The 474956-nt window shown below is 41.3% G+C and overlaps 10 protein-coding genes and 1 long non-coding RNA gene across 22 annotated transcripts; 4 read left to right on the top strand and 7 right to left on the bottom strand.

Moving 5' to 3' along the window:
* The first annotated feature begins 23809 nt into the window (after window positions 1–23809).
* Window positions 23810–26192, top strand: NDUFB4 (NADH:ubiquinone oxidoreductase subunit B4). The gene is made up of 3 exons (XM_032098454.1): window positions 23810–24055; window positions 24309–24455; window positions 26030–26192. The coding sequence occupies exons 1-3, from the start codon at window positions 23855–23857 to the stop codon at window positions 26090–26092; spliced, it is 411 nt and encodes a 136-aa protein (XP_031954345.1). The 5' UTR covers window positions 23810–23854; the 3' UTR covers window positions 26093–26192.
* Window positions 26193–29375: 3183 nt separating this feature from the next.
* HGD (homogentisate 1,2-dioxygenase) lies at window positions 29376–53176 on the bottom strand. Its single transcript, XM_032098453.1, has 14 exons — window positions 53014–53176; window positions 47861–47932; window positions 44931–45019; window positions 43135–43240; window positions 40914–40973; window positions 40347–40438; window positions 39684–39718; window positions 38460–38539; window positions 38231–38330; window positions 35787–35911; window positions 35103–35207; window positions 33812–33938; window positions 30325–30506; window positions 29376–29745 (listed from the first exon to the last, which is right to left on the bottom strand). The coding sequence occupies exons 1-14, from the start codon at window positions 53026–53028 to the stop codon at window positions 29614–29616; spliced, it is 1320 nt and encodes a 439-aa protein (XP_031954344.1). The 5' UTR covers window positions 53029–53176; the 3' UTR covers window positions 29376–29613.
* A 7491-nt stretch (window positions 53177–60667) lies between these two features.
* Window positions 60668–72100, bottom strand: RABL3 (RAB, member of RAS oncogene family like 3). Its single transcript, XM_032098451.1, has 8 exons — window positions 72007–72100; window positions 71731–71822; window positions 69999–70128; window positions 67009–67123; window positions 65690–65840; window positions 64970–65041; window positions 64105–64143; window positions 60668–61491 (listed from the first exon to the last, which is right to left on the bottom strand). The coding sequence occupies exons 1-8, from the start codon at window positions 72050–72052 to the stop codon at window positions 61426–61428; spliced, it is 711 nt and encodes a 236-aa protein (XP_031954342.1). The 5' UTR covers window positions 72053–72100; the 3' UTR covers window positions 60668–61425.
* A 208-nt stretch (window positions 72101–72308) lies between these two features.
* GTF2E1 (general transcription factor IIE subunit 1) lies at window positions 72309–121407 on the top strand. 3 transcript variants are annotated; one of them, XM_032098450.1, is made up of 6 exons: window positions 72385–72407; window positions 75165–75340; window positions 80281–80758; window positions 111733–111934; window positions 116686–116933; window positions 119899–121407. In XM_032098450.1, exons 3-6 carry the CDS (start codon window positions 80311–80313, stop codon window positions 120327–120329), a joined length of 1329 nt encoding a protein of 442 aa, XP_031954341.1. In that variant the 5' UTR covers window positions 72385–72407; window positions 75165–75340; window positions 80281–80310; the 3' UTR covers window positions 120330–121407. The 3 variants fall into 3 exon arrangements, with proteins under 3 accessions (XP_031954339.1, XP_031954341.1, XP_031954340.1); XM_032098448.1 differs by lacking the exon at window positions 75165–75340 and having other exon boundaries at window positions 72309–72407; XM_032098449.1 differs by lacking the exons at window positions 72385–72407; window positions 75165–75340 and adding an exon at window positions 72434–72945.
* A 44050-nt stretch (window positions 121408–165457) lies between these two features.
* STXBP5L (syntaxin binding protein 5 like) lies at window positions 165458–354743 on the top strand. Of its 9 annotated transcripts, XM_032098438.1 has the most exons (28): window positions 165458–166673; window positions 182789–182886; window positions 233360–233441; window positions 235455–235555; window positions 255477–255611; window positions 266317–266380; window positions 273280–273363; window positions 278112–278235; window positions 279786–279864; window positions 280045–280199; window positions 281831–281903; window positions 283174–283321; window positions 284894–284961; window positions 286137–286177; window positions 289440–289657; window positions 292856–293028; window positions 299164–299289; window positions 303184–303335; window positions 305011–305082; window positions 311265–311330; window positions 318898–318948; window positions 331037–331207; window positions 344667–344906; window positions 345798–346158; window positions 347121–347286; window positions 349081–349192; window positions 349569–349789; window positions 350791–354743. In XM_032098438.1, exons 1-28 carry the CDS (start codon window positions 166482–166484, stop codon window positions 350830–350832), a joined length of 3615 nt encoding a protein of 1204 aa, XP_031954329.1. In that variant the 5' UTR covers window positions 165458–166481; the 3' UTR covers window positions 350833–354743. The 9 variants fall into 9 exon arrangements, with proteins under 9 accessions (XP_031954329.1, XP_031954331.1, XP_031954332.1 ...); XM_032098440.1 differs by lacking the exon at window positions 311265–311330 and having other exon boundaries at window positions 165459–166673; XM_032098441.1 differs by lacking the exon at window positions 305011–305082 and having other exon boundaries at window positions 165460–166673.
* Window positions 354744–354878: 135 nt separating this feature from the next.
* POLQ (DNA polymerase theta) lies at window positions 354879–411130 on the bottom strand. The gene is made up of 30 exons (XM_032098437.1): window positions 410935–411130; window positions 407188–407370; window positions 406320–406450; window positions 404790–404946; window positions 400385–400493; window positions 397536–397755; window positions 395494–395638; window positions 395250–395396; window positions 393983–394195; window positions 390621–390763; window positions 389155–389359; window positions 388469–388611; window positions 385927–386120; window positions 385478–385602; window positions 383758–384001; window positions 379895–382938; window positions 378787–378930; window positions 377999–378195; window positions 376312–376552; window positions 375044–375237; window positions 373197–373334; window positions 371725–371899; window positions 371108–371243; window positions 368521–368639; window positions 367744–367928; window positions 367278–367389; window positions 365584–365708; window positions 363946–364099; window positions 362092–362207; window positions 354879–359248 (listed from the first exon to the last, which is right to left on the bottom strand). Exons 1-30 carry the CDS (start codon window positions 411128–411130, stop codon window positions 359135–359137), a joined length of 7749 nt encoding a protein of 2582 aa, XP_031954328.1. The 3' UTR covers window positions 354879–359134.
* Window positions 411131–411749: 619 nt separating this feature from the next.
* Window positions 411750–421920, bottom strand: METTL16 (methyltransferase like 16). The gene is made up of 9 exons (XM_032098436.1): window positions 421686–421920; window positions 421401–421600; window positions 418958–419098; window positions 417827–417942; window positions 416944–417086; window positions 415642–415711; window positions 414688–414777; window positions 413609–413782; window positions 411750–413515 (listed from the first exon to the last, which is right to left on the bottom strand). The coding sequence occupies exons 1-9, from the start codon at window positions 421811–421813 to the stop codon at window positions 412898–412900; spliced, it is 1680 nt and encodes a 559-aa protein (XP_031954327.1). The 5' UTR covers window positions 421814–421920; the 3' UTR covers window positions 411750–412897.
* Window positions 421921–424197: 2277 nt separating this feature from the next.
* Window positions 424198–444642, bottom strand: TNFRSF1A (TNF receptor superfamily member 1A). Its single transcript, XM_032098435.1, has 10 exons — window positions 444451–444642; window positions 431923–432124; window positions 431468–431596; window positions 430355–430501; window positions 428370–428451; window positions 427985–428052; window positions 427649–427771; window positions 427272–427309; window positions 426347–426500; window positions 424198–425769 (listed from the first exon to the last, which is right to left on the bottom strand). Exons 1-10 carry the CDS (start codon window positions 444487–444489, stop codon window positions 425468–425470), a joined length of 1284 nt encoding a protein of 427 aa, XP_031954326.1. The 5' UTR covers window positions 444490–444642; the 3' UTR covers window positions 424198–425467.
* A 997-nt stretch (window positions 444643–445639) lies between these two features.
* Window positions 445640–446405, bottom strand: LOC116439208. Its single transcript, XR_004238097.1, has 2 exons — window positions 446369–446405; window positions 445640–445739 (listed from the first exon to the last, which is right to left on the bottom strand). It is a non-coding gene; the product is annotated as an uncharacterized LOC116439208 (long non-coding RNA).
* Window positions 446406–447321: 916 nt separating this feature from the next.
* On the top strand, window positions 447322–463759 carry CTC1 (CST telomere replication complex component 1). 2 transcript variants are annotated; one of them, XM_032098431.1, is made up of 24 exons: window positions 447322–447384; window positions 447465–447604; window positions 449936–450182; window positions 451080–451276; window positions 452876–453020; window positions 453414–453716; window positions 453890–454018; window positions 454352–454578; window positions 456076–456247; window positions 456333–456533; window positions 456763–456889; window positions 457087–457201; window positions 457534–457996; window positions 458331–458420; window positions 458703–458846; window positions 459126–459196; window positions 459955–460064; window positions 460393–460558; window positions 460802–460888; window positions 460973–461132; window positions 461607–461671; window positions 461905–462067; window positions 462209–462335; window positions 463276–463759. In XM_032098431.1, exons 1-24 carry the CDS (start codon window positions 447364–447366, stop codon window positions 463434–463436), a joined length of 3831 nt encoding a protein of 1276 aa, XP_031954322.1. In that variant the 5' UTR covers window positions 447322–447363; the 3' UTR covers window positions 463437–463759. The 2 variants fall into 2 exon arrangements, with proteins under 2 accessions (XP_031954322.1, XP_031954323.1); XM_032098432.1 differs by lacking the exons at window positions 447322–447384; window positions 447465–447604 and adding an exon at window positions 447611–447822.
* A 2080-nt stretch (window positions 463760–465839) lies between these two features.
* On the bottom strand, window positions 465840–470059 carry VTCN1 (V-set domain containing T cell activation inhibitor 1). Its single transcript, XM_032098433.1, has 4 exons — window positions 469751–470059; window positions 468634–468981; window positions 466778–467056; window positions 465840–466092 (listed from the first exon to the last, which is right to left on the bottom strand). Exons 1-4 carry the CDS (start codon window positions 469872–469874, stop codon window positions 465971–465973), a joined length of 873 nt encoding a protein of 290 aa, XP_031954324.1. The 5' UTR covers window positions 469875–470059; the 3' UTR covers window positions 465840–465970.
* Window positions 470060–474956: the final 4897 nt, after the last annotated feature.

Genomic DNA, 474956 nt, shown 5'->3' with positions numbered 1-474956 from the left:
TCAGAAGAGGAGCTCCGGGAACTGGCTTCTGCAATATGGGCTGAGTGGCAGCCTTGACACACCATCCTGCTCTGCTGGGAAGCATCTGTTCATCCCCAGAGAGATGTTCTCTTTCATCTGCCTGCCCCTCCACAAAAGAAATGGGAGTGTGTGAGGAATTTGGTGCATTTACTCTGTGTTGAGACGAATAACAGAGGAGCATTTGTCTCTCCTCTGAAATTACCATCTGTAACGGATGTCACCCTCGAAGACGCTGTAAGACTTTAGGAGGTATTTTGGAAGAAGTCTGGGCATTAAGCAGAATGAAGTATTTTCATTGTAAGGAAGATTTCAACAAAAAGGAAGGTAACCAACCTCCAACTATAAAATCAAAACAAGGTAAAACATGACTAAGAAAAGAGACAAATCTTATCTCTAAGGGTATCCAGAAGGAGAGGAATTCAGATTGTGCATTGAAATCCCTGAAGGCTCATACCAGGAGCAGATTAGTATAGGTACTCTTGTAGAATGAAAATAAAATAGCTCTTCAAGTGCTTGCTGAAATAACATGTAGATAATAGCTCTCTTGGGGCACCCAGGTTTCAAGATAATGCTTATCTTGATTGAGGAAGAATCTGAAGGTATGAATGGGCAGAGTGCCATGCTTCTATGGAGGATTCCACATCTGATCCTGACAGTCTGGAACAGCTGGAGGCAAGGGAGATAACATTGTGGTTGTAGCTACAACCTTGAAACTCAAAAAACTGGGTGGCACAGGTGAAGATCAGACCAGTGGATTATGCCATGGCAGGATGAGAGAGAAGAAGCCAGTAAGAAACCAACTCCGAGTCTTTCAAACATCTCATTTCATAGAAGACAGAGATAAAGAAAGCTCTGTTTATGTGTCACCAGTATCTCAGAAATGCAGTTGAGAACCAAGATCCTGTTGGGCTGGATGCTGCCCAGAGGACAGAACCCTTGCTATGGGTTTCTGCAGGGAGCTGAGAGCTGACTGCATCCACTCTGTGTCAAGGAAGCCTATGGCAAATGTGTCCATACATTGTGGATGTGTAGCAATTCCATCTCATTTACTGGCAGCTTTGTACCACTCTTTGAGGTGTGACTCTCCCTTCAGCAGCTATCCCAGAGACTTTTGAGGGTCAATTTTGTGAAGCAGTATCAGGCTGCCATAGTTGGATTCACTACTAAAAGCTCTGCAAAGAGCAGATGGGGCCAGAGCAAACATTAGCTCTGCTCAAACAACAGCAAGTCCAAAAAAGAGAGGGGCAGGAGAAAGAGAAGGCCTTCTTACAGCAGCAGCTCTCCCCTGGCTCTCCTCCTGCCTGCCTTCCTACCACAGCCAGAGACATCCAACTTTGGCTCTAGGGCTGGTAGATCACTGACTATAGCACCTGGCTCCTCCTTGTCACCAGCCTCTTCTCCAGCCTGCGCTACTTGTTAGGGTTGTAAGAGAGCTGGGACCAGTCAACAGCAAGAACATTTGCTATGCTTGAATGCTCTGCCATCCTTGCAGGTTTGCCTGGCTTGATTTTTCTAGCTGGGTGAAGGAGAGCTGGTTTACATAATCTGATCTTCTCCATTTTCCCTTTTTTCCCATTTTTCTCATCGAAAAGCTCATCAGCCCCTGTTGCCTTCAGGGAGAATGCTGATCCTATGATCTGCTGCAGATCCTGTTTGTGTTGAAATGTCACCTGTGTAAACTTATCCTGCTCAGCCCATGCAGAGTTTGGTTCATGGAGACTTGCATCTGTACTGAGGAGGCCAAATGGGTATTGAAAAAGAAGTATCTTTCAAAAACCACCACAAAAGATCCCAGCTAGTGGCACTACAGAGTGAAATGAGACTTGGTGAAAGCTGCTGCATGGCAGGCAGATGAGTCTCCTCTTGCCTGTTGGTACATCCATAGACCTAGAGATGCTGTCAAGTACTAGGAAAGGTGCTGCCTATATTCATGCAATAAGTTCTTCAGAGCTTTAAAAGTGAATCATGGGCTTGATCCCAGACCTGTCCAGGGGGCTCTGATGTGAACAGAAACTGACACCAGACTCAGGGTTAATAAGTTCATAAGGAAATAAATGGGAACTGCTCCTCTACAAGTTCTCATTTAAATTGTATCCAGGCTTTTTCTAGGCTGGAGCTCACTGGCACAGGCCAAAAAGGTGGCCAGGGAGCACAACCATTAAGTCATACAGAAGTTGAGCTTTGCCAGTATAGACAAAGCCTCTGCTAACACAGTTGGCCAAACCTGGGGCACTTCTACAGGGGTTCTGAGTGACCGGTAGCCCAGTTCAATCAGCCACAGGCAAACCATGCCTCTGGAAGCAAGCCATAGCAATGAACAGAAAACATCTTTAAGAGAAAACTAACTCAATTTAAAACTTATAATGGAGGGCTATGTATGTGTCAACCAGGCTCACTCAGCACAGGAAAGGCATAACAAATATCCCTAGCTGAGGTGCCATGAGATCTCCTGGAAGCCCAAAGCTCATTTCATTCCTTCCTCTGCGCGCAGCAGCAAAGCCATATGCCAAGTGCTAGCTGCAAATTGAAGCATCTAAGCTCCCTGCTGGGCAAGGGAAATGTCCTAGCTTTGAGAACAAAGGCATTGTTTAAGACTGGAAGCAGGGCGGAACATTTGAAATAAGGAACAACTCCAAAAATACGTCTTTTTCCTTCAAATTTTATCTTTCCCCTCACAGTCAGTGCAGGCTGTTGAAACAAAAGAAGTTCTTCTGCCATACTGAGGAGCACCACTCTTCTGAGGGAGGTGAAGAGCTGCCCACGCAGAGCCATAGGAGAGGTGGACCTTTTGCAGACTCCTTCACCAACCTCTGCTGATTTCATCCCACAGCTCTGCTAAGCCCACTCCTCCAATACAGAGCCAGATGCAAGGTGGGAGCACACTGGTCTTGCTGAGACTCACACCAGTGAAGCAGTTACATCTTTTCTCTTTTCTCCAGCCAAGCAGTCTGGGAGATGGAGGCACTTCCAGGTGGGGCCCTCTAGGCACTGCACACCTCTCCTCACCATCCCAGGGTTACATTACAGAATAGAGTCCTTGAAGAAGAGCTACTTCACCCTAAGCATTACGGTATCATGGAATGTTTAAGGTTGGAAGGGACCTTAAAGACCATCCAATTCCAATCCCTCTGCTATGGGAGGGGCACTTTCCACTAGACCAGGGTTCCTAAATCCAACATGGCCTCGAACACTTCCAGGGATGGGGCATCCACAACTTCTCTGGGCAACCTGTTCCAGTGCCTCACCACCCTCATAGTAAAGAATTTCTTCCTAATATATGATGTAAACCTACCATCACTCAGTTTAAAGCCATTAGACACAAGTCTGCCTGCTTGCATGGACATGACAGTCAAGCCAAATGGCTGCCAGCTCCCCTGAAGCCCCTGTGCCAGAGCCAGCACAAGGAGGAGAAGGGAAATATTCCGGATGCAAGTGCCAGAGGAACCGAGACACTTCACCTCCCTGGTGTGCGTGCATGTAATAATAAACTCATGTTCAAGCCTGGTGGGGAATTTATTCTGCAAGACCCTTTGCAGAAGCCTGGGGGTATCCCCAATGCAGCATGGGTTGCATTGAGAATCAACACCTGGGTGTGTAGGGTGGCCTGACTTTGCTTTTAAAAATAAACCTTCTTTAGCACGTTTCTTTTTTACCTTTGTCTCCTCTGACCTCCTTCAGTTGTTCCTCTTTTTAGCTTTTTGCTAAAAACCTACAGATCAAAGTAATTCCCCACCATAACCTCTCCCCTGTCCCATCCTGCTCTGCATGTACGAGGCAGCCAGAGCTTGTCCAGACCCTGGCTACATTGTCCCCCATCCAGGACATGATGTGCTTCAAGTGCAGCTGGCTGCAGTGCACACACACCTGCCAGGAGAGCGGAGTGAGATGAGGCCAGGGGAGAGGTGAAAGTCTGCAGCAGAGGCTCTGCAGGGCTTTACAGACCACCAAGGACTGCTCTGGATGTCTAGCACTGTGCCCATGAAAATATGCACCCAAATTTCAGACCTCATTGCTATAATAAGTGAGCCACGTAGTTTTGCTCCCAACACACCAGGAGATTGGTTAGTAATGTGCTGTACTGCAGATCAGCAACCAGGTCACAGCAAGAGCAAACAATTTCCCAAGGACCATGAAGGGAATTTACAGCAGTGCAAAGGACTGAAGCTGATGTTTCCAGTGTAATCTTTGCCTTTTTGCAGCTAAAGCGGGTGAAAATGGCTAGACTGTTGTGTGAAGTTTCTTTCATAAGTTGAGGGTGTTTTTTGAGAATGAGAACATGACATAACATTGCAACATTCACTAAATAACATGGATTTAAAGCTGCTTGAGATGAGCAGTTTTGCATTTTGTTCTTGTCTAATGAGGACATAAGATACTATAGGAGTTTATAGGACCCTGTGAGTCTATCAGACACTATAGGAAATAAAGGAATCGTACCTGAAGTGCGGATATTGTTTACTAAGCCACTTCCGATATACAACAGACTGCCCATGAGTGACTAGTCTGGCACTGAAAGGGGAGTTTTAGTGTGGCTGAAGTGGATGCTACTGATGCCATGAAGATTTTTGCCTTTTCTTTTTTACCCCTGTTATACCCGTTATACCTTTCTACAGCTTCTGTATTCCTAGTGCTTTTTGCCTACATTCTTGGACTTGTTTGTTAAGCTAAGAGACTAAACATTTTAGAAGCTTCGTAGCTAGGGATCAGTGTGCCTCAGACCCCAAGGTCCTCTCCAGAACACATTCTGTAAACTAAGATTGAACCATCCAGGGGAAGGCCCCTTGGGGACGGGGGCTCACTTGAACCTCTCATTGGGGAATCTTTGATAGATATGCTAATTAGTAAAGCCTATAATGTTATACCCAATGTTGGGGGGGACACACACGAGAAGAAAGACAGAGACACAGGGAAAGACTCGGTGGGGTACATCTTGATGCATATGACCCGGACATGTACACCTAAGGATCCTTAAAAATAAATACCAAGGTAAAATCCCTTTTCCCCTTCTAACCGTGTATGCCTCTTGATTTTAAGACCAGGAAAAGGCATCACTACAAGTAAATGAATTATAAGATATTAAAATCCTCAGCCATGTCACCTCTCAGACAGAAAAACCTCCCAGCATCAGGCTGCTGCTTGTGGTCCTCCACTGCATAGAAAAGAAGCATCTTCTACAGTATCATGTTTGCCCATCAGCTCCAGGGAGACACAGACTTTCCGTATCTTTTGCTACTGCATTGTTGCTATGATCATACAGGGACCAATGAACTGAGACAGTATTTTAATATGTAGTTATAAAAAATCCCTTTGCAAGTTGAATTTGCATAGGCCAGATGTGTTTTTGGGTGGAAAAGGCTGGCTTTAAATATATTATGAAATAGATAAATAATTGAAGGGATTAACATATGGAGTGCATGTCACAAAAGTACAGTCTCCAAACAAGAAACATCTATGCAAAGCTGAAGGATAGACTAGAAACTGAGAGAACTCTTTCCTAGTAATTCAGAAACCCCAAAAATTGCTTCCAAATGGCAGGAATATCTTTTGCTTCTTGTGCAAAAAGAAAAGCTGAAAGTACTCCTCCAAACAGCATTTTTTTGTCCTGCTAGTGCTTACATGGTTCTGAATTTCCTAGTTTTTGATTTCTTGAAATTTCTGTGACCAACAGAAAAATTAGCAGTATTATCATAAAGGTAATATACCAGTGAGCACAAATTTCAATTGCAAAGTAATTTCTGTTGCTATCAATTTGTTTAAATTATTTTTGTTTATTTTCTGTTTAAAAAGTTCTGTTTAAGTGGCAAACAAACAATTAGGAGAATATAAGTTTTCTAGTCTTTCAGTTTGGATCTGATGACATTCCCATTTCACTGCTGGAACTTGGGCAAATCCTTTACAAAGCTGATGAAACTTCAGGCTTTGCATTCCCACTTGAAAGCAAAAATAAAGCAGAAAGAACCCCATTAAGACAACAAGCCAACAGTTTCAGGCTCTTAACATATTTGTGAAGAAATAAAATGCCCATGATTGTGCACTCTGCTACTATTTCTGGCACACCTATAAAATAAATCTCAATCTATTCTTTTATCATTTGAAATCAATATTCCCAGGTCCACTGGGTTTAGTGAACTGAGCATCCTGCTCTGCACAGAGCTAAAGAAATGATTTCTTAGCCAACAGACTGTTGCACCAGCCTTCCCTGGTAATTCATTTTAGGTGTGACTAACCATAGCGTCTCCTCACACAAGATGTTTTAATTGTTTCAAAGATTGCTATACACATATCAAAGCTCTCCTGAGCTCTTCACAACACAAAATCCTAATTAGAACCTATATATAATATCTAAACACAGACAGGTCCATTTGGTGAGATACCTTTGCGACCACAGTCACATGAAAGCTTTTTCAGCTATCTATGGACATGTTCCATGTTCCTCCAGCATCAGTAACAAGAGTTATGCCAAGTATTGAGCTCTGGGCTTGCTTTGGTAGAAAATGGAAGCCAAGGCAGAGAGATTCCTTGTGATGAAAGCATTCTGGCTCTAATGCTCCATTCTGCTGAAAGGCTAAAGGTGAGGCAGAAAGGGGGAGACTGTGTGAAGTTTTTACTTGGAAAGTCCTTTTAAAGTTGGCAGGTCTAAGGTATTGAGCTACAGCTCATGGTAACTTGCCACTGTACTGATAAGGAAACAGGTCTGGGGACCTGATGCTCAGGAATGACTTTCCTCTCTCTGTCTCTTCCTAACTCCACACACTGATTCCTGGCATGATCCTGTGTGGCCGGCACTCAACCGCGTGCACATAAAGATGGAGGGCAGAGTTCAGCAGCAGAGGTTTTGCATCAGAAGGAGTGTTGCTGACCTCCTCTAGTGGCAAAGTTCATTAGGAATGAGAAGTTAGCAGGATTTTTGTGGAGGCTGTGTGTGCCTAGGAGCAGCAACATAATTTTATTTGGGATTGCAGAAGTCTGCAAACTAAGGATCCCCTAACTTTGGTTGCAAGATCACTTCAGCGGGTGTGGATGCCCCTGGGCTGTGCTGCATCTGTAGCATGATGGAAAGGGATGGTCAGTTGCTCAAGCATTGTACAGGTGCTGTGCTGAGGTAGCTCATATAAAGTGCTTTTGCCACACTCCTCTAGGTTAAAAGCAACTGTAAGAAACTCATTCTTCAAGGACAAAAGCTTCACAGTTTGACAAACAGCTCACTCACGCTAATCACAGGTGTTTTTGCCAAAATGTATTTGGACTGTGCTCTCCCTGTAAGCAGGAAGACTCTTCTGCTTGCTTTTCTTCCACATTTGAATCTGAATCAACCTAATCTTTCATCATGAACTATTAGAAGGTTCCTAACTCTGCCATATGATGGACTCGTTATAAAGCTCTGAGAGACAGAGCGGGTATTGAAGCACTCAAGTACTGGCAGTCCTGGCTGCATAGTTGGAGCTGCAATAACTGTGCTGGGGAGGGAACATACTTGCATTGAGTAGCTGGAGGACTCCTCCAAAATCTGCCATCCCACCTGGACAATGGCATTCCCAGCGCAGGCGAGCCTCTGACTGCAGCATGGAAATCCTGACTGCAGCGAGGGACCCCACCTCAAACGGGAGCTGCTTGAACTTCAAGGGCAGTACAACCCTAATCAGAGGTCAAATATTTTGGCAGGAGTCAGAGTGCACAGACTCTGCTTCGGCGTCCTTCGACTGGATATTTGGAAAGGTTTTAAACTTCTTCCTCCCCTGTTCTGCCACCAGAGGGCACGGCTCCCCGCTCTGCCAGGAGACGCATCAGCCTGCAAGGACGAGGGGATTGCCTGCTGGAGAAGTTTGATGTTCTTTTTTCCCCACCTTCCCTATACCTGCATTTCAGACTCTTGGCTGGACCTGAAGCCCCGTCTAAGAAGAAAATACCCAGAGAACTTTAGCCGAGGCGCAAGGGAAGGCACCCGGCTGTCACTTTGCATGGCTTGAGTAAGCATCTGACATGTCTCGATCCTACGTTAAGCTCATTTAGAAGCAGCTCTGCCAACACGCCCTGTATCCTATTTCAGCTCTGTCTCGTTTGCACTGTGCTACATGTTTGTGCAGCAGCCACAGCCCGGCCCCAGAGCCGCTGAGGCATCAGGCAGAGCCTGAGCACAGGAGGGTGAGGCTTCCTGCAGCTCTTGACTTCTGGGAAGCAAGCTGGGTACCGAACCAGATGCTCACTCCTCCTTCACAGCCATTTCAGAACTACAAGATGCAGGGCAGAGAGTAATAGGACAGTGACCTTTTCTGCAATGACCATTCAGTAAACAGCACATTCTGTTTTATTTCTTCTGCAATAGTCACTGCCAGCACGGTGTGACAGCCAGCATATCCTCTCCTTTGATGTGACAATAGAAATCTAACCAGAGCAGGCACAGATCTGAACCCTTTTTGTCTTACTCATTTTTTTTACCATAAATAAAATATGGCTAAAATACAGAATGTTAGTGATGCCTTTGGGAAGTGAGACTAAGGCAAGTTCAGGAACACTGACAGTAAAAAAAAGAAGAAACAATGAATGCAAGGTAATATGCACTAGGCTGGGGTAAACTGAGTACTACTCAGTTTACAGTGAGGCTTTCCAACAGCCATTGGGAAGCAAAAAATGTTAGCTTGCAGCAAAGCTGTTAACCTTTTCTGTAAGAAAAGCACTTCCAAACCAGCACGGCCTTTTTGATGCCGTATGAGGACTCAGGACTAATTTCACAGAGGTATTTCTCACTGATGAGTGTTCATTCAGGAATTTATGCAAATGTATTTTAGGTTGTGAGGTGCTGGCAAATTGCTTGCGCTTCCTCATAAGACACATATGCCTGGTCTCCAACAGTGGTATCTTAAGTTTTCTGGCTTGGTGATTAGAAAAACCAAATTTTTGTTTTAGACATTAAAAGTCAGAAGAAACAAAAAATGAACCAGTGAAACTTTTTGGTTTAGTTTAATGAACTAAGATTTTATTTCTCCTCAGTTAATACTAGAACAAGATGCATACAGTTGTTCAGATGCAAATATGTACGGAGTTATAAATAACTGTAATTTTCCATCCATATGAACCAAAGCCCATGCAAAATAGGCAAACCTGCTTACCAAAGCAGCCACATATTATTAAGGAAGAAATGTAGTAAAGACTATTTTTATTTTTTGAAGATACAATGGATATGAATTGGAGCTTAGCAATTCAGTGGTAAAAGCAAAAACAAAAGGCAGCCTAAGATATTGCTGTGTCTAAATGTCAGGTATCAGAGCCTGTTGTGCTGGAAAAGGTTAGGAGTTTGAAAGCCGTGATATAGGACATACAATTTTCCCAAGCAACCAAGATTGTATTCTTATGCAAATGATTAGGCTACTAAAAATACCAGGCAACTGAAAGGACCAGCTTTATATAAGCAGAAATACATACAAATCAGCATTCCATCAGGCTCACCAGCAGGCACCAGCAGGTCTTTTATGGGTGTTTCAAACATCTGCTTTCACCCTCTCTCCCTGACAAGTTGTCTCTCTACATGCACCAGATGCCTCCAAGGCTGTGGAGCTGCCAGGGAGTCAGCCCAGGAGATTCAGAAAGGGAAAGTCAGTTATCATCAGTGAAGCAGAACACAATATGGATGAGGTGTGCCTTCTCAGGAGACTGGTGGAGTTCCTCCCAAAGGACACACAAAATTTGGGCACTAAAACTGTGGCCTGCAAAAGCCCAGTGCAAGGTCTCCAAGGAAATGGTGGGCAGGTGCCCATGGTGCAGTACAGCCACTACTCCTCCTCCCAGCTTGATCTCCAGCCAGGCAGCAGCAGTCCCACCACAAGAAGCAGGAGAATGAGAACACATCATCATCGCGGTAAAACCCCTGTGATGTGATCTATGATTTATTTTGATATCTCCTGCTCAGCATAAAGCAACTAAAAAAGTTTGCTCTGTCCCCTCTTAAACCTATGTCCTTCAGTTGTCAAATGGCTCTTAGTCTTCTCTGCCAGTGGCACAATATTGTGGTACTGAGGAACTCTGATCTGGCAGCACTGCGGCACCACTGCATTGATCTTGGGTGAAAATGTGCTATAAATAGTTCGATATGTATTTCCAAATAACAGGTAACATGAGCAATCTGTAGCATCCCTAGGCAAAACTTCTGAATTAGGTACTCAGAAAAAGCTGGACTGACTCCTGGCCTTGTGCACTAAGGACCTAGATAAGTCAGATGTCAAATTATCTTTTTACCCACAATTTTAGCCTGTGAGAATCTGCTCTAGCAGTCCTTTTGGAGTGACCAGAGGGGAAACTTAACTAAGCTTCCCATGATAAATTTTTGCTTCAGCCCAGAGCTCTTACTCACCCTTTTGCAGCATGATGTGTTGTGCATGAACCTCTTGAAGCAACCAAAAGAATGAGTTTTGATCCCATCATCAGATGGCCAAGTGTTTTGACTTTTAATAATCCACCAGGACTTGGGCGTGGCAGTGTATTTTCTTCTCTTTCCCTCCCACACATTGTATCTTTTTAACAGGCGTTGGCTACCAGACCAAGCAGGGGAAGATTGCTTTTGTCCTTCCTTTGTGCCTTTGTGCCTTTGTGCAGGGCCAACACACCAGCTTGTCCTTTCTGGGGAAGAGTCCTTCATTTCACTCCCAATGAGACATCTGACAGCCCTCTGACAGGGATCCCTCTGGACAGATCCTTGAAGCTCTCTCTCATCTGTGCTTGAGATCCTAGGTATTCAGTGTTGCTACACTGGGCTCTGTGTAAATAAGGCTCGTGTGTTTTCAGTTTCCCCCTATGTTGTTTTCTCTGCAAAAGTTAACAGCATCTGGAAGGGTTCTACTGCAACCCCAATATTATTTTCTGAACCAAATTCTTATTTTAACACTGTACACAGAAACAATAGGAAGTTCCTCTAGAAGTAATGGCACTGCAGGTTCTTTAAAGTAATTAGTAATTTTTGGCAGCAGCTATTTTTACCCACAGAATGCAGCTCAGGGTTAAGAATGAAGGTGTAGAAGAAGCATTACTGATCACAGCTCCAGTTTGGTCAGTGTTTCTGTTCTTTCATAAACTTAATTTTTCCCTTTAGAAATTTTTCTTTGGGCTGAACCCCACATAATGGTCAGAACTACTTCTGATCCTTACTACTTTACTGCTGCAGCCAAGATATATCTTGAAAACATATATCAAGTTTTGCATTAGATTAGAGATCCTTTTCTTTTTGAACCCTTCATTATTTTACTAGTTTGGAACTGCATTGCTCAAACCTCCTTCCCCATTCTGCTGTGCATAATTGTTGGCTACCTAGTAGAAAAGTATTCTAGAACTCAATAAAGAGCATCAGTTTTGCCAAAATATGTTTGATACTGCCTAAAAGTGTACAGAGCTTGTTTTGACTCTTGGTCTCTGCAGAGCAGTGTGAGCCCTTGTAGAAAAGATTTTTCTAGGAAAAAAACCCCAAACTAGGAAACAGTTTTGCTGCATCACTGCTATTCACCTCCTGCTTTCTGCAGAGCTTCACTGATTTCAGCTCAAGAACGGCAGCTGAAGTTTCTCATCAATAATAATAATAATAATAATAATAATAATAATAATAATCCTCTCTGAGCAGGACTCCAGCACACCTGCAGCACACCTCCCACACCAGCATGTGCAGAGTCTCAGGAGGCTTTGATCACTGGTGCAGAAAGGAGCAACCTAAAGTTACTTTCTAAAGTGAAGCAGCAGATATAGATAATTATTAAGAAAACACGTCAGAGTTGCTGTTTACCATTGCATTTCTGCAGTTCTAAAACCAAACCAGCCATGTTGTCAGGAGTAAACATTTTCTGGATACCTCATGCTAGCCTTTGCTACACTCAGGGGGACACAGTGCAGCAGGAATTCATTTGATAAAGCACAGAGAACCGGCAGCTTTTGCTGAAAGGAGTTTTCTTGTATTTTTTCATGATGACATATCTGGGTTTGGTTGAAAAAATTTATTCAAAATACCAAAACCTGAACTGTTTTCTTTTCCTTTATCCCTCTCACTTTTCTCCTCTTGTTTACTCCTTTGTTTCTCTTAGCAACTGGTATAAAGGGAGAAAAGGAGGTGAAAAATAAACAAACAAAAATGGTTTTTTAATGGAAGGATGAGAAAATGCTTCTGCTTCTGTCAAAAAAACCCAAAATGTTGCATCAAACAGAAAATATGTGAAAATGGTTGTTGAGGGAAATCTTGTCAGACTATTTTTACTGGTATTTTTATCACTATCATCATTAACCCACTATGCTTTCAGCACTACCTCTTACTGCTAGGAAAGACTGATGACTTCTCCAGAAATCCTGAGACAGGGTCAAGCCCAAAGAACAGGACGGTGCCAAGCAATGTCACAAATGCAGTTCCAGCTGTGGGGTTGTTGATTTACTTTGCTAAACTAAAGACCACCTTTTTCCTCATCACATACTGGCCTTTCACTGCCACAGAGCACAAACAACAAGCGACTCTTAAGCAAGAAAGTAATCCTTTACCAGAAGAAATCACCTCAAAATATCTATGCTCTGATCAACTAATGTTCTGTCCAAGGGACACCCAATCCTGACTTTTCCTTTCTTCCAAGAATAAGGTATTAGGCAAGGACAAGCCAATGCTAACATCATCACCAGCGCTAAACTGCTAGGGGCATCCCTCTGCATGCTGTGCTCCAAGGTCTCCCTAGGGCCATGAGCAGGGCAGTACACCCCATGTAGGAAACTGTTTAAACTCAGTCCTGATCAAACCTGTGACTGTCTAGACTCTGGCACCAAGAAATACTTTTTCACCTTTGCTTCTGAACAAGGTCCAGATAATGCAGTGAGTGTCAGCTTCTCCCTCCAAGATGTCCCAGGGAAGAGACCTCTCACCACGGTGTCACATCTTGTTGTTGTGTTCCTGTGCACCATGCACAGCATATCTAAAAAGTCTGCATGAGCAGTATGCTACATGATAGGCAAGTCAGAAGAATTTGTCCCAAATAGAGTCAAAAATCAAGATAAATCTGGTGCCAGATGCAATATAGGTCCAGTCAGACAAGAAAGAGATGCTGGTATTTGGGAGAGGTTGTGCTGCAGGAAAATAGAATAAAAGTCCATAAGCTGTCAACTGAAGTTGTCAACTGCCTGACAACTGTCAGAGGTGGGAGGGTACAGCTAGAGGTGACTCTGCTCTGAGATTGCTCTGCAGGTCAGAAGGACCTTTTCTATCACTGCCTGAAAAAAAGGCAGCATTGCTGTCAGGAGCAGATCTCTCCCCTGTGATCCCTCTGCAAAAACTATGTTAAGAACCAGGAAAACAAAGCTTCATAATTTCACCGATCTTAAAAAATATGCAGGAGATTTTTAAGATTAGGGGCTCAGTTTTCCTGCTTTGTTCAAGCTTTTTCTACAATGAAGTAAAACACGAAAGGGTCAAGGAAAAAAGGATCAAGGAAAGCCCCACAAGGCAAAGCAAAGTGATGGGAAATGGGGTCTTACTCTGTGCTAGGGGGAAATTATATAACTGTAAAGAAAAAGCACTTTAACTTTGGTGACTGTTGTGCAGCGAGTGTTTTACTGTATTTCAAATTTTCATTTGGATTTGAGTCAGATTTTAGCATATTAGCTTCTCCCATGAGTATATCCCAGACATTCTCAATTCTTCATGAGAAGGACTATCCTGGAAAGAATTAAACAGGTCAAGGGGTGGGTCACCACCCTTTTTCTTTCAGTTGATGAGATGTGTTCAGTCCTTGGGGAAATTATGGAGAAATGCAACCTCCCTATATTGGGTCCAGCAGAAGAGGCATCTCAGCCAGCTGCAAAAGACTGATACAGACATAACAGCACCAGGCTTTGCAGTTTTGCTTGGAGTCATTCCCTTTGTGACTGTGTGCTATGGGCAGCTCTGGTCACTGCAGGGGCTGGTGGACTATGTCATGAACAACAGAGAGCTGCCTCCCTGGAGCTTGCAGCAAGACCAACACAGCAGCAGAAGGTGGGGATACCATGCCTGTGCCTGAGTCACGACAAACTCTCTCCTGACACTATGTTGCACACAAAGAAAGGAAGGATTCACCATGAAAAGCATTAGGACAGAGATGGATGGGCCCTTCTCCAAAGCCTTCACCATGATACTGGTCTGTAAAACTAAAAGGCTGGTTGTAGAAACTAAGTTTGATCAGCTCCCATGTGCTGAGGAGAATGGCAAGCAATATGATGGCTTTGCACTTCCCTTAGATTCAGGCCACAGGAAGATTCTGAAATAATTCAAAGAAAAGGAGGAAGAACTTTGAATGCTCCTGCTCCCAATGTTCTGTGTACACATTATTTGAATCAAAGAAGATAAGAAGAATCAGGGAGCAGAGTACCACAAATTCGTCAGTTGCCATCTATCAAGCATTTTGCAAGTGGCTGCCACCACAACTGGATCTACTTTTACAGATGCTGGGATGAAATTGAGTGAGATATATCCAATAGAGAGCAGGGAGAAGACTGAGCAGCAAGTGAAGGAGGCAGAGGAAGTTGAAGTAGGTTGAGGGAATAAAAAAACCCTCAGCAGGGCTGAGACTGTGGGAGAAGAGGATTGGGTTGGGTTAAAACACTTGTGTGTGAGTAGGAAGGAAGCAGATGCATGTAAGGGGATGGAGTGGGGGGCAGTAGGTGAGCAGGAAAAGCACTGTGTCTAAAGAGTCCTGCAAGGATCACACCACAGGTAGAAATCTTCCCTTTAAGGATTGAAATCACAATTACACTGGTTGAATTAGGGGGATATGGCACTGTAAATAGAAGTGGTTTACACAAGGAGCCAGCCCCTCTGATAAGAGGTTATCTAGAGAAGTATGGAAACATTAATTTAGGAGGCAATTTTTAACCTTGGCAGCTGCCTTACCCAGTCTCCCCAAAAAGGCAGATAAAACCTGATATATGCAGGGTTCTGCAATGCTAAGGTGTATTTCCTGTTTAGTGAATGTTCCTAATTTATACAATAACAAGAGTCCAGGGACACCACTGCTCTGCCTTTCTATCTATGGGTCAGAAGTTTAAAGTTTTAATATTTAGTATTATATCCATAATTTTTTTTTAAACACTGAAATACCCAGTCTGGACATGGTGTATCTTTCCCACTAGCTGGCATTCTGCAGCAACAACCTCATTTGTATTCTGTCTTTCACTTGAGCAAAGAAAAAAAGCCACTCTGCATTGCCACAACTAAGTCCTTCCCCACTGCAATACAGAGATTGCCAAACAGTCACACTAAATTCAACATGCTCCTACTAACATATTTTATTCATACTGATGGTCTGCTTCACAGTGTGCTCCCAAAGACTTGATTTAAAATTTAAGCTCCAGACTTCTAACAAAATACATAAAGCAAAACAAAGTGAGTATCTTTTTCTATGTAGCAGTACAACAGAGCTGCTTCTCCTTCAAGGCTCATCTATCACAGATTTCAGGCTGAAAGGTTTTTTTCCCCATACAAAGTGGGAGAATCTTCCTGTACAAAGGAAAAATTTGTGACTTCTAAGAATCATTGTCTATAAAGTCCTACTTCTTTTTCAAGTTAAAAATTAATGTCAGGCTGTGGATGAGTTTTGGACTTGATGATCCCACTTCCTCCAAGTCCTTCTTAAGTGGACTCTACCTTGACAGGCAAAGTTCCTAACACCAAACCAACTGTTGGGGCACTGTATTTCTGTCTTGATAAGCAGGAGTGGCCATGTCTGTTGGGGATTAAAGTTTCCCTGGCCCCTCCTGGTTGGATCTTCACACAGCAGGCTTCCCCCCCATCCTCTGATTCTGTTTGTGAAAGAAAATCCACCTAAACCCATCAGGTAACTTCAAGTAAGACATTGCAGGGAAAGCTTTGTGGGCCAGAGCCATTTTTCATAGGGCTCTACTTTGCTGTCAGCAAGTCCAGCATTTCACCCATGGGTCTGGGAAGAACTTAGAAGAGCATCCTCCAGGGGCCATAAAGGCTGTGTAACATTTTGTTCCAACCTGCACAAGCCATGGCACTCTTTCACACAGTGGATACTTAGGGAGCTGGAAAGTATCTGGGCTACACTAAACTCTTTCCACAACCCATGAAGAAAAAATGAATCTCCAAGAGATGGTTCACAGCCTCTCAGACATGTTTTGAGATAGGAGGACTCACCATCTGAAACTCCTCCCATCATGTCAGAGAGAAGCAGACAGAGTTCACAGCAGGCACTGCTACTTTTCTGATACCCAAACTGAATGAGGCAGACCTATTCCTTTCTTTTGTGGGCAGAGCAAAACACCTGCAGAGAAATGGGGAAAAAAGAAACATCTGCTGCTGGTTATGATCTGCGTCAGGAGCAGCAGGCCAGAAAAGATGCCTCCCCTTATGCTGTGTGAGCCATTTCCAGCAACACTTGAGTTTCTTCTCACTGACTCCTGTTAGCAACTGCTTTGAGAATTTTTACTGGCAGCAGTGTGAGTTCACCCTTGGCACCACATTCAATCCCCACAGCCATGAGGTTGAGCACCTCCATGAGTGACAGTGCAGTCCAGGAACAGCAAGACTGGGCTGAGCTGGGAGCCAGACAAGGTGATGAGGGCAGGTCCAGTGGCAATAACCATAACCAGCTGCAGTCCAGTGTTGTCCAGGCAAGGCCAAAGTAATAAGGAAGGCCTGAGGTCAAGCTAGGAATTCGAGCCAAGCCTAAATACAACACACATTCCACACAGTTCAGGCCAGCTCTAAGGCAAGGATCTCAGCTTCAATGCTGCACCTGGGCCAGGTGGAGGGTGGCTGGAGCAATGACAGCTTGCTGGAGCTACTCCAGCTCCTGACAGCCATTGTGAGGGAAAGTCTAGGAGCAGTGTTAGCCCTTGACTGGCTGAGCACTTCTAACACTTAACAGGACTTACCCTCAGACATGCAGGGTATGTTTCAAATTCCCACCCTACTCTAAGACCTCTTTGTCTCCCACTCTTCATTGTTATGTAACTATTAATAGTTTCCCCTCCGAGGAGTTGGAAGCAGAGGGAGAGCTAAGAATATAACACTACAAAATGCTACAATCGATGACCTGCAAAGGAGTGGAGGAGAGATGCTGGCTGCCAGCTTATCCTTCTCCCACCAGGGCAGCCAAGGCGGCACCAGCTCCCTGGCTGAGGCAGCTCAGCCACAACCATAATTCAGTGTGAGTCAAAAGTTTTATTTTGACAGGAAAAGCTGAAACAGCAGAGGGCTTCTTGCCATCATCTCTGGACAAGCCAAGGAGAGGCAGAAATGGTTTGTTTAATGCCATGTCTCATTATACCTGGCTCTTCATGACTCATTAAGTGTCCTAGTTTTGTAACTAACTCCTGCTGAGCTCAACATTTGATACACATTTATGGGTGGCCTATTGGCTGTACTAACAATTCATAATCCCCTAACCATCTTAACTCCTTCCTTTGCATGCCAGACTTCCTTTAAACAACTATAAGATAAAGATACTGTGGACTTCAGGTCTTAACACAGAATGAATTACATGTATCTGTACAATTTATTAATATAGCTATATGCTGCAGTTAGATACACTCATTCTGAGCTCAAATAAACTATGCCAGATCCTACTGCTTCTTACACTGCTCCCTTCTGTATCCATTTGGCTTTTACCATGGATATATCCATGCAGATGGATGCTTGATATTGATGCCCCTTCAGAAGAAGGTCAGCAGCACACTCAGCAGTATTTATTCACTTGTGTAGAATGGGAGCAGGAGCCTTCTTGGCCATTACATGTGGGAATTAAAAGTAAGAGGCCTCTGTTCAGGAACCTTCTTGTGATATGAGTGATTTTGTCAGCATCCCCCCCTGTTTTCCAGCTTGCTTTCTTTGCAAAAGCTCAGTGAGAATTCACAACAGAGCCCAGCAATGTGTTGACCCAGCCTGACAACAACCCAGCCTGATTCAAACAGGGCAACTGCAAGCATTCAGCACAAGTTTGACAGGCACCAGTATTTTTCAAGTTGACAGCATATTTAACATGTCTCTTCTGAAAACATCAGGCATGGTCACCTTGGAGGTAGGTAGACAGGTCTGTGATTTAGGTTAATTTTTCTCTCATTCACTTGAAGCACAGAGTCACTCAGTCTGGTCACACTGAAAAGATGTGACTTTGTGTATACAGTCAAAAAAATCCAGTCCGTGTATTTCAGGGCATGACTGAAAAGCCATCAGCAAAATCACACAGTTCTAAACCGAACGTATCTTGGGTTACTTTAAACTCCAGGTGGAAGTTATTTGCAGCTTCAATCAAAGAGTTCATAGAAGTGTGTCTGATTTCAGGCTAACTTGTATGAGAATGTTCTCTGAAATTCAGTGGTTTGTCAGACAGCATTCAAACTGGCTTTGTACTGGGTTTGGTTGGGGTGGACTTAATTTCCTTCACAGCAACCTATAGGGTTTGTGCCTTTCACCTGTGGTTAAAATAGCACTGGTAGCACACGGGTTTGGGTACTGCTGAGCAGTGCTAGCACAGTGTCAGGGCTTTCTCTCCAACAACCCACCAACAACTTTGAAGGTCTGTAGGCTGGAGATGGGCAAGAGATTGAGAGGGAATAACTGGACCAGCTGACCCAAATAACCAAAGGGATGACCCATGCCATGTGATGTCTGCCTTAGAAATAAAAGATGAAGGAAAGGAGGATGCAGGGAGAATATTTGTGGGGATGCCATCTGTCTTCCCAAGCAACTGCTGTGCCTATTCAGGCCTTGCTTCCCAAAAACTAGCTGGACATCTGCCTGCTGATGAGTTGTAGTGAATGAATTCCTCTTTTTACTTTGTTTCCATGTGCAGCTTTTGCTTTTCTTAACAACTGGACTTTTATCAAACCATGAGATTTTCTATGTCATTTTCTCCCCCAGCCCTTTCAAGGAGAGGAGTGAGAAAGCAGCTGGGTGGATGTCTGGTAGTCAGTCAAGGTCAACCCTCCACAGGGTTCTGGACAAAAATTAGTTTTCTTGACTGTCCTTCCCATTTTGGTTACTGCTGATGGCAAAGAAAACAGATGATGTAAACTTCAAAGGCATTTTCATAGGAGAATTGTCCATTTCATTTAATATTGCCAACCTTGAACATTCAATAAACATCAGTCCTGATTAAAAATAAGAAAAAACCACTTGGGGTCTTACCTGTTAAGCCTTGGTGGGTGAGCCCACATGGATGTGGTTTTATGGCCAGCATGTTCTAGTTCAAGCCTGTGCTGCCCTACTGAGACTGGCTCCACCTTCACTAGAGCCTGCTTTATATTCCTGCTGCTTGCCTTAGGTCAACACTAGCAGTCAGGAGGAGAGTCAAACGAGCTTCAAGGTCTGGCTGACAAAAACAGGGGCAAGAAGGGTCTTGCTCATTCTTGCAAAATCTTCTGTTTCAAAGGTGGTTTGCGGTAGCAGCAAGACTGTTCGATCTGCCATAGGATGATCCAGGAGGAGCACAGGAGTACAGTTTGTCACCGCAGCATTTCTCACTGTGTGCAGCAGCTCCTGTCAGCAGAATAAACAACGACTGGTTTCAGTCAAGTGCTTTGACTGCAGCGTTTCTGTCTTTATCCTGCATTGCTTTATGCAAGGTTTAGACTCTTACTATTGGTCACCTGGGCTTTTGCTGAAGGATATGTTTTAAAGTTAGAGACATGGCTGTTACAAAACAAAGAAAGTGCACAATTTCACCCCTGGAGGAGTGAAAACAACAGGCTTCAGTGTCAGAGAGTATGTTTATCTGTAAGGGATTTAGTTATTTTCTTACCCCATGAAACAAGTGCCATCTCTCAGAAAAGACTCCCTGTGAGGATTTTGATCCTTTGGGAAGAAGGATGAGTTAGCAATTAGAGATGGAATGCAAAGGTGTGCATAGCATAGCAGCTGGCTGCTCAGTTTTCTAATACAGTACATTACATTGTTAATGGAAATGTTACTTTGTACCTTCTGTTTTTCTCCCAGCAGAATTAATTTCAGCACTGTTTGCATGCCAAGCATGCACACTCAAAGCTATGAGCTCTGGGGAGAGGGAGAAGGCACAGCTTGGACTTGCATTGATAAGATCACGAAGATTCTGCATCAGGGCTGGGAGCTGAACCTGCTGCCTTTGCCAAGCGACTTCACCACAAGACCATCTTTGCTCCTGCCCACAGGAACTGTCGCACAACACTACAGACAGACCTTGGGAGTCAGCAGATTGGGGGAAAGGCATCTGGCAGCTTTAAAGTCCTGTGGGAGGTCTGCAGGAACAGGAGTCTTCTGTTCCACTCTGTGATGCAGCAAAGAGGGAAAAAAACCCAACCAATTCCCACAGAGCAGCTAACCCTTCCCAGTTTGCTAATCCAATCTGCACTCCTGCTCCTGCCAGGAATCAATCTGTTTCAAGGCTGCACGTGTCATTTATTAAGAAATAAGAGAGAGCAGGGAGGAGCAGTTCTTAAGGCAGCGAGTCATGCAGGGGCTGGGAAACACAGGCTGCCAAGTCTTTGGGAACACTCAGAGATGAAAGTACCACAGGAGTGCCACATGGCTGGTGTGGGTACTGTGCTGCTAAAGTAGCTCTCTACATGGTGGTTATGAAGAGACACAGATTGTGGAGCTTGAGACACAGAGCTCACTAAATCCAATGGTCACAATATGGGACATAAAGGGAGTATATTTTTCCATGCAATGGGAGCCACTGACCCAAGCTAAAGGCCCTGGAAGAAAAAGCGACAGGGCATATAAGTACTTCTCTGGGAGCTGACTGTGAATGAAGCAGCTTGGTTTTCACTTGGATTTGCAGACACATGTTTGTGAAGAAAATGAGGGTGGAGAAGCTGGACAGATTTCTGAGAGGACTATAGGCTTATTAAGAGAGGGAAAAGTACCTAATGCTATGTGTTGTGGTGGGGCTGCTCAAGGTACACAAACTCAGATCCAACTTGTATTTCATCCTGCTGAAAGCAAGTCACAACTCCTAATTAGCTGTTCAGACTAAAAGGAGGTCATTTATTTTCCAAGTGCTTAGGAAAAAGAGTGAAATTGTAGGATGTGAGGAAGAGCTTTTGCTCTGTTATTGCAGAGCCAAAGCACAGTATCTTAAATAAAGCCAGCAATATTATTTTGTGTATGCTTAGGAGGAAACTGTAATCCCTCATCCAACATTACCTGAGTCTGCAGTTACCACAGTGTAAATCAGTGTATATATGCACAGCCATTAACCTATTGGGTCCCAATCAGCATAACTACTATAACTGTTTTGTATATTGGAAGAAGAAAACGCAACAGTAAACTTGTTTACTGGCTACTTTGTTTCCAGAAAGACAGCTTGCATATATTTCTTTACATCACTGGAGAACAAAGTTCTTAATACTGACAAGATAAAAACTTCCTAAAGCCAAAGTCTTAGAATCATTAAGGTTGCAAAATAACTCTAAGATCATCAGGTCCAATAATTAACCCAGCACTGCCAAGTCCATCACTAAACAGTGTCCCTATATGCCATGTCTTTTGAGTATCTCCAGAGAAAGTGACTGCACCACTTCCTCAAGCAGCCTGTTCCAGTGCTGGACAATCCTTTCGGTGAAAAAAATGTTCTTAATACCTAATCTAAATGTCCCCTGGCACAACCTGAGGCCATTTTCTCTTGTCCAACCACTTGTTATACGGGAGCAGAGACCAACTCCACATCTTCACATAGCTGTTGAGAGCGATAAGGTCTGCCCTGAGTGTCCTTTTCTCCAGGCTAAACAATCCCAGCTGCTCCTCATAGGACCTGTGCTGCAGACCCTTCACCAGCCCCATTGCCCTTCTCTGGACTCACTTCAGCACCTCAGTGTCTTTGTTGTAGAGAGGGGTGCAGGACTGTTCACAGTTACCAAGGTGTGGCCTCACCAGTGCCGAGTACAGGGGGGCAATCCCTGCCCTGGTCCTGCTGGCCACGCTATTGCTGATCCAGGCCAGGATGCCATTGGCCTTCTTGGCCACCTGGGCACACGCTGGCCAAAAGCAGTGCAAGGTCAAACCCCTGCTTTTTCTGCCCAGTGTTCACCAAGCAGAGGGTGATTCCTGAACCTGTCAATAATGTCGGGGTGAGTCACCTCATGAGAATCCTGGAGGTTACCTGGCAGCTTGTGCAGTCAGCTCAGCCTTGGTTAAAGAATCAAATTTGAAGCTGAAAGTCAATAACTGTGGGATTTTGCAAATACCAGTCTGCCTGCAACATATCTCTTGTGTAACATGAAATACTGTACAGACTTAGGGATTTTTTATTCAGTTCAAAAAGGAATTAATGCTCAAGCATAGCTATAATAAAGCTCTCTGTAGCACTGACAGTGTAAATTAATTGCAGTCTAAAACTTCCTTGTGAGGGGACGTGGAGGGACAGGTACTTATCTCTTCTCTCTGGTGAACAGTGACAGGACCCGAGGGAATGGCCTAAAGTTGAGTCAGGGGAGGTTTAGGTTGGATGTTAGGAAAAGGTTCTTCATCCAGAGGGTGGTTGGGCACTGGAACAGGCTCCCCAGGGGAGTGGTCACAGCACCAAGCCTGACAGAGTTCAAAAAGCATTTGGACAATGCTCTCAGGCACAGGGTGTGACTCTTGGGGATGCTCCTGTGCACAGCTAAGTTGGACTTGATCCTTGTGGGTCACTTCCAACACAGAATATTCTGTGATTCCATGATCCTGTAATTGTAAGAGACTTTTATTTTCAGCAATTTGACATACATTTAGTACACTTTCTAAAACACAGAAATGCTATTCAAAAGGCCAGTAAACACCCCCACAGCAATGGCACCCCCTTGTCCAGCAGACTCAAACAGGTCAATAGTCCTGACCTGTGGCTCATCCTGAAGGCCATTTTAATTGCAGGGGACAGGAAAAATTCACTGGCTGGGACTGTTGATATTGTGACACCAAAACCTTCCCCTGACATGCCCTGAGCCAGCCTAAGCCACAGCAGGTGAGGCCGGGCAAGGCCAAAACAGACTGGAAAAGTGGGCACATGGGAATCTCATGAGGTTTAACAAGACCAAGTGCAAGGTGCTGCACCTGGGTCGGGGCAGCTGTGGTGCCAACAAAGACTGGGGGATGAACAGGTCAAGAGCAGCTCTGATGAGAAGGACTTGGGGATGCTGGTGGCTGAGAGGCTGGACATGATGTGGCCACGTGCACTCACAGCCCAGAAAGTCAAAGGTGTCCTGAGCTGCATCCAAAGCAGGTCAAGGGAGGAGATTCTGTCCCTCTGCTCTGTGAGACCCCACGTGCGGTGCTGCCTCCAGCTCTGAGGTCTCCAGCACAGGAAGGACATCGATCTGTTGGAGCGAGTCCAGAGGAGGCCAACAACATGATCAGACGGATGGAGCACCTCTCCTACGAGGAAAGGCTGATTGTTCAGCCTGGGAAAGAGAAGGCTTTGAGGCAACTTTAATTGTGGTCTTCCAGTACCTGAAGGGAACTCACAGGAAAGATGGGGAAAAGTTATGTACAAGAGCATGTAGTGACAGGAGGAGGGGGAATGGGTTCAAATCGAACGAGTATCTTTAGGTTAGATATTAGGAAAAAAATCCTTTACCCTAAGAATGGTGAGGCACCGGCACATGTTGCCCAGAGAAGTTGTGGATGCCCCATCCCTCGGAGATATTCAAGGCCAGGCTGGATGGGGCTCTAATAAACCTGGTCTAGTGGAAGGTGTCCCCGCCCGTGCCAGCGGGGTTGGAACAGGATGAAGTTTAACACCCTTCAATATCCCTTCAGCCCAAACCACGCCGTGGCTCCGGCTCTGTGAGGGGAGGTCGCTGCTCCCGCAGAGGGCGCGGGGGGGGCGGGGCCGGCACCGCCTCCCGCCGGCGGCAGGGCCGGCTCTCCAAAATGGCGTCGGCGCCGCCTCCGTCGGCGGCCAAGCTGTACTCGGCGAACAGCTTCGTCTCGCTGCCCGCCGAGCTCAAGTCCGACACCTACGACACATCGCGGGAGAAGCGCCGCGCCGAGGCCGAGCGCCTGGCGATCCGCTGCCAGCTCAAGCGGCAGTACCAGCTGCAGCTTAACGACCCCAGCCCGCCCGCCATCATCGTGAGTGGGGAGGGAGGGGGCTGAGGGGGCGGCGGGGGAAGCGCGGGGCTTGCCCGCCTCACCCGGCGGCGTCCCGGAGCGGGGCCCGCGCCTGCGGCCGGGGCCGTGCTTGGGCCAGGGCCGTGCCGGCGGGACGCTGCCCGCCCTCCCCGTGACCTTGGTGCCCTTCCCGATGTGCCCCGGCCTCAGTCCCCGGGTGGAGGGGCCAGTGCAGAGCCCCGCGGGCCTCACCGCCGTTCTCTTTGCACCCCAGGACAATCCCGCTTTGGTCCGCTGGGCCTATGCGAAGTCGCAGAACGTCTACCCTACTTTCCGCGCGACACCCAGGACGTCCTTTCTAGGAGCTGCTTATGGGTTAGGTCCCCTCCTCTTCTGGATTTTTGTCTTAAAAGCTGACAGGGTAAGTCGGCCGACAACGCTGAGCATCAGCGAACACCAAAAACATCAGCTTGTGAAATGTAGATCTGCTTGGAGTCTCAATTTGTGGGATCCTCATGCGCCCAAGAATGATTAATACCATTAAAGGAATGAGGGAAGGAAGGCTGATAGCGAGCCTGCTGTCTCAAAGCCTGTTCCTGTTTGCAGAGTCCTGTTTTCCTGAGAGCCCTTTATTGTACCCTTGGTATGGCCAGTCACAGTTTGCCTGATCAGGCTGGTTTGCAATCACGAAGCTCTTTGTAGCACTGACAGTGAAAATTAATCATAAGTTACTCTTATTTTCAGCAATTGACATGCATTAACTACGCTTTTTGAACTTAAAATACACAGGAAGCTTATGGATGACAGACCTAGCAATGTTTCTGTGCAATTGCTTGACCATTTCTCTCATTTCGTGAAGCAAATGGGGAGGAGCAGTTATGCTAATTGCAGTGTCTGATCTCAGCTGGATGTTTCAATATTTTGGAAGGTTTCTCTTGTTTCTGTTCTAACTCCTAAACCATGAATCTGAGCAATGGTAGATCATTATGAAAAACTCAACTATATACATAGATAAAAAATGCTAACAGGCAGACAGTGGCTGGTTTTAGTAGAGAATTTGTGGCTGTTGTAAAACACTTTTATTTCCCTCTTTTGCACAGAAGTAGCATTTTAGATCAAGTCGTAGACCACAAAGCACTAACATAAATTAATAGAATATCTGTAGGGAATGTTGTTTGCTAGGGTGAATCAAAAATTCAGGTTTTAGGAAACATGCTGAGCATGTTGATATAAATGTTCTTGAGACTTCAGTACCTCTGCAGTATTTTGTCATGCTGAAGTCTTTAATTAGTGTCCAGGGTAATTTGCTTTCCTTTATTCCAGTTCCTTTCGTGATGTTTGGGGATTTTTCTTGTTTTCCTGGTAGTACATAAAGCACAATAGTCATGGTCTTTTCTCTGAGGAGTGTTTGCTGTGTGTCTGGGAGAGCAAGAGATAAGTTGCCAGGTCTTAAGCAAATCTTCTGGTTTTATCCAGCAGAAGGAATCTGGGCATTATCCACAGTGCCTGTGTACTGTAATGGTACCTGTCAGAAAGATACATGACTGCAGAGTGAGGTACAAGTGGGTAGAAAGTGAGCACAGGCACTTTTAGGCAAATTATTAAGAAGTTTCTCCATAATTAGATGTCTAAGCTGGATTATTCAGCCAGAAGGAGGTGGTAGAAACTAAGGTATAAATTATCTGAGACACAACTAGTTTGGTGAAAAATGCCTCACAGGAATTGGTCTCTGCTGGCCTGTGAGAGTACCTAGATGTGAGGTCAAACTGAGCAGGTTTTTAGAAGCTGAAGCTAAGTGCCTTGTTATCTTTTACTTTTAAACAGTCGGTGCTCATGGACTCATTTAGGGTGGAAAAGACCCTTAAAAGAAGCACCTGTATGGTGCTATCTTCATGTAGTCCATGCTGAAATACTAGAAGTGCTGTTCTCTTACCCCAGGCTGATTGAAAGTCCTTCTCTAGTAGGATAATGATACATGTTCTCTTTCTTCCACAGGATCGTAAAGAGAAGCGTATCCAGGAAGGTAAATACAAGCGACCATTCAGTGTATTCTTCTAAGGTCCTGGAATTGCAGTGATGTTCATGGGATATAAATAAAATAAGATGTATTATGTGATGACATTTCTCTGTCATAAGAATAAATCTTAATTGCTTGTTGGTTGTCTTGCATCTTTAAAAATCATGGAAAAGTGCAAAAACGTAGAATCTTTGTATCTAAACCAGATGGATACAGAAAGGGTGTCTGGAACTCAGCCGTTGTACTCTTTTGGTGTACTTACAGAGGATGTTTTTAAACCATGGAAGTTGCTGCTGTCCAAGAAGGCTGAAGTTTAAAATTACTAGCAGGCTAAAATGCTAAGCAAGACCAGTTTCCTAAAGGAAGCTGCAAAAGCAGTTTCCTAAAGGAACTGCTGCTTGCCTTCTAGACATTTCTCCTTGATGTCTCTTTGGCTGTGGGTGTCAGTTTGGCTGTGTGGTTTCCCCTAACAGGATAATAGGCAAGGTCTATGATTTTTTGGAACTTAGGAGTCTGCCTGACTGCTCTCAATAAGTTGAGTAATTTTTCTTTTCCCTGATGAACTACAAGCCTAAACTATGTGTTTGTTTATTGCAGTAACCTTCTGGATAAAATTAGCAGATTTGGAAATAGTGAGCTGAGTGTTGTCACGCTATATGTAACTAGAATTTCCGGTTACTCTGTGGTTCCTGTGAGTGAGAGACAAGAAGTGTAAGATAAGGATTTTTACTTTGACACTGATTCTCTTGTAGTATAGGAGAATTCCACTTCATCCCTGTAAGGGGGCTGTGTTCCAAAGAAAAAAAATCTACCACAAAGCGTAACTGAATCTTATGCCTGCAAATATGCCTTTTCTGTTTATTCTTATAAGAACATAAGCCTTTTCTGCCCAGGTCAGCTGGTATAGGGGACTCTGGAATTGTTACTGCCAGTATACTGAGATGTGAGTGCAAGGAAAAGATTTTTTGATGCATACCTGAATTTTTACTGGCCTGTAGGTGCCCTCATTCTTCAGAGACTATGGGGGCAGTTTCTTCCCAAGCTTTGAGGTTCATACCAGAAGCTCAGTCTGATACAAAAGTTGAAAACTTCCCTCTGCCTGCTGGGAAGGCAGCCAATGTGAAGTCAGCAAAAGCAGCTATACTGCGTCCCTTTCCTGCATGATGAAGATGTAAATATGGGCCATTTGCAGTCCCTCTCCAGCAGAGTTGATGAGCTTTTCCACATAATCACAAAATGGCTGAGGTTGGAAGGGACCTCTACAGGTCATCTGGGTCCAACCCTCTGCTCAAGTAGGGCCATCTAAAGTGGACCGTGTATGTACAGGTGGCTTTTGAGTATCTCAGGAGGTGAAGACTCCACAACCTCCCTGGGCAATCTGTGCATGTGCTCAGTCACCCCCACAATAAAATCACCCTCACTGATTTTTTTTTTTTTTTAATTTTTTTTAAGTGTTTCCTATTGTAGCTCTTTCCTGTGTGGGCCATGAAACATTCAGGTTGTATGGAGTTTGGCAATAATGCTGTGTACAGAAGCTGGGCTAGTCAGTGCCCTGATTTTGCAATCCCATATGTGCTCCCAGCAACCCTTTTGCACCACTTTCTGCAGCTTGTTCTGCTAGTTTAACTAAAGCAAACCTGGATTATTCTCTGCAGAATAGCTCCTAAAAGACTGTCACAAATGATATTACAAGATAGGGCTGTGGATCAGTGCAGAGAGGCATCAATGCATGGAGAGAGTGGTATATAGGGAAAGAAATAATTGCTTGTCAGAGCATGCTAAATTAACTATTCTTGCTGCCACAAACTAATTTGATCTCCCAGGACCCATTTCCTCAGCTAATTGGAACTTGAGTTGCCACACATGTAAATTCTCCCTTGCAGCTGTATTTGTTTCAGGCCAGCTGAGCAAATGCTTCGGGATGGGTTGTGGATGAGCACAGCGCCTCTGGTCTTTTAGGCCAACCTTGGATTGATGCTTGCGGCGCCTGCCACAGCCCTTTCTTTTCCAGCCCAGAGTCTGATGCTACATCCCTGCAGGTTTGAGCATGGTGCTTGGGGAAAAGGCTGCCCTACTTTTCTCTCGTTATTTCCAGAACTCTCCAAGCTGTTTTCTTGTTAGGAATGAGCGTGCCATGCTGCTGGAGGTGGGGTTGGTGTTTGAGGCAGTGGTTCTGGGTGCAGTGAGGAAGGAAAGAGAAGTTTCCAATCAGGTACTTAGAGTGAAGGTTGGAGGGTGAATGTGCCTTACGGAATTTTACCCTTGACTAATAGTGTGTTACCACACATATATGCTTTGGTGATGTGTCTGTACAAGAGAAATTCAAGCCTTCAGGTCACTGGATGATAATTTAGGTCCCAAACAGAAAACAAGCTTTTCTCCTCTGCCTGAGAAACATTTAGACCTCATTTATCCCTGGATCACTGATTAAATCAGCTTCTCTGGCAAATTGATTCTCCCAAACGTCCTTCTCTGAATTGGCTGTTTTAGAGTAAACATCTCCGTGTAGATTTTATAATACTTTGCTCAAAGCTGATGCTTTTTTTTCCCCCAAGGACCTGGTGCAATCAAAACTGATGATGGATGTAACTGACTGATACTGTGTCTGGTGGCACTGAGTCTAGAAACTTCCACGTGGGTATGTGCTAAAGTCTGTACTTGAGTGCTTTAGCCTGAAGTGTGGGGTGCCTGGCTGTGCTCCTGGTTCCCACTATACTTGGGGCTTTGTTTGCTGCCTCTACCCTGTGGAATTCACCAGCTGGGGGTGAGGTTTGCATACTCCAGTCAATGTTGAGGTCCTCCATGTTGTCTGCAGCTGAGCTTTTTTCCAGGTACCTTCCCAGGAACAAATGCTCGGACTGGCTATAGAAGCCCTCCACATTTGCTGTGCTGCAGATCAGCACAGAGCTAAGGAGAGAATTTGTCAAGTGCTGACAAACAAGTCAGTATTGCAGGATGGCCATAGCATGGAAGAGAAGCTTTCTCTTACTGAGCAGTGAAGTGCTTTGGATTCTCCAACCTTTTTTCATTTGTGGTCTACTTTTCTGACAACCAGGTCTTTCTTTGGCAACCCTCCATGGATGAGCAGGTTGAAGTGGCTTGCTCTGATAGTGAGCTTAGGCCTGGTAGAGCCTTCAGCTCTGTTTATAAAGCTCTTCCCATACAGACAGCATACAGTGCTTTGTCAATCCTTTGCTTCTCCCTTCGAAATACACATTAGGTTGTATTTTCAGGAGGCCCTGTGAACGGGGAGCTGGCTGTCACCTCGTGCCCACACAAGGTGCAGCTTTCACACCAGGCTACATGTGAGAGCCACACAAGTACTTCAGCTTCAACATGTCACCAGGAAAGCTTTAATTGGATACTTGAAAGTTAAGAATAATGATGGGTTTTGTTGCGTTCCCATGTTCCTTAGGGATGATCATTTTTGTGGCTCAGTGGCTGGTGGAAGTGCCATTCTGTGCTAGAGCATTCTGCACTGCTCGAGTCAACTGCCATCACACATAGGTATGCTGGACTTCCCTGCCTTCTCTCACGTGTTACAAGCAGCAAGCACTTCTCTTTACTTGCATCTAGGGTTAAAGTGGCTTTTCAGAGGTTCCCAGCACTTGTAGTAGTTTTTATCTAGGCGATTGGAGGTCTGGAGGCCCCATTTGGTGACGGCAAGGCTGAGGGATGATTCAAACATGAAGGCCTGTTGGGAAGAGAAAAGGTAGGTTAGGGTAAAAGAGGGAAAATTTAAATCCAGGCAAGGTGTCTGCTCTACCACAAACAGCATTTGTATACATAGTCCAGTACTTCCAGGTTCTGTCTTCAGCCTGACCAACTCAGGGAGAATGCTATTCAGATCTGGCAGTGCAATGCTGGTATTAGTCCAGTCTCAGGACTGGACTCCCTGCATGCCCAGGAAAGCCAGGTTGTTCCAAAAGCTCTAGTTAAAGGTCTGTTGATGATCGTCATTAGATTTTAGGGGGTAGAGACAGGAGGACAGTCAAGGCATTTGCTTCTTTGCCCACAGGCTAAGACAAAATGAAATTCTCAGCTTCCTGAGAGGCAGCAGTTTGTGATGGGAGATGATCAAAGCTGCCTGGCATCAAATGTCTCCAGGGGAGCTCCTGGGAGCTGAACAGTGCTCATTGGTGAGGGAGGTGGATGCTGCAGCCAGTGGGTCCAAGTACTTTTCCAACTTGCCAGCAAGAAGCTACAGTACTAGGCTGTAGTTTAAAAGTGGGCACTATGCCATGCTGTACTCCAGCCTCCCTTGGCTCCTTACCATGGTCCCGTCTGCAACCCGCTCCGGCTCCAGCTTGGCTTTGCTCGCCTTCTCAAAGCAGTCAGCATCCGGCCCATGAGGGGTCATCATGCTGTGCAAGCTGCCGCCTCCTGGCTGGAAACCTTCCTCCTTTGCTTCATAGTGGCCTTTGATGAGCCCCATGAACTCGCTCATGCAGTTCCCTGCAGGAGGCAAAGAGAAGGTGATTGGGAGGGATCACAGACAGGCTGTGAGCTCCTTGAAACCCATGTGCTAAGCCGGGCCAAGAGGGTGGAGTGGAAGTTTCTGAACAGGGTGTCATGCAAGGAGACATCAGGGATCCTACAGGCAATGCTTGTAAAGTTGTACAGGATTTTATTATCTGGATTCAGAAACAGAGCTTCCTAATGAAGGACATTCATTAGAAATCACCCTAATGAAGGTGGTTCCATCAATCCCTAAATGACCTGTGCTTTTCCTACCATCTCAAGCTGTGTAAGTAATACACCTAAATATGGACTGCATGGTGTAACCTGATTTTACAGACTTGGATTAGGGATTGTGAAGTGCTAGAAAGGAAGTTCTGTATAATCATCCCTGTGTTACAGACACAAAATGCCTGATCAACAGCCTTATGAGAGAGCTTGCCTCAGGTTATAAGCATGAAATTATTTTGATACTCTTCTACCACCACCAGTGTAGTTAGGTACTTCATTACCTTATGCTTTTAATTCATGCATTATCTGCCTATTTCTCTACAGCCACTGTATGCCCAAAGACAAGGAGCCAAATTCTGTCCTTCCCTGAGAAAGAATACTTTCCGTAGACCCTCTGAAACCACTAGAGCAGCATGCCACTAACTTAGACAAGGATGGTTATATCTAATCATTCAGTACTTACTCAGTTATGCTCCCTGTAAGGAAGGTATTTTAACAGCTGCCATCCAAGCTTTCAGCTTTACTACTCCTGATGTGACTAAACAATATGGCAACTTTCTGCCAGCAGTTAGTTTTTGCAAAACTGGGACATTGCTTCCGTAGCTATTTTATATATAGCCCTTTTTAACCACTAGTTCAGCCTTTGTTTAGTACAATCCAGAGTCTGAAATGTTTAGCAACAAAACTAATTTAGGTCAAAGCAGGGTTGGCCTATATATGTATGCAAACATTCATTAATTTTCATCCCAAGTTGTCAGAGTCTCATGTAAGACCGGCTTGTTACAAGCTTTTCATTGAACCTGCTCATGTACTGCACTTGGTGCATTTAAACTGCAGTACAGGCCCTGAGAGCTGGACAGCCAGTTTGTCTGCAACAGGAATTTTAATATCTCTTAGGAAGACTGGGCAGGAAAGTAGGAAACCAGCTTGAAATTTAAGAGATGAGCAGAGTCCAGTTTCTTTTTGCTTGCAAATTTCATATGTGAACCCAAACAATTTAGGTGTGCCTCCCTTCCCTGTTAGTTAAATAGTGTTGTCTCTACAAACAGGATGTTGTGAAGTTAAAATTTCTTAGTGGCCAGTAGAGAATCACATAAGCACCATCATGAGAATCACATAAGCGTTCTTTCAGACAGAATAAATATATGCCCATGGTATAAAAACTGCATTAGACATTTTCAGTCTGAGTTCAGAAGTACTTAGGAGTAATTCACAACCTCTGAGGATGTAAATGTGGCCAGGAGAAGTCATTATTTACAAGCTGCACAGCCCCCTTTGAATGTGAAATTTTTATGGTGTCTAAGAGGAATATTTTTGAAACACCCTTGCTATACTTGGGTCAAAGTTTACACAATATGAAAACCGTAACTCTTGAGTGCATCAAAATTCTCTGAACACAGGCTTTCCACAGCACCTGAGGAGGCAACTAAGGATTCTGGCAAGCAAAATAGGCCTCTTGTGAAATACTTGGAGAGAAGGGAGTTCAGCAGAACTGAACTTGTTGAAATCAATATGGTACTTCTACCCCAGAGTTGCTCAGTCCTGCTATACCTCTCTTAATGCAACAAGATTCTCATCACAGCACTCATTTCAGAGGGAACTAACATGTGCAGTGTCCTAGTAGCTGACTACCACAATATCTGCCTTACCCATTCAAGCTCTTCCCCTCCATGGCTGGGGTAGAGCAGACAACCAAACTGCTTATCATGAATTTAGTGCTCAAGCTTATGGCTGAGGTGCTGTGGCAAAGTGAGTAGCTGTGGCAGCCACAGCCATCTTCATGGGTACTTAGATCATCGCAACACGGATAAGAGAAGGACAGTCCTTTCTGTCTTTTAGTGCACACGAAGCAAGGTTGAACAACTTCGTATTTGCTATGGCTCACAATGCATTGATGTAAAATTAGCACAGCTCTACTGATGAGCAACAATTTCATTGTGGTTAAGCAGGAGTGTGTCTCACCTCTTATGGTCTAGAAAAAGTCTTGGCACTATTCCAGGCAGTCAGGAGATGTGTTTTCATGTCACCCTCATTATTGCAAATGAAAGCTGAATGACAGGGCAGAACTTTGCCTGTGGGATTTACTCAGATGGCTGCACAGCTGTCTACTATGCTTGCAAGTGCCACTGATTCTGCTGGCCTCCAAGATGCTTGGAAATAATCTGAGTAGCAGAAGGAACTGGCTGTTAAATTGTGGTTAGTAAGTGTGCAGAAAGCCTCTGAGCACTTCAAAGTGACCACAACATTGTCACTTGGTAGCTTCTGAGATGAGGCCTCTTAGTTGTTGACATAAGGGGTGCAGGACAGCCAAGCTTTCCCCCTCAGTCTCATGGAGCAGGGGGTCTCATCGTCTCCCTGAAAGGGCAGTCCCACGTGGGGAACTGGATTTCTAGCATCCATTCAATGCAACACAATGCTATGCTCTGCCAAGATGAAGCCAAAAAACTGCCAAAAAGAAACCAGCTCTGGGGATGGCACCCAAATCCAAAACACATTAATCAACTCCCTGCCTGAGAAGGAGCCCAGTTCCTCATGACTGGCTTCTTAAATGCCAGCAGTACCTCCATCACTGTGCAGGTGGTGAAGAAGGGCTCAGGAAAGCCAATTTCCTCCTTTGCTGTAACTCTGATCTCACCATACAAGTGCCAGCTCTACACCCCCTTGTGCTTCTCACTACTTGTAATATGATATTTCTTTTTCTCCTTTATCTATGTACTCTAATGAGATATTAAGTGATTCATGGCTGGACAGGACAGTATCTGACTCATTTGTACAGTGCCAGGTTCAATATGCACCCAGTCTCTGTGGGAGGCCCTTGAGTACAGACACATCCATCTATGAGGACTCAGTGAGCCCCATAACCTCCGAGTTTTCATGAGATGCTTTAAATAGAAACATCTTTGGATTTGTTCATTTTCCAGGGAGGACTGACTGACTCCAAGAAGCTGACTAACTGAGCCAAGGACAATGAACCAGACTGCTGCTTCCCTGCACACGCTCTCAAATAAACGGAGACTTGTTTCTTTTCTGCAGTCCTGGGCTCAAGCACAACCAAGAAAGACCAGACGTACGGTGGTAGTAAGGTGGACGGAAGGTGTTGTTGGCTACCCCCCATCGCGGGGGGAATATGACAAAGTCAGCAAGTGCCACTCCAGCACGGGTTGTCTTGGCTGTCAGGACAGTGAAGATGGAAGGATCCTGGAAAAAAGCAAAGCGAAAGAAGCATGAAACAGAGCAGGGCTTAGAGCTGTCTGCTCAGGTCACGCAGCTGGTAAACCTGACTGATACAGCCTCTCCCTTGCCTAAACACTTTTGTCACCTGCATCTGATAGCGTGGATGAGATTTGGGACCCTGTGGGACAGCACTCAGCATCACAATTCCATGCTGTACATGGGGGGACAAGAAACAGGACTGGATGGTTCTTCCTTTGAGCAGCTTTGATGATCCTTCCCCATCCTGGCCTTATAGCTGGCAGCACAGATGCAGAGGGTGGACAGCACTGCAAGATGAGGTACTGCAATTCCAGGAGCAGTCTCCAACACTCCTGCCACAAAACCACACCTTTTCCTTAGCCAGTTACAGAGGACAGGAACATCCTGCTAGAGGCATTTAGCCTCATGGCCCTGTTAGTTTACAAACGGAGAAGAAATTGCAGAGAAATTGTGACTTATTGAAGTCTTAAGTCCAGTAAAGTGATTTTCTGGGCTTTGATCCCAAACCCATCCTTCTCCTGGCAGATTTGTCTGGAGTTTTAAACAAAACTTTCTGTTGGTTTTCTCACTAGAAATGCTCCAGTCTCCTTGCACACTCACTTGCATTGCTGTGGGCACCTCTCCCACTGGACTGGTTTCCTTTATAGATGAGCTGCTCACATTAGTTTTGGCTTTAGTTATTTTCCATAAGATTAGAAATTATTACAATGAAAGCTGCCAGCTCTTCGAAATTAATTTCAGTGCTGGACTCAGAGGAACCAGACACATCCACAACTTAGAGAAAGGAATCTGTCCAATAGCAAGAAATAAATCAAGGCAAGAATTTGAAGCAACAGTCTTTTTGCTGAGTTGCAGAGTGTATGTTGGCATCAGTATTCATCCCTCCTCCAAGGTACAGAAGTTCTATGCGAAGCTGCACAGAGCTGTTTAAGAAGCTGATCAACCTCCAGTTATGTCTTTGTACCACAAAGAAGGATGTCTTCCTCTATGAAATCTTGGTTTGGGCCCAGGGAAAGAAGCACAAGAGATTTCACACTGTTTCTTAGAGCATAACATATTTTTTAAGAGGCGCAAAGCCCCTGGAGCTCAGGGTGGGTTTGGATGGTACGGTAGCCACAAAGCTCTGCCTTGCCCAGTTCCAGAACTTACCGCATGGTCAAAAGCAACAGCATTAATGACCATGAATTTTTCCAGATGGTATTTGTACGGTGTGTAGTTCCCATGCCAAGCTACAACATTGAAGGGGGAGTAATCCTAGCAAAGCAAAGAGACAGAGGATTACCACATACAGCCTTCCAACATGCTGCACATGTGCAGGATGCTGCTCTTTCCCAAATGAAAAGTGGGTTAAGTACTGGTTAGAGGTACACTGGCAGCCCTTTAAGCACAGCCCAACGTTGTGAGGATGAGGTTTTCCTCAGTGTTTCTGCTTGGTGAGCCTCAGCCTTCCCTCTGGGGTTTGGTCTCTAAGAGCTTTTAAATGCTCAGGCAGTTCTTGCCCAAGACCAGCTGTAACACGAGCTCTCTGGTAAGGAAACTCTGGATTTTCAGAGTAGCCCCAGCTCCTATTTCTACTTTGTTGCTATAAACATATGGAGGCAAAGACCACTGTTGAGTTTTTGGACAACCAAGTTTTCACAAACACTTTTTTCCCAGACTGAGGATCCTCAGCTGGGAAAATGAATGACCCAAGAAGACAAGGGCTCAGTTCTGCTCCACCTAACTCAGCAGGACTTCCTAAGACTACATCCACGCTACTGAGCTGCATATCCCAGGCCATGCACTGGCAGTCACTGCACTTCAGTGTTACCTGTTCTCCCAGGGCATCCTCACCTGCTGGGCTGCAAACAGCTTGCCCTGGTACTTGCTGATCACTGTGTAGCCTCCTGGCACTTGGCGGTCCTCGTACCATGCCACAGGCACCAAGAAGTCACGTGGGTTGGCCAGGCCATTGGCTCCTGGGAAAGAAGGAGAGGTGACAAAGCTCTTTGGGCAATCTGCTAGTGAAGTGAGAGGCTGGTGCAATTTCTTGCCTTTGTGGGTGTCCTTCTGTGTTGTGAATGACCCAACTCTTCTTGGCCCAACAGGAAACCTGAAATAGTCATGTACTTCTCATGCTTCTGTGAGTAGGTAATTGTAACTCATCCTAGTGTTCAAGTCCATGCTCCCTTTGTGACTAAGACAGGTCTCCACTAGGTGCCTTCTGAATGAGATTAGTAGGTCATCCTCAATTAAAGGTATGTAACAACCAGGAATTAAGTGAAAAATGGAGGATGAATTGCTCTCTGTTCCTGGACATCCTGCTGATTGGATGCTTGGCCACGCAGAAGTTATGAGGCATGTCATGAGGGGCCAAATACATTCCTGAATGCTAACAAAGAGAGTAATAAAATAGTGATACCTACAGACTCCGGGCATACTGAGGGGTTGCTTAATGTGAGGAGTGAATTTTCAAAGTGCAAAGCACCATATGGGTGCTAGAGCATTCTTCTCCTCATTAGTAGTATTGTTACAAAGTGGTTTTGAGTTTCTTGGATAAAAATGCAGACATTACTACCTGCTGCTAAGGTTTAACAGTCACTGCTTTTCTCCAGCTGTCACTTTTTCTCCAAGTGAAAAGTGAAGTTAAAATAAAGTAAGACTGAAATACAAAGGATCTTGGTCTCTGAGGGGAATGCAGGTAGGTGGTAAGAAGAGGAGCTCTTATAATTACCATCTCCTGAAAAGGTTTACAGGCAAGTGCACTCTTTTTCTTTTCTCCAGAAAGTAAGCCTTAGAATAGATTCCTACCTTCTGGAGACAAAAAAAACCCCAAACCAAAATCCCAAAGAAAGTCTAACTGTTTCTGAAAAACTAGCTAATGGGAAAACTTATTGCAAACAGGCTGGGCAACCATATCAATAATGAAGTGGAGCAGGCACAGGGTATGGTGGATGAAGGCAGAAAGCTGCAGCTGGCTAAAAGGCAAGCTGCTGAAAAATCACTGTAGGCTCCATGTGGGAAAAGATGTACCCAGCGTGTCATACAGGAGAGATGTTCAAGTGGGGTCCCACATACAGCTGCAACTTGGGTTGGTTCTCCACTTGGAAGAATGACCAGCTTCAGTTTCACCACAGCTATGAGATGCAAATGCCCCTGAATGCAGATTAGCCAAGCCAAGCTTGTTATTGATTGATAATACCAGTTAATTTACTTGAAGCATGGCCAGTCTTTTAGATCATGCTGAGAGCTAAAAATATCTAGTGGGGGAAAAAGCCCCAATCCAACCTGAAACAAAAAACAACCAACCTCAAAGCACCAGTCTCAATGTGGAGAACTATTGGCACTGGTTTTGTATTTATTTTAGCTGTTGTAAGAGGAGTTTCACTTCCCTTCCCTGACACAATCTTAGTAGCAGTAACCAGGAGGTGTTTTTCTCAGCAAGATAAATTTGGAGGCAGGTACTGAAGGGATAAGGAAGGTGACATAACCTGAGCTGAGCACTGCCAGAAAGCTGACTGGGAAATCACAATGTGGACAGCAGGCCTTCAGATGCTGTGTCCCCTCACAATATCTTTGTCGTGGCAGCAAGAGGCTGTGCCTCCACGATCTGTGACTCTGCACAGAGCAGGAGGCATCCCGCACAGAGGATCTGTGATTTATGAGAGCTAGACCTGCACTCAGTGAAAGCAGATCCGCCCTGGCAGCAGCACACAGAGATGTGAATGTGTTGCTGATCCAAGTCCTGTGCTGCTCATTTTATTGGTTTCTAATTTTCCACAGGAAGCAGTTTCTGACAGTAAAGCACTCTAGAGCTCCGAGGTGTCTCTGTTAACAGAGGTAGGGGGGGAAAAAACCGACTTGATTAAATCTAAAGTGAGCCTTCAGGAATATGTGTTGCCTCTGAAATCTGCCCTTTTACCAGGAAAATTCTCTCTTATCACTCCAGTTTATGCCGTATCTGTAAGTATGAGGCATCAGTGGTGATGGCCTTTTGGGTTTCTTTTGGTAAGAACAGGTTCAGAGCCAGCAGATAGGGACTCCAAGACCAGAACAGAAAAGAACATAGTAGAAAAGAGGGTGGGAGATAAATGGTCCCTTCAGTGCCAGGGGAATCTCTGGACAACTGGTCTGTCACATTTTTTTGGACAAATGCTTGCCCTTCTGGGGAATAACAGTGCTGGAATGGAAGGTATCTTTGTGAAAGAGCACATGCATGGGAGGATGTGATGGATTTGGGCTTGCAATTCATGCCTGTCCCTATGAAATTCACTGCAGATCTAACAGGAGATCATTACCAATGGGTCCCAGGTCAGGCAGCTCGAAGTGTGCCCCATACACCTCCAGGATGTAGCCTCTGGTCTCTCCGAACACCTCCACGCTGAAACGCATTCCTTGCTGGAAAATAAAGAAAGATACTAGGATCCTCCCAGGACTTTGCTGACAAACCATGAGCAGCTGAGTGCAGGAGTAGGCCTGCTCCAACATCTGGCTCTGAGCCACGGGCAAGGTGCATTCAGTCCTTACCTGGATGACACAGATTTCGTTGGGCTCCACTAGCATCTTCCCAAACTCAGTTGTGATGAGCAGTTTTCCTTGCTGGGGCACTGTGGAAACAAAATGGAGGCAGAAGAGCTGAAGTAATGTGATGGTTGCCACCCTCTCTGTCCTTGTCAGAGCACCCAGGCTCCAAGGAAGAGCAGTAGGCCCGTTCTGATATAGCTACACAGGGAGTCTGGGCTCCCATGCAGAGTCTTGAAGCAGAGACACCTGCATTGGAGTGAAGCTTCCTGATCAGCCCCATCATCCCCACGTCACAGAAGGTACTTGTATGAGCCAAAACTTCATGGCCCCTTGAGGTAAGATTTGCACCACAGTCCAAATAAATGGGATTTGATGTATTTGGGTCCATATCTGTCTGTCTCACAACCTTCACATGAAATAGAGCATGTACCCATCTTTGTCATGACCATGGCAGTGTGAGATATCTGGGAATAACTGCTTCCTGAGGGTAGAAGCAATACTCTGCTAACATCTGCATTGTTTTCCATGATTGTGCTCGCACAGGAGAGCTCACATTTTGACTTGAAAAACTAGCAGATTTACAAAACTTGCCCTGGCACTTTTACTTCACAGTAGTGAGGGAGGTGAGTGAGAACAATTTAATAGCTATTTGATGGGACAAATGTTCCTGTTGGTGTCCCGAAGGCATTGCTGTTCTTTACTCAAGAAAGATACAAGAAAATATCTGACTTCTGATACCACTCAGAATATTTTTCAGCATGGGTGGACTTTATCTGTCAACCTCCACTCTCACTGTGGCAGTCTGGTTGCCTGAGGGTGGCACAGCAGGGAAGCTAAGCTGCCGTGCCAAATAATCTTGGGTTAAAGCAACAAAGGCATCTAACTGTAAGCTGTTCAGAAATCCTGAGGTTTATGATTTCCAGAAAACCTCTGCCTGTGGCATGTCTAATACCAGTCTGGGGAGCATTGGGAAAGGATCCCTGAGCACCATGTCCAGGAACCTGGGTCACTGCTCAAAGAGTTGAGGTCTGGCACAAGAGCAGTGCAACTTGCCCAACAGCCCAGCTGGTGCCAGACCACCATATCTGCATGGCATGGGGGTGAAGCCAACCCTTTCCTCCAAATCTTGGCTGTAGGGCCCAAGGCTCTGGAAGAACAAAGAGGCAGGCAGGTGGTACCCCAGGCAGAACCACCTGGAGGAAAAAAGAAGCCAAAGCATCAACTCACCAATCAGGAAGTCACCATCCGAATTATAAAGGCATCTAAAGAAAAAGGGAAACAATAACGTTAAGGTGCTACAAGCCCCGTGCATTTTGTACACCACAGCCACAGCTGGGAGTTTTGAGCTGGGAGACTGACATGGCAGAGTTTTACAGAATATTCTGAGTTGGAAGGGACCCACAAGGATCATCAAGTCCAACTCTTAAGTAAATGGCTCAGCCTGGAAGCAGGATGTTCTCTGACCTCTGCCAGGTTCCTGCCTTTGTATTCTCACGCACATCAGTTGTTGTAAACTGGGGAGTGGGGCTGATTTCCCCCCGAGGCACTGCAGGGAGCAGCAATGCCTGCTGCATGTGTGTTGAATTCTGAGGAGCAGCTCCAGTCCCTAAGACAAGAGCACCTAAATCCAACACATCTCTTGGTGCACCCCCATGTCCAGCTCCCTACTTCTCTTGGTGGTTCCCCACCCACTCCTCCGGTGTTTGACCACAGAGTACAACCTGCTGCACAAACACCTGCTGTGGACACGGGGAACACGTTTGCCTGTGCACACAGGAACACAGCACGCACAGTGATGCTGGGAGCTGGACTCAAGCTGGTGGCACCAGACAGGAACATACAGCCAGCCAGCCTGGAGCAGCCTGAGCCACCAGCACAACAGACACTGACCTGTCGACCATGGAGGTGTTGCAGACAAAAATATGGACTGCGATGCCATTGCGTCCTCTGGGCTCACCAGCGCCACACAAGGTGTGCAGTCCCTGCAGGCAAACCGAAAGCACCAGGAGTGAGCGGCAGGCAGGGGAGCAGGGGCGGCCCTGTTTCTCCCCCTCACCTCACCGCCTTGCTGGGACTCACTCCCTCTCCCACTTTCCACACTGCTACCAGTCTTTCTCTGTGTGGCCTTTTGTCAAATGTGTTGGTTTCTCTTTAACATACTTGGGGTTTCTTAAAATCCATGTAAGCTGGTGTTTTCCAGCCAAGGCTCTAGGGAAAACTGAGGGCTGGGGCTTTTTTTTTTTTCCTTTAAGAGTTCCTGAAAAGTCAATGAAGAAAATCAAGCCCACTGTCAGTTGCTTGAAATCTGCAATCCTCTCCCCTCCCACAGATGCTCTGCAAGCCCAGTGGTTTCAAAAACTGCCAGTATTAGCCCAATTCTGAGCATCTTGTGTGCCCTGCCCCCCTGAGGGGGAACAGAGATGGAGGATGCCCAGATGCCCTGGTTCCCCAACTTACGCTCACAAAGTCCATCTTATTCTGAGGGGCTTTTGGAATCTCAAAAGGTTTCCATCGCAGCTAGATTGCAGCAAACAAAAAACAAGAAAGAGATGCCAGTGGTCAGAACACAAATGGTGGTAATTCAAAAGAAAGTAAACCCCTGTCCTCCCCCTGCTTCCCTGCCCTCTGCTAGCTGAGGTAGCTCTCTCTTTCCTTGTTCTCTTGATAATCTGGTTAGGGTTTGTGTTTTGCTTTTTGTTTTTTTTTTTTTTATTTGGGGGGCTTTTAAAATTTTTAATCATAGTTTTGTAAAGTAATTGGCAAGCCTTTGTAGTGCCAAGGTTAAAAAAAATCCTATTTAAAATGTGTCTCTATTACTAACAACACTTTTGAGAGCAAAGAAATTCAGATGAGCCAGCTTTCCACAGTCAAATTGTCATGGTCCTGTGCTCCACTCCATGCTGAATGATTCAGTCCCTCTGTGACCCAAACAGGACACTCCTGTTTGCTCCACTTGAATTTCCCCACATTCAACGCTGAAATAGCTCTGCCTGCATGAGTAGGAGCCATGAGCAGCACTAATTACTTCTTGCAAAGTCTATCAAGGTCCTCAGGCAGAAGGTGCCAGAGGAGTCCAATGTATTGGATTTGAATCCACCTGCATCCTCTGACAAGAAGTTCCAGAGTTTATGTTTGTCTGGGGATTTTTTGATCGGTTCTTTTGGGGTTAGTTGGTTTTTTTTTTTTTACTGTGACATTTGTTATTGGTTATTTATTTTCTTCCTGCCTCTCAATCATAGCTTCCCATGGTCATCTCTGTTCCAGTCTGGAGAGCTTTCTTCTGTTTCAGCATTTCTTGCTCAAATGCCACTCCATATTTTTTCATCACATTTGACTCCTTTTCAGTTTTGTCATCTGTGTCTTTTATAATTCTGCCAGTGTCCTTGGGTAATTTTAAAGTGTAATTTTTCCCTTTGACTTCAATGGGCTTTGCATAAGGTGCCTCCATATGGCCATCTTTTTAGATGAATGAGGATTGGGGAAGCTCCTTTAAGTACCTAGGTGAAACACAAAGCATCACAAGGAAGAGTAGGTCTTGTCCAACAAACTGAACCTTGTCTATGGCTCTGCTTCAGAGAGGATAAGAAGGAAAGCAGGAAGGTGGCTCCCACTTACTGCAGGAAATAATGTCTCTGGGTTTGGTGGTTGCCATTGAAAGTGGAAAGAGAGGGACTGGGCAAGAGCTTTCCTGCTGTTTCCTTAGGCAAAAAAGGTACTACACATAAATGGCTTCAGATGCTTGAGAGCTGGGCATCTTGGAATTACCGTAATCATAAATAATCATAAAGGCAGGTGTGGGGTGCAAAAGGGCATCCAGGATGGATGAGGTGATAACAGAAGTCATTGGAGCTTCATCTGGGAAGGAGCACCAAAGGCATGTAAATATAAGCCTGTCACTTCTCCTTGGTTAATGGCTGGAAAACATATTCCAGCAGAACTGGGGGATTATTTAGACAAATGGTGAGGCTGCTGGAAGGCTGGAAATTAGCTAATCATGATGCATCAAAGGGCAAAACCTGAGAGAAGTGAAAACCAATGACCATGAGATGATGTTGAAAGGAGAACGGCAGCAGATTAGCAAAACCAAATGTTCTGGGGCTGGCAGGGAAGAAATCATGATTAAAGACAACAGCAAGGCTGTAACAGAGGAAGACAAATGCCATCTCTCTGTGTGACTCTCCAGAATGAAGCGAGATTTCCCATGAGGGCTGCAGAGAAATGGGCTGGCAGGCAGTAACCTCTCCAAAAGTGCAGGGAAGGAGAGGATGGATGGCAGAGACATACTTCTGCTCTGCCTGCTGGGCTGGGGCATGATGAGATTTTGATGGGGGACATGGAAGGAGAAGAGAAAGCAGATTAAAAGGTGACCAACAGGAGCCCCCAGGGGAGATGCCTGGTAGCACAGGTCTAACCCTGTGGCACTGTAGCTGTGCTGGGAAGCAGCACAAGGATCTGACAAGATGGGAAGCAACAAGCATCAAAGGCTGTCCTTCCCTGGGTAACCATGGTGAGGAACAATGAGCAGGTGGCAGACAAGAGCCTGCTCCTGACTTGGCCAGACCCCCAGGAACTCATGACTCCCATCAGACCTCTTGCAACTCAGTGCCTTTGCACTTCTGACTACTTTGATATTTGACTGTCCTCTTGGCAGGACTAGGGCTCCTTCCAGCATGGTTACCTGATTGGGATCAGGCTCAATTTCATCCCAGTCGTGTGTCAAGTGGCCTTCCTTGAGAGGCTTGAAGGGTTTGTGGCAAACTGAAGGTAGGATTCGATACAGCCAGCTACAAAGAAGGAAAACACCTGGATTAGCCTGGGGAAAAGGTTAAACCCTCTGGGTAGCTGCTGGCTGATTGAGCTCCTAGAATAACATTTACATGGGTGGCAACTGGAAAAAAAGGTTTATTAAATATCAAATTAATAATATTAATATTAAAATGAAATATCAAACAACAGCTCACAGCCAGAGGTTTCCAGAGACATGGCTTTTATTATAGGCTCTAAATACAAACATGTTGTGCTTTGTGTAGGTAAATGTCTGTATGTGTATTTATGTATAATTACATATGTCTACATTCACACATATATGCATATAAAATATAAAGGCACAGCTTTTTCTGTGGCTGAAATACAGCAACCTTGCAGTTGGAAAAAGAAGCTTGTTTAAACACAGTTGTAAAGCAGCTCAGACACGACAGGGACGAGCAGTGTCCAACAGAAAGAACAGAGAAGCTCTCTGGAGACAGAAGGTCACAGCCTGTATCTGAATCTGGATGGATTACAAAAAGTAGCATCCTATGCCTGGCTGGCCATGCCCATGCAGCAAAGCCCAGAGTTTTATGTGATGCTTCCCACTGCTGTAGGAGGTCCCCCGTGCCTCCGTCACTGCCTGGGACCGTCGCTCTCCTCCCTTGCTGCCTGCTGTGGCTGTGCACCTTGCCACCGCTGCCATTCCAGCATCCACACGCCCTGCATGGTGCAGCCAAGCCTGAAGCTGGGCTTTCAATCAGGTGAGAGAGCAGAGGTGATCAGGAAAGCCTGAGCTAGGCAGGGCTGCCAATTCCTTTGATGTGTTAACTGTGGTGGATGCAGTTTGGGCAAGTGGGAGAGGGGAGGAGGGAGCTCTCCCTTGAGAGCTGGAAAAATTCCATCAAGGACAACTGCGTGCAGCAAACAATGATTCATCCCTTTCCCACGCACACTGAGAGCTGGGAGCAGCCTGGAGAGCAGAGGCATCTCAGATGATGCATTTGCCTTTTATTTGAATAAGCAGCAAAAGGGACAGAAGAGCCACAGCGGGAGAAGCAAAAAGAGAAACCCGTCTTCTGCAATCTGGTTGTGGCTGGAGCATGACAATCAGGACAGAGCTCTGGGAAGTTTGTTGCTGGCTGGAACAAGCTGTTCCCAGCACTGCTGAGGTGTTAAAGAGCATGCTGGGTGCCTGGCACTTTTCTGAGGCCCTAGGCAGCCCCAAAATGGGAACAGACTGAGCTAGCAGCACTCTGGCCCCAAACAGTGTGCAGGAACATCCATGAGGAGGAAAGAGTCTTTCTCAGAGGCTTCATTTTGACCCTATTCATCAGGTGCTTACCAGTGCCAGTGGCAGGGGTGATGTTTCCATGGAAGCATCATGGCTGAAACCCCAGGGCTGTTTCACACAGCACACACAACCCGCTTGGGACCATGTGGTCCCTGTGAACATCCCCCCCTTCCACGCCTTGCTCAGAAAACCACTTTCTTTCCCATCCCAATCACTCATTTCTCAGCATTTTCGTAACCCACTTGCCCCACTAAATCCTTTTCTCTCCCTCTCCCATGGTCTTCTGTCCCTTTCCCTCTCGTAGTGCACAGTAGAGGTTTTTTACCCTTCTAGGCTTGCAGAAAACACAGGTGGCACCGAGGCAGCCTCTCCACCACTCCCCAATGCTCACCCCAAGTGCTACATCCCCCAGCCAGTGCCAGGGGCCACGGTACCTTCGCTTGTTGGTGGGCCGGGGACAGGTGAAGGCAGAGCCCGAGAGCTGTTCCGCGTACAGGCCGTACGGGCAGACTTGAGGGTTATTCTGGATGGAGGAGAAGGAAAAACAAGGAATGAGAGGCAGTGGCATGGAACTTGGCTCTGAAGCCTCCAGCAGAGCACTGACCTGGGCACCTGACACCCTGATGCCATGGGGTGCTGTGCTGTCCTGAGGCTGTGCTTCAGCTCCAGTACTTGCATGTTCTTGCTCCTCTGAGGCACCAGCCAGACCCCAGACCCCATTCCCACATGCCACAAGAGTGCCCCAAGGAGTCAGCACAGCCCACTGGGGCAGCAATAGAGTAAGCTGCAAGGGGCAGTGCTCCACAGGGTCAGGAGCAGGAGTATCAGGGAAAAGGAAATAATTCCCGGTGAACACAGACTGTGAAGCAGACTGCTATTGAGCACAAACTTTTCTCAGACCAAGTGTTCAGAGGGGTTACCCCAGAGCATCATGTCTGGCTGGCTTTCCAGAAGGCTGATAAAGACTTACAGCAGCTGAACGCACTGAATCCCCCCTTCTCCCCCTGCCCTCTGCCTATGGAACCGCTGCCCAGAGCAGGCATTGTGGTGTTGTGCTGCTTCCTCCTGACAGTGCTGCTTGCTGCCCAAAAGCATGAGTGACCTGTGTAGGTGCCTCTGCTTTCCTGCAGGGCTTCTGCACAGTGAGAATCCTCCTTTGGAGTACAAAGGGGGCACTTTCCCCTTTGCAGAGCCATGGGTACAACTAGCACAGGTTTTAGCAACCCTTGTGAGTTCATAACTGGAGGACAGACTCCTCCTTTTTAGAGAACAGAAACGAAGCATTTTGATCTAAGTAGGCCACCATCTATTTGTCTGAGATCAGCAAGAAGCAAAGGCACCCAAGAACTGCAGGAAACACCCCTGTGGGACAGTCATACACCATTTGCTATCCTATCTCCCTCCTGCAAGGTCTACTATAACATCCTGTCATCCTGCTGCTGAGCAGACCAGCCATCCATAAGGTATCAAACCCTGCCCTGAGAGGTGGGCAGAGGGGAGAGCTGAAGCTCTCTGAGTGTGTGTAGCTTCCAGCCCTCAAGCTCCATCTTGTCAGTGTGGGTATGCAGTGAAGCAGGGGGATCAATAACCCTTGGAATTTTTATCTTAGCCAGCACTACTGCAGATGCCAGTCTTATAAATACTGCATCGGAGAAAGGATCCACTCCCGGGACTGAAGATTTTTTTGTCTAACTTGTTTTCAGATTTTTCTGTTAACTCTTTTGATACAGAGCCCACACTCTGTCCAGATGAGAGCACCTCAGCCAGAAGCTGGAGGAGTCTGCTCTGGAACGCAGTGTGCTGTGGAAATCCTCAAAGAGTGCCTCCACCACAGCCCAGTGCCTTTTTAGACCAGCAGCCACCACTATTGTTCTTCCAGTTTTAAGGTGCCTCTATCTTACATTTTTTCTAGCCAGCCTCAGAAACAAGAAACTGCACCAGCCAAGCTACCAGCCTGAATCAGCACAGCAGTTTGTCTTTCTTGTGAGCACACCGTGGGCTGCCATGCAGACCTAGGGGACATAGATATGCATTTAACATGTCCCTGTGTTGTGTGTCCTCACTGGCACACGACATGTAAAACATCAGGACTGGGGAAATCCAGAAAACTCAGGAAAAGCAAAAGTTGAGAAGGTCTCCATTTGACCGTAATTCTTTGCACAGAAGGTGAAGAGGAGCACCAAGGGATGTAATTGGCTAAGCACCAAGTCATAGAGTCCTAGAATGGTTTGGAGTGGAAGGACCCTAAAGATCATCTTGTTCCAACCCCCCTGCCATGAACAGGGACACTTCCCACTAGACCAGGTTTCTCAAAGCCCCGTCCAACCCGACCTAGAACACTTCCAGGGATGGGGTATCCACAGCTTCTCTGGACAACCTGTGCCAGTGTTGCACCACTCTCATGGTAAAGAATTTCTTCTTAATATCTAATCTAAACCTGCCTTCTTTTGGTTTAAACCCATTCTCCCTTGTCCTGTCCACTACATGTCCTTGTGAAAATTCCCCCTCCAACTCCCTTGTAGCCCCTTTTGGGTACTGGAAGGTGCTATAAATTCTTCCAGGAGCCTTCTCTTCTCCAGGCTGAAGAGCCCCAACTCTCTAAGCCTGTCTTCATAGGAGAGGTGCTGCCATCCAAGTCCAAATGGTTACAGGAGATCCAAGGGAAGCCACAGGCAGCCTCAAAATGTGTGCTGGTGTAAAGGAGACCAGCACAAAAGAGGTGAGAGCACTTTAATTCTTCAGGGTTTCATTTTCGCCTCTGGGCACCAAGAGGGTAGCACCACATGGGTTGCGATTCTTTTCCTTAAAACAGAACGACCCCACATAATTTATTTTCATCAAACATGTTCAGAATTTACTTTTAAGAATTAATCTCTCAGCTTATTACTACAGGCATTCATGTCCCCTCCCTGCTCCCTGCCAAAGATTCATATGGCAGCTTCATTGAACCCCATTCCTACAGAAGTTGTGAAAGCTGCCTCTCCTGCCACAAGCATATCTCTGCTGATCTTCAAACTTCTGCTCTGGTTTAATCCAGAGCTGGTGGTTTCCTTCTCTGTGGCTGAGCCACTTGCATTTCAGACTCTGGAAAAAAACCCCTGTTGCTGAGCAGAGGTAATTTAGGCAAGTATTAATCCCCAGGGTGAAACTTGGAAGCTCACAAATAACTTAAAAATAGAAAGTGTGAATGGAAATCTTCTGTTCTGACTTCCGCCAGCATCTTATCACTCCAGTCTTGCATAAAGAAGATTCCTGGAGATTTTCATAGTGGCAGAGAGAAAGGAAACACGTTAAGATGAAAAGAAGGGATTAGATATTCACTCAAGAGTGCATTTTGATAAAACGCTTAAAACACCCTCAGTACCTGTCCCTCTGGTAAAGCTCCTGGACAGCGTGGATCCTCAGAAACATGTTCATTTCCAAATCCCGACATGTACTGTAAAATAAACCACACAGCTCATCACTGTTTTGAAAACACAATCAAAACCTCTCCACACAACCCACCCATTGCATTCCCATGCATTTTCCCAGGCTCTTTGTATGCATTAAGACTTTCTCAAGTGATCTATTTGCATGTTGCCATAGACCATTTTCACAGCTCCTGGATTTGCTTCATTAGCTAACCATGTGGTGGGCTGGGAAGCACAGACAGGAATTGCTCTCCTAAGTCCACATGTCTATTTTGACTACATTCTGCTCCATCAAGGCATTTGAGAAATAACCCAAATATCACATAGACTGTCAGACTCAAGAACAACACGGTGATGGATAGGAAGAACTGTGCACCAACATTATGGATGTATGCTAGCACCATTCACATTCAATCTGACTTTGTTTCAATCATGGATGTTCCAAAATCTGCAGACTGCCTTGCAAATTTGTTCACTTGGTCCTCAGATTCTTAGGGAATGGAACTGGGAGTCATTTGGTTGACATGTCTTGTGATAAATCCCCATGCTCAAAGAAAAGGTCAGGATGTAGATGGGATGAGGGAGGAAGGGAAGCACAGCCAAGTTAAACTGTGTCACTGATTTGCCCTAAATAAGCACTGTCTAGTTGGGCATGAACTGTCCACCATGGCAGTAAGCGAGAATTAATGCATTACTGGGTGATTGTCTGGCTCTCTAGGGCAGTGAATTCCCAAGAGACCCGTGGATGGAACAGACCTACATGTCCTCCCACACCTGCCCTGCCTACAGCTGCCGTGCTCTGAGCATGGCTAAAAGCCACAGGATACAGTGGATGCAGATCCCATCTTTGCAGCACTGGGAAAAGCCCTGCAGCAAGCCTGAGACACATAAGGGAAGCAGGAATAACAGAGACCTTAGCTTTGCACTGTCAGAAATGTAAATACAGTCCTTTCTGATGCCACAGGAAGGCACGAAGCAGCTCTGTTGAACTCTGAGTGAACGCAGAGGTGTTTTTTGGCAGTGACCAGCGGTTCAGCCCCGTGGCCTGGGGAGGGAGTTAAATATTAATGCTCCCCTCTAACAACTGCAAGGGTAGCAGGGCTGCTCATCAGCCTTCACACAGCAGTGCCAGGATGGCAAAGCCCAGGAGCCCTAAGGCTTGGCTGTCACACACCCTGGCTATGGCCAGCCATGAGCAGCTCTGGCAGGGGCAGGCACCTTCAGAGAGGCACAGGTCTGAGATAAAAGTGAACTGACAAAGCCCCTCTACCTGGTTTATTTTATATATAGTATTACAGTGCCTGGGTCATTCCCCCCAGGGGTGCTCAACCTTGGGCAATTTGCGGCCCCCTTATAATTTTCCCAGTGTAGCAGACACTCAGAGAGCAAGCCTGAAACCTCCTGAGAAATCATGTGTTTTCCTCAGGCTCCTTTCAGCGACGTGTAAGAGAAGACTATTCCCAGGGGGCCCCGGCTGGCTGGAAGCCCTGCTCAGCCTGAACCTGAAAACATCCTGGTTTCCATCGGTTCAGGGAGGATATTTCTCTCGTCTTGCAAATGAATATACATCGCTAGGAGCTGCTCTCCGCTGGGTTCTGCAAGAAGCATATTGATATGCAAAGCAGTAGGTCACCTAAGCAGCCCTGGCAAATGTATTGTACTGGAGCATTTTTCCCCTCCTCTTTTTTCTCCCTCCCTTCTTTTAAACGGAAATGCAGCAATATCTGATGGGACTGCAGCAGTTCCAGAATTAACTGAGGCTTCCATACTGCATCCCCCTTTACCAGTAACATAAAGGTGGTCCGAGCATTTGCCTTCGGGGCAGCCCTGGTGAAAAGGGGAGGACAGGGGGAAGAGGAGGAAGAGGGAACAAGCTGATTTTCTGGAGGCATAGCCAGCAAGATTCGACAGGCTCTGCTGAATGCTGATGGAGAGCTGGGAGGGGACAGTCAGTGGTTCTTTGGAGAGTTTGTGTACCTGGCAAGCATTGCGTGCTCCCCGGCAGCCCCGTGCCACACTACTGGGGTGAGAGGGAAAGAAGGCACAGAGACTTTTCTGTGACAAATCCATCCCCTATCCTTCAGGCTAAAAAGCTGGCGACCTGCACATCTGGCCTGCCCATCCACACCCCCAGAGGTCCCTTTGTCTCTGCTTGCTGGGACAGAGGAAAGAAAGAAAACCAACCCAGCAGCAAGCATCTGGCGGCAGCAGCTGCCGTGTGGCCACGCTGGTGCTGCACCGCACCTTGCCCGAGCAATGCAGGGGGCAGTTTCCCACTGGGCTGGATGCAGAGCTGCTGCCTTCCTCAGCTGCACCGGGGGCTGCAGAGGGTGGCACTGCCCCGCTGCCTCCAGAGTGGCGGCAGAAGCTGCTGCATCATTGTTTGGTCAAATAAATTCTTTCTTGCCAAGAAAAAAAAAATAGAATGCTCGGATAACTGCATCGAGTGCTGAAAAAAAGACATTGGCAGGACTGCAGCCGCTGGAGGGGAGATGTCTTCTTGGTGATTTATCACCCTGAGTGTGACTCCAAGACTTCTGCCTAGATGTTGGATGTGGCTTTTCTTATTCACTGTTTCTTTTTTGTCTTTCTCTGTGGTAGACCTCAGAGAGGTTCTCTCCTCTACACACCCATAGGGGTTGGTGTCAAACATTATTTGGGCTCCCAAAAGGCTGTGCCATATCAGCTCCCTGCATGCCTCGGAATTGTCATGCTCCAGGGCTCTGGGGCAGCATGCAGGGACCCTGCTGATACAGGTTGGTTGGGGGCAGCAGTGGAAGGGCCAGGCACATCACGGCCTTTCTCCCTTCCAACTCTCTCAGCCCACCTCCCACTTCTCAGTCTGTGTTGCACAAGGTGCCCCCAAGCCAAGGGAAATGACCCCTTTCTGCTTGCCCAGCACCAGAGCATCCTTCCTGGGCCGAAAAATCTGCAAAAATGGAACACAGCCCATCTCCAGGAAGTGGCACCATGATCTGACCAAAGGCATCTCCCCCTAGGTCTCTGCCTGGCCTCTACAGTTCCTAGATAAGTTATAGATATCTCCAGGTTGGGCAGGTTGATGGGCACTATCGTAATTGGGCAGGTGGTTTCTGTTACACAAAATATTCTCTGTGGCTCTTTGTTTTCAGTTCTGCTTTTAACTACTGTTGTTATTTTGTTCAAGATCCTGTAGATTTTTCTGCCAACAGGACCTTAGGAATTCATCTGACTCTGCTTTGGTTTTTATTTTGTAGTTTTTCGATGAAATGAGAGAGATAAAAGCCCAGCACAGCATAAAAAATTCAGCAAATCTCATTGATTGGAATAACTGGGATGTAAAGCAGAGTGCTCACAATGGGTGTCATGCTCTGACCTATAAACCATAACCTTTTGTTCTCCAAATTAGACGGCAGGCATGGGAAAAATGTGTTTGAAGTCTGAACACATAGGCTGCAAAATAATTAAGACCCTTCTTCAAACACTGCATAATATATTTCTCTATCAGCTCCTGCTGCAGGACACAGGAAAACAACATTCCTCTCTCGGCAAGAAGCATGGCACTTTTTATCAGCTCAGTCCAGTCAGCACTGGAGTGTTTAACAAAAATGCAGAAACATTGACATGAGCATTTGGGGCAACGAGCAGAGCAGGTCTCTCACCCTCTGTGTGGGGCTCCACAGCCTCCTTGCAGGCTGTAGCCAAAGCACACAAACCAGAGCTCTGCCCTGGTGCTGCAGGGCCAATATCCCCAGCAGAAGCTGCCACCTCCCCGGACATTTCCACATCCCTCTGCTCCAAAAGGGCTGGAGATGGTCCAAGGCCAGACCTTTCCTGAAAGGACCTGCTCAGCTTTAGGGTGGGACATGGCACTCTGTGGGCAGTAGAAGAGAGGGATGGATGCCAGGGGAATGGAGAGCAAGGGTAAAGCAACAGTTTTGGAGGAGAGATGCCAAGAGAAGGTGGAGCAGGTGAGGTGATGACGGGATAGGGACACATGTGACGTCTCAGAGAGGAGCTGCTGGCAGAGCAGCCTGTTCCCATGAGCAGAGCCACGCCCAGCCTGCAGCCACAGTCCAGCCACCAAGGTGTATGGGGCTGCTAGGAGTGAGTTAAAGCCAGACATGGAAGATGCAGTCACAGCCATGACACGAACCAGTCAGACCCTCATCTGGAATGGTACAGGGACAAGGCTGTCCTGCTGCTGAAAGAGGGCAGTGAGAGCTGGGAAGTGTCATGGACAGGCAAGGAAGAGGCGCAGTGAAATCTGACTGTGTGAGGAGACAGGACTCCTCAGAGGTGAATAAGAAGACCTGTAAAAGTGCTGTGTAAAATAATGAGCATTGCAGAAGGTGGTCAAGGAGCACACACATGCATCTCCAGGGCTAGGAAAAGGGTTGGGAACAATGACATCCCAAAAGTCTGGGGAGAAATGTGGTGATCCTGCACAAGCTCTTGAGACCCACCACGTCCTGGGGTGAGGCTGTGCTGCCTGCTGCAGCAGCTCATGCACCCCAATGACCCTGGGGCAGCTGGCCCCCCACAACAGCAGTGAGGTGCTGATGAGGTTCAGGGTTGCAAGTCTCATGTTCCTATGCTTGAGCCACAAGCCCACCCTATCACACCCTTCTCCCAAAGCTCCCCCGTGCTCTGCCAAATGGTGCCTTGCTGGGGCTTGGAGAGGAGGGCATGGCCACAGCCTTGCTGTTCCAGGGTGTCCTGCAAGGGGCACTGAGAAACAGCCCTCAATGGAGCATCTCCCCAGGGCTGTCAGGGAAGATGGCAGCCAGGGTTGCAACATCTGGGCAGATGTTGCCATCCAGATTTCATAGGCTGAGAGGGAAACACCCCCTGGCAGCCAGGGTGGGAGGAGGGGTGTGTGCCAAGGGTGCGGAAAGGATAACTCCCACCATGACGAGGTGCTGACCAAGAATGATGACCTCCAAAGGAGGTGAAGGGGCAGAGAAATGCCTATTTATCGATGAAACACAGCAAAATACTTCATCTCAAGAAAGCTTTAGAAACACACCTTGACACTCAAAAGAGGGGCACAATAAAAGGAAACAGAGCCCAAAAAATGAGTGTGAGCAGAGAAGCTCTGGTGGGTTACAGGCACCCGACCTCTTACCTGCAGGTCCGTCATCCTCCTCCTGGTTATCCTCCTCTTGGAGCAGACACAAACCTCAAGCAGATATCTGGCCAAAGAAGCCTGCCAAACAAAGCCTGCTCACTGATCAACTGAGCTGGGCTGGAGGCAGGCTGACAGTGCTGGGAGTGAGAAAGTCCAAGGGAATTTTCAACCTGTTTGCTCAGCCCAGTCTGTGTTTAACCAAATGCCAGCCCTTCTCTGCAGAACCAACCCAAGGATCGATCTGAATAAACAGTGGGTGAGAGGGACTGGGTTTCCTCATCGCCCCTCTTTCCCTTTAGATGTTAAAAAAGGGGTCCCCCACACGTGGGGAAGAGCAAACAACAAGGTGTTTAGAACCAAGAAAAGCCATTTTGCAGCTGTTTTATAAGCTTCTTTCATAAATGATACCTCTAGCAATTTTTATACATAGTCCTCTAAATGTGTAACAAATATTTGTCCACTAATTCTTCTGAGCTGTGTTATACTGGGGATAGAAGAGATCACGTCCCCATCGTGGTGAAGGTAGTGATATTTGTGAAACACTGTGTGCCAACATTACACAGCATTTTGGGGCCAAAAGCAGGGGAGGATTTTGTATTCCTGTGATTAGAGCTAGTAGGGGGAACTTACAAATTCTGAAGTATTAATATTTTTCAAGAAAGCTGTTGCTGGGGAAGAAGTGACAGCAAGCATTTAGCTACAGAATACTAATGTAAGTAGCTCTGCACTCCAGAAGTTGCTGGGAAAAAACACAATTGATTTTATTTGATTTTTTTTTCCACTTTGAATTCTGAACTTAACCCCCCTCCAAAAAAAAAAAAAAAAAAGGGAAAAGCAAAAGCAGTATTTTTTCTATTTCCATCACCTACTCTGCTATATGCCCTGCCAGGAGGAAATTTCTAGGAGGCACACACTGAAATTTGAATGTGACCCTGAATTAATGTCTCCTCCTCTCCTAGAGCATCCGGGAAGCCTTCCCTCCCCAAAGCAGTTACCAGTCCCTGTGGTCCCCACAGCAGTCACTGAGAGCTTGGGCTGCAAGAGGGGCAGGTCTTAAATCATCTTGGCTTCTCTGAAAACTGGTAGCTCCTCACACCATTCTGAGTAATACATTAGAGTCACTGAGAGCTGCCACTTTTAAGGTCTGGCAAAATTGGCTGGCTGCCCTGAGGGAGAAGATGGGCTGTATGAAGAGACAGTGGTTCTGGATGGGGGAGAGGGAGAGAGAGTTTTCCTTGGCTCTAGAAGAATATAGAGTGAGTGATCTCCAAGTTAAAAATCTTCTTCAGGTCTCTGCTTCTGCACACCAGGAAGGCTCTCTCCATACCCTGGCCTCTTCCAGCTTTGCTAGAAAAAATCACTCCAGCAGAGAGGAATTCTCCAGGACAAGGCAGTTTGTGAATATGTTAGCTCACCCTGAGCAGCAATTCATCATTGCCAAAGAAATAAAGTACCTGGCACTTGTCACCTACCCTTGAGACTCCTTTCCTACCAGACAATATTTAAGAGTAAAAACTTCACCTCACTTATTTTCTGACAGTGAAGAATTACACATTTGACTACAGTTTAGCAAACTGCAGTTGCAAAGTTTCAGGGGTTTCCAAGATCCCCTTTTACTGAGACACACAGCAGGAGAGAGAACATCACATTTTAGCTTACATTTCCCTTGGAGAACCTACATTTCACCTTGCTCACATCTCTTTACAGGCTCCATTCTCTTGTTTTCTTCTCATGGGACAGGTAAAAATAAAGGTGTTGTTTTCTAATTATGTGTAGGCCTATTTCCTGGTTGTTCTTGTTTCCTAAAAATGGACAAGGTACTTTCACTTTACTCACTTGATGGCCACGTAATGTTTTAAAACTTATTAGGCTGCCTAACCTTGCTTTTCCATTCCATTCCATTCCATTCCATTCCATATATTATGTAGTAAGATTCTGTTGAAATGCCACTTAATTTATAGACCCTCAAGTTATATGAAATACAAAAAAACCCCCATCTTAACACCTGTTGTGTTTCTGTCCCAGCCCATACCATTTAAGAGGGAAATCATAAATCCATGCTGATCACTCCAAATCATCCTCATGTTCTTCACGCGTGTGAAAATGCTTTCCAGGATTAGTTGCCTTGAAGCATTCCTTCTTGGGGATGGAGGTGAGGCTGCCTGGCCTGTAGTTCTGTGGACTTCCCTTTTTGCCCATAAATGTGAATATTAAGTGATGATCAAACACTGGAATAGATTGCACAGGGAGGTTGTGCATTCTCTACCAAACAAGATGTTCAAAACCCATCTGGGACATGGTCCTGGGCAACCTGCTCCAGATGACCCTGCTGGAGTAGGTGGTTAGACTAGATCTCCAAAGGTCACTTTCAACCTCAGTGATTCTGTGATCTAGCCTAAACAACCCCTTTAGTTAGCTGCAGTATAAATCTTGACTGTCAATCTTATGTAACATGAAGTATAGATGGACTTGATTAATATTTTAGCAACTGTGTTCGTTATCATGTAAATATGAAACACGGAAACACAATGAATTGTTATTGAATAAATATGGGTCATAAACACAACAAATTAAGCCTGGAAGAATGAGCATTAAAAGCATTCAGTGTTTTCTCAGCTACCTTTCAGGGTTTATGACATTATCCAGTGCATGTCTTTACCTGGCCTTTACTCCAAGGAGATTCCAGCTGAAAGACACAAGACCCAAAAGAAATATGTAAAAAAGCAAAAGACATCAGTACCATTGTATTTGCTACATGATGTATGAACAACTGGATGGTACCTGCATACCAGCAGCTTATTACTTGTCAGCTGTTCTCAGAGGCAGCTGAGGAGGTGCTCAAAAAGCTCATCTACTTCAGGGAGGCAGGATGAAAGTACCAAGGGACTTGCTTGAAAATTTAGCAGCTAGTGTTCAACATCCTGGTGGTGAATGAAGGATGAGGAGGAGGACGGAAAAGATTTCCTTTTAAAGAGAAGCTGAAACAGCTTGTATTTGATCCAGTAGACACAGGGGACTCAAAAAATTTGAATTCACAGCATATGCATTAAAAGGCATTTTGTTTCCTGCTGATTCAGGTAGTGGGGCCGTGGTGTGAACTATTATTGGATCACAGCTCACCACTGCTTCTTGCAGCAAGGCATTGTCCAGTCCCAAAAGTCAAGCTTTTCTTTCCCGTGAACAACAGACATCACAGGTGACTGAGGCAGATCCTTTCTGATGCATTTGTGCCCCTCCTGCTGCAACAACCTGTTGCTTTTCACAGTGATGCACCGTTTCTAAAAGGACCAACTTCTCCTCCTGCCTATCTTCATCAGGTAACATGCATCTGTGATGTACATATTAATAAATATCCTCATTCACTTCTTCTCTGTCATCCCAGCTTCCCCAACTTGCATCTGTTCTTTGCTTGTTAACCCTTTACACACTGCCAAATGGGACAGGAGCTTTGTAGAGCAGCTGTCTTTGTTTCTCTGATCGTGTACTACTTAGTACCAGGAGATTTAATCTCTTTTTTGAACCTTTCATCACAACATAGCAAAATAAAGCAATAATACTTGTACCTTTTTTTATCACTGCCAACAGCATTGTGTTAAAAAAGGCTCTTTTTAATAACATGTACTTTCCTGTAGAGTGGCTCTTATGAAATATGTCCTTGTCGTTTTTCTGGGACTGTTCAGCAGGAGATGCCAGACAGGTTAATTATTATCATTTATTTGTTCAGGAAAGATCATAAAAGTTGTCTGCAGCAGAGAGCACACACTCCTTGTTGCTGCATGAATAGAAGCTGGAGAAGCCACCTGCTCACCTTGCTGTGTTGCTTCTACCTTCAAGCTAGAACCACTGCTCTTAGAAGTCAGCAGAAAATTTGGTCACCTTGCCTGGTTCTGTCCTTCCCCACTCTGGTACATTGGCTGAAGAGGGTGCTAATTTTGGACAGCCACTGAATTTGTGATCTGACCTTTTATTCAGCAAGGGTAGGACAGTCCATCAAACCCACGTAAGCCACAGCAGAACGAGCCTCAGGAAGAGCAGATGGTATCAGACAGCAAGATGAAAGCTCTGACCATAGTCGTAGCCTTCACAGATACTGGGCATCCTTGTCCTTTAATAAATCTTTAACCCAAAGCCAGCAGTGCATTTCCACTGTGTAAACATTAACTTTCAGGTCAAAGGGAATGTAGATGTGCATGGGTTAATCACCCACTATTTCACTTTATGCTCCTCCTAGTCAAAATTATGACTGAATTTTAAGTTGGCTTGCTCACACAGTCCAGACTACTGTGTTCTTTGATCTTCATTTGATCTAGTAAAGAAAGAGCATGTGTTTTTATTTATGAGCTTGTCTCGTGTTCCACATCTTTTTGAGAGAAGTCTGTGGTGGTATGCTGAGAATAAACTTCCCTGTGCAATTTCAGTAGGTATGGAACCAGAATTTCTGTGCATTGATAAACCCAAGGGGCACAGCAAGCTGTACCTTGGTGATACGGAAAAAGAAAACACATTTCTGTGCTTAATGGTATTTGCAGCAGGGGTTGGCTAGGCAGCTGAACTGCCAGAGCTAGATTTCACAGTCTCTTTGCTGCCACAGAGAGCTCTGAACATCTAAATCACCTTCCTTACAAGTATGCTGGGGGACTTTTCCTCAAAGCTGTGCTAAAGCACGCCTTTCCCAAAGCTACTAATGCAACCCTGAAGAACCCCAAACACTGACAAATTTGCTTTTTTTCCATTAACTGTTTCAGGCATCATCACTCTCATTGTTAGGGAGCTACATCTCATTTCAAGATCTGTTTAGAGGCAGGTCCTGAGAACTGCTGTTCACTGCAGCTTTGCCTGCGCAACTGGAAATCCCTTATGCTGCTCACATGGCCACTGTTAGTGACAGAGACTCTTCTTAACTTCTTGTGTCCTAATGAACCATAAAGAAACGTATTTTCCACATTTACACATCAGAATAAACCCACGGTAGCACAAGTGGATAAATACTAAGAATAATACTGTTGGCTACACGTCACAGGCCCTCACTAGGTGGGAGAGCTTTGCCATTGATATTGGGAATTAAAGATTGGGACTGATTTTATTTTCCATCCCCTCTTCCACCTGATACCTTATGTGATGTTTTTTTCCTAAAATCCCTCTGTGTCTGAGGACCTAACACACAGTGCTGCAGCAAAGCACACCCTAAGGAAAGCCTTACCTCTGCACACTTCCCGGTAACTTGCCAGTGACAGGTTCATCAATAAGGATAATGGCTTTTTGTCAAAGCAAACGAGTGCACTAAGCCACACACTTGCTCAACCCTACAAAGGAATCAAAGTAACCAGCATTCTTGTAAGGAGACAGAAACATGACTTCTAACAAGAGGAGCTGACTAATAAAAGAAATAGGAGGATTAAGATCCCTTTGCTGAAAATAAGAAGCAGGTTTTCAATCAGTGAAAACTGTCACCTTGTTATCCACTGAGAAATGAGAACCCAAACCCTGACTTCACCATAGCTGACTGACTGCAGGCTATGACACAGTTCATCTCTCATTTGTGACAAATGGAGCATATTGCAGCTGCCTCTGCAAATATAATCAATAATGAAAATTTGTATTAAGGTTGCACCCAAAATCCCATTACTGGATAGGTTTCACATGCTTAAAAAGCCAGTGACATCTTTGCTAAATTTTCCACATTAAGGACATTTTCATATTCATTCTGACTATCCCCCCCAGTCATCAAAGTGGTAATAGATAAACTAGAAAGCTCTGCCAAGCCCCTTGGGAACAGGGAAGGCTCATGTTTATTTGCTCTACATTTCACATGTGTGTGCATGGGAGGTCCAACACATCTCATGTGCACCTGCACAAGCCACCTTCACTGATACCGCTGGTACACAGCACCTGGGCAGGTATTTCTGCCTGGGAAATAAAACAGAGACATGGAGTAGCTTGAATTTAAAGGGACTGGGTAACAATGTTTTGATGTGAAATGTGTATGCCTGTAATAGAAACCAGAGACAGACAGAACCAGAGATGAAGAAAAACAAGGAAACAGAAGCAAGAGAGACAATGCATGGCAGAAAGAAACAGAGAGGAAAATGGGAAAAAAGGGGAAACCAGAGAGCAGAGCAGGAAGCACGAAGAGGAGTCTTTGTGACTTCTTGTGATATGGAGGGGTCAGACAGATGGGGTAAATGGGGAGAGAAAGAGGGATAGTAATTGTGAGAAAGGGAGCAGGAGGAAGAGAGAATGGAGGTATAGACAGACACAGGCAAGACAGACAGAAGAGTCAAAGGCCATGGAAGGGGGGTGTGTGCAGAGAAAAGAAAGGTAAAACACATAAAACAAGTGTGACACACCGAAGTTGTCTGGTGTCACATCCCTAAGCTTGCAAGTGAACCATTTTTGGGCAGCTGAAACAGGTGAGGCTCAAAAAGCAATGGAACTAACTCCAGCTGCTCACATACTTCTGGTTCCGACAAGCTGGAACTTCTTGCAAAAATAAATGTAATGCCATCAACACACACAACTCCATTACCTATCACCTTGTCCTAGGAGGGAAAAAATACACCTAATTATGGTTACCTGCTGAGATCTAAACAAACAAGATACTTACTCTGGGCTAGAGGCCTATTTTAAAACACAGACAGGTGAGCTGCAACCAGGGGTTTGGCCACTCCAAAGATGGCACAGGGTGAAGGAGGAAATGGCACTAAAGTTTGCTTGTTCTGCTCTGCAGTTTCTTAGGAACCTGAGGGAGCCCAGATCTGGTCACCCTAAGATTGCACCTGACCTTGAGAAAACAATTCCAGCTTTCATTATCAAAGGATCAGAGATAGACACTGGTGCTGTCATGAGCTGCACAGCTCAGATATGGGTTCTTTATTATGAGTATTTTGGTACCTTGTTTTTTCTGGTTGTAAAGTGTAAACTAACAACCTATTTCACAGAGGCATCTAAAAACTTACTGCACTCATGTTTACAACTGCTCCCAGACCTTTCTGGAAATGGCCTAAGGAAAAGCAAAGCATCCATATTTTTAGTAAGTTTGACTGGTGCCCCCAGCTGTCACTTTTGTGCCTGATTAGTGGCAATAGGCAGTTTTGCATTTATTTCTAAGCAGCTGCCAGAAGAGCTGCAGGCAGAGGTAATCCAGAGACTGCAGAACTCTGCTCCCTGTCAATTTCACAGCAGTGTTTTACTTTCTTCTATCCCCACTTATTATTAATCTCTATTTATATCTAACTCCAGCTCCTAGTTAGCCTTTGCCAGAGGCTTAACCATTAGAGGTGACTGTGAGGAAGGAGTGGAAATAAAAAACTGCCATAAATCAGGCTTTTACCACTCCATGTAATTCTGGCAAGGTGAGAAACCGTGCAAAGCTTGGGCTATTTAGGAAGACAAGACCCTGTACAGCAGATCAGACCAGGTCAAGTCTCCTTTATCTTTAGTGCTAACTATGTAAAGCAAACATCTGTATCACAGAACTTTCCTTCTCATCATGCTCAGTTCCTACTTTGTACACAGCTTTATATCCCTTCTAAATTTCTATCCATCCTAATTCAGAGGATGTTCTTACATTTCATGTTTTCTGAATCCACTAAGTCCTCAGGCTCAGTAGGACCATGTCACATTTGTTACAAATAAGCACTGTACAAAAACATACTTTTCCCATCAGTTTTCAAAGCATTGCCTTTTAATTTAATATAAAAAACAAGACCACAATCAATTATGAAAAGATAAACAGGAGAACCTGATTTACTTTGCCCTCTCCAAAGTAAACAATTTTAATTTAAGTAGCAGAATTAACACCAGTTGTTTTCTACTAATAATTTTCTTTTTAAGGCTTCAATTTTCATATCCTGCCTATTGCTTTTATCCCTTTTGAATAGGGATGAACAGTGTGCTCTAGGTGAGACAACACTCCATTCATTTAATGAAGGCATTCTATGATTTTCCAGACCTCTTCTTACCCATCCTTATATTTTGCTCACTTGTTTTGGTCACTTTACAGTACATGAGAGGCCCACTCAGTGTCATCTTTCCTCTAGAGGTAAAATGAATGCAAATCATTGCAAAGACTGTCCGTAAGTTTTCCAAAATGGAGACAAGGATGTCACATATACGTGCTGTGTATGATGAAGTTTCCCCCAGCAGTGTGAGAGGCATTCAACTTATTGCACACTTTCCCCAGATGTTCCCATATATCCAGGCCTGCAACCCTAGGAAACACTCTAGGTTTCAGATCAGGTTTTTGGAAAACCTTTCCCGAGTCTTTTCCAACAACAGAAGCTTCAGCAGGCTAGCCAGCTGCAATATCATTTTACTCTGCTTGACAGAAGCATTATTGTCTTCGAGCATCCAGTCGGAATGGGAATGTCATTAGGAACTCAGAGAAGTCACCTTCCACTTCTTCAGTGCTCAATCATAATGAAGGCTCTTCAGTGTTCCTCCTCCAAACCTCTTCCTTTCAGAGAAGCCAGGAATCTAGAGGCAGGGAAGACAAGTTGTCATGTCAGAATCAGCATGAGCTCCCTCTAGCCCACACTGTTACCAAGCCAACTGCAACATCTTCCACGCCGTCTCCAGAACCAGGGCCACAATGCTTCAGCTGACTGTGGGAGGAGCACCACTAATTAAACACTGCACAACATCACTATGGCTCATTTGTTCTGCGGGGCTCCTCAAGGCTTTTTGGCAAGGGAAATTGAAAACCTCAATCCTAACCCAGTTAATGAGAGATTTCAAAGCCTGTATTTCCCCCCAGATTCAAGTGCATACAAGAATTTCTCCCCCATTCATTTATGAAACTATAAAACAGTACAACTGAGTCCTACCAAAGAGCTGTGGAGGCTTTATGCCTTCAAACCTGGGCAGCAGCACTTCACTGGCAGTTGAAAGTACAGTTTTATCAATGGCTGAAAGCTTTAAGGAAACCATAGGGGTAGAAATGGCTGCAACCATACAAAGGATTAGCACTCCTGCTTTTGCAGCCCTTCTGTAGACACTGATACACTGTGACAATGGATGTTTACAAACAAAAATGACTTGAAACCATCAGAAGCTTCTCTGGCTTTAACAGTATTTCAGACAGGTTTTCAATTCAACGCATCTGTGAAGTGCCAAAAGAAAGTGATGTGCTGCTTTCTAATACTGCATATCTGTCCTATTGGCAGCATGAAACTATTTGATTACAGGCCAGAGTAATTTCTACCTTACTCACTACACATAAGCAGGAACAGCAGACCCAGCAGACACACCCTCCCAAAACAATTCCATACTTTCATAGGAAATACAGTCTTTTAAAATGGCAGGAGTCAACCAAGCACTACAAATCATTCCAGGAGAACACGGGCATGTATGGATGGTATGGGACAAAAACATGATCTACAATTCACAGCAGATTGCTCAGGTTACACACTTCATTGGTAAATAGAGAGCTAAAGAGCTTTCCCAAAATACAAGTCCACTAAAATCTTCACAGATTAAATCTATTTAGGGTTTTCAGGCCCAAAAACTCAAACAGATATGCAAGGTATTCACTAAGGTACTGTTTTATTCATCTCTGAAAAGCAATCATCTCTAAGGATAAAATCAGGCAGATTTTGTACAAAGGTTCTCCTTGTGAGAACTGCTTTGGGAATTTAAAAAGGAAAAATGCAATCACTTTAACTAAAAAGTACCTGGACACCATAGGTAAAAAGTTATCTGCTTTAGCATCTTTTATATCAAAGTCACTAATTAAGAGTAACAATTATTTATTTATCAGAGATCTGATTGAAGTCATAGCTATGAACAATTTGAAACTTATCATTCTTTTCATCCTGAAGAAGTTTATAACAGAAATACCTCAAAACACGAATGACCGCAGTGACCTATTGTAGAAAACCCACAAACACATTGATCAGAGTTACATTAAGTAGATAACGTCAAATGATAACATTAAGAGGTTGTATTGAAATCTCCAGTTCCAATTTGGATTTTTCCTCTTTAAACCTGACTGCTTGCTACTTAAGATTTGTTTTAAGCTTTTGAGCTCTTGTCAGGGAAGTAGATAGTCATCAGCAGGCTGCACTCTTTGGCACACAGCCATAAGGAACACATAGTTAATTCCTCGCTAGCTGCTAAATATGATCAAATAATAAAAATAAAAATCTTACATCATGCATCAAAGACAACCAGCACACAAGCAGGTTTCTGCATTAAGATATTATTCCCATGAAAGGGAAACTTCCTTTCACTAGAATGTGGGGAGGGGAAGGCAAGAGGGGAAGAAAAAATGGCATCATGCAGAACTGAAAGAGGCAAAAGCGAATTTATTTTTAAAAGGCACTAAAAAACAGCTCAAAGAAAGGAAGCATTTTGTAATTTGTGACTATTTTTTCCCCATTCTCCCCAAGGGGCTTTCAGCACAGCTACCTCTAAGGATAGGAGTGACTGTACTTCAGAGATGCTTTTCATGGTAATTTGCAACACCTTTACATGTGGTAAATGCAACTTCACTACTCCCTGCATGGCAGACTGCACATGGGGAGGTGGGGGGCACAAAAGCTGAAGTGGCCTGCCCAAACAAGAAGTCATTTTGCAAGCACTTCCCCAGCTGTGCTGAAAACAGTTAATTCAGTCCTTCAGGAATGAATTACAACCTGGTATCATACTGCCATTTTTCTTGTGGCTCCACTGAACCTCTGGAAACTACCTGTATTAAACATAAAATCTAGTTCCAGCTGTGCAAAAGAAAGCCTTTTCATTGACCTTCAGGATAACATCTATGGCCTAAATCTGCAACCAAGCAGCCTGAAGCTGACAGAGCTGAAAGAAATCATATTTGCCCATTTTATTTCATTCTTCCAACTTCTACTACGTTATCATACTTAAGTATTTCACTGCCAATCACATTACAGACAAATACTTCAGCTGAAAAAAGTCAGCCATTTTTCTGTCTAGCCATAACAGCTGTGCTCCCACAGATATAAGAACTCAATTACCAGCACAGATTGTCATTTAAGTTGCATGAAGCCTGTGTTTTAAAGAGGACTGTGTCAGCAGTTCACATTACACAGGGAGAAATGAAACAAAAGAGGAGGAAAAGTGACAAACCTGATTGCCATCTCTTAAGAAGTATCTCTTCTCTATGACCTGGGAATAATAGAGAATGATCTTAGCTTGCACAACACATGCATAACCTCAGATTCCAACCAACACTTCACACATGAGCACTCAAACTCATGGCTAACTGGGACAAGGTCTGACCCCACATCTCTGCTCCAGGCCTATTGATTTAGTGCACTGCTCCAGCACGCCTAGGAGTTGCCACCTCCAGCCATTCTTAGAAAAGCTTTATTATCCTCAACTTCAACACACCTAATTTAGTTAGCCCTCCTGGGTAATGGAGGTGATGGTTTGTGAGTCTTCTGCTTCAGAGTCAGTTACTCCCATTCCCTCTCTGCAGGGGTAGTGGTTCCTACCACTGCACAGTAGCCCCACTATGCTATCTTTGCCCAGGGGATGCTTAAACCAGAGCATTCCTTCTGTCATTTTCACAGTGGACCTTGATGGTCTCTGTTTCAGGAAGGGAGAGTAATATTCTTAATTAATTTCTTGATACCTAAAGGTTGCTTTAACCAGGATCAACAGAGCTAACCAGTTTTCTATCTCCCCACATTACTACCTCAGAATGCTGCAATCCCTCTGGCCTGCCAGATGACTTCAAAAGCATAAGCAGAATGTCTTTGCACATTCGTGAGTTCTTTTTCATTGCTCTGTGTAGATCAGGAACTAAATCTTCAAGCAGATCAGCTATCTCCTGTAGAGTTCCAAAAGCAGACCAAGCTTTGGGCTCCCCACACCTGCCTTGAACCAACTCAAAGAGCGGAACGTGAAAGGAGCAGCTTCAACTGTTCACGCTCAAATCCCAGACAGCACTCGATGCACAGGACAATAAAACATCATTTCATGGACTTACCTTATCAAAAAACCTGCTTAGTTTGACAGCATTGGATGAACCTGCGGCCAGGTAACGAGGATTGGTGCAATCCTAGAACACACAAAAGACAACAACAAACCAAGCACAAGGAAATCAGTGCAAGGAAGCCAAACACAAGGAAATCAACATACCCCTTTCCCTGACACACACCATCAGTGGGGGAAAACAATGGATCTGCTGATTTCTGCTCCACAGTCACTTCTGAGAAAAGACCAACTTCTGTTCTGTGAATCAACTGCAGAATTCCAAGCAACCCCCTGTATGCTCCACATCTTCCTTCCACCACCAGCTATACAGTCAGGCAGTGATTTGTACAGGCTACACCTGAAATTGTGAGTGTGTACACAACCATTCATACAGCACATGTATATTTTTATACCCATATATCTCGATAAAAGCATCTTCATGTTTTATTCAAAGATAGTCTATGTCAGAGCTATGAACAGGAAAAAGAAAATTTCATTTGCAGCCATCAATTCTAAGCTTCAGTGACCCTATGTAACACCCCTTACATCTCCCTATAGTGAAACAAAGATATCTGTTTCATCAAGCAAGGGGCACAGCCAACCCAAATGTGAATGAGTGGCACTACTGAAAAAATCTCCAGAAGACAAATTTTTGTTACAACATCTTTACTTACTAAAAATTGGACTAACTCCCATAGAAAAGAAAAACAATAGTGATGACAAGGATACTAACCAAATTTATCTCTTCAGCATTGAAATCCTCAGCCAAGAAAGCTGTTCTGGTCAAAACTTCATTCCTCTTAGTTTCTGGGATCTGATCCAGCTTAGTTCCTATTACCAGCAGTGGGATCTGGTTATCAGCAAACTGTTCACGGTCATAGTCACTGATGAGCGAAACAAATACAATTCTGAATGAGCTGATGGCCACGTAAGTGGGCACAGGGACAACATCACCTCCCCTGTGCCTTTCAAAAAAAAGTTATTTATTTATTAATGGTCTATTTATCTAAGTGAGAATGTGCAGTATCCATAAATTAAGGAAGGGCTTCTGCATCTAAGTCACTACACAGGAATCCAAGCTTCGACCATTCTCCTTAGCTAGGAAAATCACTTGTCTGTCATTTTTACCTAAACCAAACTTTCTAATTTTACAACCAACAGCAACAACTTGAGCAAGCAATTGCTAGTGGCTGAACATCTGTCCTTGACAGAAATTAAAGTTTTGAAAATGAAAACAATTGTGAAGAACCTGTCTTTGGAAACACCGGAGAATTTTGCAGTTTATACAATGCAAATCCTCTTTCCCATCTCCTACATTTCTACGGAAACATCTGTGTATCAGAACAGACAGATAAACAATTGATATTCTTCCCACAAAAAGCTACTCCTCATTATTGCCTTCCTGCTCATGTGTGAGGTTTAGCAATGATTTTCATTGACTTCCTTGACTTCCTTGACTAGGTGGATGACAGGAGCACAGAGGTTCAGGAGGAACTCCTTGACAAGGTGTCGCAGAGTTAATTATAAACATGCTGTTTAAGCAGAGTTTTCTAAGCTCTTTTAGCCACACTCCTAAAATAATTCCCCTATCACCCAAACCAAAAATCTATGCAGTGAACTTCCTCAGTCTTGGTACATGGAGGGAAAGCCTCTTGAACCAGACACATCATCCCCCATGGCATTTCCTGTACAATGGCATCTCTCAGTATAGACTAAGAAATCTTCAGGTATCAGGGACTGGACCCAGTCTCACAGAGGCCTCAGACAAATAAAGGATCCAGTAAACATCTTTTCCCTTAAAGCAAGGTCTCTGCCATCCAGTTACAGAATCTGCTGTCAGAATGGCCTGATTGGAAGTATAAAACAAAAAGAATCATCAACAATCAACTTTCTTTGATATTCCCCATTTCTTTCTTTCTTTCTTCAAAGTCTAACCACATCTACTTTCCTGTGGAGACCAAGTAGCCTTAGAGATGAACAAAGACTTCTATAACAGCTTGGAAACACTGTGCCTGAACTGTATGCCTGTCTTTGTGTATGTTTTTCACTCACCCGTTTGTCACGAGAACTCCTGTTGGAGCGACATCTCTGTTGAGGGCTTCCAAAGACCAGCGATACAAATTCTGGGATGATTTCTTGTTGGTTAAGTCATGCACTAAAATTATCCCTAGAATGAAAGACAAGACAGAAAGATGGTATTTAATGATACACATTCTCTTCCTTATCTTACCAAAATGACACCTGCAGGTTCCCAGATATCTGAGAATGAAGTAAGGGATGTATGATCAGTTGAGTTACAGTGATTAAGTAAGGCTGCAAATATCAGGATGCAACAGGTTTTTCAAAGCTGCTTATCAAGAACTGGATAAGAGATAAGAGAAAAATCACATGAAAGCAGGAAACAAACAGCCACCTCCGGGTTTAATCTGCAAAAGGCTCACAGGCATTCACTGATTCTGTCTACTTCTCATGATACTGAAATTCTATACTACTGCAGCAGAAAATTTAGCATTTCTCTAACTGGTAAACATAATTATTTTTTGTCACACCATCTATAAAGTCTAAAGGCTTTTTCTTTGTTTCAAAAGAGTTCAGAGAGAACTACTGCTTTCCTGCATTTTCAAGAATTAATGCTATGTACTTGGGGAGGAATCCAAAGGGGAAACAGACACTGATAAAATTTCATAGTCCACTGAATGGCTGGTAGAAGCATGAATTAATAAGATTTCTTGTACTTAAGATTAGGTTTCTAGCATTTTTCATTACCATGAACCTTCAAAATGTAAATTCTGAGACAAACTTCCTAGCTGTGCTATTAACAGACACCCACTTCTGATAACCACAGTTCCCAACTCAATTACCAACTCCTGCTAGCAAATTTCTTCTATTTATTCACACCTTCTGCAATATGTGGAATGTTCCCACTTCCTCCAGACGTCCAATTATCATCAATTTAAGGAAAAAATGGAATGATACCCCTTATCTGCATCAGGATTCATTCTCAGAACACTTCACAGCCTACAGGTGGAACAAACCTACTAATTTAGTCTTTCACCTTAACTCCCAGAGGTGCCACCCACTGTACACACTATGAAGAAACCACATTTCCACAAACATTTTCCACCACCCCACATGACTGTGCACAGGCTCTCCCACAAGAGTTCCCAGCATATCACAGCTATAGCCCTATTTCAAAGCATTTATCTCAGTAACAGTATGAAAAGGCAACTCTGCTGCATGTCCACCCCCACTGTAGGGAGAAAATGCCTGATACAACACAACTTGGCCTACAGCAGCAGATCCAGAGGCACTGCTGCACAACCTGTGAGAAACACTCTCCACCTCCAGACACTCTCCCTCAGTTATGTTTTTGATTGGTCAGTTCCCTTATCTGCTTCACCTAAAACCTGCACAGTTAGTTGCACGAGCAGAAGACGACTCTGTCAACATCCAAAAAGCGCAGGCAGGACCAATGACTACTCAAGGAAATGTTCCTCCCACATTAAGGTCTGCAAGCCAAAGCCTTACTGCCCAGTCACTGTCCTCAGCTATCACAGTCCCCACAGCAGGTGGAGGGTCAGCAAAGCAGAAGATCTGTGGATAATCCAAAACCAAATTGTACCCAGCCTTGTCAACAATCTGGCAGCCTGCACAGGTGCTGCCACAACCAAACATTAACTTGTTTTCAGACCACTGCAAGCCCAGAAAGCACAAGCAGTCAGGCAGGAGGAATGCATTCATCTTCTCTTCTTAAATCAGGTCAAACAGGCAATTTGTGAGACAAGCTCTAATGGAGAAATTAATCTAATGAAAGAAACAAGACCCAAGTTTCTACCAAAGTCAACAGTTTTCATATGTGAGCTAATAATATCTTTTGGGCAGTGGAGATAACTAACTCTATTTTAATGTCATCAATTATAATTCAAATGCATGAGTCCTAGATTTCATTTCCTAATGGGCTGTTCTAAGGTATTTCCAAGTCTGACCCACACTCGCTGGCACACTGTGGATTTGGTATCAAAAAGAAATCAATTTTTTTTTCATATACCAAAGAGCCTTGCTTTGAGGGCACAACTCAACACAAGCCTTATTTACAGAGATCTGGTTAACAATATAAGCAAGAGTACCTCATGTTAGTTCACATGACACTTGTACCTAACAGTTTTCCCCCTGAGAAAGGAGGAAGAAGTAACTAGTTAATCACAGACCAAAAATGTGTATTGTGTGGTTTAACATGTTATTGAAAGACCTTCAAATGAGTGGGAACAAGCAAGGAGAATCAAACAGAACATTTGAGCCAGATTTTCAGAAGCAGTTGTTAGTCTGATACACACCTATTTTTAGTGAACTATCCTGGGATGACAAAAAGTAACAGTTGAAATACTGCACTGTTATGTTTATAATCTCTTATTTGCTCTTACTACAGGCACAGATGAACTACTGGGCCTTTAAGACAGTATCTCAACAGAAGGCACAAAATACTATTTTCTATATATGCAGCAAGTTGCAAGATACAACTCTTAAAAATAAGTTGGTAAGCTAAATGAGCAGAGGCCAGATGGTTATCAGCATATGGCAATTTTATGGGAGACTGTTCAAATTTGCCAGGATAGGATGTAACTATCAAAGTTCATAAAAACTGAACTAATCATTTCTCTGCTGTAGGTTTTACAACTGAGCAGGCAAGAAAATATAAATCATATTTCTGCAGTATATGAGGCCTGGAAAGGTGAAGGCAGCCTTTATGTCTGCAAGGGTAGCTGCAAGGGATACCACTGCACCTTCAAAGACTCCCTGCTGTGCCAGCTGCACAAGACTGAAGGGAAAGGCTGATGAAACTCATCTGCACAGGTTTCCCTGAAATATCTGCCACTCACAACTGAATCCATAGAGTTCTGCCTACAAACGGTATCAGGAAAAAAAAACCAAACCAAACCAAAACAATGTAGCCCTCAGCCAGGCTGCATGGAACTCTGCCCCAGAAACAAGACACCTCCTAGCAGAAACAGTAGTAAAACCATATTTATGGCAAGCCAACTTACCATTCAGCAAATTATAAAACACTGCTCGTGTGCTTTTCACACTGGTGGCACTGCCCACAGAACCTCCAACATCCCACAGCTCAATGTAATAGGTCTTTTCTTCTGGAGTCCCTTCTTTGTAGTCATGGATCTGATGAAAAATTCACATCATACATAACCACAGCACCAACTCACAGGAGTTAATCCACGTGACACTTACACTTTCAGCTGGAAGGATTACTGCACTTCAATAGAAATTTGGAAATTCTCAGGCTGACACCATTTCAAACCTCTGAAGTGGAAGAGAGATGGAATGAGTCAAACAGCAATGACTGGATACCAGAGCTCTTATATGAAATGGAGCCTGGTGAGTAAGCAGGGAGCATCCTTTCCATCTCAGTATTAACAAACCTAACATCTCATGATGCGCTTGGAAATAGCATTTTGCTAAAGCAAATGGAAAAATCAAGGTCTTGACTTCCTACAGTTGTTAAAACCCACATGGCAGCACTGCAAGAATATTAACACAAGTGACAGACCTGGATTCCAACTGACCACATCTTCCTCTCCAAATTCTGACATCTCAGCTGAATTAAGCAACAGCTTCTGGCCCCAGATCTGCTGGGTAGTTTTGCTCCACAATGAAACAGGACTGCCATGTTCCTCTCCTCAAATTTTGGAACTACATTCCTAACCTAGGGCAATGCATTTCAAGGAGAATGCAGCCAAGAGTGACGAAGGAAAAAAGCATTTATCAATGCTCCATGAGGGCTGTAGGCTGGGTGAAAGAATTGCTGGATGAACATCCTCATTCCTCCCACAGCAGGTCCTGCAGCAAGCAGTCAGGAGGAGAAGCAACCCCCTGGTCACAGCTGTCACCAAAAACTGGGAAATAAACTCCCTATATAAACCCAGTCAGGTTAGAAAATCAACACTGCTTTATGCAGCACTGAGGTACGTGAGAAGCACTTCACCAAACGTGTACATCAGTCATCAAAACTTATAACTATTTACACATTTTAGCAAACAAAGGAACTAGTGCTCACTGGCTTACAAGTTATGCAGTTCTTTTCGTTAACTAGTATTCTATCTTCTACTGGTTATTGATTTCTCACTTCTCCTGCTAACTAGCCCACATTTTCAGCCTTTTTATTATCTTTTTCCCAGAGAGGGAGAGTCTCAGTATCTGTCTTTGTTAGTTTCTTCTTCAGCTCTGCTTTCTGCAAGGTGTCTTTGTGGTTTATAAATTCTGCATTCCTGGTGTCCAGGTCTCAACAATAAGTTTCTCCTGTTAATTTCCTCACTCGGGTCTAAGAGCACTGAAGCATGTCAGGCCCTAAATTCCAATTTGCTTTTCTAACACATGAATATCACCCAGAGCTTTCCTGTGTACCCACAACCTAAACAAACCAACTGGTTTTCCCCACTGTTTGGCTGAGAATTTAGCTCTGCCTTGCCTGTTCTCAAAGAATCGGCCACGCTGTGCCTTGTAACACACCAGTGGCCACTGCAGCAGGGAGAGGAGATACGAGTGACAAATGTCTGACTGTGACAACCTTGAAAAGTCAAAACTTGCTTACACAAGTGCTTGGCTCACATTTGACACTACTTGCATCAGAAGATTAAGTCCTCAGCAAAACACATGATCAAAGTACACTTCTTTCTGGGGCGGTAAGTAATTAAAATAAAAAGTCAAGACCCTTCCCTCACACGCCAGGCTCAGGGCCACCAAGAGGTCGTGCATGTCACCTACTCGCACATCCACGGAGCAGCCCACTGTCCAGGACGGGTTCCCCAGCACCTGGTTGTGGCACAACAGGTGAACGAGCGACGACTTTCCGACACCTGCAAGTGCACAGAAAGAGAACAACTCCTAGGAGGCGGTGCCAGGGTTACAGGTGGCGAGGCCTGGAGCAGCACTGAGTGAACGCGGGAGGTCCCGGCCTCTTACGGGGTAACGAGGAGGGAGGCAAGGAGCAGATCCCCAAGGAGCGGCCCCAGGACACACGGCCTAGGGACACGGACTCACCGGAGTCGCCCAGCACCAGCACCTTGACCCTGTCCAGAGCCGCCATCTTTACCCTGCCTAGCAACAACGCCCGGCCACCAGGGCGCCCGCCAATCGCGACGCGTGTTCTAGCGCTTCTCTCAGCCTATTGGCTGCCTGCTCGAGCGGCCTGGGAGGCTCTCACTTCTGATTGGTTTAGCTCTCGCGAAGGCGGGAAGGCGAGGAGCCGTACGGGCAGGCGATTGGCTCGCTTCCCTGTCACTCACCCCGCTGAGCGGCGCGCGGGGCGCGGGAAGGGAGGGGGCGGTGCTGCGCAGGCGCCGCCGGCGCCATTGACGCCAGAGGCGCGCGCGGCGGTGACGCGGGTGGCGGAGCCGCTGGAAGCGCCGCCCGGAGCCGGGAAGAGCTGGAAGCGGCGCCAGGTCAGTGCCGGCCCCGGGGAGCGGGGTGGTGCCTGCGGCCCGCGGAGGCCCCCGGCCCGGCGCTTGGGTGCCGCAGAGCGGCCCGCGAGGCCCGTGCTCCCCGTGCTCCCCGCGCTCCCCGCACGTTGTGCCCGTCTGGGCCCCTTCCATGCCTTGGCTCCTTCCCACCGTCTGCCGTTCCTCCTGCGGTGTTTGTTGAGGCTTTTTCTTTGTTTTGTTTTGTCTTTTTTTTTTTTTAAGAGGTGCTGCTGACCTCCTCCTGTCCTACAGAAACCAACACAGTTCGATGTTTAAACCTCACACATAGAATGCGTAGGGAATGGGAAGCTGTGCAGACGGCAGAAGGATTCTCCACTCTGGCGTTAAAGCTTAGTCTGCTGCTGTAGTCCAGGAGGTCTGTGTAGTTTGTCATTTGAAGGGAGATGCAGGGCTATGGGCGTCTGAGGAGTAGCTGACTGGCAGAGCGAGCCCATTCCTGTTTGCCAGGTTTGAGCCAACCAGCCAGCGGTGTAGCCATTCAGTTTGCCAGGTCAGCAAGGTGAGGCTTGTGGGGTTTTTTTCTTCTTTTTGGTTATTTTGTGGGCGGGTTTTTTTTTGTTTGGTGGGGTTTTTTTGTGTTTTAATTTTCTTCTGGCGTCAGGAACGTGCTGGTTCCCTGAGAAGCAGGAGAACATCACATCTCATAGTGGCTCCGAGCTGTTGTTAAATGGGTCCAGCTGTCAGGCTTCTGCCATTCCAAGCAGCTGAGAACGAACAGGGAAGATCAGCATTCTGAGAAGGGTGTTCAGCCGTGCACATCTAGGGTGCATTTTCATGAAGTGTAGGTGGTTTGATATTTTTCATCCACGAAAGGTGGAGATTTTTCTTTCATCCTTTCCAATGTAGTGGTATCCTCTCTTACCTGCTGGTTTTGTTGCTTGTCAGAATTCTCCACCAGCTCATTAAACTGCTGAAAAATGTCGCAAAAAGGAAAAAAAAAAAAAAAAAAAAAAAAAAAGATGTGTTTTTCTACTGTTAAGTGATCGGTTTGGTGCAGGAGAGCTGGCATGAGTGGGGGCAGAGCCATGTGCCTGGGAGAGGAGCACATGTCTTTATGGCAGGAATGAGGCTTGATGGGAATTGCATTCCTGCCTTCCACTTCCTGTGACATACAGCTCACTTTCTCACCGGATGCCTTAGGAGATTCTTCTAAACAAGAAACTCTCTTAATTAAAGCTAATCTGATGTCTTGTTACTTAGTTTCTTTGTTTCTTTATTGCTTCTATCCACAGTAGATACACACTTGCACTCTGATGCACTAAAACTGTACTGAATCCAATACTTCCATAGTGTTTCGTTGTCTTTCTGGAATTTCCAAAAGACAGTATTACATCACCTATCATGATGAAAAGTGTAGTGTTCCAGGGTTTATTGAATCCATAATGTGAAAAGCAATTACTGCTTTTTTCCTCTCAGAAACCTAGAAAGGAATGCTGGTGTTAAGCCCACTGTGCTTTGGTGTAATTATGACTTCCTAGGCTTGATATGTGAGAGAAGTGATCTTACTTTCTTCCCTTTAAACAAACTCCCAAAACCTTACAACTGCATTGTGCGAGGGCCAATGCTTACACATCTCCAAAATAACACATATTCTGGTGTGTTCAGGTCAGAGTGTAAACTGTAAGGGGTTCTGGTGTCCATAGTTAAAATCTTCTAGTGGCTTCACGTTACAGTTGAGTCAATTTTGCCACCATGTGGGGAAAGCTCGCTCATCTACGTCCTTAGCCATGCATTCTTTTCTCTGCTTTGTGTTGGCTCTAGTCTGGTAACATAAATGATACAATTCTTGAACTTTTCCCCTTTGCCCTCTCTGAAATATCCCACTTTTTTATTTTGGCATGTTAGTTTCTCACTTTTTATCAACTTGATTCACATTGCTACATGAACAGTGAACTGTCAGAATTAGGACAGCAGGGTGGGGCTTGTGGCTAAAGGCAAGGAAGGAAATGATTTCCTCATGGGAGGGAAGGGGCCATTTGACTTAAGCTGTAACAGGAAGTTTCATCCATTTGTATACATGCACACAGGTGGTCCTTGACTTTCCTGACACCTTGCTATTGTTTATGCCGGGTTAAGATCATAAAAGTGATTGAGAATTACATCTTGAGCCTGCATTGTTGAATTTCTGCCTCGTGTGGTCAGACCTTGTGGCCTTATTACACCTGGCTCCATGTATTTTTATTTGTGAAATTAGGAGAAAATGCCCTCCTTTCAGGCAGGCCCCTCAGCCTTTCTGTGTGCAGCTGCAGCACAACTTTTCATCCTGAATGAAGAAAACCCTTTGATATCTGTGGCCTCCTGGCTTCAGTTTATGGAAAGCCAACAATAAGATGGGATTTAAGTGAAAGCAGATGGTTCTTTTCTGCCCTAATATTTCAAGGCAGGTCTTGCAGTGAAAATACACTATTTCTCATCAAGATATAGTGCAGGAGGAAGGCTGAGCAGCAGTGTTCTTGAACTTTCCAGGGAATGAAACTCAGTGAGCTCCTGATAAAATGCCAGAAGACTTTGGCTTTGCAACTGATGTGGGATAAAGGCAGTTCCGGGCTCAATACAGAGAGAAGCAAGTAAAAACAAGACTTGAAAGTGGAAGATTCTGTGCCCTTCTCTGGAAAGGATGAGTAGTGTCTGAGGTTACATTGTACAGACATTGAAAGTCTTGATGGCATGTTTTCCCACTGTAGTTCTGAAATGTATGCCTTCTCTCCCTGTTCTCAGGAAGATTCAGAATTGCTTCTCGTAGCTTAACCTCATCATCTTCTGAAAGACAGAATTTTAAATCTGGTTAGAGTGAGAGGCTACAAAACTGGGATCTGGTGTTTGCAAGTGACACCTGGAGCAGGATATGGCATGCACTGGCTCCAGGAAGCCTGTTGTACCTGCCACATTTACAGGTGAGGGGATTCTCCTATTATAACCTGATTTTGATTTTACCTCAAGAAACTGTGTCAGTGGTGTAAGGAAGTAACTTTTTTTTTTTTTTTTCCCTTTCTTAAAAATCTTGTGTCGGAATCTTGGAGAAACATTTTCCAAGCAAATCAGCAAAGGCTGGTTTCAAAGACTTAGTGAAAAACAGCACTAACTATATAAATGTGGGGAAAAATAGGAAGCACCTGTGCAAGTGTTAACAGTATGTCTGATAGATTAGGTTCACAGCCAAACCTGCAACTCCAAATTTTCCTCCAAAAGAGATCTGTGGTGTTATAAAGGGTTTGTGTATCCGTGTGAGTCTGAAGAGCAGTCTGCTTCCTTTCTTAAGATTCTGCTTTTAAAGATCCTTTGTCAAATATATGAATAGTGAGACCATTACATTTTCTGGGTAAAATTAATGTAAGTCTCAAAAAGTTACAAGTTGAAACAGAATGATCAACATTTGTAGTATTGGATAAAAATTCATATTAGTTCACTGGCTGATGACTTCATATTTTCAAGTACCAGTTTCATCTACATTGTAGCTTCTAGGTTATAACCCTTCTAGCACTTTTTGTCTCACTTTTAGTCAAGAAAAGCAGGAAGAAAAACAGATCTAACTTCATTAGCGCAATTCCTGTTAGAGTTCATTGAAATTGAAAACTCTTGAAATTGTTGTATGTGGAGAAGAATAGTTCAGTTGCTTTGATGTTGCATCAGAAAAATCCTGAAAGTGGAGGTGTTTGCTCAGTTAAATTTCTGGCTTCTGTGTGGTCTTTGTTCCCATCATACTGAATGGGGTTTTTTTGCAGTCACTTGTTTTTGTCTTGATTTCCTTTCTGGCATCTCTGATTATGCTGAAGGCCTCGTACATTTACTCAACCTGAGGTACAATCTTGCAGAAGGTACCCTGATTTTCTTCACCCAACAGATCTGATTGTGGTGTGTAACTGTCTCTTTTTTCAGTGTTGCCTTTTATAGACACATCAATATTAATTCTTTCAATTACAGCAATTTTAAAAACCCAGCAGATGTGTATTTAGGTTTGCTGTCCTACTGTGTTAACACAGACAGGTCTGCTTTCCTCCTGTACCCATAATACTGAATCGTATTAATGTAATTACCCAGAGCAATTCCCCAACAACTGTCTCTTTTAATAAAGTCCATGTTTAAATTTGGAATTTTTTCTTTTGGCTGTTTCTGAATATGATTCTGTCCAGTGTGCCTTATTATTGATGCTGTAGGTGCTTACTGGCATAGCTGAGTATCTTGGCCATTGATTTTTTTTTTTTTTTCCTGAAAATGTTCCTTGATGTTCATAAATTATTAAGGTCAGTTCAGACATTATTATGAAACATATGCACGTCCATTAAAACCTTGTTAAAAGGTGTTACCATATTTCTTTGCACATGTAATTAATTCAGGCTTGACTTACTGCTTCAGGGGAAGGTGAAATCATTGCTCAGGGATGCAACAGTACAGTCCCCTGGTTTTGAATTTTGTGAGCTGTATTGGCGTGTTTTTTGCCTGGTGGAAGATGGTGAGAATTTGCAGTTTAGGGATTAAAAGCCTTGGATTCTTCATGGGCTAGACATCAGCTTGGCCTGGTGAGATCTGGCAGCTGTATGCACTTGGCTTTGGTTTATTTTTCCCCTCAAAGATGGCACTAGTCAGTTGTTTGTTTCACCCGAAGGCTGTCCTCTGCAGGATTTAGAACTTAACCTGTGTTAATCCACTTTTTGAAGTAGAGGATAACAGGAAAGAATGGTTTCTGGTATTTTCAGGATGCTTGTATTTCCATATATTCCCAGCTGGAAGGAAACCAGTATCACAGTCAAGAAGCCCTCTGTGACCTGACATAGAAGGTACATATGGACATAGAAGATTTGGACATCACTCAAAATCTCCAGCAGAGGAGAAGAAATGTGTTAAAACTCCTAGTCCCACTAGATGAAAAAGAATATTTTCTAGTGATTGACACTAAGAAATATTATTAAATCTCTGACTGTTGCTGAAAACTCTCAGAGTTGGTTTTATTTATTGACCCCTTGTAGGTCTCTGTTTAAGCTGTTTGAGTGCATAATTCAGGAAATTGTTCTTTAAACCTGTTTTGGAAGTGTCTGTGGAAATCTGCAGCTGTCTTATCAATGCAGAGGAAGTGCTTTCCATCAGCTCTCAGATGAGGTATCCAGAGTGAGATGTGCTTATTTAAAAACACTTTTCTCCTTTTTTTTATTTCAGCTGATATTCTGAAGGTCACTGTGCCCCATGCAAGTTGCATCACCAAGTTTTTCTGCAAGGAAGTTTTAGGGAAAGTGAATTGTTGAGAAGAGAAGGTTGTCTGCTCTTCAAATCAGCACTTAAAAAGCTTTTGACTTTAAAAATTTTAGTTTTTAAATCTCCTGGGGTGCCGGGTTTTATTTAAAATTGATCTTTACGTTCATTCTTTACTGTGCTTTAACTCTGAATAAGATTTAATCAATTTGAATATATCAAGGCTTCTTTCCAGCTTCTGCATTGACGTTGTTTTATAGTGTCAGTATGTTGCTGACAGATACAGTCAAAACCAAGATTTATCTTTAAGTGACTGAAAGACGGAAAAAATACCAACAGAATGAAGTTGATCTTAAAGGACAGTATCCTGTGACAGTATTTCGATTCGGTCTGGCTTAGAGATTCCAAAATACTGCATGGCTAACTCTTGATGGGGCATCCTTTATTGCTAACACTTTACCTTCAATGAAAAGCTCTATAAAGCTCTCCTTTGTGTGAGATAAATCACTGTGTATCTGGCATACAAGAGAAAGCTGACCGACTCTAGAAGTACTTGTTTCATGGTTGATTTGTGGTGTGATAGACGTATTTTAATTGAATTTCCTTAAAGGGAAGCTGTAGCTGGACATCCAGGCATTGTTTTTTGTAAGCTATTTTCAGCCTGCACACCAGCAGTCAACAAACTCAGTTAATTTCAGTTTGAGCACTGTGAATACCGTTTGGCCCTAAGTTAGAGGAAAAGAAAAGCTTAAGCGGGGAAGTGTTTTAGAAGAAAAACACGAAGGTGGTTTTTTTCTTATCCAACAGGCAGAAAAGACAGGATCATCTTAATTTACTTACTGTGAAGCTTCACATTCCACAGCCTAATTGCTTTGCTGTTGCACTGGCCATAACCATTGGGAGGAACATCCCTCCTCAGTGGCAGAAGAGGGTAGGGGTAGAAGAGGAGTAAAGCTTCAGTGGGTAATGTTACACTTTTCTGAAAGGACACTGTTTCTCATTAGAAAAAAAAATCCAAGCAGGCCACTGGGATAAATGATCACAGATTTTGGAGAAGTCTTAGCTGATGAAAGTGAGTCAGCAGCTGCTGGGTTACATGCAGAGCTGGTGATCTCTGGGGAATGTCTTAGTGTGGGGAGTGTAGAAAAGTTGTGTAATGGTGTTTGCCAAAGGGCCTATCACAGGTTTTATGATAGCGATGGAAAAAACAGGATACTCATCCAGGTCCTTTCTTCTGCTGTCGCTTTCTGCTTTCCTTTGTTTGATAGGCTTGAATACTGGGGAGATATGCATACAGTGTGTGCAACATCTAATGGAAGTGAAAATTGAGATTGGCAGAGTTTTGCAATTCATCATATTAGTTCACAGATGAAAATTGAGTAGCAATAATAAAGAAATGGAAATTAGGGTGTGGGGGGGTTTTTCTTTAGTGGAAGAACCTTTTGCTTAAGAAATGGTTACTCATGTCCTAAACTAACATAGGAAACTCATACTGAACAAGATAATTCAGAGTCTTATTTGATGTTAACTGGAAGTGCAGCTTTCTGAGTGGGTATTTCAAAAGCACCTCTAATACTTTGTTCTTACCTTGAATCCCTGCTGTTGTCTGTGAGCTAAATCTGACAGGGGGTGACAATGTGAGAGATTCCTTGCATGTGATCCTATATATGTTGCCATGTATGTCACAGAAACTTGTAATAGTCGTGATCATTTGTGCCATTTGATGTTAAGGTGAAGGAAAGTGAAGTGAAAATACAGTACTTAGAAGTGATTGTCTTATCACAGACAGCCTGGTTAAGTGATGGTAAGTAGCTCAAAGGATACTTCATGGAATACTTTCTTCTTTTTTAAACACATTGTCACTTCATGTTGGGTATGTCTTGATTTTTGCTTCATTTATTATGCTACATTCTTCATGGGCTTTTAAAGTCTGAGTGTGGGACTTTAAATGAAGGCTCAGTCCTTTTTAAGGGCCTATTTGCTCATACAAGAAGAAGGCTGAAGCAGTTTGTAGTGCAGGAGTTGGTAGTGCTAATGGTTTTCATGCTGCAGGTAGTTGTCTGAGGTCTGTTTATCAGAAAGTATCTGTTCTCATGGTGCAGCTGGGAGCTTTTGCTTGAGTGCATACCAGCCTGTACAGCGAGCTGTCCTCGTACTGCATCTCTGCCCAGGGATGGCTGAGGTGTTAAACCAGACAGGGCTGCTTACAGTGGGATCAAGTGATGTCAGCTGAGGCCATAAGACTCCTCTCCTGGGCTGTCTTAGGACCTTTCTTGCTGTAGCCATTTTCTTCTTTTCCCAATTTACAAGTCTCAGCTATCCCAAAACTGTCTTTTGGAGCTCAGCTTGAAGACAGCTTTCTTAGTCTAGCTGTGTTGGCTGTGACTGAATAGAAATGAAATGTGCTGTATGTTTTGGTACCAATTTCTCGTGTGCTTTTTAAAAAGTTTTACATGATTTTGTTTTGAATGAGAGGTACCATTTCCTATTTCTATTTCTGTAGCATTATTGACACCTAAGGAGACAGTAAGGGCTTGGGAAAGGGAAATGGAAAACACCCCATCCTTTTCTTACCTGTAAGTAAGATAAATAGAAAGTCTGGAAGACCAGAAGACTAGTTAAGAATTCATCTGCCTTTTTTTCCTTGCAGTATACATGAAGTCCAAGATCTGAACCTGCTATGACTGACCCAGACGTCCTCACTGAGGTCCCTGCAGCTCTCAAACGCCTTGCCAAATATGTGGTGCGTGGCTTTTATGGCATTGAGCATGCTTTGGCTCTGGACATCCTCATCAGGAACCCCTGCGTGAAGGAGGAGGACATGCTAGAGCTCCTGAAGTTTGACAGGAAGCAGCTAAGGGCTGTCCTCAACACCCTCAAGGGTGACAAGTTCATCAAATGCAGGATGAGGGTTGAGACAGCTCCCGATGGCAAAACCACACGCCATAACTATTACTTCATCAACTACCGCCTGCTGGTGAACGTGGTCAAGTATAAGCTGGACCACATGCGCCGCAGGATCGAGACCGATGAGAGAGACTCCACCAATCGTGCCTCTTTTAAGTGCCCCATTTGCTTCAGCACTTTCACAGATTTGGAGGCCAACCAGCTGTTTGACCCCAGGACAGGTAAGGGTACAGGTAACAGAGTGCTCTTGATGTCTCCTGTGGTTCTAAGTGCTGGACTTTAAGGAGACAGAGCCTTAGGAAAATTCTCTTTGAGTTTGGCCAGAGCTAGAGGGCACTCTGTTTCTGCAGGTGGTAAATGCTTGAGCAAAATACAAAAGCAGTGTATACAGACTTAACACAGACTGTACAGACAAACAGCACTCTTGGTGAAGTGCTTTTGAGTGACAAGCAGTAGAGAAATGGAAGCCTTAAAGTCACATGCAAGGGTGAATAAGGCAATCTGTCCTTGTTGGAAGCTGACGGCTTTTTGGTATAACCTGGTCTTGCCCATGAACTGTAAGACTTCCAGGTAGTTTGCAGAGAGGGCATATGTAGAGTTGACTTTAGTTGGTCATGCAAGGAGTGAGTTGTTACTGTTTAATATTCTCCTAGCCTAGTGCATTATACTGCACAACCCTGTTTCCTGGTGTAAGGCAGTCTCACGAAAGTTAAAAGAAATTACTTACAGACTTGTTTGTGGTTGGGAGTAAACAAGATTCTTATTCATGTATAAGTCTCAGTGGAAGTGTGTATCTGTCTCATGCATATGAAATGAGAGTCTTTCCTGGGTGTCATTGTCTACTTTGTGCTACTGTGCCAGGGAATAAAAGGAGGAACACCTGCACCTGATGAGATTGTTTTGCTAGTCTAATCTGGGATTATTTTGGGGGGAAGGCAGAGAGGCTAGGTGTTAATTTACTTTTTAAGTTTTTCCTTTTGAATTTTCTGTCCTGATCTTAGTTTTTCAGAAAAGTAAGAGGACAAAAGTCAGGATAGCTCTTGGACACATTTAGGTGTGATGTTTTGTGTCAGTTAACATAATGAGAAACTGTAAATTTGACTCTTCAGGAACATTGAAGCTTTTAATCTAGGGTTACTGATGTCTAACCTGCAAAGTGCAAATGCCCAGTAGATGTTCAGCCTATCATTTTCCCTTTTTCCTGCCTCCAAAGTTAAAAAGCTGTGAAACTCCTTTTACTTGAGCAACCATGAAGATGTTACTTAGTACTGGAGAAGCAAAATCCACTAAGTCAAGTAACAGTTGTTGATAAAATTCAGTGCAACTCGCTGAGTAGAAGTTGCTTCCTTGTGGAGGACCAAACCAGCAGTGCCAGCACAAAAGTTCTGTGCTCACCACTGAGTGTAGAAGCTCTATGTGCTGTCCACAGTTAATGACTGTGGTGGCTATGGTTGAGTGTGTTGGGCTGAAGGGAAATAGTGCTTTTGTAGCTTGCATTGGTAAGGGGAGAGTAGAGAACCTGTGCAGAGAGCACACACAGTGGCAAGTGTGAGACACTGATTCCGGGGGGACCTGTAGCATTTTGCAAAGGCCTGTGGCCATTGCCTCCCAGCCTGTGTGGGCAGTGAGTTCTGACAGCAAAGAACTGCCTGTCAAGGAGGTGCTGAAAATAATAACACTGGAATTTGGCTTTGATACCAAGGCCAGGAACTGATAAGGTTAACTAAGGGTCTGTCTGCAGTACAGGCACTGGCTGTGTCCACAATGTGAAATCATTCACTGGCACATGGGGTGTTTTATTTTCTGATGGAGGAAAAGGCTGAGTGCTGTTTTCTCAGCAATTCCCAGGAGCTGAGTTCTGTCAGTATTTGTGCAATAACAAGATTGTCAGTTTACCTCCACTTACTTTCAGTAGGAGCATATCTGCCTAGAATTTATGTATATTCTGTTTCTATTTATATTATTTTTTAACTTCATCTAAATAGTGTACAATGATACTGTTGTATGGCTGCTTTATATTGTAGTGGATTGTGTTGTCTGCACGTTTCCTGCTGCTCTGGAATTCTGTATTAGAAAAGAACTGAGAGACCTTTAGGTCTTTCACAGAGGAAGCTCATGAGGTCAAGGCATGCAGAGAAACAAGGTTTGTTAGATAGTGAATAGCCATCCTTTTCCAAGAATGTCTTTAGCTCCTGTCAGTGCTAAAGATAAGCCTCTCCCACTCCTGGAAACTTGTGGCTGTACAACTGCTGAAGGGTAGCTGAAAGCCACATAGCTTCAGTCACAGTTGACCTGAGCTGTTCTTAGACTGCAGCTTTTTTGATAAGACTTCGTGAATTAAAAGGCCTGCAGGGCCAAAATCTGTTAATCCATGGAGCAGGTAGGACATGGAAGGCATCTTCTGCACCAGTCTGGACCAAGCTGCACTTAAATTGAGAGTTTTTTCTTAAAAGATATCCTTTTTCTCTGTCTGCCTTTTGTCCTTGTCATTCAGAGACGTGTACGATTTAGATGTCCTGCGTTTTCTTCTGCTTTGCTTTCCTCTTTCATATCTACAACTCAAATGCAAATTCTGAGCAATTGTAGAATGGGAGAGTTGCTCTTACCCTTCCTTATTAGCAAGGGTGAAGAGGTTTCCAGACCCCTTCCATGACTGTGGTCATTATACTGGAATTTGTGAACTAAGAGTGCTTGTGAAGAACCTGTCCATCATTTGGGTCTGTAGAGCTCTTTAATTTTTATCACAGCATCTGTGTCTACCTCTTGGATTTAGCAGAGCTTTGTTTCTTACAGGTCAAGTGGCTCTCTTTTGGCTCTGTTCTTTACTCTATCTCTGAATAATGTTGAAATAAATGGAAGTGGGTTTTTTTTCATCAGAAAATGTGATTATTGATGGTTTTGGAGGGTAGATGTATGTCTGCTGAGAGAAAATAATTGATAATAAGAAGGGTATGTTTTCAGGGCATGTAGGTACAGATGTGCTTTTGACTGCTTTTCACTTAACTTGGGAAAAATACTTTGAACAGAGTAGCGTGTTTGCCACTAAAGTAATTTTAAATGTAGATTTTAAATAGTAGAAGTGTTACTTTGAGAGTGTGTTCTCTCTCTTTTTAAAAGCGTTATAAGATTTTTTTCTCCATCCCTTTTTGTGCCATCAAATATCTCAACCCAAAAAAAGCTCCAAAGACTTCCTATGCTGTCATAGGTTGAACAACTCTTATCTGGTACTTCAAGGAAGTTCAAGGACAGGATGTGAGACAATGAAAGGCAAGATGACACAAAAAACTGGAGTTTTCCTGCTTCAGCTCACAAGGGGATCTTTTAAAAAGTGAAAAGAAATGCATGCTGTGTTGGAGGAGTTGCTTGGTTGTATGACCAGTGAGTGTCTCCTAACTCTGAGGATGGCATGCCCAGGTCAGGAGTTGTAGCCCCATCTGTTCTGCCTGAGGAGCTTGAAAAGGAGATCTCCAGCTGTCACACTTTCTCCTCAGTGGTGTTTTTTACTGTTGCCTCCAAAGAAGTGGTATCAGTAACCTCTGGGTTTAGAGGCAAATAGCTTGAACACAGCATGATTTTATTGTGCGAAAGTTTGCAATGGAAGCTTGTAGCAAACCTTAGAAGAACTTTCTGATTGAAGAGTTTGTCAATTTGCAGTTTGCCTATTGATGGGAATTAGTGCAGACTGGGTTGTTACAGGCTGAGCAGGCACTTTTGCAAGCGTTTTGTAATCTACAGGAGGGAAAATACTAATGCTGTATGAATGAAGTGTTACTTCGAGCTTTGTGTTCCAGATGGGATGACTGAGAAAGGAAAAAGATTGTTGTTTTCCTGAAAGATCCTAGTATAAGCACTTGATCCTTGCCTTTTACCTGTATCATCATCTGCTGTCTGACCGTACTGTGGTATTTCATCACTCCTGATTCCACATGTGGAAGCTCAAAGCTTGCTGCTGCTGTTGTGATGAAACGTTATGCAGGTGGAAAACTGAAGCTATTCCCCTGAACAAGATAAGGGGCTTTCTCTTGAGGCAGGGGGTGTACCAGGAAAGAGTTTAACTGAGGAGCAGTAAGAAAAGCCAGCTGTGAGATGCATGATGTGAATAACACTGCTGGACTCGGTCTACTGCCGGGCCTGGGCTGACAGTGGACACATAAGGGAGCACTGGGTCTTCCCGTTTCACCTAGAGTTCGGATGCTACATTAGTCTCTTAAACCTATGGGAAGAATTTTCGTCTCTGTGCTTTTAAATGTAGAAGCTGCAGAAATTTGGGTTCTTTAGGCCAATCCCTTGAATCGCAGATCAATCTAAACAACTCGATACCATCTTGTGGATTGGCTTTTTGGAGAATTAAATCCGCCCACGTGCCTTCAGTGGAGTGCGGGGGAAGGAGGGCAAGAGCTGCATTTCTCACCCGGTAGAGGGCTCTGTCTTTTCTCTCTACAGATGGGCTTGAGTTGCTTAATCAATGGAATGTCACAACACTGGAAATTATGTTAATGGGTGTGTGTTTCTGTAGTGTGATTAATTGAATCTGAATGGAGAAGGTCTCTGATGTATCCTATTGTCATACCCTAATCATATTTGTAAATCTAGTGAAGTGTTGGAGTTAACTGTCAAATTCAAGGTCAGTTTGAAAGAAAGTATGTGAGTAGAAACTGCAAAAGGGAGAGTGAGGTGTAAGTGAAGGAGTGGCAGAAATGAGATTCTGCAGTGCATCACACTGGTATTCAGTCCTGGATTTCCTTAGGTAGTCTAAATACCAAATTGTATCAGTATACTCACCAGTGTAGCAAGTGTATTTGATGTTAGAAAGTATAAGGCTAGATGAAGTAGTTTTTCCACTGTTCTCTTCTACCTTTGCAATACAATTTCTACCCAGTCTTGTGTTTCTTTCACTTCTGTTACTGTGAAGAAAAATATTGACGTTACCAGTACATCGTAATTACAGTTGATCTCTCATGTACATCTATACATTGTGTCCTCACCATAATATTCAGTTAGATAAGGTGCGAACAGTAGTGGAAAGAAAAGGATGGAAGACAAGTGGGTAATGTGAATTGGAAAGATGATGCTTGTTGGGATGTTTTTAATTGCAGTTGTAATCACTGAAGTATTTTGTTGCTTTTGGAAATCACAGCAGTTAATTACTTGTCTACTCTTTGTACTCCCACAGTTTGCTCTTGGTTTGGTGAATGATTTTGTGGGGATGTCTTGCTGTTCCTGAAAATGCAGTGTAATGGTAACATACTGTGTATCTGGATGCCTTTCTTATTCTGTGTACTGATAAGAAATTTAATTTAGGAAGAACAAATTGAAGGTGACAATATCAGTTTTATAGAAGGAAAGACAACACCTTGAATATCATTTTAACCCACTTGTTTTACTGTCAGCCTCTCAGATGTCCTTTGTGTACTTCCTAACAGAATTGCACGTAACACATTCAGAGACTGGTTTTCTGTACCTGTCACAAGGCACCTAATATCACATTCAGGCAGCCTGTGTGCAGCTGAGCGCTTGTATGATTTGGGCCCTGTTTCTGAGATGAGAAATTTGACTAGTCTTTCATTTTTTTGCTTTGCTACTTTTGCTTTGCTACTTTTACTTTTGCTTTGCTACTTTTGCTACTGCCTTTTCTCCTGAGTGCTCAGCTCCTCACTTCACCCCCAGTGAGCTGCTCAGAACACATCTGTCTTCTCGTCTTCTTTTGAATTGCCACTTCCTCAGGCAAGTTCTATGTTAGCTTCAAAACTTCCTCATCTGATTCAAATTACTTTTGAGCCTGTCCTATCTATTTTGTTAATTTTTTATTATGCTTCCCCTTTTCCCTGCTTTTTGCCTTACCCTTTCTTGGGGAGCTCTTGTGTCCATTTCTAGTACATCTCTTTTTGTATTCTGTCCTTTCCAGCCATTAGAAAAAAAATAAATCACATGGAGCTATTTATTCTATATATTTACACAATGTAGTCAGTGCTATTTGATCTTTATGCTGTTGATTCTTGTCCTTTAAGTTCAATAATTTTCAGACATTCTGGATAGCTTTGTCTGCCATGTACTGCCATGTGTGTGCTATATGATGCTACTACTATAACAATTTACAGCTTTTAACCAGCCAAAATGAGGACTTGGCAAGTCTTAATGTAAATAGGCATACCAAAACTTCCCTTGAAAAAGAAAGAATTCAGAACAGTTCTGCTTTGAACAACTTCGTGTTCTGTGAAGTTGTGGGTTTTTGTTATCATTGTTAGCTTTCCAAGTGCATAAAAACCCAACAGTGTGATTTTCCTTGACTCTACAAGCACATTTTGTTTGTCTGTGCTACCACTGAGAGCTTTTGGCAAACACCAGCAGAAGGAAACTGTCCGTGCTCTGCTTAGTTTTTCTATTTCTATTCAGATTCCTGGCAAAATCTCCAAGAGTATTCCTGTCAGCTTCACTCTGCTTCAGCTTGATAAGGCTTGGAGCCACAGGGAAAGGAAAACTGAGAAAAACGTATCAGGATTAACGCATATCTTCCTCAAAGTAAGAATACTCTGTAGAGTGACTTAAAGGGTACATCTTTAACTCGAACTCATTCCCTGTGGGTTGGGCACCCTGTCTGGAAGGTAACCAGCTGGTCCAACCATGGATCTCTCAGCTTGATGGAGAAACAGGTGAAGGTAGGTTTAGAACCTGTGCTATGCAGAAAATCAGGCCAGAGGACAAGCTGCTGCCTGCAGAATGCTGGCTGGTCACTTCCCTGTATTCTACACTGACCTCTGGCTGGAGTGCTGTGTCTCTTAGATTAAGAAAACCTATCTGATAAATGCATGGCCTGACTTACAGTATTGATGCCTTTTTTTTTTTTAATCTGCAAAGGGCATTTTGTTATTTGAGTGCACAAAGTAATTGCCCTTCAAGTAAAGGTTATCACTTTAACTTCTCTTAGCTTTGCAAATTGAAATAGATAGCAGCAAGAGGATCTCTGTAAAATCTGTGAATATTGCTAAGCCATTTTCAGTGATGAAAGCTGAACTGCAGCATTCCTATCTTTTATTGTAGTAACTTGTTCTTTTGAAACTGCATTCTTGGTAATGCTGTCTGCAAAGAGTGTTACTGTTTTAGACATGGGCATCTCTAAGTCAGATCAAGAGCTCATGGAGAATCCTGTAACTTGTATTGCAGTCTCTCTGCTGCTGGATGCAATTCAAGGGTATAGTATGTTGGCTCAGTTGGTATTTTGGTGTAGCCTTCTTGATTGAAAGAAAAAATACCGATCTACGGTTCCCACTGGGCTTCCTTTGGATAGTCCCTCTGCCCAGTTGTGCTTTTCTGTGCTTAGTGTCTGGCTTAATTTATCCAGAGTAGGACCAACAGAAGAACTCTGTCAGCTCAGAGCTGCTGAGGTTGTGCATATGTGCATGGAGAAGAAATAGTTTACTAAGAAGAGGAAAGGATTCCTCTCTTCCAGTTTATAGTGAATACATATTGAATACATATTAAATCATCTGACGCTTCTGAATGATCAATAATTTGATGTGTGTCTCATCCATTTTTTGAATGTTTAATTTACCTTTTTGAGATAAATTTCTTTGCTTAAAAATGGTGTTACAGTAATTTTAATTTAGTTGAGCTAAAAACGATCTGCACACTGAGATGAATGAGCAACGTGATATTCCTCTAGATAATAGAAAGTTGTTCTTAAGGTGCTGCCTTTTTTTTTTTTTTAAACATGAAAGGTTACATTTCTCCCCTTCTCTAACTGCAAATCTATCTCAATCAGGAGTGGGAAACTGTGGCATGCAATGTAGGTTAATGTTGTTGTGAAATGCCAAAGGAAATTTGGTTGATATTTTAAATTTTCTTGAATTTACTGCCTAAACTATGGCCAAGGAATAAATACATACAGGCAATTCCAGATACACATTGCAGTCTGTGATCAAGTTGCTATTTCACAGCTGAGTTACAGCCCTGCTTTGCCCTTGGAGCACCTTGCATGCCTCATTCTCCACTGATAACCTGCTGTGGCCCCCTGGCAGAGCTTATTGACTTATATCCTGTACAGTGCTCTAGAGAAATGTATTTTAAACTGCTTACTGGGCCCCTGGACTGTCTTTGTATAGCTGTACTTGGTTCTTGGCCAGAAAAAACCTGGTGTCTATTTGGCTTTCAATTTAAGATCAGAGTAATACAGCTGGGTGTGTTTTCTCCCAAAGTGCTGTCAGGGTACAAGCTGGAGGCTCAAGTGTGTCCATCCTGTACAGATATGTGTCTTTGAGAGCACACTGCAAGTCAGGTATGGAGCTTGAAGAAGGAAAATCTGTCAACCCACGTGCGAGTAAGTGATTCTGCTGCTTGAGGAACAAGCCTTTTTGCAATCTAGAGTTACCAAGGTTTTTTTGCTTGAAAATATGAGATTTGGGGATGCAGAAAGAAGAGAGTGGAAGTGCAGAGATCATGGGATCTCAAGTGCAAGACAAGATGCATTTTAGAAGATAAGTAAACAGTCCAGTGTCCAGTGTTCCACCTAACCTTGAGCTCTTGGGAGAGAGGCAACAGTAGCAGGAGGCATGAAACCTGCTTGGTGAAGATTTGCACTTCAAAAGGATTGGCAAGGCTTTTAATTCTCTCTAGTAGGGATGGCCAGGAAGGGCATTTCATCAGAACACAGCATCTTGTCTTCAATGATTAAAAGAAATCTGGGTGTCAGAAGGAAACAGGCAGCTGCTTTGGCAGAACAGGAGGAAGCTTAATAATACAAAACTGTTCTGAAAATGCCAGTCTAAAATTGCATCATGGAAGCATTTTCTCTCTTTGCAGTCAAAATTTGTCTTCCACCTGGGCTGTTTAATAGTTTTATTCTTACTTTCTTGTTTCTTCTTGGAGACTTAACATAAGTTAACACAAGTGGCTAATAATAACCAGGTTCTTTGGTTGTGCTTACAGGTGGAGCTAAGGCAGGCTGTCTTTTCTGGATTCCCTTTGCTGTTAGTCTGAAACAGTATGACCCAGTTTACTGACTTCAGGCTGGGGAAAAGAAACAATCCTACTTCTGAAAACAATCCTGTTGAGAAGTAGATAAATGTGTTTAGTAGTTTTATTGCATGACTGGAGTATATAAGCTCCTAATGACCATGATTATGGGAATACTTGAATACTGTAGTTTTAAGTTGCAAAGAGAAGATTAGCAACTTCTGAATGTAATTCAGTGGAGTTGAAAGAAGAGATACCTTTTTAATTTCCATAATAATTGCACTGAGCTGCTGAAACTGATTAAAAAGGGGTTTGCTTATCTACCCTGAAGCCTAAAAAGCAGTGAGGGACAAGGATGTAACTGGACCATAAAAGACAAAGGATTAGGTCTTTTATGAATCTTCACTCAAGCTGAAATGGAGAGATGGCAGTCTCAGTGGTTCTTCCTGCTTTGTGAACAAGATCACATAAATATATGATTGTTGTTGGGAACAGACCACATCAATTTTAAAAACAAACAAAATCCAACATTCTTTTCCTATGAGAAGACAGTAAGAGCTGTAATTAAATTGGCTGATGTTTATGTCTGTGTAAGAATACTGGTGTTAAAATCTTAAAAATGTCAGAAGCTGATGAAGGAAGAGGCACTAGTTCTCACCTGCTCTATGTGGTGCTCTATCAGCTAAAACTTTGGGTTGATTCTGTGCTTGATTTGATCTCTTTTGCATTTTAAAAAGTATTTAACTCAAGGAAATCCATGTGTTCTCAAGACACAGTTGAGCTGCTTACTATCACCCAAATATTTTTATGTGATAAATGAACGTCAGGTGGCTAGACTGGAATGTTTTTGCTGAGGATTGAGTTCCTCAGTCCTGCCTGTGGTCCTCCCTCTCGGTCAAGGGTCTTGCCACTGGTAAATGCTTTGGTGATTCATCTTAATCTGCCTGGAGCTGGAAGTTAATGACCCACAAAAGCAGTAACTTGTAAAGCTGACAGGAACTTGCTGCTTTCAGGCAGTGAAGGCTGCTGTGCTTCTCAGCAGTTTAGTATTTGCTTCCAAAATGTGATCCTGGTCGTCATCTGAATCAGTAGTACACATTCAGGAATTGGAGTGTTGAGGAGCTGCCGCCTGGTTTATTCTCAAGACTGCAATGGTCACAGTCCAGTGCAGGCACAAATAGCTATAGTTGTGGAAGCTACAGAGAAGATGTGACTTGAGTCTGAGCCCATCAGCATGCAGCTTTTAGCTCCTCCTAAATGTTCCTTGGGTGACTGTGTTGTTTAGATACCACAGCTTAAACAGGGCATGAGCTCCAGAGATCCCCCTTCCATGGCTTTATGACTAATTACTTAGGTTCTCTGTCTTCAAAGTGGGAAATGTATAATGCTTTTTCCTCATGCTTGCTTGATTTGCCTGGTTAGACTGACAATTTTTGAAGCAGAATTTTTTCTATCAAATACTTTTTGCAGGACTCCAATTCTGTGCAACTCTGAGCCTCCGTATCTCACGTGTCTAGGACCGATGCCTCAGAAATACCAATGAGTGTCTGCTGGTCTTCAGCACTGTTCTGAAATTGTATCTTTATACTTAACTAGATGACAAAATTATATAAAAGTGTTTACAAATTTCTGAGGTTCTTCTGTCTTCCACTGCTCTCTTGGATCGAAAGAGACTTTGTTACCTTTGGCAAAAATGAATCCTTTATACCCCGCTTTTCCCTCTTCAGAGCACAGAGTTCTGTCTCCGATTCAAGATCATTGGAGCACTGCTGCTCTTCCACCTACAAAAGAAAGGAATAAGAGCTTGCTCCTCCTAACCCCTTTTTATTTGAATTTTAATATATTAGCTCACTTCTATCAACTGGTGCATTTCTGCAAGATGGCAATTTGCCTTGGAGTTGTGCCAATTCCGCTTGCTCCGATGGAAGCATTTGCAGCACCAAGCATGAGTGCGTGCTTAAGGAGAGGGAAAGCAAATGCAAGTAAACAGCACAGCGGGCCTGCTCTTGAAACTCTCCGTGAGGGCTCAAAGATTTGCAATTAATGTCCATATGTTTGTTTACAATCAGTTTTGAAAGAGCATTAAGACCCTGTAAGCTACTGAATGCTGAAAGACAGGAAATTGGGTTTGGAAATCTGAGGATTAATTTATGTAGTTGTTGTTTGTTTTCTTCTTGGATCTGCCTGCATCGGAATTTGTGCAATAAAAAAATTTTAATATATATTTACTGATTTTTTTTTTAATTAAGTCTATTAACTATGTGATATAGTTGCAGGCATAGGCACTCACTTGGATTGTCTGCATCAGTCTTTGGAGGTGCCCCAACATTGCAGAGTCTGAATTGTGGTAGGGGATACTGGTTTTATACCTATTTTGCCAATCCAGAGGTGCCTTTATAAGGCTCACAGCCATCATCTGTAGACAGTGTGGAAAGTAAAGTGCAGGTATAGGTGAATAATGGAAAAAACAATGGAAAAATAGATAGATGGACTTTAGTAACCATCATCTTGTTGACTAATGACAATTTATGTAGTTCATAAAGACAGTTTTTCATTCCAGTTGTGTCTTCTACCAAGGATTTGCCACCTTTTCCAATTTTGTCTCGTTAGTACACTGTGTATGCACATAAGATTCTACATTCAAAATCTTTAGTTGAACGTAAGAAATTAAAGTGAACCAGGACAGACTCTTGAAATGCCCTCTAAGGCTAGCAGTAAGCCATGATCTTTTTTTCTAGAAGTGGTGTTCTCCACCAGGTGTGCAGTCATTTTGTGATTAATTTATCTGGACTGTTTCTTTAGTTTGCTGATAAGCATCCAGAACAGTTTTGAAGATCCTCTCTTCTCCCAACCAAAATGGATTGCTTCCCATTTTTCTCATTATCCTTTAGGTTCTCTAAAACTTAAAATTTGACTCATTTTTTTTTCTCTAATAACTCATGCTCCTTCTCAATTCCCCCCTTATGAGTAAATTCTCTTCCATGCTTTAGCCTCCACAAATGTCCAGTTTTCTGGGATGTGTTATGAAGTATAATCCCTAAAAAAATGGGCTGAGTCTCAGCTGTCCTCCACCCTTCCTCAGTCCTGAATTCTAGTCACTGGACTCACTGCCATCATAGTTGTTCTTTTTCTCTGCATTAACTCAAGGTAAATGCTGTTCCTCACTGAGCTGCAAGAGATTAGATAATGTCCTTGGAAGTAGGAAGGAGGAGAAAAGGCCATCTGCAGCTGTCTCCTAAGTGGGATTCATGCAAAACAACTGATCGAGGTGAGAGGAATAGTAAGAAAATATTTTTTGTAACATCAATGAAAATCGTCTAAACTGGTTTATCTCATTCTTATTTCTATTTTTCTGTGTGTTTTGTAATGTGTATAGCATATTATTATGGTACTGCATATATAATTCATAAGTAAATATTCTTATAGTTTGCTCAAAAAATTTTTTACTGATGGGGTATGCAATCAAAAAAGTGATCTGGAACTACAAATTTCCTCTTTTCCCTTCCAAAGACAACTTCCAGTTCCTTGCCCAGTGTCAGGGTCTTTTTTCTGAAAGTTTTTTTAATCCAGAGCATTCTGATTTTGTTATTTGAGGGTTAAATCAGACTCTGGGTTTGTTTATCAATTTGAAAGGCAGTGTTTTGTGCTCTTTAGAAGACTTGCATGGATTTTAATAAAGTACCTTGATCTCTTGCTGACTGCTTTTGTCAAAAATCTGAATGTTTCTTCCTGCTTCCACTGGAATCGTTTGTCTGGCTTTCCTTGACCCTGAAGTAAACTCTTTTTAAGTACTGAGTATATGGTTGTGAAATCAAGATTTCTCTGGCATCTTTAACCTCTGTCACGTGTTTCTGTGCATCCCTTTGGACTTGTATCAGATAAAAAGGATTGCTGTGACTTTTACATGATGAACTAGCTGAAGGGTAGTCCTTGGAGCACACAGAAGAGGATGCCACCGACTTTGTAGTGCTGTTCTTCATCTTCTGCCCACGGAGAATTGAGAGTATTCCAGTTCAGGATTGCAGTGGTAACAAGTGAATGCTTTTGTGCCTGCTTCCTGTTTAAAAGCTCTTCTCTTCTTAGCTCTGCAGGTTCCAGCAGAGCAAGGTTATGTGGTTTGAGGTTTAGCCTTTGTTTTTATTCTCTGTTCACCTTACTTTGTCATAGCTCTAAGGCAGAACATCCCTGTGTGTTCAAATGGAACCAGAACAAATTGCTTCATTCCTCAGGTTGTCGTGAGTGAGGCAAAATTATTTTGGAAATATTTAGGAAAGTGGGAGCTTTTTGTTAAAAGCCAGCAAAAGTGATAGGATCTTGGATTGCATAAATAAGGAAAGATCTGTGTGGGAAGATAATTTTTTGATGGAAACTTGTTCTGCAAAAAAGTATGTTTAATATAGGAACAGAGAAGTACTCAGAATACTGTTTGTTAGATTTTTCAAAAATGTCTACATTCAAAAATTTATTCAGGATGCAAGGCAGAGTAAGAAGTTTATTGACATCAGACTCTAGAAGTTACTGCAGTGATGAACATGAAATATCTTAACAGGGCTTTCTGGCTTTGGTTGAAGAAGAGTGAAAAACTGATACTAAAATAATCAGAAAATTAGCATTGTTAAGGTAGATTTGCAACTTTATTTCTTCTGTATATAAGCACCTGACACAATCTGCATATGCCCTTTCTTCTCAGAAGAAATGCAATGTATTGTTTTTCTGCAAATGAGTTTTCTGCCTTGTATGCTGTGTCAGATAGTGTATGCTTGCACTAAGCTGCATTTTCATATATAATGCTAAAATATGTTGCCATATTGGCAGCTAAATTAATTTATTAAAAAGAACTAGTAATTGTGTCAGTAATGTTCTTCTCTGATGGCAATAACTGACAGTGTTAACAGTGAGGTCTTGTGAAAGTATATATAAATGTAAATAAGTTGCATGTGTAGGTGTTTGATGTGTTCCTAATTGGAAATAACTTGGTGACAAACCCAGAAAGAGACTCTGAGTTCAGACTTCTAAATTATCATCCTCAGAGAAAACCTTATGGCTGGGATATTGTTATTTTCTTTCTGATGCCACTGTCTGAAACTGTAGAACCTTTCATCTACCTGTGCTGCAAAATATGATATGTAGAGTGGCACTATTCATTAGTTAATTCTGCTAAAATAAAAGTAAAATGCAGCTCAGGAAACTGATGCAGATAACTCTTGTATTTTTTTGAAGACTTTGGAAGGAAGCCAAAATTAGCATCAACAGTGGTTTTGTTTAAAAAAAAAGTATTTGCAGAACATTAGAAAATGTTCCAGTAATACAACTCAATAAATGGGAGAGAGGGAAAGAGAGAGTCTTCCCCAAGCATGGGCGCTGACACCAGGCAAGGTATTAATCTTTCCTAGTTTTAGGTATTTACAGACCAGACGTGGACACTTGAGGCAGAAGAAAACTGCCAGTGAAGCATCTTTCTCTGCTGCCAGTGAAGGGAGCCTTGCAGACTGGTAGGCCCTATGTTCTTGTCTGGTTTTAAGTGTCTTAAGTTCAGTGGAAGTTCTTTCTACCTGTCATGTGCACCATAGTGATGCCTTAGGTTTTAACTTTTCTATTTTTCAAATCTTGTACTGCCTAGTGAGTAACTCCGAAGTTTTGTGTGGCCTGTTAACTGCTGTTCTCTCATGCTGGTTAGATGTAACAAAGCCTCTATAGGTTTGCTTTCTAAGGACACCTCAGTTGTCCCAGGCCCAAAATGTGTAAACTAAAAGCCTCTGAAGAGGAGGGGCAAACTTGGGGTAATTACATCATTAACTGAAGTTATGATTGGAGAATTAACCCTGATATTCAAACGGACCAAACTTATAAAAGTGTGAAGAACCCGTGACCCAGGGTCCATCTTGGGTGTAGCCTTTTGACTGCCCAGGGTGTACCTTTGAAGGCCCTTCAAATAAATACCTCCTTTTATTCTCTTATTCTTGTCTAGCCTCTTTTTTTAGGTAGCCACCTCACGGCAGCAATAGGAATGCCAGTTTCATTCTGTCACTCTGGAAGACCTATTAAACTGGCACGAACTAAAGCTAACCTCACATATGGTCTGATGTTTACTAAACTTCTGTGTAGAACAGTCCAATCCAGGAGAGACATTGAGCTGTCTTACAAAAATAACAGGGTTTAGTTTTCATCAAGAAAATATTCATTAATAAAACTTTTTGTTTGTGAAAGCAAACTCTATCACTTAGGATAGTTTTTGCGCTAGTCATTATTATTTGGCTGTGCTTTATATTTTGATTTGCTAAAACCATGAATAGCAAACAGATCACAATTATCTTGGCTCAGATTCTGTACAGTGTTTCAAGTATGAAGGTAAAATGTGTACTTTTTTGTCTTGACCCCTGAAACTGCTTTAAAGTGCAAAGGATCAAGCATGTCACTGGTTTGGGTTTTTCAGTCGTGATTGCTTAAATGAATTCAAGTTGGATTAAGCTCCCTTCCAGCCCACTTTGAAATCAGCAAGTTCACTCTATTCAGTCTCCCAAAGGGTGGGTGTGTGCCTCACAGCATACCTGGTAAGGGAGTGTGCTAGGAGCAGGAGAAAAAAAGTGTGAGGATCAAGAATTTGCCATAGGAATCAACCTGCAATTTTTTGCTCTTCTTTCAGCCTGCATGTGTTGGAGACTGGGAAAACAGGACAAGAACATCAAGAGATGTTCAGTGCCAAGTCAGACATAAAATAACGTGTTAAAGTAAAACACACAGCTGGGACTTTCACTTGAGCAGGTTAGCAGATGGTCTGTTAGTCCATGCGTAAGGCACTGGTGCAAGTGTTTGCTACAGTCCCAGGAAGAAAGGCATTCAGGCTCTGTGGGGCCTTGATTAAAATATCAGTTATTGGAGCTAACAAGAGGGCAAGGGAGAATGGATAATCATACGGACCTCCAGAGGGCTGTGCTTTCTGTTGCCTTTCAATTACTGTGACCCTGGCTCACTGTCTTCCAGAATAAACAGTGGAAAAATATAGTCTAAAACTGGCAATCTGTTGATTAAAATGTACAGAAGAAAGCCTGAAACAAGAGATACGGCATTTGTGAACCAGAATGATGGTGCAGAATCAAATTTTCCAAGGAAAGATGTTGTTAACAATTCTATTTATTAAACAGTCCTCGATGGTGGGAGGGAAGGGAAGTGCTTTTTGAATTTTTTGTACTTGGTTGTCAATTTTATGTTTGTGGCTTTAAAAACATTGTGTGTTTCTGCTTTGAAAAGTAGATACAAAATAGGGAATGAGTATACAGTAAAAGTATCTGCATTTCAGAATATGCTGAAGGTTATTTTCAGATACGGTGTAAGGCTAGAAGAGATAGCCTTATCATCATCCTATTCTGAGGCAGGGTAAATTTAACCTCCATGGCTAGCATATTCTAGGCTTCTTATCCTCAGTTTTTCATAATACCCTAACCTATAAAGGGGTTTTTTACCCCGAATCAAAGCTGTGAGTAATCTCTTTATGTATGTGTGAAATTAAAGAACAGTTTGTCACTGTTTTCATTACTGTAATACCCAAAATTTGCTGTTCCCTACCACCACCTTCTTAAAACTAAACAAGTCTGTCTTTCCAATTTTTCCCTAATGAAACATATGTTAAGCTGTGTCATTTTGTTCATTTGGAATTTTTACAGTTGGTCCCTTGCTTCGAGTATGGAATCTGAAGCTGCACCTGGTTTATCAGGAGGAGATATTCATAGGGAAGAATAAAGCAGGGTAACATACTGTGGAGAGTAACAGTCATAGTCATGCACAGCATGGTTATTAATATACATAGCAGCCAGATTTTCTCTTACTTTCCTTATAGCACAACAAGTTTGGTTTTGGCTTTGTCCTCTGTTATAAACCTGAGGTTCTTTGCAGTGTGCTGCCAAAACAATTACCCCCCATTCTGGTCATCCCCCTTCCCTTTTTTTATTTTTTGTCTTTTTTCTCTCTCTCTTTTTTTTTTCCCCCTAACTCAAGTGCTATATTTTCTACTCATCGTTACTGAATTTCATTATATTTATTCCAACCGTTTCTCCATTTGGAATGGCAATCCTGTCTCCTAAAGCATTTCTAAGCCCTACCATTTAAATTGTGAGCTAAATTCACAAAATTTAGTTATCTGACACTCACTAGAAAATACTAACTGTGGTCAGGGCCTCACTTCATTGCCACCTGATGAGAAATTACTGATGCCTACTCACTGAGAATATTGAGAATATTTTTCAGTTGTGCATCCTCCATTATCAGTCCACCTGTAGACTTTCTCCCTGGTGAGGATGTTTTTCAGAACAGTCCAGCATCAGATTGCATCACATCTAATGCCTGTTCTTCAGTGTCTGTAACTATGAGATCTCCAGGAAGACTAAGTCAGGATATTCACAGTGGTGCCAGGTGCGAGGACAAGAAGTGATGGGTACAAAGCAAAACAAGAGGGTCCAAACCAATACATGACCTTTTCACTTGGAGCAAGACTTCCCACAGATGTTGTGGAGCCTCCACCCTAGGGAGGTTTCAAGACATGACTAGATAGAGTCATGAGCAGTCAGGTCTGATTGCCCTCATTTGTGCAAGAGGCTGCACTGGAGATATGCTAAGGTCCATCTATGTTTCTGTTCTTTCTGAGATCTGATCTTTTTACTCTTTGTGTTTGTCCTTCTGAGATTCTGACAGTTCTTCACATCCCAGAGCCTGCTTTCAACAGTTTCCTGTTTTCTTCTATGGGGGAATCATCATCAGATCTTGCTGCTGGTATATCAGAGATGTGAAACTTTTTTACCAGCTGTACACAGCTTTAGGTTCCACCTGATTTCCTTCTTTTCTCTGTTACAACATGATACCAGTTCCCACATATGATGTTGTCGACGGGCAGTTTGTTGGTGACAGCAGCACTTGTGAGCAGTGACACAGCCATGGTGACCTTGTAATTGCCACCTCCTGGTCCGTGCTGCTGAGGTGGCATGAAGGCAGTGAGCAGGGCCATGCAGTTACAAAATGAACCTCCTCACTGCCCTGTGCCTTCATCAAGCCTGTGCTCATGTCTTTCTCCCACCCCCCAGCTACCTTCTGGAGATTTAATGTCTTGGTGCTCCTTCTCAAAGGGAGTTAATGAATGGAGTCTGCTACTCCAGAGATGCCATGCATTGAGACTAACTGGCACAGCAGCACAGCTCACTTGGAACAGTGTCTGTCCGTCAATGCTGCGTAGTTTTGACTTTCAGAAGTGAACTGATCAAAAAAGCTCTTATATTGAAATTTTGGGTGGACCTCAGAAAAAGCAGGCATGCATATTCCCATCAGTAACTAGTCCACATCCACCACTTTCCCCTAGTTCTCCTACCACCTTGGTCCAGTTCATTTAACCTTATCAAACTTGCCCATGGAACTGAAAAACCAGCACGCATTCCCTGTCTGCTGGAGGAGAACAGGAGTTGCCAGCCCCTCTGGTGCAGAAGCCCTTTTTCCTTCCTGGGATGCTGCATTTGTCCATCTGTTTACCATCCACTGTGATGCTCAGGGGTGTGTGACTGGACGTTCCCCCCTTGGCCCCTGACACCACCTCCCAGCACAGGACTTCCAGGGGAAGGCTGCCCTTCCTGCCGTGCTCTCTGCTCTGGAGGGAGCAGGGACTGGTTAAAAATAAATTTGGGAGCAGATGGTGAGGCAGATTATTGTTCATCCTAGGGTGATGATGATGATGTGCCAGCTAACTGCTGGTTGTCTATCAGAATTAATCAGGAGCTGTTGTGGCACATGATCAGTGGAGCCACTGCTCCCCCTGGGAAAAGGGAAGGAATAGCAGAGAAACAGCTCTGTAAAATAAATTGTTGGAAAAGCACTTGTTTTGAAGATCCAAAAAGTTTCTGATTGAGACAAGACGAATAAGAAAAAGAGGAATGTTTTTAGGAATTGGGGTTTTTTTATGTACTAACACTTTTATCTATCTGCAGGCGTGCTTTGCTTCTGAAAAGTAACTGGGAAAACTTGGTCACCTTCTTCTTGCATTTGTTTCACTAGAATTGCAGATGATCTGAATAAAAAGATTTCAGGGATTTGTAGGATCTTTACAAGCACTATCTATATTGGTAGTAGGAAACATTATCCGGGAATGCACCTGTTATGGGTTTGTGATCAGTGTCAGAGGAAAGGATTTGACACTTGCTGTGCTCAAAACACTGCACAAATGTTAAATCTCTACACTCGCAAAACAGACAAGGCAAAAGCTGACTCAACCCACTGAGCTGAAAGGCAGTATCAGTTCTGATGCTTTAGCAATCTGAAGGGTAGTTTATCCATGTTACCTTTGTTATTTCCTTCTTTTTCACTAAAGAGGTTAATGGAATGATTTAAAAATTAGCAATGATGGATCAAATTAAGAAATAAAACAGGCAGTATATTTTTGGTTATTGTTTTTTAATGAAAAATAAGGGTAATTTTTTATCACTTAGTCAACTTGGGTAATGTGTCAGTCTGTTTTGTTAAGCCACTAACATGCGTTAAATGAAATTTTTTATTTTGTGTATTCAGCTTCTGTTGTCCAGGCTATCTATCATGGCATCTCCTTCAGAGTCCACCCAAGCTGATGTCCAAAGATACGTTTTGCTGGGGTGTAATTTGTGGAAAACTTGTGCTTTGTTTTGCAAGGTGATAGATTAAATACTTTTTATCTAAGACTGTCGGGTCTGTACAGTCTATCTTAAACAACACATTCTCCACAAATATACGAATGAAATTTGCTATTTCTTCGCATTTTTAATCTGTTCTTCTTTTATATTTTCTATTAAGAACATAGTGCTGTTTTAGGTTGTAACAATCTGAGGGCTCTGTCTGTAACAGGAAGTGGAAGTCAAGGCAAGGCTGAATTAAACTGCTTAAGCTTTTATTTTTCAGGTGGTCTAATTTGATGTGTTAGAAATAAGATAGAATGGCATAAAGAGAGGTGGTGCCTCTGTACTCAAAATTTGCAGGTGGCAGGGAGGCTTTCTGTTGCTTTGGCTGGCATTACCATGAGCTGCATCAGTCTCTGACAGCTCCACGGGTATCGAGATGGCAGATTGCTGGGGGCTTATCTGCAACAGCAGTAACCCGTCGATCAGGAACCCCATTAAAGTATTCCTGTTACTAGCAAGTCCTTTTCTCTTGCTTGGTGTAGAAAATGATGAGAATTAAAATTTTTTACTGGATTATTTCTTGTGTGTAGGTCAGACTGAACTGGAAAACTAGTCTCACTGGCTTTGTTTCTGATCAATTCTCCTGTGTGCTGCTGCAGGAAGGTCAGGCTCTTACTATTTGGCATCTCTAACATCTCATCTTCTCTAACAAAGAACATTTCATGACCTAAAATGTTCTTCATTACTTATTTCTTTTACAAAGTGAAATAATCTCTGGAAACAGTTTATTTCATTGCCCTTGCCCTTCCAAACTGCTGCTTTTGGTATGCATGTTGCTGGAGTGAGAGGGTGATTTAAAGGAAGTTGTGTGCACATGGGATGGCTTGCTCTTTAAATCTTTTTAAGTGCTTGGATGCTGGTAAGGTGAGGTTTTGTGCAAACCCTGCAGTGCGGAGGCGCCTGGCTCCATGGGTGAGCATTACTCAGTTTTACCATGAAACCCGTGATGAGAGACTGCAGTACAGAAGGCAAAAATTGCCCTTAGCTGTAGAGATATTTCTCCTCCAAGAAGAGCAGTAATTGAAAACAGCACCTCCTCTCCAAGCAGGTAGTAGAGGTGAGAGTGCTGGGAATTTGGTCTTTGAAGGGTTGTTAGCAGAAATCCTGTTTATTAACACAAACCTTGGCACTTGTGACTGTTTCACCAGTCCATGCTGTTGTTTTAGTCCCTTTCACCTGTGTAGGTCCATGTGGTTCCCATTGCACAGGTCAAAAGAGAAGGGATAGATAAGGTCATTCTCAGGGAATGTAAAAAATACACCTCCTCTATTCCTTCTTTCCCTGAGGCAGTGTGGGAGAGAGGTACCCAGACCTCAGTGTGGGCTTCACAAGAGATCCTGCCCAGTATCATGGGCCAGCATTTGAGCAGCCTCAACTATTTCTCCTGCATGTTTCACCTCGTGCTCTGTTATTCCCTCCTAGTTTATTTTTTCAACATTTTTGTAGTCCTACTCTGTGTTAGTTTCCCTTTATGTTTCAGGTTCCCTCCTGGCATCTGTGCAACTCTTTCACTTAGAAACTGCCAACTTATTTCTGTCCATGGCAATTCTGGCACCGTCCTGCGGTTTGGAGCTCAGCTCAGTCCTGAGGAGCCTCTCTTTCCATTTATTCTCCCTTCTATTTAATGAGAAAATGGGGTCCTCCCTGCCAGCCTCTGGGAAGCACTGCCCAAGCTTTCAGGGCTGCTCCCATTACTCTAATGGCTTTGCGTGGACAGAGGGAGGAAGGGCAGTTAAGCACTAAGTGCTGTCTTTGGAAGAAGCTTTTCCATCACACTTCTTTGGATTTCTCTTCACTCTCTTCTGCCAGCTCTGGCCTGAGTCTCGGGTTATGTGCAGAGGGTCCTGCAGGTGGGAGCTGGCTGGGCTGTAATCCTTCCCCAGCCAAGAGAGGTGGAGCAGTACTGGAACTGGTTTCATGTGGCTTGTAGTTTTCACAAGGAACAAGGGAAAGGTATTTCCTTTGAGAGTAAAGAAGAAAGAACTTCTGCACAAAGGAGTTTCTAAAAGGCATAACATTAAGGAGAAAAGAGAACAGTGGATGGCATGACTATTCAGAAGACAGTCTGAAGGAACAAAAAAGAATTCATGGATATTTCTGTTTCCTTGATGGCAGGTAAGAAGTGAGGCTTCATGTGCTAAAATGTGAGAAATACTGAAACGATCAATAGATTGATAAAAATACTGTGTAAGGCAGCATTTAAAAGGTGGCACTTCCAGGCAAAGGGTATGTGCAGAAGTTTCTTAAGGGGATCTGTTACCTTATGTATGGCTGAGAATCCAAGTTAGTTGAGTAGACAATGCTACCTTGCATCATCCTTCAAATTCCCAGCAGAAAGTCAGCTGAAAAGCAGCACTCATCACATACTGTTGTATATTTTTGCAGTGCTGGGGCACCTTCAAAAGCTGACAGCTAGGAGCATAATACCTTACACCAGTAAATAGTTGGTGAATATTGCCCATAAATTCTTTCAGACCTTCAGGAAGGAGGGTAGTGTGATACCTGTTCTGATAATAGCCTGTCTTTATTCTTACGTAGCAAACATCACAGAAACTTACTTTGTTTGTTGTGAAGGGCCTCCAAAACCTCTTGGAAAACAAAAAGTGAAAAGTGGACGTAAGAGCAGCTTGTCCTCTTGGTGTTGGCCCATTCCATTATGTGATGCTGTTGAAAATAAGGCTGGAAACAACATGCTGGCTTGGAGCTCCTGCCTTAATTCCTCTCTCTTGCTATTTCCAGCTGCTGCCATCCCAAGCACTGGTATGGAAATGCACGCTTCTGATACTGGCCCCGTTAGCCTTTCAAATACTGTCTTGGGACCATGGTTTAAGGATTTTGTTCTTGCTCTTTGTTCTTAAATAGATTTCTGGTGTGTACATGAGCAGATTTGCATGAAATGCAGAGTCTCAGCATCTATTGTGTGTTCCCTTGGGTACCCTTCTTTTTAACTGGAGTTTATTATCATGAGGAGAAAATGACATTTTACATTTTTTTTATTAATCTGTATTGTTCTCTGTTGGTGGCCCTGGTGGTTTTTGCAGGAGATTTTTCTTGCTACACATTAACTCTGATTCTGAATTCTCTGAGGAGAATTTGAAAGTAAAGGATTTAAGTTGTTGCCATTTCTGAGCAATGGAATTTGAAGCCCTTTTGGACTGTAAGTAGTATAGTAGTGCCAGAGTTCTGAATCTCACTCCTCAGGGAATGTGTTGTATGATACTAAAGGGTTTTGGTAGTGGGAGTGAACATGGAAGAAAAGATCTCTCTCAGAAAATCAGAGGTGCTGGTGTAGTTTAACAAGTGGATCTCAGGCATGGGGAAAGTATTTAACGTTTGCCATTGCCTGAAGCAGGGTGATCTGGAAGAAGCCTCTGAAACCTTCTGTTTCCTTGTCCCCAAACACGTGAGATTTTCAGGGAAGAAAAATGCTGGCCTTACGTATTTGAAGGTGTTGCCAAGGGTGTCTTATCTTGGCAAGTCCTCCTTCTATTGTTAACAGCAGGGTTCATTTTGTGCCGAGAGGGTCCGGAATGAGTGCTGGACACTATTCTTAGCCATCTGTAATAACATTCTAGCACCACTATTTTTCCAAATTATGCCTAGGATAATGTAACTGCTGGAGCAAAATCCGCTCTGCAGCTTAACAGAGGGATCTTCTGTTTCCAGGACTGCCAGTCCCTCAGTTTTTATATGTTTACACACTGCTCTCAGGAAGAATAAATAATACATGAACATATGCATTGGCTAAGTGAAATTTCCTTCTGATTATGGTGAGACACTGTTTAATGGCAATTATAAAATATGTTTCTTTCATCTTTTGCTATTCCTGCTGTGTGTTGAAGAGTATGCCTTTATCTCTTTTGTTGTTGCTTTAAGTTACCATCTTGTTTTTATTTTTTAAACAAATTGATCATTTTTCATATGTTAGCAAGTTGCAGTTTTGAAACCTTCTGAACATGTTTCTGGCAGAATTACCTCATCTGAATCAGAAATAGTGCTACTGCATGAGAGCCCTTAAATGCTGTGGCTGATACATCTATGTTACAAGAATAGAAGCTTTGAAAGGAAACTGATTGACATTTATCCCAAATGAAATGTTTACTCTCTGTTTAATACCTGGTGGGCAATTCAATACTCTGAATCTATATTAAACATGTTTAATATTAAAATGTTTAAGAAGCATTATTAAGGCTCAAAATAGATACTCGAAAGTCAGAGCTGTATCTTGGTATGTATATATTATGAATTGGTGTTGAATTGTATAGTGAAGTACTGTTTCTTCTGCTTCCTAAGATCATAGAATAAGTGCTCTTCAATCACCCATTTTCAAAGGCTGATTTGGAGGGCAGGAGAATATATGACTCCTTCCCAAACCTGTACCTGTAGGCTAGGGAGTTGAATGTTGTTCCAGGAACCTGGATTTTACTCTCCCGTGTCCACCCTACAGTCCCATTTCATATTGAACAGCAGGTCAGTGAAGACAAGCTGTTGGAAGGTGAACAGTCATTGTTCATTCTCTTAATTCACAGAAACCTATTTTAAAACCTTGTGGTCTGATACTGAGAAGGATCAGTCTCATAGCTGTTGACTCAGTAGGATTTATACTAGAATACGTACAGACCTGAGAAAAACTGGATCGAGATTTGGGGCACATAAAGTTAAAAGGAGGGGGTTTTTTTACTTCATTGTGGGGTCTTGATCCCATTTGTAAACAGTAGATTACACAACTTTCTTAAGAATTCAGATATTGTGGAAAAATTAATAAAGAGATTAAAAATCTTTCTTCAGATAGCAGTATTAGTTACATTATTTGTTCCTAACCCCATTTTTAGCTGAACTGCCATGCTTGACATTTACTAATGTGCACTCCACATGCTTTCTCACTCATCTGAGGCAGAATTGTGATAGAAAATATGTTCTAGCAAATTTCAGTCTAGGATTTGACAATAGGATACGTCCAGCGGTGTATAGTATTGGTTCTTGCTGTCCCTCCTGCCCATAATGGTAATTGTATGTGCCTGGTATTAGGTCTTCAGAAAAGGAATAGAGGGATAGAGAAGATGCTGTAGTTCACTAGCCTGTTACTAGGAGAGCTGTCAGTTTTGGGGGCAGGACCTGTATTTAGCAGTGTGCATCTGCTCAGGCATCATGCAGCGAGTGTGGCAATTTGGGTGCAGTGCTGTTCCAGGGGTGTTGTGTGCTCGGCTCCAAACTGCAGCCACTGCACTGACCTTCTGTGGGCAGCACTGGCCCATGAACCTTTCAGTTCTCTGCTTTCAGCTATCACCCACGTGTTCTGGATTTGCTCTGTCACCATTTCTGACCGAGGCTACTCATTTCAATTGCAATATCCCTTATCTTCTCTATAGTTAGAAATTATAAAGCAAATCGGGTGAAGCCTGATGCATTTTGGATTTCAATGGCAAAACTGGATGTTTTATTACAGAAGCAGGTCAGCAAATCTTTCCAAAATGCTGACATTTTCTACACATGGTCCAGTGTTTGTTTTCGTGTTCTGACAACAGGGTCTGTTCTGGGCTATCCCAAACAGGACTAATACAAAAACTTTAACTTTCTGTGTCACGTTTCGAGAGAGAGTACTGCACTCAGCCCTGGGCTTTGGAGTGGCTCCAGGAGCTTAAGATCCAGTGGACCATGAAACCTGTCTCAGAAAGATGTGGCATTACATTTTATGTAACACACTGTGCTCTGTAACTGGCTCTTTCATTGCATGTGTTGAATCACTGAATTACTTGCAAGAGAGAATGGTGTATTGCTGTGGTGTTCAGGAGACAGATTTTATTGGTGGATTTCTCTTGTTTTTTCCTAAAGCAGCTGCATTTTTGGAACATACAAATGTGCTAGGGACTATGGATTTCCAGTACCCATAGTGAGAAAAGAGGGATGGGGCCAGGGAAGGCTAACTGATGAACTTAACAGCAGACTCATCTTTCTGTGTGGCAGGAGTGCGTTTCCCACTTAGACACACTGGACTGCGTTCTCGTTGAGAAGGTGAGAACAGTTTGATGAGGGCTGAGAAGTCTGTTTAAGTTTGGGAGTCAGGACAACAGCTGCTACAGTCTAATCTGCATTATGATGAATCCAGTTAACAATCAACTGTTTTAACAATTAGCTCTGTTACCAGATCAGTCTGTTAAGGTCATTAAAACTCTCTTTGCTTCAATTTAACCCCTCAGGTTGCCACTTCTAGTAGGTTGAGTATCCTTATATCCTAATGTAGAGCATGTTATGGTAACTAATGATCCAGGTCTGTTGTAGCCACTTGACCTACTATTTGTCTCTTTAATGATTCAGCAGAGATATGCCTTTAGGTGCTGCTGTAAACAGTCCCCTAAATCTTAAAAAATCAATGATAAAGGAGCTTAATTATAATTTGTACTGACAGCACTGTCTCTTACTTAGGTTGCTAAGTATTTTCATTACATGAGGTTGGCTTGTTTGTGGACGGCAGGCATAGGAATTGTTCTGTGATTTTTGTTCTGTTCAAAACTTTGTCAAACACTTACTATATGTTGAGTTTTTCCCATTCTATGCACCTGACTACGTTTAAATTGCTTAGGAAAATTTAATTTAAAACAGTTTGGCTGTATTGAAGAATGGGCTGATGAGAAAATGGAAGGGGAGACCGGAGAAATGTATATTCTTTTGCCTGTGTAATGTTGTTCTGGATGACAGGTTGTGCTGTGAAAAGATCTTCCATCTCTGGCTTGAAACAGGAAATTAGTTTGATGACCAGGGCTCAAATCAAGAGGCAGAATTAATTGATCTAAGAGCATGGGGCAGGGAGGCACAGGATTGAGGAGAGGCTGAAATTGGAAAAAGAAGTCCAGGAAAAGAGGAATGGACAGAGAAGTCTGAGAAATGAGTGAAGCCCAGGCTGGAAAAGCAGGACACATAAACCAAGACTTGCTAGCAAGGAGAATAGGACCATCAGAGAAGGAAAAGCCCAGACCTGGGATGGGAGTAGATGGGAAGAGCTGGATAAGAAAATTCAGGTGTGGAGCTAGCAGGTAGAATAGTGGATTCCCACAAAGCACCTCTCTTCCAAGAAGCTAGAGTAGCACCCAAGGTGTTTGCTTCTCATCCTCCCTTCGTTACAGGAAGCAGGCTGGCACGGCATCCTGCTCCCCTGCAGCACTAGCAGGTTGTCCTCTTGCCTTTGTCGAGTCAAGTGGCAGAGGCCTGTGCGGAACTGAGGGCTCCAGGCCTGGTGAACCATATGGCTGCTGGCACAGCATCCCATGGTGGGAGGCATTTGTCTGCCTTCCTGTTGGGAGGAACCTAGGAAGCTCCCATCCTTTCCTCGCGGCCTTTATACTCTCATTTTAACATCAGGGGAAGCACTCAGGGTTAAGGAGTGCTGAAATAAAGCTGCTTGTGCATCCTGTAACTTTTTCTCTGTGACATAATCCCCCCCTCTGCCAAAATGTGCTTTGCTCAATCAGAGAGAGGAGTTATGCTTATAGGATGCATTTTTTTTGTCTGGCTTGCTGCAGAAAAAGGAAAAATGCAGTGTGAGAGTCAGGGAATTACTTGAAGAAAATGGCTGTAGCAGCCACAGGAACATGATCTGATCCTTCCGGCCAGCTGATTTGCGTGATGTTGAACCAGTCATTTTAAGCTGAACTTCTCAGAGGCTGTCGTTAGGTGTTGTACCTAACTCACTGGAGATGCCCAATCCTAGAGCCTGGAAGAAGACTGGTAAGAATACTGCACATTCTGTTTTGAAGCAGAAGTTTCAGAAAAGCATCTCAAATCAAGTACTGCTCAAATCAGCAGATACTTCTGAAACTGTGCCATCTGTGTCTTAGCTCACTCACCATGTAATGGTAATAATGCTATTTCTAAAAGAAGGTTGTGGGAGATTTTGAAAATAAATTAGCTTAATGTTTTGTGATGCAATCAAGAATAAAGAATTGGATGAGGGTGAAGGCTGGAGGAATATAAAGGAGCTGAAAGATTATAGTATAAAGTACAGTGTCATGCACCTACAATCTAATGCAAATGTCTGCTATAAACATGGAGTTCATCAACTGGAAACTACAAAGGAGAAGGAAAGATACAAAGGAAAAGAAAGACCTGGGAGCATTGCTAGGTCTTGTGATAATTGAGGTAGCACTTTCATGGTCTGTTACAATGTGATCTTAAAAGGTCTCAATGGCTATCAGAGGAGCACTAATGCATTTGAGCTTTTGGGAGAACTCACCTGGACACTTGTCTGTGCTTCCATCTTCACAGCACAAGATGAGAGCAAACTGGAGAAAGGGCCAGTGAAGCTGTTAGCAAGGTCAGAGGAATGGATGGCCAGTTTTAAAAGGTAAAGAAGAAGGTACGGCCTTGCAAAATGAAGGTGGGGGGATGAGTAGGACAGCAGTTTGTAAATACATCTGCAGGATTCACAACAAGATGGAAACTGGATGAGATGAGGTACAGTTCTTGGCAAAATAATCATTAGGCTTGAAATGAATGGGAGTAAGTTGAAGTTGAAAATTAAATAGTTTTTTAAGAGAGTAGCGAGAGTCTTGGGCAGCTTCCCAGAGTGGAAGGAAGACACCTTGTTGGGCAAGGATGTAAGTAGGGCCTGGGCTCAGACTCAGGAGTCTATAGCCTGCTAAATGTGTTAACTGTAGCAGATACAGCATGTGCACTTGGACATCCTGCCTTCAATGTGTGTGGGTGGTTGACCTTTTCCTTCTCTCAAGTGAAATCAAGTCATTAAGAATTACCTCTAAATATTCTGGCCCCATACTTCAGAGCTTGAGCTGCTTTAATCTTAGGAAGCCTTGGGGAGCCAGATTACCAGCGTATCTGCCCCGCAGAGTCTGGGAGCATATGAGGAGATATCTTTCAGATGGCTGGTTTTTAAAGTGCAGCCAGAGAGGTCTGTTGAGTGCCTGAGCATGTGTTCAAAGATGGGGATGTATGTGCTCTCTGTTAGCATTTCCAAGATGCAGAAAAGCCTCATGTCTGTTTGCTCCAGGATATCTGTTTGTCCTGGTTTATGCAGCATGTCTGAATTGAAAAACTCTGTTGTGTAAGGGCTGAAGGAAAAAATACATTATTGGAGTGGAAACATTGCCATTATCAGCCTTTGGATGGCCTCCACTTCATGTTTGTCACATGCAATTCATATCTGAAAGGAACATGTGTCACTGCCGATGTGATGTGCCATGTCATAAAAGCTTTGGTGACATTTTCTGACCTCTTAAAAGTCTAACGCAAGAGGTTTGCAACTTGTAAATGCCATCTGCCATGGCAAAGCAGCTTCCCAGTTCTCTAATCACATATGCCTCTTGTGAAATGCTGCATCACCTTGAAAAAAATCAGCATATTAATGGAGGAAGCTTGTCGTTTTACTCATTCCCAGATTCTTTACATAATTCATCTCTTAACTTTTTTTTGCTTATTAAGAACCCTGAGGGGTGGAAGTTGCAGCAAATCCGTGATAGCTTTAGGAGTTCTGTTTCATTAGAGCTGTATTTACTTTCTGGTTTTTTGGTACTCTGAATTGGAACCATTCTCCCTATGATCTTAATCTTTTGCAGATACTCATGGGGTTCACAGATGGAAGTGTGAAAAGTCTGAGTTGTCTCAGGAGCGTGTAACAGGACTTTCAGGGGGCATGTAAAAAGAGGGGAATGTTCTTCATTAACCTGTGTTTGTTCCCTTAGTCGATTATGGGAACTGAGATGTGCTAATTCTTTGAAATTGATTCAGCTTCTGTCACACCAATAGCCTCAGATGTGGGATAAGGAGACCAAATGTTGAGTTTGGCTTTTGCCGGGCTGACAGCTTATATAATGGACAGTTTTGAATCAGTAGGGACAGTTTTGACAGCCTGGAAAAAAATAAGCAGAGTGTTTCATGCTTGGATAGGAGGGAAGAGCACTTTATCCACTAATCTTTTACTTTGCGTAGTGCTGTTGTTGGCTGCTCTGGCTTTTGCATGTCAATAAGAGAAACTTTCTAAAGAGAGGATTTATTGCAGGAAATGTGTCCATATTCCAGGCCACATACACAACATGCATTCCTTTCTGAGGAGCAGTGAGCAAAAGCTACTTCAGATGGTGCCAGGGTACAAAACTGCATCTCTACAGACTGTGGTGAGAGGCAACAGATCTCCCTCCTGTCATAAACAGTGCTTTTTGTGTTTGCTGAGAAGAGTGTGAGCATTGTCTAGCCCTCACAACCAGCGCTGAAGAAGTTGGGTCTGTTTTTATCACTATTACAGGCAGGGAAGGAGGTGTGCTAAAAAATGAAGTGACAACACTAGCAAATCTATGTAAGCAGCAGACCAAGATACCAGAAGCCTTGGCTTGCCAGCCTGTCTCATTACATCATGCCCAAGTGCCCTGGGCAAACCCTGTTCTTTTGACTGTGTTTGGACATAGCACTGGTGACATAGCAAGCTTCCATACTGATTCTAATTCTGGTTTTTATACATAAGATTATAATTTCCCTGACAGGACCTATCCTCAGGCTCCCTCTTGGTAAAAAGATCTTTTCATTTCTTCATTGGGGTATGGAGAGGTGGGGCTAGATGTGGATGGGTGTCACAGAATGAATAAATAAAAAATATCAACCAGGGACAAGAGAAATCAAGAAGCCTGTGAGCATCACTCTGGATGTCATGTTCTGAGGTAGCAGGGATATGTTCTCAGTCCAGCACTTGCAAGACTAAGTCATTACAGTGTGCTGCTCCCCTCCTAGCAGACCATATGGAAAGGTCCCACTGTGCATGTACCGCCCCAAGGGTCGAGCTCACAGATGGAGCGACGAAACCCAAAAGCTGCTGTGCAGGAGTTCAGTGGGTTTTTTGTAGCTGCTTTGCCATGCAGCCATTTCAGTCTGGCCTGTTTTTATGGATCCTGACAAGGTCTGCAAAACAAACTTATTTTTAACTGCTATTCACATGATTCTTATCTTACCATTCTTAATTTTAAGAAGGTAATATGGGAGTTGGGTGGGATAGGTTTTTGCATTGGCTGCTCTGGTTTTTTGCCTGGTTTGGCCCTGAAACAGAAGGAGAAGCCATCTCTTTTTTGCAGTAGCTGCAAAGTGACAGTGGTTATATTAGCAGTTACTGCAGGCTGGTTGGTGCAGTGTAAAACTACACTGTTTTATTGTGAAATTAGCCTGTTGGTATGGCCTGGGAGATACCAGTGCAAGCACCTGAAACAGATGATATTTGAACTCCTTAGAGGATACTGTGTAGCTTTTTATCACAGCCCAGTCATAGCTGACATTTAAAATGTGCAGCAAGAAGGAGGGAGGGAGATTAGGGACATGTCTCAGTAGAGGTATTGCAGCCCATCTGGGCTTTTCAGAGCGAGAAACTGTACCCAGCTGGGTATCACTGGATGCTATCAAAATGCTTGCTTTGTTGTCTGCTTGAATAATAACCGGTACACCATGTGTGGGAAGGGATTTTTGGGGCAGAAAAACTCCTTAGCATCCAGCTAAGGCACTGCTGTTGGGAAGGCTGCATGAGGAGCTGGGCCTGCTGCTTTCCTTCCAACGCTTAGCAACTTCTCTCGTTTTAGGAACTTTCCGCTGTACCTTCTGTGAGACTGAAGTGGAGGAAGATGAGTCGGCAATGCCCAAAAAGGATGCAAGGACACTCGTTGCAAGATTTAATGAGCAGATTGAGCCCATTTATGCCCTGCTTCGTGAGACAGAAGATGTTAACCTAGCCTATGAAATCCTGGAGCCAGAACCCACAGAGATTCCTGCCCTGAAGCAGAGGTGGGAGTGCGCCTGGTCTTTTCTCACTGCACTGCTTCCTTGTAGTGTGTTCCTTTGTTCTGTGGGGCTTTCCCAAACCTTGCAGCCTCTGGCTGCGTTGAGGACTTACTTGTACAGCACCAGCTATGCAAACAACTGACAGAGTCCCCCAGGGATGTGCGGTTTACAAGGAGACAGAGGGCTGTAACCATTTTTTACTAAACAAGGCAAATGACTGTTCTTCTGGTCAGCCTCCTGCATGTATTTTTCTGTGAGGTGGGATGCTTCAATTGCCTGCTGCTTGCCATGCTGCAGCTGGTATGCACACCAAGCCCTCACCCTAGTATTTAAAAAATGCAAACTGCAGCTGCTTGACAAAGCTCTGCAGGTGCCATCTAGGCTGTCTATGCTGTCTTCTGTCTCTCAAATACTTATCTTTCATCTGTTCCTTTTACTTCTACCTAGCTCTTGAAACAAAGCTGTCTGTAGTCTGCACCTTGTATTTCAAATCCTCATATTACAACATTCTAGTTTGAAGACATTACTTGTGATAACCAGATTTTTTTCTTCTGATTTTCTCCAACTTGTTACACACCTCTTTTTTCAGGAGAAGACCATGTTGGAATCAAAAACTCCTTAAAATGTTCTTACCCATGGGAAATGACACTTTCTTTCGGAACATTCCTAGCTTTACAAAAACAGATGACGTTTAAATAATGCAAAAAGATGTGGGGAGCTGTCAGTTTTGTCAGCTGTGAAATGTGATGCACTTCTCTGTATTTAAAAAAAATTAATTAAACACACAGGGGAAAAGAACTGTACCATGAGGAGAACCATTCCCACAGTGCCTTGGGGTGCTTGGCTTTAGTTAATAGGAGAGCAAGCAGGATGCTCTTTTTTTTTCTCTCAGGCTAACCTTGAGAGAGAATGTTCCTCATATATTCATGCTAGACAGCTTCTAATTAATATAATAAAAATTCTTTGTCTCTTCATAGTCTTTTTCTAGCCAAGAAGGTAGCTATTTTTCCTCATCATTCTGATAGAAAAACAGAAACAGTACAAAGAACAGAAAAGATTTTTCCAAGGTCGCACAACGTGTCTTTGGTGATATGGAGAATTCTTTGAAGCCTTTATACCCAAGCTGAATCATTAGACTTTGCTTTAAAACCCCTTTTCTGTAGTTTAAATAGTAGAACTGGGATAACCCTACCAAAAAGAGAGTAATTTTTCAGTCTTCCCCTTTTGTGTACAGGAAATTATCGCAGCAGAGGCCTGATGCAGTCCCATGATTAAATAGCAGCACCCACTTGCTTGACTCTTAAATACTTAAAAAATATTGTAAATGATTAATTACTCTGTGCAAGGAATGACAAAATAAATAGGCAGCTTTTTAAATGCTTACTTGAACACAACTTGTTTCATCACATACAATGATTTAATTATTTATTAACTCTTATTAATTCAAAGCAGTTAATTCCATGAAAGCACTGCTGTGAGATTTTTTTAAAGTTCCAAACCCTGGGTTATTTATTCCCTCTGTTTTTATGGAGTCTTGAATGTCTGAAATCATTGGCAAAACTGACATTTGGTGATTCTGAAACAAACCGAAAAGGTCACAAAATGCCTGCATCTTCTCTTTGCAGTAACTCAGGCAACTCCATGTTACAGCTCTAAGTGGCCCCACTGACATTGCATGACTCTCATTCACCTGCCCTGGGAAACTGGGTAGATCTTCATTTATATTTTCCTAAGAGGCTGTTAATTCTTAATCGTGGGAGAGCATGAATTAGCCCCACAGGTTTCAAAATAAACCTGCTTTACTTAAGCCCTTCTGTGTGGTTTTTGAAAAATTATGGATTTTAATAACCCCTCCATTTCCTTGTGTCAAAATAGCATGATTTCAATTAACAAAAAATCTTCACAGAATTAATTTTCTGTGGTCATGCTGTCAAGAACCATGGGTTGTCTGTTCTGAAGTTGAAGCTCTTAAGAGCAAGTGAAAATGTGTTTTATTCTCAAATGTGGCAAAAAAATAAAAGAGTTATCCCCATTATCCAAGACCTTTCTTAATAGTCTGGGCAGGACTGAGATGAAAATTTCAAGTTGTTTGTCCACTGCACAGTGTGGTTTCTGTGGGTCATACCTCAGCTATGTCAAGGACTATTTATATTGCCTTTAAAGGCAGCTAAACCACTCATTAAGGGATTTCCATCTGGGTGAATAAAACAACCAATGGGTAACAGACTAAATGTAGCCGCATCTGGGCCACTGAGCTGCCATGGTTCCTGCCTGCAACGGTGGCCATGCGAAGTCTAGAGCAAGGTGGGGAAAAAGTAGTTCATGGATCTCAAAGACAAAGAGAGATTAAAGAGATTCCCTCATCTGCTCTGTGCTGCCTGTAAGGCAACTGACACACCTGGCCTTTTGCTGGTGCCTGGTCCATGGTGTCTAATTCTGTACTTTGGAACAGGTTGGTGAAAAGGAAGTTCTCTTCTTGCAGAAAGAAGTGTTCTCCTGCTCAGGTAGTCTTCAGGTGGTGCTCACACCTACCAACAGCGTCACTGAAGATAAAAAGATACAAATTGAGGCACATTTGCAAAGCTTATTGGGGTCCAAAATTAGACAGAAAGTGTCTAGATGGTTCCAGCTCAGTGTGGGACATTGCAGTAGATCACGTGAAGTAATTAGAACTGTAGGTGTCTCTTAGAAATGTTACTTTCATTTTTGAAACGTTCCTGACGTCATGGAATAAGTGTTTTGCTGCTAAGTGGTTCTGTGTAGGAAAAAAGTCAATTTCAGGCACACTTAGAGGGGCCTCTGTGCAAAAGTATTATTAGGTAGTTCCTGGCACTACTGAGTGTTTAGTGTCACGCTGTAGTCATGGGGAGGGAGAGCTTGGGGGAGAGCTGCATTGTGCATCCTGTGAGGAAAGTGGATTACATAAAATCGTCAGGGAAACGCTAGTTAGAGATTTCTATTGTGTGGGAAGCAGAGTGGTGCTTTTGACAGAACACACGCCTGTCTTGGAGAGCTGAAAGGTACCAACACTTGAAATAACACGCTGGGAAGAAGGTCTCTGTGTGGTTCCTTAGGTTACATAAGCAATACATGCGCATGAGCCTTCTGCCCCAAAATTCAAGGCTGCTGTGAAGCTCTCCTAGCAGAGCTGGCTGGAGGATTGCTAAGGACACAAGACATGCTAACACAGATGCTGTGAATTACTTTGCTAACAGATCCCAGAAAATTCACTATTGAGAGGCTGTGAGTAGCCTTGATCAACACTGTGGCTCTACACACCAATATTTTTTATCTGGGAAAGAGCAGTGTTCACCTACCTGTGTAATTTCCCATCACTGTTTACCCCTAGAAATCCAGCAGAATTAGCTCATCAAGGTAATGTCCTTGCTGAACTAAAAAAAATTGCATATTAGTCAGGTCTTCTCCAAGTGCAACTTTATTTTAAGCTTCTTGGTTGGAGAAGAGGTCATTGGGTAGACAGCAGCAACTGAACCATGCTCACTGATGACAACTGTCAGCTCAGCTGGCATCATGGAGTATCCCTGATGGATTTACTCTGGCCAAGAGGAGGAGGAAAAGCAGGGCTGTTCCTCCTGAAAAGCTGTAGTTACCCCTGACAATTAGATGACTGAAATTATATGGCTGAGGGTGGGTGCAGTCTGCAGTGGATTTGTTTCTTTGAAAACATAAAATATTCTGAAGTAGAGGAACAGTCATGTTTGGCTTTCCCCACCCAGAGAGCAGTGAGTTTCCATTCAACCACTTTCCCCGATCTATGCATATGTAGCAGCACAGGCCAGGGCGTATTTTAGGCTCATTGCCATCATCAGTGGGCAGAAAATATTTCACCTGATATCCTCTTTCAATCAGATCCAAGCAGGAATGTTTTTCTCCATGAGTCTCCTGAGCTAGAAGGGGCCCTGGAGGAAAATGTGCAGGGAGCAAAGGAGGGCTAGGCTTTGACTGCCATACCCTTCACATAGGTCAGCACCTTTATTTCTCCAGCTTTTCCATAGTAAAAACTGTTCTTCTGTCTCCTCCTGTGCTCCATCAGCACACAAAGCCTTTTTCCCAGCCCTGGTTCTCTGGTTTGAAGGTGCTCTCTCTTCTTTCTTCTCTGCCTGGAAACCCCAGTCCTCTCTAGGCTGTGTCTGTGGAAAGTACAGATCTCCTGTTGTAACACAGGAGAAGCGACTTTTCATGTGCATTGTCACTCATAATTCAAGCAAGGGTTTGAACTGTGTTTTTCATGGTGAGTTAACTCCTTCAGGAGTCCTCTGATTAGTAACAGTTCACAGCTCTGAACGTGCTGGGTCCCTGGGCCTACTGTCTACCTTGGTTAAACTTGAGTTCTTTTTTATGCACTATATGGTTGCTGTGTGAAGGCCAAAAAGGCCTTTCCAAATACCAGACTACTGTTTGACTGTGTTTTGCTGCTGTGGCTTTTGTTTCAGGGAATTCTGGGATTTTATGCTTGTTTTTACGTAAGTGCATCTGCATCTCTAGTGCTGCCTCTTCTTTTCAGTGTCTGTGATGGATGTTGCTGTAGCCTTTTGTAGGGTTTCCCACTAGAGAACCACAGGTTTCCCAAACCAGCAAAGGCGGCAGGAAAATTCCTGGCAGCACATGTTAGAACTGAGAATGAAAGTTCTCAGTGCAGGTCATGGGAGATAACTAATCATAATTTAAGTGTTTCTGTCCAAGGAGGGGCTTGTTCTGAGAGCTCTGTTTTTCTCTCTTTGACTTTCATGTAGCAAGGAGCGTGCAGCGGGTGCTGGTTCAGGGGCAGCAGCTGGCCTTGCAGGTGGACACCATCGGGAAGCATGGACTACAAAAGGACCATCATATGAGGACTTGTATACCCAGAATGTTGTCATCAGCATGGAGGACCAGGAGGATCTTAACCGGTCTGCAAGTGAAGGAAAGCCAGCCAGAGAGAGACCCATTTGGCTGCGTGAGAGCACGGTGCAGGGGGCTTATGACCCTGATGAAATCAAAGATGGTAAGAAATTCACAGAGCAGAAGTCCTGCAAGGCCTTTACAGTGCTGTCAAAAACATGTTCTCCTGTGTGTGTACAGCTGCTGCTTCCAATACTGGAGCTTGTCTGCTCCACTCTGCTGCGCAAAGCACCTGTGTGTAGGCAGATGTAAAAATTCCTTAGATCCAGGATTGAAATCTAGGTCAGTAAAGCTGAGCTGTCCGTGAAATTTTGTGGGGGCTTCTAAAAAGTTAATTAACTGTTATGTCTTCCACCTTGAGAGCTTATTGCTCCTGGATGAAGGTTTTTCAGTTTCATCTAGAAAGCTGTCTCCCTAATAGGTCACTGCTGAAAAATAACATTTTCTAATGTTCAGTGACTCTGAAGTCTACTAAATCTACCAGCAGTGTTTACCTGCTCCCAGCCTTCTTGCCAATTGTTTCTCAAAACTTGTTATATATGAAGAATACTCAGAAATAGAGCTGGAAGTACAGTAGGAAGGTCTGTCACCATGGCAGGTGAGTTTTTATTCCCTTCTGTTTGTTTCTCATTATCTCTGCTTTTATTTTCATTCATCTTGGGGTCAGGTTGTCCACAGACCGTGGTCAAGATGTTATAACCATTAGTAGAAATATTCTGCTTTGGTATGTGTGCTGTTTAAGCTTCCATGCCAAAATTGGAAATGGAGACCTTTTATGGTTTTTGCAAGAGTGAGTCAATAGATAGAATCTTTAGAGTCATTTGAAGATTATGGACTGAAATTGTTGATGCCCTAGGAAGAAAACATGGCAAAAGGGAGCCATGTGTGTGAGCATATGACCCTGGAACTTGTGCTGTGCTCAGAAGAGGAGTGGAGTATTTAGGTATAGCAGAAGTGAAGAAAATGGATGTGATGTAATGGTCAGAAGATACCTAAAGAATTGTTCACATGTAATGCCTTTCAAGTGTATTATGGATCCTAAAACATTTTTCAAATAGATTAAGCAAAGTGAGATGATTGAACAATCTGCTCCTGCAGTCTGTAGCAGATGTTGTTACTCACCAGCCATGGTGAGTTCTCACCCCATTTTTCTGCTAGACATTCAATTCCCCTCTAGTTTTAAATCAACTCCTTGAGACAACTTTTGGTGTACACAGCATAATGTTTCTCAAGGTGTCACTGAGGGGCATGGAGGGTGGAGTATGTCTCCTTACAGGATGATGGCATCACTGCTTAACCTCCTCAGCTACTGGAGATCATAGAGGGAGCTTGTGGAAATAGCCTGAAATTGCTGCTGCAACACATAAACAGGAAGGACAGGAACTTGGGGCCGTTGACAGAAAAGATTCACTGCTTGGATCTGGCAGCAACAGTTCTTGCAAGCAAGAGACAGCCCCACTCCTGAGCCACAAAGTCAGCATTTGTGGAGCTACTTCTGGCTGTTGTGGTTTCACAGCTCTCAGTGTGATGAGCTATGATATTATTTCACAGAGGTGCTCTCCCACAGCCTCTTATGCTCCACAGTCACAAGCAGTGAGCTGAGCACACGACTGCCAACATGATGCCTTTATTCTTTCTTTCTTTCAAGAATTTGGCAGTGTTCTAATATTAGTAGTTGTAGCCATCGCCCATCACTATGACTTCATTTACAATGAAAACAGAAGTCCGGTGAAATTAGGTGTGGTTCTTTTGGCCTTTATTTTACCACAGGAAAGGAGTGACCACAAACTGCCCTGGGTTTCAGTGCTAAATGCAGAATTTACTTCCTTCACAGTCGTTTTACATCTCAAGTTTTAAAACGTAACCAGCACATTTCTGACTGGGGGGGGAAAGACTTGGGAGCCGCCTGCCTGAATGTGGTGACAAAACCATGAGATTCCATGTCTTGGAGGAATGGGCAAGTGGCTGCCTGTGTGAAGGCAGAATGCCAACACCTCAGCTCCAGCAATTGTTCATAGGCTGCATCTTTTGGTGTAAGACAGAAAGTTTGCCACTGTTCTGCTTCTTAGGCCTTGTTTTTTGTAAGGTTCTCCGTATTTCATGTCTTGTTCTGGGTTTTTTTTGTTTGTTTTTTTTTCCATATTGTCTGTAGTTCTTTTGGTGCTAGGTGGACTCGCAGCCCTCTCATCAAATGTAGGATTAGGAGAGGTTTCCTGTGGAATTCTACTTTTTGAGCAGAATTTTACTTTTTGAAGCCATGAACTCAAGACATCCTGCCTACCAGAGCCATATGGAACCCTGCCAGTTATTGTACAGCCAAGTTTACTGAAAGAGGAGCACAGGCCAGGTGTGTCAGCTGGGACACTGCAGTCCCCTTCAAATAAGAGGTGCAGGTAGGGAGCCACAGGGACTGTCTGGGCTGTGTTTCAGCTTGGAGAGCAGGCAGTAGTTTAGTGCTGTGCTGCACAGCTTGGTTGCAGGCTGTCAGCTGCATCTGCTCCATGCCACCACCATCTTCCTGTAAGGAGCTTTTCCCCTTCCCACCTGGTAGGTGCACCTCTGAGCTGAGCAGGCATGGCTGCTCTAAATGTTGTTTTATAACACATGGTTTCCACATATTCCTTGTCTGCCTGGGTCCATTTCTTCTCCATGTTAATCCTTACAGGCAGGGAGCTCAGCAGGATAGGGCCTAGGCTTGGGTCTGTATTTTAAAGACTGCTTTGCTTTCTTCTCCACTGTAATGCCTGAGTTGGACACCTCCTTGGGGAAGTCTTTTCCAGGTGCCTGCCCATCGTGCATTTGTTGTCTTCACTTGCAGTGTGCTCCTGGTCAAGGCTTCCAGCTGGGAGCCACAGTGACTCTAGGCGTCCCTTGCTCCTAGGAAATGTCAGTACTTGCTCTGCCATTATAAGAAATAACTGTTTTAAGGGTGAGGAGGAGTTGGAGAAAGGGTGTGACTTGGCCAACTGAGCTCAATGGCAGTAATTAATAAAGGTTAAGAAAACTCTTTCAGGGCCATCACACACATCTCTTTGAGGAAATGCTCATTCCCTCATGTCCCTTTGCAGGGAGCCGGGATCTGGATGTGTTCCAGGAGCGTGAGGAGGGCCGGGCAGCCCTGGATGACAATGAGGAGGTGATGCGTGCCCTGCTCATCCACGAGAAGAAGACACCTTCCGCTTCCACTGTCACGGTCGGCGGTGCCGCTCCTCTCTCTGGCGGCAATGCGAGTGACTCCGAGAGTGAGACGAGCGAGTCGGAGGAGGAGTCCCCTCCCCGCCCCGCCGCCACGGCCACCACAGCGTATGGGCTGGAGGAGGAGGAGGAGGATGAAGAGTTTGAGGTGGTGGCAGAAGACCCCACTGTCACAGTGGCTGGGCGTCCACATTCTTACAGCCAAGTGAGCCAGCGCCCTGAGCTGGTGGCCCAGATGACACCGGAGGAAAAAGAGGTTTACATAGCCATGGGGCAACGCATGTTTGAGGACATGTTTGATTAACTGGTCCCTGCCATTGCATTTTTTAAAAGGTGACTTTTCAAGGCAGTAACTCCCTAGCAGAACAGAAGACTGAAGCGCATCTTCCCTCCCCTGTGCACAGGCAGGGTCACTGCGGCTCAGCACTGCTGAACTCAAGCATCCTGCTCACCAGAACAGGGGTGCAGCAGAGCTGCATGAGCCAGAACACATAGGGGAGGACAAGTCTCAGAACTGAGGATGCTTGCAAGGTGAAAATCTGCTTCAGGGTGCCCTACATGGGCACTGCTTTAACCTTCTCCAAGGCCCTAGCAGCTCCTTCCCCTGATGGCTTTAAGTTGATTTTTGTTGCAGATCCCAGTGAAGTTCTCATACCTGCCCTCAGAGGACATAAGGGCTCCATACTCTGAGCAGAGTGCTCTGCAGAGGAGGGCGTACGTAACATACAGCTGCCTGTGCTCAGCGAGGGGAGAGGAGAGGGAAGCACTTGTCTGCTGATGGCAAGCTTGGACAGGGCTTGTACCTGACTTCTGCCAGCAGCCACTGGCCACCAGAGTGGCTCTTTCTAAGCAGGCCTGTAGGCAGCAATCTTCTCTTGCTCCCGTTCACTCACTGCTGGGACTCAGCACCTCAAGGTCAGGTGTAACTTGAAACAGGCGGAGTGGAAGCCTTGGACAGCACACAGAGTCAATCACTTTTAGTCAGTGTAACAAATGCCCTCCATGGATCTGAGTTGCCAGAGCTCTGACTTGCCAGGAGATACCTTCATTTTCCGATATTGCTGCCTGTTGCTTCTGCCTAGCCCTGTCCAAACTCCAGTGTTGCAGACAGTTCATAGTGGGCAGAGCTGCTGTCAGGCAGTGCCAGAGAAGTAGCATAACTAAGTTTTATTTGCAATCTCACCAGGGCTGTATGATTTTAAGAGGAATTACACAATTTTGAATTCTGCTTGGCACACTCTTTTACCACAGAAAGACATTTTTCAGTGCCTATAGAGCAATATAATGTTTTTAATGTTTTTCTCTTTCAATTGAAAATGTTGCTTTTTTAAAATTGTTGTGTTTTCCTACATAGTACTACAATAAAACCAAATTATCAAAGAGTTCTGTGTTCCAGAGAGTAGGGGCAGCATTATGTGCTGTTCCACTTACATGGGCGGTACAAATTTGCCGTTCACTGAGACTGTAAATCTGTTTTATACTAACTATGCTTTCTACATTCTGCTAACCTTGTAATGCCTCCTTTGTGGTTTGATTTTCAGCTTCTTGATATTTTGAATCCCCTTCTTTTTTAAATAGTTTTAAATTTTCTTTTAAGTCATTTTAAAGAGGAATAAATAAACAGAAACTTCTCCTCTTTGTCATCTTTCAGTTTGTCTTGTGCCTAGTTGGGAATGTTGTTTGCTTATCATTTTGATTTATTGGATTCAAGAAAAAAAACCAATTTGAGCTCTCCTTTTGAGAGGACCATTTGAAATCCCACTGCACATTGTTTCTCCTTACCAGAGCTTCATTGAATGCCTCTTGGAATCTCCTACATTTCCAGCGTGGATGTTTCATTACACCAGTGCTATGGGAGGCTGGTTTTGATCAGCACTTCCATTCCTTTTCTCCTTCCTCAAGGGAGGCATAGGCTGATGGTAGAAGACTCGCAGACATTGTACTGCTGGTTAAAATGGTGTTCTTGTGTAGACAGGCTTCCAAGATCTGGTATCAAGCTTCCGGATATCAAGTCACAAAGCTGATAAGTCAAATTCAGTGATCAGCTAACAGAAAAAAATGTGCTGTACCCATTCTGTCTAGATTTAATCTGGCTGAATTCAGTATTAACACTGGAGAAAAGCAGGTAGATTTACAAGGAGCCAAAAGCAGAAACTGAGGACTAATCCTGAATACAGAAAGCTGCTCGTGCTTGTAACTCACCAGGACCTTGTACTGGGTTTTCAGTGTGGAAAATCAAGGTTTAGTAAAGCTAAAGTGAAGAAATACCCAGCATAACAATCTATAAAGTAGTGGGTTTCTTAATGGACATATTTAATGGTGGTTTGTGCAGCAGTTGCAGTTTCTGTCATTTTGCAAGGCACATCCTGCACATGGGGAAGTCAGAGCGGTGGTTGTGGGGTTTGCATTCCATCTCATGCACCACACGCAGCCCTGGGGAGGACTGGAAAGATCAAGGTGCATGAGCAGATGCCATCATTGTTTCCTGCTCTCTCCAACAGTTCCTGGCATTAGAAAGGATGGCTGCTCTACTCCGTTCCAGCCAGTTCGGGCTGCTGACGGACAACCATACACTGCTGCTTCCCTGTCATGACAAGCACGGCTTGAATGAACAGAACACACAGTTGATAGTGCCCTCTTCCTCTTCCTGCAGCTAAACAGAGCTCTGCTCACATGTCAGGAGGGAAAAATAGCCTCTGCAAGCAAAGCCAGGCACTGCCAGCAGGTTGGTGCTAATGCAAGGGATAAAGCCATCAATTCTGAGGAAGGCCCAGCCACTTCCCCTGCCTGCTGGACCACATGTGCTGCATTAACACTAACCCAATAACGCTGTCAGGCCTTCCTGGGTGGATGTTCTGTCTAACACCATTCAAACCAGTTTCTGCATCTGCTTCCGGCCTAAAGCGCGTTTTATCTGATGAGTGATATCTGAGAGTTCAAGAAGCATTTGGACAATGCTCTCAAGCGCATGGTGTGATTCTTGGGGGTGTCCTGTGCAGGGCACTGGAGCTCAGGAAAGAGAACTGCATCTCTCAGGCTTCCCATGCTCCTCTTCCCAATGGTCCAAGGGGCCTCTCCCAGCTGGATGAGAGCTGCCTCTGTTCCTGCTCCCATTGTGGGTCAAGAAAACTTCAGTGGAGTTATGTGCTCCCTGCCCAGTACAGAGCAGGCCAGAGCAGATCAGCTAAGCTGTTGATGGAGGAAATGTGCACTGTCAGCTCTAGGAAACAGGAATGTTAGAATCTTTTCTACTAAGCTTCCAAAAATTGGCTTCCTCCATCCAACTCTTCCTGTGCTGCTGCCTCCTTCAGACTTGGATTAAACAGACTTGCTCTTTGAGAGTCAAGGGATTTGAAGGTCCCCTGGAGGAATCCTGGGGGGCAGAAAAATAGCATCACCTCCTCCCTAAGACATCTGAGGAGCTGTGCCTCAGTGATGCCTGCAGCGCCAGGACATGCTGTGAAGTTTAAGAGGGCCTGGCAGGGGAAGCAGCCTGCTGTGCTTGGGTCTCTGTCTCCCGCTGTGCCACTGCAGGAGGAGAGGGAAAATTGTCTCAGGAATCAAATGCAAGACAAAGCCATCATGGAAACAGAAAGGTTATGAGCAGGTGGAAGGACATGTCAGCAGCAGGGCAAGCCAGCAGGCTGTCCAGGGGTGGGCTGTGGGGGAGAAGCACCAGCAGCCCCATTCCTCTGGTGTGTGTCAGCATAAACGAGGGAGGCTGTGGGCTCTGTCCTTTGGAGCAGGGACATGTCACACAGTGCTCCAGGTAATTGCTCTGGGCTGTCCAGGACTGGTACTGCCTTATCCCACTGCAAGCCCTGGGCTAGGTAACCATGCCTCAGGCTTGTTCACAGGAGGCTTGGGAATACTGATCTAAGCATGGACAGCCAACGTTCCCTAAGCATCACAATACACTCCAGTTTGAAGTGTATGGACTGTGAGACAACACAGTCTCCTCCAGCAGCAGAGGAGCTGAGGCTGAAGAGCAGCTTCTCTGTGCTGAGCTGCTTCCAGAATAATGATCAATATTTACAAAGTCCAAGGAGATCATCACTTGTACAGTCTTGATAGGAGGCATAGCCAGATGCTTGAATCTGTTTAAGATGTGAATCCACAGAGAGTCATGGAGAGGCCACTGCTAAAAGGAGTGGCAGCCCAAAGCGTGGGGAGCGATGTCTGAGTGCTGGTGCTCTTGGAAGGCTGCCTGCCTGCCTGCCTGCCTGCCTGCTCCCTCCTAGCAAGCAGAGAGCAGAGCACCGGCAGCACCAGACTGTTCGGGACTACAGTCCTGCCACTGTGGCAGAGCTGTTCTATCTCTCTTTCAAAGTTATCCAGGGAAGTCTGGGCTTTTGCCTGTTTGGGATACCAAAATGAGCTGTCAGAAAGTAGTTTCTTATTTACCAGCATTTAAATTGAGAGAGAATGAACCTAATTTATATTCAAACAAAAATCAGACTTTGGAAGCACCTGGTATCTCATTAAAAAACATTAAGGACAGTGAGTATTAGTGCAACCATCCTGAAGCAGCAGACAGAGTCTCTGAACAAGTTGCTTTAAATATAATAGGTATTTTTGCTTAAAATATGTTTGTGACCTAAATATAATTTGATTTCCATGCCTTTGAACAGTGTGATGCTAATGAAGCAGGCGGGGATGGCAGAGAGGAGGCTGAGGCAGCCGCATCGGAAGCGGCTCCACTGCAGTGCGTTAGAGCCCCTGCGTGTGCTTCGCCCCGGCTGTCACAGCCACCAATGCGCCAGCCCTACCCAGGGCTGGCCAGGCAGCAGGAGGAAACCTTGGGCTGCTCAGCTACAAAAGTGGGCAGGGAGCCAGCCAGAAAATGAAGGCTGATCAAATGCTGTTCCACGAGCATTAATGTCTGGGTACAAAAAAAGGTACATCTGGCAAGGAGGAAAAAATTACATTTCATATAGATGTGATTAAACCCCTGACATACTGCTTGTGCTTATTTTTCACCTGGAATCCATATCACCAGCCTCTGCCATCCCATTACTTGCTGGAAGAAGGAGGGTGAGCAGTGGTAATTTTGCAGTGAGCTAAAATTGTGCATAGAGCTGAGAAGCCTGGCTCAGTTCCCCCTGGTAAAGAGATCCTCCTAGTCTTAAGCATTTATTTTCTGCACTTCTGACAATGGAAATCTGCCTGAGCCAATGCCAGATTTACCAGGCTCCGTTACCACAGTCCATGCTTTGGCTGTTTTCTCGTGACATGCAGTATGGGGGGACAAGTGTGTCAGACACCACAAATGTTCGTGACTGACTGACCTGGGTGTGCTTTAGGGTGCAGTGTCTGAACCAGCCCTGGCCCATGTGAGGCAATGATTGCTTGGGTAATTTTGGTTGGGTTATCAATACCTGCTCTTTGCAAAGGTGCTGGTTGTTGCTCTCCCAGTCACTGCTGATGGGCTCTCATAAATTCAATCTGTCTGCAATCACACACAGGTGTCAAAATTAAGCTTCAAGTGCTTTACCATCACCACCACCCCCAAGCAGCTCCAGCTTGTGCCATGTCCACTCCTGGGACACATGGCCCTCTCACGCCAGGTGCACCATGTAGGTCTCAGCCATGACTGCCTCAGCCTGTGCCACATCCCAGCAGAGAGGTTTAATGAATGGTAGGTCTCTGTTTTTCCAGAAGTGAGCTCTGGCTAGGCTCAGGCCCCCTCAATTCCTTCCATGGGGAGAAAACAGGTATCAGCCCTAGGCTGGTCACACATTCTTTGCTGCTTGAACTAGATGTGGTTTGGTAGGACTGGGTTTGATTTTTATTTTTTTAACCCTTGTTCTTTTTGTTCCTTGGGAATATTTTGAGTTGCTGAATTTCTCATGTTTCCCTGCTGCTTCTAACAAGAAAAAACTTTTTTTTTTTTAATGTAAATGAGGCTGTAAGATCTTGGTAGAGAGACATATCTGCTCTCCCTGCCCTGCCACCACAACTATTCTTCCATTGCCACACAGTCCTTTTTCCAAGAAGGTGTATGCTTTCGACACCTCAGCCCTTCTGGCAATGTCAGGAGATGAAAACTATTCCAGTACAACACGGAAGAGTAGAGGGAAATGCAGTTAGAGGGAAATTGGGGCTTAAGAAAATGGTGCATCATGAGAGAAATTTCACTCTTGCATACTCTGCCAGGCCACATGGGTGCTGTATCCACACAAAGAAAAATACAATGTGATGAAGAAGGACTTGGCTTATGGTGCATTTATCCTGGTGTATTCCCTTGCCTCCGAGCCCATTAGGAAGAGTAATATTCTCCAAGTGTGCCAACCTCTTGTAGTTACATAAAGGCGTCAGGAAAGTCCCAAGTTAGCAACCAACTTCAGCAGGAGCCTGCAGGTCCATTTGAATGATCTGATTCCTGCTTTTGTCATGTTGAGAGGTTTGGTGTAAAAATACCTCACAGCAATTAGTTGCGAAACTGAGTTCAGTTGTGACATTAAAAAGTATCTTTTTCTTCTAATATTTCACCAGAATTTGTGCTGTTACGTCTGTGTATGAGAAACAAACAAAGTCATGTAGGGGGCTGCCCAGCCCTCCTCAAACATGCCTCCCTTTGGGAATGTTAACAGATAAGGACTTTGTATGGTTTAGGTAGAAGCTACTGTCAGGAGCAGCAAATGACAGCTGGAGTTTTTGTTCACTAGACAGTCACATCATTGCAGCTGTTTGAAGTGTGGACTAAAAGTGCTGATGTCCACAGACAGCAGACACGGGCTCTTACAGCTGAACATGTGTCAAAATGCCACATTTTCAGCTCTTCCAGTGTTGGGTTTGCTTTTCTTTAATTCTTTACATTTTTTGCTTCTCATGCAGCAGGCTCAAGCATCTTTTGGTGCACCCAGGTGCTACCACAAACTAAAGACCTCCCTGAGGCATTGCTAATTCACATGCTAATGGGATCTGCCCCAGGAAAGGCGTGAGTCAAACCATTAGAAACCTGAAAAACAATCAAGATGAATATTGTGGGCCGCAGTGCGTTTGTTGAGGTGGTCAAAGCCAGTGAACAGGAGATGAACAGCTCCCTGTTTGCAGAAAGTGTGTAGGGCACTCCAAGTCTGCAGTGAACATAAAAACTGCTTCATGCCTAAGTCAGTAATGGAAAGAGCATCAAAACTGGAAGCCCGTATTGGGAGGGAAATAAACTGTGCATTACTAAGGGATTATTTATGTTTGTTGAGTAGAAAGGGGCAGTGAACCAGAACCTTTCTCTGTCCCATATGCAAGACCCTTTGGCACCTGGGGATGTAACAGCGAAGCACAAATGGGAACCGTTCTGACCTCACAGCTGCCAATGGATTGATCCGCACAGGAAATCCAGCACTTTTGAGCACTAGAAGAAGCCAAGTGTTCAGTGAGACCAATGCAGCCTGTGCTGTGGCAGTGACAGCTGCAGAAGCACAAGGAGAGCTGTTGTGATTCAGTACTCATGCTTGTCCTCTCTGGTTTTTACAGGAGCTGTGGCCATGCTGCACGATTCATGGAGCATATTAACAGAAAGAATGTGGTCTACTGGAGATGGTGAACTTTCCTTCCTTCCTGGCCTGGCCACTTCCCCCAGCCCTCTCCTTGTGTTTTGAAAATGAAAAATATGAAAAATAATGAATTTTCCCTTTAAACTGGGATAACAAATATGATACCCAAGCCTACAGTTTAATGGCAAGGAATCAAGGAGAAAAAGTGGTTGCAGGTGACAGTCCATTTTGCTGATAGCTTTTCCTCACACCAAGGGCTGTAACTATAAAGTCACAGAATCTCAGAGAGCCTCACAGGAGAGCAGGACCTGTATTGCTGAGTGTGGGTGGACTCTCCAACCCATCCCAAGGGGACAGAGCAGGGAGTTCCCATGCACATTTCCAAGGCACTGCATGACTGTAGGATGAAAATGCTGTGAAAGTGTAGAGGAAAGTGAAGTATCAGGAGAGCAATAAACAGGGCACTTATCTCCTCCTTAATCACAGCCCAGCCTTCAGGAGGTCTGCAGGGAGAACTAATGGATTAAATACAGGTATTAAATGAAATCTTGGAACCATTTCCCTCACCTGGCAGGACTGAGAAGCCAATGGTAATGAGGGAGTGCTCCCAGTGCATTTGAGCTGTGAGAGGCGACCGAAGGAGCCAGGGCCATGGTTGCTCCTTTATAGCCAGGGGATTGAATAACCTGGGCTTTCCCTGTTGCCAGGGGCAATCCTGAAATTTCCTGAATATGTCCTTCAGCAATTCCCACATGGACTCAGTCTTTTCAAATTGCTTTCAGCCTGAGGAGGCAGTCAGTCTGTGTTTTATTTCACTTGCTGCAGTGCTTGACCATCTCCAGATTATGGGGCACACGAGCAAAGAGCTGCAGCTCTTCTGCAGCCAAAGACTACAGCAGCATCCCAAGAGATGCCTTGATCAGATATTGATACGACCTGCACAAAACCTTGCTTGGGTGTCCTCAAAATGCTTTTTGGGTCTCCAGGTGCCCTTCTGTCAGAGGGATGTCTCCAGAATGTGTGGCTGAAGATGAGGGGTGATTTCTGTCCCGGTGCCATGGGTGGCTGAGTGTAGATGGGAGCTCACCAGGAAGGTTTCAGTGAGTACAAGCACTGTTCACAACTGGGAAGTGGAGATGGAACAACGTATAGTTAATTACATACCTTAGTGCCATGGGGTTTGATGCTGGCTGCATTCCCAGGCCATAAGATCTCACCTTGCTTTCAGCAAGGATTCAGTAATCTTTCCTCCTCCTTCCTCTCCTAGGAAGTCATTTGCCTTAAAAATATTAGGAAAAGCAGTGCTTTTCATAACTTCTGGGGTTTATCCAGAATGTGTGAACTAGGACAATGTGAACTGGCCCTCAGGTGACTAGCTCAGCAGGGTATGGGGCGTTACCTGCTTTCTCCTTTACTAACTGGATGCGATGGTTGGAATCCTTTCATGATCAGGTGGTTTGTGAGCAAGTGCTCACAGAGAGGGCAGCTCTGCCCGCAGCTGGAACCAGCACTGTGAACTCCACTCCAAAAACCAAGCTTCTAGTGCTGGGCAAAGTTAACACATCTGTTGGGAGAAAGCAAATCACATTAATAAATGGTATCATAATTCAAAATATTTTTTGAATATAAGGCTAGTTAAGTAATACACTGCTTAGGGACAAATCAACACCCATCAGGCTAATCAAACTGTTATCTAAAATAATCCAACACAAGTAGAAAATCCTATTTAGCTCTGTGATGATGCCAATCATTTTATTCAGTCACTTTCAGAGTATAAAGAGAATCCTTCATCTTTGAAGTCAGTGGCATTAGTTTCTCCAGCTCCTCGTCCCTTTCCTAGCACACTTCCCCTTGCTTTCAGAGGGTCACTGGCTGGGATGCCTGTCTCCCACAGTCCTCATGCCACCACTACCTGAATAAAACCTCAGCAGAAGTGATGCTTCACCAACACACACCATTCAGGTGCTGAATTGTCAATAGGGGTTGCTTGAGCATTACTGGGAGTAGAGATTCCCCCTTACATTTTAGACAAAACTCGCTGCTGCCACTGTATTGGCAGTGGGAAAAGGCCAGGTTGATGAGGTGTAGCCAAGATCAGGGTCAAGGCCAGGTCTGCAAGGAGCTGTGCTGGGTGGCTGTTGTGGGACCATGGGTGATAGTGACAGTGACAACACAGCAGTGGCCTTGCCACTCAGAGCTAATGTCATAATTCAAGCAACAGTAATTAAAACAAGGCAGCAGGGTATTCTTTGCATAATAAACCCCCCCTTTAAATGAACATCTGTCCTCAGAACCCTGAGCTAACTCTGCGCATTGGTCCCACTGACAGGGCTGTATCAGAACAGTGCCTCCCTGAGAGGCAGCCCCAGGTGAAAACAGGATGGGAGGAGATGGGCATGGAAATTAAGAATTAACAGCTGATTCATTCATCAGGTACAGACAGGCTTTGCCATCTCCTCACTAGTTTGTAATGCACACAGTCCCAGCACTGAAGTCACTATGCGATTTTAGATCCTTGGCTTCTTTTGAATGCAAGGAACTTCTAGCTCACTACTTATTTCCCTCCTTTCATAACTTTATTTCTGAAGTTAAGAATTGACGTTTCTTCTGTTTGTGCTCCTGAGAGGCAGTTACACCTTCCTACAGCTATGATCTACCTGCTATGACTTCTAGAACCATTTTCTTCCTGCCCAGGAATCTCCAAACTCCAGAAGTGGTTTTGATCCATTTCTTTTGCTCCATCACTTCCATTCCCCTGATGTCAAGGAGGAGTCCATACACAGGAAGCTTCTTCAGAAGCTCTTCAATGACCTGAGTTGCTTTTCTCCAGCTCTGGAGAGAAATAACATTGAAGTCACTCATGTGTTACATGATCTGGAGAGACTATCCCTCACACAGAAGGGAGTTATCATGAGCTGAGGAATTCCAGCACATCTCAAAAGTTTTATCATAAGTTAACTTTCGAAGAGGATTAGATGCAAAAAATATCACTCTGCCTTTCCAGTACCAGAGGCACTGGAGATGTAAATTTAAGGATGCAGTCAGTGTAACTACCTGAGCTATGGCCTCCCAGGGGCACCATGTCTCCTCTCTCTTTCCTCAGTCTGGACACTGGAAGTTCATCCAAGGGCTCAGCTACTCAGGTAAGCAGAAGAATCTCAATAACATGGAACATAACAGAGAACAAAGAACAAAGGTTCTGCAGGGGCACTGCAGAGTGGGAACATGGACCTGGGAACATTCTTCCCTCTTCCTCTTGTTCCCAGCAGCTTCTGTACACCCCAGTACCCAGTTAGCAGAGGCCTGTCCCAGTGCCACCACACAGCACTGCTCACAGGCATGAGGCAGCACAGCACAGAGGTACATGGGTTGCTCTGGAGTAGCAGGAGTGCCATCAAACCAGATGCCTTTGGAGTTCATGTGGCTTTACACAGAGAATTGTTTCAAAAGCACCCTCGTGCACCCTGCACAGAGCTCACTGGCCCTGTGGTTTAATTGCTGTGGCTCCATGCTGTCCCAAAGCTGCCAAAGTACTTCTGGAGCCCAGCTGGCCACAGCAGTGATGGCTGAGCTTGCAGCATAGGGCATCCAAGCCATAACCAGCCTGGATGTGAAGTGGCACTACAAGAGCCAGCTCCCATGTCTCCATCTGCAGAGCAGCACACTCACAGCCTGGACAAACAACCTGTGAGAAGCTGGGATATTAGTTTGTATTCAAGTAAGTGTCTCCATGACACCTGCTGTCCTACTTGGGTGACAGGCTTGGTCACCATCAGGGTGGCACTGTCAGGAACAGACAGGGCTGCTTCAGGCTGCTCCATGGGGACATCGATCCTGTGAGCTCAGGGGAGGAGCAGATCTTCAGGGAAAAATGGGAAATCACCACTTAAAGGTTTAGCGTGACCTCTGGAGCCACGCGATCAAGTGAGACAAATGCCCTTCTTTATGGCAGATTTCCCTCTTCATGCTGCCACCAAGAAGTCTCAGCTGTGATTTTTTTCCAGCTGTGCTGGTGGCAGATGCCTGTGGGTGGATTTTGAACTGGAGGGTTTAGCTGCACTGGTGCAAAATCCCTGCTGTAAACAGGGCTGACGTCTGTATCTGTCTTTCATTCCTGCAGCAGCCCTTTCCACTCTCCCCCTTCTCCTCTCTAATAAAGACATCCTGGCAAGCTTCCTGTTTTTCAAGAAGGCTCATAGCTGCCAGTTGCCCTGGCTTTGGCTTCATGCAGGCCTCTTCCTCTGCCCCTATTAATTCCCCTGTAAATCGGATCATGATGAAAGGGAAACGGCAGTGTAATTTAATTGTCCTCCAAGCACAGCGTGCTGCAGAGGGATGCTGGTGAGGATAAGTCCTACTCATGAGATGCCTTTTTTATCCCTATATTTTACTTTGCAGGGAGATGGGGGGGCTCAGCATTAGCTTCCTCTTGCTGGGTGCCTTCTCGTAATGCCCAGGAGTGGAAGTTCGCTGTGCTGCAGCTTCCCCTCATCGAGAGAACAAGAAAATTGAGATGTCCCCACTCCGTACTGGATGTAGGGCTGGGGGATGGGAATTAACTAGGCAATTGTTGGACAGAGCCCTAAAATATAATGTCCTTCCCCATTGTGGCTGTCAGGCAGCCCCATAACTTGGCAGAGCACTGCTGGATCCTATTCTGTCTCCAGTGAGTGGGAGCTGGGGGTGGAAAAGGGATGGGGAGCAGAGAGATCGGTGTCAGAAGTGTTTCAGCAGAGAGACAGGTCCCTTAACACAGAGAGCAGGGGCAGCAGCAGGAGTCCCACAGCTGATGTGGGTTGTGAAATGGCTCTGGAGCTCAATTTAAAAGCAGCAGAGGCTCAGGCACACAAACAAACCACGCTGGGCAGGAAGGCACAGCACAAGAACCGAGCCCCAATGCCTCTGTGTCACTGAGCTCGTCCCCCCAGGCAAGCTCACGGTAACACGGATTATGGTACAGTTTTTCCATCAGAGCTTGCTGGGATACCTGCTTTCCTCGGCAGGGTGGTAGCAGGGAGATGCCTCAGCCAGAGCAGACAGCTCCTCTGCTCTGGCTGAGGCACAGTGACATGTTTGCCATCTCATCTTTTCTTGAGCTTTTCCTTGGGGACAGTGTTGGCTCTTTTCTTCCTCTTAACTTCTTAGCATTCCACTAAAACTTTCACCAGTTTCTAATCCTTTAGGGAACCGTCTCTAGCAATTAGGAAACTGCATTAAAGTGATGTTTTACTGGGGATCTGCTAGCTAACATAGTGAGAAAGCTCAAGAAAGGTGTTGAGCTGGAGTCAAGGGGCACTGGGACTTTGATCTGAGGTGAATTTATTCCCACAGACTCTGATACTCTGACATGTGAGCTCACGTATGATGGAGAGATCAGCAGCAGGTGCCTCCTGCATGGAGGTGGAGGACCCTGCACAGCTTTCCTTGCCCAAATGGCAGGAACAAGACGGGGGAGGAGAGTGGGGCAACCTTGAGCCTCTTCACAGGAGCTGAGACTCTAATTGCTGCCATCACCAGACTTGTCACCAAAAGGAGTCTGCTGTTAATAAGAGGTAACCTGAAACAGTCACTTGTACAATGTGCAGCACCACTGGAACCTCTCAGCCCTTCAACTGCTGCTGGACACTGGAGACCACCAGCTGCAGCAGGTGGTACCTGCAATGACAAGCACGTACATTTTCATGGTTTGGGTTCTTCTGCACTCTCTGCCCTGAAATTCCCAAGCTGATCTTCTTCCCCATCAAGACCAAAAGATTTTGCTGGTAAAATATTCCTTTTTCCACACTTTAAAATGTCTGGTGTAGAAAATGTACATGCTTCTGACTTTCCCTCCAGGTGTCTTGTGATTTAATTAATCCCAAGTCACATTTGAATATCTTCTGAGACAGAGGCACAACACTAATCCTCTTGCATAGGAAAAGGCTTGCAGATAATTGCTTCTGTGTCTTAGTATGGGGAGAATGTCTGTCAGATGGAGAGTCACGTCCTTACATATTTCTGATGAATTACTGTTTTCATTTAAATCCTATAAAACAATTATGTAAGTTGGTATGCTCTTGAGAGTGTTGGCCCCAGAATTATTGCTGGATCAGATACTTATTGCTGAACAGTGTTCAGCCTTCTGCAGGCTGCCTGTCTCTGCAGCAGAAAGAGGCCAGGTTTAGATTAGATATTAGGAAGAGATTCTTCACTGTGAGGCACTGGCACAGGTTGCCCAGAAAAGCTCTTGATGCCCCATCCCTGGAAGCGTTCAAGACCAGGCTGGATGGGGCTTGGAGCAGCCTGGTCTAGTGGAAGGTGTCCCAAACCATTTTGTTAACATCAGGGTGAGGTGGACTGGTAAAGATCTCCCATGTGAAGACTGGTCCTCACCTGACTGGATTTGGCTGTTCTTCTGACCAAAAGTGAGAGGAAATGCTTTGCTGGACACAGCCCTTCTGACATCCAGAAGCAGTTAAGGAGCAAGGATATACCAGGTTCACCAAGTGACTTCATCTGCAGTGGGACTGAGCCCCAGTTCCCTGTGACTCCTCAATAGCTGTGTGCTCATGGCCTCCACATCCCTGTTTCCTCGCCAGACATTCTGGAGTACCTTTTTCTCATTTGGAGTTAAATGTCCACCTGCCAGGCAGCTCTAACTGGTTAAATGCAAACCTGGGTCTAAATCAGATTCCAAATTCAAGCACAGTCATCACCAAAGACACAGCTGCCAAACAGGAAGAATAAGAAAGAGAGGCAAACCAGAATGGTAGGCAAACACACTCAGACTTTGACATTGAGATGTTTATGACCCAGACTATTTACAGTGAGATGTCATACATAATTTGAAGATTAACAAGTAGTCTTGCAATGAAACAAGCAGGAGAAAAAACAGCAGCAAAACCAGGTGTGAGATGCCTCTGAGCCCAGTCACCTGAAGGATGGTTTAGAAAGGATGACATAACTCTGACAAACCCCTTCAGTTTACATGTCATAAGGAACTGCAACATCAGACAAACTGAAAATACAACCCGATTTCTGGTGCACGTAAGACTAAATCCATTGTTCTGTCCCCACTTGGCCTGCAGGATGTCCCAGTCTGCCATGGTTTCTGTTTTTCTTGTAAGTAAATCTTGTAAAGAACTTGCCGCACGGAAGTCCCTGCTGGGAAATGCTAGATATTGACAACAACCACCACAATCTTGAAAGCTTAATGAGTAATTCTTTCTGTATATCCTACACAAAGAGGATATCTTTGAGTAGACCAAATTGAAAATACCATATCTCATTTTGTTTGAGCTCACAGCACTATCCTCTAGTGCTGTGATCATCAACTCTAATCTTTGACACACCTTCTTTAAGTTGTTGAATACTCTTATGAATGGATTCTGAATGATCAGATAAATTCATACAACACATTCATTCAAAATCTTCATACCCATCTCTGTGTGCTAATAAATTCCTGGAAAAACACAAGGTGAGAATGTAATGCGTGTGCCTGTGTTTGCATGTATACACGTATATATAGAGAGACTGGCAAAGTATCTGTACCAGAAAGAAATGTGTGACTTGTCTCTAAAATGTTCTCCTCTGCACAAGAGGTGAGCTGTGGAATACAGTGCCCTTAGGTGAGGTTGTCTTATCTCACATATTTATGTACAATTAAGTGAACTCAAGGCTTACCTGATTTTAAACCTTGTACAAAGCTGTTGGGCCCAACGCTCCAGCTTTGTGTCTGTGCCTTGATGGCGCTGGAATCTGTGCGTCATCTTGAGTCTAAGTGATTTTACTGCAATTTGGTGATGAAGTGCATGGAGTTTCTAGTACTTGCTGGCCAAAGGGGTTCACCTACTCTGCACAGAAATATACACATTTTAATTTCTTGTCCCCATTTCTTGATGAATAGGCAACCTTGGAAGGCGGTCAGAGCACTTCTGTTTGGTGCCACTGCAAAGTCAGGAGTTGGAGCGGGGAGCAGAAGTGAGCCTGCGATCGTGCTCTTGGCAGTACAGCACAGACTCACAGCCTGGGTACCAGAGCAGCAGCAGGAAACAAGTGTGTCCAATTTCTGTACAGGATGTGATTTCCATGCTCATCAGATCGTGGAAACTGGAATAAATAGAATTAATGATCTCTTGGGACCATTGCAGACAGTGTGAGTGGAAGTTCTTCAGCAGAGAACTGCACTTTCCCCCTCTAAGTGCCCTGAAATGCCCTCACCAAGTACAGAAAGAAGGAAAATCCTGCTATTATCCTACACTTTCTCCAACCATCAAATGCTCACAAATGAATGAAGGATGAGATTGGAAGCAAAGGTGGGAAGAAAAGTTCAGCACTCCCACTGGAGAGAGGATGCTCTGGAAAAATCACTGCTGAACCTGGTGCTGCTCCTGAAGACTGATCAATATTCAGAGTAGTAAAGGGGCCCAGAAACCTGGCAATTACCTAGAGAAGAGCAAGGTGCACAGCAGGACCCTGTAATAGCTTGATATGCCAAAATCTTGGCATATGTGCTGCTGTGCTCCAAGTTACAGCATCCTCGAAGGGATATATTAGCACTGTAGGGTGACAAACTCCACAAGAGTTCAGCATCTTGTTTCCCTGATTCTCCATTTTTAGCCTCCAAACTCAGGGCAGTTTGGAGGAGTGGTATGTGCCGAGGTCAGCCCTCTTCCTTGCTGAGGAGCAATGATGGAGTTGGGAGGACACAGACCTGGGAGCCCAGCAGCAATGTCAGGTCCTAGAATTAGGCAGGGGGAAGATAGGGAACAGTCCCTCTAGCAGGAAAGACTAAAAGATTAAGGCTCTGTCCTTTCCAGTCTTGCCTTCTTGGGAGCTGGTCAAGTCCTTGGAGAGGTAGCTTTGAGTGCTGGACTGCTCCTGGGACTGTGGATCATGACTTACAACAAGGTGTGGTTTTCTCTGCTGATCACAGAGCATTTGTAATTCTGACACCACCATGCCCCTCTCCTCAAGATCCCACGTGCGTATCTCATCTCACAAATTCCAGCCCTGATTCTGAAAGGACCCACTACTGAGATGGCAGCTACTTATTAAAGATCCAGTCTTCATAGTAGAAAAGGAACTGGAAAAGAAATGAAAATTTTAATTAACGTTACTGATGGTTTATAGAAGAAAAGCAGTAAGAAACACCTTTGGTGTGAGACTGATATTAAACTATTTTTAAAATTACTCTTCCTCCTTTGAAAGCAAAAAATAATTAACTCTGAAGTGCTGGCGATGTAATACCAGCTCTGAGTGGTGGTGCATATATCTAGCACTTTAGTTGTCCAGTTCTGAGAGATCCCAGGGGACAGAGTTTATAACAAGTATATTATCTCCTCATTGAAGAGGTATTTTTTTCATTTTAGAGGAAAAGCATAGCTCAATAAATGATGTTCACCAAATCCCAAACTAATTGAAGTCGGGAAGGTGCTCTAGAGGCCATCCAGCCCAAGGCCCCACTAGAGCAGGCCCAATTAAAGCAGGTTATTTATGGCTTTGTCCAGTCATGAGTAGCTCCAAGAAGAGAGATTTCCTAGTTTTCCTGGACTCTATTTCAATCTTTGATGACGCTTATAAGGATAAAGGAGCTTTTCCCATACCACATCCGAATTGCTGGCATGCCACCTCACCCCTGTTGTCTCTGCTACAGTGCATCTCCAAGAAAAATCTGGCTCCATCTTCTCTGTGCCTTCCCATTGCAGACAACATCAGGATCTCCCCATACCTTCTCTTACATCTGAACAAACCCAGTTCACCCAGCTTCTCCCCACATGCTGCCCTTCCCTAACCATCTTGGAGACCTGATGCTGAACACCATGTTAATGTGTTTCCTCACTGGGGAACCCCAAAATGGAGAATATCTTCCAGGTACATTGTTAGGTTGGGTGAAACAAACTGATTCTGCAATTGGAAGTCCCAGGTTTAGTGTTAGCAATAAGCTCCTGGCCTCAGGGTAAGAAGTTTGCATCTCTCTTGCTGGCAATACATGCCCATAACCAGACCAGGGATTTTGCAGTGTGGCAGGAGTGCTTTAAGAAAAAACCCAGAGTTTCAGCAGATAATTAAAAATAAAAATAGGTGTAGGTGTCAGACCAGCCATGAGTCCGAACTGTCGCAAGTCCAAGCTCTGAATGTCGTTTGAAACGCACACCACAGCAAAGGAGGCAGCTGGACACACAGCTTGGATGCATCCTGCTGCGAGCCCTCCTGCCAGTGTGGGAGCACAGGCCACTCCCATTCTGCGGGATGACAAAGGCAGCAGCAGATCATGGGGCGAGAGGAGAAGTGGGTGTGGGACCTTGCAGCTGCCCTCAGTGCAGGAGGGGGTGTCGAGGGAAAGCTGCTGTGGAAATCACGTCACATAAGAGCTGCAGGACTACAGGTGCACAACCCCTGATGTTCCACACCTCTTGCAGGTAGAAGAGAAGGACATGGGGATGGATGCATCCAGGCAGCCCGGAGCCACTGGGGATCCTTTGTCTCCAGGCTGGTCTTTTTCTCAGCAATGATGAGTTCAGCAGATCCCTTCTCTGGCACTGAGTCAGTGGGTGACAGGAGGCAGTGATGGAGCAAATGCAGGGGGTTTTAAGGAGCATCAGCTGAGCATGCCGACTTGGAGGCAGAAAGAAGTGCCAAAGGAAAAGTGAGGGGCAGTGGAGTGCTCCCTCCCTGCCACCATGCTGCCATGCTGCTGCTGCTGGCAGGCAGTGGGGTTAAGTCTTTGTGTGGCTTGAAGCAGCTTGTAAAATATTGTTAAATGCCCTGAAATTCTCAAGGTGATTTGGATCAAAGTACAGACTTTCAGTACTTTTATTATTTTTGTGAGTTGATGGGGTTTTTTCCCCTCTATTAATCAGGCTGTGACTTCCTGTGTATTTCTGTGATAAATCACTCACCTTAATGATAGTGTCACTTAGAAATAAGCAAGGGCCTGGCAGCAAGAGAAGATTTTGCTATATTATGCACATAGATGTACATATTCCATTTTACTCTAATGGACTGTTCCAGGTATGTGAAAGGCCCAGGACACCGAGAGGCAGATGCCAACGTAGAGAATGTCTTTTTACAGCAAAACCTGCTGTTACAGCCAAGTTCCATGTCCAGAAGGTTGAATTATCAGGAGTAATTTCCATCCCATTGCTCACGACATGTGCATGGAGGATGCTTCTCTTCATAACCATCTCTCATCCTCCAGTATTCACTCAGTCAGAGTTATAGCTCTGCCATTTTACAACGTCAGAAATCCTCCTGAGAAGCTATTTGCAATGCATATGAGTGTTTTTTAATTTAACATTTGTTTTCAGGAGCAAACAGGCAATTGCCTCGAAAGAGGAGAATGAATGAACCCCCCCAAAACTCACATTGGCCTCCCATAACTCATCAGTGTTAGAGGACTCCCCGCACGGTGCTGCCAATATTGTTAAAATGTCACCTGTTATTTATGCCACTGTAGCCAAACGTGACATTTATGGCTGTAAATGAGCAGCAGGCTTGACGAACAAGTGGAGAGGCTGAGTCCCTGTGCCTGTCGCTGCCCTTGGGCTGCACTGCCTGCTGCAGCTCAGCCCAGGGACACCCAGCACCTCCCGCACTGCTGCCCAAGTCTCATGTCTCATAAAGTTGGTGGCTAATTGAAAAGTGCTTACTCCTCTTTAACTCCAGCACTTAGTGCTGCCTCTGTGGTTTTCTGGAGAGAGGAGCAGCAACGACCCTGCTGCTAATGAAGAGTTGAAGTTCGAACATAAAGTAGCAATTCGCCGTAGGTCGTGTATGGAAAATGCCTCTGCCTGCCCAGAGCTGTTGTGTTTCTTCAGTGCACAGAGTTTTGTTCTGGCTAAGCTAAGCTGCCAGCAGGGTATAAACTGAAAAGGATTCAATTACAGCCTGTCTACTCTTCATCAGGGGTGCCCAGGGTTCCTCACCCTGCAAGCCATGTATCAACCCCCCAAAACAGTCCTGTACTGCTTTGGACAGAACTGATATCCCTGGGTGCTGTTCCCTGGTGAAAAATGTCCCATCTGTGTACCCTGCCTCACCTCCCAGCCCTCCTGTGGTACTTCCAGGCTTGGAAGTGGCTGTTGGGTCCCCAGTTCCTCAGGGTTCCAGACCTGGCAGCCCACCCTGGTAGCTGGGGCTTGGCTGAACAACAAAGTCCCAACAAAGGAGCTGGACGCTGCAGGTTTGGAGCCAGCACTATGGAAACAATCTTATACTCGCAGGAAATGACGGATATATTTTCTCTTAGGATGGGTAAAAACGAGTCCCTCAGAGAGCTGGTTCCCTCCGCAGAAGGGCTAACAAACTCTACCGCGTGCAGAGAGACCACTTCAGAGCCTGCAGGAATCTCTTTGGTTCTTTCCAAGGACAATTTTTAGAGGTCAGCTACAGTCAAATAATTGTTGCAAGGAAAAATTCTAGCATAGAAACAAGAACATTGTGTTTGAAAAAAACCAATTAGATTCCTCCCAAACCCACAACCTGTTGTTCTATGAGAGGCTTTCTGATCTCAAGTCCATCTTAGTAAAGACAAGAAGTGCAAGTGACAAGCAACAATTATTATTGCAAGCCTTATTATATGTAACAAATGAGAGTAACAGAAAGTCTGGTGACTGTGCAAACAAGTCACCAGCTAGGAAAGAGACAGCTGATGGAAGAAGATAAAACATTAATGAAAAAATCCTGGGTTTAAAAATTAAGGGCAAGAAGGCATTATTTAAGTATACTAACACCTAGGGAAATCTTTGCAATCATACAGGAGAACAGGAATCATAGGGACCTCTTGGACCATCAAATCCTCATGCTATCTGTATTGCCATACCAAACAATCCTCTCCGTGGAAATAGTGGTATTAAAGTAGTTCTTTTTGTCCCCAGATCCCAAGGGATGGAGGACTGTGTGGAAAGCATTTTAGAATCTGGTATTTTAGTTGGTTATAACCTCCTTGTGATTTCATACTTAAACTTTTTTGTTGGCAGTTCACACCCATTCTCTCTCTGACAAAAATGCCACTCATCAAGTTCAGTAACGTCTCTTTCCTTTGTTAGTCCCTGTAGCTCCCTGTGTTAAAGATGGCGGAATTGCCAATTGTGATTACACAAAAAGAAGAAATATTAATTGAATATTTATGCTGTGTATTTGGAAAGAAATGGGATGTGCTTATTTCACAGGACGGAAGAAATACTTTCTATCTCATCACTAGCAATGGAGGATGCGAGCAGCCATCACAGCAATGCACAGAAGTAGTACCAGAAAATTGGTGACGAAGAATATTGAAAGAAGTGTCTGAGGAGCTTCCTGAAACACTGACAGTATTTGTAGAACATATTGAAAGAAAGGGGAAGCTTCAAAGGGCCAGAGAAGTGACTGTTGGCTGAACAGCACGACCCAGGGTTGTCCCCAGAAATGGGGGCATTATGTACTGGGCACTGCTCGCCTGCATGTGCAGAAGATTTGGTTGCAAGTCTGTCTGTTCCCCCCCGCAGGCAGACTGAGCACCTGTGCAGCTGGTACTGCATGCCTGGTGTCATGCTGATCATGTGCCAGCCAGCAGCATGCCAGCCCCTTCCAACTGTGAGTCCTCACCTGGATTTCCCAAATGCAATCAGTCTGTCACTAGTCCCAGGCGAAATTATTGTTAGCACATATGGGAGGTGAATAAAGCATTAATGAATGGGAGCATACTCAATGCCAGAAAATGCTGAAACCTATTTTCTTAAAAGCAATCAATGAAACCTCTTATAAAAATGAGGTTTTTTATTTATCTGATTAAAGTTATCTTTATAGATTGCTGGAAATAAGAGACGTCTATTTGACAGCTGCATGTGTCCTTCTCATTAAAACAAAGACAATTAAAAAATCAGTGTAGCCAGTACTGCACTGGTGAAATTAAAGACTGGCTCATAGATGTCCAAGAAATTGTCAAAAAAAAGAGCTCAGTCAGTAGTTTTGATGACAACTTCCAGCTTGGTCCAGAGAAGATCAAGAACTGACTTTGGCTGTGATCTATAAATACTCACAAGGGCAGCACTTTCTGGCAGTAGATAGATCTGTCATCTAGCTAAGCTAGATTTGTAAAATAGTGCAGCTAAGAACAATGATACACAAGTTCCAGGTATGAAGAAGACTTTGAATAGGGAACAGCTGATTATTAGCCCAGCTCCTTAGGCAAGTAGTGGATGACACCTGTTTGAAACGTTGGGCTGCTATTTGCCCAGCTGAAGTCTGTGCAGGCAGCCCCAGTGAGTGCTGGTGGCCACCAAGTCTGACTTGGGGCAGCTCCCTGTCCCTTGCCGTTTCGGATGGCAGTGTGTCAGAGTGCCTGTCACTGCAGCAGGCTTTGTCTCTCTCTTTTCTTGGGGGTGCCACCGAACCCAGAGCAGAGATAACAACACCCATCCATGACACCTCTTGCAAGAGCAATCATCTGATTGTTCCTGCGTGCACTGTTTCCAAACAGCCGCCTGGGCTGTTTCCAGGCAGCTGCTTGCAAACGCCGCAGACAGACACTTGAATTTCATTATCCCCTGTTGCACAGGAATCACTCAGCTAGATATCTGAGGTCATATCACATTACTTCTGGCACTGCAATGTCTGTGGAGTTACCTTGGGAAGGGAGGATGCTGAATAACCACCTCCCTAAGCATCAGATCTCAGTAAAAGACCACTGCTGGGGCAACCTGAAAAGCACAAAATGATGGGTCAAGAATTAATTAACTAAGACAGACTTGGCTGACCAGCAATGCCCACAGGACTCCCAAATGAGAACAAATGCTTTCCTGGTAGGACGATCATCTTTGCCTTGGCAGAGACGTCAATGCCATGTGGGACCTCACTGCGCCTCATGGTTGCTGCTCAGTGGATAAACAGATCTCTCCTTTTAAAACAAAAACATGAACAAAGGGCTAACTTGGAGTAGTTGTGGTAATGGCATGTTTTCATTAGCAAGAGGTGAAGGAGCATCAGAGCAGACCTGTGCAGTGAAACAGTTTGGGCTGGGGAGGCTGGTTCAGACCAGCTCTGGTTTGGACCCATGGACTGAATCACCACTAGCAGCTGGAGTGTTAGGAGTGTTTCTGGGGTGTGTCTTTGGCTTCCATTTCACATGGAAGGCATCTGCTTGGATGCTTCAAGGCTGCTCCACTCTACAAGCCAAAGCAGGAGATGGGGCACAACCAGGAAAGTCTCATCAAAGGCACTCACGTAATCCAAACTAAAATGCTGAGTCTGAGACACCTCAGGTGCTCACAGTGCAGTGTGCAAGGGAATAATGGAGATGGATATTGGCACATCTTTTACTTACGAAGAAGTTGCTTAACAGGGAAAGGTTTTTTTCCCTTCAAGCCATCACAGGCAGTCATCCAACTTTGTGAGGGTGCCAGACTTTCACGTCTGCTGTTAAAGTAATGGCACTTCTGCTCCTAATCACACCATGGCTGATAATGACATGGGAAGGACAATTTTGCTTATTCTCTTTTTTCCCCTCCCTTAAACAGGTACCTTGAACAAAATGCATATATGTACTACACAGCATCTTCACGTCATTGGAAGAAAATATAAATGCCATGAGTACCTTCTTTCTTGTACAGCTGACCCTCTCTGAAAATGCTGAATCTCAGCATAAAGAAGTGATAGCTAAATGCAAAATCAGTGTTGAGCATATTTTGCAGAACCTGATCCAAAGCCTGAAGAAATCTATGGAATCTTTTTTTATCTGTGACAGGGCTCTGAACAGACTCACAGAGCAGCTTCCCACAATGTGAAGCAGACTGGCTTAGATGTACCATGATTGCAGTTTTCTCTACAGTGTCCACGAAACTTAGGCATCCGTAGTGAGAGACAGACAGCATGTAGGAGAGATCGACCTACCTGTCCCAAAGATTTCATCAATACAGATCAAAACACACAATACTAAGTCTACAAAGCTCTAAACACTCCTTGAGGTGATGCACTTGCCTCTTGCTGACCTCTCTGGAGAACCAAGAACAGTGTCAAATCCCAAGGTTTAGGGTGGCAGGAAGTATTTTTTTCTACTTTTTTCCTCTGGACATCACTGGCTTTGTTGTGCTTTCCTCTGTTCTGGTTTTCTGAGCAGTGTGTTGCAGATAGGGAGGGCAAATGACTGAAGAATGCATGCCCAGACATTTCAGTTAGTTTATAACATGGCATGAATATGCTGTAATGGCAGGAGTTTGTATTCATCATCAGAGTTTCATTTCAATTCTTGTTCTTTATCTGCCCATCTTCTCTAATACTCACAAGATACAAGGAAATGACATTGCCACAGCCAATTATATTTTAGGTAGGGGATGGTTACTGATGATCAAAGGCTGACACACTTCTCTTCACATGTATGGAAAAACATTTTAGTTATTCAGAAGCAGCACTGAAAAATCTACATCCCAATTTAGGTGTAAACTGTGTTTGCAAGGTGCAGAGAAATGGTTACAAGTTCCCTCTGCAGAGATTGCTTCAGAAATGGCAGGAATGGGCATTGTCACAGCAAAAGAGGGAGAAAATATCACAAATAGAAATGGAATGGGAGTAAGTGATACATCTCCACCCATCTGTGAATTTGTGGCTGTAGGGGTGGCAGTGGTAAAATCCCCCTAGATTTCTGCTGCCTGTGAGCAGGGATTGCTGCTAACTACCTGTAGGCACCCCAGGAAGCATGACTATGTCCCTTTGTTGCAGCTAGGTCCCCACATGCTGTGGGGTACAAAGCAATGATCCCTCTTTCCACTAGAAGGTTTTTTCTCTTGCCTAGCATCAGCCAGCACCTTCACAGGCCTTCTTGTCCGATGGTCAGTCACAAGTGCTCATCTGCCTCTTCATCTTTTTCTAATATCAGCTGAAAACATCACTGGTGTTCCTTTCCTGCAGTCTCTCAACATCCTTCATTTGTTACTGTTTGTTACACTACTATTTATTATTTAAAGCAGTGCCTGTATTATTTAACTCACAGAGCATTTTTGGGATACGATTTCCATGAAAATGTATTTATTTTTTGCCTGTGACTTGTCAGTCTCTCTCTGACTTCTCCCCACACCACTCCTCTTCCTGTCATTCAGCCACAGGTTTGCAGAGCCCTGGGCTACGCCTGCTGCGCGGATCTGTTTTAGGTCCCTGTCAATTATTCCTCCCTGTTTACGGTAACAGCTCATATCACATTTTATTACTGTGGCTCATGGGCCTTTCACATCATTGCTTTTGAAACACTGAATTTATTCTGAAATGTGTCTGGTTTTTAGTCTAGCTCCTCACTGTTTCCTAATTCCAGGAGGATTTTGTTGGTTTTGCATCTTTTTTGCTAGCTGCAGCTGTGTCTGTTTTCCAGGATTATTGCTCAGGTTTCTGTGAGAAACATGGAAATGTTTTTCCTTCTCTTCTCTGACCTTCCAAGCCCTTTAGCTACTTCTGCCCCTACCTGCTCTCCCTTCTGAGCCTTAAGTGCTGTGCTCCCTTCCTGGCCATTGTTCGGACACAAAGATGAAATGACCGGGGCGTGTGAAAGTGCTTGACAACGCTTCAATATTATCTTCTCCTGCAGGATATCACAGTTAACCCTGGGTCTCCACTTCTCTTCACAACTGCCTTATTTTCATTTTGAGGGAACTCGGTGCTTGCAGCAGCATGGAATTAATGTCTCAGCTGCTGCTATGCTCAGGCAGAGAGCCAGCTTCCTCTCCCAGCGCGTTGCCCAAGTGTCTCGCACTTGACCGCCTGTATCCCTGCATGAGGAAGGGCAGCTTGGAGCTGTTTATCCCTCTTGCTGTTCCTCCACGTCAGTGTCCCCTTCTGTCAGGGCCTGATTCCACCTGTGAAGCTGAATTTTTTAGAGGGCAAATAGGATCATTTGAAAGAAGATCTTGCTACCCCTGAAGGAGGGAAGCTCATGTTTCTGATAGGCACTTTTTAAAAAACCCACTATAGCTGATCTGGAGTGGGGAATGGGAGCAATGTACTCTGTTTATAATGTAAGCAGGATTTAAAACTTCCCCAGACGCTTACACTTTTGCCAGCTCCAAATGATAAAAAGGCATGCGTCAGGTCTCAAACCACAAGTTTGCCTTTAAAATTCCTTACATTTAAGAATATAAATTTTGAATGTTTATTCACTCTTCCCACTCTGGGCCTGGAATTGTATTTGATAGAACCTTCCTTCTTTGAGAAAGGAAGCTTTTACCTCAGACACTGGAGCATGGAAAATGGGAAATGCACAGAGAGGTTATAGCTCAGGAACAGCTCAATGCTTCAGTGACTTTAGCAAACCTGAATTTTACTATTCCAGGGTTAAGGATTTGGGGAAAATCAGGGAGAAAAGAAGATAGGCCTCGATGGAAGAAGTAGGAGAAACTCCTGGAGAGATGGATGGTGAGAAGAGAGGTTAGCTACTTCTTCCTCCAAGACTTGCTGTCCCCCACCAATCCCAAAAACTCATGCTCTTCTTTCATCAGCACCATGTAACTTGTCTTGCCACAGCTTAGGCAAAGTAGGCTGAAAAATATGACTTTTCTACCCCTAAGAACCTGTTGTCCTCGGTGACAAGGTCTTCCCTAACTCTGGAGCCCCCTCCTTCTTATATCTTGGCAGAAGTCTCTCTGGAAAAGGATTTTACAGGGATCAGGATACAATCTGCATCCATAAGGTGGGGGAGGCTGCCAGACCCACATTTTTTTCCTGTGGGTGGCAAAAACAACTAGAAGAAATTTGGGGAGCATTTCACCCAAGTGTGTATCTGGCTATTGCAAGAAGAGAGAGCATTCAGGAAAGTGAGGGCTCCACTGAGTTATCAGTGTCTTACGGAGCTGAGGAAGCTGGTTCTGAGCAGCTTTAGTACTGCAGATATGCCAGTGTAGCCATTTAAGGCAGGCGTCAGAGATTTCAGTCACAGCTTGTGGCTTTCAATGAACTTGGAGCAATTCACACCCTTTCTGTACCCCAGTTTGCCTTTTCTAAGAGACAGCAGGAGTGATATTCTTCTATTACAGAGGAGCCATTGAGAACATATTAGTTCATGTTAATAAAGCAGTTGGATACCCTTCAGTTACTATAGGAAAGACATGCAGAGTATTTTGGTTGTACGAAGATTGAAATTCTTTCCTATTTTCTACCAAAAAGCATAATGCCTTTAGAAAGCCTTTAAAAGCAGGAAGGAAGCAACGAGCCAAATCACAAAACATATCTATGAAGGTACCAGTTCAACATGAAGACACAGAAAACTTAAATATAGGCTACTACTCAATGTAGCACCACTAAGTGCAAGCTGAGTAACCAGCTGAATAATCACAACTGCTGATCATTACTTATGAGCACTCCTGAAAGCAAAGTGTGACCCTAAATGTTATCTGCTGGGAAAGAATATAGGCCAACTGTTCCTTCCAAGAAATGAGATCGCTTCCAATCTATACAGGTAATGGGGGACAGGGAACTAGGACACAAAGAACACTACATCAATAGCCAAAAAATAGGTAAGGAATTAATAAAGTAGTTGTGTGAGCAGCTACAGCAAAATAAGGTGATAAATAGCAGACAACTGGGGCTTATAATGCATCTGAGAAGCCAATTTAATTATATTCTTTGACAGGATAACAAGCCTAGTGGACAAAAAGTACTCCACAGTAGCTATGTCTATAGTTCCCTGAGATGACCTTGTATGTGGATTACAGAAATCTGAATGGTACTTCTCCAAACCCAGCTCTCCCAGTGTGCACCAAAGGCAGGGAAGTGTGTCCTGTCATGCAGTGTTCTGCAGCCAACACACTCACTTTAAACTCCACAGCTGTTCTAAGCATGTTTTCTCAGCTTCCGACTCTATGAAAGCCACTGAATGGACAGTGGATTATATCACATCCTTTTCATAAGAAGGATCTGAATCCTAAACTTCAAACTACCAGAGGGGCTCAGGACCACAGCTATGCAGGTGTTTTGCTGTTAGAGCAGGCAGTAGAGGCAATGCACACAATTTTGGTTTATTTTGCCATCAGATGGTAGTCAGCAGTTTGCTGGAGGTGGAAAAATTGTTGGAGCTGTGAACAAACACCCTCGTCCAAATTCAACAGGAAGGCTATTGCTCAAAGGTGAGTTCTCCCCTCCTCCTTGCCACCCACTTGCCTGCCTGATCTCCCATGCTGGGAGGTGGCATTGTTCAAGCACCCTGACTTGTTTCATAGGAGGAGATGTTTCCCTGGCTCTCTATCAGGCAACGAGAAACGGCTCCAGGAGAGGTGTAGAAGGGTGTAAATCTAAGACAGATGCTCTCTGAAGAGGACCTCCATTTGGAACACCAGCCATGGTCAGTATATTGGCATTACTACAGAGAAAGGTTCCCTGTGTCCTGGGTTTGGACCTACAAACACCATGGGTTCCAGTGGTTAAAAATAGCACAGCTAGCTCAAAGATTTTGTTAGTAGCGCTGCTAGGAGCTTAAAACATGAGCCAAGTGTGGCATGAATGACATGGATCAGATCTGCTAACACACAGGCATTAGAAAATTCATGAACCTCACTGTGGTCTTGCTACTGGAAGAGGACAAAAGTCCATCTTTTCAGGAGAGGTCACACAAGAACACAGTTTGGTCCATTCCTCCTGAGAAGATTTGAAGCAAATATTTGACCTCTCTATCCCCAACTGGTTTTTGCTGTCAGTGGCATTCTACATGACTTTGTGCTCTGCCAGCCAGGTGGGTGGCATCTGTGCTATGGTGGGGGAGCTGGAACTAGATGACCTCTAAGATCCCTTCCAACCTAAACAACTCTATGACTTTATGAGTCTTCTCTTATCTTTATGTTGAATGACAAGGAAACCAGAGAAGCTATTTCTTTGCGAAATTGCAAACAAGTCTCTGCTACAGGAATGTCAACTGATGATACCTCTGCCTTGTACAAAGCCTGATGAAAAACAGCCAAACACCCAGGATAAGTGTTAGTGGTGGAGAATTAATCAAGGAGGTCTCCTGTCATGCCCAAGCTACCCCTCTCAGCTTGAGAGCCTACCCATACCTGCAGAATAGAAAGAGGGAAGCATGTACATAACTCTGGGAGGTGAGAATACACAAAGTGCAAGCTAGAAGAATGAGCTGAAATCAATTAATTGAAGTTCAACCCCAACAAATAAAGGAAAGGATGAATAAACATGAGTACAGAGAAATGAAGAGATCACAAAAAAGAGTCCTAGGGTTAATGAGAACACAGTCAAGGGGGAATTGCTAGATGAGGATGGCACAAATGCACGAATTGTATTATCAGCTGGATATTAGGATTAATAGGTGTCGTGACTTTAAACAAGTAATGTAGCTGGAGAGTAGTGAAGCATGTTTTGATCAGCACAGTTCAAAACATACATAAGCCAAATGGATAGAAACAAGATGAAAGAATGCAAGAATCAGCAAATCTTAGCCTATTTTTTCTGTTAAAAAAACCCCAACACTCAGTGTAAAGTTTTCTTAATGCTGATATGACTAAGTCTCCTAACTACAGAGCTTAGGAGAATAGGACCTTGGTTCCCTTCATGAGGGAAAATGGAATTGGCAGTTTCTAATTAGCCACACTTTCAGGAATTACAGCTTTGTTTACTCGTGGTTTCACAGGCTGTTTTTCTGCTTTGTTCCCAAGCAGAACAACTCCTAACTAATAAGATGTTATTGCTGTGACTGTGCCCATTGGAAGGCACAGGGAACATACACAGAGGCTTTAGAGAGGGTGAACCACAGCTATGCAGTTACTTCTGGACTGGGGACAGGGATGCAAAAGTACTAAGAAAGAGAAGAGTGCTCTGCCTGCCAATCTCTAAATCATTGGCAGGCAGCCCACATCCTCCAGACTCAGACCTGGATGATCCTTGTCCCTCCCAAGGCTGGCCTGGTGATTGTAGGGTGATTTCATAGCAAAGACCAAGTCAGACCATTTGCAAAGGTGCATGGGTGATGTATGATACCTGACTGAACCAGCACCAATGATGTAAGATTTTAGACAGGTGTTGCCAAACTCAGGAGGAGGACAAAGCCAGAAGTGATGAGCCACACCAGAAGGCACAGATTTAGCTGATTTGGAGAAGGAGAAAAAAGTCTCTGTGTCCCTGATACCTGTAACTTTGAGTAAGTGGCAACAACTGTCTGTTCTTCCACGTATATAGCAGCAGCTGCTATTCAATGTCATGATATCCACAACAGTTTCAGTTTAGGATGGAGGTGAGCATGGACTACCACCTTGCAAAGGAACAGAGTGGGATGGAAGAGGAAAGAAAAAAAATCCCAAGGGACAAATAACTTAAATAAATTTACACAATAAAACACAACCAGGATATCTTATGGGTAAGGATAGACACATAATGGAAAATTTTTCATCTTTATTTTGAAATTAGCTTGTTACATTGGTCACTGCAGAAAAACTTGCTGCACACAAGCTGAACACAAACCACTGGCTTTTCATTGTGAAAGAGATGTAACAGCAACAGCCCAAAGCAAAGCTGACCGTGGAAACAAATTACAACTGGACTTTGGTTGACCTCAGCTCTTGGGAACTTGTTAACTCTTTCATTGGTGGTGGTCAGTGGGGAAACTCCCAGTTACCACAGCTACACCTACACTGCTAAAGGCCATCCACCTTAAGAGATGCTTACTCTGATTTCCAAGCCAAGTTTTGCAGTTGAGCAGTCCCCCTGCCTGGTGCTAGTTCCCTCTAGAGAATGGCTGCATGCTTGCCTTGGGCATCCTCTCAACTCCCCAAGGTGCTCCCAGGGCCTAGGGACAAAACCCTTTCCTTCTTTCTTCCTCTCCTTCTTTCTCAGTTCAATGTGTGTTAAAACAAAAGCCCTGTGCTGCAGCTCCAGCTGTTTTTAAGTGGGTACATGCCGTAAAGGTTGGTGGAGGCATTTAATTCTCCAGCTCTGTTTGCCTAGATAGTGACTCACCTCACATGTTTCAGATCAGCCTCTTTTGAGGAGAGGAGGTGTGATACAGGTCCCACAGCCGTGCAGAAGATGAGACTCTGTTATGCTTGCAAGACAGGTCTTAATTACAAAGTGAAAATTGTTATTTCATGTTAAAGTGGTGGGAGAAGATAAATGAAAGCAGAGGAAACATTCAGTAACTGCTGAAAAGGACACACAACACCCAGACACAAGGAGATGTCTCATTGATTACTTGCTTTAGTCCCCTTTGGGCTCAGAACACAGCAGCAATACAATTACTTTTATTAGCAGCTGTGGGTTCTGTTTTGACTAAGATACGTGTTTTCTATTTATACATTAATGGTTTTTGACATGTTTCTTTTTGGTGTGGGAATTAATTACCTACAATTTACCTAGAGACTGTACTTAATCCACATGTCAATTATTCATGGTTCGTAGTGTTTCACAGACAGCAGCAGAAGTAAGGACTACTGAGAATGGAGCAATCCTGCCAGCATATGTGGAGTCATTAAGGGCTACAGCTGTAAGTTACCAGCCCAAGTAGGTATGTCATACTCAACAGCTGACTTTCACACCAAAAACAAAGTACAGTGAAGCAGTAGCTGTCACTGGACTGAATTCCAGAGAAAATCTCTCCTCCCTAGAGACCAACTTTGTCATTCTATTTCACTTGTCTAGTATTTTATATTGCAAGTCTTGAACAAAGTTAGAGACAAATTAAAAGAGTTAGTGAGGGACTAAGTTACTAAGATGCTCTAAAGTAAACTGGTGTCTTTCCCACAGATAAAGCATAGCTACTTCAGATTGGCAAGAGGCCCTAAATTGATATCACCTCCTAACCCAGTCAAAATGTATGACCAGAGCTGTCAAGTGCTGCTTTACGAGAGCAGGAAAGCACTGAAGTTTGAACTGAGGTCTGAGTTTCCTGAAATTTCAAAGATACTGTTGTCCAAGGGACTTGTTTCAGAACTGCTCCTTGTTAAATGGAGTTTGTTACTCCCCTGAAAACAGCTTAGCCCAAAGAATCATCTACATCCATAATGACTTACCAGGGAGGGAGGATCAGGAGCATCAGTAATTGCAGCTGCTCTGGAGCTGGGGCCCAGAGTTATCCTCTTGCTCCTTCCCACCTCATTCCCAAAAATAATGGAACACGAGACAGAGTAATTTGGTCACCTCTCCATCATGCTTTGTCGCTGCTACCCATGATCTTGGCAGTTTATATTTATCCAGGGAGAGAGGAGGCGAAACAAAAAAGCAGAAGGAAAGATGGAGGAGTGGATGAGAAACTAACAATTTCTAAGACTGTAAAACCTGGTAGGCTTTAGTTTTATGGCATCATGGTGGAGGGTTGCACAATGAAGAGCAGGCTTCTGTTGACAGCAATACTATCAGCAATTTCCCGTCCAGCTGGGAAAGGTTTTCTTGTTAATACACATCATGATTTTATGAGCATGTGTGTAGGTGTTGAAGAATTGGATTTTTTTTAAACTTTATAATCAAGGTGAGAGGAGGCAAGCACAGTATGAAAGAGAAACATGCAGTGTCAAAATACTCTTATCTATTATCCCCCAGGTCACACCAGCAGATCTGTCCCACCTCCCACCTACTGACTGGTCTTAAGGTTCAGAAATGTACCCTGCTCTGAGCACTCAGCTTTTTTGATTTATTTATTGTAAAAAATGAGCTAAAGGTGGTGACAAAATACCACTGAGTATATCTGTTAATCTCAGAGGTTAAAAATGATTGCTCACACTTTGTATCCAAAAAAAATGTCTACATACAGACCTTTTCCTATGGAAAGGAATATGAACAGTGTTTGTTTAGTACACGATGAAGAGGAATGTGCAAAAAACCAAACCCTGGCAAGACAAGGCAATTAGTAGTTTTACTGTTAATACATGTAAATGCAATAGAAAACTTGAGCTTTACACTCTGGTGACTCGGGTTTAAAGCACAGCCTGCTTCATCTTCACAAGGACATTCGCTCTTCCCTAATGACAGGGACACCAGCTCCAGTGATGCTTTTTGTTGTGCCTTGCCCAGTGGCTGCTTAAAGGGGGTACCTTGCCTGCCCCAGCCACATGCTCCAGCTACTCCCCTGCATTAGCTTTAAGCTCTAGAGGTTCTGCAACAGCAGGGTGAACAAGCTGATCTGGCAGAAAACTGACACAGCCAAAAAGCAAATAGTTTCAGCAAGCTGATCTGACTTACACGTGTGACCTCACAAGTTCTGACACAAAGGATGGAGAACAAGGCAAGGGAGAAATGGCTGGTGCAAGGGCAGAGGAAATCAGGCCGAGACTGACCTGTCATCAGCAACACAGAGCCCAACTGAGTGGTCACCCATGACAACTTTGAGACACTCAGTGCAGCAGTCTTGTTGTTTGGGGTTCTTTGCCTCTTTATAAAGAAAAGGGAAGATTGATTGAAAAACTGTGTGGTTGACCTGGTGCCACTCCCATAAACAGTATAAAACCAGGCCTCTACTAAGCTTGCTGGCCCACAGAGATGGGCACAGAGGTGCTAAGGAATCCTCTGCACTCACCATTGGGAAGCACAGAGAGCCACTCATCCTGCTGACAATCCACTGTACATCTCCAAATACAGTTCAGCTTGTGCTGTCTCCAAGGATGGCACAGCATCCTGGTTTCTGGGCTTCTGATCAGCCACATTTGGTTAGGATGACATAAACTCTCCAACCCCTTCAAAGTGGCTTTTATGTCTGAAATCTTTTGTGGTGGTTCCATATCCTTGGCCCTAAAACTCTTTTCCCTCTGTCACATTGCCTGAGGGTGATTTCATCCACACAGATTCAACAAGCATCATGATTCTGACAAACACAGTACAGACTGGTGTCACTCTCCTGTCCAAACTAACATCTCAGCTTTCATCTGACATAATTTTAGGGCTAAATAGCTGTCAGCTTCAATTCAGTATGACCAAAACAGAAAGCCGATTTTGATTTGTCCCATTCTCCCCCACCTTATGTTTTTTCCCGTCCTTCTCTATTAATCCCTCTTCTCTTCCCAAAAACACTGAAAACCTATGGCCTTCTCCTAACATCAGTATCTAGTCTGAATCAGCTTTTCTCCAAGTTTCTCACCCCATTTTTTTTAAGCCTTGCTGCCTCCCACTGCATATTCTAAAATCCACCCTGTCCTGTTCATTGACTCAATGACATCTGTCAAATGCAATCAGTTTGTCAGCTCCTGTTTCTACTATCCCAGTGAGAACAAAGATTTTAATACATTTTTGCCACTCTAGTAGTATCTTTCTACTTACAAGCCAGAGCAGGTTGTGTGTCAAAAGAAGAAGGCGTGGCCCAAACAACGCATTTCCAAAAACATTTGTGATGCAGCCAGGAAAAAAAAGCACAATAACTTCTTGCTTCATGAATTCTGTATTTATGGGTTTATGCCAGGTATGTTTTTATACTTGAAATTGTCAAAGCTTACTTAAAATTAATGCAATATCTTAATCTCAGCATGATAGCAAGGGGTTGAAAATATGGTGTTTTGTATTCAGAGGTGATTTTAATGTAGTACCAGAAAGATTGTTTTACAGGGCCTTACCTACGTCCAGGTATTTAATGTGTAATTGTTCCTAGAAGTTGGAAAAACTTCAAAATCAAGTTGAGGTTAGCTTAATTTGGCTATCTTTCTCAACGTAAAAGAGCATCTAAATAAAATATAATGACCCCTTTCTTCCGGGAATTATTTTGTGAGGTAGGATTCTCCCAGAGCTCAATGAAGAGCCTTTGGGGATTTCCTTGCTGGATGAGTCTAGTGTGGAAGCTGTGTGAGCAAATGCCTTAGAGGAAGTGAGAACAGAATAGCTGCTTAAGAAGATTAATGACTGGATTCCTTAAAGCTACTTACGGGAAAGGTGATCTCTTATGTGTGAGCCAAAGACAATTAATTAAAATGGGTCAATTAGCCTGTCAAATACAACATGTATCCAGAGTTCAAGCTTTTATGTATTCACACCAAAACCAAAATCAAGGGAGAGGGAAGACCTTCTCAAATCATACAGGGCAGAAGATGAGTATGAGTTGGTGAAGAGGTAGAATACTTCCCCCAGCTTCCAGAAGCTCCACACTTGTGAGCAGGTAAATGCTGATGTGTTAAGTCCTGTCACTGGTGTACAGGACAGTATTTGCCTGCATCTTCAGCATCCTTCAGTGTAACAGAGCCAGAACAAACTACAGAGACAGAAATATGTGCAATTTAACACTTGTGGTGTTTTGACCCTGGCTGGATGTCAGTGCCCACAAAAGCTGCTCTATCACTCCCCTCAACGGGAGAGAGCAGGGGAGTGCAAATATACTGAAAGCTCATGAGTTGAGATGAGGATGGGGATTACTGATGACTGATTACTGTCATGGGCAAAACAGACTCGATTTGGAGAAATTAATTTAATTTATTACCAACTGAGTAAGAGCAGGATAATGAGAAGTAAAACAAATCTTAAAAACATCTTCTCTCCACCCCTTCCTCCTTTGCAGGCATAACTTTATTCCCAAATCTCTACCTCCTCCCCGCCAGCAGCACAGGGAAAAGGGAATGGGGGTTACGATCATGTGTTGTTTTTGCTGCTGCTTTCTCCTCAGGGAGAAGAGTCCTTCCCCTTCTCCAGCACAGGCTCCCTCCCATGGGAGATAATTCTCCATGAATTTCTCCAGCATGGCTCCTTCCCATGGGCTACAGTTCTTCACTGCTCCAGTGTGAGTCCTCTGCAGAGTCTCAAGTCCTACCAGCCAACCTGCTCCAGTGTGGGCTCCTCTCTCCACAGGGCCACAGGTCCTGCCAGGAGCCTGCTTCAATGCAGGCTTCCCATGGGGTCACAGCCTCATTCCAGCATCCACCTGCTTCAGCGTGAGGTCCTCCAGGGGCTGCAGGTGGATCTCTGCTCCCCCATGGACTTCCATGGGCTGCAGGGGGGCAGCCCATGTCACCAGGACCTTCACCATAGGGCTGCAGGGGAATCTCTGCTCTGGCACCTGGAGCACCTCCTGCCCTTCCTTCTGCACTGACCTTGGTGTCTGCAAAGTTGCTCCTCTCACATATTCTCACTCCTCTCTTCTCTGGCTGCAATTACTTCTGCCCAATAATTTTTTCTCTTCTTAAATAAGTTATCACAGATGCCTGGTGGGCTCAGCCTTGGTCAATGGCAGGTCCATCTTGAAACCAGCTGGCTTTGGCTCTGTCAGACATGGGAGAAGTTTCTGGCAGCTTCTCAAAGAAGCCTCTCCTGTAGTCCCCACCCTGTTACCAAAATAATGCCACACAAACCTCAATGCAACACTGAAACAAAGCCATTTCTTATGTGGAGAACTCAAATCCCTCATGTGAGCAAAGAGGATGTGAAGAACTAAAGCCTTTTTTTTCTTCTAAATAAACACAGTGGCATCAGTAGCATCAAAACAGAAAAACCTTAAAACATTGAGGATGCAGAACAGATTAGATTTTAGCACCAATCTCTGGAAAGATAAACTCACCTTGACAGAATGAGTTTTGGTGAGACTAAACTAAATGCAGTGATCAAAATACTAAGTCAGTCAGGTATGTGATATATTTTAAAGAATAGTCTGACGAGAACTAGAAACATCCTTTGTTCCATCAGTCACTCGAAATACATTTCCTTCCAAATGTATCTAGAATCTGTCCAAGCATCAGTGTATGTAAATTCAGAGATGAAAGCAATAATTCATACTGGTAGGAAAGCATAAGGCATTTCTAGTATGAATGCCAATCATCCTCCATAGGTTATGTTGCTGAGGGATGAATAGGATGTGAACGTGCACCTGATCAAAACGGAGCATTTCAGAAGGCACACAATCCATAAAATGTCTGGGGATCTTAATATTCAAAATGAGTGAGAACTTTGGTTTTACAACTTGTCTATGAGCACATGGTAGATGCAAAGCAAGGGCTGGGATGTTGTGTTCATGTTAACCAAGAATGGAGAGCTTAGACACGCCTCCTCCTGGTTTTTCAAAACATGCTGGGCTTGTAATGAAACAGAGTCTGTGCTGTCTGGGGGACAAGAGCCTTTGATGAATCACCCAAACTCTTACAGCCCAGGCACCACTAAGCAAACTAAAATACCAAATAAATTACTGTTTGTATCTGTTATACCTATTCACCTTCAAACCTGCCAACAGGTGAAACAAATGACTAAAATATGTGACAAATGAGTTAAAGGTACAATACTTTGTTTTGGCTGCATGTTATTTAATAACTGCCAGATTTCTGGTGTTATCCTTTAGACCAGGATTTATAGCCTTATTTATTTTACAGAGATGAGAAAATAATTCTCAAAAATACAGAAAACTGAATTCTATTAGGAAGAAACTATCAAAATGTTCTATATGATTTATCACTTTGAACGCTTTCCTAACACTGGAGCCAAAGATTAAAAGTGATTTTCCTTGTGGATAGAGATGAGCATGATGTGATGTACATGAGTGGGCTATGCAATTATTTGCTAGTCACTTAGTAGAACAATAGAGAGAATGATTTTTTAATTCTTTTCCTGGATTTGGGTAATAAAGCATGGTTTGATGACACAGGTGGGATAAGCAAGCACATCAGTCTGGTGTATTCCACCTAGGAGGTGGTGAGTCTGCCCGAGAGAGACTTGAATTTGCGATGGGGGACCATGGTCTCTACCACATATTTCAGAAAACTCCTCCTGCAGCTTCTCGGGAAACTGCTTCAATTCAATGGTCATCACACAAAACTTGAGATGTAAGACAGTTGTGCCTCATTCTCCACTGAGAAATGCATCAAACCTCTCTAAAGGACAGAAGTGGAAGTCAGTGACAGCTATTTTGGACTAGTTTGAGTTAATGGGAAGACTGAACGAGTATGTCAGGTTTAGAGGATGATTCTAGTAGAAATAAAATGCAAGCAACATTTGGAAAAAAAAATTCTGATATTTTCAAAGCAGACATTTCTTATTTGAATTTCTATTTGGATATTTATTTCAATATATTAAATATATTAACATTATTTTGAGCTTCTGAACTGGAAAACAAATTATTTCTGTCACTCTAAATGCTGATTATACACTGAAGAATTAAGCTCAGATCTGTCCTGAGGTGGATTCTCATTTCCTCCAGGCTTGAAGAAATGGCCATTAATAGGATTGCACACACAGAAATTGCTGAGGGACAGACTTTGTGTTCAGCATTGTGTTGCAGATCAGCACTGCTCTAACTTCTTAGCTGGAAAAGCACTCTGCAAATATCCACTACCTGAAGGATGCAGATGGGACAGCAGGGATGCCAAGCCCCTGAGACAATTCAATCCAATCCAATATAGACACTACATACCAAATTCCTATTTGATATATCACATTGGCATAAAGAAAATCACTGACTGAGAGACAGAACAAGGGCTGAGGAATAAATAATATAGCTGTCATTTCTGGCATGAAGAAGCATTTTTTAAACTTTTAGGACTGACTGGATTTTCATTGCTAACATTTCTGCCAGATTTCCTTTCAACAAAGTATCAAGACTAGGATGGAATATTTCATGGAATACTTGCAGAGGAGACAGAATGGTTGGATCTGCCTTCATTTTGCTCTTAAATTGAGATTAAAGGGGGGAAAAGGAAGGCATTAGAGACATTTCAGTGATCAAATTCACCCATGGAATAGCTCAACATGGCATTAATTCTTAGACAGCTGATTAGGTGGTTTGCAGTCCCGTGCTGAAGGTCAGGATGTGGTTCAGGTTTGGGGGATGGTTTGGGAGGCGGGGGTGATTGTATAGAGTAGCACCAAGGTTTTTTTCATAAACTTTGTAAGAGGGTTGGAAGTCAGACTGCAGGTAGCATTCATTCCCTGGAGTCTTCTGGTTAGCCTGTTTATCATGAGGAATTGTTGGGAAGAGACAAGGGTATTGGTCTTGCAGGTCAACAGCAATTTGCAGAATATATCAGTGTTAAAAATGAAAGATGCAGACCTAAAACTGAGTGCTATTAATGACAAAAGGATTGAAATACTGGAATGTGGGCTCCATTTTACCTTTGCTCTTCTTCTCTCTCTCTGCTTTGATCTTTCCAACTATTTTTTAATGCAAATATCTACACTATTAAGGGCCATCCATAAGAAATACAGTCACCTGCTCTTGGACCAAGACTTTTGTATGAAGATTTTTCACACATAGGCCAGAAATGTGATATCTGATGTTTTGTGAACTGACACATTATATTTTTGGTTCCTATGATTCATCAAACTAGTTTGAGTGAATGGACATTTTTACCCTATAATTTAACCTGAATGATATTAAAGGGCAGCTGAAATTTTCCCCAACTAATAAGAAGTCTCTTTTCTGTATTGGAAGAAACCTGCCCAAAAATGCAAACTGTGCTGATGGCTTTTCTATAGAGCAAGTGCAGACTCATTAAATGTACTTTTTTTCTTTCCAACTCCTTATGTTTTATATGAATTCAAAGGTTGTATTTCAAACTTGCAAGATTGTGTGGGTTTGAAAGCAACCAAGACAAGTAGCCCAGTCCTAACTGAGACCTTTGTTAGGGCAGAATCTAGTAAAGTGAGCTAACAATTTGCAATACATTGGCTGTCACTTCAAATGTCAGTGATAATTTGCAAAACACTCAGAGCAATAATGGAAAAAGGCATAAGACGTCAAATTTGTAGCAAAGCTGACAACAAAAAGAATATTCAGTGCGAATTACAGTCTTCCTGACTTGCTAAAGCTCTTACTGATTCTGCTTTAATAATGGATATTCTCCTCTCAAGGGATTTAAATACAGTAGATTATCTAACATGCTTAACTGATGCTTGAAGTTCTCTATGTGAAAGCTTATCCTTGATGGCTTGGAAATCTGTGATCTCTTGCTAACATGTTTGGGAGGGCTACTGGTCAGTTTGGTGATCTGACTATTACCTGGATAGGTACACATTTGGTCAAGGACCCAAACATTCTCTTGTATTGAAAAGCTAGTGGCTATCCCATTTTCATAGATGTCTTTTTTTGGAAAGCTATTCTGAGAACTATTAACAACTGACTTTGAAAAGGCATCAGATCCTGCTGTTTTGCAGCTACTAGAGAAGATGAAAATGTTCAGAATGGAAAACATCCACAAAAAAATTCAGAAATGTATATATTGATCAAAAGTCAGACATCTGCTTGGTGGAAATTAAAATTCAGAGTAAGAAAATAACAATTCTGCTTTCTGAAAACCTGTGCCAGTTACTAAAAATATTTTAATGAACCATTACACCCTCAGATACATCGGATGTGCACGAGCTGGACTGCAATCCCGGGTCACTAGAAGTTCAAAAAGCCTGGCACACAGCAGGACCTGGGAAAGCCAGAGAGTTTTGTCTCACCCTTATGGAAGATGTAAGAGGGGAAAGAGGTAGCTAAACTGTGTGACAAACAGGGATCTATAAAATGAAGTGTTAGGAAAAGGAATTAAGAGCAAGAACTAGAAAACTGTGCATGGAATACAATGCAAGTTGGATGCAGAGAGAATACCGCCAAGTCAGTCTGAGAACTACAATAAAGGCGGGTAAGAGATCTCTGGCAGTGTGGTACATGGCATATATTAACTACCCTAGTATTGACCAAGCCTCTTACACCAGTTGGCTCTCCCAGGCAAGGCCCCACATTGTCTTGACTAGAACCCAAGTTATCTCAATTTGACATCCCAGAGATTTGCAGACTTGCTGTAGTAAAAAAGCAAGTTACTGCTGTGCAGATAGTAATCACTGAGGCTTTAGCTTCTCTGTGGCTTCTGTAACACCTTGGACCCCACAACCTGTTAGAAAATGACCCCTGCTTCAGAGCAAACAAACATAGGTTGAATCCCAGAGCCCTGGGAGAGCCCTCTGCAAAACCCACATTGCTCTGTTGCAACAGGGCTGGCTCTTTGTCCCTGACTGCTGGCTTGTGACAGCTCTTCACTGAGATATGCAGCCCTTCCTGAGCAAGGCATGTATTTGGAACACAACTCAATAGGCCACCATCGCGATGAATTTACAGTGTACACCTGAACCAAACCAGATTTAACAAAAGTGGGGCTACCCTCATCTTTCTCTCCAGGCCTATGGCTCTGCCTTTCTTTGCACTGGCTCTAGGACTTGTCTGACCCTGTGCAGAGCTAATCCAGCTCATCAACCCAAAATAAAACTATTGACTTTCCTAGCAAATTAATGCATTGCTGAAGGGACAAAAAACCCCCAAGGGCTCAAATGGATGCAGGACCTTCCTTTTCAACAGCAACAAGAACAGATCACCTCAAGCTGAGGTGATTTACCCATGGGGGACTCTACCCATGGGCTAATTTACACCTGTACTTTGCCAACTGCACAAAATGGAGTTCTTATTACAAAATTACGTTCTCAGTTTTGTACAGACACATTCCACAGCTTCTTCATTAAGAAACTCGGTCTCAGAGCATGCATAAAAGATCTCATTTTTATGGTAAATATTTCCATCCTGTACTTGTGAAGAGAAAGAAAAATGATAATGTATTAATATTACATGAGGATGATGAATTATCTTTCTATCCATTGACACCTCTGTAGGATGAGAATGGCACTGCTGTTTTTCAATCAGCAGTCTCTATGGCACCTGAGTATCCAAAGATCCTTAAAGAGTAGGAGACTTCCAGCCTTCTTATGTTAATTTTTAACAGCTCTCTTTACAGCTAATAATCAACGAGCCAAAGGAAAGCTCATGTTATTCCAAGAATCAAGCAGAATGACCAAGGTAATAACAGACTTGGCATCCTTGTTAATCCTAGACAAAACAGTGATGTTATGTGAATTAAAGCAGTCCTGCTATGTGTGATTCAATCAATAAGGAGTTAAAGGTAGGAATGTAATGAAAGCAAGTCCACATGGCTTTATGGAAACAAGACTTGACAAGCAGGCCTGACTTCAATTTTTGATGAGATTACAGGTTTGTTTGATCAAGGTAACCACATGGATGTGATAGACTTGGACCTTCCTAATGAATCTGATTTAGTACTGCTTGACATTTTGATTAAAACATTAGCATTATATAGCCTTAATAAAACACATTAAATAGATTAAGATCTGGCTAATTGATAGAGTTCAGCAAGCTGTTCCAACCAGATATTCAGCACCGACTGGGGATATTTTTAGTGGAGCTCTGCAGGCAGGAACACTATGCTTGCTGCCATTCGATGTTCTGGAATTACACAGAAACATGGGTAATATTGGCAAATGTCCCACCGTGTGATGAGGAATGGGTAGCTGTGGAAAGTCACAGTTTTGCCTGCATTGGCATAAATGTGTTTCTGGTATTTGATTACATCCTTTTCCTTCCTTTCTCTATAGGCACCGAAGTTCTTTGCCAGGGTGTAGTTGCAAGGCTGTGGTCTAGTCAGCTGCTGGTGGGCATACAGTGAGTTCTCTCAAGGGTCATTGCTTTTAACTACTAACACAGGGATTATCAAAAGGACTCATATGAATCACTTCAAAAGTGTCAACTGTGAAACCATCACTTATTGCACACTTCTGCACGCATGTTTTTTAAACTACCAAAAATATAACCTGAGATTAAAATATGTTTGCAGCTTTGAAAAGTCAGGAAATTCTAGTCCATGTGCTGAAACAGGATTGGCTATTTAAAAAAAAAGAAAGTCAGAGAACTGACCAGAACATTAATGATCAGTCATACACAAAACATATACCATTTCTAATACTATCACTTTCTGGTCAGCTGATCTAAGCACATCTTTCCTGATTCTTCATTTTCTTGGTCAGGTCTTGAATCAGACTGAGAGAATACTGAATTAATATTACTCTCCTTTGCCAGGTTTGACTCTGACCAATCTTTTTATATTACTGCACATAATCACAAGCTTACTTAAGCAAAAACCAAAATGAGAGTTCATAAGAATTTTGATGGTGTGGAATGTTAAAGATCCTCTTTCTCAGCAAAATCTTTCTAGCAAACTGTTATCCTTTTAATGTTTGGCTTCTGTTTGACCTTGCAGAACAAGATGACTACTAAATGTAAAAGATACTATACAGAAAAACCACTGATGCATATACCCTCTCATTACTATCTAATATACATTTAGATACATATTTCCCACAATGCATTGTCATGTCTTATTTAATTTGGTTTATGTGTTAATTTAACATCTAAAATCTTTCCACATTTTCCTAATTTTACCAACTTTTTATTAAAACTGTTGGTGGCAATCTCAGAAGTATCCAATGAAATATCAATACCATCTAAAACAGTACAAGCCAGCAAGAGAATGCCTCATGTATACTGCTTGTTTCTCCACTGAAAAAAAAAGCAATGTTTTTTTTTTACTCTGTCAAAACCAAATTGTTCCCTTTTTTTGTTGTTATACAACAAACTTCTCAGCAGTCTGGTCATTGAATGGGGCTCCTTTCTTTGCCTGCTGTAACTATTCCTGAGTTTGCCTATGGCCTACAGTGAGTGCCCTGTCACCCTCTGCACCATCCCACAACTCTCATTTCCATCATTGTCTCTCGGCTTCTGGATTTGTGTCCAGCTTAAGAGAAAAACTTTTAAAAGGGACGTACATGCCTTATGTGCACCAGTAGTGAGCCAAAGTTTTTTCCTCAGTTGGTGTCTTTAAACAGGGCTGATAATGTTTTATTGGTCAGCTTGGTTTGGTTTGGTTTGTTTTCCCACAAGTCAGTTTTCCTAACAGCACACTGGCAGTGTGAGGATCCTTTGCTTGCCCTTTTGGATACCCTGAGGTAGTATCTAATCATCAATACCCAGCTCTCCATAGTGATTCTCTGGAAGAGAAGTGTTGTTGGTATTCAAAAAATGTCTGCACCTTATTCCACCTCCAAAGTTATCATTCATTCTTCTAATTTTCATCCTTCTTGTTCTTGACTTTAAATAAGCTGTCTTATCTCTGTCCTCCCTAGAACTGTAAAACTACTGTTATCAGATTTTCTTCCTCTAGTACCCCCTGACTCCCAGGCAGACTTTTTGCAAGTCTGTCTGTGACATTTTCGTCATCCTAATTATTTCATTTTTAACCTTATCTTTCCCTTTCCTATTTACAATTCATGTTGTTATCTTTCTTTTGGGTTTTGTTAGCCTTTTTTTTTTTAACTTGCATTGCCTCTGTTGAACGTAATATCAGTAGGACATGACATTCTTCAAATAGCTTCAACTGGGTTTTGACTTTCCCTTATTCTCCAAAACTCTCTACTTATATCTTTACAGATTTGCTTACTCAGTTCCATGCCCTTTTTCATTTCTGTCTCCTTGCCATAGTCCTCATATATTTTGTTTCCCATACAAAGTTATGTTCCCTTTTTTCCTGGCTAGGGAAACCTATCAACCTTTCCAGTTTCATCAGCAATGTATCCTTTATTTTTCATGAGGGCATTAAGTGAAGCTAGTTATTCTTTGAACTTTACTGCAATCTTCTTATCATTCAGATGGGGAGTACCTGTGAACAAAGGGATGAGCTAAAGTGAAGAAAAATAAAGTATGGATCTCCGCGTAAGAAGCTGAAATAAAGAGTATTATCTTGCTTCACAGAAATGTAAGTTTCATGAAAAACAAATTAGGTATTACAGTGGGTATCAGAACTACACTAAGCATCCCTGAAACATCTGAAAAATGAGGTGACCAGTGTGCACTCATTGTTCACCTCAAGTGTGAGGAATGTGCAACACTTTGGTGAGGTGTTACGTATTAATTCCTACACAGGAGAGGAGAGGTGTTAGGTGTTTATTCCCGTACAGAAGAAATTCCTCACACCATTTTATTTTCTCGGCTTCCAACCACGTTGACAGCGCTGTGCCGTGAGTCACTTTTAATCGCTGCCTCATTTGTTCCCGACCCGAATAACCCTTTTATAGAGGCCTGTGTGCAGTGTAACACCTCGTGTGCCGGATCGCGCTTCGGAGGCCAGAGAGCTATCCCACGCAACTTGCACGGCTTCGGAGCGAGCCTCGGGAAGGGCAGCCCTGGGTCCTTCGTATTCCTCCCGGGAAGGGAAAAGGGATTTGTCCCCGGGGAGGCGATGTCAGTGCGCGGGCTGAGCACCGACCCGCACAGACCCCTCCGTGCCATGGCCAAAACCGGGAGCTCCTCACTCAGCACCTCTCTCTGCCACCGCCGAGACCGTCATCTCCCGCGACATCTTTACAGAATCACAGAATATCCTGGGTTGGAAGCGACCCACAAGGCTCATCCAGTCCATCTCCTGCCCTGCACTGGAGCATCCCCAAGAGTCACACCACGTGCCCGAGAGCATTGTCCAAACGCTCTCGAACTCTGTCAGGCTTGGTGCTGTGACTGCTTCCCTGGGGAGCCTGTTACAGTGCCTAAACACCCGCAGGGTGAAAGAACCTTTTGCTAATAACCAACCCAGACGACCCTTGACACAACTTCATACCGAATTTAGGGGCGGTTTGACCCCCCGCACGCCGCTGAGGCTGCGAAACCAACTTTCAGTCCTCCCGACGGCCACAAACCCAGCTCCCCGCCAGCCCCGCTCCCCCCGGGGGCTGCTCCCCCTCAGCAGCGCCGGGGCCGCTGCCGCTCTCGCCGCAGTGGGGCGGGGGCTGCCCTGGCCCCGCCCACCCCGCCGGGCTGGGGGCGGGGCGTCGCGGAGTTGAGCTCCCATTGGTGGCAGCGCGTGCCCATCCTCGCAGCGCCCCAATCAGGAGCCGCGGATGGCGGCGGCTGTCAGACACCGCTCGTTCCCTACCTGAAGCCGAGCGCCCGCCGGGACGCTGCGCGCAGTCCCCGCCCCCTCTCCCCTCTCCGCCAGTCACGTCCACCGGACTTGACCACAGTAACCAATAGGAACCCGCGGGTGCCTGTCAATCACTAACGTTTCCCCGCCTTTCCCGCTCCCCGCCCACCGCGGAGCCGGGAGCGAGGGGCGGGGTGGAGGGTGCAGGCACCGGCTGTGCGCTGGTGCGGCAGGCGGGGCCTGGCGGACGGGGGAGGGAGGCAGGGAGAGAGAGGAGGAGGAGGAGGAAGGGGGAGGAGGAGGAGCTGCGGCTGACGCCGGCGGAGGTTTCAGTACCTCGGAGAACGGCTGCGAGCGCGCTGGGCGGGCAGGAGCCGCCGCCACCGCCGCTCCCCGCTCACCTGCCCCGCTCCGCTCCTCACCCGCCCCGCCTCTCCCCGCCCCGGGTCCCCCCGGCGCCGAAGGGAGCCCGGTCCCGCCGGAGCGGCCCCGGGGGGAGAGCACGGCAGCGGCTCAGGCTCGGTGATCGGGACGGGCGGTGGGTCCGTCAGCGCAGGGACGGGACGGGTGGTCAGCCCGGGACGGCCGGACTGACTTAGGGGGTCGCTCGTTGCCGTCGCTCTTCACGGAGCGGCGGCCGGAGCGGCGAGGAAAGCGAGGGGGCTCTCAGCCCGCATCTCGCACCCCGCCGTGGAGCCCGAGGGGAGAGAGAGAGGAGCACCGAGTGCGGCAGCGGCTGCCGGCGTTTGCTGGGGTGGGCAGGGAACCAGGAACAGGAGTCGCGCCAGCGGCTGGGAACGGGGAATCCGCTCCTCGGAAACGTCGGGGGCAGTGATACCCCTGGCTCAAAGGGGTTTGGAGGGGAAGGGGAAATTGAATGTAGACGAATTCTGGTAGTTTTGCTGAAATAATCAAGTGTCGAAAGCAGATCTTAGGCAGATAAGGTAGAGGGATGGATCCCACTGTTTCGGATGCCGGCTTGAATTTTTTATTTACTTTTCTGTTTTGACCACTGCTAAATGTGGATTTTGTGAGCGAACCCGATGGCGGTTGTTCCATTGTTCCTTGTTTGAACGTAAATCTTAGTCCTGCTGCTTGTGGATTATTTATTTATTTATTTATTTATTTTTGGAAAGGACCTTTCCAGGTAGCTTTTGCGTCTGACAAAATGAAGCCTTTGTATTTTTCAATCAATTATACCTAATATTGACGTTCTGTTTGGTACAAGAGACTTAAAGTGCTGCCTCACTCAAGAGGACCATTAAAGACTTTCTCGGTCGCTACATGTAGCTGAATGTGTTACGACACATCCTTTCTCCCCCCCCAAATCTTCCGAAAGATTTTTCCAAAATGAAGAAATTTAATTTTCGCAAAGTTTTGGATGGTTTAACTGCCTCATCCCCTGTTGGAAGCAGTGGCGGTGGCAGTGGAAGTGGGGCTGGTGGTGGCTCCGTGCACCCAGGAGGGACTGCGGGAGCTGCAGGGACACCCAGAGAGGAGATCCAGGAGACGCTCACTTCAGATTATTTTCAGATCTGTAAGGTAAAGGCTGTATTTTTATTTTCTATGGAAATAATAAAAGCTACTTTGGATTTGGGGGTGTGTGGGGGGGTAGTAATATGATATCAATAAGCGTTTTAGGTGACAGCTGCAGTGGTTGTATAAGGACTTTGGAATGAAAAGACAGAGATCCACTGGATGCTTTTTTCTTCCTGCTGCAGAGTTGGGGTGGTCAGTAAATTTGTATAAATCTTGATTTCAGCACTCAGGGCCGAATTCCAAGTTCACACTTGGACCCCAAAGTGCTGACAGGATTGTGGACAGGAAAGCAAATCAATTGGTGCTAGTCCCGATAACATTTACAAGTCATTAGAAATTGAAAATTGTACACATCTACTTCCCCTCCTCACTCTTCTTATCCTCCCTGCCTTTCCTTCTCTATTTTAAGAAAAAGGTACAAGCTAGAAGTAAAAGACAGTGCAGCGGTTACTGGACCTAGGATTTAAATTATTTGTGAGGAGCTGGATGTAGATTCAGGGTGGCTGTTTACCATAAGTACTGAAGTTTATGATTGCATGATAGCAAACTTAGTGGGACAGCATAAATACCAAAAGTTGCCAAATCTGTTTGGCATTGGTTTTGATGTGTTGGTCAGTTCCTTAAGTGGGAATTTTCTATGAGTAGAAAGCATAAGCTATCCTTGTATGTATTTTGGTTTGTATCTGTTTTCTGCAACAAAGCTTTTAGTGGTGGTCTTAAATATTTGCACCTGTAAAATAGTACAAACTGTTTGGTACTTCTGACCAACTTTGGAATATGAAAATCATACTTTTGTAATGAAGACAAAACACGAAAGGAGATTATGATCCTCTGCTATTACCTGTCACTTTTATGTGAATTCTGGTGGGTTTACTAGAAGTTTTGTTTGCTTAATTGTTTTGATTAGAAGCTTCAAAACCAGAATTTTTAATTAGTGCAATTTGCATTACTAGTAGTAAATGGATCCCACCTATTAAGTATACTTTGCTTTTATTAATGAGATACAAATTGATCTGAAATTTAGATTACAGCCAACTCCTGCACATCATCATTTCTTTTCATGTTTTGGGAAGAAGAAAGAAATATAAACAACCAAGACAAGCCTATAAGGCATTTTGTGTGCAGATCTGCTCCTTGTGAAACAGCTTTCCTGATCTCAGATATCATGTTTCTAATTCTGTTTGGCTTTCAGCTACAGCTAGTGTCAAAACTCTTCCAGAGTTCAAGGGGAGAAGGGTGAGCCCCTATGGCTTAAAGACTCAGAGACCTTTAGATAGGTTCTACAAAATTCTAATTTTTTTTTTTTTTATAGTTTTTGCCATCCTGAACCACAACAGGTTCCAGCCTTTTGACTCAAATTATTCTGTAGTTTAATAGTGTCAGTGATGAGTGCATAAGAATCATACCTGCTTCCCAGGCGTGGATTTGACTACTTTTGCTTATGTACACGGTAATTTAGCATTTTGTGAAACTCCAGGTGTTCAGTACAGTGATTTCGTATTTTTGTCACTTCAGGAAAAAGATAATACAAACAATCAAGGTACATTAAAATATCATTAAAAGGTCTGACATTCAAAGATTTCTAAGTAAGGCTAAAACTCAACATGGTTCTTCATGTTTAAATCATGTGATAGGGATGAAGATCTGTATTTAGTGAGACATAGTCTTATTTTGTATGGCCTATTTTTGAAAATGAGCAACGTAAGATGAAATGAAATTATTTTTTTCCTAATCTCCATTATTTCCCTTGTTTGCTTTGATGCTACTTGAAGACAGTGTTATGTTCTGATAGATCTGCTTGAAATATGTGTAAAGGAATATGTCATTTGAAGAAGATTTCAGTAGCCAATACTTGTCTGTCTTAGCTCTCAGGTTAAAATGTTCTCAACAAAGTAAATATTTGTATAGGAAACCTTTTGGTTGCTTGCAGCAGCACTTGCTTATGAATGCATGTTACTGCAGAAGTCTGTTGTACACAAAACACCGGCTTCCTTTTTTCAAGATGCAAAGGTATGCCGAAAGCAAACTTCCAAAACACTCGGTGATCATGTGCTCCTGACACTCTGCAGTGTTTATCCACGGGCTCCACTTCATCGGCTCTCGAGCACTTGAGGAGCACCACGAGCATGTTTGAAGGAAGCCCCAGAAGCTGTGAGGGCCCAGTCCTGCATCCTGCACTATTGCAAGGGAGCCGAAGGCAGTGGGGCCTGATGCAGGCACAGCTTCACCCTGCCTGCTCCAGGGGGCCAGAGCCCAGCCAGAATTTGTACCTCAGTCAGCCTGAACTGAACTAAAAATGCACCGACATGCACATAACCCGAATTCTGTCCTCCACAAGCTTTTGTTGAGCAAGGACTTCTGGTATTTGAACTGGGTATTTTCATGTTCAGTTACGTAAGTTCTATGGGCTGCATATTTAAGGATCCATGATCTGTGATCCTGCTGCACACAGAACTGAGTAAAGCTAATGGCAGTTTTGGTTTGTTACCTGCAGCATCAAGGCATCTGGGCTAACAGCCTAAGTGGCACCTCAGACTGGTTTTCTTTTCTTTGCTGATTATAAAAGTCCTCATTTAGAAGTGAAACATAAAAGCTGACTCATACTTAAGAATTAAAGGGCCTTCCCCTGCAATTTTTATGTAAATAAATTGCCTTTCTGAAGTTTGTGGGAGACCTGCTTGACGGAAAACACAGATCCAATCCTCTAGCAGGACGCTGGTTTTGAATGGTAACACACCTGCTTTCATTTGTAACACACCTGAAAGCCAGCTCTCCATTTTGTGGCATTTTTAGGATGCTTATTACCACAATGTCCTTTTGAGATACTGATTAGAGTTTAACAGAAGTAAACTGAATATTTTACACTGAGATGTTCTCAATGAGTTACTTTTGACATTTATATTTAAAACATTAATGTGATCTTCTGTACTGAAAGAATGAAATATTCTTGAAACTGTTACTTATGGAGTAGCTACGTCCTGTTTTAAGCATGACAAATTTATATGTTGGTAGCTGTAATAATGAATCAGTGGCACCATTTTCAAAGTACTCAAGCAATGTGAAATTTTTGTCATAGCTATTTTGTGACAACAGGAAGCTGAGGTACAGTTTAGGCTGTATCTAGGGGCTGCTCTTGGGATTTGGGTCTCCAAGTGGAAATCATGAAAATATTGATTATAGTTCACATTAGTTGAACTGAATGTGTGAGATAGCAGCATCATCCTAAAACTAGGCATGATCCAGTAGAATAAGCTAATGAAGTCTATGTTAATTTTAATTGGGATAGACCTAATTTCCTTGGGTTTGCTTCTTTGTATTTTCCCTCTGTATACATGTTGTTTTTTTCCCTCTGGTAAGGATTTTTAGACTCACCTGTGTTTGTCCAGAGCATCTAGAAACTAAAACACAGCACTGGGGAGAGATCTGCTATTAATAGAGGAAGTGAGAAGATGACAGTTAGGATGTTTTAAATCATTTGAGTAGAACTTTGAGCAGAGGGAAATTAAAAGGAGAAAACAGTGATTTTATTACTTTTTCAGAAGGTTGCTTGTTAGGGGATGAGTAAGAATGAAGATGTAAATTTTTTTTGTATGTGAAGTACTTGTTCCTCGTGAAAATAAGTCTCCCGAGTAGAACTACTCAAGGTTTTCTTGAAGAACAGTCATAGGGTGAATTCGTAGAGCATGAGGCTAATAACTTTGAAATCAAGACCTCAGTTAAGAGCACAGTAACAGTGGCACTTTACCAAGTATACAATTAATCTACTCAAACATGTTTTCTTTTGCTGTAGGCAGCATCTGGATACCCACAAAAAGGTCCAAGAACTGACAATTTAGTCTTCTTCTCAAAGAATTACTCCCCAAATGGTTAAGGACTGCCTTTAAACCCCAAAGCATGAGATTTCTGTTCTTCTCCAAACTGGTCTTCAGTGTTGTTACTGGGTAGTCTTACAGCCCAATAACCATCCTTTAAATCTTGCTGTTTTGTTTATATTGATAGTATAGTCATAGTTTTAGTATGTACATTACCCAGTCTTTGTGCAAAACCCACGGAGGCCAGAATAGTTTTAGGCTTTTGTTAAAACCGGTATGGAATCCCATAGCCAACTGCAGTTGTGCCTTCCTAATCCTGCTTACATTTTGCAAAAACAGGCCTTCAAGATACAGTCAATCAGTAGCCAGTTTAAATACCTTAATTACCTGGATTTCCTATCAGGTGGTCTTAAATTTTAATTCCCAGAGTTTATAGATGGTAATACCTTATTTTGTCAACCTATGAAGATAAACATTTAATGCTTCTGACAGCAGTCAAATAGGTACTTTAACTGCAAATGCAACATGACACTACAGTTCAGTGATAATAGAGAGAATATGAATTTTGGAATGGCAATTTAAGCACAATGCTGCAGGAGCACATTTTTGGTTATGAAGAATTAAAAACAAAAGAAAATCTTTGTTACAAGCTATCCACAGTGTTTTAGTCAGTTTGAGCTGCTGGGTTAATCTGTCTTATTTCCTTACTACGGTCATACAGGGAACAAAAAAGTAAAATGCATGCAAAGTGCTGCATTTCAGTGAAAACCCATTTTAAAATTGGTATGAACGTTTATTTGTAAGTTCTCGGAGTTCATTCGGTACTTAAATGGTAAATAAGGTAATGTTGGGAAGGATTCTTTCCTTTATACCAGAGTTTGGATCTAAAGTTAGATGCAAAACCCTATTCTGTTTAAAACTACAGAGTCACAAATGACACTTCTAAATTAGATTATAGTAATTTCATGGAAGTTGTGATGAGCATAATGTATTTTTCTTTCCTAAGTGTTTGTATTAATTAGAAATAGGACTCACCCCTAGGAAAGAGCATAGCACATTAAAAGCTTCTTTTGAAAGATCTTTGAAGATTTTAAGGTACCTGTAGTCATATAACTGGATTAACTTGTTTGGGGTTTTTTGTGCAAGTATCTATCTTTTTGCATTATTAATCTCAAATGAAGTAATGCACACCCTTCATGGCCAACACGTGCAATTGCATCTTCAAAATTGTTTCAAGACTTTTAAGGTTGCTGAACTCAAAAGCACTCAAAATTTCCACATTTCTTAAATAACTTTGTTTGCACAGACAACTTTTAATTACATGATCCCATATTTCGTCTATAGGTTTAATTTAGCAGAACAAATAGTGTTTGCTCATAGGAAAGTACTTCAATATTTCTTTGCATACTTAAAACTCGGAGCATCCCTGAATATTAAGTTCCCCATGGACTTTTCTAACAGAAGTGCTTACCACTGTAGTTCTGAAAGCTTTATAAACATTAATGAATTGACCTTCATAATATTTCTATGAGGTGGAAATTATTATTATTCCTGCAGTATAGAGGCCACAGTAAATCCAAAATGCCAGAATGTTCAGTGTCCACTGTTTTGAGTTTCCCGCTTGACCTGCTTTGCATCTGTTTTTCTTCTAGCATATTTAACTTATCCCACATCTTCCCATTGTGTCTTCCATTGTTTTCACATTCTGTTGCACATATTCTGCACAGTTGCAGAGTGATCTTTAGGTTGGTTGTTCATACTGTCAGTTTATATGTCCAACTTCCTTAGATAGCCAGAATGACTCTGAATTTCCTCTGTCTCAAATGACTACAGATGGATTTCTGGCTTTGCTGTACTATGGCAGAAAAAGATAATTTAATTAATCCCTACAAGAGGAGAACAAATTCATACTGCATAGATTATTTAATGTATTTTTTAATTGTTTCGCTTTCTATGGTTGACCTTGTATTTTTAACGATATAAGGATAATAGAATGACCTGAGTTGGAAGGGACCCTTGAGGATCACTGAGTTCAACTCTTGACTTCAGAAAGGGAAACCTAAAGGCTAAACTATTTTCTCTAATTTTGTGTGCCATTTCAAATGGGGGATTTTTTTGGTTTTTGTTGGTTTTTTTTTAATCCATGGGATCACAGATGTTGGAAGATCATCTAGTCCCAACCCCACTAGCATGGGCACAGGCACTTTCCACTAGACCAGGCTGCTGAAAGCACCATCCAATCTGTCCTTGAACACTTTCAAGAATGGGGCATCGACAGCTTCTCTGGGCAGCCTTTTCGAGTGCCTCACCACCCTCTCAGTAAAGAATTTTTTCCAATATCTAATCTAAATCTATTCTCATTTGCTTTGAAGCCGTTCCTCCTTGTCCTATCACTACAGGCCCTGGTAAGAAGTCCCTCTCTAGCTTTATTTTAGCCCCCTTTAGGTACTGGAAGGTGCTATAAGGTGTCCCTGGAGCCTCCTCTTCTCCAGGCTGAACAACTCCAACTGCTAGTGAGAACTGGACACACTGGCTATATTATACCTCACCTGTGGGTCACCAGATATTTAATGAGAAAGTTTCTCACTATTGCACTGGGAAAAGCAATTTTTAATCTCTTCTAGGAGGATGGAGGAAATTCAGCCTGGTTGGCTCTGAGTGTTCTAATTGAGGAGCTGTCACATAAAAAGTTGGTTGCATGAGCAAATATACCCCCAATTTATTTTTGAAAGAAAAATACTTACACTTAATTTCTTAAAGAAATTACCAAGAAATTACTTAGAGGTTCATGGATAAAAATATGAAGATTTTTTTCCAAATAGAAATGCATATTCTGTGTAAAACATGCAGCTGTCCTCGGTGGAGCTGGACTAAATCCAAGACAGACCCCATTCTCACTTAGTTGAGATGAATATCCATTCATATCTGATTTCTGGTTTGAGACATCTGATACTCTCTGGTGTGTGATTTATGCCCAAATCACTTTTGGAAGTCTGTGTGAAAGTACTGTGAAAAGTTAGTATATTCACTTTATAAACAGAGAAAAAGAAGCAGTAGAGCATGAACTAATATACCTTCCTAAACTATATGAATATAGTAGTCTGTTGGCTGTTCTAAGAAAAAATGCTTATAAAAGTAGCTTATGGGGTATGTTAATTTGTCACAATGTGTGTTAGAATCATTATAGGGGAAAACTAGAGGACTGTAGGATTAGAAGTATAAGTAATGTGTGTCTGGGGAGAGAAAGCAATATTAGGTACAGATGGCTGGTAAGTATGCTCAAATGTAATAAGATGTTATCTTTGTGAAGTGCTGTGTCCATTCCTAACAGATCACCAGCAAAGACTATGAATAATAAAAAGTACTAGAGACAATCTGTCACCTGTAGCTAGGGTCAAAGTCTGAAGAGGTGCACTCTTTATGGTTCCTTTGAAGTTAAGTTGTATATAGTGCTGAAAAAAACCCAACCTCAATATTCAAGGCTTTGAGTTGATTAATGCATGTACTCAGATGGAGCCTTACTGAATTCTGTGGTATATATGTAGATGCATGTGTATATGGTTGCATGTGTTTTTGCAGATTTTGAATCCAATAAATTAAAAATAATTGCTTCCGTTTTATCTAAAATCTGTTATGTAAGAATGCCGTGAGGTCAGACACTCAGGGATCAGGTCCCTTATTCAGCTAGTGTCCAGTTATGTCTGTATGTGAGGCAGTCTTGTCTTTATTGCATCTTTTTATTTTCTTGAAGTGTTTGCTTACATTTTGTTCCTGTCCTCCATCACATTTGTTTTGAACAGTACACAGCATATTGGGAGGATGGATGCTATTCTCTGTGTGTTCTTCCTGTGAGAAGGTCTCTGTGTTATCCACTGGACATCACAAAAATAATAAATAATAATAAATTAATGAATGCTCATCTCTGCTTCGTTCATCCTGTTCCATCTATTGTATCCCTTAAGAGAGGAGATGTGCTCTCCAGTTACAGCTGTCCACCATCACTTGTGTTACACATACATTCCATTGTAGCTGTGGATAGAACTTAATTTTACTGAGTCCAGAGATCTCTACTTTATTCATTGTTTGTCCCTACATATATTTTTAAATGCTCCCTGAATGAGGCAAAGGCAGGAAAAGTGGCCTGTGGTTATGTAAACAGAAATCTGATTCTTATGATCCTTGGCTGTACTGTCTTCATTTTTGTCTGTGAGCTGTGTCCTTGGTAGCTTCATGGGCAATGCAGAGTGGGATAGTGATGGGCAAGATCTGCTGGATTTCACTGCTCTGAGAGGGTAAAACCCTGCCACAAAATACCGCAATTTCATTTGGAATATATCTTCACCCTCTGTGAGATGAGATGCTGGCCATTATTTTCAGATTAAATTCTCAATTCAACATCAGAAAAAAAAAAATCTTCAAATTGCATACAGCATGTGTAAAGGAAGAAAGTAGGAGAAGATCAATTATGACTTAGTATTAAATAGTAAACAACATTGTAAATGCTAGTAATGAAATCTGGTAATAGCATTTGTATACAAGAATACCAAATTACAGTGCAAAACAGATTTTCATGGGAATAAACCAATAATACAGATTATCTCTATATCAAAGTAGAGTTTTAACACTGTTTCTGTAGCTTCCTCTCCTGCCATTCCCCTCCCTAAACCCCCCACCCTTCAAGAACTTTATCACAGCAGCAAAATTTTTAAAATCCCTAAATAGGGATGATTTTTAAAAAAAATTGAAATATTCTGAAAGCAGCAACAGAAGCATTTGCTTCAGACCAGAAACCACAATCAGCCATAACAGAACAGAACATAATCAGCCTAAAGTAGCAAAGTTTCAGAAATCCAAAAATGGGAAGTCATGCAAAATTAATTAGCATTATCGCTATGTTGGTCTGATATAAACTTAATAAAAACAGTTCTGTTTTTGTTTAATTTCTCATTAAAGTCATGAAATTATCTCATTCTCTGCATCCACAGTCATAGTGAAGACAAAATATTTTCCTTTCAGGTATATCAGATAAGTTGAGTGATTTTTCAATTCTTGTAAGTACCCCTAAAGCAGATCTCCTTCAGGCAGATGATATTCTGAACCAGCCTGTCTCAAGTTCTAGAGTAATACAGTTAAACGATGCAACAACAAAATCAATGGAATTGCTGTCTGAATTACTTTGATTATAAAGATTCTCCATTTGGACTGAAGTCTTGCTTAAGGAGGTAACCAAAACGAACTTTGCAATCAGTAGTTTAGGGTTGGGGTTTTTTTATAATTTTACATTAAAGCCAAGGGCAGATAGAGTTTTATGAACGTCCAAGGCATTTCTCCATAGGCTGATGCCCTATTTCTTCTTGCCAGTTTAAATGGCAATAGTGGGAAGTACATTATGGCATACTTACTGTACAATGGATGCAATTTCTTCATTGTGGTCTCAATTTTTCTTCCCTTTTTCTATATTTGCCTGGGTTTTGTTGGGTTTTTTGGTTTGGTTGTTTGTTTTTAAACTTGCTAGAGTTCTTTTAGAAAGAATAGGAAGGGAAGAGGTGAAAGAATTTTGCATACATTGTTCCGCCTTGGACTTGGGATTTCTCCAAAGGGCATAATGCCTCCCTTAGGATGGTTATATCCATGTATTACCCTGTAACTTATTATGCTGTAACTCAGTGCTGTGGTAGATGTAGCAGGATGGTGTAGTTGCCAAGCAGTTGATTTGCCACAGCTACACTGATCTAAATAGATAAAGAAAGTGATATTAAAATCCAACTACTTTAGCTTTGGGCAGGAGGGGTAGGACTAGATAGTCCACAGAGTTCCCTTCCAACCTCACCTGAGCTGGGAATAATGAAGCTCATGGACAAACGTAATTTCATTTATTTGTGGATTTTCCTGTCTAAAATATATTAATTTTGTATTTTTGATACATTACAGTGTATTTCAAAGAACAAGCCTGAAGAGAATGCTTTTTGAAATTCAGAAGGCCTTATTTTTCCCCTGTGGTTTACTTAGCTTGGCCGTTTGTATCTATATGAACCCCATCTAAATACAACCATCCTTATTTAATAGTCTTTAACATCTAGCTTGCAGAAGTGAAAATGACAGTGGAAAAACACATCCTGGAAGTATCTGCAGAGACCTTTGTCACGGAAAAAAAATTCGTATGTTCATTGTACAAAAATGTATAATATAGAAGGCAGTTAATTTCAAATACTGTAAAATCTCTCTTATTTTTCATATAATTATCAGTGTATGATATTTGTGAAACTAAACTTTTAAAATTCAGGCTGTATTTGAAGTCTGCGTTATGTCTAGGACAGCTATTTTTTCAAAATTCTACCATAGCTAATTAAGTGACCTTTTATGACAAAGTAAGTTCTATAATTTAAAAACTAAAAAACAAACCAAATTTGCCTACTGCTAGAAGTATTACTATTCTATGCCAAAAGTTTGTGTATGGAAATATTACGAAATTTTGTTTGTTTCCTATGCATATCTTTTCTTCCTGACCCAGTATTCCTATTTCAGTAATACTTCTTTGTGCCCACATTTTCCATGTTTTCTTCTTTACTGTATTTTTCTCCACCAATACTGATCTCCTTTTACTTCCTCTCTGTTTCACTGCTACTGGCGAGGATAATAAGCTCATAAGAAATATCCTGCTGAGACAAACCCATGGTCCATATCTCCCAGCAGTCAGTCTCTGACAGTGGCAGCGGAATTGTCACTTAGGGAGGGTAATAAGTTACATCATCTTCTGCAGTCCATTCCCTTTCCAATCTCCCGTCATCCACCATCACTGGATTTGACATGTCAGAGGGCCTATCTTTAGCTGATCCTTTTAAAATCCATTTATCAATCATGTGAGTGAATTTATCCAATGCCTTTTTGAGCCTTCTGATGCTGTCAGCCTTCAACACCTCCTATGGCAGCAAATTTCAGAAGTTCATTACCTATTGTGTAAGAAGTTTTTTGGGTTTTTTTTTTTTTCTGTTTCAAACTAATCTTTAATTTCTTTTGAATGCCTCCATGGCTTTGCCAAATATGTTTAGCTTGCCCACTCACTTGTTTATGTAAGTCTTAGTCATATTCCCCCACATACAGCTCACACAAGTTTTCTATAGCAGCAGAATGATGCCCTTTGTGTTATTCTTTATGCTCTTCCTCATGATGTCTAACATTACTTGGCTTTTTGGGTTGCTGTTGAACATTAAACCAAATATTTCAGAGGAATGACAACCATGCCCAAAAATGACTTTGCTGAGTTGTAAATGGTAATTCCAAATTCAGCACTGTGCAGATGCAGTTAAGATTTTTTTTTTCTTCTAGATGTCTTATCTTACATCTGTCCATGCTGAAGCTCATTTATCAACTTCTTGCCCACTTAAGTCACTCTAATGAGGTCTTTCAGGAGCTGGTCACCAGGAGTACTGAATTTCACTATCCAAAGGAGCTTACTATTAGCTATGAACTCAGAGATTTCAGGGTTCATTACCTTTTATAGGTTGTTAAAGACAATGAGTAAAATTGGTCCAAGTGTGGAGAACTCTACTTGTGAATTTTTTTCATGGTAAAAAAATCTGTAAAATTCTATGCTTTGTTTTCTGTTATTTAACCAGCTTTCAGTCCACAAAGAAATTTCTTCAGTCCCATGACACTTCTGTTTCTCTAATACATTGCTGTGGAATGTTTTTGGAAGGCTTTTGGAAAACTTATGTATATTCATATCCCCTTTATTTACTTGCATGCTGACAGCTTCATAGAATTAGAGAAAACTAGTCAGATGTGATTTCCCATTGAAGAAACTCTGCTGACTTCTGCAACAATCTTTATCTGTGTGCTCTGTTAGTCTTTATTTTACCATCTTGTCAGGGACAGCAATCAGCCTTCCCAATCTACAGGTCCAGAGTCCCTTTTGTAAATGGCTTTTTCCAGATGACTCTTTCTAGCTTTACGCCAAGGAAAAGAACTATGTGTGGGTATCTTTATCTAAGAAAAAAAAAAAAGGTAGTTTTTTAGAATATTCTGTGAACATGCTCTGAAGCCCTGGTTCCTAATACAGGTTGAGAGCAATCAATAACTTGGGTTTGAAAAGTTTTAGCTACGCTGTGATTTTTACAAAAAGTATTACTTTTAAAAAATGGAAATTTAACCAATAAAAAATTTATCTCTCCTGTATTGTTTACTTACGTTGGAAGCTTGCTGATATCTTGTTCTCTTGCCATTTTTCATGAGAAGGGATCAGTCTTACCACTCAGAGATTACAGACACACAGATCCATAAATGAGGCGTCATGGTCTGTAGAAACATAATACATGGCAGCTCATTTGTATAAGCACTCATTTTTACCACTACAATCTTGGAGTACCACAGTACTAAAAATAGTATTGAAGTGGTGAAAATGCTGTAATCATTCACATTTTTTAATTTCCTACATAGCTGAGTAAGAGGCTGGAGAGGTTTCAGTCAATACTTCATCCTCTGTTTTGTAAACCACTCAATTACTTCTTCAATGACATTTTTGCATGTGGCGTGTTGGTCACAATTTGAAGGTAGACTCTAAGTGCTGAGTCACAGGTTTAGACTACATAGTTAAATTTTAACAAATGTACATATTCTCAAAATTATTTACCTAAGTAAATCACTTTTGCTGTCAAATGTTAAATGAAACAGCGTATCTCTAAAATATTAGTCGAAAAGTTACAAATTTTAAGTTTATACAAATTGACAGAAACACTTTTGACTATAAAATCAATTTATTAGTTGATACACTTTAAAATTTGTTCTAGTTCTGTATTTTCTGGAGCTATTTAGAGAATGTTATAATCACTTTTATTAAAAAGGTGTATTTGAAGTCTGAGATAAACTACCACAGAACAAAAGTTAAGAAAAACTCTTATACTGAAGAATTGCATTATGCACCATGTGAACAATTATACTGGGTATTGCATATTAGTAGCTGTGCGTTTTTTTTTTCCCAGCTACTGAAATATATCATGGTATCTTAGACTGAAAAAGACCATTATGTTCTGTACAGGATATTAAAATGTTCATTGGTAGATTACTAGCAAGACCAAATAATCAATTTCCTCTATTAATTTAGGTAAATTGGTTGTGTAAAGATTACTTTAATGATATATACATGCAATTCACTGCTTAAAATTTTTTAAAAGAGAATTTAAAAGAGAATAACCAAGCTGAACAAAGATTTATGCTGAAATTTTATCTGCATTTGTAGTTGTTCTGTTTCAGATTAATTATTTTGCATATTGCACAGAAACTCTATGTCCTAGGGAGCACAGACTGCCTCTAGAGAAAGCGTGCCCAAAAAGGAGACATAAAAGGAAGCTGGATAATGTGGAGAAAAGCAGTCCTGGCTCCATCTGCTGTCTGGTTTTTTTTCCTCCTTTTTTTTTCCTTGGCAGCTTCTTTCTTGGGGTATTTGGGGTAGTTAGGCCCTATATTTCTTTGAACACAGACTGATTTTTAAGTATACTTCTGCTTTTGCCTGCTGTTGAGATTAATTTTGGAAAAATACCCTAACTACTTTGTTTTGCATTTCTGAGCACCACTGATAGTTTTGTTCTATGTTGTTCCTACTGGACACAACTCAGATTAAGTAGGAATGTACTTTTTTTTTTGGTCACCCTAGGATCAAGCTAATTTTGTGGCCTTCTCTTTCATCTGTATTAGTAAATGCTGTAAGGTAGCTCAGGCACGATTCTAGAATTGTTACTCCTCCTTTCACACATGTTCACACAAGCTGTATCAATGCACAGCTGAAAAGTCTACTCCAAGTGCTAGCTTTTCATGTAAATTTTTCTCACTGTCCTTGGAAATAGAAGGGTTTTTGGACCAAAGCTGAGGACGAGAATCTGGGAGTTTGGAGTGTTACAGCTTTTCCATGTTCTTTTGTTGAATAGGTTTGATCTTCAGAATAATTTCTGAGGCTGCTCTGATTTGTGTCAAGCCCTCAGTTATAGAGACATTTTTTTCTGCCCTAACTCTTGTACTGTATAACTTGGCTTTCCTTCCAAAATGGTTTTGTTCTTTTAGAGTCCTAATAAATATAAATATTTTACTTGAAAAGTGTAATTTACTTGGATGTTCAATAGATTTCAACAGTTTTAAAAAATATTTTACAAATGGCAGAATTTTGCATTCACAAAAACCTCCCAACTGGAATTAGTCGAAATACTCAAATTTGGAAAATGGCTGCAAAATAGAAATAGCACTTTTGAGCCAATCCTAGAGTTCAAAAATTTTACTGAGCTATGATCCTGAAAAGATGTACATCACTGTTCTTTTAAAACCTAGTTCTGTCTAAAATACTGGACCCAATTAAAATTTCCAAATGGGAAGTCTGACTTTAGATTGCAGAAATACTGAAAATACAATGCAGAAGCTAAATATGTAGGCAAGAATGCAAATAAGTCTTTAAAAATACTTAACTTTGCATTCTTAGATCTTAAAAATAGTACTGAAAGCTCCAGTCATAGCTAATCAGAGAAGCTTACTGTGGCTGGAACTGATCAGAATTCAAACTTTACTATAGAGAGGTTTTCTAAAATTAATAATTAAAAAAAGATAATTGGTGAAATAGATGGGGGGTTTTTTCTGATAAGGAAGAACATTTGTTCACCAGAATACAGATATTTCCAATATAATAGGAACTTAGTAATGCTAAATATTCAACACACTAGAAAATACTACAATCCACGATTCCTGATATTTTTGTGATATGAGAGGTAAAACCATTTCTGTGGTGTATGTCTGGTCCCAGCTTAGGTATCAGAGTGAAAAACTTTATATTCTGAGTAGTCCTAACACTTAAGAAGATAAGAAAGTTAAAAAACCCCAAAACACAAAGCAAAGCAAACCAGAAACAGAACTGAGATCTTTGATAAATGCCTACATTAACATAAGAAGAGAGTTACTTTTCTACAGCTTACTGAAGTAGCATATGCTGCTCGGTTTTTTCAGTCTAAAAACTAATAATTAGACATTCTTTAAACAGCTTCCCTTATCAGCAGTAATTAAGATACGAGCAAGTAAGATCTCTTTTAAGGAAGTGGTTATTTGCTGAAAAACATACATTTGGTTGTTCCCAAACCGCTTGTGAATATCAGTTCAAGTGTTTCCAGCTGTATTGGAGGAGTTGGAGTGATACAGCTGTGGAATCATCAGCTGCCTTTTACTCAACAGGTCTGCAATTAAGGAGTCCCTTTTGTTGAAGTTGTTCCACAGGGACTGCTGAATGCTTCAGCAGACATAGTTCTTGAAAAAGATAATTTCAAGGAAGAGGAAAATAGTTTAAAAAGTTAAATTTCATTTGTTCAAAGTACTTCCTCTCCAATCCCAACCGCTTACTAAAAAAAGAGTCAGTCCTAGAGTTTATTATGTTAAATAATATAAACCATTACTATTATACTAAAAAATTAGTATTTTGTAACCAGTTTTAGGTAAGCAGTCACACATACAAATTTAATTACAGTTCATTTTTATGTGTGTTTTTATAGTCTAGTTTTTTTATTTTCAATTTTATTCTTATGCTAGTGTTCTCCCTCATCAGATGCTTCCTCATAAGAATTGGGCAAGTCATGTTGGTCATAACCTCCAGGTTAAGGTAACTTAAAATATTGAGACAGTCTTCAGGGATGTGTTGTATCATGCTCAGTTTATTTATTCCCCAAAGTATTGCTGCAAAAATTAGAATTAAAAGCATAGTATTATAAACAAAGATTAAGAAAGGGTGAGTGGTTCAGTTGCTCATTTTGAGAACATCTTCTCTGGCGTCTTTGTTTTTTAAATTGATATTAAGGGTTTTTACCTCATAGACTCAATTCAGTTTATTGGTTTATTGGATCTCTTCCCCTGGACATATTCCATTTCTTTCTGCTAGAGCTGTTCTTTTGAGGCTGAGGTTTCTGACAGTGTTTTGAAAGCATGTTATGTGTCTTTTTTTTCAGTTTACAGTTCAGCTGCCCTGCATATTGAGGTTATCTTTCAGTATACCACTTCAGCAGTATATACCAGTTGTATAAAAACATACACTTAGCAATCCACTTTGTTGCAATAAAACCATTTAAAAATATTACTGACCTTAAAGCATAACTGGAAATTCATGTGAACAAAATTCACCTCTGTATTCAAAACACTGTATCTTCTTTAATACTTCTCTTGAAATGTATTGAAAATGCTACAATGTTCAGAAAAACATAGATTCTCTTCTTGTACATGTAACATAAAACATTCATGCTGTTCCCTGTGGTTGCAGTGCAGTCACTTTGCTCGTTTGCTCTGTTTCAGACGGTTCGCCATGGTTTTCCTTACCTACCCACTGCCTTAGCTTTTGACCCAGTTCAGAAAATCCTGGCAATTGGAACAAGAACAGGAGCCATACGAATGTATCCTTTCTCATTCAGAATTTGCACCATTTCTATGTATTTGTAATACAGGGATGTGAATTATCTTCTGCAAGTGCTCAGGTAAGGTTACAGTTGTTATGTTCTACTTCATTTTGCTTTGCAAGATGGACTGGAAAAGGATGTGCTGTTGAGGAATTAACCAGGTCCTAAAGAAAAGAATTAACCAGGCTTCAAAGAAAAATTTCTGATTGAGTTTTTTGCATATGGTTTTGGCATATATTGGTTAAGATAAAACAGAATTGATCTTTTTCAGCCAGGAAAGTAAAAGTGGACAGCAAAGTGGTAGTGAGCAAGTTGTGAATGTTGTGCTAGCAATAAATAAATTCATTGCTGCAATGCAGTTAGCCAACGTTAGATTGCAGTTAGATGGTTATGTATGAAATTATTTAGACTCTTTCAAGTGAATGGTGGGAAATAAGTGATTTTAGGACAGAATTCATCTCTTCCCAGAGGAGAAGGTGAAGCACTGTAAAAGTGTCTATTTCTTTTCATTAATTATAAAGGTACTTCAGTGCCTGCAATTTATATGTTGTTTTTAATGCAGTAGGATTTTAAAGTTAGAAGTCTACACAGAATAAACTTAATTACAAGGTAATTAAATTTGAAGACTTATATTTAAAAAAAAAAGGATATTTAAATGTGATGTATTTCAAAATGTTTCTCTACATAATTTTCTTAGTTTGGCATGGTTCCAATGTATTCCAGTTTGGTGAAAATACATATAAAGCAAGGAAAAAAAGGAGAAAGAATATTACAGGAAGGTTTAAAAGTTACAGGATACAGAACTAATAAACCAATATTTTTTACAAACTTTTTGTAGCCAAATATGTGTTTAAAGTAGGGGACAGTGCTGTATGAAATAGCAATATAATGGTTCTTTTGTTATCCTTGTTCCCACGGTAACTATAAATGCAATGAACCCAAAGAGAGGTTACAGAGTAAAGAAAAATCTCCTTGTGGAAAAAGAGCCTGTGCTTCATGTAATGTTGCTAAAACTTTGGTTCCTCCATTTTTGGGTACTCTTGGTGTGAACAGTTGCATTTTTGTAAGCCTCAGTTTCTGTCTGATCCAGAATTTCTCATAAGACTCAACTGTAGCGGGGGGGTGTCCCGGGAGCAGGGGAATCCAGCCAGAGTCACGACACGAACACCTATACGATTTGAGCATCGTGCTCCAGTTTATTGTTCGGTTACACCCAGTTATACTTTTTTCCCAAAGTTCACACCCCTTTCCCACGAGAAAGCCTCTAAGCAGCGGGGGAGCTGACCAGTGTATACCTTTTCCCGAGGCTGTTCAAGGCTGCCAGCTAGCAGGTGCCTTGCAAGCCTATCTTCAGCCTGAGGCCCCGTCAGGGCTACTTCTGCAACAGCCCGGGGATGCCCAAGCTCTCCTGGGGTATCCTATATTCCACAAGGAATCCTCTACACTCAACTAAACCTCAAGTTATGTGACATGCTTTGCCTTGATAGTTCCGCTGTTAATTTCTTACCTGTGTGAAGTAGATTGAATATATTCTGTTCGAAACCAAAGAAGAAAATTCCCTTGAATTTGTGCACTTCTGGGAAGTGGAAATCTAGTAGTCACGGTTTCTTCTTCTTTGTAGAGGTATGCAAGGTTAAAAAGCTGGGGCTTTGTCCCTGGACACTTCACTGATTCCTTCAGAGTTGAGGGTATTGGGAATTTCATGGTAAAAGTAGGAAGAAGACCTTGCAGAAAACTGACTCCTGAGTCCACCTCTTCTTTCCATCTTAGCAATCTGGCTTTTCTAGGAGCAGTGCTGTCACTGCCTAGGCATCCTGTATCTTTAAAAGTCCCTCCTCTGAGGAAAATTCAGGTATAGAACCTGAATTAATACAGGTTCATGTAGAATTAATTTAAACCTACATGTCTCCTGCCACAGGAATGGAACATGAAGAGGAAAAACAGCTATATCCCTAAGCTTATATAAAATTCTCTATGTATCTTCTATAAAAATAGATTATAAAGAGGTAGCAGAAGGGAAGAGAATGTTTTTCAAAGTGTCCTTCCTTTTAACATCTCTGCTCCTGTTTTGCTAGCAAACTCCTGCCTCATTCACGGAAAACTTTCTACCAGTTCTAGTATCTGAATCAAACAAGAGGATCAGGATTACCAGGGATTTTGATTTTTTTTGAAGATACGTCATAACATAAATGCTTCTCAGCTTAGTCACACAGAGCCTGGTTTGCTTAATTGAGCCCTGAGTTAGTGGAAACAGCTCGGAAGACAGAGAGTGCCATAAAAAGAATTACTCATTTATTCATTTTAACTGAGGTTTCTCCACTTGGCTCTAAGTTTTACAGAACATATTACATGAAAAACCTACGTGTGGACTAATAACTTTGCAGTGAAACAGATCCTAAGACTACCACCAGAACACCACTCATTTAGGCCAGTCTTGTTGCAGACCTTTGTAATTGTTGAAATCGGGCAATAAAATTCAAGTCGAGATGTAACAGACTAAGTATTACATCTGGAAGTACAATTCATAATGGGTTCTTTTTTAGCAAACTGAGGAAAATACAGGTTTTAGTGGCTCTAAGTTTTCCACAGTATCCTGTAAAAATACTTTTTAACAGAACTGCACAATTTCATTCTGCCACGAGTATGCCAGGTAACAAAAAGGGAATTAATTACACTGTGGTTGGTTGGTGTTTCTAAACAGTACTGTTGATGGAGTGAAAGGACAGACTACTTGGCTGCCATCAGAGAAATTCACCCAATTATTTATTTGTTTGTTTACTGGTGACACCAAAGGGACCTGGTTTGGATCGGACTCTCTTGTTTAGGGAGCACAAAGGGATGGGAAGAGTGAATTTATGTTTAGTATTCATGCAGTGATGTAGAACAAGTTTTCCTGTGATGAGTCTGAGTTGCATAATGGTATTGTTGCTTCCTTGTCTTTCTAAAAGATTCTCATAGTATTGGAATTTCTAGTGGACACAAGTTCACAGGTCTCAAAAGACAAGCTGTTTAAAACAAAACAAAGAAGCATGTACTTCTGTGTTGTGAATTAATGTCTAACACCAGGCCTTCAGGTGATCATTTCACGCGATCCAGCAGCAGTACTGAAGCTGACTATGTTAAATTGTCCTGCAATAGAGCATATTATTCATAAGCTGCCATTAGAACGCAGAGATAAATGAAAGTTCATTTTGGTATGGCAGCCAATTTGTCTTCTCCTAGATTTCTTTTCAGGGTGCTCAGATGCAACTGCTCCTGCTTCTGTAGCGCTGGGAATTGCTGTCGCTGTGCTCTACTGATCCTAGCAGCCTCTGTGGGCTTCCCAAGGAGCTTCAAACAACTGTAGGCTTTACCTACAGTGATGACTGCTGGGTACTGCATCCTAATAGGTGCAGCCCACAGAATCAGACTGCACTGCGAATCACTGATGGAGTGTCTTCCTGTTACCAACACAGGCTAACAAAATCTGCAAATAAAGGGCCAAAACCCCACTCCTGAAACAGTTGCTATGGCATCTGGTCATTCGTCTCCTTTATCCTAAACACAGCAAATTTTATTTTTCCTTTGAGGTTTTGTTTTTCCTGTTTGGAGCCTGTTTCCAGCTCCCATACCTTTGGTCATTGCTCAGATCATTGCTTGGTACCACTCTACCTGGAATATCCTTGCTTCAGGAAAACACATTCAGTTGAAGAGGGGCTATGAAATTGAATTCCTTTTCTTATTGTCTCCATATCGTTCTTCTCTAGTCCCTGTCTGGAGAACCTTCTGACACTACACACAGTAAAACCAAGTGTGCAGTCTCTGGTTGCTGCCAGAGAAGGTTCTGTATCACCATACAAGGAGATGAGAAATTAAGATACTTGGTCAGACTTATGTCTCTTCTTGATTTCAGAGGAAAAGGAGAAGTCTGGGGGTTTTTTACATTCTCAGTCTGAATAAATAGGTTAAAATCAGTGTTGTTAACAATGATTATTCCAGTAAGAGATCTGAAGAAGTGGCATGCTGTGCTCAGATTCCAGGATGCATATTTCTATATTGTCATTTATTCAGCTGACAAATGCTTGTTAAAATTCATTTGTAAGTACTTTTTGGAGTCACTGAGTCCTTTCCTTTGGAGTTCTCTTATTGTATCAGAGCTGCACTTAGCCATTAGAGCTCTCTACTTCAAACATATAGAATACGACATCTCCTTTTTTTTTTTTTAATCAAACTGCTGATTATTTAGTGGTCAGTTACAATGAGAAATTCTGAAAAAAACCTCTTCTCTAGCTATTACCATCTTTGCTTATCATGAAATGAGAGGAAGTTTGTCTTAAATCCAGGGCAAAGAAAACAGCCTACTGGGTCCAGAATGGCCTCCACACCACTGAAAAAATTATTCACCATCAAGCAGGCTTAAATTAGTAATACGTTTTTGTATGTGTTATAGTGTGGTCTGCTGTTGTTATTAATACATATTATTTAGACTTACAGGTTCCATACTGTCACGGATGGAGGCTGTGGGGCATGCAAATCTTCGTTTTCACTGTTAGTTGCTTGAGCAAAACTGTAAGACATCTGCAACCCATGCAAGGCTTGTCCAGTAGGCATAGCTGCTTGTTATGCATGTTATCAGAAAATATAGTGGCCATTTTATACCTAGGCAAACAAAACATTATTCTGACTCACTAACACATGACAGTGGACGCATTGCTCTGTCCCCTCCTTTAGCTTAGCTGCACAGTCCTGACACTTCCTTTGCTCCAATTCTGGTGCTTGTCAGATATATTACTGTGAGCCATCCAATGCACTAACCTGGCAAAATACCAGTTCTTTTGCTGTGCTACTTTTTTTGCCAGATTAGCAAACTGCGTTATCTGGTGCTTACCTCCAGTGTTAGTCAGAATGATGCATAAAGAAAGTGGAAGGAGTGCAGTTGGGACTGGACAGAGAGGGAAATGGGGGAGAAACAAAATTTTGGCCCTAAGGAGCAGGTTATTAAATTGACTTGTCTTAGTGTATGAAATCGCATCTGATAAATCCAGGTATGGCAGATTGCAGCTGTCTATGAAATTTGCTACAAAGTGCAGAAATAGTCGTTCAGTTTTGAGTGGTATGGAAGATAGCATCTCTTTTACTTGCATTTAAAAAATCTTCATGTAAAGCCATTTGCAAATTACAAAAATTCTACAGGTTCTGCTCAAGAAAGATTCTGCTTTAGGATCATATTTGGAATAACTTTTTCTGGCCTGTTTTATATGTTTCTTCCAATGCTTTAATAGCAAGAGTGGTTTTTGAATGTCAAATAAGGTACAGCAACACTTATTTTAACAGGTGTGTTTTGTGGAAAAACAAACATGGCTTCAGAAAAGCCCATGGCATCCTGGTCTGTGTCAGCAGTAGTGTGGCCAGCAGGATCAGGGCAGTGATTGTACCCCAGTACTCAGCACTGGTGAGGCCGCACCTCAAATCCTGTGTCCAGTTCTAGGCCCCTTTCTAAAAGAAAGACACTGAGGTGCTGGAGTGTGTCCAGAGAAGGGCAATGGGGCTGGTGAAGGGTCTGGAGCACAAGTCCTGCGAGGAGCAGCTGTGGGAGCTGGAGGTGTTTAGCCTGGAGAAAAGAAGGCTCAGGTGGGACCTTATCACTCTCTCAGGTACCTGAAAGGACAAGAGAAAACGGCCTTAGATTGTGCCAGGAGAAGTTTAGATTGGATCTTAGGAAAATTATTTCACTGAAAGTTATCAAACCCTGGAACAGGCTGCTCAGGGAAGTGGTAGAGTCACCATCCCTGAAGGTGCTCAAAAGTCATGCAGAGGTGGCACTTAGGGATAAGGTTCAGTGGTGGACTTTTTAGTGCTGGGTAGTGGTTAGACTTGATGGTCTTGAGGTTTTTCCAAGCTAAGTGATTTTATAAGTGATTATCTTGCTTCTTTCTGTGAAACAGCCAGTAAACATATCTTTGATTCCAGTTACTGTGCCAAGTAAAGGGGAAGGTGAAATCTAAACCCAAGATAGCTCTGTTGAACGTCATGGATCCTCAGCAGCTGATGTACACAGAGAGACTGTATTCCTGGGAGGTAAAACTGAGGCTGTTTGTGCACTCTAGAAAAAAGAAAATCCAGCAAAGAAAATGAATAGCACTAATTAAATCATTGCTGGCAGAGTTCTGAGTAGGCATGGAATTTTACAGTAGCTAAAGGAAATGTGGTAAAGAATGTTTGACATCAGATTGGATGTACTTTAAAAGAAAAGAGGAGAATATAACTTGAGGTTTTGGTCTGTGAGAAGGGTGGCATAAAAGCTAAATATAAATTGTGACAGATTTACTCTCCCTGGAACTGCTGTCTTTTAATCTAAACAAGGTTTCAGTAGTTCTTTATCCTTAAAATAAGCCGACTGTGTTCTCTGCTGTTTACTCTATGTGATTTATTGCGCAGATGGAATGGGGGTAGCACAGACAAGATCATAAACTCAAAGTTCTGTTGTTTGATTTGGAGGAATCATTGATACATTTCATCTTTTATCTCATTGTACAATATAATCTGTAGATTTTTCTAGAGAACTTGAGCTATTCAGGAATAAAAACTTTACTGAGAGTCAGCACTCCTAACATAAGTTCTTTTAAAAATTCCCTTGGAAGTCAACATACAAGTATGTATTTTTGTGTGTATAGATACCTAAATAGGTTATTACAGAAATGAATTTATTGTCAATCTACAAGAATTAAAAATTATTGTAAAAGATACCAGAATAATCAAATTTACCTGTATTACTAAATCTGACAGAACCAGAAGTGGAGAATTTTTTCAATACTGAGACTACTATGCATCTGGTTATGTGTGCATTCATATATATATATATATATATATATATAGCTACACCTATTAGGTTTGTGCATACTTGCATAAATTGGGGTCTATTTGTTTCCCAAGCCTCTTCCATGCTTTTTAAGTAAGCAGATTGGATATGTTACAGTTAAATGTACCGAACTCACATTCAATTGCTGTTTATCCAGGAGATAAAAATAGAATCTGACATCTGCAAACAAATCTACTGAGAAAATACAGATTTTCATATATTTGGAGATGCACGTAAAACTGTCATACAAGTGGGTGACTGGCAGCATTTTAATTGGAGCTGATGATTGCATTTATGAACACTATCTGAAAAAATGCTTTATGGATGCCTGTTACAAGATTTTTTTTGAGTATAATGAAAAAACCCCTCAATTTACTCTGATACTGAAGTTATGACTACTGGTGATAATACTGGTGATAACTATTTCAAAGAAGTGATGTGTCTTAATTAGACCTTGTGTCAGCTTTAGAGCTTTCGCTACCTTTTTTATTCCAAACTTTGTCATCAGCAGAAGTGTTGACATGCATAGGAAATAATGCATATCAATTTGCCCTCCTTTCCAGTCTGCTAATTATCTTTTTTAGACAAATACCCATGACCTAAATTTGGCAGACATCCTTAAACCACAGAAATTTGTAGTCATATTACACACTTAGTTATTTTGACTCTTTTCTTCTTTTGCTTTTATCTGGCAGATACTCTTGATGGTAGAGGGAATTGATACTTTTCCAAATAACTCAGGAAAGCTAGTATCTAGCAAAAAGAAAAACCCAAAGTACAGAGACACATACAGTGGGAGCATTTTATTGTTGTGGAAAGAGACCTATTTTTGTCTAGCTAGAGGCACTCATTCAGTTTAAATTCTTGATGAGTTCTTGAAGTTAGGTGCCTTTCTTGCACATATGTTGTTAATGGAGGGAGACCAGGGGTGAAAGGGGACTGTGGTGGATTGAATGCCCATTATGAGGTAGAAAGGCTACAATGACTGAGTAATTGTCTCTGCATTTGGGAATACCTAAGGAGAAGAAGTTTCTGGAACCAAAGAGATCCACCTATGAGGATCTTTGGCAGCAAGGAACATGAACCATGTGATGAGTGGTTCAGTAGGAGATGGGACAGACACAGTCACACACTATTTCAGACCAAACCTCAAGTATAGGTGTAGGATAAAAGCACCGTTTTTCCCAAGGTCCAGGAAATGTGGAGATGAACAAAACAGAGACTACGGTCTCATTCAGGAGAGGGGGAGGGAAGGGTTTTCTTGAAGAAGTTCTCTTCCCTCATTCATGGTCAGCTTACTCCTGCTTTCCCTAACTGACCTAGTTTCACTCCAGTTCTTACAGTTCCTAGATTTCTATTCTTCAGCCCTGACCTGTCTTTTCTTAGTGGCATTAAGCAAGAAATATTCTTTCAATATCCATCTTTCACTTGACCTGTGCAAAGCAGACTCTGAATAATGAATTTTTCTAAGGAAACTGTTCAAGTCAAGAACCAAGATGTTTCCCAGGTGCTTCAGATACAGCATTCAAAGCCCCACAGGAGTACAAAAGGAAGAATTTAAAAAAAAGAGCATCGTGGGAGAAACCAAGTTTGTCCAAAAGAGATTGCTAATCTGGAGCTATCAGAAAATGAGTAGCTGAAGTAGCCAAGTCTTAGAAGGCATTGAAGAATGTAAGTGTGGCATCAATCTTTTCATCCAGAGGGAATACAGGGAGGGGAAGTCACCCAGAAATTCTGTGAGTCTGCTTCTCCTCAGTGTTGTTGTGAAGGAGATATTCTGGTGTTTTATCAACACTGTTTTAGTCTCCTATCCAAAACCCATCGCCCTGCAGGGTTCCATGAAGAAATCAGCTCCATTCCAGCCAGATATAGTGCACTTTTCAAAAAGTCTGCAGTACTGTTTGTTTGAACAGTTGTGGTTTTCAGGCAATGATGAGTGGGAATCCAGTGATCTTAACATGCCTTAACTGTAAAACTGATAATTTGAGCAGAAAAAGGATTTCACAATCTAATTACTGACAATAACTGTGCTTTCCAGTAATCGATTTCTGGGATTTTTTTCATTTCATTGAATAAATATTAGCATATCTCTAGGTATATTTATGGATTGATATTCAACATTAACCCTAAAAATGCTCACAGATAGCATAAGAAAGAAATATTGGAATATGATTCTGTAGTACTGTAGTTGATTTCTCTTTGGGTTTTTTGTGTGATTGCTCCAACAAAGCCCCAGTCACTGAATACACTACATTTTTAAGCAGCCACAGCAAGTGCATTTAAAATATGACTTTTAGAGGAGTTTGACTTTCTGTTTGGTTATTTAGCTGTATTTTCTGCAATGCAGAATTGACAGCTCTATGACATATTTGCATATTTCAGTTGCATCAGTAAATAAATAAGGATTGACTGAATTATGGTGGTCTGATCTGAGACACACTGATTTCAAATGCACCATGCCTTTATTATGAGATGAATCAATAGGAGATGTGTGGTAGAAGAATACATTTGAGTACATTCATGTAGTAGGCATGCACATGAATGACTTTAGTCAATATTCTCTTGGAAACTTATAATTAGAACTTACCAACTTAGGCTTTTAAAATATTTATGTTTTTTCCTAATTACTTGCAACATATAGGTTCACATTTGCAAATAATTTCTCCATTTCAGGTGTGGATAGATATGTGTCCCAGTTTCCATTAGATTATAACAACAGTGCTTTCTTTTTCACAGCAGTTTTATTAATCTTAATTTGTAGATTTTGAGAAATTCCACTTTAAGTTAAATGCTTAGAACTAAGGAGAGGCTAATACAATGCATCAATACTTTATCTGATGAAGAACTGGATTTAAAATTTGTGATTTATTTAGGGGAAGTGTCTTGTAGTCCTTCTGCAGACATCATACATTCTATTTAGTAGATTATTTGCATAGTTTTAGTACCAATTCATTTTATCTAACAGGCAAAACTCAGGAGAGGGGCATCATTTTGAAACCCAAGAACACAGCCTCTTACATAAAAATTAAGTTAAAAGTTACTTCGTCTCATGGTAGAACACTAATATGATTGATGAATCTTCTCCAGCAACCTCTGTTACAGGATTAGGATCTGGCAGAGCCTCTCAGAACAAGTGTACAAGGTCAGACTGAACATGAAATGCAGTAGTGGGTAGGTACTACTTCTGAGATTTTGTGCTCCTCCACTGACTTGTACTGTGGATGTACTGACTTGAGATGTGGTGTCACTGTTGGGGTGGCCATGACACACATGGACAGTGCCTCTTTCAAGGGCCAAAAAGCGGTTTATTTATTTGATAAATTTGATAATTTATCAAATTATTTAATCAGCCTCTTTTATATGTTTGTATGTTATCATTCGTGTTACATATTCTGGCTGCTAAACTACTCCAATAGACTCATTGGCTATTATGAACTACAATACACTATCATTGGCCACCTATAGCATCAGCATTCAGCTGAATAACAGGTGCAGATACGTTGCTGTTTTTCTCCTTCTACTGTTTAACTTTCTTCCTTCTGTTGATACTACATCCTCATGGGTAAAAACGAATTGTTTTTCTTTTCACGGACTTTTCTCACAATCCTTCTCTAGCCGAGGTAACAGGCCTGAGCCATAATTTTACAGAGGCAACAAGGCCTTCATTTTAGAAGGTTTTACTTAAATGCCACAATGTGGGACTGTCAGTTCAATTGTCTTAGCAGACTGTTTAAACCTACACATCCCGTTACACACATTTTTCCTACCAGACTGTATATACCTGTGAGGTATTTTTCACCTTAAAGTGTTGCACATTTTTAAGGAAAAACAAGCGCAACCCAGTCTTTATAGGATAATTATTTAGTCACATAATTTAAAGTAGGAATCTTGCATGTGCTCAAAGACAGATTATAAATTTTACCTGCAACAGTGGCTAGATGCAATAGTTACAACATGTGAAGTTCTTCTCATTTTTGTGGATCATGTTATCTTAGCAAGACAGATGGAATATCTATTTCATAATGGCTTCATATGTTTGTTTCACAGAAGTTGTTCATAAAATATTAGTTTATACTGGAAGATCAAATGGTACCAAGTAGATTTGGTGATTCCAAAGTGGCACTTAAATTCAGAGCTGCCTGTCTGCACTCATAGCTCTTGTCTTTGGTAAATTCATTTATTTTATATAAACAGGTCATTGGATAGCATACACAGGTTATTATAGGGGCTGGAACCTAAGACCTCTCCGTCCTAGGTGAAAACCTGCTAGCCATGATTTCTTGTTCCATCTCTCTTAATTAATGAGTACTCCCTTCTCCCTCAAACCACCGTGTCCTGCCCTCCTGAACTGAAGGAGTCAAGAGTTACTGTAGCTCCAATTTGGGTGTGGTCAGGACACTGTGTTTATAGTACTTTTAAGCAGAATAACCGGTTCTTTTTTGTTCCTTATTACTTTGAGACACAAAAAATGTTGCACTGTTAATGGGGAAGCTTTTTCATGCTTTATAAGTACACCTTTTCATTCATACAATAAAGTGTCTGGTGGATAGAGGCACCTACTGCAGATTTAGAACTGGTTACAGGAATGTTTTTGAAAGAAAAGTTTTCATCTTCAGCAAGAGCTGAGACTTGCCTTTTCAAGTCCTTTGGCCTTTAATAAAAAGAGCTTTTAACTTGATTCCTGCTGTTTGTAGCTGTAAAATGGTGAAGTATCTACCAGTGTCAAGAAGTCATTACATTCAATAAATGTAATGCAGGGTTTTAAAATTCTTTTAAGATTGAGAATACTCTGGTTGTATTTTCCAGAAAAACAGACAAAGGAAATCCTTAAATACATTCACAACAGAGTGATGAGCTCTGTTAAAAGCATCTGTGAATTATCAGGTGTGTTTTAATCATGCCTCCACAGTGTGTGGTTTGTATAAAGTGAATGAATAACCATTCTTGAACGTGTATTTCTCAATAAAAATACAATTTTCTATAAAACAGACCTTAAATTAGTTTAAAGGTAACTTACTGAAATTAAAACCATCATCCAGACCATAAGCTTTTCAAGCTGTCAGCTTCCTCAAGTAGGATGTCCCAGGTAGTAAGAAAACAAAACTAGAAACCCCAATCTTTCCTGAAACAACAGGAGAAGCAAATTCTCCTGTGAAAATCATCCCTAAGAATGTCTTCTCCTATGCTCCTGAATTTTGTAGTTTAGGATCTCTCTAGTACTGCAACTCTCAAATGATAGGAAATCCTAATGAAAAACTAGTTCATTTAACAGGTTCCCTCAGTTTTAATTGATAGGTCACTGTTTTGGGCTTGAAAGTACAAGAATCTCTTCATTAGGCTGACAGTTTTGCTACAGAAAAGAAGCTTTCAGTTTTTTAAGAGTAAAGTAAATCACTGGGAGATCAATAAATGCAATAAGAAAACAGTGTAATTTTCATGGCTGCTGAACAACGTAAAGATGAGATCTTTTCCAGCTGTTTAAAAAAATGTATAACTATTTTTAAAGGAATTTACAGAATGCTACCTGCTACATATTCCTAGAAGTAGACTAAATCTTCTGCCACAAGAGAGGACAGAAAAGCACTGAGTCCTTACTAGTTTCTTCAGAGGAATGGTTCTCTTCTGACTTGCAATCCTCTAGGTAATGTAATTCTGAGCAGGCAGGAAGAATGTTGTACCTTCCTTGTCTATTTTAGCTAACCAGTGCCAGGGCTTGCCTATTCTAGCTAGCCATAACCCTTTCTAGGGCTTCACAGAAAAGATACTAAGAGGCGTTATATTAAGAGTGACTTCTTTTCCTTCTACATTCATACCCTAACCAAAAGAACTCTGAAGCATAGAGTTCATAGAAATATGGTACAATTAGGTCTGCATGTTCAGTTCATTCATTTTTCATTAGTCCTGCATCAGTTCTGTCCTCACACTTCTCCAACTTTGCTATTGTCAGGATTCACCAACCTTATGCTTTCGGGCCTGACAAGGAAGAGCTGTATCAGGGTCCTTGTCTACTTTGCCATACTGTGAGCTGTAGAGAAAGGAAGAAGCACAGACATTACACTTAGAGGAAATGAGGATGAAAGAATGGAATACTGCTTTTCTGAACTACTGCGTTTCTCTGTAGTTGCTTTCCTGTTTCCTCTCCTGTGAGACTGATGTTATATCATGAGGAGAAAAAGAGAAAATTTTGGTGGTTTCATGGAACAGTCTAGTTGGTTGCTTGCTCCCTAAGTACAGCAAAGTGTCTGCTCTGGTTCCCCTGGCATGTTTCAAACTGGCTACGGGGTCTGAAAATTTTTCTGTTGTCCCTAGAGGGGCATCAGGTACAGCTAAATTTAGTCATCTGTGCAAAAGCCACCGAAACTGCTGCTGCTGAATAAAGATTTCTTCTACTTCCCTAGTTTAGAACAGGACCCTGGATGCTGGCACCTGAAAAATCCAGCGATTTCTGCTAATGTGGTGCAGTTTCTAACAGGACAGGTGAAACTTGCGGATGGTGGAGGCAGTCAGAAAGAATGTCACAATCTGTGTGCTCAGTGTTATCTTTGCTGTCCAGAAACAAAACTTCCACTGGGGCCTAATGGTTGTCTGGCTACTGGTTTGTCTCTAAGCACCACTGGATGAGGTTCATGCTATCGACCTGTATAAACAGATCTCTGAGTTTGCAAAGATAAGGAGTCAGTGGTTAAGTAGGGTTATGTTATCTGTCCTTGCTTCTGATATTTCCCATATTTAGAATATCACCTGTCTGATCATCAGCTCCTAGTTTTGCAAGGTCTGTACACAGGCAAAAAAGAGGCAATGACTGTTACCTTTTGTTTTAGGGCTTCAACCAAGGATAAATATATTGCACTTCTGGACTCTGATATGATGTTGGCATCAGGATCTTAATTAACACAGAATGGAATACAAATCAAGGTTGCACATGCAAATTTAACTCTTGCAGGTGATCATATTTCTGAATTCTTGGCTTTAATTTAAATTCTTTAGTATTCTTTGATCACTTCATACAGTGTGATCATATAGTAAATAATTCTTCAAGACTTGGGTCAGTTTTGCACTAGTGTAGGAATCACAACTTATTTTCTTGTAAATGTGTTTAAATGTATTTTAAAACATGAATGCTAATACTGAGTGAATATTTACATAAAATCGTCTGAATTTCAGGAAAAAAGCCCCAGATTGTATAAAGTATCTCTCAAAACCTGAATTAGAAATAGCCAAATCTTTTAAAATTATCAGTTTCTTTGCCTTTTAATTAGCAGCTTTCCATTCCTAATTAAAACTATAATTGGTTGTCATCCTGCTTGCTAGAGATACCTTTAGAATCCAAGTTTCTATTCAGTATTTCTCATTTTTGCTTTCTTCTCTTTTTCCTTAGTAAGGATTGGAAAGAGCTAATATTGCCTAGAGTTCCAGTAATGATTATATGGGGAAGTCTGTCAGCATTCCCTGAGGCTGTGAATGGCTTTTATGAATGAAATTAAGCCTGGTATCAGAGACATAGAAGATCAAGTTTAATCTGCCCGTGTTGCTGCTTATGAAATGGTTAAGCATCTTGGATGAGAGCAGAAGAAGCTCCCCAGTCTAGATAGTTTGAGAATTTCTTAGGAAGTATTTTCAAACTGCCTGAAAAAATCAGCAGAACCTTGTAGGAGGAGCAGACTCGTGCAAGCATCATTCATTAAAAAAAAAAAAAAAAAAAAAAAAGGAAACCCCGTATCTCACTGACTTTCTTAAATGCATATCCAGAAAATTTCTTGTTCATCAACCAACTACAAGACCAATGACAAAATTATCAAGTGTTACTTAACTGAGTATTTTTATACTGGCCATGGAAACAGTGCTGTCTCTTTTTTTTCTTTTTTTTTTTTAGTTCTAGTCAATCTATGGTTATATAATCATAGTACATCTGCCCTGGAGCCTTGTTGTCACTGCTCATTGCAGTCATTCTTCAGACATGATTCTGAAAATTTAGGCAGGGTATTTTTATCAGCAGAATCTCGTAAAGTTATCTTTTAAAGAGAAATTGAGCTGTGAATCTCCGTGTCATCTTGAATCTCATAAGCAAATAGGATCTCTCATGGGGCTTTTTTATTGCAACAATTGTATTCATCAACACTCCACATTAGTTAGTTGTAGAGATTCACACATCTCTTCCTAGAATTCCTGCTGCAAGTTTAGATTCTCCTGATGTGCATAAGCAACTAAACTGTTTTCTTCTAGTGGAAATTATGTTGAATTTGTCAATTTTGCACATAGCCATCATTTTGCTCTTCCGTCAAGTTCTTTCGGTCTATTTAAAGATTCTTGTTAAACCTGCTAAACCAGATAAACTTGTCACAGGTTTAGCTCTTTAGGTCTTTAACAGATTAAGAAATACAGCAAACTTGTATCAGATGTATACTGTGATACTGTGACTTCACCATAAGTGCCATTGCTTTTGGTGACACTGTCTTCAGAATGCCAAAAAATCACTGTTGAAAGTGGACTGTGCTCCCTTATCTCTCATCCATTTTTTAAATGCTTTTCAATTACTGGAAGATCCTACTGGAAATTTTTGAAGCCCATTAGAATTCAGGTTTTTATTGACAGTTAATCATAGCCTTTTTTTCTACCATAATTTTTAATCAATGGAGGTATTTCCTCTTATTCTGTGTGTTCATTTGGTTTGTTTTCTGTTTAAGGAGACTTTCTGTAACCTTCTGACAACTGAGGAAGTTTTTGTCCAATTTCATGACTTTTTCGAGGGCTGAGCAGTACCAAGAGATCAATATCATATGAATATTTTGGGAGGAATTATTGTTCATTTTTAGAGAATAATTTTTAGACTAAATTCTTTATTTTTATATTCCTCTTTTAATTTAAAGATGCTTGCAAGACACCAGTGCAAGATTTACTGTTTTGTAGTTTTCTGGATAATCTCAAGTCTCTTTTAGAAGTATGTGTTATTAACCATGCAGTTTGGGGGTGGGCATTGCTAGCATCCATTCTGCTTCATTCCTGTGCTCCTTCCAAAGAATGACATAAATATTGTTTAAATCTACTCGTAATTTACTTGGGACTTTTGCTGCTGGTTTCTGAACCTACATTTCTGATACCTGTATCTTTAATAGTCTTACTTAACACACACACACACACGCACACAAAAAAAAAAAGGAGTGTGCATAAAGGAGCCTTTGCCAATATATTCTGTTAAAAGCTGAATAATTAGATTTTTTAATACTCTTGTTTGATTGCTTTCTGTAGCCTTGGGTAACCCAGGAGATTCATCAGGTTTTGTTGTAGTTAGTATTGTTCTGTAAGCTGGCCATTTCCAGTGTGATCCAAACATTTCACATTTGGGGCTTTTTTACCTTTATCTCTCTTAATACTCTGGACAATAGTGTAAATCTAGAGCAACTCTTCTGAGCTGAATGTGGTTATTCCAGATGGATGTTGTACTTTCCACCTCCACATAGCCTGGCAGCACTTTCCCTCAGGTTTTATTCTCCTTACTAAAATAAAATAAAATAAAATGTTTGAGCAAGAACATATATTTGCTTCTTATGATAATGGCCAAGGAGTTGTACTAAAAATTGCTTTTACATAAGGAAGTTTGGACTGTTAGCCCAGCTACTGTTCTTGTAAAATCTCCATTGTAAAAACTTTCTTCTACCTTTCTCAGGAAAAATGGCATCCATTTTGGTTCCATCGTACTTAATGGATAGCATAGTCTTTACTTGAAGTGAATTTAGGCTTCCAGGGTTTAGTTTCTTAGTTTTACAACTAAGAAAACCCTCTTATTAGCCAATGCCTATGGATGTGACACCAAGCAAAGTGCAGGGAATGATATAGTTCTGATGGATCTCAATCAGTTTCTTTAAAAAGGAAGCTTAAACACTCTTGGGAACCCTTTAATATGAAGGAAGATAGAATTCATTCAGTTTTAATACTTCCATTTTGCATTTGCATGTTTGAACTGATTTTCAAGTAGAACAGTTCTAGATTACTATTTTAAAAGCTATACCAATATGATTTAAAACTACAAAAAGCAACACTATAGAATGGGGACAAAGCAGTATTTCTTAGGGAGACCTTTAATCACCAAGTATCAAAATTATTAAAATGGACATTGACAGAGCTATCCCAGTTTTACTGATGTGAGGAAACTGAAGCACTAAAATGATTTAATAGAGTCTTGAAGAACATAAACCCTTTGATTTTCAGGCTGGCACTTCAGCCACAAGCTGTTTAATTCAATGTCATTTAGCCTGAAAGCTTGTGTGGATGTTTCTGATGGTGCTCTTACATGCTGTCTTCTGGATCATAAGGAATTCAGGATTGATTCCCTTACCCTTTTGCATTGTGGTGCCAGAGTAGCAATCTAACAACATAATACATTAAGGATAAGTTAACTACATCCTTTCTCTCATTTTCTCCATATACTTTACTGTTGTTGTGGCTTGATCAATAGGTTTTAGATTGCCAATTGCAATCATTGAATGGCATATATATCATACATGGAAATTGTTCTCACAGTCAGGTTTTGAGCACTCCGATGCATACACAGGCATTTGTTTAATGTGTTGCCACATACAGAAATGCCATGTAAAATAATGGAATAAATAGATTCAGTGTGCACATTCCTCAAATGTAAGAAGAGGGTGTAAAAATTTCATCCCCCAAATGTGTGTCTGTGTGTGTTATTTTAGTTCCTATCTGAAGTGAGGAAAAATGAAATACTATACACACGAAAAGAAAAGAAAAGAGAAAAGAAAAGAAAAAAAAGAAAAGATACTTTTGGCAACTGCATACTTCTAGATTGCAATTGCATTTTGGGGGGGAACTGGGGAAATGCTGTGTAATGTGGCCGCCGGTCAGGAAAATTACCACCTGTCTCCAGTCTTGATTTTAGTTGTTCATAAAATTAACAGAACAGGTAAATAGTGGTATCCCAATACATGAAAACAGTTGATGGATTGATCTTTATTAATAGGGTTACAAAGTATTTATTACCCAGGTAATAAAAGACTGAATAAATTCTTTGTACTGTGTATCAGAATATCAAAGTCTCAAGCAGACAGAACTGGCTCTTGAAATCTATGTGTGTGTTAGTTTTTAGGTTCTGTAAGGCTACATTTTAACAGCCTCTGTTTAAATTTCTCTTCCATCTCACTAAAGCTGCTTTAATTTCAGTCTCAGTGGCAAAATGATAATCACTATTGCTTAGGAGTTCAAACAGCCATCAACTATATAATCCATATTGTAGAATTCTGTTGTTGGTTTCTCTTACCACCTTTCTCACAAAGAGGGGTTGGGAAGCTTCCAGATTCTCCTTTGTCCCTTCTTCCCTGTCTTTTCTCTCTGAAGGATGAGGCAGGGTTAACTATTGAACATCCACTGAAATGATGAGTGCATACGTGAAGACCTCAGATTGCTACTACTGCCATAGCCAGTCCTCAAGCTACTTGCTGTGAATCACATCTTAAAGGAAAAACTTTCATAGGCAAGTACTGTTCCTTTTTTTGTCTCCAGCTGTGCTTTGTTACTAATTTCAATCACTTGGGCAACCTCCCCTGCCACTAAATCGTAAAGCTCCCAGGTACTCCACATCTTGCACCCTGAAATGTTCTGCTGCACTCCTGTGTTCTGCAAAACTTTGGGAAACCAGGTCTTCCCGTGTGTGTTTGTCATAGATCCTGAACTGGAAGCCTAGTGTTGTCCATCTGGCTGTTCCACTGGGATCTAAACAAGAGATGATAACCAGGAGAGAGGGAAGATGAAACATCGTATCTCAGGAGGAGGACGCAGTCTTTACAAAATCTTCTGTGGTAGAATACTGTCCTGCTATTGCAGAAAACTCTAATATTCTGTTCCAGTGTCTTCAGACTGCTTAGTCTTCATGTACCATGGTATTTCTGCTGTTTCACAAATCTGCAGCCATTCTCCTGCATTCTCTCAGTATCAGCAGATACCCACATTAAAGCTGTCCTAGCAAACCCAGCAGTCCTTCACTCCAACCTGCCTAGCACTCCTCTGCATGTTACTATGCCTCTGCACATTTCTCAGGTCTGGCATTTGCCTTGCCCTCTACAGTGTCTCACAGCCTCTCAGCACACCCAGCAAGTCTTACCCTTTTTGTTCATCTGTAAGAGCTGCCAGGTGTTGCAGAGCTCTGGCCTTCTGTTGTTATTGTTTGCAGCAGGATATATTGATCATATACACTGATATTTATGGCTGAACACAAAGAACTTGCAATTTTCTTCTCCTACTTGAAGAGTATTCTAGTGACAGCTATAGCAATTGCTGGGAATGGAACACACAAAAAAACCCAACCAACCTGTACTGTTTTTAACTTCTTTTAATACAATTGGGTCAGTTGAAAGGAGGAGGAGAATAAATATCATCTGGCTTGGACAGTTCTCTGAATTCATCAGCAAGTCTCCAGAGATTGTTCAGATATTCTTGCATTTTGAAGAATGTTTTTTTCCAGTCTTTATTAAGGCTTAAAGCTTCTTGGGGTGTTGCACTACTGCAGGCCTCACCAGCTGTGGGCATATCTACACTGGGTGACTGGATTACAGTTGTGGTAGGAAAGAACTCAGCTGGTGAACTCACATTCTGCCTGGGAATGTGAATACATGCTGGGAGGTCAGCCCACAATGACCTTTATGCTGCTTTAGACAACATTATTACAATACTGGGACTTTGTGACCTCATTGGGAATTACCTTTCTGAACTGTAGTCACATCTTTGCTGGCTGTATGGTTGTCTTTTTGTAACTAGAGGGTGTACTCTTTTCATATTTTACAGTAACTCATAAATGTTTAAGACAGCTTTTGAGCAATTAGTGCTGCTTCTGCTCTAGAAGTTATGAATTTGTTATGTGCAATGATTTTCATAATGTGTCACCTTAATTTATTTCAGTCAGTTTGGCAAAGAAAAGCAATAAAACTGAAAACATGTAAGGTTGCAGTTTTCTAGTTGCATGAATAATGTGCAATATGAATTCCAATCTATTTTCATGAAAAAAATAACGAATGGCCTATTCCACTCTATTCTTAGCCTGAAAATATGCTGACACATCTAATGCATCATAAAAAGTACTTTACACGTGAGTTACCTTGGTTAGCGGCTCACTGGGTCCCCGCACTTGTGCTTCCTATTTATGAAGAGACTTTACACTTGAATGCCATTTGTTTCATAATGCTTAAAGACAAATTACTCTTTACAGCTATTAAGATGTGAAAAAATCTGGTGGGCTAAAAATCTCTTCTTTTACAAGCAGTTTAGGGGTTTTTTCCCTCAAGGATGTTGCCATGGTGTGTTTCTTACTCATCCTTTGTGTGTGACCTATCAGACTGAAGTGATTGGTGCAGAGGAAAAGCAGTCCCAAGATAAAATACTAGGAGCAACCCTAGAAGGATTCTGATGCAGTTTTATTTTTAAAAATCCACATCAGAAAGCCAGTTAAGGCAATGACTTTTTGACTTGTGACCATGGGCAAACATTTTTTTCAGAACAAGTTGGAGAATACATCTGCTTGTTTATCTGTAATCATTCTCTTCTCAGAATGGTATCATATGTACTTCATCTACTTCCTAGAAATCTTGAGAGTTCTTGGGCCTTTATGAGTTCTTGGGTTGCAGCTGAGACTGATTATTTGACTTTACTTGAGGAGGTCTCCTGCCCAGGCTAGGAACCACCTGGGTATCTGGAAATGGTGGAGCTGCGCTGTGCCCTTGAACTGGTTAAGGAAGAGCAGTGCTGCAACTCCTGGAACTTTCCACTGGCACTTAATTTCATTAGATTTCTCCATTTGCTTCTTCTTACCCTTCTTTTTTACCTCTGTGTATTGAGGGGAAGGTTAGGAATGGTCTCTTTCTAGCATCTCCACAGGGAAGGGCAGAAAAAAGTATAAAAATCATGAAATCGTTTTACTTTAGTAAGTTCCTAAGTATGCAGATCCAATTCTTTTGTCCTGTAATTGGATTCCCTTTGCAATGCCTATTTCATAATCCAGGACCAAAATAACATGAGCAATTTTGAAATGTAATCCAGCACATACTATGCTACAGTAAGTTATTAAATTCCTAAAATGTCCTTCTAGATATCTACTTGATAAACCTGATACAAATTTGGAATTCCAGTTGTTTGTGTTAACTTAGCCTGAAACTTGTGGAAGAACCCAAAATCTTGCCGCAAAAAATGCGTTCTCTTTGCTGTTTTTTAATGTGTTCAGCATCAACTCACACATTAAATAAAGTTGGGTTGAAACTAAACACTTCAAGATATTTTTTACTTTTAAGGTTATTCAGCCATTAAAATTCATATGAGTGGTTGCATATTTGCCTAGAGCTTCAGATCTCTCTCCATCTTCCATGAGCTCAGTGAAGGCTTTGCTTGAAGTTTTATTCTATCGGTAGGGTGAATGACTGGAGCCCTCTCTGGTGAAACTGGTCACCAAAACCCCTTTCTTTCTGTGCTGATGCAAACAGTGCAAGAAATAAGAAAAAATAAGAGATTGTTTTTCCTGTCTGCATACACTGCCTTTAGACAAGGTATTAAGTTACAATATTTTCCTTTGTAAAATGCCACTAGAAATAGGAAATAAAATTAATATAGAATCACTTGCTGGTTGCTTTTACTTGCTGACAGTTTGTTTTTAATATATGCTGGTATTAGTATGACAGTTTCACTTCCAGTTGTCAGAAAGTAATTTAGTATTACTGTAGTTCCAAAATCTACAGAAACAAATTTAAATTAGAAACAAAACTGCCAAAGGGACATTAAATATACTGAAGAAAGTAGTGGGAAAACGCAGTGAAGTATTGTAAGTTCTAGCAATATTTTAGAGCATGGATACCTTGTGTTAGGTTTCTGATCTACTTAGGCAGATAAGAATGGGTTGATACGGTTTTCTGAATTAACCAACTCAAGGTAATTTAATTTAAAACAATTTTTTTTTAATAATGAACACCCAGAAAAAATGAAGCATTTTCTCTCTCTCTTTTTTTTTTTTTTCTTAAATCCATTCCTTTATTTGAGGAGTTAAGGACTAAAAATTGTAAAAAAGTTGGAATATATATTTAAGATTGTCTCAACAAGTGCAGGTGCTCAGTTGATTTAAACTAATCTCTGTGTGTGTTCCTGCTCTGAGGACTGGTTCCATTCAGTACCCTCCACCACCAGCCAGCATTCCCATCCCTCACCCTTGCTGCTTGGTAAGCCACATCTGGGAACTGGGAAATTCAGTCTAGGGAAAGGAGTTGTTTTGTCTTTTTCTGTGTAGCTGGTTTTCAGCACAAATGCTTCCCTGCTGTGCTTCCCTGTGTGGCAGTGGAATGAGCCACGCTGTCAGCACAAGGAAGATCAGACTGCTCAGCCAAAGGCGGGAGTGAGAAAGGCCAGAGCACAACTCTCGTTGGTGCTGTGGGCTTAAATTTGTTTAGACCAATCACGAAAGCACACAATAGCATTTCCCCCTCTGCATGGATGATCTGAAGGTATTTACTAGATTGATTTTCAGTTTGTCAGTCATCTTTGCAAACATCAAAAAAAGGAGGCAAAGCAGAAAGATCAGCCAAACAAACCGGACTGCGGCGGGTCACAGAGCTCCGGGTACAATCAGATGTTTCAAAAGTTATTATATGGTGCAATTATATAACTAACAGTCTAGATTTTATCAACATGTCTGTTGGTCACTGAAAACTGCAGATTTCAATGAGGCATACCTCTGTTTTCAGCAGCTTTTTCTGGGATGTAGAATGCTATTTTTAATCAGAATTTCCACATATAAGGCTTTGTCTTGACAATTTTTTTTATTTCAGAAGGCTGTCTGTACAAGTAGCATAAAATTCCAAATGGCTTTTTGCCATCATCTTCAAAAGGGTGTTGTCTGCACAAGTTAATTAGTTGATTAGTTTTAAATGACAATATAGTTGTAATATTTGACTTTCCCATTCACATGTTATGGGAAGATGTGACTGTGCTCTTCCTAACTTTGAAAGTTATTTATATAAATATTTGTAATCACATTTTTGCTTTATAATCTTGTCAGGTAATATAGGTGGTCCAAAAATTCCCAAATAACTTTTAATCCGTAATTTTAATATTTGCCTGAGCCTCTGATTTCCATTCTTTACCTCTTTACCACTTCATTTCCCAGTGCTTTGAGGAGTTGTCATGGACATTGAACCATCAGCATTTTGCTGTCTGCTACCAGAAGTGAAGTACTGTTGACATCATTTCTGAATCCATTAAAAGCAGGTTCCCACAGGGCAAATATTGCCTGTGTACAAATTGTTTACAGCTTCTCTGTGGTCAGTGCTGATAATAATAGCAGAAAAAAGGTCCTGGGTATTAATCCTTGCAGGGATTTGCTGTTTAATTTTGACAGTGTATTGGCTGCTGCATGATCTTTATGCTCACTAGAAATATAAAGGGCAGTTCTTTTAAAAAATGACCATCAGTGCCTGAGACAGATGCTCTTTAGAATGAAATTTAATGATATATAGCATTCAAGCAGTTAGACTGCTTTTTCACATGTCAGCCTTTTCCTTATTCTGTTTAGCTAATTTTGCCAGATCTTCCTGTATTACTGATAGCTTGTCATGGAAGAGTTCAGTGTTATGACTCTGTCTTTGCTCTGTCCCTTTTCCTTTTCTTTCACTGTACTCCATCTCTAAGTGAACTTTTCCCTCTTCTGAGCATGGTGTTACACATAACAATCAGTTCTTCGCTGAGTGGCTGAGTTTTAAAATGTTTTAGAACATGTCCTTTTATTGTGTGTTTCTTTTTTTTTCATGTTGCAATCATTATTGCTGGTGGAAATCTTTTGTATATATATATTTAAATAAATGCTGAGTTCTCAATCAAAGTACATTTTTGAATTTATATAAGAACATGTTTCATCAATCAGGCCTAATTTTAGTTTAACAAAGATTAGAAATAAATTTGCATGTAACAGCTGTACAATATACACGTACATTAAGCAAAAAAATATACATGGGAAAATACACATGGAATGTAGTAAATGTTATGAGACCTTTAACTTCAAAATTGGCCTAAATTCAAAAATGCTGTATCTTGAAGCAATATTCAAGTCCTGTTTCATAAGCACTAAAAGGTTCCTGAACTCAAATAGTCAAAAGGTATTAAATTACCTAAGTTATGCATATGTTTTATGCTTCAAGTGACTATGCCAGGGAGCTCAGTGAGTACATGCCCTGGTATCCTCAGAATGTTGGATTTGTGTAGCTAAGACAGCACTTTTGTGTTGTACAAGCAGGAAAGACCTCAGCCCATTTGTTTGCTGTATGTTGCCCTCTGGTCTTTAAAGATAAAAGAGATCTATTGGGGTGAATCAGAACATGTTCAGGACAGACATCTGTCATTCTTCAGAATTCTCCTGCAGCCAGTGAAAATTTTGGCAATTTATGCTTATTTTTTAAAAGCTTGAGCAAGCTACATAGTTCCCCCACTAACCTTTTGCAGACATAAAAGAATTCCATAGTCCTCAGGTTCTTAAACAATTCTTTTTAACATTCATAGAAGCAAATCCATTAGAATTTTTTTCTAACCTCTAGAGGCAGAACATTCTTATCTTGCCATTTTTAAATTATAGTTCATCTTCCTTTTCATCATTCTACAGTCTTTAAGTAAAGCAAAGATTTTAGTTAGCTGGACTAACTAAAAATCTAATTAAATCTTGGTTCGGGATTTTATGAACAAGATTGTATTTTGCACATGATTATTTGTTGTCTTTTCTCTCCCCGATCATTACTTATTACAGAGTCTCTTCACGTGCTTAAATTTTCCTCAACTAATTTTTTTTCACCTTTTTTTTTCTTTTAAATCTGAGTAGTGGTGACTCAGAGGATGTATGGGCCACTGAAAATGGTGTCCATCTGAGGAAATGCTTGTTGAACTCCCAGGAATGGCATATCTTGCTTCAAAACTATGCGTGTATCTGTTTTCTGATATCTCACCCAGCATAACACTTGATTGGGGTCCACTAAGGGCCTCTGCTCTTTTTCTTTCCTTTTCTCTTTTTACTTCAAAGCATCTGGAATATGTGAGATCTGTGTCTCAGCCCCACAGCGCAGTATTTTTGTAACACATGACAAAGAATGTGTCTTACAAGCTCCAGTGTATGGTAGGAATGTATGCAGTGGTATTTGAGGATGAAAAACTTTTGGGGGTAGAGCTGGAAAACTGTATAGGGAAGAAGAATCCAAATCAGGCACCACATTTTCACATTGTAGATGGAGAGTGCTGCATGGAATATTCCTCCTTCTGCACAACTCCCTGGTTAGATCTCAGAGTGAACTAAATGCATCTCTTCAAAACAGCCTGGAAGCCAAGTAACAATTACATCACATGGACAATCAAGGAATCTGCTCCTCGCTTTGCTCCTGGGTATTATTTTACTTAGCAAAGTAGATGCAGTAATCCGCCTTCCAACTGCTCCTTACAGTTTGGACTACTTCCACATTCATCTGTTGCATTTCTATTCCCTTGCATTTAAACACTAGACAGAAATGCATTTGATGACAGTTGTCAAATCAGGCAGTCTGGCTACTTAAAGGTACCTACTGAATTAACCAGGAGCTGTGTCAATTGTGACAAAGTCACTGAGGTCTTTTCCTGGCACCAGGCACCTTAGTTAAAAACTGTGTTCCTGGCTTGTCAGCCAGCTGCTGTTGTCCAGCATGAATGTTTTATTTTTCAATCATTAAATTACTGAAGACACCAATACATTAACACAAAATATTATGCAAGATATGCTATGCATACATTTAATGATCCTTGCTACTCTTCCTGTCTTCCCACATTGTCAGTGAACTATCATAGTAATAAAAGAGTATGTGATATTTATTTATTTATTTATTATTACCTTGTAAGTAAGACATAAACCTTGATGTGAAGACATAAAGTGCGCAATTCACCCCTTTCCACTCATTTCTTCATTATTAAAAAAAAAAAAAAAGCTGCTTTTTTTGAGTTCAGCTTTCAGGAATTGCCTATTATTATGGCTTTCTCAGATTACAGAACTCTTTAGTCACTTTTGTTGGTTTGTTTTTTGTTTGTTTGGGTTTTTTTTTGAAGCTAACAATAAGCAAACTCTGCTCTCCATGTCAGTGTTTTGTGTGACCATGGAATCTGTGGTCTGGGGAGTGGAACGAGGCAAGTAGAAAGCATGTCTTCCTCTGTACCAAGTAAGGGGATGGCTCCATCTTCGTGCAAGGCTCTTGTCTGAATGTCCTGTGGCTCAGTGCAAGAAGGGAGGATGTCTGCACTGTTGAACAGTGCTTAGTGTTGACATCTCTAAAGCAGCATTCATCTCTTTCTAACTTTCATATGCCTGTTGAAACAGAATCACAATAATGCAAGAACCACATAACAAAAACCTGTGACCTGCATTATGTGAAAAATGAAATTATTCCCTTTTGCCTTAATAGCTTGATATGAATCAGTTTCTTTTTAATGTAATCATTAACAAATCATCGCACACAAAATTAGGAAGGCTATTCCATTTTCCAGTAATTTGTTCATACGCCTTTTGAAGATGCTCCAGAGGTCCTACCAGCAAGTAATTTAATTAGGTGAAACTATTTCCTTTGCTGTTTCCGAGCAAGATATTACCAAATTTATTAGCACCAAAAATATACTCCATAACTTGATACGTATAAATTACCATGCTCCAAACTGAAGCTGGATTATTTTTACTCTTTGTTTCAGAATGGCTTTTTGAGATTCTGTCTAGACCTTTTGTTTTTCTGTAGCTCAGAAAGTTCAGAGTTTAAAACCAGCATCATTCCTTGAGGTTCTTAGATTCTAAGAGTGAAAACTATCACACAATTGCTGAGTGCAAACTTGTAGGCAAGCTGCAATAAATCAGGGCATTACTCAGAGTTATCCTGACTCAAGGGAACATTTAAAGGTTCTCTCAATGAGTTTATGTACAATGAATTGACCATTGTTCATATACCTGTTACCTAATGGCAATATTATATCCAGTAAAGGGTTTATTTTAAGTTAGAGAGACTGGCAGGATAATTTTTATTCTGATAGCAAGAATAGAACATAATTCAGGAAGCAATGTATTTAAAATAAAACAGTGTCATGCTTATACCTGCCATTGTAGTTTAACTCTTTTTTTTTGAAATACTCTAGAAGTGATCTTTAATTACTTGAATACACAGTATTTTTTCTACAGGATCCATAACACCATTACACTTAGCTGATGGATTTGTTTGTGATAAGCTACTTGTTCAGTAGTTTTACAAACATCATTTGTGTTCTTGCTTATATCATAGTTACTGTCCTATGTTCAATTGTGAAGAATACACTGGTGGAGGTTTTTTTTTTCATTTCTTTTTAAAGAATTTGTTGCTGTTAGAACAGGCTTGCTGCTATTGTAGTGCTGCTAAACGGATTCCAAGGTATGGATGTGGCATGCATATGGTCCTGCAGCCCAAAAAATCTTGGAGGAGTTACTGCTGTTTTCTGTCTGGGTAGTCTTAACTAGCAGTATGTTCTGGATGAGGTTTGGACAGCTTAAAAGAGGAGATAAGAAGGGCATTGCTGATATCTGTTGAAAAACAGACAGTGCAGCAACTGGCTCATGTTCAAACCAGCATGTTCTGGCCAGTAGCCTCCTACCCACCAAGGAGCAAGGGAAGCTTCTAACTTCACTTGCATACCATTCATGACCCAGTTTGATCTCCCAAGCAATTATACTCCATGGTACCAGCAGAGAGAATGAGGTGAGGGTTTATGCAGAGAAGCACAGCAGCAGTAATTTAGACTGGTAGCCACACAGCTATAAAAGAAACCCTGACCCAGACTTTTGACAGCATTATTTTGGGAGAATGATAATTACTCAGGTATCCCTGAGTTCTTGTCCTGTTCTATTTGTCTCTTTAAATTCAATAGATACTGTTTGCTTAAATATCTTTGATTGCCACTTCCCCACCCTGCCACCTCCAGTGAGTGGGGAACATTGCTCCCATTCATAAGCAGTTTCTGGCCAGGACATTAGACTAATGTAACTAGTGTAAAAAAATAGAAGAAAAAAAAAGATTGATCACTGTGTATTTGTATAGTTTGAGGCATATTCTTAGACACCCTGGTAGCACAGCTCCTGCATCACTGCCTTGTCCAGGACCTAAGGGGAAGGCACTGTCAAGATTTGTACATAAATGAATATTCAAGCATGCTCAAAGATCAATGTTTGTAAGGATATGACATACGGCATCATGGACTGTGTATCCTCCAAGCTGTTTCATGCAAAAATACCATAAATTCAAACTTCTGCAATCTGAATTTCAAAGTGTACAGTTACATGTGCAAAAGGCAACCTGGTATAATACTGTGTAAGGGTGATCTTAACATTTAGATACCCATTTATTGAAAGTGATATCCTAAAAGAATAAGAGGGGAAAAAAACCTATTCAAATGGAAAGAATAGCAGAATAGAACTAGCAAAGCTATTTAGAAATATCTTCACCTCACTGGAACATGAGGATAAATCGTCATTTTGGAAAGGTATGTGGATGAAATTTAAAATAGATATTTGCAATTTTACAAAAAGTAGCCTTGCATGTTTCTTTTCAAAGCATGAAATTGTTATCCCTGGTCTTTCTCCTCAAAGTAGTGAAATAAGAAAGGACAATAACAGTTCCAAAGATAGGCAGCATGATTAAAACCCACTGACTTATGCTTTATATAAGTGCAGAAATGGCAAGTGGGCATTTTTTGACTGCAATAAACTGCCTGAATTATTAAATAGCTGAGGAATGAAAATGAACAGAATTTTGGCAGACGGCTTAAAAATCTCATGCAGAGTTTGCCTTTTCCTTAATTGCTGCTCTTTCTAAGGGAAAAATGCATAGGTTGTATTAGTTAGTTTCGGCTTTTTAGGTTATCTCATTGTTATTATTAAAATGAGCTCTCAAAGCACACCATTCCATCCTTTGCTGCTTTCATTAATAAACTAGAAATCAAGAAGGCACAAATTCTCATCTCACTTCTTCCTTTGACTTGTTAGTACCATCTTCTTATGCTCCACAGTCCTAGTCTTTGTTGACCATATTTAATTACCATCTCTCTAAGATAGAATTGTTGTGGCTTAAAATGTCTGCCTGCAGTTGTGTTGGAATGTGGAATCCTTTTGCACACTAGCAGCAGAGATGGGCTTACAAATGATGTTTCCCCTTATGTTCACATCACCATGGTGAGTACACAGCAGGTACTCCCACCAACACAGCAAGTGCAAGTGCAAGGTGCTGCACTTGGGTCAGGGCAAGCCCAGAGCTGAGAACAGACCGGGAGATGAACTTGTGGAGAGCAGCACTGCTGAGGAGGACTTGGGGGTTCTGGTGGATGTTAAAATGGGTCCAGAGGAGGCCACAAAGATGATCAGGGGACTGGAACATCTCTCATATCAGGAGAGGCTGACATAGCTGGGGTTGTTCAACCTGGAGAAGAGAAGGCTCTGGGGAGCCTTCCTTATAGCAACCTTCCAGTACCTAAAGGGGACTTAGAAAACAGAGGGAGGTTGACTTTGTACACAGACAGATTGTGGTAGGACAAGGAGGAGCAGCTTTAAACTAAACCAGAAGAGATTTAGATTAGGTATTAGGAAGAAATCCTTTACTGTGAGGGTGGTGAGGAGCAGGAACAGGCTGCCCAGAGAAGTTGTGGATGCCCCATCCCTGGAAGTGTTCAAGGCCGGGTTGGACGTGACTTTAAGCAACTTGATCTCATGAAAGATATCCCTGCCCATGGCAGGGGGATTGGAACTAGATGACCTTTAAGGTCCTTTCCAACCCAAGCCATTCTAGGACCGACTCTAAGTTTTATATATGTCTAAGTGCAAATGTGTAAATATAGATATATATCTACATACATACATATTTATATATTTATTTATGTAAGCCAAAGGCTGTTCTTTTATTCCAAGAATTTGGCAACATTGGAAAAGGGATTAAGAAGGTATGAAGTTAGATTGCCTTCGTTCAAACCCTGTGTTAGTTTATGGAGTGGGATCTGAAAACCAGAACAAGGGCAATGTTTATATTGTCAGTTTCCTTGACGCTAGTTTAGGTTTTCATCATTATTTTCTATGTTGGCATGTTGCAAGAGGGAAAAAAAGGACTAGGCGATTCTTGCTATAGTTTGATAAATAAAGTACTATGCATTCCTGGATTTCTTAGAAGTCTTCTAACTTTATTTGTCCTCCTTTAGGATTTTCTTTGTCCTCCTTTAGGATTTTCTGATGTCTTCTCTTTTTTACTTCCATCTTGTTCCTAAGGTCTTAAGCATGTAAATGGAAGAGTTTTCACTGGAAAATTCTTCTCTATGCTAGCAACATATATGTACATATCAGTCTGACATGCAGGTTCAGTAGTTCAGAAACAGCATTTCATAGACCAGGTATTGTTTATTCCTTACTATTCTCCAGGTTGAAGGGTATTCGGTTTTGGGGGGTTTTTGTAGATTTTTTGGTCAGCGTTCTGGTCACTCTGCTTTTAGCCGGTTCAGGAAAATGCACACACACTGACTATATAGTGTGCTGCAGTAACTTTCATGTTAGCCCTAATCCTTCAGATTTTTGGCTTGCTTTTTATAAAAAAAAAAGTTTCTTGTATTTTTTCATTATTTTGTGAGGTCCAGCTTTTACCAGAGTTTGTATTATTGGTTTCCCCACACATTTACGAGGTCTTTGTTCATAGTGGGAGGTGACCATATTAGCACTGTAGAGCCAGTTTCATAATTTCAGTTCTGCTAAAAACTGAGTCTCCAGAGCTATGAAAGTGGTCTTTGAAAAATCCAATGACTGCTGCATCTGCAGAGAAGCAGCACTGAAAACTTACTGCAGGGTGAGTCAGATGAAACACAATGAAGGAACATTTTAGCGATTTCTAGAGTTTTGCAATTATTGAGAGTGACATTGACATTTTTCAAAGTAAATTTCATGTCTCTGGAGATTGCCTATACAAGCATTATGCATTGTGCAGCTTCACTTAAGCTAAAGCTTTAAATGTTCCATGGTCTTCATCTGTCCTCTGTAAAAGAATAAATGTGACTGAGGCTGTGTCTTCACTCGCTGAGCAGACATTGACTATGTGCCAAATAATGCAGCAGTGAACAAGCTTGCTTACCTGGAGATTTTTTTCCGAGCTGTGTGGCTTTTAGTTTTGTTTTCTATAACTTTAGAAGAAACATCTTCCTAACAGCAATCCATAAGAAAATGAAATGGGGAGATGGAGGGTGTAGGGTTCGCTACCTGTTTTGGAGGAGCAAATTCTGTGAGGTCTTGACAGCTCTGTTTTTGTGTGACTCCCAGAGAGGATCACAGTGCACGACCGACAAATCAGGATGAGCCTCTTACGTGGACAGGATGAGAAAGTGGGGAATGTGCAGGAAGGGCTCTAATTTTGGCGGAAGTGCGTGCACTTACGGCTGAAGAATGGAGCATGCAGGTGCTGAAGTTCATAAAATGGGTAGGAGAAAGGAAGGGGTTTCAGGATGTGGTACCTTTCACAGTTAAACGGAGAGTTTTGGTGTGTGTGCCTCATAAGGAACGGACGTATTGTGTATTTATTCTACCAACGCAGCACTGATGTCCAGACCGAACATTTAGGTCCTTAAATAAGGTAAAGTGAAAGACATTTTTCATTAACAGCTCAAAGATATCTGTGTAGTTTGTGACTCTTAAATATTTCCAGAATCAGTTTATGTTTATATATATAATACTGCCTTAACCCTCCTGAAAAGATAACCCCCTCACAAACATTAGTACATGACTTTTCGATCTGGGTTAGGAAAGGATCATGATCAGCAGTATTCCCTCAGACTTCAGCCTGGAGCTGCAGAAAGATGCTACAGCTTGACATTGTCATAGTTACTCAGGCTCATGTTTTTAGGGAGGCCAGGCCTAAAGTGAAACTAGACTATTTTCTGTAGCTTCTCAGTGTGTTACCGTACTTTGCTCTATGGAGTGCAAATGTCTCTTGTTTTCCTCTTCTCTTTCCTGCATTACTTCCACTTCCCTTTTAGGAATCCATGGAAGTTTTCACACAGTGTAAGAATAGCTTGTTTAGTTATCTTTTTTTATTCTGAAGAAATAAGCACAGTGAACTATTTTACCAAAACTGAAATAAAGGGGAATTACCAGTTGCTAGTGAAGATAAATTGCAGCCTTCTCTATTTTAATAGGTAGTATTTATTCAGTTACAGAACCACATTAATATTTTCTGATTATATAAATTACAAGATATTCCACATTTTAAAGTACAAATAGCAATAGCAGCAGCCATTTAAAGTTTACATCTAATTAACCTATAAATTATTACTGTAGACAGAACTGTAAAAGATCACAGCTGTTACATAGTGATAAACAATCACTATATTTTTCTTTTATAGGTTTACATATCTTTTATTAAAGTAGTCTTGAATTTTCAAAATATTGCTGGTTTTACTACCTTCTTTACGTAGCATATTATGCATAATTTTCATATGTCATTGTTCTACTGATTTTGGTACCTCACAGATACCTCAAAGGGAATAAGCCTTTCATAGGAATCTGGCCACAAAACTTTTTGTCACTGAAAACTGGAGTTTCTAACATACATATTTGGTATATGCACATAAGAGTATGTTTGTATTTTTTTTAAACACATGTATTGTATTCATATGTGTGTGTGTAGATATATATGTATAGATATAGATATATAAAAGCTGTAATGACCAATAGTGTTCTGCATATTGCGTAAGACAGTTAGTTTGATAGATTGAAAGCTGTATGTACGTAAGGACAATTCAAAATAAATAGTTATCTGTAGAATTTGATGAAGTCTCTTGGTTTACCCCCAGATACATAATCTGTGAAGAATGGAAGATAATTTTCTGTAAAAAATTCAGCCAGTTGAAAAAAAAAACCCTCAAAACATGGAGGTTAAAAAAAAAATAATCCTAGTTCTTAGAAAATGAGTATCTAAGGTGCTCTTTGAGGATAAGTGTATTGAGTCAAACTGAGTCTTTCTGAGTCTATGAAATAAAGATATCAAAATTGTATATTAATTATGTATAGCATGCTTTTAAGCATATTTATGCATGCTAGATATTGTACTGATGTAATTATATCAAGCTGTCTGCAGAGCTTTACTTCATCACTTTTTGTAAAGCCAAGGAAAATAATAAATTGCTATATATCTGTACATTTTTAAAAATAGCTTATTTATCATGGGAATAGTACTATACCATAAAAACATCATGTGACAACAGAAAGAACTGTTGGAAAGACTTACTGTATGACATAACTGAAAATACAAAAAATATCCCATGTGCTTCCCCAAGTTTTTTCCAGATGCCAAATGGCAAAAAGTATGAATTATCTTGGACAGTTGAAAGAGAGGTCTTCCATTTGCCTTATGGTGGCTCCATCTACACTCTTTGCTAGCTGGCTGCATCTCTAGGGCAAATGTGATACCCCTGGTTTGCTGTCAAATCCTCTCAGCTGTGGGAAGTTTCCAGCTGTGGAGGGGGGAAGAGTAAAGAGTGGAAAACAACAACTCCTAGGAGCTTGGCTCTGGTGGAAGACAAAAATGAGACCTTTTGTAGGTGCCAAAGAGGAGCCATACAGGGGTGATGTGGCACTCTGCAGGTGTACAGTGTGGAGGTCTCTTCTTGTTAACTCGGTTTTGGAGCTACCTCACTCCCAACGGGTCTGAGTTTGTATCCTTTCCCCGTGTTTTGGTTTGTGCCCTGACAAGAGCTTATGTCAGTGATCCTGAGCCCCTGGGGAACTGTGGAGGTTCCCCACTTGGGAAAAGGAGGAGGTGGTTCTTCTATGATGTGTGATCGTGGCAGGGCCAAGGGACAGTGTTTCTCCTGTGATCAGGATGGAAATGTGCAGGAAGCACGCAGTCAAGGCTGTGTCGTGTTCTCTCCCTCCACTCTGGGGAAATGTCTGAAGCAGTGCTTTGTGCTTTCCACAAATGTAAGCCTTTCTTTACTGCTGTCTTAGGGTAGCTTTGCATAATGCAATAGATCTTCTCTTCCTACACAGTGGCCACCTCCTTCTGCTCCCTTATCTTCTTGCATTAGGCAAACGTGGCCTGAAGGATTGGAAGAACTCCTGCTCTTCCTTATCTTTTATGATTACAGAGTTCTCTGCAGGCTTGTCCTGAGTTTCCTACAGTTTCAGGCTTTTAAACAAATTAGTCTCACAGTATTTGTCACCAAGCAGAGTCTTCACAGATTGTGTCAATTTTTGCTTCAGTGACCTTTTTATTATGCATACCTGAAACAGATTCTGGATCAGATTCTGTATCAGACATCCGAGTTTGGGAAACTAATTTAAGTGTGAGGTGTTAGGCTTTCCTACCTGTGTCATTTTGAATGTACTTTTTCATAACTATGAAAAGGACTAGTTATTGGGTTAAGAGTGTTATAGTCTGAAAAACTGATCTTTCCTGATTACCATGGTCTTTTCTGCTTAGAAAATAAACACAACAACCAAGTGGAATGTATGCTATGAAAAATGTTTTTTGTTCTCTTCTGACTTCTGTATTTGTTCTGGCCAAAAACCAAATGACATTAACCTGCAGAATACAGATACGCTTTCATGCTGTATGAGAGGTGATAATAATTAGGATTACAAAAAAATATTAGACAATCTTTTATGCTTTTGCCTGCCTGACATGGTCTGTGTGGTTTTTTGTCCACCTGAAACTTTCCTCCTTTTAAATTTTTTTAATGCAGTTTATATAGTTAGAGAATAAAAAGCATTTTGTCTCAAGCCCAGTAAATTATTCCTCTGTTATTTTATATGTTATCTTAAATTTTTAGTGAAAGCCAGGGAATTAGCAGCACTAGGTGAGAACTCCATATCTCATGAAAAATCAGTCACAGTTACTGATGGTAACTAATGCCTCACTTCTTGAAAAATTACACTGTTGCACTTGGGAGATACTTATTTTTTTAGTGTATAGCAAAACATTCATTTTATAAATTTTTAGGTGCTTTCTTTGAAAAAAAGAAGTATGTAATTTTCTAATGATACAATAATAGTTGTGCATTAAATTGATTTAGTTCTCAGTAACCAGGAAAAATAAGGGAACTTCTAAACTACAGTCACATTCTTGATCTCCATACAGTTTAATCCTCAAAATAAGAGGTTCTGTTAGAGTTGAGGAAAACATTCCTCAACTTCTTCTTGGTGCTCGACTTCATAGCAATGTTTAACATGTTGTTTTAGAAGCCAGGACTGGGGAGAGGTGGAAGAGACAGCAAAATAATTAACATTGAAGAATCCATTGCTTGGACAGATTTTTGTCCCCAAAATGTCCTAAAAATTTATCTGTCAGTCTCTCTCTCCCTGCTGCACAATAACAAAGACCTTGATCATACCAACTGGCTACAGATCATTGTTGTTCTGGCAGCCTTCCTAGTTAGGAAGCACATAAGGCTGGTTGTAGGTGGCAGCCCACATCATCCCAGAAGCTCCATTGCTTTTGTGAGTAGCATCAGCTAGACTTCCATACGACTGCCATATGACTCCATGGCTCAGTCTGATCTTTACCAGGAAAGAAGGTGCAAAGAGGAAGAGTTTGTATTTACTTTTTCCAATCTGAGGCACATTCACTGCCCCAGGACTGAATGATGTTAATATTTGGGAGACCAGTAAACTGCTTCATCTTCAGGGGCAAGGTGTCTTCTCATGAAGCAGGTAGCAATTTATATCAAGATAAAATTAATGAAATTATCACCCATGAAGAATCAGTATGCATGTCTCATTTTCTGGAGAGGTGATTACATGTTATGCTCCTCTATTTATGATTCTGTACCTTAATGTGAGGGTTATTATTCAGAGAATTGGTTAATTGCCTTACCAACAGGAGTGTGTGTTAATGGTACTGAAGTTTAACAGCTGACTGCTACATTACTGGTTTAATTCTGCGCTGGTGGTTGAGTTATTCTGTCATGGAGATATAAATTACCAGTGTGTGAAATCTAGATAAGGGCTGTATAACCAGAATGCAGTACTTATTAAGGAAGCTTTCACTGTTTTCTCTCTTTTTTGCTTGCCTTGTCTTTTTGTTTTTGTGAATGTAAAAGACAGCTATAGAAATCTTGATAGATTTACAAGAGAGAAACAAAAATTACTTGGCTGGAAGAAGTATGTTATAATGAGAGACTTGAGGATCTCAGTCTTTGTTTATTAGAAAGGAGAAGGAATGATGGTTTAACGCTTTCTACGTGTCCTTCCACAGGAGTAAAATGCCTACTGAAAAGATTTTCTAGAGTAACAGAGAAATAGATTAGTGGCTTGAAATTAAAGTCTGACAAATTGCCTTAATATTTTCAGCAATATGTGTTCTTAGTCCTTGAAATTAATTACAAAGGAAAGTCATAGGGTCTTCATTTCTTGAAATCTTAAACTTTATTGCCTTTCTGGAAGACAGGCTTTTATTAAATAGTATTGGATTTATTGACATAACACAAGAGGTTGGACTAGACACTTTCATGCTCCAACAACCAAGAAAATTTGGGGGTTTTTTAATTAATTATCAGAGAATTCTAGTTCTAAAAATTTAGTTTCAGACAGAGGAATCTTTTTTAACAGTATTTTGTCTACTGAGTTTTTTTTATTCTTATGGTTTGTTTTAATGCTAATCCAGAAATTCTGGCATATTTGTAAAATTGGAGCTGGTAATAGAAGAAAGCTAATTCTGAAGGGATGTTATAGTAGCTTTGGCTGGACAATCAATAATTGACTAGTTGTACCTTTAAGATACCACAATATGCTACACGGTGATCTGAAATAGATTCACCACCAGAAGAAGTGGGAGAGTCTTGGAAAATTAAGAATGAATCTGGTTCAGGTTTCATAATCTGTCGTGCAAAGATGTCAAAACATACTTAAATTAATGCAGGACACTTTGATATGCAAAGTGCCTTAGTACAGAGCTTGGAATTTGTGGTATTTGACTCAAACAAGGCTTAAAACAAAGAAGGAGCTGCCCTGATTTATGATTTTTCACCTGCATTTCTACCAGGCCTTTGCTAAGTAAACTATTGCAATCACTTTGCTCTTCACCATTTCTTCCATTTGAAGAATTTCTTGTCTTTCAGCAGGCTGCAGAGCAGTGCAACCAGGGTCCAGCTGTGGCATTTGCATTGTGCTAGAGAACAGTATTCCTGGGGATATCATTGCAGAACAAATATGGCCAGAATCTGAGTATTCTGTATCCAAAGATAATGTTTGTTACAGGAAACAGGGTTGCAAAAACACTGGAATAGAGTGGATTAAAGCTGTTGTCATTGGTCTGGATTCTGTTAGGTAAAGCAGGATGCATAATGTACTGGTCATCCACAAGTATGAGTGTCTTGAAGCTCAAAGAAATTTAGGGTATTACTTGTATTATTTAAAAACAATCTCTTCCCGAGCCCACAAAAAATAGCAACAACAAAAAAAACCCCTTTCCCCTGAATCTCTGAGTATCAAAAAAGCTATTTTGCTCTTTCAGACACCATAGAGTTTGGTAATAATGGGTCAGAGTTGCCAGAACAGAGGAAATACGAAATTTAGCATTGTAAATACATTTCTTATCACATTTTATTTCTGGGTCAACAAATATAGCAGGGAAATAATGTGTAATGTGTATATTCAGTGAACAGAGATGCTTGTACTTTCCAGATGAAATCAAATCACTGCATTAGTTAGAGCAGCAGATAGAGTGTATCTACCCTCATTGCAGAGAAGTAACACAAAATAAATGTAAGACAATTACAAGTATTTACTGTCAAGAGGTATTAAAGGAAAAGAATATTTTGACTTGTAACCCCTGATTTTAATATGCTGTGGGATTGTCAATTAATCTTCCTTAAGCTGGGACACAGCCTTTTTTATTGTCTTTTTGTATTGACTTTGATGTGTTACTGATTTTTAAAACAAAAATGTGTGAAATCCATAGTATGTAGTTGAGTTATTGGGTAGATAAAGCATTTAGATACTTGAATTGCTTTGTGATAAATATTTTTTCATGTCAGAGGGACCACTTAAAATTTGACACTATCGCTATCATTTTACAGTACCATTAATAATAAATCTGACAGATGATTGGTGTGCAATGAATATGGATGCTAAATATTAGAATAGGCTGTGTGAAACAAATGCCTTTGTGATTTGGATTTAAAATTGCTTAATTAAAAAAAAACCAAACAACAAAAAATCGTCATTTTGTTATGGGACCATAGAAATTGCATTGAGCAACCAATGCCATCTCAGTAGTCAGGAAAGTGCAGGTCTTAGTCCCTGAAAAAGCTTTGGAGTGGTGAATTTGCAGTTCTCTTACTCTTGGCAAGATCAGTGTGGGAAATGTTTGTAGATAAGGTAGAGCTAGAGCTCTGTCTCAAAAGTGATTGCTTTAAACCAGACAAAACTGAAAGTAAGCCACAAGAAAAATGGGACAGCAAGTTGGATAGCAAAGGTCGATTTAGGAATTAACCTCTTTTATGTGTATAGAGGTGAACTCATTGGCAAAGCTGAACCTGAAAAGAAAGCTTCACTGTGGGCTGCAACAGCAGAAGACATTTAGTGAGGTTTTTATATTCTTGTGGAAAAATGTGTATAGATATTCAGTGTAATGTTCTACATAATGATAGCTTAAGTTGCAGGAAAGTAGCTGTTGTAGATACCTGTCAGTTTCAAGCTCTGATGTCTGTCTTTGGCAGAGAAGAGCTGGGACACTCAGCAAGAATAAATACTTGCCTTTAAACATGGTCAGTTTGACATCATCTCTTTCACAGGCATTTCTTCTCTTTCATTTACTTACTAATCAGGTCAGTTTTCAAGTTACAAATTAGTGCTAAGGTGTAAAACATGGAAACTGTGTAACTTTACCCAAGCTATGGCCTTACATTTTTATCACATATTAGGATGTGAGTATATCTCATATTTAAGATAAATCCATCAGCAAATTTGGACAAGAAAGCCTCCAAGTACTATCAGTAGCTGTGAGTATATCTTGTCAATGCTTGCTCTAATAAATCAGTATTCTCAGAAGACCTTGTACAGCTCCTGCTTTATCTATACAGATACTGGCATTTCCTTGGGCAAACCTAAATCTGTTTACCTACTCTTTGAAAATTCTGAATCCTTCCAAAGTATTAAAATTACAACATCAGAAGTCCCTGTTGAAGAAGACGGGGGGGGGGGGGGGGGGGGGGGGGTTTGTTTTGGGTTTTTTGGTGTCCCTGCTCCCCCTCGCTTTGTCTGTAGAGTGTCAGAAAGTAAACTTTGTTTCTCTGCCATTCCCTAATTTTAAAATACCTCTTGCCTGACAAAGTTCAGATTTTTCTATGCTGATTCAGTGGCTTTCTGGTAGGAGGTGATCTCATTTTTCTGCCTGTTGCAAGCACTAATCAATTACATCTTTCTTTCCTTGTTATCTTCATATTTCCCCCCTCTTTTAAACATTTCTCTCCATCCCAGTATGTTTGTGTGTGTGCAGGCATTTGTCTTTTCCAGTCTGATTTTTTTGGGCTGATTTAGCAAACAAATTGTGGTCACACAAACCATCCCTTAATAAATATGTATTTGTTTGGAAAGTTGATAGACTCTTGAGCTTCAAATATTGAAAACTCCTCCTCGTTTTGGTAAATTAAGCCATAAGAAAATATGCAACAACCGAAAATGGGCAGTCCAGTTTCCAAATTCAGGATCACCCTAGTGTTTTCCTAGACAGACATCCCAAGCAATGTGATGTTTATGTGCACTGAAGTCAAACAGAGGTAAAAAACTCTCTTCCCAATTGCTCCATATCAACCTTTTGTATTTATATTCTTTTATCTATCTTAAAATTAATCTAGGTGATAGTTTTATGCTGAACTTGGAAGAACAATGTTTGGAAAACTAAAACTTCTCCCCCCCCCCATTTAGATTAGTAAATTTGCTAGTAAAAAGGCAAATCAGGAATATAGAGGTGCAGGAATAGTGACCATGCAATGGTGATCTTTATATTTCAAGTCTTGCAGACAGTATAGGATTACTGAAATGTGATTTTTGCAATTATTTTTTGTGGGATGGAAAAGAATAGATAAAGCTTTTATGTTACTGAATAGTCAGTAATGTTTGTTAGGGTTTAACAAAATGAAAGCTAACTACACCTCCATGTTTAGCTTCGCAAAGATTTCTGTTTTGACCTTCACATTAGTGAAAGTCAAAGGCTTTAACTAATTGGTGGTCTCCTTTCTTATCCCACCTATAGTTTATATACTTAAACTTCAATATGGCCACATGAGTAGTATCTCCAACTGCTGAAAATGAATGTGGGGAGAAGCTCGTGCAATTGACGTGTGTGCATACTGTGAAGCTGGATTTCTCCCTCTTTTGCTCCAGGTTTCTCCTCTCTTCTGCTCATGCTACATGTATGATAGATTGCTCTGCAAGAGCTGTCTCTCCCTAGATGAAACCTAAGTTAATAATTAAAATTATAATGGGGACTTCTCCAGTAGGCAGAATGGATGGCCTACAGTGTATCATGCTTCCTCTGCCCAGTTCGTTTCCCTGCAGGCTTCCTGCCTCACATCACACTGCAGAAACACAAATTAGATTGAGCTTAAGGCATTTTTCTCATTGTCTTGAGTAGAGAGCAGGGCCCTGGTGGTGTGTCCTATCGTGCTAGGCTGGATCTGCAGCTGTTACTGCAGGCCTGCTTCCTGACGTGAGATAACAAACCCAGCAGAACTTGCCAGAGATGATGACAATGGCAAAACAGGGCTGAACTGATAACCATCCAGCCTCCACAGTCTCTGCCAGGTCTACTCATTCCGTAGAGAGGGTTTTGGATTTTTGGGAGCTACCACCCCCAGCAGTGCCATCATGCTGTCAGTTACCTGGGAGAGCCAGATGTACTTCAGCTGTGGCAGTGCTTCAGTTCTGTCCAAATCTGCAAAGAATAATCCCTCAAAGGAAGGCAGAGCTCTCAGTCTTTTTAATTAGAATTGCCAAGGAAATGTAGAAGTAGTTTTGATCCATCTTGATTCTTGTCCAAAAAGAATTGGGTTATTCTGAAATAATGTTGTATTAGTATGTTAAGTTCTGAAACAGTGTCCTGCTTCACTGAAACATGCAGATTTTCAGTAATTGGCATGGAAAAACTGGGGTCATGGGAGATTTGTGGTATGTCCTATTTTATTCCCAGAAGTAGTCGGTCTTTTCTTAAAATGCAAATGCTCTTTGGAACTTATTCAGTATTCCCTAACTAAGCTTTCAAACCTTTACTCATGTTTTAATCCATGCTAACTAATTTGATTATAAATTTTAATTCAAATAAAACATAAATGCTTCTTACAGCTGACATCAAACATGAACATAGTTTGTATGACACAATCTACATATGTCTATTTAAAGTGGCAAAACGATAGTTCATACTCATTTACACCAAAAAGACTTCCTGAAATACATTTTAGCCAGCTGCTGGTTACCTGTTTGATGTATATTGAATGGAAGGGCTGATTAACTGTGGTCTGTATTGTACTTTATTTCAAAATCAGATGGAATAATTATGTGGCTCAGGAGGGTTATAAAAGTGATAAATGTAGATACCATTTACCCTGTATCTTGGTCTAGAAAAAAGAAGGGTCTCTTCCATGTAATTAGTTGCTGAAATCTTTTCTTAAAAAAGACAAAAGACATGAGTTTTATGATAATAGAAAATAAAACTATTTAAGGTTGACTGATATTTAAAATGCCTTTCAACATAGGCATATTTATAGTGTCAATTATATGGATCTAAACCTAAGAATAAAACTTGCCAGATGATTCATTGAAATTTTGTTAAATGCTAAATTAAATTTACTTCAATTAAATTCTTACATTTTTCTAATTTTAGTAATTCAGTTTTGAATAGCTTCATTGTCAGTTTTGGCTTTTATTGATAACACGTGTTCCTGTGTGCTGTACACGACCATTCTTGCTTAACAAATGAAATTCTAGATTAACATCTTTCTTCATTAAGAGTCAAAAATAAATATACTGACTGGCAAAAGAGCTGAATATTAATATAGCTTCACTGAAATTTATAGAAATGTCATTTGTCTGCTTTTCTGGGGCAGGAATGAAATTACTGCCTAGTTTAACATATTGAACTTCCTTTTAATAAGTTTTTGAATGTGAAGTATTTTCTGTGTTGTACCAGAGACCTCCTGGAATCATCCAGTACTAAACAGATGATAATAGAGCCGAAGCAGTGGATGAATTTGAGGAATTGCTCATCAGCTGACTAACAAGCTGCAAGCAGTTTCCTGTGGAGTAATGGAATTATTTAATATTTTAGGCAGCACTGCTCTGCCTAAAAAGAACATGGTGTATGACCTCAGCATCTGTAATATCTTGTGGTTGGATAAACACTGAAATTAAATTATTTCTTTTGGCATATTGATGTTATAGGGCACATTCCTTGGAACAATGGAAATGTTCAAACAATCAAGCAAACGAATCTCTAAACCACTTACCCCTTGCAAAGCCTGAGTCAAGATCAGGTGCTGTCTTTCCCAATGCATTAGTACCTGTGTATTGGTGCAATTTTTTCTGGCCAAAGTGCCCTTGCATAATATCTCTCTAAGTATACTTAGATCTCTCAGTTAAACGGAAGTGTTCTGTGATGTTATGCATGGAAATTTTCTGACATGTTACTGAATAAGACAAAAAGCTGCATCATCAAACCACACACTTTTACTTTAGAGCCTCGGGGTTATATTTGCCCAGTATATCTTGCTGCTTATTCCAGGATAATTAGAAAATTTAACAGAATAATTATTTAATTTTATTTGTAAAGTTGAGTTCAGACAAGAAATCTGTCAATCAGTATACAAGCTCTGCTAATCATATTGGACAATCACCTCAATTTCATAACCTATTAACTGTCTTGTTAGCTAGTAGCCTGGAGATTTTCAGGGACTAAATTTCTTAAAATTAATTCTGGGATTATTTTCTTGTTGTTTTAGCAGGTAATTGTGAATTTAGCTTTGAAAGAAAAGAAGTTAGTTATAGAAAGCATTTATTTTGTGTTTAAAGGACTTTTCTAAATGCCTTGTAAAGATGCTTATAATTTTTCAGTGAAGTAGAGAATTCTCTCACTTTTTCAGTAGAAACTTTTCACTGCTTCAGTACAGTGTTGATTGGTTGATAAGACTAAACAAAGCAGTTTTGGCAGGGTCTTAGCACTTGAGAAGAGTAAAATCTAGGGCATTCTTGTTACAGGACAGAGCACAAAATTTGGCATGAAAAACAGTCATGTATGTGCTCCTGATTGCTTCTGCTTTGCCTTTGGAGTAACACAACAGTGTGCAAGGCAGTGTTAGTCTTAAAATCTGTAATTGCTCATGAAACACAGAGCTAGAGTTGTGTGGGACTCATTGCTGTGATGTACCTGGCACGAAGAATTAGCCAGAAGTAATTGCGACAACTGTTAATTATTCTATCACCTTTGAACAATGAAATTCTTCTTCCCCCGTCTGTACTAACCAAAACTGTGGAACAATTTCATGTAAGAGGGAACATTAAATAATCATTTGCTCTCATCTCCTACAGACTACATAATTTGCCATAGGATCTTCATCACCTTACTCCTAGTCTGGTTGTTGGGGCTGGAAGTAGCATTTGGGAAAACAAAGTCTTGCTCTAAAGATTTCCAGTAATGGCTAAGTGCTATCTCTGTTTAATAGAGAAAGTACAATGTGTATCTCAAACTCTGTCACTATATGGATGAGGGTTTAATGTATTATTTTACTTGTAGAACTTTTCCATAGCAACTAGGGGAGGAATTAATATTTGAGAAAATGTATATTTATTTTTAGTTACATTTACTTCGACGTCTTTTGACCTTTTTACAAAAGACTGATTATGAGATCCCTTTTCATTCTATCCTCTGTTGTCAACAGCTGTTTCTCATAACTGGAAACTATGAAGGAAATCTGCACCTTGTAATCACTGTTACTAATTGCTAAAAATTCAGCAAACATTAGAAAAAATATCTGTTAAAGAAAAATATGAAAAATATTAAGTTTTGACCTTATGTAGAGTTTATATAGTCTTTCATTTTTGCTTGACGAGTGCAAACAAAAATTCCCTAAACCTTCTCTAAATCTGTTACCAGCAAATTCAGTGGCAGAGTGTCCAAAAGCAGGGAAAACAAATACTAACACAACATTTGCAGTAAACTTTTAAATGCAATTGGGTTTAGTATGAAACCATTGTAGGTGGATGCATTTGTCATCAGTGGCTGCACATGCGATAACCTGCACCTGTTATGTGTGTTCTGGGTGTACAGATCCACATGGAGCAAACACAGTGTTTAATATTAATGTCTGAAGGCTGAGAAAGAAAGCTAATCAAAATGGCTGAGTTAAGGCTACCTGCTTGGTTTCGCTGGTAAGACAGAGTGTGTTAGACTACCATCTGTGCCCACTGCAAACAGATGGGCAGCAAATGGTATGATTTGCATAGTCCTCTTAAAAGGCAGTAAATTGGATAAAATGCTGTGGTGTTATCAATTTTTTTATCTATATCTCTGTAGGGTGTTGCTCAGGATCTTGGTTATGTGAAAGTAACTTTCTGGCTTTGGAACACACAGCCCTCTCATTTGTGATTGTTTGGTTTTCCATAACCTGCAGTATGCCTTAGGGCAAGAGTAGTATTCTGTCCCAGCTTATTCTCTCTCTATCTTTTTACCAGATGGGTTTGTAAACAGATATGTTCCTTTTCGATTCCTGTATTTGTCATGCCTTTGACTGAACTGGTGTCTACACTGGTAAATGGCTCTGAAATACTGGCCCGTGTGAACATAATCAATTATACTCTTCACTCACTTCCAGATTCCAGTTTTCATTCATTGTCGCCTTTCTTTGTTTTATCTGTATGTGTCAGTGAGCTTGCTGAGGTTCATGACTACCTGGGAAAAAAGAGGAAGCCCACTGTAAATGTAACCTTTTAATGTTGGTTTTTTTACTACTGCATGAAGTACAACCTCAAAATAGAGATCTTTCAGTGTAGCTGCCTGGCAATGTGGAGCTTTTACAGACTAATAACAATGACTTCTCTTTTGAAGGTGAATTCAGAGCTAGGTAGTTTCTGTTAAACATTGTATGTGTGTGTGTGTGTGTATACGCATATGCAAGAGGAAATTTAAAATTATTGATATTCCACAAATGGAATATGAAATTATTCACCTACATGTGAACTAAATAATCTTTAAGGTCCCTTCCAACCCAGGCCATTCTGTCATTTGTGTTATTTGTGAAACGTTGCTCTTTAGTAACTGCTTTTCACAATGTACTACTTCAGGTTTAGGGTTGATTGAGTTCAATCACATGTTGATTGTATTTGTATTCTGTTATTGGAACAGATAATTCTTGAAATGACAAAGACCTTGAAAGGCAGTCTTATTCAGAAGAGAGGAAACTATGTAGCCCTATGAGTTTTGCTTATTCCTATAGTATCTGCAGATACTTTGGGAAATAAAATAGCTTCTAGTATACAGGATTGCCATTAAATACAAGCTATCTATAAGCTTTAACATGGAAGAAATCAAAGACTTGCCAAAAGCAAATTTTTCAGCCAATATAGATCATAATGAATATTTAGCTGTTCCTGAGATTAACTCCTACATAATTTGTACACATGAACAGAGAAATCTATGTCAAGAAAAATAAACATGATGAAGGTCATGGTAGACCAAAATTTCATGTTTATTGGTGCCAAAAAGGTTTGCATTTATAAAATATTTCACATGTAGTATCCTAAGATAGCAGCCAAGTGCATCAGTACTTCATCTTTACATAGTGGAGAGAAAAAAAAATGAGCTATTTATTTAACCAGCTGAATGAACGCAAGACATAATGAAGCTCATTGTAAAACTGAATCATTCTATGTTCAAAACAAAGCCCACGAAGATACTGTTTAATGAAGCAGTGCCCAGTGAATCTACAGCAAATAGAAGGCCATAAAGGTAGGAATAGGTTGAGTGTCCTTTGTAAGGAATTCAGTGAGCTCAGCTGCAAGCAGTTGACAGAATGGAGCTTTGTAGGGGGCGCTTATTTTTGAAGAGTAGTAGAGAAGTCTCAAAAACCAAAACCAGTATGATTTCCCAATTGGTTATTGTAATAAAGAGGTGGTGCACACATTTATTTAAAAACTGTATTGAATATAAGAAATTATGAAATGCTATATATGTTTTTAGATTGCATTAAAGAAACCATTACCAAGATGATGTGTAGCTATGGTTTTGATACTTGAAAGAAGTTGAGCACACATCCTAGACTATGTATGAAAACACACAGGAACTATTCAAAGCTAAGAAAATTGCTGGTGACATGAAATAAAGGAGCTCAGAGTATTTTGCTTTTATTTATGAAGAAGATGGATAAGATACAGCTTTCAAAGCAGGAAGTTTCTGCTAATACGAAGTTATTTAATTTAGCATAAAAAGACGTCATGTGGTGCAAAGGCTTGAAACTAAAGCTAAAGGTATTGATTCCACATATAGCATGACATTCTTAACAGTGAGGATAACAAAACATTGGAGCAGTACACTTCAGAAATCAAAATACAGAATATCTCATGTAAAGAGAGAAAAAATCAGTTTGAACCCCAGTTTTGTACTTAGGCATTTGTTTAGGACTTGGGACTATGGCATTTATTTGTACCAGAATATGCACTGTCCTTAGACAGAAAATTAATGTATGTGAGACTTGGAGAAACTCCATGAAGAAACTGTAAAAATATGTATTCCAGGAACTGAAAGTAGCTATGTTCAGAACTGCAAATCTAGGTGCTAAAGGTGCTGTTTCCATAATTGTTATCTTTTGACAAGATCCGCCCTGCGACACAGATACAACTGACTAACCTGGTTGGTTTAGTTGGTTAGTGGTGTGGTTGAATTCTTTGATCGTTCTAGTACTTGATTATTTAGATAAATACATTGGTGCCTTTTTAACTGATAAATCACTCAATTCAGTGGAATAAGTCTTCTGCAAGAAAAAGCTGTCCTATATTCCAGTTACGCCCTAAGTCGATTTTGCAGTTGGTTTATGTAATGGAGTAACACCAGCCCACAAGCATCTGCTCTTAGGGTGCTGTATAGTCCTACTCAAACATGTACCAGTCAGTGCAGATCAGATGACAAGGACTCGGAGCAGCAATGCTACTTTTGCAGCACCCCACAATTCCCAAACATTTTAAAGGAGAGGCTATAAATGGAGATTTCCCATTTCTGTGTGTGCCATTTTAATAAAATAGTAGATGTGAGACCATGGTTTCCGCTTAATAATTACAACCCTTTGCTTTAATGTTCATTTCTGTACATAGATTGCTTTTAGGTATGGAAGAAGTTAGTTAAGTACTCAAAAAAAGTTAGAGCTGCTTATTTACGTAGCTTGGTGTCATTTTCTTCTATGGAAAAGTTTTGGTTTTGAAAAAGGTGCCATATGTAATTTAGGAGTTTTTACTTGACAGAGGATATCTGCTAACTGCCTTGGCATGCCTTGGAAGGAGGTTCTTTATGACACCCTATCTTCACTTCCTTGCCCTTGCAAAGAGGAATGAATCAGACTGCAGTCCTTGTTACTGCCAAAAGATTTGATCTCACACTACTAAAGAATCACTGTCTTAATGAAGAAAAACATGTTGTACCTCATCCCCTTGTGGTCCTAAGACATTAAATGCCTGCTGCAAGCAACAGTGGGCTCAATTCCATGAGCCAGTTGTGAAGTATCTGCGCTTTTGGTTCTCAGTGAACCCCCAAGACTTGCAAGTCTTTGGATTCCATTAGTACTAACCTCTGAGAAGAATGAGACACATCAGATCTGTCTGTATCACATAGTGAAAATGAGTCATGGAATAAAAAAACTGTGGGGTACTGTGGAAAGTGGATCATGATATGAAAAGATTTGGTCATTGTCACCTGTCATCATGAATGCAATCATTCACTGGCAACGTTGATTTCCAGGACATGAGAGTGTAAGTTCTTGGTTACTAATGTATTATGCTGTCTTGGAAGTCTGCATCTTGGAAGATGAATCCAAGTACTTAAAATTAGTCATCTTAGCAACTGTTTTTTTCCCCCAAGTAATTATAAGCTTTGGAATATCAGGATGTTGAAATACTCAGTGAAAAAGTGTTGTGTACAAGTGAATGAAGAGCAAAAAATCCTGTTTCACTCTCACAGATCTTAAAACCAGGATTAAGTGTAGTTTTCAGAAAGAACACTTTTCTTTTAGAATGTTATTACTATCACACTTTCACTGCTTGGTGTACATAATTCTAATTCTGTTTGTTTCATTCTAAATCCCAAAAGACATCCAGACTTAGTTTTCATCTTTTTCCTGGTTATGTATAAATTAGGATAATCTGGCATGGCTTCGAAGGCCCTTGGGAGATCCAACATAGTGATAAGAGAGAAGACAGTGTCTAGCTTTTATTCTTGAAACCCATGGTGTCTACTTCAAGATACTCAGATACATTGGTCCCCCCTTTTAATATCCTCAAAGATATTCCATGCTCCCTGACAGCAGAGTCATCATTTAATGAAAAGGCATAAGTAAAAAGAATAAAGTCAGTCCAAGGCCTGAACTGTAGGTACTTCTTCTGCTGTATGTCCTGTTGGAATACACTGCTGTGAAAAGATTTGATGAGGTAAGGTTGTACTTCTCCATGCTTGGCAGCAAACACAGAATTTGCAGAAGATGGGCTCAAGTGCCAAGAGCATGTGCCAAGTCATCATATCTCTTCAGCTCCTTCTGCTGGAAGGACCTCACTGCGGCTCCCAGAATGTTTGAAAACCACCAGCAGTCAGTGCTAATGCTGCTATTTAAGCATCAGTCCTCACTTCGGGGCAACTGGCCAGAATGAAGCAGACAGCACAATTTCTCTCTTATTTTAGTAATTTGTGAGTATTTTAGTAATTTGTCTTTCAGGGTGAACACTGATGCATATAAATGTGACTTTTTGGAGAGTGTTTTGTTTGTTTGGGATATGCTGAGTGAAATCATCTACTTTGTTAGGATGTTTCCTAGAAACCTGATTTAGCACAATACTGATGCTGAAGGGTGACAGCTGCTTAACCAGGGCAATGCAGCTGTAATTTTCATTAAGGACAGTCATTAAGTAGTGCCATGTATTTGTACTGAGTCTTAAACTCAGGTTAAAAAGAAAGCACTCATCTGTTAAAAATTCCAGGTGGCTTGTCCAGAAATCCCAGGTGGGTTGGTTACTTGCTTAGTTTGTTTTGGTACTTTCTCTCACATTACAAGGGATTGTTAAATGTTAAAAAAGAGTGCCACAGAGCAGTCATTCAAAATGGCCCAGAGGGTTACCATCAACCCTTAAAAAGTGCCTTAGGCTACAACACATCTTTATTGTCCATTTTGAATAGGTTGTTTAAAAGTTGCAGGTTTTTACTATTTTATCAGTTATGACTGTATCCACGACTACAGTTTGGGAACAAGCAGCAAATGGAGTTACTTACTTTTTTCCTCTCCCTTGCTGTTCTGTAGTGTAGTTATGGTGTTTTATATACAACTTCTCATCTATAAATACCAGTTTTATAAAACTCTGTCTCCAGCTTACAAACAGAGAAATGAAGGCTCAGGTAAGAAAAGATACTTTTTTTGTTCCTAAGGTTATCCACTAGACCGGTTGGCAAAATCAAGAGTAGAGTTCAGGTCTTTCAAGGTCAGTGGTATCCATTAAGCTCCTTGTTTAACTATTGGAAAAGTAATTGCTTCATACTTTGACCTTCTGAACCTCAAATTTGCTAATTTATGGATTATACTTCCCGGGGGCTAATATCAGAATGGTTTACAGCAAATCTTTCCCCTGTGAAAGGGGAAGTAGAGATTCCAACATTTACCTGCAGGTAAAATAAGTGGACAGTTGGCTTTTTTTATTCAAGGCTTTACAATATGCTAATATGATTGCCTATTGCAAGTAGATCAGGCTCTATGTTGTAAAATCTTGTTTGTGGTCATAATCCTGATGTTTTTAACATGTGAAGGTGTTTCATATGTTTCACACAATATGGTGTGTTATTGCTAATACTGTATTTCATATTTCTCCTTTTGCTTTACTTTTGATCTTTAGTAATTTTCTGGAACTACAGTTTCTTGTTGAAGTCTCTGACTAAGATGGGAAAGGCCATCATTTCTCTAAGTTAGGGAGATGACAATTAGCATGCACAGAAAAAGACCTGAAGAGAACAGATAAAAACTACATACCATACTTATATCTGGTCTTGATAGTACAAAAATCTGGTACATTCATGTGTTATATAAACTAATAATGCATAAAAATAAATTTAAGATGCATCCTGCAGAATTTATGTGTTAATTCATGTACTTTGTTTCACAGGAAAAAAAACAGGCAAGAACACATCGCTCACAATTGCACGTTTCAAGCTGCTGATGTTGGTGCTTTAATTAGAATGGTGGAAAGTCAGCATGAATTCTTTTGTTTTACAGAAAGCAAGAAGAATTGAGGTTAATTAAAGGTTAATTAGAGTTTAATTGGTAGTTCTTTCTTTCCCTCTTTACTTCTGGTGATAACAGGAATGTTAGAATCCTTGACTTTGATGGCAACAGACTGGGCAGGCCTGGTGTTGATTGCTACTGCCAACATGAAAGTGGTGCTGCAGTTCTGCAGCTCCAGTTCTTAATCAATGAGGTAAGGACATATTTACTCAGATTCTTCTGTGTAAAGTTAGTTGAATAAGTCAATTCATGTTGTTGTAATTGGGTGATATAACTTCTCCCATTGACAAATTGTGCCAAGAAATAAGTAGTGTACATCCAGAGGACATTCAACATACAGCCTTCTGGGATATTTATGGGACTGCACTCAGGGAACAGTATTGCCTTCCTATGCATCAGTTTAAAGTACCGAACAAAAGGCAGTCAATGTATGAATGTGTGCAAGTAGATGTAAAACCCATTAAGTTACTAAATATGCTGCACAGTCCTGGTTCAAATAGAAATTAATAAATGAGCTCTGTCTTTCTACCGAAATGTATTGATGATTATTGGCTGAAAACTCAATAGTTGGGGATATGCTATTACTTGAAGCAAGGAAAAGCAATTGCAGGGATCATCAATCAAACCATCATGCTTAGTCTTTGTAAATGGTTTGTCAAAATCAGGTTTAGACAACATGAAGAAACACTGCCAGATTATAGCTTGCTCTGTGCAGAAGATGCTGAAGATGGGAATAGGTGAGAAGACTTTCTGGTGAATACAAATCAGGTTTTTTCTTTTTAGGACCTTATAAATTGGCCAAATCTTAGTTCAGTTTTGATTTAATTTTCTCCCATGATGTAAGGAAACACTTCTGACAGTTTCAAGTCCTCTTTCTAAATGGGGAGATGTTAGAACTTCTCAGGGGAAGAGTTTTAGTTCTATGGGTTTTTTCAAACCTGAAAAATACTTGATTTTTTCCTACATCTATTTGGAGAAAGTAACTGAACCACAGACACTGAGGACAGAGGACTGAAACTTTAGAAACAGTCCAGTGAAATTCTTTAGAGAAATGCAGGAATGAGAACAGGAAGGCCAAATTTTGAATCAGTATCCTTTCTTTTCATTAGGTGACCAGCAACCCCCCTAATACATAGGATTAATTTGATTTCTGTGGTGGACAGTCTTTCTGACTCTTTGGGAGATGAGAATTAAAGCGTGGATTACACTGTACACTGTGAGAAGTCTCACCTCCATAAATTTCATTTGCATAGGTCAATGTTGAAAAGAAAGTTGCTAGGATTAGAGAAGTTTTATCAGTCAGTCATAGATGGTATGAAGTAATCTTTCCAGTTGCATCCTTGCCCTTCTAAAGTATAAAGCATTTCCTTCTGTTTGGGCACTATGTTCCTCTCTGTGATACAGTGGGGTAGATCTTCTGTGCTAGGTCTGATCTGAGGTGTTAGTGAACCACTGCAGGAGCAGCAGGGAGCTTACTCTGCAGTTAATTTTCACATGTCATCAGTATTCTGCAGTGAGGAGAAAGGAAGTCAAAAGCAGGCAGAATAAGTTCACTCCAAACTGCTCAGTCAGATATAGGCCTGGACTTTGAAAGACGACCGTTTTTGGGACACCAGAAGCAGAACCAGTCTTCAGAGTATTTCTGATCTGTGATAAAGACTCTGTCCTTCTGTCTACATCTCTTAGTTCTCCCTAGGTCCTCTCCTCTTGCTACCTGTCCCTACTTTCTTATCTGCATCCTCTTTTCACAGTTCCAGTTTTGAATTTTCATCTTATCTTGATACGACTACTAAGCTATGCTTGGCACTGTCACTTAAATGCCTGTGCATGCACTAAATCCCTTTATCCTTCAGTTATATCTTTAACATTCGCCTTTTAAAGTAAGCGTTGTCTGTTCTCCATTTTGTCAGTCTTTCTGCTTATGTGGAGAGACATGGGAGTTGGCTTGTGTGGGTACAAAGCTTTAATTTGAGTTTTAAATTGATGGAGTTTTATTTTAATTGTGGCTGATCTTGCACTAATTTAAAATGTTTACATTTACCAGTTCCATTCAATTGTCTATTATTTATGGTAGAGTATTTTTGTTCTAGGAGAAAAGAATGATTTTTCATAAACTGTCAGTTTTACAGGTAGATCATAAACAGTGAGGATCATATAAGAATAAGACAGAAAAATAATGTGTTGCTGTACTTTGTGTCTGCTCTAGGGTGCTTTGGTCAGTGCATGTGCAGATGATGCTCTTCATTTGTGGAACCTCCGACAGAAACGACCAGCTGTTCTACATTCTCTGAAATTTAACAGAGAAAGGTAAGAATATATGACACAAAATAGATATCTCATTACAAAAATAACACTTTCTGGATTTCTTATAATACATTTTGCCTTTCTACAGGTGGATATAGTTTTGCCTTGACTGTTTTTCTTCGAGGTTTGTTTGTGTGGAACAAAAACTTCACTTTTCTCTTTCTGCAGCTTTCTCAGAACTAGAAAAATTTGGTCTGCTTTTTGCCAAAATGTTCTTCATTTTACTTCTATTTGCATGAACTGCTGTGAACAGTAATATGGATGTTTTTTCTTCAGACTGGACACAAGCACTCACTTTTGGGTGATCTGTTGTTCGGTAGTAGACAGAATACTTCAACTGGCTGTATGAGGGTAATAATTATTTTCTTTACCTTGAAATCATTTCATTTTTGCAAAATACTGGAAGTTTAGCAGAAATAAGTTGTGAATTTGGGGAACTCTGGTAAGTGTAAAGTGAATCAGAGTGTTTTTCTAAATTTTTGCTTTATCGGGTACCTAATTGTAGGAATCCCTACTGAAAATAGATTAAATGAGTGGTTGTAATTTTCAAACTCAAACAGGAGCTGAGCACTTCAATCTGTATTTAATCACCCAGGTAAAACCTGATATGATGTTACAGAACTTCAGTGCTACACTTCAATTAATATTAAGAAAAAGTTGCAAGTTTCTATTAAGGAATCAGGGCAGTAGTCAGGAGACCAAGATTCAGTGCATAAATGCAGCAGTTGTTTTTAATTTAAATATTAATTTTTAATACTGTCATTCTCTTAGCATGTACATTCAGTGTTTATTAAGGTGCAGCAACTTTTTTTGATATTTATATATTTGCTTGTACAATGGGGAAAGATCCCAGTACTTCACCAGAGCTATGAAGTAAACAGACTCATCAAGTCTTTAGCTGCAGCAAATCTGAAAATTATTATGGAAATACATTTTTCTTTGTTGTTTATTATCCAGATACAAGTCATATTTGCACTAAAATGTCACCAAGGTGGATGATTTGTAGTGGGAAGTACTGCATAATAATCTGGGAAATATACAGCCTGATTCCAAAGAGTTTATAACTTATAGCAAAAGTGTATCAAGTGGTTTGGGACTGCGTGAGGGAAAATAAAAAAGAAAAATTATGTGTGCATTTCTAGCTGCTTCTGAACAGTAAGTTATCATTTTACATATGGTGAAATGTTTGAATCTTGGTAGTCTCATCAGGTAGGTGCATTTTTCACAATTTGTCATTGATAAATCTAAATATCATAGAAGTTATTCCACTACATCTTGGTCGAACTCTCCCAGACAGCAATCTGACATTCAGCCTAACCAATCATTGCTTATAAGAATGCAGCCTCTGCTCATCTCTGCCTTCTCTTCAGAGATATTAACCATTATCTTGGTCAATATTTTATCAGCATTTCCTGCTAAAAGAAACTCACATTTGTGCTTTGCTAGAGCAAAACATTTGTCATCACACTTACCTAATATTCTTTCTTGTCTGACACCCTAAAACATTGGGCAAAATATTTGCAATGCAGTTGTTCAGAATACTAGAAAACTTTTCTCAAAACCAAATTTTCTCTAATGACGTTTTTGAACTGAGGTGCAAGATCCTAATCTGAGAATGTAGTTATTTGTAACAAATGCATAGCTGACTATACTGCCTTTTATCAAAATCTAGTAAGTTGTGAGTAAAAAAAAATACTGTTAGTTCTTTTATGTATATTTTATGTAACTGGTTCAATCGCTGCCAGTTAAATAAATTTTATTAGCACATCAAAGGCTGTGAGGCAAATATCCTGCAATATAATATTGTCAAAGAAGTAAGTCCAGTTTTAAATTAAGAAAGATTTTTCCATAAATATGAAGAAATAACATTGTAGGCAGTTCATTTCTTTTCAGAGTTCTCTGAAAAGATGCCCTAAGCTTCTGGTTTGGTTTTTTTTTATTATTATTCAAGCACTTGGCTTCAGAATGAAATCTCTTCTTTTTTATTATATTTTCTTTTTACGTCCTTATAAATTTATTTTAAATCATCTAACTTCCAGTTTTCTAAGCTCAATTACACATTTAGTATGTAAAATTCAACATAAGCCTCTGGGCAAGTAGCAAAAAAGTAAGGCTAATGCCCTAATTGACCTTCTCAATTTGGAACACATATATGCCTAATAGAGCTAAATCTAAAAGAGAACTTTAATTTTTTTTCTGAATATATTTTTGGTGTTAGAGAACAGAAGCTATAACCTATGTGATGGTCAGAGAAACAGTGAATGAAATAATAGTTGCCTTAGCTATATGAAATCTGTGACAAAATGGATGCAAGGGGAACTTGAGAAGCTGATAAAGTGGTAACATCAAAATTGATTTTCTTCACGAAATTCAAAGGTCTGTCTTCTAAAAAATAATGTTTTCCTCACTGTGGGAACAGTTAAAAATACTTCATTTTCATCCTTCCCTCTCCTCTTGCAGAAGGAGGTTAGGAGGAGGCAAGATTCTTCATACTGAATAGGGATTCTTTTGTCTTAAGTTTGTGATCCAGTGAACAAGCTGGTTTTGATGTTTCTTAAATGGGGAGAAATGCTTTGACAGAAAATAGGTTTTAAAATACTGATGCATGTCTTCAAAAATAGTAAAGTATTGAAAAACACCATACAGGGAAGTGTTTAGAAAGTCAAAGGCTAGTTCTTTAAGGTCATTTATTATATAGCTTACTTTTAGATTAGGTTGCTTTCACAGAGCCAAACACGTAATTGTTCAGATGCATTTTACCTATGAAAACGGAACATGTGAATCCTTCCAATTTTTCTATTTGCATGTGTTTCTTCAGGATTTTAAAAAATTTTATCCATCCATTATGTTTGTCTCCTTGATACACTGTTTGGTTTAGGGTTTTTTTTTAACAAATGGCAGATTTACTTTATGAACTGATGCTACACAATGCACTTAAGATTCTAATATTTTATGTGTTTGTGATGATGAAGATAATTTTATTGTTCCAAGTGCTTATTTTATTTGACTTTGATTAATTAACTTTTATGTAGCATCAGTTTATTCTGAGTTCTTATAGTATTTGCTTCATGAACCACAGAGCTGTTAGATTCTGTTAGATGGATGAATGCTACTTTAGTCTTTGGCTATTACTCACAATGCACCAGTCATCATATAGTTGAATTCTTTAATTTGCAATTTGCTTGTGCTTCTTGACATCTAAGACTGCAGGATAGTGAACTAAAATCTGATCTTTAGCAGTGTTTCTGTATAGGTTTCTGCAATTATTTGAGTCAAGTCTCCCCAGGTGCATACATGCATATATCCCCTCTCTCCCTCCAATGAAAGTAAAAAATGTTTGTTCTTTCCTTTGAATGTTGGTAAAAACATAGTTGTAAAGAGCAAAGAACACTTAAATGCAGTAGTCCTTCACTTAACATGTAGCATTCAGTATTAAGACTCTGAATGGTTTATGAAAAATAATTCACAAAAAAGTGCACTTTTATAGCCATTAAATCAGAGTTTACAGCCTCTCCAGATTTAGTTTTTTCTTCTTCTGACCTACTGTTAAACTAATGATGATGCAGCACTAGCAATAATAGTTCATAATTCACTGTTCCTTTACTAAATGTCTCTTTGGAGCAACTGTAGAAGGAACACTGAAGAGATGTAACGGCAAACTGGTATTTTCGGTCGTACAGTGTAATGCTCTGGACTTTTTTGGACTTCAGCAAATTATATGTCTTTGCCAAAAATATGTACTTTTTTTATACAAGGTAATCATCTTATATTTCTATTGCTGTAATTGGAATATAATACAATGCATTAAGAACTTTGAAGAAAATATAAATGTAAGCAATGTGTTTCAGTGCTTGGCTCTGTACCAAGAGCTGTAATGATAAGACAGTTACTCAAAGACATGTTTGACAGTAGCATGTGGTTGATAATATATGATTTATGGTTTCTTTTACAAATAGGATGGACAGGTAAAACATTTTAAACTCTGTAAACACACTATAAGAATCTCCTCAGTGTTTTTGAAGGTTAAAATTGTGGACACCTTCCATATGTTAGTACCTGTTTTTTCCTTCCTTGATGTCGTAGGAGATGGCAGATTCATCTTCGGTAGGCATTTTAGGCAAAATAAATAACTCAGCTACTGGAACTAGACACTGTCTCTATGTGCTGCAGAGAACATTAGGATTAAGCAAAACCACTGGAAACTATTATAGGTCTTCATTATTTTTAATATAATCAGAGCAGACTTTAGCAAGTACAGCTTTAAATACACAACAGTTTACATATTCCTGTTTAAGGTAAGTACAGCTGGGGGAGGAAAACCAGCAAGGACTGCAGTGTGAAATCCAGGTCCTGTAAGCCAGCAGGCACTAGTTGCACTTAGGAACACAGTTCATCTCCTGTCATTTTGAAGCTGAGCTGGTTCAGTTGTATTGACTGACACAGGGAACAGCCCTCCTCTCTTTCTCCTTTTAGCCATTGCTGACTGGTGTGTGACAAATGAGCCAACAGTGCTGCAGCAGCTTATCCACTGACTTACAGCAGCATACATGAGCACAGTGTGACACAGAGTGTTGGGTCTTAAGGTCTATCTGCATGCACTCCACACCAATGCCATGACAATACAACAAGTGCCCTTCTGAGGGGAGTCACTAGGTGACACAATCTGTATAACTGGCTTTGGGACTCTGGTCTGTAATATTTTCTTCAGTGTTAAGGATATGCTGGCACAGAGCAAGAGGAGTCTTTTAAGTGGGCGACTTTTAGAGCAGTTCTGTTAACTGTAACTCACTATTAGTTAGAGATTTGACTCCTACAGTTGAGATTTTGCAGTATTTGAACAAGATGATTGAGAGTATTACTCCAAATGCTTGGAAACAAATTAAAACAAACCAAAACCAAAAAATTGGATGTTTTTGAATAAGGTAATATTTCTTGGGTCTATATTCTTTCCTGACAGTAACTGAATCTTATTTTATTTGCCTTACTGTATCTTTGCAGGATTTTGTGTCCTGTGTTAAGAGCATTTTAAATACTTCCTCTCTCCTTTGCAAATAAACATCATCAAAAAGACAGTAAGAGGCTATTGAATGAATACTGGTGACTGGCTGTGCAGTCTCAGCAGTACGTGTGTCTGTTTATTTGTGTTAGGGAACTTGTGGGTTAGTTAAAGTAGATCCTTTGTCTCACTGCCTGTTCAAGGAGCTGCATTCCTGTGATAGCTTGCCCACTCACAAATTAACCTCCTGGTTAATGGTGTACAGCTGCAAACTCTGTTTATGCACTTCGAAATTAGTCAGAGGTCTGTCATCAAGCAAGGTTCTGTACAGTTGCACAGTCATGCTATACAACAAAACAGATTCTGATTACATGGTGTGGTCTAGCACTCAACTATTGCAAAGAACCATAGAATTCAAATATAAAGCAATATTTCACCATAAAAATGTGCCACAGTTTCTGGAAAGGATGTAAATTTTCTCAGGTTTATGATGGAAAAATCTGAGGAAATCAAAAGAAGCCATGTGATTGGCATTCACTTCCACATCTTGATGAAGATATTACAAAACTTTCCTCTGCGGGTTTTGGCTTGAGGTTTTGTTGTTCTTTTTGTTATTGTGTTGTTGTTGTTCTGGTTGGTTTTGGCAGTTTTTGGTTGGTTGGTTGGTTGGTTTTGCATGTGTAGTGTGGTCTTGAATCAGCATTTGCCACTTTTGAAAGAATGGTGCTCAGGGTTTTCAAAACCCAATATTTTTATGCAATTATTGATCTTGAAAAGATTTCTGAAGCTCATAAAAACCTCTGTTCTAGGGGGCTATGCCTTAGCACTTCAGGACAGAAAAATAATCTCTGTCAGATGTCACTTCAGAAAGACAAAGGGCTGGAAAGATTCTCCAGTGAGAGTGACCCAAATCATGTTTATGTATTTATTTACTACATGCCTCTGCTTTCTCTGTTAAAAAACAAAACAAAACAAAAACAAAAACAGACAAACAAAAAACCCAAAACCGAACCAAAACAAACAAAAAAAATCATTCTTTTTTTACATATTGCATCATGCTATGGAGAATTTCGTAGTGCACTTGACCTGTAGGATGAATGAGAGCCATAAGCTCATCCTGGAAAGTGGCATGCAACCTAGCTGAAATGAAGAACGTCTTGGTTATAAAAAGAAATCAGGCACAAGCATTCTGGGTTTTTTTTGTCTTCAAGACAGATTGGCTAAGCAATCAAGAAAGAGAAAAAATGCAAGACATAGATTTGCTCATTCATACCAAGAATCAACAGGTTTGATTTGCTAGGTTTATGAGACTGTGCAATTCCACTGAAATAGAATGGAAATTGACATGATTCCTAAAATTTGAATAGATCTTAAACAAGTGAGCCTTCTCTTGGAGTGGAGCTGAAGGGACCTGCTCAGTCTGGTTCCCTCAGTTGCACACCAGAGAACTCATATACCTCCCTTTATTAAATGAACAAGCTGACTATGTTTTGCATTAAGGGTTGCTGGTGCCATACGATCCCAGTAAGAAAGGCACTCAAGGCCCCTGTAAGTTAGCTTTAAAATGCTGTTTATTAGAGCTAGCACTACAAAGAATGGGAGAAGAGCATAGGAAATCTGGCATCCCTGCAGATGCTGGGAGCCCCGAGTTGTGCATCATCACACAGGCCTTCAGTCAGCAGGTAACCCCCACTGCAACATAATAACCCATCCATAGAAAGGGTTGCCCCATTTTTGTCATCCAAGTTATTGTAGGATTTTCTTCTAAGGAGAAGGCTGTGTGCATTATTCCTACTATCAAACAGAAAGGACATTAATGCTAAAACTTGCTTCTGCACTGTTGGTGCAACCACCAAGCAGGAGCTGCCTGCAGGCTTCTCAGTGACAACAAGCTGCCTGTGTTTATCCAGCTTCCAAGGGGTACATGCAGCTGAACACAGCCCAGAGACCACACTGCACACGCAGCCCCTGGCACCTGCTCGGTGTCACTCGTGTGTGGATCACCAACTCCTCCACATGCAAGAGTCCCCCAGCCAGGGCCTTGCACTGTTATATAACTACTCAACATGAAATCCACTGTTTGCTGTTCAGGAAAATTGTTCCATGTCAGCTTCATTCTCCTGATGGAAAGAAACCTTCCAGCTTTGAGACTAAATGTATTTTTATGGTTCTTTTATTCCCGTTTGAGATGATATTCTGGTATCCACATTGTCATGCATTTTAAATATTTTGTCTCTCCTTTGCAGATAAACAGCTCATTCATATACATTCACAACCTGATTTTTTGGTTTGAGGTTTTTTTTCATTAAAAAAATCAGGATTATGTGTTTTTCTTTATAAATTTTTGTCTTCATTCCCTTTTCTTTTCTTTGGACCTTTTTTCTCATATCAGTTCTGTCTGAGCTGATGATTCATCAAGGAAACATATTCTAGAAAGGGTCCCATCTGTGCTGTGGCCATTGACAATACCATTTTCATTTGTAATCTCTGCAGGAGTATGTTTACTGATGCATACAAAAATGGCATCTTCCTTTTATGTGGCTTCATCTTACCCATGTTTGTGGTCTTGCTGTGATTGACTAATACACCCATTGCACTTCTTCCCTGATGTATATCTAGTGGCAGGGAATGTGCTGCTTTTCAGTGCAAGCCTTTAACAGTGGAAGCAAAGCAAGACAAGCAAAATTGAAATTACCTTTTTCCATCACTTCTGTATCACGAGTTTTAACCCTAAAGTGGAAGTTCTTTGAAGTTTGAGGCTGTGCCCTTTGCATTTAAAATTGAATTCCATTTCTTGTACTTTACTCATGCAGATTGTCCTTCCTCTGTAGTATTGTGTCCCTAAGAGGTTTCATTAGTATTAGAACCAAGATTACTTGTGAAATTACAACAGCTGTAAAACTAATTCTTAAGAATCTCTCAAATAGCCAATAAAAATTCCCTTTTTCAGTGAAACCAAGCATAAAATAGAAATTAAAATAGAATTTTATAGTGATGTTTTTATAAGTGCTGTATTGAGTTTTGACACATGCTATATTTCCTATAATTGGAGTATTCTGGAATAGCCTACCTTTGGTGAACCTAACTTCCATATTTTGCTATAGTTTTTCAAAATTTTCCTTTTGAAGGACAAAACATTTTGAAGGACTCAAAACCTTGGTTAGCGTGTATTTTTAAGTATAGGTGAGAAAGTAGTAATAGCATTAGAGTCAGAACATCATAGATAACAACATAGCTTAACTTTATCAGGTTTAGTTTTTTATGCTTACCACCTTGGGTGGGATTTGTAATGCAGTCTGAGAGTTGGTGCCACTGCAGAAAAAGTGCTGCAAGAGCTTAAGGTGGCTAGTCTAAAACCAGTTTGGTTTCTTTATGCTTAAATTACACGAGGATAGATGCTGCTCTAAAATAAGATCTCAGAAGTCCTGGTCATATTTGTCATTCTAGAATATTAGAAGGATCTCTGTTTATATCCAGATCCAAACTTGAATTTAAGAATCTCTGTTCTTTTTTAATGGTGGCTTTCACAGTCTTTCCTCAAAGTAATTTTTAGTCCATCAGGATTCTGCCAATATGATTATTGTCAGTTTCATTTCAATTTAAAAAGTCCTTAAATGCATTATGCCACAGTATCTGCTTCTATATGTGTTTGTTAAATAACTTCTCTGAGGGCAAAATGCCTAATAGGCTACATCTGAATAACATCTGACTTAGAGATAGCAGCTGTCTGTGATAGCAGAAGGGCAAAAATCCCCTGAAAGATGACTTAAAACCAATCACTTCACACATGCGCACATGAAACCGTCATGGCCCATAGAACTGCTGGAGAAAAATGCATAGCTGGCACAATTACCTGGGGACTTAAAAACAGTACAGGGCCCTCTGGGCTGACAAACCCCTCTTTTCCAATCTACGTCTTCCTTTGGGTCTCTCTGGCTGTAGTTCCTTGTATTATTTCTCTGAGAAAAAGAACAATGTCTTCAAAATTCCGTTTTGCAAAACATCTTTGAGAAGTTTTTTTTTTCTTTCAATATGGAAGAAAAAAATGTCCTGGATTGTTTAAATTTTATGTCACCTGGCCACATCTGATTGTCTGCCTAGGTAACTTCTGTGTGGGTTTCTTTCTTCTGGGAAAAAGTCCTAATGAGACATAATGTTGCTATATGCTGTCAAACCTTACATCATATGCTGAGCAGTGTGCTTGTTGTTTCTAATGCTTTGTAAAAAATAAAGCATGTTTTTCAGTAGAGTTATGCTTTTTTGAGAAAACACAGGGTAACATGTTATGCTGTTTTCACATAGCAGCTATGTTGCCAAATTGCTCTGAGGCCAAGTTTGGATAACAAAATTTAAAATACATGCTCACAGCTGTACATTGAACAACTGTGTTTCATGGTCTCAGTCATAACAAATGAGAGGCCAAATACTGTAATACAAAAATGCATCATATTAGACAACAGAAAAAAAATAAAGATGTCTTTTAAAATGTAAGCAAGTTCAGGCAGCATAAACAGTCTATACTATCAGTTGAATTTTCTTGTTACAGTTATAATGTAGATACAGGAATGATATGGTTTTCTCTTTTGAAGTTTTCAAATTAGAGTTTTGAAATACCTTTCAGGGTTCTGTTCAGATCTTTCCACTGACCTTTGTTATATTAGATTTCCAGTCATATGTTGGAGCAGTGAAGAACATGCTCCCGTTCAGTTGCAGTAAGTAATTTTGTTCTTGGAAACCACCCCACCTCTTTCCTGCCCAGACACATGTCAGCTTCAAGCAAGAACCCAATGCAATGATTTAGGATACTTCTCCTTCTGTCACAATAAACTCTGGGCATTATTCCAGTAAATCAGAAATAGAGCTAGTAATGTCGGTGTTGAGATTATATCATTAAACAGTACATGAGCAGGAAGAGAAGAGAGACTACAGATTGCAGAAAAACAAGGACCATTAATCACAGAGTCCCTGTCTACTGAAGCGCAACAAATGGGAACAGCTGGTCTCCAATAAGTCTACGTGATTTTAATTGATGGGAGCTGTAAAGAAAAAAAGCATGCATATAAAGAAAAAGCATGCACATGTAAAATTATTTTTTCTTTGAAGTCAATTTCAGTATTTCAGTCTTATCCTGATTTTAGTGTGTCATTCAAAATAACTTGATTGATATTGATATAAAATTGGGTTTAAACTTACTTTAGTAAGAATGCATGATAAACACAGATTTGTGTATATTGCAGCTAGCAGAGGGTGAAATCCTAACATATCTTTAGTTTACTTTTCCAGCAGCTCTGTGAAGTCAAGCTGTTAAACAAAAGACAAGTTTCAACCTTTCATCTTTGAGCTAGGTCCCAATTTACATTTTTGGAACTATGAGACTGGGAAACAAAAAACTGCATTTTTGATTTATGTATTCAATGTTGGGTGAAGGGATGAGAGAAACTCTACCCCCTAGGTGTTCGGGTTTTTTTCATGCAGATGCTACAAAATCAATGAAATAAACACATCAAAAACTTTCTCTTTTGAGAACATCATCTCCCTGTTCCATCCTTTGTTTGGCTTTTTTCGTTGCTAAGAAACTCAGTGGCTCTTACTGTACTCTGTATTGCCCATCACTGTCAGTGTGTTTGGTATTACAACCCTCTTTTTACTTAACCTTCAAAGAAATTTCTAAAGGACAAGTGAAGTATTACAAATACAAAATAGTGATTTCACAAGCCAGTAGACAAGAGAAAAATCATGTACATTGTCTTTTCCCTGAAGATGAGACCAACAGTCTGTTTTCCAACCCTGTTTCATTAATTTGCTCACCTCACTGATTTTGTGAAATTTTTATTCTCATTTTTGTTGTGTAATGACCCTGAGTCAGCATCAGAAACAAATTAGAAGTCAATGAAAAGAATGCTGGTTTCTTCCAGCATCTTTTTCTGTTTAAGGAAGCAAGTTTCCATGTAATTTCTTTGTCTTTTTCTCTTGGGACCAAGTCTTCATGTTACACCTGTTTAATCCATGGCATTACTGTTGTGTAATACTAAAGATCTAGCCAGGGAGAGTGTGTCACTGTCGCCGTCACTGTCAGATCCTGCTCCTACAGGTAAGACATTCCAATGAATTTGCAGTCAAAACCATGAAAGGGAGTTGACAAAAGAGGGTATCTCTTTGCTGTGCATTTGCACAAGAGGAAGGAAAGCAATTTTCTGTCATTCTGAAAATGAAGCAAATTATTAGTAGCACAGGCTACAAAAATTGTCATGCCCTTGCACATTGGGACTTCTAAGTTGTTCTTGAGCTCCAGTAATGCCCATAACTTGCTGCAGAGCTACTGTGGACAGCCTTGGAGGGTGGGAATTTCAGTGCCTGTATCTTATAGGAGGTTATAGTGCAGCTGTCTTTGTGTTATGGCATATTGGATAGGTCAAGGTGACCTCTTACGGAGTTGTAAGAAGATTAGTTATAAGAAATAAAACTGGAAAAAACCAAGGGACCTGTGGCATACTGTAGACTTTGACTGTCCTTCTAAAGAGTTCATAATAACCTCATACGATTTTATCTAAGTACATAAATTCAGTCTTCATTCAAGGGAGATCTCTGGGTTTACTAATTTAATCAAATGGAATGCATCTAATATATTCCTGAACATGCTTTTTCTCATTTGTTCTAGGTTCTTTTGAGTTAATTGTTTGTAAATAATTTATGTTGACAGCCATTACAAATATTCATGTAGTTGCTACACTGATGTTTTATGCAGTTAACATAAGCATTTCTTAAAACAAGTATTTTTTTAAATGCTGTAAACTATTTACTACAGTTGTGATTGCAAATTCATTTGAAATAGTGAGGTCACAAGTCAAGAATGGACCTAACTTGTAGGGTTATTTCCCCTGTCCAGAAGGTTTACACAGGAAGTTCTGGCTTTTGAAGAAACAGAGGAACCAGCCTACTTTTAATCTCAATTATTTTAACGGAAAAGAAGGGGAACAAGAAACGGAATATACTATTAATAGTGCTTTACCTTGCACTTTATATTTTAGTTTTTAACACTTTAAAGGATTAATGATCAGTCCCAATTTCTAAAAATCAGAATGCTTCAGAATGTGCCAATAGATCCAATGAAAAAAGAGGGACAAACCCAAAATATATTGAAAAAGAAATAGTTTTCCAGCTGCATTTCTTAAAATTTTACATATATTTTTTTGTGCTTCTTGTTTTCTTCATTCTTTTAAGTTGCTTATATAAAGTATTTCAGGTAAGGGACACCATAAAAAATGCTTGTGTCTTAAACACATTGAAAGCAGCAATGGACCACCAGCCAGATGACATGTACAAATAATTTGATGGAAAATAGCTGCATAAGCTTTTTGCTTTGTCAAAATAAATAATTGTGTTAGATATCTCAGCACTATTTAAGCCTATTGGTCTAAGTGAAACCCTAAAGTGAAAATGTTTTCTTAACATTTCTTCTACGTAGAATTTGCAGAAATTGAAGTGGGGGCGGAGAAGGATGCCTCTTAATTATATACAGGATGTTCACAAGTAGCTAGAAGTATACTTTGCTTTGGATAATTTGTATTGAAATTACAGTTTAGAGGTGGAATCCTGATTTGTTGTACCTCACCATTTGTAGAAAATCTCCCATCACTGAAATTCTTTAAATCAAGAGGTATCTTTTAGTAATTTATTCTAGCTGAAGTGGTAGTTAATTTGAAGAAATCAGGATTAAACAGAAAAGAGGAACCCCAAAGGTTCATTTCTTACATTCCAATCCACAAATTAAATTATTGCTCTTGTACAAGCACCAGTGACTGTGATGAATACTTGTATCTAAGCCAGTATAAAACAAAGATAAATAAAACTGTTCTGTGGACTGATTGGGTAAGATGAATAGTCTGAGATACCAAACTTGAAAGGAACATTGGCAAATAGAAGTATAGGTGTAGAAAGTAACTTGTTACCACTGCCTTGACTCCATTTTTCATACACATTTCTATGTAAGGAACACGTATTAAGTTGCCTCATGTAAAGCAATTCATTTTACTGTCTTTCTTTAAAACAGTGATCTCTACAGACTACAAGGTATAAGCTCAAGTAATGTCTTCAAGTGGTCATACTGTCTGCAGGTATTGGTAGTTCAGGCAGGAAATAGGCACAGTGATATGTGAGCTAAACAGTGACTTGTTTCACAGTTTTTAATTGTAAATAGTTTGTGACTTTCATTAATAACTTAGAATTTATTGGTTGAGATGATTCACTGAGTAGTTATAAACAGAATAGTCACATTCAGCTCTGAATTTGGTGGAAAAATAGAATTAAGTTCTAACTCTTACACTTCTCATTAGATACTCTTCACCTACCCAGTCCTGTCATCACCTTTATTTGCAGTGTATGCACTATAGTCTTAAAACAACAAATATATGAGCAGTCTGTATAACACTCTGGAAAAAATCCAGAGACAAAACTGTTCATGCAGTATTTTGAGAATATCATTTACCTTAATATTCCTGTTGTGCCCAGATGTTCCTAAATAACAATGTGGTTTATCCTATGCTATGGTGGCACCAGGATGCAATGCAATTTATGCTCAATGTGTTTTTAGCTTGACTTCAGTTTCTTCTATGTAAGTAATTAAAAGATAAAATAAGACAGATCAACTGATTTTAATTCAAAATAACTGTTGACTGCTGATGCTAGCAGAAAATATATGTGAAAGAGAATATTTTTCTTAATTGAAATCGAAACTAAATCTGTTTTTAAAAAACAAGTTGACTACAAGTATCAGTCTCAAAGGCACGTTTGGTTCATTCACTTTCTGCTAGGATCTGTGTGTGCAGGGCTGCTATGAGTTTCTGAAATTATCTTATATGGTATGTGGAGAATCTAGTTTGAATAGGAGAAATATTCATGTTGTGATTAGTATCACCAAGACCCTAAAAGGAAGAAACTCTCCAGATGTATTGAACTGCTCTATATTTCATTTGACTCTTAGCCAGCCAGTTAGTAATTTAAAGTATTTCCTGTACTTTCACATCAGCCCTAGAGACTTTGCGTACTCTCCAAGTAAGTTAAAATGAGAGTGGAAGTTAAACATTGGAACTCATAATAATGGAGTTCATCTTGGATTTCTGTCTTCCTAGGACTTCCTGGTATGTAACAACACCCCGTGTTGCAGAGGAAATGTTGTTATTAATGTGCACAGACCCAGTTCACATCTGTCTGGGGAACTGCACAACCATCTGCTGAAAACACATCACATCATGTGGATGGCAGACTGCATGAATGGCTGCTGCTGTACATGGTTTTTACATCTTACAGTGCTGATAAGCTCCAAATTTATATATAGACCAGGAAGAAAACTAAATACCTCCAGAGGCCAAATAGCTCATAATTTACATCCTTTGCTAGATCTGCTGGAAACAACTCCTTTTTTTCATTGTCAGTAGCTTTAACCTGTGCTTCTGTTTAGGCACATCAGGTCAGCTACAAATTACTTCGCGTGAATATCTGTCTGAATCTTCCTGTGTCCATTTTGTGACTTAAAGCAATGATCTCAGCTTGAATATTCTCTACTGAACTGACAGAAAAGTAACCTTACACTTCCTGAGAATACTGGCTAGCCAGAAGCTATCTCAGTCCACTTTCATCCGCTGGAGAAGGAGGGGCACTAGATGAGTCTGATGTGCTTTGTTTTGTTTTAGTTTTGTTCAAAATTACCAAAAGATTAAGGGAGTATGAGGGAAGAAAATAAATTAGGTGGAAATAAATTGTGCTTGCTGATGAAGGGAGAAGAGGAGTGGTACAAAGTCCTGAGGCACCCCCAGCAGCTTTAGTTTTTCATTGTTGGGGTGAAGAAACCCTGCAGATACCAGGACAGAAGGGAAGGGCTTATGTAGTGGTTTTCCTCTGTCGTGAATATTCATTGAAGGCTACACAGGCCACAGATTCCTCTCAAAAAAGAGCTGCTTTGAAAAAGGACCTGACATAACATCAGTCTGTCATTGGCAAGTACCAGGGATGATGCCCAGTCTATCAGGTGGCAGTGCCAAGAGAACAGCTTCTGGGGATGACCAGCTGAAGGAAATAGCATAAATTAGCTGAGAGTACTGAAAGCATCAGAGGATGCTGGAGAAAATCCCTGGAGTCAGGGGAAGAGCCATAATCACTGCAATGAAAAGGAAGACTTTTGATAGCCATAACCTTCTTAAGAAGGTGATCAACTTCCTCAGCAGCTGCATTCATCCATGCTGGGGCAATGCACTGTAATTGGGGTGTAAGACAGTGGCAGTCCCTTAGGCATCACTGAGAGCAGAAGGTGGGCCAGGACCATGACTGGCATGCCTTGGAGCTACTGGGCTTGTTTCCTGTCAGCTACCCATGTTCCCAGGTTAATGCTCCTTCATGTTTTATCTCCCACTTTTCCTGTAAATTTGTGAGATTTCCTTATTTCCTGAGAACATGGACGGTGTAGTTTATTTTGGTAGGATTCTGAAATGAAGTTCAAGCTGATGTTTGTTTTCTGTAGGAGCTTACAGAAACTGAATTCCTCTGCCAGTCAGTGCTGGGCATAGAGGATACACAGTTTCTATGCTTGTTAGTATTTAAGATTATCTGTATGAAGGGAAAAGCCATAGTATAAATTTAATTGCAGTTTTGATGTCCACGAATGAGCAATTAAATAATTAATTTGGAATAACTGTTTATCATTTTGACAGAAAGGCAATTTACTCTCCCCACTTCAGCAGCTCTCCCCACTCACCACCAGCAATAGTGTTCCAGGAAAACTTTTCATACTAAAAATGGAAAAACAAAAATAACAAAGCAGAGGCGGAAAGAAATGTTCTCAAAATTATCTTTTCTCTTTCTTAGAGAAATACAAGTAATGTAATAAAGATGATTTTAAGTCATCTGAGAGTATTTACTAATACTTCAGAGAATATAGCATTCTAAATTATTTTAACATTGTAGTAATCTACTAATATGCAGTCAGTTTTTGGCCATGGTTGTTAGACTGTAGAGTGTTGTGATTTTCTGAAAAATATACCTTTTTAAGATTTGCTAGTCAGAATATATTCCTTTCTAAAATGTTTTGACAATGCCTCTTTCAGTTATTCCATTATGTCTCTTGTCTTACTTATGAAATTTTAGTTACGTTTTTAGGACCTTAGCAAAATAGTTTTCCTTACTTTATTCTGATTTAAGTGTTTTAGCTAGTACCTCTTGATTTTTTAAAAATCACATTCTATATCCTGTTTTGTCATTTGGAAGAATGATACAATGTTCCAGACTCTTCTGGCAGAATAGAAACACCTTTTTTGGGTATCAGTTCGTGGTTTTTACTATTTCTTACAATGATCGATAAGATTCATGTTGTGGTTTGCTGCTAAGAATATGTAATATCCACATTTCTGGCTGGCTTTCTGTTAAGTGATCAACATTGAGAAAATCCTCAAGTTTCCATTCAATTTGGTTGCATGTTATGTCAGTCAGATTGACAACCTGATTAAACTTTGTCAAAAGCACTTCTTACTGACATAATTCAGTACAACCCCTACCTTCTTAAGAAGAAAAATAGCCTTTCTTTCTTTCTTTCTGGCTTATTGTCTCGTTTTTGTAATGGCATCAAAGGACATCTTAATTTGCTTGTGGGATATATGACTAATAGAGTCATATAATAGAATACCTTTCATCCACAGTGAAAACTACAGTATGAGACTTCATTGTTTTCTCTTGAAGAAATTGTTATGTAATTTCAGTACTTACCGAGATGGAAGATATTCATTAAAAATCTGAGTCTTGCTTCAAAGTTTCCAAGCCTCAAAGTCAAGTTAATGTTTTCTGTAGAAGTGAAAAGTCAATAATATATAAATCAGTTTGAATTTAATTTACATAATGTAAAATAAAACTGGATTGTCTTTAAGGGAATACCATTTTCTTTTAAGCTCACATATTGCAAAGGGTTTCATGACATTTATACATTTCATAATTAGACATTTCATAATGTCTAGTAACAGTTTGGGTAAACAAGGAAGACTCATAGGGTAGTTTTCTTTGTGGAAGAAAAAACATACAAGAATATTTTCTTATCTGGCTGTCCCATAAATTTGTCATGACAAAATGAAATTATTTAAGAGGAAGTAGCTGATCTTAAGAAAACAGGAGAGGCTGTGGTGCATTTTTTTCATTCTTTAGCAATACCTAATTCCCTTTTGGTGCTTCATATTGTACATCCAGACTTACTAGTGACTGATGCCTGGGATTTCAGATAAGCTAGCAGGATATTAAGTCTAATAACTTATGGCCTAAATACTTATTAGTAGTTACTACGTTAGTCTGATTTTTCTCTTGCTGTAGGACCTTGTTCTTAAAGCATTATGTTCTTGGAATTTTAAACCTAAGGCAGGCAGACAGAGGACATGCAATATCTGGGAATGCAGACATCCGCTTAGTCAGTTGGTTGTTGTGGCAGCGTGTCCTAGAGATCATGACGTAGAAACCAAAAAGGATGAAAAGCAGCCCAAAGCAGCCTCAAGCAGTGTGTGAGGTGATGTTGAAACTTTATTCATAATCAACTGGATTCATTCTTGCACATGGGAAACCAAGTTTTCTGCAGTACCCCATTCAGGGTTGTGAATGGATTTAACAGAGGACTGAAAAATAGTATTGTCCTAGGTGGACTTGAACCTGTTTAGTCTGATGACACTACTGCAAGGATTTGGAGTAGCAACATTCAAGTCAAATAGGGTTCACGTTGGAACTCATGAATTTTTTGTCAGTCACTAGATAGCTATGTTTTCAACATTTTCAAGTCAAAATTGTCTTCTCTTCCTGTAATTTAACAGTTTACTACAAATGAGTGTTGAGTGACCTTCAACATGAAGTGATTTAAGAGGGTTTATCAACCAGAGGAGTTTTTTATGGGCTGGGACCTAACAAAGCACTCATATGCTCTGCAGTGAAAGAAAGAAGAGTAGAGGTAGTACAGAAATGCAAGAAATAAAACAACAAAAAAAAGACTAAATATTTATTTAACCAGAAGTGAAGGAAATGGTGTACCTGAAGAGAAAGCAGAAGAAGTAGAGTTGTTTAGTGTAAAGGAAAAGGATCAGGAAAGATGTGAAACTATTCCCATTTGAAACTATAAAGTCAAATGGGCAAATGGTGCTTTGCACCTGTTATGAGCAGAAGAATAAAGCTAATAGCTTGAACTCCATCAGGGATTATGTAGGGGACATACACCTTCTGCAGTTGTTTCTGTTGGATCTTTGTTGGTCTGACTGCACCCACAACATCAGTACTATGTTGCTGCTTGAAGGCATTTTCAGTTATGCATACTAAAATATAACTCCCATTCTCAAAGCAATTCTCTTGAAAAATTTGGTGCCCTTTCCACTAAAGGCTCCAGAATTGCTGCCAAAATTAGACAACTGATGGTAAAATTTAACCCTGTCCAGCTGGACAGAACAAAGCCTATCTCATATTTCAGTCTCACTTTAATCAACAAAACAAGATTTCTGTGAAGGGTAAGCCTTATTCCTGGTTCCATGATTCCACAATAATTTTCCCCGTAAGTTAGGATGTGAAGACTCCATATTTCAGCTGTATTCAATCCAGTGTGATGCATAAGTACAAATAAGGGAATTTTCCTCACTTGAATGAATTTAGCATTAAAGGTACTGACAGTTTATTAGATACTCTGAAAACTACAGAACTATGCAAATACAGTGTATAATCTGTTTGGAACCTTTTTGTTTGTTGAGAGTACTTTACAGGGAACAATTACATAAAGCATATTTAATTTGTATAATTATTGAACAGTTCCTTAAAGAGTGGCAAATACTCAACTCAGAGGACTTTACTTGACTGTAATTGGAGAGAGCCAAATTACTGAAAGATTGCCAACACCCCTCTCACTCCTTCATAATAAATTCAGAAAGATTGCTGTACCATAAGAATGTAAATTTTAAATATGCATGGTTTTAAATACTGTATGTACTTTTTTGGGGGTTGGAGGCGCTAAGGAAAAAAATAAATCAATTTTGTATATAAAAGCCAGAAATAACCTGTTTGTGGAACTGAGTGATAAATATAACATACAACATACCAAGCAAAATAACTGGGTTTTTGTCAAAATTTACAAGTCTGTACCATAAGGTTGGATTAAGTTTCAGTCTCTGTAGGTAACATGCATTCACTTATATTTAAGTAGCAAATGTCTTCTCATCTCGATTTAGTTTTGTTTGAATGTATGTAGTATCTATATAATAAGCATAGTATGAAAGTTACCTGAATCTACTCATTTGTCATCTGTGAAAACTTCTATATATTATCATGAGAAATTGTCATGACATCTTTCCAAGCTAATGTAGCACCTGTTCATCACCTTGTAATATGAATGTAGGATTCAGTGTGCCTGTGATAATTCAATTTTGATAAATGCTCTTATCGAAGGCCCTAGTCTTCCAGATGGCAAATAAATGAATGTTTTCTTGTGTGAATTATGGTGTTACACTTCTGTTGTACAAAACACGAATTCCACTGATGTCCACAAAACTCTGTGTGTTCAACTGGATAATCTGCTTATTCTAAGAAAGGAAATAAGAAAGCCGCCTTTGAGAGCCCTGAATACTATCAAAGTGCAATGTACATGCTCATGGAGATAGATAGACTTAGTTCAGTGCTCAAGTGATCCATCTCTTTTTTCCTGCCCTTAATATAGGCAGGCAGGATGGCCCTGTTTTGTTTCATGTTCTCTTTTATGATTTTCCTAGACATGACCCCCAGAACCTGCACATTTTTCAGAATGCCAACTGGGCAGGCTTTTCTCAAGTTATAAAGTGGAAAGAATAATTCTTTCAGCTGCAAAATTGTTTAAAAATATTGTTGATGTGATATTCAGTCACTTTTATTTTGTTGTTTTGTATTTTTTTTCTTTTCCAGGATTACTTACTGCCATCTACCTTTCCAGAGTAAATGGCTTTATGTTGGAACAGAGAGAGGAAATACACACATTGTAAATATTGAGTCCTTCATTCTTTCTGGATACGTTATCATGTGGAACAAGGCAATAGAACTGTAAGTGCAGGCTTTTTTTCATTTGTACGCGTGGTCGTTTTCATGGCTGTCTTAAGTTCAATTTTTAAGAATTATTTGGTTTTGCAAATATTATCAGATCTTTTGAAGCCTTTAATTTCTGTGAATGCATTTGCAGTATTAACTGGTTTTTTACAGGACATTAGGAATCAGATTTATGTAATGTAATTATATTTCATATAAAAGAAAAAAAAATTTGGTGTACTGTTCCATGAAATACAGAAAGTCTGTAATCACCAAACTTCAGATTTTGCTATTTTTATGAGGAAATCTTGATCACCATATCCTCCATTCTATGAAGAGAATAATGGAGTATATTTGCCCTAAGACTCTACAGAGAACTTTTCTTCATTGAGCTGTGAAATCATTTCAATGAGAAGGGAGAGGGGGAGGTCTCTAGACCAAGCCTCCTGCTCAACACAGTGGGAATTTTAAGGTTAATTCAAACACATCAAAACCTGATGAAGTGATAGGAAACATAATGAGTGCCTATTAAATAATAGTTCTCTAACAAGCTAAGCCAGGTGCCTGTGTTGTGGGTATGAAATGGAAAGAGACATAAAAATCTGACTGGGATACATCTATGCTTCCTGCAGGTAAAAGCCTTGACAGAAATGAAAAACTCTTTCTCTGCTGCTTCCTCTGTGGAGTTCCAGCAAGAGGAACTTCTGTGGGAAAGCTCAGAGTACTTCTTGCAGTTTCTGAGATATTTGCTTCATGTTGTGAGCGAGCTGTAACTTCTGGTAGTAAACTGAAATACACCCATCTCGGTGTACCAAGAGAACAGTATCTAAGAACAGGATTACAGGCCTGCAGTTCTCAAAAATTCATTCCTTCTTGTCCCTCTACTATTATTATTATACTAATCACTCTGTCCGCCAGGTTGACAAATTTGATGCCTCATTTTCTTCCTGCCCTTCTGCCCCCCCTAAACTTCATAGGCACAATTGGAAAAATCTAAGTTTACCTTCAAAGAACACAAAAACAAGGATTTATGTAGTAATCAGGATTTAGTCTGATGGTAAATCTTTCATCCAGTTCTCAGTTTTGGAATGTTTGGTTGTTCTGCCCCTGTGAGACTGCTCAGCTCTGTTAAGTAGTTTTTGGCTACAAAAAAGTACTGCTGGAAAACATGGTTTAATGAAAATTTTGATGAGTTATTCAGGTGGCAAGTATCCTAATTGTTTTCTATTTCTCACTTTGTTTTGGTGACATTGGCATATTGGAGGGCTCTTGGAATCCTGTATTTTAGAATGTATATGTTTACTCCATTGAGTAGATAACATCTTTAAGTTTTTGAGAACAATATGTTTTCATTTTGTGTGTGCTTCTAATTTTCTCTCCTCCAGAAATTAGGATGTTCTATTCTGTAGGGAAATAGATCCAAAAGTTTTTTATGGACTGGAAGCCTTCCACCAAGTTTCACTTCCCAATTATTTCAAAATTCTTCTGGATAAATGTTTTTTAAATTATTTTAATGGCCACAACAAACAATTTTCATGAGAATAGAATAGAATGATGCTTCTCTTTCTATGTGGGAAATAAGGGCTGCTTTCTAACAAGCTTCAGTACTGAGTTGACATAGGCTAGATGCGGTGCAATAAGCTCCCTCTCTGGAACCTTCAAGGAAGCACGGAGCCTCTACTATCTTCTTTGTATTGTCTACGGAGAACCATACCTATATTTTCCAAAATTTCTCTTCCATAAGTTGTGAAGGATAATGACTACATAATAAAGATAGGCCGTGTCACCTCAAGCACTTGGAGGTGCTGTATGGTTACCAAAATATGTTCTTCTTCTAAAAAGCAAGTTTGCCATGTACTGTTTTGCTGACAGGTGAGCACAGGTATTCGTTCATTACTGCTTCTAGTTCTGCCACTCTTACAAGGATAAATTGATCCATGTAAGTGGTGTGCTTCTCTAAAGCTCCATCCTCTCCATGCAATCTCATCATGTACTCCTTGATACGGAGTGGAGGAAGTCGTCCTTGCAAATATTTCGTGGGTGGACAGGAGATCCTGTGTGTCTCCAGATTAATTTCTCTGTATTAGAGGAAGAGGCTGGTGGGACTAAGGGTGATGTTTGCCACAGCAGCCACTTTTATAGATGCTATAGTCCTGCTGAAGTTGAAACTGGGTGACTCACTAAAGTAATATGAACTCTCTCTGGTAATAAACTATGATGTCTCTTCCAGTACTGTTGCTTTCCTGCACATAAAATGGAATGTAGATTAGCTTTTAAAGGAAATGTTATTAACTTAAAATGTACTTCATGAGACTGTTCTTATGATTGTAGACTTTCCTTTAGAATAGTACTGAGAAAAATGTTTGAGAGGACAGTTTTATTTTGGGCCATGGCTTATGTTCTGATTGGATTATATTTTTTAATCTTCACATTATTTTCACATAGTTTTTGCATATTTTTCACATTTTAGTATTTTAGAATCATAAAATAATTCATGTTGTAAGGCTTCTCTGTAATTTTGTAGACCAACTTCCTGCTCACACTAAGATCAGCTAAAAAGTCAGGTTGTTCACGGGTGTATAAATTCACAGGGCCTGTTGATGTTAGGTACTTTCAAAGATGAAAGAATGTAGGAAAATATATGTATGTAAAATTCAGGAAAATCTTCAACCTTACAATAAACAGTGTAAAGGGCAATGGTGCTCATAACATTATGTTAAGCTCTGAGTTAATTATAACATTTCAGAGTGTGAGGTTAGGTTAGCTTGACAATGTTAGTATTCTCTGTAAAGCTTGGAAGGAGAGGAAGGCTTGGAAGAGTTACCTATTGTGCAATCATATGTCTGTCAAACTTCTTAGCAAGAGAAGACCAGTAAAAGCCATTGCTCTGCTGCTATATTCAAGTCCTCAGCTTACATGGAGGGTTTATAAATAAAATTTTAAGTGTGTCAAGTTTTTGTGTCATCTGCTCTAACAAGCCTGAAGGAGTTCATCCCTCTTCATGCAATTCTTACCCATTTTCTAAAACTGAAAGTCTACTGACACAACTTCTCTTTCTTTTAATCCCCCCCCTTTCTTTTCACTGATTTGTATCTGCTTCTAATGAAATCTCCATGTAACACTCATCCTCAGAAACAAACAAACATTTTGAGTCAGTGAGGCCCATCAAATGACTGCAATAATTTTTTTGTCATAGTGATTCTGTTGCAGTGAAATACTGAGGTGAGGAGGCTTGGTAGGTTGAAGACTTGAAGGGGAAGCAGGTTTAGATGTAACATTTTTAGACTTTGCATGTGATGCAAGAAATCTGATCACCTTGTCCTGCATGGCCACTTTTACTTGCAAAGTTGACATTTGGTTTGGATGGATTTTTCTTGTGATTTTCTTGTCTACTTTTGTATCTGAAAGATCTGTAGAGCACTATATTTTTGAGTGATAGTGGTTTTATGACTTGTTCAGAAGTATCTAGTAGAGAAACATGTCAAAAAGATGATTGCAATACATATTTTATCATAGGGACTATTGTCTTCTCTTGCAGGAGAGATCATTCAGTGGGCTTAAACAGTATCTAACGTTAGTGAGAAATTAAGGCCTGAACAGCTAATAGTGCAAAAGAAACAGGGTTTTTTTAAGATTATTTTCAGAACTAAGTTGTAACCAATTCCGGAAGTTACAGGAAAAATTTCCTTCTTAAATCATGTGCACTGTCTGTGTCTCAGTGGACTTGTCCTTGAACAGAGCTGAGAAAAAACACAAGCATATGGGTACCAATTCTTGTCTCAGCCATTTCTCTCATCTCATGAATTATCACTACTTCAGGCCGCACTGAAGCATCTTCTCAGCCAAGAATGAATAAATCAAAACTTTTTCACTTGTCATTTCTCTGTCATGTAACATAGCTAGTCCTTTGCCAGAGGGGTTTGAGGCTCACAATACTGTTTGGTTTTCTACTCTCTAATAAGCAAACATTTTCTCTTTTCCTTCCAAATGTTTGGAAACAGCTTTGGAAGAGAAGGATAGTCAATGAGCACAGCATGTCCCCATTTACTCCAACTACAGTGAGATCGATTTTCACAGCAGGATCATACACATTTGGGAAGGTCATCCGATGTTGGAAAGGAAAATAAGATCTTAATATGTGTCCACTGAACTCCAAAAATGAAAAATCTGCATTATAAGCTCCCAGTAAGATTCCAGTGTTCGAATACCCACTGTCTAATGAATGAATAACTGAAACTTGCCAAAATTTATGGCATTTGGAGTATCAAAGAATTGGGCAGACTGGAACTCAGTTATGACTGAGCCATAACTTGGTATCTCATTTCTTAGCCCTTTCTTTGCCCATCCCCATTTCCTAAAATGGTGAGTCAGAGTCAGTAGTTCCACAGCAGTGAGGGAAAGCAGTACAAAGGAGGAGAAGTAACAGTCTAGAAGTATCTGCTACCCCCTCTGTGTGTAGATCCAAATGGAGATAGTTATTAATATAAAAAAAGCACAAGTTTCAAGGCTTCCCACTTCTGAACATTTCAGAAAGTGTGTCTAAGACTCAGAGTTGCAACTTGAGGTTGAACTGATTCTTGATTGCTCCAACGCCCAGCTTCGATCCACAGCACATGAATAATGTATACAACTTACTCATTCTCTTAAATTTCTCTGTGGCTCTACCTGTGAAAAGAAGGTCTTAAATTCCCTGGAGCACTGCAACTTTATGTGAAGTGGAACTGTGGAAGATATCTGACTACTGACACTAAAGAAGTATCTGTCTATGCACGTATTTTTTTAAGCACTGCCACATTCAGTCAACTTCAACTCCATAACAATGACTAATAGAAATGTTTTCTTTCTTTTCCCCCTCTCCTAACTCCTTCTATCGCTTTCTAACACCAGATTTTTATTCTTCTCAGAAATCATATAGTACTTCTCCAATTGTGCAGGCTATTTTTTCTCTCAAAAGGAAAATTGTTTTGATTCGATTCTGTTTTGTCATAGTGTACTTCTACCTCCTTTAAAGATTGTCTTGGTGTTTGAAGTTCTTATGACAGTATTAAAGTCACTTGATTTCTTAGACTGCATAAAACATTCCAGGATAATTGAGGAATATATCATCTAGGTATTTTCCACATTTTCCTGGGTTCAGATTATAACATTGTTAAAGACTTCTTTTTGAGCTTTTCCATTTTAGGATCAAATAATTAAATAAAAGCTTCCATCCTTACAAGTCTCTTAAAGACTGTTTTACAGTGACTGGTTTCTTAATTTCAGTCCAATTCTTCTGAGTCAGAGTCACGTCTTACAGCATAACCACTCTCTCATCTCCCCAAATGAACATACACCAAGTAAATTAATACCTGCTGCTGTCAGGAACAACTTCTGATGAAGTGCAAAACAACTCAAATTACCAGTATCTTCTTAGCAAACTTCTAGTTTTAGTTCTGTATAGCTGTCATGGGAATCTTTCAATTCTGCAGTCTGTTTTTGTGGGCTTAAAGGTCAACAAAAACTATGAAATATTGCAAACTTTTGTATCATTAGCTCATACTTTCTTCTTGCTCTGTTGAAGTTAGCTTTCATTTCAGAAATTTTTTACTGCAAATCATTGCTGATAGTTTTTCTACTTGACCTTCTTTTTTTCTTTTTTCTTTGTGCTGTGTATTGACTTGGATTTGTGTTTTATCCTTTTTGTGCCTTTTCAGAGCTTTTATTTTCTCAGTCATTCTCAGCTGTACCCCGGCTACTATTTGAGAATGAAAAGTTCCCTGCTCAGTTTTTTCACTTATGCTTTATTGTCACCTGCTGATTCTTCATTATTTTTCCCTTTCTTGAGGGATAGGACCTGGTTAGTTTTTATGCAGTTCCCCAAGCCAGCTTGAGGGAATGCCTATACACAAATATCTGTCATCAACAGCTGAGTGTTTTATTCACAATAGCTTCAAATCTGATTGGTTTTCCAGGACCTCTTTGTCCTTTCCAGGAGCTGTTGGATCTCTGCTTTTGCATTTAATGTAATTCAACCGTGGGGTTTTTTTCTTTGTAGGCAGTTCCACAATGACAGTGTCCAACTCCCCAGTCTCCTTGACAACTTTACTGTAATACCAATGAGGAGAAACAGAACATTTTATGTATACTAAAACTGCTTGAGGCAAAATGGGTTTTGTGTGTAGACATTTCCACATGCAGTATAATTTACTGTGTGAAAGTAGTAATTACTGTATCTGTAGCTCTGATAGTGTTTCATGAGTTCTATAAAATGATATTATTGATATAATGTAGTTAACTAAATAATTTCTTTGTTTAATCTTGCTTGTAGTGCAGTCATGACATCTACCCTCAGGAGAAATTGACTGTAGAGCCTAATGCCTCGCTCTCCTTTTACAAGCAGCTCTTCCCTAGGGCTCCAAAAGATACTGCTATTGTTTCTATTTATACATACCTTCCTTGAGGAGACAAGGAGATGCAAGAAGTGAGGCACTGATCTGCCTTTGGCAGACAATTCCTGGTCGTAATGTGGCACAAAAGACTAGATTTGGGTTCCTCACCACAGTCCTGTACCAGAAGGGAGATAACATCACTTCAAGAGAAGCAAACCACAGATTTATCGTGTCACTCCTTCTGTGTCCAGCCATCGGGCAGGCTCAGAGCAACAAGCAAAAGGTCTTGCAGAATGATGGAGGAAGTTGCAATGCTTTTGCACAGTTTTCTTCCTCACTCCACCTGAACTGAGGTTATTTTGTATCAGTTTATCCTCCCACAAACATCTCCCCCAAGATGGGACTGTGCATGTTCATCCAAAACCGAACAGCAAACTTTATGCTGCATCTTGGGAATATTCCTTGTTATGTAGTCCAAAGAGGAATCAGTTTTGATGCAAATACTTTACTTGCTATATATAAAAAAATCAATGTTTCTTGGAGCCCTGGAAAGGCAGTGCAGGAGCAATGCCAGGGACTTGGCTTTACACTTCCAAGAAGCTTCAAGGAACATCTGTTGTCATCTGTGTGTGATCTTATCTGTGATGGCACATGTGAAATCAGTTTTAGTATATACAACTATTTGAAAAAGATCCTTTCTGCTTTCCTGACAGAAGCCGTGTTATGACTGCCAAACTTAATAAACTCTCTACTTACTCTTACCTATGTATAAACAAAGCTGGCCTCTGTTAAGCAGTCAAGGAAATTGTGGTGGGTGGGTCCTGGCTCGTTGTGAGACCTCCACCCAACTGCTCTCTCACTCCCCATCCTCAACAGGACAGGAAAAGAAAATACGATGGAAAAGTTCATGAGTCAAGGTAAAGACAGGAAAGTAACTTGCCAGCTGCTGTCAATGGAGAAACCAGACTTGACTTGAAAAAATTATTTTAATTTATTGACAGTTAAAATAGAGTAGAATGGTGAGAAACAAAGACAAAAACTAAAGCACCTTCTCCCCAAATCCTCATTTTTCCTAGACCAAGGATGTATGTGTGAAAGCTAAATGATGATTTGTTAAGTCCTTTGATAGAGTGACATACCTGACAGTCTTAAATTTAATAGAAGTGAAAGAAAAAGTAAGAAGCCAGAGCAAGCCAGGTATTATATAAAACAACTGAATTATTAAAATACCAAGAAGTAATATGAATACTTATATCACATATAGAGGAAAGACAATGAGGAAAAATAAAATCTCGTACACTTAGTGCATAGACTGCTGTGTTTGGTATTGACTTTGCTGATAGTGTATATAAAGCTGTTATTCAACAAAACTAAAGAAATAGCTAGGTGCATAATAATTAAATTATAATTCTCCTAAAAGAGATAAAAAGTGCCTAATAAAAAAAAAATACCCAAACCCTACAACATTAATACAATGTAGTAAATCCCAGGATCCTCCAGCTACAGTGAATTCAAGAGGGAAATGGAGGAGATAGGAAAATGTATGATATTAGTGAAGGTTTCTCCTTTCAGCTGAGGTTTTAGCATGGAAATCTGAGGCTATACCCCTGCAGGAATATAAGATAAAAATGAGACTGGTAGTAAAAGACAAGGGTTTTTATACCATTTGCAGAGGAACAATGAGTTTGTGTGACTATGAAAGTATACTTAGCCTAAAGAGTAGATGACAGCTCCTGTAAGAATTTGCTTCTACCCAAAGACAAATCAATACATTCTTTGGTAAGCAATGTCATATGTGTCTTACAAAGAAACTGATTGCACAGATTTATCTAAACTGTTCCTGACAAAGAGCTGACTAAATGTAATCAATCTTTACCTTAGACAGTATGCTCTTTTCCTTTCTCCCTCCATTTGTCATGATTCTGCCAATATTCCTGGTCATGTTCCAATACTGGAATGGCCAAGCAACCCAGCCTGCATCCTGGTTGGTTCAATGGGCTGGGATAGCTGCCCAAACCATTATGCTTTGTCAGCCTCCATGTGCTTTTGCTACCATCTTGTTTGTTCCCAGCTTTGTCATATCTGATGGTTGCTTGCCTCTGCTCTCTCTTCTGTCATCTGTCTGTGGTTCTTACCTGGCTGAAAACTGAAAATTCTTACACTGTCTCTGCTCTTCTTGTTTTTTCCTCTTATTCTTACCCTTCTTCCTTTGCCCATCATGGCACAGGCAGCATATACTCCAAACAGACCTGTTTTTTTCCATCAATGTACTCTGACCAGTTCAGACAGGTGAACCTATATCAGGAGCAACATTTGAAGCAGCCTAGAATGTTCCAAACTATCATATCCACTCCCTCAGACAGATGTACAAGACGTGTGCAGGTCTAAGCACTGCTTGCAAACAACCTCATCTTGCCCCTCAGTTCCCTGTCACTGCCTACCTACCCCACCTGCTCCAAGGCCTGGTGTTGTGGAAATTATACTTTTTTTTCAGCATAGGTTACTCAGAAACAGAAGCTCAGCTAAAGGGGTCCCCTCTGGTAAGCTGGCTTGGATAGGAATGACAGCCAGATCTCCTGCTGTCTGCATCTTTGTAAAAATGGTTGTGTGCCGTGTCTCAAGCCAAGTGCGTACTTGCTGCTGGCACCATGAAAGGCAGTCTGTATTGAATGTTACTGAATAAAATGTCTGTCCACTGCTTTCCTGCTGGTCTCATTTCTGTGATAGGATATGCTGCAAAACACTCTTGCAGAAACCTTGCTCGTGGAGACCTCATGTAGGAAAGTAACATGCTGCATGTCCAGGACATCTGGAGTAATTTTTCATTGTCCTTAGCTCAGAAATAAATATCAGACAAGATCTTTGCCTCTCTGCTTTGGCCCAGCTTTGGTGCATGATGAAATAGTTAAAATACTTAAAACATTATGTGGACAAAACATATCTAGGCCAGAGAAAAGTGTGCATGCTTCTAAGAGTGTTGGAGCATACTGTTTTGGGAGGAAGGAGCCTATGAGGCTATGGATCAGCCCACAGTGTTTTAATGTATGAGTTGCCTGGGAATTTTTGCGTACCACTCTCAGTCTTGATTTGGAGTTGGACCTGTAGAACAGAGGCCGGTTTTGCTATAGTGCTGTGTTCAGCCAAAGGAAGAGACCATTATTTTAGGAAAATCCTTTGAGCAATTTGGCTGGAGAACCTTGTTTTGGTTTGTTTCTATAATTCTCTTGCAGATTGTTTTAAAACTTGGAGCCTAGCTCGCTTTATGTATGGCTTCCGGATAAATTCTTCACTTTATGGGCTCTGCCAATCCCTGCCATGTTTTTTTTCCTGGTGGCCTTTGGTGAACCAAGACCGGTCATGCGTGTCTAGATCCTAAGCTGAACTCCAAGGGGCATGTACTCTGACCCCAGAACCTAGATGGAAGAAAGGTCCTCCTCTGCGCAGGCATTCAGTGTGGACTGGTGCTTGTCTTCTTGCTCTCTATGGCTGCCAGGGCCTGAAGGTCTGGTCAGAAAAGATGATAGATGAAAAATCTCCATCTGTCCGATCAGTTTCCTATGATTTGCATTTGCTGTCAGGAGCAGGACATTAGTAACTTCAGTGCTAAGTTGCATACGATGCAGTTAGTACACATTGCAAAAAGGGAGGGGATGCAAGGAATGGTAATTAATCTTTATACAGGCTTACAAAGGCTCACAAGGATGGGTGTTGTGGCTGAGGAGCCTCACTGAACATGCATTGTGGGTGTAACTGTGTTAGCTGCTCTGAAGATGAGATAAGGCTTTACAGATCAGACAAAGGCAAGATGGTCCATTTCTGAAACCCCACTGCGGTAATGCTAAGAAGCTTCCTGACAGGGCAGTGTAGGTGAGGTTACTGAAACCCTGTCTTCAGTGACATTGGAACTTGGTGAGTCATGCTATCAGTATCTGAAATGAATCCAAGTGAAGACTTTGTAAATCCTTGGCAAATTAGCCTTGAAATGGAACAAGTAGGGAGGGAGGGTCAGAAAGAGATGGAGTAGAGAATAGAAAAGGCAAAAAAGCCGTAACAATGAGAGAGGGAAAAAACTACTGTAATAGAAGTTACACTACAGAAGTACTGTAATAGAAGTGAGATTTAAAAAAAAATTAAGGGAGGATTCATTAAGAAGAGAGAATCTTTGCCTATAATGGCAAAAAGGAAATAGAGGAGAACATGAAAAGATACCGATAACTTTACCTTCCCCAGCTGGACTTTTTAGAATTACTTTTAAACCATTGGATGTACATGTAAACACACCTAAAAAACTGAGGTATCTAGCTCTTCGTGCAACAAAAAACATTCTCAGATTTTAATTGATTTTTATCTTGCAGATCCACCAAGACTCACCCTGGCCCAGTTGTACATTTAAGTGACAGCCCAAGAGACGAGGGAAAAGTGAGTACAACCAATGGTATAAAATTTTGCAACATTTCATAGCTTTTATTTGCCTCACTACTCCTTCCTTTTGCTTAGTGACTAATTTTATCACCTACTTTCCTTCTATGTTTGCAAGTGCCTTTAACTATTTTACCGTTCTTAAGAAAATTAATTATCTTTGTACAAATTTAATGAGTAAATATTTGTGATACAGACAATATACTGTACTTTGAAATGTATAGCCATCTAAATTGTTCCTGATTAAAAAAGCTTGATTTTGTATAAGTAGGATTTGACTAAAAACCATATCATGACTTCAGTACTTGGATAAACGTGCTCTTATGAAGGCATTATAGTAAGTTTTCATAAGATAGCAAATATTTTCTTATATGAAAATTATCATGATAATAACCCAGGTTTGGAACTTGCAGCTGTTTGCTATTCTCAACTCTGCTCACAAAGAACTGTCCACAATTGGAAGCCAAACATATAGTCAGAGCATCAGTGTTGTGACTGATACCACCAGGAGGCACAATCAGAGTTGGCTTTATTTGTATGGCAGCTTTTGAAAAATGAAATATGGTTGACAAAAATCCAGTTCTACTGAAGGGGATTTTTTTTATGTGTTGCTATTGATTTTTGAGCATTTTGCCTGTGTGGAAAGGGTATTTATTTAACTCTCTCGTTGGTTTTGATCATTTTTAGTAATTGCATTTCAGTGTGTATTTATACAGTACTGCATCTTAGAAATGGTGTATCTATTTAACAGGGTGCCTCACGTAAAAGCTAATAGTTGTTAGAAACTAGCAGCAGTTTCAATTTCTGATACGGATATGGGGGATATTATGCTGAAATTATGGGTACCTACAAAAGCACTGGTAACTACAGCTGATTTTCATTTGCATCACTTGTCCTTGGACTTAGCCATATTGCGAGGTGACCTACGTACAAATGGTGCACTTGTGAGCTAACCCTCCAACAACTTCGATGGCATCTCTAAGTGTTTCTGGAAGAACCACAATAGGTCAAGCAATTTAGAATACTATCAAATAAAGTGATTAAACATTATGAAGTGTAGTGTTTCAGCCTCAAACAAGAAGCCATCAAGAAATGCAGTTTAATTATCTATGGCAAAATACCTGGTAAGGATAAAGATTTATCGATGAGGCATCATTCTTGTTTACTGGCCACAGCAGAAGCTGCTGATGACCTACCTAAGGCACACAATGTAGGAGAAAAGGATACTAAAAGAAAAAATGGTCTTGTCAGTAAAGATTTTTTAAAGGAATGCCGTGCACTGTCTCCAAACAGAAACCTAAAAATATTTTTCAGCAGAAAGAGAGAAGACAAAAAGGACTCAGGCAAGGGAGTTAAAGGAGAACTGACTTGGAAATACAAATGCTTGTTGCTCAGAGGGTACATGGGAGACATCTGAGCACTGATGAAGTACTAGCATTCCAACAACAACAGCAAAATCAGACAGATGCCTATGAAAAGCAAGCATTGAAATTTTAGGGGGAGAAAGAGTAGAAAATGTAAGCTATACTAAAACCATCCCATTGCAGTTCTTCATATTGTTGATAGGTTGAGGGTGTAAAGAACAAATTGGTGCTAACAAAATACTTGCGGTTTTGCAGAATGTAGAATTGATAGTGTTTACAGGAAGATGTCAGTAAAAGGTACACACAGATGTAAGAGAAGATCCAAGCATTAAATCAAAAGACATAGTTCTAAATAAAAAAATTTCAACAGTAGAGAAATAATTTAAACTACATTTTTCAACTAAGTCTCATTAAACTTTAGTTGAAAGAATGAAAAATGAAATAATCATTATTCAGAATGAGGAAAAAATGAAAAAAACCCAGCTCCTGGGACTTTTGCTGTTCAACATGGTCATAAATAGCCTAGAAAAGAGAGTAAGTAGTGACGTGGTCTGGTTTGCCAGACGTTAGGAGGCTGAGAAACTCAGCAGTAAAATGCCAGGTTAAATACTGTCTTTTGAAGTATATTCAGTGTAAGTGGTGAGAGTTCATACATGTAGGGCAAAATATTTCTGACTTTATATATAAAACAATGGGTCAGAGCTGATGATTACTGTTTGGTATCAAGAGCTTTGAGTGATGATTGATAGCTCAATGGAAAGATCAGCTCAATGCTCAGTAGTGAACAATAAACAAACTCAAAGTTAGGCATTATCTAGAGAAGAACAGAGAACAAAACAAAGCTATTAAAGAAATGCCTTGTTGACCTGCCTGCTGAATACTGAGTATAATACTTGTCCTTCTGTGTCTAAAATCAATATAATGCTGAAAGAAATTCAGAGAAGGGACAGGGTTTTCTATATGACAGACAACGTCGTGAGACAGGAAAATTCACTATGGAAAAGACCTGATTGTGATTACAAGTTTGAAAATCACAATTGATATTAAGAGGATGGAAACAACTCATAGTCCCTTTCAATACAAAAGCTAAAAAGATACCAAATGAAGCTGACAGGTCAGCTTCCAAACAAGCCAATTCAGTACTTCTTCAAATGTGCAATGGGTAGAACCTATAAAACTTTTTCCAAGTCCTGTTGTGTGTGCCAAAAATGCATTGATCGCAAGGAGGACTAGAAAAGTTAATACAAAAGAAATCAATTTGAGAGTAACTGAAGAGGTTTGCTGAATTCTCCTAAAAGGTTCTTAAAGATGAGGTTAAACAGAGCTATGTATAGTTGAGGAGATGGCTGTATTTGAATGAGAAAATTACTTAAGACTGAGACTATGTGAGAGTGTTACAAGTACTTGTTCTCTTCCCATGTTATTTGGTATTTGCTCTTGGCCATTTTAGTACAAGATGGTGTGATAAGTAGACTTTTATTTAATTTAGAAGAGTTATTCTTCGATAAAAGAACTGTTTGAAGATAGTTCTACATACTTTGCTTATCTCCGCAGTTCCAAGTTAACCAAAGACCACAAAGAGGTACTGGTGGCAGAAGTCAGACTGCCCACATCATGATAGGCAGCAGATAAAAGAGTTCTTTGCATATGTTTCAGGAATTAAATCGTAGGTACAAATCAGTCATAATCACTACTCAAAATACAGATGTTCTTGTACTCTACAAGAGTATTTCTGTACAAGTACTTTGCAAGGGTTCAGTGGTATATTCTTCTCTGGGGTATTAAAAAGTTGTTCACAGACCTGGGGCTGTTTTGCTGAAGTAAGTAAGTATTTCTGCTGTGGACACTGAGTGGTTGAGAGTCCTAAAACATAGTCAGACCTTTCAAAATCTAGGACACTCGTAAGATCTCTTTTTGAAAGCCAGGGAAGTTAGTGCTTCACCTTTTTCATTAAGGTCCTTTGAATTCCTAAAAGTTCCAGTTTATATCATTGACTGGTGACTGGGTTCCTTGTGCCAAAAGAGAGAATGTAATTCCAGAAGGCTTCTGCCATTCAAAACTCCTCCGGAGTGGCCTCCAGGCAAACTATCTAGGCAAGCTTTGGAGACAAGCCTCTTTTATGAATCTAACAAACTGTGGCTGGAAGACAGACAGCAAAAGAGAACGTAGGCATTTAATGTGTCACTGAAGAACAATTTGGCGACCAAGTGATTAAGTTCATGAAATATAACCTGCCAAATCAATTAATAAGTGTACATTAGGGACAGACTGAAGTGCCCAGACATTTATACATGGCAGATCTGTAGCAAACATGATTTTTCTTGCTGTCAAAGGAGGAGACATTAACTGCAACGATCTGCAGTTTCCCAGCAAATGGAGAAAGCTTAATAGGCAAAGGTTTAATGTTATTAACTATTAGCTGGTGGGCTAAACTTCCTATCTCTGAGTTCTGAGATCTAATAATACCTAAATACAGTGTGCATTTGGCAGGCTTGTTTGTCTGGGATTTTTTATCCGGCTGTTTTGTGTTACCAGGACAAGGAAGGGGCTTGATGGCATGTACCAGGATGTAATTAGTTGATTGTAAAAAAGAAATTTCCCCCCATGATCAAAAGCATTTCATGCAGAAAGATTTAAGTCAAAATGTGAAGCAACTCCACTAGACAAGGAAGATCTTGCCAGGACTTCTCTCTCCAAATTCTGTCCAGTGTTCTGCTTTTTATGTAACCTAATTAAGCATGAGTAACTAAATGAGGTGCCATGAAATACAAGCTGAAGAGAAATCTTTGGAGTTTTTTCCATCCCGGACTCTTTTTACAGATACTGCTTTTCTTTGGCTATGTTTTCCTCTCTAACTGCATTTATGGATGTTTTGCTCTTTATTACAGAAATAGATCTTGTCTTATAGATCTCCCAAGTGATCACTATGACTGAGAGGAGTGGGAATGTTTTGAGTTTCCTGTGGTTCAGAGAGGTCAGAATCCAGAGCATCATAAATGTCCTGGCAATGAGACTAAACCTATTCACCCAGTTGGAATTGTGACTTTAGTGGTATACCACAGTATTAGTAATAAAGCAGCATGACTACTGTCTGAACAAAAAGAGAGATTCCTGGCTATGCAGGAAATCTCTTTGCCTTTCAATTTCTTCCCTGAAATCACAACACTTTGTAACTTGCAAATCTTTAGTGCAGTTGTGCATTAAGCATTTCAGCAATAGATCAGGTGAAATGCAGCCTCTGATAAAAGGTATTAAACCTTTTAACAATTACCTGGAGTGTGATATCTTTGCAAAAGAGAGTGATAAAAATCAAAAGACCAGCCTGCTTCCCCAGGGAGAAAGGCTTATTAAGAAACAGGGTCGCATACTAAATGCTCTTCAATTCCTTCACTCTTTGGGATATATTTGTACAAAAGCTGAGGTGAAAAGAATATTGGTAGATACAAACTGAACTCGACTAGTTTGGTACCCAGCTGTAATGCACAGGTGCAAGTGCTTGTTATGATGACAGTAAGGAGGGCACTCAGACTCCATAACTTACTAAAATATTATTTATTGGAGTTAGTACAAAAAGGATGGTGGGAACCCCAAGCTGTGTAGCACTGGATGAACCTCCAATAAGGGCATGGCATTATCCACTGTGAAGAGGCTTGCCAGCATTTTAGTTTTTGGAGACCTCCAAAGATTTTTTTTTTTTAAAGCCCCATCCATTTCTACTGTCAAGCAGAAGGATGTTCACACAGACCTGCTGCCTTACATTAAGATGAAGACAAAGGCACAAAGGTGCTGTCCTTGTCTTTTCCAAGTGGGAGCAGAATACAGGGTCCTTTAGAATTAGCAGCCAAGTTTTTCCTGTGGCCAAGGAGTATGTTCAGCATAATGCAGGCCTGAAAGCCAAGTCCTGTGTGCAGCACAACACAGCCCAGCACAGGCCTGCACCTACTCAGGTTAACTGCTATGAGCAGCACTAACTCCTGGATATACAAAAGGCTTCTGTTTAGGATCACTGTGCTAACAGTGAAGGTAGCTGCTGTAAGACACTCCTTTGTTCATTCTCTCAATGGCAACTTATTATCCCAGAATACCGTATGGCATCCTGACACAAGTGCTATCCAGTTAACTCCATGCTTTCTGACTGCCACAAAATCCCATATGGAGCCATCCAGAGCAAAAATGCTAAGTATTCTGGAATTTCTCCAGGACAGTTTGAATTTTTTTCAGCAGAATAATCCTTCAGGAGCATAATCAGTTATTGTTCCTATTCAGGTATTAAATATATTAACTATAAATCATTTCCAGATTAGCTAATAGATTCCACATAAGGAATGTTCTCCTGGCAATAAAAAGAATCATATCCGGTAGAACTGAGAGTATTCCCAGGCTCTTTTGTAGCACTGTTGATGTATCAGTTATGCTTAACTTGGAAAGAAAGTAATGTTTTGTTTAGCAGCCCAGCCAAATTTCATTTTTAGGACTCGTACAAGCTGAAGTGAGTGATAGCAAAGATGCTGTTAAGGTTTCTCCAACTAAGAGATAATCTTGCCATTCTTCTGCACAAATTCTTTATACAGAAACTGTAAATTCTTGCCTGTGTTCTGTGATATATCTGTTTATAGATGATGAACAACTGCAATTATCATTGCCAGTTGTACAAAATATTCTATCTCAGAAATGTGAGAGTCTGCCAGTTTAGCCACTTCCAGTCTTCATATCCAGAACAGATTCTTAAGAAGACAGATTCTATGGGAAACAGTTTCCAGGACACCTAAATAGGCTAGACATCATGTTGTCCATAAGATCTGAAATTAATTGTGTTCAAATGAAGAGTAATTCTACAGTGCCAGATCAATATTTCACTTCTTTTCAATGGAGACAAGGAGAAATGGTTGTTTTCATTCTTATTTTTCTCCTGAGCATTGTTTTTCTTCTCTTTCATCTGTTCAGAAATGTTTGCTGGTATTTCTCTGGTGTGCGTGATGATATGACATCCCAGTTCTAGAAGAAGTAAAAAAAGGCATATCAATTAATTTATTTTTAATTATTAGGAAAACAAGCAATTTATTCTCTGCAGGAGGAGTTCTTCAGAATGTTTTAAAGGAATAGCAAGCATAAATTAAAGGAATATAAGTATCTGAATGAGTTTAATCTGGTGACTCTCTTAGTTTGAAGTTATTTAAGTGGTCTCTTAGGTGTCAAATATGTTTTTCTCCAACAAGGGGCAGGGAAGGTAAGAGCTGGTAGCAACGTGCTACAATCTTTGGTTTTCAGCAGATACACAATTGAGAAGACTGTCCAGGTGCATAACCACGCAGGGGAAAAAAGGCTGTATAAAGCCCTTTTTTTCCCCCGTATCAGATCTTAAATTGTCAATAATGTGAAGTAATTTATACTAAAAGATAATTTGAAAGCAGGGTATTATGTGTAGGGCAAATTACAATCTTGCACATCACTTTGGTATTTCTTTTTATATCATTCTATATTGATATGTACCTTTTGAATCAGAAAATGTAATTGTGGGTTTTTTCCCTCCTCCAGCTGTTGATAGGCTATGAAAATGGGACTATCGTGTTCTGGGACTTGCGATCTAAAAGAGCTGATCTGAGAGCTTATTATGATGAGGTAAGCAATTTCCATTAGTTCAGGAAAGCCATTATTCAGCAGTTTGCCATATGTCTTAACCAAGCAGAGGGATGTTTATCTAAAGGCATTGCTGGTTCTGGAAATACTGTTTGTGCTATGCTTTTGAGCAAATTACTGACAATAGAAATCAAAGTCTGGAATCCCTAGCTCTGATGCACTAGGCTCTCATGAGTGTACTGTGACACAGAATGACTTCTGCTTGGTTTTGACAAGTTCATCAACTTCTCTGTGGGGATCCTCAGTTGGACAGAGTTTAGCAAGGAGCTGACCTGAGATATAGCTGCAGAAGGAATTATATAATAATCTTCACCAGCTATTTCTAGGGCATTCATTATAATGGAAGACTAATTACCTTGTACAGCTGTTGATACTACCTAGTACTTAAGATCTGATTAAACAGTTTTCAAAATTATATTGTTATAGTTATCACACAATTGTCTCTTGTCATTTGTAAGCAGCTTGTATTAACCCCAGATGCAGTTCTTGTATCAATAATCAAGCTGCTTGAAAAATAGATATATTCTTAGCTGTTACGGTTTTAGCACTAGCCCTAGGGAAAAATATTCTTTGTTCTTCCAGTCCTCTAAAGTTCACCATGGATGAATGTGAATACAACTACAGTTGAAGGTAGAAAAGGACATTTTCTTTCAGGTGATCCAGGCAGTAATTGGTTTCCTGTAGTTCTCTTTCCTTCTTCATCTTGTCACCTTGCTATGTATAAGGAGTGTATGCACATTTATTTCCCCTCTAAAAAGCAATCTGAATACATATGAATCCTGCACTCTTTCAGACCTGCTGTCAGAGACACATTAAAACTACTCTGAGCTTCAAGGTTTAGTTTCTGAGCATCAACACAGCAAATGTTTCAAAGGACAGAGTTTGAACAGGCCAGCACTTAAGCCTCGAGACATGGCCACTCAGTTGTCTCTCAGTGACAGTCTGCTTGTGCAAACACTTGTGAAATTGCACCTGTTCTATTACTTAAGGCTGAACAACTTTTTCCTTTTACAGGTCTCCTCGGGAAGGGTGGGGGTGGGGATGTCTCTTCACCCACTGTCCTCTCTTGTACTCAGGATGAGATTGCATAAAGAAGGATCTTCTTAATACTGGTTCCTCTTTTTCTTTTTCATTTTGAGAGAGAATGGGTGGGTGTTGAAAATTTCTCATACAATTTGTTGTTCCACATTTTTCAGTACTGTTTTCAGGAACTATTTTTTGCCTTTAATCAGTCCCATGCTTTCCTCCTCAGTGGTTATTTGCTGTGTCATTACTCCACTTTGTGCGACTGGTGCTAGCTTCTTATTTACTGAAATAGTTGCAAGATTCTTATTTTGTTTTTAAAAGGATTGTGTGACTAGCCATTTTACTTTATTCCAGACATTCAGGCTCCATATTCATAATGTTCCAGACCTGCTAGGATTCCCTTAGGGAAGCCACTACCCTTAGGGAGCCACTAAAAGGGGTTCCTTTTTAAATTCTGAGTTACATAGGTTTTGTGAGTCACAAGTTATTAGTTTGGCATGTGCCACTTGGTATTTAGCAGCAACCCAAATTATCAAGCCTAAATCTCATCTTATGGATTGGCCACCAAAGATCACAGTCCAGAAATCATTGTTCCTGCTCCCCTTCACTATGTTATCTGGACTGATATAAGGCCTGTGTGCCCCACGATGTCTGACCAATCCCTCAGTATTGTTGTGGCACTGAGCTAGAACAACACCAGTTGCAGGGTATCTGTGAAGTCTCAGATAAACTACTGTAAGTGTTCTGTATCTTCATTAAATACTAAAGTGCCTCTTTGCATGAGTTCTGAATAAACTTAATTCACCCTCACTTTTCTTGCTATCATTATGATTTTCATCTCCTCAATGGTGATATGTATGAGCTATTGAGGCCCTTCCAATCAATGCTCCTACACAATGGCCTCTGTAATATCCTTTATAATTTATAAAAGCCTTTATAATTGGCTTTAATTCCTTTTTATAATTTTCTTCAAAAGTTTATTTCTATCAAGTGTATAAGAAGACAGCACACAAACAAGACAGATCTTTCAGATGGTTCTCAAGTTGTTGATAGTTGGCAGACCCAAAAAAACAGCCATCTTGATGCGCAGGCTTTGAAAATTTGTGTCAACCCACATTCAGAGCTGTCTGAAGCAGTAATCATCTTTCATTGCAACACATCTCCAAAATGAAGCTGCAGAGTTCTCAGAGGCATTTGCCAAATGGCTTCTCCATACCTTTGTCTAGCACCCTGCCACTATGGAAGTATCAAATTGGACATGGTGCTTGCTGTAATGGTCCTGCAGTACTACGAACACAAAGGGGTTTTAGCATTCAAACAGTAAGATGAGACAAGCATTGTTCTCGTTCAAAATATGGTTAAAAGGGGTACTGAAGACCCTCAGTGGAGAAGGTTTGTGGTTGGGAGGGAACTGAAATGGTGTTAGGCATGCTTAATTTTAGTACATGCTGAGTATGAGAGAAGATGGAATGTGTATGCAACCACCGTGGGTATTGCAGAAGGAGAAACACCCAATCTGGAGTGAGATGCTGTACGTGCATACACTGTGAGAACATTCACATGAGTCACCCACCATGATGAACTCCTGTTCTAAGCAAATAACTGCTCCTTTTGTGTGTGGATGCTAAAGAAGTGGATCAGAATGCTAGACATGTTTTAGCAGAGAGACAATTCGGGATTTGTTCAGGACCATCTTTCAGAATTACTCGTGACTCACAGCTGAGACCTCCAAAAGAGTTTCTGGTTCTCTTGCCCATTTTGGGGCAAAGTCTAACAGGTCAGTGTGAGTTGCTGCTTTGCCACCTGTCTGTGACAGGACCGTCCCACCTCAGCTCCGCTCCACGGGAGGCTTACACTGGCAGGTGGCACCTGGTTGCTGAGAGGGGCAGTTTAAGAAGCAGCTCAGTACAGTTCTTAGCTAGTTACTAGCTCCTGCTCAGACACAGTCAGTGACTGTAACCATGTGAAATGTTTCTAAGTGTGATAACACGTCAAAACCAGATTGAAATTTGGCATGATAGCAAGCATGAATGAGCTCATGTCAGAATTAATTTGCATGAGGATAGACATGCCTTCAGTGTAAGTGAAGCAGCGCTCCCCACAGAGCTAAGGTTCTTCTACCTGAGGGACAACATTGGACTCTGCATGAACCATCTTTCTGTGTTGTCTTTTGTTACTTCCGTTAGAGTTTGGTTTCTGCTGCTTATTTAAGAGGAATTGTGTACCACCCCCCTCTCTGGACGGTAAAAGTTTGAGTGATATGTCACAAAAAAATAAATACCTAGAGTTCAAATTTTTCAGCTCCTTTTTGGCACAACTTCTTTACTAGTGTGTTAATCAAGCATTCGTATACAAGGCATGTCAGATTCCTGTTAAAATATCTAGGTCATCTTAATGCAAAGACTCATTGTGACTCTGCTGTCCAGCCCCAGGAGCTGAGTAAAGCTTTGGTAAAGGGTCACAGCCCTTTTGTTGATTGCTTCTGATACTGTCTCCAGACTATGAGCTGTAACCAACCATAACAATCAATATAATTATTAAAAGAGGAAAACCAACAGGGAGTTTTAAATAGTGACCAGTAGGACTTAAGCAAAATTGATATGAACAGCTGCAATGCTGAATTATGAATACCCGGGCATGATTTTAAGTCATTTGAATAAAATCAGGCTATATCCAACTGTAAGTGCATGCAAGGCCTTAGCATTTCCTGGGTTGAAAAAAAAAAGTAAATTTATTAAGCTGCATTCAAAAATAGATCTCTTTTATTTACATTTACATAAAATTATATTGTGGTTTTTTGCTATCTAGCAGTGAACATTTTTGGAAAGGATATGGATTCAAGGGAGAATTCTGTGACTTTGTGCTTCTGAGGGGAGTGTGTGAGAAACTGGTATGCAATGAATGTTTTGTCAGAATATGGCTTTTGTTAGTTTCCAGCACATACCAGGGAAATTGAAGGATTTACACCGTTATCCTTTCAGATAGTTTGATGTAACTGTGGATATTTTCAGTCAGTTCCACTAATTATGCACAAAATACTGAGAATCGTGTATGTAACATTCCTCGTGTAGTGTGCATAAAGGAGTGTGATACTCCCCTTCTCTGATGCACTACCTGTTCCAAAACTATCTTACATCATTGTTTTGGTAATTTTCTCTATCAGTGAAATGGTCCTGGATTAATCTTTAGTGTTTTGGTTTTGACATGAAACATCTCAGATTTCTGTGGACTTGCTCTGCAACTTTAGTATGTGAGAGTATGTGTGGAAATAATCCAAGAGCGGTGTATTACTTCCTCTGGGGAGGACTCTGTGCGTTGTATGTCACCTGTAAAGATTTTTACACAAAATTCCTTCTGTGCAAATTTGCCAGATTAAATACTTCTAAGGAGAGCTATCAGACATATTACAACTGCATTGTATGTCCCTTGTTCTTATACTTTTACCTTAATACCCTTTTCCTTCAATTTCAGCCTGATTCACTACAGGCTTTCCTACATTATTGTGTTACATTAGCCTTTATGATGAAATGTGGATTACAGCCATACGTTTCTAAAAAGTGATGGTAATGGACTTTAGACAAACAAGAACCATCCAGCTGTTGATATACCATTAGAATAATATAATCTGAAGTCATACATTAAAATATCAGAGGTGTAAACACTGTATTCCATTCCAGTCTCAAGTTCTTCTTTCACTTCTGTAGGCTATTCATTCTGTTGCTTGGCATCATGAAGGGAAACAGTTCATGTGTAGTCACTCTGATGGCAGCTTGACCCTATGGAATCTGAAAAGCCCTAACAGACCGTTCCAGACCACAATTCCACACGGTAATTCTGATAGTTAAAATGTGTAACTAAGAAGCCATACAGTGTTCTCAATGCTGTTTGCTAATATGTATGTTTGTTTCATTTTTTCATTGTCGCTCAGATGTTGCTTCTTGCATAAATATTTTGATCTGCAAAGTAGCTGCAAATTATTGTAAAAATCAGTAACTTAGATGAAACTTTTTATTTTAACTGGTGTCATAAATACCTCCTTCTGATTAATTTACTCTATTATCTTCTATCCAATTCCTTTTAAGAGTCTACTGCTGGTCTGTGAGACCCTCAGGCTATGGGATTTTCACATTTCTTTCTTTTATAGTTTGTACATAGGGGCTTGTATGTGCAATTTTCACAACAAATTGATACGTTTTGTGCAAGGTACTGTGGTGTTTGTCATGGGGATGGTACAAGGCTTCCCAAATAACTGCAATGAAGAATTTAAAGGAGCCATATTAAGAGATGGCTATATCTTTTATGGCTGGGACTTCATATGAAGTTACTTCCTACAAATTAGGTAAAAAAATACTGACACCATTGTAAATCAATACATCACTAAAAAACCTGAATGGGTGGAGAGGGAGGAAGAAGAGGAAGTCAAGATCTAAGTAGCCCCAAAAGGATTTAGCATTTTCTTCATTTTCTTCTGTTTTATCATTTTTAGTCATAGAATTTTACAACGTTAGAAGGGACCTCTCAGATGTCAACCAGTCAGACCATCAGATCAAAACAGGCCTGATTTAATGAGCAAACTCAGGAGACTGAGCACTTGAACACTTCCAGCAACAAATTGCACAACCTCTCTGGGCAATGCCTTTCAGTATTTAATGACCCTTGTGGCATAATTTTTTTTGTTAATATCTAACCAGAATTTTCCATGCCACAGCTTGTGTTCTTTATCTCCCATCATATGACTGTGCACCTTTGAGAAAAGTCTGGATCCATCTACAGTGTCCTCCAGTCAGGCTGTTGTCAAAAGCAAGCACAGACTTTCCAAAGCAACGAACCCAAAATGGGTATTTTTTTTTTAGTTTACAAGTGACTTTTCTCTGATTGGAAGTACTGAGCCATAATTAACCAAGAACTAATGAATTTCAGTTGTATGCTTCATTTAATTTTATCACTCAACTAGTTACACTCCAAAGCATGTAATATTTTGTCAGCAATAGGATTTAAGTCAAGCTAAAAACGGCTTAGGAAAAATTAAGCTGTTTCTGGTCATTACGTGGTCAGAAAAAAAGGCATATAATTAGGCTAATTCATTCATTATTAGTTAAGTGTCATACTCAGAAATCTGCATGGTTTATAGATGTCTTTGAAGTGTGTTCTATGGTTCTTGAGATGTATGTGGCAGTAAAAACACGAAGACATAATAAATGTAATTAATTTAGACAAATGCATATTTTATGGAAATAGGAGCTGATACTCCTTATCTTTTGTAGCTTCAAAGTTCCTTTTTTTTGTTGCTTATACAGTTGTTTCAATGTATATGTTTTAGTTCGATAGTTCAATTTCATGATGTTTTGATAGATTTTTCATGTTCTTTCTTTCCTTAGGAAAAGTTCAAAGAGATGGAAAAAAACCTGAATCTTGTAAACCAATTCTTAAAGTAGAGTACAAGACCTGTAAAAACAGGTTTGTTTTTAATTCTGTAATTAACTCAAAATTGCATTCCTGAGTTTAAGTCCTTTTAGAATCTTTTCCTGCATTCTTTTTACAGAGCTATTTATTATTATTTGCAGACTCTAAACCTATAATGTAAACTTGTATGTACTATGTAGACTTACAATTATTATGTTGGGTTTTTTAATACAGTGAACCATTTGTGATATTTTCTGGTGGATTGTCATATGATAAGCCTTGTCGAAGACCAAGTTTAACAATCATGCATGGGAAAGCAATTACAGTTCTTGAAATGGATCATCCTATAGTTGATTTTTTAACTCTTTGTGAAACCCCATATCCAAATGGTGAGTTTATTGGGAAAAATACAATTATGGAAAATATAAGCAAAGCGATCTTTCCTCATACATTAATCCCATTCCAGGGACTTCCATCCTCATATTTGTCTTCATCTGAAGAAAACTATATAACTGAAAGTACCTGAAACTTGTTTGCATTCTCAGTGTAGGAAGGAAGTAGTGAATGGACAATAAAGCATGCATAAAACTCCACTTACAGGATTGAAACCCGTGGGCTAGTGTGAGAAAACATTGCTATTAATCAAAGATAGGTGCTTATATTTCTGAAATTTTTCATCATTTACAGCTTGCTAAGTTATTGAAATTAAACTGTCACTTACCTGCAAAAAAGTTCGTACACTTCAGCATGAAATGAACTGTTAAAAATGTTTGCTGCATATTGTGGGGCTGCCAAGTTCTGAAATATGTTGTCAGAAAGTTCCAGGGTGTAAATTAAGAAAAGCTGTAAGTCAAAAAGGAACTAAATTTAGCATTTTAAGCCCTCAAGCAGAAAAGTAAAATAATTCTTATATACATAGCTAAATCAAGTACATATTGAAAACTGCTAGTAAAGTGCATATGTGTTTCAGTGTCACAAATAAATTTAATTTTCTGTAATCAGAGTTGGATTGGGCCTTCATTTAGCTGTGTCATATACTTCCCAGTACTAAGGATTTGTAGCACCTTCCCCTGCTCACAGACTAATATTTAAACATTTTGGTTTAACCTGTGTTATTCATAGCCTTGTTTAAAAACAGGCAGCAAATATTGTGCATTCATAGCAGGACTGAAGGGAAGATGAATCAGTTGCTCTCATTTACTCGTCCTTTTGGCATTGCCCATTTGAACAGTTTATTCTGAGCTTGCATGTGCTGGAATGATTTGCAGCTGTTGAAAAGAAATTCATAATTTCACTTTTTTATTTTTTTTTAATAACTTATCCTATGTAAACTAATATACTCTATGCATCAAGGGAAGCATTTATTTGTCATTTTAGTTCTTTAGTTTTGATAAATATGATAAATATTTGATAAATATTTTAGTTTTGATAAATATTTGATAAATATTTGATAAATAAGAGAACTGTATAAAAAACCAAACCATATAATCTCCTAAAGAGTGCGGGAGGAAATGGTGTGTTAGTATCTGAATTGAACACAGCAGACTTACAGGATTCCTTGGAAATATTCCCCTTGAATCACCTCAGAAATGGGGGCCTTGTGTGTCATGAAGTGTCCTGCACAGTCTGTTTCTGAAGAGCAGTTGTTCACAGTAGAAGTATTACTTCTGGACAGCAAAAATACTTTTTCTGTTTAATAATGGGATTCAGCAATGCAATGATACACACAACTTATTCATATCCTATTTCTTTACTTTCATCATAGCATCATGCTGGCAGGCTATAATATTCCAATTCTTCTTCTGCTTTGTGTATTTGTCAACACTACTATCCAAAAGTAATTTCTTACTTCCTTTCTGGCCCTGGTTTCCAGCTATGTCTGGTTTGTGCATATGTCAGGGGTTTATACCTCAAAGCTTTAATATACTGCGAAAGTTAAAAGAACATAAATATTACTTGCTTGCTTAAAATGGCTTATAGGAGAACTCCATGTCTTTTATACTTGATTCCTTGCTTACAGAATTTCAAGAACCCTATGCTGTAGTTGTGCTTTTGGAAAAAGATCTCATTGTCGTTGACCTGACACAAAGCAAGTAAGTATAAAATTTTGTATGAAGCTATTTGTGTATTTAACTGTCTAGTAAATTATCATAAAATTCCAAATATTATCGTGCAATATCATTTTACTATCCAAAATCATTCACTCTTGGAAATAACTCTTGCTAAATATGTACTTCCACCTTAAGAGCTAAGTTCACCTAATGAACAGGAACTTAGGATAATATTTGTTCTTAAACTTTGGGATAAATCTACATCTTCAGTTCCTTCAGCACAGCCCTCAAACATTCATTCAACACCAAAGTTAAATAATACTCGAACACGTACGTGTTTTGGAAATAAGATTCAACAGCTACTTTTATGCATGTCTAGTTTCAGTATCTTAATAAATAATGGCATTGTTTTATCTGGATATACAGAATTACTTCATGATCCAGTTGCTGGTTTAAATGACAAATAGTTCTTCCATATCAGAATCCATGTTCCTATCAAAGAGGAACTATACATCATGTAAAGCATAATTCAGTTCTTATTTATTTTGTTCTGCCTCCAACACTACCAGTAATGTACATCCCCATTCACACTGGTTAACTAGGAACAGATTTGGCTGTCAATATATTGAAAAATGTTAAGTGAATCATATTCAGATCTCACTTACTTTAAAGAATAATTCAGATGATCTTGCCAGTGTAAAATGGACATAACTGAAATCAGAACCAAATTTTCTATATTTTTCAGTTGTGAATAACTTTGTGTAATGTGCCAAAGTGAGGTTTTCCTCCTTTTCAGGCTGTTCAAACTGATGGAAGTGAGAATTAAACTGAGATCTACTCATCTGTTATTGCAATTTTTCATTGTATAATCAGTAGTCTACCAACCCAATCAGCTAAGATGTTGAATATAAAATCCACAGTTGTAAAAGTAGTTTGGAGTTCATAGTATGTATCATATCCATGAACCTGAAACTTCTAGAAAATGTGTCACTTCTGTATAAATAAGATTTTGAGATGTTAGAAAAAAATTAGCTCTTATTCATTCATACAGGTAGCCCTATTAGCCTTAGGGACTGTATGTGTAACAAGAGGATTCTTGTCCAAGCAGTGGAATTTTTATGTCTTTATTTGGGTAACTATACATTATTACTGATACTAAAAGACAATACATAAGTTTCAATAAATAAGGGAAAATACATGTAATTAGTAGTGATTTTACTTAGATTCTGCTATATACTTTAATATAAGAATATGTTTTATTCTATGGCTCAGCGTGTCACAGTGCTTCTAATAAATTGTCTTCCTTAACTAGTTTTCCAATCTTTGAAAATCCATATCCTATTGACATTCATGAGTCACCTGTTACCTGCACAGAATATTTTGCGGACTGTCCTCCAGATTTGATCCCTGTACTCTATTCTGTAGGAGCAAAACATAAAAAGCAAGGATACAGTAATAAGGTAAACAAAACCAATACTCTTTTTTTAAGCAAAGAAAGTAGATGTATAACCTATGTTTTTGTGACATCTTACCAAATTATTTTTGTTTTACTTCTTTAATAATCACTTTAAGGTTAGTCCAACCAGCAACTTAGCAGCCTGATTACAGTCCAGTATTTGTCCCTCAGAAACATGACCACTTAAGCAGAACCATTAATTGCCATTATACAGAACTTAATCATTAAGATGCTGGAGTTATTCCAGATCAGATTGGGTTAAAGGGAGCCATCAGTGTACAATTCAAATTTGTATGGATAGGTTCTCTCTATCAAAGAAAAAACTGAAAGCATTATAACTGAAAGACAAAGCAGAAGATGTTCAGTAAGAGTTGACAGCATGTCTGTGAGATTTGTTATTAAATAGGGATATTAATAACTATTTCTCTGAGCTACCAAAGTCTTATCATAATGTTTTAGAAATAGGAAAAGCTGCAGAAAGTAGAAGAAGAAATGCAATTAATTTATAAATGTCAAGCTTTAAACTTGTTTATGTTTTGGCTAGAACTAATATATTTTAATAAATAAAGTAGAAAAAAGTACTGGGTAAACAAGTCAGACATCATCAGTTTTCCATTCAAATCAACAGAAGTACTCTCCTTGGAGCTGGCTTGTTTTCCATTGACTCAGAAACTGAATCCTCTCTACTTCTTTTGGATCTTGGTTTGGAAAAGTGCTTCAGAAAATATTTTATTTCTCTTATTTAAATCTACCCTTACCTCATACACTTTGCCACCCCTACCTGTATTCCCTGCAATCCTCTATTGTCTCCTTGCTTTATTTGTGCACATACAAATAAACACTCTGAAGGCAGGTAGTCACTCATATGCCAGCCAGCCATTTCTGTACCCACAAGCAGCCACTCCATGTATCCACACAAACAAGTCTGTGCTCCCAGTTTTTTCCAGCCACTCATACTCTGCACACATCCTGACCCACTCTGCACATATGTCACCCTCTACATCCTGTATCCATATATGCCAGGGCTTTAGGCACAGGACAGCATTCTGCTCAACCAGCCTAGACCAAGAGAATGGGAGTCTTGCCATCAGTAAACAAAAGGCAAGGGAGAGATGATGATCTCATATGTTCTGTAAAAGTTATCTCATGGCATCATGCTCTGATTCTTGTTTCTGGGCCAGCTTCTTCAGTGGTCTTTGTATTCAAGATAAATTCTCGGTCTATTCAGTGTTGTATAGAAACTCCAAGAGACAAGCCATCTCCAAAGACCAGAAGAATTGTTTATTACTTCTCCCTCTCATTCCTGTTTTAGACTGTTGACTGTTAGCTGGGGGGAAATATTTTAATAGCATAAAACATTAAGTGATAATATAAAAGTGTTACTAAGTTTCCAACGCCTGAATTGATGACACGAAAATGTTAATAAACTGTAAAAGCCTTGAATTACACATATTTTTGTTCTTTTACAAGTTGTATTGCTTTTTGGGGGAAGATGATGTCTACTCCTGAATTTAAAAATGAACCAAGCAAGGTTCATCAGAATAAGTTGTGATCTCTGTACTTTTTTTTTGTTTAGGAGTGGCCCATCAGTGGTGGGGCATGGAACCTTGGAGCTCAGACATATCCTGAAATCATTATTACAGGGTGAGAATGAGACTGGGGATTGGTACTTCTAAAGTATTTGCATCTACTCCTTTTGGTTGTGGGTTAGCTATAGACAAGAGTTGAGACTTCACAGTGTGTGCATATCCTGGCTCTTCATTTGAGCAGTGTCACCATAGAAATTCTCTTTTACTGTAGAAAACAGAACCTTGGTACCCAGGGATGAGCTACCATTAAGAATTGCCATTTGAGGCCCCACTGTTAGACAGCAGCACTTGTGAAGGTGAAGTTTTGGGAAAGAAAAATGTATTGCAAGAGAATATATTGGCCTTGAAGGTCATGGAGCATAGCTTCAAAAAGGAGAGCAGCTGGTCTTCTATACCTGTTGTCCCTTGGCCTTTTGGGGACTTCGTATATGGGGACAGTTTGGGAATTCATTTTAATACCCAGCATTAGTGAGGGTGTGGTGCACTGGGATGAATTTCACCTTGTGGGTGAAGAAACAGAGCAAAAAGGCCTAGAAAGGCTCAGATGGCAGTAGGAACCCCATGAGCAGTGCCTGATGGATTCCCAAGGGCCATACTGTGAAACAGAAGGTATTCAACTAAGATGCATGATCGGTTTTCCTCTGGTCTCAGTCATATATTTGATAAGTTGTTACTATCAATGATACTAAAAACCTGTTCATAAAAATAAGGTTATGATGTGTGCAGTAGTGCAAGAAGGTGATGAAGGGATCATTCTCGTTGTAAACACAAGTGTCTCCTTTCTCCAGCTTTACTTGAGGGGTTTAATGTTAATAAAAAGAACACAGTTGTAAAGTATCAAGCAAAATAAAGTTACCCTCTGTCCTTTCAAAATTCACTGTACATGGCATTTTTGGAGTGAATAGGCTTGATGCTGGCCTGCTGCAAAACCAAAAGTGCTGTGACTTAAACTCATTATTACTATGGGAAGTGATTTCTTCTTGTTGTAATCTTGAAATTCACTGGGGGCTTAGTTCTCTGCTGGAAATGCATAAAAATATTTTATTAACCAAATGAAACTCAAAATATTTTCTTATGGTTGTATGTATGTCTTTAATATATTGTCAGTAAGTTAAAGAGAGTTACATGAGCAAAATGAGTTTTTTCTGCTATATTTATTAGTCACTGAAAGTAGATGATGTTTTAGAATTGCATTTTGTTTTAACACATTTAATTTTTATATTTTTTAAGCCATGCAGATGGATCAGTAAAATTTTGGGATGCTTCTGCCAGTAAGTTTCTAAAGTTCACTTTTATATAATGCTGACAAATCACACAAACACACATTTATATATAAAACAGGATACTTAACAGGTTGAGTAGTAATACTGGGGCTGATATAATTAAGAAAAAGGAGTGAAATTAAGAAAATCTTTATTAAGTTAAGGGAAAAAATGCTGGTAATGAGCTATATTAGGCAGAAATGAGTGACGAATAACTCAAAATCCAACATACCAAAACCTATGAAAGATGAAGTGTTGGTAAAAAAACCTTAGGACACATTCTTCTTGTGTGTCTAGAAGAGAAGGCTCAATTAGATCTAACATTCAGCTCCAATTCTCATGTCACTTCTATACTGAGTACAACAAAGTCTTCTTTATAGCTAAGTAAAAATAAAATATTGAAAATATGAAATACGTTTATACACTTCAATACATGTTTAATCTGGTGAGGGTGAATCTTTTCTTGTCCAGTCTCAAATCCCAGGAAATAACTGGGAAGCATTACCATTCATCCTAGCAGGAAAAAGCTTCAGAATATACTTGTTCATACAATCTAGCTGTAACTGCACATATCAGCACATAGCATTTTCCCCTACAGAAAATACATATAGTGTTTATTAGTAAAATATATTTATTAAAATGCACATACACTTTTATTGAAATTTAAAATATTCTGCTTCAAATAATGTGACAGTGCTTCCCCAAAGTTCCTTTAGAGCTGCCTTGTATTCTTGTCTCTTTGGTGGTACAGGGATTAATATCACTCTTTTATGGGGTATCAGCCTCTTAAAGAAAAGAGAGTGTGAAAGAAAATTTTGGGTGAAATGTTAGGCAGAGAGAGATTTAATATGATCCTAATAACCAGTCTGTAATGGGTGCCAAGATCATGGAGTATGGCATACTTAAACTACCTGCTAGTTCCACATGGTGCCACAGAATTATAATTATTAATAGTGCTACCATTTCCAGCCAAACATGGGGGATGTTGACAAGTTTTTAATGTCAGCTAAACCTGACTTTGTCAGGTACTTACTTCCCTTTTTACCTAATACCAAATATTTTTACACAGGATGGACAAGGTAAAAATGAGGATTTCCAAAGCCTCATTTCACAAAGATATATTAAATAGGAACAGCAACTGAACATGACCATGGGTTGGTTTTTTATTATGGAATTTGTCTGTTTGGAAACTGTGGAAAAACAGACGCATGTCACTCAGAGTTTACGTCTTCCAGTAACTTCAAGTTATGGTGAACACCAAAAAACCCATCATCAAATGAGGTCAACAGTTTATCTGCAAAGAAAGAAGTCTGTGAGAGCTTTAATATGAACAAAAGTAGGATAATTAGTTTTATTTAGAGAAGTAGAGTGAGACACTAGACTTTGTCTTGTGAATATTTTGTTTTTAACAAGAATCTGCAAATATGGGCACTAAAGTTAGGGTGAAACAATACAGACTGTTGGAAGACCACAAGGCATTTAGTGTATGTACTGCACAGGAAGCAGTGTGCTAGTTATTCCTTCTAGAATTCTGGCAGAAATGGGAAAAGAAAAATACCTCTCATAGGGAATATAACCATAACCCCCTAATCAATATATACATGCTGCAATAGGAATTTTTCTTAACATTAAAAGCTTGATAATGATGAGATGATCATGAATATTCACAATCTCTTCAACAATAATGGTATTTTCAGTACATGTCTGATGTCCTGGTCCTAGTCCTGCTTTTCAGGGCATGTACTGTGTTTCTTATGCCATACTTGGTACTTCTTACTTACAAGGTTTTGATTATTACAAAGTTCTATTGTTTATATTATTTACAAGGTGTTAACCTTTCTAATGGAGTTCTAAGTTCATTTGAGATTTCCCAGCAAACATAATATCCTACTGGTATTTGAAGGCACAAAATACTTTGCTTTTAGACATATTTTAATTGTGTCATCTTGTATCTGAAAGCACAGATTTGTGGCAGACAGAGAATTGCTAAGCCACTGGAGCTGTTTTCTGAATGTATCTTAATTCAAAAGCCGTTGCTGTTTCTTATTTGCCCTTAGAGAAGGCACAGAAGGCACTAGGTACAGATGGTACCCAGTAATTCAGAGAAGCATGGAAGACTCTTGTCTTGTACTCTGCCCTATGATTCTATAATTCTTCCAGTCCTAGTGTGCATGGACTCATGATGCCTGATTTGAAGTGCCACTCTAGATTTGATACTGGCACTAAGGGCAACCTGAATCCCCTTTCATTGCCACTAGGGCAGGAAGAATTATGTATTTATTACAGAAGCATTCGCTGCAATTTGTGAAAATTCTGAAGTGCTTTATGTACTAAAACTTTTTAAAACATTAAAAATTGTGTATGATAAACCTCCTGGCATATATCTGCACTGCAAAACAAAAATGTGGTTTTGCTGTGTTCATCATCTGGTTACATAACCAAAACACTGTCCTTTCATCTTCCTGATGCTCTTGTTACACAAGCTGGCCAGGCTGAGCTACCACAATTCCATTGACCTAGCAAGCAGCTTTGCCTTTGTGCATATGCACACCTTTCTAGGTGCTGGGCCTGACTGACTTTTTCTGACCTTATGCAGTTACTAATACCACTGATAAACTAATGTAAAAGTAGTAAAAACAGGGAAGAATGTAAAACATAATGGGGTGAATTGTCATCCCTCCTTTACCTCTGGAGTTTGCTGCACTGGAGTTCTAATCTTGACAAAAGTTTCTGGATATTAGGATTTTATATACAGGTATAAATACAGATCTACTCATTAGTCAAGAAATTCAAAATGTTTTTGAACTCCCATTAATTCAGAAGGATTTTGTGTTGACCACGCCACCAGAATGCTTTCCTAATGTTTTCTCTTTAATTGCCATACAGCCTTTACATACTATCAAGACCATAACCTCAGGCAAATGAAATCTTAGTTTCACATCTCTTTAGGAAAGTGTCAATATTATCAGATCTCTCTGTAACACTGAGTATAAGCCTAATTATGAACACCATGATTTACACCTTTGACATCCTTCCCCAGAAAGTACTAAGAAGTATTTCACAGACAAATACCCTTTTGGGAAGTATTAAATACATATCCTACCAGTAATATGTACCAGAATAGTATCTGTATTGTATAATACACATCTTCTCCTCTTAGGCTTTCCTAAGATTCCTTGTTATGCTACAACTGAGAAGAAAGTGGGAACTAGTAATTTTATGACTGATTTGCTTCATGTTAGTATTTTTTATATGTTTTAATATATTCCAGTTACTCTACAGATGTTGTACAAACTAAAAACATCAAAGGTCTTTGAAAAACAGAAAGTGGGAGAAGGAAAAGCTACAGCTGAGATTGTGGAAGAGGATCCTTTTGCCATTCAGATGATGTACTGGTGTCCTGAAAGCCGAATTTTCTGTGTGGCAGGAGTGTCTGCGTATGTGATTGTTTACAAGTTCAGCAAACATGAAGTAAATACTGAAATTGCAGTAAGTACTTATTTCACTCTCTTATAAGAGAACATAATTTCTAAATCAAATTGCCTTGCTTCATCTGTGCTCAAGTATTTAAATAAAAATAGCAAGCAGTATAAATACAGGTTTAAGGACATCCCATTTTAAACCTTTCCAGGGAAATCTTGATCCTACTTAAGTTACTGACAAAAATCTGAGGGTTTTGGAACCTACTCTCCACTTTCTTTTTGCTTGAGTAGTAACATACAGTGCAGCCTTTCAGACATAGTTTGCTTTTAAGGCTTTATGATACAGTAATCTCTGTTGTATTTACCTGGTCTAAAGTTCCTGTCTGCTGTACGTTTTTATCAGTTGATGTACATTGTGTACATGCACAATGCTCTTTTTAACTCGAGTATTTAATCTCTTTAATTTCTGTTCATAAGGAGACTGAAAATCATCAGTGGGTTTAATAAAACAAGAAGAGTTGATTTTTTTCTGGCTTATGCTGATGTTGTTTCCCTAAAGATGGAAACTGTGTGAAATGCTGGATTATTTGTCACCTTCCCTGATTATAGTTCTTATCCTTTTAACACTATTTAATGTACTTTAGAAAATTCTACTGTGGTAAAAGCCTGTGTCACTTTTGGCCTGTAGCCATGTGCCATTCTGTATAAAAATTCATTACCTGTAGCTTTTCTGTTGTTTTCCACTCATTTCCCACCCCCCACCCCCCGCCAGGCAATTACTAAGCTGCCTGAATATATTTCAGGAAAGGTTTAAAACTAATGAACAGTAATTTCACGTTACTGACCAGCTCATATGTAATGCAGCTAAAATTACTCCATTTCAGTATTCTTACATGGTTCCACAGCAAGTGCACCTAATCTTTTATTATGTATAATTTAATGTCTTTTTTCCCTGTCCCTCACTTTTCCAGCTGAATTGTGTCATTACTTGTATTTTCCAAAGCTTTACAATATGTGCAATTTAACAGTTTCTCAGATTTCATCTGTAATTAATAAGCATTTTTCTCTGAATATTAAATTATGCAATCTTGGTGGCATAGTCACAGAATTCCTCTGGGTTTTGTGCATCTCTGAAATGGGCCTTCTTTCTTGTTTCTGCATTTTCGCTGCTTGCATTTAAGTCTTCACTCTTAAATGATGGGGTTTTTTTAATCAAAAGTACGGAATTCTTTGTTGGAATCTGTACCTGACTTTAGGCTGTGTGCCTTTGTCTATATTGAGACTGAGTTGGCCAGTCTCAGGATTTCTTTGCTGCCTGAGGTACAAAGCACTTTGTGTCCTCCTCTCCATATCATCCAGACTGAACTTACCTTGAATTCAATCTACAGTTCCCAGCATTTTAAGGCCCCCACATTGGTTTGACTGCCCTGATGACAGTGTTGTAATGTTACTGCTGCGGTAAATGGGAAGCATGAGGGCTGCTCACAGGCTGCTCCATGTAGCAGGAAAGTCTGCAGCTGAATATACCTTTGGGGCATAGGCTGTGCCTGGAATTTCCTCAACAGAAGTATTATTTGCATCATTTCATATCAGATTCTGGAGGCAAGGAGTATGCATGAGACAAATTCTGCTTCATATCCAGCCTTGGAGTCATTGCCATGCAGTTATATAAAAAGCATTTGCTGCTGTTATTTTTGTTTTCTCATCTGAATCCACTCTATCCTGTCTCAAAAGGATCTATTAATTAAACATGATCACTTTCTCAATGAGCATCTTTCCTCAGTGAAGCTCCTCTTCAAAGCTCTTGAGTAGAACCATAGGAAAAAAGGTCACACTCATTTGAATATGGAAAGGGGAATCAATAAGCCTAGTGATGAGATCCCCCAAAAATATCTTTATTCTCTGTCAAAATAAATTGGTTCAACATTTCTATAACCCTCCTAAGGTCCAGTCAAAGCAGAGACAAAAACATAAGAAAAATTCACAGTCATGTTGTTAGTCTGAATTTTTCCTTCTCCCTTCAAATGCACCATAGCTAGAACTTAACAAAATTAATTTTAGTAGAAAAAGGAATACACACAGAAAAACATCCAAAGAAGTGTGATGCATTTCTAACATGGTAAGCAGAAGAACAGACTCTTCAAAAGTTACTCCAGGCCTGCATAAATATTAAACAGCATTATAAATTGTTTCGGTCCACTGCAATTACTTCCAGATTAGATTTTCCTGAACTCAATATTTCACTCATTAGTCTTTGAAGGCAAATGTTGTCTGTAGGTTTCTTTAACTGATTCAGGCAAAAAATATCAGTGGATTTTGCAAGGAGAAAACAAAAGCGAAATTTTGAGAAAGGACCTCTCTCTCCTGGTTAAACAGAATCACTTCTTTTGAAATCTTGTATGTTTTAACACAGTGATTGAAAAACAGGTGACCCTTCAGTACTACTCACCTTTATCTCCTGAAACTTAGGTAGTTTGTTAATCTTCATTCTGGTACAGATGATGTCTCAGTGAAAGATCACGAAGATGGAGCTTGCAGTGTCTACCTCTGCAATTGTTTCTGTTCCTTTCAAGGTAGCAGCACTGAAATTACTGCTCAGCTAGTAATCCCCAAACCTTGTCTCTTTGAGAGCTGTACCTTGTACATTATCTTTTCAAAATGGGTATCTCCTTGGACAGCTCACGAGGTAGAAAGAATTGCTCAGTGTTTACTACCTAGATTTGAACTTCCTGTCCAGTTTCCCGTGTGTTTTGGAGTCCTTCAGTTAATATTTCCTGAATAAGTGGGAAGAACTGTAGGGTGGTTTGGCCTGGTTGGTTTCCTTTTCCCTTTCTAGAGAGGCCAGAAGTAAAGCAAAATGTAAGTGGTTTGAATTTTGCTTTCTAGAATCCACTAAACTCACATTTATTCTAAGGAATACAGAGCTGTGTGTGCTGTTCTCTCTGATTTCCTGGCCCCCACCTATGGACAAATGAAGCTCATGTATCAGTACTATTGACACTGTCAGGCTTATCCATCCTGGCTAAAACTTGTCTGGTAGAGACTCTGTTGTGCTAGTAATCAGGAGGCCGAGTTGATGATCATTCTAGTTCCTATCTCGTGTTGCTGTTGTGCTGTATAAATAACACGTAACAAATTCTTTGCCTGCAAATTATAATGATAAATGGGGGTTATTTTAAAAAAAGGCATAATGATACTTATTTGAAAGTGACAGAACTTTCAGCAGCTTTCCTTATGAAATAACTTAGCTTTTTATTTATTGAAGTCCTTAGAGGTACGACTTCAATGCGAAGTAGAAGACATCATTACTCCTGAACCAGAAACAAATCCTCCGTTTCCAGATGCCTCCTCCCAGCTTCCTTCTTTAAAGAGCCTTTCAGGAAGTACCAACACTGTAGCATGTGAAGGAACGATGAAGGACAGTATCCCATGTCTTAGGTAAGTCTGTGCCATTGTTCAAATATTTATCTTTCTAAAAAGCATTCCTATCTGTTAATCAATCCATCAACTACCAAGAAAAAGAGGTCAATCCTATGTATGTGACACAAAATGACAAGAAACCAGAATATGGAACAAACAAAGTAATTAAGGCAAAATAATCAACAAGGGATTTTTAAAAGGATAGACATAATTATGAAGAATATAAACTGTTATAGTAAATGTTTGACTGTCGTTTTCCAGCGTGATCTAGGAGTAAATCTTACAGGAGTTTCTGAGGAACCTTTTTTTTAAGGTTCATGAAGAAACTTCCATAAAAGCCGACATATGTAAAGCTTTCTCTCCTTGATTAATTAGCGTAACAGTAAAGTTTTTCTTTATGAAAAAACTGTATATATTTTATGGTGTGTAAGGCATGGATACTGTGTTCATACTTAGGAAACAATCTTTAAAATATACAATTTTGAAACAGTTGCACTGTGTGGAAGTGTATATTTGTTTAATCTTTAGAAAGAAGCAAATTGTTTTCTGTTGGAATACATTATCACTGTGTTGGAGTGGATTAATATGTTCTTATTAATAAGGCAGATAAATTATGGGTTTGAATAGTTTAAAACAAGAATTCTGTACAAAACTCTATAAACTGTAATTTTCCAGCAATTAGAGTGCATTGCTGACAACAATTGCTCTCATTTTAGTGAATTCATTATTATTTTGGTCTAATTATTATTAAATCTTCTAAATGCCTCAATTATTTCAAAAGCAGTTTAAATGAACATTTCCTGATTTTGCAGATACTTTGCGCTGCTTGGCTCCTGAAAATAGCATTGGCATTTAAAAGCAATATTGTGCTATTGTCCTTGTAAAATTAACAGTATTTTTTGGCATTCTGTTCATTTATCCACCTAATTTAGTCAGGCAGTTGAACTTCAGACCTCAGTTTAATCATTAATTTGAACTGAAAATCAATAGAAGAGGCAGAGATAAGTTATTTAAAAAGTCCAAATGTGAAATCTATTTATAACATTGAAATCAGGAAGAATGCAATCATTTCAGTGGCTAAGATTTTCCCTTAAGAGATTCTTACTTGATTTTGTTTGGGAAGGAGAGGAATTGTTGATGTTGGAGTCTCAGAGAAGTTGTAATGAACCCACAGAGGTTCTGCTTGTTAGTTTTTAGAAGTTTTCTTGACTCCATATAATCTCACATTAAACTGTCCAATAGATTTTGTCAAATTTTACACAGAATAACTGTAATCTTATTTTGACTGAGAAGTAGTTTTTCAATGTCAGAGTAGTTACACCACTAGAGCTGCTGGCACGCTCCTACATTTAGATGAAAGTATACTTACATATGCTCTTATCTTTCTCAGTAAGGAAAGACATACAAATATCCACACTTTCCCAGATCCTAACTGGGTCCACAGGACTTGTCTGTCTAAAAACTTCTGATCTAAGCAGAATTATGGTGGTAAAATGAAAGTAGTGCTGAAAACACAGAAAAAAGCCAGTAAAGAACAGGCTAATGCTGTTGACTTTATATGCAAGCCATTTAGGTGGGCAGCAGTACAGAATCTAAAATAGACCAATAATAATGTAAAGCTGCAGCCATCTGCAGATGGAGAGTGAGTGCAGAGCTTGAACTATATTGATAATGCACATAAAATTTTACACACATACATAACTGGCTCCATTATGTTTATTTTCTTAGCTGCTTCTCAACATTGTTACAGCAAATGAATGGCACTCCACACTACATAATTTTTTCTAGCCAGGAGTCAGACTCACTGAATATGTTTGTGTCTGTGAATGGTTACTAGGAAGAAAGTAATTGGAGGGACTGAAGTAATGAAAACTTGGCACTTTTCTGAAATCAGAACTGTTACTGAGAGAGACAGGCAGCAGTATGGAATAAATACTGTTCTTGCTTCTTTCAGAAGATTTTGCAGTGAAATATGCAGCTGTGATAACCTAAGAAACCAATGGATTTGTGGTTATGCAGATAAATACTTCTGATGTAATGTAAATGCTGTTATCATAAAGCTCTACCCAGAATGTCAGTCTTTGTTCCCAATCTTCTAGTATCATCCCAAAATTAGGTCAATCAAGGGTTTTGACTGTAGCTTCAAGTAACTCCAAAGTGATAAGGAACTCTGAATATCTTGTGAAGAAAACTAAAACCCAAAACTTTGCAACAACCAAATTCAGTGTAGCAGAACAAGAACGTGTCAAGGAAATGTCTACATTCCTTCTGCTCATACTCCTGCTTATATTATAAACACTTTAAAAAAAGCCATCCAAAACAAGGTGAAGAACTGAATATCCGCATTATTGTTACGCAGGATGGTTAGTGAAACAAGGGAAATAGCTCAACAATTCTTAAGTAGGAAGATGTCACAGACACATGGGAATGACAGCCTTAATCATGAAATCTGAAATTACTTTACTCAATTATTATGGTCTTTCATCACCTAAAGCTTATTCTATGCTTAGAGAAAATCCCTGTGACATAATACCCATTTTTACCAAAGTAGATCCTCAAATTTGCAGTGAAAAATACTTAGAGAGAAAGGTGTTTACCTTTTTCCCTCAAGTGACAATCCAAAAGAAACCTTAGAAGGTACTTCAAGTTCTCTGATTTTTTCAGGGTGGCATTAGAAACACATTGGAAAAGTAGTATCACATTAAAAAGCATGTTTTAGAGGATCAGAATTAATTCTGCAGCGATTGTCAGTCTTAGGTTAGCTTGTTTAGAGGAGGGAAAGTATAAATGCATTGCTTTGACGGGTACTTGTTGGAGCAGCATGCTTGCCTCTTGTGTTCCCCCACATCATCAGTTATCCATTAGAAAATGTGGACAGAAAGCTCAGCTGCAAGGGCATTAGACTAAGTCCTGGTTCTTGGATCTCATTTACCGGTTCTGTATTTTTATAACATTTTTAAGGGCAGGCACTGAAAGCTGAAAATGGGGTGCAAGATGGGAAGACCACCACTGTTATGCCTCTTAAAGGCTTATCCACAGATATTAGAAGTTGAAGGGCTCCATCACAAAGATACTCTCAAGGACTGTTTGTAAAATATTCAGCTTCTGCTTGCTGTGAAGTTTCTTTGAAAATAATACATCTTTACTGTATACAACTCTTGTTTGTAGCTTCAGTTTATCCTGGTTTCAAAAGACCTCTCTCCCTTAGCAGCTTGAGTTCACGGATGTTCATGCCTTTGTTCTCACCACAAATACTCCTGAGTAATCCAGAGCTTGCTTCATTAAGGTTGTGGATAGCATCACTTCAGAAATGCTCATGGATATGTAACATATGAACAAAGAAAAGGGCAAAGCTTTAGTGCCAGCAGAACAGGTCAGAAATTGCAAAACTCTGAGCAGAGGTTTGCTGTTAATAGAAAACAACAATACAAAGCTGTTGCCAACTGTAGTGGGTTAGCAGTTGCTGAACTGTACTGTCACATCTTTCCTATGACAATATCTAAGCCAAGTGCCTGATTACTGCTCCAGACAAATACACATGCAAGGTCTGAAGGGTACCACAGGTAAAAGAAATAGCGTGAGTGTGCTGTTAAGGAAATGCATTTAGAGAGATAGAGGAATGACTTTCTCATGAAGTAATAAATAAGGGAAAGTTCTGGCAAGGTCTGTGAATCCTGTAGAATAGAAATATAAGCATTACAGCATAAACTGTGTTACTGAAATGGTTAAACAATTCAAGAGAGGGTGTGTATTTTGAACATGCAGTTATCAAAGAGGTATCAGGTGCAGGTACCCGGGTGCTGCTGGAAAGGGTTTCAGGGCAGCCTCTGTGAGAAGCAGCTGGGGTTGCCCTGTGCTGGACACAGCAGGGCACAGCTGAGCCCCTCAGCCGAGAGGGTGGGCCCTCTGGGAAAACAAATTGAACAAAGGACAAAAATGCTGTGCAGCAGCTGTGAGAGAGGAAAAAAGAATGAGAAACAGTTCTGCTGACACCCAGGTGAGAAAAGGAGGAGGAATTACTTCAGGCACTAGAGTAGACATTCCTCTGTGGAGGAGACCATGATAGTACACGATGTTCCCCTGAGCCCCATGGAGAACCCACATTGGAAAAGGCTCCTGATGGGAGCTGCAGCCCATGGAGAGGAGCCCACTCAGGAACAGATTCTCTGGCACAAACTGCAGCCCATGAGGGATCCACACTGGAGCAGTCTGTTCCAGAAGAACTGCACTCCGCACTGGAAGAGAGGAACTGCATGAAGAAGGAATGGGAGATACAAAATACAGAGTGTTATGAATGGACCACAAACACTGTTCCCCACCCCTGCTGTGCTGCTTGGGGTGGAGAAATGGGTAGAAGAGTCAGGAGTGAAACTGAGGCTGAAACGAAGGGAGGGGAGAGGGTAATTTTAGTTTCAAAGAAGTTTTCACTCTCCTACTGTATTTTTAATTGGCAATAAATTAAATGAATTTTCCCCAGTTTGAGTCTGCATTGCCTCTGATGGTAATTGGTAAGTAATCTCCCTGCCCTGTCTAAACCCCTGAGCTCTTGAATCTTATTTTCTTCCCCTGTGCTGTTGAGGAAGGGGAATGAGAGAGCAGCTCAGTGGGTGTCTGGCAGACAGATGAGGTCAACCTGCCAGCAGATATGAGGGTCTCATTAAGAAAATAGTCTTTATGTTATAAAAAAATTTCAAAAATCTTCTACTATTAACACTGAGCAGGAGATTTTACCTGCGTCATAAGGTACACCCAATGCTCCATATCAAATCATGAAAGTGTGGGAAGTAGTGCACTGTCGTTTGTTTTTCATAATTTCTTTCAGAATTAAAGGACTAATTTCTTTGTGTATTACCCATTGTGCTAGTGGAGTTACCTTGTTGAGAACTTCTGCCCTGGTGTTATTCTGTGGTTATGTTTTATTTCCATTTACTTCAGTTTTCTGCTTTTATCTTCAATTTTCCAGGATTGCCAGTAGCCCTATTTGCCACCAAGGCCTGTATCCCAACAGATGCAATCAGAATATCTACAAAGAACCTGATAGCCCTGGTTATTGAATGGGAAGTTTGAATATCCTCTCTTGAAAGAAGTGCTTACTTACTTGCTTCTGAATAGGAATTAGTTGTGTTTTTTCCAATCTGACCCATCAACTTTTCAGGTTAATGGGCCAGAACTGCTTGGAAAACTTGCAGAGTCACCATCAGGAGACAGTCTGTGTCATCAAAGATCTCTTCTCCAAGATCCAGTACACAGGATAATACTGTTTAAATATGGTAGACATATATGTATAGAGAAGGACTCAAAGCTGGAAGATATATTATGTACCGAAATTGTGATTCTTCAGCATGTGTTGTCCGTGTCTGTGTCCACTAACTACTCTCTTTCCTCTTCTATTTCTCAGTCTTTTCTGGAGACTGTTTTTCCCAGTGGTAGAGGATTATTTGTGATGGACTGCCCTATTTTATGGCTGTGTGCCAAGGGGTGCAATACAAGCAGTCTCACCAGTAACAGCTGCAGTGAAAATGCTCTGACTAGTGGGTTTTACCTGCAATTTACTACCTGCAGCGTGAATGTACTAATGACTAACATGAATACCTCAAAGTACTGCTATTACTGCATAATGTTTTCTTTCAGCGTATCCCACATTAAGTTGTACCACTCAAAAATGCACATAAAGCAGTCATACAGAGGTGTTCAGCTCTTACACTTCCCCTTAAAATGTACACCTTCACTACCTGCTTTGCAAGTCACTGAACTTGCCATAACACAGCAGGAACAGGCATTAGTAGTTATATCAGATTTGATGTAGGAAGCATTCATTCACATATTGGGTGATTATACTCCTAGAAATAAAAGAGGACTTGTTTGCACTACATGGACAAACAGATTTGTCAAGTCCGTAAGTTTTGAATATGCTCTGGTGAGGACCATTACAGAAAGGTATATCTTCTCCTCTCTTGCCTCTTTGCATTTTTCTGTCACACTTTACTTCACAAGAAAAAGTTCCAAATACACAGAAATGTCCTTTATCAAAGTCTCAAAAAGAAGTATTTTAGGTTTTCCATTCAAATTCACTATTCATAATGATGCAAAGCAGTTGTTATTCATGGTCCAGTGTTTGTTTGTTTGTTCTTATTCTGTACCTCTTCTTCTTAGCGTTAAGGCTCGACCTGTGCGGATGCCTCCTGGCTACCAGGCAGATCTTGTTATCCAGTTGGTGTGGGTGGATGGTGAGCCTCCACAACAGATTACCAGTCTTGCTGTAAACTCTGCTTACGGACTGTAAGTAACTCAAAATTAAGGTTGCATTGATTTATTGTTTATTGCACGAAATCACATGTTTTCCAACTATACTTTGAAATTTCCCACAGACAATTAAGATCAAAGCAAAGTATTCAAAAGACACTGTAAATCAGATTCTTGGGGGAAAATTATTTGACCTGATGTAGAGATTGTAATGTGGGATGTTAAACTGCAATTCTTGCCAATATTTTTACTAGTCATGTTTAAAAGACTGATCTTTTCACATAACTCTTTCCTTCCTTTCAAATAAGATCTAATTGCATTTCAAATCTGTAATTTTCAAAGTCATTTTGAAAAGTTCACCAAGGTGAAATGCATTTAATAGAAAATGGTGAAGTGATTAACTGTTAAATGCCATTTATCATGACGACATACCATAGTTGGAAATTGTCTTCTGAGAGCAGCATTTTTATGTCTGTGCTAATGTCTGTTTGCACAAGAGCTGGTGACCTGAAATTGAGAATTGAATAAGGAACATTTAAATGCTGTATTGTGTATGGCAATGCAAATGAGTGTGTGTAGTTACTTCCTCATGTTCAATTTATTTGCAAATTTTTAATGTTTTCTCTTACTGGGAGTCATCCAGATACATTAAAATGGTTTTCTCTGTAGGTGTTACTCCAGTAAAACTATTGGCTGTAATGGGTGTTAGGTGCTGACTCCTGCTGATTTTCAATAATCACTGGACTCTTTTCAGAGAATTTGGCAGTTTAATGCAGAGTTTTTACATTTGTGCAAAAATACTGTCTTTTGGGGGCTGTTTTTTCAAGTCTTCAGCCTGAATTTCTAGATAGTTTCCTATTCATTAATTCAAGGATTTTCTTTTCTTTACCATACCTTGATGCATTTGTCACTTGTGCAAATTGTTAGGGTTTGTCTGATTTGCTCCCTTGCAGGTCTCAGACCTCAAGGCAGCATCTGAATAATCACACCATTTCCTCACTTGTAAACTATTCTGATAGGTTGTGGTTCTCCTAATAGTCACAGTGGTTTCCTAAACCACTGGTTTGATTCAATCAAGTGCTTTCAATTGTTTCGTTTGCTAGGAGCAATAATGGTTTACAGGACAGCCTCCTTTAAAACACCCTATGCTAAGTACGTGAGTGTTTCAGAAATATATGCATGTATGAATAAAATAGCCTGATAAGCTACATTTAACTTTCCCAAAAAAACTACCCAAGAAAGGTCTTTTTCCTTAGATTTTTTATGCAGACTCTCTTCTCTTGTCTCTCTTGTCTCTCTTAACTTTTTCCTCAGGCCTATGACAAGGCACAGTCCTTTCTTTCATCAGAATTTTTGTTTACTACTTTAATTGTTACCTGTTATCTATCTTCACAATGTGGAAGACCTTTGCCATTTCAGCATGAAACCTGAGAGCATGTAGTTTTTGCCATGCTAGTTGTAGCGTTATTGGGGTCATCTTTTGCCTTATTTTTCTTCCCATACTAATCAGTTTAACTAGGTCGAAGGCATAAAATGGTGTGTGTTCTGGAGAGTCCCTTCCCAGTATTCTTTTAGTTACTATGATTTCTGCAAAAGTTTTACTGCAGCCATGAAACAGCAATAAAGATGAAAGACTTCAGACACTGCAAAATTTTATTTAATGTATTTGGTTTACTTTTAACAGTACCAAGGCTACAAATTAAAAGTATAACACCTGTTTTATTTTTGTTGAAATGAATCATCAAAAACTTCTTCATGTTATGAAAATAGAAAAGAAAATTTTACAAAATGCTTCAATTACAACTGAAGAATTAGGTTAACCTTCAGGAACAAGGTTAAATACGAATAATAAAGCTGTTTTAAAGTAGGTTCTGTTTGACTGAAAGCAGTCACTTAAAATTTATTACCAGCTCATGGGGTAACAGGTTTCAGCTAATCTGCATATTAATCATCAAGAAATGTCTGATGAGGGTTTTATGACATTTCTGTGAAAGATACCAACAGAATAGAATATCACCTAGCAACTAATTCTGTTCATTGCTCAAAACTGAGAATTTAATTTTGTATTTGATTTCATAAGGACTTTGTTGTTATCAATTTATCTTAAGCCTTGTTAATAGTAATGGCTGTCTAGATTTTTTTACCAATCCTCAGAAGTGTTATAATATTAATGAGCAATTTTTGATTCTTTTTTAAACTAATTTGTTCGGGGGTAAGAAATATTAGATCCATGCTTGTGTGTTAAATTAGAGGAGTTTAGAAAAATACAGATCAGGAAATGATACATTTTGTTAAATTTCTGTCCAGGGGTGTGAATGATCACTAGCTCTCCTTATGACTCATGTTTTCCAAAATTAATAAATCTCAGCTTAATAATTTTCAAAGTGCAAATGGCTGTTCTTTTCCCTGGAGTATTAATAGATGAGAGTGACACTTGTCATTTTTATTCCTTCATTTTTTTCTTCCATCTAGAATGCAGAACTTATGAACACATAGAATCGACCTTCTTTTAGTTTAAAATTATTCACATGCGCCCACTCCTTGAGCTTGTCCAGGTGCTTCTGGGTGGCATTTGTCCCTCGGGCACATCTCAGCTTGGCGTTGTCTGCAAACTTGCTGAGGGTGCCCTCAATCCCACTGTCTCTGTCACTGGTAAAGACCTTAAGCTGTACTGGTCCCAGTATGGCCCCTGAGGGACACCACTCCAATGAGGGAAAAAAGTCAGTGGGGAAAAACCAGAGGTGCATCCACAGTATTTCTGTAGATGCTGTACTAAAGTCAGAGTTGAGACAAGGGTGGTAAACAGAGTGTAGTAACAACTGGCAGAATTTGAGCCCCTTTTGTGCCTTAATTTGCAAGTTTTATGGTGCCTTAATTTGCTAGTTTGACAATTAAGGAAAAATAATTTCATTTTGCCTTACATGTTACTTTTTAATTTGCTATAAGGAGCACTCTTTTTTATATTGGAAGCAGAGTAAGAAAATGTGGGACAGAGGAAAATTTTCTAGCTACCCTGCTTTCTCTCCACCTCATCACTTTTCTCTTGTGTTGTTGTTTTTCCACACACAAATTCCTTTCAGGTATTTTGGAGATATATTAAGAAGAATCTGGTGGATGTCAGTGCACAGCTCCCTTTTATTGTGAATTAAGTGCTTAAAGATCTTGCAGGGATTTGAACTAACCATCTTAATCACCTTTTACATAAAATGACAGAACCTGGTTGAAAGTGATTCTGAATATGATTGAACACGGTTTGGGGTTTTGAGTTTCTTTGTGGCTGTACCTGCAATCCTTTCTGTCTGGAATTTAAAATTGCAGTCTGATACAAAAGGAGAGAGATCTTGCCCATAAATCAAACCATCATCAAAATGCATTTGCAGAAGCATTTCAGAGGGGTAGAGACTGTTTTAACAGGAATCTCTGCTGTAGATAAACTGACAGAGTTGGAAGGAAATTTTGTAAATGCCTTTTGGATTTGGATATCTCCACAATACAGCCTAATATATTTCATTTGTCATTTATATTTAGCTTAAAAATAATTATTTTTTATGTTGTATTTGTATTTATATTTTAATTGTATTTGTATTTTACATAAATTCATAACCACTTTTTAAGATCTAAGCCACGATTTTTAGGCTTAATTTATATCCTTATTATTAGAATTCTATTGTTCAGTGAAGCAATGTTTAGACATTACTGCAATGTGTTTGGTACAGGAAGTTGGTAGAACTTGTAAGTCTGCTTTCTGGAAACTTAATTCAGAAAGCAGTTTTTAAAATTCAGGATTACAAATCTGTAAGAAATAAAAAATGTAAGCTTTGAGTAGTTCCTAAAGAAAAAGTTTGTGCAGAGTTCGTAATAATAATTATTATTGTTTTCAGAACTGAATTACATATTACTGACACTTTGGAGGGATGCTTCTCTTTGCAGAGTGGCTTTTGGGAACTGCAATGGTTTGGCTGTTGTGGATTTCATGCAGAAGACAGTCCTGCTGAGCATGGGCACCCTCGACCTCTATGGATCGAGCGATCCGTACCAGCGCCAGCCCCGCTCACCTCGCAAGAGCAGGCAGTTTGCTGCAGGTAGGAAGCAGTCATTGTGGTTATGAGCCTGAGATGTTTCTTTGGTTTTTTTGCCTGTGGCTTTTTGTAGTGCTTTTGAGATGCATGACTATTTGCCGGCCCATGGAGTTTCTATAACTTGACAGAAGAAACTTGACGTGCTCTAGGTGCGGGCACTTTCTCAGAAACAAAATGTTTTATGAGGTTTTTTTTCTTTTGGGATGGAGGTCAGCAAGTCATTCCCTTAGCTGAGTCTGTAATAGAAATCACAATGAGCAGATTAATAAATTGTTTCTGTGGCAGTCACTTGAAGTGTAGTTTGTATGCTGTTTTCTTTCTGGTTTCAATAAGTTCATACCAGTAAGTAGGACTTCAATTTAAGCATAAATGTACCTTCTGCCAGGTGCTATTCATTAGAGTAGTCAGTTGTGTTTAGTGAAGTGTAACACCTGGGAGGCATTCTACGTTGGTAGTACAAGCAGCGCAAATTAAGCACTTCATTAGTGAGCTGAAGTTCTTGATATAAGCTTACAACATCCATTTTAAAATTTGATGCTAAGAGGATTACATTTGTAAGTCATAACTGTTATTACACATTGTGTATTAGAAATATTAGCACCTCAGTACAGCTAAATTTTACCATACTTTGTTGGTTATCTAAACATTTACTTGTATTAGAAAAAGTCAGAAGATCATCTATGTTTCAAGTCTTTTCACTTGACATATTCCATAGTAACATGCAAGAGTCAGACACAATTATGAAATGTCTTTTACATAACTGTGAAGTTTTAGAATCAGATTTTAAAATATCTTAGAAAACATGGAGTTTTAAATCTAACCCTAAAACTATAAGAGCAACAGATTGTAGTGGGTTTATGCCATCAGCATTTTCATCAGCAGACCCTGCACTAAATCATCAAATCCTACTTCTCCATAGAGTTACAGGAAATATTTTTTTAATTGGGAATGTGTTTACACTCCAAATAGAAAGGAAAATTTAGAGAAAAATTTAGAGAACAAAATATAAGTCTTCAGGCCTACTTCTGCTCCTGAAAGACCATTTATCTCACTTTCTGTGCATTTAATCATGCCAAGCTTAGTTCCCATCTGTGTCAAGTGTTAAATATGTAAATTTGGCACAGCTGAGGAGAGAAGAGACAAGCAGCTTCAAGTTACCTTCGGCTTTTCTGTCTGGTTTCAGGCAGCTTCACAGCAGCTCCCTGAGAAATGTGAGTAGCTAGCCACAAACAACATGCTGCAGAACCCTGTACAAAAGGTGGAGGATTGCTCATGTAGAAAAAGCTGTTATCAGCACTGCATCACAGAGAGTTTTTCTCTGTCAGTGGCAGTCTGGGCCAATCCTTTAAGCCATCATTCCAGCTATCCAGTGCTGCCAGAACAGAGCTCACTGGGGATAAATGACCACTAAGAAGGATTGCACACTTCTAGATTGCTCATAGAAACTATGCATCTAAAAAAAAGCCTCAGCTGCTTTCTCACCATCCATCCCACATCCTTTACTTTTTTGATTACTTTTCTTGTTATATCTCCCCATTGGAAGGTAAGCATCTGCTGAAATTTTTTCACCTTGGCTGTTCTAGATGCTGGTTATGATATCAGTTCCTTTCACTTTAGACTGTTTTTTCTCTCTTTCCTCTGCCTGCTGCTGATGCTGGTGTACTGGCATGTTCCAAAGACAACTTTTGCATGCGTGGCCTGTCTAACTTTTATCCAGATTTAACGAAACGGATCCGTACTTCCTATCAGAGTAAGTTCTATAAAGGTTAGGCAAAAAGCTTTATCATGATTGGACTATGCCTGACTTAAACCCATGTGTTTGTGCTTTGTAATGTGTTTTTTAAAACACATTCAGCATGCATGCAAACTTATTACATTTTGTGATGTCAACCATGCTTATTTTTGACAATTACCTTTATTATACAGAAATTCTTTTCTTTAAAAAGACTCAAAGAGAAAACCTCAATGTTATATGGGGAAGATTGGGCCTTAGAAATTATATTTCAACATTTCTATGTTCTTGGTGACAGTATCTTTCTTTGGTTTTATATTCGTTTCTATGTACATTTACTAGTATGAAGCATTTCTTGTTTTGCAATGGCACTATCTGTAGTTATCAATCAATTCTTTCCTTTTATCAGAAGAACAATGTGGCTTAAAAGAGTACCCCTTGGATTGGATGCTGTGAAATTTAAAATTTTAATCTTGGTTTGGTACTTCAATATTTCGCTTTGGGGAACCATCCCGTGCCTCTGATCTTTGATGGGGAATGTAAAGTGGGCATAAAAATACATACATCAAAGAGGGCTATGAAAATTAATGTTTTTAATATCTTTAAATTTTGAGTTATACTGATATGAAATTTAAATATTAGCATTCATCACTGCAGAATGCAGTGAACAAAGCTATAATTAATTTTTCAAAAATGACTGTTCAAGAGATGAGCCATACGTATCTTAATTAACTGCAGTGCTTATATGTAATTAGGTCTCTAGGATGCCTCTTTTTAAAGTATTTTTCACAGAACAAAGGGATAGGCAATTTTATGTTAAATATTCAGTATAGGCAAGATAAAGGAGTGGCAGTTATTCTGTTATCTCTCATAAATACGAAGTTATGTAGCTATTGAAATACAGTCGTACACTTGCAGAACACATTCTGTTCCATCCCTCTAGGCTGATTTCTATGACTTTATTTCATAATAGCTCATAAAAGACGGTCTGTTTAGTTAAAAGATTAGTCCAGTTACAAATTCAGCACTCCATAAAAAGGTTTGGTGTATGATATCTTAGTCTGTTAGTCTGGTCTTGCCAATGTCAAGTTTGTAACAGAGAGCCTGAGAGACACACAGCAGTCAATGGTTTGGGGGTTTTTCCCCCCCTCTAAAAAGTTAATAAATTCTAAGCCCAAAAATTACCAGTGTTTTCATTCAGAATTACAAACATAGACCATAGAGTCTTTCATAGCTGAAAATGTATTCTCTTGTTTCCATCTTCATCCCCAGAGCTGGAAAAGTCTGCAAAATCTTCCTATGAGGTATGAGTCTGAGTTTTAGGCAAGATCATGAACAGCTTGATTTCTTTCCACAAAAATTATTTGGTTCTTGCTTTTGTCCTTTGATACTTACACAGGCGTGTGTATTGTATGATCTGAAAGATGCACCAAGCAGTAAGATCAAGAACAGGACCAGAATCTGTCATAGACTGAAAATATCTTGCTAAGTCATTCTCAAGTTGTGCTTTCTTACATCTCTTATCTGAGAGATGAAGTTTAAGTGAGGTATTAAGAGAGGATTTTGGATTTTGCTTACAAGTTTATCTTCTCTCATAAGGGATGATGATGGGAAAAGTAAATTATTTTTGGAAGTTGTGCAATCAAAGCTGATATTATTATGACAAAAGCAGGAGCAGTAGTGGTAACATAAGCATAAGGTCTAAAGCTTTAAGGGTTGTATCAATGAGAAGCTAATGGGAAGATATATGAGTAGTTGATTTGATTAAGTGATGAACCAGGAAGATAATTTCACGTCCATCAGTTTGAGAGAATAGGACTTGTAGGCACTGAAGCCAAAGAAGAGATTATCAATGAGCAAGATAGTTAGATTTTTGTTGGTCATTTCAGAGGTGATTTGCAGGAAGAGACAATGCAATTTAGTATCCAGCCTGAATAAGAAAGTTAAAATGTGATATTCAAAGATGTAACCAATATTATGGATTAGAGTGTCAGAGAAGACAGTGATGCTGATAGCTCTGTTGGTGTAGTAAAGAGGAGACTTTAGCACCGAAAAAAAAGCAGAGTTCATCTTGGCGATGTTAAGCTCATATTTGGATGCTCCTGAGTAGATTTTAGAAAGACAGGATTACGACTCTTAACATGGATGGAAGAAATCCATGTTACAGATGTGTATTTATGAATCATTAGGGATATATATATTTAATTACTGCCATGTTTAAACAAAATAATCTCTTCAAATACTGGGTCAGAGAAACAAAGTGTTGATATTTCAGTCTGGGACGTCCATATGTGGTTGGTTGGTTGTTGTTTGGTTTTCTTCTTCAATTGAAATCAAGTCGTACTACATATTATTACCTGATTTTGGGTAACATGCATTCAAATATTAAAACAAGTACATTTACTGCATCTAGAGGGGTAATGTCTGCAGCAGAATATAAAAATACCAAAATGATGCAAAAGGAATTTGCATCTCCTACTAGAAATTCATACCATCTGTTGGTAGAACAAGAAAATAGTCTTTATGAAGCGTCCAAAGTGTTGTCAACTCCAAAGGATGCTGATACATGGCAAAATAATTTTCATAATGAAGACTTTTCAGTGAGAAGTGTTTGTTCCTCCTTCAGGCCAGTCCCTTGAGAGGGGGTGAGCAAAAGTACCCTTGGTCTGACAGGAGGACACAGAAAAATCTTTGCTGTGAGTCACTGTATATCAGTATTCGACACTTTAAGTCACACCTAAGAAGCTAATTTAGGTTGAGTTTTAAGTCAACTGCTATATTCTGAACTAACTAATTTCCAAAGAATGCATGCATAGATATATATATATAGATGTATAAACATAAAGAAAACATAGTATGGTAATTCAGTGTGAAGATGGATTAAGATAACACCGAGCTTACTTATTTTATTGGCTTGTGAATGTTTATGATAATTTATTTATAATCTATTTATAGGCAAAGATGTGATGGCTTCGGGTGCTTTAGAGTAAATGATCAGTCTGAATAATTCAAATATACAGATAGAAATTTCAAATTTCAAACATAATTTTAAATTATGAGTTCATTAAAGTTGTTACCTCATCGTAGACAGTATGGGTTTTAGTCCTTTAATAAAGAGGAAATGAAAATCACAGTAAACTTAGAAAAGTATCCATAGGATATGTCTTTAAAACTGTTTTAATGCCTTATGTGATGTACTTACATCTTGCACTATTTACACATGTTTATGATTTTCTCAGATCAAAGACAATTTCTTTATAATGTCATGGGTATTTCTTCTCTCAGGTGGTTGTTCACATTGCCAGTCTCAGGTTTTTGCTTTTGTTTTTACTGCTATGTTCCTCTTGCTCTAGGTGGGCTTAAAATTTGCTGGGGTGGTGGTTTTGGGGAGCTAAAAATAGCTAAAATATCTTGGGGCACAAACTGCCCACAGAACTTCAAAATGGAAAGTGAAAATATTTTTTTAATCTAGCTTCAGTAGCTGTTGTGGTTTCTCAGACATCTGAGGGAAGCTGAGGTCCATGGAAATATTTATACATGGTAAATTATTGAAAATATTTAGTTTGGTTTCCTTAAAAAGGAAATGACAGTAAAAAATGAGCAGTAGTACAAGGAAAAGCTTGAGAGCTCCCTTTCTTATCTCAAAGGGAAACATTTAGTAGAATCAAAGGTAACACATAAAAAGTGATGGATATGTGTTTATCCTTTTCAATGAATGATGATTGAACAATTCATTGCCTTACAACATCTTCAGAATTTAGAATTTAGCAAGATTTAAAAGAGACTTTGGATAAATGGGTGCGTAACGAGCAGAACACATTATAATATTTCAAAGAAAGAAAGATTTATGGCAGGAGAAAATCTGCAAATGGAAGTGCTTAAGCAAATCTAAGTGAGATTAAGCCAATGCTCTTGTGCAGGGTACATGGTACCACTTACATCTCACGTGGGGATATATTACGCCTCTTCTTTAAAAGCATCTGTAGGTGGTCACTGCTGGGGGTGACAGTGGCTTGACAGCAAGTCAAGGGTTGTAGAGAAGTTCATGTGTTCAGCATTCTTTAATACCATAACATGAAATGTATCTTTGGTGTTTTATGTTGCAAAAGTATGCCAAACATGAGGAAGTTGTGGTTTTCCTACGGCAGTTGCTCTTGGGTGGTGCAGTTTGGTGTTTTTCGCATTTAAGTCCATAGCACCATAATTTGTATTGAGATGTAACACTGTTTTTATGAACTCCATATTAAAAAATATCGCCAAACCATTTAGAAGCAAAATCTGACCTGGGATTTGATATTGTATCCAACACCAGTATTAATTATACAGTCTTTAGAACATCATAGCCAAGGTGTTAATACTTTAATATCTCAAATAATGCATTTACAAAAGAAACAGTATAGTATTTTATTTATCCAAGGCTTCTGATGCTATGCAAATGTGCCAAAATTGCTCCCACTGCACCTTCCAGAGAGTTCTGCAGCAAAAATCAATTCTGTCCCAAAACTCTAGGTACATAGAGAAACCTTGGGTTCAAGTAGAGTCAAGATTTGCTATAAGAAAGCTGTACTAGAGAGGCTCCCTAAATGATTACCATTTCTGAATATTCTCATAACATTAAAAGTGACTGAACTCACAATTGATTGAAATATAACATTTTACCACAGATTCTAAGTTAAAGATTCAAGTGCGTTTCTCAAAATAATAAAATCTTTGGTTTTCAACAATAATATCTAGTTTGGCAGTTCTTGTTTCTTAAGTCAGGAGCAAGTGTATTGTTAATACTGATTTAACAGACTAAATCAATACTGCTGGTTTTCCAGAGGGATCTCAGGATTATTCTTGTGCTCCTGCATCTTCATTAGTGTTAGGAGCTTTTTTTGTTCACCTGGCTGGGGTTCTGGATCCTCCCCAGTTCTTTTAGCAGTTCAGAATTACATTGTAATAAAGTTGTCAGTACCTACATTAAGATTCTGCTGGTGTTAATGCTAAGAGAGCAGCACTGGTGACTGGGTGGTAGCAGAATTTTTCAAAACAAGAGTGTATATGAATTTTAATGGTGAGGGTCTCTGGGCCTGAGAGTCTAGAAGCAACAAAAATTATAGCATGTAATCTTACAGGAGCCGTGGTGCCCTTTTAAAGCATACTGAAAGGTTCTTGTAGGATGTTTGGTTCTCAGGATGCAGCAGAAGCAGAGTGTGTGTACATACAGTATCAATACTGTAAATACAGTAGTGTACACCTGACTGTGGGCTCTGACCTGAGTGCTGTGAGTCCACCTTGCTGGCACGTGAATGTCTGGGCAAGGCTGCCAGTCAGTCCCATGTAGCCCCTGGCATGGGGTGTCAGAGCTCCTTATAACAAGGGTTAGCCAAAGGCATTACAGGATGCATACAAAGGATGCATTTGAATAGGTGTGGCCATGCCAGCTCACCCTCTCAACAGTTGGTAAAGGATAGCATGAGCTCAGACTTTCCCTCCCTACCATGCCAAAAGGCATGTTTGAACTTATACATTTGACCTGTGCCAAAGATGGATCTTAATTGGCTCACAGGAACAAGTTTATGCAATCTAGACTAGGATTTCTTTTCTTGGTGCTGCCTTCCATGTAGATGGAGTTCCTCACAAATATTTATAAACAATGTACGAAGAAGTATTTAGTCAAAAAATTCTGTGTGGTACTCAGCCAGCAAGATCAATCCTTCTATGTCCTTTAAAATGACCTCTCTTGTGTGAATTCATATGAAAGTTCTAATATTTCACAGTAGCGGTAATTTTATTTCTTTCTTCTCTCTTTTAAGATTTCCTCCCTGCATTATGCAGCAGTTGAAAGCACAAAGTTGTTTCCACATCAGTTTGACAGGGATGAATGAGATTGAGTCATATCACAGACTTTTAAATTTTAAACTATACTTACTTGTTTTCTTTTGTTAGGTACAGTCACTCTTTTCTATCCCGAGGCACTTGGAAAACAAATTTGAGTTAACAAGAGGTGTGATTTTTTAATTTTTTTTTTTTTTACCAAGCCTAAATTGCTGCAGTGACAGCCTGATAACTGCACTTATCTGAAATAGATTATTTCCCTCTCATTTCACACCATTCCTTTCTCCAAATTGACTTTAAAGTGCAGAATATCATCGACCAAGAAAGTTGAAGCATGCCCTGTTAGATTGTAACTTAACTCTTTAACTCCGTTTTTTCAGGCCTGACTGAACTCAGTGACAGTCCAGTTTCCCTGGAGCTAGAGCGTTGCAAGTCTCCCACTTCAGGTAAAGGTGATTGGCTTCTCTTCCTGCAGTCTGTATAAGCCATTCATGTCATGCATCACTGTGTTTCATTAATCCCTAAGAAGCGAAGTGCATAGTTCCAAAGAGAAGAAATTACTGGAGAAGTGCTTATTACATAGCACAGTAAAATCCTAAGTCTGTTTCCTTAAGAAAAACTTAAATGTACGTGGTGCATCTTGAAGTGAACAGTATGAAAACATTTGAAGTAACAGGATCATGCAGGTATATTCCTATAACCTCCTATAAGAAGCTTGTTTCTCTGTTTTCTTAAAAGACTAAGTTTTTTTTACAGCAGGGAGTCCTTATAATTCTGTATGTATATATCATGCAAATGTGTACATGGAGAATTTATTTGAAAAACAGCAATATGGAGATGGTAAATTTTAATCATTAGAACCTACCAGTGCCTAAGTTATGTGATTTGCAATGAAAGCAGAACCTCAAATAAAAATATTTGCTTATCAGCCAGCTGTGACCTGGCAGGGAAATCTTGGTCACACAAAAATTTATAGATGTTTCCCATTTTACCCATAGTCCTTCAGAAGGTGGAATTCATCTCATTCCTAGAGACTTTTTCTGCAAGTGCCAAGTCTACATTGATCTCTTTAGTGTGAGTTCACTGTCTTAAAGATTGTTGCTAAGAGCTGTTTTCTAGTAGCTGACTTTTAAATGTTATGGAAAATAAGGAGGTGTAGCTGTGATACATTCATTTGGCTTGTGGTATGCATATCACATTTCTTTTCCTTGTAGTTTGGTAAGTATAGATAGATAGTTTTTCCCCCTTAGTTATGGTAACAAATTCCCACAAGTATGCTGTTCAAATTCCCTGTTATTGTTTCGTGTATTCCATGTCATAATAAGAGGATACATTAATCTTGAATGGAGGCCACTAATTAGTAATTTATAAAAAGCAGAAACTAATAAAAGTGTTTCCCTGACATACCAAGGACTAAAACAAAACAGCTGCTTCAAAATATGTATTTCCTTGTACTGTTTGCAACCCAAAATCTGTAGATGTGGAAATATCAAAGTGAAATAGGCTCTAATAATATTGGTATAAAACTAGGAGCTCAAACACTTGAGCAGGGCCTCAGAAACTCATGATATAGGCTTTAAACTAAAACATTTGGTAGCTCAGTTATAATTAGATTATTTATTGTGTGGCTCACTGAGATTCAACTTTTCCCTTTTCTCTTCAGAAATGAGCTAAAACCTTTCCTTTTCTTTTCAGTAAAAGCTAAGAGATGACTGACTTGGTAACCATATGTGCATATTCTTAGTTTTATAATGATGAGTGTCTCCTATAACACTTTACTTTTTCTGCAGTTAACTTCAATTTTTCATTCTGCTGGTGCTCAAAAATAGCTCTCTTAGATAAATCTAAGATTATTTGCTCCAAAATTTATTCTGCTTTTTTCTGTTTTGGAGATATTCAGCAGGGAAAACATAGCATATTTATGGATCTTTCCTATTTTAGCACTTTCATGTTGTTTTCCAAGCTATATTTATATTTTTTAAATGTGAAATCAGGTGCAGTTTTGTAGGAAGTAACTATTATTAGAACTGCTTTTTAAAACAAGAAGTTTCTTCTACTGTGACTGATATTAATTATTTTTATAAGTTAATGCAAAATATAATTAATATTGCTCCTGCATACCTGCTGTAAAATGGGGCAGAATCCAACCTAGTCAGCTGGAATAAGTGACATCAAAACTGCACCCTCCAAAACTTGGGAGTGGAACTAATCCTGTGCTTACCAGCACAACCTTAACACTGACACCAGCCTTCTCACTGACTAATGTTTCTTGCTCACAGAGCACAGCTACCTACTTAGGAATTTGTCAGGCAGGATCCTTCTACTTCCAGTCTTGCCTTTATCTGTTTGAAGTCCATGGCACACAAGCTCCACAATGAAAGTGTGCTGGGTTCCGTAAGAGCCCTGTGATCTTTGTCTTTGTAAAACCAGTGACCACATTCCTCTGCTGAAAACAGACCAAGACTTGATCCTTCAGAAATTTAGCAAAAACAGGAAGAACATTTGAACTGCTGGGTGAAGTGATTCAAGTTGCTGCCCAGTGGAGGAGGTATGGGTATGGCTACATAAGGTCACAGAGACAGACAGAATGGAGTTTGATTTGTGGCAATTCATTCTGGTTGCCAGAGCATGTCAGCATCAGTTCTTCATCCAGCAGGGACATTCATGCCAGGTACTGGGCCTGAGTGTGCTTAATACACAAACAAAGTGCAAACTGCTGGAGGACACGAGTCTAGATGGCAAACACTGCACTCATGATGGCACAGTGGTGAGCATCTTCATCCTTAGCTCCATCAAAAGGGCAATGATTTGAGGAACAACATTGCTGTGCTCACGTGCGTGCTTTGAGACTCCCAAGACAATGCCTAGGAAGAATCCCTGAGGCACACTAATTGCTAACGTAGACGTGAGAAGTTCTACATCTAAGATCGCCGTTAGCAGCTTAGTCAGATTTCCATTCCAATCAGGCCATAAGAGCAGTGTTGGCAAAGGCTTCTTGGAGGACTTGAAAAATCTCCTGCCTCCCCATTTCTTGGTCTAATGTTGAACATTGCTTAGACTGCTTGAACTATCTCTGTTTCCATGAAAAATTCATTTTGCCTGTAACATCCTAGTGCTTGTCAATGTTTTAACCTCTGACTAAACTTCTGCAGAGACAACCTAGGTCAACTCAGTAATTCAACTTTGTTGTTTCTCTTCTCCCTGCCTCAAAACAGAATTAGGGATCTGTGTGTTCTATCATTGATATGAGTGTTGGAGCACTGAGCAAGAGACTCAGGGCTGAAGAGTACTCCTTATTTCACATGCAGGACTGGTACATAATTCAGTACAAATCCTACTTCTTCATTAAGTAATATTTAACTTGTTTCACAAGACTGTCTTCTCAGATGTTCCTCCTGTACTACTTACTAAAACATGACTTTGCAGATGATGTAATTGAAAAATCAGATTCCAGTTCTGAACACCATTTAGAACAGAACATAAAATTAAAGCATTTGATTAAAAGTTTTCTGAAATGCACAGTGCCACACAGAGGGTAGCAGCAAGTGAAGAAATACCAACCTTGCCTTTCAAGAGTCGTAGGCAGAGGAGAGGAATAATCTTCCTTAACCACTGGTACCTTGTTTCATTAAACTAATATTTAAACATGATAGTGATGCACTTCCAACATTAGAAAGGAAAAGAAGTTAATAAAGCCATTTGAAAGATTCTCCTTATTTTTGAATATCTGAGAGGTGGCAATTTCCACTGTAAATGTATTCTGGATGTAGTAATATGTATGGAATAACACTGGTAAAAATTGTGGAACAAAAGAACTTTAAAAAACCACAAACACTTAACCTATATAAAACACATCTCATGAGAACAGTAATGCAGCCAGGCATGCCATATCATGGTATTTGGTGGCTTAAAACCAAAAGCCTCAGAATATCTTATTCTTACTCCTGCATGCCACGTTCTTTCAAACTGTGTTTTCATTTTTGTTTATGGTTTGGGGGTCAGGAGGGCTTTGTGGTACTTTAATTCTGTCGTGGCATACGAGAGCTCAGTAGCTCTAAAGCACTCGTCATGGAAGTGGTGCTATATCAAATGCTTGAGTTAATTACTGTGTAATGTATTACAGAACAGTAACCATTCCAGTACATTTTGCCTTTATTTTTACCATCTCATTAGGTAAACTTATTGAGGGACTCTTAGCAACATAGTATATAATATATATATAATTAGGTATGTCCATTACTGTTTCAAACATTTATATGGAGCTTAATATTGAAGTGTATAGATGGGAATACACTGTGAGCACAGGCAAATACAACTTTGATAGCTCATTTGTTGTGTGAGATGCAATTGGACAGTTTAGATTCCTTTCAAAGACCAGAAGGAAAGAATTTCTTCAGTCTGTGTATAAGAGAGTGACTTATTGAATATTTGTTCTAAAATGAAAATGGATTTGTGGTTTTTTTCTTAAGAAATCACCTTTATATTGGGGGCTTGCATCCAAAATGCTTTTAAGACTTTGAAGCTTAGAGAAGGCTGTGTAAAGATTTCCACAACTGATTCCCATGAGCTTTGGGACAGGTCCCTAATGGCAAGATTACAAGTTTTTATATGTACTATGATTTCCAAGTGCTGCTATCCTTATTCCTTTCACTGGTTAAAGCTGCTGAGATTAGGCCTGTGCCATGCCAAACTCCCACTTCCCTATGCAAAGTGTTTTTTAAATAGCTTTCTTTCAAGAATATTACTAAATTTCTTAACAGTCATTCTCTTTTTAACTTGTGGGTAACTTCAGAGTAGCTGAAGAGATTTGACTCCATTTGAAAATTATATTCTTCTGGAAAACAACTTGGAAAGTAAACGTTCCAAAACATTTTGTGTGTCTGTAAAACATGGAATGTATTTATTTTGAAACTTACTTTCTGATGACACTGCATAACCATTTCTACTTACCTATATTAAATTAAAAAGAATGTTAACTAGTCAGAAGACCGTAATTGGAGATTAGCTTCAGCAGTGTGGATACAAGGTGCATTTTATCATTATTTCCCATAAGCAAGGGAGTTTCTGAACAGGTGAATTCGTGCTTAAGTTCTTGAGAAGGGACATGTGTGTAGGGATTAGCAAGGAACAGGGAGCACTGTGAGCTGGGAACCTGGGTTTGGGCCCTTGTGCAGCCAGTGGTGCACGGCTCAGGGTTCAAGGGGGCTTTAGGCAGTGACTGGGACTGGTATTTCAGGGTGTTAGTCAGGCAGAAGCTCCTTAGTAGAAAAAGACCTGTACGAAGTCACCTTCCTATCGAACAATATGAAAATCTGTGACCACAGGGCTGCTGTAACAGCTGAGGGAAACCCAGCGCTGAATGCTGGAGCTGCGAGCGCACGTTTGTCTGTTGGTTGTGCCTTGGTGTTTTCCTTGAAAGACTGATAGGAACCATATGGCTGTGGAGCAGGATGTTGTCAGGTCAGAAGACCTGTGTGCTAAGCTTAGCTGGCTGCTAGACTGTACCTAGTAACTCTTTCTCATCCCACAGTTGAGTAATTTGACTCTTAACACTTTTAAGCTCTTTTGGGTAGGGGCTGTCGTGCCTTATGCTGTAGCATCACAATTTCTGCTGGCTGTCTCCAGTGTGAATATAAACAAATAATGATAGCAGACAACTCTGCTGGCCTCTTGAGCTTTTATACTCCATTCTCAAATTAAACTGGTTTTCAAAAGCTCTTTGTCAGCAAGATAGGCTTACATGTGTGATCCTCCTTTATAATAAATGTAAAGAGAGTAAAACATGCATGATTTAGGTACTAAAAACAGGTTACATAAACTGAACAGAATGTGGATACTATTAATAGTTAAAAGTCAGTTTTAAAAATTAATTTAGACAGCTTTAATCACAGTAAAGCATGAAAGCAACCAGCTTCTTTTGTTGTTTTTACCCTCAAGTATGTGGTCTGTCAACTGATCTGTGCTGTGTCCTAGTGCATCAGTGTCTAGCCATGTGATTGCCATGTGAAGAGTGTGCAATTGTCATGCAACAGCTGTGGCAGCTCCCAAACCAAGCCTGTGTTGACTCCAGAGGAAACAGAAAATCCAAACTTTGCATGTGCTGTATGAGCTTGCACAAAAATAGCTGGGAGCTATTTCTTGCAGTTCAGACGTGTATCACAATTCGGGAACAGCTGTGGCACACAACACAAGATACATAATTCCTGCTGTACACAAACACCTGTAACCTAGAAATAGAAGAGGTTAGACTACCAATTTTCAGAGCTCAAAGCCTGCCTGATGACAGCACTAATGAAGCTCTTTGGTGTTAAATGCAGCTAGTTTTTATAGCTCTGAAATATTCTCTTCTAAATCCTAGTCTGTTAGTAAAGTGTCCTACAGTTTTTCTTATGAATTGCTTATCCTTTTTTAGAGGGCTAGTTAGGCCAGATGTTGTCCTTCCCCCAAAAGGAGATTATATCACGTGTGATGCTTCTTTATAGCAGAGCACTGATTTTCTGGAGCAGCATCCTCCCATTCACAGTCTGAAAGAGTATTTGACAGCTGCTCAGATAAATGGAATGGTTTTTTAAAGGCTGTTCTGAAAATCAAACTGCCCTTTGTGTGAGTGCCTAAAATGGACATCGGTGCCTAACACTTGGTACCCAAATTAGAGAATTTTTATGTGGTAGTGTTGGGGGTGTGTATTTTTGATGCCAGGCTGATCTGGAGAGATCTCTTCACCATGTCCTGAATTAAAGTGATGGCTACAGATGGGTTACTGGGAGGACTGTGCTGGTTCTACTGAAAGTAGAATACTGCTCAAGAGCCTCGTGGGTTCCCCTACTCATCCCTGAAGAGAAAAACATCTAACATAGGTGCTGGCTGATATTTAATTCTGCCACATTGCAGACTTTGCAAAAGAATACAGCAGAAATATTTTAAGGGATTTTGTGAGTAAGTGTCTGTTCTGGGCATCCTTCTGACCTAAAAGCTTACTAAATACAAATTACAAAGAATTTGGTCCTTATTTGTTCCTTATTCATATGTTCCTGTCACTGTGGTACTTAACATGTGGGACTTTCTTTAGAAGTATAATAGTTAGCTTACAAGTATTTGATTGTTCTCTTCTAATAACAGGCAGCATGGGTAAGGGGTAAAAGCCAGAAAACCATGTGAAAAAAATAATGAATAAAAAATGAAATAACCAAATTGGAAATTAAGTCTTCTGAATAATTAATAAAAGATTTCTTAAGGCATTCTTCTGATAAATTTAATGCCGTTTTGACTGCTACAAGACATGCTTCATTTCAGTTCTTTGGTGTTCGTTTGAAAATGTGCTCGTGCATGAGGAAATGAAAACATTTTTGAACAGAAGCAAAATTACCATTTTCTTGCATAATTGGAACACAACAAATAATTAAACCTTGACTAAATTGAGTGCAATATTTTGATGATTAGATAACACCACATTATGTCCTGAAGCTGCTGTATTTCGTTTCTGTGCAATCTGTCTTCCTTTCCATAATATTACAACAGTATGTTCTGTCTCTGTAACCTGTACAATATGCCCTCTTTTTCAAATGGTATCTTGAGGTATGATGTCATCAGATCTCATAATTTCATTGCACCCTCTTATTAAATTGATTTGCAGGTGTTTAAATATTTGTGATACACTGCATAGCCAGCATTTGCAATATTTGCCTTAACCTCATTTGTGGTTTCTTTTTATCATTCCTGTCACCACCACAAGGTAAGATATTGCAGCACACAGCCAAAGCTGTGTAAAACACCATTCACTCCTTGACAGCTGGAGTAGTGGGTTTTTTCCACTTCTTCTTTGTACAATTGCATTTATTTTGCTGAATGGTGTGAATGAAAATATTTAAACCGTAATTCTACCTTTATATGCTGATTAAAAGTGCTACAAATTTGCAACATGGTTTTAACCAGAAGATGGCATGTTGTTTTCCCTCACTCTTTTTTCTTTCTTACTTATTAACAACTGCCTTTCTCCTTTTTCTGTTGTTTCAGTTAAAGGATCAAGAAAGTTAAGTCTGCCAACAGATCTTAAGACTGATCTTGGTACGGTAGGCAAAAGCCAACAGCTTTAAACTTCCTTACATTCATTGGCAAAACATTTTACTGACTGATTCATGAGATAACACAATAACCTCAGAGGCTTTGTCTGAAAAGGCTTTCTAAAAACCACCTATTAACCCATACAGTTCTGTTGGCAGCTCTCAGCATTTTGCTTGTTTAATATTCATTTATTTCATGTAGACATATATTGCCAGTCACTACACACTGTGTAATATTTTATTCTGAAAAAGCTCCAGAAGTTTTTACAAGCTAGTTGTTGGTGAACTCTGCCTATAATACCCAATGCATGCGCTGGTCTATTTTGTTTATTTGGTGTACAAGTTGTGCCACAAGAGTGATAAGAGAATCGAACATCTGTATTTTATGGTGTCCTTGAACGTCTGAGAAGTCAGATCAGAAATCACTCGTATGTCTCAGTCCTCTCCTTGAGACTTACCTCAGCCAACTGTTAAATACTTAGTTTGCTGTAATCTTTTTTCTCAGTTGTCCTTTGGTATTTCAGTGGAAGTGCATAGTGCGAGCACAAATGTCACCTCAAAAAACCGAAAATGAAAATTCTGTATCTTGAATAGCCTAAACCCATTTGGAACAGTTCATGCAACAGTGTGCCCACATAAAGGAGATTGCTCCTGGTGTTTGGGTTGGAATGTGTGGTTTGCACAAAAAATTCTTATCACTGTTCTTTAAATATTCTCAGTCTCAAGGAGTTCTTTCTAGTTTTGGTCTCTTGGGAAGTTTCTCGTGTAAGATAACTGAAAAAGCCATGTAGCCATGCCTCATGCCTTAGTGTCCCTTTAGAGGTAAAAATTAAATTTGGATCACATCCTTGGATAACACAGCTGAACTTAATTTCTGTCCCTGGGAATTGTGTGCACCTATTAACCAATGTAGCACTTGCTCCCCAAGGCAAAAGTCAGGGCTGTAAATATATCTTTCGCATTATAAATGACCGAGGAACTTGGAAAACTGTCAGTTGCTCCTAGAAAATATTAAGTAAATAAACGTTGAAAAATTATTGGAAAATTCAATCCAAATTGCGCAGGTTTCAGTGTACGAAGTGATTCAGTTGAAATAATTTACTCCATTAACAATGATGTTTGAGAAACTAGGAATGTAGGAATACACCTAAAAAAAATTTGGAGTGAACAATTGTAATATTCCTAATACTCCAAAAAGGTGGAAGAAGTAGGCAGCTATAGACCTGTAAAATTAATATTTATCATTAAAATAATGGGCAGCTATTAAGAGGGAAGATGAATACTTAGCTGTAGGATAGGACCTAAGGCTAAGCGATATTCTACAGATCAAACTTTTTTGTTATTATTATTAAAAGGACACATAGCGTGAAATAGCTTAAAATCCTGATGCATAACACAAGAAAAACTTAATGTACAAAAGACTGGATTTAGAGGTTTTTAGAAAAGAAAGAAACGTATCATTGTAACTAGAATTGAAAGCTTTATTGTGTAATATAAAATGTTGCATATCAGAGAAAAAGCTACCTTATCAGCTTTCCTGTAATCATGTTGGGAGCAGGACAATATTGTAAACTTTGCCTAGAATATATTGACGAATTGCAGATAGATTTGTATTTTATAAATCCCAAACAAACACAAAGAAATCCTCAGAAAATCCCAAGGACTGGGGAGCAGGGTAAAAAGCTCCAAAAGCTAAACAAACTCGACCTAAGAAGGCAGGAAGCATGATGATCCGTTTTAAATAGATCAGATATGTAAGGAACTTAGAAGATGAATGGAATGCGTAATCTTGCCTGTAGTTTTTATTTCACAGTAGTCATGTTTGTACCATTCCTTCATTTGCTTGTATTCGTTATTTTTTAATAGGGTAGAACAAGCTAAATATAAACTAAAATAAGCCTAAGAAGGTTTAGTTCAACATCTTAGAGAAACTGGTGGAATGCCATTAATGCTAAAAGCTTCATAAGCATTGACAGGTGTGATCAGATGTCACGAAAGAATCCTGTTTGTTGTTAGTGCTTCAGCAATCAGGTATCCAGTGCTCAGATTACCAAGAAGCTAAGGATGAAGCATGTGGAAGCAGCATTCAATGTATAAACTGGCAGATACTCATGGATAATCAACAGCAGAGGGAGGTTTAGAAAAGAAAAAATAAATGGAGGAAAAAAACCCCCAAACTTTCAGCTCTTGTTCACGACTGTCTTAGAAGGGCAAAATATTCCTGTTAATTATTCTAGCCATTAAAACTGTGCTGAATTATAGATTGCTTAGTTTACAACAGGCTGGGAGAAGCCTCTCTTTCTCAGTATAAAGAGCTACATTTAAAAGAGAGTTCCTGGAAAAGGCTTTGACTGCATTTCATTTCCTTCTGCTGCAAAATGTCCTGGCTACACTGTCAGAGCTCTCGGATATTATTTATGCACTGTTGGGCTGTTGCCTGAGATTGTACCCATAGTTTGAATATGCAGGGGCTAACAATAGTTTTTGGCCCACACTTCTTGTAAAGATATTCAGGTCACCACTTTGAAATGATAAAATATTGTCCATGCATCCCACTGGCTCTGGCTCGTAGCTTTTTAGAGAGTGCTGATACATCGCCCACTCTCAGCACCGACTGCAGCTAATTGGGACATACATTAGCATTTGGCAGTTCTGCTCCCTTCCTATGATCTGACTCGTGGAATGTCCTTGCTTTCACTTTGCTTTGAATTGTAAATAGTAGAGGTTAAGTAGAAGTTAAATCTATTTCAGGTGGAGGTGTTGCCAGTACTGAAAATTGCTTGGGGAGTAGTTTGCTATCATTTAGGGGAATAATGTGTGATCTGATGACTCAGGGTGTTCTTGTTAAACCTTGGCAGGATTTTCGTGGCCTAAAGGTACTTTGGGACTCCACTTTGGTCTTTATAATGACTGATAAAATTGACCTCAGCTTCTTTTTATTTTGATGTGGTGATTATTATCTCTCCTTGCTGAAGCACCTGTCACCTGTGGATGTTGTAGCTCCACACAGGATTGAGTGATGTGGCACATGCGGGCGCACACTGAAACTTCTTGATAGTTTTAGCTACTGCAGGTCACAGTAACCCAATGTTTATTTGAGTTGGCCAGAAGGAAGACGTGGCAATGCTGCTGCATAGACTGTACAGCTTCCCTATTACCCTTCGGAGGCAGCCCTGAATGATAGTATCTTTATTTTTAAACCTGTTAATGTTTCCCAAAGTTTTCTGAAAAGATCGTCTGCATTTCCTTGCAGTGTTTCACAGAAATGAATTATGGTGATAATCCTAATTTTGTTTAATCTGGTGGTGAGTCTGGGATATATCCAGACACATAGAACTGCTTTGGTATGAGAGTTTTCTAACCTTGCTTGACCAGCCACTTCAAGCATCAGCTTGTATTTTTCTTTTAGGAAATATTTCTGCTCATTTCACTAAAGGCTTTCAAAGTTTCCTGCTGATCACAGGGAGCCAGACAGAAGCTCTAACTAAAGAACGGGGAAGAGTCAGTAACTGCTGACTTTTTTAGAATTACTTTGAGCAGATGGTTTGACTGGAAGGAATTATGCTATCACCTAGACTTTATTAGTGAAAGAACAAAAGAAAATGCAAATATAAATAGACATCTTTTGTTTCTTCTTGCTAAGCTGTGATCTTCAAAATTTTAATGTATTTTCATATGCTTTCTGCAGATACTTACAAGCAGTGACTGAGTTCTTTGCCAAGTCAAGTTAATGTCTTCCATTTTACACAGCAGTGAAAAACTAGGGAAATTACCACATGAGCTCATTTTTTTCAGGGGTTTGAGGAACATATTCTAATGCAGAGGCCCAAAAGCTTTAATTCTGAAAGTTGGGTTCATAAAACATAACTGTAAGGATCAGATGAAGGACCCATGGTTAATAGTTCTGTAGTTCATTTTGTGTGAGGTTTGTGGAATCAGTTTGATTTATGTATATTGTAGTAGAATTATAATATGAAAAGATCCACCTTTTGATGATCCAGCTTCCTGGATGCTCCCAAGCTTATAAAACAGTATCCAAATGAATGAAACCTCATTTCCATTTTAAGGATGAGCAGTTGGGTTACAGCAATTCTTGCTTTAATTTTTTCAAAGTATTTACAGCAGACGTTAGGCACGCATAAAATTTTGAAGCTTTTAATCTGGTTTTGCTTACTACTGCATTGGACAAACTGGTAGATTGTAGTTGGAGCATTCTGTATTGATTTTTGAGGATCTGGATCTATAATTCAGTTTACAAAGCTAAAGAACATTTCAGAAATTTTGAAATTATATTAGTTGCTTTCCTCCTTGGTATGACATTTGTAGAAAAGGCAATTCAGACATCCAGCTGTACCCATGATTTTCTTTAATTGCTTGGCAAGATACATGGAAAGTTACTTGTATTTTTGCACGATAAGGATTTTAGGGACTGTCTCGTGTATATCTCCTTCCAGAAGAGTAGAGTAGCTTTCTGTCCCCTTCTCAGTCTGAAAATATTCTGAGTTGAGGAATCATCTGCACTCTGCCTCTAGGTAGAATCACAGGATCAATCAAGGTTGGAGGGGACCTCTAAAGGTTGTTTAGACCCCCATCCTACTCAAAGCAGGTCAGGCTACACCAGGTAAGTCAGGGCAGTGTCCAGTCAAGTCTCACAGCACTTGATCTGCAGTCTGGCAAGTGCCAAATACAGGGGCAGGATTTCGCCCCTCAAGCTGCTGGTTATGCTCTTGCTGAGTTGGTGGAGGATAAGCTTTGTCTTGTCTGCTTCAAGTTTGATTACTATGAAGGTGCAAAACATTGTGAGTTGGACTAAAGTCTTCCACTTTTACAGAAACGGTTTTAAACCTTTAGCCTTTCAGCTATTTCACATCCTGAGGCATGGATTTTGATATTCTATATCGAGGACCCTACTAGACAAAAGTCTCTTAATCTTCTGAAGGTCAGGTGTATGACAGCACCAGCTTCTTCCTTCATTAAGTTTATGGTCAAACATTTTTAAAAGAGAACCTAAATATCTAAAGGATATATTAGCACTCTTCCAGTCTAAATAACCAGAATTAAAAGAAGAAGCAACAGGAGCTGATCAGCAGAATAATTCAATTATTATAGTAGAATACACATGTGCTCTGTGATTGTATTTCAATGCAGAAAGGGGCTGTGTTCTAACTTCTAATGCTTCCAGATAAGAAAGAAAGCAAAAAAAACCCCAACAAAACAACAAACTGATCTACTTAGGAACTTTCCAAAAAAGTAGTTAAAAGGAAAGGTAAGTGCCTTAAACTATACAAAAAATATTCTAACTAAAATGATTGTTATAATACAGTTAAATGTCATCACAAAGAAAAAGCAGTGAAATTTGGTAGCTGGAAAAACAAAAGAAGCAGTAAAGATCATTGTACATTTAAGAGTTAGTAGGCAACTGATAGGCTCCAGTATAACAGATATTCGCTGTTTCCAAGTTCTTTGGTTTTACTTCAAGAAGAGTTCCTTACTGAGGACCTCAAAGGTAAGTCATTGTCCACTCCTTTCAAGCACTGCAAACACATACATGGCATGTGCTCTCTGTCCACCTCTCAGGCTGTAACACTTTCCAGCAGTCAGATCCTGGGGGTCTGCATAGATTGATTTACCAGACCTGCCTGGACCCAGAGGTGCTCTGTAGTAACTTGAATCTGATCTGAACTCTCACACAGACTGTGATCTGCAGGCAAATACTCAAACACAGGACAGATGGTTCTATCACCTTGTTTGGACCTAAAGCAACATCCAAAATCTTACTAACTGACCTGTGTGTAAAAGCAGAAGAATATTTAGAAAATAAATTTTCCATGTATAATTATTTTGACATCAAAGAAAATTAAGTAAGAACTCTAAATCACACGTTATCAACTATAAAATTAGGTTTTACAGCATTAAACCAAGAATGAATTACTACTTGTTTGTTTATTTATTACAAGCATTAAAAGAAGAATGATAATTACTAGCCTGTTTATTTATTACAATAACCTGGTATGAAACCTGTCAAAAATCTACAATGCATAATATTAACAAGTTTGGAAATTTTTTTCTATAATTGATTGCTGCATAGAAATTCTATGTAAGCTTAATTATACTGAATACCTTTTTGACCATGTCTGTGCCTTTTTCCGTTGAGTATTTGCAAGCAGATTATTTATTTGTTAGCATCTGTGGAGCTGTGCTAGCTCAATTATTTCAGACATCCTTGACTCTATTTAAAAACAGTGATTTTTTTGAAAAATCATAGAAAGATTCTCTGGAAGAATCCAGTTAAACACATTTGTAGTAATTCTCTTACATTTTGTTCCTTCATTTCAGATGGAAAGGTGGGGTTTTGTTTACAAAGTCTCCAGCTCATATATGTAATGCTTTATTTTTGTCATGTTCAAATTGAAAAAATGTTTCAGGTTCAACTTCTTTGAAGAATTTTTCATTTTTAAAACCAGAGAATTAATGTCATTTTTTTCCATGTTGAAAATGCAGGTGCAATGCTACACTAAGGGGTGCTCAGGACAATTTGGTGATATCTAGGTGATCTTGTGGTCCATCCACTCTGCTTGCATTTTGCAGTGTTGTCTTCCTGTGCAGCTCAGGATTTATCACGTTTCATGCTTATGTTTCAGAATTCAGTCAAGTTTTCTGTCTTGTGTTCTCCTGTTTATTGCACAAAGCATAGTAGCCATTTCTGTTGGGTTATTCTGTGGAGGCACCCTGAGTGCTGTGTGCTTTTTGAGACAGTCCAGTAGTGTGGTGTTATATGATCATTAGAAATTCAGCAGAGGAATCTGAGGAGCAGAGTTAGATCCAAGTAGTCCAAAATTTTCCCACTATTCTGTGGGAGCAAAGCTAGATTTGTTTTTAGGCTTGCACTGCCAGGTTTGGGCTTTCCAGATACGGCAACACAGAGATGATGTTATTACATATGATAATATATTCTTAATGTTTTTCATTTGGAGAGTATTTAGTTCATATTTTTGTTTCATTTTTCATAATTTTAGGCCAAAGTAATAGTTTTAAAAGAGAATCTGTCAGTGATCTGACAATGCACTTAATGTTTTCAGCCACTTCACAGTATTTTCTTTCTCTGACAAATACATCTGTTCACCCTGCTTTCAAAACAAATGGTGATTTTTACTATCAAGTGTATGATAGGATTTTGTTACCACAGGAAGGATACCATCATATTACACAGGCAGTAGGCAGTATGTTACAATAACAGCATATTATAGAGTGGACCTAAATATTCTACCAGCATGCCATTAGGGCAACTCTTCCTTCCTCTTCAAATTGATGAAGACATGAGGGTAAGTGTACATTTTTGCTGGCAGTGCATCTGTATTAACCTCTTCTGCTAGGGCTTACACCTTCTCTCCTGCCTGGCTGACAGAACTGCACCAAGAGAAGATTGTGGTCCTGACTTTGTAAGAGATTTTCTTTTAAGAATTTTAAGGAATGTGTAAAAATTCTGTGGTATCAGTTTGTGTTCTCGTTGATGAATGACCACACTATTGCATAAATTTTGGTTATTTACATGCAAACCTGAGACTGTTCTTGGGGCCATTTGTACAGTTTTGAGGTTTCTTTTTTTTCTTAATTCAAATGTGTATCTCTTTGCTGTGTAAAAATAAAGGTTAGTCACCACCATAATTATTACTCAAAATCTAATTTATTGGTAATATGCAAAAGTCTCCCAGTGGAAACAGATGGATTTTTCTTCACTTTAACAGTGAAGATTGGATTCTTCAACAATTGTTGAGAAGATTCTCTGGGACTTATTTTTCAGGTTTTTTCTGCTCCATATTAAAGCATCTCTCTGGTTCTCTTGTCTTCTCTTTTATTGATTACTTCTTTACAACTTCAGGTGATATTATAACGCTTCTAATTATGGATACTTATATTCCTTTGTCTCAGCCTCTCTCACATCACTAGTAAGAAGGTTTTCAGCTAGTTTTTCCCTTTGTTAGAATTGAAAGAATTGGTTGCTTATATTCCTTTCTGAGTTCTTGTGTCTAGTGTAAAAAATTGCTAGGCAGTAACTGCAAATGAGTGCTTCTTTCTTACTGGCACTTTCACTACATTTGGTTTCAGCAAGTGTTCATCTTTTTACTGGTAAATTGTTGGTTTCTTTTGTTTTTTTGCAGAGGTCACCACGTAGTTTTAAAGTTTTGTGTTTGTAATCAGGCAGGTTGTGTGACATATACATGCTACTGTGTGTAAACTAAAATCAGCATGTGTACATAGAATGTTCTCCCTGTGCAACATGCCTCAAAAAAACTTGGCTTAATTTGAGGCCGCCCTGCAGGTTTGCTGCTGTCATGTTGCACATCACATCTCTCAGTAGTTTCATGAGGTTCACAGTAACTAATGTTACTTCTTCAGTTCCTCTTGATCTCATCATCCCGCTGGTATTTTGTGTGATGCTCTAGCCTTACATCCAGCACAGTTCTCTTCCTTTTTTTTTAAGCAGTTTGTGGGGTGCACATGGCACTGAATGGTGTTACTGTTTCGTAATGAGGACAGATAAAGCTTTTTTAATTCATATGGGTAAGCATTTTTAATTCCATTGGCCCAGAAAAAGGCAAACAACCATGAACTGCACTGTAGAAGCAGCACATGGAGAACATTATAGAATTTTGTCATGAACTTCTCTTTTATATATTTTAATGCATCATATATACAATAATTTACTGCTGCTTTATTAAACCAATAGAATTAAATTAGTATTAAGTGGACTAAAGGGTAATTGCCCATGATTGCTTCCAATGGCTTGCATGAGTCCTAAATTTTTTAATGAATGATCAGAATAGCTACAAACTGAGCAGTGGCCACTTAGTTCACTATCCACAGAGAGCAGGCTGCTCCCCTGGCATAGTGGGATGGCTCTTACTCAGTTTGGAGACTGCTTCAAAGATAAGCTCCACTAAACCCTGATGCCTGAATATATTGCATTAGTGTGGTACTGGCTGAAGGGATCCAGGAGCACTGGACAAGATAGTGCTAATTCCCTTTACCTCATGGGCAGCAGCACCATGGGAAGGGGTAGGAGGTGATGGCAAATGCAGTGGTAGAAAAGAGAAGGGGTATTTTGTGCAGTGTTTTCTTCAGCAGCAACTCTTCTTTGCCTCCTCCAGAAGATGAGTGAGGAGCTGTTGCACTATTGCGTCAGTAGCACAGAGCAATCTGTGCATTGCTGCTTAAGTACCAATATTAATGTCCCTAATATCAACTAGTGGTCCATATCAATTAATATTTCCGAGCTGAGAAAAGCCCCAGTGACATGTGACAAAAGCAGTAATCCAGCAAGGACAAAAGTTAAAATGTTGCTCTTCCTTACAAATCAAACAAAGCTGGGAAAAAGCCGTGGTTTTGCAGCCTCCTGTACATGTTCTTTGGGGTGATTGGGAGACATCTGTCATGGCAAAGGAGAATCAGTTGACTCAGGCCTCAGAGGGATAGCAAATCATTGCAGTCATTCTGACAGAGGCTGAGAGCTTGAACATTCTCATTCTCCCTTAGAAAGTACACTGCAGAAAAGTAGTACTGTTTTTTCTTGCCACTTTTCTTGCACACTTTATCTTTTTTCAGACGATGCAGTAAGGAACCCTTTCTTAAACAGTACATAACCTTTCTTTAGAGATGTTTTGTATCACAGCTTATAGCATAAAAAAAGGTGAGAAATTAATTTTTAAATACACACATAAAATTTTCTCGTATATTTGAGTGGTCTTTGTCTGCTGGATTCTTTTCAGTTTCTCCACAAAAAAATATTGTAGTCATGTTTCCTATAATTATCTTACTCTTTGTACAATGCCTGGGATTTTACTAGGGCTTGAAGACCTGCACTGCTTCTTGTATACACTTTAAAAAGTTATATCTAATCAGAGGAACAGAACTGTGTGAAAACACAGACAAGTTTGTAGCTGATCACTAAAATCCCTCTTCTGCTCATTCTTGTAGCACCCACTAACATTTCACCAACTACAGTACTTGTAGGGATATCCCTACAGCTTCTGGGATGAGGCCTGCCCGAGTTTTTTTTTTCTTCCCAGGAACTGGCTTTGCTTATTCACACAGGCATTGTCAAAACAGCTAAAGGGATTTAGGTGCCCAGATCCTAATGACTATTTAATGTGAGCCTTTGAAGGTAACTGAGACAAGCCAGCATACTAAGAGAAACACAACAGCATTTCTCTTAAAGTGTGGCATAGTGAGCAGGGGTTTGGATGTATTGTGACCATTCTGTACAATGCTCAGGGGAGAGGACTCAGGAATGTTGTTGATGTTTCTATAGAATATGATTTTTTTTCACTCTGTTATGTTCCTCATCACTTCCTAGGATTCCCCCTGGAGATAATTAGATATGCTGAAACACCTTCCCACAAACTGAATTTTGAAGAAAGGAAGCAGCTGGATGAGGATGTGTCTGTTGCTGAGGTTGAACAGTCAGCCTGTGTCCTTGAACAAAGCCCCCAATCTCAAAGGACTTTCTGCTGAAATATGTGAACAGTTACAGCAAATTTTGGGAAATTTCCTAACTAAAAATGGAATGAGTCATCCACATCAGTTTTATATCTGCTGTTAGCTCAGTTAATAGCCATGTATTAGGGAAAAATGATAAGAATCATGGAAGCTGTGTCTCCTACAGAGCTATTTTGTTACGCAGTACAGATACTAAATTGCTTTCTAATTTATAGTTCTGAACATTTTTTCCACTTTTGTTCTTTAAGACTGAACTGTTTCCACATGGAAGGGACATGACTTGCACATTTGAAGACTACGTGTACCACACTATACACTGTATTCAGTACAGGACCTGAATGTAGAGTGAATATAGAAATAGCTTTTCATAATGTACAGTGGTGCTATCATGGCATGGTAACCAAGAAATAAATTTATCTTAGTACAGGAACATTCATCTTTTCCTTGGATACAATACAAATCAAAGAGAGTTGACTGAATATGATACTTACATACAGAATCTTAAAGATTAAGATAATTCTGAGATATAAATAACCTGGCATTTAAAATTAAGGCAGAAACTCCAAGATTTTCCCTACCTATAGTATTGAGCTTTTACAGTTTTGGGTAATATATTCGGTGTGCTTGCATGAATCTCAACTTTGGTTTTGCTTATTACCTGCTGTTTACTTAAAATAATCTGCTGACCAAAATCAATTCAGTTATACCTGGGTGTGTATCCTTTCATATTTTGAAGGGAAAATTGTGTTCAGTAATTCTTGTCATGTTGTGTTGCCTAGCATGAGAGGAAGAAAAATATCACGTGGATGTTTTACAGTCCAGTCCAATTCTGAACTCTGATCCAAGCTCTGATTGGTGGATGTTGTGGCTTAAAGACCTGTTGACAAAGAACAGACTAATGTAATAAGAGTTTGAAGCAGACATGTTTTGTTTCCCACCCCATTAGACAGCAACATGTGCTGTGCTGATTGACCATAGCCTCTAGCAGGGGTCCAGTGACTTAGCCTCATGCCTGTAGATCTATAGCAGACAAATCAGTTGTTCAGCAGTCACTTTCCTTAGAAGTATAATAAATCTATGTGGTATCTAAAGAATAAAATACTTAGCAATATTATGGCTATTTTTGTAATTATCTCAAATGGTAGCCTGTTTCATGCAACTTTGGGTCAGGCAGGGAACAAATCTAGCTCTGAATTCTATCCTGTAGTAAATTATACTTGCACTTCTTACAACAGCAAAAAGGAAAGAAAACTTCAAATTGACTTGGTATCTCTTAGGAGACATAATGTCAGGGGTGACAGTGTTACCAGCAGTACCTTGGTAATTGCCTGTGTGCATAGGTCAGCAAAATGCTGTGGGACCTGCAGCTCTAAGAACACGAACCAGTTCTGTGGCCCTTGGGTTTTTTTCAAACTATACCTTAAAAATATGGTGAGTTATTTTTTGCATACCCGTGATACGTTGGTAAAACAAATAAGAGTTATTCTCAGAAGATTTGATATAACCCATTCTCAAGTATCAGAACATACATCTCTCCTCCATTCTGAATCTTGGGAGCTGACACTTTACTAGCACTTGTTGCATTCACTTTCCAGATCACGTGAATGGTCACTGTACAAGCCCAACATCCCAGAGCTGCAGTTCAGGCAAACGACTTTCCAGTGCGGATGTGTCGAGAGCAAACCGCCGAGGGCCCGGCAGGCCCCCCTTCAGGAAAGCCCAGTCTGCAGCCTGCATGGAGATTTCTCTCCCAGTCACCACAGAAGGTGGGTGGCAATGACTGTTCTGCCAGGTATTTGTGAATTTTTCACCAGGTGTGAAAGGGAATGAGTTCAGCAGGATCCTTGTCCCGGTCATTGCCTGAGCTAACTAATGTTTTAAACTATGATAGGCAATCAGCAACACCATGACCCTAATGCTCTTTTTTGTGAGGAGCATTTGTATCCTAACCTGCCCACCTGCAGAGGTGTCTGCATCACAGTTACAGCTGGAGCCAGCACTCCCTAATTTCCACAATTGCTAATGAAGACAGAGAAAGGGGAATTATATCACTCAGATTGTCTACTTTTATATTTTTAAATGCAAATTGTTGCAAATAGCTTTGTTATTCGTGGCACATGGCTAGATTTGACATTTTTTAATCTTTATGGTAACACAAAATAGCAAATTTTTTCCTCTACATCAATGACTGATTATGAACATAACATAACGCTTTCATATGGCTCTCTTTATGTGCTACACAAACATGGTAAGTAACACTGTCATATAATGGCTCGTGGCAGAAAATACACCACTGCCACAGTAGTTTCTTTTGCTGTGTGATTTTCTTCATCCTATGTAGTACCAAACTCTTCTGGAATTCTTGTATGCAGATACTGCTGCAATATCAGCACTACTTGTACCTGCCAAGGCCACAGTATTGTCTAATCTACTTCTCTGCTGCTTTTCTTCTTCCCTCCCATCCTCCCAGAGTAAATAGGGTCACTGGCAGGCAGAACCCACAGCCCCCTAAGGCCCCACTGGCTCTTGTATACAAAACATTTAGTAATGCAGTGATACTTCCGATGGCATGATGTTGCTTTCAGCATACATGTATCATGAAAGAGTCACTTTATGTCATTCATCACTATTTATAATACCTATCAAGTTTAATATAAAAGTATATCTCTTTTAGAGATAATCATCTAACTTCCTTTCAGGCTTGAGAAGTTAATTAAACTGACATAAAAAAACTCCTATTTAAAAGTATCACTTAAATAGTATTCAAACTTTCAGTAAAGTCAGTGAAAAAACTTGCAAGAGCAAGCCAGACAATCTCCAGAGTCATTTATATCAGCATGCAATGTGATGGGATGGAACATGGTCTGAGTTTGTCCTTGGGTGTGTGGATTTGTGTACAAGTCACCTTTCAGCAGGTCTGTTGACTAAAATAAGTTTCTGATTATCTGTATTCTCTCAGTAAAGCAAAGCCTTCTGTTCAGCTTGTCTAAACTATTTTTCAGTTGGTGGTATTAGTCTTTTGAGTTCTAGCTCTACTGCCTGATCTGCCTAGAATGACTGGCATTCCACTGTTCTTCATGTATCTTGAATTTCTAGACACAGTTTTGTCAAGTGGTTCGATGTATTTCTAAAGGTTTTTCTACTGAAGAATGTGGTGGAAGGTGGTATGATCCTTGAAAGATTCTTAGCCTAGGTGAGGGAGAAAGAAGAAGAGAAGTTAAAAGGTTTGAGAAAGAATATGCTGAAAATAAGAATGCTCTCTCTAATGTGAAACTGGCTCTGTTCAAAACCTTCTGGTTGAGTTGTTCCAAAATAAAATGAAAAAATTCCCCTTTCTGCTAAGAATTTATTGGCTACTTAGGAGCATATGCTCCAGCAATCAATAGATGTATTCCCAAGAAATTATTTCATTTCTTTTTATAGTCTCATGAGGTGAGTCAAGATACCTATTTTATGTCCTTTCTAGAAAGGTAGCATTTCAGGTTAGAATTTGGAAGGATTTTATTACTCTACCAGAGTAGAATTTTGATTAGAGTTTGCTATCTCAGTCCTCTTTAGGACTTCTTATACATTAAAAAAAAAAAAAAAAAAAGCCTTTGTGTGGAGGTAAATGGTTCTTACCTTTTTTAAGCCTGTCTCCAAGGCACTGATAATACTTGGAGATTTTTTTTAATAATGCTTCCAGTTCCTGCTCTTTACAACCTCTTCTATATGATCTGATTAAAAAGATAATATATTTTGGTAAGTAATCATAAGACATTTGTTAGAATAATAAATGAATCTTCTCCCGTCGCATTGGATTTCAAAATCTACTTATTTAAATCTAACCTTCTGGTACAATAGGAAGTGTATTTCCAGCATTTTTATCAAGTCTATTTTCAAGAAACTTTCACACAATAAATTCTTCTGACTTCGTTCCAGTGAGCTGATTGTCAAGATTTTGCTGACTCTCACCTCTTTACTTCTGCAGAAGGATTCCTGATATAGACAAACATTTTTGAAGAATGTTTTTGCAATGATGAATCATAGGAAGGAAATGGGGGGGAAGGGGAGGGTAGTTGTCTTGTTTTCTGCTGGTTGAAATATTGCAGACTGCTCAGATTCATACAGTGCTGATATTTCTTCCACATTCATAGAAGAATAATTCAAAAGCCAGGTATGGCAGTGGCAGAGGAGTGATGCATCATTACTGTTACTGCCTAAACCTATGTTTTTCTCAGTGTCCTCCTCATCCTCTTTGATGCTTTTTGAAATGTTACATGTTGTCTCAGTATCTTCTGCATTCAGAAATGCACTACTCTCATGGCTGTAGTAAAAAATTCTGTAGTTCCTCAGTATTCTCTATCTAATTTTAGCAAGAAATTAGAACCTTGCAAATTCTCAATGGCATATTATTATTTATAAGGAAGAGATTTTTTTTTATGGTGAGGGTGGTGAAACACTGGAACACACTGCCTACAGAGGTGGTGGATGCCCCATCCCTGGAAACATTCAAGGTCAGATTGGACAGGGTTCTGAGCAACCAGACCTAGTGGAAGCTGTCCCTGTTTGTTGCAGGTGGGTTGGAACTAGATGACCTGTAAGGGTTCCTTCCAGCCCAAACTACTCTATGATTCTATGATTGTTGATTCTAAACAATCTTGTTTGCACATACTTTTGACTAAGCAGCATGTTTCTTGAAATAATAGAAGAATTTATTGGCATTGTAAACAAACCCAAATACAGGAAATTCCATTGCTGAACTTCTAAATTCTAAACTTCAAGTCCCTTTTGACAATAAGTTTTTCAGATTTCAGGAGTTAGTGATTATATTTTTTTGATGAGGCTTTTCTTGCACAGAGTATAAACTAAATTTTTTATTATCAAGTTAACATTGTGCTCTTAAATATCAACAGTAATAAAAAAGACATATGAATGCAAATTATTCTTAGCCAATAAAATCCTTACAGAGATTCTGACCCACAATAACAATCTGTAGAATGGGAATGTGTTTTGTCTCCAAGCTTAGTGGATTTCTTTGCAGGCTGTAGCCATTTGCACTGCTCATGTTTCAGTCTGTTCCAGCTCTGGGCTCTGACTTGCCCCCAACTTTTCTGCAGGTCCTCACAGAAACACTGAAGTAGGGATTAAATTTTTGTTTAGCTTCCTGGGGAAAATGTGTGGCTCAACTGATTTGCCTTCTGTACTGTGGCACAGATCCAAAATAGTCCATCTCAGCCTAAGAGCTTTAAACCTGCAGAGATGCCAATCTGATCAAGAATTGCAGTGTAGATCAATAGACCCCAAACATCTGCCTCTTTTCTGCACAGGAAAACAAAATACGTATTTTGGTTGAGTTTTCAATTGTAATTTTAGATTAAAGAAAACACTGAATTAAAGAAAACAGAGGCAATAAAGAATAAAAATAAAATTGGTGTGGGAGGGAGCTCAGTGTGGCTGTACTTGTGTAGCTGGTGGGTACATGGATGCGTGCACAGATACACGTGCTGGCACACATTTCTCCTTGCTTTATGTGTTAAGAGAAGTCTTTCAGATTTCTTCTTGGTTATTGGTTGTTTTGGGTTTTTTTCAAACACTGCTTTTTCAAGCCATTTTACATTCTCAAAATGTTTTTCTCTGGCTTGTGCTGGCTGACTGCCATTTTTTTTCTCATTGTCTGTATCCATGCAGAAATCCGGGCATTCTGCATGGATATGTCCACGTGTGGTTCCATCATACATCGTGGGAAGAAAGTAAAGACAGAGTGGAGCTTTTCCTTTGAAATATTGTGTTTGGGAATTTATTTTCTTCCAGCAACAGCCATAGAAAACTGTCTTTTTTATTATTCTTTTTATTCCCCATTATGTAGTCTCTAATTAGTCCAGCCTAATTACCTTTTTCTAGAAAGGCCATTTACATCTTGGTGCTACAAAATTGCCTCTAAACAAGGAATCCTAGCAAGGTTTTGCTGTGCATTTTAATTTTCTAATAAAGCTAAGAACAAAGTCTTTGAATTTGCTGTAGTTTTCCTTGAAAACAATTCCGTTTCAGCACTTAGCTTTTGGATTAACTCTTTTGATTATACGTAGTTAAAATTTGATACAGATCACTTGAATTGAAATGTCACTGTGAGATGGCAGAACGAACCACTCAAGTATTTAGTTATTATTTTTAATAACCTTATCAAAATTCTATGGCAAGTGCAACACAATTTGCATTTTAACTGATCCAGCATACTTTTATGCTTGAAGTTTTTCTTTTGTGTCTGTATATGCATAGAATGACTACAGTTGTTTGGGGAAAAGTTGTTCTCTCGTTTGCATGATTTTGTCCAATTTGTTTTGGGAAATGCACAGTATTTAGTATATACTATATACTTTAAACTTCTTTTATTCATCAAAAGTATTTGTGAAAATTACCATAAAAAAAAAAGCCTTCTAGGTAGTCTGTTTGAGACTTGCAGATTTTTTTCTGCTGGTGGATTTTGGATTTGATGCTGATTTTTTTGAGGCTTTTGGGTTGTTTTTTATATTTAGCAAATTTTACAGTAATTTTCTATGTGTGTATGTTAGCCTGTTACTTTGTTTTGTTGTTTATATAACAAGGTTTCCAAAGCCTTTGGATTGATCTGTACCTTCTTCAGTATTAAAATGTGTGTGAAGCCATAGAGAAGGGCTGACACTTGCTTTTGTAAGTCCAGTGTGGTGTAGCTGGGGTCTTGAAACATGATACCGAGTAGTTATCTTAGAAAAAAGGCCACTGCCTGAGGAAGCAGACTCACCTGGTGTCATGCTGAGCATTGCAGTGTTTGCTGTGCAGCTTTTATAAAATTTGTATCATTTTTCCCTTGTTAGTTACTACTGTGCTGTTAGCTGTCTCCAGCAGCACTGTATCCATAACACATTGGATTTTTTTGCACTGGATGAGTAAATGTGACCGTGAGGTTTCCTTCCCATGTGGCAAGGTGGGGGTAGAAGAGGGAGGTTTCTGTTTTTATCACTGGCTGCTTTTTTCTTGGGTCTGTTGGGTCTGAAGCCCACATGTGGATGTGAGGTAAGTAATGATGGCCTAGAAGATGGTTGGTCTGGTTTTTAAGGCAGTGCTTCCTAGGCTTCCAAGGAAACAGAAAAAGAACCTGGTTGCTTGATCTAGAAAAATGTTGGGGAAAAAAGGCACAAAATTACTCAAAGGCATGGCAGTGTACTGCAGAGAGGAAGGGAATAGTCAGCTGTATGCGTCTCTTGAGAGAAGGACAGGACATAAATTACTAAGGCAGTAGCCTGACTTAAGGAAGACAGTTGGGGATTCATTTTGATCACAAGGGTAGTTAACTGCAGAAATTAATTCTCTGAGGAGGTTATTGCTTCTCTGGCAGGTTTTCAGAACAGCTCATGTTCTCCAGTGCATTCCCTTTGCCAATACTCTCCATGTTGCAGAGTGGATCATTTCTGGTATTCTTCCTTGCCCAAGCAGCCAAGCCAGACTGACCTGATCCCCTGAGCATGGCACAGCAGGTCTGGGGCCATGCTTCATGAGGCCCCTGAGTGCCATGGCTTTTCACAGCTGGACTTTCATAGCAGATGGAAAAGCCCTTGGCTTGATTTTTTTTTTTTCTTTTATTTATTTCTCAGGGAGGGGATTATGGTGTTGCTTCTTCCTGTAAATCATTTCAATTTTGATAGTGTTTGAAGTTACATTGCCATCAGTGTAACTGGTAAGACTTGTATAATAGGAAAAAACTTAAGAGATGCTGTGGTAAAGCACAGTCCCCACTAACTGTTCAGTTTGTCACTATATTTCTTGTCTGTGCAGAGGAACAGATAAAAATGTCGGCCAGAAGACTTGTTCTATATCTAGAAAGTGTTTTTCTTACTGCAGAAAGCTTTATTTAAATAAAAAAAGCAACTATTAGGAAGCTGAAATTATTTTTTCCTGTTAAGGAAAATCACAGCACTTCTGATCTCATGGGCGCTGTAATCTCAAAGATTTCTGAACAGCAAATTCTGCATGGCTGTAATAAAACATTTGGCAGCAAAAAAAGGCAGATATTCCAAGGAAGGATATTCTAGTGTCTTCTATAAGGTTTTCATATACCTTTAAAAGTATTCAGTTTGAACACTGAACTATAAGATCCTTAGTTTATCCTTGGGGGAATATAATTGTTTCCAGAAGTGACTTATCCATAGTGTTAAGGTCTTTTTCAGTTATGATGGAGGTGAGGGTGTTCTTGTTCACTACTCTAGGTAAAATAAAAAACTTCTCTCTTCTGCTTCCTTTTAGAAAGGAGATGTGGAGATACTTTAAAGGTGAGCAAGGGTCAAAGGTCGGTCTGGTTGTGATACAGATGCACCAGAAATAATGGCAACTGGTCCTGGGAGTAAGGGGACAGACAATTCAGTCCACCTACCTCAATCCATCTCCATAGGATGAAGTGGGAGAGTGCTTCTGAGAGTCAATGTCTTAAGCAAATAGCTGGGGCCTGCCTCTTGCCCAGGAGGTCTGCTAGGGGACAAGCACAAGGAGTAGGTTGTTATTGCAAGAGGGAGCCCAGTTTCTGGATCATCAGTGGGGTTCAAGTTCCCTAGAACACATTAGTATTTTGTATTAGGTCCACAGTAGATAAAAAATAGGACCAGAAGGGTCAGAAACCTGCAGGAGGCAGGGATGGATGGGTGGATGGATGGGTGGATGGATGGGTGGGTCGGTCCTCTTGGGCTGATCTGTATCCCAGCCCTCAGTTTTCTGCTGAGCTCTACAGTCACTAGGCTGCACAAAGCCAGAGTTGCTGTCATCATTTAGAGTGAATCATAGTCTTTATCAGAGATAACCACTGGTTTCTCTCAGAGGTTTAAATGGAGCTCAAGTGTGTGTCTGCCTAAATCTGGTTACAACAGAGCTTGCAATGTTCTATGTCCCTGGAAAAAGGAGTGGGAGGAGGTTGTTGAAGAAGTGAAGTGCCTTGTGAAAGAGCATGTCTGATGGCTAGGAAAGGAAAGAAGAAATGGAAGAAGAGCCTTGCATAGATGCATGTGAGCTGCTGGTGCCTGAATTCCAACTCTGTTGTGCTAGATGCAGTTCATGTTTGGTTTTTCCTTGGAGTACATTTTCTGTTAGGTTCTGCTAGGATCAACTTGATTTCTTACGAGAATCTGCAAGTTTTCCTTGTTTTTAAAACAACCAACTCAATGAAAATTTTGTTGTTCTTACAGTCACTGAACGTCTAGTCAGTTTTAATTTAAATGATGATTTGATACCAGGTGAAGCTAATTTCACACTGTACTTTAGGCATGTTGAATTTGAGGGTAAGTTATGCACTGCATATTCAAATTCAGCATTTTTTCCTTGCTAGCCTTAACTTCATATCAACACAAAGTGTTTTGCTACAGGCATGGTCACTTCCCTTGGCCTACCTCTTCCACTCCCCATGCTCCTGGAGGCCCAGATTTTGTGGCTCTCTGAACTTTCATCCCAATGGCAGCCTGGGGAGGAGGCTGAAGTCCTCAGCACCTTGGGTGGCCCAGGTGAGAAAGGTGTGGAGGCAGAGATGTTGCTGTGCCACAGCTTCATCATCTTCCATGATGCCTTTTGTCTCCACCTTTTCCTTGGGTACTTCCATGTATATAAGTTATACAAGTTATTATTTCCTGAACTGTCAATGTTATGAAAGATGCTTCAGCAGAATGGATAGTTCAGGTTGGGGTTTTAAGTTCTAGAGAATTGTGATGTCTTTGATTAAAAAACATATGTCCAAGCTTATAAACTATGTCCCAATTGAGCTCTTAGTGATGTTAATGTGAAGACAGTTTGCTTGTGTAAGTAAAGGGAAGTGATTCATACATTAAATATGGAAGTTTGATAGATTCTTACTGCAAAGATCTTTTGCATTTTTATAGAAATAATTTCTACTTCCTTTTCAACATGAAGAATGGTTCTGCCCTGACAGTTCCCTTCTGTTTTTAAAACTTGCTGAACTACAGCATAAGCCTGAACTTTACTGTATTCCAGAAAGATCAAAGTAAAGGTCCAGGTCTGCTGCCTTGAATCTGTTTCCTCTTTTAAGCCTTTGTTTGCCATCATTTCCATCAGTCTTGTATCAGTGGGAATTCCATGAAACCTTTCAGGTTACAGTGCCTTAATTGTAGCAATTTCAGGCCAATACATTTCAGAACTTTCTCCAGGGAGGGTCAAGCCTCCCGCAGCTGTGAGCTCCATGAGAGCACAGACACAGCCAGCATGGCTGGAGTGCTCTGCAAGCTGCATATCCACAGCATTTTTTTAGGGAAACTTACTTAACTCGTTCTGGTAGGATATCATTCACAGTAAAATTCCAGGTTATTAGCACATTATTCGTGCTTAAGACAACTTCTGCTGCTTTCCTGTGAATTGCTGTCTGTGGAATGCAGCTTTAGAGTGGTGCTATTAAAATGTTGGTTTTATTGCCCAGCAAATGTGCAGTGTTCCTAAATGTGTGTTACTTCCTGCCCTTTTCTCCTCTCTGTTGCTGAAGCGTTGCCATCAGTGCCGTGGTTTGGTCTCTGTGTCTCTGTGATGTTACTGTGCACAAATTCATGTTGGAAGTATAATTCCTTTACTGTATGTTTCCACTGACATTCAGAGCTCTGCATGCTTTCCTGACTACATAATTTTGAAAGTGACAGATTTGTCTTAAAATTTAAGATGATGGTCTCAAACTGGCAAATGTTTTAAATAGTTCCATTGGCTTCTGTTAGGTTTGGTGTTTGGGATTAAAACTTTTAGAGTTCTTCAAGTGAGGAGAATATAAACCATTCAGCTTTTCTTTTTTTTCAGAATCTATCGATTTCCGTGTCAAAAAGGTCAACTTTTGTATCTATTTCATAAGCAGATCAATTACTCATTACTTTAAAACCAGGAAAGGACCTATAAATAGCATCCAAGACACTGACAATCAATTGCAAAACTCTACAGTAATGAATGTAAATATTTGCAATGAAAATGATCTTTGTCACTGGTAGGTTTGGGGTTTTTTTATTGCTCATAACAAGTGACACTTCTATTTTCCTGATTCCTAACTTCCTAAAGAAAATCACTTTATGCTTCTGTGTTAGTCCTAATTTCACTGTTTTATAAAAATCCCAGTAATAATTTCCTGGCAGATGCAATAGATGAGGATGTGTTCCCCTTACAAAACTTTTGCTGAAGCTGAGAATAGACAAGTCAGAACATTCCCTGAACATGGCATACATGTGGGTTTTTTTTTTAATTCCATGGGAAAGTGAGGCAATTCTGGTTTTATTTCTGCTAAGTAAAAGGAAGTTAAAAGAAAAAAAAAATCTCTGCAGTCTCTGCTCTGTACAGGTGGCAATTGAAACACATGGAATCATTTAATCAAATTATCTTTTAAATTCTCAGAAAACCCCCAAACCCTAAATTAAATCTTCCCCTAGACACCAGTGCACTGCAGCAGGACACTCTGTCAGGCAAGGAAGGGGCTGGGACAACTGCTCAGGGCTGCTTTTGTATAAATGTCATGATGATGTTTGGCTCAGTTGTTCCTGTCCTTTTGCAATGCTTGTGCCTTTATGGCAATGGGCTGCATTCCCAGAGCTCCAGCACTTACATGGAGTCAGAACATCCTCACACGATGAGCAGCAGTGCACTGCTCACACACAGATGGACAAAGGGAAGGCTCAAAAGCACCAGCTTCCTTTTTAACCTGTGCATGCACTGAAGTGTCCTGTGTGTTTTTATGTGAGGTGGGAAGCAAGTTAGAGGGGGTTTGGTTGCTTTTAAGTCATAAAGCTTCTGTTTGTATGCTGCTTGCTCATCACTCAAATTTAACAGCCAGGCCAGTGTCACAAAGGAAGTTGGTTCCTGAGTTTCCACCTGCAGCTCATTAACCCAGACCGTGTATAGGATGGTGCTGAATGAAAACCTTTTGAAGAAAGCAGGGCTACTCTTAGGATGGCAGTGGTGTTTATTTTGTGTGGCCTTAACTCATGGAATGCAGCTTTTTGAAATGCACTGGCTGCAGGTCATAATGCTCAGAGCTGTTCATCATCCAACCCAGCATCTCCCAAATTAGTCACTAGTTAGCTCTCAGGGGCCACTGGAGCCTTCTGATGGCGCTCTCGGCTGCCAGCTGCAGAAACAGCCTGGAGACCTATATAGGAGAAAAGAAGAGCCAAGAAATCCAGATGTGTGAGAGGAAGAAGGAAAAGGACGTGGCAGTCTGAGGGCCTGTGTGGGAGCTAATGGATCCTGGGAGTTGGATATGTGCCTCTCAGAGAAAAGGGAGTACTGGGCTTCCTCAAAGCAGGAGGCAGTTTAGAGACAGGAGCACATTTATGAGACAGTGCCATGCAGCAGGATGTTCTCCAAAGGAGGAGAAGATGGAAATTTTTGAGGAGCTTTTCACAGGTGAATGTCCTGTCGCCTGAAGCACAGCATCCAAATCAACTTTGACCTATGTTACAAGGAAGTGGTCCTAGTTCACACACAGAAAGATGTTGTAGCTGACATTCTTTCTACACCCATCATGCAGAGCGAGAAAAGGAAAATACAACAGAAAACCTGGAATATGGTGGTTGGGTTAAGGACTGCAACAGACTGGCAGGTCAACTTTGAGAAGACAGGATGCCATTTTAAGACATAGCAATCATACTAGCAAAGGATTTGGCAAGTTTTTTAAATTTCCTAAGGAAGGTGCTTTTGTGTTTCTCCAGGAGACAGTGGAGTGCTTTCTAGATAAAGAATTTGGGGTAGAAGCTCTTTGAGAAAGGAGTCCCAGGGAACAAGACTTAACTAAATTTTATCCTGAAATCTAGGAAGAGGAGAGATTTCTACCTTGCTCTAGAGCTAGCCAATAAAGTCACATAGCAATTGCAGACTTTGCTGTTCAGATATGTTTAATGACATCAAGTTTTGGCATATGTCTTGCTGATCTTTAGAATTTTTGTTTGAGTAGTGTATTTAATAGAAAATGGCACAGTATGTTCCCAGAAGTGTCCTAAAGATTATATCTGTTAGTGTCAGTTTTTCAGAGATGTATTAGTTAACTGTACTGCACAGGAGTGAGGAACATTTCTTGTTAATTTAGGGAGGGAGAAAGCTTTGATGACACATGCAAATGGCACATCATGTATTTTAAGTTCTGTGTATGGCGCCTACACTAACTGCATTTGTCCTTTCAACATCTTTCTTAGCTTGAGCACCACCATATTTGAATTTTATGTGACTGTGATATTAATACACCTGTTAAAGAGAAGATTAATTACATAATAGCATTTTTATTAAAGATTAGGTACCCTTTGGGAGAAAAAAAAATGTGTATATATATATATATATATATATATATGGAGCCCTGATGATCTCTGCCTTGAAATTACTGTCTTCCTTTCTTTACCTGGCAGCTGTCAGTGCTTAGGAAGGAGCTGGGCCAACTAGTTCCCTGCAGGTGGAGTACAAAGTGCTTGGGGTTACGGGAGACACTAATTCTCAAGGTATCAGCAGCTGTGTTTGTAGATGTGCCAACAGTCCCAATTTGTGCAGCTACATGGAGCAGTGCTGAGACAGAGCTAGAGAGCTACAACAGTGCCTACATGAAAGTGGAAATGGGGCGAGGGCCATGCTCGGAAGTTCAAGTAGATATAAGCTACTTTCTGTGAGAGCAGAACTGAAGTGCCAGGGATGGCTGTCCTGTGAAACTCCTCTTTGACAAGTTGCAGAAGCCCTCAAAGGACAGAAGGTGGCCTAGGTGTGAAAGAGCAGCAGGAGAATCTGCCCCATCCCTGTGTGCCAACACTTAAGGCAGCACACACGCCACTTGGTGTGGTTCCAGCAGTGCTTTGCCCTGGTTCTCTCCAGTCTTCCCCAGAGAGCTGCAGTGTAGGGATGACTTTGCACTGAGGCATCTGGGCAGGGGAACACGATGCTGCAGTTTGTTGTCTGAGGAAGAGATTCACTGGCAAAGCTGCTGCTCTGGTGGACACAGGAACCTTGTATACAGCGTGAGGATTAGCTCAGTTTTAAGCTGGAGTATGTGAGAAAGTAATTTTCTAATTTTATTCTTCAACCATGGCAGAAAGTATTCCTCTTTTTAGACACTTCTGTTGGCTCTGAAGAGATGACTCTTTTCTGAGCTATACAAAGGACAATTTCCTACCAGATATAAATCTGCTTCATAATGATAGGTTCAGAAGCAAGACCTTTATCTCAGATCCAGTACCTTCAACTATTTCTCCACCTCCAGTTATTATTGTTGCAAAAGAGCATGGGGGTTTCCAATGATCTCATCCCATTTTTGGCTACAAGTTGATAAACAGCAGCACTGGCACAAGTCGTTTTGCAAAGAGCCAGCCCTACTCCCGTCTTCCCTCTGGCTCCTTGACTCTTCAATAACTCTTCAGCCCACTGTGCTTTAGAGCCCCCAGTGTTCCTGCTAATGCCAGAAGCTCCCTCACACAGCTTTGTGCTTCCTGCCTGGCACTAGGCAAAGCAAGGCAGAGATCCTTGGCCTGTTCATTGTTAGCTCTCTCTGAAAAGCTGAGAGAGAGTCTCTGTACCTGTGCACTTGCAGTGGGCAGAGCACAGCACTGTCTCCAGCTGGCTCTCAATGCTGCATGCTAAAGCTTGGGCAGTGCCAGCTCACTCTGCAGTTGTTGCCAAGGGCACAGAGCAGGTTTCTCACTTCTCTCCCTGGGAAGCCAGAGTGGATTTGTACCCTGAGACGTTTTGGATACTGGGTTCAGTTCAGCAATGGGTATCTTTTCCCCAGGGAGCAGTTATTAATATCTTCCCAATAAACGGTGGCTCTGAACGCAGTGCTAGAATGTCCTAGTGATGGCAACAAGAGCAGAGCAGGGGACACGAGCTCTGAAGCTGCTAATGGCATCTCCCTTCATGTCCTGCAGCAATGAGATACATGGATTAATTCTAAATGCATTGGTAACATATGGGCCTAAAATTATTTTGTGCTATTTAGAACAAGTCCTTTGAGCTAAGGCTGTTGTAAATTCTAATTAGTCTATGCTAATCTCCATAATAGGCAGCTATTTCTAATGCAGATGTAACTGATGAGGTCTGACAGCATTTTCCACACTTATTTATACACTGGCAGCAAGCTGGTATCATGCTAGTGTCAGAATGTTTGCTCAGGTTAAGAAAACTTTACTTTCTTTAGTCTACAAGGAGTTTGTCTTTGCTGCAGGTTTGTGCCTGTTCCTGGAGCACCGATTTATGCCTGTTTGCTTATATTTATTTGTGCAGAAAATAGGGAAAACTCCTTCAGCCGTTCCCGAAGCTCCAGCGTATCCAGTATCGACAGGGACTCAAAGGAGGCAATCACAGCTTTGTACTTCATGGAGTCTTTTGCCCGCAAGAACGACTCTGCTGTCTCCTCCTGTCTCTGGGTCGGAACAGGCCTCGGAATGGTCATAATCCTGTCCCTTAATCTTCCTGCTAGTGACGACTTACGGCAGTCAGAGCCAGTCGTGGTGTCACCAAGTGGTGAGAGTGCAGCTCTTTTCCTGCTTTTTATCTGTCTTGGTACAACGAGGCAATAACTGTGATTTTCTACAGCCTTTTGGGCAGAAATGTCTCAAAAGATCAAGCAATGGTCACTCACTGAGTGGAGGGCACACAGGTAAAGACGCTTGTGAGGGACCAACAACTTCATGGACTGAGACACTTTGGTTGTGTTAGTTCCAAAGATTGCCTTGGGTAGCAGGCAAAGTTACATGTTTCTTGTGAGGACAGGGAAATTAGCAGAGTTCCTTCATATTGTGAAATTACAGTCCTGTTTACAATTCTGTCTGGGATTCTGTGAACAAATTGACTGTCTTAGTATCAGAAAGCTGCAGAGAAGCAGAAGGGAGTTCAGGAAAGGAAACAAAAATGTTGGCAGGTTGCTGTACCAGGAGAGATCCTTGGCTGACTGAGTGACAGATGGTGTAGCAGAGAGAACAGAGGGCTGAGAGGTCAGGTCTGAGGAGAGGCAGTATGTGCTTAAAAAATGGACAAAAATGGAGAATGCACAGGAACAGAGGTTTCCCATGCCCAGTTTGTTTAGAAAAACAATGCTGGAAAGTCACCAGACTTGGAGCAATTTTACTGCTGGGGAATAAATATTCTACAAGTATAATGTAGAGATAAACAACAGGCCATCTTCAACAGCATGTATTATATCCATTATTATAGATATCAGCTGCCTGAGACTTTTCCAGCAGTGGCAGGCTGTTTGTTCACCTTCTCATGTGGTCAGAAAGAACTGAGCAAGCAAGCCTTGTCGCCTTGGCTGGATTAATGTGTGTGCTGTGTTTACAAAAGCTGAGTGTCAGCTGTGCTGTGCTGACAGCCAGCCTGGTTGTGGTGCCAGTGAGAGGAAATTCTGTTCTGCAGGCACCGTCCTGACACTGAAGGGAGCCGTGCTGACCTTCGCGTGCTTGGACTGCATGGGGACACTGACACATCGGCCCTACGAAGTATGGAGGGATCCACACAGTGCTGATGACGGTGACAAAACAAGGAAAAGGAAACTTGTCATGCATTCCCCTTCCTCCTCCCAGGATATGGGTGATCATCAATTTGCAGTCATTTGTTCAGAAAAACAAGCCAAAGTCTTCTCATTGCCTTCCCAAACATGTCTTTATGTGCACAACATCACCGAAACGTCCTTTTTATTGCGAGCAGATGTGGTCACCCTCTGTAACAGCGTCTGTCTGGCGTGCTTTTGTGCCAATGGGCACATCATGACACTGAGGTACTTATCTAATTAATCTTGTGGCAAAACTAAGCAAAGAGGTGGCACAGTGCTGTCGTATTCCACTTGTGTTTGCTCCAGAGTGCCTAGTGCTCTGCATTAACTCCCTGGTGGGTGTATTTAATTCCCTGCTTTGATGCAGCCATACCTGTTCCTGGGGCTGTCTCCACATGGGGAGTTAAGGCAGGCAGGTGCACAACAAAGGAAGCTCCTTTCTTTTTTTCTATTAATCCCCTACCTGTTACAGTTGATGGATGGTGATTTTTAACTATGATAAAAGAAAGCCCTGATAATTTTGCTCAGTTATGGTGAGTCAGGTATAGAGAAGCATAGGACTCAGCCATAAAAAGGGTACTGTTTATCCTGTGTGAAGTACCAAGTCCCACTCCTGCCATTTCTGAAGATGTTCTGTTCAGAGCACTTGGTTTCCCTTCTTTGTCCCCTTCCCCAGGGAGCTGACTGTGCAGTAGCCCTGTAGTTGTACCCTCACCTTGCTGCACCCTGTTTCCCTGGCCAGGCCATTTAACTTTTGGAGAGTACTGTCTAAAACAGCAAACCACGGGAAGCTGGAGAGCAGCAAAGGCAATGCTGAAGCCTTTGTCCACAGGGTAGAAGCAGGGCCCTGCCAGGCCATTTCCTACAAGTGTCCATGCAGGCCTTGCCCTGCAAACTAGCCAGCCATGTGGCACAAGCCGTACCATGCCACATGCACATCCCGTATCCAGACAGTAGCAGAAGTGTTAGGGCCAGGAAGTCAAGGCAGCTGAAACTTCTCCGTGCAAGTGAACAAAGTATAATGGGAAGACAGCATTTTTATGGCAGAATTTTTCAGCTTAGAGATGCACTTTAACTGTTGCAGTTATGAAAAGCATAAACTGAAGTGTTGGTTTAAAATGTGGGCACACAGCAGGTGTACCATGTGTGGCAGCTGGTGACTAACCTGGGAATTTGCTTCTCCTCAGCTTGCCCAGCCTTCGCCCACTGCTGGACATCAACTATTTGCCTGTCACAGACATGAGGATAGCACGGACCTTTTGTTTCACGAATGAAGGGCAGGCGTTGTACCTGAGCTCTCCCACAGAGATCCAGCGCCTGACATACAGCCAGGAGATGTGTGACAACCTGCAGGTAGGGCTCACACCTCACTCTGGTGCCTGTGTGTGGGAGGGGTGGTGGCCTCACTCAGCAGGGGTAAATTGGCACTGATGAGGACAGTGCTGCAGGGGCAGGACAGATCTGTTCCTCTCCACTTGCCCTGACTGAATGATGCCAAAGCAACAGAGAGAGGTCAGCAGCTCTGTTGTTCTTTGGGCTTTTTCAGCCACTGTCACCTGCACCTGTGCAAAAAGTCTTTACAGTGTTAGATATGGGCTGGGTTGGTTTGGTTATTTTACAGTGAAAATGCAAATGAAAATGTCTTACTGAAGAGAAGGAATTGTGAGAGGTTACAGGGAGAAACATGAGTAATGGAAAAAAAAAGAGGGGGAATAAGTTCTGGGTTATGTAATTAGCAGTGAACTAGAATGGAAGTATAAAAGAAATGGTCCTGCCAGCACTCATGCCCTAGGGAATAACATGTGCTGAGCTGCTCAACTCACATCACAGCACTGTCTGTCTCAAGTCTGAAAAGGCACTGTGAGGAGCAAACGTTGCACACCAGCTTTTGTGCACCAGAGAGGAGATGATTTTGCAAGGAGCCAATTTTAAAATAATGAAATGGGTTGACCAAAGTGTCTTAGACTATGGACCTACAGCGAGAGGCTGTTACAAGCTAGATTTAATTTCTTTTACCACCCTTAACAGCATCATGCAACTACCAAGCAAAGGGAAACACAGCCCTTGCTTCTCTGTACTGCTGGACTATGGCTGCATTTATCTTGGCTTTTATGCAAAAAAAGGTTTGCATGGTCATTCTGTGTGTACAGAAAGCAGATGACCCAGCATCACCCTGCTACCTGGGAAAACAAAGCTGGGCTGCATGACAGCTCCACTGAGGCTCCAAGGGCTGCAGTAATTTTTCTCCCCAGAGCAGGTGACTGTGCAGAGGAGCAGTGGCTGTGAGTCACAGCGCTGTCCTCACACTCAGCCCCCAGGAGCGAGTGCTCTGTGCAACACAGCAGCTGTATCTGCCTGCTGAGGCTTGGCTGAGCAAACACAGAGCTGAGCAGCAGGGCAGAAATTGTTCCCAGTGCACACAGCCCCACTGGTTTCAAACACTAAAGTGTGAGACTGCACACTTTTCCCATCAGTTTTATTCCAGAGAGCTGGCTTTTCCTGGTACTGCTGCAAATAAATCCAAGCCTGAGATTTGTTTGGGGCGACTGCTCCAAGATGTGGCACCAGAGCAGTGCCTTCAGCAGATGTGCTTATTTAGCATTGCTGATGGCACACTCATGGGGTGGGGGAAGGTTGTATGGAAGGTAATGGATTTTGTTTAAAAAGAGAAAAATCAACTAAATGACAAACCACCAAACTCTGAATTGCTGGCAAGCACTGAGCTCAGGTGTGCTATAAAAAGAAAGCAGGGTGACTGCCCAGCCTGGCTAGGTAATCACTAAAGCAAAATACATAGTACACAACAAATTGTTTATTCAATTACAGTGTCACCTCTGCTGTTTCTAAGCAAAATGTGACCTTATCACTGGTATTTTAATCCTGTATTAACTGCTATTTTTTTTCTCTGGTAAGGAACATGGGGCTGAGCAGTGACAAACCAAGTCCCTTTGAAAGCATGAGTGAGTCTAGTTAGCCCAAGCATTTGTCAGAATACACAAATATTGCCTACACCATACTGTTCACACAACAGACTCTTTTAAGTTGATTAGATTCAGTGCATGTGGCTTGTTAATGCAAATCAAGAGAACACCTAGAACTGCTGTCACCTCACAAACCTTTTACATGGACTTTTTTCTGGCTTACCAGGACATGCTTGGGGATTTGTTTACTCCTGTGGAAACACCAGAAGCCCAAAACAGAGGCTTTCTCAAAGGACTTTTTGGAGGAAGCGGACAAGCTTTTGACAGAGAGGAGCTTTGTGAGTAATTTCTTGTTCGGGAATTTTTTTGGCAGAAAGTCATTCTTGAGATCCCCTGCCCTTGTCATCTAGGAATGGAGTAGTACACAAGGCGTAGATGATTGATGAAAAGAGAAAGTTGACTGAGTGGAGAAAGGGGAGGGTCCTTGTCCGCCATTCCATAGTTCCTTCACCTTGGCAGCTTCTTTTGGTCAGCTGAGTGGGGGGCACACGACTGCACTGCAGATGTGATGGTGACAGAGCAAAGTCTTCCACACGTGCCCATGGAACGGCATCACTGCTGCAAGGCTGCAGCTCAAGGCTGAGGAGCACTGACAGAGCCAGGCCAGGAGCTCATCCCTGTCTGTCCATCTGTCTGTCCTCTTCTCCTTTGCAGTTGGCGAGGCCACGGCAGGAAAAGCCTCTCGCAGCCTGGCCCAGCACATCCCTGGATCAGGAGGGATTGAAGGCGTGAGAGGAGCCGCGGGCGGGGTCATTGGGGACCTGACTCGCGCACGCATCGCCCTGGACGAGAGGGGGCAGAAGCTGGGCGAGCTGGATGAAAGGACTGCCAGCATGATGGCCAGCGCAGAGGCGTTTTCCAAACATGCACACGAGGTAGGAGCCCTGGCACCCACACCCTGCAACCCTTCCCTTTGGGAAAGCCAAATGTCCTTCTCTCCCTTCACCCAGGCATGGTGTTGGAGGTGTGCTCATGTCAACTGGCATGGCTTTCTTCCTGCTCCCAGACTACCAGAATGCCAAAAATCGACTGCCATTGCACACCCCTTCCTTTCACGATTCCAGAAATGAGCATCCATTGTTAGCCTCTGAATTTAGAACACGGCACTTCTCATCTTGTCTTTCTCACTAATTTGTTATGATTTGTTTTTTTAAGCCACTTAGTGCAGCACATCCATGCAGTAGGGCAGAAAACAGGTAGGTGGATGTGTGTATAGGAACCTTTACAGATCTTACTGGGGAGAGGAGAACAGTACTAGTACAGCCCTGTGGTGCAGTAATATAGAATAGGCCTTGCCAGGAATAGCTTCTGTGCTTGGAGCTGGAAATGGAAAGCTTTTCCATCCCACGCTGTTAAGACTGGGAAAACTAAAGTGATTTTTTTTGAAGATAAAACAACATCAAAGCATATTTCCCAAAATGAATGTTTTTCATTTAATGTGCATCACATCTCTGGACAAGACCTTTACATTTTTATTGGCTTTTGTAAGTGTGAGGCAGAAAGAACATGCCCTGAAATGCAAGAAGTTTATATATTCAGGGCATATCTACTATGCTCCATAGATAAGTGTCTTTTTATTCCTATAGAAAGCAAGTTCCTTTAATTTTTGAAGAAGAAAAGTAGTTAAAGGTCCTCAGGAAAAATCTTCTAAAAAACAGCAATAACAGGTAACACTTTTTTAATGTAATAACTATGAAATTAAATATGAGGTCTCAGTGGACTCAAGACCTGCTGACACTGTAAGTGAAGTACTGCATTGTTCTTAATTTATTAATTCTGAAGTTTGATAGTTAGTGGGCCGAGGTCATGTGTGGTCTCTCATATGCTGGGCAGTGTTTGATTGCCATTTGTTTGGTTTTTTTCCCCATCTCTGTAGGTGATGCTCAAATACAAGGACAAAAAGTGGTACCAGTTTTAGACTTTCAAAGAAGCTGCTTGTGGCTTTATTAAGAACACTGTTCAGGGAAGCAACCTTTATTCCCAAATCTACCAGTCACTGGCCAGAGACAGTTTTTTCTCCTAGAAGATGTTTTCCTGTTACTATTATTGGATTCATCACAGTGGACATCAAGGAGAAGTTTTACAGACCGTGAGATGGAAGCTGGAATCATGAGGGTTTTTCCAACAGCTGGCTCATGGGGTGGCCAGTTTTTTCCTGAAAGGAACTCAGCCATCACTGTGGCATGTAGGTTTTCAGAAGCTGTAGGTATGAACTGTGGGGAGTGCATCTGGTTAAAAATATTCTGTACAAACTCGAATGTTAATGCACTTATAAAACTTTGCATGACTAATTGCCATCTTAAAAAAAAAAAAAAAAAAGAGAAAAAGGAAGCATGTTGTGACCGAAGAAAAATGGGATTTATTTCTATTCTGAGAAAAAAAAAAAAAAAGAAACAACACCTTAAATAACAAAAATCTTTATTTTTTAAAAGTGACATTATAAAAAGCCAGTACATTTCAAGCATGTTTGCTACTGTTCTCTATAGAAAAATGAGTTGAGCTGCATTTTCTTATCCGCTGTTTATTTCCCTTGAAAAACCTTGCTCAAAATCAGTGCTCTTTAACTCATACTAGAAAAATAAATAAATTCAAAATCCTATGCCCAAAATTTAAAGATTTTGCAGGTAGCTGGACAGGCACTATCTAAAAAGGTCATTAAGACAGTGCATAGATGGTTTATTTGCAATTCAGAGCACATGACACATCATCCTAATCTGTACTTTTAAAAATGTGCTCTACATTCATCTGTTGTCCTTGAAGGGGGCCATGGCACTTTTCATCCCCATGGAGTCTCTATCACTTGGTTGCCTTATTTCCCAGTAGCAGGAATAGAAAACCAGCTTTGGAAACCATTTCTTCAAGTAGGGAAAGCCAAGATGGGAAACCACAGTTCTGTCAAACACTGCTCACAAGTGCTCAGCTGAAGTTATGAGAGGGGACCTGCACAAAAACCCCCCCAAAACCTGAGAGAGAGAGAGATTAGAGCAGCAACACTTCACAATGGGTCAGGGAGGAGCATGGAAAACCATTGTCAACATACATATATAATACATATATAAAGTGACACCATGGGTGAGTGGTAATTTATTCTCTGCTCACACTGCTAAAAGTAATTTGCTTCTGCTTCGAAGTGGCTTGTCTGGTTTTTGCAGTGAATGCTGCAGAAGACTCTGCAACCTGCAGCCACAGAAGAGTGGATTTATTGCCTGTCCATAAGAATGCTCCACCTTAACCTACAAGAGACTCACTGCCACATAGGTCAGGTCTTAGGTTAGAAATTTTTCCAAGATTGGTTTGGAAAGAAGGCACTGAAGGCTTGTTTTCATGTGCCTGGACATAGTTTCAAATTAGAAAAAAGAAAGTGAGGAAAAGCTGGAAAAACAGGCTTTAAAATTTTTCTATTAAAGAAGAGTAACATCCTCTGACCCTTCAAGGAATCCTGATGGACACTGATGGAGACAGGCACCATCCCACTCCCAACCAGACCTTAACTTTACCAGTGTTTGTATGGTCACAGTGTTCAGATGATCCCTCTCAAAGATGTCTTTTCCATCTCCTTCCTTTACCTACAATAAAATACAGCCCAGGACGTTGTACCATCCAGAAAGTCTGGCTTCACAATTGGCCCACTTCACAAGTTAAAGGGTTGGAAGAGATTTTAGGTGTTAAGTTTTAAATTCCCATTGTAGCACAACAGAATTTCATGATTTACAGGATTTTTACATTTTGCTGTAGGCAAAATGAAAATGATGGCCCTGACAGGTTTAGCTCAACTGGGAATGAGACTCCACAAGTTTCTCTGGGACAGGAGAAACTGCTCGATGTTGTCAGAACTGTAGAAACTTGTGAGGAAAAAGGTAGAAGCCTGAGCAATGCCTGAGTTTTTGCTGAGAGCTAAGGCATTGGAGTTGTCCATGCCCCAAGAGGATTTCTCTGTGTGCGTGTGTAAGGATGTGCCAAACTTGCCACTCTGATGCCAATAGGAACTGGGTTTGGGAATTCCTTCCAGTGGCTTGTGCGTGTGAGGAAGCACTGCTCTAAGCAGGCACCGAGAATGAGAAACAGAGGAGAACATTACAGCAATTTGATCTTCAGTTTAAACCTCTATTCAGTGGGCCTGTGCTCTGGCCTGTAATCCAAACCCACTGGTCTCTGGACAGCAAAATCATTTGGGGCAGTATTCAAACTGTCCAGCAGCCAGCTTATTTTCCATTGTGCCCTGGTATGTGGTGGTTGGAAGCAGCCCCACAGGCTGACTGGAATCATGGGAAGTTGGAAGGAAATTTAAGAGTAACTTTTAACTGCCAAGCACTGCAGCTCACCCTGAGAGAAAAGTGTCCTCAACAAGTCTTTTACACAAGGCCCGACTGACTTTGGCTGCCAACAGTCTCTAGTTTAACACCAGGGTAAAAAAAACCTGCCAGTAGATTTCCATTTGCATTTTTATGCAACAGAGAAATGAGAATTTAGCAGCCCTCAAACTTACAATTTTTAATACTAAACTTTTAAGCAACTTTTCTCTGGTACTCCCCATCAGGTCACAGCTTTCCACTCTTACATATTTTACATATTTCCAGACAGTTACCAATTACTATTTCTGTTAAGTTCACCACTAGTGACTATAATTATCAATTTTCTTGTAGTCTGTAGAGATCTAAAAAGTTGTATATGTTTGTATATAGAACATTCTATATATATAATATATATATGTAATGTATATGTTGTATAAGTTTGTTAGTGCACACTGTTAAATGCTTTCTATCAAGATTTACCATGTATGTGGAAAAAACCCATCACTTAAAAAGTTCAGTGAGGGAGGAAAAACTCTTGCCTGGGTGATTTATTGTGAAATGAGGGGGAGTGTGGGATTTTTGCAAGGCTTGCCCTGAACACTGCTCAAGGCTGTCAGTGACAGGCATGAAGCTGCAGCATTCCCAGCAAGGAGCACAGCATCTGACTCTGAGAAAGACTGTAGGACTGGGACTGGCTGGAGGAAAAGCAAGGACATTGGCTGTCACTGGATGTTGAAATCTTTCTGTGCTTTCACCTCTCCCACTCAGACAGCATCACCTCAAGCAAAATCCTAAGCTCAGATGTATCTTCAGCCTTGCAATCCTCAGCTACACCAGGCCAGATTGGCTGGAAATATTAGTTCAGTTTAAAATGCTGTTTGTTCATTTAGATGCCTTGTTCCCTCACATTCTTCTCTCCAGGAGCTCTGTCATAATCACATCCAAAACCAGATACACAGAACTTCCAACAGCACACACACCTTTGGGTTTGACCAGATGTTTGTAATCTTACGTCTAGTGCTGTAGATAGACAGAGAAAATGCATTAAATTAGATTATTTATAAGTCTGCAGAGTTGGCAAGTCTTCAGTGAAGTACAAGCTACTTTATTTATTAATAAAAAAATTAAATTAATTCCTAGAGCTTTAACTTCAGTTGCAAATCTTGAATTAAAAGACATGACAATTGAAATTTTGAGAATCAGGTTTTGTTTTCTGTTATTACCTGGGGGGAGGTTTTAAGTTTTTTACAGTTCTGCAGTTCAACTATCTACATCAATTAGTCATTCCTCACAGTACCAGGACTGTAACAAAAGCGTGTAACAAAAATACTCATATTTACTACATGTATTGTATACAATTATCACATAAACCCTCCTCTGAAACAGTTTATACTCCTTTTCCAGAATCCCTTTCACACCACAGCATGGGCATTGTAATGCAGGTGGGCATAGAAACCTTTTTTCTTTTCCAATAGAAACCACTGATGCTTGAGAGCTGCATCCAACCTCAGGCCTCCTTCACATATAACCTGTGTGTGTTGTAGGACAGGCAAACCCTCAGTTTTTGGTTAATTATGCCCCTCAAATAGCCTGGGCCCTGCCCCATCCATCCTTTCCCATAGCCCAAAGGTGAATTCAAGCACAGCATATTTCAGTCTTGAATGTTTTTTTGCCTTGGAAGGGTCTGGTAAGAGCACACTCTCTCTCATGAAGGAACTGCCTGTGGCCATTCGTAGTCAACTCTTAGGTGTATAAGCAATAGTCATGTAAATGAGTGTTTCCATTCATGTGTTTTGTTTTGTGATTAAATCAACAAATCAAACATTGTACTTTTTTAAATAGCAACGAATATTCAGATTCAGTGTCAAGGAAATGTGGACTGAGTATGTGTGTGGTTTGTTAACGAGTCATTACCTGTCTCTCAGAATGAAGGCTGATCTGGGGTGAACCACACACTCCTGTGCTAGCCATGTCCTGTTCCCACAGGTATCCTAAATCAGCATCACAAGACTAAGGCATCTTAAAGTGAGGCTGTTTCGAGCCCCCACTAACAACCAAAAAAAAGAAAAAAAGGGAAAGAAAATAAAGGAAGAATTGATACTAGTTGGTGTAATCTCTTTTTTCCAACCTCTACTCCTAGATTCTTTATAGTATTTCAAAGGGGCATGGTTTGTGTAAAGCCTTTGGGTGGAGCTTACACTTCTCATTCAGGAATACAAAAATTGCAGTCCTGCTTGTTGCTGGGGTGGGGATGGTCACCTCCCTTCCCTCAGGACCTCGTGCCAGGACAGAACCGTATCCCAGCTTCTGCTCCCATGCTCCATTGCAGGGAGCTCACATGGAGCTCATACCAGCCCCCGGGAATGTTACCAGCCTTGGGCCCGGGCTTCCCAGCCCCCTTCCTGTCACTCCCACTCCAGGGTAAACACAGTCACGCACAGGCTGAGCTCTCAGAAGGGAGGGAGTGAGCACTTCCCAACAGCACATCTGAATTGCTCTGCCAGGAGAAGCTTAAATGTCAGCCAAAGGTGCTGAGCTCCCAGCTCCCTCTTGTCAGCTCCGTACAACTCTATTGATGAAACGCAAGCAGCATGGGAGAAAGGCAGAAGGATCAAACCAGATCAGATTACCAGTGTCATTATTTGTCACCTGCCTGTCACTGCTTCCAGTAGCAAGGGAGAAAAGGAAAGCTGCAGCAGAAGGACCCAGGCAAAACAAGCTTGTGGTCTGCATGTGAGGAAAAGCACCAAGAGGCTGCAGCAAACACCAAAGGTGTGAGTTCCTGCTACTAAGGCTGGGCAAGTTCTGCCCCATACCAGTAGCCAGCTGAATGCAAATTGAAGTCACTTTGAGCAGAAGGCAGATGGGAACCAACCAGACCGGGGCTGCTGACAGGCTCTCCCGGTGAGGAGCTGGGTCCTGCAGGTTCCCATCATGTGAAGACAAGGCACTCCCAGTGACCACAGCTGCTTGCCAGGACTGCATCCCAACCAGATTTGTTTTGGCAGGCAGACACACCCCTGCTGGTGCAGGAGCCAGGCAAGGGCAGTGCAGTAGCAATTCTGGGTGCACCAAGGGACAAGGCTGCCAACAGTTCTAACAAACAGAACTCTCACTCCTTCTGCAGCGTTCACCTGTCCTTGTCCCAGGCTGTGCTGGAGTGGGCTGTGAAGAGAGAGAAGCACACAAGCTGAGGAACTGAGCAAACACTACCAGATGCATCCCATCCTGACCACACAGAGACTGAGACTAACCTGCACTCTGCTTGTCAGGTCCTGAATTAATAAAAAGCCCAATTTCCAGCTAAACACAGGCTTCAGCCCATCAGAGGTGGGGGAAAAGGAGCCTACAGGCTAATATAGGTAAGTAATGTGAGTGGCCAGGCTCCTTCTACCACGTTCAGAAAACAACACATACCCTTTTCTGCACTTCTGGCCAGTGCCTCTGCTTACCTAACCTAAGCCCTCTTCTGCTTCCACTGCTCAGTCTCACTGAGAGTTAAAGTCTAATCAGAATTGAGGAATGTAAATAGCAGCAATCAGACAACAGCTCAGAGCCAGTCCTGGTAACACAACTCAAACGCCACAGTGGCTACCTCTTATCTTCTCATTTGCTCCAAATTACTGCTTAATTAAAATGAACCCATCGAGTTTGTTAGTCAAAATGAGTTTGGGTACATGTTAATCCCCTTACCAATTAGCACCACCCCCTTCTAGAGAGCTTGCTGAGAAATAGGGGTGAGATCCATCCTTTGGAAATTCTGAAGGCAGTGTGTGGGAGGGAAATACTGTAACGTGCCAAAGAACAAGCAGCCCAAATGACAGCAGCCCCAGTGAGGCCTGAAATACGGCACAGGTGTGTCACCACAGGACACCCAGGGACAGGAAATCATCAGGCCATGTGAACTGATAATGAGTCCAAGCCAGCATCTTCACAGGCAGAGCACACAAATGGTCAGGCACCAGGGTGCCATGGCTCGGATCTATTAACAACAAAAGCTTTAATAAACTAAGAGAAAAAAACAATGCTGTGGATAAAGAGTTCAGCCATCAGGTGACAGATGTCATAGAAAGCCACGGCATAGAGCAGGCAGGAAGAAAACAAAAAAAATCTCAATGTAAGGTGGAACACAGAAGGGGAAAGAAGGCCAAGAGGGTGCTGAGCAGGGCAGTCACAGCAGCCCCACCTGGGGCTCTGGCTCAGGACCACGTGTCCATTTTGCTGCACAAGAGGCAGGTGGTGGATCAGAGTCTGGCATGCAGCCTTTGGTAGGGAGGCCCCGTTACCATCTTTGAAAACTCCCTGTGTTCTCCAGCCCTCCGTGCCAGGGACTTCTGATGTCGGGATAATGGCCCTGCCAAAAGTGCCGCATTTGAAGTTAACAAGCTCGAGCCCCCTCTCAGGCTGCTGAAAGCCAAGTCTGCATCCTCTCAGATCAGGCTGAAAAAGCAGCTTCAAAAGTACACTGCTTACAAAGGAGCCAGCAGAAGTTCAGAAATGAAAGAATAATTAGGGGCTTGAAAACTTCCCACAGGAGGCAAGAATGGAAAGATGGAGATTGATTACATTAGGGAGGAACTGCAGAAAAAAGACATGATACAATAATTAGAGGCATAAGGAAGATGACGGGAGGCACTTGTCCTCCCTTTTCTTGTAACACACAAGGGCTAGACGATGAAAATGACAGAATTCAAGGTCAGGCATTGTGTGAAGTTAACAAAAGCAGCTGAACTTGTGTTACTGTCACAACTGTCTGGAAGGGAAATGAGAACATGTGATGTGAGATTTAGCCAGACCAGAAGGTATTAGTGGGGAGAGTAATGCCAAATAGTGGCAGATTAGTTCCCTGCAAGCTCCTTCCTTGCCCCTTCTTTTGAAGGATCTGATCCCAGCTCAGCTTGACAAGCCCAAACTCCCAGGAAAACCTTCTGCCTCATCACAGGGTCAGAGCCAAAGACACTGAGGCAAAGAGTGGGAGAAACCTCAGCAGGTTTTAGTGGGGCAGCCAACAGGCAGGTGTGAGGCTTTCTTAGGAGAATGGTCCCTGAATGAAGAGCCACAGGTCACCCACCACAGTGTAATGACTCGTCTCAAACACAGCAGACCTCAAACTCCAGCAAGGCTGCCATGTCAGCTGGCCAGACTGAGCTGGTTTTCTTCTTCACAAAAATATGCATTGCCATTAAGTTTTTAACCAATTCACTGAGCTTCTTTCTTTAAAATGTTTCTACTGGTGATTTTGTATTAACTCTAAGAGACTCCAAACAATATCCCTCTTGAGGCCAGTTTGCAAGGCAGCAGCAGGATGGATTACAGCAGTCAGTCACCAAAATGCTTTCTTAAAAGTCAGAGGCCAACCAAGCACAAATTCCACTTGCTGTGAACCCTGCACAGCTGCTCAGTGAGAAATCCCGCCAGCTGCAAAGCCACTTCAGCACCTGAGTGTCATCAGCAGAATCCTGATAGTACAAGATAATCCTGGCAGAGGCCTGCAAAATTCTACATCAAGTGCAACCACAATGACTTTTTTTGCCCTAGACAATTACACACAAGAACTGCCAAATTATCTTTGTGCCTTGTTTTAATAAAGTAATCCAGCTCATTTCATATGCAATAAATTCATTAGGCTTTGGAGGTTTGTACAAGATCAAGCACACTTTAACAGAATTCATTTAAATACCCTTCTTTTAACAATTAATCATTTCACAGTTTTGTAAACACGCTTCAGTGCTCTGACTGAGCTCTGAAGGGTTTGGCTTGGTGAATTCATACCATGTTCCACCACGTGTTTCAGAAGGCAGCTTGTTACCCTGCCAGTAGGAACACAGCACAGGAGGATCACACTGCCAGCAGGTGATCACAGGCCCTCGCCCTGCCCGGTCCATGGTGCTTCTGCCTCCTCACGCATGGGAGAGCCACACAGCATTGTCACAGCTCCAGGTCCTGCAGGTCTCCCCAGCTGGGGCCAATTTTCACTTTAACATTCAGTTTCACTGAGAGTTTGATGGCGTTTTCCATCTCGTGCTTCACGATCTGAGCAACCTAAGAGAAAATGTCAGGCATCAGACACACACACAACTTCAATGCTCTGGGTTTCTGTCAATAGCTGGGGCAGGCAGACACCTGGAATCCTCTCCTGCATTTATGTGCACTGACTTACCACCAATGGGAATGCAACCAAATCCTAATTGGTGTTTATGAATGGAGAACCTGTATAAAGCCAGTGAGATTTTATGCAGCACAGAGCTGTGACTGGTTCTGCAGTGTTTAAGACTACTTAGAAAAGAGGCCAAGATTAACTTTCTATTAAACACTTGAGAGTCCTGCAGAGTCTCATCTTTCACTCAGCTGTATAACTCTTATGTGTTTCATGGAATCTGTTCTGAAAACTTCAATGTACTGAAAGTAAGACACAAAACAACTTTGCCAGAAGCAAAGAACAGTGGCTCCTCCATGCTGTGCCAGCATGAAAAGCACTTTGTGAAACACAAACTATAAACCTCTGGGAAAGCAGGTCACATTCCATGTGGGTGCTACAAATACTGTCCAGGTTTCCCCTCAGTGTTTAGTTAAGGCAACTCCTGCCCTCTAGTAAACATATGAGGTAACTGTTCTCTGCCCTCAAAGTATTCCTGAGAAAACACTCACTTCAATACACAGTTAGAAGACAGAAATTATTTCTTTCTGCAACTATTTGGATTACAAGAGACTGGATTTTTTTTCCCCTGACTGTAAAAACCTGCCCTGGATAGAGGTACTCCCTTTCCTCCCCCAAGACCCGTGCAGAATCCAGCCTGTCCTGGATTGCTTATTTGAATGAATCTTCCAATCCACACCATCTCATGAACCTTTCCATAGCAGAGTGAAAAGACACTTTTAAATTACAGTGATTCCTCAGCTCAGCTAGAAGCCACTCTGTCAGCAGAGGGAACTATTCAAGCTTTCTGACCCTTCCATGTGTTTTCATAATTTCCTCATAGGTACCCACCATAGAAATTCCTCCATAGTTTTTGCTGGGTAATGGAGGAGGGGATTCGAGGAGCTCAGAGCACAAGCATTTACAACAGCATTAAGAACTAGGGGAAGATTTGTCTTCCAAACCCCTGTGCCCCTACATTCTGCATTTCAAAATGATTGTGATAACCTAGAAAATGCTTTGAAATAGGATGTAATTCAGCACAGATGAGTATAGAGCAGAAAGAAGCAGGGTAGAGAATTAGGACAGAAATAATCTACTGTTCCAAAATAGGATGAAAAATAACTGCCTGGGCAGGAAAAAAATGGGGTTATCAGAGATTAAAAACTGAACAGGTCTTAAGCAAGGCACACTGCTGTGAGAAAACAAGGAAATGAAATTCTGGAACACAGAAAATGTTGCTTGCATGGCACACAGATCCATTTTCCACTCTATTCAAACCACTCCAGCCCTGACCAAGTTTGGGGCCCAGCATATCAAAAGAAACATGAACCATACAGAAGGAGATTCTCTGAGAATGGTCACAAGTCCAGCATATGGCACCAGCAAAGAACATCAGATTAGGGCTGCTGCACCTAGAACCAGGGACAGCAGCTGTGCTGCAGGGGAGACAGGAAAACCTGCTGGTTTAAGCAACTGCCCAGAAAAATCTATGGAGAAATATATCTGAAGGAAGTTAGAAAAGCTGGTAATAATTGCTCTTGAAGTTGAGGTAGTTCATGAAAAGAATAGAATACAGTAAATAATAAGCAAATCCATCCATTTTCCAGTTCTCCTGAGAACACCATGATAAACTGGAGTCAGTATCTAAAGATGTTAAAGCCTATACTCAGGGGATTTCAGTCTTCTACAGGAAGAATATTACGAGCCTTTTTGTCTCTAAAAACAGCCTGCCTGGATTGAAGCAGCAGTTGTCTGAACAAAGCTGGCAAAATGAGAAAAACCTTGAGCTGACATTCAAGACAAAAATATCAACCCTTTTGTTTTTATTTAAATTAATATATATATATTAATAGCTATACTCATGTATATCTTCATATTTTTATTAATACATATTTATTAATATATACATGCACACTCAGGCCAGTCAGCAGTGCTGAAAGCTCTTTCAGACTAGGAGTTACTGCTTGTCTTCAGGAGTCACCTTTTGTCATTAACAATGTGCCTGTGCAGAAGTGGAAGAAAGGTATCCCCAAGGTATCCCAAGATATGGAAGCACGGCCTGGGAGCCTCCCTGTGCTCAGGACTTGGGAAACACTGAGCTGCCAACACCCAGCTCAAACACCTGCCCCTGAGAGCTGTCACACAGACACCTCTGTGCCCAGGCACAGGAGTGCCTTCAGGGAGGAAGAGCATGCACACACACACACACACACACAAAAGGCACTTTAAAACCACAGAGCACATTCCTTGTATCTACCGTGCTGCCAACCAGCACCAGGAAGGCAAGTAGGTAGGGAATGAGGAAGCAGTACCAAAAGGATAGAATCCTCCTCTCCCTGCACAGAGTACAAACCACAGCTGTAATAATACGTGTTCTGAGTTAGGCACCAGAGCATAAACAGGGAGGCAAAAATACCTCCAGATAAGGAAACACTTCCCCCTACACCTGTCACCAATACTAAGCCACTTCACTCACCAAGCCTCACAGAGAAGTTGCATGAACTGCTGTTATAAACAACAAAACACATGCTGAAAGTGAACTTTGGCCATGAGGATGGCTTGAGTCTGAAAATCAAGGGATCAAGCATGCAAACATGTTTTTTATATCCAACTGAATTTTGTTTTCACAGACCTTTCAGCACGCAGGGAGAGGGGATCCAGGGAAGAGAATGTGAGCTCCTAGAAGGAAGGCTTGTTTGAAATACAGTGACACAATAGAGCTGACAGAGGAACTGCAGGGCTGTACCTGGATGACATCGTCCTCTGCAACTTCATAGAGGAGCTCATCGTGCAGCTGGAGAATAAAGAAGCCTCCTCTGATGGGATGTAACATCCCTGCATTTCTCCTCCTCAACAGCCTTCCTGCACAGGCGAAGGGCAGAGTTTGTTAGGTACCATCATAAAAAAGTGTGTTGCTTGTATCAAAAACCTTTGCACATTCCTAATGCTGAGAAAAAGAACGTGAGGAACTTTAAAATTAAAAAGCCCATGCCTACAAACAAAACCACAAATCATTGCTGTTCTATCAATATTTGTACAGCTACTGAGGGAAAGAATGTTAATGAAAAGTGTTTTAGATATACACATTTCAGCCTTACATTATAAAGATATGAATCATAATGGAAACAAGAGATAGTTGTGTCTCCTGAACCATCTGTTTTAAAAATAAATTTTAAACAAAATCATGCGAAGTTTAATCAGAAGCTGGTTTACAACATTCTCTCTGGGAATGAATTAGGATTCTGCTTTTCTTCCAGAAACATTTTAATGGTAAGTTTAAGAAAGCAGTAAGCCTCCTGCAAAATGCAGTTTCTGAAACTGTAGCTCCTGAGTAAAACAGAGGAAGGAAAAAAAGAGCAATTATTGAATAAACAAGTAAGCAGCTGACAAAACCAAGATCCTGGTAAGCCTTCCCTGACAAAAAATAAAACAAACCCTTCAATGGTAAAAGCTGTTGGTACTTTAAAATAAACAAACACAACCTCACACACAGACTCAAAAGTTATTTATTTCTCAGGTTAGCTGACAGGAGGACTTCAGTTCACAGAAAGGGTTTCAAGCCATCATCAGTTCCTCACACAAGCCCCACACTGAAGCAGCAATGTTGAAGCAGCAACATAACGCAGGATGTTCCTCTGACGGCACAGGCATTTCTAACTTGCTGAAAAAGAATTCCTTCCAGTTCCTTAAACACTCAGTATCAGAGTAGGGAAAAACTGCCACAAATGTATCTACTCACCTCCCTACAATTACACTGGCCAAAGGTCAGTGGCTTCTGCTCCTAGGAGGGGCATGAAGCTGTGCCAAGCACGTGCCTTCTACTCATAGCTGACCTCTGAATCTGGTCTCTCCAAAGTAAACTCCCTGATACATTTTTAGAGGTTTGGCAATTAATTATTTAGTTTCCAAATAAGACCCTTCATATTAAGACAGCTGCATGTTTCAACTGAAGCACAAGAACTGTCAAAGAAATATAGCTCTCCATCTCCTGTCTTTCTAAAATACGCCTGATGAACAAAACACCATCTACATTATGCTAAAAAAAGTCTTTGTGGCATTCCTCTGGGAATGAGCACCCCAGCACAGCTTTGCTATCTGCGCCAAAAAAAACTTATGCCAATAAGTGCTTTGTATAATACTCTCACGAAGTCTCTGTACATCAAATTCTAGCCAACAAATTCCAGAGTTAATTCTAACCAAAAAATGTATTTTTGGAACCAGAAGTTGTCCCACTCAAATTTTTCAGTGCCTCTGAAGCCAGAGTGTCTGCTCAGTTCCTCCTTCCCACTTCTGAACAATTCTGTGGTGGCATCACAGACCACATCACACAGGAACTCTCACTGCCAACCTTTGCAAGATCTGCTCTGAGGTAATTGGACTCTCTGTTCTGGTCACATTTGCTTTAGTTTGTTGAGCATTCTTCCTCCTTCCTGATGACTTTTTTGCCCCTTAAACACAGACTTACCACTGCCAGGAAATAAAACATCTCCCACCGCTAGGACCAAAGGCACTAACTTTTTTTCAGGCTTTTTTTTTTTTTTTTTTAACATTAGTAACACTGAAAATCATGCTCCAGTGTGCAAAGAAGAGGCATCCATACCGGTCTTATCTCTCTGGAAGGAGCTCTCCAGATGTCCATGGGACTTGAACACAGAGGAGAAAGCTTCCAGGCGTCTCTGAATATTCACAGTGGCTGTTTTGACAATATCTGCAGCAGATCCCTGAACAGTTGTATTCACAGCCTGTCGCTCTGCCTGAACAGAGACAGTTGTTCTCAAAACTCACTCCCAAAAAACCAAATCCAGCATGTCACGTGTACTTAATTAAAAATAATAAATACATGGCCAAATATACACATAGTAAAACTTCCAAATGAAGAGTTTGTTCTATCTGCCTGAAAGAAAAGCACATTATAGACTAGCTTCAGACACAAAATTTCTACTGGCGCCTGAGAAAATTCCACAAACTTAAAAGTAACGAATATCTTGCAGGTAATAACCTGCAAGAGTCACAATCCACAAGAATAAGCATATACACATGGTAAGAGTTTCAAAGGGAGTGGAAAAATCTCAGTTAATCCAAGCACCACAAGACACTTCTGCCTATCTTCAAAGGGATGGACAACCAAAGGCAAGTAACTGGACTTTGTGGATTAACAATCTGGTCTGCCACATTAAATCCTGACTGCCAGAGCATTACAGCTGTGCAAAAACACACCAGACCACCATTATTTTTCAACACAACCAACTTCTCTACTAGTCCCCTCCTCAGACAAGAAAACTGTATTCAAAGCTTCTTCTCTATTTGTTTAGAGCTGAAACATGTGCAAAGAATTTTGAGGATGATGAATGAAAGTGAAGATAATTCATTAACTGGTCTTTAATATGATTTTAAAGACTAAATCAAATTTGAACAGAAGATGAATCTACAAAGCTTCCTGAGGAAGTATTTTTCAGATCAAATGGTCCAAAATATTTTCAAAAGTTTTTTGAAAGCCTCCTTGTTTCCCTGTGAACTATATGGAGTACAAACACCCCCACTTCCTCCCTCTTCTACCCTAGTCTTTAATTCCACACAACTTGATCCAGCTTCCTACTGAGAACTATACTGCTTCCTCCCCACAGAAAGACCTCCCTAGGGGGTCAATTTACTGTTACTGGAGTAGAGGCTATGGCAGAAGTGTCCAAAATGACCTGGAAAAAAAAAATTAATGCTAGTGCAAAGGTGTATACTAAGTAAATATTTATCTAAGAAGTTAAAGCCATTTTCCTTTCAGGGAAAATAAGAAAAGGAACAAATATCCAGAAATACAGGACTTAAATGCCCTGTCTTGTTCAAATGCTGACAGCGTGTAACATACAAAGACTGCTGAGTGGGAGCAACTCAGCCTGAAGAGTTAAAGTGTATCACTGTGTGGAGGCTTTTTAAAACCATGTCCATTGATTTCAATAAATTACTCACTCCAGCTCCAACGTGGGAGTTCTGAAGTGAGGTTAGCACAGTGATGACAGCTGCACACCCAGTCACAGAAGACTTTCGTCAAACAAGACATGACAAAAGCTGTTATTCAGAGAATGACTGAGGGAACAATGAACTAAGCAAGAAGTGGAAGGTCATGACTAAGATGGCTCACAAACCTTGTAAAACTGCAGACATGGCTATGCGAAGAAATCTGGTATTTCAAAAATAAAACTAAAAAAGAATATTTAAAGAAAAAAAGGCATGGCACTCAACATACATGAGCTTTGCTGTAGGGATTTGGATCTTTGATAGCTGGCAGGTATCGCCGTCTCCCCAGGATGGTCTGCACAAACCCATCCCTTCTGCAGCTCCGCACTGTCTCCCTCAAGAATTTCTGAACCCCTGTGAAAGAAGAGAGAAAGTTTTCTGGAATACAGCTGATGTTCTGTACTGACTTCTCAGTGGGGTCACTGAAAGCAGTCTGGGGCAGCCAAGCAGCACAGAGGAAATCCTTCAAATTTCCTGGACCCCATCAGTGGACAAAGGCACACGATCACTCATTCAGCTCTGCTGCAAAACCTATTAAGACTTTTGAGATGGAAGAGAGTGCACAGTGTCAGGATATCTGGCTGTGCACAAGGAGGTGGGAAATCCATTCTGCACAGTGCCCAGGCACAGAGGGTCATACGTGTATTATTGATAATGGAGAGGTCAGAACCTGGACCAGCACTGGAAAGACAAGTAGTAGGGAGGGAACAAATTGAAAGCAGAAGCCAGAGCCCTTGATGCCTCAGGCTGCCTGACTTCAGGCTGTGTCCCTTCAGATTCTAGGATGAAAGAAAATCACCCACCTGCACTTTGCAAGGAAGGAGCAAATTCACTGAGAGTGTTAGAGAAACTTAGGTCAAAGAAAGGTGAGATAGGGAAGAATGAACTGCACTGCAAATTCAGGTGACAACTGTACGAAAGTGGGGAAAGTTAACTTCAGACAGTTGCTTTCCATGTTTACAAAATATAAGATGTAAAAGGAGCTATTCAAAATCAAGATTGATGGCATCAGTCAATTCATTAGGCATGTCATTTAGCAGTCAGCCTGGCAACACATACCAAGTGAAAATCCATGAGAAGTGAAGTTACAGTGTAAGGTACATGCAGTTTGCATGCATGCACATGTGCCAAGAGAGAGGACACAGGAAGTCCTTCCTAATGGTCACGAAGGAGAGACTATTCAGAAATTAATGGAGACTAAACAGACTGTTAATAGAAAACCATTTCTCTGCATCTGTCTCCTAAAGCAACAAACCCTAAATGTCCAGAATATAGTTTTCCAGCTCACTTTCAAGTCCTATGATTAGAGCTAGCTGCCTCTTGTCCCATTTGCCCTCCATTCTTTTTCTGATTACAGCTCTGTTCTTTCTACAGCTTTCCTAAAAATTAACATGCTTCTTAGAAACACAACAATGTCTTTTTACAAAACATGGGAGAGCTACTCTGAGCAGCTGGATAAAAATTAAAGGGCAATATGCAAAACAGTTTAGAACTCCATGAAAGCAGAAGACAAGAGCAGAAGAAAGAAATGGTTATATTTAAAAATTTTAAGCATGGTCTAAAGTTGTCACAGCATATCATTTGAAGCTGTGTTTTAATAAGAAAAACCATGTGTCTCATCCCAAAACTTAAGAGCTTTAAAATGACTCCTCAGGGCTTATTATTTTATCAAAATAACAAAAAAAAAAAAAAAATGTAATAAGTAAAGAACAAAGTCCTAAAGGTGACTACAACCAGAGAGTAAAACATTACAGAGTATTAAACTGCTGCGTTCATGCACTGGACATTTTCAAAATGGAAAGCATTTTCAAGAGATACGAGTAGTAGGTTGAGACAAATTTAGGATTTGAAGAGACATGGAGAGAAGGGATTAAAAACAACAACCACCACCACCACCCAGCTCCCAAACAGCCATATCCAAACCTGTGTATCTTGATTTGAAGGACTCAATGTAATTGGCAGCTTCATTTTCATCAATCCCCATCTGCTCGCCTAAAGATTTTGCTCCTATTCCATAGATGATTCCATAGCAAATCTGCCAGAGGACAGGGTGAAGAATCGCAGCCGTATGGTCAGCCATGCAGAGAAAGCAGAACCAAAACAAAATGTGATTCACTGGCAGACAAGTGTATGGAAACAAGGGCAAGTATTCAAGAAGAGAGACCCTCTCTGAGTCCAAGCCATCCATGCTGCTTTTCTCCACCCTCATCCCCCAAAATCCCGACAGCTCCAGTTGCAACGTAGTGGGAGTGGGAGGACGGACAAAGCAACTACTGAACAATCATGGCTGAACTCACACAGAAAAACATACTACTGTGACTCCACAATGTGTTGAACACTGAACCTTCCTGCCCAGAAAGCTGCTAGTGAGTTTTTTTCCTGAAATTACCTGCTTAGCTTGTTGCCTGGTCCTGTCTCCAACAGCTTCGGGATCCATCATTTTCCATTCTGCTGCGATGCTCTTAAAGACATCAGTACCACCATTCAAGGCTTGAATGAGGCGACAGTCACAAGACAAATGAGCAAGGATCCTCAGTTCCAGCTGAGAGTAATCAGCAGCCAAGATTAAGCCACCTGAAGTCAAGAAGTTATCAGAAAGCATTATTTCATAAATTACTCCAATATTCCATCCAACTTGCCAGCAAGAAGGACTGAACCCATCCTTTATCTTCTGCTCTGACAGTTTTTCACAGCAATTTCTATCAGACAAATTCTTGCCTGTTTCCCCAATGCTCAGGCCTGCCTGCTTTACATCCAGTCACTACAGCTAGAATCCATCAAAACCAAAGAAACAAGTATCTGTCCAGGCATCTGAGACAGAGCAGGCGATGTCAGAACTGACACTTGGATAGAAAGAACACTAAGGTAGAGTGCAATTTGTGTATTAAGAGCTGCCTTAGCTACTACCTCTTTATAAAACAGGTATTCTTAAAGAGGAAATAAAATTGTGAACATGTGAATGATATCATTTGAATACTTTCCCAACTGAAACTCTCTCTTTTAAAGTCTTGTGAATAATTTTGAAGGCATGCTAACTACTGCACTAGTTTTCCAAGTAGGCTGCTCAGACACATATATACTGTTACCAATTCTTAAACCTTCATTACATTTAGGATTTTTTGCTAACCATATACTTAACAATTCCAGAACAGGACCTGGGCATTACCTGGGAAGGGAACAAAAGCATGCCTCATGCTAACAGAAAATGGTATTCCTCTTTCTTCGGATCTGTTTGCAGCTTGAACCTTTAGCCCATTAGGCAAAATACTGGAATGCTTTGTGCATCTGTGGAGAAAAAGAATGACTGCCCTTCACCAATTTCTAAAATACTAAGAGATGCATAATCATTTTTACCACAAAGAATCAATGAAACAAGTGAGACAGTGGCCTCTATTCCATTTTTCTGGACAATGCATACCCAGATTTTACCATGGGGGAACTGGACAGAGACCACATCAATACCTGAAAGGGATTTACTGATTCTGAAAAGACTTAGGGATAGATCTCCTAGTACATTCAGGATTCAGTTCAGAAATTGGATCATTCCACTCTAAAACAGGTAAGATGAATGGCCCCAGATCTGTGATGAGCGCATTCAAGAAAGACAACAGAGTCACAGGAATCCTAAAAATTCAACACTCCACCTTGAGTGTCAAGTCTCTCAACATCATTCTCCCCTGCAGAATGCACACACCAGGCCATACCTAGCAGAGGCAGAAAGATCCCCCACCCCAACATCACCCTCATTACTGCACATGCACACACATTCCCAAGTAAGCCTGTGAAAACAGAGCAGAAGTTGCAGAAGATGTGCTCATACCACACTGCACATTTCCTCCTGAAAGACTGTGGGGAAAATTTCCCCAAAGCTACTTGATTTTCTTTTCTGGGAGGCCAAAAATTTACAGTGTCACCCAGGTGCTCTGCATCCTCTCAGGGCTTGCTTAGGTCTCCTGTCCCACCAAGTTATTTGTAGCTGCAGATGGAATTGTATCCATGAGCATATCCACTGAACAGTGCACAGCTCTGACACCATTCACATCACATACTCCCATCAGCACCAGTCTACCAGACAGTCCAAGGGGCTCTTCACTGGAAGGCAAAAGGATTTTATAAGCCCTTGATGTTTGGATCAGGGATCTGAGCAAGTTCTTTATCAAAATGAAAAGGTATCTCTGAGATCAAGACTAGTTTCAGCAGAGCACAGAAAAGACATCATGCTCTCCCTTGTGCACTTCCTTTTCTTCTTAAATATTGTCATTTCAGGAATGGTAGGGAACAATGATATGAAAGCACAAAAATCACAGAAATAAATTTTCAAAAGAAATAAAGGTGAGGGACAATTACATGTCTGGGTACTGCAGAAAATCACACTGTTCCCCATAGGTTCTCAGTTTAGTTAAATGTGTAAGGGCTTTATACTATGACCTAATTTAGCTACACTCCTTTGGTCAGAAGCTTCTTACAACAGGAGAAAAGAGTAGCAATAGTAGTTAGTAAGATAATAGACAGTTTGGACCAAAGCCTGGAAGGCCTATCAGACTTGGCTGGATGGCAGTTTCTTTTGTGCCAGCAGTCATTTCTGTGCCTTTAGGATTGCCCATCTTCATAACACAGTGGCTGCTTAACTAAGGAATGTGTGAAAATGTAGGAAAAGTCAGCCTGAGAAACAGACCTCTCCAAGTCTGGCAGACACTCCATTCCTTTGATGGGCTCTTCTCTACAAGGAAGACTCTCAAGAAACCAGCACACTCCCCAGCCATTCTGACAAGCTGCTGCAAGCCTGAGCATTGCCACAGCTTTAAGTCAGAATGATATTCCTGCCTCCATGGCTATGCCTGGTTCTTCTGAGGAGAGATGGACAAGATCCTTCCACTCCTGAGTTCTCTTTCCATTTCTTTCCCAAGGCACAAGGGTGTTAAACACATGGTGGTAGGAGGTGCCAGACAGAAGAACCAAAAACTTTCTCAAATTTCTCACATCTTGCTGTGGAGAAAAAGCTTAGAAAAGGCACTCAGGTGAAATAAATGGGACAAGAACCTGAAAGGAAAGAGAAACTGAAAGGGCAGAAAAGGACCACCAAGTATGAAGCCTCAAAGCTCACAAGGTAGTTGCTAAAAGATTCACCTTGGTATTTCACTAGACTGCCATGCAACTGTTTAGGCATTGGCATGGAATGCTGTCCAAGTAGAACTGCAGAACCATAGAAAACAGGGCATGTGGTTAACAGAAACCAAATTGAGAAATCTTCCTCTGCTACCTGGTAGTTTCTGCAGGTCATTATCACAAATAAAATTATTAACGAAGAATGAAAAATATGTTCACCCCTGTTCCCTTTACAAACCGAGCTGCACAGCATAAAAAAAATTAACTTTTTTCTGCTTTTGCCACAATATCCTATCCTCTTTCAGAGTAGCTCTTAGCAAGTCAAACCAGATTCTAACTTCAGTTGAGCTTTTTTCACACTCATTTAGTTACTTCCACCCAACAGCTGGGAGCATAAGGCTCATCTCACTGAAGGGTTTCATAAAGGACGTCAAAAAGAAAGCAGATAGCTACATGAAACCACAGGCTGTTAGCATTATTACGTCTTTCATGTATCACTGATTTTTAGGTCTTTATTCCCCTGTAAGAGAAACACTGAATAACAAGTCACACTGACATGACAGCAGCCACAGGTGAAGTCAGAAAAGAGAAACTGGACAACCTGACCACATTAAGATTAGACAGAAGCTTTGCCAAGATCCTCCTACCTGCCCCCCAAAGCAGCATGAGAATTAGCATTTCCATGGGCTTGGGAGGGTGGGCTTTCTTCAACCACAGTCGGCATTTCAATCTCAAAATCTCTTGGCACATTCTGGATATTTGGCTCTATGAAGGTTACTCGACCTGAAAGGAAGACAAGGGAGAACTAAGGAAGGGTCCAAAAGGAGTCTCTTTAAGTCAGCACAGCTGCACACACTCTGCATCTCCAAAATGCAATGGGCAGGAGAGTGAGAGAGGACACGACCACTGCTCAAATTTTTAAAAAGGAAAATAAATCTGTGTTTAATCGGCTTGTGATGGTTCCCCATTTTTGTATCACTAATAAGAAACTCCCAAATCCAGCACCTGTTCTGGAGTCAGAGATTTACATGTGTGCAAGAAACGTGCAAGAAATTAATAATAATGCTCAGTGAACACAAAAGCTATTTCAAATACATCTTGTTTTCTAAGGCAGATATATGTCAAATAGATACACCAGTATTTTTGTTTGGTTGAAGTAGAGCACAGGCTTGATTTCCTATCTTTTCCCCTTAGAAAAGCTGCACACACATATGAGAAGACAAAAAGCCAGTAAGAAGTGAGGCCTTTGCACACATTTGCTCACCTGTAGCTGTGTGAGTCTGTGAAATTGGATATATCCTTTCCATTCGCAGTGCAGAATTCAATCGCTTCTCCCTCTGTAGTGGAAACACCACTTTAGTAATGGCGTTGTTGATCCTCCTCCATTCCAATATCAGCCCTGGCAATGGGTGAAGCGTCTTTAATTTCTCCAAAACATCCTTGTGGGAAGAAAAGGGCACAACTAATCAATGGCCTTTAAAGCTTTATTTATAAAGTGTTTGCAGTTCTGCAGGAAAAAGTGACTCCTTCACCCACAGTGAGTTTCCAGTGTCACTGCCTTAAAATTAAATCCCTATCCTCTCCACTTACACCACCTACACCTGGGTAATCAAAGCACCACCTGACACAGCTCCATTATTACCCATGAGAAGACAACCACTTCTCTTTGGACATCACTCTTAATCAGCACCAACCAATAAACCACCTGAAATGATGAAATAAAGCATCACTTGCCACAGGTCCCCTACGTTGTCTCCTCTTGTCCAGCGTTAATGCTTCTCCTCCATCTTCTTGCATATTTTTCTCCCTGCTCTCTCCTATCTGTACACTAGGAACACAAAGTGAAGCCCTTGACTATGCTCCTTGAAAGACAAAGCTGATCACTAGCAATCAAATCCTTTCATGTTTAACCAGAAATATAAACGGACTAACAAGAATTTCAAAAGACAGTGGCATGCAAACATTTCTCAAAATAACATTTTTTTGCGTGCAGCAGGCAGCTGCAGCTTCATCCCTCCACATCAGAAAAGGAGGAAATCCTTCCTTTGCTTCTTGCTCCCTGCTCTGCCACCACCACTGCACTCAACGTCTTCACTGCCGCTTGAGTTCCAGAAATCAATACTTGTCTTCTGAGCACTGACTACACTGAACAAGAGGAAACTAAGAAAACAATACAGATTAATGAGTCCTGAAAACAGGAACATATATATCTGCTAATTTCACTTGTCTGGCAAGAGCACCCATTAGCCTGCAGCAGTTGGTATTAATGCAAGTCCACAATATTTATCAACTGGCAAGGATGTCAATAGCCTTCACATTATACAAGCTCCTGATACACTAAATTTGATAAACCATCAGATTAGCCATTCTGAAGACAAATTCTCTGAAGCAAAAAATACAGATTTGATAGTAGCAGGAAGAGAAAATATTGTATTTATTCAACATGGTATTTAAGTCTCTTTCAAGCTGATGTGGAAAAATTCTTCTGCTATTGGCTTTACAAAATTATTGTGCTATTTTGGTCTTACACGTGATTTGGGAAATCAGATTCTGCCTGATTTACTCATATTGAAGCCTGCAATTTATAGTCATGTACTCACTGCACTCAAGCTTTAGTAGAGCAGGAGTTACTCTGCTAACAGAGAAGGTAGAATCCAGTTTGAATTTCCAGTGATAACTGGAGGAGCAAAAGGCAATTAAAATTTACTTTCAGACTAGAAACAAACTTTACCGTACCTTGGTTGTACTGAACTGCTTGCTTAGCCTGACCCTGTTTCCTTTAGCAGTTGCTCTTCTGGTGTAACCCAGGGTTTTCTTGTTCCCTTGGAGTTTCACTTCTCCATTTTGTGGCAACTTCAGCTCCAGGAACAACACCTGAAAGAGGTCAGCATTGCAAATCAGTTTCTGCCCACTACTCCCAGGAGAAAACAAAAGCAACTGAGCACTTAAACAGCTTGTTCCAACCAAAGGATAGTACAAATGCTTCAGGTAATTAAAAAGCTGATTAAAGATCCCTGCTATCAAAGTCATTCCTCCTCATTTTAATTAACTACGAAATGCAATTTAAAATCTCATTTTCTGAACACTCTAAGTTTGAGTTCAGAGGTATGTTTTTAGAAAAGGTAATTAACTCCATCCAATAAGTGAGGTTATTACTGACAGTCAACTGTAATAAAATGTGATGTTCAGATGACTGAAAGTGGGAAGAACATTGGTGAAAAAAAAGAAGTGTTAGCAGGGAGCAGGCTTCAGACCAATATGAATGGCAAAGAAAGGTGGTCACAAATACCTTTTAGAGAATAGCTATAGTATTAGTTTTTCTAACAAATTGTGAAAAAACTGGGAAATTAAGTATATGCTCATTTGGTGACAGAATACAGCTCTTAATTTTTCACTTTCTCTTTCAGTGTAGCATTACACACTACTTAGCAGCTATTGTCTTTCATTTCACAGCTAGCAGAAGGGAACAGAAAGCTTTTCTCTTGCACATTTATGTAGAACAGAAGTTTTACTGACAGAAAACTAGTAGGGTAACGTTCCACTAACCTATACAAGATACTTTACATGACGTGTAATACATTTCCACGTGAGAAATAAGCTTCTATAGTTCAGGAAACAGCATTTCAGAAAAAACTTTACTTCCCCTGTTCCACGAAGCAGAGTGAAACTGAAGTTGAGCATTATTTCACGAGTTCTAACTTAGGCTGCTGTTACTGAGCAAGACTTGTACATTTGCAACAATGAAGGAATATTTCTGTGGAACTTCTTTGACTGATACCTTGCAAATTTTGACTACTTCCATATAAAGGACAGCCCCTCAGCAAGAAAATAGTACATGGAGAAAAAAAAAAAGAGGGGGTGAAAAGCATGCACAGCAATTATAATCTATTTCAATTATCTCATGTAATGTACATTAAAAAATGTAAGTGAAATTCTTCAGGAATTAAAGCATTGATATTTTACATAGAAATTTGGTTTTTTAAAAAAATATCAGTTCTTAAAAGGTTCTTAAAAGCAGACAGTAGTTGAGTCAAAACTTTTAAAGCTGTCTTTCCTTCTCTTTCATGCCTGTACAGGGACAAGGGTAACAATGCAACTTTTTCAGTACAACTCTTCTTAGACTCAAGACTACATGACACCAAATCACATCTCGTGTGCAGGACACTGGCATTGCAAAAAAACTTCTCCATTCCTCTACCACTCATCCAAAATACTCCAAAAGCCATTACATTGGCAGATCATCTCATGCACCATGAGAGGCCAAGATCCTATACAAACCACATGCATATTTTCACTTGGCTTCTATTTCCAACATACATATTTCCACTTCCAGCTTCTTTATCTCTGCTAATTTTGGCAGAAACCAGAATGATCAGTCACAAGTAGGAGAGGCACAGACCCTTGCAGGCATCAAGCTCATAATGAGTGTAAGGATAAATGAAGTCTCAGCAGAGCTGGGTTTGCATTTTGTCTTTTCTTCACGCGTTCTTCCCAAGTAGACTTTTTAAAATTTATTTTAGCCAAAGCCTCTTGATGGTAACCTCTGGGGAAGTTCTCCCTGTCCCACCCCAACCCTCAAGTACCTCTGCAATGTCATCAGGGCTCGTCAAGGAGAAGCTGTGACCTGCCAGCTGATATGCTTTGGTCTCAATCTGGCTCAGTTTAGCCTGCATGACCTGTTTCTGGGTCTCATAGGCTGTTGTGCTGAAACCAATGCCATTCAGCTCCAGCAGAGCCAAGCAATAATGGGTGGGCATCTCCACTTTAGAAAATACATCTGTAAAAAGTACAAACTCAAGAAAATCTTTTATAAAACAGATCAACTGCAGATAAACAGATTTATTAGGAGAAAAAATGGAGAATCCTGAGTTCTGAAAACACTGAAATGTTCTGACACACCGAAATCTTTTACTATAGATTTCATTTCAATACTTTTGTTTCTGGAATAAGAAATATTTCATAGTAAGAAGTGTTCCAGAACTTCCTATCACAAAAGTATTTAAGAAAGCAGCTTCTGTCAATTTTTTTTCTAAGAAATACATATCTCTCTGTTTATCAACATTTTATAAACTGTTTAATGTATGGCTTTCTATCTTGATACACTTTAATTCCACCACCCACATCTTTTAAAAATGTTCTAAGGTTCAACTGTAACAATCATAAATGATGTGGTAAACTTGCAATCAAATACTTCAGTGGGATTGAACCATAATCCTCAGCTCTGGATACACTTTAGGGGAAACCATCATAATGACCACCAATAGATATATGCTTTTTGGGGTTTTTTTTGATGGCTTGTTTTAAAACAGCACAAGCACTCAGCAATTATTAGTGCAAACATACAGGATCATTCACTATGGAATCACTAGAGTTTCGTGGACACAATGCATACCTGACAAATCATGCTATATGGGCAGGCCAAAGAGCAAGAAATCTCCTTCAGAAAATATTTGAGGATTTTAGGAATTACTTCTGACAAGGAAATCAAAAAACTTTTGAAAATATTAATGAGAACCCATAGACAGACCCACAAGCCCCTCAGAATGGCCAGGGTACTCACCTGGGAGGTAGAAATATGCTTGATTTGGAGACTTAGAATAGACTCTGCTACAGCCTTAACCACTGGAACTGGTGGATATTTGGGATATAAGAATTATAGTCTAATTTTTTTTTTCAGAATAGATATAATTCCAAGGAAATTTCTCTCTTTTCTTTTAACAAATGAACATTTTGACACAGAATATATTAAGGACTTCTAAACCTCCTCTCTTCTGCACTGATCATTCAGCCTGTGGTAGCACAGCTATATTTACCCTCCATCTTTGCCCCCAAGTAAAGGAGGTCTCTTTACCTGTCAGATTTTCCTTCTGTAATTCCTTATGGAGTTGGTCCATGACATTGAAGATAAGCACAGACTCTGTGGCTGCTCTGTACCTCCCAGAATGATCTCCACTAGCACTCAGCCCCAGGCTCTGCACCCCTTGGCCAGTGCCCACTCCTTCCAGGAGGGGCAGCTCACTGGGGAGAAAGTTGGTCACCATGTTGTGAAGGGTGCGTTCCTTGGAGCCAGAATCCAGCAGCCAACATGCAACCTTCAAAAGGGAGAGCTCTGTGAGACTTTTTTTTTTACATTTTAGTCATAATACAATGCAAATATTTAACCAAGGGTGGTTAATTCAAGGTTATAGCACATATTATTTTTCTTGATTTGGCAGGCAAATTGCAATAATTTGTTACATCATTTCGGTAAAAACCTTCAAGAGGGCCTAAGTCACTGAAAAGCTTAATTCTTGAGAATGAAGAATTATCTCTCTCTAAAAGGAAAGTTATTTCTGTACATTTGAAAATTTTATCCTGTGTCAAATAAACACATCTTGAAGTGTCTTTTCACTTATTAAAACTTAAAGGGAATAAATATGAAAATCAGGATCAAAATATGCTTAGTCTGAAAAATTACTTCATAAAGATCAAAACTTGCTATTGATCTAGAATATTAGCCAAGCTAAGCTCTCCTATCTTTTGCAGAACTGGACTTATGCCAGGAATTCTGTACTTTACTCCTGGTGAAGCTTAAACCCCTATCTTCAAAGCATGTTCATTTATAGCTATATTTCAATTTCTTGTGTCAAAACAGGATGAAACACAGATATCTACACTGTCTCTGCCATGTAAGCAGAAGTAAAAAACCACAGGTGTATACATATGGGGCTGGGGAAGGGGTATGTATATATTCATTGTATCATTAAAATGAACAAACATGACTATTACAAGGAAGTGTGAGGGGAAAGATGCTTTTACTGCTCTTTAATTTTATCCTAAAACTACATCTTGGAATGAAAAAAAACCTATGTTTGTACTTGTGTTGAACACCTTACCTAAGTTCCTGCAGAGTTGAATATTGCCACAATGCTGCTCAGCTCATATGCAAAGCAAGCTTTAAAAATCAAAGGAATTTTCAGTGCATCTAGAACTTTTCCTAACATGGGCAAGAAGGTGCTTTTTACCTCAAGCTAGTGTTTCATTCGAGTTACAACTAGTACCCAAACCTTTTGAAATTACAAGTAAACATGGTGGGTTTTTTGAGAAAACAGTGGTAGCAAAGAGGTCCATATGTACAGTGGGTAAATATTTTGCTTACAAAGTCTTCTGCTCTCAGAAGCAATAACCTGACCAGGAGCACTTGTAACATTTCAGTCCCAGGCTTCTTATTGCAACAAAACAGGAGTTAAGTCCTGTCCACCAGTACTGAGGAGAGATTTATCTTCATTTCCCCTGCCAAGTAAGGTATGAAATAATAATAATGTGTTAACCTCTGAAACTGTTTGTTTCTCTTGCAGGCACCATGAATACACATAGCAAAGCAAATGTCCTCTAAATACTGTTCTAGATTGCCCACTGAAAGAGAATTTCACTAAACCTCCTGACAGATGTACATATTCAGACCTAAATAACAGAAGTACCAGAAGGTACTCCTGTCTTTCCGCTGTTGTGTTTAAACTAGCAGTTTTACCCAAGCAAAATTTCTTAATCCTGCAAACCTTTGGGTCCTCAAAATTTCCTTCCAGGGAGATGCCACAAGCCATCAGCAGAGTTTTGTAGTGCTGAATGAAGTCATACATGATAAGTGAGCGCTTCTTCCTGGGCTTCTTCTGCAGGTACAGCTGCACATGGTTCAGTCTCTCTGCCACAGAGAGGCTTTGGTCCAAAGGTGGTGGTGCCAAACTCAGACTGATTTCTAAGGTAGGAAATATAAGCAAAAATCATCTTTTAACCCATTACATGGTAAAAAAGGCAAGAGAAAAATCTTGAATACAATCACCTAAAGCACAAAAACTACAAGTAAACTATGAAGAAATAACAATATATCTATAGCACTATTATATATTTTAGCAAACCAGACAAGCCTCCCAAAAGCAATATGCTGTGTCTGTACTAACAAAGGATAGCCAGGAATCAAACCCTAGTCACAAGGTCACTTAGCACAGATTGGGCTATGTTCAGCATTTGAGTGTTAGATTTGTTCTGGAAAGGAAAAACTGGAAGAGACTGAAAGAGAAAAGCAAGTTAGGTAAAGAGAACATGGGAGTAAGCTAACATTTTATGCTCACAGGCCAGTGCCTGAGCCAGTTACCTGCCCATATTACACAGTAGTATGGATGTATCCACAGCAACCTGTTCAAGGGTCTTTAACACCTAAGACTGCTAAATTATTCCACCACTGAGCTGGGGTCAGGACACTCAGAGCACTTCAAGAACCTTATCTGCTGAAGGTACTTTTTTGAGATGCAGTGTCAAGTAACCCAGCACAGCCTGTCTGCTCACTTACCAGTCTGGTCTTGTATCTGCTGCAAAGAGATATAATAGGCATCTTTTCCACCCCAACACACTGCCAGTCCAACTACCAAGATGTCTTCACATCCTTGGACAGGAAACCCGTCATCTTTAACTTGCATCCACTGAGGAGAACTCACTAAAGAAATAATTTTAAGTTACTATTATAAAATGGCATCCATAAATAGAGAAGAGTTGGGTCCTGAAAATGCAAATACACACAGTTGAACCTAAAATTGAGCATTATCAAGTCTCAGTAAAGCGAAGGAGAGAGTGTTAGTAGACGATGGAGAGCAGGTGTCAAGCATTTCCTTGACAGGTCTTTGGTGATAGTAATGAAGTGTTAGCAGCTTGTTGGTATGTGAGAGCATCTAAATATTCTTCTGTGACTGCCTCTGAACCAAGGTTAAATATTTTCAAATATTTTCAAAATGTAAACTTGGTTCAATATAAGCATGTGTGAAATTCAGATCAATCTCTGGGTTGTTGCAATATTGCTTCTTTTTTCCCCCCACATAAGTATTCATATGCTGCAGTTTGCTGCTGCTTTATAAACATGCCCTTCCTTTAAAATGACAAGATTAAGCAGTTAGATTCTTTGCTGTCACATTGCCATAACAACAATAATAGCATTTCTTAACTATCAAAATAGATTTTTGACAGATAAATGTGAAATGCTTTTTAGAGTGAAAGGAAGGAATACATTTCTATATCAACTCTTGAAGAGGTTGCTAGAAAAGGCCAGAATTTGGAAGGGATGCTTTATGGGTGGTTTAATCTGAACAGGAGGAAGACTTTATTTACTTTGAGGGTGACAAAACACTGGAACAGATTGCCTAGAGAGGTTGTGGAATTTCCTTCCCTAGAGATATTCAAAATCTGCCTGCATGCAATCCTGTGCACCCTGCTCTACGTGAACCAGCTTTAACAGGGGTTTGGACTAGATAATCCCCAGAGGACCCTTCCAACCCCAAACATTCCATGATTCTGTAATACCAGTGATTTTTCTCCTTTTTTGCATATCCTTTCCTTCTCCAGGCCTGCTTTAAGCTGAAGATGCCACATGCTGTTCACAGAATAATGCACTGGAACAGGGAACTGACCTTTTTTGAATTTGCCACCAATCGTTGATTTGGGAGACAAAAGGCACTTTGTTCTTTCACATGCCACTGAGATGGAGAATCTGCTTTTCTCCTTCCATTCTGCAATAAAAGTCTGGAAAAGTGCTTTGTTGCTTGCTACATCAACAATAGTGAAACTCTCAGCACTTAAGGGAACAAATGGAAAAACATCCTGAGAGAGCTGCAGTGAAAAGCCTTGGTCTATAGTGGAATCATCTTTTATCTCATCAGTGTCAATTGGGTCTAGACACCCAAGATGGACCTGGAATGTTTTTACCTGCTGCTTTGCATTGCCCTCACTATTCCACTGTGCCTGAACCATCTGCCCTTCATTCTTGCAGGTGACTTGTCCTTTTCTTGCAGATTTCACAGGGAGAGAAACAGAACTTTTTGGAAAAAGCTCTTTGGGAGGTGTTGGAGGAATAAATCCATTGTTACTATCTGGTGCAGGGCAGGATGTTCTGTTGCTTCCCTTGAGCTGAAGTGTTATGCCCTCTGTTTTCCGAAGATCTGAGTTTTCAGTTTTGTTTTCTTTAACCTTGAAAGAGCTTTTTAAATCCTGGCAAGTGGGCAAAGGCTCTGGCTCACAACAGTCAGATTCAAAAACTGGAACTGGCTCTTGACTAACAATAGGAGCAACTAACTCTCCTTTCAAACTGGAACTTGCTGAAACTGGTTCGATGCCTGAGAGGCTCGGCCATTTGTCTAATACAACCTGCAATCCTGGGCTTAGTTCAAACGAGCAGTCAGTCCACACTACTGGATGGCGTTTCTTCTCTAAAGCTTGGTGGCTTCTCTGGAGCTTTTCACCTTGATCTCCTACTAAATCCTTTGGTTTGGGGTCATTGTTACAAATCACTGGGTTTCTTAATCCTGACTGACCTTGAAATGAAGAAGGAATGTCTTTCAGAAAAGACGGGGAGTTTCCACGGCCTAAAACTTCTGCTATTACATCCGAGGATGCTTGAGACACACTGTTACACTGTACAGGATTCTCATGTTCCATCTGATTGTCATTGACATCAGATTTATTCTCAACAGGCCTTAGACTCTGCAAAACACCATCTGGAGGAAGCAAAGCCACAGGGTCCTTTCCGTCAGCTTCCATGATGTGAACAGCTGAAAGGTCACTGACATTACTGAAGCTATCATCAAACAGCAAGCTATCACTCATATTTAGGCTTGTTTCAGGGACAGGCTGGCATTCTGCTTGTACAATGTGTTCCCTACCTAAATGGGAGGTTGCTTCATTCGGGTCTTTAGACACACTCTCCCCTTTCACTGAATTTTGGGTCTGGTAATCTTGTAGAAAACTGTGCAGCTGCGAGTCAGTGACTGAGAAATCGCTTTCTTTAAGGCAAGGTGCAGGTTCTATTTTCTTCACGACAGGCTGTAAATTAAGGCCTTCAGACTCCAAAACTTTATTACTACAGTGCTGAGTTGTGTTTTTTGTAATTTTATTGGTGGTGATAAGACTTGAGAAGCTCAGTTTCCTAACTGTTGCAGCCAGCCTTTTATCAGTATCATTCTCAGTCCATGAACTGCTTAGGTTTTTTGGTATTCCCTGCTGTGGTATTGCTGCCAGCTCTGAACCTTGTATTCCCTGCTGTCCTGTGATTCCAGCTGCTCCCTCCTGTTTTATTATCATCTCAGTTTGAGTATCCAACTGGAAGCTGTCTTCAAAGTCTCTAGAGTCAGAAAACAGATGAGAAGCTGGATCATTCTGAACATCATGTGCATTGCAAACACCTCTGGATTTTACTAAAGACCCTTTCAGAAAGTCCTTAGGATGACTGCTGCCTTTCTCCAGTGTTCCAGCTTGTAACAATATTCCATTGGGCTTTTCACTCCCATTTTTGCCACCATTCTGAATCTGAATATTGCAGGTTTTATCCTCACCAGGGCAAAAATGCCTATCAATCCTCACCTCAGCACAGCTCACATCTGTTTGAGTTTTATTCATTTTGTTCTGCTCACCATCAGTATTGTCAGTTCTCTGTGTCCTAGCACTACCAGGTGTTCCTCTACTTCCTACAATACTGTGTGTCTCCACAGATAGCATAGCAGGTGCCTGAAAACCTGCTCTCCCCTTAGGCATGCCTTCATTTGTGGTGGTAGGCGCTGTAAATAATCCTTCCATTTTATCTTTCCTCCCAATCTTAACTTCCCCCATCTGTACAGAATTTGAGGCTTTATGAGTTACAGAATCTGTTTCCATAAATTCCTTATTATTTTGGTTTGAAACAAAATTATCTGTAGAGATGCTAGTGTGGAAAACAGGCAGCTTTTGTATGTCTGTGCTAAGCTTATTTGAATCTTCAACAAGTGACCCCTGCAGTTTTGAAGCGGTATTTTTGTTCCTAGTCTGGTTTAAATGTGTATCTGTGCTGTTAATCAATCTAGAGGCTGAGGACTCTGTTCTCAATGTTGGTGTTTTTCCTTGTTCAGTAAGGTGCTCTGGGATTGCTGTCCTGGAATCCATCTTGGTTTTGACCAGAGAAATTTCTTCTGTGTTTTCATTGCCTCTGCAGACATTTGGCCGTTTTCTAGCCCTGTATACAAGATCACCCTTGCCTTCCTCTGCTCGAGCCTGTTTCCTGCCTGGGACTTCACTCTCAAATACAGAGCTTTCTGTGCTACTGCTCAGTCGCCTTTTATATCCCTTTTTAATATTTGATAAGTCTCCAATCCGAGAACCAAGGCCATTACAGTGTTGAACTCTGCACCCTTTTTTGTTTAATACCCTTGAAGACTCAGCAGACTCCTCTCCATCTGATCTGTGCAGTCTGTCTTCCAGTTCTGACTCACTGCTGATCACAGAGGATGTATCAGTCTCGAGAAAAGACTCTGGGTTCCACTGCACTCCCATCAGTGCCAAATCCTGCTGCAGAAGTCTCCTGGCTTCCTCCACAATGACAGAAGCTGCTTCTCCTTCAGTTAAGCCCTTCATTCCAGCCATCCAGATGCTGCGCACGGCCCGACGCTCCTCTGCTGACTCTTCATCCTCATCCACAGCCCTACGAATGCTGTGGGAAAGGCAACAGACAGAGGTGAACATTCATGCAGAACATAACAAACAAGGAGCTGGCACTATTCTGCTCTGCTCCCATTTCAACTGTCTTCACAGCTTGCTTTACAGAAGCACTGTACCTAAAATATAATGCACTTGATGTGGAAATAACTTAATTGGAAGCAACTATTTCAGTTTCCTAAATCTGAAGAGATGTCGATGAAAGATATTACTGGCTGCATACCCCAAAAGCATTGCCAGATTTCTGTGTTCAAACATACCCCAGACAAGTCCCAGTGCCCTACTAAGGCAAGATGCAGGCTTCATAGAGTCATCCTTCATGCACTGTTTTCCAAAGAAAGGAAACTTCAAGAGCATGAACCAGACAAGTATCATGGCACAGTCCAAGAGGTACTTGATCAAGGAAACTTGTTATTGCACTAACATATAAATCACAAGAGAATCTCAAAAGATAATCAGTAATAAATCATCAACTACTTCGAACATATGGTGGAGCTGCCTTTTAGAGGAAGCAAAAACTCCCCAGAAAGCACTGACAATTTACCCAGAACTAAATAGTGCATTGAAAAGAGGAATAAGGAGAAAAATTAGGTCTCAAAAACTTATTCTGCAAATAAAAATGCTTCTATTCATTTCAAAATAATCATGGAATGACCGTGATCTGTCAGAGAAACCTGCAAGTTCTTTCTAACTAACATTTGACAAAAAGTCCCAAAAGGACCAAAAGGTTGCCATATTTTATTACAGGTTTCATCCTGTAACCCTTCACCTTACAAACTCCTTTACTTGACTTCTGGACATACTGATTTCTCACCTTTTAAACGGTACTGAGCTCTTCAGAGCAGCTGCCACGTCATCAGGACTGGCTTTAGCAAGGTCAGCCACGGTGACAAAGCCAGCGCTGTAAAGTGTCCTGGCACGCTGCGCATTCAGCGGAGACACTCGGACCAGGTCACAGAGCTCCCTGTGAACCCCAAAAGTGAGGCGGCTCTGGAACTGAGAGAGCAACAGCTCCATGTTGTGCCAGCCCAGTCGATTACAGAAAACTGTTATCATTCCTGAAACACAAAAGTTACATTAAAGTCGGAACTCCAGCTCCAGTTCTACAAAGCTGGATTCACTCCCCACCCCCCAATCTGAATCAGCACTCACTTTACATTTCTCACCTTCCCATTACTTACAGGAACTAACTCAAGTTTATTACAACTATGAGTAGGAGCCAGTCTTGCAGAACACAATCTGCAATTAACTAGTTAATCAGTGAGGTAGAAATTCTGAATGATACTGTTTTTTCAAAAGATGCTAATACTGAAAGTATGAAGCACATGCATATCCCGGAACAGGAGTCTTATGAAATAATCATACTGAAAAAAAGGCAAAAGAAAAAGTGGTGATGAGAGTCACTAAGGGAAGGCACAGATCTTTGAGGAAAGCCAGCACTGACATCCATAAAAACAGACCTTGGCTGCAGAATTTCAGCTACTGAGAGCGTCATAGGGGATAGCAGATCCTACGATAAAGGTTACAACTGCACTCCCCAGAGCACGGGAGAAGGAGAAGAGCAGAGAAAAGACAGTTTCTTACTCACAGATTATGAAAACCACTGAAAGACATGGCATCCCTCACTATTTTTACAGTGATTTTAGAATAAAACTTCTATCATATCTCTTAACTATATGTCATATCAATAGTTCATTTTACTTCCCAGATTACTACTGTGAAAATTATTAACACTGGAAATACAGAATTATGAAACTGCTACAAAGTTATTTATACTAAAAAGTTAAAAAAAAAAAAGAGTTATTTATACTACCAGAATTAAATTAAACTACTCTGCATCAGTTGGCGTGACCTTTTCATTTTGGGGCTTTGACTCATGCTGCAACCCACACAGAGGGTTTCGCAAGTTGAGCTAAAACTGTCTTAAAAACTGAAAACTCACTTATGGAGTAATGAAGGATTTAGGCAACAGAAAGAAAATATCTTGGTCACATGGTGGGCTGTTACTTCAACTCCCACACAGCCTTCTTAAGGAAGTTAAAGGTAGCAGCTGTCTGACCTCCTGTGATCTGGTGATAAATGACCCAGAAGCCACTCACTCTGTTTTGAAAACTGTAACCTTATACTTTCTGGCCAATTAATTTTGCATTCAGAAGAAAGCCATGTCCCATCTTAGAGGCTCCAAACTTATTCAATGCTGAAAGGTACTCTTTCCTGATAGACCAAAGCTTTACAATGGACTTGCACTAATTTCCATACTTAGTATTGAACAAACTACATTCCTGCACAGTACACAGCTGATTTCCACAGACTTCCCATGCTGCAGCACTGCTTGATTCCTCTCAGCTAGCTCCCTTCCCACTGCACACTCTGTGCACAGAAGCCACAGCAGGGCCAACCACAGGTTAAGCTATAAATGTGTAAGTGGTTTTACAAGGCTGTTTGCTGTTAGGACCACACCTTAGCCCCAAATCTGGAAGGAAAAAAACCAGACTAGCCTAAGATACCTGGGGTATTTTGCCCAGACAACTCACCTGCATAAGTGGCAGCAGATTGCTGCAAGGATTGAAGCTGACCACGACTACAGCCGTATTTCTTGGTCATATCTTGTAAAGGAACCTCACTGATTAAATCCAGAAGGGCAAGGCTGGTGAAAAACCTGTTGAAGAAGTACATGAATAAATTGAATAAAATTGTCATCTGGGGCACATTACTGTACATGGCAAAATGTACCATGATGCACAGGACAGAATGGTACTACAGTATAGCACACAAAAAAACCAGACACGACGGCTTCCAAAAACATCAGCACAAACATCTTGTGCCACCAGTGTTCTCAGACCAGAGCAGACCAGGTCCAGGTCTCTGACCTATGAGTTCACTCACTAAAAGAGCCAGTTCCTGAAAACAGACACAGAGCCTGAGCATTACAAATGTTGCAGCCTCTAGTCTCTGCACATTCACACCCACATTCTGTGGCTACCTTTTGTGGATGGCCATTTGTCTGTGCTGTTTCTCTGTTTTAGCTGTGATTTTGCCCCTTACAGAGCGAGCTAGAAAGCCTTCTTCAATCCCCACCAGCTCAGCCACACGTTTCATTGAGGCAGGAAGTTTCTCCCATAAGCAGAAGAACTGGTACCAATCAATTGTGGTCCACTCCTCATACACTGGGGTGACCTAAAGAAAATAAGACGATGCAAAAAAACTATTTCAGAGAAACAAACAGAACTAACAGAGTTTTGGGTAAACAGAACTACAGCCTAGGGAATGTGGTTAGAGCATCCTACGCCCTGCGTAAAGGCACTGAGTCATAGGCATGTACCATAAAGAAAGTAAAAGCTCTTCTAATCCAGTTTCTTTAATATTTGTACCGATGAGATCTGACCCATATGGGTACTCCAGTGATTAAGCAATTCAGACTCTTTGTCAGATTACTCTTTAAATCCAAGCCACTAAATGATTTTTAAGATGTATCTTCTAATCCTTTAACAAAACAAAATTGTATTTTTTAACATAATTTACAGATATCTATCAACCTCTTAAAACCACGAGTAACCACGCTAACCGCTGCCACAGCATCTGATAAAGCAGGAAGGACACAGATTTTGCCAAAACTTGCTGAAGCTTTAATTTACCTACAAAAAAATCTCAGCTTTTATTAACAGTAACAAAAAGCCATCCAGAGCTTTTTTTTCTTTAAAATGTTTTTTAGACAGAAAAACAATTCTGTTACTGCTTAGTCAGCACAGAGTTAGTTCTCTATGAGGAGACAAAACGTCTTCATATCTTTATCAATATAAAACAAGATTAATTATTTTGAAAGACCTAAGAGTTGTTAGGCACACATGTTAAATGGCACAGAATACTAGATGCCTATGTGGTTGTAAATCATCCATGCCTCTTCATCTGCTGAGAAGAACAAGAGTTATTAAGATGGGTGTTTGTCTTTTGTTGTTTATTGGGCCTTTGTTGTGGTTTAGATTTTTTTCTTTAAAGAAATCTATTTTCCTAATCTAGCAAATGCTTACTTGTTATAATCAACTTCCCTAAAATACGAGGGCTCATATTTGTACAAGTAAAAGATTCAAGCTTAAAAGAATTAAAAAGCATTATAGCAGATAAACTCCTTGTAGGCCATAAGGAACACATGAAGAACAATACTTAAAAAAACTAAAAAAGCAACAAAATGAAATAAACCTTTGGCCTTGAAAATGAACAGACTTGCAAGAAAGTGTTTTAGAGTAGCTTAACAGAAGAGAATCTCAAGAACATTTTGTTCAACAGTGTATGATTTAAAATAACCTTAGACAAGCTGCTGCAATTAAAAAGTACAGCATAAAAAACATAATGCCATCACTGCCTCTACCCCAGAACAGGAACAAATTTCATCCTTTTTTTTTTCTGTTTGAGAGATGCAAACAGGGAAAAAAATTGCTGGTGCATAACACAAAGAAGTTCATTTTACCTAGCAGAAGTAGAACGAAATATAATGTGGTCCTCGAAAAGAGAGATATGGGTACATATGGGACAGTAGTAGATCCAAAAAAATCTATCAGTGCTAGCCCATAACTGGGTTAATGAAGACAGCAAGCAGAGACAGGTACCCTCAGTCTCTTGCCTCTCCTTGTCCCACAGCTCAACAAGCTTTGTAATTGCAAGCACATTACTCTTGAAGTGAACTTTCTTTTCAGACAAGATTCCCAAATTTTGCCTTTGATTTATCATCCTGGTAAAGCGAATACACTTTACACTTAGAGAAGGCTAAAGTTGATTGTCAGATTTCGGATGATGATTGCATGATGGGCCTCTGGCAGCCATGAATCCCAAGTTGTTCAGTGCAACTCCATCTGGTTTCCTCACTAATCTTCACAGGTTCATGGCTTCCTCTCCAAAGGTCTTAAATAGCAGTGCTTAGCTTTTCAAGTGTATGTGCTCATAAATCTTGACACACTCCAGGACACTTTTCCCTCATAAGATTTATTACACTCCTTCCTTTAGCAGCATCACCAGGCAAGTAAACTGAATCAGGGATGAACTTCACGGTAACTGAACCAAACAAAGGCCCACCCATAGAAAGAAAGTAGTGTGGCGCTCTGAGGCTTTTTGGAAGCAAAACGGACACTAAATGCCCAACACTTTTCTGGGCCTCCAAGAGTAATATGAAATTAAGCCTGCTGATCCCAAATACACATACAAAAATTAATTTGTTTCATCAACCTCAAGTGTCTCAGGAAAATTACCATTATGTTATGTTCAAAACTTAGGAAGTTCTGAAATCTTAGGAAGTCAAGAGTGACAACAATGGGCTTAAACGGCATGCAGCACCTGCCTACACAATAGACACTAAGGTAACACACTAATTCTGAGGCACATTCAATTTAGAAACTTTTCTTCATGAAGGATAAGCTAAGCAAAACACAGAAAAACCTAAACCTATGTTCAAGGAGCCTTCAAGAACTCTGCATTGTGCTGTCTCCCCTTAGTTTTGGCAGTAGAAAATACAAGACACAGAATAAGAAACCTACCAAATAGACAATATGCAGATCATTCTCCAGAACAAAGCTTTTCATAGCTCGCTGCAGGTCAGCAAAGATTTCCATGGCTTCAGTTGGTGAAAGAGAAGAGGAAAGAGTAGCTGAGCCAAGATGTGTTGGATGATAAACCTTTGCTGTTAAAAAAAAAAAAATACGTATTACATAGAGAAAGACTTAAGTGCAAGTTTATAATCATTTTCAGGCTGTGCTGCATTTGAGAGATTTCTAACTTTTCACAACTGCTTTTTCAATAAGAAACAGTGTATGTCCCCATTCTAAAGACAGAAGAATGGAAACAATAACAGGTTTAGCCTTGCCTATATCTAAACTAGCCTTTTTCTCTTCTTTAGAAAGACAAAATTCATAGTCTGCAGTTAACAGGCATCAATCCTGTAGTTCAAGTTTGCTTCGTTTAAAAATATTTTGGGAATTTGTAGACTAGGACACATCAGTCTTAGAGGCGATGGGCAGCTGATGTGCCTTCCAAGAACACGTGCATGCAAAACACATTAAAGCAGGTGTAAAGATACCTTCCAGAAAGCTAGAAAATTCTTCATATGCAATTCTCTAAAATAAAAAAAAAATGCATAAGTCCTTACTATCCATTTACGTTGAACATCTACTCAGTTGCAGAAAACTTAGCGAATCAAAACTAACTGGAGGAACACCAACTTTACCTTTCACATCACTGCCAGAGTCCACAACTTGAATGAATTCATTTTCCAGCAGCCATGCCACACAAGCCTCGATAGGTCCAGCCTGTGCTTTGTCTTGCCCTTTCCCATTTTCCCACTTGCTTTCTTTCAAGCTGGATGCAAGCAGAGTGCAAGAGGCATAGGTCTGCACATCCTCTGGAGTGTTGGCTACTCCCCCCACGATGATCTGTTGAAGAAAACTGGCTGTTCATATTGCCAGAAATGCAGTAGGATGGAGCATGAGATCAGAGAATCAAAGAGAGTGATCCATCATCTCAGTTTTCAAGAACCATTTTCCCAGAGAGAGGAATATGAGGCAAAGCAACAGCCAACTTTTCAAGACTTTCCTTGGCAAGAAATCATCTTGGGTAGAAGCAAGAGGACTAAATGACAGGAAAGAATGATTTACAAAATTTTATATTGAAAGTGAACATACTCATAGCACCAATTTAAATTTGAGACTAGTCCCCTGAATATTTCTTAGCCAACGCTGTGAAATATTAAAATATGTTAGAACACAAACTGCAATTTTTTGAATATAAAAAGCAAACCATGAAGGTGGAGTTCTTGTAAGGCTATTCAGCATACTGAAGGTTTCTCTTAAGAAATACGAATATACCCCATTGTTGTTTTCCTGATTGAGAGTGGTTTTTTCCACCTTGGATTTTGGTTTTGCTTTGGAGGAACCCCTTCTTTTAGATAGACAGCTCTTATGTAGAAAAATACATTTAGAAATTCCACTGGTCTGCTAAAAATTCAAAATCTATGGAAGCACAACCAAGTTCTAAGTATCGCAAAAGTTTTCAAAAGACAGTGAAAGTATAGCAAGCAAATTCTATTTAAAGAGTCCTGCATCTAATCTAAGTTCAAGCCCAAATGCAGCTTTGGAAAAGGCCATAAGCTCACCTATGTGGAATAAAATCCTTTTGGCCCTTTTTTACTCCTACAGGAACCCTACAGAGGAGGGAGCAAATTGGGTACCATCCCTGTTTGCTTGCCAAAAGTGTATTCACAAAATTTCAGTCATTCCTGTACAAAAGAGGTAGGTAAGTTGAGGGGGTAAATAAGAGGCCCTACAAGGTTCCACAAATGTCATTATGGCACAGTTCAGCCTACAAAGCCTCTAGGATCAGTAATTTACAAGCATTCTCCAGCTAGGAATGTCAGGTCACACCTAAAGTTTAAGAATTACACTTACTTCTGCCTGCTTCTTGACTGCATCTAAATGCAAAAGCAAAGTTTCTTTGAGTGTGCTCACATCCCAATCTGCATCAAGCAGAGAAACATCCGAGACAAAATGCTGAATACTGAAGCAAGCTGGCAGACCCAAAGATGACTGAGGAAACACATGAAAAAGAAGTGCACAGCAAACATTTGGTGGTGTCACAGAAGAAATCATCCTACAAGGGTGCAAGCACAGTTCTCATCCCTCTCTGAGTGTGCCCTACCTCAAGTATTGCTCTTTTCATGCTAGAAGCAACACCTTCCCCATCTCTTCTAAGCAAACAGCTGCAAACAGGCTTGAGAGATCCCTGAAGCAGAGCAGCACCTTTTGATCTTTCTGAGGGCTTGCAGACTAAAATGCTCTCGCCTATTGGAGAAGAAAAGAAAAACAAAACAAATACAGAAACAATGACCTTAGTACTGCATCTTAGCACTCTAATAGCTGCACACAGTTCATCAAGGACATATTGTTGGAATGGAAAACTGTAAGTATTTTCAAAAAAAGCTGAGTAACAAAAGAATAGAAAAAAATGTGCAACCTTGAACAATGCATATGAATTGCTATGTAAGAACTCCAGAGATGCATAGTGCATCAGAACTGAAGGCAGAGCAAGCTTCAGAGTTACATTAGGCTAGTCAGTCTTGCCAAGTCAGCTAAGGAGATTCCACAGCCTCTCTGTGCATTTGCTTTGCTACTGAACCACTCTTGCTTCTTGTTCTGGAGCTGACTGGAACTATAATATACAGCGGCATCAATTTTACTTCTTCATTACATTAATAAACTGAAAAAATTCTCAAAAGAAGAAAACATAAAAGCTGCACAGCATTTTGACAGTTTATATTAAGTCAACCAGCTTTCACTCCAGAAATAACTAATTCAGAAATCCAAAATTACTAATATAAATAACTATGCATCCTCTGAACTTTCATATATGCATATATACACACATACACATAAGTATCCTGCATGGTTTCCACTGAAAGTACATCTAAATGTATCCTACCTTAAAGTTCTCTGTCCAACATCCTTAAGTTAATCTCTAACTACTGAAACTCTGTGGGAGACAAAAAACATCCCAGAGCCATGAAAGAAAAATGAAAATAATGGGTAAGTTCCTTAATGAGACCATAGTACAGCTTAGCTGTGGAAAATGCAGTAGTGACATAAAGGATATTTTTTCACAAAGCTATTAGAGAGAAACTAGATCACTGGAAGACCTTAGCTGGTTGCAAGCTTTGCCAATTGGCATAGGATAAATGAATTATGGGTAGGGCACATTTGCCTTTGACTAAGAAGAGAGCATTAATTTTGGATTAGCTGTCCAGTAAATATCATGATAGATTTATGATAACTTGTTAAGATTTAAATGCACTTAGTCTGAACACAAGGTAATTCTGGTAGTGGGTATCTTAGTAAGATCCTAGGATTGATAACTTATGATAGAACTGTAGCTGTGGAAATGCTACAGTAATTAGCAAATCCAGAGGTAATGAAAACACAACTGCACTTAAATGTAATGAACAGAATAAATAAATGCAGTATAGGCAAGTACCAAAATACAGCTTAAACACAGTTACTTAAATTAACTACAGGATGAAATGATGCTCAGAGGATGTGTCTTGGATTTTTTTTATCCTGCCAGGTGAAAATTTTGATATCTGTTGACCATGTACTTTGGACAGAACTGGGGAGTATGTGAGATAAACTGCCTGCAAAGTATTGTTTTGTGAAAGAAAAGCTTATTTTTACTTTAGCAATAAAGAACATATATTCATTTTGTATTTGGGTTCTGATGTGACCTACAATTTCCTCTGAAAACTTCCCTTTGACTCCTTCAGAGTGATCTATCTAAAAGAAAATCTAACTGAAGATGGGTATCCACTTAGCTCTACATTATCTGACAGTTTTACAAGACTTGTGCGATCTGCTTTCCCAAGGTGCCACTGAGAATTTAAAGATAATAACTGCAATCTAGTAAACAGTAAATTAAAAAAAAAGGAACTGAGCAGTTCCAATATCCATTATTGAACATTTCAGATGCTAGGGGAAGTCTAGGTTAACATCAGACCAGACAAACACCAGAAGACTCTGGATATCTAGGCTTAAAACTCCATTAAAACCAACAAAGGCCCTATTAAATTCTAGGTTTTGTTCAGCTTTACCTATACTTCCTTGGGAAAATGGCAGTTTTGACAAATGCAAAAATAAACAAATTTCACTCTCTAAAATGATATTTTAAAATTTCTGTCAAATCAAGGAAAATAAATTAAGAAATCAAAATGTAAGACAATCCAAAACTACAGTATTGGGAGAGGAGAAGGAATTCAACCTGACAGCATTTATCTTCTGTCTGTCAGCTAAATTTCATATCCACATAAAGCATTTTTTCCAGCTGAAGTTGCTGTCCTCCAGTCTCCCTACTCTGTGAAAGAGTAGCAGCTGGCAACATAGCTTTATGTTCTCATCCAAAAGACTCCATGAAGTGGAAAAAAACGGTACATTCATGAAGCTCATCAGCATAAAATCAACTGCTTACTGTGCACAACACAGTCACAGCAGAACTGTCAAAAAGGGTACTAATTATTGTAACTTGAAGGAGAAAAAGAAGAAACTTCAAGGAATAATGTAATTTTACACCTGCCAGCTACAGTCAAATGACAAAGTCTGGAAAATTTCAAAATCCAGCACGCAGCTGCCCTTTTCTTGAACACATAGGGAGAGCTCACAGAGATATAGGTCGCAAAATGCTCTGTTGCTATGCTACTCAGGCAAAAATAGAAAGCTAAATGTAAGAACAGTCTGCTTACATAGGGCTCCAGCAAGCACCAATCAAACAATCAGGAGGGCAAACCCACTTCCTGCATCTGTTGAACTTCTTATTTTCTACTGTGTTTATACTTGTATAATGTGGCTTTTTGCAAACATCATCCACAAAGATAAATTGCCATTGCAAATTCAAGTAACAGGCAAGATTACTTTGTTGAACATCAGTCAGTGCCACTGTATGCAAGAAGGTGCCATATTATCTGTGAACTACTGCTCCTATTTCCCTGTCTCTGTCTCATTACTACTTTCAGGATGCATAAAATTGATGGTTAAGTTTGGCAGAAGTTTAATAAAGCTAAATCACAACTTCCAACAACAGAAGTTTGTCAAATTAGGATTGCAGACTTTAAACACATTTTTTACATTTTTAGGCTTGTCCAGGGAGAGTTTACTGCAAATTTTCCTCACTGAAACTGTAAACACTTTAGTCAACTGCCCATGGATCACAGAATTAAGGCAAATGAACAACACAGCCTTAGAAGCTAACAAGAATTCAAAGGAGAAAATAGCCTGTTCCTGAAGTAACTGACATGTAAATACCGAAGTCAGTCTCAGGCAGTGAAAGCAATCCCCCGGGAATTACAACTTTTACTCCATTAATACCAAACAAATTAATACCAAACAAATTCATCTTGATTAACCTAATCATACAGAATACCAAAGGAATTCATCATGATTAGTCAGTAATTGCGAAGTACTGTCCTGGATTTAATCAGGTTAACACCGCTCTTACAGAATGTTAATAAAGACTCTGCTTACCCTCTGTGTCTACCCCTTTCCTGCCAGCCCTTCCAGCCATCTGCTTGTAGGTGAGGATGTCCAGCAGTCTGCCACCGAAGGTGGGTGTCCGGATAATGACGCGGCGCGCGGGCAGGTTCACTCCCGACGAGAGCGTGGAGGTCGCTGCCAGGACTCGGATCAGGCCCTGCCGAAAGGCTCCCTCAATGATGTCCCGCTCATCAAAAGTCAGACCTGAGGACACGTGGCTTTTAGTGAGCCTTGTGATGGTGAGACTGCATTTTAGAGCTAGCAATTCTGCTGTCCAGCAAGGGAAGAACAAACGAACTTAGTGAACATTCCCCATTCAGTGTTAGGAACTAGACTTGCAGCACTACCTCCGTCAACTTTTTCTGACCCATAAGTGAAGCAAAATTTCACCATTAAATTTCTGTTATTCAATTGACAGTAATAAACTAGTTTTTCTAAGTTGCTTGTACACAGCGTAGCAAGATGAACTCCTTACTGCTTATCTACAAGCTCAGCAAGTAAATACATAAAGAAATAAAATAAAAATGAGAAAACAGTAGGGAACTAGGATTTACTCATCTGCTATCCTAACCCTGGACTCTTTCTTCATTATTCCCATTACAGGTCTAGTATGTATCTTTCTACATTTCCTTCAGGGCTTCAGGACAATTTTATTCTTGAGAAAGAAATACAGATTCTATAAGCATTTGGAATTATTCCTCCTACATGATCAATGCCATAGCTACTGTCGTCTCTCCGAGGCAGTCCTTTCTCTCAATGAATCAACAGGTGACATACACTATTACCTACCTAAGAAGAAACAAAAAATCTAAGCAGAAGTGTTCACAACACATGCTCTTTTAATTTTTATTTTCATTGTTACAATTGCTCTATTTACTCATTTATTTCAGTATTAAGCTAAGGAAAATTGCTCTGAAATACTCTGGCAGCTTTAGGAACAACTTGAAAATGCTTGAGCTGCAAATCAATTAATTTTTCAGGCAATTCACAAAAAAACCCCCAGTTAAGTTGTATTCTAAAAGCTGCTGTTATCCAACACAACAGAGAGAAGATTTAGCAAAACAACTTGTAAATTAAAGTCTTCGGCCACAAAAAAATAATTTCAAGTTTACCTCTACCTGTGGGATTCTCAAAGCTTATTTAGGCATGAGCTACAAAAGGCTTAAAAAAGCAACCAGTAAATTGCTGATAGCTGCAGTAAAAAGAACCCATATGACTCAACCATTATTGAATTCAAGACCAAGATATTCAGGAATACCTGCATGATGAAATGCCACTCCCCATGGCAAAGTACGCTGGAGCACAGAATCCAGGCCTGAGATTGAACGCTTTAACTGATCCAGAACCTCATCAATCCCTTCTCTGTCCACAACAACTGGGGCAAGGGCTGAGTTTTTTGTAGAACCTTGAGAGAGAAAGTATTTTTATAATTCACACTAAAATTAATTTTCATTAAAGGCACTGTGCATACTGTAGTCTTCTATTAACTACTTTTCTCTTACTCTCAGCTTGTTGCAAACTGTAGAACTCCCTGGCAATGATGTCTGCCAGCTTCTCACACCAGTTCTTGGATGGACAGAAAAGCAGGACTGAATGGCCACCACAAACAGTCTCGTAACACAGGCTCACAATATGGTCTTCGTCTCCCTGAATTGAGATAAAATATTTTCAGTGCGCTCTCAGAATTAATGGGGTTTGTAAATGCTGTCCTTCTTCTGTATCCCAGTAGGAATCTTCTACTTCAAGTCAGAAAAAGAAGCAAACAAAGAACAGGGAGCACTGTTACCTTAGTTTCTGTCTTGCTTTATGAAGTCCAAGCACCAGGATGATCACATTGTTGAGGGCAGCTCTAGACCTTACCCATGAATACATGTAATGTTTTACATCTTGCTTCCATAAATCTTTTTCTGAATGAAGGCCACACAGTGCACAAATAAATCACTGCAACCTCCACATCATGGCTAACAGCAGTGGGGAAGAACTAGGAAGAGCCCTGAAGAAAAACCCCTCTACAGTTACTAGGGAAGATTTGTTACCTCGGATGTCTGAACTAAAAGCATGAGAAGCAGCAGTCCAAGCATCCCCAATAAGATGCACTCAGCAAGCACTGCTGACCAAAGACCAGAGGTACTCAGAGCACAGTAGAAGGCTTTTAGGGATACTTATATAGATGTTCATGCAGAACCCTGCTGTTTGCAGCTTGCTTTTTTGGTTTTAAGATCCTAAGAGAGTCCGTGCAACTGATCTGTTTCGCTTGGCTATGCCAGATTCTCTTGTAGCAAGCAGGCCAAAGGAGGAAGAGAAAAATGTAGGCGTACAGCAAGAAATAAAAAGCACTAAAATTCAAATGAAAACAGGGGAGCAATGGCAGGAACTTCTCCACAGGAATTCTGCTAAATTCAGCCAAGATGGTGAGGTCATCAAGTTCCCTTTTATTGGTCCAGTCTGAGGCCAATAAAGGAAGTCTGAAGGTCCAGTGATAGATTTCAATCCCAAGATCACCCAGTTTTATAAGCCAACTCCCTTAGACTCCCTTGAGTCATAAGCCTAGTTTAGTTCTTTCTCTTACTTAATTTAGTAACCATCCAAAGCAACTATCTCAAAAAATATCCAAATGCAACATCACCTTCTCAATATGACCACATAAAAGCTAGCTTCCAAATGCTCTAGTGAAAAACATTTCCTTCTGTTTCTAGGATACTTTTCTTTGCTCTGCCACCATGCTACTGACAAGAGAATGTGCACAGCAAGAACTGAGTGCAAAACATTCCAAAATAATGCTGGCATTCCTTCCATATTGTCCAACTGCTATACTAGTATTACACAGAGCAGTTGAAAGGACTGGAGAAAGAATTCACCCTTCAAAGACTCCACAGAAAAGGACCCTACAAATAGGGAGCCCAAATTTCCCATTTCTACCCATTTTGTTCTTCAAAATCATTGTAGTGTATTATTCCTAACTTTCCATATCCTTTCCATATCCTTTTCAAATCCTGCAAAAGGACTAAATACTGAAAACAGATTCAGAAGAATCAGGATGGGCATCTGCCTTCTAATCACCGTCAAAACTAGATCATTTAGCAGTTTAACATAAGCAGGTTGGATACCAGATTTTAATACAAATACTTTCTCCCAGTTCTGAATGCAAATTCCTTGGCCTAAGCAGGAAATACTTACCTGCATTTATGAAAGTGAAGTAGATTCCCAGGCAAGATAGAGTGGTGGGTAAGGGGAGAATCAAACTCTTTATACCTGTTAAATGCTCTGAAACAACATAACTGCAAAGCCAACTTTGTCTTGAAGTCAGATTCAAGAATCTTCAAGACCTTCATGAGTGTGTATATTTTGGGGGTTTTTTGTTTAAGTCAGTAGAAGACAAAAATACCGATTTTGTTCTCAGTTTGAGCATGAATCTATGAAGTAAACAATGACACTGGGAATGTCATCTATTTAAAAATAAATAAAAACCATACCAGAAGCTGTGTTTTTAACTTTAGCACTACGAAAGGTGTTATCCCAAAGCCACTGCTCAGAGTTTTGTTACCTTCAGTTGCAGCTTGGGCTGGAATTCTCGCACTAAATTCATGGAGGAGTCATATATGTTGCTGCCAATTTTCACCCACTCCTTGAGGGGCACAGGGCGGAAATCTGTACAGTACAGCTCTGCATCTAACCATGAGGCCAGGAGCCCCAAGTTAGGGAGGGTAGCACTCATGCCTACTATTTGTATCCCACCAAAACCAGGACTGGTGCTCTTCGTGTGTCTGGAAGTGGTTAAAAGAAAATGAAAGTTAGTGACAACACAGGCTACTGTTCTGGAAAACAGAATTCAGAAGAACTAGCTCAATCTACTTCCTTCCAGCCTCTCAAGTGCAAAGCTAATTTTTTCAACTTCTTGAGAAAGAAAGAAGCCCATACTCTACTCTTAGCAAACACTATGTCAGGTTACGCATTGATAACAAGATAATTCTATTTTTAATCAATTTGAATCTAAACCTTAACCTTCTTTAGGATGCCTACAGCTATAAATTGACTGCATATTTGGAGAGACTGAAAACAAATACATAGATCAACCAGTTCCTTGCCACTAACACAAACATGGAAATAAAGAATGGCTCAGTCTCCACTGCAATCTTTCTAAGCTTAAATGCCTCAATTAAAACACTTCTATTTGTTTCCATTTCAGGACAAATAATACTAGACTAATGTCTTCCAAGATCTGGGAACCAAAGCCCTAAGTACAGCAAAGAAGCAAGCAGTGTGATGAATAGCAGCTTCCACTAAAGGCAGTGAGAAGTAATGGACTCCTAAAAACCTGAAAACACAAACTGTTAATTTAGATACCCAAATGTAGATTTTAATTCAGGCTTTTACAGCCACGTAATAGGGGGCTTTTTATGCTTCTAAGCTTGTGTTTGAAAACTACTCATTTGCATTGTGCTGAGCCACAAATTGAGACTTTAAAAAATAAAAAGGTCTGATAAATCAATGTCAGCTCAGAAATAACCTGAATCTTCTTAGAACACCCTGGTAATCCTGGCAAAGACAAGACAGGGAAAACAAGATTACCCAGAAGCTATCGTATAAAAGGCCAGTCACTGATGAGACAGAAATAAGGAAGATGGGGAGAGGCAGACTCTCTGTTATCCAACCTCTTTCACCATTTGCTAATACAGCTTCACCATCAAGGTCGCAGATTTTTGCCTCTACAGGAACTTTGGACCTTTTCCTCCCTAAATCAACTTTTGACCTCCAAGGATTAAAAAAGTTCCAGCTCCACAATACAGTATTTGACTGGGGAAGAGAAAAATCTGCTGCAGAATTTTGGCTGAGTCTAGAAAAGCCTTGTGGAGAAGCATGGACACCCACACGGGCAATGGCCATCTGAGAACATCCTCTTGGTGTGAAGACACAGCTTGTACTTCAGTGGGACAGGCACTGATCATTCTGATAACTGGCCAGACTGGACAGTGTTTAAAGACTTTATATAAGCTCATTAAATAACAAAAGGAAAAAAAACCAAAACACAGAAGAACATTTGAGAGAAAATGTGGTCTTCAGCTCAAGGAATCTCAAGTGGATTCCAAAACAAAAACAGCAGCCAATTCCTTCATGTCAGTAAGTGGTACAGGGTACCACTGTCACCTTGACCCTGACAGAGAGATGGAGAATCAGGGCCCTGGCATGCCTGCATGGTGAAGGCTGGAACATTGTGTCTTCCCAGGAACATTCCTGGATGCACCTGTACCTTTTTCCCCTGGCCAAGTGTTTTCTCCTTCCTGCTTCTTCAATGCAAGGGAGTAAAGCAGAGGGTGGGCCTGCACCTGTGCTGCAGCTATATGCTAAACCAAGAAAAAAGGAGTGGCAAAGTCATCCACACTGCTCCAAAGCGTACTGGCTTCCAGGATTTATGGGGAGAATATGAGAAGTCAGAGGTGATTTGACCCAGAACACTGCTGGATCTTGGAAATCATGATGGGAAACACTGGATGAAATGTCCAGTGGAGAGACAGTGTAGAAATGGCAGTTCCCCCAGAACTAAACAGATGGTTTCTGCTTAGCCCAGCACCGGTACAACTCACAAGACAAGAAGCAGCAGAGAAAACTGGCAAAATCTGACTTCTTCTGCTAAGGAAACAGTTGATTGTGATTCTTCTCTCAGCACCATAAATAAAGATTAAGAAGAATACACCACCACCTCCTCCATTTCCTTTTTTCTTTGTTTGGGCACTATGAAGCTGCTGGACAGTTTGGTGCTGAGAATCTAGATACTGAATTCTTAAAAGCCTCTAGAACTCTTCTCAAACATCTAATCTATTCCCCAGTGTCCAACCAATTGTGCTAAAGGCAAGAAAACATGCAACCACTAGGCTATCACATGTTATAAGCAAAAGCAGAGCTCACCCTGAGCAGTGCTAACTAAGCAGACTATTGGCATATCCTCTAAGCCTTCTGATCAATTCACCATGCACAAGTTAAAAGCACGCCCACTCTTCCACAACACCAGAGCATTCCAGTAGAATAATCACACCATTCCCCGAAACACTAAAAAATTAAGCAGGGCAAACCTGCTAGCAAAACTGTTTTTAAAAAATCCAATGTTGAAAAAAAACCAGGCTAAATAAGTAAATGAAAGCACCAGCCTTATTTCTTTTCCTGAGAGAATAAATCCCATGGTAGTACACAAATTGAAAACCATGAGGAAAAGAGGGTTTATCTACAATGGCATGCCCCTGAAAAGTGGTATGGTAAGATCTTAATAAAAAAAATAGTCTAGGTCATCACTCTCATAAAAACCTTGGAGCTAACCCAAATTTCCAATCACCCAGAGAACAAAATATTTAGAGTCATCAATTATTTACCATTAAAAGACAAACATCTCAGTCTACTCACCGCTTTGCTACCTTCTCTGTAACATATCTCACTTTGGTCAGGAGGAGTTCCAGCAGATATCCTCGATGAGAGTCTCCCAGCATGTGCAACTCATCCACAACCACCACTCCTGATAAAGAAAAGCACTCAGGTCACATTTCACAAACCTCCAAACTAAGAACAAATAGCCTCGATCCTTTCACATTCCACATGATGAACTGAAATTTATATTCACAAATCCAGCTGTGCTTACCAACACCAGTATGGCTTCATTCTGTCACTGAGAGAGAAAGATCATGACCAATGTCATGACATTTCACACCCACCACAACCACACACACAATCAGCTTTTAAAAGATAAAAATAAATAGGTTGAGTTGTTAGTCTAGCCACTCCACAAAACAGTATTGCATCTATACTGGAACCTCTTGGCAAGTAAAAACCCCCAGGCTTCAGAGTAACTGGAAAGGAAAATTCCAGCACCCAAATGAGCTAGTCAAAAGCTTTGTTGACATAACTGTCTTAGTTAAAACATCATTTTTTACTAATACAGTAATGTCAGAAATAAAACAAGGGCAGATGTAATTATACTGGCAGAGTCTGCTTCCTATTATATTGTTCTTCATTAAACAAACCTGAAAGCTGCTATTTAGCTTTGGCTTTCTAATGAAAAAAAATCCTTATGTGACCTCCTGAAAATGACTTTTTAATCTACTTACCACCTCCATCAAATTTTTAAGGTGTGGAGAAATATCTAAAAGAATAATGTCTAAAAAGGCTTCTGAATATCAGCAGCTGGAGACAACAGACCAGACTAGGGTCTTCCCCAAGGAGAAAACATAGAGCCACTACAACTCAGGTACCCAGTGCACCTCCTGCACACATCCCAGCAGCAGTATATACCCTTTCTAGCCAGCTGACAGGGTCCCAGGGATATGGAGTAGGATAAAGGAAGGTTAAACAAAAAAAGCAGGGCACAGAGGACACCACGCTTCATTAGCTCTGCTGCTGTGGAATTTTTTTCCTCTTTGGTGCAGCTATGTAATATCTTCCTGGTATGGCTAAAATAGCAGGAGCTTAAGGGCAAATGTGACCTTATATTATCTGTTTCAATGCTATTTTTCCTTCTCTTTTTTTCTCTCCTTCCTACATATGTTCCTTCTCTCTCCGTCTGTTTTCTCCCTCCTTCTCTTTCAAGCCACTTAAGTTAGAAAAGAGTGCTGCACTGCTTCATCAGCCTCTTTTACAGACTCCCACCCATCCAGCTCCTCTGTCTTCCTGTACTTCCTCTATTCTGTGCTTGCTTGTAAAAAATGGCAATTCGTTGGTCATCAAATACATATTTATTCAGCTACCAGAAAAAGCTTCTTCTTGCTTCCCCATACAACAATATGTCTGACTTCTTCCAGAGGTGAGACAGGACAGTTTAATCAGATACCTACCAAAGTCAAATCCACACAAGTCACCTTTCCAGTCTGTGTGCCAAGCAGCGGCACATTTTGCTTCCTGAGATGAAGCACAGCACACTAGTGGTACCTACAGGCCAAAGCACAGGGAGTGTTGCTGGTTTTTACAAGGGCCACTTGTTTTATACTCTCTGCTGCTACTCAGCTGTAGCATATACTCAAACAGATGCTAAACCTGGGAGCTGCACTGCCCTGGCACTCTGCAGGCTGGTGACACCTGACTGTCACTGGTGCACAAGTGCTCTCCCCTGTGCAGGCAGTACTCGGGGTAACACAGCAGCAGCCAACAGGCAACCAGTACTGTTCACAGAGATATCCTCATCTTAAAATGGAATTGCAGCCAAGCATTTCAGGCCCCAGCAGGCAGTGGTATTTTCTGCTCAACAAGTTCAGGAATGCAAGTGGGGCCAGAACTTTATCATACTACATAGGTACTGAGAATTAGGCTAGACTCAGTCTACTACTTCTGTCTGCAAATTAGGTATGTTCCTAGAAGACAGCTGAAAAAAACAACTAAAAAGTACCTGAGAGCTACCAGACATGTTTACTGTAGAATAACTAGGTTGTTTTAATTCCCCATCCTGTTTAAAATGAAAAAGTTCTGAATGACAAGCAGGGAGGACTTGATTTTTTTAAAATATAATTAAATAGTAATATTTTAATTTCAAGTTTAAATTAAGAAACAAATATTATAACAGCACATTACAAATCCATTCCCAGCTGATACACTGAGAAAGCAGTGGATTCTTCTCTAATCATTTTCCTAAAATTTCTTCAGCATCAGTGTCAAGAGGCTGAACAACAGGAATATCATCTCCTGTGTACCTGGATGTTCTAAACTGACACGTTATATAATAATTAGCACCACAACATTGCTTTTAACTGTTTCATACAGCACAGAGAGCTCTGGCAGGCAGAGGATTTTAGTTTCTCTCAACAATTTCCAAAGGCAACGTGAGCTATCAGCATGGGGTTGACATCAACAAAAGGAACAGCTCAAACTTGAGATGGAATCCAGCCAGGATTGCAGTCATCTCCCAATAACTCATCTCTAAAGATAAAACACCCTTGTTACAAACTAGTCTAAATTTAGAATTAATTAGAAGACAAGGTACAATCTTGCAGTTTCAGACAAGCTTGCTTTGGGCGACAGCTAAACTGGCATTTTCAGTTCATACCCATATTTTACAGCTTTCATGAAAATTTATCTCCAAACAGAAAACTTGTCCATTTCTTACATAAAGATGACTTTTTAAAATCAAACTATAATTTAAAAATTAATGTCAAAGATGCATATAAAGAAAAAAAAAACATTTTTACCCCTATTTCAGTTATATGGCAAATATATTGGGGCACAAGCAAAATGGAGGTTTGCAGCAGAGGTGTTTTCAAATGGTGAAAGAAAAACATGCTTTAAGGAGGTATTGGTATTGAGAACACATATTCAAACTCAAATCTTGTAGTCACTTGGCTGGTTATACTTCAATGACTGTTCTCAAGTACATTCATCTTAGAAAGCACAACAACATGTAGGGATGAAATGGAGGTTCCAACCAGAGGGATTTGGTATATCTCTAATTTCTGAAAGATGGTATCATTAAGCAATACATTTTAATATACTGAGTATGCTTCCAATGCACACAAGCCAACATAAAGTTGCTTGTCCTGACCCCACTGTCTGCCTTGTGCTGGCAATACAGCTTGTACAGTGTGGTGACATATGATCAAACTAACCCTAGTTTAAAGAAGCAAAAAAACCTTAAACCAAGTAGCCATATATTGAAATAAAATAACTGGTTTTCTTGCAAATGAAGGAATGAAAATATAGATTCAAGAATCAAGCTGGACTGCAGGAGCCTCCATTTGAATGAGCTTAAAATGCTGCAAAACAGTCACCCACTCATCTTCAGCCCACTGGCAGTCTCTAAATCATTCATGGTGATTCAGACCCTACAGATTCAGGTGTGAATGCGTTATCCCGTGATCTCACACTCTGAAAAAACCTGCAAGGTTTTATTTCCCATTTTCTCTCTAAAAAACTCTTCTGGTACACAATGCAGCAGAATATTATGATACCAGATGCACACAGAACAGCAGTTTCAAAGGTGGAGGTCTCAGAGCAGATCAATCCTCATCTATTTTTGCAATTTTTATATTCTTAAAATAGCAACCAGCTATGTTACAGGACAGAGTGAAGATGGGAAGGATTACTGTATAAAACGTAACTGGGTATAGCTTTATTGAGCAGAGAAAAAAAGAGAATAACAAACTTCTGACTGGACTAGGAAAGCACATCTCTCTTCAAGTGTACACAGAAACATTGGCCTTCTTCAGGTTTTATCTCATCCTCAATACCTATGAATACTTTCATTATCTAGTGGCCATCGGGGCCACAGTGACCCAGAAGCCAATGTGACAAGGACAGAGGGTTTTTGAGCAAACAAGAGAGAAATGAATGTCACAGCCCTCCCAGTCACCATGCCTACCCAGAGGAGCACTATGTATTCATTCCGCTTATCTGCATCCAGATGAGCACAGAATGTAATTCCTTCTCTTCCTCAAGCTAAATGAAGATAGATCTTAGATTCCACAATCTCTGTCTAAAACAAACGAACATAATACATTCCTGAACTCAAACATATCTCAGAACTTTAATTCAGTTTTATTAATTAGAAAACACTTCCTAGCTACGGGAATCATTGTTAAATGCAGCTTGCTGTTCACGTGACACAAACTAAAGCCTGCAGCTTCTACCTACTCACCCAGCTGCTGAGCTACATGGAACAGTGCTGGCTGTCCTCCTAAATCCAAATCAGAGGTTCTCTGGAAGAAGAAAATTGCTGCATATTCCTATATGGTATGTCTGTCATATACAGAATTGAGAAAATTCAAAGTATCCCATGATTTCACATGTACTCAGAATACGTAACCCCCACAATAGTCAAGCCTCAGTACTTTACCCAGTGAGTCCATTTTGTTTTCTTCTATGAGCCTGTTGATTAGTCCATTGGCTTTCTCAATGGTGCAGACAGCAACATCCAGAGCAGAGAAACGTCCTGCAGGAGACATGCTTCCCATGTAGCCTTCAACTCTCACATCCACCTCCTGAAACAGGGTCTGTTTTCCAAGGATACAGAACATCCATGGCAAAGTTACAGCTCTGAATTTTGACCAATGCCTTCTGGAATCACATAAAAGCCTGCACTCTACATCTACAATTTCTAGTACTTTAAATGCCATCTAATCAGATTAAAGCCATATCTCAGCCAGTTACTGACACTTCTTTTTCCCACTGTCATTTTTTATTTCCAAAGCAGAAGCCACAGAGTAGATGTTGCAAGACAATGTACATAAATGAGTAAAAGATGAGAACCACTGCTGTGTATAAAAAGATTTAATATTAAAAATGTTAGGGAACACACAGTGCAACAGTTTATAATATCAGTGGCTTATGTACAAAGACACCTCCCTCTCAAGAAATGCTGAGCAAAAGCCAAACATGGAACTCCAAACACAATGATGACACATCTCACACTGAAAGCCAAGAAACAACAACTTCTATTCCAGGTCTCACTACTGCAGTGCCAAAGCTTTGACACATCCCACACAGCATTAACAAAAGACACAAATATTTGGACCTCACAGGTAGGTCACCCTTTGAGTTCAACTATGTGCAGCTATGCCCAAACCTCATGCCAGGAGTAGCAGAACAGAGCTCTGATAATCCTCCAGTTTTACAAGATTAAAGCAAAAACATGTCTCCATTATCAATCACTTCAGAGTAGCTTTCGCACACAGTTTGTAGGATTTCCTAGCAATTTGTGAAGTTAAGATAACATCTCAGTTAATGAACAACCAAACTGTCTTAAATGGCAGAAAATACAACAAAATGCCTGCTAGGTTTGGATCTGGTTTTAGTTGTTGTTACCTAATGGCAACCATGTTTGATATGAAAGTCTTTCAAATAACAATTTATGTTTTTTAAAGGTGCTCCCACTGTAATTTTATTTTTTAAATAGCTGGGGTGAAGAAGCCAAGGTATAACCATATTCTGGCAGAAAAAAAAATCAGCGAAGTCAAAGTGAAATCAAAGGCACAAAATTGTGGTGGAATACCCCAAGGAAAGCTAAAATATCTTTTTATCCTTAAGATAACATTTACACTTTGTACTTTTCCTAACACAATTTTTCATTAGAAATTTCATTTAAATTTTGTATATTATAAAATCTGTGAATAAATGCAAGTAACAACCCTTTAAAAGTCAAAGCTGAAATAAAATGTTTTAATCAACTCCATACAAATTTTTTGGCTAAAAGTTTCTTTTTTTTTTTAAATCTCCAATTTAGAGCAAATTTTAAATTATCTACTTCTTTTTGAAAAAACTCAGCAATTTTTTTCCCCCCCCCAAATCCACGCTTTTGCATTTCTGTTTAAAAAATGTGACCCAACAACTACTACCCATAAATTTACCCTCCATGAATGCTACTTACCTGCAGGTAACATTTCTTCTCCTTGGCCACAGAGACAAAGGGAAGGATGAGAAGAGCTTTCTTACGAGTCTCCAGGACTCGCTTCAAAATAAGCAATTCTGCGACAAGAGTCTTTCCAGCACTGGTAGGAGCTTGGGGAAAAAAAAAAAAGGGGGGGGGTTTAAATTAATTTTTTAAGTTTAAAAAATAAATCTAAAGAGCAAGCATCACAAATCTAGCATAGAAAGCAGTTACTGGAGAACTTGGGGTGGGACTCTTCAGTTCATGTCTCTCACCCACAACCACACTTGCAGTCAACTCCATAAAGAGCAAAGAAGACTAAAAATCATCTGCCTCTTTTCTAAGCTCTTCATCTTCTCAGTGCTGCTCTAGAACCTTTTTCCCATGAAGGGTAGACAACCAACTGTCATTTCCTACAGATTCCTAGTCCACCAGTCTTACTTCTCCTTCTGCATTACTTCCCCTTCCGCACACACACCCCACACACAATATGCGATGAGAAACGATAAATGGACTGAAAAAAACTAATAGCAAATAATATTCTCAGATGTGCATCTTCAATTGCAGTTATCATTCAGTTCCTAGTAGACAGTCTGTAATAAAAGAGTCACCACTAGCTGACTCCTAATAATCAATTTCTAAAGGAACTTTAACAGAGAAAATGGGGCAAAAAGCCTCTCTTCACATCTGGAAAGGAGACCAGTAAGTCAAGTTTGAGGTACATCAATGGGACAGATCTTAATAAGATGTCTCCAGAAGAGGATCCTGACCTTTCTAGCTGCCAGATCAGAATCCTTCAGCACCAGTATGTCCTTGTAAATGGCAGTGGAAAAGTTAGGGGGACTGTTTTTATCAGATGTTCGCATACCTGAGTAAACTAGGTTCTTCCCTTCCAGAACTTGTCCAAGCATTAGGCATTCTGCTTGCCATTCAAACATCTGCACCACTCCCAGACTGTGGTATTTCTCCAGAACTGCTTTGGGAAGACCCCAGCTTGCAAGGAGCAATTTGTCTGCTTGGTCTTCAGGAACATTTACCTGCTGATATTGCCCTTTGGGAGGAAAAAATAAAAAAAAAAAATTTAAAAAGTCAGGTATCATCCTTGAATCTGAGGTCACTTAGGTTATACACCTAAACTTCTATACAAACTCCTGTATTACAAGAAAAGGCAGTAACTATCTGCCCTATATTTTTCAATATTTTGTGCAGATGGTTCACCATTCTTCTTATCTTCTGACATCTTTTTTCCAATTTTTCCTCCTACAAGATTTTCCACATTCGATTAATTCCTTTACCAAACTCTTACCCTGGTATTTGCTTTTGAGACAGAGCAGCCATTACCAAATACATACTCAAACAGAGCTTCAGCACGGATTAATGCAACAGCATCACAATGGATTTGCCATCTCGTCCGCACCCACACCATTTCCCTTTTAAATTACTGCTGCTGAGATTTCAGTAATTCTCACTGATTACAGAACTGCCCAGTGTTTTTTGTTTTACAGATGAATGAAAACCACAACATAAACCAAACAAGCAGCTCAGGCTACTCTGTGCAGTGTGTTATATTCCAGTTTATTAACACCGATTAGTATCTTCACAATACTGCCAGTTCCTCTAGCTTAATTAAGTTTCTTGATGATTATTTATTGTCTTAGTAACCCTAAACAACTTTGTGCTGACTACAGACACTGCCTCCTCCCTCTCCTTCTCCTCCCTTTTTCCAAATCATTAAGAAAACTCAAGTGTTTTGTCCCTTTCAGGTTTCTCATCCACAGTAATGCCTCCCCTATCACCCATGAATATATAGTTCCTGTAACAGCATTTTGTGAAAGATCTTGTCAAATTGAGATAAAAACCAAGTAATCATGTGTCCTGACTCTACTGTACCCATTTTTCTACTCATATATTCATTTTAGAAAAACTTCTAAAAGAAATTTCCCACCATTGTTGCCAGCATAAGGGCAGGCTAGATCAGCAATACCAGCCTGCATAAGCAGCCAGCATTTTTTCTCTCAACACACAAAAAAATTCAACTGCTGCCTTGAAGTTAACCCGAACCTAGGCTGTCACTGCTGCGTGATCAGTCTCCTCTACACGAATACATAAAAACACTTGATATATAGCTTAGCTCTGAAAGCTTTGCTTCACTTTGTATAATCAAAGTACCATAAAATACTAAACAAAAATTTAAGCACTATCAGGAGAGAACAGAAATATGCTACAAAGCAGAACAGGCTTCCTAAGGGGAATTCAGAGGAGACCAGAATAGCCCATCCTAAACTGTGACTGTGGTGGGTTGACCCTGGCTGGACACCAGGTGCCACCCAAAATCATTCCACTCGACAGGGAGACAAAATACAATGAAAGGCTCATGGGTGATGAAAAGGACAGGGAAAGACCACCCACCAATTACCATCACAGGCAAAACACTTGACTTGGGGAAAATTAATTTATCACTAATCAAATCAGAGTACGATAATGAGAATTAAAATCTTAAAAACACCTACCCCCTACTCCTCCCTTCTTTTCAGGCTCAACTGTACTCCCAATGTTCTCTACCTCTTTCCCACCAGCAGGAGAGAGGAACAGGGAATGGGGGTTGCAGTCAGTTCATCACACAATGTCTCTGCCACTCCTTCCTCCTCAGAGGAGAGTTCCTCACACTCTTCCCCTGCTCCAGCGTGGTGTCCCTCTCACTGGAAACAGTCCTCCATGAACTTCTTCATCACCAGTACCTCCCACAGGCCGCAGTTCTTCACAAACTGCTCCACTGTGGGTCCCCCCCGGGGTCTCAAGTCCTGCCAGCAAACTTGCTCCAGCATGGCCTCCTCTCTCCACAGGTCTTGCCAGGAGCCTGCTTCAATGCAGACTTCCCACAGGGCCACCGCCTCCTTCGGGCATCCACCTGTTCCAGCATGGGCTCCTCCAGGGGCTGCAGGTGGATCTCTGCTCCCCCATGGACCTCCACAGGCTGCATGAGGACAACCTGCCTCACCATGGTCCTCACCACAGGCTGCAGGTGAATCTCTGCTCCAGCACCTGGAGCACCTCCTCCCACTCCTTCTTCACCAGCCTTGGTGTCTGCAGGCTGTTTGCATCACACCTCGCTCCTCCAGCTGCAGTTACCATTGCACAGGCTTTTTCCCCCCTTCTTAAATACATCATCCCAGGGGTGCTACTGCTGTTGCTGATGGCCTTGGCCAGAGGTAGCTTCTGGCAGCTTCTCACAGAAGCCGCTCCTACAGTCCCCCCTTGCCATGCAAATCCAATACAGTGACTAATATGGCAGAATTAGGATTCAGAAACATAAAAAACCCTACATGATTAGACCTTAAGCTTTTTCCCTAGTGTTAAAACCAACAAACTTCATGTAAAAGGTGGAACGAGTAAAGGATTACGTGATTCCGCTGTTTGAAGAATAGATGAGAACTGAACATGTGTTTGAAAACTTGTGGCTTAGAGATCTGTGTACAGAAATATACCTGTGACACTAATCTTTTTTTTTATCTACTAACACAATGCTAAGAAACAGTCAAAATTAGGAAGATATGAATTGTTGGTTAGAAGCATTGGGTATTAGGTTTATCAGAAAGAAAACCATTCCAGATTGTGGGGCCAGCTGACTACAAGAGTGCAGCTTACTGAACTGTCTTTGGGAAGCTGACTGTGTAAATGTGTACATTTTCTGCTCCATTTGCAGAAATTGACATGAAATTGTATCTTGCAGAACATAATCACATCAGTGAGAAGATGTGACATGACTGGAGAAGAGACTGACAGATGTAAATGCTTTAAAAAGTTACAGAAAAAAAATCACAAAAGAGATGAAACTGCAAGGTGCAATGTAAATATCTTGATTTTAGATGTTGTATACAATCTCGATGGTGTATACGTCTTGATTTCTCTCTTGATTCAAGAGCACAATAAGCTGGTAAAATGTATGTGTGGCATCCAGAAGCATCACTTTAAGTAGCTCTGTCTGCCAGCAGGACCACTTGATATGACACCTTGCCACAAGATGTTTATAGCAAATCTTGTACATGGCATAAAGAAGTATATTGTGAATACTTCTTCTGTATTCTATTACGTACTCTTGAATCAATTTAACAATGTAGGTAAACAAACCTTGCCCGGCATACCAAAGAGAACAGACTATAGCGATTGTTGTACTATGGCAGCACCTAGAGGCCAAGCCAAGGATAAGGCCCACTGTTACAAGACACGGAGAATGCCCCCATCTCAGAAGTGTGCACAGAATTCACATTTTCTTATTGTCTTCCTCAACTACACAGCGAATAGTGCAGGAAAATCCTTCGATCCCCACCCTGCTAACAACACTAGCACGTATCTCGGCTGCAGCCACTGCCCTCGAGGGAGAAGGGAAGGGGCGAAGCGCGGCCCGAGCAGCGCCGCTCCCGGGGCCAAGGCCCCGCGCCCGCAGAGGCTCGGAGGGTCTCCGGCCCCTTCCAGCAGCGTCCCGGTGCCCCCCGGGGCAGCCCCGCTCCCCCTCGCCCAGCACGTCCCGACTCGCCGCGCTGCACGACCGACAGGAAGGCGGGGAAGGGAGAGAAGGGGAAGGGAGGAGAAGGGCTGCGCTCTCCCGGGCCAGTACCTGCCGAGCCGCTGCCGCGCAGGGAGAGGTCGAGGCCGGGCGGGGGGCTCAGCACAGCGCGGCGGGGAGCGGCGGGGCCGGGCGGCACAGCCCACCCCGCCCTGCGGCAGCTGCCGCCGCGGATCCCCTCAGCCGCGGCCGCGGCGGCAGCGCTCGGCGTGACGGAGGTGCCGCCGCCATCTTCCCGCCGCGCCATTCAAACCCGGCCCCGCCCCGGCCGCCGGGAGGGCGGCCCCGGCGGGAGCGGGGAACGGCCGGGAACCGGGAACGGCCGGGAGCCGGGCAAGCCGGCCCGCCCGAAGGTCGCGGCCACTGCGGAGTACGGGTTGTCTTTGTAAAAACACCGGTCAGTGCTTACGCAGCGCTCCGAGCGTGCGGTACGCGTGCGGTTCTCGCGTTGTACCGGTGAAAGGCTGAGATAATTAATGAAGGTAACGGGGTCTGCTTCAACAAAACAAGGCTTACCGTGCAGAGCTGAAGCAATAAACAGGGGAGGGCACAAAGGACAAACAGCCTCGTTTGCTGGTTCTAATGGCTCTGACGCCAAAACAGCTGTTACAGATTCTAAAAGAGTAGGACTGGTTTAACCTCTCCTCAGGAACATGACTATCAGGCGTTCTATGAAAATTTTGCAGTACCCAAAAAATGTCTTTGTCCATCACCCACAGAAGTGCTAAGAAGCGTTATATCAAAAAAAATAAGGCTTTTCTAAGTTGTTTTTAATTTCAACTGAAGAAAACATACTGATCTTTCCAAAAATAAGGTCAGCAAAGGGTGAACACTGAAAGCAGTTCCAGGAGCATGAATATACACAGTTATTTCCTTCTGGCCACCACTGCTTTATTTTGGGTAATGCACACACTTACACCACTCTCTCAGAAAAGCTCTCCATGTTCTCTATCTCTCTTCAGAGAAACGGATCACAGCTCAGGAAGCTGACTTCACAGGAAGCAGAACCAGTGCTCATAAGCTCAAATACTCTCTCTGAGGCATCCAAGACCCATGTCCCTCTCTTCTCACAGGAACAGGTCATTGGCCCAGAAACACTTGGAAAACAGCCAGTGATAAATAGGACTAGGGGAGTGGAAGCAACTGTCTTCATTCCAGATGTCCTCCTTTGGAAAAACCTAATGCTTCTGTACTCATCTGTGTCCTGCAGAAGAGCATGTGCTCTCATTGCTGTCATTAAAGCAATCTCTTAAGATTAAATGGAAGCAAAATTGTTTAAGAACACTGCTGTCATTTCAGACAATTATATCTGAGCAAGTGCAAGGGATGGTCTAATGGAGGAGTCAACATATTTTAATCCTCTTTAAATCAAGCAGCTTAAAAAGCTTCTTTCATTGTTCACGTTTACAAAACCAGATGCTAACAGTAGGCCCTTCTGTGTTTCAAAGCCCAAGCACTAGACAAATACAACACACACATTTTTCCTAAAGTGATTATTTTAATGAATTGATACTTAGAGAATGTATCCATTCTGCTACTCTGTCGACCAAAAGTTAGATACATTAAAAGGAAGAGAGGCATACTCTGCTACAGACTCCCTGCTGCAGAAAACAATTCCCACTGCACACTAACCGTTTCCTGTACTAGTACTGAAAAAAATATTGAAGAAAATAACTCAGGAAATATTTCTACTTAGTAACAATATATAATTCTATTATGCCAGAAAAAGACCAGAATAAGCACTGCTGATATTTAAAATGCTCACAGCATAGACATGTTTCACTTCAACATGTAGTTTTACAACTGCAGTATGAAATCTATTACTTCCTCATCATTTCATGTCCTTCTCACATCTTTGAAAAAGCTATTTAAAATATTAAAGGAGACATCTATCTTCATTCTACTCTTTTTTTAAGGGGAAAAAACCAGGTTTTGCTGTCTGAAATTTTTAATTCATTAAAAATAGTTTACAAAATTTGAGGACAGACCTACTTTACCAAAGTAGGAAAAAGAGCTAACTAGCAACCAGTCGAAGAATTTGGTTCCGTAAGTATGTGCACAGCTGGTTCATCAAGTCTCTGTTCTGTCCTTCAACCCAGTGCATTTCTACTACTACATCATTTCCTTCTTTCTTCACATTCATTAAACATTTGAAGAGAAAACCCCCACTAGTTTCTTTAGGGCTTTGCTCTTTTTCCACTGTCAGATTGCTAGCTTCCTCTGAAGGGCAAGGTTCCTCCTTTGCATCACCAGAGCCTTTGCCAAGTGATGTTTCTCCCTGCTTTGCTTCCATCTCCTGTTCCTTCACAGGATCACTGTGTTGTTCTTTGGCAGCAGACTCCTCTGGTAGCTCATCTCCTGCCATCATCTGCACATCCCCATCAGGTGCCATAAACCCCATTTCAGAGTCATCAGTCTTGGGGTTTTCACAGTCCGAGTTGTTGCTCACACTCTTCTGGCTGTTCTTTTCCTCCTCCATTGCTTGCAGAATATCTTCAGAAGCTCGAGGAAGTTCTCGTAATTGCCTTATTCTCTCTCTTTTCTTTCTCCTCAAATGAATCCAGGAGTTTTCAATGGCAGTCACAAAGAGGCTAATTTCATCTTTTCCACAGGGAACACGTTTATGCTGAACCTATTGCAGAAAACAGCAGAATTTCATACAATCCTCTCACAGTTATGCTTTCAATTAGGACATTGTTTTAACATCTAACACTTTATACTGTACCTTCAGATCAGTGAGAATCTTCTCTACCCAGGCTCTAACCACAGCAATAGCTTCTACAGCATCCCAGCCCATAGCTGCAGCTTTGGTGGATAACTCTTTGACTGTAGAAGCCAAAACCATGAATGTAATTGGTTTTCGTGGTTTCTCTAATTTTCTTCTTTTAGAGGGAGGTGACTAGAAGAAGAAAGAAAGAAAACAATTACAAGACTATGCAGTATTAGTGGGGTGACTTGTGTACTCAGAAGACTGTGATTCCATAAAACACGAGGATTAAGAGTGTAATGTACACCACTAGGCAGTCATTCACATGGCCCGTGTTTCATTTCACCCCCAGGAGTTTTAGACTCAAACCAGCTAAAAGGATCATGCACTTTATGCTAGCCTGATGGACAGAGGGAGTTTATCTTCAGGTATCAGGCAAAAAGCTTCATTGGTTCCTTCAAACTATTAGCTCTCCATGAGCTGAGAAAGTGTGGCTGCTCTTGGAAACAGAGGCCAGCTGCCAATATCCACATTTTGATCCAAGTGCACTGAAGGTTTCCTCGCATCTTCCTTAAGACTGGTTATTGTCTATACCTATATTCAAATATACAAACATCCAGATCCAAAAAAGTAACTGGCTCACATTTAAGGTGAACAACCTCCACTTACATTGATGTAGGCAAGTCTGAGTTAGACGTGGTCATACCTATTTGGTAACAGAATCCACATGTTAAATTAAAACTGAGTTCTCAGAGAGAAGTTTAAATTCAAATCCAGCCCCAACTTAGCGTATTTTTATTACTACTAAACTGCTATTTGAGGTATGTTACAAATGATCCTTATTTTCACTGAAACCCACAGGAAGTTCCTACAATGGCTTCCTTTTTCCACCCTCAGCAAGGGTCACTCATGAATCATATCACAACTGCTAACAGACTGGCAGCCATCTAAGAAATTCCGCTGTCCATACAGCCCAGCACATCCAATATTCCAGTCTGAAGAAGAACAGTTTGTATCACAGCAGTTATAGCTCATTAGCCCCTTCCTCAAGTAAGAGGCACAGAAAATCACAAGCAAACCAGAATTAAGCTACTTACAGGTACTTGTACATCATCATAGAAACTCCACGCCAGTGCCCATCTCATGGTGCGTCCCTGACAGAATTCAGTATGAGTGACTTTAGGAACCTATGCAAAGAAGCAATACATTATATCAGATTAATAAACAATATTGTTTTACTGCACACATTTTCAAACAAAGCATATTTTCTCATGACACAAATGGAGATTCTTTCTGACATGCCTCAGAGGTGTCAGGGCCCTCTCTCACTCCACTCGCTTTACTAAGACAGACGTACCGACAGCTCAAGGACAAAGGAAATCAGATACTTGAAATTTTGTGTCTAGCTCAGCTCTGCTTTTGGCAATTCATCTTTCTGGAAATTTATTTCACCACGCATTCTCTTTCCTTCCACTATACACGAGGCCAGAACTCACAATTATTTTCTTTGTATGGGAATTAGTGAAGAGTATGCTTCCTCCAGAAAGCCACCAAAAAGTCCTTTGCACAGCCCTCTTTAATGCGAATAGTAGCACAAAGTTCCATTTTACTTGATGCCAGAATTCAACACAAACAGAACAACAACACTGCCACTTAAATCATGTTACTGTTTCTTTTATCAACCAAATTGCTAGATTTCATGTGAGCTAAGAGGAAAGAAAGCTAGATTTTTTTGTTGTTCTTGTTCTTTTTTTTTTTTACTACAACCTTGTTAAGGCTACTTTAAAGCAGAAACTCTGAATCTTTTATTACGAAGACATGCTCCAACATGTGTTAAAGACAAAAATTTGGAGACAATAATTGCTACTTCCTGGTCAGGTTTGAATATACAATAGTTAAACTTCAATTGTTTCTCTAACAAGGAACTGCAGTCCCTTTTTGTAATAAAAACTCAGTAAAACAATTCAACAATAACTACCCACATGCATTGAAGCATACTATATACTGTATAGAACACAGGCAAGATATATATGGACTCTATGCAAACTCACCCCCTGGATTCGAAGTTCTTCCTTCAGTGGTGCTAAACTGCATTTCTTCCCCAACATGCAACTGTACCACCTGCAAAGCACACATTAAAAAAGCGTTTTACAAGTAGAGATCAACTGAAAATGACAGCTATCAGTAAGAACTACTTGGATCAGAAAGCTGCAAAAACAATAGGAGATTTAAAACCAAAACAACAACAAAAATCACACTTAAACAGTGACTAGGACATAGTACAGCAAAATTCAGAACAGAAGGTCCAAAGACAGACTGGACAGGGAAATCTTTTTGAGCTTTTAGGAAATACATTAGGAGTATTATTGAGACAACACCGCAGCAACCAGGAATCTTGTTTCAAAGAGTGACTTCAGTTATGGGGATGTTACACCTTACAAGAATTTGTTTCAACTTCTCCACTTTTTTTGGAGAATGAATCAGAATAAAAAGAAATAACCAACTATTGGCAAGTAACAGACATACTGACTAACATTTGTGCTCATTCATATCTTATCCAGGTTTCTATCACATAACACATATTTCATGAGGAAACAATCAGGCAAAAAAAAAAAAAAAGAAAGCAAGCTATTTTCCTACTTCTAGTGAAGCCTATCCACATCTTCAGAATCTCCAAACATTACTTTACATTAAATTTTTCATCTGAATTATTATTCGAGCTCTACAACCCCATCTTCCATACTTTTTGATGACTGGATCCAAAAAAGTTTAATCATAAATACAACGTATTGAAGTACAAAATTTAAGATCTCCCAGTTATTAAAGGACAGTTTTGTCCAACACTGGGGGAGTAAAAGCCTGCTGATCAGAAAACTGCAGATGTGCCATCTGTTTATGTTGTTCAAAAGAATGTCTCACTATGCTTTTTATTGCAGCTTAGGTTCACCCAAGACAGCATTCAGTACAACAGTGTCCCTTAGCAGGCAAAGCTGCAAGTTACCAAAATTCAGCCAGGAAAAGAGAAATTTTTAGGCTATGTCATAAAACCTCTTTCATCCCAAAAGCCCTTAAGAATGAACCCTGACCTGTCTCTATCAGGTACATATGCTAATTTGCTGCAAGATACAAGTGTCGCTTGTATAGGCTTTTTTTGTTTCCTGCCTTTAAATAACTCCAGCAATAACTTCTAATTGCTGCTCGGGAACAATTTGATGTGTAAGTATCATCAAACAAACTGAACAGTTATCACTGGACCATAGCGATACTAAAAATACCATTTTTGCATGACTTCTGCCAAAGATGAAGATAAAAGGTGTTAGTTTGGGGTTTTTTAACTGGAAAAGAACACTTACCGTAACCTCTTTTTAAGTTGGAGACTATCATGAATAATTCTTTTGACAAATTCTAGTTCTCCTCCCTCAGCCATGATTTCTGTGATCCCTCCTGTATTTACAGAACTGGGAGGAGGACGCCGCGGATTTCGAGAATTAACTCCCTGGATTAAAACCCAAAAACATTTGACATGGACATTTAATGAAATGTTATGCTGCTTTGTACATTGCTTCCTATTTTAATCTTAGTGGGTAGCAAGCACCACCACCTCTACTTAGCCTTCCCCCATCAGAACCATGGATAACAAAGATCCATTCAAAACAAACGTATCAGAGTGAATTCGCTACAATCTCAAACCTACTTGTCACACACTAGGATCCTGCTAATATGAAATATGTGGTTCCAATACATGTAAGACATGCTAAGTGCATCTGTGCAATTACAATGTATAGTGTTTAATTAAATCTTAAACCTTTTTTCTACTGCCCTGTATTATACATTTCTGACTAGATTCAGTGGGTATTGCAAGACCTGTATGATACCGTCTACATCACTAAGGAAATGAAAAACACAGTTATGCAAAATTCCAGGAACTAATTCCTCTGTACTACTGTTATGCAGCAGGCATCTGATTTCAGATTTACTAGCTGTCTACCTTCCAAACTAATTTTCTAGGACAGTAAGAACTTGTGAAAGAATGCTACAGCTCATCGTCCACTTTAGGAAGGGTAACAGTTAAGTTTTCAAAACTCCTTTAGGGTCTAGGGGATGAGGAGGGAGAAGACTTAAATGCTATTTCATAATGATTTGGGATTTTCCACTCAACCTTCCCCACGTCAAGAGGTTAAATTGTTGCTACCTTCCCACTGACTACTGAAGTACATACAACATCCAGTTTGTTACCTTCGCTTCCAACTGGTTGGCAAAAAAGGGGGGGTTGCACATGCAGAAATCATAAATGATCTCAGATTCTTCTTTCAGTGCATCCATTAGAAGAGTCTTCTGTGGTACCTTAACCACTATTAGAAGAAGTGAATTCGGTCAGTAAGGAACTTCGTATTTTATTTAACATGCTATATACATTATACATTGTATAAAACCTGTACTCTCTAAACAATGCCTTCTACAAAAGAGATGTAACAAGTATCACCATGGATATAAAGATTTCAGGTTAAGAATTAGCATACAAACAGCCTGTATGTTTATACCCAGCAGCAGAACCACATGAATCTCTTTAAACAACAAGGACTGCCTGAGTTATGCCACGTTCTCCAATACAACCACGCATGTGCTTTAAGCCCTTTCAACTACAGGCACTAAAGCTTCACATGAGGCCTGTTCCTTTGTCAGCTCCTTTTCCAGTATATGGCAACACCACCACACCATTAAAAATCAGTGGCAGCAGTAACAGAAAACTCTCATTGTTCTCCGCATCAAGTTCTGGATCTTGAAGACTGACATGGACAACAGACTAAGACATGTTGTTCAAAAGGATGCTTCCAAAAGTTTTCATTTCAGAGCTCATAAATGGATTTTACTGCATTGAGTTCCTACAGAAAATTTTCCAAGCTCATTCCTAGACCACATCTGGCATACTGGCACTGCTACCACAGGCAGTGTCAGGACTTCACTCAAGAAGTGAGGACGAAGAACTCTCTGTACAACTCTCTGTACGCCTTTGTGGAAGTGTCATGCAGTTATCCAAGGGGAGCATTCCATGTCTCCTACCAGCATAAAGAGTACAAACACTAAGAAATACTTCAGTAACAGACAAGGAATACAGAGATAAAAACACCCCAGGGCAAAGTTGATCTTTCAGATTTTCATGAGGGCGAGTTTTTCTTTATCCACACATCCCATGCTAGGCAAGGCGGCTGTTTGGCTTAAGCATACCCAGACCTCAGCAAATATTCTGCACCAGTCAGAAACAATTGAGCACCTGTTCGGAAGGAATGTACATTCTGAAATGCCACTGAACATGGCAGAAGTACGTCACAACATTCGTATGCTATTAAATACCTTATTACATTGTACCTTTTATAAGATCAGACAAGTTATTCTGTTCCACGTTCTTCTTGGCATAATTGAAGCACATGTCATCCACTTCTGTTGCAAGGAAATACCAGCCATTCAAAGTTGCTCCAAGTAATGGGTATATACAAGAAGCCCCTGTCCCTGCAGAAGTGAAAATCCACAAAAAAGGCAAAATAAGTCTCTGTTGTTACACACACTGTGGCTGTTAACTGCGTACTTATTACACCAAAAAGAACTAACTTCAAGATAGCGATCAAGAAATTTCAAGAAAATTACTGATCATCTACTACTCACTTCTTTAGTGAACTTTATTTTTGTAATTTGAAAAACAGCATTGTCAAATATGCACTTTTAATAAGATAAAGAATTTAATAATCTGTAATAATTTTTCTAGTAAACTATCAACTTTAGTTTAAGCTATTTTTCTTCTATATGACAGTGGTTAATTTACATACAGAAAGCCAAATACATTCTGGCTTTAATATAACAAAACCCTACCACAAATAAATTTCTCTTCTGAATTTTTCTATCATCTCTCATAAATAATTTACTTTGATGCATACAACAACCACAAAAAAATTCTGTTCCACCAGACTGTCTTTGTCTAATGTCCAAAACTATAAAAGAAACCTAAGTGTCAATTAAGATACCAAAAAAGGTAGACAGATAGATGAAAACTTGCTAAAAGAGAGAGAGATGCCAGCAGAAGATAATTATGGCATATCTAGGTGATCAAATTATCAATGACAATCAAATTTAGGCTTAAAGGGAATGGATACAAGAAAAGGGAAAGATATCCCACCACCACAAAACTTGAGTTTAGACATGTCAAGAACCTGTTATACTGATTTACTGAAACATCAATAACTTCATCTGTCAGTACACAACAGCAAGGGGTTATTTCCAGCACTTCTGTCAAGTCCCCCTTGGATAGCTTACTGCTTTTCCAAAGCTGGAATATCAAAGCCCATGCAAACTCAAACTGAAGATTCTGCAGTATGTGGAGGACATAAAGGATCTGTCTCTTCTACCCAGCCACCTACCGTGACAAAGTTCATAGAAATAATTTTCAAAAATGAAAACTAATATAAAAGGCGTAGAAGATGGCTAAGAAATTTAAAAGTTATAGAGGAAAGCAGCTGTGGACACACCATGTGATGACACAAACCTGGTATCCAGCATAACTCCAGCTAAAAATGCAAGTCAGTAAATTTCAGAACAACAAATTTCACTATAAAAAGTAATGACAGCAAATACCAAATAAACAGAAACGTAAAATCTGGCACAGAAAGATTCCTGAACCCCAGCTTTGAGGAAGTCAGTAACTTTAAAGTTTTAATATCAAGCATTAAAACAAGTTAGAAAGGAAATTCCAGCTTCTCTCAATTTCATTCTTCAGCACAGAACAGTCTTTGAAACCAAGACTTTGAAACTGTAAAAGATTTTATTGACAAAATAAAAGATGTGAACTAAACTCAAATGTACTATCACTGGTGCCTTTTAAATAATTCATAAAGAATAACCAAAGTTTCTGAATCCAAATGCCAATTTTATTATTTGTGTGTGGAAGCTCTTACAGAGCTTGCCTTTTTTTTTTTTATTTCTAATGAAAACCAAATTATGGCCATCAGTGTACATCTTACAAATTCACATCTCTGCTGACTGTTTACATTTATCTGCTGTCTAATCTAGATACTGTCCTGATATTACCAAATAATCCAGACTGAAAGTGAACAACTATACTGGACCATATCATCCATCTGCTGATGCTTCGTCCAGCTTAAAAGACATTTTGTTTCCAATAATAAACAAGAAATCTTTGACCATCTACAACCAAAACACAGCTTAGCTAGCATTTGCCCTGGTTTCTAATTAAGCCTCTTTTAAAATTCAGCTTGCGAATATAACTACATTGAAATAAATTAAAATAAAAATCGAAGTTTAGAAAGGACAGGTCATTCACCTGCCAAATAGATCTATAAAAGTTATTAAGTGGAACACTAAAAAATATTGCTATGCAACACACAAACCCTCTGGTGCAGACATCCAAAAGCCAAATTAACAAAATAGCAACGAAACATAATTTGCTAGTTAGAACACTGAGAAGAAACACTTTTTAATTATTTTAGAATCACATTTTTGCCTGCATTTTTAGAAGCAAAATTTTTGTATACCACAGAAAGCTGCACTCAAGGGGGTTCAAGGCCCTGAAAAGCCATATAATTGCCTCCCATGACTGCTCTTGCGTTTGTGCGGAGAAATCCTGCCCACCCAGGAGGCAAATGAACACCGGTGGAGCTCAGACTGCCTTTCACCACCGCGAGCATAGATCAGATCTCTTTGTTTCTCAAACTTGACGTTTTTCTGTGGATGCGCAACAAATTGTATCTGCTACTGCCGCTGACGGTAAATAAGGAATTAAATATTTAGCTGTGTCGAGTACCTATGTCAATGCCTCGCCTCAGGGTTTGCTTCTCAGCATCCTGGTGGCCGATGAGATCCTCCACCCAGTGGATGTAGTTGAGCCTCAAGGGGACGGTAGGAATGAGCCTTTCCACGGGGATGTCGATCTTCAGCCCGAAATCCTCTTTCAAGAGGGTGCATGTCAGAGCCCTCACGGCCTCCGGATCCTTGAAATTCAGGCTGAAAGGCACACGCAGAGCTTTCATGGGCGCCGGGGGGCGGACACACAGGGGTACCCACCCGCCCCATCCCGCCCCGGCCGTACCTCACCCTGCCCGCCAGGGTGGTCTGCACGTGCTGCTGGAACTCGGGGTACTTGCCGGCCAGGTAGGCGAAGTCGGGCGGCTTGTCCTTGTAGCGGTTGCGGGCGTGCATGGACTTGTTGAGGGCCATGTCGGGCCGGGCCGGGCCGGGATGTGCCGGGAGCGGCGGGAACGCGGCGCGGGATCACGGCCGCACCCCCCGCGCGCCGGCCCGGCCCGCTCCGCTCCCGGCGCGCACCGCGGCCCCGCGGGCCGTTCCAAGGAGCGGCGGACGGAGGGGGGTGGCACCGCCCCGCTCGGGCCATCGCCCGCCGCCGCGGCGAGGGACGCTCGACTGCTGAGGCGGAGGAGTGACTACCGTGCGTCCATAGAATCCTGGAATGTCATGGGTTAGAAGGGACCCTAGAGATCATCTAGTCCCAACCCCGCTACCATGGGCAGGGACACCTCCCACTGGACCAGGCTGCTGAAAGCCTCATCCAGCCTGGCCTTAGACGCTGCCAGGGCTGCGCCATCCACAGCCTCCGCGAGCAACCCGTGCCAGTGCCTCACCACCCACACCGTAAAGAATATATCCATCCTAAATTTTCCCTCTTGCATTTTCCTTCTTGTCCTATCACTACAGTGACCAAGAGTCCCTCTTCAGCTTCTCTGCAGCCCCCTTCAGATACCGGAAGCTTGCTGGGAGGTCTCCACAGAACCTTCTCCAGGATGAACAGACCCAATTTCCTAGCGTGTCTTCCTTCAGGAGGTGGCCCAGTCCTCTTATCCGCCTCGTGGCCTCCAATGGACTTGCTCTAACTGTTCCATGTCCTCCTTATGTTGGGGGACCAGAGCTGGATGCAGTACAGTTACAATGTAAATGTTCTATCTACAGACATCATCGCTTCAGCATTAGATACTCAATGAGTAATAAAGATGAATAAAATTACATAAAGAGTTGCATTTTTCTGGTGGCTGCTGTGTCCAGGCTCAGAGGCAGCAGCACGAGGAGCCTCCACTCCCATCTTCACATCCATTACCCACCCAAGTTGCTTTCATTACCGTGAAAGGGTCTTCAGCATTCTCTGAAACATCTCATAGCCACTGATTTCTGTAAAATTCCTGCATGAAGCCACTGGCAACCAAGCAGTGGCCTGGGGCCTGCTGCTTGTGGCTTACCTTGTGCCAAGAGCATTGAAACACGTGGTTTTAAATGATGTATTACACAATCTGAGGTGGGGGAAAAAACCCCAAAGCTTAGATACGATACCCGAAAAAGTTTTCTGAGAATTTCCCCACTTCAAGCACTTTCAATCAACAGCATGTACTTCTAATAATTACCATAATGATCATACTGTTGTGCTTGCTGAACATAAACCGTGAAAGAAAAAGTGTATTACAGTGAGCTTTGTGCTCTTGAAGAGCGGACAGAACTCCACTACTAAATAAGTAGTAAAGTAGGTATGTTTATTTCCAGCTGGGACGCACGGGGGATCGCTCCTCCAAAGCCACGCGTGCCGACAGCTGCATTCAGCTCGGTATTTACCGGGTTACAAGTTCCATATTCATTAAGTTTCGCAACACGCCTATACATATTCATCACCTAGCCCCGCCCAGCCTCGCTTTGTATTATGATGAACCCAAAAGTTATTTACATCCGCGTTGCGCTTGCGCAGTGTGGTTTGGTGTTTTCTTGGTAGGGGTCTTTTGGAGGAAGGCTGACGGTCTTCCTCGTCCTGAACTTTTAACCTTTCTTCCCCGCGCATGCTCTTTTGTATCCCTGGCCTTTGAGACTGGTTTGAGCTAGTTTGCAGGATGTCTGTCTGAGACCCCCCTGGTTTTATCAGAGTTCTCTTATCTTTTCTTCCTGCCCTGGTATGCTGACCAAGCTGGATGCACTGTTCCTGACAAACTAATTCTCCTGCTTCCCATCCCCCTGATTCACTCTGATTAAAAAAAAAAGCAACAACATCATCCTCAATTAAAATGGAATGTAGGCATAGCAAAACAAAGCCTCAAACTGAGAATTAAAACTGACTTCAGTTCCTGGCTTTGTCACTGTCAGGAACTTCCAAATTTCAAGTAGGAAACTTTCAAGTGGAGTAGGAATAGTCCTTGCTTCTTTAACACAGTGCTTTGGTTCCTCAGACAAAAACATGTAACATTAACATTAAAGTATAACCTATTATTATTATTAAAAGATATTTTCCTGTTTAAAAAGCCAGATACAAACCAAAATGACTCATTGTATATTGTTTAAAAATTCAGTCTAAACTGGCATTCACATTCTTGAATATCTGAGAAGACCTGCAACTGCATTTCATTTCAGTCCTACTTCCTGCCCTCAGTTAGCTTCTTGTGAGTTGGGGTCAGCTAAGTTCAACATACCAAAGTACATAAAACTTGGGTATTTTTTAAAAAAAATACATGAGACCACTAAGCCACCCACTCTTGCCACTTCTAGAAATTATTCCCCTTCCTCTGCCCCCAGCCACAGTCACAGAAAAGACGCTGATATGAGCAAAACCAGAACAGAGGTAAAAATACTCATTTTAATTCAGAACATTTAGTGTATTTACAATAGAAAGTTTCTCTCTGGTCAAGGGATTAGAGACTAAAAAAATTCACGTTACAAAAGTGTGGATAGCCTGCACCAGGTGCAGGCTAATTGATTTTTTCTTTGTCTGGTTCACCCAGGGTAATTCCAATGAGAAAGTGATGGTGAGAGCCTGGAGATGGTACCGGAGGGCTCTCACACCCAAGTAGCAATCACAGAATGCAGTCCAGGAAGTAGTGTGAAGTTATTCAACAGTTGCTAAAACATCTATACAGACACATACACAGTCCCATTTGCAGTTAGATTCATTGAATCATCCACAGGTAGATAAGCAGGCAGACACGAGCCTACTGACCTGTGTGCAAGCACAGATTTGCAGAGGTGCTCATGCTACCAGGTGCATAGGTACCACCTCACCCAGGCAGATGCACACACTCCTTCCCACCCTGCACTTGGACAAACACACAGGCAGGTGTTTTGTTAATGCTAACTTACATGGTTTCTAGATACAGAAAAAATACTTGAGAAAAAGAGCACCAACCCTCTCATCTGACTCACTGGCTTGGAATCCTTACTCCTCTGGAAGCTGAGGGAAATGGTGTGGAAAGCATAATGTGTCTCACAGAGAGAGCCACCACTTCTGAATCTCCAGGAGTCTTTTGCTACAGCAATATCTACTAGTTCCTACTAGTTGACACCGAGAGGGGGCAATCCTCTCCTGCTCCCAGAAATAGGCACATCCTCCCACCACTTCCTCTGAGTCTGATTTAGCAATCAAAAGGCTGCAATATGAGCCATTTCAACTGGTTGATCTCGCAGAAAAATAAATCCGCAAGAAGCGAGTGAGTACTTTAACATCTGAACAGTTGGCTTAACCAAATCCCCCTACAAGTTTACCCACCACATGACATGTGGAGCACCTGTTTCAGCAATAACTTGTCCATAGAAGCTGATCTGTGATCGAGTCACTCAGAGCTCCTGTTTGCATCTTGGTCAGAGTCCACACACCACTTCCTTTACGAGGTGCCTTCCCTCCTTGGGAAAGGAGGTGTTGCAGAGGTCTGCTATGGCTTAAAGGTGTTGAACTGTATGGTGGTTGAGAAGCAAACCTCAGCCTTCCTCCAGCATAATCTGCTGTCCCCAACAAAACCAGCTGATGAGTGTTAGAAAGATGGGGAGATAAAGGAAAAGGAAGAGAGCTATGATCCCATCTTAACAGTCAAAGGCAACTAAAGCACAAATATACTAAAGATGGTTGTGGAGGCTGCAAGTTTGAGGAGAGTTCTGGTTTAGCAAAGCCTCTTGAACAGCATCACTACAGCCACTGAGCTCCATGTGGTTGAGAACACAGCTGATGTGCTCCACAGTGGCAGCACGGCCCATCTGCAGTTTCCACAGTCTGAGCATTTCATACTGGGCGTCTCGCAAGCGCCGGTGCTCCAGCTCAATCCGCTCCAGGTCGTGGTCGCTCAGGCCCAGGCGCCGCACGAACTCCTTCCACCGAGACGGCGGCACATGATCCACCACAGTGTACAGAATAGCAGGGTCTGAGAAAAGAGAGGGAAAAGCGTGAGAACCAAGATTCTGCAGCCTCAAGTAGAATGTGAATAATCCAGGGCTGGAGGGTGCCTTGGGATCTTGCAGTGCCCCCTCTTGTAAAAGTATTCTCCAGTTCTCCAGAGTAACCACACAGACTTGTGTGATGTCCAGACTTGCTCTTATCCCTCAGAATGTAATGGGAATGTTTCCATATGCTCTTGTATAAGGTTATGAGCATATATGCTTAGGGCCTTGATGCCATACATTCTTGAAAAAGAATGAATTATTGAAATTATTCTGGGTCGCAACCCCAGAGGCATTAAGACTGACAGCATATCAACACATATGACAATCCATTTTGCTGGCAGGGAAAAGGGACAACAGAAAGGCCTCGCACAGGTATTTAGCATGTACAGCCTCACAGGCTCTGGCCATGCTTCTGCCTTTGTACTGTGCCATGTGTGAAGTACACACACAGGTCATGTGAATTGGGTACGGTCTGTGCAGCACACTCCGAGCTGTATCTGCATAATTAGGTTCTTGTTTGACTGGGGAAGGAGGGAAGGATGGGAGAGTTTCACTTACTGTCTGGAAGTTGTGTCTTTCTGGCAGGTCTGACACAGTCTGGTAACTCATGTGAACTTTGTAGCAGAGGTGCAGATGGGGTTGTGTTTACTGGCAACTGTGTTTCTTTCTGGGACTCAGGAAGGATGGAAACTTCATTTCTTTTTTCCCCATCCTGAAAGACACATGACATAGTTCAGAATCACCCACAGCAGCACAATACACCTATCTCCTGCAAGTAACCATTAGCTTTATATGCTAAAATTTATCTGAGATAGGTGGGGAGCGGGTGCTGAGATTTTAATTCTTCCTACATGCCTTGTTTCAGCAGAAGACACCAAACACTTCTTTCCAGCAGAACCCAAAGAGTTTAACTCTTTTTTGGCACCATAAAACAGCAGTCCAGAAAAAAATATTTCTTTACAAAATCAAGTAAAGCTGGGACCCCAAATCACCATCATTCTAGAAGCTCCACATGCCACCTTTCCCATCAGCCACCTCTGTAAGGCTGTGGAAACCCCACCTCAGCTGCTGCCTGGGCCCTGTTATTTTGCAGAGTTACCTTGGACCTGAGAGAACGCTGTGAAGCAGCACTGAGAAGCTTGTGGAGTCAAGATCTGAAGTGAAGTAAAATTAATTAAATCCTCCAAGCTTGGGGTACACAGAGAGAAAAGTGGATAAAGGAGCAACTATTTGAACAAAATGCATCCAGAAAAAAAAAGCAAAAAGCCAGGAGTTTGAAAAGCATCCTCTAGAAGAGGGGAAGTAAAGTGTTACTGGCTCCACCCTCTACAGGAAAAGACTTCGGAGTTAAACAGCCCTATTACTCAGCTCACTTGCAAATACAAGGCCTGAAAACAGCCCATGGGGAAAAATATTACTCCAGATCCCAGGCTAACATACTTTAAAGTGTAAAATAAGCTCTTATACTCATCATCTTGCTCACCTCTGATACCAGCTCCTTGGTTGTCTGTGGCAAAGAAACTTCAAAGAAAGAAGAAAAAAGAAGGCAGAAATTACTTTCACTTCCTCTTGTCCCAGAGAAAACAGGAAAGCAGCTATTCACAATCCTGCCCTCAAAAATGTTTTACAGCAAAATACATGTCCCAGAAATAAGCTCACATGCACTTCCAGTCACAGCTATGGGCCTGCACGCAGAACTGTAACAAGAGCCATGGCTATTTAGCTCTTGTGCTACTCTGGCCTTGCAGCAGAGCAGAGTAAGGGGATCCCCCTTTTTCCCTCGCACGTGTGCACACCCAAGAACACACAGGGAATGATGTCCATCCCAATCAGTATCACTGCACATGCTGCTATACTCACCACAGGAGTAGAAAGATGACACTATCCTCTTCTTCTGGACCAGCTTCCAGACTCTATGTGCAACACAGAGAATAGAGATAACTCCAAATATTGCAACAAGGATGCCCAGTACAAGGTTTCCATCTGGACAAAAGTAAGAGAGCAAATGCATAAGTGACTCAGAAGGTAGGAGGTAAGTGCTGGAGAAAGAACAGCAAGTGAAGATTTGCAAATGGTAGGGAGAAAAAGGATAATGGTTTGACAAAGTGGAAAATGTAACCCTTTACAAAAGGCATTAACAGAACAACAGCCCACAATGAAAAGATTCCGCTGCCTCTCAGTCTCCTGAGCACTCACCCAGCCCAGATGAAGTCGGTGAGGTAGTCACTGGGCTAGGACATAGCAAGCATTCTTCTCCAGTGCAGCTGAAAGAGAAAATCAGAGAGGTGAACACACGTGCAATGAAACCCTAGCCATTTGCAACCATCCTAATTAACAGACAAGTCAAGATGGGCCTGCAAAGCAGAGCAATGCAGTGTGACTAGTGACTTTAGGTTCTTAATGGGCTGATGCCACACAGAGGAGGTGGCAGAGGGGATGACCTAAATGCCCCAGAAAGGTAATTAGAGTGTTGTAAAGTTATGTCTGGATAGAAAGAGTCGCGAGAAGAATTCCCTCACCCTGTGGAGCTCCTACTGTCTCTCCTACTCAGTGGTGGGGCATACAGAGTAAAAAAGCTCACCTGTTGCAAGGCTTGCAAATGTTACTACGTGACAGGAAGAACTGAGGCTTACACCTGCAAACTGCATCTTTGTTCTTTGAACCTATAGAAAAAAAAAAAAACAAACAGAAACTGTTGCCATAACCTGGACAGGGAAGAAAACAAAAGGAAAAAAAATCCACTCCAAGATGGATGAAAGATTATCCTTTTTTAAGCCTGGGAAACTGCTACTGAAGAAGAGGAAAAGGATTTGGTCTACATTTTAAAACTGAGTTGGGGGAGGATAAAAGTAATAAAAATAAGAGTGCCACTGTCCTGTAGGTGGGCACCTGTGTAGAGGCTTGGAAAGGGACTATAATTACAGTGCAGCTGAAATTAGTCTAATGTGCAAAAAGCAGGAAAAGTCACTCAAGTTCAAGTATGACAGGAAGGGGAAACTACATTAGTCAGGCCAAGATGAGGGAGAAGTGGTCCCTGAACAGCTGGGACTGGTGGGGAAGTCAGTTTGGGGCAGGGAGAAATCACTTCAAGCCACGGGACACATAACCACTCTTCTGATGTTGTGAATGCAAGGGGTAAGAAATTAAAGAACTATTGCTTCTAAGCAAGTCACAGGAGACAGCCTGACTAAAACAGGTGTGGGGAGGAGCAGGCAAGAAAAGTGATGGAAGAACATCAAATGGCATGAGAGGAGGGGAAAACGTACTAAAACAAGGAGCTAAATTGTCTGGTGAGTGAGGGATGGGAATAAAACAGTTCTACATCAGCCAAGAGGGAAGGAAGCTGCTCAAAGACAGCGTATGACAATGACCCTTGAGGAGAGGCATAAGTGTGGAAACTGTGACAAGATGATTGAGCACAGGAGGGAACACATTCACCAGTGAAACCACAAACCTCCCACTAGGCAGGGTAAGAGATGGGAAAGGGATCAGGAGCAGCATAGTTTGCAAAGAAGAGAGGATAGCTTTAAGACAAGGTAGGGTGTGGGAGCAGCTGGACTGGAAGCACTGGCCCGCTGGATGATTAAAGAACAATGACTAAATTAATTATAATTGTATCTTTTGTACAGATCATGACCAGCTGAATAAGATGTTCAGAGGGGAGGGGGTGTCCCTGGGCTGGAAGACCACCACTAAGGAATGTATGTACGTGCCAACTGGAAGAGCAGTCGGCGTGTGAATGGGCACAGATGTAGGACATCTTGTTTGGCTGCACAGTTGGTTCTGCCTGTGTGACCTTATAAAAGAGCTAATCAAGGAAATAAAGTTAGTTAGTGCTGCATCCAATACTGACTCGTGCCTTCTCAGTCACCACAGTAGGGGATGTGGAAAGAAGACATTCAAGGGACATGGAAAGAATTAAGACTACAGACAGCAGTGTTTGTTTAAGATCTCTGATTCCTGACTGGAGATGAGGCATCTTGGGACAGCTAACAGAGGTACTTCTCCCAGACACCAGCATCATCCCAAGGTAGTGCCCATTGCCACTGGGTATAGTTCAGCATTACCTGAGCAGCTCTTTGCTTTAAAACACTGCACAGAACACTGTGGTGGCTCAGCAGCTGACAAGCAGTTCAACTGAGCACTGGGACCAGAGGTGTTTTCATCCATTGTACTCAAAGTGCTTCAAGCAGTTGGTAAGGGAAATACAGTGAGAATCAGGAGACAGACAAACGAGGAAGGCAAGGGGAAACCTGCTTTAGAGCATAAAGAAAGACCTTGCTTCAGGACACACAAGGCAGAGGCACCAAAATTAAGCAGAAAGTAGCTCCTCACAACAGCCAAAACCAAGAAACTGGTCAAGGACAAAAGAAAGCAGCTATGATAGGAAACAGGGACTGATGCCAGAGCAGGCAAAAAATAGCAGCCTTTTTGGGGAAAGAGGGCAGACAAACCTAAGAGTTGTTCCAAAACTACCATCCTTTCAGTGCAAGGCACTGCAGATTATCAGAAAGTCTACCCTACTACAGTACATCCGTCCTAGAGCCATATCCATGCCATACTCACAGCGGGTAATAATCCCATTGGCACACGAGCTGCAGTTCCTACACTGGAAGAATTCAGACTCAGAATCAGTCTGATACTGATTCTTCTGACAGCCACATACAGTATCTTGCTGTGGGGTGCAGGGGGTCTCAACTATCTGCTGGAGTTCTGAGGAAAGAAAGGAGAAATGATTATTTCAACCTCTTGCTTCACCTTCAACTGAGAGCACTGTTATGATGATAGGTATTTGTAGGAACCCAGAGTACCGAGAATATTTCTCTGCCTGTTTTTAAGGGTTCTTACCCCCCTGAACAACATTGTTTTAACCTCCAACCTTGGAAAAAATTACCAACGATCAGAGAAGAACTAGAAAATACAATGGTGTGAATTAGGTGATAGACTACTATGTAAGATTGTCACAGGGTGAAAATTTAAGAGGTTTTGGGCTTCTCTTTGTAGTAAATAGATAAGAGTAAAAAATATCAAAATGGAAGATTGTTGTTGTTCTCTAAACCTTCTTCTCCTTCTTCTACTACTCCATGTTCTGCAGTAAAAGTAGTTTGGAATGACTGGATAGAGAATTCCTCAGTTCCTGCCCGTGTTACTGAATAATTGGTAGGAAAGTGAAAATAATATACTTTTTTAGTAACCATTGGTTAAATTATCTTTAAAAGGCTGTGTAAATCTTGATAAAGAGAGACTTCTCTCCTGCTTTCTGTGCTCTATGCTGTACCTGGGTCACGCTAGTGGCTCTGTTCCTCTGATAAGACTTAATAAACAACTATCCGGCAACACTGAAACTCCAGGAAAAGTCTTGGTTTATCTTTGAAACGCCTTGCAAGGACTTTTAGAAAATTCTCTCCCATCAGGAGGGATTTGATTTATGGCACGGTTCAGTGTCAGGTATTGTTATTCCCTAAATTTCACAGAAAAAGGCCAAAAAGGCCCACAAACTGTATCTCAGACTGTATTAATTTGGTAACCCTTATTCCTGCTGTCCCCAATCCACTGCCACACGCTGTCTTACCCATTCAGTTGCTTACTTTTCCAAGCTCCCTCACTCATCTTGCCATCCCCCCCAGTCCCCATCCACCACCACTTTCCTCAGATCCTGCAGATCTGACAGTAACTCACCTGTCCGGCAGTGTGTGCACCGGAAGCATTTAGACATGGTGTTATCAACAGCTGTGAATGTGCCATCAGCACATGGAAGACAGACAGTTGCCTGGTCAGGTCGATCACAGTCTTTTGCCTTGTAGGTACCTGCAAGAAAATCACTTAACAGAGCTCTGGCAGGGAGGCAAATGTGTCGTGTTAGGGAGGACAGAAGTCACCAGTTCCTCAAAGAAACCCTGGAGTTGGTAACGTAAGGACCAAGAATGCTTCCTCTCACCAGTGTGAACAACACTGACCCGTAAGAAGAGAATAAGGAATAGGAATAAATAAAAGGAATAATAATTTAGTTGGGTAGGAATAGGTACCAAGCAAAGAGAGAGCTGATTAGCTATAGGAAAGAGACAGTTTGAGGGTGCAGGACAGGGAAATGACTGCAGGGTGAAAGTCACTCCTACTGTATTTATTTTGTGTACCTGCATGACACCTCATGCAGCAGTGGGTCTTTCTGGGGTGTAGGTATTGTCCCACTTGACAGTGCATCTGTTTCTTTTCTCTCCTCAAGGGGTTAGAGGGGTCTCTTCTATCCAAAGCTACCCGAGGGGCTTGCAGTGTATATGGCACTGGAGTAATTTCTATAGATTCCTTTGTCAACATGCAGACAAATATCAGAATAACCTGTAAATAGAGAGGGAGAGGAGAGGAACAAGGTGAGAAAACATTATACCCCCCTGCAGACTGCACCTCTGACTTCAGCACTTAGAATTACATCAAACCATAACAATGAGTTCAGTTTACTTGGATAATTCTGTTACTGGAACCCTCCACTGACAAATGTGTGTGGGGAGATGATTAAAATAAATAAAATAAACCCCTACAACCCAATGCCTGCCATCTGTGATATTAATATGCCTTTCAATGGCCTCTATGGCAAATTGGTTGTATATAAAACAAATATTTTTCATTATGTGCAGTTTATACATGGAATGCCTTGAAAATGCTTCAGCTTGCATAAAAGTTACACAAGAGCAAAGAAATGTTTTCATTAAGGGAGGCAGTCCTTAATAAAATGCCCATGTAGAAACAGTTCCACAGGGAAGAATGCATCCAGTACTTGCAGTTCCACTGAATAAATACACAAGATGGGAAGTTTGGAATAAGATGGCAAAGGAGGATCTCACTGTCAGCAAAGTATAGGAAATTCTCCAAGCCAGACCTAGAGCAAGCCCGACTTAGAAACATGGGAAACTTAGGTTTTTGACTTATCCCCATGTCAAATGCACATTCTTCCTCTTAAACTGCAGCTGTTAACAATCAGCCCGTACAGTCCAACACAAAAATGTACAGTTTCTTCTTTTTTTAATTCCTTTATGATTTGATTTTTATTTTTTTCATTTGAAAATTACTGTTGTCATGCCAATCTTAACAGAAATATTAAGACTGGCATGACTGCCACATGACTGCAATAGAGTGTGACTTTGTGCACCCCCACACACATAAACAAAGGGTTAAAGAACAGCCTGTACAAATAATGAAGGATGCCTGGACACTGCTTTCAGGACACTATTCCCAGCAGTGAAATTGAGAAATACACTGTTTATTTAATGGCCCAAAGGTCTCCACTCTGGTAAGACCACAGCATAAATGAGTCATCAGCAAAAGATCCTGCACCAGAAGGATGGTAACATATTGATTGAGATCGCAGCATATCACAAACATGACTCCTTTGCCTGTTGGCCCAACAGAAAAACAAACCCTGGGCATATATTTCAAACATGCATTCAGACAAGGAAAAAACATACAACAACAAAATGGTTAAAAAAAAAAAACAAAAAAAACAACAAAACAAAACCAGCTAAAAACTGGGCCCAAGATTTATGAAACCTGAAATCAGCAAGTTTCTACAGTAAAGATCCATCCCATACCAACTGATGACTCCTGAAGAATATGAAAGATTTGTCCAAAACCTAGTTTATAATACCATGAAGGACTATAGTTGATGCCTTCTCCTGGTCTTAAAATCAAGAATCAAACATGGTTAGAAGGAAAAAAGAGATTTCACCTCAGTATTTATTTTAAGGATCCTTAGGTACACTACATCCAGGTGGAATGCACCTCAATGCAAACTGCAATGCCCCCCACCCTCACCCGCCAAAGATCTGGTATAGCATTATAGGTTTTACTAGTTAGCATATCTATCAAAGATTCCCCAATGAGAGGCTCGAGTGAGCCCCCCTCCCCAAGGAACCTTCCCCTGGATGGTTCTATCTCAGTTTACAGAATGTGTTCTGGAGAGGACCCTGGGGTCTGGGGCATTCTGATCCCTAACTACAAATGGAGTCTAAGGATGTAGGCAAAAAGCACTAAGAATACAAAAGCTATAAAAAGGTATATAAAAGGGGTATAAAAGAAAAGGCAAAAAATCATCATGGCATCATAGTAGCACAATGAGTTCTTCAACCCTGCATCTCTGTCATCCCCTTTGCACACAAGTGATCCTGGCCACACCATCTGGACATACGTGTGTTGATGCTTCTGAGTCTGTTACAGATGTACCAATGTACTCTATGCATCAGATCGTGGGAATGATGAAAATTAACAAATTCTTTCTGAATATAAGCACCACCCCCCCCAATATAATCTCACACAAAGTTTTACCACACTACCTTCCCTTTAATTGTACTGTTTTCCCACCTTGTTTTTTTGAAAGTGGTAAGATGCCCAGCAGTACAGGCACAGCTTCAGACAGAGTTCCTTTTTTTTTTTTTTTTTTGCTTTTTCAGCTAGAAGAGTTATAGCAAAAGCAAAGTAAACCAGTAAGGGTAAACCACAATGCTGATACCAATTTTGTGGTAGCAAGCTTAACAAAAGATAACACAAAATGAGATGGCTATGACAGCCCCACACTGTCCTGTTTCTCTTTCAGAATTAAAGCCTTGGGGGAGAAAGGTACATACATAAAAGCAACTTAAAACCTCAAGAAAGATGGAGTTTGCAACTCTGACAAAGCTAAAACATCATTTTTCCAAGAGCTCTGACATATTCAATAGACCAGATGCTAAAATGGTGAACAGGAATAAAGAGAACCACATATGTCAATAGCTAGCATTTCAGACCTAATGAGTTGACCACAGGATAATTGAAAGCACTCCAACAACTCCTAAATGAAACTGAAAATGGTTTCAGCAGCTGACAGTCTTACAAGATTTATTGCTTGCAGGAAAATGGGTAAAAGATCCTTCACACAGATGGTCTGACACACAGTAACAATAAAAATATCTAGTTTCTAGATTCTCTAGCTAGTGATTAATCCCCTGATATGAGAATATATACAGTCAGCCCGTAAGTCACACAAGTCAGCAATAGAAAGAAGATGAAAGCATCTAAGATTAAGCCAAAAATAGAGAAAATTGGTTAGATACACCTTCAAAGCCAAAAAACAACAAAGTGTTTTCAATTTTTCAGATTGAAGAAGGGGCAGTCAATAACTAACTCATGTAAGCACAAGTTAACTATTGGGAGACAGCAAATGTTAGTTCAGACACAAGATGTTACATTACAAAGCCTGAGAAGCCAAATTCACCCTAATCTTGTCAAGATAGAGGGGACAAGGATCATCTCAGAGACTGCTGAATCATTCCTCAAAGGACTACGCATGCCCAGGGAGAAAGGTGAAAAGTTCATGAGAGGATGACTACTGGTCTTCATCAGAAAGACCCCCGAGGAAGAGGAGAGGCCTTCCTCAGCGCGACCACCAGGACACACAGCGCATGCGTGGCCCATATGCTAATGACTTCCAAGAAATAATTTGTATAACCACACCTCTCCCAAAGAATGTGATGAATATTCATAATTTAACCCTTAATACTGTGTTGTAGAGAGCACCAGGTGTGTGTGTTTGGAGGAGCGATCCCCACACACCCAGCGCGCCGAATAAAGCAAATACCCACTTCTCTGACTCTGAAGTGTCTCCTGGCCCGGTTGAGGCGTGATTCAAGATTAAGTGAAAGCATGTCTGTAAGTGTAATCAAACCAGAGTAATGTGTTATTACTGATCATAATCTGAGGAACAGTAACAGACCACAAGTGACTCACAAACCAATGACTTGGCCATCCAGCAGAATTATTCACATGGTGGAAAAAAAACCCACCACCATCTTAAGCAGCTCCCCAAGCCATTCAGCAATACACTGACTTATACCAATGAACAACTTCATCAAATTCAGATAATACATGAAATTAGAATAGCCTGTTCTGTTTCAGTTGGAAGGCACCTACAGTGGTCATCTGGTCCAACTGCCTGACCACTTCAGGGCGGACCAAAAGTCAAAGCCTGTTGTTAAAGGCACTGTCAAATGCCTCTTTGTCTTAGGTTACGATGTAAGATACAACCAGAAGTATGTATTCTATCACCCTCTGTTAAAACTAGGTGGGGCAGTGCTCCTTATCTCTTCCATGACACATCCCTGATAACCCTCTCCGGAGGGATATCTTCTGTTAATGGGCCATCCAGCATCACTGCGTGACTCACAGAATTGCATCATCCCATCGTGAGATGCTCCGCCCAGGGGGAGGAACCAAGCATTCCTACCTGGATATAATCTGAGATTTGGAACACCACAGTCAGCCCTTACCAACTGGTAAGGAGGACAGGAGCTACACAGCCACCACTGGACCTTCAGAGGAAGACCAGACCCTTCTACAGGATCACTGCTTCAACAGGACCACATCTCTCACTTCAGGAGGACTGCAGCCACCATCTAATCAGACTGCTACCACCACCCTGCCCGACAGGGTGTCAGGTTGTATCCTGACTCTGTCAGTGTTTCTGTACTACTGCATTTATTTTTAATTTTCCTATCAAATTGTAGTTCTGATTTTGAATCTCTCGCTGGTTTGCTTTCAAACTAGTACACTCTTAAACACTGGTGGCTTGGGGCATTGACCGCCTCTCTAGGAAGCCTGTCTACTGTCTGACCACCCTCTTGGTAAAGAAATGCTTTCTAGTGTCCAGTCAGAACCTCTCCTGGCTCAGCTTTGAACTACTGCCATGTGTACCAACACTGGATCCCAGGGAGAAGGAAACAGCACCTCCTCCCCTTGCCCTCTTCATGGAGCTGTATAGAGCAAAGGTCACCCCTCAGCCTTCATCTTTCCAAACTACACAAGCCCAGAGTCCTCAGCAGCTGTCATGCTCACAGGACATGCTCCTGCGAGGCATAGGGCATAAGAGCCCTCCCACCAACTTTGCTGCTGTTGAAAATTTTGTTTTATTTGGAAGTAGCTAAGTGCTTGTTCGACGTAAGTAGAGAATTGTTAGGCTGCAAGCTGAACTCTATCTGAACCATGTGGCTGTGAAGAGTAAAACAAAGATGGATGAAACTTGAAGATACAAATCTGAACATTAATAACAGGATAGACAAAGCTGTAGCTTAAACATTACTTAAAAATTAATAGCTAGAGTGGACAGCCCATAACTCACGCTATATGAACTGTAACAACCATATTACAACATGGACAACGGAACTGACCAAAATCCCCAGCAAAACCAACCTAAGAGGATGTGAAGGTGACCACATGGCAACTACCTGATAGTGAAACAGTGACCCAATGAAGAGTGAGAAAACCCCACAACCTAATAATGCTTTTGGTCCAGACTGTCGCCTGAGGGATAAGGAGTTTAGATCATAAAGGTATAATTGCCCAGGGATTTCTTTGTTGGGAGTCCCTCTTTTGAGGCATCTGAGTTGAGCTACAGGTAACACACTCGATTTGTGCCAATAAATCTGTCTGATGGAGATGAGAACCTGATTTCAGAAATTTCTTCAGCAGTTTCCTTTCAAGGACCTTCAAATCGTTAAATTGTGAGGCTCCGAACTGCTCGCAGCACTCTGGGTGAGGCCACACCAATGCTGAGCACAGCAGATGATCCTCCCTTCTGACCAGCTGGTGATGCTGTTTGATGCACCCCAGTACACAGTTTTTGCCCTCTGGGCTGCCTGGGCACACCCTGCTGCCTCCCACTGAGCTGCTGCCCACCAGCACCCCCAGGGCCCTCCCTGCAGGGCACCCTCCAGACACTCCTCTCAGAGTTTATATTTGTGCCTGGTGGTAACTGTCCCCAGGTGCAGGATCCAGCATTTGGACTTGTTCAATTTCATTCCACTAGTCATTGCTCAATGCTCAAATTTATCTAGAATAAGTACATTGAACAGAACTAGCCCTAGAATTGAGCCCCGAGGAACACTGCTGGTGATCAGTCGCCAGCCAGATTTAGCTCTGTTTACCAAGCACTGAAGCCTCAAGTTGTTGATAAGAGCTTGCCAAGGCAAAGTTTAGAGGTCTTCTGCAAGTGAAATAAGTTGATTTTCCATTGTTCGATGTACAACACGCTCCGCTTGCCAGTATAAAAAACCAGCACCCACTAAACAGCTTCATAGAAAAGTGGACAATGTGTATTACCTAAGCCAAGTGCTAATTCAAACCACACACATGATGCACATCACTTCATATTTCAGAGAGCAGGGACTACCCAGGAAAACAGAGTCAGCAGAAACTCTAGGGTTTACTTCTTAACCTGTTGCAGGAATAACCAAAATATGGCGTTATGCTGCTTCCTTGAAACATTCCACCTCTGCGGGTGACAGCTGTGTTCCCCGCACATTCTCCTCGCACGTAAGGCGACCCTAGTTCCTTCCCATGTCTCACGCCAGCACCTAGTGCCCAACACCTACAGTGAAAAAAGGCACAGCACAAGCCCAAAAACTCTTCTGTGCAAAGTTTTGACAGCTGAGACAGGAGTTAGGAGCCTTTCCACAACTTTCACACTGAAATATTCTTGAATTACTGCCACCACTACAATTTACACCCTTGCTGCTGCTTCTGCCTCACCAGGCCATGCACAGAGAACTACGAGTGAGGTGATACTCCACAGAGTAAAGCAAAGAAAGAAAGGAAGGGCAAAGATAAAAGTGAAGAATACAGCAAGATGCCAGAAAGATGGGTGGGACAGTGGAAATAAGGGACAGTTGAGAGCAGTGTTCTCAGGACAGGGATACTTAAGACACCGTACCTGAAACAGAGGGACTGCACAGGGAAGTGCAGCTTATCAGGGCTACCACGAGGTTCCCAGACCTCACGAGGCTAGGAAATACCAGATTACTCAGCATGAAGGGCTTCAGCTCTGCTGCAACCTGCCAGGCTCCTTGCCTGCAGGGAGAAGGGTGGAGGGAGCAGGTATAGTGACACACAGGTTGTGATACCATGACGATTTTTTGCCTTTTCTTTTATACCCCTTTTATACCTTTTTATAACTTCTGTATTCTTAGTCCTTTTTGCCTACATTCTTGAACTTGTTTGTCAAGCTGAGAGACTAAACATTTTAGAAGCTTCGTAGCTAAGGATCAGTGTGCCCCAGACCCCAAGGTCCTCTCCAGAACACATTCTGTAAACTGAGATAGAACCATGCAGGGGAAGGTTCCTTGGGGAGGGGGGCCTCTCTCATTGGGGAATTTTTGTCAGATATGCTAATTAGTAAAACCTATAATGTTATACCAGATCTTGTGGGGGTGTGCATTGCAGTGTGCATGGAGGTGCATTCAACCTGGATGTAATGCACCTAAGGATCCTTAAAATAAATACTGAGGTAAAATCCCTTTTCCCCTACAAACCGTGTTTGATTCTTGATTTTAAGACCAGGAAAAGGCATCAGTAGGACAGTATGATGGGAAAGAAGGGATGGAGAGGCTTGTGCTGGGAGCAACAGTTGCCTCTTCTAGAAAGTCAGTGGATGCCTAGAGGTGGACCAAGGCCAGTCACAGAAAACACACTGAGTGGGAAGGATGGGGATTAGACGGTAAGAAATTACTCCTGCCCACACACAGCATCTTGAGACCCCACACCTGTTCACATGAACTAATAGGTATAGCAGGATGTTCAGCTCAAGCTTTACTCTGTCAGAAGAAGTTACAGTGGTAGATGGAAAAGAGGGTGTCATGCTGCTTTTGGTATTGAAGAATGCTGAGATCAGCCAGACTCATCAATCCCAAACATTCTGAGGATGTGAAAAACAATGTTTCCTGAAAGAAACTGGCACTAGTGAGTATGTGATAAAGTTCCTGATTTAGGAACCAACAAATTATAGCATTGATAACTTTTCTAAAGCTGCTGATCTGATATGGCTAGCCTACAAACATATGACTGACAGCCCAGTCACATATTTTACCAGCGGGCACTCCTAATACACCTCTTCTAGAAGTGTGTGTGGAAACTCCTCTCCTGAGTGGGGATGCCCCTCTAAGTCACTCCTCAAGGCTGAGCTAAAGAGATTTGCCCACAGTTGTTGGTATGGGTGAGTAATACCAGTCTCTACACAATATTATTTTGCAATATTTAATACTGTTGGTTCAATATTGCTTGAAAAAATAGTACACTATACTAATAGTTATAACTATTGTGTTGTAAATGTGAATGAAGTCTTTTAGTCTCAGCATTATCATCGTCAATGAAATAAATATTTTATTCATATAAATATATTTAGTTTGTCATCCTTAATCCTCAGGGACCAAGTTGCACAATGGATTCCGTTATAATAACGTAATCAAGCGCTTCTCTCATAAAAGACTTTCATTTTGCAAATTCCATTTTTAAACTAATTAACTACCTGCAAATAAGAGGCATTATGAGTTATTAGAGTGTCTCAAAATATTTCTTAATTGAACGTTACCTTGGCTTAAGAAACCAGCATGATACACACCCAATGCACAAGTATTCTACATATGAGTCATCTGTTAGCATTTTTGATGAGTCATAGAAAAATTAGTCAGCTTGGCGGCTTGGCGGCTTGGACAGATAACCAATATCCTTCTCAGATTAATGAGCTGCTAAAGAAATCAGGGTGCAGGATTTAGCCTTATCTTCTTTGTCTGGTTCAGCCATTTCCAAAAGCTCTTTGACGTTTACATTTGTTTTAGTTTGCTATACAAAAATGAAAGGGAAACCAGAACTTCTGCTTTACACATTGAGAAACAAGAACCACTATTACAAATAATCCTCCATTTTATGAAGATCAGATGAAGGAATACTGTATTTACGGCCTTGTCTAAAATCAGAAGACTGGTAATAGCTTTGATACAATGAAGAAAGGCCTTAGAAATCTTAAAAACCAAGAAATTGTGATTATCTATAAAGATCATGGACTTCACATCATGAAATATCATATATATACAGTATGTAAAGTTAGAAGGTCTTATTTCATATTAGTACAGATAAAGAAAATAATGGAGAAGTCAGTAGGTAATAACAACCATAAGAAAATTTCTTTGGAAGTTTTCCCTCAGAGCACAATGTGGTGAACACTGCATCAGAGTTCTGAGTTCACTGACCCTCGACACCCCAGTACTTTGCCTGCCTGTGTTCAGGGCTGAGTTTGACTGAGCTGCTGTACAGCCTCACATCAGAGTGCTGATGGAGCAGGAGCCGTGGGAAGGCTCAGTGGGGTCCTTACTTTTCCATCCTGAAATGATTTTCAGCTGGGCACGAGCCCTCGGCCCCTGCCCACACTGTGCCACAGACCTGCTCATGCCCCTTGTCAGGGACTCACTAGGTGAATTTTTAAGTCAGGTAATTGTCAAATGCTGAGTTCTACTCACTGGAACAGATACATTCCTGTTTGTTTTAACAGAGAAATGTAGTGACATTGCTTTGACATGTACTTTCCACTGTCAGGTTCCTAAGACCGTAACACAAAGATATGTGCTAGCAAAGAAAGCACTCAGCTACCCAGGGATTACGAAAGAGAACACAAGGCATCTGCCCCAAATACAAACAGAGCTTCTTTGTGATGACTAAAGAAAATGGGTAAGGAAGAGCAAAATGACAACACTGGGCTCACCACAAATAGTACTGCTGATGCAGTATTATTAAGTATGGATTACTTAATGAAAAGGGAAAGGCATCCAAATTGACAGTACTGGTTACTTGTGAGAAGAAAAATGACCACATAATTGTACTTAGCACAGACCCTAATATAAATGTTTCATTTGGCTAGAAGCAGAAATTAAAATTAGATTATTAAGCTGTAAAAGTTCAATTAATCTGATTGGTGAAAACAATCAGAAATGCAACCAAATGCTATGAATTATTAGGAAAGGATTTGAGAACAAAACCAAGTGTTGTTATGACAATATATAAAGGATTGAATCTGGACTGTAGTCCTGGTCCCCAATCTTGAGAATATAAATTAACCCAGATATAATAGAAAGAAAAGTAAAAAAGACCATCATTGGTACAGACTGGCTGCCATAAAGGGAATGATAAAAAATGCTGGTCTATAAAAGAGAAACCTGAGCCAAGGATACTGTAGCAGGCTCAAAGTCATGAATGCCAAAGAGAAGGTGAACTGGGATGACTGTTCTCTGTCTCCTCCAATACAAGAACTAAGAGGCATCACATAAGACAAGCAGGAGACAGGTTCAAAACAAATATAGGAAGGTACTTCTGTAGCAAACAAATAGCTGAGGTATGGGACTCCCTGAGAGAGTACTGGCTCTGCCAGAAACCTGCCCTGGTTCCAAAACTGATCATCACACCCACCAGCAGAAGGAAAAACCCACACTCATGTGTCTGAAATATGAAGAAGCCATTTCATTTCACATTCCTACAGTCCCAGACCCCTGGAAGCCAGGAAAGTATTCTTATTTTTTGTTGCTGTACACTTGCTCTGCTCCAAAACCCTTGGCAGATGTTTCCTGGTCACTACTGGAAACAGGCTGGTGGCCCAACAGTTCCTCCTTACGATGCACTTGGTGGCCTGGTTTTCAATTTTTATATAACGTAGCTTCTAACTTCAAAATGTCAATTTCTCCCTTTACTTTGAAAAGAAATCGGTGCCAGAAGTACCCTTACGGCTATTCTGTCTTTTTTCTTCATAAAACTGAAACTTCCATTATATATATATATATTTTTTTTTTTTTTAATGTGACAGAAAACACACTGGCCTCAGTGAAGACAGATGCCATTTTGTCTACTGTAAAAGTTAGGAGTGCATGGGGAAAACAATGAGGACCTAAAAGTGAGTTAAAGGACAGGCAAAAAGAGTGAATGCATGGAATCAGGCTACAGGAAATTCTGAAGAATCGCAGGAAGCATACAAGAATCAGAAGAGTAGAAGGGAGGCATCAGGGGGTCAAGAAACACAATGAGGGCAGAGAATGATATGCCAAGTAAATGACATGGAAGGGAATGGAAGGGCATGCAACAGAGTGAGACCTGAAAAACTCTGAAAAATAATTTTGAAAAAAAAGAGTATTATTTTATTGAAAATATAAACATCTGTAGGAAGTATAGTGTTATTGAGAACTTGAAATGACATGCAAACAGGAGGGGGAAAACATCTTCAAAAAGAAATCCCACTGAAAGACACTTCCTCCAGTATCTTATTTAACTAAAGATAATATAATGAATTTGGGGAATCCAATAGGTTTTTCTTTTTTTGCCAATAGAATGAGTAACATCACATATAGTATCTGATTTACACCGAAATGTGTGCACCTCTATTCTTAAGACAGAAATACACTTTTCAGGTTTGGTAACTGCTTTGAAATCTATCCATAAGTCAACAGTTTATGTATCCTGCCTAGGTCCCAAGATGGTAAGTGATCCACAGCTAGAGTCAAGGTGCTCCTGCTCCTCAGTTTTAGTTGTGTTGTCCTGCCATTGCTAACTTTAAGTCTATTACCTGGTTTCCAAACTTTTCAAGCAATAAAAAACCCCAATACCAAACCCAAACCCTGCCGGAAGAAGGCAACCTTTCTGACCACAAATTAACAACTAACCCAACATTACAAGTGCACTGCAGCCAAGTGCAAGTGTGTATTACTAGGATGCTCAGGTATTTAGGGATAAACAGTTTGACCTTGTAACCTCAGAATTTATAGCCATGCCATGATGTTGAGTGACACCACCCCACTGTCACAGCTTTATCACACAGCTGCTGATACCAGATAGCCATTCACGTCTGGCAATCACGTTATTCACAAAACTCTCCGACTTCTTTTACAACTTTTTACCCTCAAAATCAAAACGGGCAGCTTAAAAGTCTTGCCCTAAGACGCCCGGGGAGGCTAAAGAAGATCTACCGGTCTACCGGCAAAGCTGAACTTGCTTTTATACAAATCCCGTGGTTTGGGGCGTAGCTACAGCCCACTAATCTCTGTTTAAACGCCCGCAGAGTGGCATTTAAGTGCGGCCGGCTGCACAGCAAAGCGGGGGCGGCTCGTCCCCGGCCCCCGCACAGCGGCGGCGGGAGCGGAGCGGCTCCGATTCCAGCCCGGGCGGCTCCGATTCCAGCCCGGGCGGCCCCGATTCCAGCCCGGGCGGCTCGGTGCCCCCGGCCAGCCCCGGCGCCCGGACCGCCCCGCGCGTTAACGGCCGCGCCGCGGGCTCCAGGGAAGCCACCGCCGTTCCTGTAAGCCCAGACGCCTTTTCCCTGAGTCAGGGATAAACCCCGGAAACGGCGCCGGCGAACTCGGTGCCCAGCGGTGGCCGGGAGCGGAGGGAGGCAGGCGGCGAGCACGGCGCTGCCGCTGCTCGGCTGCCCCGCGGGCGCCCGGCGGATGGCGCAGCTCGGCTGCCCGACCCGCTCCCGCCGCTCCGGCACCAGCCTCCCCTGCGACGACCACCGCCCGCCTCGCCCTCCCGCAGACTCCCCGAGCCCTCCCCCGCCGCTGGCCGCCCCGGCATGGGGCTGCCGAGAGGGGAGCCCCAGCCCCTCGGAGAGGGCGAGCAGAAAGCGGGGTGTCCGCAGCCAGGCTGCGATGGGGAGCCCGACGGCGCCCAGGAGGGTGGAAGAGAACCCGGCCCGAAAGCTCGACGGCGGACACCGCTCTGCGGACCCGCAGCGGGCTGCAGATCCGCGGGACCGGAGCTGTCGCCGGGCGAGGCGGTGTCCCGCCGGCGCACGGCTCCGCTCCGTCGGGAGCGGCGAAGTCCCCGCCGTGACTTACCGTCCCCAGCGAGGTGCGGGGCAGCGCCGGGCCGCGCATGGCTCCGCGGCCCGCTACATCCCCATGGCAGGGTCCGCCACGTCCAGAGGACGCCGCCCCAGCCCTACCCAGCGCCGGCCGGAGCAGCGCGCAGAGTGACTACCCCGTCTCCAACTTCCTGGCAGCGGCAGCAGGAAAGAGAGCGGCGAGCGGGAGGCGGCCCGGAGCCGCGCCGCACTCGGCCCGCCCTCCGCCGCGCTCGGACCGGCGTCGGTGGTATTCCTTAAAGGTCCTGATGGACAAGCTGAACAAAAACAACGGATGGTGCATCGAGTGGCTAAAGCTGCTAGAAACGCACGGGAAAAGTCAGAGGAGGTCCACTGAAATCTTAAAAGTTCCTTGACGCAGGAGTGTTTCACCCTTCAGCTGCACTTTCCATGCGAAACTTAACCATGTACTTGTAAGAAAAAGACTTCTTGCATCTTAACTGCCTTAATTTTAAAGAAAGGCATTTTTCAGCCACGATCCGCATTTCTAGAGTCTATATGACCTTCCTGTAGTTTTTAATTTAAAACACACATTTTCCTGTATGCTCCAATGAACCACCTGTACAGATAGTGCAAATACAAGCAAAACCAACGTGACATTTTGTGTAAGCCCTGCTTCATTTAATATATCCTCTTAGCATGTTTGAAAAACAAAAACACAGCTAGGAATAAGTGACTAAATGATAAAGAACTCCCCTTCATTTTTTGCCCATTAAGACTTCCCCTTGGTTTCTGCAATTGTCTCTATACTCCAGACAAAGACATTAAATCAAGTTACTAAGCATTGTTTTGGAAGAATCTGCCCATTTTAGTACAAAATGGGTACAACTCACTCTGTGGACTGCCTGAATTACTGCGGAGAAATCCAAGCACCACCACAGACTGTTCCTACTATGGAGTTGCTTACCTGCTGTGTGGAAGCCAACGATGGCACATGCACAGGAGAAAACAAGGAGGGCACTTTTTCCACACTTCGGCTTAGAATAGCTCTGACTTTCCAGATGCAAGTCCAAGGAGGGAAGGAAATAGCAGAATAACCTGCTATCAGATTGCAGCCATCTCCAGGGATAGAGGTGGAAAAGATTTTGTCCCTTTCATTTCCTTGCCTCAAATGAGGACAATACAAAATTAGCCCCAAAGGGAAAATTCTGGCACACAATCTGTGAAGAAGGAAATAATGTTTTTAATGGGCTATTTCAGGTTTAGCACATGCTGTTGTGTGAGTGGATGAGGCACATCATATAATCTTCATGGTGTTTCAGCCTTCAAGAAAAAAAAAGAAAAGAAAAAAAAAATTCTCTAGAACCACACAAATGTCAGGGAAATCCCTGTGAATCTTCACATTTGACTCCTCCCAAGCTTGGGGAGGAAGACCTCACAGCCCACTGCACATTTGACATTTACACCAATGTCAAACGCATCAATGCACATCCACTTCCCAGCTTTCACAAGAACTCCAGGTCCAGGCCTCTCTCCATGCCTGCCACCTCCCTGCAGCCTGCCAGGTCTCCAGCACTTCCTGAGGTCCTCTGGCTATGGGCTAAGGCCCGGAGGGACTGAGCCCACCTTCCTGTCACACAATCAGTGGCTTGCAGCTCGTCTGACAGCCCAGCCGCTTTACTCCCAGGCTGCAGAGCTGTATTGGGTTTGCATAACCAGGTTTTGGTAGTGGGGGTGCTACAGGGGTGGCTTCTGTGACAAGCTGCCAGAAACTTCTCACATGTCTGACAGAGCCAATGCCAGGTGGTTCCAAGATGGACACACTGCTGATCAAGGCCAAGCCGATCAGAAATGGTGGCAATGCCTCTGTGATAACATATTTAAGAAGGAAATTAAAAAGTTATTGGGCAGATGTAATTGCAGCCAGAGAAGAGCAGAGTGAGAATATGTACAACTTTGCAGACATCAAGGTCAGTGGAGAAGAAGGAGGAGGAGGTGCTCCAGGCACCAGAGCTGAAATTCTCCATCATGAAGACCATGGTGAAGCAGGGTATCCCCCTGTAGCCCATAGAGGTCCATGGGGATGCAGAGATCCACTTGTAACCCATGGAGGAGCCCCATGCTGGAGCCGGTGGATGCCTGAAAGACGGCTTTGACTCAATGGGAAACCTGTGCTGGAACAGGCTCCTCCCAGAGACCTGCAGACCCATGGAGAGAGGAGGCCGCACTGGAACAGGTTCCCTGGTAGGACTTGTAACCCTGTGGGGGACCCACGCTGGCTGGAGCAGGCTGTTCCTGAAGGACTGCACCCCGTGGAAGAGTGAGTCATGTTGGAGCAGCTCTGAAGAACTGTTGCCCGTGGTAAAGAGTCACATTGGAGAAGTCCGTGGGAGGGACCTGCTGGAGCCGGGGAAGGACTCCCCTCTCTCCCTGAGCAGCGGCAGAAACGTGGGATGAACTGAGCGTAATCTCCATTCCCTGTCTCCCTGCGCCGCAGGGGGCGGGAGGGTCGGATGGAGGAGAAGGTGTTTTTAAGATTTATTTTACTTCTCATTATCCTGCTCTGTTTTTGTTCGTAGTAAATTCAATTAATATCCCCAAGTTCAGCCAGCTTTGCCGGTGACGGCAATCGCTTTGTGATCTCTCCTGGTCCCTATCTCAACCCGTGAGCCTTCCGTTTTGTGCTCTCTCCCCTGCCCACTTGTGGAAGGGAGTGACAGAGCGGCGTTGGTAGGTGCCTGCCTGCCGCCCGCCCAGGGCTATCCCAGCCACTCCCGGATCCCGTTTCTCGCCACCCCGCGCGGAAGGGGCGGGAACGGCCGGGCGGTGCCGGCGGCGGCGATTGGACGGAGGGCAGGGAGGGGGCGGAGCCCGGCGCTCCCGGCGGCCCTTGCGCGCTTCCCGCCGCCGCATCGCCACGGCAACGGCGCGACCCGCGCGGGCTGTCATGGCGGCGCCCAGCGCGGCGGTGAGTGAGGGGCCCGGGCGGCTCCGCGCTCTTCCCCCCGCCTGGCGCTGAGAGCCCGCTTCTCTCCTTTCCCCCTGCAGGAGCAGCGCTGGCTGCGGGCGGCTCGGGACTTCGCTCGCCGGGCGCTCCCGGCGCCGGACGGGCAGGAGCCAGCGGCGCTGGAGGCGGTGCTGCGGTGCCTGCGGAGCGCGAGCGGCGGGACGCTGCCGCTCGGCTACAGGTGACAGCGGGGCGGAGAGGAGGGGACCGGGGGGACCCGGTATCCATGTGCGGCCCTCCCGGGAGCTCGGCATGACTCGTCCCTGCGCGATGCCCGTCCCGGAAGGCGGCTGTGGAAGGGATGTTGTCGAACAGGGGTAACCGCACGCGGTTTTTTGACCTCGGTGCGCCCCCGGCCGCCCTTGCGGTGTGATTAAGCACCGTATCCACCTGTGTGCGGTAGGTGAAGAGTGTAACCAAAGTGGGGCATCTCGCCCAGAGCGAGCTGTCGCACTGTACAGCGGTTGCACGGCAGCGTCCCGGCTGGATCCAGCTGGCCCGCTCAAGAGGAAGTTCCTGGGCATGGTCTCCGAACCTGTTGGCCAGCTGAGCTTAGCGTTCGAGTGTGCACTCTGACAAAGGGGGAATCTAGGATAACATGGCCCATATTTTCATTGATAAAAGGCTTTTGGGTGCTCACCATCATAAAGAACATGCAGCTTCTTAAGAGATATAAATATTGCAGGGTTTGGCTTGCCCGGATCTGTCTCTCTCTTGCTGCAGCTTATGGTGGGAGAACGTCTATTAAAACCTCTGGCACAGCCGTTTTTGGGGGAAAAGGTCAGCTGGAATTGATTAGGGATTTGTGACCTTTAATTAATCGTTAATAAATGTAGGTGGTCGATCTTTCACGCCAGCTAAACCTATTTCATTTAAGCCATATTTTTTCCTGTGTATTTTATGACAATTAAACCAGAGTTTGGTTTATATTTAGGAGAATTCATAGAGAAGAGTTGAAGGTACTTGGTGTTTATCTCCTGTGAGGCCAGTAGTCTGTGAGCAGCGTGCTACGTCCACAGCTGACCACCAAGCTCTGGAGCACGAGAAAAGAGCGTTTGCTTCTCTGTATGTGATAACCATGAGCCTGTGTCCTGCTGCAGTTCTGGTTTCTCCCAAAAAGCACTCAGCACATTTGACAAAAACACAAGCAGCACTGTATTCTCCTTGTGCATCATAGGTACCAGTATTATTGTAGTGGTGCTCTGTCTCTGAAGATGGAGCAGTTTCAGCTAACAGAATTTTCAACTAACCTCCTGTTCAGATTCCTGTGAAATACACAAGTACCTGCATAAATTTATGTCTTTTGATTAATTTTTTTAAACCTAAACACTATTTATTGCTGGTTTAGACCCATTACTTATCTAGACTAGTTTCTTGCTTTGAACTTTTGATCCCTGACTAATCAGGTGAAACTCTTCAAATTCACACCCTTTGAAGTAGATTATGTCCTGCTATCGAGCAAGTGGGTGGTGTGAATAGAGCTCCAGTTTCACAACTTAAAATTGTCAGTGCAGCTCACTGGAAACCAGTACCAAAATCACTAGCTGGAGAACAGTTTGTGTTGGCTCTTTCAGTGTTGATATTAGCATGGACAGAGGACTTGCATAATTCTCTAGCACAGAGAGCCAGGATGTAAAAAACAATGATGAGTACTGCCATGGTCATGGAAACCCTGAAAAGGCTTAGAACCTACTGAGGAGGCTGCCTGGTTCGCCCATGTTCTCCCATGGTTAGTCTAAGCATGATAGGTGTAAACTGTGGATGGCTTCAGATGTGGCTGATTTGATGTTACATCTCCTTGTCCCCCTGCTGCTGAAGTCAGAAGGGAGGGTGGAAAGATTCAGGGCTAGCTTGGCTCTGTTCTTATAAGTGAACACCCAGTCTAAGATTACTGGCTTGCTGTCTCTCAGCTTTGTATTTTGCAAGCTATCCACAGGACAGAATTCATTCCCAAACTGTCACAATCTTCATCTAGAAGTTGTTCAAACTTGGTTTTACTATAGTTCAGCAATTTTAGCACCAAGTGATGGATTTAGTCTGTATTTACCTGTCTTTGTTACAGATACGTAAGCTGTACTGAGCAATTGTTGAGGTTTTCTCACAGAGTGTCCCATTCAAACTAAAAATGTCTGAAATAGGAACTGTTCTCCTCCCTGTCTCCCTCCACATGCACTTGAAAACGTTTCATTTTATTCAGTCTCAATTATTACCCTTTTCAAGTTTTCTCCATGCCTGCTCAGTAGCAGAGCATGTCTGTTTTCAGAGAGGATGCTCGAGCAGGACAGATGTGTTGAGTGAACTGAAAGACAGACACCACTGATAAATGCTGTTGAATGAGTTGGTTCTTGCCATGACACATCATCAGACCGCACCAACATCCGAGGCTCTTCTGGCTTAGCCAAGCACTGTCCGCGGCAGGGATCGCTGTAATCCCCAAACTTTGCAAACTTTGCAGACTGAGTTCTTTGTACATGCTGCTATATTCTCCTCTTCCTTTTTTTTTTCCCCCCAGTTTCATCTCCATCTCCGACCTACAGAATCAGCAGCACATACCATGCTGCAGCCACCTGAGCTGGAGCACTAATGAATTTAAGGAATGGTCTTACCAAGGACAAGGTGCTTTACCCATGCAGAGCACTTTGCCAAGGACTTACCTGATCCTGGTTGGCTATTTAACAGATGAAAGGCAAGGAAACAAAGAAAAGTTGGTAGATGGTTGCCTATACGTGAAGGATAATACTGGGATAATTCCATGTGAGGTATGTCCTTGGTATGAGGGGTTCTGGGTTTATTCCTATTTCTGGGACAGTGTCACAAACCACCAGGGGCTTCAGGTGTTCTGCCAGAGTCCAGTGAAGGAAATAATGCATCTCTGTAGCAGGCAGGAAAACAGCAAGCTCACAGCTTGGGCAGAGGATAGAACATGTGAAATGTGCCATTGCTGGGAGAAGAAATATTGAATGTACTGGCCTGGAAAAAAGAGGTAGCCAGTATACAGTTCTGTTAAATTCACCACCGTACAAGGTGGCCTGGGAAATCTCCCCCCTCTTGGCAGAATTCCAACTAGTGGAGCAGAAATAACTTTCTGGAGAGTTGTACTGGGTGTCAGTGATGCATTGATGACATACTTTGAGGAAATAATAGCTTGCATGACAATTGACTTAAAACCATCCTGAAGGTCATTGCAAGGGGAATTGAGATGACAAATAACCCCTAGAGTGGTGATGACAGAGCACTGAAGTTGGGCTTTCAAAGGAGACAAAGTCTAGGGAAAAGTTGTATTGGTAAGAACTTCTAACTGAAAACACAGGGGCAAAAGAAAGGAGGCAAGAATTTTAGAAAAATAGTCTGAAAATAATAGCCTTGCAGTGAATTAATTTTCACCTTTCTGTGAGCTTGTGACTATAACCCAGGAAATGCTAGCTGTAGAGCTCAGCAAGTGAGTTCCAGATTTGCATCTGGAAGGACAGAAGTTTTCCATGCAAGGTGAGAGAGTGGGCAGAAAACACTGCTCTCATTTCGTAAGGAAGCCCGGCAGTAGGACAGGAGTTTGCGACGTGCATGCAAGGGTGTATTAGTAATGAACATTGTAAGTAGTGCTGAGAAAACACACTGAAACTCATCTCAGACTTTTATCTCCTTACCTTTTGGTTTAGCTCTTGCACTTTGAACTGGAGTGGCTGGAGTCACTGTTTGTCTTCCCAAGCTGGTCATACATACCACAGACCAACCAGAGAGCAGCAGGGTACTTGGAAATCCTGGTGGATCCAGTGCCAGTAGGTGCCCCTAAGGAAGTACTTCACAGCATTCCAATCACCTCCCCAGTGTCAGCTGAGCCACTGCTCATCTCCAGGTAAACACCTACAGTGCCCAACTCCATCGTAACACTGTTGCTCTGGCTTGGCAAGTAACATGAAAAGCGCTTGGCTTAGAAAGAGACAAACTGTTTCTGCCACATGTGGAAGCATAGCAGTGAGTGGTGGAAGTGGAGTTATACAACAAAGCCACTTGTCTTTAATCATCTGTTTTCCAGCACTTCATTAGAAGTTTTTATTCCATAATTTGAAAAAATAAGACCAATTTAAGTATTTCCAGATGTAATTTCATACTACAGAACAGTGTTGATTCAGCTGTCATTGAGGCTAAAATTCATTCACTCTTTTGATTAGCACAATTTTTTTTTTTATTTGAACATCCAGTGAACGAAAAATATAACTGAAAGTAATCCTGTATTATATTATGATGTTAATATGTGCCACTGGTCAGATTACTGAGATAAAAGTGCCAGTGAAATGTCAACTGGTAGAAGTAACTGTGCTTTAGTTTACAGTATGTGAAAATGAGCCAATGGAATTGCAAATCTTACTAAGTTGATAATTTCAAGTTGTGCTAGATCATGTTTTATCTCCTTGAGTAGAGAATTCTTGGTGTAATTTAATTACCATAAAATGTCACTAATCATGCTGCTTTAGTTTCTTTTTAGTTATCTTTGTTTTTATTGGATTTATCTGCTTGTAAGAAAGTAATTTTAAGCTTAAGTGTTTGATTTAGCTCAAAGAACCTTTCTAAACAAGAAAACTATTTCCATATTTCAGTATATGTTCTCAGACTTTTAACATAAAGCTCCTTTGTTATTGACTGATATCTGATCAATTTTCCATGTTACTACAAAAATGTTACAGTGAGGTGCTGGTACTACTGTGTGTCTACTACTGGTTGGGTTTTTTTCCAAGTCATGTCTGTTTATATGTTTTGGAGTCAAGAATGTTTTTGTTTAGAGTAAGTGGGATGGTTATATTCAAGTCCAGCAGGAGCTGAAATGCAAATTACAAACATAAATAACTTTTTTTGAAATAACTTTTTTGAAATAACTGTTTTTTAAAATGTTTTGAAATGTAGGTTTGAAACAACAAACAGAATTGATTCAAGAAATATCACCTCTCTTGCCTCTAATCTGCTTTCAGTTTTGCTGCTTTTTCACTCTGTGCCAAGTTTGTTAGAAAGGCTCCATTGTTGCTTTCAGGCTTCTTGTTTATAGGTTTAGAGCTTCCACAGTATCATGTTCCATGGACCTACAAATCCAAGTTCTGTTTTCTGCAGAAGAATTGCTTGTGACTTCTTTTTCTTATCCTTTAGACCTACGATTAGCTTCTTGCTTGTGGTAAAGCTTTTTAAAACCTGGCTGTTGTCATGGAGCATGTGAATTTGTTCAAAACAACCCTTCTGTCTTCAAATACTAAAACATCAAAGGAATTTAGTACAGAAAAGTTAAAGTACAAATTTTGTAGCCAAGTGTTGTTTTGAAAACCTCTCTCAGAGATTGATCATATTACTTTGTTGGATCCATTATTCCCAGGAAGTGCATGCTGTGTATTTGTTTATTTTGCTTTTGAGATACTTTTGAGCTGTTCTTTCATCTCTGATTTCAGTTGCCTCTTCAATTGCTCTCTAGGATTCCATGTCAGAAAAGATCAAAGCTTACTCTAGCAGGGGAATTAACCAGACTCGGGCCTCTCCTTCGTGTTCACCACAAGACATTCTTCTTTCTGTTTCTGAAGTGCTTTTCCTCAGCTGCTTGTGTCCCTGTGCTGGTGCAAGTAAGTCCTTGGAATTTTGCTCACAAATTCACTGTCTGGATCTGTGTATGTGCTAGTTGATTAATTCTTTGAAGCTTGCCCTTGATCTCCCAGTTTGATTTATATTCTTCATTTTACTAGTGGTATCTTTTTAATTGCACTCAGTGTACAATAGTCTTTGTATGTAAGAAGTCTAGTTCTGTGCCCTGCAGAAGTGCAATCCTTCTCCCTCATGCAGTTGCAGTGTCCCTGAATGTTTTGCAGATACAGCCCTTTTGCTAGGAGTGTGAGGCAATCCTCTGGGTGAGAAAAGAGGTTTTTGGGTGTGGTTTTGGGTGTGGGGTTATTGGGGTCAGGAAGAATTTTTTTTCACTGGAGTTGATGCTGATGTTGCTTTTGGTTTCTCTGCTCTAGAAGCCAAGCCAGCTGGTGTGGCATCATGTCTTCCAGCTGGGTCACAGGTACACAATAACTGGCCTGAGTAAGTCTAGCCTGAAGAAATCTGGACAAACGACGTTTGTCACCAGTGTGTCTTCCTGCCTTCTGCCCTACTGTGCAGAGTGGGTGAGGGAGCAGCCACTGAAAAGTGCTTGGCAAGGAGAATCCACTCAGTCTTCTTTCCTTGAGACTGCTGAGGAGCTCAGTCGCTCCTTGGAGCTGGGGGCTGCAGAGGAGACGCCAAGATCAACCAAGGAGTCCAAGATCATCTCCTATGTGGTAAGGGTTTGTAGACTTAGCCTTCACCCACTCATGCACTGGGGTTTCAGCTCCTGGCCTGCGAGAAGCATTGTTTTCATCATGAGTTTATTTTCTTACTGCTCAGGCCTGTAAGTCTCTTATATTTTGGGACTCTCTGCACTCCTGTTACTTTCTGTTTGCTTTCTGTTTAGGGCTTTGTCACCAAAATACTCAATGTCCAAGCTGGTCTCTTTTTACTGGATAACCAAGTCTGCTTGTGCCTTGCTTACCAGCCACTGCTGAACTTTGCACAGGGACTCCGACCGGGAGCGTGCGTGGAGGTAAGTAGAGACTTGCAAGTCATGAAGTATTCAGTGGAAAAGGCTCAGGCCCTGGGGATGGCTCGTGAGTGTGTGGGTCAACAGAAGGCTACAGGAACATCAACATTATTTCAGAAAGTATCTGGAAAAAAACTGGAGATCTTACTGCCTGGGCTTAGTCATGAGAGTTGATATGATTATTATCTGATTCCTCCCTAAACTGTGCTTGGTGCCTCAGGCCTGATTATAGATAATCCAGCAGAGTGAGAAAGGATTTAAGGTGGGGTGACAGTTTTGGGGAGTGGTGGCAGACTGGCTATCTCTTGTCTTACACTGCATGTCTGTGTATCCCAGCTCATCGATGTCCACCTCCTGCAGAAGCCTCTGGTGTCCTTCCCTTTCACTGTCCTTGGTGCTTGCCTGAGCAGCATGGTTGTGCTGAAGAGTTTTTCAAGGCTCAGCACCCCCTACCAGCCACTGGCCTCTTCAGGAAATCTCTGCTTACAGCTGCTCTTCCGCTTCAATCTTGGAATGCCACTTTACCTCTGGCTGGTGAGCCTCCTGGAGATGTTTGAGGAGAGGTGAGGACAATTCTTCTGAAGACAGGCTATGCCTAAATGTGCTTTTTAAGTTACCTGGGTGTCTTCTAGACTAAGGGATCACAAAATTACTGTGCTTGGATACTACAAGCAGCAAATGCTTCTGGTTTATAGGCCTAAGTAAGCCATTCAGCCAGACTTCACATCATGTCCAATTGCTTGTTACCTTGCAGTTGCTCTTATGAGAAAATCACGTGCATTTTTCAGGTGCAGGTGAAGCTGCAGCACTTCAGAGCACTGTGCTCATGTAATCCTGCCTGGACTGTTTTGTCCTGAAATACAGAAGCACCACAGGGATGTCTGCCTGCCAGTGTGGTTTGCTTGGCAGATCAATGTGGGCACTGAGGCTGAAGGTGGAACCTGGTGCTACAACTAAATCACAACTGATGTAAAGGCTCTTGTGTCCTGACTGTGCACAGAAGCAGCAGCAGCTGCTCAGCATATCACTTTGAGATATTCTGAGTGTTGCCAGGAGTGTGATCATTTGTTTGAGAGTCTCTGTCTTGGCAGATTCTCCCACCCATGCTTACCGCCGAGTCTTCTAGATGGCTTCCTACTCTCCCTGATGCTGCACTCTGTTCACAGGACAGCTGTGGGCCAGTTTCTGGGTTTAGTTTTGACTTCTGTTAGTGAAAATATTTGTCTTTCTTCTGGAGCAGTTATGATTGGTCACTGTAACTGCTGCCTTGGACTTTAAAATACATACATTTTATTCTCAGTCAAGTAGCATTTTATAGAATGCTCAGTGTTCCTGTGCTATACTGGCACTGTGGAATTTTGACTATGCTTTCCAATAAAACAGCTTCAGTTTTGCCCTGGAAGTTATGCTAGCTATAAGTTTCAGGTTTTATTATCTTTTTCACTTTCTTTAAATGTGATTGCTAAGTCCTGCTACTGCTTAAAAATTATTCCAGTGAGTTAGTTGCTATCTTTTTCATTTGAATTCACTTTCTGTTATTAAGTCGTATTTTGGCTGGCAGTGTGATCACTCCCAGACATTCAAAAGCAGTAAGCTAAACTTCTGAAATTGATTCTGCATGAGGAAAATATTGGAATAAGAGGAAGAGTAGTCTGTGGTTGTTTCTGCCTTGTGATTTTTTTTGCATCCTGTGAAAGAAAGCCAAGTGTACCTAACATGAGTAATCATATCAAGCCTAGCCAAAATGCATGGAGATCCATTTGTGTGACTTAGAGGGAGATTATCTTCATGTGGTTTGTTTTTCTGGCCATTTGAGTTTTGAGATTTTGCCAGTCTATCCACTTCTGTGGATTTTCCTGTTCTGTGTCTGCCCAACATAAATCTGCATTGGCCTTAAATGTTCTATTTTTTAATCACTTCATGTTTTTTGTGTTCTCTTTAGTTCTTGTCCTACACAGCATATTCACTCATAACAAGCAGAAAGAGTCCCTGACTTAGGTGCAAGACTCACTTAAATGCATGGACTGCTTTTGCTTTTAATGGTCATAACTTTTTTTCAGGTTTTCTTGTTTCTTTGGGCACCGTCGACTGTGTAGCTCTGCACATCGAAACCCTGGAGCTGCTGAAAAGTTCCTTGTCCCCCTTCTGCAAGCTATGGTGCCAGACAGCGAGGAAGCAAGAGATATTTATAATGAAATTCTAGCAAAAATACACCAATGTCCCCTGCAGAAAGTGAGTAAATGTTCTGTGAGCTGTTTCCTGTTGGTGTGATGGGAAGAAACTCAGCTGATTTGTTCTTTCTCTCTTTTGTTCATAGTATTTGACTCTGAACCCTCCGTGCCAGGCCCCATCTCTGTCTACAGTTTGCCGTGTGGCAGAACAGAGGAGCTGGGAAGGCTTCAGTCCATCACAGTTGCTTTCCCCCTTGGAGGCACAGCATATGGGCACCCAGGAGCTGAATCGCAGACTGGCCTGGTCCTACTGCACACTCTCAGCAGGAAGTTTCCAGCCCCAGCTGGTAAGTGCCTTGTTCCCTTTCCTGTCTGTGCCTTGAGAGCTCCTGGTTCTCACCATGCCTTCCAGCACCCTGTGCAGTGCATGCCTCTTCCTGCTCTTAGGAAATGACACTGCTTTTCTCACTGTGTTGAAAACAGACTGAATTTGAGCTGCTGCTACACACACTTTGATGTATGGCTTTCAAAGATAGGAATTGTTTGATGCTCTTTGCAGCTTCCTTTCTGTTGTAGATACTTCTGGGTGTGCTGAGGGTCTCCTCCAGGACCAGTTCCCTCCAGCTGCAGGACAAGAGCAGCACGCTTCCCTGTGTGATCTCCCATAAGGATGGTAGCCCCTTTGCCCAGACAGCTCTCATAGGTATGTCCCACTAAACTGTATTTGAGTGCTGAGCTTTTGCTCTTCTGCCTTCCAGCTTTAAAACGAGGAAGAGACGTGGTGTGGAGATGCTGAACTGTCACTGCCTGACCTCATGACTTTAAAATGAGGATATTGACCTTACTGTTTTTATGTTCTCTTTTTATTTAGCTCAGCTCTTTTCTCTGATGTGTTTGCAGGATCACTCTTGCAGGTGGAAAACTACCAGCTTGTAGTGGAGAGATTCCTTAAGACTGATTTTCCCTCCTGGGAACACCTGGAAAATCTGAAGCATGTGAGAGAGAAAAAAACTAGGTGAGTCCCTTTATTTAGTGTGCAGGTTAAATCATCACTTTCCAGTTCCATGAATATTTTGGATTGTGGTAAGGCTTCTTACCAACATAGCATTTCAGTGCCAAAGCAACTGTTCTTTGCTATTTGCGTAAAATGAGCTCTTTCTCAGCAACAAACCCACCATCTCCCTTTTGTTCAGAATACATGCAGCCTGGGAGCTGCCCTCCTCTTCACTCTTTCCCACTCTTTACTTGTGGGACACTCAGCAGAAGTGCTTTTCCCAGATAAACAGTTGTTTTGGACAACCACGTGTCAGGAACAGGGAGTCTCACTGTTACCATTTGTCATTTCAGTGTCTATGTGCAGTTCTACTTTGAGGATGTTCAGGTTCTCCATGCTGCTGAAGGACAAATCCAGAAAGGCCTTAGGAGTGGAAACAGCTCCTCTTTGAGGAAGAAGACAGATGGCAGCACAAGGCTGGAAACCCCAGAGGCAAAAATGCTGAAATTGGAGGATCCCAAGGCAGATACTGGCAGAGATGAGAACTGTCAGGGGGGCCAGGGCAGCACCAGAACAACGAGCTGTGTATCTCACCTGTTCTTGGTTACCCAGAAAGAGGGCCTCATGTTGCGCAATTACCAACCGCCCGGAGAAGAAGATAAAGAAGCACAGCTAAAGGAGCTGCAGCGCAGTTTCCAAGCCACAGTGCTGTGGCTGGGCAGACCATGTCTCTGGGACCACCCCAGAGAAATTGGGAATCTACCAGAGCTGGAGGAGACTGGCTGTAATGGAGAAGAGGGCGTGACACAGCAAGAAGTGAGGCAGTTTTGGGGTGTAGTTTGATAAGTCTGGGAGCTGGCTCCTCAGCGAGCCTGTGCGGTAATTCAGTATCGCTGGGAAAGTGATTTTTGTGTTGGGTACAGTTGTGTGTTTGTGCAGGCAAATTCCTTCTTATACCCAGAGGAAATTCCATCTCCTCTCTGTCACCTTCCTGTAAATGCATCTGCCTTCTCTTGCTCTTGGTGGTGCTAACTTTGCTTCTCAATCAAGACATCCTCTGCGTGGGGCTTCCTTTCTTTTTGCTGTATTTTTCATTCCATACCTAACAGTTCTCATCACCTTCTCTCTCTCTCCTCCCTTCCCCCACCAGGCACTGCTACTCTTCATGGGAAAGTCTCTGCGATGGTTTCCATTCCTGCATGTGGATGGACTGTATCGCTTCATTGTGCCCTGCTGCTCGGTAAGAGAGAAGAATGCTGCTCTCTCTTGGAGACTTTTGCTGAACTGCATGTGGGAGTTGAGGAGTCAGAGGGTGACTAAGCTGTTTTCGAGGCTTGGAATTTCCTTCTGTCTTGCCAAGAAACTGCTTATGTTCTGTGTTTGATTAAAATTCTCAGAGCTCTGAGTTTAGTGGAATTTTTTTTGTTGTTCTGTAAACCATTGTTCTTCACCTTTTCCCTATATAACTTCAATCTCCTTCCTTCTAATAGTCTTCTCTCTTGCCTTACCACTCTTATCTCAGGACTTGGAAGTGTTTGACAAGCTCTGTTTTCCACCTGTGCCAGCAACATTCCCAAACAGGCCATCCTGCCCCCTGTGCCTGCCTGTCCAAGATAGCTGGTACTTACAGCATGAGACCTGGATCTCCTGTCTGCCTGAGTGCCAGGTATGCAGTGCCTTATTGCCTGGGGCTTTCACAGGCTACATGTAGATCTCTCCAGAACTAGCTAGAAAATTATTAATACAGAGTATCTTGTTGATGAGACTGTTCTGCTCTAAGTTCAATCAGAGGCTGCTGCTGGGCTTCACAGTTTCCTGCTTCAGAATTCATCTGGAGAAGAGTTGCTTGACCTAGCTCTGAGTGTGCATAGCTTGTCTTTTGTGCTCTGGCTGGGGATGCCTGTAAACTGCAACCCGTCTGAGGCTGTGTCTCCCTCACTTCCAGCTGACAGCTGTGTCAGTGCTGACAGGCATGGACCAGAGGACTTCCTCCATTCCAGAAGTCCTTAGCAGCAGGTATGTTGGTCTACCCCAAATTACAAGTGACTGTGTCCTAGGGAATGGCTCTGTGTTAACTTTTATTGGGAGCAGTGCTATATTAAACTGCGATGAAATACCCACCCTAGGAATATGGTTTGGAAATCTGCCTGTGTGCAAGTAGTCCAGACTTCTCCCATCCTGGTTATCAAAGCTAAAGGGATTGTAGGTGACAAGACTGCAAAATGGTGTCTAGAAGATGGTTCAGCTATTGCTGGTGTGGACTAGGTCCCAAAGGTGTCTGCCAAAGTGGAAAGAAGCACAGCAAGGAAAATGAGACTGAATGTATGATTTTTTTGTTTTTAGATTGCTTTAGCAAACTTTGCTCAAACAAATACTAAAGTTAGAAGCTTTTCTGTTCAAAGCATGTTTAATCTGGAGTGATATGCATGTACACTGGAATTTTCACCAGTGCTTTATGATAAACTGTTTCCTTTGCTTGGCTTCTTTCTCTAATTCAGAAAAACAATTAGGAGTTTAGCAGATAGGAAGGCTGTAATGCCTCGCCCTTCTTCACTGCTGAGCCTGAAGCAGCAGAAAGCAAAGTAAACAGGCCTCCTGTCCCTGGGAGGGGTAGGCTGCAGCAAGCTGCCCTCGGTCCAGTAGCTCAGGTGCTCAAGAGCAGGTTCCCCAGAAACTGGTCTTAACCAACAATGCTCTACTTTGTGGCAATCTTGAAGTCAGGCCTTCTACTCCGTTTGTCTTCAGGCAGGACAAAAATCCTGGTCTGCTCTCAGTTTCACAGGTTCCCTTGTTTCTTTCTGTGGTGAGGTCATGGAGAGGACCTTGTGTGCCTCTCCCAAGAATGAGAAGCCACCTGTGACTGTTGGCCTTCCAAAGCAGAAAGGTAAGATTGTGGCAGCCTGTCGAGAAGCAACAGATTGGTTCTTGATTCTTTCTGTTTGAAAGAGCCAATGGACTTGGCTAACTGTGCTGCTGTGTCTGGGAATAGTGGAAGTATGCCAGGATGTTGCACCCTGTTGCATGTCATAGGGCTAGGAAACTGCACACTGCGTATGTGGAGATGGGAATGTGGTACCTGGAAAATCTGGGAGGTGGGGCAGTGATAGCCTCATTGTGATGGGAGGAAAAACCCCTCTAGCAGGCCCAGCTCAGTGGCAGGCCATGCTGTCTGTGTGAGTGAGCTCATGGTTTGTGGTTCTGTGCCTCCTCAGAGACTCTGCTGTCCAGGGATCACAGTGTGAAGCTCAGTGTCTCAGCTGCTCCAGGCTCCCCTGTTGTGATGGACGTTTACATTACTGCCACCTACCTGCAGCATCTCTGGGGTTTGCTACCTGGAGCCAAGATCCTCTTCCAGAATTTGGAACGCAAGATCTCAAGGTCCTCCTGTCTTTAGAGCACTGATCCTGTCTCTGATCTCTCTTGCTGTCTTTGAAACCATCTCTTCATCTGACCTCCCATGTGGACTTTCCTCATCCCTTGTCCACACTTCATGTCTCCCAATTCCTTACCATAAATTATTTTCCTACCATGTTACAAATGAAGCTCAGCCCAGTCATCCCGAGAAAATTGAGTGTTTGGTTTCTGTGAGCTCTTTCTGATGTCTGCTCTTTCATATTGCAGATTCCATAATGTTTATTGCACATACATTGCCTCCAGCTGTGTGAGCATCGTATCTCTGCCAGCTTCTCACCTACCTTTTCCTTCTAGGTAAGTGTTGGGTCTGTTCTCATCTTACAGTGTCCCAAGAAAGGCTTCTGTGTTCCAAGCATCTCAAATTCCTATTTCTTCTAGTCCTGCAGGAGAAGCCTCATCCCCCTCACTAGTATTTCTATCCAGTTTGAGATCTCAGCTGCAAAACCTGCTCCAGGCCCGGATTTTATGCCACTTGTCCTGTGTATTGACTGTGTGCCTGCAGTGGGTTTGCTCACTTTGCAGCTGCATCTTCAAGGAGGTATTCAAGCTTCCACAAAGATAATTTGTGAGAGGTCTTGCATTTTTTTTACCTTCACACATCCTTTGCTACCATGTAAAAGAAGTGAGAGTTCCTATCTCAATTGCAGACCCTCTTTTCCAGTGTCTGAGAAGGACTTGCATATTAGAAAGGGACCAAAGTGATAACTGATTAGAAGTATGTACCTTATGCCAGGCAGATTGGCAGGTAGGACTCGGGGTGAAGTGAGGACACCGAAGAGGAAAATCCTCCTCTGTTAATGCTCTGCTCTTCCCATGTTCACTGCTATTGGGGATCAGCACCTTGCAGCAGGTGATTTTTCTCCCCATATAAACTTTTTCCAGGACACTCCTTGGAAATGCAGTGAAATTCTTTACACCTTTGCATACTTAATTAGGAAAGGGTTAAAATAAGCAGTGGCCCTTCCCCTTCTCACACCACCCATACATAGCTGTAGTTTTACTCTTCCTTCAGGGGAGATGCACCCGACACAATCCTCCCTGTCCATCACAAACAGGAGTGAGGCAAGCCAGTGCACGGTAAGTGCTGTAGGGATTGGGTGTGGGAGGAGGGAACAAATTACACCACAAACAGGAGGGGGAAGATCATATCAAGGATGGGATGTGGACAGAACAGCAAAGATGGAGTTATCACATCTTCTGAGATGTGAACAAACTCTCCTGAGATCTGTTGTCAGGGCTGTGACCATTGTTAGGGAGCCAGGCACTGTCCTGCCCTCCCTCTGATCCCAGCCTGCCTGCTCTCTGCACAGGGTGCTGGTGGAGGACGGAACAGGTGAAGCTGTGGTGCTGTGCAGGAATGAACATGTGGCAGCAGTGCTGGGCCTGAGCCTTCTCGAGTGGGAAGCTGTGCAGAACTGTGTGCAGAGCAGGGGCAGCGTGTGCATTCAGCATGGGGAAGCTCCTGGCACAGGGGTGAGTGGGTTATTCCAGCAGCAATTGCAGTGTGGTGGGCTCAAGTCTTGGCTGGACAGGATTTCCCTTTGCTCTGGATCTTCCAGAGCTTCCCTGCCTCCCTCTGAACACCCCCTGGCAACACACTCTTTCCTTCCTCAGTGTCTAGAAGAACCCGAGGATCTCGTTGCTTGCTACCTAAGGAGTCTGTGCAGGAGTCCTCTCATATGTCGCCCTATCCTGTTGGATTTCAGTCTCGACAGGAAGCCCTCCAAGATCCTGCAGCCTGGTAAGCTAGTACTGCTGCTTTTCCTAGTATTTGGTGTGGGAAGGAAGGAAGGAGGCATCTCACCAAGCTGGGGAAGGGTAGCTGCCTTCACTGCCCACAAAGCAAGATCTTTGAAAAATTTTCCTGGAATTTTGAATTCTGTAGTGTAGAACTAAGTTGTGCCTTAGTAGATCCATGGTTACAAAAATAGAGAAATAATATTACGGAAATGACTAAAACAACATACATTAATTTTTCTACTTCACACAGAAACATAAAGCTGTTTTTGAGAAAGATTCCCAGTCCTTGTCTGGGACAAGAATCCGGATCAGCCAGAGTTATTGTGCAGACCTCTCAAATCAAGTGGGTTTTTACTTTAGACAGGACAGCACATAGGGTCAATACTAGGCCTGGAAATCCTCACCTGCAAATCAGCACTGAAGTGTTTTGAATTCATGCATGCTGAGGTTCTGAGCTCATGCTGCCACAACTGTGCAGTTGCTGTGTTAAGGGGGCATTCTTCACACCAGTTCTTCACACTGTGCACAAGTACCTAGTGCTTAAATTTGAGTCCAGGTGCTGTAGGGGTTTATTTGCTAAGCCCACAAGAGGATGCTCTGCATGGAGACTGTTTCTGGCGCTCATGTACGCTGTCCATAAAGGCAGGTTGCTGATACTGATAGAGGATACAACACTCAGTGCATCAGCTCTGTAAAGCAGCACGTAGGTCACAGCGTTTCACAGTGTAGAATGTCTGTTTCCTCCAAGTTGGAGGGATGCTGGAAAAATGCATTCATCTGCCTACATCCTGGAATTATTCATCGTGCTGTTCTTTGAGGTTTAGCATATGCCAAGCAGCTGCTGCAAGGCCTTCTCTCTCCCAGCAACTTCTGCAGCTGTGTGCCAGAGCAGAGCCAGGGCCCTGTACTGACTTGTTACCCGTTGTATCTTTCCCCTGCAGCTCCCCTGCAGCTGCGGAATTTTCGCTGTGGTGAAGTGGAGTTCGTGTCACAAGTGGGGCCTCGTCCGAGCCTGCTGTGCCTCAAGGTGGAGGAAGTGGGACAAGATGCCTTACGCTACCTGAACAGCCAGAGGATGAGGAGGACATCCAGTTCCTGCTGAGTGGGAGCCACTGCTTAATATCTCTCCCAGTGGGAGAGGAATTATGGAAATACCTACTGGGAGCAGGAGCTTTTAAAATCTCCTTTCCAGTGGGAGCACGAGCCTGTGAGCACAGGGTGCAGACAAGCAGCTGCTGTGACTTGCGGATTTCCTGAATGGCCACTCTGGGCCATTGTCGACCAGTGATACTGGGCTACATTTTGGAAGAGAGATGTTCAGTGCTCCCTATGTGACAGCTGTTGCCTTGGGCCTGGGGCACACAATGTGTGCATTTTGTGTGGTAGTATCTACTAAATAAAGCTATTAAAATATTACTTAAAGAACACTGTATCTGTTTCAGTTTCTATTTTAGTATTGAGGTGACCATTGTTTGCTATATGGTTACCATTAACAAAACAATACAGTTCCCACAGGATATGGTCTTCTTAACCTAATTGAAATTATTAAAATTACACTTTAAAAGCACCTCCTTCAAGAAGGAAAGTGAGTAAGTTGCTGTTTGGAGATCATGATACTAAATGACAAGATTATTTGGGCATTGTTTTGCAGTATATGAACAGCCACCTGAACATTAGGTGGGGCTGGTAAGAAGAGGCATGCACTGAGCTGTGATACAGGCACTGGGTTTATTGAGGGGTGAAGTGTCTTCCCCCTCAAGGCCTGCTGTCCACTTCTGAGACCAAAGTGAGTGGCACAAGACCTGACAGGTGCCACCATTCAATAAAGTTCTGAGACTCCATCCTAAAAGGTTGCCAAAATAGCTTAAAGCAGAGGTCTCTGCAAGTTCTGCTGTGACAACCTTTTTTTCTGTAGGTGCTTTCTGCAAAACTAAATTAAAGATTCTAGTAAAGATTTTACTGAAGCTTACTCTCCACCCTCCAGAAAGAAAAGAAAACAAAAAAAAACCCAAAATAAATTATCTCAGCCTGAGGAAAATGTTGACTGTGATAAGCCAAAGAGATCAAATCGGACTAAAAAGTGCAACTGAAAGTACTCCTAAAATATGACTAACAGGCAGTGCTACAAAAATAGATAGGAAGTGCCAGATAACAGCTATTTTAAAAAAACCAAAATTTGGCTCTAAAGTTATATCTGGATTTAATAACTTTGCTTCTGAATTTGAACTTACCAGTAGTATCTTGCTAATCTCCTTTTCCTCCTCATTCTGTATGTTAGTTTTCTGTCTGCTGTCTACTTATCTGTTCCTTTTATTTCACATTACAAATGCAATCATCACTCCTCATACAGGACTTTAGATGTGGTCTGCCTTTGCCAGGATATTCCAAGCCTGTTGGCAGTTTTCTAACCCACTGCTGTTCTGCCATTCACATCTTTTTCAGACAAGGAGTTTGATTTTAGCATTCCAAGAAGATGGAGGAGATTAACTGGCTCTCTTATTTACAATTTTGTTCGTACAGTCAGAGAATCACAAGCTAAGAGATGGGTGAATCAAATCTGTTTGGGGGGAGTTAAGATCTGCTTGCTTTTAGTACTCTGAAGGAGCAGTTCTCAGCTGTATTGCAGGAAACCCTTTTCCTGTTTGTGTCTGAACTTCTGCCCATGGTCAGAGCTCTGGTCACTGTGTCAGATCAGACAAGGGAACTTACCTTGTCCTGCAATCAGAACTTTTCCTTTACTTAATTCTTATCGCATTCCTTGTGAAGCCAAACAAAGTATCCTGTTGTTGGTGTGGGTAAGAAATAATAACACAAGAGAAATCATCTAACTTCATGTTTGTGCTACTGTGTGCTCTGGAACTGGCAGGAACTCTTAAAGTTCTCAGCCCCAGAGGGAGGAAAGTCTGAAGAGAGTCCTGCCACCAATGTAGCTGTAATAACTGTTCTGTGTGGAAAGACAGAGATTTTCCCTGTAGCTGATTTTCTTTAGCTTTCCCTTTCACCAGTTCACCTCCATGTCCTCCCACCCAAAGCCAAGGCCGATGAATGCTAAAGGCAAGTGTCCTGTGCTTTGGCTGTGTACAGCCCTCCTTATTCCGGGTCTGCAGGGGATTGCTCAGGCTGGCAGCTCCCTCTAGCCATGTTCAAGGTGTCTGTAAGTATTTACTGCAGACACTGTACTGTACTGTGGATTTGTCTGAATAAAGTGGGAGCAAGCAACGCTTGTACTGCAGCCGGTCTCGTGAGCAGGGAGAGGAAAAAGCTCATGCTGCCTTGCAGCCATAAACCATAGCCCAGGTCCAGAGGGTGCACAGGAAAGAGAACTAGGGGATAAGTAAGAGCTGACAGTTGATGGTGCAAGAGAAGGATCTCTAAGGTTGCAGAAAGTGATGGGAGAAGCCATCAGGGAGCCTGTGGGAGGGACAAGCCATGTATCCTACCTAAAGGTGGGGGATGGGGAAAGGATGGGCAGAGGGGAAAGACAAATTCTCTCATTCTGGCAGGCTTGAGATAGGTCTGCTGCTGTAGCCAAACCCAGCAAGAGGGTCTACATATATTGAACATATATGCTTACGAGTTTCTCTTTTCAAGCTTACCTCCACGTCCAGTAGAGTTTCCAATTCCTTTATAGAGGCTTTATATTGACAGCAGGTACAAGGAAAGCAGAAGCATCCAGTGACAGGCCGGAAATGAGGATGACACTGACTCTGCATTCAGGTTCACCAGCTGCAAGTTGGTCACCTTTGTAATGCTGAAATCTGTAGCAGAAAAACAGTGAGAGGCTACCAGAACAAGAACATAGCAGCGAAGGCAAATAAAGTGTGTGTATTTATTCCTTCCCATTTTTCTGAATATGGATGAAGATAGACCCTGCTTCTTGTACCAGAGACCAATAGCAATGAAGTCCTGGCTGTAGAAGCATTATGACCCCTCTCATGTAGAACAGCAGAAGATACTCAGGACCTTTGGAAAGTTTGATTTTCTGTGAGTAAAATGGCCTTTTAAACAAAGGGATTGGGCTAGAGTCAGAGGCATTGTCATTAATTACAGCTAAAGGGGCCTGTTGGTTTGGTACTCAAATAGGATCTAAGCTGAACTGCTAAAGAGTGTGTCAAAAGATGTGGGGTTTGGTTGGTTGGTTTGGTTTTGGTTAACATTCCAAAGTAATACACACTCCTTTGAAGTGTGTCCCTCCTGGTCCCCTGACAGTTCTGTCCCCATGCCTAGGTGACAATCAATACCATGGGAAGCATATGAAGTAGCAGGACCAAACATAGACCCTTTCCTCCATCCCAGGGACAGAGGGAGAAGTGGTTGGATTAGCCATGCTTTCAGTCCCTTTCTTGATTGACGAGGTGCTGGAGGAACCCCCAGGTGCACCAGGAACACTGTTTCAACTCCTCTCCCCCATGCCTGTGGTCTCTGGGTGATGTTGAACCCTACCTGTCACTCTGATGTTGCCCATAGCCTTGGCAATGCTGTTCTCAATCATGCAGGTGTAGGTGGCATTAGCAGTGACGTTGTGCAGGAGGGAGACCACCCTCACAGTGATGTTTTCAGGGTTCAGCTCATAGCTGGTGTTGGCAGCGTGGGGCAGGTGTTCCCCGGTGTCACCGTAGGCCGTCCAGCACACGGCAGGGCGAGGGAACCAGCGCGGGGCTGTGCACTGCAGCGTGTCCCCACGGCCGCTGCTCTCCACCTGCACCATGGGGATGCTGAAGGCTTTGGGAGGGAAAACAGGGAGAGAGTCAAAACAAGGCAAGTGATAGGAACTGGGCATGAAATACCCAACTGCTCCTGCCACTCCCAGGTATTTCTAGGCTTAGGCTGCTTAGCGTCACAGCAGTGCCTGTAGCCAAGCCAAGAACAGGCTCAGACAGAGCTCTGTACAGGCTGGGCCATGGGAGGATGACTACAGGGGATCTAAGGACTCCTAGGACATGGCAGTCTGGCTTGACAGGATCTGCTGAGGTCCTGGAACAGCTTTAGTGTCTTTTAGTTTGTCTTAATAACAGGGGAAAGATTATTCACCCTCTCCACACACTGAGAAGGGGGCCTGACCAACACCTACAGCTTCACAGAACTGCAGAATTGTTAAGGTTGGAAGAGGCCTTTAAGATCAAGTCCAACTGTTAACCCAGCACTAAGTCCACCACTATACCATAACCATAAATGCACACATTTTAAATCTCTAGGGATAGCAGGTAATTCCACCACCTCCCTGGGCAGCCTGTTCCAGGCCTTGATAACCCTTTCCATGAACAAATTTTTCTTAATATTAAATATAAACTTCCCCTGGTGCAACTTGAGGCCATTTCCTCTCCTGAGCAATCCCCTGCAGACCGAGGGCTGTACACAGCCAAAGCACAGGACACTTGCCTTTTGTACTCATCGGCCTTGGCTTTGGGTGGTAGGACCTGGAGGTGAATTGGTAAAAGGGAAAGCTAAAGAAAATCAGCTAAAGGGAACATCTCTGTCTTTCCACACAGAACAGTTATTACAGCTACATTGGAAATAAAACCCATTACAGCATTTCACATGTTCTTTCTAATGCCTTTTCAGTGTGAATTACTTTAAACATCCAATCAAGCAACACAAAAACAGGCAGATCCACAAGATTTCAAGGAGGGGTAGCGGACCAAGTCCCCATGGAATATTTGCAACCCTCAGGCTTGAGCCAAAACCCTTTCTCACTGGGAGAGGTCTGAGGGCTTTTCCTCCCCCAATTTGAGCTGTAGGGCAGCAATTCTGGCCACAGGGATGAGAGAGAGGGTGCAAAGACTGCAGTCTGGAGGAGACCCTCAAGTGGTTCATCCGTCAGACTCAACATGAGGTGACCCCTTGGGAGGTGAATTGTTATTGCAGCCAAATTCATCTCACTGGAACAGGCCGAAGGTCTGGTCGTTTCCAGATCTCCCCTGGAGGACTGACTCTTGTAAACATGTAGTATTTCAGATAACTATGATATCAGAGGCTTGTTGCCTTGATAGTAATTTTAAAAAACTGAATACTTTGGAAAAACAGAGAAAAATATATTAAATACACTACAATTTTTACTATGCAGCACTTCTGGCTGGAGATACATCCTAATTCTAGTGAGAAAAAGCTACTACGTTATCAAAATTATAACCTTTTCTGGAACAACGGTGTCAAAAGAGTGGGTAAGGCCATAAATATCCCTGTAAAAGCCAGAAAAATACCCTACTCAGGGGTGCAGCACCATCATAAGCACAGGTAGGTTCAACCAAGCTGCACTAGCACGTATTTTGCAGCAGGATTTTGTTCCTTGTAGCCCTCACCTCCTGTCCTGTACCGCAGCACCGCTGCCCCGCTCCCTCTGGCCGTGATGACCGAGCACCGGTAGGTGCCAGCATCGGAGAGTTGCACATCCCTCAGCTCCAGGGAAGCATTCCCGCCGATCACCTGGTCTGCAAACATGGCTGTGCGGCCCTGAAACGATGGATCTTGCTCTTGCAGGTGATCCTTTCCACCTTTAAACTCGTGAACCAGCCCAGCCACCCCCTCCTTGGCCCACTGGATTGCTATGCTGTCCATCCGGATGTCGGGCTCGAAAGTGCAGCCCAGGATGCTGCGCTGGCCAATGTTCCCTGCAGACGTCAGCGCTGTCACACTGATGGAGTGTTTTCCTGCAAGGAGAGAGCAAGGAGGCTGGAGAAAGGTGAGGCAGCAAGTCTGGAGAAAGGCCAGACTGCTCTGTGGCTGTCATGGGCCAAGCCTGAGGTTGAACAGGCACTGGCACACGGCAAGGCCACCGATGGCAGCTACCAGTGCTGCTAGCAGAGGTCAGCTCCCATGGGTTGTACACCAAGATAAAGCACAGGAGTATTTCTTTACCAAAAGAGTGCTTCAAAAAGTAGCTGTTCTTAGTTGTTTGAGAAGAATTCATGTGGTATTTTCTTGTTTACTTATATGTATCAGGGGTTCTTCTCTTTGCAGCTGCCAGAAGAGCATGATTTTTGTGTCTTTTCTTAGTCAGGACCTCCCTCCCTTTATGCAAAATAAATGTGATTGCAAGGCATAATGCTGGCAGAGAAATAGCAGCTCTTTCCCTGTTACTGAAATCCAAACATTTTTTTTTCATTTAAGAAAAGTCAGCATTTCAAATCCTAAGCTGCGAGAATTCCCAGAGCCAGGTCCTCTTTCCCATGCAGCCCTTCCCTACCTATCCTCACTCAGCACGTGCCAAGGAGGCTACATTTTGGACAACACCAAAGCAACACATTTTTGTTGCCTCTGAGGGAACTGTAGAAGGTTCCCTTTGTTACAGGGTGGTAGGTAGCACTTCCACACATGATCACACCTCAGCCTGTGCGCAGGATGGACACACGGAGGCAGAGGCAGGGTAGAAATTCATCACCCCACCAGTAAAAGCAAGAAATCTGAGCAGTCACATACCTGAGACACCAAAACCAATGATCAGGGCAATCACTGCAGCCAGGATGATAATGACTGTAGTCATGCTGTTGGGGAAAAAGGGAAGGACAACATTACCACGCAGCCCACCTGCTTCACAGGCCATGTCTGCATTGCAGAGTCATCTGCAGGAAGGAGGTGCAGGCAGGTGAGCCACAGACCCCAAATATGGCAGAGGGGTGGAGCACATGACCACAACGGTGACAAACATTCAGGTGAGCAGCATTTGCCATCAACAGTGGGGGACCATGTGGCAGGAGACCCAGGCTTTACCTTCGAGAGCAGGCAGCTGGCCCCAGTGGAGGATGCTCCTCTCTGCATTCCCTGGTGCATAGGCAAGTCAGGCAGTCCCTGCTGGTGCTTGCGAGGGACCAAAGAGTGAGCAGAGCAGAGTGGCCCCTAACCCCAGGAGACACCAGGTACAAGGCAGGGAATGTGCAGGATGGGTCTGGAAACGGCCATTTTTGGAGCTGGTTGGATTTGGGATGCTTCATGTGGAGATGGGTAATGAGCTGTTGAATGAGAGACTGAGGAGGAGAGGAGCACTTGTCAAGACACACAGGTGGAGCAGCCGTGCCAGAGGAGAAGAAAGGCAGCACATCATGGGTCAGCACAACTCCAGCCGTGCTAAGCACGACCTCTCCAGCACAGCCCAGCTTGGACAGATCCAGAAGCACGGCTGGGTACAGCCTCCCACCACAACCAGTGGAGCTCTCATGTGGTCACAGGCACATTTTCCTGTGGACTGAGGGGATTGTGGCAGCAAACTCAGCTCCCAAGCAGAGCAAGCCCTGAAGCAGCTCCCCACAAAACCCACAGGTACATCCTGCAGCAAGCAGCTCCTGCTCATGCCCAGCAGTCTCACAGAGACTCCTCACAGAGGAGAAGCTCAGGGAGCTGCAGGCTGTGAGAGGTCACGGCCCTTCTGGCCATGCAAAATCAACTGCTCTGCTTCAGCAGCATTTGCTCGTTTGCAGCACACTTTCCCACCACACTGGGCAGCCTCCTGCAGGAGAGTCCCTACAGCCATGGACTCCTCCCACCACTGATGTGTGCCTGCATCCGTGACTTGCTCATTTCCACAGATGCCATGGTCACAGGGCTGATATGGAAATCTAGGGAATCGTACCATGTGAACAAGCCTCTCCTGCAGGGAACAGCAGGGAAGGGAGAAAGGGAAGATGGGTTGAAAGAGGGAATACAGAGAAGGGGAGATGTTGCAGACTTGTTTGCCCTCCCACTGTCTCCTTTCCTCATCCTTAAAGCCACTGGGAAGTTGTCTGAGGAAGCCCTGTTTGCACATGCTAAGAAGGGATCAGAATTCTATTTCACCAAAATATGTGGTAAGTCCAGATAAGGGTTCATACAAATCCACATACTCATCCACATCCATACCAAGCTCTGTCCAGATGTCCTCAGAGCTGGGAGATGTCATGTTTGGCTTCTTCCCCATTGTCACCAGCTTTCACTTAGGGCCAGGATGGACAGCAGTTCTACCCCTACTCCCTGTTGGTGCTATGGTCACAGCTGACCCTACTGGGAGGAATGCCATGGGTATCATCCAGCCATGGGCACCAGGCAGCTGGGGACCCATCACCAGCCACTGCCTCCCACAGGGGCCTGCGGGATGGGGACTTTGATGGCTCCTGCAGCGTGACCCCTCCCAGGAAAGTCTTGCCATGTCCCATGGGGCTCAACCCCGAGTCACTCAAGGTCGCAGCCACGCTCACCGTGGGACAGCCTGTGCTTTCCTGTTCCAGGGAAGATGCCAGACGTCTTATGTATGCTGAATAACATCCATCTCCTTGGGAGCTCTACCAATTTCCACTCTGGGAGCTGATCCCAGAGCGAGATAGTTGCTATAAACTCAGCCAATGTTGCCATGACCAGCCTCAGCTCTCACACCTGGGAAGCACAAAGCAAGCAGCAGCCACACTGTGCTGTCAGCAAGTGGTGACTCACCTTTATCTGTATATCTTACAATCCTTCTTCCCAAGGATAGGCAGGAAAAAAATTGCTCAGAGCCAAGGGACGATGCCAGAGGGTTACAGTAAATGCTGGGAGGTATGGCAGGAGGACAAGCAGCCAGGATGTCCTCCTGTGCAGTCCCTGAATGCTTCAAGTACCACCACACTTGCCTCTGGTCCTTGAACAGACCCTCTGGCCTTAACACCACCTCTGCCCTTACACTCTTTTGGCCAAAACCATCCTCAGCTTACTCACAGACAAACACAAACCAGCACAAACAGGCCACACCAACGCTTTTGTCCTCTGCTGGTGCCACCTGCCCCCATGGCTGCAAAGCATTGCTAGCTATGCACCCAGAGAGGTGCTACCCACCCCTGCTTCAGGGCACCAGCAGGGCTGATTGAAAAAGCTGCTCATTTGTTACAGGGGGAACAGCAATTTTGGGTATACAGATGCCACTGCCCACTTCAACATCCCTTGCAAGGGACAAGGAGAAATTAGTTCCTCTGGAGTTTCCTCTGCAGAAACTGCAAGATCCAGGAATCACAAGATCCTTACAAAGATTTGCCTGTGAGCCCACTGTGTGTAACAAGTAGATCTGGAGTGCAGAGTGAACAAAAGGAACCTGGTATCCCAGCCACGTGCTGGTGGTAGCTGTGTTTTTCAGCAGTCCAGTTCAAGCAATTCCAGCAAAAAGGAACTTTCTGTGTGTCAGCAGCCCTGGTACCTCTACTGTTTTAAAGGCATGGAAACAGACTGATGCAGGTGGTTGAGGATGCACCAGTTGGAGTCCTGACACCACCCTTAGCTCCCAGCACCAATTTGACAGCCTGTGGGATGCTGCTCCATGCATCCTACCCCTCTTTTCCATAGTCTTGTTACTCATCAGCCAAACTTGGAATCAAATTTGGCATTGAATTCATCCATTCATTCCCTGCCTGAATGCTGCTGAGCACAGCCTAGGAACAGGGAGAGTCTTGCAGCCTGGCTGTGATAGGCAGCAGTCCTAATCCTCCAGATCTCTAGCTCCACTTGGACTAAGCTTTCCCTCAGGAATGGGCTTAGAGGGTCAAAAGAACTGGAAGATTAAGATATTGAAGGTCCCTTGCCTTCCTCCTTATATCAAAGTTCACTATGGAAAAGAAACAGCATAAACCAAAACAACAGGATTTCTATTCGAATATGCAGCTGATGATTGCAGAACCCAACTTTCTTCAGCACTTCAGGGAGTGCTGAACAACTTCTGTTGTTTTTGTTGGGGATTTTTTGGTTTTGATTTTGGTTTTGTTTCCTTGGTTGGTTTTGTTTTTTTCCTGAAATCAGCAGAAATCTTCCACTGCTTCTCTGAAGCTTCCTGGAAAATTCACCCCTCTCTCCGGTCTGTTTCTGCATTTCAGGATTAGCCTGAAGAGCAAATGTCCCTGAAGGAAGCCTGCTTCTCCCAGTAACCTGCTGCTGCCTGCCAGGGCAGGCAGAGGCACTGGCAGAGTGGGAGGAAGGTTTTCAGAGCAGCAAGGGATAGATGTGCATTTTTTCACACCCATCAGTTATTTCATTTCCGTGACAAAGGTTGGCTGGGCTGCTTCTGGAGAATAACAGAGCTGGTTATTGTGTGCATTCCAGACACACGAGGAATACAGTGCCCAGGGAATATTTACACTGTGTGACATTGTGCCTACAGGCAACCTCACTTCTGTCAGTGAAAAGGTGCAGACAATATTGCTATTTACTTCTTCCCCATGTGACAAAGCTCATGTATGAGGTCTCTTCTGTTTACATGTGGCTTGTCCTTTTCCCCACTGCTGTTCAGCTCACATGGGATGGATAGTGGTAACAGCTGAAACCTTTTTCACAGAATAAATGCCAGCAGGACTGTCTCACACACCACTGGAACCTCTCCATCCAGCCTGGAAAGTCCACACAGCTTGTTGCTGTCTCTGTTCAAGCAATGAGGTTTAGATGAAAGCTCAGTCCATGTTCACTAGAGGCTGAAAAAGTTTGCCATTTTATCCATCTGATGGGGGTTATTTTCAACTAATCAGGAGGTGAGGATATGAGGTAGATATGTTTATGACTTCTTTTTCCAACTGTAGTTCACCAGCACTTGGTCAATAGCTCCAAAGGAAATGGGCTCATTGAAATGAGAGGCATTTGAGAATGTCTTGAGAATGTCTTCCCAGCTCTTACTCCTGCCCCACACTGCACGGAAACTTGTGGAGGACAAGTTTCTTTCTCCCCACAGCAAGCTGATGTGATGGAAACATAAGCAACTGTCTGAGGACCAGCAGACGGAATACGGTGCCTTCCTCAAGCCATTGAAACCCCAAGCTACAATGGCAGGAATAGAGCCTTCCTCAAGCATTACTACCCCAATCTACCACAGCATTCAGTCCTGAGCTACAAATTCTAGCAAATGCACAGTTTATAGGACACACATCGGCATCCTGACTACAGCTGATGACCTGCACATGGGTGTCTGATACTTGCATGGCCTTACTAATTGTATTAAACAAGCTGTACTGCTATTTAAGTACCTTTAGTGAGTGCAGTATAGTCAAGGTGCAAAGAACAGCTGTCTTGGAAGCTCCTAGCAGCAGGGTGATATATCCCAAGAGTCTGAAAAATGCAATTCCCTCCCTCCCCTCTCCCAAAGCAGGTGCAGATAGTGCCCTACCTCCAGAAAATGACCTGGCCTTGGGATGCCATCTACGGAGACAAGCCAAACACCAGGTGCTGAAGGTCCCACACTGTTCAGCACAGCCCCTGTCCTTTGCATGATATATGCAAGCTGTCCTGCTTAAATAACTGAACGCAGCTAAGGAGTGGTGAGCCCAAGCACTGAACCCTCAGGAATGAGGAAGCATTGAGCATGTCAACTCCCCCCACAAGGACAGTCAAAAGCAGGGAGGCCTGGTTAGACACTGCGGCAACAGAAGAGACCTCCTATACATCCATTTAAGAAACATGTCTTATTTAAGACAAAAAATAGCACAGCTTGTGGTTTGGTAGCCAGCTAATCCTGGGGTTAGAGTGCACGACTGTCCCAGGAGATCTGCAACTTAGCCATTACTGAGGGGTTGTGTCATAAGCAGGACGAGCTCAGGTGTCCTTACAAAAATCTCCAACCATTCTCTTGGGACTGGGCAGAGGGGTCCCACCTGTGGGCCCCCCTCCTGGCCCCATTTGCAGTGTGAGTCTCCCCAGACTCTCTGTGCTGCGC

The sequence above is a fragment of the Corvus moneduloides genome, chromosome 2, assembly GCF_009650955.1.
Source record: "Corvus moneduloides isolate bCorMon1 chromosome 2, bCorMon1.pri, whole genome shotgun sequence".
Classification (NCBI taxonomy): domain Eukaryota; kingdom Metazoa; phylum Chordata; class Aves; order Passeriformes; family Corvidae; genus Corvus; species Corvus moneduloides.
The sequence above is the reverse complement of the archived record's forward strand: the minus strand, read 5'-3'. Positions and strand labels throughout refer to the sequence as shown.

Coding starts and splice junctions, on each gene's coding strand:
- NDUFB4 (XM_032098454.1), top strand. CDS start 23,855: ATGGCGTCGGCGCCGCCTCCGTCGGCGGCCAAGCTGTACTCGGCGAAC. Junction 24,056..24,308: donor CCAGCCCGCCCGCCATCATC/GTGAGTGGGGAG, acceptor TTTGCACCCCAG/GACAATCCCGCTTTGGTCCG. Junction 24,456..26,029: donor TTGTCTTAAAAGCTGACAGG/GTAAGTCGGCCG, acceptor TTTCTTCCACAG/GATCGTAAAGAGAAGCGTAT.
- HGD (XM_032098453.1), bottom strand. Junction 43,241..44,930: donor CGGCCCACCAACAAGCGAAG/GTACCGTGGCCC, acceptor CCTTCTTTGTAG/CTGGCTGTATCGAATCCTAC. Junction 35,912..38,230: donor GCCTGACCTGGGACCCATTG/GTAATGATCTCC, acceptor CTTCTTTCCCAG/GAGCCAATGGCCTGGCCAAC.
- RABL3 (XM_032098451.1), bottom strand. CDS start 72,052: ATGGCGGCTCTGGACAGGGTCAAGGTGCTGGTGCTGGGCGACTCCG. Junction 65,841..67,008: donor GGAGTTCTCGTGACAAACGG/GTGAGTGAAAAA, acceptor TTCGCTCATCAG/TGACTATGACCGTGAACAGT. Junction 61,492..64,104: donor TCTTAAGAGATGGCAATCAG/GTTTGTCACTTT, acceptor CCCTGCCTCTAG/ATTCCTGGCTTCTCTGAAAG.
- GTF2E1 (XM_032098448.1), top strand. CDS start 80,311: ATGACTGACCCAGACGTCCTCACTGAGGTCCCTGCAGCTCTCAAACGC. Junction 80,759..111,732: donor GCTGTTTGACCCCAGGACAG/GTAAGGGTACAG, acceptor CTCTCGTTTTAG/GAACTTTCCGCTGTACCTTC. Junction 111,935..116,685: donor ATTCCTGCCCTGAAGCAGAG/GTGGGAGTGCGC, acceptor ACTTTCATGTAG/CAAGGAGCGTGCAGCGGGTG.
- STXBP5L (XM_032098438.1), top strand. CDS start 166,482: ATGAAGAAATTTAATTTTCGCAAAGTTTTGGATGGTTTAACTGCCTCA. Junction 278,236..279,785: donor CCAGACCACAATTCCACACG/GTAATTCTGATA, acceptor TTCTTTCCTTAG/GAAAAGTTCAAAGAGATGGA. Junction 346,159..347,120: donor GGGCACATCATGACACTGAG/GTACTTATCTAA, acceptor GCTTCTCCTCAG/CTTGCCCAGCCTTCGCCCAC.
- POLQ (XM_032098437.1), bottom strand. CDS start 411,130: ATGGCGCGGCGGGAAGATGGCGGCGGCACCTCCGTCACGCCGAGCGCT. Junction 373,335..375,043: donor GCCCTGATGACATTGCAGAG/GTACTTGAGGGT, acceptor GACCTCTTTCAG/GTGTTGTTCCTGGAGCTGAA. Junction 362,208..363,945: donor CTTCCAGAGAGATAAGACCG/GTATGGATGCCT, acceptor TCGCCTGTGCAG/GAAGGCTGTTGAGGAGGAGA.
- METTL16 (XM_032098436.1), bottom strand. CDS start 421,813: ATGGCCCTCAACAAGTCCATGCACGCCCGCAACCGCTACAAGGACAAG. Junction 421,601..421,685: donor ACCCTGGCGGGCAGGGTGAG/GTACGGCCGGGG, acceptor TGTGCCTTTCAG/CCTGAATTTCAAGGATCCGG. Junction 413,783..414,687: donor ATGATGATGTACAAGTACCT/GTAAGTAGCTTA, acceptor TTCTTCTTCTAG/TCACCTCCCTCTAAAAGAAG.
- TNFRSF1A (XM_032098435.1), bottom strand. CDS start 444,489: ATGCGCGGCCCGGCGCTGCCCCGCACCTCGCTGGGGACG. Junction 432,125..444,450: donor CCCGCACCTCGCTGGGGACG/GTAAGTCACGGC, acceptor CTCTATTTACAG/GTTATTCTGATATTTGTCTG. Junction 431,597..431,922: donor CTGCATGAGGTGTCATGCAG/GTACACAAAATA, acceptor ATTTTCTTGCAG/GTACCTACAAGGCAAAAGAC.
- CTC1 (XM_032098431.1), top strand. CDS start 447,364: ATGGCGGCGCCCAGCGCGGCG. Junction 456,534..456,762: donor GAAGTTTCCAGCCCCAGCTG/GTAAGTGCCTTG, acceptor TTTCTGTTGTAG/ATACTTCTGGGTGTGCTGAG. Junction 459,197..459,954: donor CCAGAAGTCCTTAGCAGCAG/GTATGTTGGTCT, acceptor GTCTGCTCTCAG/TTTCACAGGTTCCCTTGTTT.
- VTCN1 (XM_032098433.1), bottom strand. CDS start 469,874: ATGGCCTGTGAAGCAGGTGGGCTGCGTGGTAATGTTGTCCTTCCCTTT. Junction 468,982..469,750: donor CATTGGTTTTGGTGTCTCAG/GTATGTGACTGC, acceptor CTCTCCTTGCAG/GAAAACACTCCATCAGTGTG. Junction 467,057..468,633: donor GCTGCGGTACAGGACAGGAG/GTGAGGGCTACA, acceptor TCCCTCCCAAAG/CCTTCAGCATCCCCATGGTG.